General features: G+C 39.4%; 1 protein-coding gene, 1 long non-coding RNA gene, 2 other non-coding genes and 1 pseudogene across 8 annotated transcripts; all 5 read left to right on the top strand.

Moving 5' to 3' along the window:
- The first annotated feature begins 66651 nt into the window (after positions 1 to 66651).
- STAG1 (STAG1 cohesin complex component) lies at positions 66652 to 473268 on the top strand. Of its 5 annotated transcripts, XM_063722218.1 has the most exons (35): positions 66761 to 66993; positions 107078 to 107252; positions 185826 to 185937; positions 193581 to 193683; positions 212256 to 212420; positions 249976 to 250072; positions 275057 to 275133; positions 294999 to 295203; positions 312955 to 313106; positions 315481 to 315554; positions 332170 to 332293; positions 335929 to 336027; positions 337063 to 337142; positions 344589 to 344696; positions 354498 to 354612; positions 363239 to 363356; positions 373030 to 373133; positions 385120 to 385212; positions 385307 to 385396; positions 385554 to 385757; positions 387007 to 387077; positions 390180 to 390267; positions 409289 to 409369; positions 430372 to 430464; positions 440193 to 440367; positions 442394 to 442533; positions 446000 to 446101; positions 450179 to 450327; positions 451628 to 451756; positions 460133 to 460338; positions 465457 to 465631; positions 467933 to 468043; positions 468888 to 469002; positions 471053 to 471133; positions 471226 to 473268. In XM_063722218.1, the coding sequence occupies exons 3-35, from the start codon at positions 185909 to 185911 to the stop codon at positions 471247 to 471249; spliced, it is 3777 nt and encodes a 1258-aa protein (XP_063578288.1). In that variant the 5' UTR covers positions 66761 to 66993; positions 107078 to 107252; positions 185826 to 185908; the 3' UTR covers positions 471250 to 473268. The 5 variants fall into 5 exon arrangements, with proteins under 5 accessions (XP_024100079.1, XP_063578288.1, XP_054408643.1 ...); XM_024244311.3 differs by lacking the exon at positions 107078 to 107252 and having other exon boundaries at positions 66652 to 66993; XM_054552668.2 differs by lacking the exons at positions 66761 to 66993; positions 107078 to 107252; positions 193581 to 193683.
- LOC129058652 (dnaJ homolog subfamily C member 8-like) lies at positions 71103 to 89642 on the top strand (annotated as a pseudogene).
- LOC112132843 (U6 spliceosomal RNA) lies at positions 95731 to 95835 on the top strand. The gene has a single exon (XR_002914562.1). It is a non-coding gene; the product is annotated as a U6 spliceosomal RNA (small nuclear RNA).
- On the top strand, positions 250087 to 267456 carry LOC134761028 (uncharacterized). Its single transcript, XR_010139248.1, has 2 exons — positions 250087 to 252293; positions 266968 to 267456. It is a non-coding gene; the product is annotated as an uncharacterized LOC134761028 (long non-coding RNA).
- LOC112132824 (U6 spliceosomal RNA) lies at positions 377066 to 377167 on the top strand. Its single transcript, XR_002914545.1, has one exon. It is a non-coding gene; the product is annotated as a U6 spliceosomal RNA (small nuclear RNA).
- Positions 473269 to 476984: the final 3716 nt, after the last annotated feature.

Genomic DNA, 476984 nt, shown 5'->3' with positions numbered 1-476984 from the left:
CATATGCCTCAGTCCCAAGTGGAATGAATATAGCTTCTTGGAAACAGACTGGTCATTAAAAGCAGTGGATTTGATGGGTGCAGGGGACAGGCAGGAAGGCTATAACCCTGGAACAGGCAAGAAAGGGTGAGGGCTGAACCAAGGTGCTGGCTGTGGGAAAAAACAGGAGGTGCTTGCTGGTTTTTCCTCTGTCCCTTCAGACCCACTCCCCACTCTGCTCTGTGACTCAGGACTGACCTTCATGGGCTACGTCAACTATAATCTGGCTTTCAATTGGTTTTGGCAAGTGGGAGGCACCTGCAGATCAGAAGGCAGGATGTGATTCAGGGCCTCCCCTGCATCCCCAGCGGGCCACCCTGTTAGCAGTGGCTATGCTCTTCATCTGAAAGCCATTACTCCCGTCCTGTGGCCCTCTCCTGCAGTTTTCTCCAGGTTCTGGTTACCACTAACTACCCTTGCCGCTTCAGGCCTGGGGTGGGTAATGACGCCCAGAGGTTTCCTTTAACCCCATCCACACCTTTTTAATAGTCCCTTCATTAAACTCTCCTCAACTATCCCATCTTTTCCCCACCTTTCCAGGACGCTATAATAGATTTTAGTCCATTGCGGTTGGCAAAATTCATGAGGACAAAAATATATGTAAAAGAAATACGAGGCTTTTAAAAGGTGAGAAGTCTTCCAGAGCCATCTTGACAGTTCCCTGGGCTCCAGGCAGCCAGCATGCTAGGTGGTCTCCCCACTGGGCCCCATAGCCCGAGGGTACCAGTTTAGGTAGACCCAAGAATGGAATTCAGACTGCTCATAAACAGTGTGATCACCAAAGGGCTGGGGATCATTTGAGAGTCCAGCATAACAGGATTTTGGATTCCTCTTGAGGTGGAGAGACAATCTAGATCTTTATACAGCAAGTGCTGGTGCTCTCCCAACTACAGCTGGGCTGCTTTTGAATGAGTCAATATTCTTAGGACACTTAAGAGAGTCTTGGAAACAGTGTCTGATAAATGCGCTTAACAAGAAACTGCTGAGTGAGGCAATTGTCAATTGAGAGCCTCTGGCTGTTTCTGTAGAAAATCCAAGAATGTTCCCAAAGACGGGGAAAAAGGCAACAGGGTAGGAAGTCATTAAATTGCCTCTAGCACACTATGGTGTGCTTGGTCTGAATCCAAAATTTGACCATTTCTCGGGCTTGTAAAAACAACCAAACTGATTTGACTACTTTGATTCCTTCCCCATCCCCTTAAAAAACAAAACAAAAACAAAATAAACAAACAAAAAACCCACCAATGCAGTATCTTAGCAAGACTTACCCAAAGGGACCCCCAGCTGTAGCTATTTGCAAATAAAATTAATGTCCAAGCAAACACACTATTTGTACTGAATACAAATGAGACCAGAACAGAACATTTAACATGTAAATATTTCCAAACTTTCACCCTTCTGAAGAGAAAGGATCATTTGTTGTTCAGACATGCATTAATTGTGCTCATCTCAATAAGGAATAGAGGTGAAGAAGCAAAAGGAGCCTCAGAAGGCTAGGCTGATCTGCAAGGCTCAGTTAGATTTTTTGTTTTGGAGAAAGTGGGATGGGGTGGGGATAAGGAAGGCAACCAGCAAAGTTTGAGTAAGGGAGTAAGAAAAAAAGACCTGGAATGAGCTGACTTTAGGAGAGATGGTTTCTGGGAGTTTTGAGAGAGTGAGACTAGGGATTTAGCACAGCTGACATTCTGAGTGACACCAAGGTGTAGAAAGATATGAAAGAGGATTTTTAGACATTTTGTGATGTTTAATAAATGGAATTATTTTGTGCTATGATACATAGGGCTTTTCCTTACAAGTGTCAAAAACTTAAACTCAGACTGATTTAAGAAAAGGAGTATATTTGGCTTAATAACTGAAAAATCCATAGATAGGTAACTTCAGATATGACTAGATTCACGAATGCAAATATTGACATCAGGACATGATCTCTCCATTCCTCTTTGTTGACATCAAAGAGTTTGTTTTCACATAGTGATTTCTTGCCACCTCCCCACCTTTCCCCAGTGTTCAACTTATATCATCTTTATAGCTAGCCATTCCAAAAGAAGCAGAGCACTTATTTCCCAGTAGTTCCAACAAAATATTGAGCTTATGTCTCATTGGCAAATTCATATACCTTAATCTAGAGACAGGGCCAGGCACAGTAGCTCATGCCTGTAATCCTAGCACTTTGGGAGGCCAAGGCAGGCGGATCACCTGAGGTCAGGAGTTTGAGACCAGCCTGACCAACATGGAGAAACCCCGTCTGTATTAAAAATACAAAATTATGGCTGGGCGCGGTGGCTCACGCCTGTAATCCTAGCACTTTGGGAGGCCCAGGCGGGCAGATCATGAGGTCAAGAGATCGAGATCATCCTGGCTAACATGGTGAAACCCCATCTCTACTAAAAAATCCAAAAAAAAATTAGCCAGGCATGGTGGCGGGCGCCTGTAGTCCCAGCTACTCGGGAGGCTGAGGCAGGAGAATGGCATGAACCCAGAAGATGGAGCTTGCAGTGAGCCAAGATCGCACCACTGCACTCCAGCCTGGATGACAGAGTGAGACTCCATCTCAAAAAAAAAAAAAAAAAAAAAAAAAAAATTAGCCAAGTGTGGTGCCACATACCTGTAATCCCAGCTACTCAGGAGGCAGAGGCATGAGAATCGCTTGAACCCAGGAGGCAGAGGTTGCGGTGAGCCCAGATCATGCCATTGCACTCCAGCCTGGGCAACAAAAGCAAAACTCCATCTCAAAAAAAAAAAAAAAAATCTAGAGACAGAGAATAGGGGAGAGTTCATCCTCCAAAAGAAAATCAAGATTCTTTTTACCAGAACAAACCATATAGTGATGGGCAGGTGAAAAAAGAAAATATTCACTACAGGTACCTCTCAAAACAACTTTGGTTAAGATGTATATTGCTTTCCAGTATTTTTTGTGGACACCAAACTAGTGTTTCTTTTGAAAATGACAGCAAGGCAGCTGAACTGTTTCTTTAACTTAAAAAATAAGGTGAAATGTCAGCCAGCACAGTGGTTCACGCCTGTAATCCCAGCACTTTGGGAGACCAAGGTGGGCAGATCACTTGAGGTCAGGAGTTCGAGACCAGCCTAGCCAATATGGTGAAACCATGTCTGTAGTAAAAATACAAAAGTTAGCTGGGCATGGTGGTGCGCGCCTGTAATCCCAGCTATTCGGGAGGCTGAGGCAGGAGAGTCACTTGAACTCAGGAAGCAGAGGCTGCAGTGAGCTGAGATCACACCATTGCATTCCAACCTGGGAATTGCAGCAAGTCTCTGTCTCAAAAAAAAAAATCAAATAAATAAAAAACAAAAAAAAATAATAAAGTGAAATGTCTTGCTGTTCCTATACAAAGAGATACCAGAAAATATTCTTAGAATGTATTTTAGTCTGAGTTTTCATACACTCATAATTTTTATTTAAGTGGCCCCTTTTCTGATCCCAGCAAAGAACTAGAATCCTCAAAGCCCTGAATAAGTTACCAGAGTTCCTCATTACCATTCTGGAGATACTTATTTCCTCTTATCAGCATCATCGACTTCACTCACAATCAGATACAAAGCTCAATACAGTTGATTCTTGAACAATATCAGTTTGAAGTAGACAGATCCACTTATATGTGGCCCTTTTTTTTCAGTAAATATATTAGAAAAGTTTTTGGAGATTTGTGACCATTTGAAAAAATTTACAAACCATATAGCCTAGAAATATACAAAAAAAATTAAGAAAAAGTTAGGTACATCATGAATGCATAAAATATATGTAGATACTCGTCCATTCTATCATTTACTGTCATAAAATATACACAAATCTATTATAAAACGTTAAAATTTATCAGGCCAGGTGCGGTGGCTCACACCTGTAATCCCAGCACTTTGGGAGGCTGAGGCAGGTGGATCACTCGAGACGAGCCTGGCCAACATGGTGAAACCCTATCTCCACTAAAAATACAAAAATTAGCCAGGCTTGGTGGTGCACATCTGTAATCCCAGCTACTCAGGAGGCTGAGGCAGGAAAATCACTTGAACCCAGGAGGTGGAGGTTGCAGTGAGCCCAGATTGCGCCACTGCACTCCAGCCTGTGTGACAGAGTGAGACTCTGTCTCAAAAAAAAAAAAGTTAAAATTTATCAAAATTGGGCCGGGCGCAGTGGCTCACACCTGTAATCCAGCACTTTGGGAGACCAAGGCGGGCAGATCACAAGGTCAGGAATTCGAGACCAGCCTGGCCAACATGGTGAAACCCCGTCCCTACTAAAAATATAAAAATTAGCCAGGCGTGGTGGCTGTAATCCCAGCTACTCGGGAGGCTGTGGCAGGAGAATCTCTTGAAACTGAAAGGCGGAGGTTGCAGTAAGCCGAGATCGCACCACTGCACGTGAAACAACAAAACTCCATCTCAAAAAAAAAAAAAAAAAAAACTTATCAAAACTTACACAAACACAGACTGTATATGGCACCATTAGCAGTCAAGAGAAATGTAAACAAACATGAAGATGCAGTATTAAATCATAACTGCGGCCAGGCGCGGTGGTTCACACCTGTAATCCCAGCACTTGGGGAGGCCGAGGCGGGCGGATCACCTTTCTTACTAACATTTTCTTTTCTCTAGCTGACTTTATTGTAAGAATACATACCAAATACATATAACATACAAAATGTGTGATGATCAACTGTTTCTGTTATCAGTAAGACTTTGAGTCAACAGTAGGCTATTAATAGTGAAGTTTGGGGGGAGTCAAAAGTTGTATGTGGATTATTGACTGTGTGGAGTTTCAAAATGGATCAAAGACCTGAATATAAGAGCATAAACTATAAAACTCTTAGAAGAAAACATAGGATAGGCTGGGCGCAGTGGCTCACACCTATAATCCCAGCATTTTGGGCGGCCTAAGCGGGTGGATCACCTGAGGTCAGGAGTTCGAGACCAGCTTGACCAACATGGTGAAACCCCGTCTCTACTAAAAATATAAAATTATCTGGGCATGGTGGCATATGCCTGTAATCCCAGCTACTTGGGAGGCTGAGGCAGGAGAATCACTGGAATCTGGGAGACAGAGGTTGCAGTGAGCCAAGATCGCACCATTGCACTCTAGCCTGTGCAACAAGAGTGAAACTCCATCTCAAAAAAAAAAAAAAAAAAAATGAAAACGTAGAAGAAAACCTTCATTACATTGGATTTGGCAATGATTTCTTAGATGTAACACAAAAAAGCACAGGCAATAAGATAAAAAATAGATCAGTTGGACTTTATCAAAATTAAATGTCTTTTGTGCATCAAAAAACACTACCAACAGATTAGAAGGCAACCCATGAAATGGAAGAAAATATTTGCAAATCATATATCTAATAAGATTGATATCCAGCATACATAAATAACTCAACTCCTACAACTCAACAGCAGCAACAACAAAAACCAACCCCTTTTAAAAATAGGCAAAGGGCCAGGCATGATAGCTCATGCCTATAATCCCAGCACTTTGGGAGGCTGAGGTAAGCAGATCGTTTGAGCCCAGGAATTTGAGACCAGCCTAGGCAACATAGTGAGACCTCATCTCTACCCCCACAAAATACAAAAATTAGCTGGATGTCCCTGTAGTTCCCAGCTACTTGGGAGGCTGAGGTGGGAGGATCACTTGAATCCAGGAGTAGGAGGTTGCAGTGAGACAAGATAGAGCCAGTACACTCCAGCCTGGGCAACAGAGTGAGACCCTGTCTCAAAAAAAAAAAAAAAAAAAAAAAAAAAAGCCGGGGGGGAAGGGCAGGCAAAGGATTTGCATAGACATTTCCCTAAAGAAGATATACAAATGGACTGAGTGTGGTGGCTCATGCCTGTAATCCCAGCACTTTGGGAGGCCGAGGTGGGTGGATCACTTGAGGTCAGGAGTTTGAGATCAGCCTGGCCAATGTGGTGAAACACCGTCTCTACTAAAAATACAAAAATTAGCCAGCCGTGGTGGCAGGTGCCTGTAATCCCAGCTACTTGGGAGGAGGCTGAGGCAGGAGAGTCACTTGAACCCAGGAGGCAGAGGTTACAGTGAGCCAAGATCATGCTACTGCACTCCAGCCTGGGTGACAGAGCAAGACTCCGTCTCAAAAAAAAAATTTGGCCAGGCGAGGTGGCTCATGCCTGTAATCCCAGCACTTTGGGAGGCCGAGGCGGGTGGATCACGAGGTCAGAGATCAAGACCAACCTGACTAACCCAGTGAAACCCCATCTCTACTAAAAATACAAAAAATTAGCCGGGCGTGGTGGCACACGCCTGTAGTCCCAGCTACTCAGGAGACTGAGGCAGGAGAATCCCTTGAACCCAGGAGGCAGAAGTTGCAGTGAGCCGAGATCGCACCACTGCACTTCAGCCTAGGTGACAGAGTGAGGCTCTGTCTCAAAAAAAAAAGAAGATTTACAAATGGCCTAGAAGCACATGGAAAGATGAAAAGATGCTCAACATCACTAATTATTAGGGAAATGCAAATTAAAAACCACAATGAGATACCCCTTCATATTCATGAGGAAAAGTATTATCAAAACACCAAAAAATAACAAGTGTTGGCAAGGATATGTGGAAAAATTGACATTGTTGCATTGCTGGTGGGAATTGTAAAATGCTATAGCTGATAGATACACGAGGCAGATAAGGGAGGGTTCCCAGATAATCTCTCACCATCCCAAACATCATATGCTTTTGTGCAGATGCGGGAACCTGCCCAGAGTCTTCCCTGGGCATGTCTGCAATGCCTGTGCACTGAGAGAATGGGGTGGAGCCACCGGGAATTCACACCTTATGCAGAGGGAAGAGCCTGGCCTCTTCAGCTCATGTGTGGTGGCCTGGTATTTAATCTGTGAGGTGAAAGCCTGTTCACAGGACCCCCTCTTTCTTTGCTGAGAGTTTTCTTTTGACCCAATAAATCTGCCCTCCTCACCCTTCAATGCATCTGCATGCCTAATTTTTCCTGGTCATGAGACAATACCCTGGATTTTAGCTGAACTAAGGAGCAAAAATCCTGCATCATAGCCACTGGGGAAACTGGTATAATGATTCCTCAAAAAATTAAAAACATTTGCCATATGATCCAGTACTTTTACTTCTTTTTCTTTTTTACTTTTTTCTTTTTTTTTAAATTTGAGACAGAGTCTCACTCTGTCATCCAGGCTGGAGTGCAGTGGCATGATCTTAGCTCACTACAACCTCCGCCTCCCAGGTTCAAGCGATCTTCCCACTTCAGCCTCCAGAGTAGTTAGGACTACAGGTGTGTGCCACCATGCCAGCTAATTTTTGTAGAGACAGAGTTTCACCATATTGGCCAGCCTGGTATCGAACACCTGACCTCAGATGATCTGCTCACCTCGGCCTCCCAAAGTGCTGGCATTACAGGCATGAGCCACTGTGCCTAGCCTGATCCAGTCATTTTACTTATGATACATAAACAAAAGAAGTGAAATGAGAGACTTGAATAGATATTTGTACACCCATGTTCATAGCAGCATTAATCACAATAGCTAAAATGTGGAAGTAACTCAAGTGTTTGTCAATGGATGAATGAATTTAAAAAGTATGGTATTCACAGACAATGAAATATAATTCAGCCTTGAAAAGGAAGGACTTTCTGACACATGCTATTACATGCATGAACCTTAATAATATTATGCTAAGTGAAATAGGCCAAAAGGACAAATACAAATACTTTATGATTCCACTTATATGGGGTACCTAGAGTAGTCAAATTCATACAGACAGAAAGTAGAATTGTGGTACTGAGGCTGGGGTGGAGAATGGGGACTTAGTGTTTAATGGTACAAAGTTTCCATTGGGAAAGACAGAAGAGTTCTGCACGTGGGTGGTGGTGATGGTTGAACAACAATGTGAATATGTTTAATGCCATAGAACTATTCACTTAAAAATGACTAAAATGGGGGAACACTTATTCTATTTTAAGGAATAAAGTGTTGTCTTGATTCTAGAATCACAAATAAAGCCAATTGAAGTCTTTAAGCTATATTTATTATAACTTTTTTTTTTTTTGAGAAAGAGTCTCACTCTATTGCCCAGGCTGGAGTGCAGTGGTGCAATCTCAGCTCACTGTAGCCTCTACCTTCTGGGTTCAAGTGATTCTTGTGCCTCAGCCTCCCAAGTAGCTGGGGTTACAAGCACCTGCCACTATGCCTGGCTAATTTTTGTATTTTTAGTAGAGACAGGGTTTCATCACGTTGGTCAGGCTGGTCTCGAACTCCTGACCTCAGGTGATCTGCCTGCCTCAACCTCCAAAAATGCTGGGATTACAGGCGTGAGCCACCGTGCACAGCCTATAATTTTGTCGTTGTCTTTTGCCAAATAGTTTGAACCATAACCATAATCTTTTTCCTTTCCTTTTCTTTTTTTTTGAGACAGAGTCACTCTGTAACCCAGACTAGAGTGCAGTGGCTTGATCTCAGCTCACTGCAACCTCCACCTCCAGGTTCAAGAGGTTCTTTGAGTAGCTGGGAGTACAGGCCTGTGCCACCATGCCCAGCTAATTTTTTGTATTTTTAGTGGAGATGGGGTTTCACCATATTGGCCAGGCTTGTCTCGAACTTCTGGCCTCAAGTGATCCACCTGCCTTGGCCTCTCAAAGTCCTGAGATTACAGGCATGAGCCACTGAGCCCACCCTGTAATCTTTTTAAATAAAAAATATTTGAATGAGGCCGGGCGTGGGAGAAATCACTTGAGCCTGGGAGGCAGAGGTTGTGGTGAGCCAAGATCACACCATTGCACTCCAGCCTGGATGACAGAGTGAGACTCTGTCTCAGTCAATCAATCAATCAATCAATTTGAATGAGGTAAGGCAGGGGTGGAGTTGAAAAAGCTTGAAAACAAAGGAAGATAAAAAATTACACTTCAGAAAAATCTCCTCAAATTGACAAGAAGCAGAATAGCTTCAGGAGGGAATGAGTGGATGTTCAGCATATTCTCCTCCTCTGGAGCATTGCTAAGGAGTGGTCCTAGGTGGGGTTGCTTGAGGCGCAACCAAATGACCTTCCAACCTCCACCTATCCCAAAACTGGATCTGTGAAACATTGGATTTGATCTGTAACAATGGCGATGCAGAGAAATTTAAATGGGTTGCAATATACAAACTAAGTGCCTTTCACGGAATTTATAATTCCCAAACTCACAAGTGGTGTTAAGCAGTTGAAAAACATGCAATCTCCGGTCAGGCGTGGTGTCTCATGCCTGTAATCCCAGCACTTTGGGAGGCCGAGGGGGGCAGATGACGAGGTCAGGAGATCGAGACCATCCTGGCTAACATGGTGAAACCCCGTCTCTACTAAAAAAATACAAAAAAATTAGCTGGGCATGGTGGCGGGCGCCTGTAGTCCCATCTACTGAGGAGGCTGAGGCTGGAGAATGGCGTGAACCTGGGAGGCGGAGCTAGCAGTTAGCCGAGATGGCGCCACTGCACTCCAGCCTGGGAGACAGACCAAAACTCCGTCTCAAAAAAAAAATAAAAATAAAAATAAATTAAATAAAATAAAAACATGCAATCTCCTTGTTTGGTGAAAACATACCTACACATTCAACTTCTCCCTTCTTTATTTCAGAGGAATGACTGCAGGATAACCTACATGGCATGGAATGCCAAAGATGTGGCTGTGTCTTATTATTATTTCTACCAGTTGGCAAAAATGCACTCAGAGCCTGGAACCTGGGAGGAGTTCCTGGATAAATTCATGGCTGTAAAGGTGTGTTTTGGTTTCTAGTATGACTATACCAGAAACTGCTGGGAGAAGAGGAAAAGGGTTTTGTATCTTTTACCTATTTTTATGAAGACATGAAAGAGAATTCAAAGTGTGGAATTCAGAAGCTGTTAAATAGAGAAAGACATGCCAGAAGAAACTGTGGGAAAAATCCTCTAGTATAGCTCTTCTGATGTGATAAAGCAGAATCCTAGTAGAAATTATGCCACTATGGAAAATGATCAGATGGACCATTCTGTCTCTCTTCATAAGAAAGGATATTTCTGAAGACTGGAAGAATCAATTCTTTGTCGCTCAGTATGAGAAATTTGAAGATTATGAAAAGAAAATGAAAGAGTCTACATTGCAGTTTCAATCAGAAGTCTAAGAAGGACCTGCTCACTAGGTGCGGAGGCTCATGCCTGTAATCCTAGCACTTTGGGAGGCCAAGGCAGGAGACTCACTTGAGGTCAGGAGTTTGAGGTCGGCCTGGCCAACATGGTGAAACCCCATCTCTACTAAAAATACAAAAATTAGCCAGCCATGGTGGTGGGCGCCTGTAATCTCAGCTACTCAGAAGGCTGAGGTAGGGTAATTTCTTGAACCCAGGAGGCAGAAGTTGCAGTGAGCCGAGATCACGCCATTGCACTCCAGCCTGGGCGACAAGAGCGAAACTGTCTCAAAAAAAAAAAAAAGGACCTACTCTTTCTCCATCTCCTTTAACTATGATCTAAATTAAAAGAAAAGAAATTCCTTTAAACATTTAGTGAAAGAAAATTCTCTGGATGTTTCCTTAATTACTTAGATGAATGGTTTATAAAACAATAATCAAAGAATTTCAAAGTCTACATAGAAAAAACCATTACAGGCCAGGTGCTGTGGCTCACGCCTATAATCCCAGTACTTTGGGAGGCCGAGGCAGGTGGATCACGAGGTCGGGAGTTTGAATCTCCCTCGCCAACATAGTGAAACCCTGTCTCTACTAGAAATACAAAAATTAGCCAGGTGTGGTGGCACGTACCTATAGTCCCAGCTACTTGGGAGGCTGATGCAGAAGAATCACTTGAACCGGCAGGCAGAGGTTGCAGTGAGCCGAGACCATGCCATTGCACTCCAGCCTGGGCAACAGAGCGAGACACCATCTCAAAAGAAAAAAAAAAAAAAACCACAATACTATCTTTATGATTCTAATTGCTTTTCATGGTATTTTTATTAGTCTTACAAATTAAATAATAAAATGAAGTTTACAAATTTTTAAATGGTGAAAATGGTAAATTTTACGTTATGCATATTTTGCCACAATAAAAAAATGTTAACTTGGGCCAGGTGCGGTGGTTCACACCTGTAATCCCAGCACTTTGGGAGGCTGAGGCAGGAGGATCACTTGAGACCAGAAATTCAAGACTGGCCTGGGCAGCATAGCAAGACCTGATCACTACAAAAAATAAAGCAGTTAAAAACAGTCAGGTGTGATGGCACACACCTGTAGTCTTAGCTACTCAGGAGGTTGAGGTGGGAGGATCACTTGAGCACAGGAATTCAAGGATGCAATGAGCCAGGATCATGCCAGTGCATTCCAGACTGGACCACAGACCAAGACCTTGTCTTTAAAAAAAAAAAAAAATTGGGGGCTGAAAAATGCAAATACAAATGTCAAGTGTGTCACCACCCATAGTACACAGTACTCTCAGAGAAAAATATGAGTACAATTAAAACATTTTAAATCACATGAGGAATCATTGATAGGGAAACTCAAGCCAATGCAACAGGGCATATTATCTCTGTCCCTACTTGGTTGACACTGGCACTGTTGATCCCCCTGATGTCTGGCTGTGACTCCTAGATAATTCGCAACCCGGGTAATTTGCCTGCAGGTTTGGCTACAAGGTCACTTTGTTGCCACCATAATAACCTTCTGCCAGACTAGCTAGCACCATCAGCTACTTTCTAAGTACATAACAGCGCATGCAGCAACCTCTGGATCCCTTCCATACCATGCTGAAGCCTGAATAGGATCAGGACTGTCAACTCAGGCCTCACTCTGTCTGTGCCATGTTGCTCTTTCACTCTGCTTTAGCCATCCTGTATTGGTGCAGAGCCACCCTGTGAGACTTTCTCCTGTCTTATTTCCAAACAGGGAGTGGAATCCAAGACCCTCTACTTTCAGCTTTCTTCACAGTCAATTTAATAGCCTTAATGGAATTTCTGCCTAAAGGTTAAAATCATGATACAAGGCTGCTTACTCCACTATCTCCCCTTTTTACCCTTTCTGCACCCAAGTAAAAAGCTGAACTTTGACTCCTCTTTTTCCTAAATTAATTCCATTTTTTTAGGAGTACTAGTCTCCACTCCCATCCCCAGTGGTTGGTAGATACTTGTGGCTGACTATAGAGAAGGTCATATACACAGAAATGGAAAAGAGAAGAACATGTTAATTTTTTTTTTTTTTTTTGAGACAGTCATGTTCTGTCACACAGGCCAGAGTGCAGTGGCATTATCTCGGGTCACTGCAACCTCCATCTCCCAGGTTCAAGTGATTCTCTTGACGCTGCCTCCTGAGTAGCTGGGATTATAGCACCTGCCACCACACCAGGGTAATTTTTTGTATTTTTTATATTTTGTATGTTTCACCATGTTGGCCAGGGTGGTCTTGAACTCCTGGCTTCAAGTGATCCGCCCACCTCGGCCTCCCAAAGGGATTACAGGCATGAGCCTGACCTTGATATATTCTTTTAAATTAAGTAAAACAGGCTATTTCGAGCAATAAGGGAATATAAGTATTCATGTAATTGAACAGTCCAGAGCTCCAGGCCAGGCTTCATTTAGCTCCTAAAATGACGAGATCAAGACCCAGTTTCTCTCTGTTTCTCAATTCTGTGTCTTCATTGTTGGTTTCATTCTTGGCAGGCTTCTCTCCCTGTCATTCCAAGATGACTATCAAAGTTTCTGGACCCACAGGCTCCTTTGTTCACATGAAAGGAAGACGAGCACTTCTCCACTCCCAGTGATGAACCAAAGTCCAGAGCTGAGTCTGGTTAGACTTTCTCTTCCAATCACTGGTTATAAGGGTGGTGTTTACTAGCTTAAGATAACATCATATCCCATATCAATATCCCATTTCTAAAGCAGTAGAGGGGTAGCACCAGATTTCCCGAGGTACTTGGACCCTGGGAATAAATATTAGATACCAGTTCCAAGAAAAGTGGAAATTTGTGTTGAGTGGCCCAAAACACCAAATATTCACCATCTCTGATATCTACCAAATCTGATTTGACTTACTGCTCAACAAGCATTTATTGAATAGAATACTAAAAAAATTAAAATAAAAAAATTTAAAAATTAAAAATTAATGCAAAACAGAAACAACTTAATCTTAGCAACTCTTTCCTGTGGTCAGTACTTCCCCATCAAGATCCTTTCTGACTCCTGTGCTCTAGAAAAAAAAAGTTTAAATAATATCCAGTAGTTGCACTTGATACACTAAAATCCACTACTTAGGAATCCTCTGCTCAGATTTAACTATGAAAATACAAACAAAAGGCAAGGCAGTGGGGAGGGAATCTGCTATGAGGAATCACCAGAGCTAGGCCCAGTGGAAGTATTGGGGAACTAATGGCAAAGAACAATCAGCCTGCCACCAAATTTCCTAAATGCAGAGTAACTTCTCTCTCCATTAATCTGGAAAGAATCTTTCATTTTAAAACTCAAGATGTGACTGCTCATTGTGGGTATTTAATGTTATATGTAATAATAACAAATGTGATAAAATTAGAGTGAAATCTGCTTCAGCTGTAAGGTGGTTTATGAACCACATTAATGATCTTTAAGGAGATGTGGACATGCAGACTGGCAGCCTGCCCACACAGCAGGTGGTGTTAGGCACAGGCTCCTAAGGGGGGATGGAAGGCTTGAGTTCTATTAGTTCTGCTGCTCAGTAGCTGTGTGACCTTGAGCAAACCCATTAACCCCTCTGGACCTACAAGTTCCTCAGCTCTAAAATGGCAGAGTTAAACTTGATGTTTTCTAAGCTTTTTTCATCTCCAACCTTCTAAGATACTCTAATAAATTGATTTTGTTTTTAAAAGTTCATGAATGAGGCCAGGCTCTGTGGCTCACGCCTGTAATCCCAGCACTTTGGGAGGCCAAGGCAGGCGGATCACCTGAGGTTGGGAGTTTGAGACCAGCCTGACCAACATGGAGAAACCCTGTTTCTACTAAAAATACAAAAATTAGCCGGGTGTGGTGGTGTGCTGTAATCCCAGCTGCTCAGGAGACTTAGGCAGGAGAATCACCTGAACCCAGGAGGTGGAGGTTGCAGTGAGCCGAGATCACGCCACTGCACTCCAGCCTGGGCAGCAGAGCAAGACTCTGTCTAAAAAAAAAGAAAATCAAAATAAATAGATAAATAAAAAGAGTGAACATCAGGGGAAATAGGGATATTCTGGCTAAACCAACCTAACAGGATTCTTGCTGAAGATAGGCCAGGGTGATCAGACATCACCTAGGGGATGGTGGAGGATATGGAACCTGGTCAGATCTTGAGGGTGATCACACATCAAGTGTGGGAGGGTCTTGCTAAACCAACTTAGCAGGGTTCTTTGCTAAAACTGAATTTTTCAAAGGAGCGTACAAATGGGCCTAAGAGAAGTGTTAGGAGCTTGGCTAAAGTTTGGCCAGCAAATAATCTTTGTCAATCCTGACCCTCCGCTACAGAATCTCCAGCGAACCTCAGCAGATACACAGCCCCAGGAGGCAATGTAGACTGAACTGCAGGAATCCCCACTCTCTTTGGTCTGGGGGAAAGATTAAATTTTCTAGGTTCACAGAATTCCCTTCTTCAGAGGCACCTCGAGGGACCCAGACCTTTCCCTCACCACCTGTGTTTCCTAGAAGAGGGTCCTAACTAGGGTGGATCATCCAAGGTTTCGTCTCAGGACGAAACCTAAATTAAGATGACAAATAGAAAGCATGAATTAGTCCAGGCACAGTGGCTCATGTCTGTGATCCCACCACTTTGGAAGGCCAAGGAAGTGTTGAATGGGGTAAAAAGTTTGAGACCAGTGTAGGCAACATAGCAAGACTCCATCTCTACAAAAAGTTTTTTTTTGTTTGTTTGTTTTTTAATTAGCCAGGTGTGGTAGTGCACACCTATAATCCCAGGTACTTCAGAGGCTGAGGAGTTTACTTGAGCCCAGTAGTTCAAGACCCCGTCTCAAAAAAAAACAAAGAAAATAAATCACAAAAAATCTTCAGAGAGATGAATATTACATCAATGAAAGAGGAAAATGGTGTGTTTATGAAAAGGAATACCCAGAGAACACGAAGAAAGCCTTGAAAATTTAAAGTTAGATAGTAAAAATTAAAAAAACAAATACACAGTAAATGGGTTGAAAGACAGTCTCCCATAACATAGAACAAAAGGACAAAATGATGGAATAAAGGACAGAAAAGGTAAGAAAATTAGAAGGCCTGTCAGGAAGTCCAACACCCAAATACAGAGTCTAGAAAAAGAGAAGAGAGAAAACAGAGGGAAGGAAATAATCCTCAAAATAATTCAGGACAATATCCTAGAGTCTGCAGATTGAAAGGGCCTATGGAGTGCCAGCATAGCACTCTAAAGTCTGCCCACACCAGGGCATAGCTTCATGAAATTTCAGAACCCTGGGGACAAACAGATCTCCAAGATCTAGAAAGAAAACAAACAAAACCCCAAAAACGTTTAAAATTGGCCACATTAAAAAATCAGGAATCAGAATTCTTCGGTTTCTTACCAAGCCCCTCCCACGTGCCCAGAGCTTCCAGTAAAATTTTCAGTGTTCCCCTCTTAGGTATCAGACAGAGGCCCAAAGAAATTTGTAAATGATGATGAAAAAAGATTGAGCACAGTCTAAAAATCTAAAATTCTCTCACTTCCACGCTACTTCCTAGAAGCCAGTAGGATGGATGAAGCCTTTTATTCTTCACTTAGGCTCCAATTCCTTCACTCTACCTTTCCCTAATCAACACATGATCATCTCCTCCTTGTCTCTCTCTCTCTCTCTTTCTGTCTCTCTGTCTCACATACACATGCTCACTCACTACTCGCTTACACAGGCTTGATTTAAGGACACACGTCCTGCTGCTTTTCTTGAGAGCAAACATTGTTAATTATAGCTCTGTCCAGGAAATAGGCAAAAAAATCCCAAGAGCTCAGCTTTTGACAGTAGGGAGCTGCACTTTTTTCTGGACAAAGAGTCCGACTAAATTTAGTGACAAATTCTAAATTGGTGTGAGACTTTCCCATTTCCTTGAAGCATAATGCTCTATTGATTGCAAGCTGAGTCATATATTGAGCCTGCTTCTCACACTGTCAGCTGGAAGTGTAATTCTTGAATGACTCCCAGCAGACATTTATAGATTTTTCAGTCTGTTGAGTTATAAAAGATAGCCAAAGTCTTTTTTTTTCTGAAGACCTTCAAATAAATCTTGATCTTAACAGCTAGGTCATTGAACATAATTATATACAACACACTGGGAGTAATCTGCATAAAAGCGAGAGTTGAGGTAGTGAAGTTAGAAAAATAATCAAGTCAGTCTGTAAAAAAACAAAGAACAGAAGACTGACAACTGGAGTTCCACCTTCCAGTTTGCTCCTGTTTAAGAGGTAGAAGAAAGAAAAAAGTAACTATTCAAGGTGAAGAGAGGGCAAAGATGGGAATAGGAACCAGGTTAGGGTACCAGGACAGGAATCAAAGAAAGAGAATACTTCAAGAAAGAGTGTATGGCAGAGTAAAATATGTTGGGGAGACCAAGAAGGGATGTGGCAGACCCATATAGTGTCCTGTCCATAACTTCTCAGGTCTTATTGCATAGGGCAGGACTCCTGACTCCTAATGTCTTAGGACCTTTAGTCACTGGATCCTATTCTGCCTCAGCACTGTCAAGCCAGAAGTACAGGGGAATTAATGCTTCCTCATCCTCACCCAAATGCAGCAACCCTCAATCAAGGACTGACTAGAGTTGGTATGTACATACACCAGATTCCTTACTCCTTAGAATAACTCTGAGCCTATGCTGTACACAGACTCTGAGAGTTCCCCAGCAGAATTAAGCTCCAGTTACCCACAGTGGTAACTGGCTTGAAAATACACCATTTATTATCTCCCTTCTCTTTTCTTTCTCATTTCCCTACACCCCTACTGGTGCTTCTTTGCATCATCTCCAAAAGTCTGGGATGAGAAAAAGCCATGATAATATATTCTGAAGATCCTTGAGAGGTCAAGGTCAGTAGAATGGAAAAGGCAGAAACTACATGGCTGGATTCTAAGAGAAGAGTTGGAGATGAGGAATTGGAGACAGAAATGGAAAACAACTCTTTCAAGAAGTTTAGCATGTAGACAAAAGAAAGAAATGGGGGAGTCACTAATGGGGCAATAGGATTGAAAAAAGTTTTAATTTTATTTGCATTTATCTAGGAAAGATACACTCAGCTGGGCGTGGTGACTCACACTTGTAATCCCAGCACTTTGGGAGGCTGAGGTGGGCAAATCATGAGGTCAGGAGTTCGAATTCAGCCTGACCAACATGGTGAATCCCTGTCTCTACTAAAAATACAAAACTTAGCCAGGCATGGTGGCATGCACCTGTAATCCTAGCTACTCAGGAGGCTGAGGCAGGAGAATCAATTGAACCTGGGAGGAGGAGGTTGCAGTGAGCTGAGATCACGCCATTGTACTCCAGCCTGGGCGACAGAGCAAAGCTCCGTCTCACAAAAAAAAAAAAAAAAAAAAAAAAAAGGCCGGGCATGGTGGCTCACGCCTGTAATCCCAACACTTTGGGAGGCCAAGGAGGGTGGATCACCTGAGGTCAGGAGTTCCAGACCAACCTGGCCAACATGGTGAAACCGTGTCTCTACTAAAAATACAAAAATTAGCTGGCCGTGGTGGCGGGCCCCTGTAATCCCAGCTACTTGGGAGGCTGAGGCAGGAGACTCACTCGAACCAGGGAGGTGGAGGTTTCAGTGAGCCAAGATCACGCCACTGGAACTCCTGACCAACCTGGCCAACATGGGGAAACCCTGTCTCTACTAAAAATACAAAAATTAGCTGGCCGTGGTGGCGGGCCCCTGTAATCCCAGCTACTTGGGAGGCTGAGGCAGGAGAATCACTAGAACCAGGGAGGCGGAGGTTTCAGTGAGCCAAGATCACACCACTGCACTCCAGCCTGGGGGACAGAGTGAGACTCCGTCTCAAAAAAGAAAAAAAGAGAGAGAAAAAAAGAAGGAAAGAAAGTTCCACTCATATTTTGAGACATATGACTCTAGGACAATGTACGTGTTCCTGGAAGCTCTCCTCCCTCTCTTCTGTTTTCAACATCTCTTTGGCTGGTCTCTCTACCTTACCCAGACTTGTGTTTGTTTTTCTAAGCATTCTGCACTTAGCACTCTTCTCATCCCTTTCTATACCCTCTCTCTGGGTAATTTAATCCTCTGTCATGGCTTGAATTTATACCTATACACTACTGATTCCTAAATTTGTATCTTTAACTCGGAGCCCTTTCCTGGGCTCCAGACCCATGTATTGAATCACCTACTTTATAAGTATTCCTGTCTATCCAGCAGCTCCCTCCAATTAATCATGCAAAAATTGAACTTGCCATCTTCTCCTCAAATTCATTTTTTCTTTGTGCCTAATGGGTGAATGGGACTTGTATTAATCCATTCTCACACTACTATAAAGGAATACCTAAGGCTGGGTAATTTATAAAGAAAAGAGGTTTAATTGGCTCACGGTTCTGCAGGCTGTACAGGAGACATGATGCTGGCCACCTCCTTGGCTTCTGGGAAGGCCTCAGAAAACTTAACAATCATGGCCGAAGGTGAAGGGGATGCAGGCTTCTCTTACATGGCTGGAGCAGGCGCAAGACGGGAGGGGTGTCACACACTTTTAAACAACTAGATCTCACGACAACTCACTATTGCCATGACAGCACCAAGGGGGATGATGTTAAACCATAAGAAACTGCCCCCATGATCCAATCACCTCCCACCTTCAACATTGGGAATTACGATTCAACATGAGGTTTGGATGGGGACACAGATCCAAACCATATCAGTACTACAATTTATCTAGTTGCCCGTATCAGAAAAATGGAACTCATCCTAAACCATACCCTCTGTCATCACCTTCATCCAATCAGTCATTAAGTTGAGTAAGTCCTTTCCAATTCTTTAACATCTCCCAAGTTAACTCATTCCTTCCATCCCCACTGCTCCTGCCTGAGTTTAGGCTATCATTATCTCTTGCACAGGCCATAAAGGTCTTTTAAGTGGTCACAAAGTTCTCCTAAATGGTCTCACTGCTTTTAGTCTTGACTCTTTCAATACATTTTTCCACCCTTCTGCCAAATAGATTCTCTGCTATTTAAAACATTTCCAGGTCTCTGGGAGAGTTGGTGTGACAGGAGCATTTAGAGGTGTGTGGATAGTCAGAATTGGGGAAATTTTTGTCGTGCACCCAGCTTGAAGACTTACTGGATCAGACTTATGGATCTCTCATATCCTTTTCTGTAGGTCCAAAACAAGAATCTGTCCCTCCTCCACCAAAGATAATGACTCTCTTGGAATCTTTTCCTGGGGTCAATCCCTGTGAGTCAGGATAGAGATAGAAAAGAAATCTCCTAATATTTTTCATCTATGAGGACAGCCACCAAGGAAGGACCCAAGGCTAAGAAATGGAGCTGAATAAGGATCATATACAGACAGAAAAACTCAAGGTGCAGAAGGAATACCCCCAAGACAAGCATTTCAAGGTTAAGGCAAGGCCAACATGACAAGATACAAGAAGGGGATTTCCTTTTCTTAGAAAATTCTTGTTTAGAAAGTTTATTCCAGACCTGAGAGGTAGACATTCCCATTCTTGCTCCCACATAGGACAGCAATAATATCTTCTAAGACAATGGTCCTCCACCTGAGGAATGTGTGTAGCCTTAGAAGCATGTGAAGACTTTCCAAAGGATTCAAGTGCAAGTTGGTTCTAAGAAAACCAAATTTCAAGCCAGGTGCAGCTGCTCACGCTTGTAATCCCAGGACTTTGGGAGGCCGAGGCAGACAGATCATTCGAGGTCAGAAGTTCTAGGCCAACATGGTGAAACCCCATCTCCACTAAAAATACAAAAATCAGCCCGGCATGGTGGTGTATGCCTGTAGTCCCAGCTATTAGGGAGGCTGAGGCAGGAGAATTGCTTGAACCTGGGAGGCGGAGGCAGCAGTGAGCCGAGATCACGCCACTGCACTCCACCCTGGTGACAGAAAAAGACTCCATCTCAAAAAAAAGAAAGAATTGAAGAAAAGAAAATCAAATTTCAGATCCTCAACTTTCTTGATTCTTTTTTTCTAAATGTTTGGTACTGATTTTTATCTCTCAGGTTCTCATTTCCTATCTACCGTTTTTACAGTTATCCTTCCCCCTCTGTACTAAAGAAAGCACACACTTCTCACCCATCCTGAATCTCACTCTAGTGCACCAAGAAAGAGTGAAAGGGTGTGTGGGTGGTGTGTGTCTGTGGTGTGTTTGGTGTGTGTGTGTGTGCGTGTGTGTGCGTGCGTGTGTGTGTGTGTTGGGGGAGGTATGATATTTTGGTCTTAGTGCTGAGAAAGTGAATCATTGGATAACAAGATTATTTATAAGCCTGGTGTTTCCTATTCTTTAATGTCAACAAAATCAGAGGAGGATCTAATCAAGTTGTCAGCTGATAGTTCAACAAAAATAATTTTTTATAATATATCTCTTTTTGGCATATAACTTAGGAGGAGTTTGAAGCTTGAGTGACATTTGGTTATAACAAAAGGTCTTCCATTCTTCTATTCTCATCATCTTATTTATATAAAGATTTATCAGAGTCATATATATGTTATGTGTATATGTATACACACATAAACAAAAAAGAAATGTGAATGATTCTAAATGCTATCTCATTTCAGCAATAAAAAAATTTTACCCATGCATTCATGAAACAATTTTTAAAAATAGCCTTCCATCGGCTGGGCGCAGTGGCTCACGCCTGTAATCCCAGCACTTTGGGAGGCCGAAGTGGGTGGATCACGAGGTCAGGAGATCGAGACCATCCTGGCTAACATGGTGAAACCTCATCTCTACAAAAACTACAAAAAATTAGCCAGGCGTGGTGGCGGGCACCTGTAGTCCCAGCTACTCGGGAGGCTGAGGCAGGAGAATGGCATGAACCTGGGAGGCGGAGCTTGCAGTGAGCCGAGATCGCGCCACTGCACTCCAGCCTGGGCGACAGAGTGAGACTCCATCTCAAAAATAATAAATAAATAAAATAAAATAAAATAAAAATAGCCTTCCATCTCATTAATAAACTTATTTCTAATTAATTCCATTTTAATTTACATACATAATTTTTGTTGCCAAGAAGTATGATGGTGTGATCAATAAAAGACTTTCAAGCACAAAAAAATTCTGTAGGCTGAGTGCAGTGGCTCACGCCTGTAATCTTAGCACTTTGGGAGGCTGAGGCGGGCAGATCACGAGGTCAGGAGTTCAACACCAGCCTGGCCAATGTGGTGAAACCCCATCTCTACTAAAAATACAAAAATTAGCCAGCCATGGTGGTGTGTGCCTATAATCCCAGCCACTTGGGAGGCCGAGGCAGGAGAATCACTTGAACCCGGGAGGCAGAGGTTGCAGTGAGCCAAGATTGTGCCATTGCACTTCAGCCTGGGCAACAGGTGTGAAAGTCTGTCTCAAAAAAAAAAAAAGTCTGTGGAAAAAGTGGAATGGAAATATAAGTTCAAGTAGAAAAAAAGGCCAATGTAAAATTTTCTGCTGAAAAAGAGGTTGTTCATGTTTTGTTTTGTTTTGTTTTTGAGACAGAGTCTTACTCTGTTGCCAGGCTGGAGTGCAGTGGCGCCATCTCGGCTCACTGCAACCTCTGCCTCCCAGGTTCAAGAGATTCTCCTGCCTCAGCCTCCTGAATAGCTGGGACTACAGGTGCGCACCACCACACCCAGCTAATTTTTCTATTTTTATTAGAGACGAGGTTTCTCCATGATGGCCAGGATGGTCTCGATCTCTTGACCTCAAGATCTGCCTGCCTCAGCCTCCCAAAGTGCTAGGATTATAGGCGTGAGCCACTGAGATGGACTGTTCATGTATTTTTTAAATGGATGTTGGTTTGGGGATAGGTGTGATGGCTCACACCTGTAATCCCAGTGCTTTGGGAGGCCCAGGTGGACTGATCACCTGAGGTCAGGAGTTCAAGACCAGCCTGGCCAACATGGTGAAATCACATCTCTACTAAAAACATAAAAATTAGCCAGGCATGGTGGCGTATGCCTGTAATCCCAGCTACTCGGGAGGCTGAGGCAGGAGAATCACTTGAACCCAGGAGGTAGAAGTTGCAGTGAGCCAAGATTTTGCCACTGCACTTCAGCCTGCGTGACAGAACAAGACTCTGTCTCAAAAAAAAAGAAAAGAAAAAAAAGAGTGTTAGCCGGGCATGGTGGCTCATGTCTGTAATCCCAGCATTTTGGGAGGCCGAGGCGGGTGGATCACCTGAGGTCAGGAGTTTGAGACCAGCCTGGCCAACATGGTGAAACCCCATCTCTACTGAAAATACAAAAAAGAGCCGACATGGTGGTGGGTGCCTGTAATCTCAGCTACTCAGGAGGCTGAGGCAGGAGAATCACTTGAACCCAGGATACGGAGGTTGCAGTGACCCGAGATCATACCATTGCACTCCAGCCTGGGCCACAGAGCAAGACTCTGTCTCCAAAAAATAATAATAATGATAATAATGTTGATGGGGAGGATATCAAATATTGAATTGCTTTGTTATTTAGATTCCACTGGATTTATTTAAAAGTTATATAATGACTTATTTTAAAATGTCTATTTTTTTTTTTTTTTTTTTTTTTTGTGATGGAGTCTCACTGTCGCCCAGGCTGGAGTGCGGTGGCGTGATCTCGGCTCACTGCAGGCTCCTCCCCCGGGGATTCACGCCATTCTCTTGCCTCAGCCTCTCGAGTAGCTGGGACTACAGGCGCCCGCCACCTCGCCCGGCTAATTTTTTGTATTTTTAGTAGAGATGGGGTTTCACCGTGTTAGCCAGGATGGTCTCGATCTCCTGACCTCGCGATCCGCCCGCCTCGGCCTCCCAAAGTGCTGGGATTACAGGCATGAGCCACCGCGCCCAGCCAAATGTCTGTATTTTTAAAGTTCCAGAAACTATACAGTTTGCAATGATTAAACTTATGATAAAAATGTTAAATGTCAACTTAAAAATATACAAGGAGATACATAATTTTCAAATTATTTTAGAGAATATGTGAGTCAAAATGTTTGATGACCACTGATTTTAGATTCTATAAGCCAAGCCCTTTTTTTATTGTTTTACTTTTTTTGTTTTCTTTTTTTGAGACAGGGTCTCACTCTGTCACCCATGCTGGAGTGCAGCAGTGTGATTTCAGCTCACTGCAACCTCCACCTCCCAGGTTAAAGTGATTCTTCTGCCTCAGCCTCCCAAGTAGCTGGAACTACAGGAATGCACCACCAGACCTGGCTAATTTTTGTATTTTTTGTAGAGACAGGGTTTCCTACGTTGCTCAGGCTGGTCTCAAACTCCTGAGCTCAAGCGATCTGCCTGCCTTGGCCTCCCAAAGTGCTGGGATTATAAGTATGAGCCACTGCCTGCAGCCCCAAGCCTATTTTCATTTTGTTTTCTTTTGTTTTTAATTTAACCAAGACTCAAAAAGACCATCATCACCAGAAAAGAGCTCTTGGTCCTGGTGACAGCTCCTTAATATTGAACCAGGCTCATAAAGCTCTATCTAGGAAAAACCAGGCTCATAAAGCTCTATCTAGGAATTTCAAATTCCATTAGTTTAATATCTGGCCAGTCACTTCCCTTTCCCCTCACTTTCTACTCTACATCCCTCCTCAACTCTAAACTAGAGCCATGAGGGAGCCTTGCAACTTCCCAAAAGCCCCCTAACATTTCACGCCTCTCGGCCTTTGCTCAAGCTGCTCTTTCTCTGCCTGGCATGAATTTTACCTCTCACTACCCTCAGTTCCTCTTCTCCAGCCAAAAGGGAATTTCTCCCAGAAATTGTCACTCATAACTCTTTTGTTTGTTTGTTTGTTTGTTTGTTTGTTTGTTTTGAGACTGAGTCTCACTCTGTTGCCCAGGCTGGAGTGCAGTGGCACAATCTTGGCTCACTGCAGCCTCTGCCTCCCGGGTTCAAGCAATTCTCCTGCCTCAGCCTCCCGAGTAGCTGGGATTACAGGCGTGCACCACCACACCCGACTGATTTTTTGTATTTTTAGTAGAGACAGGGTCTCACCAGTTTGGCTAGCCTGGTCTCGAACTCCTGACTTCAGATGATCCACCCATTTCAGCCTCCCAAAGTGCTAGGATTACAGGCATAAACCACCTTGCTGGAACATAACTGGTTCTCAATTGAGGGTGACTAACCATCCCAGTTTTTCCAGGACTAAGAGGTTTCATTAGTATGCGGGACTTTCTGTGCTAAAACCTGGATAGTCCCAGGTCAATCAGGATGGTTGGTTACCCTACTATTGTATGTTCAAGCTACTCAAAATTACACCTAGGGGAGTGGAACCAGCTTTAGGGTATTATATCTTCTCCCAACTGACAGGTCTGTGGAAGACAATACTCTTCCATATCCCAAGAGCACTTTCTTAGGTTAATATAGTTCAAATGCTTTAGGCATTTAAGTTACAGTATTCCTGATTACGAGCTCACACTTCAAACAGCAGTTATTTTGTGTTCTTAAAAGAAACACTCTTTTCTAATTAATTGAACTCATTATGTTTGCATATTCAATTCCTGCCAGTGCATGCCTTAGAGCATCACTTAAAAATAATTTGTCTCTGTGCATTTTGGGGCTCCTAGACTCCTAAAAATAACTTTGAGAGAAACAGTATACATTTCCTGTGAGTGTATGTATATGTGTTTGGGGAAGTGAGAGATGGAAGGTTGGTTTTTTTTTTTCTTTTTTTTTTTTTTTGAGACAGAGTCTCACTCTATTGCCAGGCTGGAGTCCAGTGGCGCCATCTCAGCTCACTGCAACCTCCGCCTCCCGGGTTCAAGCAATTCTCCTGCCTCAGCCACCTGAGTAGCTGGGACTACAGGCACGCGCCACCACGCCCAGCTAATTTTTGTATTTTTAGTAGAGATGGGGTTTTACCATGTTGGCCAGGATGGTCTCGATCTCTTGACCTTGTGATCTGCCCGCCTCAGCCTCCCAAAGTGCTGGGATTACAGGCGTGAGCCATCACGCCCAGCTGGAAAGTTGATTCTAATAACCCTTAGGAGTGTTTCCAGAATTTTGCCAGGGCAGAATGTGGTCAGAAGCAGAGAAGCTATGGAGACATGTTACCTGACTGAACTTGAGTATCCAGTCTGTTCAATTGGTACAATTCAATAAAATAGATGTCACTATTTTATTGGATTATTGAAAAGATTAAAAGAGGCAATGTAGCAACTTGGTGAGGAACACAGACTCTGGAGCCAGGCACCCTGGGTTTGAATTTGGTCTCTAGAGCTTAGTAGCTATGTGACCTTGTGCAAGTTACTTAACCTCTATGCCTCAATTCTATGCATCAATTTTCTGATCTCTAAAATGTGAATAACAGTATAAGCTGCTTCATAGGCTTGTTATAAGAATCAAATGAATTAATGTGTGTAAAGAACATAGAAAGGGGCTTAGTACACAGTAAATGATATATCAGTGTTTGTCAAGTAAGTCTATGTGAAGTACCCGGAGCATGAATAGGCACCTGGGAAATGACACTATTGTTGTATTTATATGCATTATTTCTTAGCTGGATTCTTTATATTTTCAGAGAATAAATGGATTCAACAGAAGTTCAGCAAATTACTGAACCATGAGAATAGATTTTCTAACTCTCCACTAAGGGTCCTTTGTTCAAATTGTCTAGGGGCTCACCGAGAAAAGACTTTGAGAGGTCAGATTTTTTTTTTTGTGTTTTGCATTGGTAAAAAAGTTTGAAAATTGTCAACAGAATTATGTAAAATAAATTTTTTTATATTAGCAAAGCTGTCATCTCTGCAGTTTTTATCAAAAGTGTTTTATTTCCATCATTTTTCTGTTTGCCCAGGAAGGGAGGTCAGCATATGCAGCCTGGTTCAGAGTCCAGGTCAGCAGGCAGCCATCCTCAGCAGGGCTTCCCTTGGCACACAGTGCTTTGAAGCCAATTTTGGGTTACCATAGTAACCAAGGGAGCTTCTAGAAAAATTTCCAAATGAAACATTCATTCAGGACACCAACAGGCATGGCCTGGGGGTGGGGAGTTGGGGAGGAGAGGGACAAAAATATACTGTCCCTGACTTCACCAAGTTCACAGTCTGTTGAAGAGAAATGGTGTAAAAAATCATTGACTTAGTTCCTCAATTTAAAGATGCTTTTAAAAAACATTTTAAAGCTTCCAAAGTCAGAGGCATGAATAGATGAGTTCATTTAATGTTATGGATTCCCCTGACACAGATATCTATTATTAAATTAATAGATTAAAAGATGTCTTACAATCTATAGCGTTTTGGAATGGAAAACATTTGGTATACTAGTGTGCCACGTGCTATGACAGAAGCACATACAAAGAACAGAAGGGGCCAAGCAATGAGGGGAGGGGGAAGCAGCATGAGAGTATTTGAGCTCCCTGGGAAGCTTTGTGCAAGCTTCTGCCTTGGTTCTGACTTATTTGGATACAGAAAAAGATACAGGACTCTACCAGCAGGATAAAAATCAAATTGCCTTCTCTCTTTCTCAATTAAGTAAACATGGCACACCAATTTCAGCTTGTGATACACAGATGACAGAGAGGTAGAACAGGGCCTGATGGTGGCCAGGCTTGTGCCACTGATTGACAGTTTGTGAGCACTCAGCCCTAGCCCTTCCAGCTACATACCCAGGCAGCAAGGGGCAGAGCTTGTTGAGGAGGCTCTGTTTGTACCATTAGCTTTGAGCATGGCTACTCTCATGGGTGCCTCTAACTGAACTTATAAGAAGTCCTTTGGGAGGCCGAGGCAGGCAGATCATGAGGTCAGGAGATCGAGACCATCCTGGCTAACACGGTGAAACCCCGTCTCTACTAAAAATACAAAAACATTAGCCGGGCATGGTGGCAGGCCCTTGTAGTTCCAGCTACTTGGGAGGCTGAGGCAGGAGAATGGCGTGAACCCGGGAGGTGGAGTTTGCAGTGAGCCAAGATCGCGCCTGGGCGACAGAGCGAGACTCCATCTCAAAAAAAAAAAAAAAAAGAAGAAGTCCTATGGTTGGGGCCATACATATACCAAGTAGTAGAGCACCACACTCTTCCTTGTGTATTGGAGGGATGCTACTGTCCAAAAACCAAAAACAGCAAATACTTATATAGCCCTTCTTTTTTTTGAGATGGAGTCTCGCTCTGTCACCTAGACTGGAGTGCAGTGGCATGATCTCAGCTCACTGCAGCCTCCACCTCCCAGGTTCAAGCAATTGTCCTGCCTCAGCCTCCCAAGTAGCTGGGATTATAGGCGCACGCAACCATGCCTGGCTAATTTTTTGTATTTTCAGTAGAGACGGGGTTTCACCATGTTAGTCAGGCTGTTCCCAAACTCCTGATCTCGTAATCTGCCAGTCTCAAACGCCTGACCTCGTAATCCGCCCACCTGGGCCTCCCAAAGTGCTGGGATTACAGGCGTGAGCCATCGGCATGGCCCTACATAGCCCTTCTTAACAGTTCCCCTCCCACAACCCTTTGACCCACTTACCCAGAGGCCTTCTGGGACCAACAATGTAACATAAATTGAGACCTGAAGAACAGCTGCTCAAAATTAAAAAATTAAAACCCATGCCTGACAAAGAAAACACTTCTAGAGACAGAATAAGGACTGGGCAAGTTCTGAGTTTGCAACTTCCGATCTATTCCTTTGATCCCTACCCACGGCCAGAGCCCCATCTCTTTTTGGTACTCAGCCTACAAGGAACTGGCATGTAGTCAATTTGCCCCATACTATTCCCTTGCAGGGTAGACAGAGGAGGCTTCATTGATCTGGAATCACTTGGATAGGGTCTTAAAGGATGAGTAGTAGTTTGCTGAGAGGAATTTCACAAGGGGGAAAAGTGGATTCCAGGTACAGAGAAATAGCAAGAGCCAAAGCTGAGAGGCAGAAAACATAAGGGACCTTTTGAGGCTCTATGGGTAATTATATGTGACGGGAGTATTAGCACAAGATGAGGCTGGAGAGGGAGCAGGGCCAGGTGTCAGCAAGACTCTGGGATCAAGTGAGGAAACGTAGCTTTCACTTTGGAGATAGTGAGAACCCCTGAGAGATTTTAAGCTGGAAAGTAAGATGCACTGATTTGTGTTTAGAACCTTCGCCCTGACAGCTGCAAGGAGATGGTCAGAGACACTGGGGGGCTGTGAGCGGGCCAACTTGCTTGAATCAAAGCAGAGGCCCTGGGAATGAAGTGCAGAGGTCCCAGGGATATTTCGTTGGTACAAATGACAGTGTTTAGTGCTAGGGGAGGGGAAGGGGAAAAGATATTGCAGAGTGGGTGATATTAGAACTGACTCAGGAAAATAACCAGAAAATGGCACTACTCTTTAATTCTTCATTCCATTTATATATCATTTTGGTGGAATTGTTTCAACCTATTGTGAGCAAAACCATGTAGAACTGTTTTAAAAGCTCATTCTATTCTATACCAGTTGTATTTGATATGTCTTATAGAGGAAACACAGAGCCCATTTCTTTTTTTTTTTCTTTTTCTTTTTTTCTTTTTGCTTTCTTTTTCTTTTTCTTTCTTTTCTTTCTTTTTCTTTTTTTCTTTTTTTTTTCATCTTGGCCAGGCTGGTCTTGAACTCCTGACCTCATGATCCACCCGCCTTGGCCTCCCAAAGTGCTGAGATTATAGGCATGAGCCACTGCTCCCAGCCACAGAGCCCATTTATGAAGAGACATAGGAGGTGGATTTTATAGGGGGTTTCCTGTGGCAGTGGCAGGTGGGCACACAGTCTCTGCTATCTCCATGGTTTCCAGTTCCCATGCTCTCTTGGTTCCTCATTCTTGGCAAGAACTTCCAGCTGATGCTTCCCCTCTTCAGCCTTTCAGCCTGTAAATGACTGGACCCTTGGAGGCAGGCACCTCTGGACTATCTAGTCAATGTCCCAAAAGGGCGGAAGCACGTCTTGGCAGAGGAATTCCACATCTCCAGATGTAGTACATCTATCAGGAGGCAGATGAGTAACAGGGAAAACTACTCATTGGATCATGGTCACCCTGGGGAGATGTGCTGTGGATGACTTAGTGCTCAAAGGCTTTGTTCAGACCTAGCCACAAGGGGATGGCTTGGGAGGCCTGAAGTTCAGCTTCAAGCAGCCTCAGTAATAGACAGTACCTGGGCCCTGGAGAGGTGAGTAAGGTAAGAAAAACTTTGACCTTTGACTGCAGAGGGAGCACATCCAACTGGCTACAGGGACAAGACAACAATGAAGTAGGCTGGGGGAGATTGTGGCACCCTGCGGAATTTGTGCCTCATCTAGAAGGGATAGATTCTAATCAGTTCCAGCAAAGGTCATGTGGGAACACAAAGCCAAGGAAGGGAGAGCTGACAACTTTTCAAGAGAAGGCAGAAATTCAGATTTTTATGAGTCATCTCCTGATTTTTTGGATGTTGGGAATTAATTCAAAGTTTGTTTTGTTTTGTTTTGTGACAGAATCTCACTCTGTCGCCCGGGCTGGAGTGCAGTGGTGCAATCTCGGCTCACTGCAACCTCCGCCTCCCAGGTTCAAGCGATTCTCCTGCCTCAGCTCCCGAGTAGCTGGGACTATAGGCACATGCCACCACACCCAGCTAATATATATATATATATTTTTTGTAATTTTAGTAGAGACAGGGTTTCACTGTTATAGCCAGGATAGTCTCGATCTCCTGACCTTGTGATGCGCCCGCCTTGGCCTCCCAAAGTGCTGGGATCACAGGCGTGACGAAATTTTAAGATGTTGAGCAAGCCAAACAAAGTTCTGTGGTTGGATTTGGCCTTGCAGCTATAAATTTGCAACCTCTACTCTAAAACTTGAGCATTAATCTCCGAATTTCAATCATCCAGTGCTAGAACAGGAAAAAGGGTGGGGCTACTAAGAAGCTGGAAACAGGCAAAAAGGTTTATAGGATCTGAGGGGTCATTAGTCCAATTTCTAATTGCATAGATAGGCAAACTGAGGCTTGGAGAGAAGAAATGCCCAAGGGCACACAGTTCCAGGCAACAGTAACACTTGCAGTAAGAACAAGGAGACTCAGCTTACGGTGGCTCATGCCTGTAATCCCAGCCCTTTGGGAGGCCGAGGCAGGCAGATCGCCTGAGGTCAGGAGTTTGAGACCAGCCTGGCCAACATGGTGAAACTCCGTCTCTACTAAAAATACAAAAATTAACTGGGCGTGGTGGCAGGTGCCTGTAATCCCAGCTACTCAGGAGGCTGAGGCAGGAGAATCGCTTGAACCCGGGAGGCTGAGGTTGCAGTGAGCAGAGATCACGCCATCGCACTCTAGCCTGGGCAACAAGAGTGAGACTTCATCTCAAAGAAAAAAAAAAGAATAAGGATACTCAGGCCAGGCATGGTGGCTCATGCCTGTAATCCCAACACTTTGGGAGACCGAGGTGGGAGGATCACTTGAGGCCAGGAGTTCAAGACCAGCCTGGGAAATATAGCAAGACTCTGTCTCCTCAAAACATTTAAAATAAAATAAAAGAGGCTCAAGTGGGCCTGACTGGCATTTGGTCTTCTTGCCTCAGTTCCCTCCTTTGTTTATTTGTTTCCATTCTCTAGTTTGTGGCTATGATTGGTACATATGTCACCTACTGAACTTTGGGTTATTCCTATTGACCCCTGGGAGCTGTCCTGGCCTTCATCTGGAGTCTCTGCCCCAACCTCTTAGCCTGGAGCTGGTGCTGTTTCTGAGTCTGCTGGCACTGACCCCCTTGGGCTCCTCGCATGGGCCTGTCTGAGCTCCACATTGTGCTGAGTATGATACATACCTAGTATGGGACAAAAATAATGCTTGATCTCAGTGTGCCATAGTCCTGTGTTCCATCCAGTAAACACACTGCTTCCTAGGATTAATGTCTCCTTGCAGAAAGGAAAAGCAAGTTGGAATGTCATTTTGTGTGCGTGAACTGTAAAATGAGTTTGAGTACATTTCAAATTTGCTCTTTCTTGCCCTTTTTTTGCCATCTAATAGTCATGACCAACTTATCCATTAGGTACAGCTAGCAAAGTATCTAGGGACTGAGATACTTTCAAGGCCTGCAGAAATGTTTTAATTTTAATTTCTTTTAAAATCAGAATAAATAAAAATAAATAAATAATAATAAACATATAAAAAGAATCCAGTGTACTTAAAGCCACTGAACTGTACAGTTAAAAATGGTTAAAATGGGAAATATTATGTATATTTTACCACAATAAAAAAAAAAGAAACCAGCATGGATTATATTCATCTTTATACCAATGCAGTTGTAAAATATAATTTTTACTATTTATTATGGAGGGAAGGACCCACAGATTCAAAACTGCCCAAAGCTCATGAATGTTATAATTTGGCCCTGTTAGTAGTTGGTTAATTATATCAAGGAGAAGTTTTGTATTTATGGACCAAATCATATGGACTGCACTTCTCTCACTTCTTCATGGCCTAACCAGGAAGGTTACACAGCATGACCCAGATTCCTACCACGTGCCACCTGGTGACAGCTACACAGACTGTTCAGGGGAGATGCTGAGTACAGTGGTTCTGAGAGACTTGTTAGTTTTGGTCTCTGCACAGCAGGTCCTGCCTTATTTAGCACAGTGAAGCCAGACACTCTGAGGTAGTCAATTTTACTCCAAAGGGCATTTCTCATGCTTCTCTTTATTAACAAATCTCTCTCTCTTTGGACTACCAAAACAGTCTTCTGGCAGATCTCCCTGACTTGGCTTTTCTCCTACCCAAACCAGAATTATCTTTGCAAACATATACCTCCCTGGAATAAAATTATTCAATGACTTCCAACATTTTAATTATTTCAGAAAGCTTGATAGAAATCCTGCTTTAACTCATGACAGTGCTTTTAAAAGTAACTAAAAAACTGCTTTAGTTTGTGCTGAAATTATACCAGCATGGTTACTACAATTAATAAATTTTGAGGACACAAATTAATTATTTTCCAGACGTGTAGTTTGTGTTGCAGCGAGGTCTTACACTTACAGACCCTTGGGAGAAAGATCATGAATGGATCCTTGGAAGTGAAAAAGTATGGAGATCCCTAGAAATGTCTCAGCAGTCTGCCTGACCATTCTGGGAAGACAGTATCACTCTGGCCAGAGAGAAATTACTGACTAGCTGACTATGGTACAGAAGGTTGGGGAAGATGAAGAAACATCACATTAAAATTCAATGCAAAGTGAAAGCTTGTCTTGAGTGAGGGTGAATGACTCAGCAAGAAATTGTTTACAGGATTTTAGTTTCTGCTCTCTGCAATTCTTAATATTAAATAAAAAGCGGATTTTCATGATCTACTTGGAGTAATTCCATTACTCACCAGATAACAAATAAGCAACAAACACGCTTCCTAGAATATTTTTTAAATCTAAACTGAAAGCAGTGCTTAGAATCACAAATGCTTGGCATATATGGTCATTGACAAAAATTTGGTCTTTGGCAGAGTGAAAGCTTTGGTTTTTAAGTTCAGTTCCGCTTGTTTATCGTTGTAGTGCATAGTTATCATTCCACATTCCTACATTCAATCCCCTTTCTTCTGGTAACAGTCATACACACACACACACACACACACACACACACAGTTTCACATGCACAAATTTTCTTGGGAAAAAATATTTTTTTTCCACATTTGGAATATCCCTCAAGACTCCCATAGGCTTTGGAGGGCACCAAGTCCTGTGCTCTCTGCTACTACTCCTTTGAGTATCAGAGTGATCACATGTTCCATTCAAAACAAAATTGGGCAGGGCGCAGTGGCTCACTCCTGTAATTCCCAGCACTTCGGGAGGCTGAGGCAGGCAGATCACTTGAGGTCAGGCATTCGAGACCAGTCTGGCCAACACAGTGAAACCCCGTCTCTTTTTTTGTATCTAAAAAACTACAAAAAATTAGCTGGGTGTGGTGGCATGCATCTGCAGGCCCAGTTATTCAGGAGGCTGAGGCAGGAGAATTGCTTGAACCTGGGAGGCAGAGGTTGCAGTGAGCCAAGATCGTGCCACTGCACTCTAGCCTGGGCAACAGAGGAAAACTCTGTCACACACACACACACACACACAAAATAAATAAAAAAAATAAAATAAGTTTATCATGACTGTAATCCCAGCACATTGGGAAGCACAGGCAGGCAGATCACTTGAGGTCAGAAGTTCGAGACCAACCTAGCCAACATGGTGAAACCCCGTCTCCACTAAAAATACAAAAATTAGCTTGGCATGGTGGCAGGCACCTTTAATCCCAGCTACTAACTAGGGAGGCTAAGGCAGGAGAATCACTGCCTTAGATGGAGGTTGAGGTTGCAGTGAGCCAAGATCATGCCACTACACTTCAGCCTGGGTAACAGAATGAGACTCCATCTCAAAAAAAAAAAAAAAGAAAAGAAAAAGAAAAAAGAAATTGAGACAGGATGACAGGATGAGGGCCAGCTTCTGTGCTGACCTATCAGCTAGGCCTCCCGGCCACATGCAAGCTGAGAGCAGCCGTTTTGGCTGCGCGTCGTAAATTCAGGCTGGGCTGCACTCACTCAGGGCCCTTTTTGGCACTATATTTCTTCCATTTCAAGGATTCAAACATACACACACTCAGTCCATTCTTTCCTTGATTTATTTTCGTAATACAAGTAAATGAATTATTTTGAATATTGGGGTTATAGTACTAAACAAACCAAAGTCCTCCATGAAACATTCAGTAATTCAGGTTTATGAGGTGTAGATGGGCATATGACCTGGTTTGTCCCTAAACAACACTTAGCCACTCCTTCAATGACTGGTTCAGAAATGTGTCTTGGATGAAGTTCCCTAGAAGCAGAGCCTGAGGCAAGGATTCAGATGTAAGAAAGACAGGGAATGCTCTTAGAGAAACCTGTAAGGGAGCAAGATAGTGAAGAAGGAGCCAAGTAACGACCTGATGTCAGGTAAAATCTAGTCTTGGTCTGGTTTTGTATGTAGAGGGGGAAGCTTGCCTCTGGAACACAAATTGCACTACAGAGTTGTTTCTGCCTTGATGCAAGGAGGTTAGCCTGTTAAGAAACTCCATATCTATCAGTTATTAGTCTATATATTGAGACAGTGTAACTCCCCCAGCATCCCTAGGCTAGGAGGCTTTTGACAACCTAAAACACCTCTCATAAGCCAAGGTCACAGGTTTAAACTGCTGGCCACAGCCTCAAAATAGCTGCAGGGAGTGGGACAAAGGGTAAGGAATGGAAGGGGTGCACCAGCCGATAAAAGGGATCTGAGTGGAGTGCCAAAACATCCACTACTGCATGTATCCTAACCAAGTTAATCTTAGACAATGAGATTTAATTCTGCAACTTCTTCTGGAACCATGAGGGAAAATAATCTTTCCTTTTGCTCACCGTGAAATGCCTGCCTGCAGCTGCTTGAGCCTGTTTTGGGAACAGCCAACTCAGAAGAAAAGAAGAGTAATATAGAGAGGCAGAGTCCCGGTGACAGTGACTCTAATTAGTGTTATTTTCTCTGCATACCAGTTTGTTCTACACCTCAATGTGTCCAATTCCCTTTAGAACCCATCAGTTTGGCTGGGTGCGGTGGCTCACGCCTGTAATCCCAGCACTTTGGGAGGCCGAGGTGGGTGGATCACAAGGTCAGGAGATCGAGACCATCCTGGCTAACACAGTGAAACCCCGTCCCTACTAAAAATACAAAAAATTAGCCGGGTGTGGTGGCGGGTGCCTGTAGTCCCAGCTACTGGGGAGGCTGAGGCAGGAGAATGGCGTGAACCCGGGAGGCGGAGCTTGCAGTGAGTGGAGATCGCACCACTGCACTCCAGCCTGGGCGACACAGCGAGACTCCATCTCAAAAAAAAAAAAAAAAAAAAGAACTCATCAGTTTAACCCAGCTGGGCCTGAACTCAGTAGTCATGGAGTCCAATTCTCTTGCTTTGGAGGAGAGATTAAGTGAGATTAAGGTGACAAAAGATCCGGGATTAGAATCCAAACCTCGTGTTGACTTGTGAGTCAAGCCGAAGGCATGTTCCAGGGCATCAGGGTGCCCTGGCTCTTGGAGGGAACTTAAATTCTTTTGCCAAGGAAACAGTATTTATTTTATAAGGTCAGCCACACTGTAAAAGAAACACAAACAGAAATCTCGCCTGGTGATTGTCCGATGCATCACAGTTAATGGAGCATTTTCACATCTGGGATGTCCTTCAAGACTCCTATCAGCTTTGGAGGCACTAAGTCCTGTGCCCTCTGCTACTTCTCCTTGGGATGCCACAGTGATCACATGTTCCATTCAAAACAGAATTAGGACAGGATGAGGGCCAGCTTCTGTGCTGACTTCCCAGCTCTGCCTCCTGGCCACATGCAAGCTGAGATCAGCACTTTCCAGAGGCTGCAGCTGCACGTGATGAGTGCAGGTTGGGCTGCATTCGCTCAGGGCCCTTGTTGGCACTTGTATTTCTTTCACTTCAAGAAGCCAGCAGGCTAGGGGCCAGAGAAGATCCCATCAAGAAATATGAAACATATGCCTCACTGCTCCTTTGCTGCTGTCAAGAAAACCAAATAATTAACCATCAATGAATTTCTTTTTCTTTCCTTTTTTTTTTTTTTTTTTTTGAAACAGAGTCGTCTTGCTCTGTTACCCAGGCTGGAGTGCAGTGGTGCGATCTCAGCTCACTGCAACCTCTGCCTCCTGAGTTCAACCGATTCTCGTGCCTCAGTCTCCCGAGTAGCTGGGATTACAGGCATGCACCATCATGCCTGGATAATTTTTTTGTATTTTTATTAGAGATGGGGTTTCGCCATGTTGCCCAGGCTAGTCACTCAAATTCCTAAGCTCAAGCAATCCACCTGCCTCAGCCTCCTATAGTGCTGGGATTACAGGTGCGAGCCACCACACCTAGCCATCAGTGAATTTCAAGAAGTGGACAAGCATAGTGCCAGAATCAAAGGTAGAAGGGAAACAATCAATTATTTATTTATTTATTTTTGAAACAGGGTCTTGCTCTGTCTCCCAGGCTGGAGTATAGTGGTGTCATCATAGCTCACGGCAGCCTTGAACTCAGGGGCTCAAGAGATCCTTCCACTTCAGCCTCCAGAGTAGTTGGGACACTACAGGGTTGCACCAACATGCCTGGCTAATTTTCTAATTTTTTGTAGAGACAGGGTCTCACTGTGTTGCCCAGGCTGGTCTTGAACTCCTGGCCTCAATCAATCCTTCCGCCTTGACCACTCAAAGCACTAGGATTACAGGCATGAGCCACTGTGCCTGGCCAGAAACAACCAATTTTTTTTTTAAATTACGAAGTCCAGATTTGAAGAAACTATAAAATTTCAAGCTCTCAGTCAGCTGGCTACTTTTGAGTGACCCTTCTCTCCCTTCTCCATACCCCAAAGTTTGAAACTGTTATTTCTGAGAAATATCCTCCAAATATTGGTGATATTTTTGTGAGACTATTTAGGGATGCATTAGAAATTAGAATAGAACTTTAAATTTTTGAAGTTAGGATTTCCAACTGAATTTTCATTTTTCATAAATACAATGCCAAGGGCTATCTCCTTGCATCTAGACAGCTAGGCTGTCCAGCTCAGGTGAATTTCTTCTTTGTGACTGTCACAGATGTGGCGATATGCCCCTCAAATCCCTTTCAATGAAGGATTATTGCCCCAACTGCTGGGAGTGGTATTGGCAGAGATAGTCTTCAATCATCAACCCCTTCAGGGATTTTTCTCATTTAAAGAGATTAACCTCTCTCAAAGTTACAGTCTTGGCTGGGCACGGTGGCTCACCCCTGTAATCCCAACACTTTGGGAGGCCGAGGCAGGCAGATCACCTGAGATCAGAAGTTTGAGACCAGTCTGGCCAACATGGTGAAACCCTGTCTCTACTAAAAATACAAAATTAGCTGGATGTGGTGGCATGCGCCTGTAATCTCAGCTACTTGAGAGAAGCTGAGACAGGAGAATCGCTTGAACCCGGGAGGTGGAGGCTGCAGTGAGCCGAGATCCCGCCACTGCACTCCAGCCTGGGCAACATGGAGGGAGACTCCGTCTAAAAAAAAAAAAATTCTAGCTAAATAAGTCCCTTGAACCTCTCGTCAAAAGTTAGTTTTGTGTTAAAAAGGAAGTCAATAAGTATCAACAATAACCCACCAGCAAACTACAATTTTCTCTCTATAATTAGGAGAATTGAAAGTTATTTTAAAGAGGAATATTTTTCTCTCTCTGATGCAGTGTAATTCCATGGCTTGTTTTTGTAACACCTGAGATCATTTCACATTCCACACTTGCAAAAACACCGACTGTGCTAGATAATGTACCTTCCCCCAAACAGTGTTTGGGTTGACATGACATCACTTGGTCCAGCCTCCTTTCTTCCTTTGTTCCTGCTTGTAGGTGGAGAGGTGCAAGAGTCTCTCTCACTGCTGGAAGAGGCGCGTAATTAGCTGGCACAAAGTAACCAACCCTAAGTACTGATTGATAAGCAGTGTCATAGGCGATTCATTTTTTTTTTTTTTTTTTTGAGACATGAAGTCTCATGCCCAGACTGGCATACAGTGACACAATCCTGGCTCATTGCAACCTCCGCCTTCCAGGTTCAAGCAGTTCTCCTGCCTCAGCCTCCCCAGTAGCTGGGATTACAGGCACCTGCCACCATGCCTGGCTAATTTTTGTATTTTTTGTAGGGACAGGGTTTCACCATGTTGGTCAGGCTGGTCTTGAACTCCTGACCTCAAGTGATCTGCCTACCTTGGCCTCCCAAAGTGCTGGAATAACAGGCCTGAGCCATCGTGCCCAGTCAGGCAATTCATTTCTTTCTTTTTTTTTTTTTTTTAAGACAGAGTCTTGCATTGTAGCCAGGGCTGGAGTGCAGTGGCGCGATCTCAGCTCACTGTAACCTTTGCCTCCCAGGTTCAAGTGATTCTCCTGCCTTAGCCTCCCGAGTAGCTGGGATTACAGGTGCCCACCACCACGCCCCACTAATTTTTTATATTTTTAGTAGAGATGGGGTTTCACTATGTTTGCCAGGCTGGTCTTGAACACCTGACCTTGTGATCCACTGCCTCGGCCTCCCAAAGTACTGGGATTACAAGCGTGAGCCACCACGCCTGCCTGGACGCGATTCATTTCTTATGGAACAACTATGAATTTTGTTTAAAAAGACAATGTGTGTTACGTTAAAGTAACATTGTGAAGTTGTACTTGCAACAGCTGTTTCACCAATTACATTGGCTGCTGGCCCTTGCAGCCATGTCCTCCATCTCATGATGGGGTCATGTTTTTCACATATCAGTTTTATTCTAATTGCCTGTTGACAGTTGAGTAACAGCAAACATTCTGTCCATCCACTCTGTCTTCCTTACATCTCTCTAATTAATTGCTTCTAGAAATGTGAATGGAAATCTTTTCTAGTTTCTATCTTTAAATTTATTGTGTAAATCCTGCTTAGCAACCTTTTTTCACTGCAAAACTCAAATATTTAATGCAACACATAGTTAAATTATAAAAAGACAGGGTAGTAAGAAGAGAAATCATTATGGCAGATAATTGTGACAAAATTTCCCCGTTTCTACTTCATATTGGTTTGGCATCTGGTGTAGACTGGAAATCCAATGAAGATGGAGCTATCTCCTCTCTAAGCATGCTTAACACCTAGGCCAGAAAAGCAACCATCCGTCTTCTGGGCTGAGGATTATTCTTCCTCCTCTGGCTTTGTCGATGTCATTCTCCACAGTACAGGAGGCTTCCCACAGACAATGAGCCCATCAACATGTATCAGTGAATCTGGCAACTCTCTCACTTGTGCAGTTCCTGTCAAGGGGCAAAGCAGAGGTGCCCACCTACCCTATTCCCACCCCAGCATAGACTTACTATTCCACTGGAGCTGGGTTCTTGACTGCTGAGTTGTCCTGCCATTGCTCATGACCCATAGCTGCAGTCATTTGTGCTGGCCCCAGTGCACCTGTGGACCATTCTTCGTGTGGGCACTGGCTCTGGTGCTTCCTCAAATGAGTTGCCTCCCCCTCTATTAGTTATTTGATTGAGAGATAAAAGAAGAGCTCCATTTGATTAGAGAAAATCATTACTTGTAATTGTAAAACACGTGATCGAATATTATTGAAAGAAGTGGTTGCCATGGTTCTAGCTAGAACATGACTCTATCCACCCCCAACCAAAAAAAGAAAAGGAAAGGAAAGAAAGGTCTGGTCCTCTTCTTGTTCATCTCAGTAAATGGTATGACTCTTCATCAAGTTGCACCAGTCAGAAATTCCAGAGTCATTTATATTCAATCAATTATCTTGTCTCTTGGAGGTGATTATCAATTATCTTGTCTCTTGGATTTTGTCACTGCCAAATCATCACTTAAAGAGACTTCATCTTCTCTGTCTATCTCTAATCCATTGTCCACACAGCAACTAGTGATCTTTGTAAATCTGATCAAATCACTCTCCTGTTTACAACCCTTTAATTGTCTCCTACTGTTCTTAGAGTAAATATCAAAATGAGACTTAGAAACATGGTCAGGCTCATCCCTAACATCTACCAGGCTGAAACGAAAACACAAATAGAGGCTGACATACTAAATTTTTAGATATTTAAAAGTTATAAAACAAGCTGATGAAGAAATTTTAAAAATACGTAATATCCTCCTATTTTAACAAATATATCTTCATGACTCCCTATAAGGCCAGGTTTACATTTAGAATTCTCAGACATGAAGTTTCTGGCTCAGGGAGAGCTGAGCCCCAAGCCCTGGCTCTTATGTTTCTCACCACACCAGGTTCCATTCAGCATCACAGGGACTTCACTTGCACATGTGTGGTCACCCCAGTCTGCATGTTCCACATCCCTGATAAATAGCTGCCCTTTAGACAACTTTTGGGCCCAGGAGTGTGCATATCAGTAACCAGGTCCACACTCAAAAGAACAGACCAGGAAAGAGGGTGACACAGGCCCTGGAAGCAGGCTCAGAGACATTTGGGCTGGGAATTTCAGCGAATCCAGAGTGTGTTCTAGAAAGAAGGGTGATGCAGGTTTCAGATGGGTATATCCTCTTGACTGTGTGAATTCTTCACCCCATGGCAATGACTGTGTGAATTCCTCACCCCATGGCAAGGGAGTGGCTGGAGATGGGCCAGAGTGGACGCAGTGCTTTGTGCATTCTCCCGTGGCTTTCTGCCTTTTCTCCATACTGGCCTTCTTTTAATTCCTTGAATGCTCCAGATACTTACTGATAAGGGCCTTTGTACAAGTGGTTCCCCGCTTCAGGAACCCATCTCCTTCAGATGTCAGCTAAAGCATTTTGTCTTTGAAGTTGCCTTTCTGATAATTCTCACATTAGTCAGGTGCCCTAATTATGTAGTTTCATAGAATCCTGTAGTTTTCATAGCACTTACAATTATTAATATAACAGAATAGTTACTATATACCTAGTATTTATATAATTAGTCATTTATCTATAAGAAGTTATATAATTAACTGTTTAGTGTGTTTATCCTCTGCTGGAATGTAAATCTCTAAGAGGGCAAGGACTATGTCTTGTGAATCTTTGTCTTCTTAACACCTAACATGGTACTTTACATATAATCGGCACTTAAATATATTTGTTAAATGAATGAAAGCATGACTTACGGGCACTCCTCCATTCTCAGGTTCTCCCTGACTTCTATCAGAAGGGAAATTCCTTTTAGGACTCACAATGTATCTTGGTCTCAGTCTCTGGGAGCCACGTACAGATTCTTGGAGACTGATGCTGGTGGGAGTCCTCACAGACTTTGATCTGATGGTCCATTTCCAGTTCTAGATGTCTGATTATGGCATATATGCTTAGGAACCACTCATTTAAAAGGATCACTGATTGCTTTAGCCCTAAGTTAAAAGAATCTTCTCAGACATGAAAATTGGATGCAATTATTATTACTATTACTATTATTGAGACAGGGTCTCACTTTGTCACCCAGACTGTAGTACGGTGGCTCAATCACAGCTCACTGCAGCCTCAACTTCCTGGGCTCAGGTGATCCTCCCACCTCAACCTCCCAGGTAGCTGGGACTACAGGTGCATACCACCATGCCCAGCTAATTTTTTGTGGAGATGGAGTCTTGCCATGGTGCCCAGGCTGATCTCAAACTCCTAGGCTCAAACCATCTGCCCACCTCAGACTCCCAAAGTGCTGAGATTACATGCATGAACCATTGTGCCCAACTTAGATGCAATGATTTATTATTACTATTATTATTATTTGAGACAGAGTCTCACTCTGTCACCCAGGCTGGAGTGCAGTGGCGTGATCTCAGCTCACTGCAACCTCCGCCTCCTGGGTTCAAGCGATTCTCCTGCCTCAGCCTCCTAAGTGGGATTACAGGCGCCCACCACCATGCCCGGCTAATTTTGTGTATGTGTGTGTGTGTGTTTTTAGTAGAGGCAGGTTTCACCATGTTGGTCAGGCTGGTCTCAAACTCCTGACCTCGTGATCCGCCTTGGCCTCCCAAAGTGCTGGAATTATAGGCATGAGCCACCACGCCCGGCTGATGCAATTATTTTTATACCTCTTTCATTATTTAAATATCAATATTAGTGTTTTTATGTCATCTATTTATGGTATGTTGTAATCAATTAAATGCAATTATTTTATAGCCTCAGAGGTAAAATATAAAAATGATATTTGCAATTCTATTCGGTTTCTAGAAATAAATATGTGAAAATATATAACATACTATTGTTTAGCTTTAAAAACATTTTTTATCTGATTATTATTATTATTATTTTTGAAAGGGAGTCTCTCTCTGTGGCCTAAGCTGGAGTGCAATGGTGTGATCTTGGCTCACTGCAACCTCTGCCTCCTGGGTTCAAGTGATTCTCCTGCCTCAGCCTCCCAAGTAGCTGGGATTAGAGGTGCCCGCCACCACGTCCAGCTAATTTTTTATGTTTTTAGTAAAGACGGGGTTTCTCCATGTTGGCCAGGCTGGTCTTGAACTCCTGACCTCGGATGATCCACTCACCTCGGCCTTCCAAAGTGCTGGGATTACAAACATGAGCCATCGCGCCCAGCCTAATATTATTAAGAGACAGGGTCTTGCTCTGTCACCCAGACTGGAGTGCAGTAGCGTGACCACAGCTCACTGCACCCTCTTACTCCTGAAAAACATCCTACAGGTACATGCCACCACACCTGGCTAATTAAAAAAAAAAAAAAATTGCAGAGATAGAGCCTTGTCATGTTGCCTAGGCTGGTCTTGAACTTTTGGGCTCAAGCCATCCTGCTATCTCGGCCTCCCACAGTGCTAGCATTACAGGCATGAAGTCATAGCACCCAGCTTTTTTTTTTTTTTCTGATTATCATAATATACGTTTATGATAGAAAAGTTGGAACATTCACAAAAATATAAAGAAGAGAATAAAAATCATCTATAATTCTAATACCTTCAGAAACCTTCTGTTAACATTTTTTGTATAGTTTCTTCTGGTGTTTTTGTTATCCATATCATATAATTTAATTTTTTTTTTCTTAAACAGAATCTCACTGTGTTGCCCAGGCTGGAGTGCAGTGGTATGATCTCAGCTCACTGCAACTTCCACCTCCTGGGTTCAAGTGATTCTCATGCCTCAGCCTCCTGAGTAGCTGGGATTAGGGGTGTACACCATGCCCAGCTACTTCTTTTTTGTATTTTTAGTAGAGATGGGGTTTCACCATGTTGGCCATGCTGGTCTCGAACTCCTGACCTCAAGTGATCCACCCACCTCAGGCTCCCAAAGTGCTGGGATTACAGGTGTGAGCCACTGTGCTTGGCCCGTATAATTTAATTTTTTAGAAAAAATAAAATCATATACATTTATAGTTTTGTATCCTGCTTTGTTTTTTTGTAGATTGAGGGTATAAATTGGTACAATCTCAGCCAGGCGCTGTGGCTCACGCTTGTAATCACAGCACTTTGGGAGGCCGAGGCGGGTGGATCACAAGGTCAGGAGTTTGAGACCAGCCTGGCCAATATGGTCAAACCTGGTCTCTACTAAAAATACAAAATTAGCTGGGTGTGGTGGCGGATGCCTGTAGTCCCAGCTACTCGGGAGGCTGAGGCAGGAGAATCATTTGAACCCAGGAGGTGGAGGTTGCAGTGAGCCGAGATCCAGCCACTGCACTCCAGCAGGGGCAACAGAGTGAGACTCCGTCTCAAAAATAAATAAGTAAATAGGTACTGTCTCTTTGAAAGGCAATTGAAAATATTGATACAAATTTTAAATTGATACAAATTAAAAAACTCTTTGACCCAGAGATTCCATTTATTCTCCATGTGCACACCCATGTGCATGAAAAGGTGGATGTATAACAATATTTTAGGCCGGGCGCGCTGGCTCATGCCTGTAATCCCAGCACTCCGGGAGGCCGAGGCTGGTGGATCACAAGGTCAGGAAATTGAGACCATCTTGGCTACCACAGTGAAACCTTGTCTCTACTAAAAATACAAAAAAGAAAAAAATTAGCTGGGCATGGTGGCACATGCCTGTAGTTCCAGCTACTCAGGAGGCTGAGGCAGGAGAATTGCTTGAATCCTGGAGGCAGAGGTTGCAGTGAGCCGAGATTGTGCCACTGCACTCCAGCCTGGGCAACAGAGTGAGACTCCATCTCAAACAAACAAACAAACAAACAAAAACAGAAAGAAAAGAAAAGAAATAAAGTTGTAATATGTATTTTTGTATAATTTGAATTCTATTAATTTATTTAATTCCAGGCTGGGCATGGTATCTCACACCTATAATCCTCGCACTTTGGGAGACTGAGGCAGGTGGATCACCTGAGCTCAGGAGTTCGAGACCAGGCTGGCCAACCTGGTGAGACCCCCATCTCTACTAAAAATACAAAAAATTGGTCGGGCTTGGTGGTGTGTGCCTGTAGTCCCAACTACTCAGGAGGCTGAGGCAGGAGAACGGCTTGAACCTAGGAGGTGGAGGTTGCAGTGAGCAGAGATTGCACCACTGTACTTCATCCTCGGCAACAGAGCAAGACTCTATCTTAAAAAAAATTATTTGATTCCATTTTAGTTATTTTCTCAGAATAATTTCCTTAAAGTAGGAGTACTGGGAATTAAGGATCTTCATATATGATAAAATTATTTTCCAGAATATTTATACCAATTTACTATCCCAGTTGTTTAAGAGATTATCTACTCACTATAAGGTTTATTTTCCAAAATGAAAATCTCTTTGCTGCACTTTTTGAATATAAAAATAACTCATGTGGCTGGGCACAGTGGCTCACTTTGGGAAGTCGAGCCGTGCAGGTCACACGTTCAGGAGATCGAGACCATCCTGGTGAACACGGTGAAACCCTGTCTCTACTAAAAATACAAAAAATTAGCCGGGCGTGGTGGCACATACCGGTAGTCCCAGCTACTCAGGAGGCTGAGGCAGAAGAATCGCTTAAACCCAGGAGGTGGAGGTTGCAGTGAGCCAAGATAGCACCACTGCACTCCAGACTAGGCAACAGAGCAAGACTCTGTTAAAAAAAAAAAAAAAAAAAAAAAGCTGAATATGTAAGTTCCAAAAACACAGGAAATTTAGGTCTGGTGAGGTGACTCACACCTTCAATCCCAGCATTTTGGGAGGCTGAGGTGGGTGAATTACTTGAGCCCAGGAGTTTGAGATCAGCCTGGGCAGCATGGCAAAACCCCATCTCTACCAAAAATAGAAGAATTAGCTTGGCATGGTGGTGCACACCTGTGGTCCCAGCTACTTGGGACGCTGCAGTGGGAGGATCGCTTGAGCCTGGGAAGCAGAAGTTTCAGTGAGCTGAGATGGTGCCATTGCACTCTAACCTGGGTGACAGAGTGAGACCATGTCTGAAAAACAAAACAGGAAATTTGTAGAAAGGAAAATAAAAATGCTGGGTGTGGTGGCTCACATCTGTAATCCAAGCACTTTGGGAGGCCGAGGTGGGTAGATCATTTGAGGTCAGGAGTTTGAGGCCAGCCTGGCCAACATGGTGAAACCCTGCCTCTACTAAAAATACAAAAATTAGCCAGGTGTGGTGGCGGGCACCTGTAATCCCAGGTATTTGGGAGGCTGAGGCAGGAGAATCACTTGAACCCAGGAGGTGAAGGTTGCAGTGAGCCGAGATGGCAGCACTGCATTTCAGCCTGAGAGACAGAGCAAGACTCCATCTAAAAAAAAAGAAAGGAAAATAAAAAGCATTATCCACAGATACTCACTGTTGTTTTGTTTTGTTTTTTGAAACAGGGTTTGAATTCATCACCCAGGCTGGAGTGCAGTAACACGATCATGGCTCACTGAAACCTAGACCTTCTGGGCTCAGGTAATCCTCCCAACTCAGCCTTCCAGATAGGTAGATGAGATCACAGGCTACAGGAGCACCCTAGCATGCCCAGCTAATTTTTCGTATTTTTTGTAGAGACGGGGTTTTGCTATGTTGCCCAGGCTGGTCTTGAACTCCTGGGCTCAAGCAATCTATCCACGTTGGCCTCCCAAAGTGCTGGGATTACAGGAGTGAGCCACCTCACCCAGCAGATACTCACTGTTAACACTAAACTATGTATCCAAACTTTTTCCTAGTTTATATTAACCTGATTTTGTTTAATTTAATGTACTTTGGGTTTCTTTCTAAGCCAATAGGTAATATGGAAGTATTGTATCTTTTTAATAGATACATAGCAATCTATTATAAGGATATAAAATGGATATCTCTGGTTGGGTCCTGGGGAAGGCAGATTCTGAGATGAAGTGCTCTTGATATCAACATCTGTGGAGAAGAGGGGAAGGAAGCAGAATTGAACAGACAGAGAAGTTATATTGGATTTTAAACCCAATGGTAGCCTCAGCTGACCTCACAGGAAGTTCTGGAACTGAAATGATCCCTCAGAGTTATCCCAAATTGGGATGGTCAGGCTTTTTTTTTTTTGGAGACAGTCTTGCTCTGTCACACAGGTTGGGGTGCAGTGGTGTGATCTTGGCTCACTGCAACATCTGCCTTCCCAGTTCAAGCAATTCTTGTGCCTCAGCCTCCTGAGTAGCCGGGATTACAGACGTGCGCCACCACACCCAGCTAATTTTTGTGTTTTTAGTAGAGACAGGGTTTTGTCATATTGGCCAGCCTGGTCTCAAACTCCTGGCCTCATGTAATCTGCCTGCCTTGGCCTCCAAAAGTGCTGGGATTACAGGCACGAGCCCCTGCACCCCATCTGTACCCTGTCAGTCAGGCCTTTTTACCCTGGCATTGATCACTGGATGTGAGTCATCTTGGGAAGGGACCTGTCTCTCTGCAGCTGAGGCAATCCCTGAAGGAGCCAATAGCATTCCCAGAAGTTGGGGTAATCCTTCATTGAAGGAGGATCCGAGCAGCATATCACAGTGTCCACCATAGTCTTGTTCTGTTCAGATCTACATCTTCATATATGTTCTAGGAGCAGCAATACCAGCATTAGGATGGGCCTTTCTTTTTCTGTGGGACTTTTAGAAAAGCAAGATTAATGGAGCAAACTATAGCTCTTATTACCACCACTAGTCTCAGGGCTGCGACTGATACTTATTGTCTCCCTTGTCCTCTATCCACTTTAGATTCCTCTTACCTCAGCTATTACCTCAGTGGCTTACCTGGTGGCATAACCCAGACCCTCATCTTTGAAGGGTTTCCCCTAGTTTTTATTCCTTTCTCAAGCTGAGGTTGCTGTATTTGTCTATTTATGGTCAAAATTGGGAAAAATCATACACCAGGAGGTACACAGTTAGATTACCTAAATGCCAAACATTCATGCTTCTGCTATCTAACCTTTCCCTGATGCCAGAATGATGACTCTTCTTTTTGCCTGCTATCCCTGGACACAAAGAACACAAAGGACCCAGGTTGATAGCCATAGCTTGGAACTCAGTGGGAGTCTTGCTATATTCTCTGGTAAAATTGCACTCCTTTTGGGGACCTGTACCTTCAACCTTGTGGAGCTCAGACTTGGGAGACAATTCTTCTGCCTTATTAGCCTCCCAAAGAGCTGGGATTACGATTATAGGTGTGAGTCACTGAGCCTAGCCAGAATGGGTGATTTTATAATGAATGAAAATTTATTTCTTACAGTTCTAGAAGTTGGAAAGTCCAAGATCAAGAGGCTGGCATATGGCAAGGCCTTCTTGCTCCTCATTCCATGGTGAAAGGTGGAAGTGCAAGAGAGAGTAAAAAGGGTCCATATTCTTCCTTTCATAACAAACCCACTACCAAGATAACAGCATTAATTCACTCACTCTGCTCTCATGGCCTAATCACTTCCCATTAGGCTTCACCTCCCAACACTATTGCATTGGGGATTAAGTTTTCAACATATACTTTTTGGGGGACACATTCAAACCATAGCAGAGTGGCGCTAATTTCCGCCATTCCTCCAACAGTGCTGTTTTTTGTTTTGTTTATTTTGTTTTGTTTTTTGAGACAGAGTCTTGCTCTGTCTCCCAGGCTGGAGTGCAGTGGTGCAATCTTGGCTCACTGCAACCTCCGCCTCCTAGGTTCAAGCGATTCTCCCACCTCAGCCTCCCAAGTAGCTGGGAATACAGGCACCTGCCACCAAGCCCGGCTAATTTTTGTATTTTTAGTAGAGACGGGGTTTTGCCATGTTGGCCAGGCTGGTCTCGAACTCCTGGCCTCAAGTGATCCGCCTGGCTCGGCCTCCCAAAGTGCTGGGATTATATGTGTGAGCCATGGCGCCCAGCCTACAGTACTATTTTTGATTTATATCATTATAATTGTTATTTCATAGGCCAAGGACCCAATGAGGGAGTTGTGCCAACTATGAAGTATGTCTACTCTGATTATGTATTTGGGAAATGGGGAAATTACCAACATATAGGTCTGTAGAAGAGTAGATCCACTGTGATCTGGACCTTGTTTCTTAGTGAATTCAGACTACATATAGGTCTGTAGAAGAGTAGATCCACTGTGATCTGGACCTTGTTTCTTAGTGAATTCAGACTACTATAACAAAATACCCAAAACTGGGTAGCTTATAAGTGATGAACATTTAATTCTTACAGTGCTGGAGGCTGGAAAGTTCAAGACAAGTTGCCAGCAGATTCAGTGTCTGGTAAGGGCCTGTTCTTCATAGATAGCACCTTCTCCCTGTGTCCTCACATGGAGGAAGGGGTAAGGCAGCTTCCTCAGGCTTCTTTTTTTTTTTTTTCTGTTTTTTGAGACAGAGTTTTGCTCTTGTTGTCCAGGCTAGAGTGCAATGGCGCAGTCTCGGCTCACTGCAACCTCCAACTCCTGGGTTCAAGTGATTCTCCTGCCTCAGCCTCCTGAGTAGCTGGGATTACAGGCACGTGCCACCATGTCTGGCTAATTTTTGTATTTTTAGTAGAGATGGGGTTTTGCCTTGTTGGCCAGGCTGGTCTGGAACTCCTGACCTCATGTGATCCGCCCACCTCGGCCTCCCAAAGTGCTGGGATTACAGGCTCGAGCCACCATGCCTAGCCCTCAGGCTTCTTTTATAAGAGTACTTATCCCATTCATGACAGTTCTACCCTCAAGATCTATCATTTCCCAAGGGCCCCGCTCTTAATATTATCACACTGGGAATTAGGTTTCAACATATTAATTTTGGGTGAACTTAAACATTCAGACCATGGCATCTTGGGTAGGACTTCATTTATTACCTGACCCCCACATGTACCTACCCTAATAGGGGGGACCACAAATGATTCTTTGGGTCTCTATGTATCAACGTTAATTCAGAATCTGGAACCAATAGTCCTTGAAATGTTTTGGTACTACAATTTTCCCAGTGCATGATTATTTGAGTAAAGCCATAGGTCCAAAAGTTCTGGAACAACCATTGGGGAAGGACAGAGAAAATCATTCCTGTGTACTTTCACCGTGGTGTTACAGGTTATTTTTTCCTGGGGACCTAATCTCTCTTTGAGTTAATGGATTTCATGTCTAAAACATGAGTTCATGTTTGGAAACTTGTCAAGGAATTATATTTCAATTGGGGTTACTGATTGTCTCCTGATCATAAATTTTTAAAAAACAAACTGAATACCCTTATTGGTCGCCCACCTATTTTTTTCCCTAAGGACACCATATAATTATCTCCATGATAATCCTCTGAGGGACACCTCCCCTGACTGTTTCTCTGATCTTATAGTAACTGTCCAATTAGACACTTATTTATTTATTATTTTTTGAGACAGTCTTGCTCTGTCGCGCAGGCTGGAGTGCAGTGGCAGGATCTCAGCTAACTGCAACCTCTGCCTCCCAGGTTCAAGCGAGTCTCCTGCCTCAGCCTCCTGAGTAGCTGGGTCTACAGGCACGTGCAACCACGCCCAGCTAATTTTTTGTATTTTTAGTAGAGACGGGGTTTCACTGTGGTGGCCAAGATAGTCTCGATTTCCTGACTTCATGATCTGCCTGCCTCGGCCTCCCAAAGTGCTGGGATTACAGGCATAAGCCACTGCACCCAACCTATTATTATTTTTGAGATGGAGTCTCACTCTGTCACCCAGGCTGGAGTGCAATGGCACCATCTTGGCTCACTGCAACCTCCGCCTCCTCAGTTCAAGAGATTCTCCTGTCTCAGCCTCCCAAGTAGCTGAGACTACAGGTATGCTCCACCACACCCAGCTGATTTTTGTATTTTTAGTAGGATGGTGTTTCAGCATGTTGGCCAGGCTAGTCTCAAACTCCTGGCCTCAAGTGATCTGGTGACCTTGGCTTCCTAAAGTGTTGGGATTACTGGCATGAGCCACCAAACCCAGCCAATTTTTTTTTTTTTTTTTTTTTTGAGACGGAGTCTTGCTTTGTCACTGAGGCTGAAGTGCAGTGGCATGATCTCGGCTCACTGCAACCTCCACTTCCCGGGTTCAAGGGATTCTCCTGCCTCAGCCTCCCGAGTAGCTGGGATTACAGGTGCCCACCACCACACCCAGCTAATTTTTGTATTTTTTTTTTTTAGTAGAGACAGCGTTTTGCATGTTGGTCAGGCTGGTCTTGAACTCCTGACCTCAGGTGATCTGCCCGTCTCGGCCTCCTAAAGTTCTGGGATTACAGGGATGAGCCACCATGCCTGGCCTACTTATTTATGTATTTTTTTGGAGACAGGATCTCACTCTGTTGCCCAGGATAGAGTGCAGTGTTGCAGGCATGGCTCACTGCATCCTTGACTTCCTGGACTCAAGCAATCCTCCTGCCTCAGCCTCCTGCCTCAGCTGGGACCACAGATGTGTGCCACCATGCCTGGCTAATTTTTTTTTGTAGAGACAAGGTCTCCATGTTTCCCAGGCTGGTCTCAAACTCATGGTCTCAGGTGATCCTCCCACCTCAGCCTCCCAAAGTGCTGAGATTACAGGTATGAGCCACTGTACCCAGACAACACTTGTTGTCTTGATGGAGAGAGGTTTCTGCACCATTTCTGAGCAATGGTGCAGAGAGGGTGGGCCACTTTTAGGAACGTCCTCATTTAATGTGTCAAGCCCCATTCTTTCCCAACTAGGGCCCTGACCTTAACTTGATTTACCTGTGTTGATTGGAAAGTTAATCTTCTTGGAGCTTAGCTACTCTAAGTTTATTCTTTAGCTTATTCTGTACCCCCACTGCTAGAGAGGAGAGCCACTTTTTGAGCTACTAAGCAGACTCTGATTTTCACTTGGTGATTAATCATTCTCAATGAAGCAATTGGTGATTAATCATTTTCAACTTTTCATTATCTTTTTTCTAGTGCATCAATCTGGTTAAACAATAGTCTTAGTCTGTTTTAGTCAGCTTGGGCTATTATAACAAAATACCATACATCAGGAGGTTTAAACAACAGAACTTTATTTATCACAGTTTTGGGGTTAGGAAGTCCAACTTCAAAGTGCCAGCTGACTTGGTTCCTAGGGAGGGCTCTCTTCCTGTCTTGAAGATAGCTGCTTTCTTGCTTTCTCCTTACATGGTCTTTCCTTGGTGCATGTGTGCAGAGATAGAGAAAGAGAGAGAGAGATCTCTCTTTCTTTTCTTAAAAGACCACTAGTCCTATCAGAGTAGAACCCCACCGGTGCATGCATGCAGAAACAGAAAAAGAGAGAGATCTCTCTTCCTCTTCTTAAAAGACCACTAGTACTATCAGAGTAGAACCCCACCCATATGACCTAATTTAACCTTAATTATCTCTTAAAAGACCTATCTCCAAATATAATCACATTGGGGACTAGGGTTTCAACATAGATATTTTGGGGGATATATTTCAGTCCATAGTACCACCCATTTCCATCATCCTTATAGTTGCTATTTCCCCCATATTTCTCAAATGCTTAATACATCATATCTGTAAATATATACTCTTTTACTGGTGTATCAACTCAACTGACCATGCATGAAAGTTTTAACAATTGGACTGTAATCTTGTGATAGGGGTCCTCATTGTCAGGTGGGCAGCTAGTGATCATGCTCCAAAGCCCCATCTTAGTGCCTGCTTTCTCATACCTCACTCCTGCCACCAACTGTCATAGGTTGGGTTCCTGGGAAGCAAACTATGAAACAGAATTTAACAGGCAGTTTATTTATTAAGGAGTGCCCCTGGGATTGGCACTTGTGGAACACAGGGGGAAGGACACAAGATTGGGCAGAGAGAGATTATGCAGATGACATAGGGAGCCTGAGATGTTACAATTGACCTTTAGAGTTGTCCCAAGTTGGGCTAAGATGGTCAAGCTCTTATACCTTCACTTTAAGGTTTTGTTTGTTTGTTCGTTTTGTTTGTGTGTGTGTGTGTGTGGTGGGGTGGGCGGGGGGACAGCATTTGGTTTTGTCGTCGAGGCTGGAGTGCAGTGACGCAATCTTGGCTCACTGCAACCTCCACCTCCTGGGCTCAAACCATCCTCCCACCTCAGCCTTCCATGTACCTGGGACTACAGGCTCATGCCACCATACCTGGCTAATTTTTCTATTTTTTTAGAGATGGAGTTTTGCCATATTTCCCAGGCTGGTCTCAAACTCCTGAGCTCAAGCCATCCACCCACCTTGGCCTCCTGAAGTGCTAGGATTACAGGCGTGAGCCACCATGCCTGGCCTCTTATACCTTCACTTTGATCAGCAATTTTATGTGGGCCACCTGGGAAGGAACCTAACCTTGAGCAAGGTGGCGCTCTGCAAATGTAGCAATTCTGAAGGTACCAAAGACTTAGCCAACAGTGAACTCAGTAGCTAGAAGTCCTTAATTAAAAGGAGAGCTTGAGGGAGTGCACAGTGGCTAACACCTGTAATCCCAGCACTTTGGGAGGCCGAGACAGGCAGATCACTTGAGGACAGGAGTTCAAGACCAGACTGGCCAACATGGTGAAACCCCTGTCTCTACCAAAAAAAAAAAAAAAATTAGCCAGATGTGGTAGCACGTGCCTGTAGTCCCAGCTACTTGGGATGGCAGGTGGATCTTTTGAGTCTGGAAGACTGAGGCTGCAGAGAGCTGAGATCATGCCACTGCACTCCAGCCTGGGTGACAGAGTGAAACCTTGTCTCAAAAATAAAATAAAATAAAAACATCAGGAAAGTTTACATAAAGTTGCTGTTGATTGCTAAATGTAATAGTCTGATCGTGACACTGAATAAATGTCTCAAAAAATATGTATGGATGTCCATTAGAAAGTAAATGAAAAAATTGTAGTATAATCATGCAATGGACTACTATAGCAGTACCGAAAAGGAATGAACAATTAATTCACACCACATGGGTGAATCTCAAAATAATTTTGTTGAATAAAGAAGACAAAAAAGTACATGATGTATTATTCCCTTTATATAAAATTCTAGAAGATGCAATTAATCTGTAGGGACAGAAAGCAGATCAGTGGTTACCTGGGGATAAGATAAATAAAGGAGGTTTGGGGAAGACAGTTTACAAAGGATGATGAGGCAACTTTTGGAGTTGATGGATATATTAATTGTTATTCTTCTTCTTATTTTTTTTTGAGACAGGGTCTCGCTCTGTCACCCAGGCTGGAGTGCAGTGGTACGATCGCAGCTCATTGCAGTCTTGATCCCCCTGGCTCAAGGGATCCTCTCACCTCAGCATCCCAAGTAGCTGGGACTACAAGCATGTGCCACTGCACCCAGCTATTTTTTTGTTTATTTTTTTCTAGAGTCAAGGTCTCACTATATTGCCCAGGCTGGTCTTGAATTCCTGAGCTCATGCAATCTTCCTGCCTTAGCCTCTCAAAGTGCTGGGATTACAGACAGACGTGAGCTACCATACCTGGCCTATATTCATTATGTTGATTGTGGTGATGGTTCCATGGGTATACATATGTGTCATAGTTCATCAAATTATGAACTTTAAATATGTGCATTTTTGTTATATGTCAATCATATCTCAACAAAACTGTATCAAACATCTCTCTCTATATATAGTACTATATACTCAATACATGTCTGCCTAGCTGTCATTGACAAAGTATATTTATATTCACTTTTAGCTTATTGATTGCTTACGTTAATTAAAAAAATAGCAATTCTGATCATGAAAAGTTGTTACTAAATTTTTATTTCTAAAATGTTATATCACTAAGATTAAAGAGAAAGCCTAAAAGCTTCTGGAAATGAATAATAGTGGCGACCTCTGGGAAGAAAGCTAAGATTCTAGTGCGCAAGAAATAGGCAAGTAACTTTTTACTGTTTGAATTGGTAACATGCGTATAATATTTATATTAAAAAGTTCTTTTTTCAGAAATAACTTGATTGGGGAGGGTGGGGCTTGGAGAAGAAGAAATAACTTGACTATGAAATATATGTAATGAAAGATCGCAAGAGTGATCTGAATATGTTTCCATAATATATTTTAACCTAGAGATGACTTATAGTTAACTAAATTAATTAAACATGAAAGGAAAAATTTCTGGTGGTAATGAGGGGATTAAAAACTTAATTATTGGCCAGGTGCAGTGGCTCATGCCTGTAATCCTAGCACTTTGGGAGGCCGAGGCAGGCAAATCACTTGAGGTAAGGGGTCCAAGACCGGACTGGCCAACATGGTGAAACCCCGTCTCTACTAAAAACTACAAAATTGGCCAGGCATGGTGGTGCATGCCTGTAATCCCAGCTACTCAGGAGACTGAGGAATAATTGCTTGAACCTGGGAGGTGGAGGCTGCAGTGAGCTGAGATTGTGCCACTGCACTCCAGCCTGGGTGACAGAGTAAAACTCCATCTTAAAAAAAAAAAAAAATTAATTCATTATCTATTAAGACCACACTTCCATCCAATTTATCAGTATCACTGAAAACTAGAATGTATTATACTACATAATGCCTTGAAATTTTGAGGGAATGTAAATTCAAACTAAGTCACAGTGACCAGCAGAATGAAGATATTTTCAAATATCCAAAAACTGGAAGTTTATCTCCCATTCTTTCATAAGTACCTGGGGATGTTCTCCATCAAATAAGAAGATAAACTAAGAAGACTGTATTAGTCCATTTTCATGCTGCTGATAAAGACATACCTGAGACTGGACAATTTATAAAAGAAAGAGGTTTAATGACTCACAGTTCCACATGGCTGGGGAGGCCTCACAATCATGGCAGAAGGTGAAAGGCATGTCTCACATGGCAGCAGACAAGAGAAGGAGCTTGTGGTGCAGGGAAACTCCCCTTTATAAAACCATCAGATCTCTTTTTTTTTTGAGATGGAGTCTCGCTCTGTCACCCAGGCTGGATGGAGTGCAGTGGCGTGATCTCAGCTCACTGCAAGCTCCGCCTCCTGGGTTCACGACATTCTCCTGCCTCAGCCTCCCGAGTAGGTGGGACTACAGGCACTCACCAGCACATCCAGCTAATTTTTTGTATTTTTAGTAGAGACGGGGTCTCACCGTGTTAACCAGGATGGTCTCAATCTCCTGACCTCGTGATCCGCCCGCCTCGGCCTCCCAAAGTGCTGGGATTACAGGTGTGAGCCACCGCGCTGGGCCAACCATCAGATATCTCTTGAGACTTACTCACTATCACGAAAATAGCACGGGAAAGACCCACCCCCAAGATTCAATTACCTCCCACTGGGTCCCTCCCACAACACGTGGGAATTGTGGGAGCTACAATTCAAGATGAGAATTGAGTGGGGACACAGCCAAACCATATCATTCTGCCCCAGCCTCTCCCAAATCACATGTCCTCACATTTCAAAGCCAATCATGCCTTCCCAACAGTCCCCTAAAGTCTTAGCTCATTTCAGCATTAACTCAAAAGTCTACAGTGCAAAGTCTCATCTGAAACAGGGCAAGTCCCTTCTGCCTATGAGCCAGTAAAACCAAATGCAAGTTAGTTACTTCCTAGATAAAATGGGGGTAAATACAGCCATTCCAAATGGAAGAAATTGGCCAAAACAAAGGGGCTAAGGCCCCATGCAAGTCTGCAATCCAGCAGGGCAGTCAAATCTTAAAGCTCCAAAATGATCTCCTCTGACTCCATGTCTCACATCCAGGTCACGTTGATGCAAGAGGTAGGTTCCCATGGTCTTAGGCAGCTCTGCCCCTGTGGCTTTGCAGGGTACAGCCTCCCTCCTGGCTGATTTCACAGGATGGCATTGAGTATCTGCGGCTTTTCCAGGCACATGGTGCAGTCTGGGGTCTGGAGGATGGTGGCCGTCTTCTCACAGCTCCTCTAGGCAGTGCACCAGTGGGGACTCTGTGTGGGGGTGCCCACCCGACATTTCCCTTCTGCATTGCCCTAGCAGAGGTTCTCACTGACTGCCCTACCCTTGCAGCAAACTTCTACCTGGACATCCAGGCATTTCTATACATCCTCTGAAATCTAGGCAGAGGTTCTTCAATTCTTGACTTCTGTGCACCCACAGGCTCAATGGCATGTGGAAGCTGCCAATGCTTGGGGCTTGAACCCTCTGAAGCCACAGCCTGAGCTGTACCTTGGCCCTTTTTAGTCATGGCTGGAGTGGCTGGGACACAGGGTACCAAGTCCCTAGACTGCACAGAGCAGAGGGACCCTGGGACTGGCCCATGAAATCTCCAGGCCTGTGATGGGAGGGGCTGCTGCAAAGATCTCTAACGTGCCTTTTTTTTTTCTTTTTTGAGATGAACACTCTCCCTGTTGCCCTGGAGTGCAATGGTGCAATCTTGGCTCACTGCAACCTCTGCCTCCTGTGTTCAAGTGATTTTCCTGCCTCAGCTTCCAAAGTAGCTGGAACTACAGGCATGTGCCACCACAAATTTCTGCAGCCTGCTTGAATTTCTCTTTAGAAAATCGGATTTTCTTTTCTACCTCATTGCCAGGCTGCAAATTTTCTAAAGTTTTATGCTTTGTTTCCCTTTGAAAACTGAATGCCTTTAACAGCACCCAAGTCACCTCTTGAACGCTTTGCTGCTTAGAAATTTCTTCTGCCAGATACCCGAAATCAACTCTCTGAAGTCAAAGTTCCACAAATCTCTAGGGCAGGGGCAAAATGCTGCCAGTCTTTTTGCTTAAATGTAACAAGAGTCACCTTTGCTGTAGTTCCCACAAGTTCCTCACCTCCATCTGAGACCACCTCAGCCTGAATTTCATTGTCCATATCATTATCAGCATTTTGGCCAAAGCCATTCAGCAAGTCTCTAGGGAGTTCCAAACTTTCCCACATTTTCCTGTCTTCTTCTGAGCCCTCCAAACTGTTCCAGCCTCTGCCTGTTTCCCAGTTCCAAAGTTGCTTCCACATTTTTGGGTATATTTTCAGCAGTGCCCCACTCTTCTGGTACCAATTTACTGTATTAGTCCATTTTCACACTGCTGATAAAAGACATACCAGAGACTGGGCAATTTACAAAAGAAAGAGGTTTAATGGACTCATAGTTCCACGTGGCAGGAGGCCTCACGATCATGGCAGAAGTGAAAGGCACATCTTACATGGTGGCAGACAAGAAAAGAGAGCTTGTGCAGGGAAACTCCCCTTTACAAAACCATCAGATCTCATGAGACTTATTCACTATCTCGAGAATAGCACAGGAAAGACTCACCCCTCATGATTCAATTACCTCCCACAAGGTCTCTCCCACAACACGAGAATTGAGAGAGCTACAATTCAAGATGAGATTTGAGTGGGGACACAGCCAAACCATATCGAAGACATAGATACTAGAAAAGAGTGGTTCTAACTTTGGAGTGCAGTAAAGGGAAGTCCTCAGTGGTACAGCAGAACTAAAGAACAATTAGATTAAATGGAAGCAGAAGGCCAAATGTTCTTCAGGGGTATGTACCAGGGGGCAAAAGAGAGAGCATCTCTGTAAATGGAAAAACTTGATATGATAAATTAGATAAAATATTCAGGAGGCAAAAAGGTAATTTAAAACTCCAGGAAAAACAAAGCCATACAAGTTTGCTTTTTTTTTTTTTTTTTTTTTTTTGAGACACAGTCTCGCTCTTGTCACCCAGGCTGGAGTGCAACGGTGCGATCTCGGCTCACTGCAACCTCCGCCTCCTGGGTTCAAGTGATTGTCCTGCCTCAGCCTCCTGAGTAGCTGGGATTACAGGCACCTGCCACCACGCTCAGCTAATTTTTGTATTTTTAGTAGAGATGGGGAAGTTTGCTCTCTGTTGTTGTTGTTTTGTTTGGTTTTTGAGATGGCGTCTCTCTGTCACCCAGCCTGAAGTACAGTGGTGCTATCATGGCTTACTGCAGCCTTGAATTCCCAGGCTCAAGAGATCCTCCCACCTCAGCCTCCTGAGTACCTGGGACTACAGGTGTGTGCCACCATGCCCAGCTAATTTTTTGTATTTTATTTTTGGAGAACCAGGATTTCACCATGTTTTCCAGGCTGGTCTTGAACTCCCGGGCTCAAGTGATCTGCTATCTCAGCCTCCCAAAGTGCCAGGATTACAGGCATGAGCCACTCTGCCCAGCCCATTTGTGATCTAAATATGAAGCAAAGATATTTGGGCAATTGTTAATAAGAGAAGATAATCCATTTGATCCTGATGCTTTCTGTATTTTCCTTTGAGTGGTTTTCTAGTGGTTTTCACGGTGGTTCGGTGGTTCTGTAAAAGAGAAGATGTAATCCTAGCACACTCCTTAGTCTGGAAGTTGGCTATTAACTGTGTCAACCTATGGACAAAACACAAAAGACTTCTTGTGTTTAAAGGAGGTGAGAAAAAGGTGTGAAGGAAGAATGGTGGTGTTAATAGTGGAGAGTTGTAATACTACCTAAAGTTGAAATGTTATCTAGTGTTTTATCTTGTATTATTCAGAGTTACAAGATAGAGTTACAAGAAGCATGGTGGCTCATGCCTATAATCCCAGCACTTTGGGAGGCTGAGGCAGGCAGACCATCTGAGGTCAGTTTGAGAGAAGCCTGACCAACATGGTGAAACCCCATGTTCACTAAAAATACAAAAATTAGCTGGGCATGGTGGCGCACACCTATAATCTCAGTTACTCAGGAGGCTGAGGCAGGAGAATTGCTTGAACCTGGGAGGAAGAAGTTGCAGTGAGCCAAGATCATGCCACTGTACTCCAGCCTGGGCAACAGAGGGAGACTGTGTCTCCAAAAAGGAAAAAAAAAAAAAAAGTTACAAAGAAAACCAACAAAAGACGCAAACTTAATGCAACTGTTAAATATTGGACCAGTGGGTATTAACATAATCTTTATCCTTTGTAGCAGGGAGTCGTTAGATTTTATTTAAAGTTGAATGAGCATATTTAGAAATATTGAAGTAATTCCAAACAAACAAAAACACGTAAAAGATGTTGTCCTTGGGCAGTGGCCTTGGAGGTGGAGTTAGGATGAAGCTTGGTTGCTTTTCAACATAAGTTTTTTTGTCCTGTTTGATATGTTACAATTTATTTTGTATCCTTTTATTTGTTGCCATTGTGCATTTCTTTTACTGAAAATAAAATTAGAGGCTGGTTTTTCTGCCTATATGGAAACAATGTTTTAGATAGTTATTCTATCAAGAATGATTCCCAGGCCAGGGTGCAGTGGCTTACGCCTGTAATCCCAACACTTTGGGAGGCCGATGCCAACAGATCACCTGAGGTCAGGAGTTTGAGACCAGCCTGGCCAATATGGTGAAACCCTGTCTCCACTAAACATACAAAAATTAGCTGGGTGCGGTTGTGTGCATCTGTAATCCTAGCTACTTGGGAGGCTGAGACAGGATAATCACTTGAACTCGGGAGGGGGAGGTTGCAGTGAGCCAAGATCACGCCACTGCACTCCAGTTTGGGTAACACAGCAAGACTCCGACTTAAAAGAAAAAAAAAGGATGATTCCTCAAAGTAGTCCAGGCCTCATACAGGTCTTTTGAAATAAGCCATAAAGTGGAATCCCAAGGACATCAAGAAACTTGGACTAAGAAAATGGTTGTTCTACTGGCACTTGAGTCTCTAAATAATAATAACTCTTAGCTGCCACCCACACTAGTTCCAGCCCTCTGCCTGTGAGATTTTTTTTTTTTTGAGATGGAGTCTCGCTCTGTCACCCAGCCTGGAGTGCAGTGGCGTGATCTCGGCTCACTGCAAGCTCCGCCTCCCGGGTTCACGCCATTCTCCTGCCTCAGCCTCCCAAGTATCTGGGACTACAAGCGCCCGCCACCACGCCTAGCTAATTTTTTTGTATTTTTAGTGGAGACGGGGTTTCACCATGTTAGCCAGGATGGTCTCGATCTCCTGACCTTGTGATCCGCACTGCCTTGGCCTCCCAAAGTTCTGGGTAAGGATTACAGGCGTGAGCCACCGCGCCTGGCCAAAATTTCTTTTTAAAAAATATCTGGGCAATTCCGATCCTCTGCTTTTTGAGAATAGAGTTTTGCCTGTAACCAGGTTACTGATTCTGAAAGGGAAGGTATTCTGGATCCCTCTTACCATCTTATTACCAAGAACGGGCAGAATTTATTGATTTAGTTATACATCTGTCTGTCTGCCTATCTGAGATAGGGTCTTGCTGTGTCACCCAGGCTGGAGTGCAGCGGCATGATCATGGCTCACTTAAGTGATCCTCCCACCTCAGTCTCACAAGTAGCTGGGACTACAGGTGTGTGCCATCCTGCCCAGATAATTTTTTATTTTTTATACAGATGGGGACTCCCTATGTTGCCCAGATTGGTCTTTAACTTCTGGCCTCAAGATCTGACTGCCTCCTAAAGTGCTGTGATTACAGGTGTGAGTCACTGGGCCTGGCTGCTTGCTCAGTTTTAGAAAGAATAGTGTTTTCCGGTTGGGCGCAGTGGCTCACGCCTGTAATTCAAGCACTTTGGGAGGCCGAGGCAGGCAGATCACCTGAGGTCAGGAGTTTGAGACCAGCCTGGCCAACATGTTGAAACCCTGTCTCTACTAAAAATACAAAAATTAGCCGGGCGTGGTGGCAGGCACCTGTAATCCCAGCTATTCGGGAGGCTGAGGCAGGAGAATTCCTTGAACCCAGGAGGCGGAGGTTGCAGTTTGCTGAGATCGCGCCATTGCACTCCAGCATGGACGACAGAGTGAGACTCTGTCTCCAAAAAGAAAAAAAATTAAAAAAAAAAAAAAGAAAAAAAAGGAAAAATAATGGTTTCAATCCAGTAGGGAGGACACCATGGCATATTACTGCCACCAATTGGCAGCACACCTTAATTGCAAGAGTAGAAAAGAAGGGAAATTATTTCTGATATTTGCAAAGGTCTACCAACGTAAGAAAGAACAAATGCGTTGTGACCAAGTGAAAAATGCAAAGGAATACTTGATTTGGGGGAGATTAAGATAAGACAGTGGTCATGATCCCTGAAATGCAGGGTTTGTGGAGGTGGTAAAAATGAAGGGTGAGGAAGCTTGATCAGAAGACCTCCCTTTGCTCTAGATATTGAGCAGTTGCACTTGGAACTCTGAAAAAGGGGAAGGAAAGGGAAGAATGACGAATCAAATTTTACTTTTCCTTTTTTTTGAGATGGAGTCTCACTCTGTCAGCCAGGCTGGAGTGCAGTGGCGCAATCTTGGCTCACTGCAACCTCTGCCTCCTGGGTTTAACCGATTCTCTTGCCACCTGCCTCAGCCTTTCAAGTAGCTGGGATTACAGGTGTGTGCCACCACGCCCAGCTAATTTTTGTGTTGTAGTAGAGATGGGGTTTCACCATGTTGGCCAGGCTGGTCTCAAACTCCTGACCTCAAGTGATCTGCCCATCTTGGCCTCCCAAAGTGCTGGGATTACAGGCATGAGCCACCGGGCCCAGCCCAAATTTTACTTTAAAAATCCTTTCTGTGTAAGAAATATCACCATTATCCTCATGCAAAAAAAGTTGATTTAATGTGTCTTACTCTAACTGTAAGGCCAATAGAATAACTGAAAACTTTTGTGTGCTAAAATTATCCAGAGAGAAAAAGACATAAGTCTGGCCCAAATTTTAAAGAAACTGTGCAATCTACAAAATCAGAAACTAATTCTTTGGGTTATAAAGCAAAGTTTTTCATGTTATTGGTTAATAAATGTTAATTATAACTAATGCATTTTCAGAAACACAATTTGGTATATTTGCAAGGAAAACAAGAAAAGCAATCTAAAGCTCCCAGTAAAACAACACTATATAAAAATCTTTTAAACTATTGCAACCCCTGTTCAATGTCTTCCCATTTCATAGGCTATAGAATGCATTTTTTTCTATTTACAACATTAAATATCTACTTTTGGACCAGGTTGGCTAAGAGATTGAGTTGAAATAAAGTTCTGATGGGCATGTGTCTGAAGAATTACGTTCTTTTTCATATTGTAGGGGTGAAGGGAGAACTTTTATATGTAATAACAAAGGGAAGTTTTCCCTCTGCTGAAGGTTTGCTGAAAAATCAACTGACGACAGTCACGTTAGGCTGGGCGCAGTGGCTCACACCTGTAATCTCAGCATCTTGGGAGGCCAAGTAGGGAGAATTGCTTGAGTCCAGGAGTTTGAGACCGGCCTGGACAACACAGTGAGACCTCATCTCTACAAAGATTTTTTTTTTTTTTAATTAGTGTGCATGGTGGTGTGTGCAAGTACTACTTCCCAAGTAGTCCCAGCTACTTGGGAAGCTGAGGCGGATCACTTAGCCCAGGACTTTTAGGCTTCAGTGAGCTGTGATAGTGCCACTGTACTTTAGTCTGGGTGGCAGAGTGAGATCCTGTTTCAAAAACACCAAACTTTTTAAATTAACGTGTGTGTGTGTGAATAATCCAGAGTGATTACCCATTATTTAGTGTGGTAAAGAAACTTATATACCCTTTTTCATAAGGGAAGGGGGAGATGGAAAATGTAGAAATTCTTTTGAGTAACAGCAAGTCATTAGGGAGAACAAATGGACCTTGGAGGTGGAAGGCAGACATTAACGGGAAGGTGAGGTGTAGAGCTGCACAGGAACAAAGATTGTCTTATTATGCAGATAAAGTCCTCCAGGTAATCCCTTGGAGCTGCCCTCAGAAGAACAGATGAAAAGTCTGTCAGGTCATGGTGACTGTCAATCTATTCTCTAGTGGTTGATATTTCCTGGTTATTTGATGAGATTACTAGGGAGAGAGTTTTACAACATTGCATTTCTTCATTTATTTTTTATTTTTTTTTAGACAGAGTCTTGTTCTGTCACCCAGGCTGCAGTGCAGTGGTGCAATCTCAGCTCACTGCAACCTCCGCCTCCCAGGTTCAAGCTGTTCTCCTGCCTCATCCTCCCCGGTAGCTAGGAATACACGCATGCGCCACCATGCTTGACTAATTTTTTTTAGTAGAGACAGGGTTTCACCATGTTGGCCAGGCAGGTCTTAAACTCCTGACCCCAGGTGATCCATCCGCCTCGGCCTCCCAGAATGCTAGGATTACAGGCATGAGCCACCATGCCCTGCCCTGCCAACATTGCATTTCTTTTGGAAAAAAGCTTTCTTGGTCAGATAAGGAAATTCCAAAGAGAGTGTACCCTTGGTGCTTTGGGAAAGAGGATCAGGGAGACAGGGAAAGGTCGGAGACAGACCTTGGTTCTGAGGCCTTTCAATTTTCAAAGCATTCAGCATGCTGAAGTGCTGTATTTTGGGGAATTGTTTTTGTATGCCTCAAAAATATTTTGATCATATGTATGACTTGAAGCTGTTAACAAAAATTGTGGTGTTTGAAAATCCTTGCCAAGAGAATTGGAATCTTGATTAAGAATTTCATTGGCCAGGCACAGTGGCTCACACCTGTAATCCCAGCACTTTGGGAGGCCTCACCCGAGGTCGGGAGTTTGAGACCAGCCTGGGCAATGTGGTGAAACCCCGTCTCTACTAAAAATACAAAATTAGCTGGGCATGGTGGAGTATGCCTGTAATCCCAGCTAGTCGGGAGGCTGAGGCAGGAGAATTGCTTGAACCTGGAGGCTGCGGTGAGCCAAGATCGTGCCATTGCACTGCAGCCTGGGCAACAAGATCAAAACTCTGTCGGTGGCGGGGGCGGGGCGGGGAAGAATTTCTTAAAAGCAGCCTCTGCTTTTATGTGTAATTCTGTAACAAAGTCAACATGTTATGGGACCTTTATTACTTTATCTTACCAGACAGGTAAAGGATGAATAAATCTACCCTTCACTTACATTTATGATTAATCAGACAGGTCAGCTAGTGTGAATAATTTCTAATGAAATGGAGAAAAAAATGAAAAAATATCAAGGCATGCCTTGAATGTCATTAACTATTTTAGATGATATCTTTTAAGCCATAGGAATCACAGAACACTTTTGTGTAGGTATAATAATGTTGCATTTTAAAAAGAGAAGTGAAGCAGGAGTGGGGAGTAGAGGGAAGGTGGGTCAATGGCACCTACCTCTAGACCTACCAAGGCTGAGGTGTGAGAATCACTTGAGCCCAAGTCAGAGGTTGCAGTGAGCTATGACTGCACCACTGCACTCCAGCCTGGGCAACACGGCAAGACCCTGTCTCAAAAACAAACACAAACAAAAGGGAGGTGAATGAAGGGAGAGGTGTTTACAAGGCTATTACAATAGTTTTGGTGTAAGGCAATGGGAGGGGAGAAGGGTTTGAATAAGGATGGCAGCAGTAGAAAAAAAAGCAAGCCATCTGAATGAGGTATGATGGGACTTAGGCTTTTTTGAAAGAAAATAATCAAGTCTGGCCTTACAATTTAGAGCCTAGGCTGCTATGTAATTATTTATAAACAATTTATAAAATTGGTTATAAAAATTACTTATAATCAATTATTAAGTGTGAGGGCAAAATACAATTTTTGATTTCTATAAACTTAGAAAGTTGATTACCCATGCCCTCAGACTTAAAAAAATGCTACAAAGTTCTTACTAAGGTTAAAAACAATAAATGTAATAATGCTGATGGCATTTCTATAATATATATTAAATAGTTTAAATATTAAATAGTTAAATAGTTTAACACTCATAACAACCCTATGAGATTGGTACTGTTGCTATTTCCATTTTGCAGTTGAGGAAACTGAGACAGAAAGAGATTTGTCTAAGGTTACAAAGCTTTCCAGACCAGTCTGGTTTCACAGTTCATGTTCTTAATCACTACACTATGCTGAAATTACAATGTTAGGATAAATTAGGAAACTCAAGTAAGAGACATGAATTATTTTAAGTGTTTGAGCTGCAGCTTTCTGGCAAGTAGCTGAACACGAGGAAACTCAGTTAAGGAAAAATCAAGAACAGACTAATTTTGGGAGACCTAAGAGAAGGCATGTAGTAGAGAACAGATTGAAGAAAGAGGAGGTGCTAGCAAAGAAATCAGAAGACCAGCAAACTAGGTAGGTGTAGATCCGGGTAAGTGTCTTAAAAGAAACGGAAAAAGGGTTTCAAGTAGGGGATGGGGATTGGTGAAAACCGTAACTGTTTCTTTTGAGAATGTGTCAATGAAAAGGAAGGTTGATAGCATAGCAACTGGAGGTAGTAACATCACTGAATTAAAAAAAAAAAAGACAACAGAAACTTCTTTTTTTTTGAGACAGAGTCTCACTCTTGTCGCCCAGGCTGGAGTGCAGTGGTGTGATCTCGGCTCACTGCAACCTTCACCTCCCGGGTTCGAGAGATTCTCCTGCCTCAGCCTCCCGAGTAGCTGGCATTACAGGCGCACACCAGCACGCCTGGTTAATGTTTGTATTTTTAGTAGAGACAGGGTTTCACCATGTTGGCCAGGGTAGTCTCGAACTCCTGACCTCATGTTATCCGCCCGCCTCGGCCTCACAAAGTGCTGGGATTACAGGTGTGAGCCACCGCACCCAGCCAAGACAACAGAAACTTTTGAGAAACAGAAAGGAAGAAGACAGTGGATAAGAACATATTTACATTATAAGGCGCTAGGAAAGTAGTGGTGGAAGGAGAAGGTGGGAAAGGATGGCATAGTTTCAGGCAGAGGGAGTGGCTTTGGAGAGAAGGGTTCTGGGTTAATTTGGTTAGAAGTTTTGGGATCACGAACAGGAGGTGGTCACAGATATTTTATAATGGAGGGAAGGTCAAACCGGAATTGGAGTCCCATAGCTTTGAGCCCAGGAAACTGGATGAATTTATCTATTAGTATGGACTGGGACTGGCATCTTTAACAACATGGAAAGCTTGAAACAGCCTTTGTGGAAAATAGGAGATCAGCCAGAGATGAGAAGAAAGCCCAAGAAAATTATAAGTAGGAGTCCAGTCACGAATTCATATCCAATCTGGTCAGTTATGACTTCCTCCAGCGAAAAGCCACACATCTTGTAAACCCTTGAGAGAGAAAACACAAATAGGGGTAACCTACTGGAGATAGGCCCTTAAGACTATAAAGTAGTTGAGCGATTCCATACTGAAATAGAGTTGGCTATAGCGATAGAGAAGTTAGTCATATATGGGGCTAATGATCCAGGAGAGTAAGGATTCACTTTTGTGGTGAAAAGTTGTAAGCAGGTGAAAGGTAGGGATCCATAGCCACGGACGGGCAGGTGGAGATCAGGGAAGAGGTGACGTTCAACATAAGTAGTTTGTTAATGATTTCACCTTACTCATTATTTCTCTTTTGGCATCTAGAAGGCTAAGATTTTCATGTTTATTTCAGAGCTACTGAAAGTAGTCCTAGGTTGTGGAGGGAGAAATCCAATTTCACAGCTGAGTCTATTTTCTCAGTCTAGTTATATTCTCTTCTCACAAACTAGCCAATGCTGCCGCCTTATGCAAAGCCGGCACCACGGAAAGGATGTGCTTTACAGAGGCAGGATGACGCCAATCGGCCTGGGGCCGGCAGTGTTTCGTCTAGATTAATGGCGAGGGAAGCCCCCAATAGTCCCTTTGAAACCTTTTCACTCCCGCCTGGTGAAAGCGCTTGTCAACCGTAAATCGCGAATACAATGCTAAGCTCTGAGGCCCTTGCTAAATCCAAGTGGGAGCAGGGATCTGCGCGGCCTCACCCTCGGGTTTCCGCAGGGCGTCTCGAGAGCTGCGGATGCGGGCAATAGGAGCCGGGCGTAACAGAGGAAAGCGCCGACCCTGAGATCTAGGGAGGAGCCTCGGTGAAGGAACCCGGGGCGGGTTCCTCCCTAGGTCTCCAAGAAGCTCCAAAAATGGCGGGCGGCAACGCGGCGAGCCAGACGCGCAGGCGCCACCGTGTCCGTCCTTCCGCCAGCCTCGGGCGGCCCAAGAACCGTCCACAGCGCCCTTATCTAGAAGCCTACGCAGCTTGCGATTGGCTGAACTTCACGAGCTCTCCGTGTGGGGGCGGGGCCGCCACGCAGCGGCCACGTTTCCCGCCCCGCTAGTGCGCGTGCGCGCAATCCCCACTGGAAAGCGTTTGCGCGCGCCCCTGCCGCGGCCCCTAGCTCGCGCCTCAGCTCCCTCCCCTTTCCGGGCAGGCCCGTCCCGTCAGCAAGGCAGTGAGCACCGCGGCCAGCAGAGGGCGGTCCGGACCCAAGTCTGCAGCGGCGCCATTGGCGTGTGGAAAATGCCACCAGATGGCGGGTTAGGATTGCAGCTCCGTTGAAGGCGCGGCCCCCGCTCCCGAACCCCCGGCGACCACCCCGTAACAACCCCCCCACATCGGGAATAACACACCGGAGACTTTTGGGGGGAAACTAGGTCGATGGTCGGCGGCGCCCGGATGGGCAGCTGAGGTGAGTGCGGGCGGCGGCGACGGCGGCGGGGGGCGGGAAAGAGGGGGAATGCGGCGGCAGCGGCGCGGGGGCTGGAAGCGCCGATCCAAGATGGAGGCCGGGCGAGAGCGAGAGAGCGCGAGCGGCGAGCGAGCGGGCGGGCCGGGCGCGGGCCCCGTGCGGGGGAGGGAGGCCGCGCGGGCCTGTGCAGGGTGCGGCGGTCGTGGGCCGTCCGAGTGCCCAGAGAGGCGTCTGTGGGCGCGGCGGGCACCCCGGCGTCTTCGTCGCTTGCCATCCCTCCCGCGGGCACCGAAAATTTTGCCCCCGCCCGCCCCGGCACTACGGCGACAGGCGCGGAAGCCTTTGTGGCGCGCTTGGGCCCGCCGCCAAGCCCGCCCTCCGCCCCCCCGCCCGGGCTCTCGGGACTCGCCCGCGCCCAGCGGGGCCGGGCCGAGGCGGGCTGGCGCGAATGCCTTCCGCCGCCCGCCGACCTGCGTTTCTGCGGTGTTTTAGCGGCGGCAGCGTCACATGACAACGAGTTCATCTCAGCGGAGGGGCCTGGGGGGTCGCTCGGCGGGGCGGCTGGCTCAGGCTTCTTGTTGGCGGGGTGGGGCAGGGGGGTGGCGGCTGGGGGAGATGGGGCGTCAATGCTGGGCTTTCCAGCTATCTGCCCTCTCAGCCCCCGACAGGGGCCTCCTTGTGAAACGTGTCCAGGCCTAAGCACTGCCCCGCTAGTTTGCCAGTCCCCTGAGAGACAAGGCCAATAAAAGTTGTTTTCCCTCCTTTCTCGAGGTGGGGGCGGGGTGGGAAACTAGAGTGCTTGGAGTTGGACTTGAGCCTCGTTTGCAGGGTCCGAACTGGGTGCTTCTTGTATGGTATGGGTACTAAGAAATTTTCAGGTTTTAGAATTGTCACGTCACCCCCATCTACCCACATTTGAAATGTTAATGATTCTCTTCACATTGCAGGGAATCGTGCTCGGGACGTATAAGTCATGGGATAGTTTTGGACACTTACAGACCAAAAAAATGCAATTTGTGATAAAAAAAATTATTTGCTGTTAAAGTTGGTGTTAAGATGGATAGAGTTTATTCTCGTGGTTCTGACTAGAAAGACTTTTGCATCTTCGCAAAAATAGTGTTTACACGAGAAAGTATCTGAATTGGCACAAAGTTGTGTGATTTGTAACTTATGTGGAATTTGAATGTGACTCTACATTTTAGTTTTCCTCGTGTTTTAAGAAAATTGCACATTCTGATGGTGAAGCACTTAGGGAAATATACAGAACAGTGAAAATAAAAATAACTTGTTTATTGTATGGTAATATAACGTACCTTGTTCTAATATTCATAATGTATGAAGAATTCAGACTAAAAAATTTTAACCAAGTAGGGAAATATGGAATGGAAAGAAGCAGAAATGTTATTTCTTGCTTTTGATGATTAAGAATACTTATAAGACAAATTGTTACCCAAATAAAGTTGTAGATCTACAGGTGTTTCGCCACGCTTTTTCCTTTACATATTTAAAAAGTACTTCGAGTAAACTAAATTAATTCAAGTGATCTACCAGTGGTCATTTTCACAAACCAACTGCTTTTGAGTGGAAATTTTTCTGTATCCACTTCAGTTTCGATGTTCTGATAAAGCTAAGGAATATTTAAATAGATGCAAAATATGGAAGTTTGTTGTGTTACTAGGATTGCCTCCTTTGAAGAGACTAATAAAATGACTGTAGATTTGATTGGCTCTTTTAAAGCCTTAAAGGCACTATGGTGTAGGGGAGAAGGAGTGGGTCCTGGACCGAAGTTACTTTGAACTTCCCCTGGGTTTGTGGTGTTCAGGATGTTACCTTTGAGCCTTAGTTTCTTTATCTCTAAAAATGGGGAGCCGGGCCCAGTGGTGCACTCCTGTAGTTCCAGCTAGTCTGTAGTGAGGCAGGAGGAACCCTTAAACCCAGGAGCTTGAGGCCTGCCTGGGCAACATACAAGACCCCATCTCTTTAAAAAAATAAAATAAAATGGGGATAGTATCTTATGGTGATTGTGTAACAAGATGTCTGTGAAAAACACACATTTAATTGCTATAACTTAAAATTTACAGAATTTTGTACAGTTTTAGTCTTTTTTTCCTTGATTCTGACTTTGTATATGTTTATAATCTCAGTGCTGTGAGAAGAAATAATGTACTCTGGGAAAGATACATTCTTGTTTCCCCTTTTATTTGTTGTTTTGTTTTGTATCTTTATATCTTTAGGGGGGTATATTAGTTTCTTTGTTTCTTTTTTTTTTTTTTGATGCATAACAAATTTCACACTTAGCAGATTAACAATTATTTCAGCTTCCATAGATCAGAAGTTTGGGGAGGTATAGCTGAGCATCTCATAGGCTAAAATCAGGGTGTCAGCTGTGGTTGCAGTTCATATTTGAGGCTTAGAGTTGTTTTGTTTTGTTTTTTTTTTTTGAGATGGAGTCTCATTCTGTCACCAGGCTGGAGTGCAGTGGCGCGATCTCGGCTCACTGCAACCTCCGCCTCCCGGGTTCAAGCGATTCTCCTGCCTCAGCCTCGCAAGTAGCTGGATCTACAGGTGCGCGCCACCATGCCCAGCTAATTTTTATATTTTTAGTAGAGACGGGATTTCACCATGTTGGCCAGGATGGTCTCCATCTCTTTACCTCGTGATCTGCCCACCTCATCCTCCCAAAATGCTGGGATTACAGGTGTGAGCCACCGTGCCCGGCCAGAGTTGTCTTTCAAGGTCACTACTTGTTGGCACAATTAATTTCCTTGTGATAGTATGACTGAAGTCCCCATCTTCTTGTTAGCTATTGGCCAAGGACTGCTCTCAGATCCTTGCCATGTGGCCACATAGACAGTTCACAACATGGCTGTTAGCTTTTATCCATGCTAGCAGGAGTCAGTCTCCCTATTTCCTGTGTCTGACCTCTGACTCCCCTTTAAGGTCTTTTTGAAAAGCTCACCAGCTAAGCTCTGAGGCCCTTGTGGTAAACTTAACTGATTAAGGGTCTTAATTACATATGCAAACATATATTTTGTCATATAACATAATCACCGTAATGATATCCCGTTATATCTACAGGTCTCTCCCACACTCAAGGGGAGGGGATGATACAAGGGTGTGGGTTAGTGGAGGCTCTTAAGAATTTTGCCTGCCATGGGAAAAGAAGTATCTTCACATTTACCTTTTCAGATTCCGGACATACAAGGAGAGGACATAGGCAGAGCAGTAACCCCACTTGATCAGCTTACTCTTATACTGCCTTTTCCTCACCTTTTTTCCTTTCCCCTGTTTCCTGGTACCTTAGTTTACGTGCCTTCCTCTATGAAATAATTTTATTGCATTGAGAGGAAATTAAAAATAAAAACGAAAATTTAAAAAGTTATAAAGAAGGGAGGCAATGGGAGAAGGGAGTTTATATAATTATTTTTTCTTTCATTTCTGCCAGTAGGAACACTTTTTTTTTTAATTTTTAAAAATTACTATTATTGGCCTGGTACAGTGGCTGACGCCTGTAATCCCAGCACTTTGGGAGGCCGAGGTGGGTGGATCACCTGAGGTCAGGAGTTCGAGACCAGCTTGGCCGACATGGTGAAACCCTGTCTATACTAAAAATACAAAAATTAGCCAGATGTGGTAGTACTTGCCTGTAATCCTAGCTACTCAGGAGGCCGAGGCAGGAGAATTGCTTGAACCTGGGTGGCGGAGCTTGCAGTGAGCTGGGATTACGCCACTGCACTCCTGCCTGGGTGACAGAGTGAGACCCCGTCTCAGGAAAAAAAAAAAAAAAAAAAAATGATTATTTTTTGAGTGTGCCCCGACCAGAGTGCAATGGCATGATCTAGGCTCACTGCAACCTCCACCGCCTGGGTTCAGGCAATTCGCGTGCCTCAGCCTCCCGAGTAGCTGGGACTGTAGGCATGTGCTAGCACACTTAGCTAATTTTTTATATATTTGGTAGAGACAGGGTTTCACCTTGTTGGCCCGGCTGGTCTCCAGCTCTTGACCTGAAACCGTCTGTCCACCTTGGCCTCCCAAAGTGCTGGGATTACAGGTGTGAGCCACCATGCCCGGCCAGTTATTTTTATTTTTTAAAAGTTACATAATTCTTGGCCAGTTGTGGTGGCTCACGCCTGTAATCCCAGCACTTTGGGAGGCCGAGGTGGGTGGATCACGAGGTCAGGAGATAGAGACCATCTTGGCAACACGGTGAAACCCTGTCTCTACTAAAAATTGAAAAAATCAGCCGAGTGTGGTGGCAGGCACCTGTAGTCCTAGCTACTGGGGAGGCTGAGGCAGGAGAATGGTGTGAACCCAGGAGGCGGAGCTTGCAGTGAGCCGAGATTGTGCCACTGCACTCCAGCCTGGGTGACAGAGTGAGACTCCGTCTCAAAAAAAAAAAATTACGTAATTCTTGCCATTCCTTGATGCCTTTTGTTTTACCTGTTTTTGATGTGATATCAAATCTCAGAGAAGTTAAGGAATTTATTTTTTGTTTTTTGAGGCAGTGTCTCTCTCTGTCACTCAGGCTGCTGTGCAGTTGTGCAGTCACAGTTCACTGCAGCCTCAACCTCCCCAGGCTCAGAGTGGGACCTACAGTAGCTGGGACTACAGGCACATGCCACTACGCTTGGCTAATTTTTCTATTTTGTATAGAAATGAGATTTTGCCATGTTGCCTAGGCTGGTCTCAAACTCCTGGCCTCAGGTAATCAGCCCGCCTTGGCCTCCCAAGGTGGTGGGATTACAGGCGTGAGCCAGTGTGCGTGGCCGAAGTTAAGGAATTTAAATGCTTTGGATTACACTCCTGTTAAGTGGCAGATTCACACAATCATTGCGTCAGACAGTTGCTGTGGTGTGATTGGTCTAGCAGCTTTTGAGGAGAGAATTCTTTTTTTTTTTTGGGACAAATCTTGCTCTGTCGCCCAGGCTGGAGTGCAGTGGCGGGATCTTGGCTTACTGCAACCTCCGCCTCCCAGGTTCAAGTGATTCTCCTGCCCCAGCCTCCTGAGTAGCTGGGATTACAGGCATGCACCACCATGCCCAGCTAATTTTTTTTTTTTTTTTTTTGAGACAGAGTTTCAGTCTTGTTGCTCAGGCTGGAGTGCAGTGGTGCAATCTCGGCTCACTGCAACCTCTGCCTCTTGGGTCCAAGTGGTTCTTCTGCCTCAGCCTCCTGAGTAGCTGGGATTACAGGCACGCGCCACCACACCCAACTAATTTTGTATTTTTAGTAGAGACAGTGTTTTTCCATGTTGGTCAGGCTGGTCTCGAACTCCTGACCTCAGGTGATCCGCCTGCCTTGGCCTCCGAAAGTGCTGAGATTACAGGCGTGAGGCACTGTGCCTGGCTGCCTGGCTAATTTTTGTATTTTTAGTGGAGACGGGGTTTCAACACCTGCCTAAGGCCAGGCTGGTCTCGAACTCCTGACCTCAGGCAGTCCGCTTGCCTTGGCCTCCCAAAGTGAGCCACCGCGCCCAGCTGAGGAGAGAATTCTTATGAAGAGAATAGTTATTTGCAAGTCTCAGAGTAGGGGTATTATTGGTGGAACAAAGAAGGCAGCAGAAGTTTAGTCACGGCATATGGTTTAGCAGTCCAAGAAGCAAAATATTTTCGTGAAGAGGCAATTAAGACAGGTTAGCCAAGGATAATCAAGCTTTAAAATTTAAAGCAAGCTTGTCCAACCCGTGGCCCGACACAAATTTATAAACTTTCTTAAAACATTGTTTTTTTTTGCATTTTTTTTTTTAGCTCATCAGTTGTAATTAGTTTATTTTATGGGTGACCCAAGACAATTCTTCCAGTGTGGCCCAGGGAAGCTAAAAGATTGGACACCCTTGCTTTAAAGGATATAACTGGGAATTAAAATTGCTAGGGAGATATATTTTAACACAGAAATGATATAATAGGGGCTTGGTAAATTTTTGTTGACTGAATAAAAATATAAATCTTTAGAATTTAGATGATTCTTGCTAGGGTGGTAGGGAAAAACTAGGAAGCAGAGAGCTAAAATGATGTTCTTGCATAAGCCACAGAATGAGATGATTCTTGAAGGAATTAGAATTGTGTCTGTAGGAAGTTTTCTGTTATTTTGGTGGTTAAGGGGACAGTCAGCTTCCTGCCTTTTAGTGCTGAAAGTGTCTTATAATTCAGTTGGTTTTATAGAATCTTTTCTTTATGTAACATACCCCTTATTGCTTCCCTCAGATTTTTCTTCTCCTCTTCTAAATCAAGCTTGTCCAACCTGTGGCCCATGGGCTGCATGCAGCCCAGAATGGCTTTGAATGTGGCTCAACACAAATTTCATAAACTTTTTAAAAACATTATGAGGTTTGTTTTGTTTTTTACCTTATTAGTTATCACTAGTGTATTTTATATATGGCCTACAACAATTCTTCCAATGTGGCCCAGGGAAACCAAAAGATTGGACATCTGTGTTCTAAATCAAGGGTCCCAAACCGCTGGGCTGTGGACCCATACTGGTCTGTGGCCTGGTAGAAACTGGGCTGCACAACAGGAGGTGAGAGGCAGGTGAGCTAGCTTTATCACCTGTGCTCCATCCACCTCCTGTCAGATCAGTGGAAGCGTTAGATTGTCATATGAGTGCAAATTCTATTGTGAACTGCACATAAAAGGGATGTAGGTTGCGCGCTTTATCTAATGCATGATGATCTGAGGTAGAACAGTTTTATCCTGAAACCTTCTGATTCCCCACCCCATCCATGGAAAAAATTTTTTCCACGTACCTGGTCCCTGATACCAAAAAGGGTGGGGATGGCTACTCCTTTTTGCTAGTCAGTAGTGAAGGATGTCATAAATCTTGCCTTCTCCCCCCCACCGTTTGTTTTTTATTTATTTTTAATTTTGTGAGTCTGTAGTAGGTGCATATATTTATGGGTTATGTGAGAATGTCTTACCTTCTTTATGAAATACATTCCTTCGTGCTGTGGGCCAAAATGATGTACCATTTAGTTGTCCAAGAATTTCAATGGAATTTTGCTGTAAACACAATAGCAATGGCTTTTAACTTGTTTTCTAGCTTCTGCTAAGTTACAAAAACATTTTACGTTGTGACTTAGTACAAACACACACATCCACACACAATGAAAATAAAAGTTTCATGAAATAGTACTTAATCTTTATGCAGTACACTCTGATATTTTCTGATCTTTTCTATTAAGAATGCTGGTTGTGGCTGGGCACAGTGGCCCACGCCTATAATCCTAGCACTTTGGGAGGCCGAGGCGGATGGATCACTTGAGGTCAGGAGTTGGAGACCAGTGTGGCCAACATGGCGAAACCCCGTCTCTACTAAAAATACAAAAATTAGCTGGGTATGGTGGCATGTGCCTGTAGTCCCAGCTGCTCGAGAGGCTAAGGCACGAGAATTGCTTGAACTTTGGAGGCGGAGGTTGCAGTGAGCTGCACTCCAGCCTAGGTGACAGAGTGAGACTCTGTCTCAAAAAAAAAAAAAAAAAAAAAAGATGGTTGCAGTTCACCTAAGAAATGTCATGACTCACAGCAGCTAACACTGGGAAAAGCATTGAATTTTAATCTCATTGGTAAAAAGGAAAGTGCAAAGTAAAGCCATGAGAAGAAACCATTTCACTTCCATCAGATTGACAAACATTAAAAGTCTGATAATATCAAGTATTGGTGAGAATGTAGAGAAATTACATTCTCACTTTTGTCAGCAGTGTAAATTGATACAATCATTTTCTGAAAGATGTTAGTAAGATAGTAAATTCAAGATTCATGTATTTTAACCCCAGCAGTTATACTCCTGACTTTATATTCCTGATGAATGAAATCCTTGTATTTTTATTTTTGAGACGGAGTTTCGCCTTTGTTGCCCAGGCTGGAGTGCAATAGTGCAATCTCGGCTTACCGCATCCTTTGCTTCCCCAGTTCAAGCGATTCTCCGGCCTCAGCCACCCGAGTAGCTGGGATTACAGGGATGCACCACCATGTCCGGCTAATTTTGTATTTTTAGTAGAGACGGGGTTTCTCTGTGTTGGTCAGGCTGGTCTAGAACTCCTGACCTCAGGTGATCTGCCTGCCTCGGCCTCCCAAAGTGCTGGGATTACAGGCGTGAGCCACCGCGGCCGGCCAAAATCCTTGTATTTTTGTACCAGGATGTGTGAACAGAATGTTCATAGTAACCTTTTTTGCAGTAGCCAAAATTCAGAAATAAACTGAATGTCTTCAGTGGTAGAATGGTTAAATTAATGATGGTTTTCAAAAGTTAAAATAATTTTGGTTACTGGGGTAAGCCAACTTGGTCACAGTGTATTATGTATCCCTTTTGTATTTACTATTATTTTGATAGGATTTTTGGCCTATGTCTTCACTAGGCATATTGCTTTGTAGTTTTATTGTAATGTCTTTGTCAGGTTTTGGTATTAGGGTTATGATGGCTTCATAAAAAAGTTTGGGACGTGTTCCCTGTATTTACCGAAATAGTTTGTGTAATAGTGTTATTCTTCCTTGAATTTTAGAATGTACCAGTGATACCATCTGGACTTGGAATTTTCTTTTTGGGATGGTTTTGATAACAAAATCAAATTTAGTTTCTATACTAGATATAGGGCTATTCAAATTTTCTGTTTCATATTGTGTCAATTTTGGTCTGTTTCATCTTGTGTCAGTTTAGGGAAATTTGTTCATTTTACTTAATGGATTGGCAGGAGTTTGTAAGATTTCCTTGCTATCCTTCTAATGTCTGTAGGATCTGTAGTGATATCTCTTCTTTAATTTCTGGTATTGTTATTTATTTATTTTTTTTTTTGAGAGGGAGTTTCATTCTTGTTGCCCAGGCTGGAGTGCAGTGGTGCAATCTTAGCTCACTGTAACCTCCGCCTCCTGGGTTCAACCGATTCTCCTGCCTCAACCTCCCGAGTAGCTGGGATTACAGGTGCCCTCCACTACGCCTGACTAATTTTTTGTATTTTTAGTAGAGACAGGGTTTCACTATGTTGGCCATACTGGTTTTGAACTCCTGGCCTCAAGCTGTTCACCCTTCTCAGCCTCCCAAAGTGCTAGGATTACAGGCGTAAGCCACTGCGTCTGGCCAGTATGTTCTTTTTATCTTGACCAGTCTAGTGATTTATCGGTTATTTTTTCAAATAACCAACTGAGATAATTGTCAGTATTTGTCTTTAGTATCTCATTGGTTTCTGCTTTTTAAGATTTTCTTCTGCTTTGCTTTCTTTCCAGCCTTTTAAAGTGAAATTTTAGGTTATAGATTTTAGGCACTTCTTGTTTTCTAATAAATGCATTTAAAGCTATATATTTTTCTCTAAACACTGCTATGTCACTCAGACTTCGATGTGTTATATGTTTATAATTTACTTTGACATTGTTTTTAATTTGTGATATCTTCTTTTACCCATGGATTACTTAAAAGTGTGTTGTTTAATTTTCTTTTTTCTTTTTTTTTTTTTTTTGAGACGGAGTCTCGCTCTGTCACCCAGACTGGAGTGCAGTGGCGCAATCTCCGCTCACTGAAACCTCCACCTTCCAGGTTCAGGTGATTCTCCTGTCTCAGTCTCCACAGTAGCTGGGATTACGGGTGCACACCACCACACCCAGCTAATTTTTGTATTTTTTTAGTAGAGACGGGATTTTGCCATGTTAGCTAGGCAAGTCTTGAACTCCTGACCTCAAGGATCCGCCTGCCTCGGCCTCCCAAAGTGCTGGAATTACAGGCATGAGCCACCATGCCCAGCCTTGTTGTTTAATTTTCAATATTTGGGATTATTCTAGATATCTTATTACTGATTTCTAACTTAGTTTCATTTTGAGGTCATAGTCTTTATGATTTTAATCCTTTTAAATTTATTGAAACTTATTTTATGGGCCAGCATATGGTCCATCTTGGTTAATGTATCTTTCATATTTGAAAGTGTGTTTTGCAGTTGTTGGGTGTAGTATTCTGTAACTATCAATTAGGTTAAGGTGTTTTAATAGCACTTTTCAAATAATCTATGTCTTTGTTGTTGTTTTTTTTGTTGTTGTTGTTTTGTCTCATTCTATCAGCTGCCAAGAAGAAAGTTAAAATATCCAACTATGACTGGAATTACTGTTTCTCCCTTAATTCTGTCAAGTTTTTCTCACTCATTTTGAAGCTCTGTTGTAAGACGTACAATTTATGATTATTATGTTGTTTTGACAAATTGACCTTTTTATTATGATGAAATGTCTCTCTGTTTCTGGTAATAATCTTTTTCTTGAAGTCTGCTTTATTTGATGTTAATATAGCCACTCCAGCCATCTTGAGCTTACTGTTTCCATAATATATCTTTTTCTACCTATTTACCCAAAACTCTTCATTATATTTAAAGTGCTTTTGATGGTAGTATATAGTCGAGTATTGCTTTTTAAAAAATTCCTGGTCAGGCACAGTGACTCACGCCTATAATCCCAGCACTTTGGGAGGCCGAGGCAGGCGGGTCATCTGAGGTCAGGAGTTCGAGACCAGTGTGACTAACGTGGAGAAACCCCATCTCTACTAAAAATACAAAATTAGCCAGGCATGGTGGCGGGCGCCTGTAATCCCAGCTACTTGGGAGGCTGAGGCAGGAAAATCGCTTGAACCCGGGAGGTGGAGGTTGTGGTGAGCTGAGATCGTGACATCGTACTCCAGCCTGGGCAACAAGAGCAAAACTCCATCTCAAAAAAAAAAAAAAAAAAAAAAATTCCTTGCAACAACACGGAAGTGGAATTTTTCAGTTATAATAAACATTGATTATATGCTAATGTCTGTTAAGAACTATGAAGAGTTTGAAGTTTTACCCTATTTATAGGCTGACAAGTTAACTTGGCATAGTTTAATGGCTTATGGTAGAAGTCATTGAAATGACTTGGTCATAGATGAAGAACGATGCACTGTATCAGTAGACAGTCAGCATTTGCATCAGATTTCTGAGCTCCAGTTTGCATAGGTCACTGGGAAGAGGTCCAAGTGATACCTGCCCAAGTAGTGGAATCCCAAGCTTAGAGAAACTCAGATCTTTTACAATGGGTCATAAATACACTTTTTGCTCTGGGACATGTCTTTCTTCCAGGACTCTTCACTATATAACTATCTGAAAAGATTGGAACAAAGGCTTTCATTGCTTCTCTTCTCAAGACAGGCAGAAAATCAGGAGACTCCATGGAGAATTGTCTTCCAAAACTGTGTAGTGAATTTTCTCAGATTCCCTTTTGTTATTTGCTTCTTAAGTTTTTGTTTCTTACATGGCTACAACCTAGCTTTTCAGCTTTATCTCTTCATTGTACTTCTCTATATGTTATCACCAAATTAGGTGTTACATACTTGTATCCTGTCTTTCCCCACGTCTTTGTTCTGGTGAATATGTGTGTTTGTAAGAAAACACTTGGCTAGGCATAGTGGCTTCCGCCTGTAATCCTAGCCCTTTTGGAGGCTGGGGCGGCGATCACTTGAGTTCAGGAGTTTCAGACAAGCCTGGGCAACATAGTGAAACCCTGTGTCTACAAAAAATACAAAAAATTAGCTAGGTGTGGTAGTGCACACCTGTAGCCCCAGCTACTTGGGGGGCTGAGGCAGAGGATAGTTTGAGCCCAGGAGGTCGAGGTTGCAGTGAGCTGAGATTGCGCCACTACACCCCAGCCTGGGTGACAAAGTGAGACTGTCTCAAAAAAAGAACAAAAGTAAAAAAGAACTTGAGCATTTACTATATGCCAATAAACATTTTACAATAACCCTGTGGGGTAGTTATTGTTATGTTGGTATTGTCCCCCTTTTACTGGTGAGGAACTGAGGCTTGGATTAAATTTCCCAAGTTTGTAATTAGGGAGGGACATATTATGGAGAAGCTTTTGTAGTAGTCTGTTTCTTGACCTTAGTAATAATTACATGGAGTGTTTGCGTTAAAATTCTCTCTTTTTTTTTGAGATGGAATCTCGCTTTGTCGCCCAGGCTGGAGTGCAGTGGTGCGATCTTGGCTCACTGAAACCCCTGCCTCAAGCTATTCTTGTGCCTCAGCCTCCCGAGTAGCTGAGATTACAGGTGCCTGCCACTGTGCTTTAAAATTCTTTAAACTGTTATTTAGAATTTTACATAATGTACTGTATAATTGATATAGTTCACAAAGAAAAGAAAAAGCAAACACAGAGTAAGATGTGGAATCTGTGTGAAATCTTTACAGATAACTTCAGCCAATCTTTATCCTCTGTGTCTATCCCCTGTTGCATTTATTGTTGGCGTCATAACGTTTAGTAAGTGGCAGTGTTCATAAGGCACAGTATCCTGTGTAATATATGTGTGTGTGTGTGTGTGTGTGTGTATGTGTGTATATATGTATATAATTATTATTTTTTTTGAGATGAAGTCTTGCTCTTGTTGCCCAGGATGGAGTGCAGTGGCGCTTTCTCGGCTCACTGCAACCTCTGCCTCCCAGGTTCAAGCGATTCTCCTGCCTCAGCCTCTTGAGTAGCTGGGACTACAGGTGCCTGCCACCACATCTGGCTAATTTTTTTTTGTATTTTTAGTAGAGACGGGGTTTCGCTATGTTGGCCAGGCTGGTCTCGAACTCCTGACCTCAGGCGATCCTCCACCTTGACCTCCCAAAAGTGCTGGGATTACAGGTGTCAGCCACCACGCCTGGCCTTCCTTTTTTTTGTCTTTTTTTTTTTTTTTTGACAGAGTCTGTTGCCCCAGGCTGGAGTGCTGTGACGTAATCACAGCTCACTGCAGCCTCAACCTCTCACCTCAGCCTCCCAACTAGCTGGGAGTACGTGGGACCACAGGTGTGTGTCACCAGGCCCAGCTAATTAAAATACTTCTTTTATAGAGACAGGGTCTCACCATGTTGCCAAGTTTGGTCTTGAACTCCTGGGCTCAAGCAGTCCCCCTGCCTTGGCTTCCCAAAATGCTGGGATTATAGTTGTGAGCCACTGAGCCTCACCCAATGTGTAATGTTTTAAATTAATTGTCCCAAGGCCAAACAGCTAGTAAATGATAGAGCCAGAATTTGAACTTAGGCTGTTTCAGAACCCAGTCTCTAAATCTCTTAAAAGGCCATTTTTCTCTCAGCCTCATTTCTGCATGTTGAAATACTTTGCATTTTGAAGTTTATTTTAGGGAGATTTGATTTTCTTCCCTATTCTATTATGTAATAATTATCTTGGGTAGGACATTACTTTCTGGAGTCCTCGATTTTCTCATTTTTAAGATGGGAATACAGTTTAGAGTCTTTTTTTATTTTTAGAAAAATCTACTTATTTTTAAATGGACAAATAATTATGTTTGTGGTGAATAACATTTTGGTATATGTGTACATTATGGAATGGCTGAATCATGCTAATTAATATATACTTTTCTTCACATATTTATTTGGTGTGGTGAAAACACTTAAAATCTATTCTCTTAGCATTTTCAAGTATCCAGTATACATTGCTATTAACTATAGCCACCATGTTGTGCAATAGATCTCTTGAACTGATTCCTCCTGTCTAATGAAAATTTGTATCCTTTTTTGGGGGGAGAGGAGGAAAGCAGAGTCTTACTCTGTTGCCTAGGCTGGATGGCAGTGGTACGATAGATCACGGCACACTGCAACCTCTGCCTCCTGGGTTCAAGTGATTCTCATGCCTCAGCCTCTTAAGTAGCTGGGACCTCAGGCGCGTGCCACCGTGTCCAGCTAGTTATTATTTTTGATATGTAGTCTTGCTCAGTCGCCCAGGCTGGAAGGCAGTGGTGTGATTTCGGCTCACTGTAGCCTGTGCCTCCGGGGTTCAAGCGTTTCTACTTCGTCAGCCTCCTAAGTAGCTGGGATTACAGATGCGTGCCACCATGCCCTGCTAATTTTTGTATTTTTAGTAGAGATGGGGTTTCACCATGTTGGCCAGGCTGGTCTCGAACTCCCAACCTCAGGTGATCTGCCCGCCTTGGCCTCCCAGAGTGCTAGGATTACAGGACTGATCCACTGGGCCTGGTGAAAATTTGTATCCGTTTGATCAATGTCTTCTTAATCCCCATCCCTGCTGTCATCCCTGTTAACCAACATTCATTCTTCTCTGTGCTTCTATGAATTGAGCGTTTTTTAGTATTTTATTTTATTTTATTAATTAATTTATTTTTTGAGACAGAGTCTCACTCTGTCGCCTAGGCTGGTGTGCAATGGCACAATCTCGGCTCACTGCAACCTCCACCTCTTAGGTTCCAGCGATTCTCCTGCCTCAGCCTCCTGAGTAGCTGGGATTACCGGTGCACACCACCATGCCCGGCTAATTTTTGTATTTTTAGTAGAGATGGGGTTTCACCATGTTAGGCTGGTCTTGAACCCCTGACCTTGAGATCCGCCCGCCTTGGCCTCCCAAAGTGCTGGGATTACAGGCATGAGCCACCACGCCCAGACTTATTCTATTTTTAAAGTGCTCATTTATTGTCTGTTTTCTTCCCTCTGGAATGTTAGCTCTGTGATCAGAGATCTTTTTCCACCTCCTTTATACTGCTACCTAGAATAGATTCTGACACAGTAAGGGCTAACAAATATTTGTTGAATATAGTAAGCGGTATCATTAACTGAAAGCCAGGAAGCAAGAGGTAGTGTGGTGAAAAAGGCAGACTAGGTAGAAGTTGAAAAAGTGAACATAAAATGCAGAGGCAAGGCCTGGCATGATGGCTCATGCCTGTCATCCCAACACTTTGGGAGGTCGAGGCGGGAGGATCACATGAGGTCAGGAGTTTGAGACCAGTCTGGCTAACATGGTGAAACCCCTGTCTCTACTAAAAATGCAAAAATTGGCCCAGCGTGATGGCTCACGCCTGTAATCCCAGCACTTTGGGAGGCTGAGGCAGGTGGATCACGAGGTCAGGAGTTCGAGACCAGCCTGGCCAACATAGTGAAACCCCGTCTCTACTAAGAATACAAAAAATTAGCTGGGCATGGGGGTCACGTGGTGGCTGGGCTGGGGAAATGGCAGCTTCAGGAGAGAGCGGGACTTTGGGTGGCGGAGGCAGCATCGAGGCAGCATTTATGACCTTCTACAGTGAGGTGAAACAAATAGATAAGAGAGACTTGGTTCTAACATCAAAAAATCAGATTGAAAGACTGACCCATCCTGGTTCCTCTTACTTCAGTTTCAACCCATTTGAGGTTCTTCAGATCCTGAAGTTACAGATGAAGAAATAAAAAAGCAGCAGTTATCCATCTTGGTGCATCCTGACAAAAATCAAGATGATGCTGACAGAGCACAAAAGGCTTTTGAGGCTGTGGACAAAGCTTGCAAGTTGCTACTAGATCAGGAGCAAAAGAAGAGGACCCTGGATGTAATTCAGGCAGGAAAAGAATATGTGGAACACACTGTGAAAGAGCGAAAAAAACAAAGAAGGAAGGAAAACCTACAATTGTAGAGGAGGATGATCCTGAGCTGTTCAAACAAGCTGTATATAAACAGACAATGAAACTCTTTGCTGAGCTGGAAGTTAAAAGGAAAGAGAGAGAAGCCAAAGAGATGCATGAAAGGAAAGGACAAAGGGGAGGAGAGATTGAAGCTCAAGAAAAAGCCAAACGGGAAAGAGAGTGGCAGAAAAACTTTGAGGAAAGTCGAGATGATTGTGTGGACAGCTGGCGAAACTTCCAAGCCAATACAAAGGGGAAGAAAGAAGAAAAATCGGACCTTCCTGAGACCACCAAAAGTAAAAATGGAGCAGCGTAAATGACCACCCAGGGTCACAGGCACAGAACCTTCCCCCTGCTATCTCCTTTCCTGCTTCGAAGGACTCGTTTTTTCCCCCCACTTCCACCCCAACATAGAGTAGTATTTGCTTTTTAGTCCATTTTTTCAATACAATTTAATATCGATCAGAGTAATTCTTTTGTACATTGAAATGCGGGGCTTGGTTTAAAAAAAGACCTTCCCCTCTCCCTGCCCCTAGAACAACCAGGATTAGAAGGTGCCACCATTGGTGCTGCCTTCTCTTCCCACAGCCTGTAACTCAGTGTTTTGTACTTCACTGAATTGTGATGGTTAGAAACTTCGTGAATGGTTTGTGGAACTCATACAATTAAACATATTGCTTAAAATGGTGTTGCTATGACTTCGTAGACAAGCCTGGAAGGGGCACCTAAGGAAGCCCCTTCGCTTCAGTTGCTCACTTCTGGGCGTGCTCCCTTCGAAGGCCCAGATGAAATAGGGAACACTTGTGGGCACACAGAGTGGCATCTGATGCCCTGTGGTGTTTGGCAGGTGCCCCCGTCTACTGACCAATCAGCGTGGCATGAGGCCCACGCCACCCAAACCTTTCACTTTCCAAAGAGCTAGCCGTCCTCCACCCAGTACCATGTCCTAGTTTGTCTGCATTTGTTAGTGGTAATATTCTTTATGTATAATAAATTTTTATACCTCCTGCCACCCCCAGAAAAAATTAGCTGGGCATGGTGGTGGGCGCCTATAATTCCAGCTACTCAGGAGGCTGAGGCAGGGGACTCTCTTGAACCCGGGAGTTGGAGATTGCAGGAAGCAGAAATCGCGCCATTGCACTCCAGTCTGGAAGACAAAAGTGAAACTCTTTCTCAAACTAAAAAATAAAAAAACACAAAAATTAGCTGGGTGTGGTGGTGTATGCCTGTAATCCCAGCTACTTTTGGTGGCTGAGGCATGAGAATCACTTGAACCCAGGAGGTGGAGGTTCCAGTGAGCTGAGATCATTCCAGTGCACTCTAGCCTGGGCAACAAAGTGAGACCCTGTGTCAAAAAAGGAAAAAAAAAATGCAGAGGCAAGGCTGGGCACAGTGGCTCATGCCTGTAATCCCACCACTTCGGGAGGCCAAGGCGGGAGGATTGCTTAGGCTCATGAGTTTGAGACCAGACTGGACGTCATAGCAAGACCCTGTCTCTACAGAAAATGCAAAAATTAGCTGGGCATGATGTTGGCCACCTGTAGTCCTAGCTGCTCAGGAGGCTGAGGTGGGAGGATGGCTTGAACCCAGGAGGTCAAGGTTGTAAGGCTGTAGTGAGCCGAGGTCGCACCACTGCACTCCAGCCTGGGCAACAAGAGTGGAAGTCCATCTCAAAAAAAAAATAAAATAAAATAAAAATGAAAGGGAGTGGGGAGGGAGAGATAGGGGAGGGAGAGATAGGGTAGGAAGTAAGATAGAAATAGGGTAGGAAGGAAGGAAGAAGGGAAGTTAGCTGCCCCCACCATGGAAACTGGAATTGGAGAGTGCAATAATAATTGAGGGGAGTTTGGTTCCTAGGTTAGTGTCAAGAGTTCTGACCAGAAACTGTGCAGGCCTGGTGGAGAGGACGAGTTCACCGTGTTTAGATTCCACATGTAAGTGAGATCATGAGGTATTTGCCTGGCTTTATTTCACTTAACATAATGTCCAGGTTTTTCCATGTTGTCACGAATGGCAGGATATCCTTCAGTTAAGATTCAGCAAATATTTCATGAGTACTTATTATATGTGTGGCAGTGGTATACAAAATTGATAAATATGTAGGTTCTTCTCTTAAAAAGCTTCTATTCTGTTGAGAGAGATTAAAAACAAAACAAAAAAAACCCCTAAAGCAACAAAACAAACCAACAGGGTTAATGAAATGTGGGTGGGAGGAGGTGGGAAGCATAAAAAATACAAAAGTAAAAGGAGATGCCCTTCTCCCTGTCAGTGTGCCCCCTCCTGCCCCGCATAACAATAGATCCTTTTTATGTGTCAGGAAATGACAAACATAGGTCAGAAGAGTTTTTCAGGGGAGTCCCTTTGTTTTCTAATCAAGGTAACATGAATAGTTAAATATTACCTGTACTGTTTTTTGGCTCTTTGGCAAGATTTCTCTTCATAATTGTTAAATTGGTTTAAAGGTCCAGGTGGTAGCTTGAGACACTACTGTCTGCCTCCTCAATCTTAGGCAGAAAAAAAATATTTTATACATAGTCAAGCATGAGTTTGACATGGTTCTCTTCTTTGAGGTACCTGCCTCTCTCTTTTTTCATGAAGCTTAGTTGACCATGATATTATATCAGGTTACAATTTTTCCTGTCTTATTTGGGGCATTGAGGTAGTCAGCCCCTATTCTTTAGCAGAGACAGTACAAACTGGCAAGTGTGCAGAAATTCTTTTTTTTTTTTTTTTTGAGATGGAGTCTCTCGCACTGTCGCCCAGGCTGGAGTACAGTGGCACAATCTTGGCTCACTGCAAGCTCTGCCTCCCAGATTCACGCCATTCTCCTGCCTCAGCCTCCTGAGTAGCTGGGACTACAGGTGCCCGCCACCACACCCGGCTAATTTTTTGCATTTTTAGTAGAGACAGGGTTTCACCGTGTTAGCCAGGATGGTCTTGATCTCTTGACCTTGTGATCCGGCCGCCTTGGCCTCCTGAAGCGCTGGGATTACAGGCGTGAGCCACCGTGCCCGGCCTGCAAGTGTGTAGAAATTCTTATAGTGCCAAGGTATAAAAGTTGAAGAACATTTTAGGCTGTGTTCTATTTTATTCTTATAGCCTAAATTAACTTTTGGGAAAACAATGTCTTAGTTTATGCCATGTGCTGCTAGTTACAGTTAAAAATCTCATGTTTACATGAGTTAAAAATCTTCATTCTCACAGATGAAGCACTGTCACATGACAGATGGCTAAGAAAGCTATTGTCCATTGTCTGGGAGAGTTCCTGGTGCCTGAATCACACTGTATCAAATTCTAATTGCATGCTTCTGTCTATGTAAACTTGGGCAACTTCTTTAACCTTTCTAAGTCTCAGTTTTCTCATCTGTAAAATGGGAATAGTAATAAAAGTATTCCACTGTTGTGGGCTGCACAACAGTGCAAATACAAAAGTAAAAGGAGATGCCTTTCTCCCTGTCAGTGTGCGTTAAAAAGTTAGCCTTTGTCCAGGCGCGGTAGCTCATGCCTGTAATCCCAGCACTTTGGGACGCTGAGGTGGGTGGATCATTTGAGCTCAGAAGTTTGAGACCAGCCTGGGCAACATAGCGAAGCCCTGTCTCTACAAAAAAATACAAAAATTAGCTGGGCATGGTGGCTTGCATCTGTAGTCCCAGCTACTCTGGAGGCTGAGGTGGGAGGATTGCTTCAGCCCAGGAGGCAGAGGTTGCAGTGAGCTAAGATGATGCCGCTGCACTCCAGCCTGGGTGACAGTGTAAGACTGTCTTAAAAAAAAAAAAAAAAAAAAAAAAAGTTTGGTTTTAACTACTAGACTATATTGTGTTGTGCATAGATCCAAAGATCATTAATCTTAAAAGACAAATCATAATCTAAGTAAATGGTGAGGTTACTTTCTGTAAGCAAAGAATTTTAGTTAATTGATTCTCATCAGCAGGTAGGGCTAGCAATAGATTAAAACTTTATTAATGAGACCGAGCGCGGTGGCGCAAGCCTGTAATCCCAGCAGTTTGGGAGGCCAAGGTGGGTGGCTCACGAGGTCAGGAGTTTGAGACCAGCGTGGCCAAGATGGTGAAACCCCGTCTCTACTAAAAATACAAAAATTAGCCTGGCGCGGTGGTGGGCACTGTAATCCCAGCTACTCGAGAGGCTGAGGCAGGCGAATCACTTGAAACTGGGAGGGAGGTTGCAGTGAGCTGAGATTGCGCTGCTGCACTCTAGCCTGGGTGACAGAGCAAGACTCTGTCTCAAAAACAAAAGATTTATTAATGAGAATGGTCAGATGATAAGGTACTCCGGTTAATTGAGAGATGAAGGTTATCACCAGCGTGTTCTGCTTATTAGTAAACATATTTCAAAAATTAGGCTCCTTTTCTTTCTTTAGAAAAGTGCTGCATGTAATGCTTCTTTGGTAGTTGATAAATTTTGATGGCTTTATCAGGATTATTTATGAATTTTAGCTTTTTTTATTATTCTGCACACAGAAGGTTAGGCATGAAACCAAGAGCAAAGTTGGAAAGTTACCTCTAGACAAAATAAGATGATGGCGTACTACTTTTTCCTCCCATTGGGATGCAGACAACAAAATTGTGACTAAGAGGTGGTTTTTTTTTTTTTTTTTTAGTTGTGGATAAAAGATTTGATTTTATAGATACAAAGGCAGCATGGTGTAGAAGAACAAAAACTAGTGTAGGGCCAGAGATCTGAGTTTTAATTATAACTCTACCATTAACTAACTGTGTGTCTTTGATTGATTACTTCTCTGGGCCTCAGTTTCTTCATCTCTAAAATTAGTGTCTTTGACCAGATAGCTGGTTTCCAAGATTTCCTGTAATTTTTTTAGTCCCTGTTGAAATAATCATGAAGTTAAGTCTTTATCAGGTAATGCAGTTTTTGATTTGAAAGTCATTAGTTTTGAAGACCTAGGTGTGATATTTTGCCTCCACACCTCCCGTCTGTTTATTGGAATAATTTATGCTTTCCACTAGCTGATAAGTGCACAGGCCAAATAAAATGTTGATATTTAGGTAGCACTTATAGTTTCTGGTGCCAGGTGTGGGCATGTGTTTGCTACATACTTGATGAAAAAGAAATAGGTTAGCAAGTGTTTTCATGTAATTTTGCTCATTGAGTCATTCATCAGGCATTTGTTGAACATTTACAGTGAGCCATATAGTGTGGTTATAAAGACATTGAAGCACAGTTCTTGTTTTCCCGAAGTACACAAGGGGGGCATATGAAGACTCAGAATTTAGGTAGTACCTTCTTCAGAAATCTTTACTTGATAGACTTATTGCTCCTCTCTTTCTCCCATCCAGGGTTGATCTAAATGTTCTCTCTGCCTTTGTATTTTAGTGGCACTCAGTGCCGGGGCTGCCATGAATGGTTGTAGAATTGGTACCCTGCCTAAAGATACTTGGCCAAAGTGGTAGGGGAAGGCTGAAATCCAGATTTTATTCTGCTTGACAAATTCTATTTGCTTTTTCCACCTTTTTCTAGTTTACGTGCCCAGAGGAGAGTGCTTTTTCTAATTCTTACAAAAGAACCTGTGTATTTCAGCAAATATCCACCCTTTGCATTACTGTACCATAAACATTCTGTATTGCTTTTCTTTTTTTTTTTTGTAGTCAAGTTTTGTAGTGGGTAACGAATGCCTTGAGGTGGTTTGTTGAAGTGAGCAAATGCTTCCTGAAGGAGATGAATTCTTATGTGAGCTTTGAAAGAGAAGTGAAAGCCAGACAAGGGTAAATGTTGGAGATGAGAATGACATTCCAGGTGAAGGTACAGTGTATATATGCAAAGGGATAGAGCTGTGATATATAGCCCAGTGGTTCTTAAAGTGTGGTCCTAGCACCAGTGGTGTCAGCATTACTTAGAAACTTGTTAGACATGCAGATTCTTGGCCTTCACCATAGGTCTGCCAACTCAGAAATTCTGGGGATGAGCAAGCTGTGTTTTTACAGGTCTTCAGGTGATTCTGATGTAGGCTGAAGTTTAAGAATCACTGCTATAGCCCACCTCTTCAGGAAGTGTTACTTGATTGTGTTTGGAGCATGGGGTGACTAGGGAAGAGTGATTAAAATACAGAGCTGTAAGCCATGAGCAGAGTGAAGTGCCAAAGGAAAGTGTTAAAGTGTTTGAACTTTGTCCTTAGGCCAGTGGCTGCACCTTAGAATTACCTGAGAGCTTTAAAACTATAGTGGTGTCTGGGATTTGTCTCAGACCAGCTGAACCCAAATCTGAGTTTCTGATGCACAGTGAGAATTGTGAACTATATATAGACAGGACTTGGTTCTGATTATAGTAGTGTACATATTTATTGAAAATGTATCAAACATGGTGTCAAGTAGCTTACATGCGTAATAAACAACACAGCAGTTTTATGTAGGTATTATTCCTATTTCACAGGCAAGGTAGAGAGGTTAAGTACCTTTTCCCAATGTTACATAGCTGGAAAGTGGTTGAGTCCAGGTTTTTGTGACTCTAAAGTCTAATGTCTTCAGCAATTAAAGCAAAAAACCTTGGGTTCGTGACTTTGGATGGCAAAATAATGACATCTTTATTTTTACTAACCTGTAACTGAAATTTAGCAGTTCCTTCAATTTCAAATGTTGGCAACAAATCACAGTTGTGTTAGCAATACTTATTTTGTCACCAACAGAAATCAGAAATATTTTCATATTAAATTACAGATGGTTAATTGGGTGTGGTGGTGTGGGCCTGTAGTCCCAGCTACTCGAGAGGCTGTGGTGGGAGGATTGCCTGAGCCCAGGAACTTGAGGTTGCGGTGACAGAGGGCGACTCTGTCTCTTAACCAGAATTAGCCGGGCGTAGTGGCACGTGTGTGTAGTCCCAGCTACTCAGGAGGCCAAGGCAGGAGAATTGCTTGAACCTGGGAGGCGGAGGTTGCAGTGAGCTGAGATCACGCTACTGCACTCCAGCCTGGGCAACAGAGCGAGACTCTGTCTCAAAAAAAAAAAATATGCCTGGCGTGGTGGCTCATGCCTGTTATCTCAGCACTTTGAGAGGGCGAGGTGGGTGGATCACTTGAGGCCAGGAGTTCAAGACTAGCCTGGCCAACATAGCAGAATCCTGTCTCTACTAAAAATGTTAATACAAAAATTAGCTGGGCTTGGAGGCACATGCCTGTGATCCCAGCTACTCGAGAGGCTGAGGCAGGAGAATCACTTGAAACTGGGAGGCGGAGGTTTCAGTGAGCTGAGATCATGCCATTGTACTCCAGCCTGGGTGACAGCCCAGCTCTGTCTCAAAAAAAAAAAAAAAAAGGAAACTACAGATGTTGTAGATATTTCAAAGTACAATTTCAGTACTTCAAAATTAGGTAATTGTTAGACTAACCTCTAGATCTTATTTACTGTGTTAAAGAATCATATTACAATATTTTAAGTTGCTTTAATATATTGATAATTGTATTTGAATATAATTAATTCTCTTATAAGCATGGTACCATTCACAAAGAGGGAGAGTTTAGTGGATAGCTTGATGTAGGGTAGACAGGAAATTTTAAATTCATAAGTCCCTTTGTCTGGGCTGATCGTGGTGGCTCACTCTTGTAATCCCAACACTTTGGGAGGCTGAGGCTGGCAGATCACTTGACCTCAGGAGTTCGAGACCAGCCTGGGCAACATGGTGAAGCCCTGTCTCAAAAAAACAGAAACAAAAAAACACACACACGCAAATTAAATTAGCTAGGCATGGTGGCATGCATATGTGGTCCCAGCCACTCTGGAAGCTGAGTCAGGAGAATCCCTGGAGCCAGGGAGGCGGAGGCTGCAGTGAGCCAAGATCGTGCCTTTCACTCTCGCCTGGGCAATAGGAGTGAAATCCTGTCTCAAAAAAAAAAAAAAAAAAAAAGAATCTTTACAGAAGAGACAGAATCTCTCTTCCCCTATCCCTCCTTTATTTGTTTTGTTAAATAGAAATGAAACCTAAGTTCTTTGTTGTTACATGTCAAAGTATTAGATTAAAGAACACTTAGGGTTTAGGAGTGCTTTTTACTAAGCACTTCCTAATAAATTAGGGAAGAGGATTGTATGCATTATCTCATCAGGCATTTTAACTATCCTGTAGTTTGATATAGTGCTGTTTAATGTAACTTTCTGCAGTGATGGAAATTTTTTTATTTGTGCTATGCAGTATGGTAGTTATTAACCACAATGATGCAGAAAGAGAAAGTAATATAGTAATAGTTAACAGGAACATAATAACGTTATATAATAATAGTTAACAGTATGTCTTAGATGCCAGCTACTGTTCTTAGCATATTGAATATTTTGACTCATGTAATCCTTACAATAGCCCCATGTGGTGGGTAGGGCTAAGTCTCTACAGATGAAAAAACTGAGGCACAGAGAAGCTAGTTGAATTTCCAAAGGTTATATAGCTAGTAATTAGAATATCTGGGATTCAGACTCTGGCAGTCTGGCTTCCTTTATGCTCCCTTTATACTTCTTTATCATTTTCCCCATACCCACAAATGCATTTACATGCTGCTTTCAGAAACAAGACATTAAAAGGAATTTAAGATAAGTAATTTTGTTCTAATTATTAACTAAAAGTATTGTGGTACTTTATAGTTTATTTCCCCTTTGTTACTTGATTCTAATCATGGACTCAATTTACTATTTAGTGTAAGTAAACTTGTATTCAGTGTGGTGTTTTTTTTGTTTTTGATTTTTTTTTTTTTTTTAAAATGGGCTTTCGCTCTTGTTGCCTAGGCTGGAGTACAATGGCGCAACCTCAGCTCACTGCAACCTCCGCCTCCCAGGTTCAAGCAGCTCCCCTGTCTCAGCCTCCTGAGTAGCTGGGATTACAGCTGCCCACCACCACACCTGGCTAATTTTTTGTATTTTTAGTAGAGATGGGGTTTCACCATGTTGGCCAGGCTGGTCTCAAACTCTTGACCTCAGGTGATCTACCCGCCTCAGCCTCCCAAACGCTAGGATTACAGGCGTGAGCCACCGCGCCTGGCCATGGTGGGTATTTTTAAATAACCACCACCGATATTGTTAATAATCTAGATGTTTTTCCTCCCAAAGGTTAAAGTTAGGTTCTAAAATTTAATAATAATATGATTATTTTCCTTACTGAAACAAATTAAAATGTAATTCTGAGGTCATTTTGTGATGAGTTGGCTTTGGTTAATGGATATTTCGCTTTCCCTAGAGAACATATTTGAATAACTAACCTGTTAAACCTAGCATGTTGTGTTCCTAGAGACCTAAATGGGGGAAAGTATCTCTCAGAGACAGAGTTCCATCCTTAACTATATTCAGGCCAACCTGGTGGTAGATTAAAGGGACGAGAGAACTGTCATTTCTCAAATATCTGTTATAGGCATTATTTTTGGTGCTTTAAATACATAGCCATCATTTATTGAATACAAGCTTTTTATTAAGCCTTTCAAGTGCTTTAGATTCATTACGTGCCATTTTCTTCACATATAACCCTTCAGAAAACATGGCAAAGATGTTTTTACAGATGAGGGCTTTGTTAGGCTCTTTTTCTTCTCTCTCTCCTCCCCTTCACTTCAAGGGCAAATTATCATAAACATAGATGGGGAATGAGATTGGGGTGGTGGTGGGATTATCACCCCTGCCAGCTCGCCTATTACTTAAGGCTGTCCAAGTTATACATTTTTCATTTCATTTATATACTGGAAAGGAAGGCAGACGGTATTCTTATGTGAGAGACAGTATCATGTAAACAAAATAATCATATATTATGATAAATGCTGTCTATGAAGGGAATAAATGAGGTGTTATGATGGATAATAATGAGGTACTTAACATTAAAAAAGGCCAGGAAAGACATCTCTGAGGGTGTGAAATTTAAGCTGAGGATGCGTACAGAACCTAGACAAGAATGGTCCAGATACAGGGAAGAGCAAGGATAAATCTTTTTAGCAGAAATGGCTCTAGGAATTCAGAGAAGGCCATAGTGACTGGAGGGAACATAATGCACGAAGAATACAGTGGCGTTGCATGAGGTTAGAGAGGTAAGCAGAGTCTGGATTATGTAGGGTGTATTTGGGATAGTTAGGACGCGTAGATTTTATGATAAGTGAAATGAGAAGCTGTTAGAGAGTTTTAAGAAGAGGAATGTTTAAAAAACATTCTTCTAGGACGGGTGCAGTGGCTCATACCTGTAATTCCAGCACTTTTGGAGGCCAAGACAGATTGATGGCTTGAGGCCAGGACTTTGAGACCAGCTTGGTCAACATGGCAAAACCCCATCTCTACTAAAAATACGAAAATTAGCTAGGCAAGGTGGCGCACGCCTGTGATCCCAGCTACTTGGGAGACTGAGGCAGGAGAATCACTTGAACCTGGGAGGCAGAGGTTGCAGTGAGCCGAGATTGTGCTGCTGCACTCCAGCCCGGGTGACAGAACAAGACTGTGTCTCAAAACAAAACACGTTCTTCTAGCTTAGTGATTCTCAACTGAGGGCGATTTTTCTTCTTAGGGGACATTTGGCAATGTCTAGATTTTTGATTGTCACAACTGGGAATAATGGTTTATGCTGCTGGCATCAGTGGATAGAAACCTAGGGATTATGGTGTATGCTACTGGCATCAGTGGATAGAGACCTGGGGATGATGGTGTGTGCTACTGGCATTAGTGGATAGAGACCTGGGGATGATAGTGTGTGCTACTGGCATTAGTGGGTGGAGATCAGGGATGCTGCTAAACCTTCTATAATGCATAGAACAGTAAACAACTATTGGCCCAAAATGTCACTAGTGGCAAGGTTGAGAACCCTTGCTTTTGCTATTGTGTGAATATTGGAGTGGTGGGTGGGGTGTGGGGAATGCAAGAGGGAGGGTTAGGTTGTTACAGTGTACAGGTGACAGATACAGTGCCTTGGACGATGGTTGTAATAGAGATAATACTGAGAAGTGTTCTTATTCTGTATGTGTATTGGAGTTAGAGTAGATAAATGAGGAAAGGGATAAGTCAAGGATGATCTCCAGGTTTCTAACTAATAATTGAGTGATTTGTGATACAGTCCTAAAGTAGAGAAGACCGGGAATGAAGTGTTCTGATTTTTAAAATTTTATTTCATTGAATTTGAGTTGCTATTAATAGAAGACACAACACTATTTTAGGGTACAATAGGAAGGAAACAGTAACCTCATGCTGTCTATACTTGGTCACACCAGCCACTCATTGCTTTGAAATCTTATCTATTCTCATGGATATGGCAGTTTCTTCTACCTTTATTTGTATTGCGTGGCATATGATAGGCTGTCCTTTTGCGTGTGTCTCAGTAACAAAACATAATACAGCTTCATCTACTTGTGGTGGTTCTCATATCCCATAAGTCATCACTTTACTGTTGCTTTGCAAGAAAATATAGAATTGGCGTTATTTCTACCAATAATTAATACTTAACTTGCTAATACAGATTTTTTTTGTGCCTTTCTGCATACTTAATAACTTTTCAGTGCCAAATTGTAGAGTAGTATTTTGAAAGCAGTTAAACACAACATGCATGGAACCAGCAATGTAAATAGCTCAACTGATGATCATTGGTCAAACTAGTCAGATTTTAGAAATAGGAAATAATTCTTTTGTCAGAAGACCTTATTTTAAACACACACACCCCCCCGCCCCCCCCCATAATTTTGTTTTCTAGTTCTTGCCTATTGAAGAGTGGTAATATTGATGTATAGAATGACTCATTTGCTTAGGGTAAGATTTTTGGTAAAGGTTCATTAAGAAATTTAGAAGCTTCCTTAGTTGATTTAAAATACAGGAAAAAATATCATTAGATTTACACAGAAATGTTGAGGAACATCTAGATTTGCAATTATAATACTTTAAGTATTAGACTATTTCCATTTGGAACCTTTCTAGTTCACTTTAAAAAGACAATTTGAATTGTCAGGCAGGAGCATTTCATTTTCTAAAATAAGAAGAAATGATACTTTGCTATAGAAGACCTATTCATGATTTTTTACATATGTTTAATGTTTTTTTTTGAACAGACATTCACAGTCTCTCTTCAGCCTTATAGAGCTCTCTGGTATTACTGTTTTGTCTCAATGTATCATCCTCTCCTGCCTTTATTTTCTTCACTAGCTGAGAACCTTATTTACCTCTCAAAATATGTTCATCTGCTTTGCATTTTTGTCTTTTCATTGCATTTGTCTAAAACCCAACCACATCACTTCATCTTTCTGACTTCTGTGTACCTGGCTCTGAGCTACTGAGCACAGCTGGAGAAAATAATAAACTTGCAGACTGGAGCCACTAAGTATTCATGCTCTCCAATCTTAATTGAACCCTCAGCATTACCCAGTAATTCTCCTTTGTTCCTAGTTTTTTCTCATTCCTCATACAGTTACTTAAAAACTTGTAATCTCCTATAGCCCCCTTACTTTACCACTTCCCTTCTCTTTTTCAGTAGATGACCTCATCTGTTCACTGTGAAACTTGAATTTAATTATTATTTTATTTCTGGGAGATGTTGAAAAAGTTTGAAATGAGACCGCATAGAGATCACCTTAACATTTGTGATGCATGTTGCTTGGAGGCATACAGAAAACTAAAGTATAAATTTTAGGACAAAAACGGAAAGATATATCTTTGTGGTAATTTTAGTGAGGCTACTATGAGGTAATTTTAGTACATCACTTTTTTTTCCTTTTTTTTTTTTTTTTTTTTTTTTTGGAGATAGGATCTTGCTCTGTTGCCCAGGCTGGAATGCAGTCATGGCTTACTGCAGCCTCAACCTCCTGGGCTGAGGTGATCCTCCCACCTCAGCCTCCTAAGTAGCTGTTACCACAGGTGTGCACCACCATGCCTGGCTATTTTTTTGTATTTTTAGTAGAGATGGGGTCTCACCATGTTGCCTTGGCTGGTCTCAAACTTTGAAGCTCAAGCGATCTGTCCTCCTTGGCCTCCCAAAGTGCTGGGATTACAGGCGTGAGCCACCACACCTATCCCCATAGTGTAATTTTTTTTTTTTTTTTTAATATGGAGTCTCGCTCTGTCGCCCAGGCTGAAGTGCACAGTCTCGGCTCACTGCAAGCTCTGCCTCCTGGGTTCACGCCATTCTTCTGCCTCAGCCTCCTGAGTAGCTGGGACTATAGGTGCCCGCCACCACTCCTGGCTAATTTTTTGTATTTTTAGTAGAGACGGGGTTTCACCGTGTTAGCCAGGATGGTCTTGATCTCCTGACCTCGTGATCTGCCCGCCTTGGCCTCCCAAAGTGCTGGGATTAAGGCGAGAGCCACTGCGCCCGGCCCCATAGTGTAATTCTTAACACCACTTTTATAATGGAACCAAATTATTTAATTTCACCCCTTCTGATCTGTAAGCAATTTATTTCTTTTGATAAATAATGTAAAAAGAGTGCTCACTTTGGCAGCACATACACTACAATGGGAACCATATAGAGAAGATTAGCATGGCCTCTGTACTAAGAAAAAAAGAATGTAAAAAGAGTATTAGATATTCAACAACATTCTAAGATAAGGGGCTTCATTATTTTCGTTTACATATAAAATTAAAATGATTTACTTAGTTCCAAATTGAACTATTTGATTCTGTTATACTGCCTTCAGTATTATTTGTAAATCTTCTGTTTCCCTTTTTTATCCAAATTCTGAGCGTTTCTCTTTATTGTGTCCTATCTTGATCTCTTGTCTGTAAGCTTATTATCTTTTTTGAAGACTTTCTCTGACTGCTTTATAGGACTGCAGAAAAATAATCATTGATTTTCCTGGCAGCTCAGGCTTTCTTGGTTTTATTTGGTTGACCTTTTAGACACTTCCAATGTCTAAGGAAGGAACTGCTGGATTCAGAGATCAATGACTTGGATTCTAATCCAGATTAGTCAATTTATTAGCATCATGTGCTTCTGTAAATTACTTTTACCTCTCTGCGTCGCTTGTATTGGTAATAAATAGGTATGTCCGTGTCATCTCAGAGCATATTGGCTAGCAAATGAGCTAATGTAACAGTACTCTGTAAACTATGAAATATGAATATAAGTGGTAGTTCTTTTGGGGGGACATTTTGTACATCCACAGATTTCTTTTCTTTTTCTTTTTTTTTTTTTTTTTTTTTTTTTTTGAGATGGAGTCTTGCTCTGTCACCCAGGCTGAAGTACAATGGCACAATCTTGGCTCACTGCAACCTCCGCCTCCTGAGTTCTAGTGATTCTCCTGCCTCAGCCTCCTGAGTAGCTGGGATTACAGGCGCCCACTATCATGCCCAGCTAATTTTTGTATTTTTAGTAGAGACAGGGTTTTGCCATGTTGGCCAGGCTGGACTTGAACTCCTGACCTCAGGTGATCTGCCTGCCTCGGCCTCCCAAAGTGCTGGTATTACAGGTGTGAGCCACCATGCTCAGCCCAAGTTGGTTCATTTTAGTTGTGACTGTTACTGAGCTCAGATAGCTTGATAAATCTGTCTTCACTATAGCAGATCTGGGTCAGGACACATTCTCCTGGGACTGTGTTGGAGACAAACTGCCAAATTTAATTTGTTTGAATACTCCTCACCATTGAGTTAATTTGGTTTCAGCTTGATATAATCATTTACAAGATCTGGGTTCTGCTTCCCATGCCACCTATTTTGGATTTTATGTATTTACTTTGTTCATTCCACACAGATGGTTTATCTTGTTTCATTCTTCTTAATTTAATGCTCAGTGTTCACTTAAGATTTTTTTTTTTTTGAGACGGGGTTTCGCTCTTGTTGCCCAGGCTGGAGTGCAATGGCGCGATCTCAGCTTACCACAACCTCCGCCTCCCGAGTTCAAGCGATTCTCCTACCTCAGCCTTCTGAGTAGCTGGGATTACAAGCGTGCACTACCATGCCCAGCTAATTTTGTATTTTCACTAGAGACGGGGTTTCTCCGTTATGGTCACGCTGGTCTCGAACTCCTGGCCTCAGGTGACCTGCCCGCCTTGGCCTCCCAAAGTGCTGGGATTACAGGCGTGAGCCACCGCTCCCTGCCTCACTTCAGTTTTAAAAGAGCCACTTGTGGATTGGATTTATCCTTAAAAAGTTGAGTGAGATATATATCGCTTCTAGTGCATTCCTGCTTTTGCATCTAGGAAGAGTATGGATTTTGCAGTCCATCCTAGATTGCCCTGTCATGTATTTAGCTGAAACTTTGGAGCAAGTTACTTTTTTGAGATCGATCCATCCATCCATGCATCCATCCATGCATCCATCCATCCATCCATCCATCCACCCACCCACCCACCCACCTACCTACCCACCTACCAGCCCGTCCACCCATCTACCCACTTATCATCCCAGAGGCACTGTAGTGCTGCTGCTCCTTGCTTTTCTGTTTTTCTTTGACAGATACGTTGAGGTATAATTTACATAACGTAAAATTCTCCCATTTTAAGTGTATAATTCAGTGATGTTTAGTTAATTTGGAAAACTATGTAGCCAACACTACCTAATTTCAGAATACTTCTATCACCCCCCAAAGAAGAAAATCTATGCCCATTTGTAGTCATTTCTCATTTTCTAATCTTAGGGTACTACTAATCTATTTTCTGTCTCCATAGATATGCTTTTTTGGGACATTTCATAAAATTGGAATCATTTATATGCTCTTTTATGTTTGGCTTTTATTTAGCAGTGTTTTTGAGGATGATTCATGTTAAGGCATGTTTCAATACTTTCTTGTATTTTGAAGAGTTCTTCATTTTATTAATTTGTTTACTTCATGGACATTTGAGTTTCAAACATTTGGCTGTTGTGAATAATGCTGTGAACATTGATTTACAAGTCTTGGTGTAGACATATGTTTCATTCCTCTTTGGCAGATACCTAGTATTGGAATTGCTGGGTCATGTAGTAAATTTATGTTTAATATTTTAAGAAACCAGTAAATTGTTTTCCAGAATGGTTGTACTGTTTTGCCCCCTCCCCGCCTGCCTTTTTTTTTATTTGAGGTAGAGCCCTGCTCTGTCACCCAGGATGGAGTGCAGTGGCGTGATCTTGGCTCACTGCAACTTCCATCTCCCAGGTTCAAGTGATTCTCTTGCATCAGCCTCCTGAGTAGCTGGGATTACAGGCCCTCCCCACCACACTTGGCTAATTTTTTTGTATTCTTAGTAGAAACGGGGTTTTGCCATGTTGGCCAGGCTGGTCTCAAACTCCTGACCTCATGTGATCCACCCACCTTGGCCTCCCAAAGTGCTGGGATTACAGGCATGAGCCACCATGCCTGGCCACCTCTATTTATCTGAATATTTAAGATAACTATTTGATTAGAATTCAGTATCACATGACATTAGCTGTTACCATAGAAGAAGAATCGTAGATAGCATCACAGGATTCTATTCCAGCTAGTAAAAAATAATAAAATACAAGTATGTCACATGCAAAAATATAATGTTTAATGATTAAAACCTAGATTTCTACCAGGTGAGCATGATTGCTTGAAAATTTCACTTAAAGACACTCCTTAGAACAGTGTAAAAATGTATTATTAATACTTTATTAAAACTTTTAATTATGGAAAATTTCATACAATGCAAATGAAGACAAAACAGTTTAGTGACTCCTCACATACTTTTTACCCAGCTTCAAAATTCACTCATTCCAGTTTTGTTTCATCTATACTCATACCTAGACTCTTCTCCCCAATATCATAAAGATAAATATATTCCCATTATCACATCTAAAGCCTTCCATAATAATTCTTTACTAAGGATTGGTTACTTTTGATGAGTGAGATACAGAAATAAAAATTTCAATTTCTTTTTACCTTTGTTTAAAAATGGAAATATTTTGGAGTGGTTTTTTACAGTAAATACATGAGTCTATGTGTGTATATGTTTTAAAGAAATATATCTCTTTAGGGATTTTAGGTCCTGTGCTTTCCTCCCCTTCTATCAGAAAAAAATTATAACAAAATTTTGAGGGTGTGGAGGCTGAGAGGATGTTTTCATTTGGTCCATTTACATGAGAATAAATAGCTTTAGAACATGGGATGAGGTCCAATTTGAATTCATTTTATTACTGCTTTAGAGGAATTATTTCTGTCATTTTCATTAGAAATCCAATTGCTTTAAAATTAAATTCTAAATTTTACTTTCTATACATGATTCCTTGTTTGGATTATGGATCTCACTGGATAGTCTGAGATCCATCACCTCTTTTCTGTGTTGTTTTCTGAAAGCTACAATTTTTTTCCATATTAATTAATTTATTGAGACAGAGTTTCGCTTTTGTTGCCCAGGCTGGAGTGCAATGGTGTGATCGCCGGTCACTGCAGCCTCCGCCTCCTGGGTTCAAGTGATTCTCCTGCCTCAGCCTCCCACGTAGCTGAGACTACAGGTGCCTGTCACCACACTTGGGTAATTTTTGTATTTTTAGTAGAAATGGGATTCTGCCATGTCGGCCAGGCTGGTCTCAAACTCCTGGTCTCAGGTGATCCACCTGCCTCAGCCTTCCGAAGTGCTGGGATTACAAGCATGAGCCACCACACCCGACCTCCATATTATTTAGAATTGATTTCTCATTAGTAACAAAATGCTTTTAACACCAAAATCAATAACTGTTTATAGTAAATCTGGGCTTTGATTTTGTTCTATGTCTGATCTATATAGGCAGCTCTGCTTTTGTGAGCCTCAGTCCACATATAAAATAGGGATATAATAATATAAGATAATGAGAAGGTTAAGTGTGTAGATTTCTTTTGGTGGTGGGAATAGGTGTTGAGGCAGGGTTAACAATACCTTGTGGTTTTATGCAGTATGCATTTACAAAGAAGAGCAAAGAGAAGTGGGAGAACAGACAAAAATGATTAAGTGTTGCTGTGTACACGTTGCTGTTATAAACCATTTATGTAAATTCCCATTTGATCCCTATGACGATGGTGGTATATGTTGTTATCATTCCAAACCACAATTTGTAACTGTGAAGTAATTTACAGAAGATATGTATTGTTATCCTCACTTTATATATGAGGAAACTAGGGTTGGAAAAATATAGTAATTTGCAGAAAGTCTTACAATTAATTAGTACAGCTTTAATTGGAAAGTTTATGCTTCTTTCTACCACCGTGGTATACTTTCCACTGTGGGCAGTTGTCTTATCAGGGAGGGAATGCAGTTGTTTTTGCTCCCCTTTTTTAAAGCACTGAAATGTTAGAGGTTACTTTGATAATTTGATTGGTTAGCTAATTAGAATATAGAGTTTTTTGTTTGTTTCTTTTTAAAGAGACAGGGTCTCACTTTAGTTGTCCCGGCTGAAGTGCATTGGTGCCATCATGGCTCAATGCACCTTCAACCTCCTGGCCTGAAGAGCTCCTCCTGCCTCAGCTTCCCAAAGTGTTGGCATTACAAGCATGAGCCATCGTGCCTGGCAGGAATGTAGTTCTTTTTTTCTTTTCTTTTTTTTTCCTCTTTGAGATGGAGTTTCGCTCTGTCGCCCAGGCTGGAGTGCAGTGGCGTGATCTCGGCTCACTGCAACCGCCGCCTGTAGGGTTCAAATAATTCTACTGTCTCAGCCTCCCGAGTAGCTGGCACTGCAGGCACCCGCCACCATGCCTGGCTAATTTTTGTATTTTTTTAGTAGAGGTGGGGTTTCACTATATATTAGTCAGGCTGGTTTTGAACTTCTGACCTCAGGTGATCCACCCATCTCAGCCTCCCAAAGTGCTGGGATTACAGGTTTGAGCCACCGTGCCCGCCATGACTTAAGTGAGATGAACCATGAAAAGTGAACCATGAAAACTCAATTTATGTTTTTAATTTTTATTATTATTTTTTGAGATGAAGTCTCCCTCTGTTGCCCACACTGGAGTGCAGTGGCGCCATTGCGGCTCATTGCAACCTCCACCTCCCAGGTTCAAGCGATTCTCCTGCTTCAGCCTGCTGAGTAGCTGGGACTACTGGCATGCACCACTGCACCGGCTAATTTTTTTTATTTTTAGTAGAAACAGCATTTTGCCACGTTGGCCAGGCTGGTCTCGAACTCCTCACCTCAGGTGATCTGCCTGCCTTGGCCTCCCAAAGTGGTGGGATTACAGGCATGAGCCACTGTGCCTGGCCATCATTTCAGTTTATATATATGTTTTATACATACTTTAAAAAAAAAAAAAACTACAGTAGTTATTGATAATGTCTGGTAGATTTTTCCCATTTATTTGCCTTTTGTAAAAACGTTTTTCACAATTCTCTTTTATTATGAAATAAAACACATAAAGTTAATTAGATATAAATATACTGCTTAAAATTTTTTTTTTTGAAACGGAGTCTTGTTCTGTCACCAGGCTGGAGTGCAATGGTGTGATCTCAGCTCACTGCAACCTCTGCCCCCCGGGTTCAAGAAATTCTCCTGCCTCAGCCTCCTAAGTAGTTGGGACTACAGGCATGTACCACCACGCCTGGCTAATTTTTTGTATTTTTAGTAGAGACGTGGTTTCACTGTGTTAGCCAGGATAGTCTCTGTGTCCTGACCTCATGATCCGCCAGCCTTGGCCTCCCAAAGTGCTGGGATAATAGGCGTGAGCCACTGCACTGGGCCTAAATAATTATTATAAACACAAACTAGCCCTGGTTCAGTGGCTCATACCTGTCATCCCAACACTTTGGGAGGCTGTGGCGAAAGGATTACTTGAGCCGTGGAGTTTGAGACTAGCTTGAGTAACATAGTGAGACCCTGTCTCTATTTAAATTAAAAAAAAAAATTAAAAAAACCCCATACGCAAATTTTGTCTGGGTCAAGAAGCAGAATGTCAGCACCACCTAACTCTCTTACTGTGTGCACCTTTGTATTTCATATAGTACCCTCCCTTTCCTCTAAAAGAACAATTATCTTGACTTTTATTTTATTTTTATATATATATAATTTTTTTTTTTTTTTGAGATGGGGCTTGCTCCTTTGTCCAGGCTGGAGTGCAGTGGCATAATCATGACTCACTGCAGCCTTGACCTCCCAGGTTCAAGTGATCTTGCCATCTCAGTCTCCCAGGTAGCTGAGAATATAGGCATGTGCCACCATGCCCAGCTAATTTATTTTATTTATTTATTTATTCTTATTTTTGAGATGGAGTCTCGCTCTGTCACCCAGGCTGGAGTGCAGTGGCACGATCTTGGCTCACTGCAAGCTCCGCCTCCTGGGTTCATGCCATTCTCCTGCCTCAGCCTCCCAAGTAGCTGGGACTACAGGCGCCCGCCACCACTCCCAGCTAATTTTTTGTATTTTTAGTAGAGACGGGATTTCATCGTGTTAGGCAGGATGGTCTTGATCTCCTGACCTCGTGATCTGCCCGCTGCGGCCTCCTAAAGTGCTGGGATTACAGGCGTGAGTCACCACGCCCGGCCTAGTTTTCTTATTTTTCGTAGAGACGAGTTCTCGGTACGTTGCCAGGATTCTCAGACTCCTAGGTTTAAACGATCCTCCTGCGTTGGTGACCCAAAGTGCCGAGATTACAAGTGTGAGCTACTGTGCTTGGCCAGTTCTCTTGTTCTTAAAAAATGTTTTCACACCCTAAGTCTTTATTGCTAAATACTGTGGTTTGACGTTCTGTTTTTGAGCTTCACATAGATGAAATTACACTTTTTTGGGGGATAGGGCCTTGCTTTGTTGCTCAGACTGGAGTGCAGGCTCTGTTTCTCAGGCTGGAGTGCAGTGATGCAATCATGGCTCTGGGCAGCCTGCACCTCCTGGGTTCAAGTGGTCCTTCCTGAGCATGAGCCACCTTGCCCTGCTAATTTTCAATTTTTTGTTGTTTTTTTTGAGACAGAGTCTTGCTCTGTTGCCCAGGCTGTAGTGCAATGGCACGATCTTGGCTCACTGCAACCTCTGCCTCCTGGGTTCAAGTGATTCTCCCTGCCTCAGGCACCCGAGTAGCTGGGATTACAGGTGCCTGCCACCATGCCCAGCTAATTTTTGTATTTTTAATAGAGACAAGGTTTCGTCATGTTGGCTAGGCTGGTCTTAAACTCCTGACCTCAGGTAATCTGCCCACTGTGGCCTCCCAAAGCACTGGGATTAAAGGCTTGAGCCACAGCGCCCAGCCAAGTTATAAATTTTTTGTAGAGATGGGATCTTGCTATGTTGCCCAGGCTGGTCTCTAACTCCTGGCCTCAAGTGATTCTCCTGCCTCAGTCTCCTAAAGTGTTGGAATTACAAATGCTAGTCACCGTGCTTCCCCAGAGTGTATTTTTTTTTTTTTTTTTTGAGATGGAGTTTCGCTCTGTTTCCCAGGCTAGAGTGCAGTGGCATGATCTCGGCTCAGTGCAACCTCCGCCTCCCGGATTCAAGAGATTCTTCTGCCTCAGCCTCCCGAGTAGCTGGGATTACAGGTATGCGCCACCACGCCTGGCTAATTGTTGCATTTTTAGTAGAGTCGGGATTTTACCACATTGATTAGACTGGTCTCAAACTCCTCACCTCAAGTGATTGTCCCACCTTGGCCTCCCAAAGTGCTGGGATTACAGGTGTGAGCCACCGTGCCCAGCCTCGTGTGTGTTTTTTAATGCACATGTGAAGCCATTTCTGTTGGATATATATCTAAGATCGAAATCTCTTGGTCATAAGGTATGTTTTTAGTAGAAAAGGCCAAATTGTTTTCCAGAGTGGTTTTACTAAACTTTTCTTTCAACAGCAGCATGTGAGAATTCCGTTTCGTATTCTCCTGAGTGCACATTATTGCCAATCTTTTAAAATTGTAGCCATTTTTGATGGCTTTAATTTGCACTATCTCTGGCTACTAATGAGTTTGAGCATCTCAGTGCTGACCATTTTGATGTCCTGTTCTGTAAAGTGATTGTTCTCATCACTTATCTATTTTTATTTTTAATTAATGTATATTTTGATTCATAGGAGCTTTTAATATATTCTTAATATAAGGCATTTGTCAGTTTAGGTTACTTATGTCTTCTCCCATTCTGTAGTTTGCCTGTGGTGCCTTTTTATATGGTATCTTTTGGTGCAGAAAAGTTCTCTGTAGGCTGGGTGCAGTGGCTTACACCTGTAATCCCAGCACTTTTGGAGGCCGAGGCTGTTGGATCACGAGGTCAGGAGATCGAGACCATCCTGGCTAAGGTGATGAAATTCTGTCTCTACTAAAATACAAAAAATTAGCTGGGTGTGGTGGCGTGCACCTGTAGTCCCAGTTACTCAGGAGGCTGAGACAGGGGAATTGCTTGAACTGGGTAGGCGGAGGTTGCAGCGAGCCGAGATCATGCCACTGCATTCCAGCCTGGCGACAGAGCAAAAGTCCATCTCAAAAAAAAAAAAAAAAAAAGTTATCTGAATAGGTACATACATCAGGTTTTTTTTCGTTAAACAGTGCTTTTTTGTGTTCTGTTTTAAATTTTTTTTTTCTTCCTTGGAGGTCATGGAGTTATTCACATCATCTATAAACTTTTATTTACTTCTCTCATTTAGATATGTAATATATAATTCACCTGGAATAGATTTTTGTGTATGTGTAGTTTTTAGGTCAAGTTTTATTTTTTTTCAAATGGATATCCAGTTGTTCCAGCACCATTTATGAATAAACAAACAAATAAACTTTTGCCATCACTCTGGAGTGTCGTGTTTTCATAAGTCATGTCCATAGATGCATGCTATGTGTCTGGGCCTTTATCCTGTTATATTAGTCTGTCTAGCCTTGTACCAATATCACTGCCTCATTTATTGAGCTTAATAAAATAAGTCTAAATATCCTGTAGAATAAGTCTCTCTTTTTTTTCTTTTCCTTGAAAGATGGTCTCGCTCTGTTTCCCAGGCTGGAGTGCAGTAGCGTGATAACAGTGTACTGTAGCCTTGACCTCTTGGGCTTATACGATCCTCCCATCTCAGCCTCCCGAGTAGCTGGGACCATAGGTGTGAGCCACCATGCCTGGATAATTTTTAAAATTATTTGTAGAGACGAGAGCTTCCTATGTTACTCAGGCTGCCCAGCTTGTTCTTTTTAAAGATTTGCTAGTCTGTTCTTTTGCATTTCCATGTACATTTTAGAATCACTGCATTAATTTCTCCCCCTAAGTAAACAGAGTAACCAATTTAACCTCCAACCAAACCACAGAATCTTTTGGGCTTTTGTTTGGGATTATACTGTTGCCTTTAGATCAATTTTGGAATGGGCAGAATTGACATCCTTTATGGTTTTCTACTTAGAAGTCTTGCATATCTTTTGTTAGATTTATTCTTAGATACTTGATTTTCTTATGCCATAGTAAGTATATATATATATATATATATATATTTCTTTTTGTAAATGGGATTTCAGAAATTGTCATACTTTAACCAGGAGTTTTATAGCAAAGGTTTTTGTGAAAAATTATATTCTATAATAGGTTTAAGTCATTGTCTAAAGTATCTCCAGTATTTATAAAGCCAGAGGGAGTCCAGGATGGTACACAAATAATGCTTCTGATGGTGTCATTTTCCTTTTTGTTTTCAAGCAAGACTGGGTAAAGTATCGTATATTGAAATGCAAACATAATAACATGACCATTTCACTTCATTTTTTTTTTTTGGTAGGGGGACTTTGGCATTTAGTTTCATTTATGGTTTTAATCTATTCATGAAAGTAGTTGGTTAAATAAAATGGTTTATTTACTATTTCTGAGTTTTAGATTTTCTTCCTTGGCATACTTTATTTTGGGTTAGGTAGTTTCTTCCGCTCCATGGTTGGATTGGGGAGGGGCTATAATTAAACCAACATTGAAGTGAAATACAGTATGCACATTGCAATCTTGTTTCAGTGGAAGTGAAGTAAAAAGACTTGAAATTCTGGTACTGTGGAAAAGAAGCAAAGTACTGGGTAGGCTTAATACCGCATGGTGTTGTGTGTGAGAGAGACAGAAAAATGCTTGTTTCTGAATACTTGAACCAGAGCTTTGGAATTGGAGCACTGTAATAGAGAGGAAGAAAAGGATCAGAATACAGGGAAAATGAAATAGCATGGAGAAGAGAATGATAAAACAAAATTTTAACAGCTTAGTTCCTGGAAAACCATTATAAAATCAGACTGTATTACTGTGTGAAAGTTGATAAGCATTTTTATAAAAACTTAATGTTGGAATTGTGTTTGGGTGAACTTTTCTGGGTCTTAAGGACAGGTTATCCAGAAAGGAAGGAAAAAGAACAAAAACCCCGGCATGTTTCCAGGGGTATATGTAGCCCCCCAAAAATGCTGTTGTATTGTTTTATGAATAAAGTCTGATATTTATCTGGAGTTCCCAATCCCTCTTCCCCACCTTTTAAAATTTTATTTTATTTTATTTTATTTTTTGAGATGGAGTCTCACTCTGTTGCCCAGGCTGGAGTGTAGTGTTGCAATTTTGGCTGACTGAAACCTCTGCCTCCTGGGTTCAAGCGATTCTCATGCCTTAGCCTTCCCAGTAGCTGGGATTACAGGTGTGTGCCACCATGCCCAGCTAATTTTTGTATTTTTAGTGGAGATGAGGTTTCACCATGTTGGCCAGGCTGGTCTCCAACTGTTGACTTCAGGTGATCCACACACTTTGGCCTCCCAAAGTGCTGGGATTACAGGCGTGAGCCACCGTGTCCGGCCCACCACCTTTTTTCTTTAGAGAGAGGGTCTTGTTCTGTTGTCCAGGCTGGAATGAGGTGGCTTGGTTATAACTTACTGTAGCCTTGAACTCCTGGGATCAAGTGATCTTCCTACCTCAGTCTCCCTAGTAGCCGGGACAATGGGTGTATGCCACCATGCCTAGCTAATTTTATTTTGTTTTTTTAGAGATGGGTCTCATGATGTTGCCCAGGCTGGTCTTGAACTCCTGACCTCAAGCAGTCCTCCTGCCTCGACCTCCCAAAATGCTGTGATTACATGAGTGAGCTGGGCCCCTTCATTGATTAGAGAAAAATTCACTGAAACTCAGAAATAACTGGAGTTCTTCTATGTAAATGATATGGTAACCTGCTTTCCTATATAATAAATTTGACTTCATTTAAGTTAGTTATAAATTAGGCAGCCTGGGCAACATAATGAGACCCTGTCTTTTTTTGTTTTTTTGAGACAGAGTCTTGCTCTGTCGCCCAGGCTGGAGTGCAGTGGCATGATCTCGGCTCACTGCAGCCTCTACCTCTCGGGTTCATGTGAATCTCCTGCCTCAGCCTCCTGAGTAGCTGGGACTACAGGCATGCACCAGCACATCCAGCTAATTCTTTTATTTTTAGCAGAGACAGGGTTTCACCATGTTGGTCAGGCTGGTCTTGAACCCCTGACCTCATGTGATCCGCCCATCTCAGCCTCCCAAAGTGGTGGGATTATAGATGTGAACCACCGCGCTCGACTGAGACCCTGTCTTTTTTTTAAAAAAAAAAAAAAAAAAAAAAAGCCAGATGCGGTGGTACATGCCTGTGGTCCAACTACTTGGGAGGCTGAGGTGGGAGGGTTGATTCAGCCTTGAAGGTTGAGGCTGCAGTGAGCCGTGATTGTGCCACTGTACCCCAACTTAAATAATTGTCAGGATTTACTACATGTTAGAAAACTTCCATGACTTCTAACTATAAATAACTTGTTGATAAATGGGATGGGAGGGGTGAAACTAAGCACCTAACAATTTTAAGTAGCTATATAATAGTTATACCAATATAGTAAGCCTTGAAACTGTTTATTTCATATTAGTCTTTGATACTTCATACTGGCTTTCCAGTATTGAGCCTTTTTTATTGAGATGAAATTCACATAACATATATTTAACCATTTTGAAGTATACCATTTAGTGTCATTTAGTGCAATTGTGTTGTTGTGCAATCATCTCTAGTTTCAAAATGTTTTCGTTATCCAAAAGAGCATCTCATATCCGTAAGTAATCACTTCCTATTTCCTTGACACCCTCCCCCCAATCTCCTGGCAATCACTAATATGCTTTCTATCTCTATGGATTTGCTTATTTATTATTATTTCTTATAAATAAAATTATATAATATTTGGCTTCTTTTACTTAGCGTCATGTTTTCAATGTTTATTGAAGTTATAACATATATTAGTACTTAATTTTTATGGCTAAATAACATTCAATTGTATGTATATACCACATTTATTTCTTAGTTCATCTGTTGATGCACCTTTTGGCAATTATGAATAATGCTGCTGTTAGCATTTATGTACAAATTGCTGTGTGGATATATATTTTAATTTTTCTTGGGTGTATACCTAGAAGTGGAATTTCTGGATCATGTGGTAATTCTGTTTATCTTTTTGAGAAATGCCAAATTGTTCTTGACAGTGGCTGGTATCATTTTACATTTCTACTAGCAATGTATGAGAGTTCCTATTGCTTCACATCCTTGCCAACACTTGCTGTTTTCCTTTTTTTAAAAAAATATAGCCGCCTGCTATTGTTTGAATATGATTTGTTTGTACCACCAAAACTCATGTTGAAATTTGATCCCCAGTGTGGTGATATTGGGAGGTGGGACCTATTGGGAGGTATTTGGGTTATGAGGGCAGATCCTTCATGAATTGCTGGTGCTGTTCTCACTGTAGTGAGTGAATTCTTGCTTTCTAGAGACTGTATTAATTCTTGAGGGAATGGATTAATTTCTGCAAGAGTGTGTTGTTGTAAAGCCGGGACATCCCTCACGCTTTCCCCTCTTTGCATGTGTCCACTTCCCCATTGACCTTTTCTGCCATGTTGTAAAGTAGCACAAAAGCTGTCGCCAGAAGCTAGGGCCATGCCCTTGAACCCTTGAACTTCTCAGGCTGCAGAACCATGAACGAAATAAACCTCTTTTCGTTACAAATTACCAGTTAGATATTCTGTTATAAGCAACACAAAATGGACTAATACCCCATTCTAAAGTTTATAAAGTAGTATCTTTTTGTGGTTTTGACTTGCATTCTTTTAATGACCGATGAAGTTGAACATTTTTTCATGTGCTTGTTGGCCATTCGTATATCTTCTTTGGAAAAATGTCTTTTCAAGTCCTTTGCCCATTTGTAAATTGGATTGTCTTTTGTTGTTGAGTTGTAAGAGTTCGTTATGTAGTCTGGATACTGGACCCGTAAGTATTTTCTCTCATTTTGTGAGTTGTCTTTTAACTTTCTTGATAATGTCCTTTGATGCACAAAGCTTTTAAGTTTGACAAGGTCCAGTTTATATAATTTTTCTTTGGTACATGGGCTTTTGGTGTCATGTAAGAAACCATTTCCAAATTCAGTGGAGGAGGTTACTTCTATGTTTTCTCTTAAGAGCTTACAATTTTAGCCTTTATATTTAGGCCACTTATCCATTTTGATTTAATTTTTAGTATGGTGTGAGGTAAGAGTCCAACCTCATTCTTTTGCATGTGGGTATCACATTATCCCAATACCATTTGTTGAAGAGACTGTTTCTTCCCCGTTGAATTGTCGTGTACCCTTGTAAAAAATCAGTTGACCATAGAGTGTATTTTTGAACTCTCATTCTATTCCATTGGTCTATATTTCTGTCCTTATGCCAATACCACACTGTTTTGACTCCCTTGGCTTTGTAGTAAGTTTGAAATTGGAAAGTTTTAGTCTCAAATTTTATTGTGCTTTTTCAATATTATTTTGACTGTTTGGGACCCCTTGCAATTCTGTATGAGTTTGAGGATTGGACTTTCCATTTTTGCAAAAAAGTCCATTGGAATTTTGATAGGGGTTGCACCGAATCTGTACATTGTTTTGGAGAGTATTGCCATTTTAGCAATATTAAATGATCTAATCTGGGAATGTTAGATGTCTTTCCATTTAATTAAGTCTTAATTTATTTTAACAATGTTTTATAGTTCTTTGCAAATCTTTCACCCTGTTGGTTAAATTTATTTTTAGACATTTTAATTTTTGGATGTTATCATAAATTTGTTTTCTTTCCTTTTTGGATTATTATGTGTAGGAACACAACTGATTTTTGTATATTGATCTTATACCCTGCAACTTTGCTCAATTTTTTTTTATCAGTTTGGTGGGGATTTTTTGTTGATTCTTTGGAATGTTTTATATATAGGATCGTGTCGTGTGTGACTAGAGATAGTTACACTTCATCCTTTCCAATATGAATGCCTTTAAATTCTTTTCTCGCCCGGCTAGCAGTGTTGAAAGTGGGCATTCTTGTCTTATTTCTGATGTTAGAGGGACAGCTTTTAGTTATTCGCCATTGAGTATGTTAACCGTAGGCTTTTCATAAATGCATCTTATCACGTTAAGCTCCCTTTTATTGCTGGTTTCCTGAGTTTTTTGTTTGTTTATTTCTGAGACAGGATCTCACTCTGTCTTCCAGACTGGAATGCAGTGGCATGATCATGGCTTATGGTAGCCTTGATCTCCTGTGCCCAAGTGATCCTCCCCCCTCAGCCTCTGGAGTAACTGGGACCGCAAGTATGCACAACCATTCCTGGCTAATTAAAAAAAAGTTTTTTGTAGAGACATGGTCTTGCTATCTTGCCCAGGCTGTTGTTGAACTCCTGGGCTCAAGTGATCCTCCTACCTTGGCCTCGCCGTGTGCTGGGATTACAGGCATGAGCCATTGTGCCTGGCCATTTGTTTTTTAGCATGATAATATATTGTATTAGTTCATTCTCACACTTCTAATAAAGACATACCTGAGACTGGGTAATTTATAAAGGAAAGAAGTTTAATTGACTCAATTCCAAATGGCTGGGGATGCTTCAGAATCATGGCAGAAGACAAAGGAGGAGTAAAGTTACATCTGACATGGCAACAGGCAAAGAGAGCATGTACAGGAGAGCTCTTCTTTATAAAACCGTCAGATCTCGTGAGACTTATATTCATTATCACAAGAACAGCATGGGAAAGACCCACCCCCATGATTCAGTTACCTCCCATCTTTCCTTCCTACAATACATGAGAATTATGGGAGCTACAATACAATACGTGGGAATTATGGGAGCTACAATTCAAGATCTGGGTAGGGACACAGCCAAACAATATCATACGTTGAACTTTGTTAAATATGTGTGTGTGTGTGTGTGTGTGTGTTTGATGATCATGTGATATTTTTCCTTCTGTTAATATCGTGTATTACATTGATTGATTTTCTTATGATAAACCATCCTTCATTCTTGGGCTAAATCTTACTTGTTCATGGTGTATAGCTGGGATTATAGGCGCATGCCACCACACCCAGCTAATTTTTTGTATTTTTTAGTAGAGATGGGGTTTCACTGTGTTGGCCAGGCTGATCTTGAACTCCTGACCTTGTGATCCGCCCGCCTTGGCCTCCCAAAGTGCTAGGATTACATATGTGAGCCACTGCGCCCGGCCAGGTTTTTTAATTTTCTTAATGATCTTCTGTCTAGATGTTTTAGCCATTATTGAAAGTGAAGTTTTATTATTGTTATATTGAAGTTTATTATATATTGAAGTTTATTATTGTTAGGTATTATTGTTGAACTATTTCTACTTTTAGTTCTCTCGGTGTTTGCACACAATTTCAGGGCTCCATTGTTTTGTGTGTAATTGTTATATCTTCTTAATGAATTAACCCTTTTATCACTATGCATTCTTGTCTTTTTTTTTTTTTTTTTTTTTTTTTTGAGACAGCGACTCACTCTTCACCCAGGCTGGAGTGCAGTGGCATGATCTCAGCTCACTGCAACCTCCCGGGCTCAAGCGATTCTCTCACCTCCGCTTTCTGAGTAGTTGGGACTACAGGTGCATGCCACCACGCCTGGCTAATTTTCTGTATTTTTGGTAGAGACGGGGTTTTGCTATGTTTCCCAGGTTGGTCTGGAACCCCTGAGCTCAAGTGATCTGCCTACCTGGGCCTCCCAAAGTGCTGGGATTACAGGCATGAGCTACTACTCCCGGCCATTCTTTGTCTTTTTTTAACAACTTTTGACTTATAATCTGTTTTGTCTACTGTCAGTTTTGCTGCCCTTCCTCTCTTTTGGTTACTGTTTGTGTGATATAAATAATTCCATCCTTTTATTTTTAAGTTATATGTGTCTTTGAGGCTAAAGTGAATCTCTTTTAACTAGCATATAGTTGCATCTTTAAAAAAATCATGGCGGGGCTCGTTGGCTCACGCCTGTAATCCCAGTACTTTGGGAGGCCAAGTCAGGTGGATCACCTGAGGTCAGGAGTTCGAGACTAGCCTGGCCAACATGGTGAAATCCTGTCTCTACTAAAAATACAAAAATTAGCCAGGCGTCGTGGTGCACTCCTGTAATCGCAGCTACTTGGGAGGCTGAGGCAGGAGAATCACTTGAACCTGGGAGGCAGAGGTTGCAGTGAGCCGAGATCGCACCACTGCACTCCAGCTTGGGCGACAGAGTGAGACTCCATCTCAAAAAAAAAAAAAATCATTTATGCCAATCTGTGTTTTTTTGTTTATTAGTTTTTGAGATGGAGTCTTGCTCTGTCACCCAGCCTGGAGTGCAGTGACAGTCTCGGCCCACTGCAACCTCCGCCTCCCGGGTTCAAGCAATTCTCCTGCTTCAGCCTCCTGAGTATCTGGGACTATAGGTGTGTACCAGCATGCCTGGCTAATTATTTTGTTTTTAGTAGATACCGGGTTTCGCCGTGTTGGCCAGGCTGGTCTTGAACTCCTGCCCTCAGGTGATCCACCTGCTTCAGCCTCCCAAAGTGCTGGGATTCCAGGCATAAGCCACTGAGCCAGCCCCAATCTACGTTTTTTAATTGTCGATTTTAAGCTGTTTACATTTAAACTAATTGCTGATAAGGAAGAACTCTTGCCACTTTGCTATTTGTGTGTGGTCACTGAAGTCTATGTTCTTTTATCTTCGTGGTCAGCTAGTGACCTGTCAGATCCTTGAGTGTCTGAATCCAGTAAAGAAAAAAAGTTTTCTGCGTTTTATGTTTATTGAGCAATGCCGCTCAATAAATCACTTTAGCTCAATGGGATTGAAACAGTGGTCAGCCCATGCAGGTCCCTTAGTGATCCACCAGGCAGATAAAAACACACAACCCCAATTTTTGAACAAGGCACTAATTGTCCACCCTGACACCAGCAAGCTGAATCAGAAAGATGGGCTGCTGTCCTCATAAGTGCTTGCCTCCTAGCTGGTGAATGGGGGATGGTAGCTGCTACATGGAATATAGAAATTTACCAGTGTTAACCAATGACTTTCTTCATCCTGCCCACTCATGGACACTATAAGTGTTTGACTAGACTTTTAGAGTTCTGGAATAGTTGATTTCTTGTATTTCTTGCCAGCTTTATAATTGTTTCAGTGGAAGAACTTTTTCTTGGAGCTTCTTACTTGGCCATCTTCCATGATGTCACCTCAGCCTTTACTTTTATTTTTTTTGAGATGGAGTCTTCCTCTGTCGCCAGGCTGGAGTGCAGTAGCGCAATATCAGCTCACTGCAACCTCTGCCTCCCGGGTTCAAATGATTCTCCTGCCTCAGCCTCCTGAGTAGCTGGGATTACAGGCGTGCGCCACCACGCCCAGCTAATTTTTGTGTTTTTAGTAGAGATGGGGTTTCACCATGTTGGCCAGGATGGTCTTGATCTCCTGACCTCATGATCTGCCCGCCTCGGCCTCCCAAAGTGCTGGGATTACAGGTGTGAGCCACCGTGCCTGGCCCAGCCTTTACTTTTATATATTGACGTTGTATCCTGTTTCCTAGCTTAAAATCTGAATGAACCTGGATAATTGAAGTCAGTTTTTAAGTTCAGTTGCAAGCGAGTCAGGGCATGGTGGCTCATTCGTGTAATTCCAGCACTTTGGGAGGCCAAGGTGGGTGGATCACCTCAGGTCAGGAGTTTGAGACTAGCCTGGCCAACATGGTGAAACCCCATCTGTACTAAAAATACAAAAATTAGCTGGGTGTCGTGGCGGGCACCTGTAAACGCACCTGTAAACCCAGCTACTTGGGAGCCTGAGGCAGGAGAATCACTTGAACCCGGGAGACGGAGGTTGCAGTGAGCCGAGATCGCGCCATTGCGCTCCAGCCTGGGTAACAGAGCAAGACTCCATCTCAAAAAAAAAAAAAATTGTAAGTGAATTTATGACTGAACTTGGTAAGTTTATTTGTGATTTTAACTTAGTAATTTGTTAATTTAATATTGACCAATATTTATTGGAAATAATTTTATAAGTAGTGATTTTTACTTAAAAAATAAATGTAAAAGCACTTTGGGAGGCTGAGGCAAGAGGAGTTCAAGACCAGCCTGGGCTGAACATAGTGAGATCATGTCTTTACACACACACATTCTCATTCTCTCTCTCTGTCTCTCCATCTCTCTCTCTGTCTCTCCATCTCTCTCTCTGTCTCTCTCTCTCTGTGTCTGTCTCTCTTTCGGCATGGTGGTGCATGCCTGTAGTCCTAGCTATTTGGGAGGCTGTGGCAGGAGGATCACTTGAGCTTGGGAGTTGGAGACTGCTGTGAGCTTACCTAAAAAAAAAAAGAGTAAAAGAATACCTATTAAGTTTGACTTAGCAGTTAAAGTCTAATTTATCTTGCACAGTAAAACTTTGGGGGCAAAGAGGTAGAAGTAGCTCTTGACAATTTTTTTTTTCTAGTCTGTATCCTGTTGAAGCTCTTGATAATTTTGTGATAACAATTTTCATTTGAAGTTTCAGTGCCTATAAAGAAGCAGTTTGTATAATGATTCTCTCAAAAGCATTAACTGCCTTTTATTGAGTGATTGCTGTATTCCAGGGATACAGAAAGATTTATTAGATGATCTATTTTAATCCTCAGAGAATTCCTGTAAGATAGGTGTTATCTTGATTTTTTCAGTTGAGAAAATTGATGCTCAGAGAGATTCAACATACTTATATCCAGGGGGCATACCGGCTGTTAAGTGGCAGAGGTAGGAAGCGAGTTCAGATCTTTATGTCTTATTTTTTATTTTACTGAGCTGCTTTTGATTATAGGATACAATAACTTCTAGGATTTGTCTGAAAATGTGTAGAGTAAGCACTACTTTATTCTATAGAGACTATTTTCCTGTTAGGATTTTATACACACACACACCCACACACACACGAGGATGGGAATGGTGATGGTATTGTGTCAGTTTGAGGTTAAGTTTTAATCAAGAAGCAAAAAGGTCAAGGATAAAACTCAGTTTTTACAAAAATAGAGTAGTTTAATGTTTTTCCTGATAAGTTGGATATTAAAAAATAAGGACAATATTCAAAGTTTTCTGAAGATGCACTAAATCAAGGTAGGCATTGTCATGTCAACTTAAAATAGTTGAGAGCAGGCTGGGTGCAGTGGCTCACACCTGTAATCCGAGCACTTTGGGAGGCTGAGGCGGGTGGATCACCTGAGGTCAAGAGTTTGAGACCAGCCTGGCCAGCATGGTGAAATCCCGTCTCTACTAAAAATACAAAAATTAGCCAAGTGTGGTGGCATGTGCCCATAGTCCCAGCTACTCGGGAGGCTGAGGCAGGAGAATCACTTGAACCTGGGAGGTCGAGGTTGCATTGAGCCAAGATCACACCACTGCACGCCAGCCTGGGCGACAGAGTGAGACTCTCATCTCAAAAAAAAAAAATAGAGCACACACACATTTATGTTTTTTTAAGTTGTTCTTGAGAGACTGTGTGTTAATTTCTGCTAGTAATCCCATTATAAATGAACAGGATAATTGATTCATATTTTCAGTAACTGGAAGGGACTTTTGAAATAATTTAGTTCTATGGCCAGTTCTATGGTCTATCATGCCTGTAATCCCAGCACTTTGGGAGGCAAAGGTGGGTGGATCACCTGTGGTCAGGAGTTCGAGACCAGCCTGGCCAACATGGTGAAACCCCATCTCTACTAAAAATACAAAAAATTAGCCGGGCGTGGTGGTGGGCACCTGTAATCCCAGCTGCTTGGGAGGCTGAGGCAGGAGAATTGCTTGAATCTGAGAGGCGGAGGTTGCGGTGAGCAGAGATCATACCATTGTACTCCAGCCTGGGCAACAAGAGCAAAATTCTGTCTCGAATAATAAAAAAAAAGAAGTAATTTAGTTGTATATGCTCATTTAACAGATGAGAAAATTGAATGAGTTTAAAAGATTAAATACTTTTAGTTATTCAGCAGACCGAGATTCGAAACCTAGTTTAGTGATCCTTTATCTTCAAGTCTTTCTTAGTTCTTTATTGCTCAAAATTAGGAATGAGGGTAGCATGAGCATCCAAAAATATTTTTTTTCCGAACACCATATTCTAGGCAAAGCATCCTAGATAGAGAAAAAGAAAAAATTTGGGAGGTATATGAAAATTAGGAACTGGAAGGACTGTCATATTATAGGCATGTTGTAGAACAGCACAGAGGAGAAAGGGAAGAATAAATGGTTTCTCTTCAACACAGGGCAATTTTGGATATTTTGAAGTAAACTTACAGGCAAGAGGAAGAACAGAGGGCTGTGAATAATAGGCATAGCATTTAAAGCAGATGTACATGTGATATGGCTACTTGGGAGGGTTCTTTGTATTTCTTCGGATGTATCAAACCTGCTTGCTATACCGCTTCATCTGAAAGTATTTTTCTTTTAGAAAAACCTGGGATGTGGAAGTGATCGTTTTGTATATTTTAATTTAGTGGTTGTCATCAACCTAGTGATTTGGATTATATGTTACATTAGTATCATCTAGAATTTTTTTTTTCTGAAAGGATACACAAAGGATGTGTCCTCATAGCTTAGCTCCCACTTCGAAGTGAGAGCATAACAATATTTGGTTTTCCATTCCTGAGTTACTTAGAACAATGGCCTCTACCTCCATCCAAGTAGCTGTGAAAGACATGTCTCACCCTGGTAATCCAGAATGTGGTGAAACCCCATCTACCATTAAAAAAAAAAAAAAAATCAGTCAGACGTGGTGGCGCTTAGGCCCAGCTACTTGAGAATCTGAGGTGGGAGGATCGTCTGACCTCGGGAGGCAGAGGTTGCAGTGAGCCGTGATTATGCCATTGCATTCTAGCCTGGGTGACAGAGCAAGACCCTGTCTTTAAAAAAAGAAAAGAAAAGAAAATGCAGCTGACTAATTCTAGAGATAGTAATAATATTTGATGGTGTGGATAAACAGACCAGAAATTCTTAAGTATTTGAATAAAGCAGTAGTCTCAGCAAAGACATTTTCTTCCTATAAAATTAAGTAGGCTATTAAGACATTAAAGGAAGTCATTCTTTCTTTTTTATTTCAATAGTTTTGGGAGTACAGGTGATTTTTCGTTAGATGGATAAATTCTTTAGTGGTGATTTCTGAGATTTTAGTGTACCCGTCACCCAAGCAGTGTACACTGTGCCCAATATGTAGGCGTTTAACCCTCACACCCTTCCAAACCTTCCTCCATTGCCCAAATCCCCAAAGTTCATTATATCATTCTTATGCCTTTGTGTCCTCATAGTTTAGCTCCCACTTTGAAGTGAGAGCATAACAGTATTTGGTTTTCCATTCCTTAGTTACTTCACTTAGAACAATGGCCTCTACCTCCATCCAAGTAGCTGTGAAAGACATTATTTCATTCCTTTTTGTGGCTGAGTAGTATTTTATTGTGTATATATACTACATTTTCTTTATTTCATCCACTCATTGGTTGATGGGCACTTAGGTTGGATTCATATCTTTGCAATTGTGAATTGTGCTGCTATATAGATGCATGTGGATGTGTCTTTTTCACATAATGACTTTTCCTTTGCTTAGATACCCAGCAAGATACTCATACAAACGGAATCATTTGATATGTAACCTTTTTAGCCTGGCTTCTTTACCTTTACCCAGCAGTGGGATTGTTGGATCAAATGGTAGTTCTACTTTTAGTTTAAGTAATCTCCATACCGTTTTCCATAGTGGTTGTAGTAGTTTACATTCCCACCAGCAGTGTAAAAATGTTCCCTTTTTACCACATCCATGCTTCTCTATTGTTTGTTGGTTTTTTGACTTTTTAATTATGACTATTCTTGTAGGAGTAAGGTGGTATCCCATTGTGGTTTTAATTTGCATTTCCCTGATGATTAGTGATGTTGAGCATTTTTTCATGCTTGTTAGCTGTATATCTTCTTTCGAGAAATGTCTCTTCATGTCTTTTGCCCACTTTTTGATGGGATTGTTTTTTTCTTGCTGATTTGTTCCTTGTAGATTCAGGATACTAGTCCTTTGTCAGAGACACAGTTTGTGAATATTTTCTCCCATTCTGTAGGTTGCCTGTTTGCTGATTATTTTGCTGTGCAGAGGCTTTTTAATTTAATTAGGTCCCATTTATTTATTTTTATTTTTGTTGCATTTGCTTTTGAGGTCTTAGTCATGAATTCTTTGCCTAAGCCAATGTCTAGAAGAGTTTTTCTGATACTGTAGAATTTTTATGGTTTCAGGTCTTAGATTTTTTTTTTTTTTCCCGAGACGTAATCTTGCTCTGTCTATATAGTTATAATGTGTATTTCATAAGAAAATAGTAAAATATGGCTGTGGACATCTGACTTCTGCTAAATGTACCTGATGTCTATTTATTGAAACATTTGTGGTGCAGTCCCATTTCTATAAATGTATCTTCTAATCCCTATATTAACACAAGATACACTTCCTGGGAATGTAATCAGGCTGAGGATGTTTTAATCTCTTTATATTCTGTTCCTCTTAGTTGGATAATTCCAGATTTCAAAATGCCTGGGTTGTGTCTAATTCCCGGGAGTTGAAGTAAATGGAGTTTTCCAGTGAGAAAAAGTACATTGCATTATAGCAGAAGATGGTAGTCAGTATTTGTGAGAGAATGCTTTATCTTCTACTTTAGGCTATTGACATTAGAAACAATTGGAATTGTTAAAAATATGATGTCTGATGCCCTCCCAAGATTTTCTGAATCAAAATCAACTGTGACTGCACATTAGAATCATCTAGGGAGTTAAAAAAAATGCTGGTGTCTGGATCTCATCCCCAGAGAACCTGATTTAATTATTTAGAGGGTAAAGATAGTGATTCTTAAACTGTTTTAGAATCACCTGGAAGATCCCAAACTGAGTGTGATTCAGTTGGTTGGGTGAGTACTGAGATTTTGCATTTCGAACAACTTGGAGTTGATGCAGATGCTTTTAGTTTCACACTTTGAGAACTGTACCCTGACTGGGATTGGGAACCACCTGCTTAATTTGGAACATATGCAATATTAAGTGAGAAAACTAAGTTCATAAGCAACATAGGAAGTGTAATAGATTTCAAGGTAAAAAGTGTTAAGTGTGGAAAATTTTAATTTATAAAGTGGGAAGGCTTTATTCATTGTAAGTCAGAAATAAACTTTAAAATTTCATTTGCAATGAAAAGTCCCAAGCATCATAAATACTAACTTAGCAAAAAGAATATCGTCAGAGATGTTAAAGACAGCAAACGTTCCTCCACCCTGAGTATAATTTACATACGGTAAAATTCAAAACTTTTTTTTAGTGTTCAGTTTCATGAGTTTTGACAAGTGCATCCACTGTGCAACCATCAACAGAATGTGCAACCATCAACAGAATCATGAACCTCAGGTCCTAGCAACAGTGATCTGTTTTCTTATTCGTGGTTCTGCTTTTCTCAGAATGTCATACAAACGGAATCATTTGATATGTAACCTTTTTAGCCTGGCTTCTTTTATTAAGCATAATGCATTTGAGATTCATACATGTTGTTTATTAATACTTCATTCCTTTTATTAAAAAGAAGTTTAAGATTTACAGCAAAATTGAGCAGTAAGTATAGAGGGTTCACAAAAAACCCCTCTTCACTCCCCCAATATGCACAACCTCCCCCACTGTCAACAGATTGGTACATTTGTTACAGTTGATGAACCTACACTGACTCATTATCACTCAAAGTCCACAGTTTACATTAGGATTTACTCTTGGTGGTGTACATTCTATGGGTTTTGACAAATATAGCATACACCCACCATTATAGAATCATACACTGTTGTCTCACGGCCCTAAAAATCCTCCATGCTATTACGAAAATCATTTATACAAATTGAGGTTAATTGTCATACCTAGCTAAACTGGAGTCAAGGGGCCAAGGAGGAAAAAGCATTCATGGTACAAAGCACATGCTCCAGGGATTGTCTCACAAGCCCAACCACCAAAATGACCTTGTATAAACTTAAACCCAGTTTTACCTAGTAGCTGCTGAAACCACCTGCCTTGACTCTAAGGCAACTTTTACCTTCTGCTGTCACTTACCAGTTATAGCTTGGTGGTTCCAGAAAAACTTTGCTAGTGTCAGCAAGCTTTTTATCAAAGCAATTAATGCAACATTTCTCTTTCCTAATAAAACCCTAATAAAATAAAAAAATCTTTTGTTTGTTCTTTAGACATACCAAAGATTATCCTGCTCTGTGTGTATGTCCTGAATTGCAATTCTGTTTTTATATATTCCCAAATAAAATGTCTTGCTTAGAGATGTGTTTCTGTGCTTTATTTGCTTTTGACGTACCTGGTGTCAGAAGTGGGATCCAAAGTGAGCTCACCTGGAGGGGTTTAGTGGCCTCCCCCCCAGAACTATGTACTCTTTGATCCTCCTGCTTCTGTGTGTTGCTTTTTTTCCCCTACTTGGTAAGTTTCTTTCGGATTGAACTCCCATTTCTTGTGGTTTGAACTTTCCAGTTTTATTTTGGATTTAATTTTTGAGGGATCTTTTCCCTCTTGTTTATGAGGGATTTTCCCCTTCCTGTGTATGGGGACTTTCACCCTCCTGTTAAAGAAGGTTTTGTCTTTTTTTTTTTCTATTGAGTACTTTACTCTTTTTGAACTTGGTTTTTATTTCGACTTTTGTGTGTTTGATGTTAAACCAAGTCACCTAGATTTATTTACAAAATGGGCTTTCAGTGTTCAAAGGCATGCGAAAGTAACTCCCCCATTGAGGACTCCAGCTGGTTATATGCTTAAACATTACGGTCTGTCTTTTTTTTTTTTTTGAGACAGAGTCTCACTCTGTTGCCCAGGCTGGAGTGCAGTGGTGCAATCTCGTTTCACTGCAACCTCCGCCTCCCAGGTTCAAGTGATTCTTCTGCCTCAACCTCCTGAGTAGCTGGGACTACAGGCATGCACCACCACACATAGCTGATTATTTTTGTATTTTTAGTAGAGGGTTTCACTGTGTTGGCCAGGCTGAAACATTATGGTGTGCTATCACATACCTTCTTATCTTGATAAACTGATTATACTAAAGATAATTTGAGATTACAGTGGCCTTCATTGGGTTCTTTTGACCTTCCTAAATTTGTTTTCCTCAGAGATAAATTAGAAGGCCAAGGCCAGAAAACAGTCTAAATTGGACATACACCTTACTTGGTATCTTCAGGCATCCAAATGCATTTAAGAGTTGGAATTTGCCTTGCTCCAAAATACTGTCTCTGAGTGATCTGAGACAGAGAAAAAGGACTTAGAAATTCAAACTTTTTCTATTTCTCAGGTGCCACCTTTTCAAGCTTCCCTTCTATTGTGATATTTCCTCACTTTTCAAAACTTTTCTTCTTCCATGATATTTCTTACCCTACTATTCTTCCTCCCTCTGCTTCCCAGCCTCTACCTACAAAAACTTTTCCCTTTATTATTAGGCCCTTTAACAACTGTGAGGTTCCCCAGATTTCCTGTGTCCCTTGGGCTAAAGCTGAACTCTGTGCTCAAACCAAGGAATTTCTTAGGTTATTGAGGTCCCTTGTCATTTTGCTGACTAATTTAACATTACATTTCAAATTTACGAGACTGTCTTCTCCAATCTTTTTTTTTAAGAGATGGGAGCATCTCACTCTGCAGCCTAGGCAGTGGCATGATCATAGCTCACTGTAGCCCCAACCTCCTGGGCTGAACTGAACTTCCCACCTCAGCTTCCTGAGTAGCTGGAACCACAGAGATGTGCCACCATACCCAGCTAATTTTTTTTTATTTTTGTTGAGACAGGGTCTCACTATGTTGCCCAGGCTAGGTTCAGACTCCTGGCCTCAAGTGATCCTTCTGCCTCCGCCTTCCAGAATGTTGAGATTACAGGCATGAGTTATTGCACCCAGCCACTTTCCAGTCTTTATCAGTGTACTCATGTGCCTGTGGGAGAAGACCAGCCCAACACTTAATGGTCAGTTGCATCCATCCCCTGTGAGACCTGTCTCCACTTCCTCAGATTCTGGCCTACAATATTGGGATAAGTCTCAACTTGCAAAGAATTTACATAAGGTTATCCTCAAAGCTTTTCCTAAAGCCATTGATTGGAATAAAATTCAAGCTCGTACCCTAGAGCCAAATGAACTGGTTAATAACCACTATAACAGACTCCAGGTGGTATTCAGAGAAAATTCTGGCTTTCCTGTGGATGTTGACTCTACTAGAATTGGTCTTAATTTTGTCAGTGGTCTCCCAAGAAGAGCTAACATAGAATTTCTCAGTTAAAAGAGCTAACATAGAATGGGAGACTGTACAAACCCCTGACCTTGTTAATTTGGTAAATTAATTGTCTCACTCTAAAAAAATATCAGCAAAGGCCAGGCATGGTGGCTAATGCCTGTAATCTCAGCACTTTGGGAGCCTGAGGTGGGAGGATCAATTGCTTGAGCCCGGGAATTTGATACCAGCCTGGCAACATAATGAGACCCCGTCTCTTAAAAAAAAAAAAAATTAGCTGAGTATGGTGGTGTGCACTTGTGGTCCTAGCTGCTGAGAGGCTGAGATGGGAGGATCAGTTGAGCCTGGGAGGTCAAGGCTTCAGTGAGTGGTGAACGTACCTCCAGTTAAAACAGATAAATTCACCCACAGAAAACAATTAGGGCTCTATGTGGCACAACTGTAGTTCACAAAAGCAACCTCCTGAAATCTGTCCTTATTGTAAACAGCCATCCCACTGCAAAAAAAGTTGCCATAAACTTAAGCTATCTAAATGGACTTCTTCATTTATCTCTTTGGCTTCTCCTTTAGAATGAAGGGGTTCTGAGGACACATTGGGGTTTTTCCCAGTCCTTTCTTTTAATCACCTCACAGAAAACTTTCTTCAAATTGGCAGTGAAGTTCTGACTGTTCTTGTAGACACGGGAGCAACCATATTGGTCCTCAGCCCCACCAGTCTCAACCAGCCATGGTGTTGGAATAATAAAAATATTCAAATAGTGGGAGTTTCTAATAAACCACTGACAACCTTTCTGTCCCAGCCCATTACTTTTTGCCTTGGACGTTTACAGGATACTTATCCCTTTTTATTGGTGAAATCTGCTCCAGCTCATTTATTGGGACAAGACTTAAAACAAAAAATAAAATCATGATGACATCTCTTTCTCCTTAGAAGGGAGACATAATTTTAGAGTTTGATAAACTGGATAGTTCACTGGGCTCTTCCAGTCATGCCCTGCTTTTCTATTACGGTGTCCTGCACATCGAAGACATCTCTGCTGGCTCCCAAAATTCCCTATTGAAACATACACCTGTCTCTTTATGGGCCACATCATCATCAGATGCTTGTATAATACACCCCCAATTGAAATCCAGATTGATCCAGCCAAGCTTTTGCCTAATACCCCTTGAGCCAATCTGCCTTACAAGTTGGAAAACCTATAATTAAAGAATACAAAGCTCAAGGTTTAATAATTCCTTGTACCAGCCCCTGTAATACTTCTATTCTCCCAATTAAAAAAACGTAATGGTTGAGGGTAGAGATTTGTTTAGAATACCTTACTTTCATATCAACTGATAGTAAATTTTTCACTGTAATTGACTTTTTTTTTTGAGACAAAGTCTTGCTTTGTTCCCCAGGCTGGAGTGCAGTGGCACGATCTTGGCTTGCTGCAACCACCATCTCTTGGGTTCAAGTGATTCTCCTGCCTCAGCCTCTTGAGTAGCTGGGATTACAGGCATTTGCTACCACGCCTGGCTAATTTTTTTATTTTTGGTAGAGGTAGGGTTTCACCATGTTAAGCAGGCTGGTCTCAAACTCCTGACCTCAGGTGATCTGCCCACCTCGGCCTCCCAAAGTGCTGGGATTACAGGAATGAGCCACCGTGCCTGGCCCACTGTAATTGACTTTTTTTTTTTTTTTTTTTTTGAGATGGAGTCTTGCTTAGTCGCCCAGGCTGGAGTGCAATGGTGCGATCTTGGCTCACTGCAGTCTCTTCCTGCTGGTTTTAAGCAATTCTCCCACCTCAGCCTCCTGAGTAGCTGGTATTACAGGCACCTGCCATCATGCCCAGCTAATTTTTCTATTTTTGTAGAGACAGGGTTTTGCCATGTTGGCAGGCTGGTCTCGAACTCCTGACGTCAGGTGATCTGCCCACCTCAGCCTCCCAAAGTACTGGGATTACAGGCATGAGCCACTGCCCCTGGCTGTAATTGACTTCTGTAGTGCCTTCTTCATTATCCTTGTTGTTCAAACCAGTGAGTAACTATTTGCTTCACTGGGGAAGGACAACAGTTCATTTAGACTTATGCCTCAGGACTGTACTGAAAGTCCTTTCTATTTCTCTCAAGTTCTGAAGCCTGATTTAGGAGATGGAAGTTTTCCCCAGGACTTGTTCTTACTATGATATGTAGATGATCTACTTAGTTTGTCTTCCTTGTAGCTGGCTTGTAAGGAAGATGGTGTTGAGTTATTAAAACATATAGCTGTGAAATGTCATAAGATTTCTAAAGAAAAGTTATAACTAGTAAGACACAAGTTAAATATCTGGGCCATCTGATTTCTTGGAACAAGACTACATTTGGACCCTGAATGGATTCAGGACATCCTGTAGTTCCCTAAACCTGAAATGAAATGGCAGCTTTGAGGGTTTCTCAGACTCACCAGCTACTACTGGACACCAAACTTTTCTTTGATTGCTTAACTTCTACATGCCCTACTTAAGGCTCAAGTGAGGCTCTTACCTCAGCCTCCCCAGTAGCTGAGACTGTAGGAATGTGCCACTGTGCCCAGCTAATTTTTTTTTTTTTGTATTTTTTTTCTTTTTTTGAGAGTCTCGCTCTGTCACCCAGGCTGGAGTGCAGTGGTGCAATCTTGGCTCACTGCAAGCTCCACCTCCCTGGTTCATGCCATTCTTCTGCCGCAGCCTCCTGAGTAGCTGGGACTACAGGTGTCTGTTACCACGCCCGGCTAAGTTTTTGTATTTTTAGTAGAGGCGGGGTTTCACCGTGTCAGCCAGGATGGTCTCGATCTCCTGACCTCATGATCCGCCCGCCTTGGCCTCTCAAAGTGCTGGGATTATAGGTGTAAGCCACCGTGCCCAGAGAATTTTTTTGTATTTTTTGTGGAGATGAGGTTTTGCCATGTGTCCCAGGCTGGTCTCGAACTCCTGGGCTCAAGTGTTCCACCCGCCTTGGCTTTCCAAAGTGTTGGGATTGCAGGCTTGAGCCACCATGCCCAGCCCAACTGTCTTTCTTTTTGTGAAAAGAAAGAAAATGCATGTCCTGACTCAGAAAAATTGAGATAACATTGCCCCATTGGATATTGCAGTCAGCAACTAGACCCAGTAACTCAAAGATTATCCCCCATTCGAGAACTATCCCAGCCACTGCCCTACTAGTCAAATCTACCAAAGAAATTATCATGATATCTCCCTTAACCACCTTTGTTTCCCATAGTATCAAAGCTCTTCTAAATTTACATCATACCAACACATCTTTGCCAGTCATCTTACCTCTTAGGAACTTCTTTTGCTAACTCTTCCTCCTCACAGAACTCTTCTTGATGTAAGTCTTACTCCTGTGACTCTTTTACCCCTTCCTTCTGATGAGGTACCCCTCCACCTTAATGATTGTGTGTGTATATGTGATATACACACACAAATAGCAGATATGCCTTTAGGGTTGCTCATGATTGTAAAATGTTATAGAAACAAATAGGATTTGGCCGGGTATGGTGGCTCACGCCTGTAATCCCAGCACTTTGAGAGGCTCAGGTGGGCAGATCATGTGAGGTCAGGAGTTTGAGACCAGCCTGCCCAACATAGTGAAACCTCATCTCTACTAAAAATACAAAAATTAGTTGGGCATGGTGGCATGGGCCTGTAGTCCCAGCTACTCGGGAGGCTGAGGCAGGAGAATCACTTGAGCACAGGACGTGGAGGTTGCAGAGTGCTGAGATTGTGCCACTGCACTCCAGCCTGGGCAACAGAGTGAGACTCTCTCTCAAAACAAACAAACAAAAAAAGCCAAAAACAAATTGGTTTCCTTATTTCCACTGGAGGAGTTGACCCTCGTATGAGACTTACTGGATGTCATTCAGCCGCCAGCTGTGTTGACTATTAAAAGAATTCCTGGACATTCAGGGTTAGACTAACTCTTAGACTTTTTTCTTTCTTTTTTTTTGGGGGGGTTTGCTTTTTTTTTCCTGATACAGAGTCTCACCCTGTTGCTCAGGCTAGAGTGCGGTGGTGCGATTTTGGCTCACTGTAGCCTCTGCCTCCCAGGTTCAACTGATTCTCCTGTCTGCCTCCTGAGTAGCTGGGATTATAGGCATGCGCCACCACGCCTGGCTAATTTTTGTATTTTTAGTAGAGATGGGATTTTACCATCTTGGCCAGGCTGGTCTTGGAACATCTGACCGCAAATGATCCGCCCACCTTGGCCTCCCAAAGTGCTGGAATTACAGGTATGAGCCATTGTGCCTGGCCATGGTTAGACTCTTGAGGCTACAGGAAACCACCTTGCTGATAATGCTGTAAGAAATGCTGCTATTAAAGCTTCAGTCAGTCAGATCTCTGTCTTGGTCCCACTGAAAGAGGTTTCAGAAGATAATTTAAGAGCGATTAGCAAAGGTGTACAAAATTTGGCTCCAGAAGCTGAAAAACAAAATTAGAAAAATCATGGCTACTGGTTTGATGATAAAAGAAAACTATGATTTGGACCTGATAATAAACCTGTTCTCCCAAATTCAATAAAATATCCACTGTTAACTATAGTATATAATTTGACTCCTTTGATAACTGACAAATTGATTTCTTTTATAAAACAGTATTGAGAAGCAACATAAAACAAAACAAAAACCTACCAAGATTGCTTATTTGGCTTATTATGCCATTTATTCTGAGTTTAATCCAGGAAAAGCTATATGTACACATTCTTCCTGGAGATTGTAATTTATGTAATAAGCCATTCTAGGTTTGGCAATTGAATTTTATCCAGTTACCTCCTTCCCATGGGTATGCAATATGTATTGGTTATGATCTGTATGTTTTCTTATCAGGTGGAAATTTTTCTTTATAGACAAGCCATTGCTTCAACCATGGCCAAAATTCTTCTTGAGAAAATTATTCCCATTTGGGGAACTCCCCTTGAAGTTCATAGTGTTTTGTAAAGTTCTATAAAGAACACCATAAAGAATCTGCTTTACTAGCCATGTAATTAAACAGGTACATTTAATTTGGCATATTTTACAGGATTTTCATTGTGCTTATATCATCCCCCATCTTATTCCTGGCAGAACAAAGAAATGCAACTGTAAAAACCCAGTTGGCAAAATTTATGGAAACCTAACAGCTTTTTTGGCCTCAGGTTCCTCCTTTGGTGTTAATAAATTTGAAAGCCGTCCATCCTTTGGGGCTCACAAACTTTCATCTTTAAAAACAATCACAGGCTGTTTTGTACATTTAGGTCACTCTGCGTTTTTAGTCAGAGTTGATAAAAGGAGATATACTCCAGTATCGTAAGGACATTGTCAAAACAACATATAAAAATTATACTCTTGGCCAGGCGTGGTGGCTCCTGCCTGTAATCTCAGCACTTTGGGAGGCTGAGGCAGGTGAATCACTTGATGTCAGGAGTTTGAGACTAGCCTGGCCAACATGGCAAAACCCCATCTCTACTAAAAATATAAAAATTAGCTGGGTGCGGTGACATGCGCCTGTAATTGCAGCTAGATGGGAGGCTGAGGCAGGAGGCTTGCTTGAGGCGGAGGTTTCAGTGAGTCAGTATTGTGCCACTGCACTGCAGCCTTGGCAACAGAGTGAGATTCTGTCTCAAGAAAAAAAAAAAGAATTATACTTTTTGTACTTTGGTAGAACGATCTTTGCTCAGTGCACTCCTGGTAGATGAAGATCTAAAACACCACAGTCTGCAACCTGTTGACTTTGTCTACTAGAGAAGACACTTACATAAGAACTCTTGTCAGCCTCATTGAAAGGGTTCACATTGCTTCGTGTCGCCAGTCCCTATGTCGACACGCTCAAAGGCATTGACTCCTGGATCCACATTTCATTTTAAAAAGGCCCTCACTCCTGACTGAAACAGCACCTCAACAGGTGACTTACAACTAAAGTTAACCTGGAATCAAAACAGACATCTGTAGTATATTGTCATCCGAAGATGCTTGGACCAGGCCAGTATAAATTAGTCTCTTCTGGCGGGGCGCCGTGGCTCACGCCTGTAATCCCAACACTTTGGGAGGCCGAGGCGGGTGGATCACATGAGGTCATGAGTTCGAGATCATCCTGGCTAACATGGTGAAACCCCGTCTGTATTAAAAATACAAAAATTAGCTGGGCATGGTGGTGGACGTTAGTAGTCCCAGCTACTCGGGAGGCTGAGGCAGGAGAATCACTTGAACCCAGGAGGTGGAGGTTGCAGTGAGCCAATATCATGCCATGGCAATCTAGCCTGGGCGACAAAGGGAGACTCTGCCTCAAAAAAAAAAAAAAATTGGTCTCTTCTTAGATACCTTCATTTTTCTAGAAAGACAATGTATAATCTACATTCCCCAGTCTCTTGCCAAAGGGGAAAACACAACTGACTCTGAGATTTATCACCCAAAACCCTCATCTATCCATGATCCAAATGAACCTTTAGTTTACTTATAACAAATTTTTACTAATGTTCCCAGTGCAACTATTCAAATTTTGTATAGGACCTTTTTTTTCCAAGGTCAAATTTTTGGACGCACTTACGCAGATTCCCTGCTTCACCGTAATACGTATAGTCTACACAAAAGACTTTAAAATTAAATTCAGATTATGTAAAGAAAAATATGGTAATATAATTCAGGAAAAAAAATTTAACAGATTACAAAAACATTTATGACCCTGTTCCTCTAATTTTTTATGTCTTCCAACAATATAATAGTTTAATAATAGAACCTTAAATAAGTACTGCTGTCACCTTCCTACAAGTAACTATGAATACACACAGACTTTAGACGGAATTACCTGTTGTGCTCTATCAAGATACAGTTTCATTTGAGGGGGATTCAGTAGTCAACCATATGCCTGGACAACATAATGTCTCAGTCAATTAAAGAAAAAATACCAGTGTGGTTTGAGATATTTCTGGATTTAAATTAGCAAAATCTGAACATTGGTTGTCACCTCTTAACTTACACCATCATATTAAAAGAGATACTTTACCAAGAAACATGCATCCAACTGGATGGTCCCAGTTGTTAGATCCTTTTTCCCTTGGATCAATTAGCCCCTTATAAACAGTGGTCAAAAATTTATGACTAATTGGGTCTGTAGCTGACTCCACAGCTTAAGCCATTGCATCTCAACAGACTTCACTAGATTCTCTTGCTAAAGTGAGTTAGGATTGCTCTGAATTACTTAACTAGCTGAACAAGGAGGCATTTGTGCATTTGCTACCTCTACTTACTACACATGGATAAATTCCTATGGAAAAGTAAAAACACAATTATAGAAGATTAAAAAAAAACAAGTCACCTGGTTCCAACAAGTTCGTCAAATACATCTAGACTTTTTGATCTGTTCAGTTGGTTACTTTCAAAATTGGGTTCATGGATTAGAGCTGTTTTTCAAACTAGATTTATTATGTTACTATTCTTTACATTATGATCTTTAAGCTCTGTTCTCCCAACAAGATGATGTTAGCCTAACGGTTCGAGGTGATTGCTAATGCCTGTGGCTCTAATAATTCAGAATTCAATTCTGAACTCCAGGCAAACCTGCCATGAGGAAGTTTTTCCTTTTGTCCTCTTTGTAACTAACTTGTGGCTTGGATCCCTGACATTGACTGTCATATTTTCTCCCCGATGTGGGACCAGAGACAACAAGGATACATCCATTTCCACACCGAGAGACAAAGCCTAAATTCAGGATAGTTGATGCTTTCAGAGAAAGAGTTTGAGGAAAAGGGAAAAATGTGAAAATTGATTATGTGAATTGGAGTTACTGTGACACCCAACTAATTTGGAGTTGAGGTACCAGGTGGGGGAAAAACACTCAGAGCATAAAGTGCCTGTGCCAGGAATTAGTGCCAGGAATTATCTTCCAAGCCCAGCTGCCAAAACAACCTGCTGTAATCTTAAGGCCAGTTTTGCCTAGTAGCTGCTAAAACCACCTGCCTTACTCTGCAGCTAGTTTTACCTATTGCTGTCACTCACCAATCAGAGCTTATCAACACTTGAGAAATCTCACTAGCACCAATGAGCTTTCTATTAAAACAATATACATAACATTTATCTTTCCTACTTAAACCCCAATCTTTTCTTTATTCTTCAGACATACTAAAGACCACCTCAGTCTTTGTGTTTGTCCCAAGTTGCACTTCTGGTTTTATATATTCCCAGATAAAATATTTTGCTTAGAGATTTGTCTCTATACTTTGATTTTGATACTCGGCATACTAGTCCCCCCAACCCTTTGCAGTCATGGATCTTTTTACTGCCTTTTTCGTTTTGCCTTTTCCAGAATGTCATATAGTTGGAATCATATAATATATAAGCTTTTCAAATTGGCTTCTTTCACTTAGTAATATGCATTTAAAGTTCTTCCATGTCTTTTCAAGACTTCTAGCTCATTTCTTTTAGCACAGTTTATCTGTCTATTCACCTACCGAAGGACATCTTGGTTGCTTCCAAGTTTTGTCAGTCAGTTGTGTGTAAAGTTGCCATAAACGTGTGTGGACATATGTTTCAACTCATTTGAGTAAATTCTAAGAAGTACAGTTGCTGGATCTTATGAAAAGAATATGTTTAGTTTTGTAAGAAACTGCCAGATGTGAGGTGTCTGTTCAAGGTCTTTGGCTCATCATTATTGGGTTCATTTTCTTGGTGAGGGTTTTTGTTTGTTTGTTTGTTTTTGGAGAGGAAGTCTCATTCTGTCGCCCAGGCTGGAATGCAACGGTGTGATCTTGGATTACTGCAACCTCCGCCTCCCGGGTTCAAGCAATTCTCATGCCTCAGCCTCCTGAGTAGCTGAGATTACAGGTGTGTGCCACCACATCTGGCTAATTTTTTGTATTTTTAGTAGAGATGGGGTTTCACCATGTTGGCCAGGCTGGTCTCGAACTCCTGACCTCAGGTGATCCACCTGCCTTGGCTTCCCAAAGTGCTGGGATTACAGGCGTGAGCCACCGGGCCCAGCCAAGAGTTCTTAATTTTAACGAAGTCCAACTTTTTGATTATTTCTTTCATTGATTGTACCTTTAAAAAGCCATCTCCAAACCCAGGGTCATCTAGATTGTCTTCTATGTTATTGTCTTAAGAGTTTTATAGTTTTACCTTTTACATTTGGATCTTTAGTGTTATTTTTTGTGAAGAGTTTAAGGTCTGTGCCTAGACTGATGTTTTTTGCTTGTGGATGTCAAATTGTTCCAGCACTTTTTTTTTTTTTTTTTTTGGAGACAGGGTCTCACTCTGTTGCCCAGTCTGGAGTACAGTGCCGTGATCTTGGCTCACTGCAACCTCCACCTTCCGGGTTCAAGCAGTTCTCCCACCTCAATCTCCCGACCTCAACCTCCCAAGTAGCTGGGACTGCAGGCACATGCCACGACGTCCAGCTAATTTTTGTATTTTTTAGTAGAGACAGGGTTTCACCATGTTGACCAGACTGGTCTCGAACTTTGGACCTCAAGTGATCCACCTGCCTCAGCCTCCCAAAGTGCTGAAATTACAGGCGCGAGCCAATGCACCCTGCCTGTTTGGTTCCAGCACTGTTTTTTGAAAAGCCTATCTTTTCTTCATTGTATTACCTTTGCTTCTTTGTCAAAGATCAGTTGACTGTATTTGTGTGGGTGTATTTCTGGACTCCCTTCTCTTCTGTTGATCTGTTTGTCGTATTCTTTTGCCAACACCACATTGTTTTGATTACTGTAGATTTATAGTAAATCTTGAAGTTGCTAGGGTCAGTTTTCCGACTTTGTTCTGTTGTACTACTTCAGTATCATATTGGCTACTTTAGACCTTTAGCCTCTTCAATAAACCAGAATCGCTTTGTTAGTATTCACAAAACAATTTGCTAGGATTTTGGTTGGGATTATGTTGAATCTATAAATCAAGTTGAGAAGAACTGACATCTTGATAATACTGAATTTTCCTATCCACAAGCATGTAATATTTCTCCTTTTACTTAGTTCTTTAATTTCTTTCATCAGAGTTTTGTACATTTCCTCATATATATCTTGTACATGTTTTGCTAGATTTATACCTTAGCATTTTATGTTTTGGGGTGCTAACATAAATGGTATGGAGTTTTAAATGGCAAATTGTTTGTTCATTCCTGGTGTATAGGAAAGCGATTGGCTTTTGTATATTAACTTTGCTACAATCACTTTTTAGTTCAAAGAGTTTTTTGGTCAGCTCTTGTGTGGATTTTCTGCAAGACAATTCCGTCTCCTGGGAACAGAGACTGTTTGACTTTTTTCTTCCCATCTGTATGCCGTTTATTTCCTTTTCATATCTTACTGCATTAGCTAAGACTTCCGTTACGTTGTTGAAAAGGTGAGGGCATCCTTGCCTTGTTCCTCATCTTAGTAGGAAAGTTTCTAGTTTCTCACCAGTACAACGTTATCTGTAGTTTAAAAAAAATCACGTTGAAGGCTGGGCACCGTGGCATTGTGCCAGTAATCCTAGCACTTTGGGAGGCCGAGGCTGGTGGATCACCTGAGGCCAGGAGTTTGAGACCAGCCTGGCCAACATGGCAAAACCCCAACTCTACTAAAAATACAAAAATTAGCTGGGTGTGTTGGTGGGCACCTGTGGTCCTAGCTACTTGGGAGGCTGAGGCAGGAGAATCACTTGAACCCAGGAGGAAGAGGTGGCAGTGACCCTAGATCATGCCACCGTACTCCAGCCTGGGAGACAGAGCCAGACTCCATCTCAAAAAAAAAAAAAAAAAAAAAAAAGTTGTGTTGAAATACACATAAAATTTACTATCTTAGTTATTTTTAAAATACAATTGGTAATATTTAAATATATTCCCATTGTTGTGCGACCAATCTCTAGAACTCTTGATTTTGCAGAAGTGAGACGTTGTCACCTGTTAAACACTAACTTTCTCTTTGTAGCCCCTGGCAATCCTCCATTCTGTTTTCTGTCTCTCTGAATGTTGATGGCTCTAGGCACCTCATATAAACAGAACCATACAGTATTTGTATATTTGTGTCTGACTTATTTCACTTAACACATTGTCCTCAAGGTTCATCCATACTGTAGCATGTGTCAGAATTTCCTTTTTTAAGGCTGAATAATATTCCATGTTATGTATATACTGCATTTTTATCCATTTATCTGTTAGTAGACACTTGGGTTGCTTCTGCCTTTTGGCTATTGTGAATAATGCTACTGTGAACATGGGTGTATAAATATCTCTTGGAGAGCCTTCTTTTAAATCTTTTGGGTATATATTCAGAAGTGGAATTGCTGGATCATTGGTGCCTTCTTTAATGTCTTTTGGCAACATTTATAGTTTTCAGTGTTTAAGTCTTTTGCATTTTTCGGTAAGTTTATTCCAAAGTATTTTATTTCTTTTCATGGTATTGTTCACTGAATTTATTAGTTATAAAAAGTGTTTTTTTTGTGTGTGAAATATTTAGTTCTCTCTCTCACCTCTCTCTCTCTGTCTCTCTCTCTCTACATATATTTATTTTATTTTAATTTTATGAAACATAGTCCCACTCTGTTGCCCAGGCTGGAATGCAGTGGCACGATCTTGGCTCACTGCAACCTCTGCCTGCCGGGTTCAAGTGAACCTCCTGCTTCAGCCTTCGGAGTAGCTGGGATTACAGACACCCACCATCATGCCTGGCTAATTTTTGTATTTTTAGTAAAGACAGGGTTTCACCATATTTCCCAGGCTGATCTTGAACTTAAGTGATCTACCCACCTCAGCCTCCCAAAGTGCTGGTATTACAGGCATGAGTTTTCTGTATTTATATTTTAGAGAAATCTTTAGATTTCTTATATTTTCACATGTAAGATCATGTCTTCTGCAAATAGAGATAGTTTTATTTCTTTTTTTTTAAAATTTGGATGTTTTTTATTTCATTTTCCTGCCTAGTTGTTCTGGCTAGGACTTCCAGTACCATGTTGAATAGAAAGGGTGACTGTGGCCATCCTTGCCCTCTTTCAGGTCATAGAGGAAAAGATTTTTATCTTTAAGCATTGAGTATGATATTAGCTGTGGGTATTTCATATGCCACCTTTGTTATGTTGAAAAAATTTCCTTTATTACTAATTTGCTGATTGTTTCTATCATGCAAGGCTTTTGAATTTTGTCATTTTTTTTTCTGCATTGAGATGATCATGTGACTCCCCTCCTTTCTGTTAATGTAGTGTATTGATTTTCATACATTGGATCATCCTTTCATTCTGGTAATGAATGTCACTTGGTTATGGTGTATAGTCTTTTTAATATGAGGTTGAGTTCAGTTTGCTAGTGTTTTGTTTAATCTTGAAACATTTGAAAAATGAAGTTATCTTTTTTTAAAAAATGTAATGCCAATTTTTGATGTAAATGGCAGTGGCTGTGTTCATTTTATAGATACTTTATATAGCCTGGTATTTCAGCTCTTATTTATAACCTCATGCCTTGTATACTACCTTGTTTGGATTGTGCCTGAGTTAAGGGAGTATATTTTTCCCCCAAGGCTAACAGGCAGATCGATCATATAAGGAAGGCTTAATTTCACATATCAAAGCTGTTCATTTAAATCGTGCAATTAAGTATTTGTGATTAATACAGTTTTCAATTCTAATATAAAGATTCATATTCTTCAATTAGGGCATAGGTAAATTGCTTTTTGTAGCTTTCTGAAATGTAATTCACAGATTGATTATATTTTCCTCAGTGAATTTTGATACTTTATGTGTACAGTCAGCCCTGCATACCATATACATAACTTCGTACATGGGTTCTATATCTGTGGATTCAGCCAACTGTGGGTAGAAAATATTTTGGGGAAAAAAGAATGGTTCTGTCTGTACTGCGTGTGTATAGACTTTTTCTTATTTCCTAAGCAATACAATTATTAATATAGCATTTATGTTTTATTAGTTATCATAAGAAATTTTAAAATGTTGCAAGAATGATTTTAAAATATATGGACAGATGTTTGTAGGATATATGCAAATACTACATCATTTTATATAAGGCACTTGAGCATCTGTGGATTTTAGTATTCACAAGGGTGGGGTGGGGGTGGGGACCTGGAACCAATCCCCCATGGATATTGAGGAACGACTGTATATATAAATGTATACTTTTATACGTATATAGGTATATGTAATATATATATTTCTTTATATATAGATTTACCACTAGTTAGAATTTTTTTGTGTGTTATTCAATGGTTACTTTAGGTTTCTTTATCTTGTTATATGTAAGTATAAATCTTTCATCCTTATCTTGGACAAAATTTATGTCTTGATGTATCTGCTTAAAATTAAAATTAAAAATATTTTATTTATAATTTTACATGAAATAATAAATGAGGATTTATCACTCATACCATTCTTTTTGACTTGGTTTTCAACTTTCCTTCCCATTATATCCCTTCCCTTATCCCTGCCCTTGCGCCTCCCAAAAATTCTTGTAAATAGTATTACGTATTATTCCATTTTACTGTATTACTAAAAATGTTACTCTTTTTCTCTCTACTCATAGAATCTTTTAGTTATTTGTATTTTTACTTATATAGGCCTTTTTGTGAAGATTTTTTAAAAAGGGATTGTTTTGCACACTTTTCTGTAACTTGCTTTTTCACTAGTAACAGCTTGGGCGAATTCCCCCACCTAAGTTATAGCTCTAGTTTATTATTTTCTTTTTTTATTTGAGACAGGGTCTCGCTCTGATGCCCAGGTTGGAGTACAGTGGCACGATCTTGGCTCACTGCAACCTCTGCCTCGTGGGTTCAAGTGATTCTCATGCCTCAGACTCCTGAGTAGCTTACAGGCGTGCACCTGGCTAATTTTTGTATTTTTAGTAGAGACAGTTTTCGCCATGTTGGCCAGACTGTAGTTTATTATTTTCATGGCAGTATAATGAATGCTTCATGTTGTGTTGTATAAAATTTATTTAGCCATTCCCACATTTATGGGAATATATTTTATTTCTAGTTCTTTGTCATTTTAAATAATGTTGTATCTTTGAATATATGTCCTGACTTCATGATGCTTTTATTTATTTTTGAGACAGAGTCTCGCTCTGTCACTCAGGCTGGAGTGCAGTGGTGCAATTTCTGGTCACTGCAAACTCTGCCTCCCAGGATCTAGCAATTCTCATGCCTCAGCCACCTGAGTAGCTGGAATTACAGGCGTGCACCACCATGCCCAGCTGATTTTTTTTTTTTTTTTTTTTGGAGACATAGTCTTGCTCTTTTGCCCAGGCCAGACTGCAGTGGCACTATCTCGGCTCACTGCAAGCTCCGCCTCCTGGGTTCATGCCATTCTCCTGCCTCAGCCTCCCGAGTAGCTGGGACTACAGGTGCCCGCCACTGCGCCCAGCTAATTTTTTTGTATTTTTAGTAGAGACGGGGTTTCACCGTGTTAGCCAAGATGGTCTCGATCTCCTGACCTCATGATCCGCCTGCCTCGGCCTCCCAAAGTGCTGGGATTACAGGTGTGAGCCACCGCGCCTGGCCCATGCCCGGCTAATTTTTGTATTTTTTTTTTTTTGTAGAGATGTGGTTTCACCATGTTGGACAGGCTGGTCTCGAACTCCTGACCTCAAGCAGCCCACCCACCTCGGCCTCCCAAAGTGCTGGGATTACAGGCATGAGCCACCGTGCCAGGCCCATGCTGCTTTTATTTCCGTGGGATAGATTTCCAGGAGTAAAATTGCTGGGTTAAAGGATTTCTATATTTTTTGTTTCCCTTGTTGCCAAATTGCTTTCCACAAAAATTTGCCACTAGCAATGTTGGAGAATTCTTTCTCCTACATCCTTGCCAGCAGTAGGGCTGTAACTTTTTAAGTTTGCCAGCCCCTATAGGTGTAACATTATGTCTCCTAGTTTCTGTTACTTTGAATTTCTTGGGCAGGCATAAGTTTGAACATCTTTTTTATGTTTGTAGACTTTTTTGTGTGTGTGTGAAGTATTTTTGATATTCTTTGTTGAAATACAATTTGCCCTCCTCTCCCCACTGCCAGGTAGCTAGTACTACAGCAGGCACATACCATCTTGCCTGATTGGTTTTTTTTCTTTTCTTTTTTTTTTTTTTTGGTGAGCGTGGGGGTCTTGCTATGTTGTCCATGCTGGTCTCAAACTCCTGGCCTCAAGTGATTCTCCCACCTTGGCCTTCCAAAGTGCTGGGATTACAGGCATGAGCCACCACACGTGGCACCTAATTTTGAGTTGTTTATCTTTTTCAAATTGCAGAAGCTCAGTGTGTGTTAAAAGCATTAGTTCTTCGTTACCACTGTTGAAATATTTTTACTTTTCCCTAGATACAAAAACTTAATTTATAATATGAATTTTTTATAGTTCTACTTTTGAGCAGTAAATGTTTCTCATACTGTTTTCCTATAAGATTTTTATTTTTTTACAATTCATATTTACCTTGTTTATTTTTGTATGTTGGAAACATAAGGGCATCTACTTTTTTCTGCTTGAAGATTCTCAGCATTTAAAAAAATTAAGCCATCTATTTCCCACTGACTTGGGTGATTGCCCTATTTCATTTAAAATCTTTATATTTATGGATCTTTTCATCATTGGGTACTATTTTGTTTATATATTGATGTGTTTCTATATCAATACTATATTGATTTATTTTCTGTGACAGTCTAATATGCACTGTTATTTGAAGCAGTTTCAAGTTTACTCCTTTTTTTTAGCATTAGCTGTTCTCTAGCATTTGTTCTTATATATAAACTCGATTTTTTTCTTAATAAAATAGAAATTGTTTTGATTCTAATTTGAATTACATAAAATTAATAATATAGGGGGCAATTGATACTTCTATCACTGCTTTTCAAATACATGATAATGTTTATGCCCTTCACTAAGAATGTGTATTTTCTTCATACTAGTGCCAACTTTTATTGAATTTCTTCAGAAGTCATATATAGGTATTGTTGCTGTTGAGAATATATATATATAATATACATATATAAAATATATATTATATATTATATACATATATAAAATATAAAATATATATTATATATTATATACATATATAAAATATATAATATATTATATACATATATAAAATATATAATATATATTATATACATATATAAAATATATAATATATATTATATATTATATACATATTATATATAATATATTATAATATACATATATAAAAAATATATTATATATAATATACGTATATTATATATTATATATAATATACATATATAAAATATATATTATATATAATATACGTATATAATATATAAATATATATTAATATAATATATACGTATATATTATAAATATATAATTATATATAATATATATTATAGAAATATATATAATATGTATTTCTATAATATATAATATATATTTATTACTTTGAAATGATCTGATGTTGAGAATATTTTAATCTCACTTCCTTTTCTAAGATTATTGTCTTAGTCTGTTCAGGCTGCTATAACAAAATACCTTATACTGAGTAATTTATAAACAACAAAAATTTATTTTGATTCTAGAGGCTGGGATGTCTAAGATCAAGGTGCCAGTAAATTCAGTGTCTGGCAAGGGCTCACTCTGCTGCAAAGATTGTGTTTTCACATGTTAGAAAGGGCAAGGCAACTTACATCAACCTTTTTAATAAGGGCACTAATTCCATTCATGTTGGTAGAGTCCTCATGCCTTAATTACTTCACAAAAGGACCCCACCTCTTAATAATTTCACACTATTAGGTTCTAACCTGAATGCTGGCAGGATACCAACATTCAGACCATAGCAATTCTCGTTTCTCCAGTTAATTTTTATATATAGTCATATGTCGTATAATGACATTTCAGTCAACAGTGACCTTGTGTATGACAGTTATTTCATAAGATTGTCATGGAGATAAAAAGTTCCTATGGCCTAGTAATATTTTAGTCCTTGTGATCTGGTAACCTTCCTAATGTCATAGAACTACAAAATAGTCAACGTTTGTGGTGATGCTGGTATAAACCTATTGGGCTGCCAGTCTTATAATAAAAGTATGGGACGTACAATTATGTATAGTACATAATACTTGATAATAAATGACTATGTCACTGGTTTGTATATTTATTGTACTGTACTTCCAATTGTTATTTTAGAGTGTACTCCTATTTATAAAAAAAAGTTAACTGTAAAACAGTCTTTGGCAGTTCTTTAAGGAGATATTCTAGAGAGAAGGTATTGTTATCCTAAGAGATGACAGCTTCATGGGTGTTACTGTCCCTGAAGAATTTCCAGTGGGACAGCATGTGGAGGTGAAAGGCAGTGATGTTGAGGATCCTGACCCTTGTGTAGGTCTAGGCTAATGTGTATGCCTGTGCCTTAGTTTTTAAGGCAAAGTTTAAAAAATAAGAAACTTTAAGTTTTTATAACTTAACTTAAAAAAAGTTTAAAAAATAAAAAAAGTCTAAGAAATAAAAAAAATCACAAGCTTAGTAATAGAAAAAAAATTATAGAACAAGGATGTAAAACAAACAAACAAAAACTTGTAATCCCAGCCCTTTGGGAGGCTTAGGTCGGAAAATCAGTTGAGGCCAGAAGTTTGAGATGAGCCTAGGAGACATAGTGAAACCCTATCTCCACAAATACAAAATTTAAAAATTAGCTGGGTATGGTGGCACATGCCTTTAGTCTTAGCTATTCAGTAGGTTGAGGTTTGAGGATCGCCTGAGCCCAGGAGTTTGAGGCTACAGTGAGCTATGATTGAGTCACTTCTCTTTAGCTAGGTGACAGAACAAGACCCTGTCTCAAAAAGAAAGAAAATATTTTTGTATATCCAGACAATGTGTTTGTTTTAAGCTGAGTGTTATTACCAAAGAGTCAAAAAGTTTAAAAAGTAAAAAGTTCATAAAGTAAAAAAGTTACAGTAAGTTAAGGTTAAAACATTATTGAAAGAAAAGTAAAATTATTTTATAAATTTACTGTAGCCTAAATGTTCAGTGTCTGTAAAGTCTACAGTAATGGACAGTAATGTCTTAGGCCTTCACATTCACTCACTCACCTGGAGCAACTTACACTTCTGCAAGCTTTATTCATGGTAAGTGCCCCATATAGATGTGCCATTTTAAATCTTCTGTACCATATTTTTACTGTACCATTTCTATGTTTAGATACACAAATGCTTACTATCGTGTTGCAGTTGCCTGCAGTATTCAGTCCAGTAACATGATGTACAGGTTTGTAGCTTAGGAGCAATAGGCTATACCATATAGCTTAGGTGGGTAGCAGGCTATACCATCTACATTTGTGTAAGTACATTCTACAATGTTTGCACATTGTAGAGAAAATTTTCTGAGAAAATGCATCATTAGATAATTTCTTCATTGCACATTGTGGAGTGTTTATTCGTCAGTTGATGGAGAAAAGAGAAATACAGTCAAGCAACATATGACTGGACACAAATGTTAATATATGATTTCATGTATATGAAAATGTTTAAAATAAGCAAATCCAAATAGTAGTGATTGTCAGGGAGTAGGGGTGGGGAGGATAATGAGGGATTTAATGGATATAGGATGTCTCTTTGGTATGATGAAAGTATTCTGAAATTAGACAGTGGTAATGGTTATGCAAATTGGTGAATATAGTAAACCTATTATATTGTATAGTTTGAAAGGGTGAATTTTATAGCACGTGAATTGTATATCTCAACTTTAAAAAAATGGTAACAGTGGTTCTATCAGTTAGGGTTGAATTTGGCATTAGATAACAGAAAACCAGACTGCACTTGCTTTATGAAACAGAGCTTTATTTTTCCTTCATAATAAGCAGAGTTGCAGTGTTGCTGGTATTGATTCACTGGCGTGGTGGTATCAGGACAGATGTCTCCATGATTAATTTTTGGCCTATCACTCATGTTTGCATATGGCTGTTGTGGCTCCAAGCATTGGAAGAAAGAGGACAGGGAAGCAACATTGACTGTACCAGGAACTCCAAAGCAGTCTTCACATCTTAATGGTTGGACAATGCCAAATGGTCACTCTTTTCTGGAAGTTGGCTGGGGACAAGGTAGTGGTAAGGGAATTAGATTTTGGCCAGAAAGTTTCTGCCACAGTGAGCTTTATTTTAACTGTTGTCACTTAATATTCACACTTTAGAAGGACATCTACTGTTGGTTACAATTATGAAACCAACTTGAATACTTTCTAGTTGAACATTTCAGTAGTCTCAATTATGTTTAAATAGGTTTCACAATTTACTGTTTTTAGTTTAGTTTCCGCCCCTCTCCCCCCCCAACCAAAGTTCTCTACATGTTCAGGGCTGGCTGTAGAATTTCGTTTTTTAAGGAAACAGGAAGACAGAACTAATTATGCAAGTCTTCATTTAGCTTTTTAAAAAACAGCTTTATTGAGTTAGAATTGACATGCAGTAAACGGTACATATTTAAAGCATACAATTTGTTAAGTTTTGACATAAGTATACATTGTGAAAACATCAGTCACCACAATCAGGATGCTTATTTTAAAAAACTTTATTTAGGATTAGTATACTGATAATGTGTCCATTGTAAGTGTACATTTTCAGTTTTGACAAATGTATAGATTTTTGTGACTACCACCACCACAGTCAAGATGAAAACGTTTCTAGCACTCCAGAAAGTTCCCTTGTGTCCCTTCTCAGTCAGTCATCCCCACCACTGCTCTCAGACAACCACAGTTCTGTTTCTATCACTATATAAGTGACAGAATTTTTCTATAGAATTTCATATAGATGGAATCATACAATATGTACTGTTTTGTCTGGCTTCTTGAGGTAAGCCAAATGTCTTTTAAGAGTCATGTATGTTTTTGCATTTATTAGTAGTTTATTCTTTTTTTGTTGGTGAGTAGCATTCATTGTATGGATATATTCCAGTCTGTTTTATTAATTCACTTTTTGGACATTTGGGTTGTTATCAATTTTGGGCTCTTTTGAATTAATCCCTCCCTCCCTCCCTCCTTTCCTTCCCTCCTTCCCTCCCTCCTTCCCTCCTTCCCTCCTTCCTTCCTTCCTTCCCTCCCTCCCTCCTTCCTTCCTTCCCTCCTTCCTTCCTTCCCTCCCTCCCTCCCGTGTTTTTTTTTTTTTTGAGACAGAGTCACGCCCTGTCACCCAGGCTGGAGTGCAGTGGTGTGATTTCAGCCTACTGCAACCTACTGTGATTTCAAGTGATTCTCCTGCCTCAGCCTCCTGAGTAACTGGGACTACAGGCATGCACCACCACACCTGGCCAATTGTTGTATTTTTAGTAGAGACGGGGTTTTGCCATGTTACCCAGGCTGGCCTTGAATTCATGAGCTCGAGCAATCCACCTGCCTCGGCCTCCCAAAGTGCTGGGATTACAGGTGTGAGCTACTGCGCCTGGCCTGTATTTTTATATTTTCTATAATCAATTATAGTTATTGTATTTGATGTTCAGATTGTTCCACATTTAGCAAGTATGTTATAACCATGTCTTTCATGCATAGAGACAGCAAAGTTGGAGACAAAAGCATTATCATCACGGGCAAGCTTTGAGGTGAAAAATTTTTCTGTTTCTCTTTAGATAATGGTTATGATAACAGGTTGACATAATTGAGGTAGAGGGATTGTGGCATGTACATACATACAACATGTAATAGAGATGTTGGGCCTAGTTTATTACAGTTTTTCAAACCACACATCAAGCAGTCATTTCTCATGACTAAATTTACTTTTTAGACCTTCAACTCCTTTTGGATCTTACCATTCATGTTTTCTAGTTACATTACAACTAGTACTCATTTTTCCCCCAAAATAAAATAAGAAATGAAATACTGTTCATCCTAGGCTCAGTACATACTCAACCGTGTCATATAGTGAAGAGATTTTAAGGTACAAACTATAAGAATTGTCAGCAAACTCATTCAATACATTTTTAAGCTAATATTAGCCATCTGTTGTCTAACCCTTTGCTACATATTCTTCCTCATTTTTGAAAACACAGTTTGCAGATTTAAATGGCCCAAATTCAACTTTGCTGCTTCTACAAATTTAAAACTAAACAGGTTTACCCTATTTCTTTGAAGTAACTATGTTGTTTTGATATTAAAACGAATTCTTATTCTCTTTTTCAATCTACTAGAAAAGAATGATCTCTTCATTGAGATGTCCCATCTCTTATGATAATGTTCCATGTATAATGACATTGGAAAGTTACTTTCACTATAAGAGTAGATAACATCTAGTCTTGCTTTGGGAGTCATGTGTTCTTCATTTTCTTTCTTCTCCTTTAGTGAGCTTGAATATTCCATGTCAGTATGTGCTGCATAATGTTAATTTTTCTTCTGTCCAAATTATTTGTTTAGCCTTTTCACCATGGTCTTTGTCTAACAATACTGTTATATTTTAAAATATGAACTTTACCTGCTGTATAAATTCTCTGTATCTTCTTTTGACCGGCACAAGATATGACTAGCATGTATCTTGGATCTCCCCTCTCTGTGTGTGTGTGTTGCGGGGTGGAGTGGAGTGGTTAAAACACTGGCTAAATGCTTATCATGTTCTAAGTACTCTAGTTGTTGACTTTTACACTGTGATGACAAGCTATTTTAATTTTTGTGTTTTGTGGCAGCTTTTTTTATTGTGGTAAACTTTTAATGGAAATGTGTGAGTGCTAAAGATAAAAAATAGCCAAGCTTTGTGATAGTCTTTTTCTCTCTCTAAACTGCATATATACTCCTAGATGCTTGTTTAGGAATACAATATATCTGGAAATATACAGAAAAAATTGGTCACAGTGAGTTTGTTTGTCTTTGGGGTCAGGGGTTGTAGAAGTTATACTTCTCACTATGTATTTTTATTATTTAACCCTCACTTTTTCAATTTAAGGTTTTGTGTTGAAACACACATCTGTGTGCACATACACATCTATTGAAGATGCTGTTTCCATCTTAACTGATGTGTTTAACAAGAGTGGTAATTTTCATTTTGTAGGCCTCATTTTTGTGAGCTAATCTGAATTCTCATGACATTTCTGTTCTTGTAGTCAGATGCATGTGTATTGGCCAGACTGCCAGCTACAGGTTAAGGGAGTGGAATCCTTGCTTTGGTAAACAGTAACCAAGGAAAAGAAAAATGTTTCTGGATATTTATTTGAGTGAAACTCCAGAAATTTATTGGTGGATTGGTTATGTGACTCAGTTCATACTTCAGCAATGAAACTTTCTACCACCCCCTGTGTCACTGATGATGAAAATAATAGTTTATCTTTTTGGTTCTACACTTACATTAGTGAATGATGGTCTGTTTACTTTTTTTCTTTTTCTTTCTTTCTTTTTTTTTCTTCAAGATAATGGTCTCATTCTGTCACCCAGTTCAGTAATACCATCTTGGCTCACTGCAGCCTCGGCGTCCTGGGCTCAAGTGATCTGCCCACCTCAGCCTTCAAAATAACTCGAACTACAGGTGCACACCACCATGCCCAGCTAATGTTTGTAGAAATGGGGTTTCACCATGTTGCCCAGGCTAGTCTCAAACTTCTGGGCTCAAGTCATCCACCCACTTCCCACAGTGCTGGGATTACAGGTGTGTGCCACTGCACCAGGTCCGTTTGCCAGTGTAATACATTGCTTTTTCATTAAACTCCTTCTTCAAGAGTCCTGTTTTTAGAGGCTTTTGTTTTCAGTTTACTTCTACATTTTTATTAGTACTATCAAAGGCATTATCTAGAGATAATGTTGCATCCCTACACTAGTAGCTTTTAGCCTTTTCTTCCTATTCCTCTGTATTTGTGAAGACGATAGGCTCCATTGAGACCCAAATAGAGTATGAGAATACTGCCTGTCATAGCTATACAAAGCATCTAGAAGAGAAAAAAATGCGAGCTATATGGCACATATGATTTTTTTTGTGTGTGTGCTTTCCTTTTATTTTTGAGATGGTGTCTCACTCTGTTGCCCAGGGTGGAGTACGGTGGCGCAGTCTTGGCTCACTGCAACCTCCACCTCCTGATTCCAAGCGATTCTCCTGCCCTAGCCTCCTGAGTAGTTGGGATTACAGGCTGCGCCACCATGCCCAGCTAATTTTTGTATTTTTAGTAGAGACGAGGTTTCACCATTTTGGCCAGGCTGGTCTTGAAGTCCTGACCTCAAGTGATCTGCCCGCCTCGGCCTCTCAAAGTGCTGGGATTACAGGCGTGAGTCACCACACCCGGCCGGTACTTTCCTGTTAAAGAGAAAATCTCATTAAAATATTAAGAGCCTCTTCACTTTTGAGTAATTTCTGGCATATATAGATGCAAAACAAAAAGAAAACAAAATTCCACCAACATCTGGAAAATACATCCATTATTGAAATCTCAGGTGGTGTCAGCTAACATGTATTTCAACATGTATTAATATAGATGATTTTACTTGAAAATATAAGTTGATTAAAAAGAAAAAACAAGTCTGGGTGTGGTGGCTCAGACCTGTAATGCCAGCACTTTGGGAGGCCGAGGCAAGCGGATCACTTGAGGTCAGGAATTAGAGACCATCCCTGCCAACATAGCGAAGCCCTGGCTCTACTAAAAATACAAAAAATAAGCTGGGAGTGCTGCCTGTAATCCCTACTCTTCAGGAGGCTGAGGCACAGGAATCGCTTGAACCCAAGATGTAGAGGTTGCAGTGAGCTGAGATTGTGCCACTGCACTCCAGCCTGGGCGACAGAGCGAGATTCTGTCCTTCTCCGCTCCACCCACCCCCCAAAAACGGTAAAAAACCAAAATGAAAAATACTAGTTTTTTGGTTCTTTTCTTATAAAATGATTGTACTTTCTTTCTGGCAAATTAAATTAGGGTCTTGTTGGAAATGCATGAGTTCTACAGGAGCTCTACCAGTGTGTAGTTTTAAAATCACTTAATTATGAATCACTGTTTCTCCATGGCATTGTCACTTACTTGTGACCTTGGCTTCATACATCAAATTCTGCATTTATTAAATGGGAATACTGGAAACTTTCTTGGCTATAGGGTTGGGAAAACAAAGGGAGTTACATATACCTATGTGCTTTTTACCACAGGCATTGCTGCTAATATTGGATGATTCTATAAAATCAAAATGATTAGTGAATAACTTGACTGTAGACTCCTGGGCTCAAGCAGTCCTCCTGCCTTGGCCTCCCAAAGTGTTGGGATTACAGGTGTGAGCCACGGTGCCAGGTCCTGGAATTTATACATTGGAGTCATTGAAAATTTCCTGAAAACTGTGTGATATATTTTAGTTATTTGTGTGCTACCAATTAGTAGCACATAATTAGTTGAATGTTCTTTAAGTATTATGGTATATGGAGCAAATTCATATATCAAATGAGTAGTCTTTGAAGTGAATGTTATAACTTGTAAATACGGTTTTTCCTACTAGTTAATAGAAAGCCACATTATTTTCTGCAGCAATATAGCTCTGAAGTTGTGAGAAGTCAGTTTGTTGGATTAGAGCTTTCTTTTTTAAACATAAAATTTTGAAATGGCTTCTTTTTATTTTTATCACCAAAGTCTTGTATTGTCAGTTGTAAAAGGTATAGAAAATATGTCTGAGTATGGTGGCTCATGCCTGTAATCCCAGCACTTTGGGAGGCTGAGGTAGGCAGATCACTTGAGTCTAGGAGTTGGAGACCAGCCTGGGCAACATGGTGAGACCCTATCTCTACAAAAATAAAAATAAAAATTTAGTTAGGCATGGTGGTTGTGTGCCTGTAATCCCAGCTACTTGGGAGGCTGAGTTGGGAGGATTGCTTGAGCCTAGGGGTTCAAGGCTGCAGTGAGCCATGATTGCACCACCACGGTCTAAGCCTGGGTGACAGAGCAAGACATTGTCTCAAAAAAGAAGAAAGAAAATTCAAGTAAGCAAAAACAACAACAAAAAACAACAACAACCATTAATCTTTTAATCTCACCACCCAGTAGGTAACCACTGTTAACATTTCCATGTTGATCTTTTCAGCGTTTTTTGTGTGTTACAAGCAGGCAAGTGGATTCTAAATACAGTGTGTTGCCTTTTTCAATTGGAAGTTCCTTTTTGTGACAGGGTAATATTACAACTGTTACTAGCATTGCAACTTTTTGTTCAAACAGATCTTACAGAGAAATGGAGTAAATACAACAAAACTAGAGCTGTTGCGGTTGAAGGAGGGATCGTAATAGAAAACTTCAGTATTTGTCTTTCTTCACCAGTCTGAACATTCTGCCTTGGAGGTACCACTGAAGAAGTATAGGGCATCATGTAGAAAGCAAGCATAGTTGGAAAATTACTGCCCTCTAATATTTTTAATGGCTGCATCATATTCCATCCTGTGACAGCTGTGATAGTTCTAGAAGTGTTCTGCTGCGATCTCCCTTGAAGGAAGTCTCTATTGAGGAGTGTTAGCTGATAGCTTCCAGCTGCAGAGCCTTTGGGATTGGCTACATCATTGAGCCACATTCTCATCAGGCAGCTCCCTCCCAGTGACTGAGCACAGTAGATACTAGGGTCTGGCCATTTCTGCTCAACATGGGACTTCTCTCGAGCTCTCTGCTGGGCTGGCAGATCAGAACTGTACTGTTCTGTGTCCTTTCCTGATTTCCCCTCCTTCCTCCTCTACTTTCACAGTTGGCAGCCTGCATTGCAGCCTGAAGGCTTTCTCTGCTTACTCCTCTTGCTTTCTTTCTCCTTTCATTCTTCATAGGCATTTCTCACAAAATGTTTCTTAAAGTTTTAACTCCATCTTGGGCCTACTTAATTTTTTTATAGATATATAAATATATATAATATATAAATATGTTATATATAAATATATATAATATATAAATATGTTATATATAATATGTAATATAGAAATATGTTATATATATTATATAGAACATATAAATATGTTATATATATTATATAGAACATATAAATATGTTCTATAGAACATATAAATATGTTATATATATTATATATAAATATTATATGTTATATATATTATATATAAATATTATATATTATATATATATTTTATATATATATTTGAGACAGTCTCACTCTGTTGCCTCGGCTGGAATGCAGTGTGGCATGATGTCGCCTCATTGCAACCTCCATCTTCTGGGTTCAAGCAATTCTCGTGCTTCAGCCTCTCGACATAGCTGGGATTACAGGCGCATGCCACCATGCTTGGCTAATTTTTGTAGTTTTAGAAGAGACAGAGTTTTGTTCTCTACTAAAGAGAACCAATTGGCCAGTTATCTACTATTCTCTACCAGTTGGCCAGGATGGTCTTAACTCCTGGCCTCAAGCAATCCGCCTGCCTCAGCTTCCCAAAGTGCTGGGATTACAGGCATGAGCCACCATGCCCGGCCAGGTCTACTTTGTAGAGAACCTGAACTGACACACATCCAAGTGGTATTTAAAAAATAAGTATTTAAAGACATTATCATTCATTCTTATGGTTTAAAAAACACAGAAATGGGGCCGGGGCAGTAGCTCACACCTGTAATCCCAGCACTTCAGGAGGCCAAGGCGGGCAGATCACTTGAGATCAGGAGTTTGAGACCACCCTGGCCAACATGGTGAAACCCTGTCTCTACTAAAAATATAAAACTTAGCTGGGCGTGGTGGCATGTGCCTGTAACTCCAGCTACTGGGAGGCTGTGGCAGGAGAATCACGGGAGCTCGGGAGGCGGAGGTTGCAGTGAGCCAAGATGGCACCACAAAAACACAGAAATGCACAAAATGAAAAATAAACAATCCACTCCTTCTCCAAACTCTAAGAAAACCATTTTCATATGTTCGTAATCATACCTATGTCATAATCTCACTGATATCATTATTTCATTTTCTTTCTTTCTTTTTTGTTAAGAGATGGGGTTTTGCTATGTTGTCTAGGCTCGACATGAACTCCTAGGCTCAAGTCATCCTCGTGCCTCTGCCACCCAGAATGTTGGGATTATAGGTGTGAGTCACCACATTCAACTTTACATAGTGTCTATTATTATCATGTGTATTCTGAAAGATAAGGGAATTAGTATATCTAACATTCTTTTACCTTTTCTCCTCCATTTTTAAATTTTTGTTTACTGGTGATGTTATTTTTACCTTGTTAAAGCTTATGTTTATACTTAGTTGTATGTATTATTTAGACTGCCTATTGAGTAAAAATTGATTTTAAAAATTGAAAATCAGTAATTTTATTTGCTGTAATTACATAAATATAACTTAGTCCAGAACTGAGTGATTTGGTTGAAACTATATAGGTGGAATATAATTCCACGTGTCTCAGCTTTGCCAGGTTCAATTTTCTTTCTAGATGCTCAGCTGTCTCTGTTCCTTGTTGCTTATATTGTCTTCTTCATTTAAGAGCACAAGCCACACTACTTGGAGTTGAATCCTAGCATCAAACAGTTTGTTTTTTGTTTTTTGTTTTTTTAAGACAGAGTTTCACTCTGTCACCCAGGCTGGAGTGCAATGGCATGATCTTGGCTCACTGCAACCTCTGCCTCCAGGGTTCTAGCGGTTCTCCTACCTCAGTCTCCCGAGTAGCTGGGATTACAGGTGCCCACCACCATGCCCTGCTAATTTTTTTGTATTTTTAGTAGAGATGGGGTTTCGCCATGCTGGCCAGGCTGGTCTTGAACTCCTGACCTCAGGTGATCCACCCACCTCGGCCTCCCAAAGTGCTAGGATTACAGGCGTGAGCCACCACGCCCAGTCGTATCAAACAGTTATTCATCATGTGATCTTTAGCAAGTTACTTATGCTCTCTGTGCTTAACATTTATGATCTGCAAAATTAGTGTTACAGTTCTTATATTAGTTTCTTATTGCTACAGTAACAAATTACCACAAATTTAGAAGCTTAAAACATCCATTTATAATCTCATAGTTTCCATAGGTCTGAAGTTCGGAGGGCTAGGCAAGGTCTCTGCTTAGAGTCCTATAAGACCAAAGTCGAGGTGTTGGCAGCGCTGGCTTCTTACAGGAGGCTCTAGGGGAGAATCATCTTCCTTGATTATTCAGATTGTTGGCAGAATTGATTTCTAAGTGCTTGTAGGACTAAGTCCCATTTCTTTGTTGGCTGTTGGCTTGGGGGAGGAAGTGTCACACTCAGCTTCTATAGACCACTTGCATTTCTTTCTTTTTTTTTTTTTTTTTTTTTGAGACGGAGTCTCACTCTGTCGCCCAGGCTGGAGTGCAGTGGCACAATCTCGGTGCACTGCAAACTCCGCCTTCCAGATTCACGCCATTCTCCTGCCTCAGCCTCCTGAGTAGCTGGGACTACATGTGCCCACCACCTCACCCGGCTAATTTTTTGTATTTTTAGTAGAGACGGGGTTTCACCGTGTTAGCCAGGATGGTCTCGATCTCCTGACCTCATGATCTGTCCGCCTCGGCCTCCCAAAGTGCTGGGATTACAGGTGTGAGCCACTGCGCCTGGCCTTTTTTTTTTTTGAGACGGAATCTTGCTCTGTTGCCCAGGCTGGAGTGCAGTGGCGTGATCTCGGCTCACTGCAAGCTCTGCCTCCTGGGTTCACACCATTCTCCTGCCTCAGCCTCCCCAGTAGCTGGGACTACAGGCGCCTGCCACCACGCCTGGCTAATTTTTTTGTATTTTTAGTAGAGATGGGGTTTCACTGTGTTAGCCAGGAAGATCTCGATCTCCTGACCTCGTGATCTGCCTGTCTCGGCCTCCAAGAGTGCTGGGATTACAGGTGTGAGCCTCCGCGCCTGGCCTTCTTTCACTTCTAAAGGCCTGTTTGATTATATTGTACCTACCTGGATAATCTAAGATAACTGCCTTATTTTAAAGTCTGTAACCCTGACGCTATATAGTACAGTATATAGAAGAGTAACAACAGTAGGGGACAAAAATCATAAAGGGCCTAAATCTTGCCTAGCCACAGTCCTTCCTCTGGCTTCCATGATCCATATCTATCTCACATACAAAATACAACCACCCCATTCCAAGGTCCTCAAAGATCTCGTTGTATAACAGTTCAATATCTCATCTCAAGCTTTTCAGCTCAGAAGTCCTTAATCTCACATCTAGATCATCTAAATAAAAATATGGGTGATGCTCTTTATTGGTAGACCTGTGAAACTAAAGAAACAAGTTTACTTCTTCCAAAATAAGCGTTGGGACAGTAATAGACGTTCTGGTTCAAAAAGGGAGAAGATGTAAAAAAGGAGTCACAAGTCCCAAGCAATTTCAAAAACCAGCTGGAGAAACTCCGCTACATTTCAAGGCCTGAAAATAATCCTTTGTGGTTTGCAGTTTCACCCTCTGGGCTTGCAGCTCTGCCTGCTCTCTTAGATACTTTTGTTAGTTTTTAAAAAAACATCTTTTCTTTTTCCTCAGGTTTGGTGGTTCTTGGTTGCCCATCCATATTCAAGAAAGGAGGATTAAGTTGGTCTGTTTAAGTAACTGGAATGAGATTCTCTGTTGCAGTTTTATTTCATCCACAGGTCTTTCTCTTGGCTGTGGCATGTGGTAGTCTTTAATGCCTTCTCGAAGGCATGCGTTCCTCAAAAAATTGGTTTTGGGAGCAAAAAAAAAAGTTGCTCTTTTTGTGTGTAAAGCACAGATATACATACAATACACAAATATATCTGTGGTTCTAAACTTTCATGGAGGGGGTGATTACGGAATAATAAACATCTAAAAAAGCTCCATTGGTGTTAGTAATAGGAAGAAAGGTTGAGAAACAGTGCTCTAAGGTATATGGTTGACTAGGTGGCAGGCTTCTAGGTACCCACAATTGCTAAAATAATCATGTCTTATTTTGGGAGTGGAATGCTTTAGTGTCTGAAGAGCTGCCCTTGTTTACTTTTAGGTCTCAACATCTACCTTAAGAGCTCTTCACAGACCTGCCCATTTTGTTTAGAGCAGTAGCTTCCAAACTTTTATACACTATGTTCCATTGTTCAAAATACATTTTACATTGCAATTTAGTACACACACGTATATTAACTTGTAAATATATAACTAAAGAAAAATTCCATGAAATAGGACATAGCTTCACTTTGTATTTTCTGTTATATGCATTCTAGATCATTAAAAATTACTAGTAACCCACCAAATTGTTTAAAACCCCATAGTTTGAAGAATACTTTAGACTGGTACCTGGGCTTAATGCTGAAGCTGACAGCCTTGCTGTCAACTCTTTAAGCAAGAAGAGGAGGAGAGGCCTAGTTGGCTAAGTCATTTGGAATGCAAATTTTACAGGATAAAATTGATGATATCCCACCCCTAACCCCTGCTCTTTGCATTTTAAGCTTGGATCCTCTCTTTATCTCCTTTGGGAAGACCTAAACCACTCACTATCTTTGCTGCAGTTTCCTTTGCTTACTTTTTCTTAGTTGGATCTCAGTTGTTTTATATTTTCTAGGTATCACGCACATTTTCTGATCTGAGAGTGGAGTTTTTTTCCTTCCATATGTTTATGATTTGATTTCTGAGTTTAAAAACAGAACAGCTTTCTGTTATTACCTGAAGATCAAGAGTGGAACAAAAAGTACATTTGTATGCTCAGTCCACCGTGTTCAATTGGAAACCCTATAGTTTACTTAACAGTCCTAAGTTAGTGTTATATTTTGGTGTTTTCCAGTTTTTCTAAGAGTTTATTTCTGCTAAATCTACATGAGGAACCATGCTTATTTTTAGGAATGATGAAAACATGATTGCTTGTCTGAAGCCTACCTGTAAAATCTTTCATTCCCCTTATCTCTGGTGCTAACTGATTGGATCATGGTTAAGAGTGAATCTATCACTGATCAAACTGTCAGGTTTCTAAATCTCACTTATTAAATTCTGCCACTTATAATCTATGTGCTCTTGGGCAAATTGCCTCATTTCTTTGTACTGATTTGCTTATGCTAAAGTAGGAATAGTAATATCTACTTCATAGGGTTGTTGTGAGAGTGAAATGTTAAGGGCATATAAAGAAACTTCTTAGGACAGTTCCTGGCATATATTAAGCATTTGATAACTGCTGTTTGTCAACATCATCATCATAACTACACTCATCCATACATATATATCCTTTTTTTTAAAAAAAAAAACAACAAACAGCTTTTTTATTCTCTTACACAGTTTTTGTATAGGCTGTGTAGGTTTGTTTATTTTCAACCCACTTGATTTTAATTTAATTTAATTTAATTTTACTATTTTATTTTATTTATTTGAGATGGAGTCTCACTCTGCTGCCCAGACTGGAAGTGCAGTGATGCGATCTTGGCTCACTGCAACCTCCACCTCCCAGGTTCAAGCGATTCTTCTGCCTCAGCCTCCCAAATAGCTGGGATTACAGGTGCCTGCCACCATGCTCGGCTAATTTTTGATATTTAGTTGAGATGGGATTTCACCATGTTGGCAAAGCTGGTCTTGAACTCCTTACCTCAGGTGATCCACCCACGTTGGCCCCCAAAATTCTGGGATTAACAGGTGTTAGCCACCATGCCCGGCCGATTTTATTTTTAAAAGAATCTAAGGCTGGGTGCGGTGGCTTATGCCTGTAATCCTAGTACTTTGGGAGGCTGAGGCAGGGGACTCGCTTGAGCCCTGGAATCTGAGACCAGACTGGGCAACATGGTAAGACCCCATCTCTACAAAGAATCAAAAATTAGTTGGGCATGGTGGCATGCTCCTAGAGTCCTGGCTACTTGGGAGGCTGAGATGTGGGAAGTTCACTTGAGCCTGGGAAGTTGAGGCTGCAGTGAGTCATGATTGCGCTAGTGCACTCAGCCTGGGCAACAGAGTGAGACCCTGTCTCAAAAGAAAGAGTCTAAGGCCAGGCATGGTGGCTCATGCTTGTAATCCCAGCACTTTGGGAGGCTGAGGCAGGTGGATCACTTGAGGTCAGGAGTTTGAGACCAGCCTGGCCAAAATGGTGAAGCCCTGTCTCTACTAAAAATACAAAAATTTGGTGGGCATGGTGGCACGTACCTGTAATCTCAGCTACTTGGGAGCCTGAGGCAGGAGAATCGTTTGAACCCAGGAGGCAGAGACTGCAGTGAGCTGAGATCATGCCACTGCACTTGAGCCTGGGTGACAGAGCAAGACTCCATCTCAAAAAAAAAAAAAAAAAGAGTCTAATTGTGTTTTGCTTTACTGGAATTGGTAAACTGGAAAATTGGCCTAGCTAAGACTCAATTAGCTGAACTAAGGAGAGAAAAGGTGTGAGGTGATTAGAGAAACGTCAGCTTATTAGGATGAAGGATAGTAGGTTGCAAACCATATTTACTTATATTTGCTTTGTGGATAATAGTTAAGGGTGAGGGATACAGAGTCAGACTGTCTGAGTTAGATCATTGGTTCCACAACTTGCTGGCTGTGTGACTTTGGGCAAGTTACTTAACTTTTCTGTGCCTTGTGTAAAATGGGGATGACAATACCTGCCTCACAGGGATACTGTGAAGATCTCATGAATTAATGCATGTTAGTTGCTTACAAGTGCTTAAGAGATAATAGCTATTAGTAGTATTAATATTGTGCTTGGATTTTGAATTCATTTTGCTTGGATTTGAATTCAGTATTTGATTTTGTTCAGAGTTTGTTGAGTCTCCCTTATGTAAAATGCTTGGGGACCAGAAGTGTTTTGGATTTTGGATTTTTTTTGGTGGTGGGGGAGTTTGGAATATTTGCATATACATAATGAGATACCTTGGGGATGGAACCCAAGTCTAAATGCAACATTTATTTATATTTCTTATACGTATACATATTTTATACACATAGCCTGAAGGCAGTCTTATTTTTCCCTTGTTGACACTGAATAAACTGTTGTGCACCTTTGTTTTGACTGCAACCCACGACCTAAGGTCAGGTGTAGACATTTCCGCTTATGACATCATATAGGCTCTCAAAAAGTTTTGGATTTTGAAGCACTTTGAATTTCGAATTTTTGGGTTAGGAATGTTCAACCTTTATAAAGAATACAGAGTTGAAGTAAAGGGTGAGATTTTCATATTGATAGAAATGTACTATATTTTCTACCATCTAGAGGTGGAATAATATTTAGGACACAGGAATTAGTTGGGAGATTAATAAATACTTTATGAATACAACAATACTTCAAACATTAGGCCTTCTAGAGTTATTCTAAGATATTTGGGGCCATACCTAGACATTGCTATGGTGGTTTGTTGCTAGCCTTTTCACTTAGCCATTAAAACAATTTACCTTTTTCATCCTTGTTATACATTATTTTCTGAATTTCTGCTTTAAGAGTTAACAGTAGTCCCCAGGTTTTATTTTTATTTTTATTTTTGTTTTCTTCTTGAGACAGGGTCTCGCTTGTTGCCCAGGCTGGAGTGCAGTGACACAATCATGGCTTACTCCAGCCTTGACCTCCCAGGCTCAAGCAGTCCTCCCACCTCAGCCTCCTGAGTAGCTGGGACTACAGGCGTGTACCACTATACCTGGCTAATTTTTAATTTTTTTGTAGAGATTGGGTCTCATCATGTGTCCAGACTGGTCTCAAACTGCTGGGCTCAAGTGATTCTCCCACCTTAGCCTCCCAAAATGCTGGGATTACAGGTGTGAGTCACCATGCGTGGCCAGTCCCCAGGTTTAAAAAAAATTCTCCTTTTGAAGTTGTAGGAAGCTTAAACTTAGAATGTATATGAAACAGGATTTTCTATCACATTAATTTAAAGGCTCTCTTTAGAGTGTGTTACCCAATGTATTTTCCTTTCCTGTATTTGAGTGTTATAGTATAATCATTAGTGTTTTCAGTACGTTTTGTCTAATTATCCTATTTGTAGCTTTTTTTTTTTTCTGGTGAAAAACATCTTGAGTAGTACTTTTTGAACATTCTGCTTATTCACTTGAATTAATTGAATATAGTTTTAGAAATTCATTTTTTAAGATTGCTAAATTTTATTATCTTTTTTCTTCGATTGTGGACCATACGTTAAAAGTAACAGCTTTGATGTTATTTTGCAGAGAGAAGTTTTTGAATTTTCTTAGTTGCAGAATTGCACACTGTTGAAATGACTTTACTGGTAAACCCTGGGTAGCTGTACATCTATCTCTCTATGAGAAAGAGTTTTATAGGAAGAGACATCTATTGCCAATGAATTGCCAAAAGAATGATTTTTCCTGAAAATAGTAGAACGTCTTTTCTGTCTACTGTTTGCCTCCACATTTTTCATGTATCTGTGAAGTATGTATACAGACACACATGCACACATGCACATGCCGCATGTATGTTGAAAAACGTTAATTTTTAAAAATTTAAAAAATTTTATAGAGATGGGGTTTTGCTTTGTTGTGCAGGCTGTTCTGAAACTCCTGGCCTTAAGCAGTTCTGCCGAGTTGGCCTTCCAAAGTTCTGGGATTACAGATGTGAACTATCATGCCCAGCCAAAAAAAAATTCAGTATACCACATTTGGGCCAACCTTTTCATTAGTAAGATTTCGTGACAATTTTTCTAGTATATTATAGCATATGTTCATTCATTACCCTTGATGGCCCATTGCTAAATTTTAGTCCTGATTATTCTTCTTTCCTTTACTGTATCAATTTTGCACATTACTAAACATGGTATTCAGCTATTCTGTCATTAATTATAGACTTCATTTAGTAATTTACAAACCATGATAGCATTTTGGATCAAGAATAGCAGACATTCCTTTTATTACGAAGTAGTTGCCCTGTTAAGGTAGTTGAGTTTTCCGTTTCATTTGGATAATGTGCTGTGTTGAGCTTTGGTTGTTAATTGATAAATGTGGTATCTTCTCTGTGAGAGCTTTTAAAATGCATAACACGTATTTCAGAAAGCAGCTGTTGCTATGGTAACTCTCGGGTCACTTGCAGCTCAGCTTACATGATTGGCTGTTAATGGAGTCTAATATGCTTGAGAAGAGAATTGAGCAAATGAAAGAGGGTTTTGAAGGAATCCTGTTAAAGCTCTTGAAGTTAACAGAACAGCACACAAAAATTTAACACTTATATTACTGTTAACCAATTTTGCTGGAAGTAGTTTTATGAATAATGACAGTGAGGACAAATTTTTGGAAAAAATAATTTTCAAAATCCTTTTAAGAATGTTGTAATCTTGTCACTTTTCCTTATTTTACTGTTGTTTAAAGAAACACTTTCACAGCTATCACTCGCATTCTGTGCTCTATTCTCTGAAGTACCTGTCTCAGAGGAGTTAATTACAATGAGGCGTGAGAAGGTTGTTAATTGTGCAGGGTCAAAAAGAGTGGTAAAACCAGGAATAGAGTCAAAATTTTACTCTGGTTACGTGAATTAGATTAGAATTGCCTCTTACTTGATTCTTAAGATAGCCCCATGAATACCTGCCTCTTTCTTAGGGGTATTTGGATGGTGTGAAAAGGGAGGTGGTGGTGTGTACTGTGGATTTTGAGGCCAGTAAAGTAAGTAAAATTAAGCATAATTAACTGCCATAATAAAAATTAATAGAGCCATGGAAAATGGCACAGTAACGTATGTCTTGTTAAATGACAGAATTTTCATCAGTCTCCACCTACTACTACTTTTGACAGTTAAATAATAAATATTAGTAAAACATAATTATTAGAATTTATAATTCAGATGAAATTTACTAATTAATAATTTAACATCACCTCAGAAATGATTTCACTTTGTAAAAACTTCAGTTGGTTAGTTCAGCCATATGTACTCAGAAAATAGTACTAAGGCATGTAGCTTATTTTACATATCTGCTGTTTCTACTTAGGGTCTTAAAAAATTATTGATTATGGTGCCAGTATTGAAATTGATGAACTGATTATGTTACAGCTATGCTGGTGTATAGTTATGTTTGGTTTTTTGGTTTTGAAAGCAAAAATTGGTGATACAAATCAATATCTACCAACACCCTAAATTACCTTTGATTTTTTTTTTTTTTAATTTCCTATTCAAGTAAGACTCAGGAATATTACAGAAAAACTTTTCTTAATAGACCTACCTAGATATGTGGGATGCCCTCATTACTTTTTTTGACAAAACATGTTAAAGTTCAATAAATGTTCCTCTAAACACCAAAATCTGTAAGTTCATTAATCAGTATTACCCCTTGGAAATACTTTTTTTTTTTTTTGGTGGAAGATACAGGACTTGGCTCTGTCACCTAGGCTGGAGTACAGTGGCACGATCATAGCTCAGTGTAACCTGGAACTGCTGGTCTCCAATGATTGTCACACCTCAGCCCCCCCTGAAGTGTTGGGATTACAGGTGTGAGCCACTGCACCCAGCCTCATTTTGTTTTTAAATGATAGTGTGCAGGTGACCATAGGTCCTGGTCTGCCAGTTCTGGTAGTACTGGATTATTCTTAATAGTGTTCCCTTTTTATATTTAATGCCAAGAGATAAAAGAAAAGTACAATAAGTCAACAGGGAAATCCACAACTCATAGCTACTATTGTGTTCTAGTGCATTTCATTCCTTTTCAACCTTTTTTTTTTTTTTTTTTTTTTTTGAGATAGCAACTTGCTATGTTGCCTAGGCTGGAGTGCAGTGGTGCCATCTTGGCTCACTGCAACCTGTGCCTTCCAGGCTCAAGTAGTCCTCCCACTTAAGCCTCAGGAGTAGCTGAAACTACAGGCATATACCATCATGCCTGGCTCATTTTTGTGTTTTTAGTAGAGAGAGGGTTTTGCCATGTTGCCCAGGCTGGTCTGGAGCTCCTGGGTGTAAGCAATCCGCCTGCTTCAGCCTCCCAAAATGTTTGGATTACAGGCGTGAGCCACCCTGCCTGGCCCCTTTTCAGTCTTTTTATGTGCATGTGAGTATATATGAAGTGTGTAGGATGGCTGGGTGTGGTGGCTCATGCCTGTAATCCCAGCACTTTGGGAGGCTGAAGCAGGCGGATTATTTGAGGTCAGGAGTTCGAGACCAACATGGTGAAACCCTGTCTCTACTAAAAATACAAAAATTAGCTAGGCGTGGTGGGATGCACCTGTAATCCCAGCTACTCAGGTGGCTGAGGGACAAGAATCGCTTGAACCCGAGAGGTGAGGTTGTGGTGAGCCAAGATCGTGCCATTGCACTCCAGCCTAGACGACAAGAGTGAAACTTCATCTCAAAAAAAAAAAAAGAAAAAAGAAAAAAGAAATGTGTAGGAGAGGACATTCTTTATATTTGCATCTATACACCGGCCAGTTTTTTTTCCATATAAGTATTGCATATTATAAGCAATTCTTCTCATAGTTCTTAATAGTATGTAAAAATATTCACAGGTAATTGCTCTTCATTTATAGGACATTGTTTCTTTTTTTTTTTGGCTATTATAAAGTAGTTCAGAGTGGATAATACATTTAAGTGTAAATATATTTTCATTTATGTATTTATTTTTGCTTTAGGAAATATTTTTAGAAGAAGAATTGCTGAACTAAAGATTATTGATTTTTAAAGGTCTTGATACATATTAATATTAGATGCTTTCTGGAAGAGCTTTTACATTTTTTTGGATGTGTAAATTACTTTAAATTTACTTGTAGGACCTCAGGTGCAGAGGGCTGAATTAATCCTGATCACAGTTCATGGCATGCAGTAATTGACTCATTCAAAGCCTTGCTTTCATTTTGTTTATTTATTTCCTTTATGTGTATTATTCAGTCATTCTCTTTTTCTCCGTAGGTTTGATACACACACACACACACACACACACACACACACAAATAAATACAGAGAGCACATGTTTATTTGTATGTGTTCTTATATATATTGTTGTTTTGTGTGGTTATATTTGAAGTCAAACATAAAGTGGATTGGTGTTGCTTTGTTCTTGGGACCCCCTGCCACCACCGTTTCTACCCCCACCGCTAATGTTGGGAAAAAAAATGATAAAATACACATAACCTAAAATTTACTATCTTAACCATTTTTAAATGTATAGTTTAGTGGTATTAAATATGTCCATATTGTTTTGCAGCCATCACCGCTGTACGTATCCAGGACTCTTTTTCATCTTGCAAACTGGAAACTCTATACCCGTTAAATAAAAACGCTTCAGTGCCCCCAACCCCAGCTTCAGGCAACTACATTGTACTTTCTGTTCCTATGAATTTAATTACTCTTAAGTATCTTATGTAATTGGAATCATACAGTATTTGGTGTTTTTTGTTTTTTTTTGCGACTCGCTAATTTCACTTAGCATAATGAAAGCAAGCTTCATTCATAACATATGTCAGAATTATCTTTTTTAAGGCTGAATAATACTCCATTGTTTGTGTATACCACATTGTGTTTATCCATTTTTCAGTTTGAGTTTCTTCCTTGATTTGAGTATTGTGAATAATGTTACTGTGAACATGGGTGTATAAATATGTCTTCAAGACCTCGTTTTCAGTTCTTTCGACTACATACCCAGAAGTGAAATTGCTGGATTGTTTGATAATTCTGTTCTTAATTTTCTGAGGAAACACCATATTGTTTTACACTGTGGCTGTACCATTTTACATCCCCACCAACAGTGTATAAGGGTTCCGATTTCTCTCTACTTGTTACTTTCTGGATTTTTTTTTTTTTTTTTTTTTTTTTGAAATGGAGTCTTACTCTGCCACCCAGGCTGGAGTGCAGATGGTGTGATCTTGGCTCACTGTGACCTCTGCCTCCTGGTTTCAAGCGATTCTCCTGTCTCAGCCTCCTGAGTAGCTGGAACTACCGGCGTGCGCCACCATATCCGGCTAATTTTTATATTTTTAGTAGAAATGGGATGTCACCATGTTGGCCAGGCTGGCCTGGAACTCCTGACCTCAGCCGATCCACCTGCCTTGGCCTCCAAAGTGCTGGGATTACATGCATAAGCCACAGCACCCAGCCTACTTTCTGGATTTTTTTTTATTGTAGCCATCCTAATGGATGATCAGTGATATCTTACTGTGGTTTTGATTTGCACTTACCTAATTACTAATGATATTGAGCATCTTTTCACTTGCTTACTGGCCATTCGTGTATTTTCTTTGGAGAATGTCTATTCAAGCTCTTTGCCCATTTGTGAATCAGGTTATTTGTTTTTATGTTGTTGAGTTGTAGAAGTTATTTGTTCTGGATATCAATCTCTTATCACGTGTATACTTGGCAAATGTTTTCTCCTGTTCTGTGGGTTGACTTTTTACCCTGTTGGATTTGTTTCTTGATGCACAAAGTTATAAAATTTGTATGAAGTCCAGTTTGCCTGTTTTTCTTTTGTTGTCTGTGCCGATGGTGTTCTGAGAAATCATTGCCAAACCTAATGCTGTGAAAGTTTTGTCTTATGTTTTTTCTGTAAGAGTTTTATAATTTTAGGTCATACATTTAGGTCTTTGATTCATTTGAGTTAACTTTTGTATTTAGTGTTGAATAAGGGTCCAAATTTGCATGTGGCTACCCAGTTTTTCCATTACTATGTGTTGAAACGACTGTCCTTTCCCCATTAATAGTCTTGGCAACTTTCTTGTAGATATGTTACCATGCATGCAAGGGCTTATTTGTGGGGTCTCTTTTCTATTCCATTGGTCAATATACCTGTATGGCAGTGCCACACAGTTTTAATTACTGTAGTTTTGAGGTAAGTTTTGAAAGTAGGAAGTGTGAGTCTTCCAGCTTTGTTCTTCAAGATTTAGTATCTTGTTCCTCAAATTCAAGATTGTTTTGGCTATTTGGATCCCTTGAGATACCATATAAATTTTAGGATGAGTTTTTCTATTTCTGCAAAAAATACTGTTGTTATTTTGAAAGGGATTGCATTGAATCTGTAGACTGCTTTTGGTAGTATTGATATATTTAAAAAGATTGTCTCCCAATCCATAAACATGGGATGTGTTTTTACTTATTTGTGTCTTTAATTTCTTTCACCCATGTTTTCAGTGTACTACAAGTCTTTTACCTTGTTGGTTAAGTTATTCATTAACATTTCACTCCTTTAGATGCTATTATAAATGGAACGTTTTTGTAATTTTTTTTCAGATTGTTCATTGTTAGTGTGTAGAAACGCAACTGATTTTTTTTGTATGTGTGTTGACTTTGTATCCTGCTACTTGGCTTTACTTGTTTATTCTAAAGCTTTTATGTGTGAAATCTTTAGGGTTTTCTACATACAGGATTATGTTGTCTGAACAGAAACAATTTTACTTCTTTCATTTCAATTTGGATGCTTTTATTTTAATTTCTTTTTCTTGCGTAATTGCTCTGATTAGGACTTTAGTACTATTGTAAATAGAAGTGGTAAAAGCAGGCATTCTTCTTATGTTCCTGATCTTAGAGGAAGAGCTTTCAGTCTTTCAGAATTGAGTTTGATGTTTGCTGTGTGTTTTTCATATATCATCTTTATTATATTGAGAAAATTCCCTTATGTTGCTAGTTTGCTTAGTGTTCTTGTTATGCAGGGGTATTGAATTCTCTCATACCTTTTCTGCATTCATTGAGATGATCATGTGATTTTATTTTCTTCATTCTGTTGATGTGGTATATTACATTGATTGGTTTTTGTATATTGAACTATCCTTGCATTCCAGGAATAAATCCCACTTGGTCATGGTGTATAATCCTTTTATATGCTCTGGATTCAGTTTGACAACTTTTTTTGGGTTGTATTTTTGAGTGTTTTGTCAGCAAAGTTAAGAGCATGTACTCTGGACCCAGTCAGCTTGGGGTTGAATTTGTCATTTAGTAACTGTGCTACTGTGGGCTGACCACTCAATGCCACATTTTTATAATTTGTAAAATGGGATTAAGAGTAATTCCTACCCTTTTGGTGAGGATTAATTAGTAAATATGTGTATAGTGTTTAGAGTAGTGGCTGGCACACAATAAATGTTATATAAATGGGTTAGTGTTAAAAAATTAGAAAAAATTCCGGCTGGAATTTTCATCTGAATTTCATATTTGAAATTGATAAATTTTGGAGAAATCAAGTTAAGTTGCCCCATCCAAGAGAATGTAGTGGCTCTCTATTGCTCAAAACTTTTAACGTATTTTAATACAATCAAATTTCCTTTTTTTCTACATAGTACTCATTATTCTCAATTGCTAGTTCTTTTTTCTTTTCTTTTCTTTTCTTTTTTTTTGAGATGGAGTTTTGCTCTTGTTGCCCAGGCTGGAGTGCAACAGCACAATCTCAGCTCACCACAACTTCTGCCTCCTGGGTTCAAGCTATTCTCCTGCCTCAGCCTCCCGAGTAGCTGGGATTACAGACATACACCACCACCTGGCAAATTTTGTATTTTTAGTAGTAGAGACAGGATTTCTCCATGTTGGTCAGGCTGGTCTCAAACTCCTGACCTCAGGTGATTGCCTGCCTCAGCCTCCCAAAGTGCTGGGATTACAGGCGTGAACCACTGCGCCCGGCTGCTAGTTCTTAACTAAGGGCAGTGTCTCCCACCCTTACTTCCTCCGTGGGACATTTGGCAATGTCTGGAGACATTTTTGGTTGTCACAGTTTAGGAGGATGCTGCTTCATCTAGTAGCATCCACAGGCTAGTCTGCACAACAAATAGTTATCTGGCTAAAAATGTCAATAATGCTGAGGTTGAGAAACCCTGTTATAGATGTATTGTTTTTGTTGCCATTTTGCATGGACTTTATTTTAATTTCTGATTCGTTGTAGCTATCGGAGGGAAATGTTAACAGATTTTTTCTGTTACCTTGTATCTGGCAGTTGTGCTCAACTAAACTTATTAGAACTTGAGTCTAATAATTTGTCTGTAGATTCTGGTTGTTTTTCTTTGTAGATGATCTGGTCTCTTCCCTTCTAATTTTTATGTGTCTGTCACTACCTCTCTTATAACATTGGCCAGAACCTTTACTATTTTATTAAACAGTAGCAGTGATAATAGGCATCTTTGTAGTGTTCTGAACTTTATGGAATGAGTTTCAAGTTTCTTAAGATGAAGTAACACCAAACAATATAGGAGGATGTCAGTCTTAGTTTATCCTGCCTGAGTATTATCACTTAAAATATGTTCTTGAGGCAAAAATGCCTAACTTCATTGTTGATCAAAGAAATGCAATTTAAATCAGCAATGAAGTGATGTTTTATGTTTCTAGTTATATTGAGAATTTTTCTACAAGTGCGTTAGCCCTTTTTCCTTTGTGAGTATATTTGTCTTTTAACAATTTTTCCTCCTCTCAGAATTGTATAAGTTATGACTTGCAGCTGTGATTTGTGGTATACTTTTAACTTGTTTTGATGTGAAAGGTTTTAATTTTTATGAAAACACATTTACTTTTTTCCTTTGTGAAATCTTTTATTGCTTTTATGCACTAGAAGGCCTTAGCTCCTGAAACTTTCTTCTGAGACTGTCCTGTGATCTTTCTACTTTCTGCTGTGATGTTTGCCTGGTTAAACCAAGGGCACACTTATCCTTTTTCCTTCGTTCTGAATCACTCACCTGACTTCAGGTGTTACCTCTTCCCCTGACATGCTAAAATTGTAGGTGATTATAAATATTATTCACTGTGTGTGCCTCCCCACCCCCCGCCTTGGTTTTCACAGAGCTTAGGATGTCATGGAAGTATCTCAGGGGCCGTTGGAGATATAGCACTGAGGTGTAGGCTTGATAATTGGGCAGGGTTCCAAGTTTCCTCCCCTTCTTAAGGTACGTTGAGCTCTTTTCTGTTGGTAGTCTACATGTGATCATCTCTGTATAGGTGGTCTGCATAAGACTATTGGTTTATATCTTCTGCCATGAGAGAGAGAAAGTTGGAAATATATACTGATCTAGCATGAGAAATTAGTTAGTAAATATTAAAGCCAAGTTAGCAAATATTAAAGCCAAGATCAAGATAGTAAATATTTACTAACTTGTAAATAAAAAGTTAGTAAATATTTACTAACTTTTTAATATTTACAAGATTTTTAATATTTTAATATTTACAAGATAGTAAATATTTACAAGTTAGTAAATATTAAAGCCAAGATCAGAGTCTGTTTCTGTTGAATCTAATCTACTTTACATGATTCTTTTTTTTTTTTTTTTTTTTTTTTTTTTAATTTTTGGTGAGATAGGGTCTTGCTCTTTCACTGAGGCTGGAGTGCAGTGACATAATCTTAGCTCACTGCAGCCTTGACTTCCCCGGGCTCAAGCAGTTCTCCCATCTCAGCCTCTGAAGTATCAAGAGCTACAGGCAGGCGCTACTACAGTGGGATAATTTTGTTTATTTTTTGTAGAGACGAGATCTCACTGCGTTTCCCATGCTGGTCTTGAACTCCTGGCCTCAAGAAATCCTCCTGCCGTGGCCTCCCAAAGTGCTAGGATTACAGGTGTGAGCCACAGTGCCCAGCACATGATACTTTAATATTATATCTCTGCATTGGATATTTCTGACAGAACAATCCATTGTCATCTTCTCTTTCTTCTAAAACTGAGCCCATTATCTTTACCGTTTATCCCTGTGGGGAGTGCTTTTCTCCCCAGTGCTGCATCTTCCTTGTTTTTTTTTTTTTTTTTTTTAAATTCTACCACCATTCTCTTGTGTGTATAATTTGAAATAAATCTCTCTTAATGGCACTTTTTTAGGCCACCACATTCAGTTCAACTGCTAAGGGCTACCAGTTTATTTTTTCTTGAGCTCATTGTTGCTTACCTGCTGCTAGATTCATGATTAAGTCCCATAATATCTCCTGACAGTACTATCATAAGAGCTTTATACTTGTTTGCCTTATAACTAGGCTGTAATCCCTCTGTCCTTTCCACCACTGTGCCTCAAATTAACATTTATATAGATAGCTTCATTAGACAAAATGAAATCTTAAGTTCCCTGGACTAACACTGAAGGCCTTTTACAATTTGGGTAGGCCCTGGGAGGTGTGTATATGTAGAGATAGGCATTTGTAACTTTTTAGCAGTGTGTTACTAACTAGTTATTTAGATCTATCCAGATTTTAAAAACCTTTCTTTTTTATTTCATATGTAATACTTGTAGTATGTATGGAGATGCAAAAGCAAAGAATAAAAGTTGCCCTTAATTTCACTGTTTAGAAATAATCATTAGTCAGGTCTTTAAAAATGACTATTTTCTTCATATTTATTCTGTATATTTTGATAAGTTGATACATTTTTATTTCTGTGTTATTATGAATGGAATATTTATTTCTATTATTATTTTTCCTGTCTCTCTCTTTTTTTTTTTTTTTCTTGACAGGGTCTCACTTTGTCACCCAGGCTGGAGTACAGTTGCACAACCATAGCTCACTGCAGCCTCGACTGCCTAGGCTTCAGCCATCCTCTCACCTCAGCCTCCATAGTAGCCAGGGCTACAGGCACATGCCACCTTGCCTAACTAACTTCACAAAAATTTTTTTTGGCTGGGTGCGATGGCTCACGCCTGCAATCCCAGCACTTTGGGAGGCCTAGGTGGGTGGATCATGAGGTCAGTAGATCAAGACCATCCTGGCTAACACGGTGAAACCCCCTCTCTATTAAAAATACAAAAAATTAGCCAGGCTTGGTGGCACATGCCTGTAGTCCCAGCTACTCAGGAGGCTGAAACAGGAGAACTGCTTGAACCTGGGAGGTGGAGATTGCAGTGAACTGAGGTTGTGCCACTGCACTCCAGCCCGGGTGACAGAGCAAGACTCTGTCTCAATTAAACAAATTTTTTTTTTTTTTTTTTTTTTTTTGCTATGGAAACGTCTCACTATGTTATCCAAGCTGCTCTCAAATTCCTGGGCTGAAGTAATCCTCCTGCCACATCCTCCCAAAGTGCTGGGATTACAGGCACGAGCCACCGCACTTGGCCTATTATTTTATATTAGTTTTTTAAATATACAAACAAAAGTTACTCATTTTTTTGTTTTTATTTCATTGGCTGCCCTATTGAAATATTTATTAAGTCAAACTGGACCCTTTCTTTTTTTTGTTTTTGTTTTTTGAGATGGAGTCTCACTCTTTCACCCAGGCTGGAGTACAGTGGCGCCATCTCCACTCACTGCAACCTCCGCCTCCTGGGTTCAAGCAGTTCTCATGCCTCAGCCTCCAGAGTAGCTGGGATTACAGGCACGTGCCACCATGCCCTACTAGTTTTTAGATTTTTAGTAGAGATGGGGTTTTGCCATGTTGGCCAGGCTGGTCTTGAGCTTCTGACCTCAGGTGATCCGCCCACCTCAGCCTCCCAAAGTGCTGGGATTACAGGCACAAGCCATCGCCCCTGGCCTTTCAATTAACAACCCTTTCAATTAACAAACAAAATAGTAATAGAATGTTTCAGGGAGGAAACAGTATAAGCAAAGGCATGGAGGTCTGAACCATAAAGGTATTTGGGATGAACTACAAGTATATAATTTGGTATTACAGTGATGTAAATTACAGTGTCAGAGAGAGGTTGGAGGTGAGACCGGGGAGGACCCAGAACTTAAAATTTTTGCTTGCTATGTTTTAAGAATTGGAATATTATCCTAGAAGTGGTAGAGAGTTATTTGAAAGATTTTAAATAGGGAGCTGGTGTGATTAAATGAGTATTTTAGATAAATCAATCTGGCTCTAGGGTGGAGAATTGAATTGCGGCAAGCAAGAAGACTAGGAGACTATTGAAATATTCAACAGGACAGCAGGGGCCTTTATTTATTAGGACAGTATAAGATTAGAGAGGAAGGGATGAATTTAACATACATTTTACAGGTAAAATTGTCAGGATATGGTAGAAGGGGAAGAAGGGTAGGTAGAAGGGGAAGTCAAGACTGATTTCAGGGTTTTTTATTTTTTAGCTTGGATGACTGCATGATTTCATAACATAAAATGAGGAATTTGGATAAAACACATAATCTTAAAATTTAATTAGGTTCTTATTTTGGAGGACAGAGAGGGCAGAGGATTGTTAGAAAAGAAGCTGAATTTCTGGGATGTCATGACCAAGGTCACGGTGTTACATCTAAGAAAATTTTTACAGGAAGCAGTAGCAAAATTAGGATCTGAAATAAAGATGTTGGAGTCATCAGGTGCTTTGAAAATTAATGTTAACAACCTTTTTACTACCTAACATAACTAAAGAGTATATCACATTTCATTAGTAGAAGCAGTTTACTGGTGCTTGAGGAGCAAGGATTGGGGAGTGTTTGAGGAGGTTGGGAGAAGGGAATACTCCCCAAACCCAGGTGACTCAATGATTTCTGTTCTGGTTAACAACCGTGGTCTAGTTGAAAAGACTAGGATAATGTGGAGATCTATGGGATTATTATCTTTTTGTTAATGGAAATTCAAAGCATATACAAAAGTAGATGGAATTCTATGAACCCCCTAGATACTTACTGTCCAGCTTCAATAGTTATCAACTCATGGCTCTACTATTATTTCATCTGTATACCACTCATTCTATATTTATTTGAAGCAAATCCCTGACAGTCTGTCTTCATCTGTAAATATTGTAGTATATATCTATAAAAGATAATAACTAAGAAGCACTATAAACATCAACAATAATTTCTTAATATCATACAATACTTTCTAGTGATTGTTTTTCCAAAGGGTATTTTCAGTGGAGAATTGGGATTATAATAAGGTTATTTTTTCTTTATTAAATGAGAGGGAATGAAAAATGAGAAGGTAGAAGCAATGAATATAAACTGCCTTTCTTCAAAGGAAAACAGGGTGTGTAGTGCCTAACATGTATACGAAATTACAGGCTATATGTTTTAAGTGATAAGGGATAGTTGGGTGGTTTGTAGACTTAGCAAAAGAGCTAGTAGGGAAATGAAATGTTGACATGGGGACTTGGGGAGCAAGAACAAGAAGAATATATTTTTTTCCTTATTTTTTTTTGAAGGAAAAATATTTTTCTTCTTCTTGGAGACCGAGTTTCACTCTTGTTGCCCAGGCTGGAGTGCAATGGCACAATCTCGGCTCACAGCAACCTCTGCCTCCCGGGTTCAAGCGATTCTCCTGCCTCAGCCTCCCGAGTAGCTGGGATTACAGGCATGTGCTACCATGCCCGGCTAATTTTGTATTTTTAGTAGAGACGGGGTTTCTCCATATTAGTCAGGCTGGTCTCAAACTCCTGACCTCAGGTGACCGCCCGCCTCGGCCTCCCAAAGTGCTGGGATTACAGGCATGAGTCACCATGCCTGGCCAGGAAAGATATTTTTATTTCATTTTTAAATAACCACAATATTTACTAATGGGATGTATGTTGGGCACTGCATGACTTCTCAGACCCTGGAATCATATTGAACACCATTACCTCATTTTCTGTGCCACAATTATTTATGCATGGTATTTATTTTTTTAAAAATAGGTTAAATTTAACTTGATTTAAGGTTTTTAAAAAATTGACACAGTTGTACCTATTTAGGTGTACACAGTGGTGTTGCAGTATACATAATGTATAATGATCAGATCAGAGTAATTAGCACGTCTGTCATCTCAAACATTCATTATTTCTTTGTGTTGGGAACATTCAATGTCTTCTTCCTAGCTATTTGAAACTTTATTATTATTATATATTTTTTTGAGATGGAGTCTCGCTCTGTTGCCCAGGCTGGAGTGCAGTGGCACGATCTCAGCTTACTGCAGCCTCCACCTCCTGGGTCCTGGTTCAAGCGATTCTCCTGACTCAGCCTCCCGAGTGGCTGGGATTACAGGCATGCACCACCATGCCCAGCTACTTTTTGTACTTTTACTGGAGACGGAGTTTCACCATGTTGGCTAGGCTGGTCTTGAACTCCTGACCTTGTGATCTGCCCACCTCGGCCTCTCAAAGTGCTGGGATTACAGGCGTTATGAAACTATATTATTTTTAACTACTGTCATCCTATAGTGCTATGGAACACTAGAGATTATTCCTCCTGCCTGGCTGTAGTTTTATATCCTTTAAAAAATCTATCCCACAAGGATGCCTTATTTTCTGAGATAGTGTTGAAGGATAAAGAGTGATTGAGGGAGAGACAAAAAGTTGAACAGATAATTCATAACTAATGACTTAATTATTTTTGGACGAACTTTGGAGAGTTGAGGTTGGCCCTAGGATGAGTTCTCAATATTAGTAAAACTTTGGAATAGTTGTTGAAGAGAATCAGAAAGGGAGCCACGGACGAATACAAAGATTGCTTAGTGGGTTTAAGATTCCACCTGAACCAGGCGTGGTGGCTCATGCCAGCACTTTGGGAGGTGGAAACAGGAGGATTGCTTGAGCCTAGGAGGAGTGTTTGTGAGAAAGTGGTTTAGGTAATCATTCATGTGTAGATTGACTAAGGAAATGAGATGAAGAGGAGATAGGTAGACAGTGAAAGGAGTAAGCGCTAGACTGTGTGTATGAAACTGAGGGGCAGATGCTATGGTAGTGTAAGCATGAGAAAGCTGTGAATGTTGGAAGATTAGGTCATATTGGTTAAAGTGTTGGGCTGTGGAATGTAGCACATGAAATAGGTCTTTGGAATTGAAAATGTCTAGGAATCTTGAGACTTGGGTTTTCAGTGGACGTTGCCTATGGTTGTGGGACATATGGTAGGGCAGGACAGAAATAAGACCAAGATGCAGATACTTTCAGTGAATGTGAGGAGCAGTGGTAGGTGGTCAGAAAGTGAGTAGATGGCACTGATAAGGAAGATTAAAGGGTGGTATATATGTCGAATGGAGGAGAGAAAATGGTTTGGGAGAGACACTATGGGTGACTAAGAGAATTCAGAGTGTGGGAGACTATTTCTCTGAGTTTTCAGCTATGTTCCAGATAGTTGTGATATTTCTGTAAACAGATGTCCAAGACCTTGGGTTTACCCATAAAGCTTAATATTTTCATGTGCAAATTAAAATGAAGCAGTTACTTGCTATGAACAGCATAGACAGTAAATTTTCTAGGATACTTTTGAAGAAAAGATTTATTACTTCATCCAGTAGCATTTGAAATGTTGAGATCTAGAAGTATGGAAGAAGAGGAAGAGTGATGTGATGGAGGTGAAATGGAGATGGAGAGTGGTATGAGTAGAGGCAGTTGGGGCTGAAGTCAATAAAACTTACCATTTTACCTAGAATAGAGCATGGAGGAAGGAGTAGTTGGGGAAGAAAGGAAGCAGGTTTGGCACCGGGAAACCAACCTGTCACATGTTCAGGCATTTCACCCAATTCTTTCAAACCACAGTTCTCGCATAAAGATACCCCTTATAGCTGTTTTTGGGGTGCAGAGATAGAAGGTGTATCTCTGAGCAGTGAAATCAGGGGAGTATAATTTAGGTTTGCCATTCAATATGCTTAAGTGTTTTGGGACTTAAAAAGCAAAATATCAATTGTCCCAGATAACTACATACAGAATCACTCATACACTATAGAGTTTAGCCAGTAGAGGTGTTGCTGTTTCTCTGGAGAGCCTAATGTTTAGTAAGAGTACATGACAGGCCAGGCATGGTGATTCACACCTGTAATCCCAGCACTTCAGGAGGTTGAGGTAGGAGGATTGCTTGAATTCAGCAGTTCGACACCAGCCTGGGCAATATGGCGAAACCCAAACCCTGTGTCTCTACCAAAAATACAAAAAATTAACTGGGCGTGGTGGCAAGTGCCTATAGTCCCAGTTACTGGGGAAGCTGAGGTAGGAGGATGGCTTGAGCCCGCGAAGGGGAGGTTCTAGTATGCTGAGATCTGCCAGCACACTACAGCCTGGTGACAGAGTGAAACCCTGTCTCAAAAAATAAAAGTAAAAAGAGTACATGACAGAAATAGTGCATGTTTGTAGGAATTGAGATGTAAGAAATGAGTCTAGTAAACTGTTAATTCCACATAACAGCCTGCATTAAATCTGATCATTGTGTTATGCTATACTAACCTACATCAATAATCATATCCCAGAATTTTGTACTTAGTATAACAGTTTTTTCATCCTCACTAATTCCGTGGATTTTTTATATCTCATTGATGAGAGTGAGCTTGTCAGTGGGAAACACTAGAGAAATAAAGAGGAGAAACCTGATCGGAAGCATCCCTGGAGTATATTTAATCAAGATGATTGCCTTGGGCAGCTGGCAGGCATGGTGCTCCAGTGAGCAGTGATAAAAGTGTATGGTTATGATTATTCTGAGACTTTTATACTTCACTTAACTTGTTCTTCCCCTAATTTTACAGTCTGTGGGATTCTGAAGAACCTTCTGTTGGGGGAATACTCTAGTTCTTGAACCATCCTCAAAGTTTTTCGCCACCTAGAAATTAATTTTCTTATAGTGGTGGAGCATAATATTTATTTAATAGTAAATATGCTACTGTATACTAACTACCACAGTTTCATATTATAAAAGTACTTTGTCATGACTTAGCCTACACTAAGTTAATGGTGTGTTTTACTGTGTCCTTCAGGTTTGTGATAAGCAAATGCTCACAACATGATTATGGTCTGTACAAATTTAGCCAAAATTGAAATGGGTGTAATATTAAAAAAATTAAGTGTCGAACTTTGATGTGCAAAAATTGATGATTCTTTGAAAATTATTGTTTACGAATCACATAATTTTAAGGTTGGTAGGTCTAGTAAATTGTGAACTGTCTATACCTTTGCTACACGGTCATATTAAGTAAACAAACATCTTTCCTCAGTTGTCAAGAATATCATTCAGGCTTGGCGCAGTGGCTCATACCTATAATCCCAGCACTTTGGGAGGCTGAGGCAGGCGGATCGCTTGAGTTCAAGAGTTTGAGACCAGCTTGGGCAACATGGCAAAACCCTATCTCTACAAAAAACACAAAAATTAGCCAGGTGTGGTGGTGTGTGCCTGTAGTCCCAGCTACTTGGGAGGCAGAAGTGGGAGGATTGCTTGAGCCTAGGAGGCAGAGGTTGCAGTGAGCTGAGATTGTGCTGTTGCACTCCAGCCTGGACAACAGAGCCAGATTCTTTCTCAAAACAAACAAAAAGAATAGTTGTTCTACTCCAGCCTCCTGTACACTTGCATGTCCCTCACGTCTTAGCTGAAGTGTCACCTCCTTAGAAATGTAAGACCATCCTTTTGAAGTAATTTATCACCTCATAGAACTTCTCATCTGAAACTCTCATGTTTATCTCTTTATTGTCTGATTCTATGAACTAGAAATAGCAACTTCTTAAATACAGGAATTTCATCTAATTTATTTACCATTGTTTGTAGCTAATTAGAATAGTGCCTAGCATAGAGGAGTTGCTTCATAAACATTTCTTAAAATGATGTTGAATAAATAATTTCAAAACAATGCTTTTATAGAATAGAGAGATGTTGTATTTGTGATTTGTGTCCCCCAAATAGATACGTTGAAATCTTAATTCTTATACCTATGAATGCAACCTTATTTGGAAGTAGAATATTTGCAGATGTAATCAAGTTAACACAAGCTCATAGGCATTTAGCGTGGGTCCTAATCCAATATGACTGGTGTCCTTATAAGAAGAGAAGACAGAGACACAGGGAAGAGAATACAGTGTGATGACACAGAGGCGCACAGAGGGAAGATGGCCATGTGAAGATGGAGGCAGAGATTAGATTTAATGCTCCAACAAGCCAAGGAACATCTGGGGTTACCAGAAGCTGGAACAAGTCCAGGGAGGATCCTCCCCTAGAGGCTTCAGGGAGAGCATGGCCCTGCCAACACCTTGATTGTGGACTTCTAGCTTCCAGAACTGTGAGGATAAATTTCTGTTTTTCAAAGCCATCCAACTTTTTGTATTTTGTTATAGCAGCCCTGGGAAACTAATACAAGGGAAGAGCCTTGGAAGTGCAAAGTATAAGAATAAAAGATAAAGGGAGAAATTAGTCCCATACAAAATTATCTGGTTTTATCAGACAGTTTCTTTTTTTGCCCATCAAGGGTTGCTTGAAATTGTGGGCCGGGTGCAGTGGCTCACGGTTGTGATCTCAGCATGTTGGGAGGCCGAGGCGGGTGGATCACTTGGGTGTTTGAGACCAGCCTGACCAACATGGTGAAACCCTGTCTCTACTAAAAATATAAAAATTAGCTGGGAGTGGTGGTGCATGTCTGTAATCCCAGCTACTTGGGAGTCTGAGGCAGGAGAATTGCATGAACCCAGGAGACGGAGGTTGCAGTGAGCCAAGATCGCGCTACTGTACTCCAGTCTGGGTGACAGAGCAAGACTCTGTCTCACAAAAAAAAAAAAAAGAAAGAAATTCTGTCTGTTACACAGTACGTGTTCCATAGAGTTCCATCGAACTCTATGGGATATGCAAATAGTTTTAAGTGCAGTTTATTTGTAAGGAGTAGTTATAATTTTTGATCTTCAAGAGATAGACACCATATTGACTAGGAGTAGGGAGGGGGAACTTAGATAGCACTGATGCCAAGCTTTTGTAAGTGTATTACTAAGAGTAAAGAAATGTTTTGAACCTTGGGGAGAAAGTTGGAAGGTCATTTGATAAAGTACCTCACCTCTTTTTCTTCATGTCCTTAGATCTTTTATTGAGTTGTATTTTAGTGTAGAGTTGGGAGTTAGTTTGGGTTCTATTCCTTCTCTCCTGAAATAACGTCATACTTAATAAAGTTGCAAAAATAGCACAGAGGTTTTCAACCCTGTACCCCTCACCTAGCTTCCCCAACTGCCAATATCTTACATAACCATAGTAGTTGTCAAAACCTGAAGAATCACTGATACGATACTATTAATTAAAATGTAGAACTTATTCAAATGTCATCAGTTGTCCTACTAAAGTCCTTTTTCTGGTGCATGATCCAGTGTATGATCACATGAGTTTAGTTTTTATGCCTCTCCTGTAATCAGGGACAGTTCCTTAGCCTTACTGTTTCATGACCTTGACACTTTTGAAGAATACTGGCCAGTTATTTTGTAGAATATCCCACAGTTTGGATTTATCTGATTATACTTGTGATTAAATTCAGGTTATGCATTTTTGGCAAGAATGCTAAAGAGATATAGTTGTGTCCTTTTTTTATCCTATTAGGAGGCCCCTGTTAATATGTCTCACTATTAGCAGTGTTAACTGTAATCAGTTAGTTGTAGAGGGGTCTGCTGCGTTTCTTCACTATAACATTACCATTTTCCTCTTTATAATTAGTTTCCTCTGGGGAGATACTTTGATATTCTGCGTAAGTTCTTTCAATACGTTTTAAAAAAAAGGATTTCCTGGAGTTACTGTACTTTCGCCCATTAGTATTCATTATTGATTCTCATCTGAAAAAATATTGTGATGTTCCTCAAATGGTGATTTTCCTATTTCTGTCATTTTGTTTATATTTATTTATTCTACTTGAAGAAGAATCTTTCTCTTCTCCCCCAATTTTCATTCAGTTATTTGTATCTGTAAAAACTCTTAGACAACTCTTCTATTCATTATGTTAGGATCCATTACAGTTTCATATTTATATGAAAATCATGAGGTTTTTCCTAATTATAGCAGTGTTCAAGATGTGGAAGATCTTTCAGATTTTCAGTTAAAATGTTATTTAATGGGGCCAGGCGCAGTGGCTCATGCCTGTAATCCCAGCACTTTGGGAGGCCGAGGTGGGCAGATCACCTGAGGTCAGGAGTTTGAGACCAGCCTGGCTAACATGGCAAAACCTCATCTCTACTAAAAATACAAAAATTAGCCAGGCATGTTGGGGCGGGCGCCTGTAATCCCAACTATTCGGGAGGCTGAGGCAGGAGAATTGCTTGAACCCAGGAGGCACAGGTTGCAGCAAGCCAAGATCACGCCACTGTACTCCAACCTGGGTGGCAGAGCAAGACTCTGTCTAAAAAAAAAAAACAACAAAACAGGCCAGGTGTGGTGGCTCACGCCTGTAATCCCAGTACTTTGGGAGGCTGAGGTGGGCGGTTCACCTGAGGTCAGGAGTTGGAGACCAGCCTGACCAACATGGCAAAACCCTGTCTCTACTAAAAATACAAAAATTAGCCGGGCATGGTGGCGAGCCCCCGTAATCCCAGCTACTCAGGAGGCTGAGGCAGGAGAATCGCTTGAACCCGGGAGGTGGAGGTTGCAGTGAGCCGAGATCGTGCCATTGCACTCCAGCCTGGACGACAGAGCGAGACTCCATCTCAAAAAAAAAAAAAAAAAAGTTATCTAATGGTGGAACAGTAGTTTTGAGAAGAACTCACAAATAGCTCTCTTTGGATTTAAAGTAACCACACAAAATTAGATACTTTATTTTTCAATATTTGTTCAGAAATTTTTGTTATAAAATAACTTTTCCTAAATGAATCAACAAAATAATGAACCACTACAACTTTATATCTTTTATTTGATTTGGACCTCATTTTAAAACATTGATTTAGCCATAGAATTTATTAAGAACTCATTTCTTCTGGATTGTGGTCCCAGAGAATTTTTCACTGCATCATCAAACTCAATAGGTACATATTCTTTCTTCAAAAACTTACAGGTTTTTGTGAGTGATTTTTGTAGTAATTATGTGGAAAGGGGGTTGATTAGATAAGGCCTTTAAGCTTGAGTTATAAATTGTGGGAGAAATTTTAGTGTTTATGGGAAGTTTCATTTAGTGGGTTTAATATATACATGTATACTTTTTCACACACATACATAGTTTAAAGGAAATTGAAAATAGATTGGTCTTCAGTGATGCTTTCTTTACCATATTAAAAACACCATGTGTATTTTTGTTAAATGTTGTAATTTTTTCTTACGGCTGTGGTAGTGCCAATGTTTGTTTGTATGAACGCTTGAAACGATTTCTGTATGAAAATCATGGGGCTATACAAACTTACTTATTTTGGTAAGGTTTTGTTGTATTTATAAAAGACGGTTTTCTCATAAGTACTGTTAGTTAATTCTTTTAGGATCTCTTTATTAGTAGATGTTTATTTTCTTAAGCCAGAGGACATTTTTGGAATATTTTTATTGTTCCTTATGTACAGCCACTCAACTAGTGATATGCGTTTCCTAATGAAGCTATTAGTTGTCACACAATTCTTATTTGTATGAGTATGTAGATTGATTTGTAAAATATTTAAAAGCGTGTAATTTTTAACTGGAGAGAGGTTGAGTGATAGTGGTTATTTGAATTTGGGGAAAATTGTAGTTTTAAAAATCATAATAATTTCCTTTCCTTTCCTTTTTTCTTTTTGGTGACGGTCTTGCTCTGTCATCCAGGCTGGAAGGTAGTGGCCCAATCATGGCTCACTGCATCCTTGACCTCCTCGCCTCAAGTGATCCTCCCACCTCAGCTTCTGGAATAGAGTAGCTGGGACTCCAAGGCCTTTTTTTTTTTTTTTCTTTTTTTCTTTTTTCTTTTTTCTTTTTTTGAGATGGGGGTCTTACTTATGTTGCCCAGACTCACTTTTCTTATAATATGCATGGGAACATAAATTCTTGTAATTTTGACAGAAAGGTGTGTGTGTATGTGTGAGCATTCTCTCATATATTTAGTGCAGGGTGATTTAGGATAAGGCAAGTTAATTGTGTTGAGGTTCATTTTTACTTGTTAGCTGTTTTAAAGACTGTGACATTTTTAATGCTGCTTAAATTTAGAGCAATCCAATCAATAACATACATTTATTTATTTATTTAGAGATGGACAGAGTCTCCCTCTGTTGCCCAGGCGGGAGTTCAGTGGCGTGATCCCGGCTCACTGCAGCCTCCGCCTCCCGGGTTCAAGTCATTCTCCCACCTCAGCTTCCCAAGTAGTTAGGATTACAGGCGCATGCCACCATGCCCAGTTAATTTTGTATTTTTAGCAGAGACGGGTTTTCACCATGTTGGCCAGGCTAGTCTTGAACTCCTGACCTCAGGTGATCTGTCCGCCTAGGCCTCCCAAAGTGCTCGGATTTCAGGCGCGAGCTACTGCACCCAGCCATGTTTTTTTTGTTTTTTAAAAGGAAGCTGCTAACTTTGATTAGTTTGCTAACTCTAAGAGCTTTCCTTGTTTTTAATTTTGTGTACTCTCCTTAAAAATAAATATATCCATAAACACACATACACACATATTTTTAATTCAACAACTATTTACTAGGTTTCAAGCATTAAGAATATAGAAGCGAGGCTGGACGTGATGGCTCATGCCTGTAATCCCAGCACTTTGGAAGGCTGAGGCAGGAGGATCACCTGGGGGCAGGAGTTTGAGACCAGCCTGGCAAATGTGGTGAAACCCTTTCTCTACTAAAAATACAAAAAATTAGCCGGGTGTGGTGGTGGGTGATTGTAATCCCAGCTACTTGGGAGGCTGAGGCAGGAGAATCGCTTGAATCTGGGAGGCGGAGATTGCAGTGAGCTGAGATCGCGCCATTGCACTCCAGCTTGGGCAACAAGAGCAAAACTCTGTCTCAAAAAAAAAAAAAACAAAAAGAAAAGAAAAAGAAAAAGAAATGCAGCCTGGGTAACAAAGTGAGACCCTGTTTCTACAAAAAGTTTTTAAAAAATTAGCCAGGCATAGTGGCGTGTACTTAGTCCCAGCTACTTGGGAGGCTGAGGCCAGGATCACTTGGGCCCAGGAGTTGGAGGCTGCGGCCAAAATCACTTGGGCCCAGGAGCTGGAGGCTGCAGGGAGCTATGAATTGCTCCACTGCACTCTAAACTGGGCTACAGAGCAAGACCTCCCATCTTAAAAAAAAAAAAAAAAAATGTGTTCACACATATATAGAAGTGAACAAAAAGGACAAAAAATACCTTCCCTCATGAAACTTACATTCCTTTATGCTTTTGTCTTCCTCCTGTAGCTATGAATTAATATTCATTCTAGAGTTCCAGGTACTCTTCCAGTCACTCACCACAATAACCGTATGCTATATGGGTTCTTTTTTTATTCCAGTTTGATGTATGAGAATACTTAGGCATAGTGAGTTACAAAGCTAGAAGGTAGAATACCTGGTATAAGAACTCAGGTAATTGAGCCCCAGAACAGAAACTCTTAAATTACTCTTACATTTCTTTTGATTTTAAGGTTTATGTTACCAAGATATTTTAAAAATAGTCTTTTACAGTACAACATTCAGAGAGAAAGAGCAGAATAATGATCTAACCTGCTGTTGCCAGTAAACTTTATCGCTATCCCATTGAGCACATCATTCAGTTTTGGCTTAAAATATCCTTCTGTCTGCTTAATAGTTGAGAGTTTCTAGGCTGATATTTTCAAAAGATTTATTACTCCTCTCTTTCTTGAGTCTTAATGTTTCCTACTTATTTATCTTTTCGTGTGAATTGCTGTGCAACTTGGAAAATCCAATTTTATTTTTGGCATTTTTTTTGGTTCACTAAAAGAGCTACAAAATCTGTCTCACAGGCTAAATTTTACTGGGAAAAGAGTTTGGAACTTTATTTTCTTGATTGCTACTTAAACCTTTATACTACAGAGAATTTAAGTGTACAGTAGGCTGTCAAATAACATTTTGTTATAATGTTGATGAGGGAAAGAAAAATAATAGATTGCTTGCTGGGGCCATTGTGTAGAGTTTGCACATTTTCCTCATGTCTGTGTGGATTTCTTTTCTTTTGCTACTCTGGTTTTCTCCCACATACCAGATATGTGCATGTGCATGTGCATGTTAATCGACATGTCTAAATTGTCCTAGTATGAGTAGTTTGGGTATGTATGTGAGTGCCCTGTGTGATGGAATGGTGACCTGTCCAGGGTTTGTTCTTGCCTTGCTCCCTGAGCTGCTGGGATAGGCTCTGGCCACCTGCGATTCTGAGCTGGAATAATTGGGTAAATAATTATCTGACTTGTTAAAATTAATCTTTCTTAAATATATGTAAAGCTTACATTTATTTTAGTGTTTAATATTTTAAATGTTTTGGTGTTTGTTTAGAAGTTTGCTGATTTTTTTTGTGACCAGAAGTATGCTATAGGAACTTAACTATTGTTTGTATCAGTTAGCCTATGCTAAAATTGGTTTTGTTACATGTCATTTTGCTTTAACTCTCAGTTTCCAAGAACCCATGGTTGACGTTAAGACTTAGTGTATATTCATGTTTGTTATATTCGATATAAAGTTTTCCATTAATATACTTAATTTGATATAAACATGAGTAAAATAGTTAAATTCCATTAAAAATAGTAAATGAGTCTATCTCTTCTATGTAGATGGAGTACCACTTACAGAAACTGTTGAAAAGTGGCTTCATAAATAACATCATTGTCATACTTATAATTTTTGATTTGCTTAGCAAATCATGTGGCACCCTACTACCACCACCTGCATTGTATGTCTGTGTGTGTATACATTGCTAAGAGATTCTTTTCTTTTCTTTCTTTTTTTTTTTTGAGACAGAGTTTCTTTCTTGGTGCCCAGGCTGGAGTGCAATGGCGTGGTCTCAGCTCACTGCAATCTCTGCCTTCTAGGTTCAAGTGATTCTCCTGCCTCAGCCTCCCGAGTAGCTGGGATTACAGGCGTGTACCACCACGGCTGGCTAATTTTTGTATTTTTAGTAGAGATGGAGTTTCACCATGTTGGCCAGTCTGGTCTCGAACTCCTGACCTCAGGTGATCCACCCGCCTCAGCTTCCCAAAGTGCTGGGATTACAGGCGTGAGCCATGGTGCCCGGCCTCTGGATTTCTTACATTACAATTTTATTGTTTTTCTTACATAGATTCTACGTATTTTGTTGGATTTACACCTAAGAATTTAATTCATTGATGTGAACGCAAATGATACTATGTTTTTCATTTAAAATTATATTTGTTCATTGTCTACAGCAAAGTGATTGACTTTTATATATTAGCCTTGTATCTTGAAACCTTGCTATAATAGCTTATTAGTTCTAAGAGTTGTTTTATTATTTTGCCTTTGTCAGTTCTTTCAAATTTTCTATATAGACAGTTTTGCCATCTGGAAATAAAAAAAGTTTTATTTCTTCTTTCCCAAGCTATGTACCTTTTGTTTATTTTCTTTCTCTTATTGCATTAGCCAGGATTTCCAGTATGATGTGAAAAAGGAGTGGTTGAGAATAGCATCCTAGCTTTTTTCCTGGTTTAACCGGAAAAGCTTTGAGTTTCTCTCCATTACATGTGATGTTAGCTGTAGCGTTTGGAGATATTCTTTATCGAGTTGAGAATGTTCCCCTGTATTTCTCATTTACTGAGAGTATTTATTATGAATGGGTGTTGGATTTTGTTAAGTGCTTTTCCTTTGTCTTTTGGTATGATCATGTAGTTTTTTAGCTCTTGATATGATGTATTATATTAATTGATTTTTGAACGTTGAACCAGCCTTGTGTGACTGAGATAAATCCTACTTGGTCTTCATGTAGAATTCTTTTTACACATTGTGTGTTTTGATTTGCTAATGTTTCTGTTGAGGATTTTCGTATATATGTTTATTAGAGATATTGATGTGTAATTTTCTTGTAGTGTTTTTGTGTAGTTTGGTATTACGGAAATGCCTCATAGAATGAATTAGAAAGTAGTTCCTTCTTGTCTCTTTTTTGGAAGATCGATGTTAATTCTTTTTAAACCATGTTTGGTATAATTAAGCAGTAAGGCCATCTGGTCCTGGGCTTTTCTTCCTGGGGAGATTTTTGATAACTGATTCAGTGTCTCGTTATAGTTCTTTTCACATTTTTTGTGTTTTTTGAGCCAGTTTTGATGATTTGTGCATTTCTAGGAATTTGTCCATTTAATATGTTACTAAATTTGTGGGCATATGTTGTTTACCGTATTCTTTTGCCCCTTCTCTCTTTTTTTCAAAAGTCATTTTATTTAAAGATATGTCAATTTTGTTTACCTTTTCCAACAACAAACTTGTGGTTTTATTGATTGTGTTGTTTTTCTAATCTCAATATAGTTTATCTGTGCACTAATTTTGATTAATTTCTTCAGTTTGCTGCCTTTGGGCTTAGTTTGCCCTTTATATTTTTTTTCTTCAGTTGTAGAATTAGGTCATTTATTTGAGCTTTTTTTTTTTTCCCCTAAAATCTTGATTTTTACAACTGTATTTTCCTCTGAGCACTGCTTTTGCTGCATCCCATACATTTTGATGTATTGTGTTTTTGTTTCATTTATCTCAAAGTATTCTGATTTCTCTGTTTTTTAAAAAAATATATTTTGAGATTCTGTTGTTAAGGGTGTACAACTTTATGATTTTTTATATCTTTGTAATGAAATGAATTGGGGACCCCCCCCCGTTATGTGGTGCCCTGGTTTTTTGTTTGTTTGTTTGTTTTGGGGGCTGAAACAGGGGCTCTGTCACCCAGGCTGGAGTGTAGTGGCCCAGTCATGGCTCACTGTAGCCTCAACCTCCTGGGCTCAAGTGATTCTCCCACCTCAGCCTCTCGAATAGAGTAGCTGGAACCACAGATGTGTGCCACCACACCTGGTTAGTTTTAAAGTTTTGTTTTTTCCTTTTTAAAAGTTTTTTTTGTATTTATTTATTTATTATTGTTTGAAACAGGGTCTCTCTCTGTCACCGAGACTGGAGTGCAGTGGTACGATCTTGGCTCACTGCAACCTCCGCCTCCTGGGTTCAAGTGATTCTTCTACCTCAGCCTCCTGAGTAGCTGGGACTTCAGGTGCCTGCCACCATGCCTGGCTATTTTTTTTTTTTTTTTTTTTTTTAGTAGAGGCAGGGTTTCACCATGTTGGCCAGTCTGGTCTTAAACTCTTGACCTCAAGTGATTCGCCCGCCTCAGCCTCCCAAAGTGCTGGGATTATAAGCGTGGGCTACTGTGCCTGGCCAGTTTTTAAATTTTTTTGTAGAGATGGAGTCTCTCTATATTCTGCCTGGGCTGGTCTCGAGCTCCTGGCCCCCAGTGATCCTCTTGCCTCGGCCTATAATATCTGTGCCCCTGCCCGCGCCCCCCCCCCCCCTTTTTTTTTTTTTTTTGATATGGAGTCTTTTGCTCTGTTGTCCAGGTTGGAGTGCAGTGGTGCAATCTCGGCTCACTGCAACCTCTGCCTTCGAGTTCAAGTGATTGTCCTGCCCCAGCCTCCCAAGTAGCTGGGATTGCAGGCACCTGCCACCACACCTGGCCAATTTTTGTATTTTTAGTGGAGATGGGGTTTCACCATGATGGCCAGGGTGATCTGGAGCTCCTGACCTCAAGTGATCCACCTGCCTCAGCCTCCAAAGTGCTGGGATTACAGGCGTGAGCCACCATGTCTGGCCTCCCTTTAGCATTTCTTGTAGGGCATGTCTAAGGACAAATTCCTTCTGCTCTTATTTTTCTATGAATGTCTTAATTTGTCCCTTGAGGGATAGTTTTACTGGTTATATAGTTCTTTTTTGATGGTTTTTCTTTCAGCACTTTAGTTATGTCATCCTACTGCCTTTTTTACTTCAATGATCACATTTTTTAATTTTTATTTTGGGGCGGGGGGGTACTTTCTGGCCAAAACTGGAAAGCCTGCTGGACAAATTCAGACATTAACATTAAAAAATGAACATTTTGAATATTAAAATGTTTTCACTCTGGGAATCATCCTTTCACCTCCCCCATGCCCTGTTTGATTTTACTGACTGTTAAAAGCTATAGTCATCTGTTTATTTAGTGATTTCCCCCCCCCAAACTACTTTTGCCAAGACTGTCTTTCTTGTCCTGTGTGGACACTGACATTTTTCATCTTGGTGGTCAAACCAGTAACCTGATAGATTTACCTAAAGAACTGGCACCCCAAAGGGGGAAAAACCCTCTGTGGGTATTTGCAGATAGGTTCTTTACTGAAGTATTTTTGCAATAAATAGCCTGGCCATTTGCACCTTGGCCTTAGTCTTCATCTTCTGCTTGCACAGAGCTCAAAGATAATTAGGGGTGCAAGCCTATGCTTCTCTCAGGCCTCCTCTGACCGTGCTTTTAGCCTTGGGCATGCGTGTAGCAGCTTGAATTCCCCAGAATATGTGGGAGTCTTTCAAAGCCCTTAGTCCCTAACATATCTTCCTCCTTAGACTCTTTATTCTGAGGCTTTACATATTGCTGCTTGTCTTGTATGCTGTCTCTTACCCCAGAGAGCTTATGTGTAGTATATATATTTAAATCCTTTCAACAGATGCCAGCTGGGAATCTCTTCAAAATGCACAGCTATCATTTTTGAGAAGGAGGTTGGTATTTCTCCCACAGGTACCAGCAAGTTGCACCAAGAGTTTGATCTGCTGTCCCCATTGACACTGTTGAGTTGGGGAATGGGCGATGGTAGGCAAGTAAGCAAAAGACGCTATAGTGCCTTCTCACCAAATTTTGCAGCTTCTTTCTTTGTTAAGCACCCCTCTCTTTGTAAGTTTTATTAGATTCAGGAATTCTGTAAAAGTTGATTTCAGTTTTTGTCAACCCAAGTGTTGTTTCACTGGAGAGGCTTATTCTTGAAGTTTTCTACTCATCGATTTCCCATGGTATGACTCCTTTCATTTTTTTGAAAGATTATCACTTGGTATGTAATTCAGGGTTGACTTTTTTTTTTTTCCCCCTCAGTACTTTTAAGATGTTACTCCATTGTCTTTGAACTTACATAGTTTCCATTAGGAAGTCTGATACTGATCTTTGTCTTTCTGTATGTACGTATCCTATTTCTTTAGCTTCCTTTTGAATTTTCCCTTTAACTCTGGTTTTTAGCAGTTTGTGTATTTTGATGTATTCTGCTTGGGAATTCTCTGATCTTACATCTGTTTTGATATCTGACATGATTTTTTGAACATTCTTCCCCATTATCTCTTCAAATATTTGTTCTGCTTTGTGCTTTGTCTTTCTGTCTGGAATTCTAACTATACCTGTGTTATTCCATTTGATACTGTATAATGGCCTATTGTGGACTGTTAGGTCCTACTACCCCTGCTTTTGAAAAATATGAGACTTTATGTTTTTTAGAGCCATTGTAGGTTCACAGCAAATTTGAAGGAAAAGTAAAGAGTGTTTGCTTATATTCTCTGTCCCTACACTTGCACAGCCTACCATACTATCAACATCCTGCACCAGAGGAGAACATTTTTTAACAGCTGATCAACCTATATTGACAAGTCACTATCACCCCACGTTGCTACTTTAAATTAGGGTTGACTCTTGCTGTTGGTGTCTTGCTGTTTTTGGACTCTTGCTGTTTTTACAAATCTGTAATGACACATCCATCATACATGTTTCACTGCCCTAAAAATCTTCTGTGATCTGCCTGTTCATCCCTTCCACCCACTAAATCCTTGGTAACCACCGATTTTTTTACTGGCTCCATAGTTTTGCCTTTTCCAAAATGTCATATGGTTGGAATTGTGCAGTATGTATCCTTTTCAGATTGGCTTCTTTACTTAATATGTATTTAAGGTTCTTTCATGCCTTTTCAAGGCTCTCAAGCTAATTTTAATGCAAAATAATATTTCATTGTGAGGATGTGCGTAGTTTATTTATTCATTTACTTAGTGAGAACATCTTGGTTGCTTCCAAGTTTTGGCAGTTATGAATAAAACTGCTATAAACATCTGTGGACATTGGTTTTCAGCTCATTTGGGTAAATGCCAAGTAGTTTGATCACTGGTAATGGTGTGGATTGATTGTAGTTTGTGAATTCTGTCATCCTCATTTTATTTTAAAATAATTTCTTTTTTTTAATTGACAGGATTGCCTTTGAGGTTATTTTAAAAGTTTTGAGTTGTACAGCACTTGATTATTTTGCTGCATTGTGAAAGGACCTCTCCAGCAATGATTACTTCAGAATTACCAGTGTTACAGTAAGTATTGTAATTTTCTTTTTTTTTTTTATTTTTTAAGGAAAATTTTGGACAACTTATTTCTTTATCAAAATGCTCTCTTTGATGAGACATTTCAAATATGTTCTTTGATATTGGGACAATATGTTTGCAGTGTAAGTAGTAGTAGGGTGTGTAATTACCATATCCATTCATGGCTTTTGCTATTGAACTGTCAACATGTTTTCTGATATTCAACAAAAAAGATGTTAATGTCCTATATCAGGAGTCAGCAAACTGTGGCCCATGGGCCAAATCTGGCATGTTGTCTCTTTTTGCAAAATAAAATTTTGGATTAGAGCCACACTCGTTCCTTTACATGCTGTTTATGACTATTTTGTATTACAAGTTGTGACAGTGATAGTATTGCATGGAAAGCCTAAAATATTTAGTCTGGCCATTTACAAAAAATAGTTTGTTGTCGCCTATCTTATCCCATACTCTTTCTCTACCCGCTCCCTGCTCACTTACAGCTCTTTTATTATGATTCTTTCTTTTTCCTTAGATTAGATTGTTGAGGTGTTCCGGCTACCAGAAGAAATCTAAGGGATATACCAGTTGACATTTTTGATGGCATCCCATTAGATTTGTTGGAGTTAAGGACAGATTTAGAATTGAGATTTACTTTTATTTTTATTTTCTTTTGAGATGGAATTTTCCACTGTTGCCCATGCTGGAATGCAGTGGTGCGATCTCGGCTCACTGCTACCTCTGGCTTCCAGGTTCAAGCGATTCTCCTGCCTTGGCCTCCTGAGTAGCTGGGATTACAGGCACGTGCCACCATGCCCGGCTAATTTTTGTATTTTTAGTACAGACAGGTTTCACTATGTTGGCCAGCCTGGTCTCGAACTCCTGACCTCAGGTGGTCTGCCCACCTCAGCCTCCCAAAGTGCCGGGATTACATGCATGAGTCACTGTGCCTGGCCAGATTTAGAATTGGGACTTATTTTGGGAAATGTGATCACAGGAATGGCAGATATTATTCCTTTCATAGCTTTTATCATGATGCCAGTCGGGAATCTGCATACTTTGATTCTGTATAACAATGATTTAGATATAATAAAAGTGATGAGCACTTTAAGCAGTTATTTATATATTATTACTGCTCAATTCGTTTACATACCTTATTTTCAAGAGAGAACCTCTGATTGATCTCTTGGCCTTCTTTTTTTCCCTTCCAGCATTCTAAGACACAGAGCTATCCAAATTTCTTTAAACCGCTTGAAAAACCATCAATACTGTCCTGTCTTTTCCCCGACATATGGGAGATAAAATTTATTTTCTGCCTACTTATTTCTTTTTTACCTCTGTACCTGAGCATGATATCATATATATAAATATATTAACTTATATAAATATGGTATAAATACCATATTTATATGATATTTAAGTTTGGAGGGCCCCTTATAGTATTTTCTTTCTTTTCTTTGTACTTATGCACTTCTGCCCTTACCTGGCCAAGCCACTAAGTCTTAGCTCAGGTCTTATGCCTCCAGAAAAGTACTTAATGTAACATTTTATAATTGTCTCTTATTTTTTCTGACCCATCTCCTAAACTGCATTGTGTGCCTTAATTTTGTATGTCCTGCTGCTAGGACACTGTTGGGTATTAGGCAGGCCTTTAATAGCTCTTTGATAAAATATGAAACAGAGGTTATATTTAAATTAAAGTTGTATTACATGAGTTTGTATTGACATTATATCTAATATATCATGCATTGTGAGTGAATTTTTTTCAAAAGAATGTAAATCTGTAATATGTCTGTGGGTACTGGACAGTGGTGATCTGGGAGCTGGGTAAATGAGCTCTGGTTTAGATCTGTCAGCCGAAGATGGTACTCTTGGTTAAATTGAGATGTCCAATTTTGGTTTTTAAAATGTAGACACTATAAAGACCACTCTAGTGATTATCCTTATTATTTCTTGGCTTACTTAGATATTATAATTGCTGATGGATTTGTCATTTTAGTGCTGTTTACTATTAAGCATTGTCAAAACATTATCATTTACTACATTTTATATTCCGGGAAGCATACTAGGTTCTGGGTAGATATAACATGTAGAGCAGGCTTAGTTCTTTTTGCAATGAAGCTTGTAAAGTTAGATATAAATCAAATAATTACAAATACATAGTTCTAAACTATCATTGGTGCTGTGAAGGAAAAGTAGGAGGTATTATGAGAATTTTAACACATGCCTTTGTTTAGTCTACTTTTCTAAGGAAGAGACAGTTGAACTGAGGTCTGAAGTGGGGTTTAGGGGAAGAAGAAGGGAGCAGGCTATTAGGCCCAGACTGAGATTATGTCATGCAAGGACCCTGAGATATGTTTGAAGGCCTGAAATAAAGCCTCCCCCCACCCCATTTTTTTCTCCAGCACTGGGGATGGAGAGTGACATGAGATAAACTGTGAGTAGGATGGAACAGTATCATATCAGTACCTGCTAAGTCATGTTCAGAATTACGTTTTTTTCTCTTCTCTATGTGTATTATTCCATTTTCACACTGCTATAACGAACTACCTGGAACTGGGTAATTTATAAAGAAAAGAGGTTTAGTTGACTCATGGCATGGCTGGGGGGAGGCCTCAGGAAACTTACAATCATGGCGGAAGGTGAAGGGGAAGCAAGCACCCTCTTCACAAAACGGCAGGAGAGAGAGAAGGGGAGTGGAAGGAAGTACCACACTTTTAAACCATCAGATCTCGTGAGAACTCACTATCACAACAACAGCATAGAGGAAACTGCTCCCGTGATCCAGTCACCTCCCACCAGGTCCCTCCCTTGACAGGTGGGGATTACAATTCGAGATGAGATTTTGGTGAGGACGCAGAGCCAAACCATATCAGCATGATAGAGATATAATAAGATATATATACTTAGAAAGTTACTTAGTGCAGTATATTATTAGATGGGAAAGGCCAACACTAGAAACAAGGAGACCTATCAGGAGAAGGATGTTGCAGTATCTAGGGAAAAGATGATAACTTAAACTAGTTACCCTGGAGATAGAAAGAGGTAGACAGAATTTAGAGAGTTCTAGGGAGCAAAATCATTTTTTAAATAAGATTTGATCTTACTCTGTTCCATGCTCTTAATTTATGTCTAGTAGTGTTATAAATGTGAACATTAGCCATTTGCAGGAGTTTTGAAGAGCAATTGGTCAAAGTTTGAATTTCTATACCCCTTGACCTGTCATTTTCACTGCATATATCCTAAAGAGAAACTTGATTGTGTAATAAGATTTATTTGTGTGCAAGAACAGTCATTTCAGCCCTGTTTGTAATAGTGCAAAACTAGAGACAGACTAATGCTCATTGATAGGGAAGTAGCTAAATAAGTTCAGTGCATATTATGGAGTGCCATTCAGGAATCTAATGTATTTATATGGAAGATTCTCATGTATGTAACACTTAAAAAATTGAAATATTGATATTTATATTTTGAGAGAGAGAGACAGAGAGATGCAAAAGCCTAAATATTTATGGCAGTGTCAAACTATTAACAGTGGTATTCTGCAGATGGGATTCAGAGTTAGGATGAGATAAAGTGAAACTTTTCCTTGTATTCTTACATATTTTCTATTGCTCGAAATTTTCTTTTTCAAAAGCCTAGAATTTGTTTTCGTATGTCTTAATAATTAAACATACACATACTAACACATAACAGTGCATTAGCTGTTTGTTGGCAGTAGTTCTCACTGTTTAAGCTGACTGCAGCTGGCAGCATTATTAAACAAATTGTACTTTTCTGACTCTTGAAAGGGGCATCAATAAACAATACTGCTGAAGAATAGGTTAGTTTCACTAATGGGTCAGTAATTATATTCTAGAACCAACCTGCTCCTATAGTTGCCTGGAGACTTACAAGCATCAAAAGCACTTGGAGATTTTGTCCACACAAGATAAATACAAAACATAATATTTGCATTGTAGTATCTTAACATGAAAATAGAAAATTCAGGTTTATCTTGAGATCTAACTAGACTCTGCCACTTACTAAGTGTGCGACTGTGGACAAATTTATCAGGTTTTCAGATCTTTCATTTCCTCATTCATAAAATCAGGAAGATAACATGCTTCTTACAAGGTTTTTGTGCATATATATTATAGATAACATATGTAAACTGACACATAGTCTATACTGAACATGGCCTATTTGGATTGTAGTGAGGAAAAAAAGCAGTATGATTCATTGTTCTTTAGTAGAGACAAATAAGATTGACTGGATCCGGGTTGGCAAATACTGCTAGTGGTTCTGATGCCTCTTTTAAATAAAATGTTGAAACATAGCCACACCCATTAATTTGCATATTGCATATGGCTGCATTTATGGTATGTCACCAAGGTTGAGTAGTAGCTATAGAGAACTTAAGACCCATAAGCCTAAAATATATACTGTATGGTTTTTTGTTTTTTTGTTTTTTTTTTTTTTTTGAGATGTAGTCTCACTCTGTTGCTCAGGCTGGAGTGCAGTGGCGTGATCTTGGCTCGGCCAACCTGCGCCTTGTGGGTTCAAGCGATTCTCCTGCCTCAGCCTCCCAGGTAGCTGGGACTACAGGCGCACACCACCATGCCTGGATAATTTTTGTATTTTTAGTAGAGACGGGGTTTCACTATGTTGGCCAGGTAGGTCTCGAACTCCTGACCTCATGATCTGCTGGCCTTGGCCTCCCAAAGTGCTGGGATTACAGGCGTGAGCCACCGCACCTGGCTGTATGGATCCTTATGAAAAAGCTTGCTGACCCTGGACATCATTTACAATATTATTTATAGTTTTGTTGTTGTTGTTTTGTTTGTTTGTTTTTGAGACAGAGTTCTACTCTGTCGCCCAGGCTGGAGTGCAGTGGTGCTCTCTCTGCTCACTGCAACCTCCACCTCCCGGGTTCAAGCGATTCTCGTGCCTCAGCCTCCCAAAGTGTTGGGATTACAGGCGTGAGCCACTGCGCCCAGTCTTATTTATGGTTTTAAATAACAGATTAACTTTAAAGATATATAAGTTGTAGAGTAATATGATAACTTTGAAGATTTACAAGTGGGTAAGTAATATGATGTGAGAATGTTACTGGCAGCGGTGTGTGGAATGGCTTGAATAAGCGGCAGTAGGGAGATGAATTGAGATTATCACGGGGAGTGGTGATTGTGGTAGTAATCCTGGAAAGAGTGAGAAACAGATTATATTGTTCTGAGAAGGATGGCTGAGGTAGGATTATGTTAGCAGGAGGCACAAGAAGACTGATATCATTCTATCAATTCTAGTTTATAGACAGGATAATGGTGACAATAAATTTGTATAATAACTTAAAGCATAGTTATGTATAACAAATCAGTTAATTAATTGTATCTCTGTTAGTAGAAAGTCAGAAGTAAGTCAGGATTGGATTCAATTTTAGATGTGGCATTTGGTGAATTTGAGGTGGCATTCAAGTAAGTATGTCATGCATGCAAGATAAAAATCTTGAGTCAGAGATCTGGAATGTGGTCAGGTGTACTGATAAGGTATTGAAGTCATTTGCATAGAAGTTACACATTAACTGGATGAAATCTACAAGGGAGTGTAATATAAATGGAGTAGAGCAGACCTAACAGTTGAGCTTTAAGGGAGAGGGAATGAGCCTAAAAGAGCATTTGGTGAAGGAGATTGAGAAATAGTAGATTGTGAGTTGGACTTACCATTTGCTATGTACTTTTCCTACTCTTTACAATTTTATGCAGTAATGTAGAATTTAGTGAAGAGATTCTTGTTCATGCTGTCTAAACCTTTTCAATGCTGTGTTGAAGCCAGCTTGTATTGGCCTGTGAGAGTTAAATATTAAATTTTTAGGAATTTTGCAAGCTAGCTAAACACAACATATCTGTTTAAAAAAGTTAACTTATATAAGGTTAAATTAAATGTCATATGAAAAATAAAAATAGTAAATACTCAAAACTCATCACTTCCTAATTATTTCATGTTACTATTTATGCTCTTGAAGTTGTTATTTAAACCTGTTGTGTCTTTGTGGTAGAAATATGTTTTAATGCTGTACTACTGTTTGTCACTTCCCACCTCACTTTGGTTATGCCACTTTGGTCATTTGAAATTGGCTATGGTAGGAATATGTACACCATGAAAATCAGCAAATGATAAAAATCAACGCTTAATTTATTGTTTTGTTGATGATAGACTTAAGAAAGTGATAAAGAAATTGTTAACAACGCAGATTCAACTTAAAGGTGTATTGGATGGTCTATACGCATTACAATACCAATAACAAAAAATTGAGGAAGCATGTTTCCTCAGCCCTTATCTGAGTCAGCAGAGAAGTTGCTCACACCAATGACTAATGAGTCAAGTTTCAACAACTGTCTTTATCATTTTACTCGCATCCTACTCATTAAAGTGAACAAAAATAGAAACCACCTTTCATGTTAAAATAACTATTCATTCATCAGTTGCAGCTGTAGGTTAGATTCCAATAATTGGCTGGGCACGGTGGCTCACGCCTGTAATCCCAGCACTTTGGGAGGCCGAGGCAGGTGGATCATGAGGTCAGGAGATCGAGACCATCCTGGCTAACACGGTGAAACCCCATCTCTACTAAAAATGCAAAAAAAATTAGCCGGGCGTGGTGGCAGGTGCCTGTAGTCCCAGCTACTCGGGAGGCTGAGGCAGGAGAATGGCGTGAACCCGGGAGGCGGAACTTGCAGTGAGCTGAGATTGTGCCACTGCATTCCAGCCTGGGCGACAGAGTGAGACTGTCTCAAAAAAAAAAAAAAAAAAGATTCCAGTATAAGAGTTGGGCAAAAATTATCTTTAAAATTATTTTGTGAGAGTCAGTTACGTGGAATTTACAATAAAGAGTGTTTAGTGTTTTATTATTATTTGTAAATTATATGCTAAGTATCCTTTATGTCTTTTTTGTTGGTTTGTTTTGTTTTCAGACAGAGTATTGCCCTGTTGCCCAGGCTGGAGAGCAGTGGCGTAATCTCGGCTCACTGCAACCTCCGCGGGTTCAAATGATTCCCCTGCCTCAACCTCCTGAGTAGATGGGATTACAGGCACATGCCACCATGCCCGGCTAATTTTTGTATTTTTAGTACTGATGGGGTTTTACTATGTTGGCCAGGCTGGTCCCAAATTCTGATTTCAGGTGATCCGCCTGCCTCACCCTCCCAAAGTGCTGAGATTATAGGCATGAGCCACCGTGCCTGGCCATATGTCTTAATACTTATAACTTAGGTGTTCGTATTTTTTTTTTGAAAAGACAGTGGTTAAACATTAACTGGCACAACACTGCCCTTCATGACTTTATAAAATAAATAAAAATATTCCTAAGCCTTCATATTTTTATACTGAAGAATTAGTCTTTTGCAGTTATATTTTGCATTTATTTTTGTATAGCAGCTATCATTTCCACAGTCATTTCTTCCTCTTCATTTCCCTCTTTATTTGGGGGATTCATTTCACTCACTGTTATGTGAAATTAGGAAGGGAGGATAACATTTTTAGTTTGCTAGAGAGTTTCTCTGAAAGTAGAAGTATAAGCCACTTCTAATCAGCCATATAGCAGGAGGTAAGGAAAGTAGTGAAACAGAAATGCATTATACTTATTAATTTGTTCGCTAAAATAATATAACATTTTCTAGGGATTCAACTAATGAAACTACTGCCCATTCCGATGCTGGCAGCGAGCTTGAAGAAACAGAGGTCAAAGGAAAAAGAAAAAGGGGTCGTCCTGGCCGGCCTCCAGTATGTATTATGCTTGTCTTCTTTGTTCCTTTAATAGTGACCATGTTAATGAGTTTATATGAGTTGTTAATTCTAGTGCTAGTATGGTTAATACTTAAAAAAAAATTCAGTGACACAATAGAGATTGGAAACTTTTTTTTACATAAATTGTCTTGGCAGTGATCAGAAAAAAGAGATGATTGTAGTATGATTTTGTTGCCCTCCTTCTCTTTGTAAATAAATGGTAGTCCATGTGAAGGCATAGAGAAGGTCACTAACAATGAATGAGGTTTAGTTAGTTAAGACTTCCTGCTTTTCAGATGCAACTCTGATTTCTTATGAGCTCCCAAGTACTGTTTTGGAGTTTGGGGCCAGTCTCAGAGTATATTCTCATTGATAACCTGATGGGGAAGTTTAGAAGAGCTCTAGATAATCCTACTTTGAGAGATAGCTTAATGTATTGTAAGAGCATCAGTCATAATTTAAGCATGCATAAACCCTATAGAAGATACTATTATCTGCTTGTCAAGGGGTTAAGGGTTATACTGTTCTGTGTTTGCTTTTATGATGTGATTTGCTATTAGTAATTTTTTTCTATTTTATGAAAATTCTTCTAATGGAAACTCTTAGCCTCCTTTTAATAGGAGACATCATGTAATGAACCCCCCCATATAGCCATTACCCAGATTTAGCAGTTATCAAATCATGACCAATCTTGTTTCATCTCATCACCCCTCCTCCTTTTTTTCCATCCTATGTTATTTTTAAGGTCATTCTAGACATCATTCCATCTGTAAATATTTTAGTGTGTATTGCTAAAAATAAGGGCCTGTTTCTCCTTCCCCCGCCATGGAGTCTCACTCTGTTGCCCAGGCTGGAGTGCAGTGGCACAATCTTGGCTCACTGCAACCTCCACCTCCTAGGTTCAGCGATTCTCCTGTCTCAGCCTCCTGAGTAACTGGGATTATAGGCACTCACCATCATGCCCAGCTAATTTTTTCTTTTTTTTTTTTTTAAAGTAGAGATGGGGTTTCATCATGTTGGCCAGGCTGGTCTCGAACTCCTGACCTCAGGTGATCCACCCGCCTCAGCCTCCCAAAGTGCTGGAATTACAGGCCTGAGGCACTGCGCCCGGCCCTCTTTTTTTTTTTTTTTTTTTTTACACTACCACAATATCATTGTGAAGTCCCAGTATAAAATATTTTATTAATATCACCAAATAGCCAGTTTTATAGTTTGTAATCATCTTATGAACATTTAAAATCTAGTTTGGTGGTTAGAGTCATCATCTTATGAACATTTAAAATCTAGTTTGGTGGTTAGAGTCATCATCTTATGAACATTTAAAATCTAGTTTGGTGGTTAGAGTCATGGACACAGGAATGATCCACCCCCTGCAATTGGTGGTTATGTTGCTTAACCAGTTATTGTCTATATGTCTTTTATAATGAGTTACACAACAAGACTGGTATTTTGATACAGTTAAGTCATTTTTCCCTCTTGTTTGCCAGAATTTTTAATTAATTACTCCTCCAGGCCAACCTTAAAATAAAAAACAAGATGAAAGACTTCTTGTATTTTGCTATACACTTGCTTTTATCCTCTACTGTTATTTAAAGGAAAAAATAATGGGGGAAGACATGCAGTATAGTAACTTTTTGTATTACTTCTTCGTTTGTAGAAGTATTTGGTGGTACAGTATTCCTTACAAACATATTTTGGGAAAAGTGAAAGAGTTTTGCACTTGGAAGCTGTTGACTATTCTAGTTCCCATTACTACCATGTGATTTTTCTGAGACCATAGGCAAGTTTCATTGCTATCCTGGCAATCTCAGGATATAACTGCAAAGTTGGAAATAAGACTAGATTTGCTTAAAGGTGGGAGAATGAATTGCCCACGTTTGCTTACTTGAATTTGTTCTCCCCAACTTGAAATTCTTCACTTACAGGATTCAGATTAAGTACTGTCTCCTTAAAGAAACTTTTTTATTTTTCCTAAAGAGAATTTACCACCCGTTCAGCAGGCTATTGTATTATTCCTTAGAACCTGTTTAAGTTTTATGTGTGTACAGCTGAATCCTTGTAATGTTGTGCCTTTTCTTTTGAGATGGAATCTTACTCTGTCGCCCAGGCTGGAGTGCAGTGGCATGATCTTGGCTCACTGCAACCCCCGCCTCCTGGGTTCAAGTGATTCTCCTGCCTCAGCCTCCTGAGTAGCTGGGACTACAGGTGTGCGCCACAATGCCCAGCTAATTTTTTGTATTTTTTGGTAGAGATGGGGTTTCACCAATGTTGTGCTTTTTTGATGAAAAGAAGTCTGTGTACCCAAATGCTTAACCGTTTTGTGGTAGGAAATATTTGATTTTTACTGAAGTTACTACTACATACTCTAGTAAGTAAATAGTGCATGTTCATGCCATATTTATAGTATTGAAAAAATGTCAACCAGTATAAGAAAGTAGCATTCTAGAAATGTTTTATTTATATTTCAGTCTATACATTCACACAAATTAGTTCACATGGCTGTCTGTACTTCCACCTAACTCAATCAGTCCCGTTTCTTGATTGTGCCAACAATGTAACATAAACAACTTCCTGAATTTCTACTTTGAGCTTTGTTTTGGCTTTTTATGTTATTTAATCCTCACACTAGTGTTATGAAATAGGTCTTAGATGCAGTTTACAGAGTAGAATATGAAGTTAAAAAGTGGTGATTTGCCTAAGGTCACACAGCAAGTAAATGGGAAAGCTAGGATTTGAATTTATATGCTAACTCCCACACTGTTTCTCTTAAGGAAGCAAGAATGCCAAGCTGTTAATTAATCTTGAGAGTTATAATTGTCAGAATGATCAGATTGGAGTCCTGCTTCAGGTACCTGTTATGAAGAAATATTGGACATTTTCTCTCAACTAGCTGCATTTTGAACAATAAGTCAAGTTTTAACTGATAGCATTCTTTGTTTAGCTGTAGTAATACTATTCATCACTTCTTTTTTTAAGTTTAATCCTTTTAAAATTTATTACTTTTAAAGGGCATTTCTTGTATCTTTGGTTTTCATTTAGCCAGTCAAAAACAAATAATATAAGGAGTTTCTATTATAGGCAGTATTGTTTCCTTTTATTTTATTTTATGTTTTGTTTTATGTTATTTTATGTTATTTTATGTTATGTTATTTTATTTTATTTTATTTTTTCTTTTGAGACAGGATCTCACTGTGTCACCCAGGCTGGAGTGCAGTGGCGCAACTGTGGCTTACTGCATCCTCAAACTCCCGGGCTCAAACAGTTCTCCCACCTCCTCAGCCTCCGGAATAGCTGGGACTACAGGTGCACGCCATCACGCATGGCTGATTTATTTTTGTGTGAAGATGGGGTCTCACTATGTTGTCCAGGGTGGTCTTAAACTCCTGGGCTCAACTGATCGTCCCACCTCAGCCTCCCAAAGTGCTGGGATTACAGGCAGGAACCACTACCCCGGCCTTTCCTTTTTTTTTTTTTTTTTTTTTTTTTTTGAGACGGAGTCTCGCTCTGTTGCGTTATCTGGAGTGTAGTAGCACGATCTTGGCTCACTGCAACGTCTGCCTCCTGGGTTCAAGCAATTCTCCCACCTCAGCCTTCCAAGTAGCTGGGATTACAGGCACGCGCCACCACACCTGGCTAATCTTTGTATTTTTAGTAGAGACAGGGTTTCACCATGTTGGCCAGGCTGGCTTGAACTCCCGACCTGAAGTGATCCGCCCGCCTCAGCCTCACAAAGTATTGGGATTACAGGCGTGAGCCACCACGCCAGGCCTAAAGATGTGTTTAACATTGCAAATCGCCACCTCTACCCAATATGACTTAACTGTTTTCCCCTTCTGCTAATGTAACATACATTTTACTTACTTGCTTATTGTCTCTCTCCTACAACTGGAATGTAAGTTGTGTGAAGGCAGGAATTTTTATCTAGTGTGTCTTCTGCTATTTACTGGTGTCTGACCTGCAGTAAGTGTTCAGTAAATGTTTAATGAATGAATGGTGTTTTAATTTTGTTAAATAAGCACTGCCCCACCCCCTGCCCTTTGGTGTTTAAAAAATTTTTCATTTTGAAATAATTTCCAACACAGAAGGATTCTAAGAATTCTTTGAAGAATTGTCAGCTGTCCTTCATGCACATTGTCCTAATGTTAGCATTTTACTACATTTGCTTTATCATATTCCCACTCTTTCCTTCTCTCTGTCTTCTCCTCTCTATATATGTACACACATATACACATGTAAATATGGATTTTTTATGGCATATGCAGAGATAAGTATTTTGGTATCTATTAGTTTTGATCTGTTTTGGAGTAAGTTGCAGACATGATGTTACTTTTTTTTTTTAATTCAGTATTGTTTCGTAGAATATCTCTTCGCAGCACTTTATTTCTAATACTTTAGTGTGTATTTCTTTGCAATCAAGGACATTTTTTCTTACATAACCACAGTACAGTTATGAAAATATGAAAATAATATTGATATAATAATGATATCTATACATCTCATTTAGATTTTGCCAGTTGTCATAATCTAATCCCTTAAAAGAAAAACTATTCTTTTCCTGAATCGGGATCTAGTCCAGGATTTTATGTTGCTTGTAGTTGTCATGTAAATCGGCACCTCTCTAACCTTAACCCCTCTTTAGTCTCTCGTGTTTTATAAAGGATTTTTTTCTCTTAGTGAGAACCAGCACTTCTATATTCTCAACATTATATAACTTTCATATTTGCATAGGCTGAGTAGGAGAGGTAAATAATGTTGTATATAAAGTTTCAGTGCCGCAAAAGAAATAGCACTTGAATATAAAATTTTCTTTTAATTCTCAGCAAGGCAAGGTACTTCTATAGAAGGGTGCGCCCTTACAGATGGAACAATGGTGAGTGCACACTTGGACAAGGGAGGGGAAGGGGTTCTTATCCCTGACGCATGTGGCACCTGCTGCTGTGTCATTCCCTTATTGGCTAGGGTTAGACCACACAGGCTAAACTAATTCCGATTGGCTAATTTAAAGAGAGTGGCGGGGTGAGTGGTTTGGCGGGAAAAATGGTTATGACAGAGCAGATGATCGGAATGAGTCAGGGTGGAGTAGGTAATTGGAATAAGTCAGAGTGGAGCAGGGGATTGAAGTGAGTCAGGGTGGAGCAGGTAATTGAAAAAGGTTGCTTTACGAGGAAGTTAAGTTTAAAAGTAGAAGGCAAAGAAGTGAACATACTTTTCTTTGAAAAGAAATTTAGAACTCATATCTAACAATAAAAAGATACAGTTTTTATTTTTAAATGTCTATTCATACATAGAAGATGGAGAATGCACAACAAAAGATTAATAATGAGTACCAGAAGGGTAAGTCAACAGGTCACTTATAAAAATTGGATCTTTTAAATTATTTGGTAGTTTAATGTAGACTGTTGAGAATTTCATAATATTCAAATTCCAAAGTTTTTTTTTTCTTTTAAATACCAAAATTTTTATTTGCCCACCCTCTTGGTTTAGCATTATAAACCAAATCAATCTTTTTGACCCAGCGTTGTGATAGGAACCACCATGTTACAATGTGGTGGCAGATGTCTGCTAGATTTTATGTTTTTCTGGCTCCTCTCAACCTCTGACTGTCACTTCTTTTGTCGTTTCTTGGTTGTCCTTTAACAGTCTATTATAACTCCTGTAAAATAGAGAGTAAAAGTACCAACCCCATTGTTATGAGGTTTTATGAGGACTAAGCTAGGACTAAGTCAATCTTTCAGGAACATTCAGACTCCAGTGGTTCCTCCTTGATCTTCAGTATAGCTCCTTCTCATCTGTAATGGGCTGAAGAACCATTGAACTGATAAACCAGGCACATGGGTATAAGTCCATAGGCCAGGTGAAGGCCTAGATATAAAATATATGGACTTTGTGACGACCACTACCAACATCCAGCCTAAAGAAGGACTGACATAGCATTTCCAACACCACTGATCTCATGGTTCCCTGTAGATGTCTCCCTTGTACCTACATTATGACCAGAGCTTGAGGAAGGGCCTCTCAATTTCCCCTGCTACACTTGGAATAGTATGAGGGACTCAGCAGAGGCTGGAAACTGAATTACTAGGCCCAGGGAGTTAATGTGGGACACTGACAAACCAATTGCAGAGTTGGTGCCATGTTGACCATTTATGTTAAAAATTCTTAACTATTCTAAACCATGCTGACATGAACTGTTTTGCAAATAAGTTTTGCTGTATAGCCATTGTTTTTTTAAATCCTAAATTTCTGAAAGTGAAGTTTGTTAGTATATGCTGTTTGTTTTGAAAGCTTTTGACATATATTATTGCCTTTCGCACAGCAAAATATATGGGTATAAGCTATGTTACTGCTTATAATGGTTAAGTCTTTTCTAATTTTTAAGTGGTGAAAGTTTAAATCAATACTTTCTATATTGTTCATTATTTGTGAATAAAGGTGGTATGATCACAGCTCACTACAGACTTGATTTCCCAGGCTCAAGTGATTCTCCCACCTCAGCCTTTGGAGTGGGACTACAGGCATGCATCACCACACCGGCTAAGTTTTTGTAGAGGCAAGGTTTTGTCATGTTGCCCAGGCTGGTCTCAAACTCCTCGGCTCAAGCAGTCTGCCCAGTAGGACTCCTAAAGTGCTGGATTACAGGCATGAGGCAATGGGCCCAGCCTATTTATAATTTTCTGTACTACTTTTTCTATTTTTATTTTTCTAAGAAACAAAGATCTCTGTAAAAGAATTTTTTGGAGCTTAAATGTGCACTCTTTTGTAATCACTTTAGGAAGTATATTAGTTGGACTTCTTTTTAAGCTGTCTTTGTTGTTTTCTTAATTTTTCATTTAGAATTTTCTTCTACTGACTAGACTAGTTTTTAGTTCTGACTTCCTTAATTATGTTAAAGACTACCACAGTTCCAAGAACACAGAATTAAAACCTGAGTCATTGTTACATTTCCTCATCTCCAAGTCTCTTGTCCTGTCTCCTTTATCTATTGAAATTTCAGGTCTGATGACTTTTTTTTTTTTTTTTTTTGGAGACGGAATCTTGCTCTGTCGCCCAGGGTGGAGTGCAGTGGCGCCATCTCGGCTCACTGCAAGTTCCGCCTCCCAGGTTCATGCCATTCTCCTGCCTCAGCCTCCCGAGTAGCTGGGATGACAGGTGCCCACCACCGTTCCTGGCTACTTTTTTTGTATTTTTAGTAGAGACGGGGTTTCACTGTGTTAACCAGGATGGTCTTGATCTCCTGACCTTGTGATCCACCCTCCTTGGCCTCCCAAAGTGCTGGGATTACAGGTGCGAGCCACCGCGCCCAGCGTCTGATGACTTTTACTTTATAAGCTCACTGTGTCTTCCACATCTGTCCTTTATTTTACATTTCCCAAGTTTGTATCTTTAGGGCTCACTTTATTGGCAGCTGTACTGTTAGCTTCCTACCTTTGGTCTTTGTCTTTTTCTATTTCATCCTTTTTAATAGTGCTGGGTGGGAATATGTTTTTTCTTTTTTTATTTTCTTTTTTCTTTTTGATTTGGAGTCTTGCTCTGTCGCCCAGGCTGGAGTGCAGTGGCACGATCTTGGCTCACTGCAAGCTCCTCCTCCCAGGTTCACACCATTCCACTGCCTCAGCCTCCCGAGTAGCTGGGACTACAGGTGCCCACCATCACGCCCAGCTAATTTTTTGTATTTTTAGTAGAGATGGGGTTTCACCGTGTTAGCCAGGATGGTCTCAATCTCCTGACCTTGTGATCCGCCCACCTCGGCCTCCCAAAGTGCTGGGATTACAGGCGTGAGCCACCGGCCGGCCAGGAATATGTTTTTTCTTATTCAAAAAGCAGGCAGTGCCCCCACTCCTTTTTTTTTTTTTTTTTTTTTTTTTTTTGGACAAAGTCTTGTTGTAACCCAGGCTGGAGTGCAGTGGCACGATCTCAGCTCACAGGCAATGCCATTTTTGAAAAAGTGTGGGGTATCTTCAACTAACCTAATATCACACCTAATATTTTATTGTATTTCCCTGTTCACAACTTTTTAGTCAGGTATCTGTCTTGTCTCTTGTTTTTTCATGTATGGCTTTTGCTTTCCGACATTCACACCATTGCTCATTGTGTTTTTTCGTTCTGGAACCCTTGTTTTCTAAATTCTACGTATGCTAATCTTACTAATACTAATTCTTACTAATTTTATGAGTTCATTAAGTCCCAACTTGCAGCATAATTTTTTTGTGAAACTTTTCCTGCTTCTCGGTACTAAAAATAATCTTTCTCTTGGAAGGTTTTTAGCACTTATCATAAACCAAAATTCCATGAAAAGTATTTTTATATACTATAGTTTATTATTTTATATTGCAGGTATTTGTGTTTATCTCTTTATCTTTTGTGTATGTATAAAATTTTTGCATTATGCAATCCCCCAAAAAGTTAATATATATTATTTGTGATACGGTGTGGATTTTTTCACATTCACAGCTCATTATGCCAGATAAGGCACAAAGGTTAAAGAATGTTTTTGTATCTTTGTTTCTTAAAACTTCTAGGAAAGTCATTGCACATTCATACTGCAACTTAACCTATTCTAGAGCTTTGGAATAGAGTATTTGGGATAAGTTATTTTCCTACACAGCAGGGCTTATTTGTGTATTTAAAACACTTTACTAGAAATGTAGATACACATTTAAATTGAGTAGTATACAGTCGTCCTAAAGATTGCTGTAAATTCTGAGATTAGATTGCATCATTTTTGTATAGGAACAGTGAAGGTTAATGACTTTCTATGTATATGTAACATATTTTCCATGAAATTCATTACTTACTGTGTTGCTGCAGGCTTTCTTTCAGGTATTTCAGGTTTGCTTTCCTACACATACTCATTAAAATATTTTATAATCACTATGTCCCTTGAATTACTTGTAGTAATGAACTCTAATTTCTGTATTAATAACCCTATGGACCATAGATATTTCACTTGTACTGTTGTTTATGGGATATAAAGCACTAGTGTTCCTTCATCACTACCAATTGACAAGATTGTATTAGGATGTTGAAAATACATCTTAAATAGTGTAAGTTCTTTTTTATTTTATTTGTTTATTTTTTTTAGGCAGAGTCTTTCTCTGTTGCCCACGCTGGAGTGCAGTGGCACAATCTTGGCTCGCTGCAACCTCCACTTCCCGGGTTCAAGCAATTCTCCTGCCTTAGCCTCCTGAGTAGCTAGGACTACAGGCGTGTACCACCATGCCCGGCTAATTTTTTGTATTTTTAGTGTAGATGGGGTTTCACCATGTGGGCCAGGCCGGTCTCAAACTCCTGACCTCAGCTAATCCATCCACATCAGCCTCCCAAAGTGCTGGGATTACAGGCATGAGCCACAACGCCCAGCCAGTATAAGTTCTTTGAAAGCCATGTTTGGGGATAGTGGTTACCATGTTGGACAGTGCACATATAACGAATCAGTCTGGGTCCAGTCTGGTGAGAGAATCGTTGCCAATAATTCAAATGGAGAAAAATTAATGTAAAGAATTAATTGGCCGGGCACAGTGGTGCACACCTGTAATCCTAGCACTTTGGGAAGCCAAGGCGGGGCGGATCACTTGAGTCCAGGAGTTCGAGACCAGCCTGGCCAACATGGTGAAACCCCATCTCTACTAAAAATAAAAAAATTACCTGGGTGTGGTGGCACACACCTGTAATCCCATCTCCTCGGGAGCCTGAGGCACGAGAATCACCTGAACCTGGGAGGCAGAGGTTGCAGTGAGCTGAGATTGCATCATTACATTCTAGTCTGGGTGACAGAGTAAGGCTCTGTCTTAAAAAATAATTATTAACTATTTAAAGACTTCAAATCATTTGTCATTTGGGAACTGCAAATCAAGACAACAATGAGATCCTACTACATACCTATTAGAATGGCTGAAATTTAAAAATCTGACAATATCGATTTCCTGGGAGGTATGTGATGCAACAGAAACTCTGATTTCTTTTTTTTTTTTTTTTGAGACGGAGTCTCACTCTGTTCACTCTGTTGCCCAGGCTGGAGTGCAGTGGCATGATTGTGGCTCACTGCAAGCTCCGCCTCCCGGGTTCACACCATTCTCCTGCCTCAGCCTCCCGAGTAGCTGGGACTACAGCCACCTGCAACCACACCTGGCTAATTTTTTTTGTATTTTTAGTAAGGGACGGAGTTTCACCGTGTTAGCCAGATGGTCTCAATCTCCTGACCTCGTGATCCGCCCGCCTCGGCCTCCCAAAGTGCTGGGATTACAGGTGTGAGCCACCGCGCCTGGCCCAGAAACTCTCATTTCTTGCTGATAGAAATGCAAAATGGTACAGCCAGTTTGAAAGACAGTTTGGCAATTTCATACAAAGCTAAACATAGTCTTACTCAATGTTCCAGCAGTTATACCCCTAGGTATATACATAGCTGATTTTAAAAATTAAGTACACAGAAAAACCTGCTTGTGAATGTTTTTTATTTGTAATTGCCTAATAGTGGTGACCCAGATGCCCATTATTTGGTAAATGGCTAACAAAGTGTGATACATCCATAGAATGGAATGCTATTCAAGAATTTTTTTGAATGGCCTATTTGGCCACTAAAAGACATGGATGAATGTTTTTGTTTTAAGACAGGGGCTTGCTCTGTTCTTCAGGCTGGAGGGAGTGCAGTGGAACATTCATGGCTCACTGCAGCCTCAGGCTCCTAGGCTCAAGCCATCCTCCTGTATAGCTGGAGCTACAGGCACATGCCACCATGTCCAGCTAACTTTTTTGTTCTTGTTTTTTGTTTTTTTATCCTTTATCTTTAGATATTTTTTCTTTTTATTTATTGTTAACTGATAAATTTTTTTATTTTTTGTTTTTTTGTGGAGAAGGAGTCTTGCTTTGTTTCCCAGGCTGGTCTTGAACTCTTGGCCTCAGCAATCGTTCTGCCTCGTCCCCTCAATGTACGGGGATTAGAGGTGTGAGCCACCGTGCCCAGCCAGACATGGATCTTAAATGCATATTATTAAAGTGAAAGATGTTAGTCTGAAAGGCCTACATGTTGTTAGACTCCAGTTACAGGTTGAGCAACCCTAATAGAAAAATCTGAAATCTGAAATGCTCTGAAGTTTGAAACTTTCTGAATCCCAACATATAGCTACATAAAAAATTCCACACATAGGCTGGGTGCAGTGGCCCATGCCTGTAATCCCAGCACTTTGGGAGGCCGAGGCGGGCAGATCACAAGGTCAGGAGATGGAGACCATCCTGGGTAGCACAGTGAAACCCCCGTCTCTACTAAAAATACAAAAAATTAGCTGGGCGTGGTGGCGGGCACCTGTAGTCCCAGCTGTTCGGGAGGCTGAGGCAGGAGAATGGCGTGAACCCAGGAGGCAGAGCTTGCGGTGAGCCGAGATCGTGCCACTGCACTTCAGCCTGGGCGACAGAGCGAGACTCCGTCTAAAAAAAAAAAAAAAAAATTCCACACATAACCTTATGTGACGGGTCACAGTTAAAACCAAGATCAAGGCGAGATGCAGTGGGTTACCCCTGTAATCCCAGCATTTGGGAGGTGAGGCAGGCAGATATCTTGAGCTCAGGAGTTCAAGACCAGCCTGGGCAACATGGCAAAACCCGTCTCTACCAAAAAAAAATAGCTGGGTGTGGTGGCTAGTGCTTATAGTCCCAGCTACTTAGGTGGCTTAGGCTGGAGGATTGCTTAAGCTTGGGAGGGGAGGTTGCAGTGAGCTGTGATCGTGCCACTGTACTCCAGCCTGGGTGACAGAGTAAGACTGTGTCTCAAAAGAAAAAGTAAAAAGGTCAAAACTTTGTTTCATGCACAAAATTATTAAAAATATTATGGCCAGGCACATAATACTACATACCTATTAGAATGGCTGAAATTTAAAAATCTGACAATATCAATTTCCTGGGAGGTATGTGATGGGATTACACCTGTAATCCCAGCACTTTGGGAGGCTGAGGCGGGCAGATCACCTGAGGTCGGGAGTTCGAGACCAGCCTGACCAACATGGAGAAACCTCATCTCTACTAAAAACACAAAATTAGCCGGGCATGGTGGTGCATGCTTGTAATCCCAGCTACTTGGGAGTCTGAGGCAGGAGAATCGCTCGAACCCAGGAGGCGGAGGTTGCAGTGAGCCTAGATTGTGCCGTTGCAATCCAGCTTGGGCGACGAGTGAAACTCTGTCTCAAAGAAAAAAAAAATTATGTAAAATTCCTTTCAGGCTATGTGTGTAAGGTATATATGAAACATAAACGAGTTTCATGTTTAGACTTGAGTTCCATCCCCAAGATGTCTCATTATGTATGTGCAAATATTCTAAAATTTGAAAAAACTGGAAGTCTGACACACTTCTTGTTCTAAGCATTTCAGATAAGGGGTACTCAACCCATATATTAATATGTGGAAAAAAGAAAACTATGATGATGATTAAAAAAGTAAAAACTAGTGGTTTCCTGAGAAGGGGAAGAGAAAGGGTTGAATGGGCAATACACAGGATTTTTAAAGTAAACTATTCTCCATGATAACCGTTAATTGTGCATACACAACACCAAGCATTTGTCAAAACCCTTAGAACTTCACAGAACAAAGAGTAAATGTGTTTTTTTCTTTCATAATTGAGATTTTGTTGGTTGTGTTGGGGATTAGTACACAGACATTTCAGTTTGTGCGCAATTCTTAACATACATACTGAAAATCTAAAAAAAAAGTTTGTAATTCTTTTTTAAAGTTATTCCAGTGACTTTCCAGCTTAAAATTTGGAGGCAAATTTTCCTTGAGGCTATCAAGTACCAGTGTCTTCACATGTTGATAAGCTGTTAAATACACTTCTCCAATTCAGTTAAAAGCATATACATAGCATACTCAAATTTTCAGTCTTTCACAGCACATTAACAAAGTTATTGGGAAAACAGGAATACCACAACCAAAGATGTTAAGAGTGCACACAATTCTGACAGGGAGAGCCATGATCAAGGAGTTTTTTTTTTTAGAAAATCCTGCTAACGGCCGGGTGCAGTGGCTCACGCCTGTAATCCCAGCACTTTGGGAGGCTGAGGTGGGTGGATCACAAGGTCAGGAATTCGAGACCAGCCTGGCCAATATGGTGAAATCCCATCTCTACTAAGAATACAAAGATTAGCTGGGAGTGGTGGCAGGCACCTGTAGTCCCAGCTACTCGGGAGGCTGAGGCAGGAGAATCACTTGAACCTGGGAGGTGGAGGTTGCAGTGAGCTGAGATCGCACCACTGTACTCCAGCCTGGGCGACAGATGAGACTCCGTCTCAAAAAAAGAAAAAAAAAAAGAAAGAAAATTCTGCTATAAAAAAACATGGAATAGAAATAATTTAAAATATCCAAGACATTAAAATGCAAATTTTTTTTTTTAAATTCAGGACTATAACTCCATGTTGCCATTTTATATACTTTGTCTTTTAGGATATGAAAAGTAACCCCCATCTAAGGAATGTTAAGCTGACACCCAAGACAGTCAAAGCCTCCGACAACAATTCAGTATCTCACACTGTTTTCTGGTTGTACCAAAAGATAACCAGTGAATGATTTCACCTCTTAAAAACAAAAAGCATTTACACTTTAAAAATGGGATGTGGGTGGGATTCCCTTCTTCTTAAAAATGTTTCTAGATGTACTAAAAAACTTGCATTTATACAATAGTTGATAAAAATATTCCTCTGGATTCTACTAGAATAGAAGGACCACTGATAATAGTATATGATATTAATCAGACTTGGCTTCTTTTTCTCCGGCTTCACCAGAAGCTGTATTCTTCTTGGTTTTGCTTTGTCCATTTTCTGCAGGTAAATCTATAGTTTTTTGGTTAGCCTCATCAGCCTCTTTTCTCTTTGCTCCCCTTTTCCCTTTTCTTTATACCTTTTACATGTATATATATGTGTGTGTGTGTATATATATATGTATCTAAATATATATTTATATACAAATATATATACTCTCTCTCTCTATATATATATGCTAATTTTTGTAATTTTTTGTCTAGACAGGATTTCGCCATGTTGCCCAGGCTGGTCTTGAACTCCTGGGCTCAAGCGATCTGCCTGCCTTGACCTCTTAGAGTGCTGGCATTACAGGTGTGAGCCACTGTACCTGGCCCTGTTTGTACTTTCCTGCTGCCTTTTTTGACTTCATTTCCACTTTTCAGGAACAGGTTTAGCTGACAACCATGCCTGTCTCCTCTTTGACTCTTTCTTCACTTCGACTTCCACCTCTGCTTAGCTGACTTTCCTCTTGGGCATCATTGCAGTGGGGAGAGTGCATACTGGGTGCTAGTGGGCCATGGTGCACAGAGAGCCTTAGTGAGCTGGGCTGCTGGGCTGCCTGTTCACTGCCGCTCCTCCAACTGCGTGAGCTACTGATACCCGCTCAAAGAGTGACTTTGTTATGTGTAACATATGGGAGGTGTATTTTATGTTTTGTCCACATAAGAACCTAGAAGCAAAGGTACTCTAGTAGCAACAAGCAAAACATAGTGTCCAGTTCTTTTTTTTTTTTTTTAAGATAGGGTCTCGCTGTCATTCAGGAGTACAGTGCTACAATCACGGCTTACTGCAGACTCGACTTCCCTGGCTCATTCGATTCTCCTACTTCAGCCTGCTGAGCAGCTGGGACTACAGGCACACACTACTACCCTAGCTAACTTTGTAGAGATGGGCTTTTGCCACGTTGCTCAGGCTGGTCTGGAACTCCTGGGATCAAGCCATCCTCCCTACCTTGTCTACCCCTGTGCTGGTATTACCAGTGTGCAGTTCTTTTTTTTTTTTTTTTTTTTTTTTTTTTTTGAGATGGAGTCTTGCTCTGTTGCCCAGGCTGGAGTACAATGGTTCAATTTCAGCTCACTGCAACCTCTCTCTGCCTCCTAGGTTCAAGCGATTCTCCCGACTCAGCCTCCCGAGTAGCTGGGATTACAGGCATGCGCCACCACGCCTGGATAATTTTTGTATTTTTAGTAGAGACGGGGTTTTGCCATGTTGGCCAGGCTGGTCTAGAACTCCTTACCTCAGGTGATCTGCCTGCCTTGGCCTCCCAAAGTGCTGGGATTACAGGCGTGAGCCATTGTGCCCGGCCAACCAGTGTGCAGTGCTTATTCTCTGATATCATTTTCTAGTAAAAGGAACCCAGTCTCTTTCTTGTATTGGTTGATTCTAGAACTGGGGCAAGGAATATACAAGGTGAACCTGGAGCATCTTGTGCCAATAAGTAGCTAAGTGCTAAAAAAGAAATGAAAAACCACACAGAATGATGTGATTATGTCATAAGGACTTGGGAGCCAACTAAAAGAGCTCCCATTGGCCAAAGCTGAAACAATTTGCACAACAAAGTAAAGTAGTATTGAATTATGTCAGACACGGTGGCTCATGCCTGTAATCCTAGCACTTTGGGAGACCGAGGCACGTGGATCTCTTGAGATCAGGAGTTCAAGACCAGCCTGGCCAACATGGTTGAAACCCCATCTCTACTAAAAATACAAAAATTAGTTGGGTGTGGTGGCACATGCCTGTAATCCCAGCTACTCAGGAGGCTGAGGCAGAAGAATTGCTTGAACCCAGGAGGCAGAGGTTGCAGTGAGCAAAGATCGCACCACCACACTCCAGCCTGGGCAACAAAGAGAGAACCTGTCTCCAAAAACAAAGCAAAACAAATAGTATTGAATTAGAACCCCAAGTATAAAATAAATGATGAGTGTATACTGATATAAATGATTGAATAAATAAATAGTTGAGAATAGACAAGTCTTCCATGTGAGAGAATTATAATTTGTGTAAATACCTTCTCAAGGAGGTGGAGTGGAGCTTCTACCCCTTAAATGTGGGCTATACATAGTGACTTTCTTCTGAAGGGTACACTATGGAAAGAGTAAGAAAAGTACAGAGGTGAAACCTGACAAAACACTACATCAGCCAAGTGATTTAGGTCAATATCAACATTGGTCAATTATGTTGCTAGTATGTACTCTTGATATGAGGTGATAAAAATGGCATGTTACTGGCTGGGCGTGGTGACTCAAGCCTGTAATCCCAGCACTTTGGGAGGCTGAGGTGGGTGGATCACGAGGTCAGGAGATCGAGACCATCCTGCCTAACACAGTGAAACCACATCTCTACTAAAAATACAAAAAAAAATTAGCCAGGGTGGTGGCACACACCTGTAGTTTCAGCTACTCGGGAGGCTGAGGCAGGAGAATCGCTTGAACCCAGGAGACAGAGGTTGTAGTGAGCCGAGATTGCGCCATTGCACATTAGCCTTGGCAACAAGTTAACTTCATCTCAAAAAAAAAAAAAAAAAGGCATGTTACTTCTCCTTTCTTCTCAAATCCCATCCCTTGTCTAGTTATGACAAAAACATCAGACAAATTCCAGTGAGGAACCTATTAGAAGATGCCTGATCAATATTTCTCAGAACTCCTATGGTCATCAAAAACCAGGAGAATCTGAGAAACTGTCACAGCCAAAAGGAGCTTAGAAAGACCTGCTGACTGAATGTAATATTGTATCCTGGATGGACTCCTAGACCAGAAGGTCATTAGGCAAGAAGTAAGAAAAATCAGGCCGCTCGTGGTGGCTGATGCCTGTCGTTGTGGCACTTTGGGAGGCGAGGTGGGTGGATCACTTGAGGTCAGGAGTTCAAGACCAGCATGGCCAACATGGTGAAACCTTGTCTCTACTAAAAGTACAAAAATGAGCTGGGCGTGATGACAGGCGCCTATGATCATAGCTACTCTAGAGGCTGAGGCAGGAGAATCACTTGAACTTGGGAGGCGGAGGTTGCAGTGAGTCGAGATTGTGTCACTGCACTCCAGCCTGGGCAACAGAGTGAGACTCCCTCTCAAAAAAAAAAGAAAAAATTCAAAGTATGGGCTTTTGTTAGTGTATCAGTATTGGTTTATTGTAACAAATGTACCATACTAATGTAAGATGTTAATTATAGGAGTAACTATATGTAAAGTATTTAGGAATTTTCTGTACTATCTTCATAACTTTTTTTTTTTTTTGTAAATCTGAAAGTTCTAAAAAAAGTTTATTTAAAAATTAAGCAATGAACTCTGTGTATTAATCCACACACAGAAATGGTTAGAGGGCCATTAACTACTAACAGAAGTGAAAAGAGGACTATACTGTCAGAAACACAGTAAAAGCAAATGCAGGGAGCAGGTACTATAATAAGGAAAAGAAGCCCCTCCAAGCTATGCCTTGTAGTGCTCCTCTAGTACCTTCCTTTTACAAAGCCTAATACTGCAACAGATGGCAAAAGATAAATGTTTACAGGGTCCAGCTTCAGTGTCAAAAAGCAGGGCAAATTTATTTCAATTTATTGTCTCTCATTGGAGACACTTATCTCATTGGAGATGAGAGACCATAAATTGATAAGTGAAGCAGGCATATAATGGGAATGAATTAAATTACTCAATAGAGAGCATAAGGACTGAGAAGAAAATATACTTAGGGGAGACCTCTAGGTAATACTAACAGGTAAGAAATACAGGGTGGGAAAGATAACTGAAAGGAAAGGAAAAAAGTCTTGTCTGTTAAGAGAGTTTCAAGAAATGTCTATTGCATTTAGCAACGTTGGTGTCACTGGTGAGTTTGGTGAAGTAGCAACTGTAGAATGAGTTTGTATGTGAATGAATGAATGAATGAAATGAACAGGAATAGATACAGTGACTGCAACAATTTTTTCAAATGATCCTTGGCCCTAAAGGTGAGATAGAGATAAGATTATAGCAAGTATTAACTTTTTAAAATAAAGTTGGGGGGAAGGGATGGTATGTTAATTAAAGAATGTAAACTCCATCAGGGCAAGAATGTTTGTCTGTTTTGTTTATTGCTGTATTGCCAGTACCTGAAATAGTTCTAGATATGTTCAGCATATTTGTTGCATGACTAAGAAATACTTGAGCATTTCAGTAGAGGTAGAAGTTGAATATATGGCATTTCCCAGAAATGTTTTCTGTACAAGATTACTGAGGAAGTAGGAGAATATCAATGAATGTATGCAGAAGGAAATGTCAAGAAGGGGCAAGGTTAAAATATTCAACATTGGCATTATTATTGTACAAAACACTAAAGCAATTTTTAAAACATCATCTAGGTGTGGTGGCTCATGCAGTTAATTCCAGCAGTTTTTAAGGCCGAGGTGGGAGAATCATTTGAGGTCAGGAGTACGAGACCAGCCTGGCCAACATGGTGAAACTCCGTCTCTATTGAAAATACAAAAATTAACTGGGCATGGTGGTGGGGTCTGTAATCTCAGCTACTCGGGAGGCTGAGGCAGGAGAATCGCTTGAACCTAGGAGGAGGATGCTGCAGTGAGCTAAGAGAGTGCCACTGCACTCCATCCTGGGCGACAGAGCAACTCTGTCTCAAAAAACAAACAAAAGAAAGTTACCTTCATACCTTTTATACATAAACTTATGTTTTGCTCTTTGCACTTTTTTGAATTACTGAGAGAAGTTTCTTTTAGTTAGGGATTATATTTCTTCTATAGTAGTGATCATTTTTTATAAAGCAAAGTAAACCTAAATCGAATGGAATCTTTTTTTATCTTTTTTTCAGTCTACAAATAAGAAACCTCGAAAATCTCCAGGTGAGAAGAGCAGAATTGAAGCTGGAATTAGAGGAGCAGGCCGTGGAAGAGCTAATGGGCACCCTCAACAGAATGGGGAAGGGGAGCCCGTCACATTATTTGAGGTGGTGAAACTGGGGAAAAGTGCAATGCAGGTAAATTTTAAGTTTTTATTTCATGTATAAAGCAATACAGTTAATAACTTGGGTGGAATCAGTTAGTGTATATATTGGCACTTTATATGCTGCTGTTGATTATGTAAGCAACCTTTCAGTTTATCCTGAAAGGTTATTTTGCTTTGTTTTGCAAAGAGTGTCAGGAATGGCTGTTTAATAGTAAGATGTACTTTTGTTTAAATTGTTGTAAGTAAAAAGGTCTACTAGAAGCTGCCCAAGAGAATTTTTATTGTCTTGATTTTTTTTATTTGAATCTAATTTAGTGTAAGTAACACATGTGTCTTTCAGAGTATTTGAAAGAAGAAAGGATATAAAAAAAAATTCTTAAGTAGTGAATTAGGAATAACCAGAACTACATCATTTGTAACTTTCTTTCTTTTTTTTTTTTTTCTTGAGACGGAGTCTGGCTCTGTCGCCCAGGCTGGAGTGCAGTGGCGCGATCTCGGCTCACTTCAAGCTCCGCCTCCCAGGTTCACGCCATTCCCCTGCCTCAGCCTCCTGAGTAGCTGGGACTACAGGTGCCTGCCACCACGCCTGGCTAATTTTTTATATGTTTTTTAGTAGAGATGGGGTTTCACCGTGTTACCCAGGATGATCTCGATCTGCTGACTTCGTGATCCACCTGCCTCGGCCTCCCAAAGTGCTGGGATTACAGGCATGAGCCACCGTGCCCGGCCATAACTTTCTTACTCTTTTATCTCTTCTCATTTAGTCCATAAATACTAAGTATTCTGCAGGAGCACCATTCTCACTAATGCATTGTAAGGATAAGCCATAATTATTTTTCTTTAGTGTGTATATTTTTATCACTATCATTAAATGTGTTTATTATTTATGTTTGTCTCTACATTTTTAAAAATTTTAAAATGCTAGAGGTGTAATTATTTGGCTAAAGGATATTTTTAAATTGTGAAATATATAAATACTATATTTCTGTCCCGTAAATTGTACTATTTCACCTTTCACGAGAAGTGTACAGGAGAATTGCTTGAACCCAGGAGGTGGAGGTTGCAGTGAGCCGAGATTGTGCCACTGCACTCCAGCCTGGGGTACAGAGCCAGACTCCATCTCAAAAAAAAAATTAGGTAATTGTGAAACGGAATTATTATTAGAACTAAAACAGACAACTTTTCATTAGTATACTTTCTATTATATTTTTTACCTATATTTCTTTTTGAAGCCCTTAAAGGTGTTTAGTGTTTCTTTCTTTTTATGTATGTTACCAGATTGATGCGTTGTGTTCAAGAGTCTTGGAATTTGTGTGGGCAGGGAAGGAGGTGGAATAGTGGGATGATGCTAAATGGTGAAACATATATTGAATTTCCAGTTACCCAAAGCAATGGATGACAATATTTAAATTATATAAGTTTAATATAAAAATAGATTTGTGACCTTTTGCCATTAAGCTTGATAATTTATTCATTATACTTTTGTTTCTGAGACAGTCTTGCTCTGTTGCCCAGGTTGGAGTGCAGTGGCACCATCTTGGCTCAGTGCAACCTCCACCTTCTGGGTTCAAGGGATTCTTGTGCCTCAGCCTCCTGAACAGCTGGGATTACAGGTGTGTGCCAGCACGCCCAGCTAATTTTTATATTTTTAGTAGAGATGGAGTTTCACCATGTTGGCCAGGCTGGTCTGAAACTCCTGACCTCAAGTGATGCACCTACCTCTGCCTTCCAGAGTGCTGGGATTACAGGCATGAGTCACCATGCCTGGCCTCATTATACTTTAATAGAAGAATTGTTAACAAGCTACGGAAGCATTAATTTTAACGACCTTTTCTTTTGCTTCCCACCTTTAGGTAGAAATACAAGCAGAAAAATGACAGAAATGTATTTTTATGTAAAATTTTGATAATTGCATTTCAGATATTTTTCTTCTCTCTCTCTTTTTTTTTTTTTTTGTTTGAGATGGAGTGTCTCTCTGTCGCCAGGCTGGAGTGCAGTGGCATGATCCCGGCTCACTGCAACCTCCGCCTCCCAGGTTCAAGCGATTCTCCTGCCTCAACTTCCCAAGTAGCTGGGACTACAGGCGCACACCACCATGCCCAGCTAATTTTTGTATTTTTAGTAGAGACGGGGCTTTACCACGTTGGCCAGGATGGTCTCAATCTCCTGACCTCGTGATCCGCCCACCTCGACCTCCCAAAGTGCTGGGATTATAGACCTGAGCCACTGCGCCCGGCCTTGCTTCTTTTTTTTTAAATGTGAGCCTTTATTTTATCAGATATTTATGTAAAAATAATTTTCATGCATGGTATTAAAGCTTAATACCAGTCCTTATTTTTAATATTAACAAACTCTTATCATCATCTATATTTGAAATAAAACATTGACCAGTAGAAGTGTTTTCAGTTTTAATTCATGGTATTCTACTCTTCATCCATATTACTCTTTTCTAATTATGCTCTTATGCTGTGTCTCTTCTGCTGAAACTTTTTTTTTTTTTTTTTGGAGAATGAGTCTCTGTCAGCCAGGCTGAAGTACAGTGGACAATCTCAGCTCACTGCAACTTCTGCCCCACAGGTTCAAGCGATTCTCCTGCCTCAGCCTCCCGAGTAGCTGGGGTTACAGGTGCCTGACACCACGTCTGGCTGATTTTTTGTTTGTTTGTTTGTTTGTTTTGTATTTTTAGTAGAGATAGGCTTTCACCGTGTTGGCCAGGCTGCTCTCAAACTCCTGACCTCAAGTGATCTGCCCGCCTCACCCTCCCAAAGTGCTGGGATTACAGGCATGAGCCACCGCACCCAGCTGTCTTCGGCTGAAACTTTTTGTTTCTCATTTTCTGAAAGATAATGATCAATAGTCAGGACTCTGGTACCTTCCATAATTTGGTTTTAACCCACCTTTCAACGTCTTACTGTTTCTCTCTTGAAATCTGCTTCATGTTATTTTTACTTTACTGTAATTTTAATTATTAATTTTTTTTACTGGCTATATTTAAAATAATTTATAAACTTTTGTAATTTTTTTATGTGGCAGTCTGTTGGGCACATTTTTTTCTGTGAATTTACCTTCTGATTTTTATTATTTTGGCAGTACTTCCTAAAATAGTTGGGTCATGGTTTATTTAATTAGATTTTATTTGAACTGTTTCCAGTTTTATTGTATTAAAAATAGTACTTCTTTAGGCTGGGTGTAGTGGCTCACGCCTGTAATCTCAGCACTTTGGGAGGCTGAGGTGGGTGGATCACTTGAGGTCGGGAGTTTGAGACCAGTCTGGCCAACATGGTGAAACCCTGTCTCTACTAAAAATACAAAAATTAGCTGGATGTGGTGGTGTGCTCCTGTAGTCCCAGCTACTCAGGAGGCTGAAGCAGGAGAACTGCTTGAACCCAGGAGGCGGAGGTCACAGTGAGCCAAGATTGTGCCACTGCACTCCAGCCTTGGCGACAGAGCGAGACTTCATCTCAAAAAAAAAACAAGAAAAAATAAAGAGCACAGCTGTGCGTGGTTGCTCACGCCTGTAATCCCAGCATTTTGGGAGGCCCAGGTGGGCAGATCAGAAGGTCAGGAGTTTGAGACCAGCCTGGCTGATATGGTGAAACCCCCTCTCTATTAAAAATACAAAAAAATTAGCTGAGCATGCTTGCGCAAGTCTGTAATCCCAGCTACTCAGGCGGCTGAGGCAGGAGAATTGCTTGAACCCGGGAGGTGGAGGTTGCAGTGAGCCAAGATTGTGCCACTACATGCCAGCCTGAGTGACAGAGCGAGACTCCGTCTCAAAAATAAAAAATAAAGAGCAAGATAATACAAGCAGACATCAGTGATTTAGAAACAAAGTAGGTATTTCTGTGGTTTGTATGGAAGAAAACTACAAAGTGATGAACAGGATTGGGTTTAGGGCAGAGAAGCATATACTTATAGGCAGGAGTTTGGTTGTTGAGTGTTAAAGTGCTTCATGAAGAATAGGAGAATCGAATCGGGCTTATTACATGAAGCCAAGGCCTAATGCGAGTCTCCCCATTTGTAAAGCAGGCTGAAGGAAAGTGCCAATAACTACTGCATAGGCTTATGTTTAGGGTAATCGTGTATCTCAAGTTACCCTTGAGACGCCCAGTTTGTGCTTATTGTCCATGTATTTATTAATAGAGGCTCCTTTAATATTCAGAAGGGTAGTAGTTTGCATGGCAATTTTTATTAAAACATCACTTACAGGAAATCAAAAGCTGAGGAAAGGGAGAAGATGGATATAATTCTTATAACTGACACCTGAATTGAAATGTCTGTTCATTTGGTTGGTGGCTGGGTCTGTGAAAATTCCCAATGTTGTCTTAGGGAAGAGTCTGAAAATTCCCACTTTTGTCTTTTATATGATCTGGTTCTGCCATGGAGGTAATGATAGAAACATAAGAGGGGAGGGATAAATAATAAAATAATAAATAGGTATATTGAAGATGCTAGAGGGATGAAAGAAGAAATTCTGTCTTATGCAAAATAAGGAACAGATGAAACAAGATATGAAACAGGAGCAGTCTTGAAAATTGAAAGTAAATTCTTAAAGTAAAACAGTACATTATGTTACTGAGGAAAAATACTGCTTTAGGTGCCATGAGAGCGAGAATTCAAGTATTGGCATTTATTAGACTCAGTTAGAATGTAGTCCAGAGAAATAAGGAGGTAAGAAAACATGAAAGAGCCATTTAAAGACTTTGGTATGGATTGAAGGGTTCCAGAATATACCAAGGGAAGAGATCAGAGGGAAGAAAAGAGATGAAGGATTTTTTTTTTTTTTTTTTTTTGAGACAGAGTCTCACTCTGTCGCCCAGGCTGGAGTGCAGTGGTGCAATCTCGGCTCACTGCAAGCTCCGTCTCCCGGGTTCACACCATTCTCCTGCTTCAGCGTCCCAAGTAGCTGGGACTAAAGGCACATGTCACCATGCTCAGCTAATTTTTTTCTTTTTAGTAGATACAGGGTTTTGCCATGTTATCCTAGGCTGGTCTTGAACTCTTGGACTCAAGTGATCCTCCTACCTCAGCCTTCTAAAGTGCTGGCATTACAAAATTGAGCCAGCACACCCAGCCCAATCTCTTTCCTTTTAATGGCTGCATGTATACCACATTTTCTAGTCTATTATTGTTGGGCATTTGGGTTGATTTTATGTCTTTCCTATTATGTATAGTGCTGCATTGGACATACACATGCATGTATGTTTATAATAGAATGATTTACATTCCTTTGGGTATATACCTGTTAATGGAATTGCTGGGTCAAGTGGTATTTCTACCTTTAGTTCTTTGAGGAATCATGGTCTTAGATACAATTTTTGAAGAGATAATTTTGGAGAAATTTCCAGAAAAATTTCCTTTGATCCAAAGTTTGTTCTCAGGAGTGAGCAAGATAAGTCAAAATAATTACATAGCTGTAAATAGTGTAGTGTAACTGAAGTATTAAGGAAATTTTGGAAGATTTCATCAAGGAATGTCTGATCCTTTTCTTTATAATGCAATTAATGTTGAAATACACAGTAAAATAAATTCTCCTGGTAAATTGCATTATAAAATTTACCAGGAGAGTAAAAAGGTGCTTTTTAAAAGTTTGTATTGGCCAGGCATGGTGGCTCATGCCTGTAATCCCAGCACTTTGGGAGGCCGAGGTGGGCAGATCACAAGGTCAGGAGATCGAAACCATCCTGGGTAACACAGTGAAACCCCGTCTCTACTAAAAATACAAAAAATTAGCTGGGCGTGGTGGTGGGCGCCTATAGTCCCAGCTACTCGGGAGGCTGAGGCAGGAGAATGGCGTGAACCCGGGAGGCGGAGCTTGCAGTGAGCCGAGATTGCGCCACTGCGCTCCAGCCTGGGCAACAGAGTGAGACTCCGTCTCAAAAAAAAAAAAAAAGTTTGTATTAAAGAGGAGATATACAGAGTTGTAATGTGAGTATTAGTGAAAGAAATGTTAGTGAAAATGTTGGAGCCAGCTAAAGCATTACTTGGATAGATGTGTTATCTTAAGGGCATTAATGCTATAAGCAAAAGCAAAAGAAACTAGAAAAAAGAAAAACAGCAAACCTAACATTACTGTGAAGAAAGCAATAATAAAAGTAGAAATGGAAGTTAAATAGAAAGGTTAAAGAAGGTCAACTAAACCCACATATTTGAGTCTAAGAAAACTTTAGGACCAGAAGGTTTTATCTTAGGAATACCAAGATGGTTTAGTATTAGAAAATCTTTTAGTATAATGTCCAGATAATCTCATTACAGGAGGAAAAAGCCTATACTTACCTGAATTGATGTAGGATGTTTAGAAAAATTATGTGCTAATATATAGCTAATAGTTTTTATAAACAGAAACTTTTGATAATTAGGAACAAGAGGGAACTTCCTTAGCTTGTAAAGATTATCTCCCCCAAACCTACAGCTCAGATTATGTCATTTTAAAATAACAGTGAAGTTTCGGTGTATTCCCAGGATATAAGCATTATCACTGCTGTTCAGTACTGGAACACCTAGCCAATGCATTAAAAAAAAAAGAGCTATAGCAATTGAAGATGAAGATGTAAAAGTATCCCTATTGGAAGAGGATATAATTGTGTTGAAATTTCAAGAGAAACCGTAGACTGTTAGAACTAATGAGAGCATTCAGCAATGCTCCTGGATAGAAAGTTTAAAAAATCAGTAGCCTTCTGTATGGCATTAATAACCAGTTAGAACAAGTAATCAGAAATGAGCATATTCAAGATAGAAGAAAAATCAATGAAGTACAAAATAAAAATCTAATAAAAAATTTGGGTGGAACAGAACAAAATACTATTTTAAAAACCCATCATATTGAGTAATTAAAAAGACCTGACCATACCAATAGTCAGTAAGGTTGTACAACAGCAACTAGTGGGAGTACAGATCAGTGTACAGGTTCTCCTTTGGAGACTATTTTGGTAATATCAAGAAGAGTTGAATGACTTACTGTCCTGTTTTAATTCAGTCAGTAAATATTTAATGAGTGTTTACACTGTGGAAACACTTTTTTCCTTCTTTGTTTTCTTTACAAAGAATATAACATTAAAGAAAACCAATTCAATTCTTAGATATAACCTCTGGATACAATTTTTTTACATGTTTATAAAAGGCATATATAGGAATGAATATTTTTTTCATTGCTTTGTTTATACTAACAAAAAAATAAAAATCCCAAATTTCTGTAATAAACAGGATAATTGATAAACTGTGGTATATGTAAACTCTGAAAAAAAAATCTTTTTTAAGACACAGTCTCGCTCCGTCGTGCAGATTGGGATGCCAGTGACATGGTCCCAGCTCACTGTAACCTCTGCCTCCCAGGTTCAAGTGATTCCTGTGCCTCAGCCTCCTAAGTAGCTGTGATTACAGGCGTGCGCCAGTACTCTTGGCTAAATTTTTTGTATTTTTAGTAGAGACGAGGTTTCCCTATGTTGGCCAAGCTGGTCTTGAACTCTTGGCCTCAAGCAGTCTGCCTGCCTTGGCCTCCCAAGGTACTGGGACTACAGATGTGAGCCCCCATGCCTGGCCTGAAATTATTTACTGCATTTAAAATGAGTAAACTAGAATTCTAGGTACCAGTACGAATAAATTTTAAAAATGGATTTTAAAGGTCCAATGCAAATTGCAGAATGATGCATAACACATGATGCTACAGTACTTATAAAGTGTGAACATATACTTAAGGTTATTTAACATCATGTTTTTTATATTGATTACTTTCTGAAAAGTTAGGAGAAAAAGAATAGGATCACAAAGGTTTATAGGATATATAGGTATACCTCAGAGATACTGTGGATTTGGTTCCAGTGAGTCATACAAACTTTTTGGCTTCCTAGTACATATAAAAGTTATATTTACCCTATAGTGTATTGTGTGTGCAATATCATTATGTCTGAAAAAAACCAATGTACGTACCTTAATTAAAAATACTATTAAAAATGCTAATGAACATCTGAACCTTCAGTGAGTCATAATCTTTTTGCTAGTGGAAAGTCTTGCCTTGATGTTGATAGCTGTCGACTGATCAAGTGGCTGTGGTAGTTTCCTAAAACAAGACAACAATGAAGTTTCTGCATCAGTTGACTCTTCCTTTCATGAAAGATTTCTCTGTAGCATGCAATGTTGTTTGATAGCATTTTACCACAGTAGAACTATTTTCAAAATTGGAGGAAGTCCTCTCAAAGCCTGTCACTGCTTTATCATATAAATGCATGTAATATTCAGAATCCTTTGTTGCCATTTCAGCAGTGTTCACGGCATCTTCACCAGGAGTAGGAGTTTGGTAGGCAGTAGCAGAAGACGTTTCTTAATTTAGAAACAGGAAATGCAAAGATAAAATCTATTATCCGACCATAGAGGACAGTAGATTCCCTTGTAAAAATGGAGCTGAGAGAAACTACATTCTGACCATTGAATACTTTTTGTAAAATTGATGGTATTTTAGAAAGAAAATGACTTGTTTGTATTTTCATTTTTAGAAATGCCTTTCCGGAAGCAATTTAGATGATGATTTGGTGGGCAAGTAAGGCTGGAATCAGACCAATCAAAGGCTTTTTAAACACTGATCCATTAGGGAACTAAAGAAAGTTCAAATTTATTTATTTATTTATTTATTTATTTATTTATTTATTTATTTATTGAGATGGAGTCTTGCTCTGTCGCCCAGGCTGGAGTGCAGTGGTGCGGTCTCGGCTCACTACAAGCTCCGCCTCCCGGGTTCATGCCATTCTTCTGCCTCAGCCTCCCGAGCAGCTGGGACTACAGGCGCCCGCCACCATGCCCGGCTAAATATTTTTTGTATTTTCAGTAGAGACGGGGTTTTACCGTGTTAGCCAGGATGGTCTTGATCTCCTGACCTTGTGATCCACCTGCCTGGGCCTCCCAAATTAGAAAGTTCAAATTTATAGAAGGTCAGTGAGAATGGAGAGGAAGTGACAGATTGTGCAGATATTAAGGCTCTGGAATGATTATGAAAAATGAGAAAGAGGAAGTAATCTAAGGTGGTCCCTAGTTGTTTGACTTGGTAGTGTTCACTGAAAGAAAGTTTGTGTGAATACAGGTATTGGAAGATGGCTATGAGAGTAGTTTGGACATCCTGACTTTTAGATCTGTGACATTAAATACATGTTGAATTTTGGAACTTTCAAGCTGTATAGTCTAAGTGATATTCTTTGCTTTAGTAGTTATGAGTAAGAGCTTGTTAATTTCTGTAATCCATTGGCATTTTCATTTTGTACACCTAGATATCAACTATAAAAGTTGGACTATAGGGCTGGACATGATGGCTCAGTCCTGTAAGCCCAGTACTTTGGGAGGCTGAAGCAGGCAGATCTCTTGAGCCAGGAGTTCGAGACCAGCCTGGGCAACATGGCAAAACCCAGTCTCAACCAAAATACAAAAATTAGCCAGGTGTGGTGGCATTTGTCTGTAGTCCCAGCTACTCAGGAGGCTGAGTTGGGAGAATCACCTGAGCCCGGGAAGTCAAGGCTGCAGTGAGCTGTGATGGTGCCATTGCACTCCAGCCTGGGCAACGGGAGTGAGGTTCTGTCTCAAAAAAAAAAGTTGGACTGTCATTTATGCATTCAACAAAAATTCCAAGCTAATTGGGTTAGGCGCAGGGCTACAATATTAGTTAAACTCACCTGACCCTTACCTTCATGGACTTTCCAGTCTTGGAAGAAGGAATAGTTTATACCAATCAAATGATCTATTAATATACAATTAAAAACTGTTGATTAACACTAAGCAAACTTTCTTTGGTCTTAGTGTAGTGATAACAACAGCCTATGTGAATAAGGAACTGTTGTTAGCCTATAAATTAAGTATACTTAGTGAGACAATTTGGTCTTCTGTTTGCTTTTGACAACTGACTTTGAAGGTGAAACTAATTTTGTCCATTTAAATATGATTGGGCAAGAGATGGGTGTCTTAGAGATTGTGATTAGACATTCTCTATCCCTTAGGGTTAGTAAGCTTTGTTCTAGTATCAAAGAAAAGTATGGACTTTTATAGTGACATTGGTTTCTTCCAACCTCCGAATTATAGATGAGTTACATGCCAAATCGCTTTGTATCATCAAATGGAGAGGAATTCTCAAGCTGGGCTTGAGATTTACTCTATGACTATACCAAGGAAAGAGGAAAGCAGCTGTGGGTTTATTTAAATTCCACTTGTTAACTTGTAAGTGTTAGAACTGACAGTTACATAGTAACTGTAATAGGGCTTGTATGCATTTCTCAGCTATTAATAGAATGGATAAAAGTGTTCTAATAATTTTCTAATATTCATTGACGGAGAAGCTTGAAAGTTCCAAGAAGTATTAAAATGGCCAAAGAATGTATAAGGATTGTAATTATAAACAAATGATACTGAGACATTAGATGAGAGGACACATATACTATTGATTAAAATGAAACTTCATGACAAAGATGGGGAGAACACATTGAAAGACAGAAATACTGTAATGAAGTTAAGGAGTAAAATTTTGTGGAACTAAGCAAATGTAAGTACTTGAATAGAATTAATACTTGAGTGTATAATACAAGAAATGTGTTAATAGCTGTGACTGCTACAGTGCAAAATATTGGGTACAGAATTTAAAATCATAATATTCTAAACATTTAGAGTCTTTGCCTGAAGATAAAATTGGAAAACTGAAAATAGCAGTTGTTTAAACAAGATAAATGTTTATTTTTCTCATATGTAAAAGATCATAGATACGTGTTTTTTTTCCATGGGGACTGGTGGATTGTGAAATAATTGAAATTCTCAATATTTTAATAATCATTAAAGTATATTTTATTGTAATTTTAGCAGTATACCTTTTGATGTTTTTCAAAACTGGATTTTCCATTTAAAAAAGGAAGAAGCTGCTAAGGCAGCACAATGGGAGGCAGCCAACTCTAGGTCTTTATTCTAAGCACCCTCTGGATATCCTCCTGTGCTGTTTTCATTCCTCTTGCCTGACCCTGGTGGGCACTCTGGGCCTAATGCTTCTTACTAGTGGTGAAGGCCAGACATATCTCACCTAATATGTACCATGAACAAGTTAATGTGCTACGTGTTGTGGTGAGGTAAGGGGCAGGGTGGGTCCCAGGCTGGTCCCACGCACTGGGGTTTTGAGAGGAACTGTTCCAGTTTATATCCCTTATTTCTGAAAAAACATGCGCGAGTGACCAGAGCATGGTGAACTTTAGTGAGCATACCTTTTTGGATGTTGATTGCCTTCCTAACCCCAGCTATGGCAGAAAGGATATTTAAAGGCCCACTAGTGCAGCCAGATATCATTGTGTTGGTGGGTGAACCTGGTGAGCACCCACAATTTGGAAAAGGAAGACCTGAGCCAATGATAACAACACTCTTGTCACAAATTATTATTGCCAGGTTGTCTGTGCCTTTGAACTCAGACAAAGTTGTGCACTACAAGTAGTGCATCATCTATACCAAGTTGTAGCAGAAAACCTTTCAGAAGACTGTTTGCAGTGGACATTGCTGGACATTGCCCTGCCTATTTTGAGAGGAGGACTAAGGATAAATTACTCTTAGGCCTGTGGCAGCCCCAGAATGCAGTTGTGTAAAGAGTCCTTCTGCTGGTAATCTCTATGTGGATAAGAAATTGCCACCTACTTATACCCACCATGAAGTATTTGGCTACTAAGCTTAGCGTTGTCATTTTAGTGGTCCTGGTGGCCATTGTTGCTGGCATTGTAGTTCTGGTGATCACCATCAGGAGAAAGTTGGGGAAACGTAAGAAGATAGAGATCAAGGGTTGAGGGAGTTGAATATATGGGCAAGTGTATTAGTTTGTTCTCACATGGCTATCAGGAAATACCTGAGACTGGGTAATTTATAAAGAAAAGAGATTTCATTGACTCGCAGTTCTGCATGGCTGGGGAGGCCTCAGGAAACTTAGAATCATGGTGGAAGGCACCTCTTTATAGGGCAGCAGGAGAGAAAATGAGTGCTAGCAGGAGAAATGCCAGATGCTTATAAAACCATCAGATCTCATGAGGACTCACTCACTGTCATGAGAACATTATAGGGGATACCACCCCCATGATTCAGTTACCTCCCACCGGGTCCATCCCATGACACATGGGGATTATGGGAATTACAATTCAAAAATGAGATTTGGGTAGAGACATAGCCAAACTATATCAGCAAGTATGGGTCTGTAGTAGGGAAGACATAAAGGGAGGGTTCAGGATCGGTTCAGAGTGAAACTTAATTCTCGGTCCAAGGCAGATACTTCCTCCATCATCATCCCCAACTTCCCTTCCTCCCTTTCCTTCTATTCTTCAATTTGATGGTTTTGACCCAGGACTACCTCTCCTTCTGGCTTCATGTCCCAACCTTTCTTGAAGTGCTGTTTCTGATATTCTTTCTTCCTCTTGGTCCAGGGCCAAGAAATCTGACTCTTGAATTCAGCAAAGGTAGATGTAAGAGGTCTCCATTGAATGATGTCTTTGATAGTATGTAAAGGAAAAGGTTAAGATGATACCCTAGGGTCATTTCAAAGTGATGGAATACCTTTTAAAGGTTTAATGAGTTTACATGAGGAACAGTGCTTTTCTTTTTTGCATTTAGTTCTTTTAGTTATCTCTCTCTGGTTCCAAATGGAAAGATTTGGCATCTTCATCCTGAATTCTACTTCATAGTTATCATCTTGTTGAAAAGAAAATTTTGGTTTTATTTGAACTTGCACAGTAGCCATATTTCTTGTCTGTTATACCACCAATACATATGCTTTGCTTCTCACTTAACAGATAATTTTTTTTTTTCAAATAGAGATGTTGACCTTTCAAATAGGTCAGTGTTGTCCGGGCTGACCTCGAACTTCTGGGCCCAAGTGATCCTCCCCGGCCTGAGCCTCTCCAGTAGCTGGGACTACAGGTGCATATTGCCATGATGCCCAGCCCAGGGAATATTATTTTTTTGCTTAAACAATTTCCTTCCTTCCTTCCTTCCCTCCCTCCCTCCCTCCCTCCCTTCTTCCCTCCTTCCTTTCCTCCTTCCCTCCTTCCTTCCCTCCTTCCCTCCTTCCCTCCTTTCTTCCTTCCCTCCTTCCCTCCTTCCTTCCTTCTTTCCTTCCCGCCTTCCCGCCTCCCTTCCTCACTTCCTCCCTCCCTTCTTTTTTTTTTTTTTTTTTGAAAAAAGACTCTGTCCACAAACTGCCAGTGTTTATTCTGCAGGTCACTCATTAAAGCTATTAGTAATATTTTATTATGTAAAAATGTTTGTACATATTTTGTCTTTGATAATTTTGCGGTGACTTTCTTAATATAACAAATCTAATGAAATATAATAAAATATGGGGAAAGCATAAAGTGAAAGATGGAGTTTGAATTTCAGTCAGATTATGCAAGAAAAAAACCAAAACAAAACACCCAACCAAAACCAATACAGCTTTTTCAGGGGGTCCTGGTGAGAGGTTGTGCATCATCAGATAAAATAAATGGAACTTCACAGATAACTAATTGGATAAATGAAATATTTACATCCATCAGTGAACTATCAAATCAGGGTACATGTTTTAGAACTGATTAATTAATTTGATCCTCAGAAATTTTCAGATTTTATAACCCATAGTGTCTCCACAATTGTATTTTTATAAAGCTATCATCATTGAATCCCTTTAGAGATTCAGCTGAATTACCTTTATACTCCTTCATTTTTATACTCTACAGTTATAGCTCATCATCTTGTGCATGTCTTAGACCAATATTTGGAACTGGTCCAGGATATTTTACAATAAGTCCTGGTCATATGAGTAACTTTTAGGTTATTCGAGCATAAAAGTAGGGAAGTGCTAAATACAAACTGCATTTCTCCCAGTCTTTTAGTTTAGTTTAGTTTAGTTTTTTTCTTTTTTTTTGAGACGGAGTCTTGTTCTGTTGCCCAGGCTGGAGTGCAGTGGCGCGATCTCGGCTCACTGCAACCTCTGCCTCCTGGGTTCATGCGATTCTCCTGCCTCAGCCTCCTGAGTAGCTGGGATTACAGGCGCACACCACTACGCCTGGCTAATTTTTTTCGTGTGTAATTTTTTTTAGTAGAGACGGGGTTTCACTATGTTGGCCAGACTGGTCTCGAACTCCTGACCTCGTGATCCGCCCGCCTCGGCCTCCCAAAGTGCTGAGATTACAGGCGTGAGCCACCGTGCCCAGCCAGTCTTTTAGTTTTTAGTCATGAAGTGTTTGAATTGTCTTCTGTTTCTCAGAGATACATATATTTTTGTTTTATTTATTTAGAGACAGAGTCTCACTCTTGTCACCCAGGCTGGAGTGCAATAGCACAATCTTGGCTCACTGCAACTTCCATCTCCTGGGTTCAAGTGATTCTCCTGCCTCAGCTTTCCTAGTAGATGGGATTATAGGTGTGTGCCACCAGGCCTGGCTATTTTTTGTATTTTTATTTATTTTTTATTTTTATTTTTTGAGATGGAATCTCACTCTGTCACCCAGGCCGGAGTGCAGTGGCTCGATCTCGGTTCACTGCAACTTCCGCCTCCCGGATTCAGGCGATCCTCCTGCCTCAGCCTCCCAAGTAGCTGGGATTACTGACGTGTGCCACCATGCCCAGCTAATTTTTGTATTTTTAGTAGAGACAGCGTTTCACCATGTTGGCTAGGTTGGTCTTGAACTCCTGACCTCAAGTGATGCACCCACCTTGGCCTCCCAAAGTGCTGGGATTACAGGCATGAGCCACCGCATTTGGCTTTTTTTTTTTTTTTTTTTTTGGCTCCCTCTGTTGCTCAGGCTGGAGTGCAGTGGCACGATCTTGGCTCACTGCAACCTCTGCCTCCTGGGTTTAAGTGATTCTGCTGCCTGGCCTATTTTTTGTTTTTTGTTTGTTTGGTTTTTTGAGACTCCAGTCACCCAGGCTGGAGTGGAGTGGCACAATCTCGGCTCACTGCAGCCTCTGCCTCCGGGTTCAATCAATTCTCCTGCGTCAGCCTTCCAAGTAGCTGGGATTATAGATACGTGCCACCACACCTTGCTAATTTTTTTTTTTTTTTTTGTAGTAGAGACAGGGTTTCACCATGTTGGTCAGGCTGGTCTTGAACTCCTGACCTCAGGTCATCTGTCCGCCTTGGACTCCCAGACTGCTAGGATTACAGGCGTGTGCCACCACACCCGGCCTTGATTGGCTTTTTAAAAATAAAATAGGCCAGGTGCAGTGGCTCATGCCTGTAATCCCAACACTTTGGGAGGCCGAGACAGGCGGATCACCTGAGGTTAAGAGTTCCAGACCAGTCTGACCATTGTGGTGAAACCCCATGTCTATTAAAAATACAAAGCTGGGCGTGGTGGCTCATACCTGTAATCCCAACACTTTGGGAGACCAAGGCGGGTAGATCACAGGGTCAGGAGTTTGAGATTAGCATGGCCAACATAGTGAAACCCCTTCTCTACTAAAAATACAAAAGTTAGCCGGTTGTGGTGACACGTGCCTGTAGTCCGAGCTACTTGGGAGGCTGAAGCAGGAGAATTGCTTGAACCTGGAAGCGGAGGTTGCAGTGAGCTGAGATTGTGCCATTGCACTCCAGCCTGGGTGACAGAGCGAGACTCCCATCTCAAAAAACCAACCAAACAAAAAAACAGAAAATAGGCTGGGCAGCAGAATCACTTGAACCCGGGAGGCGGAGGTTGTGGTGAATTGAGATCGCGCCACTGCACTCCAGCCTGGGCAACAGAGGGAGACAAAAAAAAAAAAATAAAGCCAAATGCAGTGGCTCACGCCTGTAATCCCAGCATTTTGGGAGGCCAAGGCAGGTGGATCACTTGAGGTCAGGAGTTCAAGACCACCCTAGCCAACATGGTGAAACCCTGTTTCTACTAAAAATACAAAAATTAGCCAGCATGGTGGCATGCATTGGTAATCCCAGCTACTTGGAAGGCTGAGGCAGGAGGATCGTCTGAATCCGGGAGGCGGAAGTTGCAGTGAGCCGAGATTGAGCCAACCATTGCACTAAAGCCTGAGCATCAAGAGCGAAACTCCATCTCAAAAAAAACAAAAACAAAAGCCCAAAAACAAACAAACAAAAACAAAAAACCAGTCAAATATAGCAGTGGCGGGTTGTATACCAACTTTAATGACACTAATGTTAATAAGTTCTGATGACCCACTACCATCAGACCAGCCATGTGTATATTTGTATATATCTACTGATTGATTACCCTCCCCAGTAGATAATGAGCAAGTGAAGAGCGAATTCATGTTTTGCTATTTGTTGAACAATGTGTTAAGAATGTTCTTATGAGGAAAAGATGTTAACATAAAAAGTATTTGACAAATTTCTAAATTTTCCTTGGACTTGATTAATCTTTACTCTTACTTTGACCTAATATTGTGTTAAGTGTAGGCTATTTTTTTGTTTTGTTTTTTTGAGATAAACTTTTGCTCTTGTTGCCCAGGCTGGAGTGTAATGGCGCCATCTTGGCTCACTGCAACCTCCGCCCCCCGGGTTCAAGCTATTCTGCTGCCTCAGCCTCGCGAGGAGCAGGGGTTACAGGGACCCGCCTGGCTAATTTTTGGCTGGCTAATTTTTGTGTTTTTGGTAGAGATAGGGTTTCACCACATTGGCCAGGCTGGTCTCTAACTCCTGACCTCAGGTGATCTACCCACCTTGGCCTCCCAAAGTGCTGGGATTACAGACGTGAGCTACCGTGCCTGGCCTGGCTAATTTTTCTTTTTAAGCAGTTTAGTTCTGTTTTCCTTTTATTTTCGTAGGATGAAAAGTAATACATAGAATATACAGAATGTTTTGGGTCAAAAGCTATAAATTGCTTTTTTTTTTTGAGATGGAGTTTCATTCTTGTTACCCAGGCTAGAGTGCAGATGGTGTGATCTCGGCTCCCTGCAACCTCCACCTTCCAGGTTCAAGCGATTCTCCTGCCTCAGCCTCCCGAGTAGCTGGGATTACAGATGCTTACCACCATGCCCGGCTAATTTTTGTATTTCTAGTTGAGATGGGGTTTCACTATGATGGCCAGGCTAGTCTCATACTCCTGACCTCAGGTAATCCACCTGCCTCGGCCTGCCAAAGTGTTGGAATTACAGGTGTGAGCCATCAGGTCCGGCCTCAAATTGCTTTTTTCATTTCATAGCTGTTTGAAAATCCTCAGATGATAGATTAATATTTGCTTAAGAGTGAAGTTTTTTTTTTTTTTTAACATAATTAGAAAGTCTCTGAAATTAACTTTGGGTATTTTAACCTGTCTTAAATGAGTCTAGCAGCTTCATGTATAGTTCACATGCTGTTAAAAAAATATACTTTAAATCAGCTTATCATGATAGACAATTTCTCATTTATGTAACCATCCAATACCAGAGTTAGTGGTAGCTATCTTTTCTTCATAGGATGATTCAGGAATCTAAGCCCCTCCATTTTCTGGCTCTTCTTACCCCTAGAGCCTTCATGTTGTTTGCATTCACTTGGTTGGAAGGGGAGAGAGAAAGAGAAGCAGTGTCTACTTCTTAGAAGCCTTTGGCCCCTCTATTTACATTCCATTGATGGGAACTTACCACATACTCAGGTGAGCTAAGTAATGTATTTCATAGCTGGATGCTTGCTTCCCCATGTTAGTGCATACAGATTAGTCACACTACAATTATTTTTAGGTAATTAGAAGGCGTGCAGTAAATATTTTGCTTTTGTTTAATTTCTCCAAAACACAATAGATTATAAAAGCTGCTGATTAGTGGCAAGATAAGAGCATTCACTGCCTTCAGGTTACTTAGAGCTAGATCCTTGAAGGAAGTTAGAAACTTTAAATAGGAATTTTCTTAGCCTCTGTTCAGTTACACCCAAAGGTACCTACTGTTACTCGTGAGCTTAGCTTTTAGCAAATATATTGATGTTATTATTTTTCTGTACTTGCTGATTTCAAACATGTGGTTTTAAATTAACATGGGTGTTTTAGATAATATTAAGTCCCTTCATGATTTCCCCTAAATCATTTTCCAAAGGCTTCATCCCTATATATATATAGAATTTTATATAGATTATCTAGGGCAGATGAAGTAAGTAAAGAGATGACTGTAGTGTTTGTGATTATGATAGTTGTATGTGTGTGTATATGTATACACACACATAAAGGATTATACATTTACTGGTTTTATTTAATGTTTAGGAAAAATGGACTTTATGTATTTACATACTTCATTTATATTATTGTTTATAGATGTTTAAATATATGAAATATGGTGGGCTTTCTATTAGTTTAATTTTCAAAGAGGGAACCTAACTTACTTTAATGCTTCTAGCCAAATTATCCTGCATGTACCCTCAGTAAGAGTTGAAATACAGAAAACATTGCATGAATAAAGCTATATCCAGGTATAAATGAGATTTCTTAAAAATTCTTTCTCAGTAAATTTGGTTTGAATATGCTTGTGCAGTTTCTCATTGTACACTAACTTGAATCATATATGAAGCAGAGTCCTTGCAAAAAGCGAATTCACAATTTGTTTCCAGACTACTAAAGAAAACTGAATGTATGTTGATAGAATTTCTCACTATTTGCTAGGTTTTAGTCTTAGCTTTTGAGATAGGAAGACAAAAGAGATTTGTTTCCTTCCAGTGAGGACCTTTGATCTCAGTACAGGATTTCTTAATCTGGAGTCAGTGCTAGGATTCTTGGAGGATATGAACACAGATGGAAAGAGTGGTAAAAAGGAAAAAATTGGAATTCATTAATTTTATTTATTTTATTATTATTATTATTATTATTATTATTATTATTATTATTATTGAGTCTCATCTGTCACCCAGGCTGGAGTGCAGTGGTGCCATCTCAGCTCATTGCATTCAAGTAATTCTCCTGTCTCTACTCCTTAGTGGCTGGGATTACAGGCCATCATGCCCAGATAATTTTTGTGTGTTTTGTTTGTTTGTTTTGAGATGCAGTCTTGCTCTGTTGCCCAGGCTGTAGTGCAGTGGCGTGATCTCGGCTCACTGCAACCTCTGCCTCCCGGGTTCCAACGATTCTGCTGCCTCAGCCTCCCCAGTAGCTGGAATTACAGATGAACACCACCATACCTGGCTAATTTTTGTAATTTTAGCAGAGACAGGGTTTTACCATGTTGGCCAGGCTGGTCTCGAACTCCTGACCTCAGGTGATCTGCCCATCTTGGCCTCCCAAATTGCTGGGATTATAGGTGTGAGCCAGTGCTCCCAGCCTGGAATTGATTTAAAAGACGTAAGTGAGAAAACTAATCTAGGACAGGTAAAATAATTGTTGAAGGCATTGAAGATGAAATTTATAGCTGTTCCAGTTCATATAATTATTTGATGTTTTTCCTAAGGCTCTGTAACCCAGATATTGGTAATCTAAATTTACTGTTCAGCAAAAAGAACAAGAATGTGAGTTATGATTCATTCCAGGAATGGCTTTCAGTAGTTGTAGTTCATTGAGTGTCCTGAGTTACTTGAAACAAGACAGAGTATAATCTGGCATGTATAGTCTTAGAAAATGTTTATAGATGTCATGCTGTTTGCAGCATTAATGGGCTGGGATATGAATGTCTCCTAACTGGATGCAGAGAGGACCTGAAAAAACATACTTAAGAAAGTTAAAAGCCCCATATCCCATATTAAAACTTCATCCTTCACCTGTCACTCAGAGGCTTGCCTTGGTATGTTCCTTGCTAGCTTCTCCTCAGACCTACAGAAGTAGAAATTGTGGATTGAAAGATATTGAATGTATCTTCAATAAGAATATCAAAATGCCTCAGCATTATGGCTCAAATTAGGATAGAGAACACTGTGAACCAAGAAACAAAGCTTCAGTGACTGGGCATGGAAGGAGGGGTGGCTTATGAGGCTGATCTATCAGGTGGAGGAGTGGTGGTAGGAATCCTGGCAAGGGTCCTAAAGGCTGATCAGTCTTTTGAATGCTGATAGAAACAGGATGGCTTGCATGTGACAGTTAGTAGCTAGGAGACAGCAGTTATCATAAAGTACCTAAAAAGTAAGTACTGTTATATTCCAAGGTTACTGGGAGAACAGCCCAGTTTCAGATAAGGGCCAAGGAGGTTTTGTGAACTGGTCGAATGGATAGAGGAATTTTACTGTGTGAACTACTAGTTTATTGTTTTCAGTCCAGATATTTTTAGTGGAAATAATCTTGAAGGAAGACCAGTGGAAGAATAAGGAGAAAGAAACCAAGAGCGGTATGGTATTTTAGAGTACCAGGATAGGAGAGCATTGTGCTTTTAACGATTGTTGGTGATAAGATTACATGGTCATTTAAAAAGTTTTATTGGCTTAGGTGTTTAGAATAAATTGTCTTTAAAATTGAACAGTTGTATAGGCTCTCCAGCTGGTGTTTTGTTTTGTTTGTTTTGTTTTGTTTTGTTTGGCTTTGAGTGACATGTAGCTGATCCCCAGTTATTCTATAGTGGGGAAAATACTGTGAGGAGACAAAGATAGAAAGTTGTCATTATTTAACTGGGATGGTCTTGGGCAAGTCACTAAACATCTTCCCTCCCCTAGTTTCCTTGTAATTGATTTTCTGTCTAATTAGGTTTTTTGTTTGTTTATTTGTTTTTTGTTTTTTTTAAATCTCCTTGAGAGACAGTGTCTCACTCTATTGCTCAGGCTGGAGTGCCATGGCACGATCTTGGCTCACTGCAACCTTTGCCTCCTGGGTTTAAGCAGTTGTTGTGCCTGAGCCTCCCAAGTAGCTGGGATTACAGGTGTGCACCACCACACCCGGCTAATTTTTGTATTTTTAGTAGAGACAGGGTTTCACCACGTTGGCCAGGCTGGTCTTGAACTCCTGACCTTAGGTGATCCACCCACCTTGGCCTCCCAGAGTGCTAGGATTACAGGCATGAGCTACCGCACCGGCCTTTATTAGGCTTCATGTGAGAATCAAGTGAGGCTGATTTATGTCAGTATATTGTTCTACAAATTATTTTAATTATACTTGGCCTCATGATAACATTAAAAAAATTCATGATAAATTCAGCCCAGTTTCAGTGGACTTAATGTGGTTCTGATTTTGTAGGGTTTTTTTTTTGTATTTATAGATATTATATTGAGTTCTAGAATATATCATGTTAAAATTTAACTTAAAACTAGAAAAAAGTTAGAATGAGAAGGATTCTGAGTGGTCCTGTTTTGAGTCAGGCAATACCTTCTTAAGCATATACAATATCCCTTACCCTGAATTAATTTTTTTATTTAATCTTCTTTTTAATTGTGTATTAAATGAATTGCATGAGAGCCTACGGCTTTTAATAAGATGCTAAGGTTAATCAAAATAATTCATTTCAATATTGACTTATTTGATACCATTATGTTTTGTAATAAAGAAATAATGCAGCTATAGAGAAGAAGCATAGCAGTTCAGAATGGCTCTAAAAATTCTGACACTAGTCTATGCACAAAGAGAAAAATAAAGACAGGTAATGAATTTCTCTTCTTAACCTTTTTTTGTTTCTTTTCTTTACTATTGTGGCAACCCTTTGCTCATCTCTCAAGTTATTTGCGGAGATTTGCTGGTTCATGAAATAACATCTTGGAATTGCTAATTTATTTTTTATTTTATTTATTTATTTTTTTGAGATGGAGTCTGACTGTTGCCTAGGCTGGAGTACAATGGCTTGATCTCTGCTCACTGCAACCTCTGTCTCCTGGGTTCAAGCAGTTCTCCTGCCCCAGCCTCCCAAGTAGCTGGGACTACAGGCACGCACCACCACGCCTGGCTAATTTTTGTAGTTTTAGTAGAGATGGTGTTTTGCCACATTGGCCAGGCTGGTCTCGAACTCCCGACCTCAGGTGATCCACCCACCTCAGCCTCTCAAAGTGCTGGGATTACAGACGTGAGCCACCGTGCCCGGCCTGGAATTGCTAATTTATATGATCCAAACTTAAAGCCTGGCATTATACCATTAGCAACTAGCAAAGGATTTTTTCCTTCCTTTTTCCATTATGAGCTCTTGCTAATGGATCTCTGAGAAACAGGTGATTAATGTTAACTGCTACTTCAAAAGCATCTGTTACATGTGAAACAAACTCCCTCAGCTCTCCTTAAAACTGTGGTGAGCCTCTTCTGGTCGTGTTTAATACCTGAACTTCTCTCATTGCAGGTATTGGCTATGTACCTTTGATACATTTGTGTTTCTTTGTTAACCCCCCACCCCCACCTCTTCAACCCCCACACAAAAAACAAAGCAGGATTAAATGTTTTCCTATATCAGGAACTATGGTAAGCACTTTTTGTATCCACTTAACACCTTTCACTGTAAAATGTATATAGTCAGCACTTAGTGATTTACTAAGATGATTTAACAAATTATTTCCTTTTAGATGTATAATTTTTAAAATAATGTTTATTACTTTTTTGTTTGGCTCATATATACTCTTGTTAGAAATTTAGAAGAAAACTTTAAAAGGAAGAGAAGAAAGTATCACACATAGTCATAATTTTTAAGATTTTGGTTCTTGGTGTTTTGTTTGGTGTTTGGTCTAGGTTTATGTTAAAGTTATATTTGTTTTATAAAAGTGGAATGATTAATTTTTTCCACTGTTGGTATTCCTTGAATATATGTGAATTTTTAATATATGGTATTCCATAATTTCCATTTTTTCATTTCCATTTTGATTGTGTTATAATTTTTCATTATCCTAAGTAGAAGTAAACATTTAGAAAGTCTTGATGCCCACATAATTTTTTGTGTGATTCATTTAACTAGGGCTGCTGGGTCCAAAAATATTAATATTTTTAAGGTTTTGTATAAATGTTACCAAATAGCTCTCTCTTCCTACCAGCATTTTAAATACTTATTTTGCAAACCTCTGGCAACACTGAGGGTCATCATTTAAATACATTATTTGTCATTTGAAAGATTAAAATGGTCTGTTTGCGTTTCTTTGATAAAAAGACAGGTGGTATTTTTTCTGAAATACTTATTTGTGTTTCCTTTAAAAATCTTTTTAAAATAACTTATGTATGTAATGCAACAGCAAAATATTAGGGATTGTTTTTGAACTTGCTGAATGATTGAGTAGAACCTACATGTAAGTGGCAAGAAAATTCTGAAAATGAAGAGTAATGAAGGACTTGCTCTACCGATTTGTAGATTGTATCATAAAACTTCAGAAAATAGTAATGTAAATTAGCGTGGCTCAACAGCTGGCAGATGGATCACTTGAACAGAAATAGACCTAAGTGTATCAATAACGTAACTAAGTTAAAAATTATGTTCTTGTCTGGGCTTGGTGGCACATACCTATAATCCCAGCACTTTGGGAGGCTGAGGTAGGAGGATTGCTTGAGCCCAGGAGTTCACTAGCTTGGACAACATAATGAGACCTCATCTCTACAAAAAAATTTTTGTTCTCCTGACACTTTCTTTCTCTTATAATTGTGACTGACAGTTGATTAACAACTTGAAAAAAAAAGAAAAGCACAAGATTTTTACCTCACACCATATACCAAAGTAGAGTCTAGATGTAGTAAATAATAAAATAATAATTCAATGAGAAAAAAATTTGGTGAAAAACTTAGATTTAAGAATTATACAAGAATAAACACAAACTCAGAGCAAATGATTTGTTTGCCTACTTTGTATATTCAGCCTTTTACCATATAATAGCCACCTTTTTACTGTTTAGTGCTTCTAATCTTAAATACTAACTTGATGTTAATATTGTCACCACAGTTTTTCTGTTTTTTTATTTACCTAGTATTTATTGATTTGTATCTTTATTTTCTTCTTTTTTATTTTTATCTAAGTAATACACGTACATGACTTAAACAAATCAAATGAGCTGGGCGCGGTGGCTCATACCTGTAATCCCAGCACTTTGGGAGGCCAAGGCAGGCATATCACAAGGTGAAGAGATCAAGACCATCCTAGCCAACATGATGAAACCTCATCTGTACTAAAAATACAAAAAATTAGCTGTGCGTGGTGGTGCACACCTGTAGTCCCAGCTACTCGGGAGGCTGAGACAGGAGGATTGCTTGAACCTTGGAGGTGGAGGTTGCAGTGAGCCGAGATGGCGCCACTGGACTCAAGCCGGGCAACAGAGTGAGACTGCGTCTCAAAAAAAAAAAAAAAAAATTCAGATGTTATTGTGACCAAAATAGCAATCCCCTGTCTGTCCTCTCCACCTGCAACCTGGTCCTCTAAGGAATGTTTTCATTTCTTTTAGCTTTTTTCTCCTCTGGCATTTACATAATTATTTACTGATATTTTATACATATACACTGACAGCATTGTACTAATTGTTTACGATGAACGGGGAGTACATCTAAAGCCTTACTAAACATGCAAAGTAGAATGTACGAGTTGCCCCTCCAACCCTCTCAAATTCAGAGGCCGGTGGACACCTCAATAAAGTATCAGGGCAGTCAGTGGTCTGGAACATGTTACCAGAATGTGATGTTTTGTGGAATAAAATGACACATTGGAGAATCCCATGTAGAAAGTAACTGTGGGCAGCTTCTTGGCCCTGAGGTTTGTCTCTAGCCATTAGCCAGCAGGACGTCAAGGGCTTCAGTTATACAACCAGAAGGAAATCAACCTAAGTGAGCTTAGAAATTGCTTCTTCCCAGTTGAGCATCCAGATTAGAATGCAACACGGTAAGTGCCTTGATTGCAGCCTAATGAGACCCTAAATAGAGGATTCAACTGAGCTGCGTTCAGATTCCTGAATCCACAGAAATTGTGAGATAATAGATAACCAATACAACTACCTTATGGCAGAGACAGAAGAATTAGCATAGTGCTAAAGCATTCATACTTAGTTGAGTACGAAGGTATACTTCTGTCCATTTCAGGTAACAACTTGCTTTGAGTGGTTCTTGTTAATTGGAGAAAAAGGAATTAGTGAGGTCAGTAGCTGCATATCAAGTTCCAGGGCCTGCCACTACAGTTAATGTAACCACCTAGTTAAGTTTATTATAGTCCATAGTCATTCTTCAAGATCCCTCTAATTCAGCATAGGCCAAACTAGTGAATTAAATGAAGATGTAATAGATTTTACCACCCCTGCTTCTTTCAAGTCTTTGATTAAACTCTGTAGTTTCCCAGGGATGTAGTGTTTACTTCTAGTTTATTATCTTGGTAGGGAGAGGAAGTTCCACGAACTTCCCTTTAGCCATATTTAACCTTAATGACCTTTATCGTGTAGGTTAGAAAGCTGATATGGGAATTCTGCCAGTTGCCAAGTATGTCTTTTCCAATTACACATTCTGGAAGTGGGGAAATAACCACAGGGTGGGTCAGTGGTGGTCCCACTCTTAGACAGACATGAGTTACAACTCCATCATCTATTACCTGACCACTGTAAGCCCTTGATTTAACTGGTGGACTGCAATGGCATTTTGAATCCCCAGGAATTAATGTCAATTCAGAGACAGTGTCTATTAATACATGAAAGGTCTGGATATTTCCTTTCAACAATGCACAGTATCTCTAATTAATGGCTGCAGGTCCCTTTGGGAAAGGATTAAAAGATTTATTGTACGTACTTGGAATAGTTGTACAGGGATCTGGTTTCCCCTTCAGTCAAGGGGCACTGGGTCTGTGAACTGACACAGGTCTGGAGACTGGTGAGAGGCCATAACTCTCCACAAGTTAGATTTCTGCCTACCGGGCCTAAAGTTTTTTCTTCTCCATAAATGAAACAGTATTCTTGTGGGCTGCCCACCTATTTTGTTCCTAGGGATACTGGTAATGTTATCTACTGCCCAAGATCTCTGCAGGCCAACACGTTGTGAATACCAGTGTGTCCCTACTGCCCTTTATAGACAATTTGCTCACTTGGTCTTTGATGGTTAAGTGTGGCCACTTGGGCTGTGTTACCTTGGGATCCCATCATCTCCATAGAAACCTCTTAATGACCACATTCCCCATAGTCATATCTGGCTTACAAAAAAGAGTAAGCTTACAGAACTTTAAAAGCACGTAGATATAGTTACTCCCTTCACTATTGTAGTTTTCATTGCCTCTGGGCCCTCTTGTGGAGCATAGTTGAGGAATGGGGCTGCATGTGTATAGTTCTCACATTGTAAGTCTAGTCCAGCATTCCTAACTCTCTAATCTGTCAATGCCAGGGAGGCTCTGGTATCTCAGCTGTTAAATCCAGCTTTCAGTGCACCAACCAGATAAACTGGTGTAGTCACTTTCAGCGACAGGAACTAATATATGAAGTCTGGAATCTCTAGTAAGTGCTCCTGATACCAGTGGATTTGGCCTGTTACGGTTTTATACCACCTCCTTTGGTAAAATACATTTAGAATCTACTATCATACATGTTCCTCAGATTTCTGTTGAGTATATAAGCTATTTTCTTCTGGGTTATAGTGTGTATTTGTCTTCTTGGAGCATGCTGAGATTTGACCCTAGTCATGGATCTAGTGGCATCAGGGGCTGGTTTTGGTAAGTCTTCAGGAGAATGAGCATCCCCCTTCAAGGCATCTGTCCATGTTAAGTTATCAGAGGGCTTTCAAGCTTAAGAAGGCTAGTATTCTCAAACCTTGGAAAGCAAGCTACTTCCACTGGTATGGGAGGCTCAGAATTACTTGGAGTATGGGGGAGAACTATTCAAAATTGTTAGTTTGATCTGGGACCAACCAGATTTCTCTGTTCCAAGTTTTTGGATCCCATTCTTTGCCAGTTAAGATCCTTACTTCCAGATGAGAAACTTGGTGAGACTGAATTAAACTGTTACTGCCTCTGATACAATTAGATTTTTTTGGCTTGGTTTTCAACAAAATCAGCCTCTCACCTATAAGAAATGAGACATTCTAGGATTCTTCATGGAAGTTCTCTGGTTCTCAAATTACGATTTAAGCTGAACATTAATTGACTTGAGCTTTTTGTTTTATCTCTGTAAATACTCAGGTGTACTTAAAAGGATCTTTCTTAACCCTACTGCCTTTACAGCCATAATTATTGCCATAATTCCTAAATTCAGCAGTCATGTAAGCTTTCAAGGCGTGTGCTTGAATTGGTACTTTATCACAATCAGCCACCAGCAATAGCTTGATTAATTTTCCCAAGTTACTATATGCCATCCATTACTAGCATCCCATTTCCTTGGCAAGGAGCTAAGCTCTATCTTTAATCCAAGGATATGACTCAAATCCCCAGGTCTCTTCTTTTCTGATTTATCCCCTGCAACCAGTTTTTTATCAATCTGGATTTAATCAAGAGCCAGATTGTTGATAAAATTTATTATAAGTATATACTAAGCTATGATAGAGGAATAACTATAAAAATGTAAAGGTAACTCTAGAGGATATCCTGGGGATTAAGGAGATTTCTCAAGGAACGATAGAGTTGGAAAGGGAGAGGTCCCCTTTTCCCGGTTGGAGTTCAGACCTTATCTGATAAGTTGGGTTGCTGCCCATTAGAATGTAGAGAAGTTCACTGCAAGTTCTTGCCTTGGTCAGAGCTGGTTAGCAGTTGCTGGGTAGCAGGAAACAACACTCTGAGGAGTAGTTGTGTTGAATATGGTAGACAGTTTTATAGGGAGAGACAGGGCACTGCTCCCAATATGAGACCTGGAGCATGCCAGTGTCCATGTTGGAAGGGCTGCATCAAGAGAGTAATTACCAGTCCCAGGCTTGGGCACAAGGTCAACAAAAGGCTGCATACTCTTGGTGTGAGGCTGACCACTGCTGGATTTTCTCAAATACACTCACCAATGATGAACCATGCAGCAAGAGCAAAAAAAGCAAAACTCAACATACCAGAACTAGGAAGAGGAGACCCCTTCCTCCTGCAGTATCCTTTCAGAGCTCTGTACTGATAAAACTTAACATCCTTCTTAATATAAAGGAGAAATACTTATACAGTCTGGTCCATTCTTCCAGAACAGATACTGAAGGTTAAATTTGGGGCCAAGAGGCAATACACTGATAATTGATACAGAGGTTTTCCCCTTGTGTCTAGTTTTTTAGCTAATTGCTTAAGAGGTAAGACATTGAAAGCGGATTGGATGCTTGGTGTGTAGGGATAGAGTTGGTCCATTATGTCTGACTTGTTTTATTATTAGTTCTAGTATTTACAAAGATTTTCACTTTTTTCTTTGAATTCATGAATTTTACCTAGCTGGGCTTAGATGTGTGTCATTTTTCCGTTAATTCTGGCTACCACTAGATTTAAATCTTTTATTGATTAGGTGGATTTTCCTCTTAAAAATAATCCGTTTACTTGCCTTTCTTTTCTTTGTTCTTTTTCCTTTTCTTCTTTTGAAATGGGATCTCTCTCTGTTGCCCAGTCCTGGGTGCAATGGCACAATCTCAGCTCAACACAACCTCCTCATCCTGGGCTCATCCCGCGCTTAAATGATCCTCCCATGTCAGCCTCCCAAGTAGCTGGGACTACAGGCTTGCACCGCCATGCCTGACTAATTTTTGTATTTTCTGTTCGAGGCCAGCCTAGGCAACATGGAGAAACCTCATCTCTATAAAAAACACACAAAAAAATCCCATAGCCAGGCATGGGTGGTGTGCGCTTGTGGTCCCAGCTACTCGAGAAGCTGAGGTCGGGGGATTGCTTGAGCCTAGGAGATGGAGGCTGCAGTGAGCTCTGATCGCACCACTGCATTCCAGCTTGGGTGACAGTGAGACCCTGTCTCAAAAAAAAAAAGGGAAGTTTTGCTAAAATTCCTCTGATGAGAACTTCTGCAAGATAAATATAGTAACTATAAAGATAGCTTACAAACTGGAAGGAAATATTGTTAATATAAAAACTTGACATGAAGAGAATTGATATTTAAGATATTCCTTTTTGTGCTATGTTTATTTAGAAATCACTGTTACAGTACTAAACTTTTAACCTGGTTGGGTACCAGGTTAAAGTGAAAAGTATGTACACTTGTTGAAAATAATTTTCAATTTCAAAAGCAGAATAATACAAAACAAAAAAATACAAAACATTGATATCAAGTGAAGTATGAAAAATATACTTGTCATGGGGCATTATCACTAAAAAGTGATATTGAAGTGATACTGAAAGCTGTAATTCTGTTCCTAACTAAGATAAAATGAAAATATGGCTTATCACATGAAGGGCTATACCATTTAGCCAAACTTAACAAATTTCTATGAGTTTAGGTAGTAATATAATTATATAAAAGGCCAATGATTAGATCTCATTGGGCTGAAACTGCAGTTAGTTAATACGGAACTAAGAATAAAAGAAATAGCATCGTGTCTATAGCGTCAGTTTGTCTCCACTGCCCCTGAAGAGTTACATTTAAAAAATGTAAAACAAAAAAACAAGCTTTGGAGAGTTCTGAAAATCAGTAATGTTTTAGCTTATACCTGAAGATAAAGTAACAGTCTAACCTCATGGAGTAATAAAAAAAATTTCTATCTAACTACATAGTATTTATATATGCATTCACAGAAAATGTGTGTGATATTGCTAAAAGCTATGTTGAAAAGGAGTACCTAAATATTTATTATACAGTGATTCTCAGTTTGGAAGTGGGAAGGTCTTTCATTCAAAATTCCTGATTAAATTATTGAATTTACAAAGTAATGTAATTTATATTATCCTTCTCATCTGCTTGTCTTTCTCCAAAGCAAATGAATCTACACTTAAGCAGCAGTATAGAATACTAATTCTCTGTGCCCTTGTCTGCTTAACCAAGGTCCTACTAAATGGCTTACTGAGAAAAGTGTACTTACCTAATAGAATTTGAAGAATGTGGACTCTGTACTATGTAGATATCTAGATTGAATTGATTTATCTTTTAGGTTTACCTTACAGGGAGCTTAGGCAGATATAAAACTCATCTTTAACCACTATATTGACTGCTCTTTTCCATATATTTATATTTCCTCTTTGTAGCCTTGATGGTTTTTTATTCTTCTCAATTTAAAAAATGTTATTTTTTAACCAGCTCATATTCCTTCTGGAACGAGACAGAATATTAATTTTTATACTGCCTTCTAGTACAATATGATAAAATCATAATTATAGCAAATGTCATCATTTTTGTCATATGAATGTAATCTGTGATTCAGATGCTGCTTGTTATAGCTTTCTCATTGAGGATCTATGGCTCAGGTCTCGAGGTTTTCTTTGTAGCCAAGTCTTAAACTGGAATGAATTGAGGACATTCAAGCCTATTAGTGTCACAAGTTGAATTTTTCCATACCTTTTCCCATGCTTATGTGTGTGTGAGAGAGAAAAAGAGAGATTTATTTATTTAAAAAATAGAATCATACTCATTTTTTTGTGCATTTGATGTCAGAAACAACTGTTTCTATCATTAGTGCTAACATAGATTCAGCTCATTTGTATTACTAGTTACATTTCATTCTACTGTATGGATATACTGTCATTTAGTGAAACGTTCCTTTATAGACATTTAAATTGTTTCATGGGGTTTTTAAAATAGTAAATAGTAGTATAATACCTATATCCATGCAAATAAGTATTTTCTCTAAGTGGGAGGAAGGCTGCATATAAATATTAGTAGCCAGAGGGGCAGTTTTTGGCAGAGGTGACTTGCTATCTACCAAAAGTTATTTTTCCTTTTTCATGTTGAAGAACATTCAAGGAGGCTGCTGGCAAACAGAAACTCCATTTCTCTACTTCCATTGCATTCATATATGGCTAGCTAACAAGTTCTTGCCTGTGAAGTATTAATATTAGCTGAAATGATATGCACTACTTCCAAACTTACAAAAATTTCCCATGAAATGCTGTCTTACTACTGATATTCATGGTTGACCTTGGAAGCTGCTTGTTAAGGATACAAGATCCTATGTCACCTTAGGTCCCAGAATGATTGTGTGTCTGTAATCTGTGATTCAGATGTTCTAAAGCTGTAGCCTTCTCTTTGGGTCTGTGGCTGTGTTATCAGAAATAGCCTTTCTGTTAATTTTCTGTTGGAATTACATTGCATGCTTTTCCTTATCCTCCAGATAAAGACAATCCACATTGGAATATTCTGTTTATTAAGGTAGAAGCCACTTTGGTAGGCCAAGTTGGGAGGATTTCTTGAGCCCAGATGTTCGAGACCAGCCTAGGCAAAATGGTGAAATCCCGTCTGTACCAAAAATACAAAAATTAACCAGGCACAGTGGCATATGCCTCTGTTCCCGCTACTTGAGAGGCTGAGGTGGAAGGATAGCTTGAGCCTGGGAGATTTAGGCTACAGTGAGCCGTGGTCGTGCCACTGGACCCTAGCCTGGGTGACAGAGTGAGACCCTGTCTCAGAGAAAAAAGAAAACCCCACTACCAAAAAGGTAGCTTCTTAGGTCATTGATTTAAAGCCTTCTTTATATAAACTGTAACTTAGCAATAAATTATAAATATTTAAAGCTCTAAATTTTCTTGTAAACACTGCTCTAGGTGGATTCTACAGTTTTTGAGATGTTTTTATTCAGTTTTAAAAATTTTCTCATTACCAAACATTTGGGGACATTTTAGATATATTTTTGTTACTGATTTTTAAATCAGATTTAAACTGATTTTTAAATCTGTTATTGCAAGAGAGCTTGCTCTGTATCATTTCAGTGTTTAAAAACTGACAGAGGTTTGATTTATGATTTATTTTGGTGAATATTCTTATTTGTACTTGAAAAGGATGTGTGTTCTGTAATTGTTGGTGTTAAGTTTTATGCATTAGTTAGATCACATTATTAGTCATTTTATCCCTATCTTCTATACACTCGTTAATTTTTTTGTTTGCTTCTTCTGTCAGTTACCAAAAGATGTGTGTTAAAAATTTCAGCCATGGCTATGAATTTGCCTCTTCTTTTAGTTCAATTTTTGCTTTATGTATTTTGAGACTCTTGTTATTTGGTGTTAAAATTTAATGTTGTTATAGCTTCCTAATGAATTTACTGTTTTATTATTATAAAATATTTCTCTTTATGTTTGGTAGCGTTCCTTGTCTTGATTTCTGCTTTGACATGAATATAACCACAACATGTTTCTTACGGTTAATGTTTGCATGATGTGCGTATATGTGTGTGTATGTATATGTACATACACACATACACATCATGCAAACACCAAACCGTAAGAAACCTGTTATTGTTATAGTTACATCAAAGTAGAAATCAAGACAAGGATGTGCGTGTGTGTGTGTATACACACACACATACATATATATCCTTTATTATGGCCTATCTGTGCTCTTATATTAAAAGTGTGTCTCTTGTAAATATTATGTGGTTGGGGTTTTTTTTTTTTTTTTTTTGGGACAGAGTTTTGCTCATGTCACCCAGGCTGGAGTGCAGTGGCGCGATCTCGGCTCACTGCAACCTCCACCTCCCGGGTTCAACCAATTCTCCTGCCTCAGCCTCCCAAGTAGCTGGGACTATAGGCGCGTGCCACCACACCCAGCTAATTTTTGGTATTTTTAGTAGAATGGGATTTCACCGTGTTAGCCAGGATGGTCTCGATCTCCTGCCCTGTTGATCCGCCTGCCTCGGCTCCCAGAGTGCTGAGATTACGGGCGTGAGCTACTGCGCCCAGCGTCTCGCTCTGGCACCCAGGCTGGAGTGCAGTGGCGCGATCTCGGCTCACTGCAAGCTCCGCCTCCCAGGTTGTCGCCATTCTCCTGCCTCAGCCTCCTGAGTAGCTGGGACTACAGGTACCCACCACCACGCCCGGCTAATTTTTTGTATTTTAATAGAGATGGGGTTTCACCATGTTAGCCAGGATGGTCTCCATCTCCTGACCTCGTAATCTGCCCGCTTCGGCCTCCCAAAGTGCTGGGATTACAGGCATGAGCCACCATGCCCAGCCAGTTGGATCTTTTTATCCAGCCTGGACAATCTGTCTTTCATGAGGTTGGTTTTGTTTTTATTTTTTGTTTTAGTTTTTCAGTCTGAAAATATTTTATTTGCCTTTATTTGAAATTTTTTTTTTTTGTCCAGTTAAAAAATTCAGGATGGACTTTTTCATCTTTCTTCAGGACATTAAATATGTTACTGTATTATCCATGGGCTTGCATTGTTTTTGATGGGAAGTGTGTCATTATTCTGTCCTTTGCTTCCCTATATGTACCCTTTGGTTGCTTGAATTTTCTCTTTGAAAATTTTCAGCAGTTTGATTATATGCCATATGTGATTTCTAAAACAAATTCGTAACTTAGTCATGGTCCCCTGTATTTATGACAGGCTGCATTATCCACCCATGCCCATACTTGGCAAAGCTTCTAACTGTTGCCATTCTCTGCCAGCTCAAGAAAGGCTCATACATGACTCCCTGAAGTTTAATTCTTTTTTTTTTTTTAATCCTTTTCATTTTTAAAGATAAGGTCTTGCTCTGTCACCCAGGCTGGAATGCAGTTGAAGATCACAGTTCATTGCAACCTTAAACTCCTGGACTCAAGTGACCCTCCCACCTCAGACTACTGAGTAGCTGGGATTATAGGCATGTGCCACTTTGCCCAACTAATTATTTTAAAATGTTTTGTAGAGTGAGGGTATCACTGTGTTGCCTAGGCTGCTCTCGAACTCCTGGCCTCAAGTGGTCCTTCCGCATTGGCCTCCAAAGCTCTGAGATTACAAGTGTGAGCCACTGCACCTGGCCTGGAGTTTAGTTCTTTAAATTCATTTATCTTCATATCTTTCTGAAAGCTTATAAGAGGTACAACTTTGTTTACTTCTGGATGAATAACCAATATATCAGGGTCAGTATCATTTATTATATAAATAATTTTCGCCTCTAAAATTGAAATGTCTCCTTTGTCATAGTGGAAGTTATATATATCTGGATCTATTTCTTCTGCATTTATTTTTTCCCTTAATGCAAAGAGCTATTATTTATTTTTATTTCTGTACTTTGTTCTCTTATATTACTTGCTTTTTTTTTTTTTTTTTTTTTTTTTGGAGACAGTCTTGCTCTGTCACCCAGGCTGCAGTGCAGTGGCACGCTCACAGCAGCTTCATCCTCAACCTCCAACTCCTGGGCTTAAGTGATCTCTCACCTCAGCCTCCCAAGTAGCTGGGACCACAGGTGTGCACCACCACACCTGACTAATTTGTGGCTTTTTGGTAGAGGCGGGTTTTGCTACATTGCCCAGGCTGGTCTCAAACTCCAGAGCTCAGGTGATCTGCCTGCCTTGGCTTATCAAAGTGCTGGGTTTACAGGAATGGGCCACAATGCCTGGCCTTGTTTACTATTTTACTATTTCTGATTGTTTATCAGTTCCTTCGTAGTATGTTTTAATGTTTATTTTATTTATCCATTTTATTTTTATTTATTTAATTGAAACAGAGTCTCGCTCTGTTTCCTAGGCTGGAGTGCAGTGGCACCATCTTGGCTCACTGCAACCTCTGCCTCCCAGGTTCAAGTGATTCTTGTGCCTCAGCCTCCTAAGTAACTGAGATTACAGGCATGCGCCACCACGCCTGGCTCTTTTTTGTTTTTTCTTTTTTCTCTTTCTTTTTTTTTTTTTTTTTTTTTTTTGGTATTTTTAGCATAGATAGGGTTTCACCATGTTGGGCAGGCTGGTCTGGAATTTCTGACCTCAAGTGAGCCACCCATCTTGGCCTCCCAAAGTGTTGGGATTACAAGTGTGAGCCACCGCACCCAGACTTATTTATTCATTTTAGAGACAGGGTTTCACTCTGTTGCCCAGGCTAGAGAGAGTGTGTTAGCATGGTAATAGTTCACTGTAGCCTCAAACTCCTGGGCTCAAGTGATCCTCCTGCCTCAGCCTCCCAAGTGGCTGGGACTGTGGTCACGTGCCACCAGTCCTCACTAATATTTTTTTGTTTTGTTTTTTGTAGAGATGAGGGTCTCTGTATGTTGCCCAGGCTGGTCTTGAACTCCTGGCCTCAAGTCATCCTCCTGCCTTGGCCTCCCAGGAGTTGTTGGAATTACAGGTGCAAGTCAGTGTGCCTGGCCCCAAGTTTTTGTTTGTTTTTTGACAGGGTCTCGCCCCGTTGCTCAGACTGGTGTGCAGTGGTGCGATCTTTGCTCACTGCAGCCTTGACCTTACAGGCTCAAGTGATCCTCTGATCTCAGCCTCCCAAGTAGCTGGGACTACAGGCATGCACCACCACTCTAGCTAATTTTTGTAATTTTTGTAGAGACAGGGTTTCGTCATGCTGTTCAGGCTTGTCTCAAACTCCTGTGCTCAAGTCATCTGCCCACCTTGGTCTCCCAAAGTGCTGAGATTTCAGGTGTGCGCCACCACGCTCAGACCAAAGTGTGAATATTTCTGATGCAGGTTCCTGTGCACCAGTCTTAGAATGTTTTGAGCTCTTCATATGTAACTGGTGGGAGTATAAATTGGTACAATTACTTTGGGAATTAAAATTCTACTCAGACTGCCTTTATATTACTGGACCCCTGTAAAAGTGAGAAAGTGACTTCTTCAGTTTTATGCCACACTTTGTTACCTAGGTTGCAAAGCATTTCTGCTTCAGTCGTGAGTCTAAAAGTTGCTCTTGATCTGCTCTATTCACTTCTAGTTTTCACCATCATCCTGAGCTTGCAGGGCCTGACACATTATTCAGCAGAGGTGAACCTTGCCCAGATACCATGGTATTCTTTTCTTCTTGACCCTCTCTTAACCACCATAATCTTCTTTCTAGTTTTCTCTTTACTTTAAAAACAAACACCCCCAGACACTAATGTGATGAGACAGTGAAACAGTATTATGTATAGAAAGTCTTCTCTTTCGCTTGGAGGAAGGGAAGGTGGTTCTCCCCAATGGAAGGTCATTGAAGAAGGGATATGCTCAATCAGAATGGGCTAAATTAAAATAACTGACAATACCTAGTCTTGGGTGAGGATGTAGAGCACCTGAAAATCTCACATCTTGCTGGATGTCATACATTGCTGGTGGAAGTGTGATTTATTACAACTTGTTTTGAGAAATTGTTTGGCATTATCTACTAAGCCTTGATGTGTGTGTGTAATGTGTGTTAACAAATCTGCTCTTGGGTCTGTAATACAGAAAAGAATGTTTACATTCATCAAAATGTGTGTACATAACAGTTTTATTTGTGATAGCCCTAAACTGCAAAGAGTACTCATATTCCTCAACAGTAAAATGGGTGATAGATTGTGGTGTATTCATACAATGAAATAATATTCAGCAATGCAAAAAAGACATTACTAATACACATAACAATGCTGCTGAATCTTACCAATACAACTTTGCTTGAAAGAAATAAAAAACAAAAGATGATACCATTTATATGAGTTTCAATATCATGTCAAACTAATTCATGGTAATATACATCAGTATAATAATTACCCTTTGTGCTGGGGATGGTTACTGATTGGAAAGCAACATAAGGGAGCCTGTTTTAGTTCTGGAAATGTTTTATATCTTCAGCTTGGTTGTGGTTACACAGGTGTATGTATTTATAAAAATTAAGGTATAACAGGATTAATACATTTTACTGTATGTAAATATACCTTAGTACACAAAATTTTATTTTTTTAAAATTTACGTTTTTATACATTTCCTCTGATCCCTACCTCTGCCCAAGAAAATCTCAAACAAACCTGCCCACTGGAATGCAAACTGGAATTACATTAAATTTGCCTTGTAAGTTGGCAAGACTCTCAGACTTTATTGATATAGCACTAAATCTTTTTTTAAAATTCAGAATATGATACTTGTTGAAGTCTTTTTTTTATATCCTGTAAGTTTTAATAATTTTCCTCATTAAAAATTAGATTTATTCTTAGGTATTTTTCGTTGTGAACAAGCTACTAATCCATTTATATTTTCTAGTTATTGCACTATTAAGTTATTTTGTATATTTATCTTGTCAGCTACCTTGTCAAATTTTCCTGTTACTAATCTCTTGAATCACTTTAATAGAGACTCCTGGGTTTTCTTATCACCTGTAGGAAAGGAGAATTGTCTTTACTAAATTTTTACTAATTTTTGCATTAACTAAAGACTTCAACCCTGGGTTGAATGGTTAGAGGGGCATCCTTGCCTTGTTCTTTAATTAGTTGAAATATCTGAAGTATTTCAACAACAAATATATTTTAGTCTTTTTATCCTTTAAGTAGATTTAGTGAACCCTAATTTTCCTAGAAAGTTTTTTTTTTTTTTGGATTGGCTACAGAATTTTATCAGATACACTTTTGAGATCTGATTTGATATATAATTGTTTTTCTTTTTCACTTTGTTGATAAATTCAGTTATTTGATTTCTTAATATTAAGCCATTCTTGTATTCTTGAAAAAATGCCTCTTATTATTTGCATTCTTTTTATGCACTACTGGTGGATTATGCTTTCTGATAACTCAGAAAGTTTGTATCTATGTAAAAGTGAAGTTAATTTAATTTTTATCATTTTCATGATATGGTTTGAATATTATCTATACTTGCTTAATAATTGTTGGACTTAATGGGATTGGTAAGGTCTGGTTTGTTTTGGATTCTATTGTAAACAAATCTTTGAAACGTAGTAAGTCACTTTTTATTGGCCTTTAAAAATGAGGGAGTCTCTACTTTTATTAGGCTACAGAGAAATAATTTCAGGTAAGTAATTTTCTCGTTCAGATAGAAACACACACAAACACACAAACTTTTTTTAAAATTTATTTGCTATAATATCAAATTTTTTTGAAGTTTTCATTTTTATATTTTTTTTCCACAGTCCGTGGTGGATGACTGGATTGAATCATATAAACAAGACAGGGACATCGCACTTCTGGATTTAATCAACTTTTTTATCCAGTGTTCAGGATGTCGAGGTACAGAATGTTGAAATAAATGATGTACATTGAGCCTGTCAGTCCAGCAGTGTGACTTTTACTTCACCTGCCACTAGTCATATATAATTTACCCTAAAATAAAAGATTATCTGCTAATCTTTTTCTGATAGAGAATATTATTGGTAAGTTATTTAAGGATATTCCATTTTTGTTCTTGTTCAGTTTTGCTCCTATAAAGTAACTCATTTATATAGTTTTTGAAATTTTGGGAGGAAATCTGAAATTCGTTCAGTAGTTTCATGAATTGATTTTTTAGATCATAGGCTTTTATAATTTTTACTCATATTATTTGTACGTGTGCTCCATATTAGGAAGTGTCCTAGTTGCTAGCATTCATTCTTTTATATCCCTGCCAGTATTTCGTACTCATTTTATAGTTAAGTTTAAATAATTTTCTTAAAGTAACACAAGTAGCAGAATCAGGTGTCTTAAGTTTACAATTGTAAGACAGTTTGTTAAAGTGTAATTTTATTTTTATCATTTTAGGAGATAACTGCTAGATCTTTTTCTCCTCTAGATAAATCTTAACAGGTTAATTTGTATTACATGGGGTAAATGAGTTGTTAAATCACCATTCTCTGCTTGTGAATATGGAAGAATAGTAATCTTTTATTGAGATAACTGACCAAATTGATTTCTTGAAGGCTTGTTTATTTATGTACAAGTTATCACTTACCATATTGACATGAGTAGTTTACCAAATATTTACAGAGCACCAACCTTGTATGAGATACTCCACCAGGGTATACAGAAGTTATCAAGGCAGTCTCTGCCCTTAAAAAGTGTCAAAGTATGTGTAATTTTTAAAGCCATCTTCATTGTGAGGAACAAAGAGGGAAATACATTAATAGTTCAGCAAAGGGCTCGGTGCCATGATAAGTATAATAAAACTGGTTACTATTTAATGACTGTTTAGTATGTGGCAAGCTGTGTGCTTTACATACATTAGCTCATTTAATCTTTGTTAACAGTCCCATCAGGCAGATCTGATCTTTATCTTGTAGATTGCAAACTGAGGTGAAAGGGTTTAGGTAAATTTATTCCAGATCATACAGTTAGCAAGTGTGAAACTCAAGATTGAGAGTAAGCTGTGTCACCTGGAGTGTGTGTCCCCAGGCACAAGACACTGTGGGAATAACAAGAAAGCAAGGGATGCTGATGCAGCCCAGGCTGTGTGTCTCTGTGTATATGTGTGAATGTGGGGAGGTTGTAAAAAAGTATATCCTACGAAAAGCAAACTCTGATGTGAGATTAAAGATGAGTAAAAGAAGTTAGAAGGATGAGAAAGGCAAAAGGTAACATATTATGCAAAAAGACCTTAAGACAAGAAAGCATGGTTCAGTTCAGGACGTAGAGGATTCTGTGGCTGAATCGTAGAGCATGGGGATGGGTGAGGATTGGCAAGAGATTAGACTATTTGAAAGTAAGAGAGTTTGCTCATTTTACAGCCTTAAAGTAGGTGAGGCAAGCACTGATGATGTGCTTTATATAAATTTTCTCATATAGTCCTATTAATCAACAGACCTGTTGGATTGGGTTTTAATTTGAAAGCAATTAGTAGTGTTTAAAATTTTTCCTTTTGAAATTTTCATGGTTCAAAATAAAAAAGTTTAAAAGTTGTATAATAAGTCTTTGCCTTTCTGCCTTCCTATCCATCTACACATAGTTAACTGCTCTTAACTAGTTTGTTGAACTTAACTGTCTGTCCATCTATCTAATTTTCATACCTATAAGGTAGGAATGTATATTCTTTCCTTCTCCACCTCACCTGTCTTACACAAAAGATAAAGTGTATAGAGACCTTTCTCCTTCATTTTTAAAAACACAGGCTCATTGCATTCCTTTGTGTATATGTACAATAATTTATTTAACTAGACTTCTATTAAAAGACCAGTGTGTTATTTGTAGTCTTTTGCTGTTACAGAGAGTACTGTAATGAGTAATTTTATGTATACCTTATTTGGTCTTTATAAACAATGTCTGTAGGTAAATGTATTTGTTATTATATTAGATACTGCCAAATCGTCAGCTATAGGAATTGTACTCTTCTATACTCTCATCAGTGATATATTAAAATGTCTTTTTTTTCTTAGCCTTTTCAACAAAGTGCATTAAGTTTTTGGATTAGTCTTCAGAATGATTTGAAGATAATATTTCAGTCTGATTTTTAAAAGTGCTTTGAAGTTCACGTAATATACAAGTAAGCATTTTAAAGTGTACCAATTCAGTAGCATTTAGGGCATTCATAAATGTGCAGCTGCCTTACTTTGGGTTGCTGTAACAATACCATAGACTGGGTGGCTTACAAATAATAGAAATTTATTTCTCACAAGTCTGGAGGCTGGAAGTCTGAGATCAGGGTCTCAATATTGTCTGGTTCTGGTGAGGGCCCTCTTCCACATTGCAGAATACTAACTTCTAGTTGTACCCTCACATGGCAAAAAGAGGGTTGAGAGCGTTTTCTGGGGTCCCCTTTATAACGGCACTAATCTCATTCATGAGGGTCCCACTCATCACCTAATTGCATCCCAAAGGTCCCACCTTCTAATACCATCACTTTGGGGGTTAGGATTTTAATACAGGAATTTTGGGAAAACACAAACATTCAATCCGTTGTAGCAGTTACCACCTCTCTCTTTTCTCAAAACTTTAAAAATCTCCCCAGAAAAATACCCTATACCTGTTAGGTAATCACTATTCTTTTCTCCCCATCCCTGGCAATCATGAATCTACTTTCTGTCCCTGAGGATTTTCCAGTCCTGGTCATTTTGTATAAAAGGAACCACACAATATGTCACCTTCTGTGTGTGACTTCTTTCACTTACCATATGTTTTTGAGGTTCATTTAAGTTGTAGCATGCATCAGTAGTTCATTTCGTTTAGGGTTGAATAATAGTCCATCGTATGTATATATCACTATTTGTTTATCCATTCACCTGTTGAAGGACATTTGAGTTGTTTCCACCTTTTGACTATTATGAATATGGCAACTTTGAACATTCGTGAACAAATACTTGTTTGAGTGCCATTTTTTGAGTCTTTGAGGTGTACATTCTTAGGAGTAGAATTGCTAGGTCATATAATAATTCTGTTTAAACTTTTTGAGGAACCACCAAACTGTTTTCCACAGTGGCTGCACCGTCTTATATTCCCACCAGAAATGTATGAGGATTCCTATTTTTCTACATCCTCAACAACACTTGTTATTTTATAGTTTTAAAAATTATAGCCATCCTACTGGGTATAAAGTGTCTAACTGTGGTTTTAATTTGTGTGCACTTAATGCCTAATGATCTTGAACCTCTTTTCATGTGCTTGTTGGACATGTCTGTATTTTGTTTGAAGAAATATACATTCAAGTCCCTTGCTCATTTTAAAATTAGATTATGTGTCTTTTTGTTGATGAGTTGTATATATTGTGCATACCAAACCCTTATCAAGTATTTAACTTCAGCTATTTTTGCCCACTCTCTAGGTTGTCTTTTTAACTTTCTTAATGATGTTTTTTGGTGCACAATAGGTTTACATTTTATTAAGTCTGATTTCTCTTCCTTTCCTTTCCTTTCCTTTCCTTTCCATTCCATTCCATTCCTTTCCTTCCCTTTCCCTTTCCTTTCTCTTTCCTTTCTCTTCCCTTTCTCTTCCCTTTCTCTTCCCTTCCCTCCCTCCCTCCCTCCCTTCCTTCCTCATACATGTGTCAGATTTAAGGATCCATTGCCAAATTCAAGGTCATGAAGATTTACCTCTATGTTTCCTTCTAATGGCTATTGCTCACAAATCTGGAAGCTAGATTTTATATTTTATATGTAGGCTGTTAATCCATGGTTAATTTTTGTGCATGGGATGGTTTTAATTTGTATTTCTCTAATGAATGATGGTTGAGAACCATTACTGTTTTTTCTTTGAATTCTTTGTTCCTATCCTTTGCCCATTTTTCTTTTGACTACCTTTATAGTTCCTGAAAAGACATTTGACAAAATGGGTCTTAAAACATTTTTGTTAAAGGGGCATAGAAGCATATTTTCTTAATATGATTTATAAAGAAAGCACACTGTCTTTTACATCAGTAGAATATAATAAAAATCCTGACATAGACCTAAGTACCTATGAGACATTAGTAAACATATCTTAGAACATACGAAAAGAAAACATTTTTTACTTATTACAAAAGGGATTTACTAATTAAAACTATACTTAGTTACCATTTCTTTTTACCTATCAGATTGGCACAAGTTTAAAATCATAACAACATTCTGTTGTTCAGGCTGTGGCAGGGGAAAGCAGACACTGTTACATTGTGGGTTAGAATACAAATTGATAAACTCTTTCGTAAAGGTATCCAGGAATATCTACCAAATCTATATATCTGTTGACTTAACCATCCTACTTCTGGGATTTTACCTTGAATATATACCTTCAGCAGTAAGAAAATAGGTACACAAAATTAATGCAACATTATTTGTTATTGGAAAATATTGAAAACAATCCAAATGTTCATATATAAGACAGTGATTGAATGAACTGTAGTATAGCCACATGTTGGAGTTTTGTGCTACTGTAAAAAAGAATGAGGAAGACGTCTGTGAATGGATGTAGGGATTTTCCCTGTATTTTTTTTTTTTTTTTTTTTTTTTTTTTTTGAGAGTCTTATTCTGTCATCCAGGCTGGAGTGCGGTGGTGCCATCTCGGCTCACTGCAACATCTGCCGCCCGGGTTCAAGCAGTTCTCCTGCCTCAGCCTCCCAAGTAGCTGGGATTACAGACACGCACCACCACGCCCAGCTAAATTTTTTTTGTATTTTTAGTAGAGATGGGGTTTCACCGTGTTGGTCAGGCTGGTCTTGAACTCCTGACCTCATGATCCACCCGCCTTGGCCTCCTAAAGTGCTGGGATTACAGGCATGAGCCACCGTGCCTGGCTTTCCTCTGGATATATTTTTAGGGCAAAATACAAAGTGCAGAATAATATCTACAGTATGCAACTTTGTTTTTTGTTTTTTTTGTTTTTTTTTTTTTGTAAGAAAGAAGGGAATATAATGGTTCATGTCACCAAAAAGAAATACAGGAAAGAAAAACCTGACAATCATGAGATTGGTTACGTAAAGAGCGAGAGAGAGAGAGAGAGAATTTGTGCGTGTGTGTGTGTGTGTGTGTGTGTGTGTGTGTGTCGGGAAGTTTAGAGGGAATTGAGGTGAGGGAATGATACTGAATTTGAATATAGTTTTATAGTTTTTGAATAGTCCTGACTTTTGGAGCTATCTTAATATTTCAAATCCTCAAGAAAATAAAATCAACAAAGATGGAGGGGGAATATCCTAAAATGAATACAAACAGAACAAATAACCTTTACACCATAATAACAACCACACTGAAAGGTGTAAAATTACTAACTGGTGTAACTTTGGAACTCAGTAAGTGGGCTATGAAACTAGTGGGGTCGGGGAGAAGTTTGATAAGGAGCACAATATTTACCCAGTCTCAAAATGTCTCTTTTCAAGATACCTACTATTTACAGGGTAAAATAGAAACTGCAATGTAGAAACTTGATAGGTACCACCTTAACAAATGATAAAAGCAAACATTGCAAGTTACGGAGCTAATTGCTATTATGTACTTTCTGATATGCCCTTAGAAGAACTCAACATCACTTCTGTAATATTCTTGCCAGAAGTGCATAGTCTGAATCTACTCATGAAGAAACATAAGACAAGCTTGAATTGAGTTATATTCTTCAAAATAACTATCCTGTACTCTGCAAAAAAGTCAGTGTCATGAAATAGTCAGAAATGCCGGGCGTGGTGACTCACACCTGTAATCCCAGCACTTTGGGAGGCTGAGGCGGGCAGATCACCTGAGGTCAGGAGTTTGAGACCAGGCTGGCCAGCGTGGTGAAACCCCGTCTCTACTAAGAATACAAAAATTAGCTGGGCATGGTGATAGGCACCTGCAATTCCAGCTACTTGGGAGGCTGAGGCAGGAGAATCACTTGAACCCAGGAGACAGAGGTTGTAGTGAGCCAAGATCACACCATTGCACTCCTGCCTGGGCAACAGGAGCAAAACTCTGTCTCAAAAAAAAAAAAAAGAAAAGAAATGACTCAAACTGTTCTAGCTTAGAGTAAAGAAACGTGACAGGTGGCTGCAGTGCATGATCTTAGAATTTTTTTTGGGCGGATTACCTGAGGTCAGGAGTTCAAGACCAGCCTGGTCAATGTGGTGAAACCCCATCTCTACTAAAAATACAAAAATTAGCCGGGCATGGTGGTGGGTGCCGGTAATCCCAGCTGCTTGGGAGGCTGAGGCAGGAGAATCGCTTGAGCCCAGGAGGCAGAGGTTGCAGTGAGCTGAGATTACACCATTGCACTCCAGCCTGGGCAACAGGAGCGAAACTCCGTCTGAAAAAAAAAAAAAAAAAAGAAATGACTCAGAAACTGTTTAAAGTAGACTGAAGAAACGTGACAGGTGGCTGCAGTGCATGATCTTAGGATTTCTTTTGGCATAAAGGACGTTATTGAGACACATGTGAAATCTTAATTAGTTCTGTGGATTAGAACATATATATAGTATCAATCGTTAATCTTATGCTTTGGAACATTGTACTATACTGTGGTTGTATAATAGGTTTATTTCGGGGAAATACACACTGAAATATTAAAGAGTAAAGGAATATCATGTCTGTAGCTAAACACTTAATCAGAACAAATGCATCTATATATGAAGAGTGAAAGAAGGATAAAATGGATGTAAAATGTTTACATCTGAAGAATTTGGGTGGAAGGTATTCAGAAGTTCTTTGTACTTTGCTGTCTTTTCTGTAAATCTAAAATTATGTCAAAGTACAAAAATGAAAAAAAAAAAGTTTTAACCCCAAAGCCAGCGTCATGCTCAAGGGAAACCAGTAGTCATTGTTGCTGTCAAAGAAGACAAGGATACCCAGCCTCACAACTCTTATTTAACATTATATTGGATATACAAGGCAACACATTTGGACAATAAAAAGAAGTAATTATGATCACTGTTTTTAAAATGATGTTATTCAAAATAATATTGCATGTTTAGAAAACTCAGGAGAATGAGTTTGCAAAACTATTATAAGCAATAAAATAATTCCATCATATATTGAGATACAGAATTTATAGAGAAAAATTACTATCCTGCAGCCAGTTAGAAGATTTAAAGACCCCCTTTTCAAGACAAAAGTGAGGGGAAAAATTCTTTCAGATTTACATTTCACTGTGATGGTGTAAACCAGGATAAATTTCCAGTGCATCAAGAGTTTAAGGGCAAAAACAAACAACAAATACAAAGAAAAATAATAAAAGCACTCAATGAAAACTAAGAATTCCTTTATAACCACGGAGTGGGGAAGACCTTTTTATTAACTGACTCACAATTAACTGACTCAAAATCTATAAGTTAGCAAAGATTCATAAATGACATAAGAAAACAAAAAATTTGTAAGATGGAGACACATTATAGGGAAAGTCAAACGACAAGGGACAAGTGGGGGAAATTTTTTTGTATTACAAAGGCTGCTATCTCTAATATATGTTGAGATAAGATTTGCGTTTTATAAGGACTCCTTGTCTTGCACATTAATATCCAAAATCTAGATTGGCGTTTTACTGTGTGAGCCCATTTTCCCCTAAAGCTGCATAAGAACCAAGGACCAAAAGAGTGTTTTAAAAATTGACCTAAAGTGGGAAGAGAGTAAGGAAAGGGAGGAAAAAAAAAAGTCACAATTCTCCCCCTGTCCCCACCCAAGTTCCCGACTAGAAGTGGTATCACCAACAGTGACAAAACAAAGTGGAACATCTTTTCATGAGTGAATAGTATGAACAGCTCCTCCTTCATTGGCTCCAGTATCCCTATTATCACTATTTTCTCATCTTGGCTCTTAAGCCAAGCCCTAAGGTGCAGTATTGGTTTTCTAATTTAGCTATCTCAAGTTGCATTAGCACCCATAGTTGTTTTTCTAACTCTGCTGAAACGTCTGTAGTCTCTTCATTTGAACCAGCTGGAGTGAATCCTGTTTACCATTGGAAACCTCAGAATAGGCTAACTCAATATGTAGTAGTAATAGATATATTCATTATCAATGAAGTGGGAAAAATGCAAAGGTAAAGTTGATTTAAACACTGTTGACTTAGAGTTGCATTCTAAAACTATATAAATTCATAAGTGTTTATTGGAATAAGTTATGAGAGAACTAAGAACACAGAATTATAGCATGTATTCAGGGAAGTATGCATAGCAAAATGAAGATATGTTCTCCATATATTCAAAGTATACCTTGTTGATACACGTACATATTTACTTTGGTATGTACTTAAACATAACTAATTTCAGAAATATATGGTTTTTGATAAGTAGTTTTCATTGACAGATGTGCTTATTTTTAATAATGGTTGTTGATCAAACTTGAAAGTTGGTGGTTAAAAGCAACCTTCTTTCTCAGTTGAATATAACAAGGAATGTTGCTATTTTGCTCTGCTTGTGCCTAACAGAGAAGTTCCAGATACCTCAGGGCTTTCTAGGAGTGCAGAATTGCCAGAGAATTAATCACCTAGGAGCACTTAATCTAAGAGTTCCTGAACTTAACCCAGTTCGCTGGCTAATTAGCGTCTCAGTGATTTTTTCATGGCACCTATAAGCCAAAAGAAATACCTAACAGTTCCTTTCAGGAAGTTGTTATGTCCAAACTATTTAGGTCCTCACAACTTAGTAGCCATTTAGAAAATGACATACATAATTGAAAAAAATTGTATTCATTTCTCAAATAACTGCAGTTACTTACTAATGTGTGTACAGATGTGTTGGGCATTGTATAGCTTCTCACATTTTGAAATTATCTTCATTTCCTGTTTTATATTGGTTTTTTGATAGCCCTTGTTGAAACTCAGCCTCTCAAAGATAGGGCATTATCAACAGGAATAAAGGACCAGATGTTGAGATTGCAAGTTGCCTCATGCTAATAGTTCCTGTGGTACTTGACAAATATCAAATATTGTATTGTTTTCCTTTGAATATTTAAAATATCCACATTGCCCATATCATTTTGTGTGAGTCCCTTGGGACATCTCAGTGCACAGTTTGGGCACCATGGCTTTAACAAGTGACTGACCGGGAGTTAGTGTATAAATACCTCAATTCCTTTGCCTGTCAGTGGGATCATTTTGAAGTGCATGGCCTACTCTGACTGCAGTTTCTCAAGGAGCTTAGTTAGGCTCCAGTTACCTACAATTGTAATTGGCTAGATAACATACTCTTTATTGTCTGCTTTTTTTTATTGTTATTTTTCTTTTTATTGTTTCACATCTACTGCATTACTGGTATTTTGTGGGTTGTCCTTCTAAATAAATTACTTGCACTGGCATCCTTGTTTTAGTATCTGCATCTGGGGGATAGAAACTAACAAGTGCTTATATGGCTTTATTATATATTAATCAGTATTCTCTTTAGCAATCTATTTTAATGAATTCTTATCTCCTCACCTGTACAATGTGTATGTATATATATAAATAGATAGGTAGTTCAGTGTTATCTTTCTTAAATCCTTTTAAATTGTGACATCTTATATATACAGAAGACAGAATATAAAGTGCCTTTGGCCTCTACCTGTTAGATGCCAGTAGCACATTTCTTTCTCCCTCTCCTCCAGTTGTAACAAGTAAAAATGTCTGCAAAAGTTTCCAGTGTTCAATTTTGGGAAGCAAAATTACCCCATTTTGAGAACTACTGTAAAGTATACCTTATATGAATATACCAGTTTATTTATACTTCCCATTCTTGAAGGCAATTTTTGAGTAATGTAGACAGTGTTACTAAAAGCTATCTTTCGCATATATTAATTTGATATTCATGCACAAGATGCTCTAGTTTGTGTACTGAGGGGTGGAATTCCTGGGTTATAAGATATGCAACTTTTCTGGATGATGCCAAATTTCTCTGAAGTAATTGTTAACTTTTCATGCTTTAGTCAAGTGATGTCACAGAATTCTGATGGCTTCACATATTTTGCTCATAGATAGTATTGCCAGTATTTTTAGTTTTATGTTGTTGAGTAGGATTACAAATATCACATTGTGGTTTTAATTTATATTTCTTTGATTACTATTGAGGTGGACTACTTTGTCACATAACAGTTAACCATGAGAATTTTCTCTTGCATGAACTGCTTAAAGTCTTCTACAAATTACTGTATTGGGAGGTTAACTTTTGTCCTTTATTGTTTTGTAAGATTTTTATTTTATTTTATTTGAGACACGAGTTTTACTCTGTTTCCCAGGCTGGAATGCAGCGGCGCAATCTCGGCTCACTGCAACTTCCACCCCCAGGTTGAAGCGATTCTCCTGTTTCAGCCTCTCGAGTAGCTGGGATTACAGGCATGTGCCACCACGCCTGGCTAATTTTTGTATTTTTAGTAGAGATGGGGTTTCTCCATGTTGGTCAGGCCAGTCTCAAACTCCTGACCTCAGGTGACCTGCCCACCTTGGGCTCTGAAAGTGCTGGGATTACAGGCGTGAGCCACCGCACCTGACCAGGATTTTTTAAAAAGTGTTAATACTAATCTCCTTTGTTATATATATTGCAGCTTTCTTCTTCCATCTTGTAGCCTGCTTTTTCTCTTTTATTTAGATACATTATCCTTTGAAGGAAGGGATTTTTGTCTGTCTTTGTTCTCTTTGCATCTCTAGCACCTATAATTATTTATTGAAAGAATGAATGAACATGAGTTTTAAATTTTTAAATGTAACCAAATTTGTTTGTCTTTTCTTTTATGGCCTTTTTGTGTCGTGTTTAAGAAATTATTGACCAGGCCCTGTGGCTTATGCCTGCAGTAATAGCACTTTGGGAGGCCGAGGCAGGCGGATCACTTGAGGTCAGGTGTTCAAGACTGGCCTGGCCAACATGGTGAAACACTGTTTCTACTAAAAATAAAAAAATTGGGCATGGTGGTGGGCACCTGTAATGCCAGCTACTCAGGAGGCTGAGGCAGGAGAATCGCTTGAACCTGGGAGGCTGAGGTTACGGTGAGCCGAGCTCACACCACTGCACTCCAGCCTGGGCAACAGAGTGTGACTCCATCTCAAAAAAATAAATAAGTAAAAATAAAAATTAAAAAATTATTTACACCGTGGTCATGAAGATACTCTCCTGTTTTCTTATAAAAGCTTTCTAGTGTATGTGAAGTTTAGTTAGTTATGTATAGGTTAGTCCTTCAAATTTAGGTTTTTACGTCATCTAGATTTCAGTTTTTTAAGTATGAAAAGTCCTTCAGTTTTTCTCGATTGTACAATGACCCCATTAGCATATATGAAGTATCCCTTTACAGGAGAGTCTTTTTCTGGGTTCTCTATTCTGCTAATTGGTCTCTTAGATGGAAAGCTAACTTTCTTTTCTTTTCTTTTTTTAAAATGGTGTCTCACCCTGTAACCCAGGCTGGAGTGCAGTGGTGTGATCTTGGCTCACTGCAGCCTCAACCTCCCTGGTCTTAGGTGATCCTCCCACGTTAGCTTCCCAAGTGTCTGGGACGACAGGCACACACCACCACTACATCTGGCTAATTGTTTGGTATTTTTGCAGAGTCAGGGTTTCAACATGCTGCCCAGGCTGGTCTTGAACCCCTGGATTCAAGAGTTCTGCCCGCCTCAGCCTCCCAAAGTGCTGGGATTACAGGCGTCAGCCATCGCTCCTGGCCAAAAAATTTCTTGACTAGAAACTTACTGGCTTTTGTATTTTTGTATATATTTTAGAAACTAGTTTGTGGGCCAAGCACAGTGGCTCGTGCCTGTAATCCCAGCACTTTTGTAGGTTGAAGTAGGTGAATCTCTTGAGCCCAGGGGTTGGTGTCCAGCCTGGGCAACATGGTAAAACCCTGTCTCTGCAAAAAATGCAGAAATTAGTGGGGCGTGGTGGTGTGTGCCTGTAGTCTCAGTTACTTGGGAGGCTGAGGTGAGAGGATCGCTTCAGCCCAGGAGGTGAAGGTTGCAGTGAACTATGATCACACCATTGTACTCCTGCCTGAGTGACAGAGTGAGACCCTGTCTCAAAAAAACAAACAAACAAAAAACAAATGTCAAGTGCTATCAGCAAACTTGTTGGAGTTTTAAATGGAATTATATTGAATCTGTATGTATATTGGCATTTCTCAATCTTGACACTATTGAGTTTTTGGACTGGAAAGTCTTTGTCGTGGGAAGCATTCTTGCATTGTAGGATATTTAGCAGCATCCCTGGCCTCTACTCACTGAATGTCAGTAGAACCCCATTCCTGCTTGAACAACTACTGCTGTATATCAGTGGGGATGAATTTACATTTGATAAAATAGAATCTTTCAGTTTGTGATCATTGTGTTTATTTCTGCATATATTCATCCCCTCTGTCAAGTATTTTAGAGGATTTTTTGAAGGGGATGTATGTGTGAAAAGGTCTTATACATCTGTTATTAAATTTATTTCTGGACTTTCAGCATTTAAAAATTTCATTATAAGTAACAGTTTTTTAAAAATAGAGTTTATTTTTTTAGAGCAGTTTTAGGTTTACAGAAAAGCATGTCTACCACTGATATTTTAATGTAAAATTTAATATGCATTCCTAGAACGAATTCGACTTGGTCATGATATATTTTTTAAATTATTGCTAGGTTTGGTTTGCTAGTATCTTGCTTAGGGTTTTTATATCTGTATTTATCAGTGAGATTGCCTGTCCTTTTCCCGTTTCATTCTTTCCATTTCAGGTTTTGTTATGAAAACTTTGCTAATTTCACAAAATGAATTGCAAACAATACCTTCTTTTTCTGTTTTTTTTTTTTGAATTATTTCTTTCCAGAATGTTTGGTAGAATTCAAGGCATCTAGACCCTGAAGTGTTTTGTTGGATGATTTCAAGCTACTGATTCTTTTTTTTAACCATTAAATTGTATACTTGATTGATTGATTGATTGAGACAGAGTCTAGCTCTTGTCGCCCAGGCTGGAGTACAGTCCCGCAAACGCAGCTCACTGCAACCCCCACCTCCTGGGTTCAAGCGGATTCTACTACCTCAGCCTCCTATGTAGCTAGAATTACAGGTGTGAGCCACCATGCCTGGCTGTTTTTGTATTTTTAGTAGAGATGAGGTTTCACCATATTGGCCAGGCTGGTCTCAAACTCCTGACCTCCAGTGATCTGCTTGCCTTAGCTTCCCAAAGTGCTGGGATTACAGGCTTGAGCCACTGCGCCCAGTCATGATTCACTTTTTAAAAACTCATTTAGCACTATTGAGGTATTTTATTATTATCATTATTATTATTTAGAGACTCGCTATGTTTCCCAGGCTGGTTTTGAACTCCGGACTTCAAGAGATTCTCCTGCCTCAGCCTCCCAGGTAGCTAGGACTACAGGCATGCAAGACCATGCCCAGCTTCTGGTGTTTTTATTATTTTGATAAACCAGATTTTTCTAGGAAATTCTCCATTTTATCTAAATTTTAAAATTTATGTTATAAAGTTGTTTATAATATTCCATATATATTATTTATATATTTATACTATTATATATTCATATATGTATTTATATATGTATATATGTATATATTTTTATATATTCATATATATTTATATATATAAATATATTTATATATTTTTTATATTTATATTTATATATATACATAGTGTGTGTGTGGTGTGTGTGCCTGAGTGCGTGTGCGCATATATGTATATATATAGTTGGGTATTACAGATGTCCCTTTTCATTAGTTTAATTTTAAATGTTTTCTAATTCCTAATTATAGCTTTTTCTTGACACATGGATTATTTAGAAGCATATTTCTTCTTCTTTTTTTTTTAATGGTTTTTGTTTTGTTTTATTTTTTGGGTTATTTTTTGAGATGGGGTCTCACCCAGGCTGGAGTGGAGTCATGTGATCACAGCATACTGCAGCCTGAACTCCTGAGCAGAAATGATCCTCCCACCTCAGCTTCCCAAGTAGCTGGGACCACAAGTGTGTGCCACCACACCAGCTATTTTTCTTTTTTCTTTTTTAGAGATGGGGTCGCTATGTTGCCCTGGCTACTTTTGAACTCCTGGACTCAAGCAGTCCTCCCATCTCAACCTCACAATATGCTGGGATTCAGGCATGAGCCACTGTGCCTGTTCAGAAGCATATTTTTAAATTTTCAAGCATGAGAGTTTTCTGGTTAACTTTTTGTATTGTTTTCTTCTTTAGCTTCCTTGAATTTGAGGCAAAAGGAAATGGTCTGTAATTTGCAGTCCCATTTTGTGTAGACTTGTCTCAAGGTTGTATGGTCAGTTTTTGCTAATGTTTCATGTGCCCTTAAAACTCAGGCGTATTATGCATTTTTTAGGTGTAGTATGTCCATTGTTAGCTCAGTAATTTTGTTAAAATATTTTATGTCCTTCTAATTATTGTGCTTGTTCTGATGATTACTGAGGGGGGTGTATGTTAAAATCCCACATCATGGTTATAGATTTATGTATTTTTCCTTGATTTCTTCTTAACTGCCTTTCCCCTTCCTTACCCTCCCTCCTGTGTCTATCTGTCTCTCCCTCTACTCCCTGATATGTTATTAGATGTATACAGACATCCAGCTTTTACATAACTCAATATTTTATATTTAGTGTTCCTCTTTATCTCTGGCAATACTTTTTTTTTCTCTAAAAGTCTTTTTCATTTGAATATGAATGAAACCTACCACTTTTCATGTTTTTCTGGTGTTCTATATTTTTTCCTTTTATTGTTCCTGTATCTTTTAGATGCCTCTTGTTACAACTTATAGCTGGATCGTATTTTTTTAATTCAGTCTGTCTTTTAATTGCACCATTTAGTCCCTTTTGCATTTAATACAATCACTATAATTAGTTTTGTATTGAACCAGTGGTTGTTCTTTGCCCCTCCTGTTCTATGTTTTCTTTTTCTCTTCTTTCTGGTCTTTAAATTACTTGAATACCAAAGAATTTGTCTTTCTTTTCTCTACTTCTTTGAACTTTTTGTTTTGAGACGGAGTCTCGCTCTCTTGCCAGGCTGGAGTGCAGTGGCGCGATCTTGGCTCACTGCAATCTCTGCCTCCTGGGTTCAAGCGATTCCCCTGCCTCAGCCTCCTGAGTAACTGGGACTACAGGCGCACACCACCACACCCAGCTAATTTTTTGTGTTTTAGTAGAGACAAGGTTTCACCATGTTGGCCAGGATGGTCTTGATCTCTTGACCTTGTGATCCACCTGCCTTGGCCTCCCAAAGTGCTGGGATTACAGGCATGAGCCACCACGCCCGGCCCAAAATTTAATTTTTGCTCTTTATTTCTGGTTTTCTGAGTTTCATTATTTTTTGCTGTAGGCATAGAATATATTTTGACAGGGGCAGGGGGTATTGTTTTTCATTTGTTCTAAAATTTCTTAATTGTTATCTCTAAATTTTCTTTCCATTTTATTTCTCTTCTCCTTCAGGAACTTTGTGTAAATTTGTTATACTCTCTTCTGTATATCTTTCCATATTTTTGAATTTCTGTGCAGCTTTCTGAATAATATCTCCCCCATTTTAGAGTTCTTTTACTCTTTTAATCTATGCCAATCCCTTAAGCCTTATTTCAGTTAGTGTATTGTTCATTTCTGTAAATTATAACTACTTGGTCCATGGAATTGTTCCCCTGTGGATATTCAAACTTGTATTTTTATTTTTTAACATGGTAAGTTTATTTCTTTTCTAATCTCTATCTGATAATTCTAGTATTTTAAGTCTTTGTGAGCCTGTTTCTGTGGTCTTGTTTTTGCTTGTTTTTTGCATGATGCCTTTCTTCTTGGTGTATTTTGTTGCTTTTTGTTCCAAGTTCCTTATTTCCTCTCAAATTTATTTGAATCCTAGTATTAAGTTACATTTCTCTAAGAGAGCATTTAGCATTTGCCTTACAGGTGTCCGGGGGTGCTACCAATCTAGGACCATTTGTAATTGAATAGAGAGTTTGAGATTTTCTTTCAATTATTTGTTAGAACACCAGTTTTTGATTATAACTTCTTAGATACATTTATCTCCCTCTTTGCAGTACCAGAAAAACTTAATTTTCCCCACAGTATGAGGTGATAAATTGACCCCTGGTTTAGCCTTAACCTGAAGATGTGATCCTTTGAGGCCCCACTTTATAGAGTTATTTCTTCTAGACCCTCTACCTCAGATGGCCCAGTTGAAGCAAACAGGCTTAGCAAGGGTCATCGTAGAAAAAGTGATTTCAGCATTGCTTCTATATATTGAATTTCTGCTTTTATTTATTGTCCTCCTAATATCTTCCTGCTTCATATGGCTTCAGATGATTTCAAAATGCTGTTTATATTTTATTTAGCATTTCAGGGAAAGTATTTGTATAAATAATATTGTTTACAATATCATTATCATAAACTGAACTTGTATATATAAATGTAAAGTGATTTCTCCCTCAGATGATATGTATATGTGTGTGTAAATGTAACTTGTAATGCTGAAATTTTTCAAAAACATTTTTTGTGGAAATGAATAATTTTGAAACGTTGATGCTTTTGGCATAATTTGCATATTTACTTTGTATATTGTTGTAATGTAATTTCTGCTTTCATAGGTTTTGATTTTCTTGGGCCTACTTGAGGGTTTCATTTGCTTCTTATTGTCATGGTTTTGAAAAGGCTTTCAAATGTAGGCTGACGTGCAGGTACTGTTTTAGGTAGAGTGTACAAAAAAACCACAAGTAATCCTGATGGGTTTACAGTTAAAGAAAAGCTGTTGGGTATGCAGAGAACAGGATAAAAATTATAAAATAAGAGATTGGAATATGAAGTATTTTGCCTTAATATTTTTCAATTTCAGCCTCTCTCTCTCTCAGTGTCTCTCTCTCATGTCTTTCTCTCAAATAGGCCAGGCACAGTGTGGCTCACGTCTATAATCCCAACACTTTGGGAGGCCAAGGCAGGAGGATCAGTTGAGCCCAGAAGTTTAAGACCAGCCTGGACAACATAGTAAGACCCTGTCTCTACAAAAACAGAAAAATTAGCCAGGTGTGCGCCTGTAGTCCCAGCTGCTTGGGAGGCTGGGTGGGAGGAGGCCAAGAGGTTGAGGCTGCAGTGAGTCATGATTTTGCCACTGCACTTCAGCCTGGGCAACAGAGCAAGATCCTGTCTCAAAAAAAAAAAAAAAAAAAAAACTGAGAATAGACACATGAATTATTCAGAAATTCAAAAGAGGCAGAGCAGGCTGGCTCATGCCTGTAATTCGAGCACTGTGGGAGCCCGAGGTGGGGGCATCGCTTCAGTTGAGGAGTTCTAGAGTAGCCTGGGCAACACAGAGAAACCCTATCTCTCTCCCCTCTTCCCCCTGCCGGAAAAAAAAAAAAAAAAAAAAAATAAGCCAGATGTGGTGATGCCTGCCTATAGTCCTAGCTTGCAGAGGTGGGAGGTGGGAGAGGTTGAGGTGGGAGGATTGCTTGATTCTGGGAGGTCAAGGCTGCAGTGAGCCAGGATTGTGCCACTGCACTCCAGCCTGGGCAACAGAGCACGCTCTCTCGCTCTCCCTCTCTCTCTCTCTCTCTCTCTCTCTCTCTCTCACTCTCTCTCTCTCTCTCTCTCACTCTCTCTCTCTCTCTCTGTCTCTCAGAAAAAAAAAAAGGAGTTAAAAAAATTTATGTAGATACCTAAATCATCTTAAAGGAAATGAAACATAACTTCTTACCCATTAAGTGTGGGATGTGCATAGTGACTTCTAAGGAGTACAGTGTGGAAAGAGGTGGAGAAGTGTAATTTACAAAGGAGAAAACTGGCTAACACTATTGCATCTAGATGTTCATGATTAATAATCAGTAGTGTTTAGTCATACTGATAGTGACTTGATTTTATATGATGAAGATGGCAATTTCTCTCTTTACCTTCCTTCCAAAAATCCATAAACCCTGTCTAACCGTGAGAAAAGCATCAGACAGATTGAAAGACATTATATAAAATACCTGACCACTGCTTCTTAAAACCTTTGTGGTCATCAAAAACAAGTAAAGTGTGAAAATTAGAAATGGAAGTAGAGACTTTACAGATGATGTCCCAGAAATAATAAACATCATAAGAGACTACAAGGAACGACTCTACACCAATAAGTTGGATAATCTAGAATAAATGACTAAATTTCTGGAAACATACAACCTATCAAGACTGAGTTATGGAGAAAAAGAAAAGCTGGGCCAGGCGCGGTGGCTCACACCTGTAATCCCAGCAATTTTTGAGGCTGAGGCAGGTGGATCACGAGGTGAGGAGATCAAGACCATCCTGGCTAACACGGTGAAACCCCATCTCTACTAAAAATACAAAAAATTAGCCAGGCATGGTGGTGGGCACCTGTAATCCCAGCTACTCGGGAGGCTGAGGCAGGAGAATGGCGTGAATCTGGGAGGTGGAGCTTGCGGTGAGCCAAGATCGCGCCACTGTACTCCAGCCTGGGCGACAGAGTGAGACTCTGTCTCAAAAAAAAAAAAAGCTGGACAGACCTATAACCAGTGGGCGGATTGGGAGAACAAAGAAAAGTCCCAGGATCATTTGGCTTCACTGGTGACTTTTGCCAAACGTTTAAAGAATTAATGCCAATTCTCAGTCTTTTCCAAATAATTGATGAGGATGGAACGCTTGTAAACCCATTTTATGTGGGCAGCATTACTCTTATACCAAAGCCGGGCAAAGACATCACAAAAAAAGATACCACGAAAAGAAAAAGGCCAGTATAGATCCCTCTTGAGTATATATGCAAAAAATCCTAAACAAAAGACTAGCAACCAAATTTAACAGCATATTAAATCACCAAATGAAAGTCAATTAATATGGTATGCCACATTAACAGAATGAAGGATAAAAATCACTTTGTCATCTCAGTAGATGCCAGACAAAGAGTTTTATAAAATCCAGCACGCTTTTCACGTTAAAAGAAAAAACTCAGCAAACTAGGAATAGAGGAAAGTAGAACACAATAATGGCCATATATACAAAGCTTATTGCTAACATATTCTATGGTGAAAATCTAAAAGCTTTTTCTGTAAGATCAGGAACAAGGTGAGGATGCCCACTCTCACCACTTCTATTCTGTTTATTACCAGAAATTCTGCCCAGAGCTGTTAGGCAAGCAAAAAAAAAAACGGAAGAAGTGAAATTGTTTCTGTTAACAGATGACATAATCTTATATATAGAAAACCAGGCTGGGCATGGTGGCTCATGCCTGTAATCTCAGCACTTTGGGAGGCTGAGGCAGGCAGATCACCTGAGGTCAGGAGTTCAAGACCAGCCTGGCCAACATGGTGAAACCCCGTCTCTACTAAAAATCAGCCAGAATGGTGGCGGGTGCCTGTAATCCCAGCTACTCAGGAGGCTGAGGCAGGAGAATCGTTTGAACCTGGGAGACGGAGGTTGCAGTGAGCCGAGATTGTACCATTGCACTCCAGCTTGGGTGACAAGTGTGAAACTCTGTCTCAAGGGGGAAAAAAAAAGGAAAACTGTAATTATTCCACAAAAATGTTACAATTCATGAATCAATTCAGCAACGTAACAGGATGCAACATCAACATATAAATTTAGTTGCATTTCTATACATTAACAATGAACTTACTGAAAGAAAATTAGGAAAACATTCCAATTTACAATAGCATAAGAAAGAATAAAATACTTGGGAATAAACTTGAGGTGTTATTAGTCCATTCCCACTGCTGTAAAGAAATATCTGAGACCGAGTAATTTATAAAGTAAAGAGGTTTAATGTTTACGATTTTGCAGGCTGTAGAGGAAGCATGGCTAGGAAGGCCTCAGGAAACATACAATCTTGGCAGAATCAGAAGGGAAAGCAGGCACGTCTTCACATGGCCAGAGCAGGAGGAAGAGAGGGAGGAGAGGTACTATATACACTTTGAAACAACCAGATCTCATGATGGTTCACCTACTATCATGAAAACAACACCAAAAGGGAAATCCATCTGATGTGTATGGGATCTCTATACTATCTTTGTAACTTTTCTGTTAGTCTAAAACTATCCTAAAATAGAAAGCATATTTTTTTTAAAATGCTATAGGAATTCAGTTAAGAAAAATTCCTTGCGACTGAAATACTAAACCCAACCAGTTCTTTTCCTCACATACATAAAAGTTTTGTAAAATGAAAAATAGGTATTGTAGGCAAAAGATGAGTTGAGAAAGTCTTAGTGGCACCTGAAAAAAGTTGTGAGAGACGTCAAAGTATACTCGAGATTATCTGGGACCCCTAGTGACATAGCTTTGCAGCACAGGTTGAAGAAACAGGACTTGATCATTTATGCAGTCTGGTAAGAAACTGTCAAAGAATCTTAAATAGTTTCAAATATTTAAATCTTAAATTATGTAACTGGAGCCAATTATGCAATGTCATCTATAAACAAGGTACTTGATAAAACTTTTTGCTCTATAATTTATGGATTTGTATACAATGTGGGCAGCTTCCCTGTGCTTTTCCCCCTGAATTTAGAAATGAAAGCTGGCTCTCCCTATATCAGATTATTTCACTCATGGCCTCATTAATTAGAAAGGAGAAGAGTTCAGCCTTTTCTACTCTCCGTTTTCTACTCCTTGCTTTCCCATACCATGCGATGAAAGGTAACAATCTTCTCTAGAATTACTTTTTATTGTTATCATTTTATTTCTCCCTTTAGTTCCCTGTGACTAATATTTTTTGGTTGACATTTTGTCTCTAATGCGTAATTTTTGCCTGAGTTCTCAATTTTCTTTAATAATATCCTGAAAATTTTGGGACTTTCTCTACAAAAATACATAGACATGAATTTTCATATGTTTTAAAATGGTTCATAGGTACTTTGGAATCCATGTGCCACAGGTCAAGAAACCCTGCCTATCTTGAATCTTATTAATAGTCGTAATAGAACTGAGGTGGCAGACAGACATTATTTTTCTTACAGTCATTTATTCTAAGTCTTACGTGAACAACATTAGCACTGATATGAACTTATTTTAATAGTTCTTGAAGATACGGTGAAAATACTTTGGACATCTTTGAACAGTTCTATAGCTCTAGCTAGGATAGTGCTTGCTTTTGGCCCTGGGCTATACTAGCATGGCTCAAACAAGCTCTACAATTTGATATTCTAGTATTTGGTAAAGTTTCTCTGTTCTTGGTGTAGATGGACTGCATCCTGTGCAGTCTTGAAAGATTAGTTAACCGGTACTTACATGTTATGTGCCAATGTGTGATTTTTAAAAACATTTACTTTAATATTTTACTTATCTTTTGTATTTAGAAAGGAAAAAATACATTAGTTTTTTTTCCTCCCCCACAAGGACTGTTATAAAGTGAAGGCTGCCATCTAGAGACAGACTCATCATTGGAGATGTAATCACAGCAATTTCTGTTTTCAAGGCATTTAAAAAAATTTATAAGTATCAAAAATGTATCTTTATTCATAATAATTTGTGAGGGTTTTTTTTTTCATTTTTGCACATACTATTTAGACAGATCGCATGCATCCCAAGATATTTACGATTAAGCTTGAAAGGTATCAAAGTGTCTCTTTACCTCTCCCCCAGACCCCCTCCTCAAATCTTGAAAAAGACTCTTAAATGTAGTCACTGCATAACAGTTCTACATTTCTGGTGTACTGATATTTGTTTAGTGAATCCTTCTGAGTTTTAGTAGACTCAACATTTCTTCTCCTTTCCTGACTCAGATTTTTTCTAGCAATACATCCATATTTATATCTAGTCTTGATTTACAGTTTGCTCTTTATCAGGCTAGGTTATGTAAAAATGAAACAACAAATGGCCAGGCACGGTGGCTGACGCCTGTAATCCCAGCAGTTTGGGAGGCCGAGGTGGGTGGATCATGAGGTCAGGAGTTCGAGACCAGCCTGGTCAACATGGTGAAACCCTGTCTCTACTAAAAATACAAAATTTATTGTGTTTTTAGTAGAGAATAATTACATGTGGTGACGCGCGCCTGTAATCCCAGCTACTCAGGAGACTGAAGCAGGAGAATCACTTGAACCCAGGAGTCGGAGGTTGCAGTCAGCTGAGATCGCGCCATTGCACTCCATCTTGGACAGCAGAGCGAGACACAATCTCAAAAAAAAAGAAATAAAAAGTTAGATGACAATAAAAATGATCCTGTCATATGCTTGGATTATCTCTAGTACATAACTAGATTACATTTTATTTATTAAGGCACTATAATCCACTCTGTAAAAGAAAAGCTTTAAAATGATTTATACATGGAGCAATTACTTAGAAAGCATCTACTATTTGGAAGGCTCTTTTGCTAAGTGTGTTAGACAGTATTAGTGTATTTCAACCATGCTTAGACTTCAGTAATTTGAGGTAAGCAAGAATGGTGTGTCATAAAAGCTATAAACTTTTTTTTTTTTTTTTTTGAGTCTTGCTCTGTCATCCAGGCTGGAGTACAGTGGTGCAATCTCAACTTACTGCAACCTCAGCCTCCCAGGTTCCAGAGATTCTTGTGCCTCAGCCTCCTGAGTAGCTGGGATTACAGGCATGTGCCACCCACACCCGACTGTTTTTTTTGTGTTTTTAGTAGAGATGATGTCTTGCCGTGTTGCCCAGGCTGGTCTCAAACGCTTGATCTTAAGCAGTCTGCCCACCTCAACCTCCCAAAGTGCTGGGATTATAGGTGTAAGCCACCACGCATGGCCAAAAGCTATTATTAATATAAACTTAAAAGAGCGTTGTGTTATATTTGGATAAATTGTTTCACTGCTGAGTAAAGTTCTGTCTACTTTCAATCTTCTACGTACTTGTGTACTTAGTTGGAGGGATGTATAGAAGGCTTGGAATTTATGCCCTGGCTGACATCATAGAATAGAGGAGGAGGAGAATTGAAAATGACTGAGGAGGGACAGGGTTGAAACATTTCTCTAAACTGTGTGGTTCATATATATGAGGATAAGAAAGTTTGCTGGGTCCTTCTTGACTTTTCTGATAATTTACTTCTTCATTGTCTTAACTTACCCCTGTGATAGGTACTAGGTATTTTGAACGGGGTGTTTAGTGCTGTTGGACCTGATATGTCTACTCTGGAGGTGGATGCTATAGGTCTAGGTGATGGGAAAACCACTGGAATTACTTTCCCTGGTTTTGGGATAAAAGAGGTAGCTCGTCTCTTCAAACAGTATTTGAATCTGTGCATACATAGGAATCTGACTTCCTGTAGAACTCAACTTAGGAACTGGAGCTTTTAGCTTGCTTCCAAAATGGGCATGATAATGTATCAAAAAAAAAAATGAATGCCCAAAGTAGGAGAGTCTAATACTGAGTATCTTTTATGTTACAGGTGCAATGCCAAATACTTTACATTTGTTATCTCATTTAATTCTCTTATCATCCTTATTCATTTGTTTGAATGCTTCCCATGTGCTAAGTAATGTTCCAGGCAGTAGCAGTTAGAACATTGAAGAAAAGCTCTCTGCTCTGCAGTGATATTATCACCACTTAAAAGATTAGAAATCCTAGTTTCATAGAGACTAAGTGACTTTTCTTGTGTCCCATATCCGGTAACTGATGGAGCTGAGAAACCCTACTATGTCTTATTCTAAAGACATTGAGCCACTCTAGGATGACTTATTTCCTGAGGCTTCTGATGTATGTTTTAATCACTGCAACTACAATTACAGTCTGTTTTTATTGTTGTCTATATAGATATTTATACAAGAGTGTGTTTTCCAGCCTTATATTCCATCTTTTGTGCCCTGTGATAGCAGATAACAAAAACACAGTATTTCTGGCAAACTTGTGTTAAGGATTCTTATTCTTGCCTTCTACTGAGTGCATATTGATAAGGACTATACAAATGCCTGATAGTGTTTAAGAGCAGTGTCTTTCAGTTTAGTTTTTTATATTTTATTTTTTATTTGAAATGTATTTATTCATAATTTTGTTTGGGTAATATATTCAAGTAGTTCAAATTTTTAAAGTGCAAAAAGTATGAATATAGTCTCCCTTATTTTTCTAAACCTCAACTGCCCATTTATCTTTCCTGGAGGCAACCAGTTTTACTAGAGTATCTTTCTAGAAATATTTTAATGTATGTTCAATCAAATATATTTCAATATCCATTCTTTTTTGTGTTTGAATATATCCTATAGATCTTTCCATATCAGTCATAGATAGCTTATTTTTTGATAGCTCCATCTATAGTTTTGATAGATTCCATTGACTGAGAGTCAATAAAGAGTAGTGGTTAGTCATAGCAGCCAGTCTGCCTGCATGTAAACCATGGATCTGATACCGGGAAACTTTTTTTGCAAGTTGCTAAACCTCTAGATGCCTCTTGTCTCAGAAATAATAGTACATTCTTCATAAGGTTGTTGTAAAGATTAAATGTATAAGCATCAAGTGCCTCGGAGATAGTAAGCACCCAAACGTTAGCTGCCACCACCATCGTCATTAATATCACCTTTTTATTTATTTCATCTGATCTTTATGAGCATATAGGCTTTCTTTCCTTTTTTTTTTTTTTTTATTACAAACAGTGCTTCAGGGTTAACCTTTTACATTCATTACTTTGCACATGTGTTAGTGGATGTTTTGCTACAGGTACAATCTGTGGATCAAAGAGTATGTAAATTTGTAGTTTTGGCACACATTACCAAACTGCATACCATAGAGATTGTACCAAATTATATACTTTTATCAGCAATTTAACATAATTTAAACTATCTAGAACTTTATGGTAGATTTCTGATGTTGTGTCTAATTATGGAATTATTTATAGTTAAAAATGGCAATTTCAAAATTCTTCCTTTTCCTTCTTAGGAGTACTGTCGTGTCAGAAGGGCCTGATCAAACAACATTTTATGTTTTAATATAAAATATATGTTGGAAGGTTATTCTTTTGGGATTCTCACAGATAACTTGTTAATGCTTGAGAGAGTGGAAATTGATCTGAAAGATTAATTGAAAGATTAATGTAAAATCTGTTGTTCCACAGGTACTGTGAGAATAGAGATGTTTCGAAATATGCAGAATGCAGAAATCATCAGAAAAATGACTGAAGAATTTGATGAGGTATACCATTCCAATATTCATACAAATTGCTTACTTATACTTTCACATGATGAATATGTTTATTATCTCAGGTTTTGTTTTGATTTGATGTTTAGTGTAACTGAAAATCTATTTTTTAATTATGTATGATAATCTATGGTACTAATTCCAAAGTTAATGATCTTTGGAGATTTGATTATGTTGTGTGGAGTATTGAATAATTACTGGCAGGATAAGAAAATTAGTGATATGAGGTAAAAGTAGATTCTTGATATTTATTTTGAAGACCATCTCAAATTCCCAAATTTATAAATGCATCTCCAACAGTTTTCTGTTTGTGGAATGCTAGTTGCATTAAATGCTTTAAAGGGAAAACGGTTTGGAGGTCAGTGAATTCTAAGCAGGACCACATATTATACCTGTCCCAGAGATTATAAAATCACATTATGTTATTTAAGATTCCAAGACATCCTAATTAAGAAAAGCCCTGCTTACACTTCATTTAACCCAGAATTTCCCAAAATTATTTTACATGGAAATTCTCCCAAAACCCTGGTGTGTGTGTGTGTGTGTGTGTGTGTGTCTGTGTGTCTGTGTGTGTCTGTGTGTGTCTGTGAATGTTAAGCTTCTATTTGGGACACTCTACTTGAAAGTATTCTTATTTTTATTTAGAATACATGTTTTCTTTGCTTGGCTTCACAAATTAATCACTTTTCTCATTTTCACAGAAATACTCTCTTGAGCAGTTTTACACTGATTGTAAATGCTGAAACATTTCCACAGTTTTATTTCTGTATTGTATTTATGGTGAAATGAATTTATATTATGTATTAGGCTACCATTAATTCCAGTTTTAACAATCTGCCTTTTGATTTAAATAACATTTCTATTTTTGGTATGTGTTTCTTTTTCTTGACTTTCAGCACTAAAATATTGGTTGTTTTCTAGGTCTGCTCTTTGACAGGGAGTGGGCACGGGGTTTTATTATTATTAATTTTAACTTGGAAAAAGTAATACAAACACATATGTTAAGACAAACAGTGTGTGACCCGGGTATTGGGATTTTTGAAAGTTCATCAGGTGATTCTAATATATACCAAAGCTTGGGAACTACTGGTTTAAAGAAAATTAAAAGAAAGCCAAGAATTAACTTAGTAAAACTCTTCACGTATGAAAATAGAATGAGATAAAAACAGAAATAAAAACACTGTGAAAATAACAAGAAAGCATTACTTTTGTTTTAGGATTATTAAATAACTAGAAGTTGAGAAATTCAGGAAAATAAATATATAGGTGTTCTTTTTTTTTTTTTTTTTTTTTTTTTTGAGACACAGTTTCACTCTGTCTCCCAGGCTGGAGCGCAGTGGCATTGTCTCAGCTTACTTTAACCTCTACCTCCCCGGCTCAAGCAGTTCTCATGCCTCAGCCTCCCAAGTAGCTGGGATTACAGGGGTGTGCCACCACGCCCAGCTAATTTTTGTATTATTAGTAGAGACAGGGTTTCTCCATGTTGTCCAGGCTGATCTGGAACTCCTGACCTCAGGTGATCCAACCACCTCAACCTCCCAAAGTGCTAGAATTATAGACATGAGCCACCATGCCCGGCCAAATATATACTTAAAAGAAAATACTGCTGTAAATATTGTTAACTATTATGGTATGTTTAAGGAATAGTAAACTATTAAGAAAAGTAAGAATGAGTTACGTTGCAAGGGAAATTACTGAAAAGGCATTTCATATACCTAAATATATTTTCTCGCAATATTTGAGATGATCAGCTTAATCAAAGAAGACTTTTTTAAAATCACCATTCAAGTTTTTTTTTGTTTGATAGTAAAGTAACACAGTTTGATTGTGATATGAAGGTATTTAAAGTGAAAATACTTACTAGATATTTGAGGCTATCCATTTTATCTTCTGTCACTTGAGGAAGATATTATTCCTTATGTTACTGTGTATATACCTGAGAAACTTGGTTTAAATGCATGTATATTGTGAAATATAACTTGTTTTAAGAAGTTTATTACGTTTTTTTCTTCAAAAGACTATATATGTCATTTGGTTTTCTGGGAGTTGAGGAGGTTAGCTTTATTAAATTGTATTTTTTAATATTCTAAAAGATCTGATGACAAGAACCATTGAATCCCAAGAGTCTAGAACAGTGTCTAATTCTCAAGGAATAATCATTTAAATTTTATTAAAATTAATATATTGTATTACAGCAAAGTAAGGTAAAGGTGAGATGAGTTAGTTTGAAGCTGTTAAGATTTTTAGTAAAGTGCTCTAAAAGTAAGTTGTTGCCTGAGAAGTACACTTTGGTTCCTATTCTTTGTTACAAACAGATTATTACAACGTTGGTTAATAATCTTATTAAAATACCTGTAAATCTGCACATAGCCAGCAGTGCTTTGTGATTGTAATGTCAACCTAATTTAAAAATAAATTATTTCCCAGAGCAATCTGTGGGCTGTTCAGTCAATACATACACTTCGCTCTTGATAGAGCTAGCTGTAGAAAGCTAAAGCAAATTGATATTTCTTCCCCACATTTTTGGAATTGCACCTTCATATGTAAAGTCTTTGGTATGTTTCCAAGGTCGGATTGCATAGTTTTCATGTTTTAAGTATGACTTTTATGTAGGGAAATTTTTATAACAAAACACATTTAATGTATTCATTTAGTGCCTTTAATTCTTGCTTGTTCTTTTGCATTACATTGATAAATTGTGTGATTTTTGCGTATTGTGCTCTTCTCCCATGATAACTTACCTTGCAGATTTTTTCTCTTTTCCTATCTAATCGTATGTACTTCTCTGAATTTATCCATTTCAGCATTTATTTAATCAAAGGATTAACATCATTAATAAGTATAAAAATGGTTAAATAGTATACAAACTGAGAAAAGGAAATATTACACATATGATAGGGGAAAGCTCAAATTATCTCCAGTCCCAAGTTAAAGTCTCTAAATTGAATTGTTTCAATTGTATATCCCATCACTAAAACTTTTTTTTTTTTTTTTTTTTTTTTGAGACGGAGTCTGGCTCTGTCGCCCAGGCTGGAGTGCAATGATGCAATCTCGGCTCACTGCAAGCTTGGCCTCCTGGGTTCACGCCATTCTCCTGCCTCAGCCTCCCGAGTAGCTGGGACTACAGGCTCCTGCCACTACGCCAGGCTAATTTTTTGTATTTTTAGTAGAGATGGGGTTTCACCGTGTCAGCCAGGATGGTCTTGATCTCCTGACCTCGTGATCCGCCCGCCTCGGCCTCCCAAAGTGCTGGGATTACAGGCGTGAGCCACCACTCCCCGCCACTAAAACATTTTTTAAACTATAATCCTAATAGTGAAAACCTGTGATAAGCCTCCTCTCTCTTCACCATGCTCCTTTTCAGAGGGCCAGAGTTTTTAACGTACGAGAGGAGTGCTTAAGAAGTAACTGTGGTGGCCAGGCATGGTGGCTCACGCCTGTAATCCTAGCACTTTGGGAGGCCAAGGTGGGTGGGTCACCTGAGGTCAGGAGTTCAAGAACAGCTAGGCCAACATGCTGAAACCCTGTCTCTACTAAAAATACAAAAATTTGCCAGGAGTGATGGCACATGCCTGTAATTTCAATTACTGGAGTGGCTGATGCAGGAGAATCGCTTGAATCTGGGAAGTGGAGGTTGCAGTGAGCTGAGATCCCACTACTGCATTCCAGCCTGGGCAACAGAGTGAGATTCTCTCTCTCAAAAAGAGTAACTATGTGGTGATTATTTGAGACCTTCTTAGTTCTGAACTACATCTATTTTCTAAATGTCTTATAAATAGTAAATACATGAAAAGATTTCTTCCTTCCACCTTGGGTAATCAGAAGACTGAGTGTATACCCTTGTGTGTTTATTAAAGTATACTTTGCAGCATATGCATATTTATTAATAGAATTAAATGTATATAGTATTGCGCTATCATTTGTGTAAAAGTAATTTTAATGGACAGATAAAGAAGACAAACTATTTCATACTATTCTGATCAAAATACTGTGATCACACAGCGGTTTTCAAATATCACAGGCTAATAACTGAAGACTCAGTATTTATTTAGACATGGTTCTAATGTTAGTAATGGGTCTATATCTTTATTTTTAATAGTCTTCTTAATAATTTAAAGTTTTCAAGGTCATTTTCTTATATCATTAGATTTTCATGGCTTTACTTTTATAGTGGACTAAGATGAATGTGTGCAAGGAGTGACAGTGCCACCACATTTCTTATTTTCTTATGATCACATGCGCAGGTTTTTGTTGTTTCAGTTTTCTTGAAAAATCTGTGCTTGGTGCCTTTCCATTTTGCCAGGAGTTAAAAATAGATACTATTGGCCAGGCGCAGTGGCTCATACCTATAATCCTAGCACTTTGAGAGTCTGAAGTGGGTGGATCATTTGAGGTCAGGAGTTTGAGACCAGCCTGGCCAACATGGTGAAACCCCATCTCTACTAAAAATAAAAACATTAGCGTGGTGGTTCGTGCCTGTAATCCCAGCTAATGGGGAGGCTGAGGCAGGAGAATCACTTGAACCCAGGAGGCAGAGGTTGCAGTGAGCCGAGATCATGCCACCACACTCCAGCCTGGGCAATGGAGTGAGACTTCACCTCAAAAAAAAAAAAAAAAAAAAGACACTATTAGGCTTAAAGTCATTGAATTGGTCATATGTAACTTAAAATAACTTAAGAAACTAGTGAGGAATGCCATTTCTACTGTCACCTCCTTTGAGTATTGAACTTTTTTTGCTACTCTGTTAAATTTGTTTTGTGACACAAAGCAGTCTGAAATATGGACCAAGTGAGGGCATACCAGGCTTATTCTGTATATTAAATATTAGCAACAATTAATTTCTTTCTTTTTGTAGATAAAAATAAATAGAAATAGAAGTTCTAATATTTTCTTACAATACACCACTCCATTTGTGTTGCATACTTCACTGTGGAAACTGCTCCAAGATGAGAAAGGTAAACAGAAAATGTTAAAGAAAATAGAATTAGAAATGACAAGTGCCAAAAGACAAATGAATAATTAAAACATTGGGATGACTCCAGAAATTGTAATGAATCTGTAATATGCAAAAATGTAACAAAGGAAATATATAATGACTGAACCCTGTAGTTCGATCTATTGGGGACAAGAGCAAACGTTGAATACTAATAATAATAGCTAATAATTATGCTTAATGGATGCAAGCACTGTTAAGTGCTTTGCATATACTTAATCCTCACAATATTTTTGTGAGGTAGGTAGTTTATAATATTGTTATCCCTATATGACAGATGAGAAAATTGGGGCACAAAAGGGTTGAGAAACTTGCCTGAGGTCACACAACTGCTAAATGGCAAGCCAGGAGTTGAACCCAAACAATCTAGCTCCTGCAGCCGTACTTTCTTTTTTTTTGGAGAGTGAGTCTTGCTCTGTCACCCAGGCTGGAGTGCAGTGGTGTGATCTTGGCTCACGGCAACTTCTGCCTCCCGAGTTGAAGCGATTCTCGTGCCTTAGCCTCCTGAGTAGCTGGGACTACAGGTGCACACCACCACGCCTGGCTAATTTTTGTATTTTTAGTAGAGACAAGATTTCACCATATTGGACAGGCTGGTCTCGAACTCCTGGCCTCAGGTGAGCCACTGTGCCTGGCCCTAAGTCCATACTCTTAACTAGTATCCTATTCTGTGTTTTATATAATCAGAAGTTTATGATACTGAAATGTCTGGGAAAAGATTACTCAGTAACAGTTACGCTCTTTCAGTTTGGACAACCCTGGTCATATAATTCGTTTCTGGCTATTTTTATTATCAATTTCTTACTGCTGATCCAGTAAGTTATAGAATTATACTAGTATTTTTTTAATGGGCCCGTTATATTCTCTTAATCTAGAATAATCTTTTTAGATTGAGTCAGACCTCTCCATTACATTATCTGAGACATCCACTCATTATGAGAGATGCTTAAATGAGATACTCATGAAGCCAAAGTATATTCCAACAATAACATTTATGTCAGTGGTTATTAGATGAAATACCATCTGGATTAGTCATGATAAACTACTTATTGAGGATATACTTACATGCTGGTAATTTGAAAATTTTTATCTTTCCGTTTTAAAACTTGTACAAAATTGGATTTTACAGCGATTCAAATAAATCACATTTATATTTGTTAATTATTATTAAGACGTATTAGATTTTTCAGCTAAAGCCAGATAGTAGGAATTCGGTTTTTTGTTTATTAGAGGTATCACTTTTTGCTTTTATGGATACATAGTAGTTTACGTTTTTATGGGGTACATGTGAATATTTTTACATGCATAGAATGCGTAATGATCAAGTCAGAGTATTTGGGGTATCTCTTACCTTGAGTATTTATCATTTCTATGTGTTGGTACCATTTCAAGTCCTCTCCTTGCTTTTGTTTCGTTTGTTTGCTCGTTTGTTTGTTTTGAGACAGAGTTTCACTCTGTTGCCTAGGCTGGAGTGCAGTGGCACGATCTCAGCTCACTGCAACCTCCACCTCCCAAGTTCAAGTGATTCTCTTGCTTCAGCCACCCAAGTAGCTGGGATTACAGGCTTGTGCCACCGTGCCTAGCTAATTTTTGTGTTTTTAGTAGAGACAAAGCTTCGCCATGTTGGCCAGGCTGGTCTTGAACTCCTGTCCTCAAGTGATCCACCTGCCTTGGCCTTCCTGTGTGCTGGGATCATAGGCATGAGCAACCGCACTCAGCTCTCTCCTAGCTATTTTGAAATATATAATATATTGATGTTAACTGTAGTCACCCAAGCCTGCTATCGAACATTAGAACTTATTTCTTCTATCTGACTGTAAGTTTATAGCTATTTACCCAACCTGTTTCCTCCTCACACGCTTTTCTCCCTCTGGCATCTATCATTCTATTCCCTATCACCATGAGATCAGGTTTTTTAGCTCACAGATAAGAGTGAGAAAATATGGTATTTGTTTTTCTGTTCCTGAGTTATTTCACTTAATATAAGGATCTCCAGTTCTGTTCATGCTGTTGCAAATGATTTTATTTTTTTATAACCAAATAGTATCCTGTTATATGTATATGCTGCATTTTCTTTATCCATTCATCTATTGATGGACACTTAGATTGATTCCATATCTTTGCAACTGTGAATAGTGCTGTGATAAACATGCAAGTGTGGGTATCCCTTTGATATACTGATTTCTTTTCCTTTGGATAAATACGTAGTAGTGGGATTGCTGGATCATATGATAGTTCTATTTTTAGTTTTTTGAAAAATCTCCGCACTGTTTTCCATGGTGGTTGTACTAATTTACATTCCCACCAACAGTGTATAGAAGTTCTCTTTTCTCCAGATCCTCACCAGTATCTGTTGTTTTTCTTCTCTTTAATAATAGCCATTCCAACTGGGGTGAATGATATCTCATTGCCCATTTAATTTGTATTTTCTGGATGATTATGGATGTTGAGCACTTTTTCATATACCTGTTGGCCATTTAAGTTTCCTTTTGAGAATTGACTATTCATGTGCTTTGCTCACTTTTTAATGGGATTATGTTTTTTTTTTTAAATTGTTGAGTTGTTTATTTTTGGTATTAGTCTTTGGTTGGATGAATAGTTGGCAAATATTTTCTCTCATTCAAGAGGTTGTCTCTTCACTCTTGTTTTCATTGCTGTGCTTTTTTATTTTTAGTTTAATGTATCTTGTTTGCCTTTTTTGTTTGTTTGTTTTTGTTGTCTGTGCTTTTGATGTCTTGGTGATAAATTATTTGCCTAGACCAGTGTCCTGAATTGTTTTTCCTGTGTTTTCTTCTACTAGTTTTATAGGTTCAGGTCTTACATTTAAGTCTTTAATTTATCTTGAGTTGATTTTTATATAACGTAAGAGATAGGGGTTCAGATTCATTCTTCTGCATATGGATATCCAGTTTTTCCAGTATCATTTATTGAAGGAAGGTGTCCATTCCGCAGTGTATATTCTTGACACCTTTGTCAAAGATCAGTTGGCTGTAAATATGTGGATTTATTTCTGGGTTATCTATTCTGTTCAATTGGTATGTGTGGTTATTTTTATACCAATACTTTGCTCTTTTGGCGAATATAGCGTTGTAATATAATTTGAAGTCAGCCTGTAATGCCTTCAGCTTTCTTTTTGTTTTGTTTTGTTCATTTGTTTGTTTGTTTTGCTTAACTTTGCTTTGGCTATTCCAGCTCTCTTTTGGTTCCATACACACTTTAGGATTGCTTTTTCTGTTTCTTTGAGAACTGGCATTGATATTTTGATAGGGATTACATCGAATCTGTATATTGCTTTTGACAGTATGGTCATTGGTATGGTTTGGATGTTTGTCCCCTTTAAATCTCATGTTGAAATGTAATCCCCAGTGTCGGAAGTGGGGCCTGGTGGGAGGTGTTTGGGTCATGGGGACAGATCCCTCATGAGTGGCTTGGTATCCTCCTTGCAGTAACAAGCGAATTCTCGCTTTGAATTCACAAGATATCTGGTTGTTTTTTAAAGTATGGCACCGCTGCCGCCTTGCTCCTTCTCTCACCATGTGATTCACTGGCTCACCTTCACCTTCTGCTGTGATTATAAGCATCCTTGAGGACCTCACCATAAGACGAGCAGACTCCAGTACTATGCTTCATATACAGCTTCCAGAACCTGAGCCAGTAAACCTCTTTTCTTTATAAATTACCCAGTCTTGGGTATTTCTTTATAGTAATGCAAAAAATAAAAATAAAAATAAAAAAGGCGACACAGTCATTTTACCAACCTTTTTTTTTAAAAAAAATTCAGTGGTTACCAACATTTTATCAATATTCTTGTGATTCATGAGCATGAGATGTCTTTCCATTCATTTGTGTCCTCTTCAGTTTCTTTCATCAGTCTTTTGTAGTTTTCCTTATAGAGATCCTTCACTTTAGTTAGCTTTATTTCTAGATCTTTTATTTTTTGTAGCTGTTATAAATGGGATTGCCATCTTGATTTTTTTACAGCTGTTTTGTTAATGGTATATAGAAACCAATTTTTATATGTTGAAAAAATGTAAAGCACTTTACTGAATTTGCTATCAGCTCTAAGAATTTTTTGGTAGAGGCTTTGAGTTTTTCTAAATAAAAGATCATGTCATCTGCCGAGAGGGACAGTTTGACTTCCTCTTTTCCAATTTGGATGCATTTTGGTTTTTTCTCTTACCTGATTGGTCTGTCTAGGACTTCCAGTACCATGTTGAATAAGACTTGTAAAAGTGGGCATGTTTGTTTTGTTTCAGTTCTTGAAGGAAAAGGTTTGAACTTTTCCCCATTCAGTATGATGTTACCTGTGAGTTTGTCATATATGAACTTTGTTATTTTGAGGTATATTCCTTTTTTGCCTAGTTTATTGAGAATTTTTATCATGAAGCATTGTTGGATTTTACCAAATGCTTTTTCTGCATCTATTGAGATGATCATAGGGGTTTTTGTCCTGCAGTCTGTTGATGTTATGTATCAGATTTGTTGATTTGCATATGTTAAACCATCCTTGAATGCCTTATGTAAATTTTGCTTGATTATGGTGTATTAGTGAGTTTGTAGTGAGATTAAATCAGTAATAAAAAGTCTCCTACCCAAGAAAAGCCCAGGTCCAGAAGGATTCACAGCTGAATTCTACCAAAGATAGAAGAAATAATACCAGTCCTCCTCAAACTATTCCAAAAAACTTAAAGGGAGGGAATTCTCATTAACTCATTCTAGAAGGCCAGCATTACCCTGTTAGCAAAATCAGATAAGGCCACAGCAAAAACAACAACAACATAAAGGAACCTACAGGCCAACATCCCTGATGAAGTTAGATACAAAAATTCTAGCAAACCAAAGTCAACAGACATCAAAAAGGTAATATACCATGATCAAGCAATTTGTTAGTGTATAGTTGTTCATAATAGTCTCTGTTGATCTTTTGTATTTCTGTGTTATCAGTTGTAATGTCTCATTTTTCATTTCTAATTTTTTTTATTTGGGTCTTTGTTAATCTAGCTAGTGGTTTATCAGTTTTATCTTTTCATTTTATTGATCCGCTGTATTTTTTTTTTAGTTTTAACTTAATTTATTTTTGGTCTGATCTGTATTATTTCTTTTCTGCTGTTAATTTTGTATTTGGTTTGTTCTTCCTATTCTAGTTCCTAAGGTGCATCATTAAATTGTTACTTTGAAACCTTACTACTCTTTTTGTTTTTTTTTTTTAAAGACAGAGTTTCGCTCTTGTTGCCCAGGCTAGAGTGCAACGCGTGATCTTGGCTCACTGCAGCCTCTGCCTCCTGGGTTCAGGTGATTCTCCTGCCTCAGCCAACCGAGTATCTGGGATTACAGGCGCCCACGACCACAGCCAGCTAATTTTTGTATTTTTAGTAGAGACGGAGTTTACCATGTTGGCTAGGCTGATCTCGAACTCCTGACCTCGGGTGATCCACCCACTTCAGCCTCCCAAAGTGCTGAGATTACAGGTGTGAGCTGCTGTGCCTGGCCTGAAACCTTACTACTCTTTTGATGCTGGTGTTTATTGCTATAAACTTTCATCCTAGTGCAGTTTTTGCTATATCCCACAGGTTTTGGTATGTTGTGTTTCCACTTTCATTTATTTCAAAGCATGTTTTGATTTACACCTTAATTTCTTCATTGACCCAGTGGTTATTCAGGAGTGTGTTTTTTAATTTTTATGTATTTGTAAGGTTTTCAAAGTTTCTCTTCATATTGATTCCTGATTTTATTCCACTATGGTCTGAGAAGATATTTCATATGATTTTGATTTTTAAAAATTTGACGAGACTTGTTTTGTGGCTTAACATATGGTCTATCCATGTGCTAATGAGAATAATGTATATTCTGTCTATGGCCATACCACCCTAAACGCACCTGATCTTGGCTGGTCTCGGAGAATAATGTGTATTCTGCAGTTGTTGGATAAAATGTCCTATAAATGTCAAGTCTGTTTGGTTTAAGGTCTAGTTTAAATCCAGTGTTACTTTAATGAGTTTCTGTCTAGATGACCGAATGCTGAGAGTGAGGTATTGAAGTCTCTGTTATAGTCTGGGAGTCTATTTAGATTTAGTAATGTTGCCTTATAAATCTGGATGCTCCACTGTTGGGTGCATATATACTAAAGATTATTAAATATTTTGTTGGATTAATCTCTTTATCATTATATAATGACCTTTGTCTTTATGACTGTTTTTGATGTAAAGTTTGTTTCACTCATCGTAAGTATAGCTGTTCTTGCTCACTTTTCATTTCTATTTGTGTGGAATATCTTTGTCCATCCCTTTAGTTTCAGTCTGTATGTGTCGTTACAGGTAAAGTGCATTACTTGTAGACAGCATGTAGTTGGATCCTGTCTTTTATCTACTCATCTGGTCATTGTCTTTTTAGTGGAATATTTAATCCGTTTACATTCAAAGTTAATATTACTATGTGACCCTTTGTTCCTGTCATAGTGTTAATTGTTTTCTGGTTGTTTTGTAATATTGTTTCTTTCTTTTTCGCCTATTGTTTGTCTTTGTTGTTTGGTGATTTTCTGTAGCAGTGTCATTTGATTATTTTATCTTCCTCATATGTGTGTTTGCTTTATCAGTGAGATTTATACTTTTGTGTGTTTTCTTGATGGTAAACATTGTTCATGCACATCCAATTTTAGGATTCCCTTGAGCATTTTTTTGTGTGTAGAACAGATCTGGTGGTGATGGATTTCCTTAGCTTTTGCTTGTTTGGGAAAAATGTTATTTCTCCATTTATTAAAGATAGTTTTGCTGAATATAGTGCTGTTGACTAGCAGGGTTTTTTGTTGTTGGTGGTGTTTTCTGTTAGCAGTGTGAATAAGTCCTCCCATTCTCTCTTGTCCTATAAGGTTTCTGCTGAGAAATTTACTGATAGTCTGATGAAGGTTTCTTTATACATGACTAGACACTTTTGCTGTTTTCAGAATTCTCTCTGTCTTTGACGTTAAAACAGTTTGACTATAATGTGCCATGAAGAAGACCTTTTTGGATCTTAGCCTCTTGTATCTAAATGTCTATATCTCTTGCTAGACTTGCGAAGGTTTCATCTATTCTTTTATTAAGTAGGTTTTAAAATCCTTTCATTCTGTCTTGGCCTTCTGGGACCCCGATTTGAATATTTGGGTGCTCTGTGGTATTTCATATATCACAAAGGCATAGTTCATTTTTCTTTATTTTTGTCTGGCTGAATTATTTCAGAAGACCTGTGTTCAGGCTCTGATACTCTTTTTTCTGCTTGATCCAGTCTTTTGTTGAAGCTTGCAAATGTATTTTTTATTTTATTCAATGAATTACTCAGTTCCGAAATTTGTGGGGGTTTTTTGGTTTGTTTTCTGGTTTTTTTTTTTTTTTTTTTTTTTTTGCTTTTTCAGTCAGGGTCTTGCTCTGTCGCCCAAACTGGAGTGCAGTGGCATGATCTCGGCTCACTGCAACCTCTTCCTCCTGAGCTCAAGTGATTCTCCCACTTCAGCCTCCCAAGTAGCTGGGAATACAGGCACATAACACCATGCCTGACTAATATTTTGTATTTTTGGTAGAGACGGGGTTTTGCCACGTCCTGAGCTCAAGGAATCCACTCACCTCAGCCTCCCAAAGTGGTGGGATGATACGTGTGAGCGCCTGTGCCTGACTTGGCTCCTTTTAATGATATCTGTTTCTTTGGTAAATTTTTGGTTTATATCCTGAATTGTTTTGCTGACTCCTCTGTATTGTTTTTCAGAATTCTGTTGTATCTCACTGAACTTCTTTAGAATAAATAATTTGGATTCCTTTTCCAGGACTTAGTGATTTTTTTGGGGTGGGGGTAGGGGAATCTGTTGCTGGGGAATTATTGTATTCCTTTGGAGATGTCAAGTTTCCTTGCTTTTTCATGTTTCCTGTGTCCTTAATTGATATCTGCATACCTCTTATAGCGCCTGGCTCAGAGGGTCCCATGCCCACGGAGCCTCACTCATTGCTAGCACAGCAGTCTGAGATGCAACTGCAAGGCTGCAGTAAGGCTGGGGGAGGGTCGCCTGCCACTGCTGAGGCTTGAGTAGGTAAACAAAGCAGCCAGGAAGTTCGAACTGGGTAGAGCCCACCACAGCTCAAGGAGGCCTGCCTGCCTCTGTAGAATCCACCTCTGGGGCAGGGCATAGCTGAACAAAACACAGCAGAAACTTCTGCAGACTTAAATGTCCCTGTCTGACAGCTTTGAAAGAGAGTAGTGGTTCTCCCAGCACGGAGTTTGAGATCTGAGAACAGACAGACTACCTCCTCAGGTGGGTCCCTGACCCCCAAGTAGCCTAACTGGGAGGCACCCCCAAGTAGGGGCAGACTGAGACCTCATACGGCCGGAAAACTCTCTGAGATGAAGCTTCCCGAGGAACAGTGAGGCGGCAACATTTGCTGTTCAGCAATATTCACTGTTCTGCAGCGTCCGCTGCTGATACCCAGGAAAACAGGGTCTGGAGTGGACCTCCAGCAAACTCCAACAGAACTGCAGCTGAGAGTCCTGACTGTTAGAAGGAAAACTAACAAACAGAAAGGACATCCACACCAAAACCCCATCTGTACGTCACCATCATCAAAGACCAAAGGTAGATAAAACCACAAAGATGGGGAAAAACCAGAGGAGAAAAGCTGAAAATTCTAAAAATCTAAAAATCCTCTTCCCCTCCAAAGGAACATAGCTCCTCGTCAGCAACGGAGCAAAGCTGGACGGAGAATGACTTTGACGAGTTGAGAGAAGGAGGCTTCAGACGATCAAACTTTTCTGAGCTAAAGGAGGAAGTTGGAACCCATCGCAAAGAAACTGAAAACCTTGAAAAAAGATTGGACGAATGGCTAACTAGAAGAACCAGTGGAGAGAAGTCCTTATATGACCTGATGGAGCTGAAAACCATGGCACGAGAACTACGTGACAAATGCACAAGCTTCAGTAGCAGATTCGATCAACTGGAAGAAAGAGTATCAGTGATTGAAGAGCAAATGAATGAAATTAAGCAAGAAAGGAAGTTCAGAGAAAAAAGAGTAAAAAGAAACAAGCAAAGCCTCCAAGAAATATGGGACTGTGTGAAAAGACCAAATCTACATCTGATTGGTGTTCCTGAAAGTGACGGGGAGAATGGAACCAAGTTGGAAAACACTCTGCAGGATATTATCCAGGAGAACTTCCCCAACCTAGCAAGGTAGGCCAACATTCAAATTCAGGAAATACGGAGAACACCACAAAGATACTCCTTGAGAAGAGCAACTCCAAGACACATAATTGTCAGATTCACCAAAGTTGAAATGAAGGAAAAAGTGTTAAGGGCAGCCAGAGAGAAAGGTCGGGTTACCCACAAAGGGAAGCCCATCAGACTAACAGCGGATCTCTCGACAGAAACTATATAAGCCAGAAGAGAATGGGAGCCAACATTCAACATTCTTAAAAGAATTTTCAACCCAGAATTTCATATCCAGCCAAACTAAGCTTCATGAGTGAAGGAGAAATAAAATCCTTTAGAGACAAACAAATGCTAAGAGATTTTGTCACCACCAGGCCTGCCCTACAAGAGCTCCTGAAGGAAGCACTAAACATGGAAAGGAACAACCGGTACCAGCCACTGCAAAAACATGCCAAATTGTAAAGACCATGGATGCTAGGAAGAAACTGCATCAACTAACGAGCAAAATAACCAGCTAACATAATGACAGGATCAAATTCACACATAACAATATTAACCTTAAATGTAAATGGGCTAAATGCTCCAATTAAAAGACACAGACTGGCAAATTGGATAAAGAGTCAAGACCCATCAGTGTGCTGTATTCAGGAGACCCATCTCACATGCAGAGACACACATAGGCTCAAAATAAAGGGATGGAGGAAGATCTACCAAGCAAATGGAAAACAAAAAAAGGCAGGGGTTGCAATTCTAGTCTCTGATAAAACAGTCTTTAAACCAACAAAGATCAAAAGAGACAAAGAAGGCCATTACATAATGGCAAAGGGATCAAGTCAACAAGAAGAGCTAACTATTCTAAATATATATGCACCCAATACAGGAGCACCCAGATTCATAAAGCAAGTCCTTACAGACCTACAAGAGACTTAGACTCCCACACAATAATAATGGGAGGCTTTAACACCCCACTGTCAACATTAGACAGATCAACGAGACAAAGTTAAAAAGGATATCCAGGAATTGAACTCAGCTCTGCACCCAGTGGAATTAATAGACATCTACAGAACTCTCCACCCCAAATCAGCAGAATATACATTCTTCTCAGCACCACATCACACTTATTCCAAAATTGACCACATAGTTGGAAGTAAAGCACTCCTCAGCAAATGTGAAAGAACAGAAATTATAACAAACTGTCTCTCAGACCACAGTGCAATCAAGCTAGAACTCAGGATTAAGAAACTCACTCAAAACTGCTCAACTACATGGAAACTAAACAACGTGCTCCTGAATGACTACTGGGTGCATAATGAAATGAAGGCAGAAATAAAGATGTTGTTTGAAACTAGTGAGAACAAAGACACAACATACCAGAATCTCTGGGACACATTTAAAGCAGTGTGTAGAGGGAAATTTATAGCACTAAATGCCCACAAGAGAAAGCAGGAAACATCTAAAATGGACACCCTAACATCACAATTGAAAGAACCAGAGAAGCAAGAGCAAACACATTCAAAAGCTAGCAGAAAGCAAGAAATAACTAAGATCAGAGCAGAACTGAAGGAGATAGAGACACAAAAAACCCTTCAAAAAATCAATGAATCCAGGAGCTGGTTTTTTGAAAAGATCAACACAATCGATAGACTGCTAGCAAGACTAATAAAGAAGAAAAGAGAGAAGACTCAAATAGACGCAATAAAAAATGATAAAGAGGATATCACCACCGATCCCACAGAAATACAAACTACCATCAGAGAAAACTATAAACACCTCTACACAAATAAACTAGAACATCTAGAAGAAATGTATAAATTCCTGGACACATACACCCTCCCAAGACTAAACCAGGAAGAAGTTGAATCCCTGAATAGACCAATAACAGGCTCTGAAATTGAGACAATAATTAATAGCCTACTAACCAAAAAAAGTCCAGGACCAGATGGATTCACAGCCGAATTCTACCAGAGGTAGAAGGAGGAGCTGGTACCATTCCTTCTGAAACTATTCCAATCAATAGAAAAAGAGGGAATCCTCCCTAACTCATTTTATGAGGCCAGCATCATCCTGATACCAAAGACGGGCAGAGACATAACAAAAAAAGAGAACTTTAGACCAATATCCCTGATGAACATTGATGCGAAAATCCTCAATAAAATACTGGCAAACTGAATCTGGCAGCACATCAAAAAGCTCATCCACCATGATCAAGTGGGCTTCATCCCTGGGATGCAAGGCTGGTTCAACATACACAAATCAATAAACGTAATCCAGCATATGAACAGAACCAAAGACAAAAACCACATGATTATCTCAATAGATGCAGAAAAGGCCTTTGACAAAATTCAACAGCCCTTCATGCTAAAAACTCTCAAGAAATTAGGTATTGATGGGACGTATCTCAAAATAATAAGAGCTATTTATGACAAACCCACAGCCAATATACTGAATGGGCAAAAACTGGAAGCATTCCCTTTGAAAACTGGCACAAGACAGGGATGCCCTCTCTCCCCACTCCTATTCAACATGGTGTTGAAAGTTCTGGCCACGGCAATCAGGCAGGAGAAGGAAATAAAGGGCGTTCAATTAGGAAAAGAGGAAGTCAAATTGTCCCTGTTTGCAGATGACAGGATTGTATATTTAGAAAACCCCATCGTCTCAGCCCAAAATCTCCTTAAGCTGAGAAGCAACTTCAGCAAAGTCTCAGGATACAAAATCAATGTGCAAAAATCACAAGCATTGTTATACACCGGTAACAGACAAACAGCCAAATCATGAGTGAACTCCCATTCACAACTGCTTCAAAGAGAATAACATACCTAGGAATCCAACTTACAAGGGATGTGAAGGACCTCTTCAAGGAGAACTACAAACCACTGCTCAACAAAATAAAAGAGGACACAAACAAATGGAAGAACATTCCATGCTCATGGTTAGGAAGAATCAATATGGTGAAAATGGCCATACTGCCCAAGGTAATTTATAGATTGAATGCCATCCCCATCAAGCTACCAATGACTTTCTTCAGATAATTGGAAAAAACTACTTTAAAATTCATATGGAACCAAAAAAGAGCCCGCATTGCCAAGACAATCCTAAGCCAAAAGAACAAAGCTGGAGGCATCATGCTACCTGACCTCAAACTATACTACAAGGCTACAGTAACCAAAACAGCATGGCACTGGTACCAAAACAGAGATATAGACCAATGGAATAGAGCAGAGCCCTCAGAAATAATATCACACATCTACAACTATCTGAACTTTGACAAACATGACAAAAACAAGAAATGGGGAAAGGATTCCCTATTTAATAAATGGTGCTGGGAAAACTGGCTAGCCACATGTAGAAAGCTGAAACTGGATCCCTTCCTTACACCTTATACAAAAATTAATTCAAGATGGATTAAAGACTTACATGTTAGACCTAAAACCATAAAAACCCTAGAAGAAAACCTAGGCAATACCATTCAGGACATAGGCATGGGCAAGGACTTCATGTCTAAAACACCAAAAGCAATGGCAACAAAAGCCAAAACTGACAAATGGGATCTAATTAACATAAAGAGCTTCTGCACAGCAAAAGAAACTACCATCAGAGTGAACAGGCAACCTACAGAATGGGAGAAAATTTTTGCAATCTACTCATCTGACAAAAGGCTAATATCCAGAATCTACAAAGAACTCAAACAAATTTACAAGAAAGAAAACAAACAACCCCATCAAAAAGTGGGCTAAGGATATGAACAGACACTTCTCAAAAGAAGACATTTATGCAGCCAACAGACACGTGAAAAAATAATCATTGTCTCTGGGCATCAGAGAAATGCAAATCCAAACCACAATGAGATACCATCTCACACCAGTTAGAATGGCGATCATTAAAAAGTCAGGAAACAACAGGTACTGAAGAGGATGGGGAGAAATAGGAACACTTTTACAGTGTTGTTGGGACTGTAAACTTGTTCAACCATTGTGGAAGACAGTGTGGCAATTCCTCAAGGATCTAGAACTAGAAATACCATTTGACCCAGCCATCCCATTACTGGGTATCTATCCAAAGGATTATAAATCATGCTGCTATAAAGACACATGCACGTGTATGTTTATTGCGGCACTATTCACAATAGCAAAGACTTAGAAGCAACCCAAATGTCCATCAATGATAGACTGGATTAAGAAAATGTGGCACATATACACCATGGAATAGTATGCAGCCATAAAAAAGGATGAGTTCATGTCCTTTGTAGGGACATGGATGAAGCTGGAAACCATCATTCTGAGCAAACTATCGCAAGGACAAAAAGCAAACACCACATGTTCTCACTCATAGGTGGGAACTGAGCAATGAGAACACTTGGACACAGGAAGGGAACGTCACACACTGAGACCTGCCGTGGGGTGGGGGGAGGGGGTAGGAATAGTATTAGGAGATATACCTCATGTAAATGACAAGTTAATGGGTGCAGCACACCAACATGGCACATGTATACATATGTAACAAACCTGCACGTTATGTACATGTACCCTAGAACTTAAAGTATAATGAAAAATAATTATAATTTTTTAAAAAAAGAACAAAAAACAAAAAAACTAGAGGAACTCTACTATAGTGGGGTTTTGTGATATAGAAGCAGCAGGTAGGCTGCCGAGATACCTTTAGGAAGCATCTTTGCTTTCTAGTCTATGTAACTTCTCCAATCTATACTCACACTCCCAGTCATGTAGTGCTCCCTACAACTCGTCTAACACCAACATTAACTAACTTTTGGGATTTTGACTCTGAGTCCGGTCTCTTCTAGTGTCTGCTTTTTGTTACCTGTTCTTGGGATCTGGTTTTCCGTATATCACACTAGTTCTCTTTCCTATGACTCCAGCAGAGCTCAAGGCCTCATTTATAAACAAATTTGCCTAGCAGGACTTTGTTCTAGAAAAGACAAAAAGCTACACATTGAGAATATTCAGGCAGCCTTGTTCACAGAATTTCTCATTCTCTGCCTTGTTAATTTCCATTTCTGTACTTAAGTGCCTTACACTAGAGAGGGAAACCTCTAGCCAATTGGGTTGTACTCTGCGTTTTGTGTTTTAAAACAAGATGACACAACCTGGTGATATCAAGAACTCAGATTGTTTTCTTAGAAAACTTAATCAGTCCAGTGTATGAAGTGGTATTAAAATGAAGTTCGTAGTAAAATTTGAGGAAATTTGGTTGGAATTTAGGATATATAAGATTATTTTTACACTTCCCAATGAAATGCTTATACTTTTGAAATTCTCACTTCTTAAAAATTCAATTTAAAATTTTGAAGGATGTGGTATGACACAGGTATCATGATAGCTTTCATCAAAATTCAACTGGTAATCATCCTTTCTAGTCTAAACTTTAAAAAGAATTTTTTACTGTTTTAAATTACCTCAACTATGATCCAAATACCACAAAGTGAAACCATTATTTTCAACAAAAGGCTTAGAACAATAAAGTAGATGCTGGTTCTAAAATAGTAATTTTGAGTACTTTAAGAATTTCTTAGTTGTGGTAGATCAAAACCAAAGAGAAATAAAGTAGTCAAATGTACTATGAAAGTCACCTATTTCTTTCTATAACTACTTTGCAAAAAAGGGTTCCTAAGTAGGTAGGAAGAAAAAAAATGCTTTGATCAAACTCTATAATGTGACATATTTAATATGTTCTTTTTCTCTTTTTTAGGACAGTGGTGATTATCCTCTTACCATGCCTGGACCTCAGTGGAAAAAATTTCGTTCAAACTTTTGTGAATTTATTGGAGTCCTGATTCGACAGTGTCAGTATAGTATAATTTATGATGAGTATATGATGGACACAGTAATCTCCCTTTTGACGGGTTTGTCAGACTCCCAGGTCAGAGCTTTTAGGCATACAAGTACCCTGGCTGGTAAGTAATCAACATTTTATTTCCTTTTCATTTAGTTTTGTTGAATATGTTTTATTCTGATTACAAACTTAATGAGAAGATTTAATTAAAAATTTAATTAGGATAAAACATTCATTTGAATAGTTTTTGTTAAAATTTATGCCTGTTTTGTTAACTGGCATTTGATAGCCTTAAGAATGAAAATTGAAATTTTCTGGCCAGTGTCATCAAATGTCTGTCTGAATGTTTAGTTACTAATGTACATCCTTATTTATAACTGAAGAAATTTTAAGAGACCACTAGGCCAAATTCTTTGGAAAACCCAAGTAATAATAGTTGAAATTCCAAATTTATTCTATTTTTTAATCGCATAATTATATTGTTTTATTGCTCATTGTTATTATAGATAAGTGGGTAAATACTTGTTTATATACTTGAAACAATTCTATCCATTAGGGTAACAAACATTCTTCCTGTTCCTAGTGCTATAATAACTTAAACATACTCAAATATTAACATCTTTAAAGTCAGTTCTTAAGGTAGGCTGTAGATAATTTGAAGAAGTAACAGATTAGTTTTCACTTTTGCTTTCTTTTAGACTTATCATGACAACTTGTCAGCCAACTATATTCATTTTTTTTCTTGACTTTCAGTAACGAGGTAATTTTCTTATTTTAGCAATTGTTCTATTTTTCCGTCACTGCTTTAACTATGCCTACCTAAAATGACTATTTTTTTCATTCATAATGGAGTGTGTGTATACTTGTTGGGTGTTCATAAGTGTATGTTTAAATAATCCCAAATTACATCTTTTTTAGTAGCAGTAACTTTGCCTATATTCATCTTACTTATTATCATGACAAACCAGATTTAGACTCATTTTTATTTTGCATTTAAATTTTAATTTCTCATTTATCTAATTTATTTAAAGCAGCGTTCCTCAGACTTTAGCACACACCAGAATCGCCTACAGAGCTTGTTCAAACAGATGGCTGGGCAAGAAGTTCCTAGGCAATGTTGATACTGGTGATTTGGGAACTACACATTGCAAATGTCTGCTTTAAAATTTTGTTATTTTTTGGCTTAACCTGTTGCCCAGAGCCAATAAGATAATAACTGGAGTTGTGTATATGTTTTTACATTCTTTTTTTCCCAATTCTCATTTTTCCCTTACTCAGTTAATTCATATTAATTCATATTAGCGTCTGTTATTCTGTTAGTTACAGTCCTAACCAAGTGAACATGAAGCACAGTTTGTTTTTTCTGAGAGTATTCTTTTCTCATTATTAGGAAGAGAGGGAGATATTTTACCCAATTTTATCTTTTTTCAAAAGATTAAAAATATAATTTGTTGAAAAATACCTATGTAGAACATACATCACATACAGTTCATACTGTGTTTTGAGAGTATCTTCTTCCTCATTATTAGGAAGAAAAAGATTTTTTACCCCGTTTATCTTTTTTAAAAAGTTACTGTAAAAATACTGTTTATTATTCCAACAGTTATATAATGTTATACCTTTTTTTTCTAATTCCCCAACCTTTAGTAGTATCCTCTGCATTTGGTCGTTGCTTTTTTTCTTTTCTTTATATTTTCTATTCCTTTTCATCTTACTTCTTTCTGTGTACAGTAATGCCCATTTACCTGGTTGTGACATGCATAGGAAATTCAGCAATTTGGAAAAAAAAAAAAACTTGAAAATAAAGTAGAAATTGCTTGTAAATAACCAATTTTGCTGTCATAAGAATTAACGAATTTACTTTTATACAGAAGTTATTATCTGGGTTTCCCAAGGCCAAGAGAGAAAGAGAAGCAATAAGTTAATTGAGGGCCGATAGTATTGTGAAATGACCATTTAAAACAAGAAGACACAAAAATTAGTTTACAGTTCTCAATATAGAGCACAATCTTTGGCTTCTCTGTAGGGGCAAGCTACCTTTCTTTAATCTAGAAACTTGTGTGCATTCTGTTTAAAAGATTAATTGTATGCCATTTACTCTAAGAACATAAGAGGAGTGCTATTTTATAGAAATATGCAGAATATTTTGACTCTTAAAACATTGTTTTAATTTTGTGAACAATGCACTTTAACTCATTTGCATTTGTCCTTCACTGCCATGTAAATGCAGTATTACTGTATTTTACTACCTTTTTGATGGTCCATTTCAGCTCTCCTTTTCATTTGCTCATTTTTAGTAACTTTCATTGTACTGTTTTCTCTATACTTATCCCTTTGGTTATCTCCATCTGCTAATCTTATATATGTTTAAATATATTTTCATTATGGCTTTCTTCCTATTCCTTTTGAATTGAGTGTCTCCTGCCTCCCCCATTGCCTTTCTGTGTCTCTTTTCCACTATCTACCTGCGTTCATCATAACCTTTAAAACTACTTGATGAATGTGATTTTGTTTTCACCTATGTTCTTTTTATATTAATATCATCATGTAGCCTATTTAAATTCGAAATTATTTTTCAAAATCAGATATCAACAAAACAAAGTAAACAACATATGTTTATACAGAATTTTCAAAGGATAAAACTTTTCAGTTCTCTCAATTTACTTTAGCGTATTACTGTAATTCCCATGTGTCTACACTAATTAATGGTTATATCTTCCAAGGCTCACTTGTATAAAATGTGAGACATAGCAGTCACCTACCCTTCAACAAAGCACAGAGGGCTTGCTGAGAACTTAATTCCAGGCTGGACAACAATTATCCATCTTTTCAAGGACATTTTGTTCTCATCTTTGCCCTCTTCTTATTTTTAATGGTATATGTACGAAGAATAGATTAAAAGATAATCATTTTTATTCACTTTGCAGGACAAGTCTTGGGGACTAGATAAAATGGGCAGGAACATTTAATCCTCTGCTTCAAAGACTATGTGCATGGACAGTTACAAGGCAGTTATGGCCAGATATGATTATCGGCTTTGGAATAAAATGCTCCTTGACATTGCTTAAATCTTAGCTGAGAAGAGAGACAATCAGGTTAGTTATTTTGTAGGGTACAGATGTGATGAGTTCCAGAGCTTCATAAGTCATCAGAGTGGTCTTATCAGTAGTATTTTTAATCTGTTTTCCGAATACCCCATTTTCTTGTTATGAATTCAATATGTATCCCTGTTGTCAGTGTTTATGCATTGCATTTAATTGTATACTTATACTACATTTTTATTAAAGTTTTTTTATCATTATGTAGTTCTTTATGTCTGTTTATTCCACACTCATAAGTATATTCTTATTTTTCCATTGGAGGTAAACTCTCTTTTTAGAATACATTTTACCATTAAATTGAAAGAGACTGTTAACAATCAAATTTTATATTATATTTTCTTTAATCCCTTCTTTGGAATTTTCAAACATACTGTCCTAGTTATTTGACCCATTTTAATAAGCTTTACATTATAGTTTTCATTAACTATTGATCTTCAGAACTAAGTGCCCTTATTTTTATTTAAAATAGCTATCTCAGTGGGACACAGTAGTACAGTTTGTGGATTTAATTTATGTAAGAAACATTGTGTCATAATTATTTTGGTGGATTTACAATCTGAGACTGGGAACTTTTTTTTTTCAAATTTGATGACATTTTTATTTTTTGAGGGAATATTTTCCTTTTAAGTTCAAAAATAAGATTTTCTTTGTTTTAGCACTTTTCTTGTTTGGTATTATGAAGATAAAATTTTACTCTCAAAGAATTGTTTTTCAGGATTATGTTTATTTTTAGGCATTTGCTTTTAAAATGTATACCAGTACTTTACAACTTGTTGACTTGAAATTTTTGTTAGAGGGCAACATTCAGGATGAGTAGTATTGGTTAACGTTTTAATATTTTGTTATTTTCTCACCTACATAATTTTCTGTGATGTTACAAATATATTAATGCTGGCTACCTCTGACTTCTAAACTTCTAATTTGAACAAAAGAGAGTTAAAATACAAAATTTGTATTAATAATGACATGATGATTGTTTCTATTCTCTTTTTTCCCTCCTAAAATGAATTTGGGAAAAAACTAGAAAATGTGGTCAAGATCATCACAAGGCCAATCTTCATCAGTGCTTATCAATAAGTCACTCTCAGGCTCCTGAGGGATAAACATTTCTTTATACCTTATGGTTGGTTTTATATTCACATATGGTTCATTATTGATTAACTTTTCTCATAGAATCAGCATCTCCGGACTTTTCCTCTGAGGAAGGAAATGACATATGAAATTGCTTTAATTTATAATCAGAGGCTGAAAATAATTTTGCCTCAGAAAATTGAAGTCTTTTTATTTGGCCTTCAGTTGCTAAAACCATGTAATACTGTGGTTGATAGAATGGGTTCTGGAGTGACTGTCTGAATTCATATTCGTCTCTGCCTTTTACTAGTTGGATAACCTTGGACAGGTCCTTAACCATAGCTGGTCTTACTCTATTTGCAAAGTGGGAAAGAAAAGAGATTAGGAGTGCTTGGGACAATGCTTGGCATTTAGTAAGCTGCTGCTATTATTCTATTATTCTTTAATGAGAAAAAGGGATAATAGTATTTGCCAATATTTCCCTTCATTTATGGTTTTACTCAGAATTTATTGGTTTGCTTATTCTATTTTAATAAAAAGTAATAAGACATGACAGATGGGGAAATCAGAAATAAACAAGTAGATAAACTTTCAAGAACCGCTGTTAAGAAAACGAACAGCATGCATTTTCTTTTCTTTTGCTTTTTTTAATGTATGTTTATTTTCTGATTCTCACTCTGTTGCCCAGGCTGCACTGCAGTGGCATGGTTTTGTTTCCTTGCAACCCCCGCTTCCCAGGCTCAAGCGATCCTTCCACCTCAGCATCCCGAGTAGCTGGGACCACAGGTGCATGCCACCACATCCGGCTAATTTTTTTGTAGTTTTTGTAGAGTTGGGATTTCGCCATGTTGCCCACGGATGGCCTTGAACTCCTGAACTCAAGCAGTCTGCATACCATGACCTCTGAAAGTGCTGGGATTACAACCACACCCAGCCTGCATTTTCATTTTACTTATCTTTTGGCTCTCAGGACCCATATTCTGTTTATTAAATTCAGTAATTATTTTATAATTTTTAAATACACAGATTGTTTCTGGTTTCTTTGGTTAAGATGTGAAAATTTTAGAGCAATCTGGTATTATCAAAGAATAGGCCGTGTAGTATAAATAATTGCTCTTCCTTTTTGTATTTACATTTTATTTTTTTATATTCATTTTTCAAAATTCTTCTAGAGTTTGACCTTTTCATTGCTTTGTACTTTTACTTTGTCTTACTTTACTTTTTCACTGTTGTGTTTTTCATCCCTCCTCCAGATATAAAATCTTTATTCAATTTTCTAGGGTTTGTATATAATAGACTTCTGATGTTCTCGTGGGATTAATGCCCAATAGTTGGTGAAATCTGCAAATACCACTATATCATGTAGTTTTACCCATAAAATAAAGTATAACTTTAAAATGTAATTACTTTTTTGAATCTGTATATTTAGGCCTAGAATAACTTTTGAAATTTTCTAACTATTTTTTCTTAGTATTATTGTCTTTTACGTTCTATCATCGGTTCTGAAAATTAGCTTTCTTTTGGCAGCCAGTTTTTGTAAAGAAACAAGGATTTTAAAAATTACTTTATAAGCATTACATATCTTGAATTTATTAACTTGGTGACTTTGAACAAATTATGTAACTCCTTTGCCTTTCTTCATCTTTATAGCATAGATACTAATAATCCTTTCTCATAGTAGTATTGGGAAGCTTAAATGAAATAATTTTTCTTTTGTTTCCTGAGTCATATAGATGAAATAATTTATGTTAAATATGTAACATACATAAGTCACTCAGTAATTGTCTAATGTTGTTTGCTGTTGTTGTTTTTGAGATGGAGTCTCGCTGTCTTACCCAGGCTGGAGTGCAGTGGCACAATCTCGGCTCGCTGCAACCTCCCCCTCCTGAGTTCAAGTGATTCTCTTGCCTCAGCCTCCCGAGTAGCTGGGACTGCAGGCGTGCACTACCACACCCAGCTAATTTTTGTATTTTTAGGAGAGACAGGGTTTCATCATGTTAGCCAGGCTAGTCTCGAACTCCTGACCTTGGGCAATCCGCCCACCTCGGCCTCCCAAAGCACTGAGATTACAGGCCTGAGCAACCATGCCCAGCCCAATGTTGTGATTTTTTTTTTTTTAATTACACTTTAAGTTCTAGGGTACATGTGCACAATGTGCAGGTTTGTTACATAGGTATACATGTGCCATGTTGGTTTGCTGCATCTATTAGCTCGTCATTTACATTAGATATTTCTCCTAATGCTATCCCTCCCCCTGCCCCCACCCCACGACAGGCCCTGGTGTGTGATGTTCCCCACCCTGTGTCCAAGTGTTCTCATTGTTGAATTCCCACCTGTGAGTGAGAACATGCGGTGTTTGGTTTTCTGTCCTTGTGATAGTTTGCTGAGAATGATGGTTTCCAGCTGCATCCATGCCCCTGCAAAGGATATGAACTCATCCTTTTTTATGGCTGCATAGTATTCCATGGTGTATATGTGCCACATTTTCTTAATCCAGCCTATTATTGATGGACATTTGGGTTGGTTCCAAGTCTTTACTATTGTGAATATTGTTGCAGTAAATATACGTATGCATGTGTCTTTATAGTAGCATGATTTATAATCCTTTGGGTATATACCCAGTAATGGGATCGCTGGGTCAAATGGTATTTCTAGTTCTAGATCATTGGGGAATTGCCACACTGTCTTCCACAATGGTTGAACTAGTTTACACTCCCACTTACAGTGTAAAAGCATTCCTATGTCTCTACATCCTCTCTAGCATCTATTGTTTCCTGACTTTTTAATGGTTGCCATTCTAACTGGTGTGAGATGGTATCTTATTGTGGTTTTGATTTGCATTTGTCCGATGACCAGTGATGATGAGCATTTTTTCATGTGTCTGTTGGCTGCATAAATGTCTTCTTTTGAGAAGTGTCTGTTCATATCCTTGTGATTTTAATATAGAGAACAGCTAAGCTTATTTGGTTTGGTTGTAAAGAGGGCACAGAACTTGAAAAATTTTTTAACGTACTTTTCGTTTTCATATTGTACACTAGAATATTTTCAGTGTATATAAAATTACATATACTACTTACAGAGAATTCAGAAAAAGAGAAAAGTACAAAAATAAAAATTCTCTATAATGGTGCCATCTTATGACTATGCCATAACTTGTTATTTTAAGTTTCTTTGTCATGTGTACTTGCGAAGCTTTTTGGTTTTATTTTTAAACAAGTGTTCTGATCAATTTTTTGACTTTTTTTGCTTTTAATTTTTTAAAATTATGCCTCATTTTCTAAAATTTAGATGCTATTTAATTGTGTTTCTGCTGTTTGAATTTTTTGTCTGTCTTTTTTAGATCCCCTATTATCTTTTGTTTTCTTTCTTTCTTAATTTGTTCTCTCCTTTTTGTGTAGCATATTTTTTGATAGTTTCTTGAGAAAAAAGGCAATTTGGGAAATATGTATTTGAGACTTTACGTGCCTGAAAAACATGTTGTAGCTTCTTGCTTCATAGTTTGACCCAATATAAATTTCATAATTGAAATTTTTTTTTTTTTTAGGAATTTGTTTCTAGTTTCCAAAGTTGCTGTTGAGAAGTCCAGTGCTAATTTTAGACTTCTGGTTGTGATCCTGTTTCTTGTCTTTGGAAGCTTTGCAAATTTTTTTGTTTGTTTGTTACTGAAATTTCATGATGATACCCTGAAATTTTGTGATGATACACTGTTATGTATGTTTATTTTCCATTTCTTTGTCCTTTCTGTCCACTGTGTTACCTCATGTTTATTAATTTTGAGTATCCTTTTACATTTCTAAGAGTTCTTTTTTATTTTCCAAGTCTTCCTTTTTTTTTTGAGACGGGTTCTCGCTCTGTCACCCAGACTGGAGTACAGTGGCACGATCTTGGCTCACTGTGACCTATGCCTCCTGGGTTCAAGGGATACTCCCACCTCAGCCTCCTGAGTAGCTGGGATTACAGGCATGTGCCACCATGCCTGGTTAATTTTTGTATTTTTAGTAGAGATGTGGTTTCACCATGTTGGCCAGGTTGGTCTCGAACTCCTGACCTCAGGTTATCTGCCTGCTCGGCCTCCCAAAGGGCTGGGATTACAGGCGTGAGCCACTACACCCGGCCCAAGTCTCCCTTTTTTTAAAATATGCTGTGTTTTAAAATAGCTTATTTTTATTTTCGAGACAGGGTCTTGCTCTGTCACCCAGGCTGGAGTGCAATGGCATGATTACAACTCACTGCAGCCTCAACCTCCTGGGCTAAATTGATCCTCCTGCCTTAGCCTCCTGAAGCTGGGACTACAGGCATGTGCCATCACACCTGGCTAATTTTCCTTTTCTTTCCTTTTCCTTTTCCTTTCCTTTTTTTTTTAATTTTGTAGAGAAGAGGTCTTAATGTGTTTCCTAGTCTGGTCTCAAATTCCTGGGCTCAAGCCTTCCTCCCACCTTGGCCTCCCAAAGTGCTAGGATTATAGGTGTGCCCACCACCGCACGCCCAGTGCTTGTTTTTCTTAGAGATATGGTTGTCATGCTTTTTCTACCCTTTCTGTGATTTTAAATGCTCTCTGCTCATCCTCCTGCTGTCCATATTCATATATTCTTATATTGTGGTTAGGGGTTACATGTATTTTCTGAGTTTATTGAAGATGAAAATTGATTTTTTAACTTTTATTTGACGTTCAGAGGTACATGTGCAGGTTTGTTATATAGGAAAGCTCATGTCACAGGGACTTGTACAGATTATTTTGTCACTCAGGTATTAAGCCTAGTACCCATTAGTTAGTTTCCTGACTCTCTCCCTCCTCTAGACTTCCATCCTCCATTAGACCCCACTGTCTGTTGTTTCTGTCTGTGTGTTCATGTGTTCTCATCGTTTAGCTCCCACTTATAAGTGATAACATGAGGTATTTGGTTTTCTCTTCCTGCATTAGTTTGCTAAGGATAATGGCCTCCAGCTCCATCCATGTCCCTGCAAAAGACACGATCTTGTTCTTTTTTATGGCTGCAAAACCTTCCATGGTGTATATGTACCACATTTTCTTTAACCAGTCTACCATTGCTGGGCATTAAGGTTGATTCCATGTCTTTACCATTATGAATAGTGCTGCAGTGAACATGTGCATCCATGTGTCTTTATGATAGAATGATTTATATTCCTTTGGGTGTTGTATTAGTCTGTTTTCATATTGCTATAAAGAATTCCCCTAGACTGGGTAATTCATAAAGGCAAGAGATTTAATTGACACACAGTTCTGCATTGCTAGGGAAGCCTCAGGAAACTTACAATCATGGCAGAAGGCAAAGGAGAAGCAGGCACATTCTTCACAGGGCAGCTGGATGGGAGTGAGTGCAAGCAGGGGAAATGCCAGAGGCGTATAAAACCGTCAGATCTCAGGCCAGGTGCAGTGGCTCATGCCTGTAATCCCAGCACTTTGGGAGGCCGAGACAGGTGGATTACTTGAGGTCAGGAGGTCGAGACTAGCCTGGCCAACATGGTGAAACCTATCTCTACTAAAAATACAAAATTAGCCGGGCATGGTGGTGCGTGCCTGTAATCCCAGCTACAAGGCTGAGGCAGAAGAATCACTTGAACCTGGGAGGTGGAGGTTGCAGTGAGTCAAGATTGCACCACTGCACTCCAGACTGGGCAACAGAGCAAGACTCCGTCTCAAAAAGAAAAAATAAAAATAACCTAGCTGGACATGATGGCGTGCACCTGTAATCCCAGCTACTCTGGAGGCTGAGGCAGGAGAATCACTTGAACCCAGAGGGCGGAGGTTGCAGTGAGCTGAGATCGCACCACTGCATTCACAGCCTTGGTGACACAGTGAGACTCCACCTCAAAAAAAAAACAAAAAAAAAACAACACATCCCATCAGATCTCGTGAGAACTCACTACCGGCTGGGTGCAGTGGCTCACTCCTGTAATACTAACACTTTTAGAGGCCGAAGAGGGCAGATCATTCGAGACCAGCCTGGCCAACATGGTGAAAGCCTCGTCTCTACTAAAAATACAAAAATTAGCTAGGCTGGTTGCGGGCGCCTGCAATTTCAGCTACTAGGGAGGCTGAGGCATGAGAATCACTTGAACCAGGGAGGCGGGGGTTGCAGTGAGCCGAGATCGCACCACTGCACTCCCGTCTGGGCGACAGAATGAGACTCCATCTCAAAAAATAAAAAAAAAATTCGAAGAACTCACTATTATGAGAACAGCATGTGGGAAACTGCCCCCATGATCCCAGTTACCTCCACCTGGTCCCGCTTTGGCATGTGGAGATTATGGGGATTACAATTCGAGATAAGATTTGGGTGGAGACACAGAGCCAAACCATATCAGGTATATATACCCAGTAATGGGATTGATGGGTCGAATGGTAGTTCTGTTTTTAGGTCTTTGTGGAACTGCCTCACTGCTTTCCAGAAAAATTGTTTTTTAAGAGATAAATGGATGTGTTAAACCTTTGTCATTTGGAAACTGGTAGTTTGTCATAAGATCCTTTTTAAAAAAAAAAAAAAGCATTGTAAAAATAAAGTACTATAATCACCTCTCTTAAAAAATCTAGTTTGTTCCACTATATCAGACATATTTCCAAGGTGTATAACAATAGTTTTCAAAGGTATAATAGGTATCACTAAATATAAATGCAGTTTTTTACTTTTCAGTTTTATGTTTAGCAGGACAGAAATGCAAATTGTTGATTATTGATTAAAAGGGTCAATGTTCTCCGACTTCGTTTTAGGCATCCCATTTCCTGATGAACTCTCCTTTTGTTCCAGTATTTTCTTCTGTGTTTCCACTCTACTGTTTTTTTAATTGTGATTTTAAATACTTTGACACTATATTTTTAATGTTCTTCACACTCTTCATGTCCTCACTGCCTTTATTTTTCCCACTTAGATTTTATCATTCTTTATTATAGTCACATCCTCCTTCATACCGTCAACTTCCTTGCTTCTGTCTTCCTCTTTCATATTCCGTAGGAAAACCCCATACAACCATCTGTCCCATACCTGCAGCAGAGCTGAAAGTGGCTGGAGAAAAATACATACCATAAGGGCTGGGCTTTACTTTTTTTTTTTTTTCCAAGTGGTCCTTTAATGCTGCCTAGCAGTCCCCTTAGTGTATTGTACTCCAGGGTTATTTCCACATCCTAACAAAATTGTTTTATACATTCTCCTCAAAGCTACATTTCCTATCCAGTCTTCACATTTAGCTGATTATCTTGCCTGTTTAATCAGGATAGTCGAAAGAGAATCCTTCAGGGATTAAGCCTACCTACTTATCTAGCTGCAGTTATACTCATATCCTCTATCCGTTTTCTTAACTCCAGTGGCCTCTAAGGCCAATCCTTGTACTTGTGCAGTGAATCTGATCCCTTTTCACCTTCTCAAGAACTTTGTCTCTCAAGTTGTTCTCACTCTCATTACTTCAAAATTTCTTTCTTTTATTAGATAACTCTTACTATTTTGGTAACAGCTCCCATCTTTTAGGAACCCTTTGTGTCAGTCTGGGTTCCCCCAGAGAAACAGAACTAAGAGATATTCTTACATCTCTCTCTGTCTCTCTCTCTCTTTCTCTCTCTCTCTCACACACACACACACACACGTACACATGTTTCACTGATGTGGCTCAGCACAATTGTGGGAACTTGCAAATCGGAAATTTGTAGGGTAGTCCAGCAAGCTGGAAATCAGACAAGAGTCGTGCGGTCTTGAGTCTGAGATCTGTGGAGCAGGCTAGAAGCTCAGGATTTTATTTACTTATTTATTTATTTTAGAGACAGGGTCTCTGTCACCCAGGCTGAAGTGCAGTGGCACAGTCGTAGATTACTGCAACCTTGAACTCCTGGGTTTATGTAATCCTCCCACCTCGGCCTCCCCAGTAGCTGAGACTACAGGTGCACGTCTCAATGCCTAGGTAATTTTTAAATTTTTTGTAGAGATGGAGTCTTGCTATGTTACCCAGGCTGGTCTTGAACTCCTGACCTCCAGTCATCCTTTCACCTCTGCCTCCCAAAGCACTGGGATTACAGATGTGAGCCATCATGCTCAGCCTAGGACTTTATGTTGCAGCCTTGAGGCAAACATTTCCTCTCTAGAAAACCTATTTTTTCTCTTAAGCTTTCAACTAATTGCATGAGACCCACTCACATTATTGAGGGTAATCTCCTTTATTTAAAGGAGATTATAGGTGTTAACCATAGAAAATATCTACAAAATTCCTTCAAGGTGATACCTGCATTAGTGTTTGATTAAGTAATTGACCGTGATAGTCTAGCCATGCCTGGACACATAAGACTAACCGTTACACTGTACCTTGTTCCCTCACGTCCCTCTAGCCCCAGTTTCATTTTTCTCCTTTTCTTTATAGCAAATCTCAGAATTATTTATATTCACTCTCTCCACTCAGTCCTCTCCTATTAGGTTTCTGTCTCTACCACTTCACTACCTCTCCTGTTGAGGTCAGCAGTTACCTTCTTACTGCCCAAATCAGTGAGCAGCTCCAGTTGTCATCTTTTTTTCTTTGGAAAGACACAGCTACCTTTTTTTCTTCTTGGAACACTGTCTTCACTTGTTCTCTGGAATACCACATTGTCCTGGTGATTTTAGAAAGCTAAACAGCAAATATTGAGTTATCTTGACACTCAGTCTTCAGACAATTTTTTTAATGTATTCACTCCTTATTGAATAAAGTGAAAACCAATTTCATAGATATTATTTTTATTAAAAAATAGTGATGAGTAGGAAAATAACATAGTCACATGATTTAAAATTCAAAGTAGACCAGGCACTACGGTTCATCCCTGTAATCCCAACACTTTGGGAGGCTGACGTGGGAGAATCACTTGAGGCCAGGAGTTCAAGACTAACCTGGGCAATATAGTGGGACCCCCATCTCTACAATTTTTTTTTTTTTTTAATTAGCTTGGCACTGTGGTAGCTGTAGTCCCAGCTACTCAGGAGGCTGAGATGAGAGGATCACGAGCCTGGTGGGGGTTGAGGCTGCAGGGAGCTGTGATTGCACCACTGTGCTCTGTTCTGAGTGACAGAGCAAGACCTTGTCTCAAAAGAAAAAAAAAAAAGTAAAAAATTTTTATATGGTGAAATGTCACTCTTTCACCCATCTCCGACCTTCAAATTAACTTCCTTGAAGACAACCAAAGTTGCCAGTTTCTTAACGTTTTTCTAAACATGTTATATGCAAATAATAGCAAATACACATTCAGTGAGAGGCAGTATGGTGTGTTTAAGAGCTGGGACTATGGAGCAAGGCTGCCTGTACTCAAATTCTGTGTCCACCAATTGCTATGTAACCATCAAGTCTTTTAGCTGATCTGTGCCTCAGTTTTCTCTTAATGTAAAAAGGGACTAATAATAGTACTTCCTTCGTAGATTTGTGAGTTGTAAATGAATAAGTATGTTTATACAGCTTGGAAGAGTGACTGGCACGTAAAAATAAATAATACATTCTTTTGCACAAATGATAGCATATACACATTGTAAGGCTATCTTGTCTGTATTTTTCCATTAACAAATATCTTGGTGATCTTTTGTTTACAACACACAAATAATACCACCTTTTTCTAATTTCCATCTAGTTTTATGGTTCTGAATACCAGTGTCTTTGATAATGACTTCCAAATGTGTGTCTACTAGGCATTTCCACTTACATAACTAATAAAAATATTTCTAATTATCTTTGCCCTTTCTATTTATCTCATTTCCTTCATTGTAATCTAACAAATTCTTTCAGCAGTATTTTTCTTTTTCTTTCTTTTTTTTTTTTTTTTTTTTTGAGGTGGAGTCTTGCTGTGTCTCACAGGCTGGAGTGCAGTGGTGCAGTCTCAGCTTACTGCAGTCTCTACCTCCTGGGTTCAAGCGATTCTCCTGCCTCAGCCTCCCGAGTACCTGGGATTACTGGCGTGCGTCACCACATCCGGGAAATTTTTTTTTTTTTTTTTTTTTTTTTTTCGTATTTTTAGTAGAGACGGGGTTTCACCATGTTGGCCAGGCTGGTCTTGAACTCCTGATCTCCAGTGATCCACCTGCCTCAGCCTCCCAAAGTGCTGGGATTACAGGCGTGAGCCCCCTCGCCTGGCCTGGTATTTTCAAAATACACTTCATATCTAACAATTTCTCTCTACCTATTGGTGCCACTTTAATCTAAGCCAGCATCATTTCACTGAGTTGCCAAAGGCAAAAACCTAAGACTCTTTATTGCAAACTTTGAGCAAAATATTTTCAGCTCTGCCTCACTGCTCCTATTTAGTCTCCCTTCTTCCAGTTTTACTCTCCTATACTCTGGTCACACATCAGTTTAAAATCTAATTCAGACTATTTCACATCACTCCACATTCTCTAGGAGATCTTACCCACTTAGATTTAATTCATGAGCCTTAAGGAGAGGATAGGTTAACTAGATCCTAGTAACTCTCTGTAATCTGGCCTCTTCCTTCCTTTTAAGTATCCTCTTCTGCCTCTGGCTACCTCTGTGCTCCAACCAGACTAAATACTATACTCTGTAGTGAGTACCCTCCTCCCAACAGTTTGTCTTATAACTGTCCCTGGAAAGCTGGTTTGCTGTGGAATCACGTGACCATTCCTTCACTTCATGCTCAAATGTCAAGATCTCAGAGAGGCCTTCCCGAATGACCATCTAAAATAGTACCCCCTTCACGCTCTAATATTTTTACTGTACTTTTTCTTTATAGCACTAATCAGTAACTGACGTGATTTTTTCATTTGCATATTATCTATTCATTTATTGTCTTCTTTTCCTCACTAGAATGTAAAAATCACAAAAGCAAGTTCTTTGTTTTGTTCACTTGTGTATCTCTAATAACTAGAACAATGCTCAGTATATGCTGGATTGTTAGATGAATGGACAGGACTTTAAATAAAGTGCTTCTTTAGCTATGATGAATGACTAGTTTTTAATTACGAATCTGTCACAACCTAGTACTTTTGTAAAATGCGGTGGAAATAGTGTATATGTATTTATTAATGTCGTGTTATTAAAATCAACAGGCATTAAATTGTCAGAATGCTATAAAAATTTCTAAATGTTTTCAATTTTTTGCTTATAATGACCTTCTAATAAACTTGTTGTGGTCAGCACCTATTTGCAGACCACACTGTCAGTACCGCTGTACTAGAACATATTTACCATTTTATAGTCAGCAGTTAAAATGTGAAAGCTAAATGAAGGACGTATTTTTCTCCTTGCTAGACAAGAAGAAGCCACTTAAGAGCTGATGTCACATTACGATGGCTGAATTCTTGCAGGATTATTAACTTACAAAAAGGTTTTGTTAGTAATACCAGGAAAATTTAATCAGTACCAATTCTATGCAGAGATAAGTCTTTTTCAGTGGACTCAATTAAAACATCATAATCCTCATTTTATGTCTGTCATTTAATTTGAGGTTTGTTTTTAATAGCTGTTTATGTGTTATTCAGTGAAGTCTCAGTTTTACAGGTTTAAAAATATTTTATCTCAGTAAACACTGCTGTATTATACCTAATATGTTTCCGAAGATATATTGATCATTTTTTACATGTGTTGTCTGTTTTAGTATGTTGATTACTTTACTGTTTATGTATCTGGGATGGAAGGAGAGTCATTAAAGAATGACATTTGGAGTTTGGGAACTGGGTTCACAAGAAGATATATAGCTGAAAGTAAAAGCTATGAAGTTTTTAAAAAGCCGTGCCTCAGTTTCCACTGCTGAATTGCAACCAGGGTTGGTGTTAATTTTAATGCTTTTCAGCTCCTGGATATTCAAGTCATTTTGCGTTAGGTATCTAGAGGTAGATACTGAATTAAGCTCCTTTGGGTGTCACTTCATATGCTCATAACAAACACTGATAAACTAGTATTATCAACTTGAGTAGTTGGAATGCTCCAGATTCCTCGTCTTTGAGCTGTTGTCTTTCCTTATACAGTTTAATTTTACAAATTATTTTAAACTTTCATAATGTAGTCCAATATACTACTACTGGCAACACACAAAACTCAAAATCACTGTCTTATATTTTGAAACACAAGAATATTTCTCAGTTTACTGTTTGAGACTCTATCACAGGGAAAGAAACATTTTCATTTAATGCATTTCTTATGCAAAAATCCTGAAAAATCCATTTCTGGTCACTAATTTAAATAAATTTGTTTTTCAGGATTTTTGCATTATAATTTTTACATGTAATGGTCACTAACTTAAACACATTTGTTTTTCAGGATGTTTACATTTGTTTTTCAGGTTTCTTACCTTATATTTTGGTTTAAGGACAGCAGCAATTATTTAATAACATAGACCTGATCAAAATGTAGATAGAGTTTCCAAATAACAAATTGAGTATACATGTAGATAGAAATACAGATACAGCATACATACATACTGTATGTATTTAGAAAACACATATGTTTACATATGTAGTTAAGAAAAAATAGGCCGGGTGCGGTGGCTCATGCCTGTAATCTCAGCACTTTAGGAGGCCAAGGTGGGCGGATCACCTGAGGTCGGGAGTTCAAGACCAGCCTGGCCAACATGGTGAAACCCTGTCTCTACTAAAAAATACAGTGATTAGCTGGGCGTGGTGGTGCATGTCTGTAATCCCAGCTACTCGGGAGGCTGAGGCAGGAGAATCACTTGAACCTGGGAGGTGGAGGTTGCAGTAAGCCAAGATTGCACCATTGCACTCCAGCCTGGGCAACAAGAGTGAAACTCCATCTCAAAAAAAAAGAAAAAATAATGAAATTTTATAAACAGCACATGCTTGTTTTTAATTATATGGATATGTTTGCAGATAAATGAATCAGTTCTTCTAAAGCACTGAACAGTTCAGTTTTTTTAATAACCGAATGTTCATACTTGCACATGAATAACCTAAAAGGAACAAAAAGGGGAAATTATTTACCAGCACAAAGTCTCTTGTTCCTTTACCTATATGTCCTATATTTTCACTATCTCAGTGATGAAAACAAATATGAATAGACAGAAGTTTGAGGTTTGTGTCATACCTGTTTGTCAGAGGATGTGAAACAAATTTGAAAGTATTTAATAAGATTTACAAATACAAGTGAACGTTTAAAAGTACATTATCACTGTGGCTGGGGAGGAAAGGTCAATTGGAAATTCACAAAGTACATTTTTAATGGACTTTAATGAGTTTGGTAGGATCAGTATGTTTTTCCGGGTTTGGAGGTTGTGCAACTCTCTGAGGTGAGGAACAAAGGGAGAGGACCATCTGTGGGGGTAAAGATCACAAATTGATTGTAAACATCTAAAACATCTAAGGTACCTTTGACACATTTAAGTAAAGGTACTAAGGATGCATTTATATATACTCATATTTGATGATCAGAAGAGAGGTTTAGGCTTGATTAGTGTGCCCTTATGTGTGTATTTTTAGGAGTGGGAGAAAGGAGTTGTTGAAGATGATAGAACTGAAATCCTTTCTTCTGTTAGTTAGGATGAGGCTGTGTTTAAATGGAAAGTGTTAACAAGCCAAGCTGAGGTAGAGAAAATTATGTTGTAGATGAGTTTATTTCTGTAAATTAGTTATCTTTTATTTCAACTTAAATTATGCCTGGGTTGTAAAACAGAAATTCACTAGTTTCATTTCTTCATCCATTGGCTTTATAAATTTGTAATCTTATATGGATAAAGTTTTGATTCATAGGTATTATAATATTTCTTCATTTCATAGCCATGAAGCTCATGACTGCTCTGGTGAATGTTGCCTTAAACCTCAGTATTCATCAGGATAATACCCAGAGACAATATGAAGCCGAGAGAAATAAAATGATTGGGAAGAGAGCCAATGAAAGGTTGGAGTTACTACTTCAGAAACGCAAAGAGGTAAGTTTCATGCCAACTGATGATTTTATGTTCTGTAAATGTGTGGAATATATATGACATTAGTACTTTTTAAGTTCTCTGGAAAAAGGTTTATGCGTATATTTAGTTAGATTATTTGATGTCAGGGTTTCCAAATGAAACTGGAGTGTTCATTGGTGATCATGTAAGTGCCGTCTGATGGCAGAAAGGAATCATAGAACATCTCTGTTTTTGAAAGAAGTTGGTCTGGGAGTTAGGCAACTCAAAAAGGTTATAAGGCTATAGGCTCAAAAAGTATGATAAATACTAAAGTCAGCACTGGGAGCCAGCAAACTACATTTCCAGGAAAAAGCTAAAGGCTACATACTAGCCGATATATAAGGTACTCCTATGAATAAGATTGGTCCCAGTTTTACAATGACTCCTGTGAATAAGATTGGTCTCAGTTTTACAATGACATTTTCATATACGTGTTAAAAATGATTTTATACTGTTTTTTTTTTTGCGGGGGGGGGATGGAGTTTCGCTTTTGTTGCCCAGGCTCAAGTGCAATGGTGCGATCTCGACTCACCGCAACCTCCACCTCCCCAAAAGCAATTCTCGTGCCTTAGCCTCCCAAGTAGCTGGGAGTACAGGCATGTGCCACCACACCTGGCTAATTGTATTTTTAGTAGAGATGGGGTTTCTCCATGTTGGTCAGGCTGGTCTCGAACTTCCAACCTCAGGTGATCTGCCCACCTCGGCCTCCCAAAGTGCTGGGATTACAGGCGTGAGCCACCGTGCCTGGCCTGTACTGGGTTTTTAATAGGAAACATTTTTATTTATCCAATACTACATAAAATCTTAGATCTGCACTATTAGTCTGTCTTATAACTTGAAAAAAGAATATCACATTACTGCAAAGGAATTACATATGAATAATAACTTAATGGGTTTATAATAGGCAAGAAAAAGCAACGATGTTTTGATTAAATTATTAGCCATGCTGTATTAGTTTGATAGGGCTGCTGTGACAAAGTACCACAAACTGAATGACTTAAACAAAATAACATTATTATCTCACAGGTTTGCAGGCTAGAATTCCAAGATCAAGGTGTTGGCAGGGCCATCCTCCCTCGGAAGGATGTGTTCCAGGCTTCTCTCCTAGTGTCTGGTAGTTGCTTGGCTGGTGGCAGCATAATTCCAATCTTTGCATGACATTCTTCCTGTGCGTATGTTTGTCTCCAAATTTATTCCCTTCTTAAGGATATCAGTCGTATTGGATTAGGGTCCTCCCCTACTCCAGTATGGCCGCATCTTAATGAATTAAATCTGCCACAGTCCTCTTTCCTAATTTCACATTCTGAGGTATTGGGGTTAGAACTTCAATGTACAAATTTTTAAGGAACATAGTTTAACCCTTCACACATACCATACTTGAAATATTATAGAAGTAAATACTAGAGCTGGGCTTTTGTAAGTACTGCTGACTCAGAAATGTATGCCTCTTATAAATTAATTAGTTTTTATATGATAAATGCAATAAAAGTAATTTTTAACACTTGGAGGAAGTTGCAGAAATTTGAATGGTTTGCAATAAAAGTATTCCCAAACTTATTTTAATAAAGCCTGAAACAAAACATACAGCAAAAGAATAAATCTGAGGGAATTTTATTATCACATTCATGTATGTAGTAAAAGCAAATATTTCACTGAATATTACTATACAGTAAATTACAGAATAAATTAGAATAATAAATACCACCTTGAATGTAATTCAGTGCTGTTGTTGTTTTTGAGTAATAATAATCACAAACTTTAACTCTGATCAGTTTTGTTGCCTGAAATTCGTATCTTTGCCATAGATATTATTTATTTTGTTACTGTACTTCACCATAAGTAGCCAGGATCCTTTTTATCTTCTGTTATACCTCTTATTTTGGGAATGTGGTCTGCTGTCTGTTACAGGCTAGTGAGATGCAGAGTAATGTTTGGATACATTAGATGGAGTAGGAAGTTACTTTTAGAACAGTAAATATGTTAATTAGGGATGTTCCTTTAACCAAGAAAGGCAAAACCAAACCCAGGGACCTGATTTGGACAGAAGAGTTCTGTTCCTAAGGCAGATGATATTTCGGAGATAGGAATCTGACAACACTTAGCTATACCACCACTCCTTGTTTGTCATTGTAAAGTTTGTGTCTAGAGAGAGACAGTGAAAAATTCTAAAACCAATATGATATAAATGTAAAGGAGTAATGGAAATATACTGGTATTTTCACACATCTGTGCTACAAGTGAGAAAATGATTGAAAACTACCCAGAATGAGAATAACCAGGAATTAAAAACAATTGGAGCTGTCCCTTCCAAATAAAATGATCAGTATTTCAATTAATATATATTTTTTCATTTCAGCTGCAAGAAAATCAGGATGAAATCGAAAATATGATGAACTCTATTTTTAAGGGTATATTTGTTCATAGATACCGGTAAGAGATTTTAAAAATAATTTTGAAGGCTTTTCACTTAAACAATTATTGATTTTTTTTGTGGCCCAGGCTAACTGTAAAACTCACTAATTATGATTTGTGTTTTGTTTTCTGGAAAACAACTTTGGCTGTCAATGTCACACTACAACTATAGAAGAAATTGTATGACTACTGCCACTACCACTGTTATACTCTTCCAGATTCAGAACATATGCTGTTGGAAGTAGCTTATGTACTTGGATTTATACCGATGGAATATTAATTAATAGGATCATAAACTAATGTAGCTTTAATAAGATATTCTTGTTTTCACATTTAAAAAATTAAATGCCCTACTTCTTGCTCTGTGGTACTCATTTTGTTCCATGGGCAAATTAATAATTAAAAAAAAAAAAAACCTGTGTGAAGCTGGGCGAAAAGAGGACAGAGAAGGACACCCCCGCAGTTAATGCAACAACTATATCTTCATTCTTGTTTCCTTTCAGATAAACACATTGAAATAAAAGCTGTTAGCAAAATATTTTTGTTATCCTCCATTGCAAATGATTTTAGTTTGTCTTTCTGTGAAGCCCAGGAACCTTAAAAACACTAACTACATTGTAAAAGAGCATATTTTACATTGAATGAATGAATCATATACATATACTTGTTACCTTCTGTTGATTAGATGTGATGTGTGTAAGTAGATAGACAAAGATAATAAATAGAAGCACTGTTTTTGGACCCATTTGAGAGTGTATTTGGCTAATTAATATAGAGCAGTGGGATGTGGTTGCTCATCCCTAACACTTTGGGAGGCTAAGGTGGGAGGATCACTTGAGGCCAGGCATTAAAGACTGTGTCTCTACAGAAAATTTAAAAATCAGCCCGGTGTGGTAGTGTGCGCTTGTAGTCCCAGCTACTCGGGAGGCTGAGGTGGGAGGATTGCCTGAACCAGAGGGTCAAGGCTGCAGTGAGCCTTGATTGCGCCACTGCACTCCAGTCTGGGTGACAGAACGAGACCCTGTCTAAAACAAAACAAAGAAATACACACATACACAGCTGACCTTTGAACAACGGGTTTGAACTGCAAGAATTGCCTGTAAACCATTTGTTTCTAAACACGGATTGAAAATACAGTATTTGTGGGATATGAAACCTGTTTATGTGGAGGTCTAACTTGTTGAATATGGGGATTACTCAGAGACAGCTGTGGTACTTGAGTATGCATGGATTTTGCTATATGTGAGCAGTCTGAGAAGCAATCCCCCATGTATACCAAGTGGCAAGTTGTGTGTGTGTGTGTGTGTATCTGTTTGATAATTTATTTCAATGGAACTTAAACATTTTAACCAAAAGAATAAAATGTTCTTTTGAAATAGGTCCAGGGCTTTTATGTTGAGTGTGGATTGTCTGATTGGAGTTTTATGTTTGCTTTCTTGCATATACTGCATGTATAACATGTTATTGATATATTTGTTTTAAAAAGAACAAGGATTTCCATATACCTGCCATGCAGTCTTTGTTTTTTTTTTTTTTTTTTTACTGCAACTTTATGGAGGTATAATTCACATAAATAAACTGCACATTTAAGTGCATAATTTGATGAGTTTTGACATATATACACCTATAAAACCGCCACCACAAGTGAGATAATGAATCTCTCCATCATCAAGAAATTCAAGTGCCAAGTTTTCTCATGGCACTTTGTAACTCCTTTCTACCTCCCTTCCTGTTGTTCTACCTTTCCATCATCCTCAAGCAAGCATTGATGTGCTGATTATTTACATTTTCTAGAATTTTATAGAAATGGAATTATACAGCATATCTGGGGGGTTTTTTTTGCAGGCGGATCTGGCTTCTTTGAACAACATCAGAGTTTTTTTTATCATTGAATGCGTTGCTAGCTGTGTGTGTGTGTGTGTGTGTGTGTGTGTGTGTGTGTGTATATATATATATTTTTTTTTTAAGATGGAGTTTTGCTCTTGTTGTCCAGGCTGGAGTGCACTGGCACAATGTTGGCTCACTGCAACCTCCGCCTCCCGGGTTCAAGTGATTGTCCTGCCTCAGCCTTCCAAGTAGCTGAGATTACAGGCATGCTCCGCCACGCCCAGCTAATTTTGTATTTTTAGTAGAGACGGAGTTTCTCCCTGTTGGTCAAGCTGGTCTCGAACTCCTGACCTCAGGTGATCTGCCTGCCTTGGCCTCCCAAAGTGCTGGGATTATAGTCATGAGCCACCATGCCTGGCCTAGCTGTAGTATTTTCATAGATGCCCCTTATCAGATTGAGGAATTTTTTTTTTTTTTTTTTTTTTTTGAGATGGAGTCACGCTCTGTTGCCCAGGCTAGAGTGCAGTGGCGCGATCTCGGCTCACTGCAAGCTCCACCTCCTGGGTTCACACCGTTCTCCTGCCTCAGCCTCCCAAGTAGCTGAGAGTACAGGCGCCTGCCACCACGCCCAGCTAATTTTTTTTTTTTTTTTTTTTTTTTTTTTTTACTAGCCATCCTGGCTAACACGGTGAAACCCCAGGATGGTCTCGATCTCCTGACCTGGTGATCTGCCTGCCTCGGCCTCCCGAAGTGCTGGGATTACAGGCATGAGCCATCGCGCCTGGCTGGAAGTTTCTTTTTATTCCTAGTTTTCTGAGAGTTTTTATTAGGAATATATCTTGGATTTTGTCAAATCTTTTTCTTCATCTATTGAGATCAGTGTATTTTATTTTTTAAAGACTTAATGTAGTGAATTTGTTTATGTTCAGATGTTAACATGAACGCATAGAGTAAAGCCCACATTATCATGATATGTTGTTACCTACATATGGTTGGATGTGATTTGCTGAGTTTTTCTAAGAATTTCTGCATCTATGTTCAAGAGGGATAAATAGCTCTAATTTTATTTTAATGAATATCACTGTCTACCTTTGTTAGCAGGGTAATGCTGGCCTTGTAGATTGAGTTACAGTGTATTCTCTCTTCTTTAATTTTCTCGGTGAGTTTAATAGAATTGGTATTATTTCTTCTTCAGATAAGAGTTCTACCATTGGAGCCTAGAATTTTCTTTGCAGGAAGGTTTTTAAGTATGAATTTTCTCCAGCAGATATAGGGCTGTTGAGGTTATCTGTTGTTCCTGAGTAACCTTTGGTAGTTTATGTCTTATAAGAAATTAGTACATTCGCCTTGGTGGTTGAGTTCTATTAAAAAAAATCAGCATAAAGTTGGTCATAATATTGGTAATTTAACATCTCTCTCTCTCTCTCTCTCTCCCACTCCTTTTCCTCCTGCTTCCTTCCCGCCTTTCTCTTTTCATTGTTCAGTGTATGTGGAGCTATTTTATCTTATTTTATATTGAATTTTTCTGTTATTTTTGTTTTCTATTTCATTGATTTCTGTCCTTTATTTCCTTTCGTCTGCTTACTTTGGGTTTCACTTCTTCAGCTGTTCTTAGTTTCTCAACGTAGAATTTGAGGTCATTGATTTGACACTTTTTTTCTAATAAGGGAATTTACTCCTATAAATTTTTTAAAGCACTGCTTTAGCTATGTGTCCTAAATTTGGATATATTGCATTTTTATTTAGTTCAAAATACTGTCTAGTTTCCTTTTTGATTTTTTTGTTTCACCCATGGATTATTTTGAAGCATGGCATTTAGTGTGCAGATATTTGAGGATTTTCTAGATGTCTTTCTGCTATTAATTTCTAATTTAATTTCAATGTAGTCAAAGAACATAGTTTGTATGATTTGAATGCTTCTAAATTTATTGAGATTTGTGTGAGACCCACAGTAAACTCTATCTTGGTGAATGTTTCATTTCCTCAAGAAAATAAGGTATATTCTGCTTTTGTTGGCTAGTGTCTTATACCAGTTAGGTCAAATTGGTTAATAGTGTTGTTCAAGTCTTCTCTCTCCTTACTGATTTTCTGTCTGTTTATTCTAACAATGATTAAGAAGGGTTTTATAGGAGTACTTTCTGTGTTTTTTTTGGGGTTTTTTGTTTGTTTGTTTTTTGAGACGGAGTCTCCCTCTTGTTGCCCAGGCTGGAGTGCAGTGGTACAATCTCAGCTCACCGCAACCTCTGCCTCACAGATCCAAGTGGTTCTCCTGCCTCAGCCTCCCAAGTAGCTGGGATTACAGGCGTGCACCACCATGCCCAGCTAATTTTTTTTTCTTTTTTCTTGAGGCGGAGTCTCGCTCTGTCACCCAGGCTGGAGTGCAGTGGTGCGCGGTCCCTGCTTGCTGCAAGCTCCGCCTCCCGGGTTCATGCCATTTCTGCCTCAGCCTCCCGAGTAGCTGGGACTACAGGCACCTGCCACCATGCCTGGCTAATTTTTTTGTATTTTTAGTAGAGACGGGGTTTCACCGTGTTGTCCAGGATGATCTCCATCTCTTGACCTCCCGAGCCACCCGCCTCAGCCTCCCAATGTGCTGGAATTATAGGTGTGAGCCACCGCGCCTGGCCCTAATTTTGTATTTTTAATAGAGGCGGAGTTTCACCATGTTGGTAAGGCTGGTCTCGAACTCCTGACCTCAAGTGATCCACCCACCTCGGCCTCCCAAAGTGCTGGGATTACAGACATGAGCCACCGTGCCATCCATGCCACCACACCCGGCTGATATTCTTGATATAAGTTCGTGAACAGATGTATAGCTTTTTTTCATTTTCTTAATGGTGAGCTTTACAGAGCAAATGTTTTCAATTTGTGTGGCCCAGTTTATGAGTTTGTCTTCTGTGGTCATGCTTTTGGTATCTGTGAACATTGCCTAACCCCTAAGATTTCTTCTGTGTTTTGTTTTAGAAGTTTAATCATTTTGTCTCTTCTGTTAAGGCGTATGAACCTTTAAAATTGAATTTTTAATTCAATTTTGGTACATGATGTGATATAAGGGCAGAAGTCTACTTTTTGCATACAAATTTTCAGTTTTCCCAGCACCATTTAATGACAAACTACCCTTCCCCAATTGAATTACTGTGCCATCTCTCTTGAAGATGAATTGACCATAAACGCAAGGTTCCGTTTTTGGATTTTCTGTCTATCCTTACACTGATACCACCCGCATTGAGTATGCCTTAGATGAGCTTTTAAAATTAGGTAGTGTAAGTTGTCTTATTTTATTCTTCTTTTTCAAAAATTTTTTGACTGGTATAGATTCTTTGCATTTCTGTATAAATCTTAGGGTCAGCTTGTCAATTTTTGAACAAAAGCTTCTGAAATTATCTTAGGGATTGTAATGACTTTGTAAACCAATTTGGAGAGAATTAACCTCTTAACAATATTGAATTTATTCCTTAAGGGGGAAACAATTAGACTTTGAAATTAGGCACGATGTTATTAACTGTAAGTTTTGTGTAGATACCCTTTAGTAGGATGAGGAATTTACTTCTAGCCTGATTTGTTGGGTGTTTTTGTCATGATGGATTGATGTATTTCTTTATTTTTTCTGTTTTGAATGAGGTGGCCATGCAGGTTTTTTCTTTTATTATATTAATATAGTGTATTGTGTTCATTGATTTTCAGATATTATACCAACCTTGCATTCTGGGAGAAATTCCACATGGTCATGGTATACAATCCTTTTTATATGCTACTGTATTCAGTTTGCTAGTATTTTGTTAAGGATTTGTGCATTTACTTTCATAAGGAGTAACAGTGTCAATACTAGCCTTACAGAATACACTGGGAACCGTTCTTCCGGCTCTGTTTTCTGAAAGAATTTATGAAGGATTGGTAATATTTCTATGTTTGGTAGAATTCAGCAGAGAAGCCCTTTAATCCTAGGCTCTTCTTTGTATAAAGATTTTTAATTACTGATTCAATTTACTTTATATATCCTGATTTTTTTTTAATTTTGTTTTTTATTAATTTATTTTCTTGAGACAGGGTCTCTCTCTGTCACCCTGGCTGGAGTGCAGTGGCACAATCACAACTCCGTAGAACCTCAATGTCCTGGGCTCAAGCAGTCCTCCTGCCTCAGCTCCCAAGTAGCTAGGACTGCAGGCAAGCTCCACCACACCTGGCCAATTTTTTATTTTTTCTAGAAACTAGGGCTTCTCCCTATTTTGCCCAGAATGGTTAGAACTCTTGACCTCAAGCAGTCCTTCTGCCTCAGCCTCCCAAAGTACTAGGATTATAGGTGTGAGCCACTGCACCCTGCACACCGCCAGATTTTTGTTGTTTTTGAGTCAGATTTGGTAATTTGTATTTCTCAGGCAATATGTCTATTTCATGCAAATTGTAAATTTAATGGCATAATGTTATTCATAATATTTTGTAGTCGTTTTAATTTTTGGGGGGTTGTCAGCCCCCTTATTTATTCTTGTGGGATTTGCGTCTTCTCTTTTGTCTTTCTCAGTCTCACTGTAAGTTTCAGTTTTGTTGATCTTTTCAAATAATAATGGACTTGTAATTTTGTTGGCTTTCTCTGTTTTTTATTTCCTTGATTTATGTTTCCATATTATTTGTTTTTTTTTTTGTTGTTTTTTGTTTGTTTTTTTGGAGACAGGATCTCGCTCTGTTGTCCAAGCTGGAGTGCAATGTCATGATCATTGCTCACTGCAGCCTTGACCTCACGGGCTCAAGCAGTACTCCCACCTCAGCCCCCTGAGTGGTTGGGACTACAAGCACACATCACTATGCCTGGCTAATTTTTGTTATTTTTGTAGAGTCAGGGTTTGGCCATGTTGTCCAGGCTTGTGTTGAACTCCTGGGCTCAAGTGATGCACCTGCTTCAGCCTCCCAAAGTGATGGGATTACAGGTGTGAGCCATCCTTTGCTGATCTTTTTGTTTTGGTTTGGTTTGGTTTTTTTGAGACAGGGTTTTACTCTGTCATCCAGGTGGGAGTGCAGTTGCACAATCACAGCTCACACTTCAGCCTCAACATCCTGGGCTCAGGTGATCTTCCCACCTCAGCCTCCTGAGTAGCTGGGACTACAGGCACACACTACCATACCTGGTTAATTTTTTGTATTTTTAGTAGAGATGAGGTTTCACCATGTTGCCCAGGCTGGTCTCAAATTCCTGGGCTCAAGCCATCTACCAGCCTCAGCCTCCCAAAGTGCTGTGATTAGGCGTGAACTATCATGCCTGGCCTAATTGTTTCTTAAGTTGAAAACTAAAATTATTCATTTTATATCCTTCCTCCTTTCTCAGCTCCCCTTATAAGCTCTAAATTTTCCACAAAGCACTGCTCTAGCCTAGCTTCATTTTCTTGTCCTTCCTTTGTGCTATTATTGTCATATATATTTTGTCTACATTAGTTACTAACCCACCTGTACAGCATTATTTGCAGAGTGTTCAGTCATCTCTTAACAAAATTAAGAGGAGAAAATACACTGTCTTCTAATTTACTGTCTTGTTAACATTTTTGACATTCTTCATTTTTTCCTGTGGAATTTAGTTATTGTATCGTGTTATTTCCTTTCAGTTTGAAGGATTTCATTTTGTGTCCCTTGTAAGGTAAATTTTACCCTGCTTAAACTGTTAAATGGCATGTATATATCTGGGGGCAGTCTTAGGGCTCACCTTGTGTTATCCCCTCTCAGAGATTACCATTCTGCTCTGACCGATAATCCAACATCTAAAAATCATTTTGTGCAATTTGGTTTTTGTTTTCATTTACTTTTTTCAAGTGAGAGCATAAATTCTGTCCATCTTGGCTCCGTCATGCAGTCTTGAATTCAGAATCCTTATTTTTATGATTTTCTGTCAGTCTGTAACACCAGTATTTATTTTAATGACTCACCTTTGTTGAGTCTTGATAAAGCTTTTAACCTATTATCCTTGTAGAAACAACAGTTATTTAATTTCTTACTGTTACAATGTTGATTTGCATTTTATTTAATCAGACCTTGCATAAACTAGTATTGGATCTGTCACAGCCTGACTGAACTATTCAAAACTAGAATACAAGTGTAGTTGAGAATGTGACCTACTTGGCAAAAGTGATCAGCATGCCATGGATACTAATCATTAATATCCATAAGTATCACTCAGTCTACATTATTGATTAATAGGAGATATTACTGCACATACTGGAAGTAGTAGGTACTATGCAGAGATATCACTTTAAGTTACCACTTGTGTCCCACTTACCACCATCCACTTCAAACAAATTTGATTTTTTTGTTTTTTTGTTTTGTTTTGTTTTTGAGACAGTCTTGCTCTGTCTCCCAGGCTGGAGTGCAGCAGCGTGATCTTGGGCTGATTGCAGCCCCCGCCTCCTGGGTTCAGGTGATTCTCCTGCCTCAGCCTCCTGAGTAGCTGGGATTACAGGTGTGCGCCACCATCCTCAGCTAATTTTGTATTTTTAATAGAGACAGGGTTTCACCATGTTGGCCTGGCTGGTCTTGAACTCCTGACCTCAGGTGATCTTCCCGCCTCGGGCTCCCAACGCGCTGGGATTACAGGTGTGAACCACTGCACCCAGCCAACAAATTGGATTTTAATCTGTATGCTGCTAGATCTAAGTAATCATTTACAGTAAGTAAGGAGACCAGAAGAATGTGTTTTCTAAGTGAATCCTTGTGGTATTGCTTAAGTCTAGAATTTGGGAAACTGTACCTCAGACCAAATGATCAGTTTCTTCCACAAATAAATGGCAGATAATAAGAACCAGGGGATGTAAAAACACAAAATGCTGAATGTGAAAAACACTCACAAATTCATATTTAATGAACAGGATAATACTTTAGAATGTTGAGGAGACAATTAGTGAATTGGAATGTAATACTGAGGAATTTACCCAGATCACAGTAATAAAGGGATAAAAAGATATGGACGGACCTTTCTGATATGGGAAGGGTAGTGTCAAGACACTTCATCGGTCCTTTAAAAAGAAGTTTCAGGAAAAGAGAGAAGCCCTTGGTCATGGTAATGTGTACCTGTAGTCCCAACTACATAGGAGGATGAAATGGTAAGACTGCTTGAGCCCAGGAGTTCCAGGGTGCAGTGAACTATAATCAAGCCACTGCACTCCAGCCTGAACGACAGAGCAAGACCCCATGTCTAAAAAAATAGATAAATAGAAAGAAATGTATTAGAGAGAAGCAGTACTAGTGAGTATAATTTTATAAAATTAGTTAAACAGAAACTTCAGATTAAAAAAACTTAATGAGTGCTGAGTAGGTTAGGAAGTATATTCTACATCTAGACATACCATAGTGAAAATGAAAAACATCAAAGATGAAGACAAAATTATAAAAGCAACCAGAAAGATTGTTATTTCAGTAATGGTAAAAGAATAACAAAGTCATTAGGCCATAAGGACAAACTTACTCAGAGGACAGATTTAAGTACTTTTGAGAAGATGAAAAACAGATGTCTTTAAGACTAGTTGAGTCTTTTCATCATTTTATATTACAATGAAACCTTTCAGAATCATGTTTTCAGAGCTATTCTTATACAATACCATAATAGGATTTATTCTGAACAAACTGTTATTCCATTATTTTAATCTTCTTCCTAATATTTCATCTTTGATCTAATGTGGGGGTCAGGTTGCTAGTTAAAATGTAAGTATTAATTAGAGGATATTTTTCTTTGAAAGCTAATGTATCTTTGACATCTAATTTTTAATCTTATTAAATCCTGAAATTCTGTTAATAGTAAACTATTAAGGCATAATACAGGGTAACAGATAGCCATACACCTTCTCTGTATGAGACTCTTAGTGATGCAATGCCTTTCTGTGTATTTTGCCACTGTTTTTACTTATTAATAATTAGCAACAAAAATGAGATGAAAAATAGTTTTATAAACTTGCCACATTTTCAGTACATCTAAAATAACTCTAGCAGTCGGGTACGGTAGCTCACACCTGTAATCCCAGCACTTTGGGAGGATCACTTGAGGTCAGGAGTTCGAGACCAGCCTAGCCAACATGGCGAAACCCTGTCTCTACTAATAATACAAAAAAAAAGGGTGTGATGGTCCGTGCCTGTAATCCCAGCTACTCAGGAGGCCGAGGCAGGAGAATCGCTTGAACCCGGGAGGTGGAGGTTGCAGTGAGCCAAGATTGTGCCACTGCACTCCAGCCTGGGCGATGGAGTAAGATTCTGTCTCAAAAAAATTAAATTAAATTAAATTAAAACTAAAATTACTTACTCTAGTAAGCCTGAAATAATAAATGAAATATTTGTATTTAATTTGTAAACAAGACAGTTTCAGCTCTTCAGGTTTACTCTTACACATTACTTTCAAAAGCCTTCCTTGACCACCTTCTCTCCTCTCCATTTGACGTGCTTCTGTGTTCTCTGTAACACTCTTTACTAACTTTCAGCACTCACTAAGGTAGTATTTATTTTAATCATCTTATTGTAAGTTAGGGTCTCTATTCTCAAGTTCTTAGTCTAATAAAGGATACAGTATGACTTTTCTGTAATTCTTTCAGCTATTTCTTTCTCCCTATGCTATTTCATACCAAAAAATTCTCTATAATTATTCTATTTTGGAAAATGTGATTTTTTTTTTCCTCCCAGTCTAATCTTAGTGATAAAATTGGTTGAGACCTGAATTCACTGGTTGCTGCAATTTAAAGAGTGTGCCTTTTTTGGCCATTCATAATTATTTCTCCCTCTGGAGCCCTCATGAGATTCCTTGTACATGAGCAATAATTATGAGTGTCAAAACGTCCATATTAGCTAAGCATGGTTTTTGAAATTTGTATTATAGTCATTTTAATTTAGTCTGCATCCTTGCTGGAAAAGCATCCGTAAGGCTAGTACAAGAAACATTTAATTAAAATTCACTGGAGTTCAACTTCATTTTGTTATAAGCAGAAAATAATTAAACTTCCATCTGCTGAGAAAGTAATCCAATGAAAGCTTAGGTCCAGATACCATATTAAAGGGTTATGTTCTCCCCAAAAGGATACATTGTAATGATCAATAATTAGATAAGTTTTTCATAGACGCAAACATGATCATTCTTTTATGCTGTAAAATAGAGTTACCACAAAGGATTAATAGAATTGCACCTGAATTATTCTTTTCTAGTTCTTTTTCTTTCTTTGAGTTTCCAAGTAAAGCCTTCATGTTTAGTTTTTAATTTCAAGGCCTGAATGCTAGGATGTTGTAAAAATTAGTCTGTCTTATGATTGTCTTTATTCCTTTCCTCTTGTCTTACTATTTTTTGCACCCCCTGCATTACTCTTTGCTTTGGATGCTCCCAGATGCCTTAGCTAGACATCTTTCTTAAATGTGGTGAGGCTATTGGAAATAGAGATTAGTTGTTTAAAAATAAATTTAATATGAAAACATAAAAATTGGAGGACTCTTATGTATGAGGAAGTATGTTTATATCAAAAGATATGTTGTAATCAAATCAGGGATATTTAGACTTACACTGCACTTTTATTTTATACTGCATCTCCTTGAATATACTATTCGTTCCTGGAGAGCAAGAAAGCAAATATCTAATAATAATAGGAATCACAGAAGAACTGAGACTTCACTAGAGCTTGAAAGAATAATCAGTGTAGGTAATCAGAGTAGAATTCAGGGTATTATAGGCATAGGTATAACCACAAACGTGTAGGTGCTGATGCACTTGAGCTATTTGGACTAAAGAACTAATTGTATAAGATGATTGGTTATTATTATATTTGTAAGGGTCTTTTATAATAAGGAAACTAATAATTTTAATTATCTTTTGCCATGTAACAAATTACTCCCAAACTTGGTGGTGTCAAACATTTATCTCAGGCTGGGGGCAGTGGCTCACGCCTGTAATCCCAGCCCTTTGGGAGGCCAAGGCGGGTGCATCACCTGAGGTCAGGAGTTCAAGACCAGCCTGGCTAACATGGCGAAACCCTGTCTCTACTAAAAATACAAAAATTAGCCAGATGCAGTGGCACATGCCTATAGTCCCAGCTACTCGGGAGGCTGAGGCAGGAGAATCACTTGAACCCAGGAGGTGGAGGTTGCAGTGAGCCGAGATCATGCCACTGCACTCCAGCCTGAGCGACAGAATGAGACTCCGTCTCAAAAAACAAACAAACAAAAAAACATTTGTCTCATAATTTCTATGGGTCAGGAATTTGGGAGTAGCCCAGCTAGCTGGTTCTAGCTTAGATCTCTCATAAGATTACAATCAAAGCATCCTCCAGGTCATCTGAGGACTTGGCTGGGGTTGTAGGTTCTGCTTCCACAATGGCTTACTTACATGGCTGATGGCAGAAAGCTCTAGTTACTCATCACATGGAGCTTTCCATAGAGCACCTTGAATGTCATCAAGACATAGCTGGTGGCTTCCCTCAGAGAGAGTGATCACAGAGAGGAAAACAGTCACTTAGCCTCAGGAGTCAGAATTCCTCATTTCTACTACATTATATTCATCAGAGATACTTTACGTAGTATACCCACACTCAAGAAAAGGGGAATGAAAGGAGCAAAGAATTTGTGGACATCCTTCAAAACTACCACATAAGTTGTAATTTTACTGTCTAGTCTGTGATTATTCACATGTATATGTTATGTATTATGATCTGTCAGGGTGGTATCAGCAGTCAAAGTGGATTGGAGCACTAGAACGCAAAGAGGAGACAAGTTATCCAGGGAGTTTTTATAGCTACAGAATAGGCTCTCTGGCCACACATGGTCAAATTGCAAGTCTAGAAAAGGATATTTACATTTTTAAAGTTAAGATGGGAAGGATTGAACTGGCATCTGAAGTAGACAAGGACTGGGATTCCTAGAAAACATGTGGTATGAAAATATTGGCAATGTGAAACCAATCCAAATGCCCATCAATGATAGAGTAGATAAAGTAAATGTGGTACATATACTCCGTGGAATACCATGCAGCCATAAAAAGGAGTGAGATGATGTCCTTTCCAAGGACATGGATGAAGCTGGAAGCCATTATCCTCAGCAAACTAACACAGGAACAGAAAACCAAACACTGTATGTTTTCACTCATAAGTGGAAGCTGAACATTGAGAACACATGGACACACAGAGGGGAACAGCACACACTAGTGCCTGTTGGGAGTCGGGGGTGAGGGGAGGGAACTTAGAGGACGGGTCAATAGGTGCAGCAAACCACCATGGCAAATGTATACCTGTGTAACAAACCTGCACGTTCTGCGCTTGTATCTGCCTTTTTTTTTTTTTTTGGAAGAAAAAAAAACGGGCATTGCATACAGAGAACGTGTGTTCTGAGAACATAAGCTGTTCAGTAGTCTAGTCGGTGAAATAACAAAGACATTAGAAATTAGGCATACATGTAGAGATGGGTGTAAAAAAATGTTTTGAACAGGATTTCCCTGCTGAAGATGTAAAGTAAGACTGGATGTTCTCTAGCCTGTTGCAAACAGCCGTTCATAATCTCAGTACTAGTGGTAATTCTAAGAATTAACCTAACTCTAAGAGTTAGATGTAAGAGTTAGATGGAAGAATGATTTCACTGTGTATATGTGCAGTTACCATACTCAGTAGTCACTAAGTTTTAATCAGCATGCTGTACCTATTGACTTTGTCCTCAGCCTGCTTCCATGAAATTGTGTAATAAAACTTCATGGTTTTTATAGAATTGACTTTTACAAGGGTAGTATAGCAGAGGAAAAATGTAATGGATCCTCGGCACAGATGCTACTTGGTAGGACTGAAAGAGCTAAAATGATATGATTTGGATGTTTTATAGATATATTTTGTAGTTGTGTTTTGGTTTTTGAGGGGAGTTTTATTTTTGCTACTGTTAGCTTGTTTTTATTTGGACATCCCAGTAGAAAACAAAGTATACAAAGCTGTAGCTCAGAGATGGAAATTTTTAAATAGTGGGATAATACCAAATGTCAGGCAAGGATGTGAAACACTGATTTAGACATTTTTAAATATGTAATAAAGTTGAAGATGTGCATTGCTTCTAACCCAATAATTTCACTTGTAGGTATCAAAACAGTGTCTCACAGATGTTGTTGACTATGTCCTACATTAGGTACACAGTAGCTTCAAGAAAGAATACTTACTTGCCTACTACATGTGGAGCATTTTGGTATTTTCCGTCATATATACTTTTATGTATTTGTTGCGACTCACTGAATCAATTTTATAATGTGCTAATGGGTCCCGATGCAGTATTTTAAAAACACTGCTCTAGGGAAACTCCCACATATCTGCACAGGGAGAAACATACAAGAATATTCATGGACTCATTGTTAGTAAAAGCAAAACCTTGGAAACAACTTAAATTTCCATTTATGAGAGAATATGTAGTTTATAATTGTTTATAGAAAGGAACAGTGGACACTGGCTAAAATTAAAACATCAGAGCTTTATAAACCCAGTATGCATAAATTGCAAAATATGATTTGTGAAAAAAGCAAGTTGGGGAAGGAGGTCTACAGGATAATATTTATGTAAAACAATACATATGACGTTAAACAGAGATGGAATTGATATTCACTGAATCAAGGACAGTCATTTACTCTTGGGAAGGGAGATGTATCAGACGTATATAGGAATTTTTAACTGTATTATATTTCTTAGCTGAGCAGTGGATATATGCAGTTATTCATTATATTGTCCCCTATACCTTGTTTTATGTCTGAAAAAAGAAATATTCTTGTCCCACGCATGTTCAGTATTATGTAGGTCTAGGAACACCTCACAGTTTATAGTAGAGCTACTTTTCTTTTTTTTTTTTTTTTTTTTTTTTAAGACAGAATCTCACTGTGTCGCCCAGGTTGGAGTGCAGTGGCGTGATATGCAACCTCCGCCTCCCGGGTTCAAACAGTTCTCCTGCCTCAGCCTCCCGAGTAGCTGGGACTACAGGCGCCCGCCACCACGCCCAGCTAATTTTTTGTATTTTTAGTAGAAATGGTGTTTCACCATGTTAGCCAGGATGTTCTCCATCTCCTGACCTCGTGATCTGCCCACCTCAGCCTCCCAAATTGCTGGGATTACAGGTGTGAGCCACTGCGCCTGGCCAGTAGAGCTACTTTTTATACTGTATTTGTTATAAATGTCTAGATTGATGAAACAAATGAAAGATTATAATAGCCAACATTTAATGGAAGGATTAATGGATGCCAGGTACAATTCTAAGTCTTTTATTTGTATTAAGTGATTTTATTCTCATATTCTCATAGTAACTGTGAGCTAGGTGGTATTATTACCACTATTTTAGAGATGAGGAAACCTAAGAAAAAGGGAATTACCTAAGGTTACACAGCTAGTAAATAGCAGAAACAGGAGTTGAACTCAGGATGTCTTCCTCGAGAGCCTGTACTTTTAGCCACTATGTTATACAACCTCTCCATGAGAAAAAGATACTATCAAAAAATGTAGGAAAACTAAAGGTTGTAATTGGCAGTATGGCTTGGGAAGAGAATGTTTTCCCTATTTTTATCCTTAAGCAATGACAGGAGCCTAGAGAGAACTGAGACTTATTAGAGCAAGGAATTTTGTCACCAAAGAGAAACTAAGAAAAGTGCCTTGATTATCATTAAAATTTTAGCTAAAATGATAGATTATTGCCTTTTGTAAATTGGATAATTAAAAATTACTTAAAATTTTAACATTTGTGAATGATAAATCAGAAACCTTGAAGATTGATCTACAAAAGAAAATTAGGATTTATGATATTATACTTAATATTTTTTTCTTAAAGCTAAGGCTGATAACCTTGTGATGAAAGATTATAAAAGTGTTAACATTGTATTTGTTTACAATTCACAGATTGTATAGTAGGAAAGTCATCCCAGGAGGGTTATATTGGATGCTTACTTATGGTGAGGTGAAAAGCCATCTAGGCAATGAGCCAGAATTCTGACTTTTGGGGTTGTTCTGCCATGACTTCACAGTATTGTCACCAAAATGGTTACCATTGTCACTAGAGGTGGATTCTTCCCTGTGTCTCAGCCTAAAAAATAAATTATTACAGATGAAAGACCTGTGCCTTGAATAAAGTGGGCTTTTTCTTTTAATTCATTACATGTGTGCTAGCTTATAAAGATTCCCAGTTCTGGCCGGTCACAGTGGCTCACGCGTGTAATCCCAGCACTTTGGGAGGCCGAGGTGGGTGGATCACTTGAGGTCAGGAGTTCAAGACCACCCTGGCAAATATGATGAAACCCCATCTCTACTAAAAATACAAAAATTACCCAGGTGTGGTGGCTTGCACTTGTAGTCTCAGCTACTTGGGAGGCTGAGGCAGGAGAATCACTTGAACCTGGAGGCAGAGGTTGCAGTGAGCCGAAATCATGCCACTGCACTCCAGCATGAGCGACAGAGCAAGACTCCATTTAATAATAATTAAAAAAAAAAAGATTAACAGTTCTTTTGAGAAACATTATTCTGTACTTGGATGTTGTGACTCTGATTTTCTTAGAAAGTTTAACATGTTTCTTGGCTCTGTAATAGTTGTGAGGCTCTCAGAAAGCTCCAAATGTCATTGTCTAGCCCAGTGAAAATAGAGTAATTGTGTCAAAATAGTTTAATAGAAGCTTTTTTTTTTCCAGTTTGGTATTAGTAGTGTTTATTTTGTAGAAAACATGAAAAACAGAAGATACTTAAGTTGGAGGCCATTCAGAATGCAAATATATACAAACAGCATTAGAAATATTTATTGCTTATGGAAAACGAGTATGAATGCATTCTAGCTTTGTATATTAATTCGAGATTGTCTTTTTTTCTCTCTCTAGTGATGCTATTGCTGAGATTAGAGCCATTTGTATTGAAGAAATTGGAGTATGGATGAAAATGTATAGTGATGCCTTCCTAAATGACAGTTACCTAAAATATGTTGGCTGGACTCTTCATGACAGGGTAAGTTACTCTGTTCTAAGCTTTGATGGAAGTTATGCTTGTCTCAGTACTAAAATGCTAGGAATCAAAATGACAGTAGTTGATTTTTCAGGAGTTGTAATCATGTGGAAATTTTAAGATGATGCAGCTGAATAACTATTTACTTGATGATTGTGATGAAACTGCAAGCATTTGCCCACGGGTGAAGACCCTATCTTGTTTAGTTACAATATTGTCTTGAACCAAGTTTGACAACCTGGTATATATAAAGTTTTCAGAGAAAGAAAATCGTTATATTCTTTTTCTAATTGAGAATCAAAGGAGATTTCTTTTTTCTTAATATATAAAAACTAAGCTTTTTTTTTTTTTTTAATTTTCTAGGACCATATCGTAGTAGAGTGCTTTATCAGACTTGAATAGATGTTTTGGATTTTAGAATATTTGATCTAAAAATCTAATTCTGCCTTCTGACTTTAAAAGGAATCCCTCATACAAGTAATCCTGAATAATCCTTAGAATAACCATGGGTAGGAGTGATAAGTTATTGGAATTTGGCCAGGTGTGGCATTTAGGTACTGTAATAGAAATAATATTAGAGTATATTACAGCCCCAAAGTGGAGCAGTTATCATAAAAGCAACTGGAATTTTCATTCCCATTATAAGTTATTTTACAGTTTTCTGAAGTATTTTTCATGAATACTACCTTATTTAATTGTTAAGAAGTTCCTGTGGTGACTTTACAGAGAACAGCTGTCCTCAGCCTTTTGCTCATCCATTGTTGATCCTTTCATTATATATGTTACATAATACTTTTGTTTGCTTTCCACCTATCTTGCCTCCTGGAATAACATATTCATTGAGCGAGTTCCATAGATCCCTATGGGCTGCCCTTCAGTTACTGCCTATTACAATTATTGTGTTCCCACCCCCCTTGACTATGATGATCAGGAGAAGCTGTGTTATTTCTGCTATTCTGGGATCTTCACATCTCCATTGCTGCTGGGAGCCAAATTCTCCATTTGGTCTCTGCTGAGATTTGTCCTTAGTCTGATGAGCAGAAGGAAGGTCTGTGTATTATATCAAAACAAGGGCTACTAGCATTGTCCTATAGGCACCTGCCTTATTTGAGGCTTCCATGTAGTCTTTCAGTAAAGAATGGAGTAAGGAGGAAACATACTATCCTCTAACAAGTGGGCATGAGCCATATTTTCAGGCCTACAAATTCAGAGGAAATGGAGAGTTCAAGATTCTCACTGCATCTACCCAGATATCCTTTAAACTTCACTTTTTTCATATCATAACTCTTATTTTGACATAAGAGACTTGCCTGGGATTCAGAGTTCTTAAATTCTGTCACACTTACAATTTAGTGCTAGGCCTAGTCTTTAGTGTCATCAGTTCTCTATCTAAAGGAGATAAATGTTTCCAAAGAGGCAACACTTGGCTTTGAACTGGTGATGAAACACCCTGGCCCTGTCATTTTCTCTTTAGCCTTTCAGTGACACTTAGCAATAGCCACTCAATTTCACAGTTTTTACAGTTACTATTTGCTCTGCTCCCTCCAGTGTAGAAATGTTGTACAAGTTATTGCACATCCACTTTCAACTAAAAGTGAAAATCCTAACAAACTGCTATCCTACATCAGGAACTATCAAGACTTCATCTACTACCATTGAGTCTTACCTCATAGCAATCCAGCCTTCAGTAATCCAATCCCAGAATCCCATTATTGAAGTCCGATTTCCAGGACCACTCTTGGTTCCAGCTATCATAGATCACATTCCCTGGATGCCAAGCCTGAGTCGGGGATTTTTGTGCTGGTGATGTTGCGAGGTTTGTACTCTCAAGAGTAACCTGTTGGCTGGGCATGATGGCTCACACCTGTAATCTCAGCATTTTGGGAGGCAGAGACAGGCGGATCACCTGAGGTCAGGAGTTCGAGACCAGCCTGGCCAGCATGGCAAAACCCTGTCTCTACTAAAAATAGAAAACTTTGCCAGGCATGGTGGTGGGCACCTGTAATTTCAGCTACTCGGGAGGCTGAGACAAGAGAATCACTTGAACCCGGGAGGCGGAGGTTGCAGTGAGCTGAGATTGCACCACTGTACTCCAGCCTGGGTGACAGAGCAAGACTCTGCCTCAAAAAAAAAAAAAAAGTAACCTATAAAAAAGTGAGGAAAGTATGACAAAGCAGGAAACAGACTAATGAAAATGTGGTTTCAGGAGAAGTCTAATCTCAACCTGATCTCACAGGGAGATTTGGAGAGTAAATTGTACCTTAGAGGGTATCCTGTACAGAAGCAAGGAGGCTGGGCTGTTTCACCCCTATGTCTTTCTTTACTGGCTATGGGCCTCAACCTGGGCGAGAGAAGGGAAGTGGTTGGGAGAGGAAAGATGGAGCATAACCTCCTAGGGGTCTATGTGCTAGGTGGTTCTAGTAAACTGTGGTCCATTCCCCAGAGAAAGATAGAGATATTGAACCATTAGCAGTTAACACTGGCGGACGCTGAAGAATTAGCCCAGTAAAGGGGACCTGGGCAGGGCATCAGCAGCACCTGCCACAGGCATTTCAGCTTTCTCTTGTGTGCTAGGGACTTACCAACAAATATTACGTCATCTCATAGCACATCTCATGGTATGCTAGTGTAGGCTTGAATCAGCTTACAAAAGAGTGATTATACATCTCTCTTCATAAATGAGTTCATTGATGTCTCATCGATAACTTAATATTGGCTGTGAAGGCACTATTTACATTAAATAAATCTGCAATTAGAACAAATCAGAACCCTATTCCTCAGAGCTCTTTGTTAAAACTTTTACCAGCATATCCCTGCACTTAATCCCTACGATAATTTTGTAAACAAGAAACCTGAGTATCAGGGTGATTAATAATATACTTAACATCTTGCATGTAGCTAATAAATTATATAGAATTGGAACTAAAATTTGGTTGTATCTGATTCCAGAACTTGGACTCCTACTGTTACAGCACATAGCTTCTTTTAGAGGATAGAAACTAATCCCCTTTAAATCTTTTGAGAGACTTGTCTAGATTTCTAGGTGATCCTGAATGCATTTTGATCATCAACATCTTGTACTCCAAGTTGATGACTTTATTAAAGACATTCTACTAATAAACAGCACTCGTAGGACTCTTCATGTATCATTTTGCCTCTGTTTTAAACATTGTGCTATTTCTGTTTTCCTAACTGCTGTCCCTGGAATATAAATTGAATCCAGTAGATATTTGTTGCATGAATAAATGATGACCCTTTAGTATAAAAATCAGGTTTTTCCACAGAACTATTCAATAATTACATAAAGGGCAAATAAACATACTTTTCCCTAATTATAGGTTTAAAATTCTCTCTATGTGCCTCTGGATGATGTGGGTTATACCACATGTTGAGTCAGAGTTGATAAATATTTGAAATAGACATGGCTTACTGTCAAGTAACTAAGGTGTTTTCAGTGAATTATTATTATTATTTTTTTTACATGTAAGGGCAACACACTATACAATTGTTCAGTCTCATCCTATGTTGAATTACAATATGCAGTGAGTCAAATGTTTAAGCTAAATTTTAGTCTTCATATAGACTTGAAAATTGTAGTATGGAATTGACTCCTTCTGTTGTGCTTTGTATTTCTGAAGCAAGGGGAAGTCAGGCTGAAGTGTTTGAAAGCTCTGCAGAGTCTATATACCAATAGAGAATTATTCCCCAAATTGGAACTATTCACTAACCGATTCAAGGTAAGCATCAAGAATGATAAGCTTATTTAATTTTTCTCTTTACAAATGCTAGTTTAGCAAATTACATTATCATACAAGTGTTTAGTTCATATTCTTTATTACAGTAGTCCCCAACCTTTTTGGCACCAGGGACCAGTTTCATGGAAGACAGTTTTTCTGTGGACCAAGGTGGGGGTTGAGGGAATGGTTTCAGGATGATTCAAGTGCATTACATTTATTGGCACTTTATTTCTGTTGTTATTACATTGTAATATGTAATGAAACAATTATACAACTCACCATAATGTAGAATCATTGCAGCCCTGAACTTGTTTTCCTGCAACTAGATGTTTCCATCTAGGGGTGATGGGAGACAATAACAGATCATCAGGCATTAGATTCTCATAAGGAGCACACAATATAGATCCCTTGCATGCGCAGTTCACAGTAGGGTTCGTGTTCCTGTTGTTCCTATTGAGAATCTAATGCCACTGCTGATTTGACAAGACTTGGAGCTCAGGCGGTAGTGGGAGTGATGGAGAACAGCTGTAAATACAGATGAAACTTCACTGGCTCACTTGCTCCCACACCACTAACCCCTTGCTGTGTGGCCCAGTTCCTAACAGGCTACAGACCAGGGTTGGGGACCCCTGCTTTTACTACATGTTCTTTAAATAAACCCATATGAAATAGATAAGTGAATCTCTGCTTTACAAAAGATATTACCAATGAGTTCTTATTTATTACTTTGGAAGAAGGCTCACCTGCTTAAAATTTTCTTTACAGCTTTTTATAAAGATAGTAATTTTGTATGTTAAGGCTTACCTGACAGAAGGTTTAGGGAACAGCAATTGTTGAGAAAGATTTTAAATTACAAACATTTATACTAACATCCCCTTTATGCGAGTAGGACTACAATACTGCAGTTTCAAGAGTAAAGCTTTTTATTTAACCTATCATTAGTATTGCATATATATCCCAGAATACATTATATTAGATCTGTCCCAGCTTATTTTCTGTTCATAGTTGGTTTGTTTTACAACTTTTTTTTTTCAGGATCGCATTGTATCAATGACACTTGATAAAGAATATGATGTTGCTGTGGAAGCTATTCGATTGGTTACTCTGATACTTCAGTAAGTAATATCCGTTACTATTTTAATTTTATTGAAATTTTAATACCTTTTTTCCCCCAGGATTTTTAATGCCCTATCTATATATAGTCCTTAAGTATATGTTTATCATTTTAGGTTCAACTTTTACATTTTAAGGTTAGATTTAAAAAGTGTTTTCTGTTTTTTTCTATTTTTGTTTTTTATTTTCACTATTGTTTACTTCTTCCACATAAAAATTATTTTATGCAGCCTAGAGAAAATATCAATGATGTAACTTACCTTTCTATTTAAAACAAAGCAGGCCCAGTATGTTGGCTCCTGCCTATAATCCCAGCATTTTGGGAGGCCAAGGCGGAAGGATCACTTGAGCCCAGGGGTTCAAGACCAGCCTGGGCAACATAGGGGAGACCCTGTCTCTACAAATGATTAAAAAAATTAACTGGCATGGTGGCACATGCCTGTTGTCCTACCTGCTTAGGAGGCTAAGGTGGGAGGGTCGCTTGAGCCCAGAAGGTCAAAGCTGCAGTAAGTCGTAATGGAGCCATTGCGTTCCAGCGTAGGTGATATAGCAGGACCCTGTGTCAAAAATAAATAAATAAATAACTCAGAGAGAAAGAAGACTGCAAAAGGAAGAACCCTCAAAGGGACAGTTTCCAAAATAGGCTTCTTTTTAATGATACAGAAGTAGAAGAAAAAAATAAAGCAATTAAATTGTCTCACTAATGATAGAGATTTCAAAATAATAATGTTATAGCTGTATTTCTACAGGTTTAACTAAAAACTAGAAAGAATCTATGTAAGAGAATATATCCTAGCAAAGTCATACATAACAAATCCTCCTCTCCCTACTTTGTGATGGTACATCTATCACGAACTAAATATCTATGCAGGGATCTACTGTTGTTTGAAATCCTTTTACATTTTGGCTCTAACACCATGCTCTTTATTACTATGGCTTTATATGTTCTAAATATAGGGTCGTTTTCTCCTTTTTCTTTTTTTTCAAAATCTAGTTACCTTCTTGTGTCTGATTTTTGTTTGATATGAATTTCAAAAATATACTTGTCAAGTGCCTCAAAAACTTTGCTTGGGATTTTGAATATTAGAACTTCATTGACTTCTATGATGAATTTAGGAGAGTTTAAAGTGCTTTGCTATGTGTTATCACTTATGCAAGAAAATGCTGGAATTCTCGTCTTTTTTAAAGAGAAGTATTCTTGCTATGTTTCTCATGCTGGAGTGTGTTAACAGATGTGATCATGGCACGTTAAAACTGCTAACTCCTGAACTGAGGTGATCCTCTCTTTTTTTTTTTTTTTTTTAAATTTAAGTTCTGGGGTACATGTGCACAACGTGCAGGTTTGTTACATATGTATACATGTGCCATGTTAGTGTGCTGCACCCACTAACTCATCATTTGCATTAGGTATGTCTCCTAATGCTATCCCTCCCCCCTCGCCCCACCCCACAACAGTCCCCGGTGTGTGATGGTCCCCTTCCTGTGTCCAAGTGTTTTCATTGTTCAATTTCCACCTATGAGTGAGAACATGCGGTGTTTGGTTTTTTGTCCTTGTGATAGTTTGCTGAGAATGATGGTTTCCAGCTTCATCCATGTCCCTACAAAGGACGTGAACTCATTCTTTTTTATGGCTGCATACTATTCCATGGTGTATATGTGCCACATTTTCTTAATCCAGTCTATCATTGGTGGACATTTGGGTTGGTTCTAAGTCTTTGCTATTGTGAATAGTGCCACAATAAACATACGTATGCATGTGTCTTTATAGCAGCATGATTTATAATCCTTTGTGTATATACCCAGTAATGGGATGGCTGGGTCAAATGGAATTTCTAGTTCTAGATCCCTGAGGAATTGCCACACTGTCTTCCACAATGGTTGAACTAGTTTACAGTCCCACCAACAGTGTAAAAGTGTTCCTATTTCTCCCCATCCCCTCCAGCATCTGTTGTTTCCTAACTTTTTAATGCTCGCCATTCTAACTGGTGTGAGATGGTATCTCATTGTGGTTTTGATTTGCATTTCTCTGTGATGCAAATCACCAGTGATGATGAGCATTATTTCACGTGTCTGTTGGCTGCATAAATGTCTTCTTTTGAGAAGTATCTGTTCATATTCTTCGCCCACTTTTTGATGGGGTTGTTTGTTTTTCTCTTGTAAATTTGTTTGAGTTCTTTGTAGATTCTGGATATTAGCCTTTTGTCAGATGAGTAGATTGCAAAAATTTTCTCCCATTCTGTAGGTTGCCTGTTCACTCTGATGGTAGTTTCTTTCGCTGTGCAGAAGCTCTTGAGTTTAATTAGATCCCATTTGTCATTTTTGGCTTTTGTTGTCATTGCTTTTGGTGTTTCAGACATGAAGTCCTTGCCCAAGCCTATGTCCTGAATGGTATTGCCTAGGTTTTCTTCTAGGGTTTTTATGGTTTTAGGTCTAACATTTAAGTCTTTAATCCATCTTGAATTAATTTTTGTATAAGGTGTAAGGAAGGGATCCAGTTTCAGCTTTCTACATGTGGCTAGCCAGTTTTCCCAGCACCATTTATTAAATAGGGAATCCTTTCCCCATTTCTTGTTTTTGTCAGGTTTGTCAAAGATCAGATAGCTGTAGTTGTGTGATATTATTTCTGAGGGCTCTGCTCTGTTCCATTGGTCTATATCTCTGTTTTGGTACCAGTGCCATGCTGTTTTGGTTACTGTAGCCTTGTAGTATAGTTTGAGGTCTGGTAGCATGATGCCTCCAGCTTTGTTCTTTTGGCTTAGGATTGACTTGGCAATGCAGGCTCTTTTTTGGTTCCATATGAACTTTAATGTAGTTTTTTCCAATTCTGTGAAGAAAGTCATTGGTAGCTTGATGGGGATGGCATTCAATCTATAAATTACCTTGGGCAGTATGGCCATTTTCACTATATTGATTCTTCCTATCCATGAGCATGGAATGTTCTTCCATTTGTTTGTGTCTTCTTTTATTTCATTGAGCAGTGGTTTGTAGTTCTCCTTGAAAAGGTCCTTCACATCCCTTGTAAGTTGGATTCCTAGGTATTTTATTCTCTTTGAAACAATTGTGAATGGGAGTTCACTCATGATTTGGCTCTCTGTTTGTCTGTTATTGGTGTATAAGAATGCTTGTGATTTTTGCACATTGATTTTGTATCCTGAGACTTTGCTGAAGTTGCTTATCAGCTTAAGGAGATTTTGGGCTGAGACGATGGGGTTTTCTAGATATACAATCATGTCATCTGCAAACAGGGACAATTTGACTTCCTCTTTTCCTAATTGAACGCCCTTTATTTCCTTCTCCTGCCTGATTGCCGTGGCCAGAACTTTCAACACCATGTTGAATAGGAGTGGGGAGAGAGGGCATCCCTGTCTTGTGCCAGTTTTCCAAGGGAATGCTTCCAGGTTTTGCCTATTCAGTATGATATTGGCTGTGGGTTTGTCATAAGTAGCTCTTACTATTTTGGCATACGTCCCATCAATACCTAATTTATTGAGAGTTTTTAGCATGAAGGGTTGTTATTTTGTCAAAGGCCTTTAATGCATCTATTGAGATAATCATGTGGTTTTTGTCTTTGGTTCTGTTTATATGCTGGATTATGTTTATTGATTTGTGTATGTTGAACCAGCCTTGCATCCCAGAGATGAAGCCCACTTGATCATGGTGGATAAGCTTTTTGATGTGCTGCCAGATTTGGTTTGCCAGTATTTTATTGAGGATTTTCGCATCGATGTTCATCAGGGATATTGGTCTAAAATTCTCTTTTTTTGTTATGTCTCTGCCAGGGACATAACAGGGAGAGTTAGGGAGGATTCCCTCTTTTTCTGTTGATTGGAATAGTTTCAGAAGGAATGGTACCAGCTCCTCCTCCTACCTCCGTAGAATTCGGCTGTGAATCCATCTGGTCCTGGACTTTTTTTGGTTGGTAGGCTATTAATTATTGTCTCAATTTCAGAGCCTGTTATTAGTCTATTCAGGGATTCAACTTCTTCCTGGTTTAGTCTTGGGAGGGTGTATGTGTCGAGGAATTTATCCGTTTCTTCTAGATGTTCTAGTTTATTTGTGTAGAGGTGTTTATAGTATTCTCTGATGGTAGTTTGTATTTCTGTGGGATTGGTGGTGATATTCCCTTTATCATTTTTTATTACGTCTATTTGAGTCTTCTCTCTTTTCTTCTTTATTAGTCTTGCTAGCAGTCTATCAATTTTGTTGATCTTTTCAAAAAACCAGCTCCTGGATTCATTGATTTTTTTGAAGGGTTTTTTGTGTCTCTGTCTCCTTCAGTTCTGCTCTGATCTTAGTTATTTCTTGCCTTCTGCTAGCTTTTGAATGTGTTTGCTCTTGCTTCTCTAGTTCTTTTAATTGTGATGTTAGGGTGTCAATTTTAGATGTTTCCTGCTTTCTCTTGTGGGCATTTAGTGCTATAAATTTCCATCTGCACACTGCTTTGAATGTGTCCCAGAGATTCTGCTATGTTGTGTCTTTGTTCTCACTGGTTTCAAAGAACATCTTTATTTCTGCCTTCGTTTCATTATGTACTCAGTAGTCATTCAGGAGCAGGTTGTTTGGTTTCCATGTAGTTGAGCGGTTTTGAGTGAGTTTCTTAATCCTGAGTTCTAGTTTGCTTGCGCTATGGTCTGAGAGACAGTTTGTTATAATTTCTGTTCTTTTACATTTGCTGAGGAGTGCTTTACTTCCAACTATGTGGTCAATTTTGGAACAGGTGTGGTGTGGTGCTGTAAAGAATGTATATTCTGTTGATTTGGGGTGGAGAGTTCTGTAGATGTCTATTAGGTCCACTTGGTGCAGAGCTGAGTTCAATTCCTGGATATCTTTTTTAACTTTCTGTCTTGTTGATCTGTCTAATGTTGACAGTGGGGTGTTAAAGCCTCCCATTATTATTGTGTGGGAGTCTAAGTCTCTTTATAGGTCTGTAAGGACTTGCTTTATGAATCTGGTTGCTCCTGTATTGGGTGCATGTGTATTTAGGATAGTTAGCTCTTCTTGTTGACTTGATCCCTTTGCCATTATGTAATGGCCTTCTTTGTCTCTTTCGATCTTTGTTGGTTTAAAGTCTGTTTTATCAAGAGACTAGGATTGCAACCCCTGCCTTTTTTTGTTTTCCATTTGCTTGGTAGATCTTCCTCCATCCCTTTATTTTGAGCCTATGTGTGTCTCTGCACGTGAGATGGGTCTCCTGAATACAGCACACTGATGGATCTTGACTCTTTATCCAATTTGCCAGTCTGTGTCTTTTAATTGGAGCATTTAGCCCATTTATATTTAAGGTTAATATTGTTAATGTGTGAATTTGATCCTGTAATTACATTATGATGTTAGCTGGTTATTTTGCTCGTTAGTTGATGCAGTTTCTTCCTAGCATCCATGGTCTTTACAATTTGGCATGTTTTTGCTGTGGCTGGTACCGGTTGTTTCTTTCCATGTTTCGTGCTTCCTTTAGGAGCTCTTGTAGGGCAGGCTTGGTGGTGACAAAATTTCTCAGCATTTGTTTGTCTCTAAAGGATTTTGTTTCTCCTTCACTCATGAAGCTTAGTTTGGCTGGATATGAAATTCTGGGTTGAAAATTCTTTTCTTTAAGAATGTTGCATGATGGCCCCACTCTCTTCTGGCTTGTACAGTTTCTGCCAAGAAATCCACTGTTAGTCTGGTGGGCTTCCCTTTGTGGGTAACCCGACCTTTCTCCCTGGCTGCCCTTAACATTTTTTCCTTCATTTTAACTTTGGTGAATCTGACAATTATGTGTCTTGGAGTTGCTCTTCTCAAGGAGTATCTTTGTGGCGTTCTCTGTATTTCCTGAATTTGAATGTTGGCCTGCCTTGCTAGGTTGGGGAAGTTCTCCAGGATAATATCCTGCAGAGTGTTTTCCAACTTGGTTCCATTCTTCCTTTCACTTTTAGGTACACCAATCAGACGTAGATTTGGTCTTTTTACGTAGTCTCATATTTCTTGGAGGCTTTGTTCATTTCTTTTTACTGTTTTTTCTCTAAACTTCTCTTCTCAGTTCATTTCATTCATTTGATCTTCAATCACTGATACCCTTTCTTCCAGTTGATCGAATCGGCTACTGAAGCTTGTGCATTCATCATGTAGTTCTCGTGCCATGGTTTTCAGCTCCATCAGGTCATTTAAGGACTTCTCTACACTGGTTATTCTAGTTAGCCATTCATCTAATCTTTTTTCAAGGGTTTTAGCTTCTTTGTGATGGGCTCAGACTTCCTCCTTTAGCTCAGAGAAGTTTGATCATCTGAGCCTTCTTCTCTCAACTTGTCAAAGTCATTCTCCGTCCAGCTTTGTTCTCTTGCTGGCGAGGAGCTCTGTTTCTTTGCAGGGGGAGTGGTGCTCTGATTTTTAGAATTTTCAGCTTTTCTGCTCTGTTTTTTCCCCATCTTTGTGGATTTATCTACCTTTGGTCTTTGATGATGGTGACGTACAGATGGGGTTTTGGTGTGGATGTCCTTTCTGTTTTTTAGTTTTCCCTCTATTTTCTTAGCCTTACAAGCAGCTGGGATGGCAGGCATGTACCACCATGCTCAGCTGGATTTCTTTTTTAACATACCAATAGGTCTTATAGGGTTTAATTTTTTTCATAGAGGTTATGCATTAGTTAGTAGGTTAATTCTGAAATGCCTTATGCTATTTTTGTTAGAATAGTATCTAGTATTTTCTGCTTGGTTATTGCTGAGGAAGAGAACCTTTAATTTTTGTGTTGGTCTAATATGGGGACCCTATTTTAACTCTTATTCTGAGTTCTAGAATGTATTCTAATACTTTGTTGATTTTGTTGGTTTTAGTATGTATATTATTATATAACCTGCAAATAATTTCAGTTTTGTCTCTTCTTTTTTTTTTTTTTTGAGACAGATTATTGCTCTGTCCCACAGACTAGAAGGCCAGGCACAGTGGCTCACGCCTATAATCCCAGCATTTTGGGAGGATGTAGCAGATGGATTACCTGAGATCAGGAGTTAGAGAACAGTCTGCCTGACATGACGAAACCCAGTTTCTACTAAAAATACAAAAAATTAGCTGAGCGTGGTGTTGGGCACCTATAATCTCAGCTACTCAGGAGGCTGAGGCAGGAGAATCACTTGAACCCGGGAGGCAGAGGTTGCAGTGAGCCAAGATCATGGTGTTGCAATCCAGCCTAGGTGACAGAGCAAGACTCTGTCTCAAAAAAAAAAAAAAAAAAAAAAAAAAAAGCTGTAGAATTGTGGGCATTTTATTTTCTTCTTGTTGAATCTGTATTTTCTGAATTTTATATTATTGTCTTTTATACTTATAAAAGGGGAAACATTACTTTCAAAGTAAGATAAAAGATGAGACAACAATTATTAAGCCTAGAACTTTATAATGAACTTTAGCAAGTTTAAATAAAAGTAGAACAGAAAATAAACATTTCCTTTAGATCAGATGTTGCTTTCTGTATTTTTCAGTGGAAGTGAAGAAGCCCTTTCCAATGAAGACTGTGAAAATGTTTACCACTTGGTGTACTCGGCACATCGCCCTGTTGCTGTGGCAGCTGGAGAGTTCCTTCACAAAAAGTGAGCTAATTATCTTTGAAAACAGGTTCTACTTTTCTATGTTGTTTTCTTGTTGTTTTAGAGTTTGTAGAAGAGAGTAATCGTGACTGAACACAGTGCTAAAAATGTCCATCTCATACTCTGGGGGCTATAACAGCCTCACAGCCTATGTATACATTGTGAATCACAGCCTTGAGGATGCTGTACCTTGTGACATACTCCTTTTTTCTGAAATCTGAGAGGATGATTCTCAGCTGGATGTGAGTGGAGATTGGAGGAATGCATGAAATTTATAAAAGCTAACGTAATTGATAATTCATCACACTAGTTTTTTCTTTAAAATTCTGAGGTCTGATCTTACTTTCTCAACATTTGTAATCTAAATGTGAAGCAGTATCACCTTTAAAATGCCTTCCAAGTTTCAATTTTTTTTCATTCTCTCCATTATGATGATTTTTTTTTATTTTTTTATTTTTTTGAGACGGAGTTTCGCTCTTGTTGCCCAGACTAGAGTACAATGGCACAATCTCAACTCACCACAACTTCTGCCTCCCAGATTCAAGCGATTGTCCTGCCTCAGCCTCCCAAGTGCTGGGATTACAGGCATGCGCCACCCTGCCCAGCTAATTTTGTATTTTTATTAGAGACAGGGTTTCTCCATGTTGGTCAGGCTGGTGTCGAACTCCCGACCTCAGGCTGCCCACCTCAGCCTCCCAAAGTGCTGGGATTACAGGCGTGAGCCACCACACCCAGCCATGATCAGGATTATTTTAATCAGTAATTCATAGTAATTCTGAAAGTTTTATATATATATAGTTGCAGTTTAATTTTTTTTAAACCTTATTTTTTTGTAAAGCATAAAGTTAATGAGAGTGTATGCATGTAAACACTTAGGACGTACATTTTTTAGTGTGATTTACTGTATATGTTCTATAATTGATTACTAGATTCATTCTTTAAATCATTTTTAAAATATGTTACATATAAGTATATATGTTATATATAATGTTATATAATATATATAATGTTATGTAATTATATATAATGTTATATATATAATATATATATAATGTTATATATGAGTATATATGTTTTTAGAGAGAAATGGGGTCTTGCTATCTTGCTCAGGCTGGTCTTGAACTCCTGGCCTCAAGTGATCCTTCCACCTCAGCCTCCCATAGTGTTGTGATTACAGGCATGAGCCACTGCACCCAGATGATTAATTCATATTTAAAATATAAACATATTCTTGGTTATATGTGTGTATCTTTTGCTTTGTTTTGTGTTTTGGGTTTTTATTTATGGATTTAAATTACTAGCTTTGAATAATATTCACAAGTGATTTTAAAAGTTTATTATATATTCTAACTTCTTCTTATGCTGAAGTACAAATATAAATCATGCACTAGGCAACTGCTGTGCATCAGTGACTAACTTTGATAATGAGCAGGCCTGGTCCTCTATCCAGTATCTGCATTCAGTGCTACAATAACAAATTGTTCTCTACTCACTTGTACCTCTCAAAGTGAGAAAAGTTATTTATTTCTATGTAAGAAATCTCTGTTAAGAAAGAAACCAGCTACTTACTGGGCATGCTGGCAAGGAAAATGAAGAGGAAGAAAGTCAAGGTTTTCAGGCATGACTTAAAATAATATTGAGTTTCCTAGTGACTCTGACACCTCTGGCTAGTAGAATAACGCTGATTTTATATTTATCTTTGGATGTTGTCTGTCACCGATATCAAGAATGTACTGTAGTCTTTCTTTTTTCAGGATTATTGTATTCTAATTAGTCTCTGTTCTCTACTTGTCAAAGAATTTTGTGTTTTTAGAAATAATTTGTTGCTTCTGTAGTTTCAGAGAGAAAATAAACTTATGAGATTGGTTCTCTGTATAACAGAAGCCATAAACTGGTAACTCTTGAGTTAGAAAAAGTCTTAGAATATATTTATTTTATATCTGTATTATATTTTTCTATGTTTGAAATATTGGCTAAATTTTTTATACTTTTAAAAATTGATAAATATGCATACTTATAGGGTACATGTGATATTTTGATGCATGCATCTAATGTTTAATGGTGAAATTAGGTAAGTAGAATATCCATCACCTCAAACATGTATTATTTCTTTGTGTTGGGAACTTTCCAAATCTTCTATTAATAACTATTTTGAAATATTCCATAAATTATTGTTAACTGTAGTCACCCTACTGTGCTATCAAACACTAAAACTTATTTCTTCTAACTGTATTCTTGAACCCATTAACCAGCCTTTCTTTATTCCACCCTCTGGTAGCGATCATTCTACTGTCCCTGCAGGAGATCAATCTTTTTTTAGCTCCCACATAAAAGTGAGAACGTGAGATATTTGTCCTTTTGTGCTTGGCTTAATTCACTTAACATAATGTCATGTAGTTCCATCTGTGTCACTGCAAATGACAGAATTTCCTTTTTATGGCTAAATAGTATTCCATTGTGTATATATACCACATTTGTTTATCCATGCAAACGTTGATGGACACTTAGGTTGATTCCATGTCTCACTACTATGAATAGTGCTGTAATAAACATGGCAGTGCAGATATCTCTTTGATATGCTGATTTTTTTTCTTGTAGATATATACTTAGCAGTGGAGTTGCTTGATCATATGGTAGATATTTTTAGTTTTTTGAGGAACCTCCATACTGTTTTCCACTGTTGCTGTACTAATTTACATTCCCACCAACAGTGTACTAGCATTCACCTTTCTCTGCATCCTGGCCAGCATGTTATTTTTTTGCTTTATGATAATAGCTATTGAAAATGAGGTAAGATGATATCTCATTGTGATTTCTTATTTGCATTTTCTTTATAATAAATGATGAGAGCACTTTTTGTATACCAGTTGGCCACTGGTACGTCTTCCTTTGAGAAATGTCTATTCAGATCATTTGCCCATTTGTAAATTGGATTATTTTCGTTTTTGCTAAGGGATCGTTTGAGTACCTTATATATTCTGGTTACTAATCCCTTGTCAGATGAATAGTTGTCCAGTATTTTCACCCATTCTGCAGGTTGTCTCTTTATTGATCCCTTTGCTGTGTAGAAACTTTTTTGCTTGATATAATCTCATTTGTCTGTTTTTCCTTTTGTTGCCCGTGCTATTGAGGTCTTGCCCCAAAACTCTTTCAGTCTGTGTGCGTCTTCATAGATGAAGTGAGTTTCTTATGGCAGAATATAGTTGGGTCGTGTTTTTTTTAATCGTTTCAGCCACTTTATATGTCTTTCAATTTGATAATTTAATCCATTTACCTTCAGGATTATTATTGATGGGCATGTGTTTACTATTGCCATTTTGTTGCTTGTTTTCTGGTTGTTTTGTAGATCCCATTGATTTTTTTCTGTCTCTCACTGTCTTCCTTTTAGTTATCTAGTAATATATTTTGATTCTGTGCTGTTTATTTCTGGTGTATCTATTATAGACATTGCTTTGTGATTACACTGAGGCTTGCAAAAAATATCTTGTAGTTAAAACAGGTTATTTTACGTAGGGCGCGGTGGCTTACACCTGTAATCACAGCACTTTGGGAGGCCAAGGCAGGCAGATCTCTTGAGGTCAGGAGTTCAAGACCAGCCTGGCCAACATGATGAAAGCCTGTCTCTGCTAAAAATATAAAAATCAGCCAGGCGTGATGGCAGGTTCCTGTAATTCCAGCTACTTGGGAGGTTGAGGCAGGAGAATTGCTTGAACCTAGGAGACAGAAGTTGCAGTGAGCTGAGATTGTGCCACTGCACTCCAGCCTAGGTGACAGAGCAAGATTCAATCTCAAAACTAAACAAACAAACAAAAAGAAAAAAAAAACAAAAAAATACAGTTTATTTTAAACTTAAAATGACTTAACTTTGATTGTAAAGTATCATAAATAAACTTTACACTTTAACACTGCTCCCCTCCCATGTTTTGGCTTTTCTGTGTTTCAATTTACATTTTTAAAATTTTGCTTATCTCAGCAACTGTTGCAGTTGTTTGTTTTGGGGTTTTTTTTGTTTGTTTGTTTTTTGTTTTTGTAGAGACAGGGTTTTGTCATGTTGCCCAGGCTGGTCTCAAACTCCTAAGCTCAAGCTATCCTCCCATCTCGGCCTCCCAAAGTTTGGAGATTACAGGCATGAGTCACCATGCCTGGCCCCAGTTGCTATTTTTAATAGTTTTTTCTTGTAGTCTTCATGCTTAAGATATAAGTCGTTTACTTGCTGCATTTTAGAGTACTCTGAATTTTTTTCAGTTTTCTTACTTTACCAGTGAGTTTTATACCTTGAAGTTTTCTTGTCACACATTAATGTTGGTGTAGTCAGACCCAACAGCAGGCCATAGGGGCTACGAAGTCCAGCAGAGTCAAAGCGATGAGAAAAGACAAGTTAAGAATGAGTGCATAAAGTGGGTCCAGGGGGCCAACGCTGGTATGGAGGCTGCGAAGGCCCCGAGCTCTGGGAGCCCACACTATTTATTGGTGATCAAACAAAGAAGCAGGTGGTGAGGACGTTTGGATGTGGGGGTAAACAGGTGAGGACGTGAGGACATAGGGGTAGAAAGGTAGTGGTGCATCAAGTGTTATCTGTGACAGTTTAGCATTTTCTGTGATGCATATAAAATATGCTCTGCTGCTCGAGATAATGGAGAACATGTTTACGAGCCTGGGAGAGCAACCAACAAGTCTGCGCACATTCCAGAGGCCACGAGGGGTTTTATGCTCTGAGCCCTGGATTCCATCCAAGCCACGAGGGGTTTTATGCCCTGGGCTTATATTTGTGGTGCGGCAGGGCAGCCTTCCACCCTTTGGCACAGACTTTGGTTTTCCAAAGGCCATGAGGGGTTTTAGACCCTGGACCCCAGACATTTTCCAAGACTCTTTTATATTATGACAGACAAGCCAATCCTGCCTGAGCTTTTCTGCCAACATGTTAGCATTCATTTCTTTCAAATTGAAGAACTCCTTTTGGCATTTTTTATAAGGCAGATCTGGTGTTGATGAATTCCCTCAGCTTCTATTTGTCTGGGAAAGTCTTTATCTGTCTTTCATGTTTGGAGGATATTGTTAGGTACAGTATTCTTGGATAGTAGTTTTCTTTCTTCAAAACTTTGAATATAGCATCCCAGTCCTTCCTGGCCTTCAAGGTTTCTGCTGATAAATCTACTGAAAGCCATATAGGAGCTCCATTGAATGTGATATGATTCTTTTCTTTTGATGCTTTGAATATTTGTTCCTTGTCTTTGATTTTTGCTAATTTTGATTATGATATGCCTTGGGAAATTCCTCTTTGGGTTGAATTTGTTTGATGACATCTGAGCTTTCTGTTCCTGGATGCTGTTGTCTTTCTCCAGATTTGGGGAATTTTCAGCCTTACTCTTTTAATATGCTTTCTAGGCCCTTTTTCTCTCTCATCTCCTTTGGGAATGCTAATTTTGCAGAAGTTAGTTTGCTTGAACGTGTCCCATAATTCTCACAGGCTTTTAAAATTCTTTTTTGCTTTTTGCTCTTCTGACTAGGTAATTTCATATGTTCTGCCTTCAGGCTTACTAATTCTTTCCTCTGTTTGGTCGAGTTTGCTGTTGAAGCTTTCTAGTGAGTTTTTCACTTCAGTTATATTCTTTATTTCTAGGATGTATATTTGATTTTTAAAAATTGTTTCTATTCATCATATTTCTCATTTTGTTTTTCAAATTTGATTTAGTTTTCTATTTGGATTTTTTGTGTGTATGTAATTCCTTAAAATTCTTTTTAAGAGGATTACCCTGAATTGCCTGTCAGACATTTCATAGATCTTCAGTTTTTCTGGATCTGTTGCTGGAGCTCTGCTGGTTTTGTTTGGTAGTGTAATATTTCCCTGACTTAAGTTGATGCTTGTGTATTTGAAGAGATAGCTACCACTTCCACTTTTTTGCAAGTTTTCTTTGGTAGTATTAGACCTTTATACTTCTTAGTTTCAGAACTTGAACCCTGGCCTCTTGTTTTTTTCTTGGTCTGGCAAGAACTTATGGTGGAATTTAAACAGTATTCCAGAACCAAGTCACTGCACTTCTGTTCTTTCTCAGTCTGGTGAAGACTCTTAGTACTGGAGCTTAAACACTTCCCTGGAACTATATTGCTGGCCTTACATTATTTCCCAACCTGGGAAATACTTAAGTGGGTACTGTAACTTAATCCCGACCTTTTAGTTGTTTCCAGGCCAAGGAAAGACTTCATACAGTCACCTGGGCTTTGTGGAAAATACATGTAGGGATTTGATCCTTCCCTTGGATTGTGCCCCTTGCAGTGCTTTTGCACTGGCCACTCCCTTCAACATGGCATTCCCACTGGCCAATGTGCCGAGTGGCCGCCAAGATCTGCGCACCAGTTGCTGTGATCAGCACCCTATTCTTTCTCCCCAGTTCACCCCAGGTGTTTCTGGCCTCCAGGCACTCCCAGTGGTTCCGTGGGATGGAACTGGAGTGGGCTTCTTGTGAAGATGCCCAGACCAGCAAGGAGAGCAATTTTCCACTTCTAATTCCCTCTTATCAGCAATCGTGGGTCTAGGGAAATTCTCTTTGAGTTTTGCCAGCTTGTAGGGAGGGGGCAGTTGGCACAGTGTGAAATGACTGTTTCTCTTACTAATCATAGTTTCTTGATTCTGTGGGCCCAGAGGATTTCTCCACTTCTCTTCAGAGTTCTAGCATATTCAGGGTGGTATCCTTGTATTTGAATAGTTTCTGGTTGTATTTTTGTAGGGGGAATGGTGCTCGGCAATCTTCTGTTCCACCATCTTGCTGATATCACAACACCAAAAAAAAGTTTTTATTAGAATATCTGCCACAGAAATCCAGAAGGATAAGCCTCCATTAGTTTTTGTTTCTTGTGAAAATCAAGCCAATTCTTATGCAAATGAAAGCTTCACTCCATAAATGTATTTTAGGCCCCTGTCTTGGAGAAACTTACAGTTTGATGACTTGATTAATGATCTCTTTTATCATTCTTCCATCATTTAATATGGTGACTTAGAAAATCTTAAATAAGCTATGGAGTATCCCCAGGAGTTCCATGATCAGCTTTCAAAGATACATAAATGTACACATCCACACACGTATAGTGTCTTGTAGTCTAGTCATAAGCTATTCACAATATTAACCAATCATCCAAAAAGTGGTAAGATCTGTCTGAAATGAATGTTTTAATACATCATCAAAAATTCCACATTTTAATACTCAAAATTTAAGCAAATTCCTCAATACATTATTTATATGCAGTAAATGGAATTATTTAAATTGGTACAAACTGGGCATGGTGGCTCATGCCCATAATCCCAGCACTTTGGGAGGCTGAGGCAGGTGGACGACTTGAGGTCAGGAGTTCGAGATCACCCTGACCAACATGGTGAAACCCCATCTCTACTAAAAATACAAAAAATTGGCCTGGCATGGTGGCACACACCTGTAATCTTAGCTCTCCAGAGGCCAAGACAGGAGAATCTCTTGAGCCCAGGAGGCGGAGGTTGCAGTGAGCAGAGATCATGCCATTGCTGTCCAGCCAGGCCGACAGAGTGAGACTTCATCTCAAAAAAACATAAAATAAGCCAATCACGGTGGCTCAGGCCTGTAATCCCAGCACTTTGGGAGGCCGAGGTGGGCGGATTACTTGAGGTCAGGAGTTCGAGACCAGCCTGGCCAACATGGTGAAACCCCGTCTCTACTAGAAAATATAAAAATTAGCTGGGCATGGTGGCAGGCACCTGTAATCCCAGCAGCTTGGGAGGCTGAGTCACGAGAATCGCTTGAATCTAGGAGGCAGAAATTGTGCCACTGCACTCCAGCCTGGGTGACAGAGCGAGACTCTGTCTCAAAAAATAAATAAATAGATTGGTATATTTCAGTTATCAGGGATATTCATATTTTCCTTTTACCACCCCCCTGAAAGTCACCTATTAAACAGAACCTTCTCTTAAATGATAGCTATATAGATTATAGATATAGCTTCAAGATAAGTTCTCTAGTCCCCTAATATGCCTTCCTCCTCACCTGCCCCCCAAAAAAACTTAGCTTCTCTGTGGTCGTTTTCTGCTAGAGATTGGTTTATTTTAATATCACATGAAATTATTCTCATTTTATTCAGTTATTTTACCTCTCATTTGAGAGGCCTACTCTGACTTTTATGTATAAACTAGTACATGCTATATACATATACCGGTTTTTTTTTAACTTCCCTTTATAACCAGTAACAGTATATACTTATCTACCGTTTATTCACTAAAGTGAGAGCTCCATGAGAACAGGGATTTTGTCGTTGTTTGTTCCTAAGATCCCTTTTACCTAGAGCAATGCCTAGAAATAAGGTACCTTTAGCAATTTTTTTTTTTTTTTTGAGACGTAGTCTCGCTCTGTCACCCAGGCTGGAGTACAGTGGCACGATCTCGGCTCACTGTAAGCTCTGCCTCTTGAGTTCATGCCATTCTTCTGCCTCAGCCTCCCAAGTAGGTGGGACTACAGGCGCCCGCCACCACGCCCGGCTAATTTTTTGTATTTTTAGTAGAGACGGGGTTTCACTGTGTGAGCCAGGATGGTCTCAGTCTCCTGACTTCATAATCTGCTTGTCTCAGCCTCCCAAAGTGCTGGGATTACAGGCGTGAGCCACCGTGCCCAGCCAACTTAGCAGTTTTTAAGTTTTGTTAGAATAAATCTAAACAAATTAAAAATTTCAAATCTTTTTTTGCCATATTTCAGATGTTTTGTTACTACATGATATTTTTATTAATTTACCAATAATGTCATTTTACTAAAAACTGTTGGGTTCGTAGATAATGTTTCTAGATAATAAGGTGTGAATTTTTTTAATTATTGATGAAACATTTGGTTATATGTTATAATTACATGACTGTGAAATCAGTGTTTAGGAAAATAGAACTTAGGGCCAAGGCAGGCGTATCACCTGAGGTCAGGAGTTCGAGACCAGCCTGGCCAACATGGTGAAACTTCCTCTCTACTAAAAATACAAAAATTAGCCCAGCATAGTGGCAGGCACCTGTAATTTCAGCTACTTGGAAGACTGAGGCAGGAGAATTGCTTGAACCCGGGAGGCGGAGGTTGCAGTGAGCCGAGATCATGCCACTGCACTCCAGCCTGGGTGACAGAGCGAGACTCTGTCTCAAAAAAGAAAATAGAACTCAGTTTAAAATTACATATTCTAGTATCAATCATACAGGATAATAGCAGTCCTTATCATTTTCACACATATTTGGACATTGATTGTTCATCGTAAAAGTTTCCCTTTACATTTTATATCTAGTTTAACCTGTAGGACATTGTTCAGATGCCACCATTTTCCGACCTATAATGACATCAGTTACATATTTCTATTGAAATAGATGAATAATCTGATCTCTGATTTTTTTTTTTTTTTTTTTTTTTTTTTTTCTGGAGTCTCTGTTGCCCAGGCTGGAGTGCAGTTGTGCAATCTCGACTCTCTGCAAGCTCCACCTCCCGGGTTCATGCCATTTTCCTGCCTCAGCCTCCTGAGTAGCTGGGACTACAGGCGCCCGCCACCATGCCCGGCTAATTTTTTGTATTTTTAGTAGAGACGGGATTTCACCGTGTTAGCCAGGATGGTCTCAATCTCCTGACCTCATGATCCACCTGCCTCGGCCTCCCAAAGTGCTGGGATTACAGGCATGAGCCTCTGCACCTGGCCTGATCTCTGATACTCTTTTTCCTCGCTCCACCTTTTTGTTGTTGTTAAACACTGAAATGATTTGTGTGGTGAGGGAAGACTAAAGTTCATATTCATGTAACTTTGCAATGCCGTGTTATTTATTTCCAGGCTATTTAGCAGACATGACCCACAAGCAGAAGAAGCATTAGCAAAGAGGAGGGGAAGAAACAGCCCGAATGGAAACCTCATTAGGATGCTGGTTCTTTTCTTTCTTGAAAGTGAGGTAAAAATGTTTTAAGATAATTCCTTATTTCTTTTATTATATTACATTTTAAATAAAATTGTCAATTCATTTTAATTTTTTTCAATCAAATAAAAACAAGTCTGTTTCTTATAAAGTTACCTTCATGAATTGCATGATATAGAATCGGTCCTTTACCTTTTGTGGAAAGGTGTTCTGAATATATGTGTAGGTGTAGATCAACACTGAATACAGACTGGCAATTGTTAAACTTTTACAGTATTGCAATACTGCATATCTTTTTTTTTTTTTTTTTTCCTTTTGAGACAGGGTCTCACTCTGTCACCCAGGCTGGAGTACATTTGTGCGATCTCGGCTCACTGCAGCCTCTGCCTCCCAGATTCAAGGGATTGTCCTGCCTCAGCCTCCCAAGTAGCTGGGACTGCAGGTGCCCACTACCACGCCCAGCTAATTTTTGTATCTTTAGTAGAGACAGGGTTTCACCATGTTGGCCAGGCTAGTCTCGAACTCTTGACTTAGGTCATCTGCCCACCTTGGCCTCCCAAAGTACTGGGATTATGGTCATGAGCCACCATGCCCAGCCTGCATACCTTTTTTTTATTGTTGCCTTTTGTTTTTATGCCTGTAGCTTTTACATTACATTAAACAGTTTTTGAAAATTGTTAGACTGTTAATAACATTAGTTTTATCTTGTTTGAAAATTATTTAGTAAGGAGAAAGAAAAATATGAATTCATGTTTTCATTGATAGTTGTACAAGCCTCATAGCAATATTTCCGTGTGCTATATTCAGTTATTGCTTAAACAATTTTGTAATTAACACTTATATGTCAGGATCTGTTTTCGCAAGTAAACTTTGGTTTTTCCACCAAAATGGTGTGGGTTTTTTTTTTTATATCTATATTGTAATCTGTATTTCCTACTACTGCCGTGTCATTGGGGAAACAGTAAATTAAACCTGAAGAACTCCTGAATAACTTAACTTCTTCGTTTAGAAATGCTTGAAAATAGAGTTGCAGGCCAGGTGCAGTGGCTCACACTTGTAATCTCAGCACTTTGGGAGGCCGAGGTGGGCAGATGACTTCAGGCCAGGAGTTTTAAGACCAGCCTGGCTAATATAGCAAAAGTCTGTCTCTACTAAAAATAGAAAAAAATTAGCTGAGCGTGGTGGCACACACCTAATCACAGCTAATAAAGAGTCTGAGGCACAAGAATCGCTTGAACCCAGGAGGCAGAGGTTGCATGCAGTGAGCTGAGATTGTACCACTACACTCCACTTCGCAACAGAGCCAGATTCTGTCTCAAAAAAAAATTAAAATAAATAAGCAAACAAAATAGAGTTGCAAAAGAAGTAAAGAACATCTAGAAACCTAGGACTCTCAATTTTATTTGTTAAAAAGTGTTTTTGATTTGTGCTAGAATGTCAGTGAAGAAGAGAAACGATTCTATGAATGCTCAAGTTTGAGAGTAAGAGGGGAACTTCGTAGGAATAAGGAAGAGAGACACAAACAGGTAGCCTATATGAAAATTAAAATTGGAGAAGAACTCAGTCAGTGGAGTGAAGGGTGTTAGGGCAAAACAGCAGAAAGTGGTGAAGGAGTTGCTGCCATTTTTTAAGAGAGTTACCAATGACTAGAGAAATAAAGTCAGAAACAAAACTAGCTACAGAGTTGAATTTGAGTGAAGAATGTGTTTAATAGTGTTTTAAATATTAAATTTAAAATTACCTGAGGATCTTGTTAAAATGCCAGTTCTTATTCAGTAGCTCTAGAATGGGGCCTGAGATTCTGCATTTCTAACAGTCTCCAAAATAGTGCTTATGCTCGTGGTCCAAGGATCACACTTTGCATACTAATGATTTGAAGCATTATTTTCTTAACAAGCAAGGGTGGATGTATTACAGAATAAAATGCAAAATGTGAATTTTTTTAGTAAAACACTAACTACTCCGTAAATATCACATGTCTAGTAAACCATTTCAACTTACACTCTTACCTCCCTTAGGTTTTTTAGACGAATGGAATAAAAAGTAGCCAGGCACAGTGGCTACTTGGGAGGCTAAGGTGGGAGGATCCCTTGAGCCCAGGAGTTGCGCAGGCTGCAGTAAGCTATGATCGCACCATTCGCACTCCAGCCTGTGGAAGACCCTGTCTCTTAAAAAAAAAAAAAAAAAAGCAACAATAGTTTTGGAAATTGATAAGTATGAGATAACTACTGAAAAGTTTAGGGAATATGATGATCTTCGCTAACTGACTTTGATTATTAATTAAAGGAAAATGTTTTTTATCTATGAAAGCTCAAGGGCGTTTCAATTTATTAAAAGGCATGAGTACTTAGTTTCAGGTGTTTTGTCTTTTATTTAAAGAAGTAATTTGTAATGTTTATTACTGCACAATTTTCAGATGGTCTTACTGTATTCCTGTGTTTGCTACCATTTTCTAAAGTCTTACAACAGAATTAGAATGTATTTGCCAGCTGTATTACATTCCTTTTTTTTCCTTTTTTTTTTTTTCTGATACAGAGTTTTGCTCTGTCACTCAGGCTGGAGTGCAGTGGCGTGATCTCAGCTCACTGCAACTTCTGTCTCCCAGATTCAAGCAATTGTCATACCTTATCCTCCAAGTAGCTGGGACTACAAGTGTGTACCACCATGCTTGGCTAATTTTTGTATTTTTAGTAGAGATAGGGTTTCACCATGTTGGTCTGGCTGGTCTCGAACTCCTAACCTCAAGTGGTCCATCTACCTCGGCCTTCCAAAGTGCTGGGATTACAGGCATGAGCCACCATGCCTGGCCCTGTATTGCATTTTTGACAGCTACAAAAGCAACTGCAAATAGTATTGAAAGGTTTCTGGTTGATTCTAATGATTCATGATGTTTATATTGACTTTTATGGTCTCCTGTGTTTCACAAGAAATATTCTTTGTGAAAATCTCTCCTCTTTTTATACTAGTGTACACCTAGGGTGAATGCTTAATGAAACCATATTCTCATAGTATGATGGTATTCCAATTGTGCTGTACTCTGAATTTCTCTTTGTTTTACTGTCACACACTTTAATTGGTAAAATTTTGTAATAGACTTGTGAAATACTGAATTTAAAGAGACTTTAGAAATAATAAAGTAGAAAGAGTCTTTTTTTTGGGATGGAGTCTTGCTGGAGTGCAGTGGTGCAATCTCAGCTCACTGCAGCCTCTGCCTCCTGGGTTTAAGCGATTCTCCTGTCTCAGCCTCCCAAGTAGCTGGGATTAGAGGCATGCGCCACCATGCCTGGCTAATCTTTGTATTTTTAGTAGAGATGGGGTTTCACCATGTTGGCCAGGCTGGTCTTGAACTCCTGACCTCAAGTGATCCACCCTCCTCAGCCTCCCAAAGTGCTGAAATTACAGGCGTGAAGCACTGTCCCCAGCCAAGGGAGTCTTTTATAGATTAGTTACAGACTGATATGGTTTGGCCCTGTCCCCACCCACATCTCATCTTGAATTGTAATAATCCCCATGTGTCAAGGGTGGGACCAGGTGGAGATAATTGTATCATAAGGGCAGTTTTTCTTACATGGTTCTTATGGTAATAAGTCTCACGAGATCTGATGTTTTTATCAATGGAATTTCCCCTGCACAAGCTCTCTTGCCTGCCACCATGTAAGATGTCCCTTTGTGCTTCCTTCATGTTCTACCATGATTGTGAGCCGTCCCTGGTCATGTGGATCTGTTCTGTAAGTCCATTAAATCTCTTTCCCTTATAAATTTCCCAGTCTCGGATATGTCTTTATTAGCAGCATGAGAACAGACCAGTACACAGACATTTACCTGGGATTAACTGAACTGATTATTTTTTTCTTTATTTTACTGAAATGAGAAGTAGTAATATTTTAGTAGAATTATAAAATGTTGAATTGGAATCAGTCTGCAGTGCATGTAAAATGTGATTAAGAGATCTGCCTAAACAAGTCAGTAACTTTCTTTTCTTTTGGTACCAAAAGGTGATTTTTTAAGATGTTTCAACCTGTGACAGTCATTGATTTCAGGTGACAAAATACCTTGTATTTTAGATGCATGCCAGATAGTTGGATAAGTCGTACTCGAATGTGGTAAGTCTGGATTTCCCTAGAGGTAGTATGACTCCAGAATTTATTATAAAAAGTATGATGCAGCCATGCGCGGTGGCTCATGCCTGTAATCCCAGCACTTTAGGAGGCCGAGGTGGGCAGATCACGAGGTCAGGAGATCAAGACCATCCTGGCTAACACTGTGAAACCCCGACTCTACTAAAAATGCAAAAAATTAGCCGGGCCTGGTGGCAGGCACCTGTAGTCCCAGCTACTCTGGAGGCTGAGGCAGGAGAATGACAGGAAAATGACATGAACCCGGGAGGCAGAGCTTGCAGTGAGCCGAGATCACGCCACTGCCCTCCAGCCTGGGCGACAGTGTAAGACTCTGTCTCAAAAAAAAAAAAAAAGTTTGATGTTTTTCAAAGGGATAAGGATGCTATTAGTAGTTATTTCAAAACAACAAGAGCAACTCAGAACATTTCTGGATAATCTGGCAGCATGGTCACTCTTCTTCTTTTTTTAATTTTTTTATTTTTTGGAGACCAAATCTCGCTCTGTTGCCAGACTGGAGTGCAGTAGCGCAATCTTGGCTCACTGCAACCTCCGCCTCTTGGGTAAGTGATTCTCCTGCCTCAGCCTCCTGAGTAGGTGGGACTGCAGGCACGTGCCAGCATGCCCAGCAATTTTTGTATTTTTAGTAGAGACGGTTTCACCATGTTGGCCAGATGGTCTTGATCTCTTGACCTCATGATCTGCCCACCTTGGCCCCCCAAAGTGCTGGGATTACAGACGTGAGCCACCACACCCGGCCAGTCACCCTTCTTATGAATGAGGAGGATAATTGTGACAGTCGTTTAAGACAGGAAAATTGACAGCTTCTTATCGATATTTTTAAGAAATTTCCCAAAAATGCCAGGCACAATGGCTCACGCCTGTAATCCCAACACTTTGGGAGGCCGAGGCGGGTGGATTACCTGAGGTCAGGAGTTCGAGACCAGCCTGGCCAACATAGTAAAATCCAGTCTCTACTAAAAATACAAAAATTAGCAAGGTGGCGTGGTGGGATGCACCTGTAGTCCCAGCTACTCGGGAGGCTGAGGCAGGAGAATTGCTTGAACGCGGGAGGCAAGAGGTGGCAGTGAGCTGAGATCGTGCCACTGCATCCTGGGCGACAGAGCAAGACTCTGTCTCGAAAAGAAAAAAGTATGAAAGAGAAATTAAGATACAGTATAGATTAAGGAATTTTATTATATTGTGTAGTAGGAGCTGTGTAAGAGAACAGAAACAATGAAGGGAGGCCAGGCACAGTGACTCATGCCTGTAATCCCAACACTTTGGGAGGATGAGGCGGGTGGATCACTTGAGGTCAGGAGTTCAGGACCAGCCTGGCCAACATGGTGAAAGCCTGTCTCTACTAAAAATATAAAAATTAGTCAGGCATGGTGGCAGGTGCCTGTCATCTCAGCTACTCGGGAGGCTGAGGCAGGAGAATCGCTTGAACCTGAGAGGCGGAGGTTGCAGTGAGCCGAGATCATGCCATAGCATTCCAGGCTGGGCGACAGAGTGAGACTCTGTCTAAAAATAAAATAATTTAAAAAAAAACAATGAAGGGAAAGAACTAAATCAAAGGACATGCAGTCATATTACTGCCTAATAGACTCTATATGCAGACTTGAACATGTTTTCTAGGGAAGTGAAAAATCAATACAATAAAAGGAAAAGAGGAGTATAAGAAACATTGGTGAGCAAATAAAAAAAAACAAACCTTAGAGCTAAACCTAAAAAGTATGACACTGATGTTTAAGGCAAGTATCTATTAATTAGTTTTTAAATGTAGGAGTATAATGTTCAAATTAAATGCAGAGAAGTGAAAAATAGGCTAAGGATTTTGGTAATGGAAAAATACTAGAAAATAAAACCCTGAATGAAGGACAGATAAAGTAATCAAGAAAACATCACAAATAGAGCACAGAAAATAAAATACCAGCAATATTTTCAGCATGAGTAATCCCAGTAAATGTAAATCAATTAACATGTTTTATTAAAATGCAGATTATCATTTGGGATTGAAGTAAATGAAAAATAGCTATATGCTATTTACAAGCACATCTTAAAATAACTTATAGGAAGTTTATAAATAATAGGCTGGATAAAGGCTGGAAATAACTAATAAATGATTACACAAAGATAGCAGAGGGGGCAATATCAATACAAGATAAACCAGAATTAAAGACCAAAAGCATTAAGAGGGATAGAAAGGGGATATTTTGTATTTGTTGAAGGTATAATCTGCCAGTTATATGCAATTGTAAGTCTTCGTATATCTGTTCTACAGAAATACACATAAGCATAAAAGCATATTCAGCCGATTTTTTATTGTAAAATATATAAAACAAAATTTACCTTGTTAAGTATACAGTTCATTGGCATTAAGTACATTTATATTGCTAGGCAATCATCACTGCCATTTATCTCCAGAACTTTTTCAAATCTTCCCAAACTGAAACTCTTTATTTTAGCTTAAAAGAAAGCTCTTTAATTTATATATGTATAAATAATAACTCTTTAATTTAGCATGGCTTAATAGCAACAGTTTTGAAAACAATTTATTTTTCTTTTTTCTGCTGCCATTGTTCATCTTTGACTCTTGAGTTGTGCACCTCTTGTTCCTGTCACTGTTGGAGTAATGTTATGGATGGTCTAAGGATAGTTTCTCAGAATATGCGAATTAGGAAAGTTTGAAGATATCTCCCTCAAACCTTTGCCTATATTATTTACAAGCAAAGATGCTAATCAGTATTATTTACTCTGGCTTTGATGGAATTCACCGGGACATGTTGTGTGCATTTGAAATGCAGTCGAAATGATGTACTGAAGTAGTGTCAGAAGAGGCTGAGCATTACATAAGTGATTAAAATTCACACTGAAACCAGCCTAGTAACATGGTAACCCCATCTCTACAAAAAAAAAAAAAAAAAAGCCAAGCAGGGTAGCACACTCCTATAGTCCCAGCTACTCCAGGGGCTAAGTTCAGAGGATCACTTGAGCCCAGGAAGTCAAGGCTGCAGTGAGCTGTGATTGTGCCAGTGCACTCCAGCCTGTGCAACACTGTGAGACCCTGTCTCCAAAGGAGAAAAAAAAAATCACACTGAAGTTAAGAGTGATTATAGAGTTAGGAATGAGGAAGAAATCCAACTCAAGCGCTGAATGTGCTAAGATAACAGTAGATAACCAATAGTAGATCTAGAAGGGTGACTTTCATACTTTTGGGCCACTACTTATGATGAGAAAAACATTTTCTCTGACAAGTACAAGCACATATAACAGATTACAGTTAATGAAATAGTATTTACCCTTTTTATGTGCTATGCACTCTTTCTACTGTGCATCATTTTTTGAATCTTTGTTCTCAATGCATTGAATTGGTTTAATAACCCAAGAATGGATTGCAGTCTGTAGTTTGACTAACACTGATTACCAGGACTGTTTAACTGAATGTAATGAGCCTCAAAAGTGGAAGATCTTTTATATTAGGGTGGAGAAGTTACTTGTAAGTAGCAGAAACCAGAACAATGCCAACACCTTCTGTACTTGCCTTCCCTGAAAAGCTTCATTAGAGTAATATTCTCAGGGCCCAGCATGGTAGCACACACCTGTAATCCTAGCACTTTGGCAGGCCGAGGCAGGCAGGTCTCTTGAGGTCAGGAGTTGAAGGCCAGCCTGGCCAACGTGGTGAAACCCCATCTCTACTAAAAATACGAAAGTTAGCCAGGCATGGTGGCGAGGGCCTGTAATCCCAGCTACTCGGGAGGCTGAGGCAGGAGAATCACTTGAACGCAGGAGGTGGAGGTTGCAGTGAGCTGAGGTCGCACCACTGCCCTCCAGCTTGGGCGATAGAGCAAGACTCCATCTCAAAAAAAACAAAAAAAGGATAATATTCTCCAAGGCTTAATGACTGGCAAGTGGTAGAGTTTGGTGTGAAGTGTTTGATGAAGACCTTAACTATGTTTGTTTACTGTGGGAACATGAGCTTCAAAGAAAATTGTCAAGAGAATAATGACCAACAGAAAATGGGGGTGGAGTAAGGAATGAAATGAGTGCAGTGGAAATGAGAGTAGAATAGTGGAGAGATGGAGTAACTTATATTTTTTACTTTGACTAAGATGACAGAGATGTGAAGTAAGTACAGCTGGTCCAAGAGTTTCTAATGGAATTCTGAGGGAAAATGATTAATTTCCTTTAAAAAATAAAAATAAAGATAGTTGAAGAGACCGCAAGGAGTAGTGAAAAGTGACCTAGATCCAGCATATAACTTCAGAAAATTTTCTAACTAGCTATGGTCTGTTTCCTCATCTATAAATGATGTCATTGGACTAGGAGATCCTTACTTTTACTACTGTAAATGGTAAAAAGTTGATTCTACATACTGCATCCACACTATTGACAGTGGAATGTGAATATGTATATTGTTCTCTAAGTGGTTTTTAGAATCATGGAGACCAAGCCATTTTAATTATGAAGAAAATGATTTCTTAAATTAGTATTAGTAGTTTCTTTATTAAATATTCTTTTAGTCACACTTAATTTTTTCTTTTTAGTTACATGAACATGCAGCCTACTTGGTGGACAGTTTATGGGAGAGCTCTCAAGAACTGTTGAAAGACTGGGAATGTATGACAGAGTTGCTATTAGAAGAACCTGTTCAAGGAGAGGAAGGTATAGTATTTTGACAAGTTAATTTACATGATTTTGTATTTCCATTGATAGCAATACAGTTGTATATAGATCGCTTCTTAAAAATGAGCATATATAAGCATGCTGTGTCTTTTTGCCAAGAGAACAATTTGTTTTCTATAACAAGTAAGGATGTCTCAATCGTTTCTAACATCTTTCCATATAAACACTACCACCATGCCACATAAGTTTTTAAAAATCCATGTGTGTCATGTAATAGTCAAAAAAGTTTTTCTTTACTTTTTCCTTTTTAAATTTAAGTGACAGGGTCTTGCTCTGTCACCCAGGCTGGAGTGCAGCGGCCCAGTCATAGCTCACTGCAGCCTTGAACTACTGGGCTCAAGGGATCCTCCCACCTCAGACTGTGGGCGCATGCCACCACACTCAGCTAATTTTTAAATTTTTTGTGGAGACGGGGATCTTACTATGGTCCCCAGATTGCCTCAAGTAATCTTCCTGCCTCAGCCTTCCAAAGTGCTAGGATTACAGGCATGAGCCACTGCACCTGGCCAAAAGGTTTTCTTGATGCTGATTTGAGATACAAAATACTGATGTAACTTAATGTTTTTTTTTTTTTTTAAGTACATCCAGAATTTTTTTTTTTTGCTTGATTTATATGTGAACTTTTAAAAAACCTTTTATGCATAATGATTAATTAGACCACAGCCATCCCCTCTTTTGTTGTATTTTCTTTAAGATGAAAATCTGGAAATCAGAGATAAAGTCATTTACCTAGCTATTCAAGAAATAGGGGGACATAAGAGCCACATGATAATTTTTGAAGTATGCATCTTTTTATATGCTACTTAATAATATGCACAGCAAATTGAACATGTATACCTAATAAAGAGGTTGTGTTCTAAAAGCTTATATGCATATTCGTTCGTTAGAACTAGAAATGCTTTTTCCTGTGTGTGGTTACGTTTTCAAACTAGCCCACAATAGTACTTTAAAGAACTGGTAACTCATTTAATTCATACAATAGCTTTAGAAGGTGAGTGATGCCTTCATGTAAGTGAGGCCCACAGTAGATTGAACATGGTCTTCAGAATCAAAAGAAAATTTTTGTGTGTGTGTGTGATTGAGTCTTGTTCTGTCGCCCACACTGGAGTGCAGTGGCGCATTCTCAGCTCACTGCAACCTCTGCCTCCCGGATTCATGTGATCCTTCTGCCTCAGGCTCCTGAGTAGCTGGGACTGCAGGCACATGCCATCACGCCCGACTAATTTTTGTACTTTTATTAGAGACGGGATTTCACCATGTTGACCAGGCTGGTCTTGAACTCCTGACCCCAGGTGATCCTCCCACCTCGGCCTACCATAGTGCTTGAATTACAGGCGTGAGCCACCGCATCTGGCCAGAATCTAAAGAAATATTAATTCAGATTTTTAACTCTCTCTCTTTTTGCTTATGTCCTCAGATTTTCTAATCCTTAGTTTGCTTTTTTCTGTAACAGAGATTATTTCCTTGTGTACCTTATATAGCTGTGAAGATTAAGCAAGATAATGTTCTATTGAGTCCCTTTTCTGCTTCCTGTACCCTCCTGTGTGGTTCATCCTTTTGGAATGTTACAAGAGCATAATGAGCCATCCCCCGCAGTAGACTGCCCATACAGATTACCTGGAGGGTGAGCATCCCCCAGTGTTCCTTCCAAGCAGTGATACTAATTTGTATTATCTATTCTGGCTTTGACATAATTCAGTGAGACAAACAAATTTGTGTTAAACCCAGATACACACTGATAAACTGGCCCCAAAATGCCTCTTCTAAACTAAAAACATTTTTCTTATTTATTATGTGTGACACAAATTCTTCCCAAACTTTTCTCAGACCTTTCAAGGAAGAGCTTATTATGCTATATTTGCCTCTAGCTGTAATTATTATTTATTTTATTTGCACATGGTCTTTCACTCCATGATATCCTTAGTAAGAAAGTGGCCCTAGACCAGGTGTGGTGGCTCATGCCTGTAATCCCAGCACTTTGGGAGGCTGAGGTAGGTGGATCACCTGAGGTCTGGAGTTCGAGACCAGCCTGGCCAACATGGCGAAACCCCGTCTCTACTAAAAATACAAAAATTAGCCAGGTTTGGTGGCGGGCACTTGTAATCCCATCTGCTTGGGAAGCTGAGGCAGGAGGATCACTTAAACCCTGGAGGCAGAGATTGCAGTGAGCTGAGATCTCACCGCTTCACTCCACCCTGGGCAACAGAGCGAGACTTCATCTCAAAAGAAAGAAAGATGGTCCTGTTGTTAAGTTGACAGGGCCCTCTGCTCACTAGGTGAAACTGTCCACTGTATTTTGAATTCCCTTCACTTTTGTGATCACAGGAATATGAACATATGCTCTGTTGCCCAGTTTGGAGTGCAGTGATGTGATTCTCGGCTCACTGCAACCTCTGCCTTCCCAGCTTAAGCAATCCTCCGACCTCAGCCTCCCAAGTAGTTGGGACTACAGGCGTGTACCACCATGCCTAATTTTTTTTTTTGTATTTTCAGTAAAGATGGGGTTTCACCATGTTGCCTAAGCTGGTCTCAAACTCCTGGGCTCAAGCAGTCCTCCCACCGTGCTGAGATTACAGGCGTGAGCCACCACTCCCCGGCTTACACATTCTGTTTCTAACTAACCTTAATATTTTCCCTGATAAAAATCAATTTCCCTCTAATGTCTACTGCCTTATCAACACTTGAGTAAAGGGCCTCAGGTTAGTATTCAATGGTAGGTTCCATTCATTTTCCTTACCTTGTTTGTAGCTAGAGTAAGGTAGAGCTTCTCCTTCCTATTCCAACTCATTTTCTGTATATCACCCCATGTTCCATAAGGTTATTTCCAAGGAGAAGGGAGGCAAAGAATATAAATTAAGGGCCGGGCGCGGTGGCTCAGGCCTGTAATCCCAGCACTTTGGGAGGCCAAGATGGGCGGATCATGAGGTCAGGAGATTGAGACCATCCTGGCTAACACGGTGAAACCCCATTTCTACTAAAAATACAAAAAATTAGCCAGGCCTGGTGGCGGACGCCTGTAGTCCCAGCTACTCTGGAGGCTGAGGCAGGAGAATGGTGTGAACCCGGGAGGCGGAGCTTGCAGTAAGCCAAGATTGCGCCACTGCCCTTCAGCCTGGGCGACAGTGTAAGACTCCATCTCAAAAATAAAAAATATGTATATATATAAATCAAGAAGAGACAAGATGGTCTGCTTTGATATTGTTAACTTTCTCTCATGTTAATAAGATGTGTAAGTCAGTAAATAATAATTACTAAAACTTTCAGTCATGAAGGTGGTCTAGGTGCATTTTACTTGTTAAAATATATACTATTAGGTGTTTCATTGTGGTTTAAATTCTGTTTACATTGGATTTTTTGAACTTCCGGTCAAAAGGTTGGTTTGGCTTGGCTTGGGTTTGGTTGGTTGGTTGGTTTTAGCTAGAAAAGTAACTTACCACATGGGAACATTTTTGAAAGTCAACCACAGTTTTACTGATTGAATCTAGGTAGGCAGAGTCTGAGCAATTAGGCATAATAGTTGCAGAACTGTATCTACATAATGACTTAATTTTTTAAATACATTTTATCTCTATGCATGTTGTACCACGTGCAAACCACATATAAGCTCTGGCATGGAGTGGCATCTAAATTAATTTTCTGTGCTAGTATTTTGCTGTATTTTATGATAACAAAATGCTACCAGTAACTTTTTTTAAAAGTAATTTTTTAGATAGGTGGAATGTGGTAGAATTCCAGTGGAGAAGGCTGTGGTTAGCAGTTGGAGATGTAGGACTAAATTTTGGGAAAGTAGACACACTGTGACAGAGTACCAACATCAGTTTAAATCACAGTGGCCTTAAGACTGTCTTACAGTGTTTTTATGGGGGGGGTGTGTGTGTGTGTGTGTGTGTGTGTGTGTGTGTGTGTGTGTGTGTGTGTGTGTCGGGGGGTGTTTTACAGCAAAATCAAGTTGCTGAATAAATTTTTAGTATAATGTGAGGATCTGGTTCTTGTCAACAGCTCTGCCACCAGGTAACAAGACCATAACCAAATCATGTAACTTCTGGATATCAGCTTCTTAAACTGTAAAATGAGAAACTTTATTTTTTTTATGTTTTTTTCTTTGTGTATGTATGTGTGTCTGGGTCTTGCTCTATTGTCCAGGCTGTAGTGCAGTGGCAGATCTCGGCTCACTGCAACCTCTGCCTCCCAGGTTCAAGCGATTCTTGTGTGTCAGCCTCTATAGTAGCTGGGATTACAGGCACTCACCACCACACCTGGCTAATTTTTGTATTTTTAGTAGAGATGGGTTTCCCCATGTTGGCCAGGCTGGTCTCGAACTACTGACCTCAAGTAATCCACCTGCCTTGGCCTCCCAAAGTGCTGGGATTACAGGCATGAGCCACCACACCTGGCTGAGAAACTTTAACTAGATAATCTTCTTTTGTCATTTCTAGTGCTAACATTCTGTAATCCAGTTGATGAATGAAGTAGCTATAAATAATAAGATTCTTAAAAGCAGGAATTATTAATTCATTAATTTAAAAATATTTATTGACTATATGAGTCAAATATTATGCTAAGTGCTGAGCGTATAGTGTTATACTAGATGAGCTCACTGCCAATATGGAGCTTACATTCTCCTGAAGAAGGCAGACCAAAATTGAGTAAATATTCAAAATAATTTCAAGAGTTAATAAGTAGCTTTGGTGGATAATTATAGGGGATCTATCTTTAGATTGAATCCTGATGGAAGACCTTCCTGAGCAGGCCACCTGTGAGCCAAGAAACTAAACGATAAGGCAGCCAGGCGTTGTGGCTCATGCCTTTAATCCTAGCACTTTGGGGAGCCAAGGCGGGCAGATCACTTGTGGTTAGGAGTTCAAGATCAGCCTGGCCAGCATGGTAAAACCGCGTTTCTACTAAAAATCCAAAAAATTAGCCGAGTGTGGTGGCACGCGCCTTGTCATCCCAGCTACTCGGGAGACTGAGGCAGGAGAATCACAGGAACCCGGCAGGCAAGATCATGCCACTGCACTCCAGTCTGGGCAACAGAGCGAGACTCCATCTCAAAAAAAAAAAAAAAAAAAAAAGAAAAGAAACTAAACGATAAGGGACCAGATATGGAAATTGTCATAAAAGAGCTATTTAGATAGAGGAAATAACAATTTCAAAGTATCTGAAACATGAATGATGTTATGTTCTAGGAGATGCAATAGCTGGAACATAATGAGCCAATGATACAAGATGTAATAGAAGCAGAAGTCAGATGATATAGAGCATTTTAGTTTATAAGTGAATGTATCTCATCCTAAATGTAATAAGGTGCTTTTGAAGATTTTAAACAGGGGAGTAATGTGATCCAATGCATATTTTAAGAAAAATCCCTTTCATAAACATTGTTTGGAAAAATACATAATCATTGCAGTGGTCTCTATGAGGAATGATGGTAAAAATATAAAAGAGGGAGATGGCTTATAAAGAGGGAAAGAGCCCATGGCTGAGTTAAAGATTGTGGATAGGGGATGAAAGCAGGAAGAGCAAGAAAGAATGAGAGTTCTACCTAACTCTAAAAAGGATAAGAGATCATTATAACCTTTGCAAGCCCAGTAAAGAGGATGTTCAAGAGAGCCATAGTTAATAATATATATTGCAGAGGAGAAAAAAGACTACACAAATCATTTTGTGATGATTTAGGTCATTGGTGATTTTAAAGCATGATTCAATGATACTGTATATATTCAGTGATACTAAAAGGGAGAAGCCAGAGTTCAAGGTGATAAGACTAAAATCAATAGTGAGGAAATGGAGATGCTGTGTAGAAAGTTGTATAGTTATATGTTGTATTAGGAAGTTGAAATGATAGTTTGTACCATGAACAGCTACCCATTTGTTTCAATCAGTGTGGCTGTTTGGCTCTTGCCTGTGGCTTGTTTGCTTTCAATTTTATTATGTGGTTTTGCTGTCATATCCCAAAAGGAATTTCAATTAAATTTCAGCTGCTTTTGAGTTTACCTTATCTCCCCTTTCAGGGAAAGTTTCTAAGTGGATGGCTTCAAATGATAAAGTAACAAAATTGATGGAATTGAACATTGTGCAAGGTTGAGTTATGCTTCAACACTACTGTGGATTTTACTCCCACTATAATAGGAGAATGTTTCTGTTGTTGAAATAAGTTGTTCTGTCCTTCCTCACTTTCCATAAGACTGTGTTTTCTTCCTAAATAACAGACAATGCATTTAGTTCATGGGCAGCCTTGTACTTCCTTTAGCTCCAGCCAAATGTGAAAAATTATGAATTTCGGAAATCATAAAAATAGAACTTCAGTTATTGAGCAAAAAGCTTTTTTTGTATTACTAGGCATTGGATCATTCGGATACAGATGGACAAGCTGATGTTTCATTTGTTTTTCCTAAGATAAGCTAAAGTTCATGTGTTTTTTTAAAAGACAATTGTTAAAACACTGAATTAAGATGTACATACATATTTTTACAGGATAGTTTTGGTACAGAATAAAGAACAAGATGTATCTTTTTTGCCTTTTCTTTGATTTTGCTCCAAGTTAGTTTAAAATAATCAATGTAAACTTTTAAACCTTTATAAATCAATTGAATTCTTAAATTTATACCCAGTTCTGTGTCTATAATACCTACATCTACTGGGCTTCAATATAAAGAAGTATACAGAGGGAAGGAGAAAGAAAGAACTAAAGTATTCGAATTATCAAAATCTGAGTTTAAGGCTGGGCACAGGGGCTCACGCCTGTAATCTAGCACTTTGGGAGGCCGATGTGGGTGGATCACCTGAGGTCAGGAGTTCGAGACCAGCCAGGCCAACATGGTGAAACCCTGTCTCTACTAAAAATACAAAAATTAGCTGGGCATGGTGGTACACGCCTATAATCCCAGGTACTCAGGAGGCTGAGGCAGGAGAATCACTTGAACCTAGGAGGCAGAGGTTGCAGTGAGCCGAGATCATGCCACTGCACTCCAGCCTGGGTGACAGAGTGAGACTCCACCTCCAAAAAAACCAAAAATGTCTGAGTTTAAAAATATATAAGAATGAGGCCAGGCGTGGTGGCTCATGCTTGGAATCTCAGCACTTTGAGAGGCTGAGGCCGGTGGATCACTTGAGGTCAGGAGTTTGAGACCAGCCTGGCCATCATGGTGAAACCCCAACTCTCCTAAAAATACAAAAATTAGCTGGGTGTGGTGGCACACCTGTAATCCCAGCTACTTAGGAGGCTGAAGCAGGAGAAGCCTTTGAACCTGGGAGGCGGAGGTTGCAGTGAGCTGAGATCACGCCATTGCCTTCTGGCCTGGGCGATGGAGCAAGACTATCTCAAAAAAAAAACAGGCCCGGTGCAGTGGCTCACACCTGTAATCCCCGTGCTTTGGTAGGTCAAGACGGGTGGATCACGAGGTCAGGGTTTCAAGACCAGCATGGCCAAGATGGTGAAACCCCGTCTCTACTAAAACTACAAAAATCAGCCAGGAGCGGTGGCAGCCACCTGTAATCCCAGCTACTTGGGAGGCTGAGGCAGGAGAATCACTGGAACCTGGGCGGCAGAGGTTGCAGTGAGCCAAGATCGCCTCACTGCATTCCAGCCTGTGCAACAGAGTGAAATGCCATCTCAAAAAAAAAAAAAAAAAAAAAGAATTCAGGAAAGCATAGAATCTATGTGAAGGAAACCATAGTTTTAATTAAATGACTTAAGATCTCAAAAGTGAAAAGCTATATTGTATTTCTAGCTGAAAATGTCTTTTTTTTTTTTTATGGTACTAGTCGTAATTCCAGTGGGTTTGAGAGAGTTCTGGGAGGTATGGTGAATACGAACTAAGCAAAATGATTTTAAAGTTTATGTAGAATTTTAAGCTTATGCTGAAAAGACAGTATAGCATAGTGCTTAAGAGAACTGACTCTGGGGTCAAACTACCTGAGTTCATATATTTGAATGCTCTACTACTAGCTTAAGTGCATTTTTCTGTGGCTCATTCTCCCTGTCTGTGAAGTGAGGATATTAGTTCCTATCTCTTAGAAATGTTTTGTGGATAAAACAAGTTATTACATATAAGCCACTTAGATAGTGCTTTAGATATAGAAAATTCTTAATAAATGAATTGCTGTTAGCATTATAGAAATTAAACAAAATTTTAGAAAAAGGGCTAGATAAGGGAAACTTGCTTATATATTCAAGTTGGTTGAATTAAGTTACATATTAAGTTATAACAAATTATGCCATAAGTCTAGTATAATCAAAGCAGTAAAGCATTGTCATAGAAATATACAAATAGATTAGTGAAACTAAAGAATCCAAAAATACCTGAACCATGTTTAAAAATGACATTTAAATTAAAAAGGGAAATCTGGTTTAACAGTGGTGGAGACAACTGGCTATTTGGTGGGAATAAACAGGCCCACTTACTATCATCAGAAATAAATGCCAAATAGGTTAAAAATACAAAAGTGAGCAAGCAAGAGAGACAGAAAAAGTGAAAGGAAGGAAGAGCATAAGAGCAAGCAAGCACACGAGACAGCAAAAGTTGAAATAAATTAGAAGAAAATGAAGAACATATTAGTGTAATCTCCAGGACAGAGAGATCCTTGAAGGCAATACAAGAAACCTGGAAGCCATAAAACAAAAGGAGACAGACGTGACTTTTAAAAAATTAACAATTTCTGTCTGAAAAAAGATACCATGAAGAGTCTGATAACAAATGACAAACTGGAAGAAAATACTTGCATCATTCAAAAGATAAAAAGTACTACCCCTACCATACAAGAGTTCTCAGATCGATAAGAAAGGTGAATAGTAGCACAAAAACAGGTGAAGAATAAACATAGACAAATCTTAGGGAAAAATAGAAAATATATTCCACTTAACTAATTAGTAGATAGGAAGGAGCAAAATAATAACCAAATACCCCTTTTCAGCCATTGGACTGGCAAAAATTAAAATGGTTTATAACATCTAGTGCTCACAGGGATATAAGGAACCAAACATTCATAACATTGCAGTTGGGGGTATAAATTATAATAATCTTATGATTTCTCAATATCAAGATCTTGCCATTTGAATCCATTATTTCTTCTTTGGAGAATTTATTGTACAGAAATGTATCAGTTACATAAATATATATCTATTAATGATGTTTATTGAAGCATTGTTCACTGTCAAAAATCAGGAAATTATTTGAATGACCATAAGTAGAAGGCTGACTAAATTATGGTACATACATTAGATAGTAATTTATTAAGATAATTATTATGCGTGTGTATTGACTTGAAAAATATTAAGTCTGTTAAGTTTTTAAAAACATATGGCATAGTCTTTTTCATTAAAAAAGAAAAATTCTATTAGGAGTTTTGAAATTATGTAGAAGGAAACACTGTGAAATTTTAGAATTGCCTAACTCAGAAAGGTAGCATTAGAAGAGACCAGAGTTTATCCTCTTATTCTTTACTTTGTATCTCTTTCCTATTTGACTTATGACAGCAAGCACATGATTACTTTAAAAAAAAAAAAAAAGAAATAGCAAAGTACAGAGCTTAACTTTAGTCTTTAAAATAAGCAGTAATAGAATGTTTTCAGTTTTTTTATAATGTGTTCATTTTTAATACGTGATTATTGTAAAACTGTCTACTCATGCTCATGTATTTTGTTTTACCCTAGCAATGTCTGATCGTCAAGAGAGTGCTCTTATAGAGCTAATGGTTTGTACAATTCGTCAAGCTGCTGAGGCACATCCTCCAGTGGGAAGGGGTACCGGCAAGAGAGTAAGTTACATTAGTGAGGAATCTCCTAAAAGGTTTTTAATGGCAATTAACTGTCTTAAATATTTGGAAATTTTAGTGATATTTGTATCCCTAAAAACATGGTATTTTTATAAATGATGGACTATGGGGCTTCATCTTTATATCCTATATGCTATACTCAGGTTCCAAAAATAGATTCTTTCCTTCATGTTCCCATAGCACCTGTACCTGCTTCTGTTATTGTACTTATATATTTTTTATATGTGTATATTTTAAGGATTTTTATGTCTATTAAAAATACATAAAGGCTCTGGAAGCAAAATGCCTAGTTTGCAGGTTCTATTTAGCAGTTATAAAATCTTTAGATAGATGAATGATTTTTGTATGTCTTAGTTTGCTTATCTGTAATATGGGACTAATAATACAGGTATTTATATTAAAGATGAGTTGAGATAATCATAGATGGAGAGACTCCTGGCTCTGTTGGTTTGAAGAGGCAGACAGATCTTTCTGCAAAAAGCAAGTATAAAACTGGAATGTATTGTCAAAAACATTACATCAGGGCTCTGGAAATTCACCAAAGATTTAAAAAAAAAAAAAAAAACACACATTGGGAAATATTTTTTCTTGAAAAATTGATAGAGCTTCAGGTAAAAGCAGAAGTCTGTGGCCTTCTTGCCAATACACATGTACCCACATGCTTGGTCTATAAGATCTGTAGTTTGTTACCAGAGTGGCACTGGGTGCAAAAACCAGAAGTTTTGTTGTCAGAGAGAATGGATTAAACATGGACAAGTAATAAAAGCCCACAGCTTTTGTTAATTACAAGTAGAGAACTTGGTAGACACCAACAGGAAAAACCTACAGCTTTGATAATCTGGGGTTGTGATAAGAGTACTAAGTAACTGTAAAATCTTAGAAATGAGAAAGCTATGAAAAGATTAGCTATGCTCTCCATACATCCCTGGCAGACTAGGAAACCTTAGCGACATTGATGGAAAGTAAAAGTCAAGCAAAATCTAAGAACTGGTTGAACTTTGAACATGCTCCCTAACCAACAACAGATCGTTTCTCAGAGGGGTGGAAGCCTGATTGAAGCCACAAATATTACAGTATTTGAACACAACCTCTGCCCAAATGATTGGTTGATTCCTAATTTATTCAAACACAATGAGGACTCGTAGGAAGACAGGCTAAAAAACAAAAGTAAGAATAAAAATTCTGAGCAGAGAGAGCAGAAGTAACACACTATGGGGGAAACAGATTATTCAGTTTACATTAAAGATTCCCTTTAAAAAATTGGAAACTTTTATAATTACAAAAAATTAAAATCTGTAGTTAAAAATTGAAATCTGCCAGGCGCAGTGGCTCATGCCTGTAATCCCAGCACTTACGAGGCCGAGGTGGGGGATTACTTGAAGTCAGGAGTTCGAGACCAGCCTGGCCAACATAGTGAAACCCCGTCTATACTAAAAATACAAAAATGAGCTGGGCAGGATGGCATGCGCCTGTAGTTCCAGCTACTCGGGAGGCTGAAGCAGGAGAATCACTTGAACCCAGAGGCAGAGGTTGCAGGGAGCCGAGATCATGCCACTGCCCTCCAGCCTGGGTGACAGAGCAAGACTCTGTCCCCCCAAAAAAAAACAAAAATTAAAATCCTTAGTTACTGTGTTATCCAAAAATGTCTACTTTCAAGAAAAACTACAACCATGCAAAGAAACAGTAAAATGTGACCATACTCAGGAAAAAAAGCAGACAATAGAAATGGCTTCTCAGTAGGCCTATATGTTGGATTTAGCAGGCAAAGACTTCGGAGGCATTTTAGTAAGTATAGTCAAAGAATTACAGGAAAATATGAAAACAAAAAGTAGAGAATCTCAATAATGAAAACCCAAATGGAATTTCTGGTGAGAAGTACAATGCAGAAATTTAAAATTAACTGAATAAGTTAATTAGCAGATTTAAGATGATGAAAGAAACAATGGAAAAACATGAAGATTAATAGAAATTATCCATTCTGAAGAACAGAGAAGAAAAAAGATTGAAGAAATACTATCAGAGCCTCAGAAATGTGTGGAATACCATCATGTGCACTGAAATATTTATAATAGGAATCCCAGAAGGAAAGGAGAGAGGGATAGAGGCAGAAAAAATATTTGAAGAAATAATCACTGAAAACCTCCCAAATTTGATGAGAGACAATTTACAGATTCAAGAAGCTTAACAAAATCCAAATAAAATAAACACAAAAGTTCCACATATACACACAACATAGTCACATTGTTAAAAGACAAAGACAAAAAATCTTGAAAGCAACAAGAGATAAACAACTAATGTAGAGGGCAGTAGCAATAGTATTAAACAGTTAGCTTATCAGAAACAGTGAAGCCCAGAAGACAGTGGAATGACATTTTCAGTGAAAGTCAACAAAATGGCCAACCAAGAATTATAAATTTAATAAGATTATCTTTCAAAGATGAAGGTGTAAAAAACCATTACCAGAGAAACAAAAAGGAAAAATTTGGAGAATGTGTTGCTAGATCTCCCATACCAGAAATGCTAAAAGAAGTCCTTCAGCCGGGCACAGTGGCTCACGCCTGTAATCCCAGCACTTTGGGAGGCCAAGGCTGGTGGATCACAAGGTCAGGAGTTCGACTCCAGCCTGGCCAACGTGGTGAAACCCTATCTCTACTAAAAATACAAAAATTAGCCAGGCATGGTGGTACATGCTTGTAGTCCCAGCTACTTGGAAGGCTGAGGGAGGAGAATCTCTTGAACCCGGGAGGCTGAGGTTGTGGTGAGCCAAGATCGTGCCACTGCACTCCAGCCTGGGCAATAGAGTGAGACTGTGACTCAAAAAAAAAAGAAAAGTCCTTCAACCCATAAGGAATATCATAAAGTGATAAATCCACAAGAAGCAATGAAAAAAGAAAAAAGAAGGAATGGGCTGGGTGCAGTGGCTCACACCTGCAGTCCTGTCACTTTGGGAGGCCAAGGCAGGTGGATTACCTAAGGTCAGGAGTTCAAGACCAGCCTGGCCAACGTGGCGAAACCCCATCTCTACTAAAATTACAAAAACTAGCTGGGCATGGTGGCACATGTCTGTAATCCCAGCTACTCGAGAGGCTGAGGCAGGAGAATTGCTTGAACCCAGAAGGCAGAAGTTCCAGTGAGCCGAGATCACACCACTGCACTCTAGCCTGGGTGACAGAGTAAGACTCCGTCTCCAAAAAAAAAAAAAGGAAGAGTGTAAATCTGAAATGGTAAGTATGTGAGTGGATATAAAAGGTAAAAGGCTGTGTGTATATATGTGTGTGTGTATGTGTCTATGTCTGTTTCCTTCTCTTAATTTCCTTGAAAGAACATGAAATTATTTAAATCAAGCTTGTCCAACCTGTGGCCTGCAGGCTGCATGTGGCCCAGGACGGCTTTGAATGCAGCCCAACACAAATTTGTAAACTTAAAACACTATGAGATATTTTCGCTTTTTTTTTTTTTTTTTTTTTTTTAAGCTCTTCAGCTATCGTTAGTGGTAGTATATTTTATGTGTGGCTCCAGACAATTGTTCTTCCATTGTGGCCCAGGGAAGCCAAAAAATTGGATACCCCTGATTTAAATCGATAATTATAGCACTATAGTGTTGAGATTATAACATAAATATATGTGACAAGAGTAACATAAAAGGGAAAAAGATGTGAAACTATATTGGAGCAAAATTGCTATGTTTTATTATAATTAATTCAATATCAACCTGAAGTCAGTTATAAGTAAAAAATGTATATTATAATCCCTACAGTAATCATTCATATTTAAAAATAAAAAACAGAGGAATTATAGTGGTCCTCAATTGTTAGAGACATATGCTGAAATATTTAAGGGTGAAATTATATACCGTTTACCCTTGAACAATGCAGGGGTTAGTGGCACTGACCTGCACAGTCAAAAATCCATCTGTGCTCACTTCGGCAGCAGATATACTGAATTTGGATCAATGCAGAGAAGATGAGCATGGCCCCTGTGCAAGGATGACATGCAAATTTATGAAACATTTTTATGAATCTTAAAATTTAAAAAATTCACATGTAACTTTTGATTCCCCCAGAACTTAACTGCTATAGCCTACCAATAGCCTAAATGATCAGAAGCCTTAAAGCTGTTAACACAAACAGTGGATTAACACATTTCGTATGTAATATGTATTATACACCATATTCTTGCAATAAAGTAAGCTAGAAGAGAAAAAAGTTTTTAAGAAAATCAGAAGGAAGAGAAAATATATTTACTATTTATTAACTGGTTCAATATAAAAGTCTTCATCCTTGACATGTTGACATTGAGTACACTGAGGAGGAGGAAGAGGGTTTTTGTCTTGCTGTCTCCAGCGGCAAAGGCAGAAGAGATGGAGGAGATGGAAGGAGAGGCAGGTGCACTCACTGTAACTTTACATAAATACATTGTAATTTCTGTCTTTTTGCTTTTTCATTCTGTGTGATACCAATCCTCCTTCCACTATTTGCTTTAATTTCAGCGCCCACGTAATACAAGGGTCTGTGTCACCAAAGAAGCAAAAGCAGTCTAAATAATTGGAACTCTTCTGCCAAATTATCTAATGTTGATTTAGGCACCCCTTCTTCAGCATTTTCTTCCTCATCATCTGGTACCAGTTCAGAAGCATTCATCTCCATCAAGTCATCATCTATTAGTTCCTCTGGTGTAGTCTTTTTTGTTTTTGGGACAGAGTTTCGCTCTTGTCATCCAGGCTGGAGTGCAGTGGCGTGATCTGGGCTTACTGCAACCTCCGCCTCCCAGGTTCAAGCGATTCTCCTGCCTCAGACTCCCAAGTACCAGGGATTACATGCGCCCGCCACCAGGGCCAGCTAGTTTTTGTATTTTTAGTAGACACAGGGTTTCGCCATGTTGGCCAGGCTGGTCTCAAACTCCTGACTTCAGGTCATCCACCCGTTTCGGCCTCCCAAAGTGCTGGAATTACAGGTGTGAGCCACCTCTCCCAGCCTTTTTTTTTGAGACAGAGTCTCACTCTGTTCCAGGCTGGAGTGCAGTGATGCTATCTGGGCTTACTGCAACTTCTGCCTCATGGGTTCAAGTAATTCTCCTGTCTCAGCCTCCCGAGTGGCTGGGTTTTACAGGCCTGTACCACCACGCCCAGCTAGTTTTCTGTATTTTTAGTAGATACAGGGTTTCACCATGTTGGCTAGGCTGGTCTCGATCTCCTGACCTCAGGTGATTCTCCCACCTTGGCATCCCACAGTGCGGGGATTACAGACATGAGCCATCATTCCCGGCTGGTGTCTATTTGCTCTCTAATTTCTCTAAGATCTATATGTTGAAGTATTTCATTCCCCACATTTTATACTATAACCACAATCTCTTTGATGATTTTCTTGATTGGTTCTGTCATAAGTTCTGTGAAATCATACATAACATCTGGACACAGTTTTCTCCAACAGGTATTTATTTTGGGGGGCTTGATGGCTTTAGAACAACAATGGCATTTTCAGTGGTGTAATTCTTCCAGACTTTCATCATATTCTATCAGGGTTCTCTTCAATAGTATTGACAGCTCTTTCCATTGAGTACTATGTTTAATGACCTTTAAGGGTTCTATGGACCCCTGATCTGTAGGCTGATTTATAGATACTGTGTTTAGGAGCAAGTAGACCATTTTGATGACTGTGGTGTTGAACTTACTGGGTTCTGGTTGGTCAGGGGCATTGTCCGTTATCAGAAGAACTTTAAAAGGCAATCCCTTACTGGCAAGGTACTTCCTGGCTTCAGGGACTTTAAAGTGTCAGTGGAAACCAATCCAGAAAAGGGGTTCTTGTTGTCCAGGCCTTCTTGTTACACATTACTGGCAAAAAAGACTGGCAGCTGATGTTTATCTTTTCCCTTCAAGGCTTTTGAGAGTTAGCAGCTTTACAGATAAGGGCAGTCCTGATCATAAACCGAGCTTCATTTGCGCAAATGAGTAGATTAGTGTATTTCTTCTTGCTTTAAAGTGGTCCTCACTTCTCTTCCTTACTAATAAGTGTCCTTTGTGGCGTTTTTTTTTTTTTCCAGAATAGGGCACTTTGATCTGCATTAAAAACCTGTGCAGGCAGATATCCTTTTCTTTAGTGATTTTCTTAATGGTGTCTTGGAGAGTGGTCAGCTGCCTCTTGGTCAGCAGAAACAGTTTTTCCTGTTCTCTTGACATTTTTAAAGTGAAACCTCTTTCTAAAGTTATCAAACTATCCTTTGCTGGCTTTAAATTCTCAGCTTTGTAACCTTCACATTCCTTTGGCTTTAAGTTGTTATTATATGACTTCACTTTTTTTAAATCATATGAGTATAGGTGTGCCTTTTTTATAGCAATTCTGCACCCATATATAAGCTGTACTTCTAATGTGAAATAAAAAGGTATTTTACAAAAGATAGTGGTTTTTGCACCTGCTAGTATAGCAGTAATGACTTTAAGAATTTTTTTTTTTTTAACAATGGTCCTTATACCGGATTCATTTATCTTGAAATGGTGGGCAACTGTAGCTGCAGACATATCAAGCAATTTAATTTTTTTCTTTAAATTTTTTCTTGTAATAACTTTTCTCTGCTTCTTGGGAACACTTCCAGCATCACTAGTAGCACATATGGGTCCCATGATGTTATTCAAGGCTTATGGTATTGCACTAAACATGATAAGTGAGAACCGCAAGATCACTTTTGACTATGATACACAATTCACTGGAGAGACCAACTGTTCATGCAAAGATGATTAGTGTCATGGGGCTTTTTTAGTGAATACTTGGCAATACTTGAGCTCACTGCAATAGCAACAGTAGATGTGTACAATATTATTGTAGTAGAATGTGTGCTATAGTTAATTCTGTACAGTTATGATTAATACTATATCTTTTTTTTCTTTTTTTCTTTTTTTTTGAGTTGGAGTCTCGCCCTGTTGCCCAGGCAGGAGTGCAGTGGTGTGATCTCAGCTCACTTCAACGTCTGCCTCCCGGGTTCAAGCGATTCTCCTGCCTCAGCTTCCTGAGCAGCTGGGATTACATGCGCGTGCCACCACATCCCACTAATTTTTTTTTTTTTTTTTTTTTTAAGAGACGAGTCTCGCTCTGTCTCCCAGTCTGGAGTGTGGTGGCGCGATCTCGGCTCACTGCAAGCTCCGCCTCCTGGGTTCATGCCATTCTCCTGCCTCAGCCTCCCAAGTAGCTGGGACTACGGGCGCCACACCCGGCTAATTTTTGTATTTTTAGTAGAGGCAGCGTTTCACCGTGTTAGCCAAGATGGTCTCGATGTCCTGACCTCATGATCCACCCACCTCGGCCTTCCAAAGTGCTGGGATTACAGGCGTGAGCCACCGTGCTCAGCCTGTATTTTTTAGTAGAGATGGGGTTTCATTATGTTGGTCAAACTGCTCTTGAACTCCTGATGTCCAGTGATCTGTCTGTCTCAGCCTCCCAAAGTGCTGGGATTACAGGCGTGAGCCACCATTCCTAGCCATAATACTATATCTTTATTCACATTGCTGTCATGTGCGAATGGTGCTATGTACAATCTGTAAGTGTGTGTGTGAGTTTTGATAAATTTTAAGTTCTTACAGTAGATTCATATATATTTTATAGTAGTGAATGTTAAATATCTACATATATTTTATACATCATGATGAATCTAAATTTGCTTTCGTTTTCCAATATTTCTAGGCTACATGGCTTGTCTGCAAGTTTTTTTGTTTGTTTTTTGGTTTGTTTTTTTTTTGAGACGGAGTCTCTCTGTTGCCCAGGCTGGAGTGCAGTGGCGCGATCTCGGCTCACTGCAGGCTCCGCCCCCTGGGGTTCACGCCATTCTCCTGCCTCAGCCTCCAGAGTAGCTGGGACTACAGGCGTCCACCACCTTGCCTGGCTAATTTTTTTTTATATTTTTAGTAGAGACAGGGTTTCACCGTGTTAGCCAGGATGGTCTTGATCTCCTGACCTCGTGATCTGCCCGCCTCGGCCTCCCAAAGTGCTGGGATTACAGGCGTGAGCCACCGCGCCCGGCCGCAAGTTTTTTTTTAATTGTTGCAAATCTCCAAAAAATTTTCCAATATGTTTATTGAAAAAAATCTGCATATAAATGAACCATGTAGTTCCAAACTATGTTGTTCGAGGGACAAATGTACAAGGATTTCCCCTAAAATGCCATAGAAAAAAAAACTGGGAGAATTAATGAAACAAGAATGACAGTGCTAATGGTTATTGTTCTGCTTTTGAGTGTTTCTGAAATTTTCCTTAAGTCTTTAAAGTATATGCTACCCCAACTTTGACTAGTGATAAGCCCCTTCATACTAATTTCTTGTCCTTTTCACATATCTTATTTTTTAATTACTTTCTGGCTTTCTTGGGAAACAAGATGCCCCAGGTTCACTTTCTACCTTTTCTACCTTTACTCCTTCACTTTCTACCTTTACATTCCTAGATACATGTAGTTCCCTTAATTGCTTTGTGCAGAGCTAAACACAGTAGTTGGTAGATCATTCAAAAGTGATTATTTTATATGCTTAAAAGATTGAACAACAAGACCGGGCGTGGTGGATCACTTGAGGTCAGGAGTTTGAGACCAGCCTTGTCAACAGTTATTCTGTTGCAGTGTAACAAATTACACCAAAGTTAAAGATGTGTGAAATAATAAGCCTTTATTATCTCATACAGTTTCTGTAAGTCAGAAATTTGGGAAGAGCTTAACTGTTCTTTTGGCTTAGGGTTTTCCATAGGGTTGCAGTCAAGATGTTAGCCTGGGCTTTAGCATCTGAAGACTTGACTTGGAATTGCAGAATCCACTTCCACAATGGCTTACAAGTTAGTGCTGACCACTGGTAGATCTTAGTGCTTCACTATGTGGGTTGCTCTATAGGACTGTTTTGAATGTTTTCATGACATGGCTGCTGACTTTTCCTAGAGTGAATCATCCAAAAGAATAAGGCAGACACTGCCACATCTTTTGTAACATAACCTCAAAAATCACAGTATCATTTTCAAAATATCTATTGGTTACACAAGTCAGCTTTATACATTGTGGGAAGAGGCTGTTGTATAAGGGCATGAATACAAGGAAGGTACGGATCATTGAGATTTACTTGAATTTTAGATTCCACACTACCCTAGCACAAAAATCAGCCATTTCTCCAACGAGCCATGGTTCCTTTTAATACAGAGTAGTATTTAAAGATTAAAATACTAGCACTTAGTTAAGAGGATGTACTTACTGTTAATTGCTTATGATTTCTGCTAGGTGCTTTTAGTAGACAGAGCTAATAAATGTGTGTATATATATATGTATGTGTGTGTATATATATACACACACACATACATACATACATACATACACACACGTACACGTATTTAAATCATACATTCATATTGGTATTTGACCTAAATTTAGCCTAATAGAATTTTTACCTCTTTGAGTTTATGAATTTTTTTCCCAAACTTATTTTTTTGAAATAGGTAAAACATTTACATAGTTAAAAAGTCAAAACCATGTGAAAAGATATAGTCAGAGAAATCTTATTTATATACCTTTCTCTACACCTCATTCTTATTAGTAACCATTTTTGTTTCTGGTTTATTCTTCAGGTGTTTCATTTTGCACAAATAGGTAAAGGCATGTACACATACAGATATATATATTCATATTTCCTATTCCACCCACTCACCCCCCAATCTTTTACCAAAGATACTATACTTTATATACTATTCTATACCTTTCTTTTTTTAGCAGTGTATCCTGGAAATCAGTCCATATCTTTATTTGGAGGTCTTCATTTTCTTCTGGCTGTATAGTGTCTATTAGATGGATGCACTACTGAAAGTTCACCTACGCACAGTCTTTTGGACTGTTGCTAGTCTTTTGCTACTAGAAATAATAATTATCTGGGCACGGTGGCTCACGCCTGTAATCCCAACACTTTGGGAGGCCAGGGCGGGCAGATAACGAGGTCGGGAGATCGAGACCATCCTGGCCAACGTGATGAAACCCCGTCTCTACTAAAAATACAAAAATTAGCTGGGTGTGGTGGTGCGTGCCTGTAATCCCAGCTACTCAGAAGGCTGAGGCAGGAGAATCTCTTGAACCAGGGAGTCAGAGGTTGCAGTGAGCCGAGATTGCACCATTGTACTCCAGCCTGGAGACAGAGCAAGACTCCATCAAAAAAGAAATAATGAATAATCTTATGCGTATCTCATTACTTGTACCAGGTGTGTTGGTGAGATAGAATTGGTATTGCTAGGTCAAAGGAAAAATATGTATACAATTTTGTTAGATATTGGCAAATTCCTTCTTCATAGGTATCATGCCATTTTTGTTATCCCCTCAGAGGTATTTTGAGGACTAGATGAGTTCATGTATGTAGAGTGCCTAACAAAATGACCACTCAGGCTGTGCGCAGTGGCTCACGCCTGTAATCCCAGCACTTTGGGAGGCCGAGGTGGGCGGATCACTTGCGGTCAGGAGTTGGACCAGCCTGGCCAATATGGTGAAAACCCGTCTCTACCAAAAATACAAAACTTAGTCCGACTTAGTGGTACGCACCTGCAGTCCCAGCTACTTGGGAGGCTGAGGCAGGAGAATCGCTCAAACCCAGGAAGCAAAGTGGAGGTTGCAGTGAGCCGATATCACGCCATTGCACTCCAGCCTGTGTGTCACAATGAGACTTCGTCTCAAAAAAAAAAAAAAAAAAAAAGATTGTTCCATCAAAAATAGCCATTTCCCTAAAATCGGTATCCTTAGATGTTTCATACATTGTCAAATGAATTTTAAGACTTTTCAATGTCTTGAATACATTCCTAGACGTACATGTAGTTCCCTTAATTGCTTTGTGCAGAGCTAAACACAGTAGTTGGTAGATCATTCAAAAGTGATTATTTTATATGCTTAAAATATTGAACAGCAAGACCGGGCGTGGTGGATCACTTGAGGTCAGGAGTTTGAGACCAGCCTCGTCAACATGGTGAAACCCCATCTCTACAAAAATACAAAAATTAGCCAGGCATGGTAGGACATACCCATAGTCCCAGCTACTCAGGAGGCTGATGCAGGAGAATCACTAGAACCCAGTAGGCAGAGGTTGCAGGGAGCCGAGGTCGTGCCACTGCACTCCAGCCTGGGCGACAGAGCAAGACTCTGTCTCAAAAATAAAAATTAAAAAAAAAAAAAAAGACTGAACAATTAAATAGGCAGTGCTATTTGTTCTTGCACATATTCTTAAACATTGAGGTTCACATTTATAAAGTGGCAATTTATATTGGAATGTTTCTGTTCTGTAAAACCATTCGACATTATGATGGCAAATCTCTTCAAGATAATAAAATGCAGAATACTTAGGGGAAATGATTATGTTAAACTGAGCTTACATTTTAATATTTTTATTTTTGGAATCACCTGTGGTTTCACAAGTTGGATACAGGCTAAAGTGATGAACATTATCAGCTTAAATTTGTTCCATGAGCACAAACTATACTCTTTTTTGTTGATAGCTGTTTAACAGATTTATGAGTTTAGTTACAAGGAGACTCAAATGTAAATGAATCCAGAGATATTATTAGTGTATGCTTTAAAAATAAGTGAGAATGTATTAGCTTCTGTTGGTATTTAAAAGGCATTACTTTAAAAAGTGTGTGTATATTTAACATAGGAAGATCACTGTTAACACACTGAGATTAAAACCCTAGAAAAATTGGGTATTGATTGGTTTCAGTATTTTAATAATGGTAACTATGGTTTTATTAATATGTGTATATTTTTATTTGACATAAATAGTAATTCGCCCAAACTTTAGCTGTTTGATAAGGTAGTAGTGCGTGTTATGTAAAAATTTGCATAAACTTTCTTGTATTTATTTCAGTCATTAAGCTTCTCTTAAAATTTGTGGTTACATTATTTGCCAGTGCTTCATCAATATATGTAACAGTTTGGATTTATAATTTAGCACAACACTCTTCTTCTTTTCCGATTTTGTTTCTAGGTGCTAACTGCCAAAGAAAGGAAAACTCAAATTGATGATAGAAACAAATTGACTGAACATTTTATTATTACACTTCCTATGTTACTGTCAAAGGTACAGTTTCATTTACAGTTTTGTTATGTCACTGAGTTTGCTTTCATTGTACTATTAAAGTAGTTACTGTCTTTTTCTTTGCTTCTCCTTCTAGTATTCTGCAGATGCAGAGAAGGTAGCAAACTTGCTACAAATCCCACAGTATTTTGATTTAGAAATCTACAGCACAGGTAGAATGGAAAAGGTAATGATATTATGAAATTGAAATTCAGCTGTTATAGTTTTATTAACTGAATTATTTTCATGTACTCTTATAGACTTATTTGTTATTTGACAGATGCTAATTTTTTATTTTTTATTGTTAACCTAAATATTACAGTTTTCTTTTTTTATCTCCTCAGCATCTGGATGCTTTATTAAAACAGATTAAGTTTGTTGTGGAGAAACATGTAGAATCAGATGTTCTAGAAGCCTGCAGTAAAACCTATAGCATCTTATGCAGTGAAGAATATACCATCCAGAACAGAGTTGACATAGCTCGAAGCCAGCTGATTGATGAGTTTGTAGATCGATTCAATCATTCTGTGGAAGACCTATTGCAAGAGGTCTGTTCTAAAGTTAATGTGTACATATAATAATATTGACTAAGAATTACTTAAGATAGCTGAGTGTGTAAATCATTTTCATTTTAAAATGAAATTGAGTAGAATTGTCTGCCCCTTCCAAAACTTAGCAACCTTATTGCAATTGTGTATTCTATAAAGATCAGCCTTGGTTATGCCTTATTTTTATTCTAAAAATGTCATAAAAACTAGAATTTCTTTTCTCTTTCAAGAATTTTTTTTTTTTTTTTGAAACAGAGTCTTGCTTTGTCACCCAGGCTAGAGTGCAGTGGCACTATCTCAGTTCGTTGCTCACCGCAACCTCCGCCTCCCAGGTTCAAGTGATTCTCCTGCCTCAGCCTCTTGAGTAGCTGGGATTACAGGCACCTGTCACCACGCTTGGCTAAATTTTTTATTTTTAGTAGAAACGGGTTTTCACCATCTTGGCCAGGCTGGTGTTGAACTCCTGATCTCAAGTGATCCGCCCACCTCAGCCTCCCAAAGTGCTGGGATTACAGGCATGAGCCACCGCACCTGGCAAAAAAATCTCTTTAAAGTCTAATTTTTCCTAACTCATTTTCTATTTCTGGGACCTAATTTACATTTTAATATTGCTGAATTATTGTGATATGCTAATGAATAGAGCATACAAATTAAGTCTGCTTTTAAGGATGCCTGCTTATCAATGGTATGCCCAAGATATCAGCAAGCATCTCCAATTGCTTATTTTCTAATTATTTCTGTGACTTCTTCCTCTGTCCCTCTCTTTCATCAATCTATATAAGGCAGTCTGGAATTTCCATAGTTCTCTATGCTCTGATCACCATGTAACTGATTTATAAAAGACTCTTTCCTACTATTGAAACTTACCAGTTTTTTTCAACCGTTATTTATGATTTTCCTTGTGATTTTCAAGCTACAAAAGTGACTGACAATCAATAAAATATTGGAAATCATTGAAAATCTTTCAAGTACATTTTTCACTTGGAAATTTTAAAGGGTTTTATCTATAGTATTAATCAGAAAACTTTTCAAAGTCGTGTTTATCACAACATTATTTAAAATGCAGAAATTATTTCTAGGTCGTTAGAGTTATAGGTGTTTTTGCCTTTTTGCTTATTTGTATTATGGATCTATAATGAATATATACTATTAATATAATTTAGAAGAATTTTTATTTAGGCAATAAGTAGTAATATACTATAATGTGAGTAAAGTTGTGGTAATGATGTGATGTTTCCTTTTTTTATAGGGAGAAGAAGCTGATGATGATGACATTTACAATGTTCTTTCTACATTAAAGCGGTTAACTTCTTTTCACAAGTACGTTATTTTATTTAAAGTAAAGGCAACAAGGTGGCTCATGCCTGTAACCCCAACACTTTGAGAGGCCGAGGTGGGCAGATTGCTTGAGGCCAGAAATTGGAGACCAGCCTGGCGAAACCCCGTCTGTACAAAAAACACAAAAATTGGGCATGAGAGTGTCCACCTGTGGTCCCAGCTACTCAGGAGGCTGAGGCAGGAGAAGCAGGAGAATCGCTTGAACCCAGGAGGTGGGAGTTGTAGTGAGCCGAGATCGTGCCTCTGCACTGTAGCCTGGGCAACAGGCTGTCTCAAAAAATAAATAAATAAAGTAAATGTAGTAACCCAGGTGTGCAGGCACACAGCTATGGTCCCAGCTACTTGGGAGGTTGAGGAAGGAAGATCACTTGAGCCCAGGAGTTCAAGGCTGCACTTGATCATGACACTGGCCCATGATCGTACCTGTGAATAACCACTGCACTTCAGCATGGGCAGTATAGTGAGATCTGATCTCAGTAACAACAAAAAGATAAAATAGATTTAGTGAATGACATGTAACAGCCAACATACACTGACTGATTGTTGTGTTTGACATTAATAACAATGGGAATTTTAGGCCTGGTGTGATGACTCACACCTTATAATCCCAGCACTTTGGGAAGCCAAGGGAGGTGGATTGCTTGAGCCCCACGAGTTTGAGACCAGCCTGGGCAATAGGCAGACCCTATCTCAAAACAAAATAGATGTTTTTTTAAAAATGGGAATTTTAGAGAATATTGAGATATGTTTTTCCTTTATTCAGATTTCTCTAGATGAATATGTTTTGCTATCACTGAATTACTTTTTTTTTTGGACAGAGTCTCACTCTGTTGCCCAGACTGGAATGTAGTGGCGCGATCTCGGCTCACTGCAACCTCCGCCTTCCAGACTTAAGTGATTCTTATGCCTTAGCCTCTCGAGTAGCTGGGACCACAGGTGTACACCACCATGCTCAGCTAATTTTTATATTTTTAGTAGAGATGATTTCACCGTGTTGGCCAGGCTGGTCTTGAACTCCTGACCTCAAGCGATCCACCGGCACTCGGCCTCCCAAAGTGCTGGGATTACAGACATGAGTCACTGTGCCTGGCCTATCATTTAGTTACTTAAGGTATAAAATTTATTTACTGTAATGATTTAGCTATCATTTAGTGTAATGAATATATACTGTAAAAGTTTCAGCCCATGAGTATTTAACAAATTAGACTGGCTTATTTCATCACTAGAGTGCTACAGGTATAATTTTCAAATGATAGCTTTTAGAAATCTTGCTCTTAATAAATAAGAAATAAGATTTGGGACCAGGCGTGGTGGCTCATGCCTGTAATCTCAGCACTTTGGGAGGTTGAGATGGGTGGATCACTTGAGCCCAGGGGTTCAAGACCAGCCTGGCCAAGATGGCAAAACCCCATCTCTGCTAAAAAAAAAAAAAAAAAAAAAAATACAAAAATTAACCGGGCATGGTGGCACACGCCTGTATCCCCAGCTACTCTTGGGGCTATGGCATGAGAATCGCTTGAACCCAGGAGGCAGAGATTGTAGTGAGCCAAGATTACACCACTGCACCTCAGGGCAACAGAGCAAGACTCTCGCTTTAAAAAAAAAAAAAAAAAAGCTGGGTGCGGTGGCTGAAATTTGTGTTGTCAAATTGTAATTTTCACTTCCATTGTAATGAGATACTCTGGTCTTCTCCATAAAGAAAGGACAAAAAGAACTCTGTTGTCCAAAGAGAGTTTGAGTATAGCTTTTACACTAATCAGTACTTCAGAATTCAAAATCAGTTTCCAAAATCTAAGCCTTTATATACAAGTAAATTTTTTTTAGAATTCCCTAGAAAAGCAAACTTTTATTTAAAAAAAAAAACTGTCATTTAAAAACAGAAGTTACTAGTGTCAGAATGACTATTTTTAGTAGTAGAGCTCATGAGAATATAAAAATTTACCATTATCACATTCATAAGTCCTCAGCCCAAGTAAATAGCTATAGTGCAGTTTTTGAGCTTTCCCATTTTTCCTTTCCCCTAGTTTTATCTTTATCTCCATTTTGAGAATACACATCTCTCTTTTAAAAATACACATGTGGTTATATTTTTAAATTGTAAATGGAGTTCTTTAAAATGTACTTTTAAATAGGCCTGATGCGGTGGCTCACACCTATAATTCCAGCACTTTAGGACACCATGGCGGGTGGATCTCTTGAGCCCAGGAGTTCAAGACCAGCCTGGCCAACATGGTGAAGCCCCATGTCTACAAAAATACAAAAATCAGCCGGGTGTCATGGCGCACGCCTGTAGTCCCAGCTACTCAGGAGGCTGAGGCATGAGAATCTCTTGAACCCAGGAGGTGGAGGTTGCAGTGAGCAAAGATCTTGCCACTTTACTCCAGCCTGGGCAACAGAGTGAGACCCTGTCTTTAAAAAAAAAAAAAAAAAAAAAAAAAGGTACTATTATATATACAATAAAGGGATTTTATCCATATATGGAATAGAATATGAGCTTAGCTTGACCACGTGGTAGAAATTTTCAGTTAAATATGTAAGGTTTTATTTTTGTTGATTTCTTTAATAAATTCATAGAATCATCTCTTTCTTTCCTTTTCCTTTCTACCTTTCTTTCAAATTTGAGCATTTAATGAGCATTCCCTATGTGGATCTTTTTCAGTTCTGCAAGGAAATGAAAAAAATCTTTTTTTTTATTTTGAGACAGAGTCTTGCTCAGTTACCCAGGCTGGAGTGCAGTGGCGCAATCTTGGCTCACTGCAACCTCCATGTCCTGGGTTCAAGTGATTCTCCTGCCTCAGCCTCCCGAGTAGCTGGGACTACAGTCATGAGCCACCATGCCCAACTAATTTTTTTGTGTGTATTTTTAGTAGAGACAGGGTTTCACCATGTTGGCCAGGCTGGTCTCGAACTCCTGACCTCAAGTGATTTGCCAGCTGCGGCCTCGCAAAGTGCTGGGATTACAGGCGTGAGCCAGTGTGCCCAGCTGAAATGAAATTATTTTATTCTTCCACTCACCTGAACTGAGCCCAAATTTAAATTTCCTTCCATTCTAGAATAAAACAAATGCATTTTTGTTTATTTCAGTGCACATGATCTCACAAAATGGGATCTCTTTGGTAATTGCTACAGATTATTGAAGACTGGAATTGAACATGGAGCCATGCCGGAACAGGTAGGAGTTTATTGGTATTCCTTCTGTATGACTCTAGAAAGTTGTTTTTCTGAAGTCATATGATTATCAGAAGCCTTTTATAGAAAGTAATTGACAATTCATTAGGGTAGCTGCCTCTTTTGAGAGAATCATTGCTGTAATAATTAAATGTTACTGATAGGTGTATTATATTGGCTTATGTGTTAAGAGTAGAAAAAAACTTTTGCTATAACATATCGTAAAAATTTTAATGTTAAGGTAGACTTTGCTCTATTAGGAAAAATACCATTAATATCTATGGCAGCAATTTTAAAACTTTCGATAATGAAAATTGATGATGGGTATATTCCAGCCATGTTCTAGGTATTAATCATATTAAGCATGGCTTAGTTTTTATATTAGAACCATAGTTAAATTAACATGGCAGCCTTTAATAGACTTTAGAACTTTGTACACTCATATATACAAGTTAGAGTAGAAGGGGCAGGAATTCAACAAACTTTACCTAATCTGAAAGAGACTTCAGTAGAATAATTACGCTACTTGATTCAGTATGAGAAAGGAAGGAGTTATTTTGTACACTGCAGACATTCATGTACACCAAAATATCAACTTCTTCATTAAGTGTAGGTAATATTTAGGGGTTATCTCATTCATTTCCATTTGGTAATATAGAATGCTTAGATGATACTTTATTACTCGAAAGCAGTAAGAATTTCAACAGATAAAATAATAATCTTACATTAAAAGTTAATCATGGGCTGGGCGCAGTGGTTCACGCCTATAATTCCAGCCTTTTGGGAGGCCAAGGCAGGGTGGATCACCTGAGGTCAGAAGTTCGAGACCAGCCTGGCCAACATGGTGAAACCCCATCTCTACGAAAAATAAAAAAATTAGCCAGATGCAGTGGCATGCGCCTGTAGTCCCCAGCTACTTGGGAGGCCGAGGCTGGAGAATCGCTTGAACCTGGGAGGCGGAGGTTTCAGTGAGCCAAGATGGTGCCAACTGTACTTCAGCCTTGGTGACAGAGTGAGACTCTGTCTCAAAAAAAAAAAAAAGTTAATTATGAAAACAGTACTTTATTATTGCTGTGATTAATTCATTTAAATTGCCTAACGTTAGTCATTTTCTTGGTCCCTACAAATGTCCCTGATTATGTTAGGTGTTTTTATTTTAGTTTGTGAAAAGACACTAAATATTTTACCCTCTCTTTTTTAAAATGTATTGCTGACACCAACTTCCCATCCTCTCTTCATCTCAGACCAGCAACCTAAATAAAATTCACTCATATTTTCAAGCCATGCTTCTAAGTTGAAAGTGAATGAGAGAGTTAAGATATTCTTTTTATCCTTTTCTCCATTTTCTCCAGGGAGAGAATAAGAGTACATCTCTGTTTCATCTACTGTGTCAAAATTTTTAGACTTACTATACCATCATTATTGTCCTAGTACTGACTTGTGACAGCTTCACAGTGTTGTCGTCTTTGTTATTTTGGTTTTCTGTTGCTTGTGTTCATTGTATATGTCTTATTTCCTCCATTTTTATTGTTGGATAAAAGAACATACTTATGTGACATTAAAAGTTTTGTGGCTTTAGGGGCTGGGCGCGGTGGCTCACACCTGTAATCCCAGCACTTTGGGAGGCCAAGGTGGGCGGATCACAAGGCCAGGAGTTTGAGACCAACCTGGCCAATATGGCAAAACCCTATCTCTACTAAAAATACAAAAATTAGCCAGGTGCGGTGGCGGGCACCTGTAGTCCCAGCTACCCAGGAGGCTGAGGCAGAAGAATCACTGGAACCCAGTAGGCAGAGGTTGCAGTGAGCCGAGATTGCACCACTGCACTCCAGCCTGGGCGATGAGCGAGACTCCATCTCAAAAAAAAAAAAAAAAAAAAAAGGTTTTACGGCTTTAACTTTGTTAATTTCTTGAACACGTATTTTTAACCATGTGTATGAAGTTTGAATGCATGACTCAAATATGACTAGATTGTACTCTTGTTCATTTTAGCAGCTCTGAGAAATATCTCTTAAGATACTGTTGAAAATACAGAAATTCTATATTTAACCACTTCTTTTTTGTTTGTTTGTTTGAGACCGAGTCTTGCTCTATCACCCAGGCTGGAGTGCAGTGGCGTGGTCTCAGCTCACTGTGACCTCCGCTTCCTGGGTTCAAGCGATTCTTCCACCTCAGCCGCCTGAGTAGCTGCGTCACCACGCTGGGCTAATTCTTGGGTTTTAGTGGAGACGAGGTTTCCCCATGTTGGCCAGGCTGGTCTTGAACTCCTGACCTCAAGTGACCTGCTTGCCTTGGTTTCCCAAAGTGTTGGGATTTCAGGCGTGAGCCCGCACCCGGCCCTCAACCACTTCTTAATACAACCATGCAAGCTCAACTTTTTAAGGTTCCAACTGTGTACTTACAATAAGAATTCAGAGAAAATACCTTTTAGAGCAGGGATACTGAAGAGCTACCAAAATGTGTATTACTGTTGACCCTCAGTTGTGCTTAATGTTTTGAAGATACCTTAAAACTGTCTAGCTGTTTGGGGAGACTACATTAGCTATGTTTGACTTTTTTTGTTTGTCTTGTTTTTTGTTTTTTGTTTTTTTATAATAACCAATTCAACTAGAAGTTCCTAGTTCCTTCCTTCACTGAATTGTTACACAAGCATACCTCATTTTATTGTGCTTTGCTTTATTGCGTGGTTTTTTTCAAATTGAAGGTTTGTGGCAACCCTGCATCAAGCAAGGCTATCAGTGCCATTTTCCCAACAGCATATGCTGACTTAGTGTTTCTGTGTCACATTTTGGTAAATCTTGGTTATTTCAGACTTTTTCATTAGTATTAAATCTGCTATGGTGATTGGTGATCAGTAATCTTTGATGTTTCTATTGTAATTGTTTTGGGGCACCATGAACTGTACCCACATAAGATGGTGGACTTAATCCATCAATGTTATGTGTGTTTTGACTGCTCCATTGACAGGCCCTTCCCTGATCCCTTTCCCTCGCAGGCCTCCCTATTCCCTGAGACAAAACAATATTGAAATTAGGCCACCTAATAACTCTACAATGTTCCTTAACGTTCAAGTGGAAGAGTCACACTTCTCCCATTTTTCATGACTGCTAACACAACAGAAGTAGTTTTTACTTTCAAGCCTTAATTATTTAAGAAAAAACATTGCGTAAGCTTTATGGCTGCCATAGAAAGTGACTTCGTTGATGCGTCTGGGCAAGAAAATTGAGAAACTTCTGGGAAGGATTCACCATTCTAGATGCCATTAAGAAATTAGTGATTCATGGGAGGAGGTCCAACTATCAGCATTAACAGGAGTTTGGAAGAAGTTGATATCAGTGTTCGTGGATGACTTTGAGGGGTTAAGACAAGTGGAGGAAGTCACTCAGATGTAGTGGAGATAGCAAGAGAACTAGAATTAGAAGTGGAGCCTGAAAATGTGCCTGAGTTGCTGCAATCTCCTGCTCAAACTTGAAGAGATGAGGAGTTGCTTCTTATGGATGAGCAATGAAAGAGATGGTATTTACTCCTAGTGAAGATGCTGTGAACATTGTTAAAATGACAATGAAGGGTTTAGGATATTACATAAACTTAGTTGATAAAGCAGTGACAAGGGTGGGAGAGGGTTGTCTCCAGTTTTGAAAGAAGGTCTGTGGAGAAAATGTTGTCAAACAGCATCACATGCTACAGAGAAATCTTTTATGAAAGGAAGAATCAATTGACGCAGCAAACTTCACTGTCATCTTGAGAAATTGCCATAGTCACCCCAGTCTTCAACAACGACCCTGTTAAGTCAGCAGCCATCAACATTTCAAGCAAGACTCTCCACCACTGAAAAAATTATGACTCACTGAAGAGTCAGGTGATCATTAGCATTTTCTATCAATAAAGTATTATATTTTTTAGTTCAGCTATGTACATTGTTTTTTCAGACATAATGCTATTGCACACTTTTATATGCACTGCGAAACCAAAGGTTTTGTGACTTGCGTTATTACAATATTTGCTTTTTTGTGATGGTCTGGGAGTAAACTTGCGCTATATCCAGGGTACACCTGTGTATTTGTCTATTTTTTCCCCTCCTAGTGATTTATCTTTTATCATATCAGTACTGTTTTAACTATAGTAGTTTTAGAATATGTGGAAGACCGGCCAGGCATGGTGGCGCACACCTGTAATCCAAGCATTTTGGGAGACTGAGGCAGGCAGATCACATAAGGCCAGAAGTTCGAGACCAGCCTGGCCAATATGGCAAAATGTTGCCTCTACTAAAAATACAAAATTAGCCAGGCATGGTGGCACATGTCTGTAATTTCAACTACTTGGGAGGCTGAGACAGGAGAATCGCTAGAACCTGGGAGGCAGAGGTTGCGGTGAGCCGAGATCACGCCATTGCACTCCAGCCTGGGCAACAAGAGCAAAACTCCATCTCAAGAAATAATAATAATAATAATATGTGGCAGACCAAAAAGAAATTACCTATTCTAATAATTTTTTTAAATAAATTTTTTAAAAAATCAAATTATAGAAATGTTACAGAAAATTCACCTAATCCATTTTCAATATTTCCCACATTTCTGCACTTAGACAGTATCTATATGTATATATAATATATATCATATACAATATATAGTATACGATATATAATATACATAGTATACATTATATACGATATATAGTATACATTATATAAATTATATATAATATACAATGTGCGTGTTACATGTGTTAATATGCGTATATAAAATATATATTAGGCCAGGCAAGGTGGCTCACACTTGTAATCCCAGCACTTTGGTAGACCGAGGTGGGTAGATCACTTGAGGTCAGGAGTTCGAGACCAGCCTGGCCTACATGGCAAAACCCTGTCTCTACTAAAAATACAAAAAATTAGCTAGGTGTGTTGGCACGTCCCTGTAATCCCAGCTACTTAGGGGGCTGAGGCACTCGAATCACTTGAACCCAGGAACAGGAGGTTGCAGTGAGCTGAGATTGCGCCACTGCACTCCAGCCTGGGTGATAGAACAAGATTCGGTCTCAAAAAAAAAAAATTGTCACAACCACCCCAACCTTCAACAATTTTTTTTCAGCCTAGGACCAATGCAGAATAATGCATTGCATTTAGTTGTTACATTTGTTTTTGTCTCCTTTAACCTGGAATTGTTTCTGAGCCTTTTTGTATCATGACATTTTGAAGAGTATAGACTAGTTATTTTACAGAATGTTCTTACTTGAGTTTTGCCTGATCTGCATGTTTAAATTTTAGTTTCACATTCTTGGCAGGACTACTACATAAATGATATTTTGTCCGCAATGCATCACATCAGGAGGCACGTGATGTCAGTTTGTTCATTATTCATATTATTAACTCTGATCACTGACTTAAGTGAGGTCTGCCAAGTTTCTCCTGTGTAGTTAGCAGTGTCCTTTTTAATTACTGAAGTGAACTGTAGAAGTATTCTTTAAAACTATGTAATAATCCTGTTTCTTATCAGACTCTGACATAATAGCTTTAGTACCCATTTATGATCTTTGCCTGACTCAGTTATTACTGTGAGGGTCACAGAGTAGTGACTAAAATGATGATTTTCTAACTCTGTCGTTTATTTTGTATTTCTTAGTTGGCACTCTACTGTAAGGAAGAACTTTCCTTTCTCCATTTATTCATTCATTCACTCACTTTTTACAATTCTGAATTCCTTTAAAAAAAATTGGTATCACTGTAGACTCATGGATACCTATTTTACTTCTGTTTTATTTGACAAGTTGTAAATCAGTACTCTTTTTTTATTTTGGTTTTCAAATTGTAGCAGATTTGGCCAGTTGGAGTTCCTTTCAATCCAGTTCCTATGTACGTTAGATTTTGTTTGTTTGTTTGTTTGTTTTTTAGATGAAGTCTTGCTCTGTCGCCCAGGCCAATATGGCAAAATGCTGTCTCTACTAAAAATACAAAATTAGCCGGGCGTGGTGGTCCATGCATGTAATCCCAACTACTCAGGAAGCTTTTGTGATCTTGGCTCACTGCAACCTCCGCCTCCCGGGTTCAAGCAATTCTCTGCCTCAGCCTCCCAAGTAGCTGGGATTACAGGCACCTAGCACCACCCCCAGCTAATCTTTGTATTGGTAGATATGGGATTTCACCATCTTGGACAGACTGGTCTTGAACTCCTGGCCTTGTGATCCACCCGCCTTGGCCTCCCAAAGTGCTGGGATTACAGGTGTGAGCCACCACGCCTGACCTTTATTATTATCTTTTTTAAGCGTCTCCATCCTTTCTGACACACGACTATGTTTCAGGGTCTGCTTATGCCCTTTTCTGTGCTAATGAATTATTTTTAATCTGTGAAAAGTACTAAAAGTGATTGCAGTTGTGTAACAATAATCATTAGCTTTTGAAAAGCACACATTTCAGAATTTATTGTAATATCTCTTATACCCACTTTTGTAGAATAAAGTCAAGGTATATTTAAATTCTATTCTGTTTTGTGACTTTGTTCCTATTTTCTGCTGGTATAGTTTTAAATTTAAATATCATCCCAGATAACCTCTAAGAAAAATAATTTTTTATTTTATTTTTTATTTTTTTCATGAAACCATTTGAAAGATGAAATATTTTCTGGAAAAATAAAATATTAATTTTCTGCTTTATAGTTTGTACAACCCTCAGTAGATTCTAAAATTGGAAAACCAATCGATCATTTACAGGTGTTTTTGTAAATAATATTTGCCATAGAACAAAATTATGCAACTACACCCATAAAAATGAAGTATAATCATGTATCACTAACTTTGGGCCTCTCAAGTCATCAGGATAGAAAACTTTTATTTTGCTCTTATATACGAGGTACTATTTTAAGCTCCCCGCTTGCCTGCCCAAGCTGGAGTGCAGTGATGCAATCTCAGCTCACTGCAACCTCCACCTCCTGGTTTCAAACAATTCTCATGTTTCAGCCTCCCAGGTAGCTGGGATGACAGGCATATGCCACCGTGCCCAGCTAAATTTTGTATTTTCAAAAGATTCTCATGCCTCAGCCTCCCAAATAGCTGGGATGACAGGCATGTGCCACCGTCCCCAGCTAATTTTTATATTTTTAGTAGAGATGAATTTCACTGTGTTGACCAGGCTGGTCTCAAGCTCCTGACCTCAAGTGATCCACCCACCTTGGCCTCCCAAAGTGCTGGGATAACAGGGGGGAGCCACCAGGCTGGTGGATTTTAAGTCTTTTACATTTAAGTCTTTTTAAGTCTTTACATTTGTTTCATTTTAAGTCTTTACATATGTTTCATTATTTTCATTTTGTTGATGATGAAACCAAAGATACTAAATAACTAGCCTTAGGTCACATAGCAATGGCACACCCACTCAAATCCAAGTTTTTTAGTTTTTTTCATTGTCTCTTCCCATTTTCTGCTACTAATGTGTTGTTTATGGTAGCTTGCACTACTCTTCCACTTTACCCTTGCCTTCTGATGTTGGCCTTATGGCAAACTTTTTATTTTCAAACAGAGTCTTGCTCTGTTGCCCAGGCTGGCGTGTAGTGGTGTGATCTCAGCTCACTGCAGGCAACCTCCACTTCCCGGGTTCAAGCAATTCTCCTGCCTCAGCCTCCCAAGTAGCTGGGATTACAGGAGCCCGCCACCACACCAAGATAATTTTTGTATTTTTAGTAGAGACAAGGTTTCACCATGTTGGCCAGGCTGGTCTTGAATTCCTGACCTCAGGTGATCTGCCTGCCTTGGCCTCCCAGAGTTCTGGGATTCCAGGCATGAGCCACCATGCCTGGCCAGCAAACTTACTTTTTGTATTTATCTTTTTTTTTTAGACAAGGACTTTCCCTGTTGCACAGATTGGAGGACAGTGGCACAATCACAGTTCACTGCATCCTCTACCTCCCAGGCCCTCAGCCTCCCAAGGAGCTGGGACCACAGGCTTGCACCACCACACCGCAGCTAATTTTTTAAAAGAAATATTTCATAGAGATGGGGTCTTGCTATGTTGCCCAGGCTGGTCTGGAATCCTGGGCTCAAATGGGATCCTCCCACCACTGCCAACCAAAATACTGGCATTACAGACATGAGCCACAACACCCAGCTGAATTTATCTTTTTTCAGATATCTTTTTAGGTTGTTTTAATGGCAATTATGGGGACAGATTAGATGCTAGTATTTAATACATCATCATGAACTAGACATGAACACATTCTTCAGACTGAATGTAATGTAGGGGGTGAGTTTCAGTGTAGTCACATTTTGACTGGGCACAGTGACTCACAGCTGTAATCCTAGCATTTTGGGAGGCAAAGGCAGGTGGATGACTTCAGGCCAGGAGTTTGAGACCAGCCTGGGCAACATGGCAAAACCCCATCTATACTAAAAATACAAAAATTAGCTGAGCATAGTGGCGTGCTCCTGTCATCCCAGCTACTCGGGAGGCTAAGATGGGAGGATCACTTGTACCTGGGAGGCAGAGGTTGCAGTGAGCTGAGATCATGCCACTGCACTCCAGCCTGGGTGAGACTGTCTCGAAGAAGAAGAAAAAAAAAATAGTAGTCACATTTAAACCAATAGTGGTTATTGGTTTTTGGATAGATTGTGACTTATTATTTATTTACTTTTATTTTAATTTGTTTTTTGGAGACAGAGTCTTGCTCTGTCACCCAGGCTGGAGAATGGTGGTGCGATCTTGGCTCACTGCAACCGCCGCCTCCCAGGTTCAACCAGTTCTCCTGCCTCTGCCTCCCGAGTAGCTGGGACTATAGTGCCCGCCACCACGGCAAGCCAGTTTTTATATTTTTAATAGAAACGGTTTCACCATGTTGGCCAGGCTGGTCTCAAACTCCTGACCTCCGTGATCCACCCGCCTCAGCCTCCCAAAGTGCTGGGATTACAGGTGTGAGGTGCCGCACCTGGCTTGTGACTTACTATTTATGTTATTTATATTGATAGAGTCATGCTATTCTTAGAAGACTACACACTTATTTCCATGACTGAGCTTAGAAATTATTTTAGTTACATACTACTGATTATTCCTTGATCATCCTATATCAAAACCTTTTAGTATTCTTCTATCCATTTTTTATCTGTCTAGACTTATAAGTCAAAAAGACATGAATCTAGGTTAATGCCTCCCTTTTCTTCATCAGCACACACACTGTACATCCTACTTGCTGTCTACCTTGTCATTATTTACCAAAAATGCATTTGAGTGCCAAGTCCTGAGGATATAATGGTGTGCTACAAGCAATCCTTAATCTCATGAGGCTCTTGATTGTTTTTTATAAATTCTACCCTCTGAATATCTTCTTGCCATACTCTTTTAGCCCTACTACCATATCTTTAGTTTAATCCCTTATAGGTTGGTGCAAAAGTAATTGTGGTTTTTGCCATTACTTTTAATGGCAAAAAAAAAACCCGCAGTAACTTTTGTACCAACCTAATACTTTCTTTTGTGGATCACATCAGAACCTTTCTGTTTTAGTAACTTCAGTTTCACCCTCTCTCCATTCTAGGTTCTGTTACAGTAGCTCTCAACTATGTGTATCCATGAGAAACTCTGATAATGTTTTTTTAAAAAAAAACCTGACTACTCTCAAATACTGTTCTATGTGTAGATTACTTGCCAATCTCTTATCAAAATTGAAAGTGGACATACCTTTCTCTGAGGATTTGTGGTTCCAGGAATTTAGATTATAAATATATACTTGGATATGTGTACAGAGGCATAGATGCAAATATGTTCATTGTAGCATTTATGAATATTTAAAATTTAAAACATTCTACATGTTCATCTACAGAGAACCAGTTAAATACAGCAGGATAAAGGATAATGAGAAGATTTATATATACATACATTTAGTTGAAATATATTTTTGGATGTTTCATAAGAAACTATGAACAGTGGCTTTCTCAGTGGAAAACTAGAGGAAGAAAGTTAATTTGAATTGTACACCAGTTATACTGTTGGATATTTTACCATGCACATCTAATGCTTTTTTTTTTTTGGAGACAGAGTCTTGCTCTGTCGCCCAGGCTGGAGTGCAGTGGCGCGATCTCGGCTCACTGCAACCTCCACCTCCTGGGTTCAAGTAATTCCACTGCCTCAGCCTCCTGTCTAATGCTTTTTAAATTAAAATACAGTCCGGTTACAGTGACTCATGCTTGTAATCCCAACACTTTGGGAGGCTGAGATGGGCAGATCACCTGAGGTCAGGAGTTAGAGACCAGCTTGTCCAACATGATGAAACTCTGTCTCTACTAAAAATACAAAAATTAGCTCGGCATGGTGGCATACACCTGTAATCCCAGCTACTTGAGAGGCTGAGGCATGAGAATGACTTGAACCTGGGAGGCAGAGGTTGCAGTGAGCCAAGATCGCACCATTGCACTCCAGTCTGGGTCACAGAGTGAGACTCTGTCTCAAGAAAATAAACAATTATTTAGCAATGAACAATTGAAAAATGAAATATTATGAAATGTATTATTTACAGTAATGCCAAAAACATGAAATACTTGGGTATAAATCTAACAAAGTATGTGCAAGATCTGTATGCTGAAAAGTATAAAACATTAATGAAAGAGGCTGGGCGCAGTGGCTTACGCCTGTAATCCCAGCACTTTGGGAGGCTGAGGCAGGTGATCACCTGAGGTCAGGAGTTCGAGACCAGCCTGGTCAATATGGCAAAATGCTGTCTTTACTAAAAATACAAAATTAGCCAGGCATGGTGGCACATGCCTGTAATCCCAGCTACTCAGGAGGCTGAGGCAGGAGAATCACTTGAACCTGGGAGACCGAGGTTGCAGTGAGCTGAGATTGTGCAACTGCACTCCAGCCTGGGCAACAAGAGCAAAACTCCGTCTCAAAAAAAAAAGAGATTGCAAAAAGAGAATATAATCTCTACACCACACTGTTAATGTGTGATTTTTCTTTTTACACTTCCTTGTTTCCAATATTTTGAATTTATATGTAAGCTTGACAATAAAATTTCAGAGTCTTGAATTGCCAAGGATTAACATGCATTAGCCTGCTTCGTAATCCATTCTTTGGGAAATCTTTTAATTCTTTAATCACGGAAGTTAACCTTTTACTGCTTGAATTTTCTACTTGAGTTTTTCACGCTTCTAATGATATTTTTTATTTTTATAACTTATGATATAGCATCCTGCTAATAATACGGTACATTGATTGGATAATCAATCCCCCATTTCCTAGAATTTATGAATCTTTTCTCTTTACTTAATTGTTTGCTACTTTATATCACTGAGGATTTGCATCAGTGTTTGTGTATTTCTTAATATTTCCTTAAAAATGTTACAGTGAATTTTACTCTGCCATATTATTTTGAGTTATTATACAGCAAAATTGACTAATTTTTTTATTTATGTACAGTTTTATGAATTTTAATGTGTTTAGATTTTTGTAGTCATCACCATAATCAAGATACAGAACAGTTTCACCATCCCAGAAGACTTCTTCATGCTATCCTTTTATAGTCATACGCTCACCCCAACTGAAGCTCCTGGACATCAGTGATTTGTTTTTCATTATTATAGTTTCATCTTTCTAAGATTTCCAAATAAATGAAATCATACAGCATGTAACTGTTGAGAGCATGTCTTTCACTGAGCATAATGTCTTCCCGAAAGTAATGTTTTTGAGATTAATTCAAGTTGTGTGAGTCAAAGTTGGTTCCTTTTTACTGCTGAGTAATATTCCACTTTGTGGATACTTCAGTTTGCTTTATCCATCCGGCTACTGAAGGACATTGAGTTGTGTCCAGCATTTGGCTATCACAATTAAGTCTGTCATGAACATTTGTATACAAATTTTTGTCTGAATTCATAAGTACTCATTTCTATTAAGTAAATGCCCCAGAGTAAAATTGCTAGGTTTTATGGTAATTATATATTTAACTTTATTAGAAACTGTCAAACCATTTTCCAGAGTGGCTCTACCATTCTGCATTCCTGCTAACAATGTATGAGCTTCAGTTATTGTGTGTCATCACTGGTACTTGATAATTTTTACTTCAGCCATCTTTCTAAGTATATAGTGGTATCTCATCATGCTTATAACATATTTTTCCTTTTTTTTTTTTTTTTTTTGGAGATAGAGTCTCATTCTGTTGCCCAGGCTGGAGCGCGGTGGCACAATCTGGGATTACAGACACCTGCCACCACACCCAGCTAATTTTTTGTATTTTTAATAGAAACGGGGTTCACCACATTGCCCAGGCTGGTCTTGAACTTGTGGGCTCAAGCTATCCACCCACCTGGGCCTCCCAAAGTGCTGGGATTACAGGCATGAACCACCACACCTGGCCTAACATATTTTTCCTAATACTAAAGATGTTGAGGCTGGACGCGGTGTCCCACGTCTGTAATCCCAGCACTTTGAGAGGTCGAGACAGGCGGATTGTTTGAGCCCAGGAGTTTGAGACCAGCCTGGCCAACATGGTGAAACCCTGTCTCTACTAAAAGTATAAAAATTAGCTGGGCATGGTAGCACACATCTGTAATCCTAGCTACTCAGAAAGCTGAGGCACACGAATTCATTGAACCTGGGAGGCAGAGATTGCAGTGAGCCGAGATCATGCCACTGTATTCCAGCCTGGGCAACAGAGTGAGACTTTGTCTGAAAAAAAAAGAAAAAAGATGTTTTTTTATGTGTTTATTTATTTGCCAGCCTTATATCCTCTTTGGGAAAGCCATATTGATTATTTATTTGCATCTAAATGTTCATTTTTTGAAGAGGATGTTAATTGTTGCTCATATTAACCCAGTCTAAAAATGATAGACCAATATTGGCTATCAGACACAATTAAGTTTAGTTCACTCTTTTATCATGCACATGTCCACTAAAAAGTTTGAGCCTCCTTCTATTTAAGGTCTCTTGCCAACAGAAAAATAGAAGAGCCCAGATTTTCCACTGTCATTACGTGGATTTTTAGGATTTTAAACATGTCCTATAGGTGTGGATAATATGCATGTATATATATACACACACACACACACACACACACGCATAATTATTTTCCTTACTATTATTCTCTAGTCTTAATTCAGACTTTATTTTCCATGTAAACTCAGTTTTCTAAACTTAAACATTCCAGAAGCTTTATATTAATTAGAAAATTAATCTTCAAGATGTGCGATATCTGTCATTAGCCACAAGCTGAATGATTCTCACTGATTCAGCCAGCTAGTCAGAGATAAAAAGGTATAGTTCTTTTAAAGAACTATTAAGGAAAGGGACTAATAACAATTTTATTTTGATTAAAGTAGTGCTGGCTGCTATAATCAATTAATTTCAAAATCTGAGTGGCTTAACACATAGAAATTTATTTCTCACACCCATAACCAAAAAGTATCATTAGGGGAAGTAGGGTGTTATTGCTCTCCCCAGTCATTCAGGGACCAAAGCTTTCCTGGGGTGTTGGTGTCTTGGCAGACAGGAGAAGATAGAAAGATAGAAAAGGCACTCCTACTTGTTAATTTGCCTAGAAATGTACAATACACATTAGCGTTTCCTCCTAGGAACACCATTGCCTCATGGAAACAGGAGGACAGAGAAGGTGGGTTGGAAGAAATTATTAGTCATCAGACTAATAATGACTTGCTGTCATTTGATGATCCTCTCCAGGCTCAGAGCAATGTTAATCAAAGGCGGAAGGACTATGGTACTCAAGGTTGCAACAGTGGCTTTTGCCTTTTTCAATTTTTTATTCCTTGTTTCTTGTTTCATTTGTCCTCCAGAAAGATGAAGTTACTGAATAATGATTTCTGGACAAGTTAGGATAACATTGCTGGTGTGGAGGACAAAATATCAAAATGGCTAAGAGTGAAGCTTGATAGGAGAAGTTCTAAATGGTGTCTGATAAGCTATATTGTTATAGAATTATGTCTGTGAGAAAGCAGAATGTTTCCCAGTCAATAAGAGCAAGCTTTTTATTTTAAGGTAATGCAGTGGAGTCCCTTTAAAAGTAAACTTAAAAGGAATACCAATGTGTGAAACAGATTAGAATGGAAATTCTATATTTGAAACAGGTAATGGGATGACCAAGTGTCTCTGTTTCCTCATAACCCGACAAGAAACTTCTTTAAAAGTATGAAACAGCCTGAAATATTTATAGTGTAGGATAGTAGAAAAGTAGAAGGAAAGGAAGTGATATTTATAATAAGTAGGACAATGACATAACCAAAATAAAGCAATTCTTCTTCAACGTTACTCTTTGCCAGCTTAATTTCCCATTGATTACTATTAATTTATATATCACTCTTCGAGTAATTTAACAGATAAGGTTGTTTCAAATTCAAGGGAATTTTTTAAATCTTATCTTTTCCATTCAGACCTCATTATTATTGTACTTAATATTATAATTTAGAATTTACCTTAAGGTATCTCAGGACCATTGAACATCTTCTAGTGTATTAGTGTGATTTTTTTTAGCACTAATGTTTATAACTTGACAGTGTTCCAGTAGTCTATTTTCTGCATTCTGACGTGAGTCAATCATTTAATTATGTTTAATAAAATCCTGACATCATCTCATTAATGTTGCACCAAAGGCAGCGCACCACTTATTTCTCTAATTCTTTTTTTCTTTTTTTTTTTTTTTTTTTTTTTTTTTAAGACAGTCTCACTCTGTCACCCAGGCTGGAGTGCATTAGTGTGATCTTGACTCATAAAACCTCTGCCTCCCAGGTTCAAGCCATTCTCCTGCCTCAGCCTCCTTAGTAACCAGGAATACAGGCACGTGCCACCATGCTTAGCTAATTTTTGTATTTTTAGTAGAGACCGGGTTTTGCCATGTTGGCCAGGCTGGTCAGAACTCCTGACCTCAGGTGATCCACTCACCTCAGCCTCCCAAAGTACTGGGATTACAGGCGTGAGCCACTGCACCCAGGACCAGGTCGTTCCTCATACTTCCAATTCTTAAGAGTTATTGTCAGTCTCAAGTAGGCACATTGGAAGTATCTTTTGCTTGAGTGATCTGAAACCTGAAAATTTATTATTATTTTTTTCTTTTTTAGACAGTCTCACTCTGTCACCCAGGCTGGAGTACAGTGGCATGATCTCGACTCACTGCAACCGTCGCCTCCTGGGTTAAAGTGATTCTCACGTCTCAGCCTCCAAGTAACTGAGACAGGTGTGTGCCACCACGCCCGGTAATTTTTTGTATTTTTAGTAGAGACAGAGTTTCACCATCTTGGCCAGGCTGGTCTCAAACTCCTGACCTCAGGTGATCTACCAGCCTCGGCCTCCCAAAATGCTGAGATTACAGATGTGAACCACTGTGCCTGGCCTGAAACCTGAAAATGTTTTAAAGTAAAATCAGCTAGGCTGGGCACGGTGGCTCACACCTGTAATCCCAACACTGTGGGAGGCTGAGGTGGGCAGATCATGAGCTCAGGAGTTCGAGACCAGCCTGGCCGGCATAGTGAAACCCCATCGCTACTGAAAATACAAAAATGAGCCGGGTGTGGTGGCACGCACCTGTAGTCCCAGCTACTCAGGTGGCTGAGGCGGGAGAATCACTTGAACCTGGGAGGAGGAGGTTGCAGTGAGCCAAAACCACACCATTGCACTCCAGCCTGGGTGACAGAGTGAGACTCCATCCCAAAAAAAAAAAAAAATTAAAAAAATAAAATCAGCTCTAACTCTCAACTAGTTCCTGCAGCATTCTACTTATTGATTTCCCTTTTAACTTATTATCTACGTATGTTTACCTTTATGGTTTGTAGTTTATCAAGTGGGGAAGATAATAGTGACACAAGATAAATTTACTGATTAAATAATGGAATATTGGGTGGGCACGGTGGCTCACACCTGTAATCCCAGCACTTTGGGAGGTCAAGGTGGGTGGATCACCTGAAGTCAGGAGTTAGGGACCAGCCTGAACAGCATGGTGAACCCTGTCTCTACTAAAAATACAAAAATTAGCCAGGCGTGGTGGCACGTGCCTCTAATCCCAGCTGCTCAGGAGGCTGAGGCAGGAGAACCGCTTAACCCACCACTGCACTCTAGCCTGGGCGACAGAGCAAGACTTGATCTCAAAACATAAAAATAAAATAAAATAAAATAAAATAAAGGAATATCAGTATTAGGTATGCTTTATTGCAAAAAGATACATCGTTTATTCAAAAAATGTAGTAAACATTTTGTGTACAAAAATGCAGTAAAAGACCTACCCAAGGCCCAGGAGACAGTGCAATACTCCATCTCAAAAACTGAAAAGGTGCTCATCCTCATTGTATTTAGAGAAATGTAAATTAAAACCACTACCCATATGTAATAGAATTTCCAAACTTAAGCAATCTGATACCAAGTGTTGGTAGAAATGTGAAGACACAGCAACTGTCAATGACTAGTAGATACAAACACTTTGAATAACAGTTTCAGAATATCTAATAACATTGTACATACACATACTGTATGATCCAGAAGTCCTATTCTTAGAGCATCAGGAATAGAATTTTGTCTCTATTTTCCAGAGAGACAAATATCAGAATTTAGGAAGGTAAAATTGATTAAAGATTACAACGTAAAAGAGAACTCCAATTTGGATAGGTTTTTTACCACATTTTTGTTTGAATACTTGATGTATCTTACTGCAATAAAGCATACCTAATAATACTGATATTCTCAAAATGTGGCCTGGGAACTCATGGGGGGTTTCCAGGAGAGGTCCATGAAGTCAAAACTATTTTTACAATAAGATCAAGATGTTATTTCCTTTTTACACTCTCATTCTCTTGCAAGTGTACAGGTGGAGTATTTGTGTCATAGCAAGGAATATTCATGTTATCTACAGAGGTTATTAAACTATACCTTCTTTTCCCAAACTACTTTGTGAGACTGGATTTTTTTCATATACTTCAGTGAAAACAATATATTGTAACAATGCAAAGCAGATAGGAAAATTCAGTTGTTTTCTATTAAGACAGACATTAAAGAGATTTGCAAAAATGTAAAACAGTGCTACTCTTAATAAATATTCTTTCCTTTAGAACATTTTTTTTGAGGCCAGGCACAGTGGCTCACACCTGTAATTCCAACCCTTTGGGAGGCTGAGGCGGGCGGATCACGAGGTCAACAGTTCGAGACCAGTGTGGCCAACATGGTGAAGCCCTGTCTCTACTAAAAATACAAAAATTAGCCAGGCGTGGTGGCAGGCGCCTGTAATCCCAGCTACTCGGGAAGCTGAGCCAGGAGAATTGCTTGAACCCGGGAGGCGAGGCGGAGGTTGCAGTGAGCCGAGACGGTGCCATTGCACTCCAGCCTGGGCAACAAAGCGAGACTTCGTCTCAAAAAAAAAAAAAAAAAAAAAAGTTTATTTTGGGGCCGGGCGTGGTGGCTCACACCTGTGGTCCTAGCACTTTGGGAGGCAGAGGTCGGCAGATTGCCTGATCTCAGAAGTTCGAGACCAGCCTGGGCAACATGGCAAAACCCCATCTCTACTAAAATACGAAAAAATTAGTCAGGCGTGCGCCTGTAGTCCCAGCTACTCAGGAGGCTGAGGTAGGAGAATTGTTTGAACCCGGTAGGTGGAGTTTGCAGTGAGCCGAGATCACGCCACTGCACTCCAGCCTGGGTGACAGAGCAAGACTCTGTCTCAAAAAAAAAGAAAATTTATTGATAATTGGTTACCGTGGCTCAGACCTGTAATCCTAGCAGTATGGGACACCAAGGCAGGTGGATTGCTTGAGTCCAGGAGTTTGAGACCAGCCTGCACATCATGGCGAAACCCTGCCTCTACTCAAAATACAAAAATTAACCAGATGTGGTTGGTGCATACCTGTAGTCCCAGCTATTTGGGAGGCTGAGGTGGGAGGACCACCTGAGCCAGGGAGGCTGAGGCCACAGTGAGCCGTGATCACGCCACTGCACTCCAGCCTGAGTGACAAAGTGAGAGACCCTGTCTCAAAAAAAAAAGTTTGTTTCTTTTCAGAAAGTTTTATTATTTGTTATGTAATAAATTTTTAAGTGAATTAATAAGTATTTTATAAACATTTCTTAGTTTTAGTTTCTAATATGATAGTATTGAGAGATGTAACCCACATAAGGAAAAACTCTTCGGGACTCTTGGTGACTTTTAAGAGTATAAAGAGATCCTGAGAACTAAAAACTCTGAAAACCTCTGCCCTAGAAAAATTGCATGCAGAGTGCACCAAGAGACATATATAAGCATGTTCATCACAATATGATCCATAATGGCCTAAAACTCAAAGCAGTGTAAAAGTTTATCAATGATAGATGAATAGGGAGTATTCTAAATATTACACAGAACTAAAAACTAATGAACTCTAGGTACATGCAACATCAATAAATCTGAAACATAAATGAAAAAAGTCAGACTCAAAGTAATACATATTGTATGATTACATTTATGTATTGTTCAATGATATGCGTAAAAAATTAGGAATGCAGACTTAGGTAATTAAAATATACCAATTTCCAAGTAATCCATAATAACTGTTGCCCTTGGGAGAAGAAAGATAATTATATTGGGAGGAGATGCTGGCAATGTTTTATTTCTTGATGTGGGTGGTGGTTACACAGGTATTTTTGTTTTATATTCATTAAGTTTCATACTCATAAATGTATTTTTGATATGACTATTTTCACATTAAAATACTTTAAAACAAGTAGAAATTTTCTTATAAAATGTGGTTAAATATTTTAGATTCAGTTATTTCAACCATAAAATTTGGATAAAAATAATTTCATCAGTCTCCTTTTAAAAATTTGACTAAGTAAAATATTCATAACACTACATTTTTGTTTAAACATAGTGCTATTTCAATCTGTATTTATTCCCATATGTTGTGTCTTTATTCTCCAGATTGATATATTGGTTTGTCCTTTTTAACCAAGTATTTTATATATTCTCATTAATTATACAAAAATTTAGACTTGAAGCTATACTATAAAATAACAACTGTGATAAATATTATCTTAGCATGGTGCAAACAGATGATCTCATTTTTTTGAATTTTTCATTAAAAAAATTTTTTTTCATTTGATACAGATAGTCGTGCAAGCACTGCAGTGTTCCCATTATTCGATTCTTTGGCAGTTGGTGAAAATTACTGATGGTTCTCCTTCCAAAGTAAGTAAGAGTTTCTGTAGGCAGAAGGGTTATTACTGAAATAATAACCTTGCTTAACTATTTAATAATTTACTAATATCAGTCATTGTATAATATAAATTATTGTAATATTTAATAAAATATATGATTATTACCAGTTCTTGGTTTATCTTATGAGTAAGTATACATTTACCTCTTTGGGAAGAGCCAAAATCTTCAAGCAAAAGACACATAGTTATGTGTGTGTATATATATGTACACACACACACAGATTAAAACTTCTTGTGTAAAATCACTGTTAGTAGACACAAGAGCTCTGATAGGTAACATGCTATTAACAAGAATAACATTGAGGCCATGCACGGTGGCTTATGCCTATAATCCCAGCACTTTGGGAGGCCGAGGCAGGCAGATCACTTGAGGTCAGGAGTTCAAGACCATCCTGGCCAATATGGTGAAACTCCGTCTCTACTAAGAATACAAAAATTAACCGGGCATGGTGGTGCACACCTGTAGTCCCAGCTACTCGGGAGGCTGAAGCAGGAGAATCACTTGAACCTGGGAGGTAGAGGTTGCAGTGAGCTCAGATCACGCCACTGCTCTCCAGCCTGAGCGACAGAGTGAGACTCTGTCTGGAAAAAAAAAAAAAAATACAAAAATTAGCCGAGTGTGGTGTTGGGCACCTGTAATCCCAGCTACTGAGGAGGCTGAGGCAGCAGAATTTCTTGAACCCAGGAGGCAGAGGTTGCAGTGAGCCAAGATCGCACCATTGTACTCCAGCCTGGGCAACAAGAGCAAAACTCCATCTCAAAAAAAAAAAAAAAGAATAACATCATTGAAAGATAGTAGTATATACCTAGAGACACAAAGTGAACAACCCTCTTGAAGTTAAAAACAACTTAAAATGTTGGGTAAATTTTTTTTTTGAGTTTTAATGTATCCATGACCATGCAAAACAGAAAGAAAAATGTGGGCTAGGGATTAAATGAAAGTAAGATCAAGAAAGCAAAAGAGCACTGAAGCCTGCTTTACCTTGAGGATGTTTCCAATGTACAGTCCAAGGTCCATCCAGGATAGAATGTCTCATAGGTGGGCACATCTCCCAGATAATTTTGGGATCCTAACGACCTGCTCTTTCCACAGGGGTGAACTAGAAATAAACCCACTCCAGTTTCCTTCAGGGGCTGGGGGATTATAAGGAAAAGAGTCTGTCTTAAAATTTGTCATTGATTAAAATGGGGAAAAATAAATCTCCCATGAAAGTTTATGACTTAGCTTTTGCATAGGTTTTCACCTGAATTCATACTATTTTGATGGTAAAAAAAGAAAGAAAAAAAGTTGAGATTTTGATTAAGTGTTCTATCATGGTGGTATCCCCAACCACCTAACAGAATCAAATCTAAATATCTTCTGAAGGAACTTGCCTTAAAGAATTTTCCACAAGTAAAACCTTAAGCAAAATGAGCTCACAACAAAAATATCACTCATGAAAACAACCATGAAGAGAATCAGACAAAAAATACTTCACATTGGAATTATCTGACACAAATATAAAATAAATGTTTCAGTTGTTCATGTAATGAGAGGCCTGAACATGACTAAGAAGTAAACATTTGATAAAGAACCAAATAAAGATATTAGTATGTTTGTGTTTCTCCTCTTAACAAAACAAGCTGTTTAACCAGTAAAGATGATTAAAGCATTTGCATATAGAACCAACAGCTTGTTATGGAGTGTTATTTTTTCAGAGTAAGAATTTTTTTTTCCTTTCTGAGTAATTGAGGATCTCTGCATTTAGAAAGTAGTAGGATTTTTAAATTCTTTTTAATTAGAAGAATGGTAATATATTGGTTAGCCTCTTGGTTTTTCTCTTTTATTAGTAATTTCAGTCTTGAAAAACAAAAATAACAGTTAACCTTTTATTAATAATGAAAGCCACTTTAAAACTGTGGTACAGCCTGGTGCGGTGGCTCACGCCTGTAATCCCAGCACTTTGGGAGGCCAAGGCGGGCAGATCACAAGGTCAAGAGTTTGAGATCAGCCTGGCCAATATGGTGAAACCCTGTCTCTACTAAAAATACAAAAATTAGCTGGGTGTGGTGGCGGGCGCCTGTAGTCCCAGCTGCTTGGGAGGCTGAGGCAGAAGAATCACTTGAACCCGGGAGGCAGAGGTTGCAGTGAGCCGAGATCATGCCACTGCACTCCAGCCTGGGCGATAGAGCGAGACTGTCTCAAAAAAAATAAAATAAAAGAAGGCCAGGCGCGGTGGCTCACGCCTGTAATCCTAACACTTTGGGAGGCCGAGGTGGGTGGATCACAAGGTCAGGAGATCGAGACCATCCTGGCTAACACGGTGAAACCCTGTCAATACTAAAAATACAAAAAAATTAGCCGGGTGTGGTGGCAGGCGCCTGTAGTTGCAGCTACTTGGGAGGCTGAGGCAGGAGAATGGCTGGAGCCCAGGAGGTGGAGCTTGAAGTGAGCAGAGAGATCGCACGGCTGCACTCCTGCCTGGGCTATAGAGCGAGACTCTGTCTCAAAAAAAAAAAAAAAAACAAAAAAAAAACTGTGTTACACTGGGCCTGGCAGCTCACGCCTGTAATCCTAGCACTTTGGGAGATCAAGGTGGGCGGATCACCTGAGGTCAGGAATTCCAGAACAGCCTGGCTAACGTGGTGAAACCCTGTCTCTACTAAAAATACAAAGTTAGCTGGGCATCATGGCGCACATCTGTAATTCCAGCTACTTGGAGGCTGAAGCACGAGAATCGCTTGAACCTGGGAGGTAGAGATTGCAGTGAGCCAAGATCTTGCCACTGCTTTCCAGTCTGGGTGACAGAGCGAGCCTCTTGTCTTTTTTTGAAATGTTCTTTAATATGGTAAAGTCAAAGGATATTGAATTTATATATTAAAATTTGATAGGAAGGGTTTAATAATTTTACACAGTTGCTTTTATTCTCACCCTTCTGATTGAGTTTTAGATATTTTTTCCCACAGACATCATTTTTGTTGAGTACTTGCATTTTGGCTAAATATTGATTATTGCATATAGTAAATTTCGAATATGTTATTCCATAAAAATTCAGCATAATTGATAGTTAATTCCTCCTTGTAAATCTATTAATAATTTAAATTGTGTCTTTTTTTTTTAATTGAGATGGAGTCTCACTGTGTCACCTAGGCTGGAGTGCAGTGGTGCAATCTTGACTCACTGCAACCTCCACCTCCCGGGTTCAAGCGATTCTCCTGCCTCAGCCTCCGAAGTAGCTGGGATTACAGGCGCATGCCACCATGCCCGGGTTTTTTGTATTTTTAGTAGAGACTGGGTCTCACCATGTTGGCCAGGCTGGTCTCGGACTCCTGACCTCAAGTGATCCGCCCACCTCAGCCTCCCAAAGTATTGGGATTACAGGTGTGTGCCACTGTGCCCAGCCTAAATTTTGTCTTTTTACAACTATATTCCATAACTGGAATAAGAATCTCTATTCTTCAATCGACTTCTTCGAATATTTTCTATTTTTTAATCTTTTTACAGCAGAATTATTTTGAAATTCCTTGCCTTTTTTGTCTGACACATTCTCCTAATAAAAGATAGTTTTATTTTTGTATTAGTCATATTACATATTTCATTGGCAATGCAGATTTTGTTACCAGAACTGATTTTGTTTTGTTTTGTTTTTGAGACAGGGTCTCACCCTGGTTGCCCACTGTCATGGCTCACTGTGGCCTCAACCTCCTGGGCTCAGGTGATCCTCCCACCTCAGCCCCTGAAGTAGCTGGGACTACAAGTGTGTGCCACCATGCCTGGCTACATTTTTTTTTTTTTTTTTTTTTTTTTTTTTTTTGAGACAGAGTCTCGCTAGAGTGCAGTGGCATGATCTTGGTTCACTGCAGTCTCTGCCTCCCAGGTTCAAGCGATTCTCCTGCCTCAGCATCCCAAGTAGCTGGGATTACTGGTGCCTACCACCATGCCTGGCTAATTTTTGTATGTTTAGTAGAGACGGGGTTTCACCATGTTGGCCAGGCTGGTCTCGAACTCCCGACCTCAGGTGATCTGCCTGTCTTCGCCTCCCAAATTGCTGGGATTACAGGTGTGAGCCACCACACCCGGCCACTCCTGGCTACTTTTTTATATTTTTTGTAGAGATGGGGTTTCACCATATTACCCAGGCTAGTCTCAAACTCCTAGACTCAAGCAGTCCACCCGCCTCAGCCTCCCAAAGTGCTGGGATTACAGGTGTGACCCACTGAATTTCTTTATGCCAGAAGGAATGCTGCAGCATCTTTTATGTGTTTTATTCAGTTGATTACAATTTATAGTTTTATGTGCATTTATAGCATATGTGGAATTTTTCTTACTTAGGTATTTGTCTCTCAAGTTATTTCTTCTCATTTTGAAGTTGTTGGTAGTTTCTTTAAAAGTCCAAGGTATATTTAGTAGTCATCGTACATCAGTTCTGTCTGTAATTTTAAAATGGTTCTCTAAGTGATAATCTTCAAAAGCATGAATTTTTAAGACACATGCAAACTTTAAAAATTCATGTTTCAGCTGGGTGCAGTGGCTCATGCCTGTAATTCCAGCACTTTGGGAAGCCAAGGCAGGCGGATCACGAGGTCAAGAGATAGAGATTATCCTAACCAACATGGTGAAACCCCATCTCTACTAAAAATACAAAAATTTGCTGGGCGTGGTGGCATGGGCCTGTCCCTGTAGTCCCAGCTACTCAGGAGGCTGAGGCAGGAGAATCGATTGAACCCAGGAGGCAGAGGTTGCAGTGAGCCAAGATTGCACCACTGCACTCCAGCCTGGCAACAGAGCGAGACTCCGTCTCAAAAAAAAAGAAAAATCCATGTTTCAGGCTGGACACAGTGGTTCATGCCTGTAATCCTAGCACTTTTTGGGAGGCCAGGGTGGGCAGATCACTTGAGGTCAGGAGTTGGAGACCAGCCTGACCAACATAGTGAAACCCTGTCTCTACTAACAATACAAAAATTAGCCAAGTGTAGTGACACATGCCTGTAGTCCTAGCTACTCGGGAGGCTGAGGCAGGAGAATCGCCTGAACCCACAGGAGGCAGAGATTGCAGTGACCTAAGATTACACCAGTGCACTCCAGCCTAGGCAACAGAGTGAGACTCTGTCTCAAAAAAACAAACAAAAAAAAAGATGAAGCGTAGGAGGGGACTTTGTTGTTGTCATTACCTTATTGTTTTACATTTTGTTTGTTCGTTTGTTCATTTGTTTGTTTTGAGATAGAATCTTGCTGTGTTGCCCAGGCTGGAGCTCAGTGGCATGATCTCAGCTCACTGCAAGCTCTGTCTCCCAGGTGCAAATGATTCTCCTGCCTCAGCCTCTCCTGAGTAGCTGGGATTACAGTCACCCACCACCATGTCTGGCTAATTTTTGTATTTTTACAAAAGTTGGCTCAGTTTGTAATGCCAGGACTAACAGTATATGGAGGACTTCTGTGATAATGCACTTAAAACTCTATCCATTTTTTCCCCTTAATTTTTTTCCTGAAGTTTAAATGTAGTATGGTAGATATTGGGATTTTTATATATGTTAAATGTATTTAATATCTGTAATGTTGGTCATTTAGAAGCAAGCTGAAAGTTTGTTACGTAAAGTAATTTTGTTTTATTTTGTTGAGAAAATGTTAAAATGAGATGGGTCATTTAGATAGTGAGGGAACAAGCCAGCCAACCATTATTTGTTTTTCTTTCTGTAATCATTTATACAGTTATAGAAACATTTAAATCTCTCAAGAGGGCACATATTTTTATTAATAAAATATGCTTGTTTTTTGTTATAAAATACAAGGTAGAGTTGTTCTCATAAATTTGAGCTCTCCTACTTGAGCATATGCTCATTATAAAAGAAAAAATACAAAAATAGTAATATAAACAAAATAAAACTGACTCTTAACCACTTGTAGATAACCACTGTTAATATTTTGGTGATGTATTTTCTTTTTTTTTTTTGAAACGGAGTCTGGCTCTGTCACCCAGGGTGGAGTGCAGTTGCACAATCTCAGCTCACTGCAACCTCCATCTCCCAGGTTCAAGCGATTGTCCTGCCTCAGCCTCCCCAGTAGCTGGGACTACAGGCGCATGCCACCACACTTGGCTGATTTTTTGTATTTTTAGCAGAGACGGAGTTTCACCGTGTTAGCCAGGATGGTCTCGATCTCCTAACCTTGTGATCCACCTGCCTCAGCCTCCCGAAGTGCTGGGATTACAGGCATGAGCCACTGCGCCCAGCCTGGTGTATTTTCTTTAGTACTTTTTCTTTAATATATTTGTAATTTTATTGAGATTACAATGTACTTTCAATTTTTATCTTCTCTTCAATTAACACATTTTCTTCAGTTATTAAGAAAAGTTTATAGATAATATTTTTAATATATGCATAATCTATTGTGTAGCTATACCGTAATTTATTTTACCTCTCTCCGCTCTTAGATATTTGGGTTTAAATATTTTTACTAATAAAATTAATGCTGCGATGATGGGCATTCTGGTGCAAAAAGCTTGTTCTGTGTTTTTCATTGTTTCATCTTGTATTATATTCTTAGAAATGGAATTGCTAGGTCAATGATTGTGTATACTTTTAAGGTTCTTGATGCATACTGCCAAATTGCTTTTTAAAGAGTACTTTTCTAAAAATTTTTTTTCTTTTCTATTGTCATAAACACTCATTCAGGAGATTATGAATGGTAGTTATAATTGAAGTTTAAATTCAAGTTATAATTTAACTCAACAGTAAACACTATTAAATGAAGTTTATGAGAAGACTATATCAAGAAAAAGCTTCGATCGTTATTTGAAATGGAAGTGCACTGGGTTTCACCAATAGGTTTTCCTCTGTTCCCCTAATTCCCAGAGTTGGAAACTCTGGGGCAATCTTACAGGTCATGCTAAGTATACTTTGCTCCAGTGCCCCCTAGTGCTGGTCCTGTGGAAGTAACCTTCATTTTTTCTTTGTAGCAGAAAACATCCTTCTTCCTTCAGCTCCTTCTGGACATATACAAAGACATTTAAAGAGCCAGGCAAATAAGAGTTAGGGCTAAAATGGGCCGGGCATGGTGGCTTACGCCTGTAATCCCAGCACTTTGGGAGGCCGAGGCGGGCAGATCACGAGGTCAAGAGATCAAGACCATCCTGGCCAACATGGTGAAACCCTGTCTCTACTAAAAATACAAAAGTTAGCTGGGCATGGTGGCGCGCGCCTGTAGTTCCAGCTACTTGGGAGGCTGAGGCAGGAGAATCGCTTGAACCCAGGAGGTGGAGGTTGCAGTGAGCCGAGATTATGCCACTGCACTCCAGCTTGGCAACAGAGTGAGACTCTGTCTCAAAAAAAAAAAAAAAAAAAAAGAGGGCTAAAGTAATGCCCTATATTACGTTCTTTGGCCTGCGGATCTAGAATTTATCCTTTTTTTTTTCTCTCCTGGGAGGAGCTGTCCTGCTTTCTATAGTCTTATATTTGTGCTACTCTCTCTGCCTTACCCTGCCTGTTTCTATTCTAGACTGCAATAGGGAGGGCCTGGGCCAAACATCCCTACCTCTGGACCCTCACCCTGTTTCAAATCCTTTATGTCAAAGAAAGTCAATATACCCTAGGTAGCTACAAGTCCAATTATTATTGAGGTATTTAGCTGTAAAATTTGTCCTTCCATCACTGTCTTGACTAAAGGTTCTCCTCTGAAAATTCCAACTTGTTGACCTGCAAACAGACTGGAGAAAAGAGCAGTAAGGGTGAAGGTGGGACTGATAGTGGCCAAGCCCCATGAGTAGACATGTTTAACCTTGCTATCCTTCCCACAAACATGCATTCCTACAAATGTGTTAGAAGTAGGCTCAGATGTGTAAAAATCTACAGGCTGCTTTCTGTAGCTCTTTCTTTCCTCTTCCCTCCCCATTCCTTCAGAATAGCAGTGAGCAAGAGATAGCTCATTAGAGTCCTGGCCCGGAATTCCTGTAATAACAAAATACAGATAGCAACTCCCTATCTGCGGAGTTAGCTGCTTTGAGAGGAAGGGAGTGGGGCCAAGCGTGAGAAATAATAGTGATCCTTGCAGGAACAAATTTTTAGTCGCATGTAACCATTTTATTTCACTTCTTTTCTTAGAGAATCTTTTCCCCCACCTTTTATTTATTGGAAATTCTGTTCCATTAGTTAGTTCTAAGCCTTTCCTTTTGGTCGTTCCATGACTCCAGAGTTGTTCTTTAATACATGTGTTCCTGTTAATATTATGTCCAATCACAAGTGCCTGATTGGCTGGTCTAGAAAAGTTAGAGGAGAAAGATACAGGTCTTGTTTAATATCCGTTTCATGTTCAGCTCCCAGAATATTCATTTAAAAGAATCTGGAATGTAAAAGTAGGTGTCTATTCATACCAAATTCAGAACTTCTCCAAAATTATATTCAACCCAATATTTTAAAATTCTCTGAAAACCAGAAATAAATATCTTCAATTTAGAAAATAACTTACAAGTCATGGTTTCAGCATTCCATTAAGAGTACCATGTTGTGTTTGCAGCCCTATTCCTGAGCCCCTAGATATAGAAGCTTGCTTGCTGGTAGGGAATCCTCTCTTTAAAAATAGCATAAGGGGCCAGGCGCGGTGACTCACCTGTAATCCCAGCAATTTGGGTGGCCAAGGTGGGCAGATCACAAGGTCAGGAGTTCAAGACCAGCCTGGCCCATGTGGTGAAACCCCATCTCTACCAAAAATAGAAAAAATTAGCTGGGCGTGGTGGCGGGCACCTTTAGTCCCAGCTACTCGGGAGGCTGAGGCAGAAGAATCGCTGGAACCCGGGAGGCGGAGGTTGCAATGAGCCAAGATCATGCCACTGCACTCCGGCCTGGGCAACAGAGATGCCATCTCAAAAAAAAAAAAGAAAAAAAAATAGCATAAGGCCAGGTGCGGTGGCTCACACCTATAATCCCAGCACTTTGGGAGGCCAAGACGGGCGGATCACCTGAGGTCAGGAGTTTGAGACCAGCCTGGCCAACATGGTAAAACCCCATCTCTACTAAAAATACAAAAATAACCAGGTGTGGTGGCACACGCCTGTAATCCCAGCTACTTGGAAGGCCGAGGCAGGAGAATTGCTGGAACCCAGGAGGTGGAGGCTGCAGTGAACTGAGATGGCACCATTGCCCTCCAGCCTGGGTGACAAAGCAAGAATCCATCTCAAAAAAGAATAATGATAAAAATAAATAAATCCAGCCTGACCAATATGGTGAAACCCCATCTTTACTAAAAATACAGAAAAATTAGCCAAGTGTGGTGGTGTGCGCCTGTAGTCCCAGCTACTCAGGAGGCTGAGACAGGAGAATTGCTTGAACTGGGAGGTGGGGATCCCGCCACTGCACTTTACCCTGGGTGACAGAGTGAGACTCAGTCTCAAAAAAAATTTTTAAATAAATAAATAAATAAATAAAGCATAAGCCTCACTTCTCAGCCTCACTAGCCTCACTAGCCTGTCCCCAGTGAATGCTGTTTTTACTTATTAAGAGACAGTAGCCTCGTTTACAAATATCCAAACTTCTTAAGACATTTAATACTTCATGATCTAAGTAACAAGGCAGGACCAAGATGATTAATTCTAAATAACAAGTATTACAAGTAAAATATGTTTTCACTAAGCTTATCAGAAGCCTAAAACAATATTAAGAATATTTAGACACTTTGGGAGGCCGAGGCAGGAGGATTGGTTGAGGCCAGGAGTTCAAGACCAACTTGGCCAATATAGTGAGATCCCATCTCTATTTTTTAAAGTTATTATATGTAAAAAAAGAATATTTAGACAAAACATAACACTTTCTAGTACAGAGATTTGAGATTTCCTCCACCAAAATTAATGATAAAAGAAGTTTCCTTTCCTGTCAGGTTATTTATTTGAGTAAAAAAGAAATGGGTATCTTATCCTGCTTAATATCCCCTAAGTGGTACAGTAATGCATTTTCCTTACTACAGTAGATTTTTCATTAAAAATTGTTTTTCCTAATAAGTAACAGTTACTAGTTGTTTGTTAAATGACTTCTTGTTGCTTACACAATTTATCTATATAAGTAGCTCCCTGCCAGGTGCGGTGGCTGATGCCTGTAATTTCAGCACTTTGGGAGGCCGAGGTGGGCGGATCTGGAGGCCAGGAGTTCAAGATGAGCCTGACCAACATGGTGAAACCCTGTCTCCACTAAAAATATAAAAATTAGCTGGGCGTGGTGGTACGTGCCTGTAATCCCAGCTACTCAGGAGGCTGAGGCAGGAGAATTGCTTGAACCCAGGAGGCAGAGGTTGCAGTGAGCCAAGATCGCACCACTGCACTCCAGCCTGGGCAACAGAGCGAGACTCCATCTCAAAAAAAAAAAAAAAGCAGCTCCCAGTTCTTCTGTTTCCAGCATTTTTTGTGTGTGTTGGAACATGGTCTTTGGAGTTAAAATTGAGTTTGAATTTTTACTCCACTTCTTACCACCTGTGGCAAGATAAGCAAGGTACTTCACCTTCAGCTTCACTTTCCTGATACATAAAATGAGAATGATACTCACTGCTGGATAGATTTGTTGAGAAGATGAAAGAAGTGTTTGAATTAACAGTAAATGTTATTTTGTTGGCATTAAATCACAGTCCTAATCTTTGTTTTTGTAGTCTTCTCCCCTGCCCAAACCAAAAAACTATTGAACTATTTGCCTGAGGCTATGGGCGTACATAAACATACTTGATGGGTAGTGTAGGTTTGGGATACAGCCTGATAGATTTAGTCCTCCATCTGAATTTTTGGGATAATTTGGGAATTCAAGTCTCTCACTTTGGTCCTAACAGTCACTGCTTTTCCCCTGTTCCTCTGACTCCTTCTTTAGCTTCCTTCATCTTTGTATACTATAGGAAAGAAATCAGAAGATGTTTTGGAACTACAGTAGGCAGCTTAAGGGTTCCTGGATCATAAGTGGATTAGCCTTTGAGGCAATGGCAGGAGTCAGCAGGTGGGGATTCAGATCGCCAAGAGCAGCAACAACACTGAAAACTAGGTATTATATTTGGGGTTTAAATATCCAATAGTCGTTTTATTGTATATTCACAAAAGTTGCACACTCTCCCCCTATCCCTCTGAAGAAAGTTGCCAGTAGCAATTACTCTTACAAGAAAACAATCTCAGAAATACAGCATAGTGTTTACCTTTCTACAAGGGTGGGGCCTTTTGTGTCTTGTTCTTTTTGTCACTTGTTCCAAGTGAATGAATTTAGTTCTGTTTTATATATAGTATGGATAATGACTTAATTCAGGTGAAAAGTAATTTAATGAGCCTTGTTATATATTAGTCACTGTGGTAGGTACAAAGAAACATAATACAGTTTGTCTACAAAGATCTTTATAGCTCAGAACAGGCTCAGCAGACTTCAGACCATGGGCCAAATCTGACCTGATGTGTTTTTGTAAATGATGTTTTATTGGAACAAAACCATGCTTATTCATTTATGTACTATCTAGGACTACTTTCATGCTACACTGACAGTTAAGTAGTTGGATCCAGACCGTATGGACTGCAAAGCCTAAAATATTTACTATCTGATCCTTAACACAAAAAGTTTGCCAACCAGTGGCCTAATAAGTTAACTTCTTGGCCTTGTTTACCAAACTTTGTCAGTTAGAAAAACGTATTTGCCTATTCTGGGTAAGCAGAAGTTTAGTTTTGTGCTTTCTTTTCTTCATGAAAATTGATCACTAAATTTTTAGCAGGCTTTATTTTTGTATTCGGAGAATTTTTATCTGGTCTAGGTCCTTGTTTTGCTACTTTACTGTTTATTTCTGCCCATTCCAAAAATCTATATTTGTCAGATAATGTTGAGCTAAAGTTTTATGTGTTTACTAATTAGTTTTTCCATGGCTTCATTTTCTGTGATTATGTTAACAGTATTTCATAGTTATGGATGAAAACACAACTAAATTTGGTTCTCCACTAGCCACGTAAAATTTTGGAACAAAGCCTGGGCAACATGGTGGTACCTGGTCTCTACAAAAAAATACAAAAAAAAAAAAAAAAATTAGCTAGGTGTAGTGGTGTGTGCCTGTAGTGCTGGCTACTATTGTGGAAGAAAATTAAAAGGAATCACACATTTAAAATCTATATACTTCTGTTTTTGTGTGTATAGGAATTAAACTCCCTTACCTTTCCTCACTGACTGTAATCATATAGTTTGCTGTTATGGGTCAGTCTACGTTTAAAGATCTTTTTTCTTCCTCAGATGTCAAATTTGAGCCTTTGTGCCTTTAGGAAAGCTTCTTTCTAATATAGCTTATATGATAAATTCACCATCTTAATTGTGCCTTCCATATTTGGGGTTCTTCATTGTTGATATCTTGCTGACAAGACTGTATTTTATTTTATTTTTATTTATTTATTTTTGCGACAAAGTCTCACTCTGTTGCCCAGGCTGGAGTGCAATGGCGCGATCTCAGCTCACCAAAACCTCCGCCTCCTGGGTTCAAGCAATTCTCCTGCCTCAGCCTCCTGAGTAGCTGGGATTACAGGCATGCACCACCACCATGCCCAGCTATTTTTTTTGTATTTTTAGTAGAGACGGTGTTTCACCATATTGGCCAGGCTGGTCTCGCACTCCTGACCTTGTGATCCGCCTGCCTCGGCCTCCCAAAGTGCTGGGATTACAGGCGTGAGCCACTGCGCCCGGCCAAGACTGTATTTTAAAAACGTCAACTTAATTTGTTGAAAGACGTTTCTCTTCTTGGCCAAGCATGGTGGCTAATGCCCGTAAGCCCAGCACTTTGAGAGGCTGAGGTGGGAGGATTGTTTGAGCCCAGGAGTTCAAAGTCAGCCTGAGCAACATATCAAGACCTTGTCTCTACAAAAAATATAAAATTAGCCCAGGTGTGGTAGCACACATCTATATTCCCAGCCGCTTGGGAGGCTGAGACAAGAGGATCACTTGAGCCCAGGAGGTCAAGACCGCATTGAGCTATGATTGTGCCACTGCACTCCAGCCTGAGAGACATAGTGAGACCCTGTCTCTTTAAGAGGTTTCTCCTCTTATCTTGGTTAGTAGATCACTGATAAACTGAAACTATTTTAGCCCTTTTATATATGGGTATATGTAGGTTTCAGTCTTCTAATTCTCGGTTTCACTAGATCTACCAGGAAGCTAAAACCTTAGCCAATCTAATAAAGCTACTTGCAAAATGCATACAAAATATAACCAAGATATCATGATTTACATCTCAGTGTGATCTTACTCCTCGAGGCATCTGAATTCCTTTCCGCAGCTACTCTAGGAAAAAGTTGGTTTTCTGTAGAGACAGGGTCTCACTCTGTTGCTCAGGCCAGAGTGCAGTGGCACGGTCATAGCTCACAGCAGCCTCAATCTCCCAGGCTCAAGAGTTCCTCCCGCCTCAGTCTCCTGAGTAGCTGGGACTATAGTAGGTGCATGTCACCACACCTAGCTGATATATTGTAGAGACAGGTCTTGTTTTGTTGCCCAGGCTGTTCTTGAACTCCTGGCCTCAAGCGTTCTTCCTGCCTCCCCCTCCCAAAGTACTGGGATTATAGGTGTGAATTGCCCCACCCAGCCAGAAAAAGTGCTTTTGATGCCATGCTGCTTTCTAAAAATAAGATATAATATTGGTTTCATTTAGGAAAAAGAAATTTGAAAGGAAGCATCAATATAAGGACATTTTATATGAACTAAGAGAAGTGAGATAAAATAGCATAGATGACTCTTCTGTATTCACCCATTAGCTTCAGTTCCCACTCCTATAATCCAGGTAATCTGACTAGAAAGGGGATTTGTGGAAGTAAAATTCCATTGTATTTTAGTTTCTTAAAGTGACAGTTTGTATAATCAGCATATCTTGTTCTTGTATTATTCTTTTTCAGTGTCTAGTGAGTTAACTGGCTTTTTTATATATAAATATATTTGAGTAATTCAACTTTCAAATTTCTTACTTACTTTTTTTTTTTTTTCCTTGAAATGGAGTCTCACTCTGTTGCCCAGGCTGGAGTGCAGTGGCGTAATCTCAGCTTACTGCAACCTCCGCCTCCCAGGCTCAAGTGATCCTTCTGTCTCAGCCTCCAGAGTATGGGACTAAAGGCGTATGCCACCACGTCTGGCTAATTTTTTGTATTTTTGGTAGAGATGGGGTTTCACCTGTTTGGCCAGGCTGGTATCAAACTCTTGACCTCAAGTGATCCACCCACCTTGGCCTCCCAAAGTGCTAAGATTACAGGTGTGAGCCACCACGGCTGGCCTCAAATTTCTTTTTTTTTTTTTTTCTTTTTCTTTTGGAGACGGAGTCTTGCTCTGTTGCCCAGGCTGGAGTGCAATGGTGCAATCTTTGCTCACTGCAACCTGCGCCTCCAAGGTTCAAGCAGTTCTCCTGTCTCAGCCTCCGGAGTAGCTAGGACTACAGACATGTGCCACCACACCCGGCAGTTTTTGTATTTTTATTAGAGACGGGGTTTTGCCATGTTGGCCAGGCTGGTCTCGAACTCCTGACCTCGGGTGATCCACTCACCTCAGCCTCCCAAAGTGCTGAGATAACAGGCGTGAGCCACCACACCCAGCCAAATTTCTTACTTTCATAATGCTGCCTGTCTCTGCAAGTTGCCACATATTAATTTTATCATATTAAAGAGTCATTATAGCATACTGGTTAAGACCACAGTCTGGAGGCAGACTGCTTTTGTTATTTCACTCTGCTACTTAATGGTTGTGTGTCTTTGGGCCTGTTGCTTAACATCTCTGTGCCTGTTTCTTTTTTTTTTCTTTTTTTTTTTGAGACGGAGTCTTGCACTGTTGCCCAGGCTGGAGTGCAGTGGCGCGATCTTGGCTCACTGCAAGCTCTGCCTCCTGGGTTCATGCCATTCTCCTGCCTCAGCCTCCTGAGTAGCTAGGACTACAGGCGCATGCCACCATGCCCAGCTAATTTTTTGTACTTTTAGTAGGGACGGGGTTTCACCGTGTTAGCCAGGATGGTCTCCATCTCCTGACCTCGTGATCCGCCCACCTCGGCCTCCCAAAGTGCTGGGATTACAGGTGTGAGCCACCGCACCTGGCCGTGCCTGTTTCTTTATACGTAAAGTGGGAGTGATAATACCAATACCTATCACAGTTGTAAGGATCAGTTGTTAATCTGTGAAAAATTTAGATTAGTGCCTGGCAAGTAGTAAGTGTGGATAAATGTTAACTTTTATTATTATTGCATTCTGGCCCAGATAAAATGAAGTAAGTTAAGCATATTTACTTTTTTTCATAATGAATTACAGCTATTATAGCAGATGAGAAGTGACAGTATCCATAATATGAGGAATGTAACTTTTTTCAAATTAAAAAGCAGTGATTTATATTTTAAAAGAATTCATAGTAAATGTGCTAATTTTCACCTATTTAGAACAAGCTCTTATAATTTGCCCTATTCCAAATCTTTTTATATTTCTTTTTCTTTTTCTCTTGAATATTATCTGTTGTTCTTTAAGGGGCATTAAGACTAAAGCTAACTCTATGAGACTTCTTCGTTTTCTTACTATTGGAGTCTTAAATTGGCAAATCCTGAACTAATTTTAAAATCTTGATATAACACCCTGAAAATTTATAGATACTTACTATCACATGACCCAGTAATGGCAGCCTTCCTCAACTTGAGCAAAATCACAGTCTTGGAAATCATAATTCCCACTACTTAAATGAAATGAAATATAGTAACAGGCCAACATCATGAAGTGGATGAATAAAAGCACTGAGTTCTGAAATTTTCAGGAACCTAAATTCTCTTCCCAACTGTTCAAAGGATTTACTCTAAGAGATTAGCTAACTTTGTTAAGTATACAATATCTGTGCTCATTTACCCAAATCTGTCAGTATGTATAATTCTCTCAGTGGAATACAGTTACAATTAAATTAACTTTCTTGAGCACTCAAATAATATTTAGTTTGCATCCAAATCTAGGCCAAACTTTATTGCTAAAGAAGGTCTTTAGTCCATCCCCATTGGAAACAAGAGGAAAAAATAACAATAAAGAAAGCCTGGCCAGGCGTGGTGGCTCATGCCTCTAATCCCAGCACTTTGGGAGGCCGAGACGGGTGGATCACCTAAGGTCAGGAGTTCGAGACCAGCCTGGTCAACATGGCGAAACCCTGTCTCTACTAAAAATACAATAAAAAAAACAGTAGCTGGGCGTGGCAGTGGGCACCTGTAATCCCAGCTTTTCGGGAGGCTGAGGCAGGAGAATCGCCTGAACCCAGGAGGCAGAGGTTGCAGTGAGCCGAGATAGCGCCATTGCACTCCAGCCTGGGCAATAAAAGCAAAACTCTGTCTCAAAAAAAAAAAAAAAGAAAGCCTTTAATTTCTTCTGTTTCCTTGGTTGTTTCACATTTCCATTGTCTCTTAAAATACTACTGTTAATTAGTTCATCAGTAGATTGCTTACTTATTTGTGGTATTAAATGTACTACTCTTCAGATGTTTTGGGAAGTAATCATTTTACATAAGACACATTTGCTTTGTGCTCAACCTTTAAAGGAATCTTTTGCCTCCAACTCCTAAGATGGCTGATTCCCTAGACTTTCTTACATACTAATCAAGAAATCTGAGGGAGTAAAGGAACATTAGTAACTCCTAGCATCATTTCTTAAAAACCCAATAATTATTTATTGTTTGATGAAATGAGGACATTATAAGTTGCCCCTAGGATTGTGGTAAACATCCATATTAAGTATACCAACATTTCGTTCAGTAACTATTTATTAAATATCTACTATATGCAAAGCACTAATTTAGGTACTAACAGTGGAACAGTGTTCCTTTGAATACTGGAAGGTTTACAAGTTGACAGCTATCTGTTCTCATTTGAGTTTCCTAGAGTTAATTTAGCAGAATCAGAGTAACATAGAGCCTCAGAATACCTAGTCAACTCTCTTGTTTATAGATTTTAAAAATCTTTAATCCCGAGATGTAAAATAATTTTTCTGAGATCATATAGCTAGTTAATAGCATTGCTTGCTTTTTGTTCTTTTAGTTACTTTTCATTCAGCAAACATTCTCAAATCTTTTCTATTAAAAAGGTCAAGAGTGACCAAAAAAAATCCATCAACCTTAAAAGACTTCTATCAGCCCCATCCTATTTTTCACTGACTCTTTATAATCATACTTTTTTGAAAGAGTTAACTTCTTCCTTATCTTCCTTTCATCTCACTGCAGTCTGACTCAGCACTCATAACTCCATTGAAAGTGTTCTCCCCAAGGTTACCCACAGTTTCATAATTGCTATATCCCTGGGGCACTTTTAATCCTTATCTCTTATCTCTCTGTGGCGTTTGTCATTGTTAATTATTCATTTTTTTAATGTTTTCTTACCTCCGGGATATCATATTCTCCTGGTTTTATTTCTACTTCTCAAATAATTTCTTAGATTTCTTCATAAGCTCTTCTTCATCATTCATCTTTCAAATATTGGTATTTTCCAGGATACTTGCTGTCACCTTTCTCTGTGTATTCTCCTTGAGCAGTCTCATCCACTTCTGACACATCTGTTGCTATCTAAATGCTGAAGACTTCCAAATCCTTATTCTTACTCAAATTCTTTCTCTTGGGCTTTGAACTCACATACGCAGCTGCCTACTAGACATCTTCAAGATATCTATTAGGGATCTCAAAATCATCATCTCTAAAATTTAACTATTACTAACTGCATTTGTTCCTATGTTTCTTTCTTTTTTTTTTTTTTTTTGAGACAGGGTCTTACTCTGTCTCCCAGGCTGGAGTGCAGTGGCACAATCAATCTCAGCTCACTGCAACCTCTGCCTCCTGGGTTCAAGCGATTCTCTTGCCTCAGCTTCCTGAGTAGTTGGGATTACAGGCGCCCACCACCACACCCGGCTCATTTTTGTATTTTTAGTAGAGACTGGGTTTCACCATGTTGCCCAGGCTGGTCTTGAACTCCTGACCTCAGGTGATCTGCCAACCTCAGCCTCCCAAAATGCTCGGATTACAGGCGTGAGCCATCATGCCTGGCCTGTTCCTGTGTTTTTTATCTTGATGACTTAATACCACAATTCCTCTAGTAGGCAGCTCCCTAGAAATTAAGGAGTAATCATCAACAGCCTCTACCCGATTGCTCCCTAAATTCTATCAGTTCTACTGCTTTATCTTTCATCTATCCATATCTTTAGAGCCAATATATTATTTTCAGGCCCTCATTCTAAATTACCCCTGGCTGGGCACGGTGGCTCACGCCTGTAATCCTAGCACTTTGTGAGGCCGAGACTGGCGGATCACGAGGTCAGGAGATCAAGACCATCTTGGCCAACATGGTGAAACCCCATATCTACTAAAAATACAAAAATTAGCCAGGTATGGCAGCACACACCTGTAGTCCCAGCTACTCAGGAGGCTGAGGCAGCAGAATTGCTTGAACCCGGGAGACAGAGGCTGCAGTGGGCTGAGATCGCACCACTGCACTCCAGCCTGGGTGACAGAGTGAGACTACATCTCAAAAAAAAAAAAAAAAAAAACAAATCCTATGGCCTTTGTTAATATGCAATAAAATACACAGTAATGATTAAGAACATGGACTTTAGAGTCAGACAGCCCCACGTTTGGATCCTTGCTCTGTCACTTAGCATCTATGGGTGCTGTGAATATCAGTTTTCTTGTCTGTAAAACAGGAATATTACCATTTACTTTGTAGGGTGATGGTGAAATGTAAATTTATAGTCCTGGGAACACAGTATGTGGTACATATCAGCTCTCAACGAAAGATGTGACTACTCTAACTGGCCTATTCCACATCATTCTCCATTGTGTTTAGAATATGATTCATTTACACAAAATTTTAGCACTCTCATGCTAAAAATCCTTCTTAAGTAGTTCCTTATTGCCAGCAGGACAATATTCAAATGATTTAATGTGATATTTTAAATGGTCTATGTAAATGCAAATGGTTTTATTCTTCTTTAGCTTTTTTTCTTGCTGCTGTCTTCCCTATTTATACTCCAGCTACAATAAATTAACAGTTCCTCAAAAGCACCTCTGCACTTTTTTTTTTTTTTTTTTTTTTTTTTTGAGATAGAGTCTTGCTCTATTGCCCGGGCTGGGGTGCAGTGGCGCAATCTCGGCTTACTGCAACCTCTGCCTCCCAGATTCAAGCCATTCTCCTGCCTCAGCCTTCCAAGTAGCTGGGATTACAGGCGTGCACTACCACACGTGGCTAATTTTTCTATTTTTAGTAGAGACAGGGTTTCATCATGTTGGCCAGACTGGTCTCGAACTCCTGACCTCAGGTGATCTGGCTGTCTCAGCCTCCCAAAGTGCTGGGATTACAGGCGTGAGCCACCGCACCCAGCCACCTCTGCTTTTTTGAATATCTGCCTTACCTGGAATACCTTTTTCTGTAGCTAGATTATTTTTCTCCTTCAGGACTCAGCTTACATGTTATCTTCTTTGGGAACTCTTCCATGACTACTTTTGACTCTGAGTTAACATTTTCCAACATGGGGCCCGTGTTTTCTCCTACCATAGCACTCCTTACACTATATTGCAGTTGCCTGTTCCCTTATCTGTTTCCCTCAGTGTATTTTGAATGTTTAAAATTAAAGAAGTTTCAGGAATGTTGAAGTTTAGTTATTAGATATTTATCTGCAGAAACATGAAAAGTTCTCAAGAGGGTGTCCTTTTTACTTCTCTCCACAAGATGAACTCGCTCCTTCTTCCACATACTATACTCATGTTAGCAAAAGAAAATATGTGTGTAATTTTTGAAGTGTCATTATTTGGGATGTAAAGATCCCCAAAAAGACTGAGTGCTGTCATCTGTATAAAATAGAGTGGCTTAAAGAGTTTTAGCTGAGTACTTTTTAAGTGTTTCTACATTAGCCTTTGCTCAGGTAATTAGTCTTCATTACTGTTTTAAATGTTGGCATCTGCATGTGTCCTACTCATTAGTCAGTGAGAAGAATATGAGCTCTTATATCAGATAGTCCTAGTTTCAACCCCTCGCTAATAATTACTGTTTCTTAGGATCAATGTAAATGTTAAACTATATAATAGTAAGCCCTTAAACCAGTGCCTGGTGGGTTGTAAGCACTCGATAAATTTAAAATATTTTAAGCCAGGGTCTTGCTCTGTCACCCAGGCTGGAATGCAGTGGCACAATTATGTCTCACTTCAGCCTCGACCCCATGGGCTCAAGTGATCTTCCTGCCTCAGCCTCCCCAGTAACTCGGACTACAGGCATGCTCCACCATGTGCAGCTAATTTTCTGGGTTGCCCACGCTGGTCTCAAACTCTTGGATTCAAGCAATCCTCTCACCTGTACCTCCCAAAGCACTGGGATTGCAGGCATGAGCCACTGCACTTGACTTGAAATTTCCTTTTGGACTTTTCAAATGTTCCTTATGGAATCTTATCCGGCCATCTAATTAAATCTATTTACCCATCCAACCTTAGATTAAAGCCCATCCTCCTATGAAGATTTCTCCAACTTTGCTAGTTAGAGTTAATACAATAACTGAACACTTCATCTCCGTAATTGGTCTGTCTGCTAGAATGTTAACTATTTGAGGGCATGGCACTGTCTTAAATTTCTTTCTTCCCCTGACATTGTGCAGAGTGCTGAGATATAAGAGAAATTCAGTACACATTTGTTGCCTAATTGAGTTTTTTCAGTGTGCTGCTCTGCTGCCTCACTTTACTAGCAGTAATGTGTGTCACAGGAATGACTAGCAATTTTAATCAACCTAAGTAAACCATATTTATAAAGGAAATCTGTTGAAAACAATCATACTGAGTATTCCATAGCTAACTATAACTGTTTTAGAGTGTCAGTGTCACTGCCCCTTCTATTAGGACAGATAACTAAGAAATGACTACATTAAATGGTTCCCAACATTAAATTTGGTTATATGAATTTCCTTGAGAATAAACCAGTTTTGCTATTTTCCACTTACTGTTTCTTCTAGATCAGTTTTTTATGATCCTGTAATTCACGCTTGCAAATTTGAATGTGTCTTACAGGAGGATTTGTTGGTATTGAGGAAAACGGTGAAATCCTTTTTGGCTGTTTGCCAGCAGTGCCTGTCTAATGTTAATACTCCAGTGAAAGAACAGGTAAGAAATTATCAGTAAGAGCTCTCAATAAAATCAACTCAAATACATTAATGAACATTAAGAAGATACAGTTTTTTTATGGCAGTTTTTGTACACATGTTCATTCCTAACATTTACTGGACCTGAAACAAGACTGTAGATGTGTGAATTTATGTTATAAAGCAAGCTAACAAACTTATTATATAATATACATTCTTTCCTTTTACTTTCACAAGTATACTGTCATCAGCTGGAAGGGCAGGTTGAAATGTAGACACTTTTTTTTTTTTTTTTGAGACAGAGTCTCGCTCTGTTGCCCAGGCTGGAGTGCAGTGGCGCAATCTCGGCTCACTGCAACCTCTACCTCCCAGGTTCACGCCATTCTCCTGCCTCAGCCTCCCGAGTAGCTGGTACTACAGGCACCCGCCACTGCGCCCAGCTAATTTTTTGTATTTTTAGTACAGACGGGGTTTCACCATGGTCTCGATCTCCTGACCTCATGATCAGCCCGCTTTGGCCTCCCAAAGTGCTGAGATTACAGGCGTGAGCCACCGTGCCCGTCTGAAATGTAGACTTTTTGACTCCTAAGAATTGACACCAGAATGGCTGGGCACAGTGGCTCACGCCTGTAATCCCAGCACTTTGGGAGGCCGAGGCGGGCAGATCACAAGGTCAAGAGATCAAGACTATCAAACCCCGTCTCTACTAAAAATACAAAAAAAAAATTAGCAGGGCATGGTGGCAGGCGCCTGTAACCCCAGCTACTTGGGAGGCTGAGGCAGGAGAATCGCATGAACCCGGGAGATGGAGGTTGCAGTGAGCCGAGATCGCGCCATTGCACTCCAGCCTGGGCAGAAAGAGCGAAACTGTCTCAAAAAAGATTAAAAAAAAGAATTCTACACCAGAATATTGAGGGTCTTGGGGAGCTGACATATGACATACCCTTTTATCATCTTACCTTCAGCTCCTTCCCATACCAGTTAAGAGTTTCTCACACATGCATGCCAACATTTTAGCCCCACATCTTGAAACTCTGTCAATACCACCCTCCCAAACAGCTGCCCATTCACCACCCAGGGGCCTAGTAGTATGTACATTGGGTATGCAGTATGCCTAGAGAAGAGGCCTTTGCAGGCTCAGACAACAGGATCAAGACTGTAGGGCAAGGAGTCTCTGAGTCCCTATACTTGGACAGTGGTGTAGAAGTGGGGTTTGGTAAGCAGGTGGGTATATCCTGTTGGTCTGATAGATTCCTCATCTCTTGTAGAGGGGCACAGCCCAAAGAGGGTCAGGGTGGGCCAGGGAAGTACTGTTTCCATGATATGATTTTGTAAACTATTTTTTAAATTAGACTGTTGTATTGGGGAGTACATCTGTGTAAAACAGAATGTGTATTTTCCATACTATTTCTTATTTTGATATTGGGCTAGAGTCAGTTAATGTGGTGAAAGAGTACAGTATTACTTATCCTTTGCTGTCTCTTACAAATAGTGACAAGTATCTTTATTGAGTTATCAGCATTTAACTTAAAATGGAAACAGAGATGGTCTTCCCTAAACCTTATTCTTTAAATCTTCAGAACACTACTTATGGAGAATACCCAGCTCTGCCATTTATTTTATTTTATTTTATTTTGTTTTGTTATTTATTTATTTAGGTTATTTATTTATTTATTTATTTATTTTGAGACGGAGTCTCCCACTGTTGCCCGGGCTGGTGTGCAGTGGCTTGATAGCGGCTCGCTGCAACCTCCACCTCCTGAGTTCAAGCAATTCTGCTTTCTCAGCCTCCCAAGTAGCTGGGATTACAGGTGCCCGTGACCACGCCTGGCTAATTTTTTTGTATTTTTAGGAGATATGGGTTTCACTGTGTTGGGCAGGCTGGTCTCAAACTCCTGACCTCATGATCTGCCTGCCTCAGCCTCCCAAAGTACTGGGATTACAGGTGTGAGCCACTGCACCTGGCCCAGCTCTGCCATTTAAACCCCAAATCCAGTGTTTCTGCATCAGACCTGCTTGGTGATGTCCAAAACTATGGCCTGCTGGTTAAAAAGTATTCCCCCTGGATTCTCTGTATGCTGCCTTTTTTTCAAATGGCTCTTTCTAAATACCTGAGTATATTTCATGGTTGTGCTGTCAGGGCATAAACTGCCAAGACTCTTGCTGCAGTTGGACAACCAGATATACAGTTATCCCAAACCAAATGCCAAAATTATCTTTTCCCATAGAAGTCAGCTTTGGATGGGGCAGTGTTAGTGGATTGTTTGGAAGTTTCAGAGCCCTCAATTACCCCACAACAAAATCTTTCTATTGTAATAAACTGATCAGACCCATTTATTTCACTCAATCCATTAAATAGGGCAAATTTGGCAGCATACCTATAATGTGTACAAATGTATTCAATGTCTCTTTATATAATTAAATTTGTTTGGAGGCTTTATTAGATACTGGTTTTTATATGAATGGTTTTCTAATACAGTCATGCACCACTTAACAACAGGGATACATTGTGAGAAAGGTGTTGTTAGGCAATTTCATCATTGTATGACCATCATAAGAGTATATTTACACAAACAAATGGTATTGCCTACCACATGCCTATGCTCTATGGTATATTCTATTCCTCTTAAGCTACGATCCTGTACTGTATAATACTATACTGAGTAGTATAGATAATTATAATAAAACTGGTATTTATATATCTAAACATATCTAAAATACAGTATAAAAGATTTAAAAATGGTATACTTACCATAAGAATGGAAGTAGCTCTGAGTGAGTAAGTAAGTGAGTGAGTGAGTGAGTGGTGAGTGAATAGGAAGGCCCAAGACATTACTATACACTACTGTAGACTCTATATGTACCATACACTTAGACTATACTAAATTAATTAAAATATTTTTCTTTCTTCAATAATAAATTAACCGTATCATACTATAATTCTTTTTCTTTGTAAACTTTTTAATTTTTTTAACTTTTAAACTCTTTTGTAATAATACCTAACACACAAACACATTAAACAGCTGTACAAAATTTTTTTTTTTTTTTTTTTGTTGAGATGGAGTTTTGCTCTTGTTGCCCAGGCTGGAGTGCAGTGGCACAATCTCAGGTCACCCCAACCTCCACCTCCCATGTTCAAGCGATTCTCCTGCCTCAGCCTCCCTAGTAGCTGGGATTACAGGCGTGCACCACCACACCTGGCTAATTTTGTATTTTTAGTAGAGATGGGATTTCTCCATGTTGGTCAGGCTGGTCTCAAACTCCCAACCTCAGGTGATCCTCCCACCTTGGCCTCCCAAAATGCTAGGATTACAACTGTGAGCCACCGTGCCTGGCCAAAATATTTTTTTTCTTATATCTTTATTCTAGAAGCTTTTTTCTATTTATTTTTTAAGACAGAGTCTCGCTTTGTCACCCAGGCTGGAGGGCAGTGGTGTGATCTTGGCTCACCGCAACCTCTGTCTCCTGGGTTCAAATGATTCTCATGCCTCAGCCTCCCAACATAATTGGGATTACAGGCGTGTGGCTACCGTGCCTGGCTAATTTTTGTATTTTTTAGTAGAGATGGGGTTTCACCATGTTGCCAAGCTAGTCTCAAACTCCTGGCCTCAAGAAATCCACCTACCTCAGTCTCCCAAATTACTGGTATTAACAGGCATGAACCATTGCATCCAGCCTATTTAATTAAAAAAAAAAACATTTTTGTTAAAAAATAAGAAACAGGCCAGGCGTGGTGGCCCATGCCTGTAATCCCAGCACTTTGGGAGGCTGAGGTAGGTGGATCACTTGAAGTCAGGAGTTGGAGACCAGCCTGACCAATATGTTGAAACCCCATCTCTACTAAAAATACAAAAAAATTAGCTGGGCTTTGTGGCATGCACCTGTAGTCCTAGCAACTTGAAAGGCTAAGACAGGAGAATGGCCTGAACCCGGGAGGCAGAGGTTGCAGTGAGCCAAGATCGCGTCACTGCACTCCAGCCTGTTAGAAATGGGTAAGTTCTTCAAAGATTATAAAAAGTCACAATTTCTTACCATAAGATTGCTATCCACTATTAGTGTGTGTGTGTGTGTAAGTGTGTGTGTATCCCAAATCAGCTGTCCTACCTTCCTCCAGCATTGACAGAACTAGACAAGCCCCAGCCCATAGTGCATGCCATTCCTTATTTGGAGATGCTTCCTTAACTATCCCTGGGCAACTTCCTTTTCTTTCTTTGTTCTATCCCCCTTACCTAATAAAGTTTTAAACTAATAACCGGTTGGGTAAAGTAAAATGTGAGGTCCTATTTCAACCAATGGAAACTGGACACAGCAGTAGGGTAGACGTGTCAGTCTCCTTTGTTTGGTGTGCTTTCGTGGCTGGACAGCTATTGAGTAGCACCCTTTCTGCAGAAAGTAAAGCTTGCCTTTACTTGCATTGTTCATTTGTTTCATCATTTGTTCCCATGTTAATTCTGTTTTTCGTGACACCAAAAACTTCATACCCAACAAGCCTGGGTAACAGAGCAGGACTCTGTCTTAAGAGCTCCTGAAGGAAGCACTAAACATGGAAAGGAACAACCGGTACCAGCTACTGCAAAAACATGCCAAAATGTAAAGACCATCAAGGCTAGGAAGAAACTGCATCAACTAATGAGCAAAATAACCAGCTAACATCATAATGACAGGATCAGATTCACACATAACAATATTAACCTTAAATGTAAATGGGCTAAATGCTCCAATTAAAAGACACAGACTGGCAAATTGGATAAAGAGTCAAGACCCATCAGTGTGCTGTATCCAGGAAACCCATCTCATGTGCAGAGACACACATAGGCTCAAAATAAAGGGATGGAGGAAGATCTACCAAGCAAATGGAAAACAAAAAAAGGCAGGGGTTGCAATCCTAGTCTCGGATAAAACAGACTTTAAACCAACAAAGATGAAAAGACACAAGGCCATTACATAATGGCAAAAGGATCAAGTCAACAAGAAGAGCTAACTATCCTAAATATATATGCACCCAATACAGGAGCACCCAGATTCATGAAGCAACTCCTTAGTGACATACAAAGAGACTTTAGACTCCCACACAATAATAATGGGAGACTTTAACACCCCACTGTCAACATTAGACAGATCAACGAGACAAAGTTAAAAAGGATATCTAGGAATTGAACTCAGCTCTGCACCAAGTGGACCTAATAGACATCTACAGAACTCTCCACCCCAAATCAACAGAATATACATTCTTTTCAGCACCACACCACACCTATTCCAAAATTGACCACATAGTTGGAAGTAAAGCACTCCTCAGCAAATGTAAAAGAACAGAAATTGTAACAAACTCTCTCTCAGACCACAGTGCAATCAAACTAGAACTTAGGATTAAGAAACTCACTCAAAACCGCTCAACTACATGGAAACTGAACAACCTGCTCCTGAATGACTACTGGGTACGTAATGAAATGAAGGCAGAAATAAAGATGTTCTTTGAAACCAACGAGAACAAAGACACAACATGCCAGAATCTCTGGGACACTTTCAAGGCAGTGTGTAGAGGGAAATTTATAGCACTAAATGCCCACAAGAGAAAGCAGGAAAGATCTAAAATTGACACCCTAACATCACAATTAAAAGAACTAGAGAAGCAAGAGCAAGCACATTCAAAAGCTAGCAGAAGGCAAGAAATAACTAAGATCAGAGCAGAACTGAAGGAAATAGAGACACAAAAAACCCTTCAAAAAATCAATGAATCCAGGAGCTGGTTTTTTGAAAAGATCAACAAAATTGATAGACTGCTAGCAAGACTAATAAGAAAAGAGAGCAGAATCAAATAAATGCAATAAAAAATGACAAAGGGGATATCACCACCGATCCTACAGAAATACAAACTACCATTAGAGAAAACTATAAATACCTCTACACAAATAAACTAGAAAATCTAGAAGAAATGGATAAATTCCTCGACACATACACCCTCCCAAGACTAAACCAAGAAGAAATTGAATCTCTGAATAGACCAATAACAGGCTCTGAAATTGAGGCAATAATTAATAGCTTACCAACCAAAAAGAGTCCAGGACCAGATGGATTCACAGCCGAATTCTACCAGAGGTACAAGGAGGAGTTGGTACCATTCCTTCTAAAACTATTCCAATCAATAGAAAAAGAGGGAATCCTCCCTAACTCATTTTATGAGGCCAGCATCATCCTGATACCAAAGCCTGGCAGAGACACAACAAAAAAAGAGAATTTTAGACCAATATCCTTGATGAACACTGATGCAAAAATCCTCAATAAAATACTGGCAAACTGAATCCAGCAGCACATCAAAAAGCTTATCCACCATGAACAAGTGGGCTTCATTCCTGGGATGCAAGGCTGGTTCAACATACGAAAATCAGTAAACGCAATCCAGCATATAAACAGAACCAAAGACAAAAACCACATGATTATCTCAATAGATGCATTAAAGGCCTTTGACAAAATAACAACCCTTCATGCTAAAAACTCTCAATAAATTAGGTATTGATGGGACGTATGTCAAAATAATAAGAGCTATCTATGACAAACCCACAGCCAATATCATACCGAATCGGCAAAAACTGGAAGCATTCCCTTTGAAAACTGGCACAGGACAGGGATGCCCTCTCTCACCACTCCTATTCAACATAGTGTTGGCAGTTCTGGCCAGGGCAATCAGGCAGGAGAAGGAAATAAAGGGCATTCAATTAGGAAAAAAGGAAGTCAAATTGTCCCTGTTTGCAGATGACAGGATTGTATATTTAGAAAACCCTGTAGTCTCAGCCGAAAATCTCCTTAAGCTGTTAAGCAACTTCAGCAAAGTCTCAGGATACAAAATCAGTGTGCAAAAATCACAAGCATTCTTATACATCAATAACAGACAGAGAGCCAAATCATGAGTGAACTCCCATTCACAATTGCTTCAAAGAGAATAAAATACCTAGGAATCCAACTTACAAGGGATGTGAAGGACCTTTTCAAGGAGAACTACAAACCACTGCTCAATGAAATAAAAGAGGATACAAACAAATGGAAGAAAATTCCATGCTCATGGGTAGGAAGAATCAATATCGTGAAAATGGCCATACTGCCCAAGGTAATTTATAGATTCAGTGCCATCCCCATCAAGCTACTTTCTTCACAGAATTGGAAAAAACTACTTTAAAGTTCATATGGAACCAAAAAAGAGCCCGCATCGCCAAGTCAATCCTAAGCCAAAAGAACAAAGCTGGAGGCATCACTCTACCTGACTTCAAACTATACTACAAGGCTACAGTAACCAAAACAGCATGGTACTGGTACCAAAACAGAGATATAGACCAATGGAACAGAACAGAGCCCTCAGAAATAACTCCGCATATCTACAACTATCTGATCTTTGAGAAACCTGACAAAAACAAGCAATGGGGAAAGGATTCCCTATTTAATAAATGGTGCTGGGAAAACTGGCTAGCCACATGTAGAAAGCTGAAACTGGATCCCTTCCTTACACCTTATACAAAAATTAATTCAAGATGGATTAAAGACTTAAATGTTAGACCTAAAACCATAAAAACCCTAGAAGAAAACTTAGGCAATACCATTCAGGACATAGGCTTGGGCAAGGACTTCATGTCTGAAACACCAAAAGCAATGACAACAAAAGCCAAAAATGACAAATGGGATCTAATTAAACTCAAGAGCTTCTGCACAGCGAAAGAAACTACCATCAGAGTGAACAGGCAACCTACTCATCTGACAAAGGGCTAATATCCAGAATCTACAATGAACTCAAACAGATTTACAAGAAAAAACAAACAACCCCATCAAAAAGTGGACGAAGGATATGAACAGACGCTTCTCAAAAGAAGACATTTATGCAGCCAAAAAACACATGAAAAAATACTCATCATCACTGGCCATCAGAGAAATGCAAATCAAAACCACAATGAGATACCATCTCACAACAGTTAGAATGGCAATCATTAAAAAGTCAGGAAACAACAGGTGCTGGAGAGGATGTGGAGAAATAGGAACACTTTTACACTGTTGGTGGGACTGTAAACTAGTTCAACCATTGTGGAAGTCAGTGTGGCGATTCCTCAGGAATATAGAACTAGAAATACCATTTGATTCAGCCATCCCATTACTGGGTATACACCCAAAGGATTACTGGGTATATACCCAGTATATAAGGTATATAAGGTATATACTGGGTATATACCCAAAGGATTATAAACACATGCACACGTATGTTTATAGTGGCACTATTCACAATAGCAAAGACTTGGAACCAACCCAAATGTCCAACGATGATAGACTGGATTAAGAAAATGTGGCACATATACACCATGGAATAGTATGCAGCCATAAAAAATGATGAGTTCCTGTCCTTTGTAGGGACATGGATGAAGCTGGAAACCATCATTCTCAGCAAACTATCACAAGGACAAAAAACCAAACACCACATGTTCTCACTCATAGGTGGGAACTGAACAATGAGAACACTTGGACACAGGAAGGGGAACATGACACACTGGGGACTGTTGTGGGGTGGGGGGAGTGGGGAGGGATAGCATTAGGAGATATACCTAATGCTAAATGACGAGTTAATGGGTGCAGCACACCAACATGGCACATGTATACATATGTAACAAACCTGCACATTGTGTGCATGTACCCTAAAACTTAAAGTATAATAATAAGAAAAAAAAAAAAAAAAGAAGAAACACATACATTAGCCTCGGCCTACAAAGTGTCAGAATTATCAGTATCAGTGTCTTCCACCTCCCACATGTCTCATTGGAACATCTTCAGTGGCAGTATTTTGCATGGAGCTGTCCTATCCTATGATAACAATGCATTCTTCTGGAGTACCTCCTGAAGGACCTGCCTGAGGATGTTTCACAGTTAATTTTTTTCATAAGTAGGAGTACACTCTAAAATTATGATTAAAATATAGAATAGAAATAGTATAGTATAGTATAGTATAGTAAATACATATGCCAGTAACATATTCATTATCCTCAAGCATTAGGTTCTATACACAAGTTGGATATGCTATACTGTTAAGACAACTGGCAGCATAATACACCAGCATCACCACAAACAACATCACAACAAACTCATGAGTAATGTGTTGCACCACAGGGTTATGTTACTACATCACTAGGTGATAGGAATTTTTCAGCTTCATTACAAGCTTATGGGATCCACCATCATGTATATGCAGTCCATTATTGACGGAAACATCACTGTGCAGTAGTACACTGACATTTTTTAACATTAGAATTTTTAGAAGTATTCATTATACTATGTTGAATTAGAGTTTCAAATTTATTCTAATTTGATTAAGCAGTATACAATTGATTTCTAATCTTTGTTACAATCTGTTATATCAATTTTGTATTTCCAGAGTTGGGTTAAACTCATTTTGTTCTTTTGACCTGTAATCAACACCTTGCTTAAACTCATTTTTTAAAAGTTCAAGTCAAACTATCTTAATGAGCTGTTTTTGAGTTGATACAGCAAAGTAAAAGAAATAGGTTATATTTGAGAAAAGTCTTAAATATGACAACTGTTTAATGAGAAAAAATAATTTTATTAAATTTGGAAATTATAACTAAATATTTGGAATTTAAATACTTAAAATTTATATTATGGTACTGCTATTAAACTATGTTTTAATTTCATACATTTTCATTAATGTTGACTTGTAGTTATATTTGTGTAATATTTTGCTGATGAATTGCCTTTGTATTCCAGGCTTTCATGTTACTCTGTGATCTTCTGATGATTTTCAGCCACCAATTAATGACAGGTGGCAGAGAGGGCCTTCAGCCTTTGGTGTTTAATCCAGATACTGGACTCCAGTCTGAACTCCTCAGTTTTGTGATGGATCACGTTTTTATTGACCAAGACGAGGAGAACCAGAGCATGGGTACTTGCAGCTATCATCTTGTCAATATTGATTTTTTTTTTACCAGCCCCAAAAGATAGGAGAAAAGAAACAAATTCAGTTCTAAAAATTATCGAGATTTCTTTCTTTTAAAAAAGTTGGCTGGGTGCAGTGGCTGACACCAGTAATCCTAGCACTTTGGGAGACTGAGGCAGGAGGATTGCTCAAACCCAGAAGTTCGAGAGCAGCCTAGGCAATATGGCAAGAGCTTGTCTCTACAAAACAGAAAAAACAAAAATTAAAAAAAAGTTAATAGTAATACATTCATATAGTTCAGAAACCAACAAGAATAAAAATGTACATAGTGAAGTCTCCCTCCTTTAACACTGTACCTCAGATCTTTTCCTGTCGTTATATAGAGAGCTCTGTCTTTCTCTAACAGCTACACAGCATTTCTTTATGTAGATATAGCATAATTCATATTATCCATCTCACATAGATTGACATATGGCTAGTTTCCAATCTTCAACTTTTACAAACTATGGTGTAATGAATAGTAGTGTACATTTGTTATTTCCCACATGTACAAATGTGTATGTAGGATAGATGTTGTTTCTAATTGGCTATGTCCGGGTTCATAATTTTGCTAAAAGAAAGTATCCAGGTTCCTTTCTATTCCTAAGTGGTCATTATGTATTACTTAAATGAACAAAAACCTAACTGTTTGATATTAAATGCTGAAAAACTGTTATCAAACCTCACTAGTGAAAATTGTGCTGTGCCTGCAGAATGATAACTTAGCAATATTAGACTGAATTGTTAATGATTAGTTGTACATAAGTTCACTTAGAATAGGTTATTTGTGAAATAGATTATTTAAGCTCTCTAAAATAATGTAAGAAGTATATTTGATCCACGAGTCTATTTGATGCTGTTCGGCTGTTCTTTCAGAACATTTTGGAAAATAATAGTCTGAAACAGTATGTTTATTTAGAGTCTATATTCATCTCAGGAGACAAATTTACCTGCTACTTGTCTTAAGCAAAAAAATGTCTGCTTCTCAAACTACTGATGCTTCACAATAAGACTAATTAGTAGAAAGCAAAGAGAGACTGACAACAAGTTCTTTTTATGAATCTATACATATAAGAGAGAGAAGAAAGAAGGTTGATTCCAAATAAGGGCAGGCCAGGACACAAGAGGGTCAGTACAGAGCCTGAAACAAATGTTATCATCTGGAGTCTTGTTGGCATGTTTTTTCTAGGATTAGAAATAGAAACCCCAGTGGGGTCTGGAACTTACAAATTTGAAGAAGAAACACACTTGTTTTGAAAGTATTTGATAGGGCTTTAAAAATTTTTTATATGTGCATAACATGGTTTGCAAAATATTTTGTTTCTCAGTTGATAATGTAACCATGTTTAGGATGAGCACTGAAAATTTAACTCATCCATATTTCCATTTCTTCCCTAAATATTTTTCTAAAAGAAAACTTTTTCCCTGTGTCTTAAAATTTTTCGGAAGTGTTCTCTCTGTGAGAATGTATTAACACATAAGGAATATTGAAATAAGAAAAGACAGCATTTTAAAGTTAATCAGATAATTTCACAGTATTGTTATGACACAAGTATCAGAAAAACAATCTTTATACATCTGTCCCTCAGTATTGTGGGGGATTGATTCCAGGACTCCCACTCATACCACAATCCATGGATGCCCAAATCTCTTAAATAAAATGGTAGAGTATAGTCAGCCCTCCCTATCCGTGGGTTCTGCATCCACAGATAGGGAGGGTAGACTATATATGGTTTGCTTATCTTATTCAGTCTTTACTATGATAATCTCCTAAGAAGATAGAAACCTTAGTACCTGTTAAATGTTTGATAAATGAGTAACTAAATACAGCACCCTAAAATAATTAATGTAACAGTTTTTGTCACATCTAAAACTGAATTGTACTATTTGTGAAGTTATAATATTAAGCTAATTTTCAATTATACAGATTATTTGCATTGTTTTACATGGATAAAGTACCAGAATTCATAACCAATTTGTAATCTGTGTTTAGAGGGTGATGAAGAAGATGAAGCTAATAAAATTGAGGCCTTACATAAAAGAAGGAATCTACTTGCTGCTTTCAGCAAACTTATCATTTATGACATTGTTGACATGCATGCAGCTGCAGACATCTTCAAACACTACATGAAGGTATAGTTAAATATTTTTATTTTTCTCCATCCTCTAACTGGCAGAGAAATTAGCAATTGAAAGGATGATGACAGAAGCTAAAATTGACAGCTTTTCACCTATGTAATATGGATGATTTTATGATAAAGTTTCTCTTTTATATAAGCTTTTTATCGTTCTGTACTATTATATCAGTTCCATTGAGTAGGAGTTCGAGCATTTATATGAAAGAACATACTTTCTAGCTACTTTCATAAGCTCCATTTTGTTCCTGACTCTGAAAAAGCAGTGCTCAGAGCTCTTCTTGATGTGGCCTGACAGGCACAGATGGGAGGGAATACTTCTCAGTTTTCCTGTATTTGCCTTGTTTTTGTGTCAGAGAGAATGTTCTCTTTTATTTAGAATATTGTATGTGCCATTTGATCTACTTGTGTCTTCATGTTTGGGTGTAGTCCAATTCCAGTTATGATATAGTAGCTGATTTATCATATTTTGCTGAACAACTGCAATGTGATGAGTAATGTGCTGGTAGCCAGAGGTTTAAGTAAGACACGATTTCTGCACTAAGGAGCTTACAGATTAAGAGTTAACTAACATCTAAACATAATATAATGTAGCATACTGATAATGAATGACTGCCATTGTTCATGCCATTTGTATTTGAGACACTGTTCTAAGACTTTCACATTATCATTGATCTTTCTAATCACCCTGTGATGTAAGAAATAGTATCATCATTTACATATAAGGAAACTAAGGCTCGAGAGGTAAACCTTTCAAGGTCACACACAACTATTGAAGTAACAGAAACTGGGATTTTATTTTAGGTTTGTCTGACTTCAAAGCTTAGCTCTTTTCACTAGACCACAAAGCTTCAGCATGATTATTGTAGTGATAGATGCATAAATTACTAACCTAACACCAAATATAGAGAGAGACTTAAGTGAGAGGAGCAAGAGAAGACTTCCTAAGGCTAATGTGTAAACAGAGTTGCATGGATGAATAGGAGCTTACTAGATAAGCATGGGAAGGAAGACAAGCCCTTGCCAAGACAGCAGCATAAATATGCCTACCTGTTTCAGCTCATTTTTCTGTAATTAGTCCAAAAAGAAATCATGAAAGAACTTGTCAAACTAATTATTGATATCCAAATAGACTGTGATATTTGCATGTTGAACCTTTCTAAAAGAAAATGTCATGATCTGTTAGCAAACTTCTGCTTGCTTCCAGTGACCATTTACTTTCCAAATATTCGCAGGCATTACATTTAATAATGTATTCTGTAATCAGGCTCAGCATCAAGCTCACTGATGGTATTGTTCAGAAAAGTTATTCCTCATCCTGATTTTCCATCAGTCACCTGGAACTTTATTCCAAATTACATGTTCCTGGGTCCCACTCAACCTAAATGAAAAATATCTAGAGTGGATCCCAGGCATTTGTGGAGGAGGGGTTAATTTTCCATATAACCTTCTTTCCCTTTGGAAAATCAGAACTATGATTATCTTTCTCCGTCCTCTAGCACCTTTCCTATTCTTCACCATTTCTTAAAGAACACAAAGTTTCCATAATCTCCACAAATTTTCTTAAGACACGATTCATCTGGCCTAGGAAACTAATTCAATTCAGAACAACTTGATGCTTTCATTATCTCTTCACTAAATCTGGATGTCAGTTCCATTTTATAAGTGTTTATCCTACCCTTTTTATATAGTTTTCTCTTTAGCAGGAAATAAAGAGGCATAAAATATGTTGAGTTCTGGTTTTTCCTGGTAATCCTTTAACAATACTTCATTGGTTCCAAGAAGTGAGTCTTATTCAGAACTTTTATCATCCTTAGCATTTCAGGGACACTTCTATTCACTATAGGCTCTAACCTTTTTGTGAGTATTATAATAGCTGTTCGCTCTTCTGATATATGGCTATGTGGCTTTTCCTCCAATTTTTGTACATAATTAGTTCAGTCTGAACTTAAAAGAAATCTGCCTGCTCCAGTACTTTAGTGTTTTGATATTTATCTTTTTTTCTTCATTGAGATAATTCTTCTTTGCACTAAAAGGATGATCCTTTTGAGCTGTTCGCCTTTTAGCATTTCACATCATGGAAACATACCTATCTTTTTGAGATTTTGAAAATCTAATTGCCAAACTATTATTAATCACTTCTTCACATAGGCTGTAGACTTCAGCTTGGAAACAATTTCCAGATTTAATGGTTTTAAATGAAACCTTTTGATTATTTACTCACAGAAAAAATTATTTAAATCTTGTGTCAAAAAACTGAATTTTAACTTTTCCCAGTCACTGTTGAAGATGTCTGTGTTTTACTTTTTTATATTTTGATAGTAAAATATAGAAATGTTGATTGGGGGTTACAAGGATGAGAGTGCACAAAGTATTAAATGAAGAGTTAAGTCTGTTACCCTAATCCCCCCTTCCCCCTATTTAGGCCCACCCCCCAGAAGTAAGCAGTTTTAACTGTTTTGGTTTTAGTTCTTCAGGAGGCTTCTACCAAAATTCTGTTTCTTGATCTGTCACCTTTTAGATGTTGTCTGTTCAATCATGTTATAAAGAATGGGGCCGGGCGCAGTGGCTCACGCCTGTAATCCCAGCACTTTTGGAGGCTGAGGCTGGTGGATCACTTGAGGTCAGGAGTTCAAGACCAGCCTGGCCAACATGGTGAAACCCTGTCTCTACTGAAAATATAAAAATTACCCGATCATGGTGGCACACACCTGTTGTCCCATCTACTTGGGAGGCTGAGGTGGGAGAATTGCTTGAACCCAGGAGGCAGAGGTTGCAGTGAACCGAGATCATGCCATTGCACTCCAGCCTGAGCAACAGAGTGAGACTTCGTTTCAAAAACAAATAAAAGCAAAAATAAAAAACAAGAATGGAGAAGGCCAGGTACAGTGGCTCACGCCTGTAATCCCAGCATTTTGGGAGGCTGAGGTGGGTAGCTCACTTGAGATCAGGAGTTCAAGACCAGCCTGGGCAACATGGCAAAAACCCCATCTCTACAAAATATTTTTTTTTAAAATTAGCCAGGTGTGGTGGCACATGCCTGTAGTCCCAGCTATTTAGGAGGCTGAGGTGGGAGGATCACCAGAGCCCAGAGTTGAAGGCTGCAGTGAGCTACAATCACACCACTGCACTCCAGCTTGAGTGAGACCCTCTATCAAACAAGAAAAAACAAGAATGGGGAATTTTTCTCACCACCTCTCTTCCTGGAATTCCCAGCTTTTTTGGTTTTACTAGTATTAGTTCATAATCTTAAACATCAAATGTGCATTCCTGTAACTTCAGTTATTTAACTCCTGTTATGTTTAAGATGAAGAAATTAAACACTTTTTTATTTACCTTTCCTTTCTTTTACCAACCTGTTGGTTTTTTTTTTTTTCATTTTCAAAGGAGGTGACACCAACCTATTCTTTAACTCATGAAATGTCAGTAATTTTAAAGCCATGTTTTCTTTCTTTCCCTCACAGTATTACAATGACTATGGTGATATTATTAAGGAAACACTGAGTAAAACCAGGCAGATTGATAAAATTCAGTGTGCCAAGACTCTCATTCTCAGTTTGCAACAGGTAAGAAATTTGGAGAGAGGGAGACAAAGAATGGAAATAACATTATTGCACTTCTCTGTGCTTAATATTTGCTAGGTATCTCATCTCATTTAAACTAGGTCATTTTATATTGTTTTGTCAGTGCATTACTGTGGATATTTTCTGGTACAAAGACATAGGTTAGGTGTCTTTTCTTTTGGAAGAAAATCCTAGAGTTCATATTTCAAATAAATGCAATCCTAAGGTGATTTATTCTTGGACTAGATGAAATGTCAAATTGGAAATTTAAAAAGTAGTAATTTAAGAAGAAAAATATAAAAAGTATTTCATGAGGAAGGGCACCAGGAGATAAGAAAATGTTTTTCATATTGCATAAATAAGATTTCTAATAAATGCTTAGTAATTTAAAATGATTTCAGGGGACCTAGTGGATATATATATGTGATATGTGCATATATAAAAATACGTAATATATATATGTTTGTATTTAGTTTATGATAAAAGTCTCATATCAGTGGCAAAAGGATTGAGACTATTCAATAAATGGTGATGGGTCAGCTGACTGTATTTGAAAAAATAGCTGTTTATAGTCCTACCTAATGTGTACCCAAAATAACTACTAGATGGTTTATATATAAAAGGCCAAAAATAAGGGTTTATAAGAAAATAAGAGGATATTTTTTAAATCCTCTTTCTAAAGAAGTCACAGAGTTAATAATTGATGATCTGTATAAATTTTTTTCATTTTCTTTTTTTTTTTTTTTTTTTTTTCTTTTTTGCAGAGATGATGTTTCACCATGTTGGCCAAGCTGGTCTCAAACTCCTCAGCCTCAAGTGATCCACCTACCTTGGCCTCCCAAAGTGCTGGGATTGTAGACATAAGCCACCTTGCCCCAGCCAATCTGTATAAATTTAAATAGGTTAAATAGATGTATACATCATTCAGCACTTTGAGCAAAGTTAAAAAAAATGACAGATGGGGGAAATATTTTCAGTCCTACATAACAGATCCTACAGATCAGTAGGAAAGATAAATAAATCCCACAGAAAAGTGAGCGAGGGATAGGAAAAAGGCACTTTTCCAAGGAAGAATCTTACAAACCAGTAAACATGAAAAGAGGCATTAGGCTGGGCGCAGTGGCTCACACCTGTAATCCCAGCACTTTGGGAGGCCGAGGCGGGTAGATCACCTGAGGTCAGGAGTTCGAGACCAGCCTGGCCAACATGGTGAAACCCCATCTCTACTAAAAATACAAAAAATTAGCCAAGCATGGTGGCAGGTGCCTGTAATCTCAGCTACTCAGGAGGCTGAGGCAAGACAATCATTTGGACCCGGGAGGCGGGGGTTGCAGGTATCCAAGATCATGCCATTGCACTCCAGCCTGGGCAACAAGAGCAAAACTGTGTCTCAAAAAAAAGAAAGAAAAGAGGCATTAATTAATTATATATAACATAAATAATAAGTAATGAAAGCCAAGCACAGTGGCTCACACATGTAATTCCAGCACTTTGGGAGGCCAAGGCAGGCAGATTGCTTGAGCCCATGAATTCAAGACCAGCCTGGGCAACATGGCAAGACCCCGTCTCCAAAAACAAAAACAAAAATAGCCAGATGTGTTGGCACGCACCCTGTAGTCCCAGCTACTCGGGAGGGTAAAGTGAGAGGATGGCATGAGCCTGGGAGGTCAAAGCTGCAGTGAGTTATGATTGCACCACTGCGTTCTAGCCTAGGTGACAGAGTGAGACCCTGTTTCTAATAATAATTATTATTATTATTAATGAAATACAAATTAAAATGGATACTTATTGCTCAACAGATTGGCATGACTGAAAATGATTGACAAAGATATAGAGGAAAAGGCCCCTTTTGAAAACTGCCTTGTTAGAAGACAGTTTTGTAGTATATTCCAAAAATTGAAGATATATATTCCCTTTAAACCAGTAATTTTGCTTCTAGGTATCTACATGGATATGCACAGGTGTGTACCAATAAATATATGTAAAAGATGTTTTATTGCAGCAGTCTCTGTAATAGTAACAAACTGGAAATAGTCTAAATGTCTATCAACAGGGGAATGGTTAAATAAACTGAGCTAGATAAAGGATTTTTAAGACAAAATATTGAGTGAAAAATATCAAGTTTCAGGACAAATGCAGTATGCTACCATTTATGTAAAAATAAAAACTTTAGCTGTAAATGTAATATATCTATACTGATTTAGAAAACTTTCAGACTTTAAACACTGGTTACCTTTGGAGAGAATAATGGTATTTGGTAGGAGAGAGAAAGAAGAACTTTTACTTTGATACTCTTTGAATTTTTCACAACAAAATGTATTCTTTGTATTCACTTTAAATGTACACTTTAAGTTTTAAAGTTTAAGGCTATTGTATATACCAATATGTGAAAACATTTTAAAGTTTAAGAATTTATAAACAGCCTGTAATCCCAGCACTTTGGGAGGCCAAGGCGGGCAGATCACAATATCAGGAGATCGAGACCATCCTGGCTAACACGGTGAAACCCCCTCTCTACTAAAAATACAAAAAATTAGCTGGGTGTGGTGGCGGGCACCTGTAGTCCCAGCTACTCGGGAGGCTGAGGCGGAGAATGGCATGAACCCAGGAGGTGGAACTTGCAGTGAGCCGAGATCATGCCATTGCACTCCAGCCTGGGTGACAGAGTGAGACTCCTCAGAAAAAAAAAAAGAATTTATAAACAATTATCTATGAATAAATTTGAAATCCCTGGAAGAACTGTTCCTTCAGTAATGACACAGCAAGTAGTTCAGGCCAATCTATTGCTGAAGAAAACTAAAAAAGTGCGGAACATATTAGCACCCAGGAGCTATTTCAGTGAATGGTGTGATTAGAATAAATTGAGAGATTGGGAGGTGAGAGACTGAAGAAAAGAAATGTCAACAATACTTTTCAGGACCTTCGCTATAAAGGGAATCAGAGAAATGGGTTAGTAGCTGGCAGAGGAAATGGGGTCGAGAAGTTAAGAGTATTTTTAAGATGTATACATCTAGTACAGAAGGAATAGTTTAGGAGGCAGGAGAGAGCAGTAAACACAAGAGCAAAATTATTGAGCAGGCGAAACCTTACATACTCCCTTCTTATCTAATACATAGGAGGGAATGGCTTTAGGTGAAAGTCTGGACAGTTCACCCCTCATAACAGGAGGAAAGGTAGATGTCTACAGATACAATTAAGTTTTTAGATTTGGTAGTGGAATGATAATTGCTTGTATATTACCTCCAGGGTTCTGTTTTTGTTGTTATTTTCACAGGAAATAGCTAACAGATATGCAATTTATAAAACTCTACCCAGCTTAAGAACTTTTTGGTGTATTTTGTTACTAGGTGGGGAAAATCATAGCCCCATGTATGTAAATGGTCTTCTTTTATATAATGTTCTTGTTTGAAATATAATAAGTGAAAAAACAAACCTCTTAACCCTATATTTCATATATTGTCATTCCTGTAAAAACAATAACAAAAAGAATAGATGTTTATAAATATACAGTGTACTTCTATAAATGTATTTCCTTTTCCCATCTCAAAATATGTTCTTTTGGCCACGTGTGGTGGCTCACGCCTGTAATCCCAGCACTTTGGGAGGCCAGGGCAGGTGGATCACTTGAGGACAGGAGTTTGAGACCAGCTTGGCCAAGATCTCTACTAAAAGTTAGATGGGCATGGTGGTACACGCCTATTATCCCAGCTACTTAGCAGGCTGATGTGTGAGAATTGCTTGAACCTGGGAGGTGGAGGTTGCAGTGAGCTGAGATCGCACCACTGCACTCCAGGCCTGGGTGACAGAGCGAGACTCTCTCAATTAAAAAAAAATGTATTTTTTTATTATTATTGGAAACAAATTTCTGTCTGCATTTAATCACACCACTAGCATGAAAATTAACTCAAACTATTAATAATAGACAATTTATAGAAAGGGAACAGAGTAGCTAAAATTCAGTGCAAGAAGAGAAACATATTTCACCTTATACCTTTTACATATTTTTTAATTAACTATTCTGAAAATAAATGTTTAAAAGTCTGAGCCATAGGTTTCTTCTTCTTTTTTTCTTTCTACCAGTTATTTAATGAACTTGTTCAAGAGCAAGGTCCCAACCTAGATAGGACATCTGCCCATGTCAGTGGCATTAAAGAACTGGCACGTCGCTTTGCCCTTACATTTGGATTGGACCAGATTAAGACACGAGAAGCAGTTGCCACACTTCACAAGTGAGTGAGATAAACACTTTGTTATGCAGAATCTGATTTACTTGAATTTTAATGAAATAACTCTTATTTGACCCATTTTTAAAGTGACGATAGAATTTTAAGTTATAAGAACTTTAGAGATTAGTTTAGAGATTCTAAACTGGGAGGATGTTTTTAATTTGAAAAAACTTAAACCACCCATTTGTTCATCTTACAAAGTATGGAAAGCAAAATTTAATAACATATTATTGTCTGGTCTGTCAGTAAGAAAACAGTGGGTTTGAGAGACTATACAGGCTGGGTGTGGTGGTTCACGCCTGTAATCCCAGTGCTTTGGGAGCCCAAAGCAGGAGGATCATTTGGGGCCAGGAGTTCGAGACTAGCCTGGGCAATACAGTAAGACCCTGTCTCCTGCAAAAAGTAAAAATGAGCCAGGCATAGTGGCATGTGCCTGCAGTCCTAGCTACTTGGGAAGCTGAGCCAGGAGGATCACTTAAGACTGGGAGTTTGAGGTTATAGTGAGCTATGATTGTACCACTGCTCTCCAGCCTGGAAAACAGAGTGAGACCCTGTCTCTGAAAAAATAATTATTATAGAATTTTTTGTCAAGACTATACAAAACTGATTTGGGGTTCATTATTGTGAAAACAGAAGTAACAGAAAACCTTTAGTAAACTCACACAGCTTGGTACCATTACCAGCTCCAAGAAGCAAATATTCTGGCAATCTATTAATAATTCTCTTTCCAGGGTATCTTGTTACCTCTAAAAACTACACATAGCGGGCCAGGCGCAGGTAGCTCACGCCTGTAATCCCAGCACTTTGGGAGGCCAAAGGAGGCCAATTACTTGAGCCCAGGAGTTTGAGACCAGCCTGGGCAACATGGCAAAACCCCATGTCTACAAAAAATGCAAACATTACCCAGGTGTGGTGGCACACACGTGTAGTCCCAGCTACTCGGGAGGCTGAGGTAGGAGAATCACCTAAGCCCAGGAGGTCAAGGTAGTGAGCCATGATAGCACCACTGCACTCCAACCTGGGCGACACAGTGAGACCTTGTCTCAAAAAAAATATATATATATATGAATTTAGCTTTGTTGCTCTGTAGCTATTTTTTGTATATTTTCCCCAACTTACAGTTTCATACTATAAATATACACAAATAGGTCCTATATATTCACATTAGTTTATTATTTGAATTTATCAGATTTTACTACCTTTTGTGATGATTTTACTACCTTCACAAGTATTTGTGTAATGTTAGCTAATTGAGAGAACTACACTATCTGGAAAAATAAGTTGATATTTTCTTTTACTTCAGGGATGGCATAGAGTTTGCATTTAAATACCAAAATCAGAAAGGACAAGAGTATCCACCTCCTAATCTGGCTTTTCTTGAAGTACTAAGTGAATTTTCTTCTAAACTTCTTCGACAGGACAAAAAGACAGTGTAAGTTGCACATTACAAGAGAAGTGGTTTTTATAATAATATTGTTGTAAATGTTTATTTTTTGAAAAATTTTTAATCATTTGGATATCTTTACTCTTGATAATTTAGGCTCTGATAGTTTGTTTTAAGGAATTATAGTTTTCCTTCAAGCATTTATGTAGTAGTTATTTCACTGCTTATCTTTCAGTACCCTAGAATCTGCAACATGAAATTAAGCAGGTGGAAATGATTTCTTATTATGCAGTTCAAAGATGTATGAACATTGGTTTAGCCATTGAGTAACTCTTCCTTCTTTCCTTTTATATTAATTTCGTTTTAGTTTTATATTCTATTTGACTTGTTTCAAAAGATTGATTTTTTTCATATTTGCTTTTTTTGATTATTGATAACAGTTTAAAGAAATATATATGTAATTTCAAAAGAAAATCTTGATTGGGTAAGTTTTATTTAAAACCAAACCAGAAAACTTCTAGGCTGGGCATGGTGGCTCACATCTGTAATCCCAGCACTTTGGGAGGCCGAGACAGGCGGATCACAAGGTCAGAAGATCGAGACCATCCTGGCTAACAACGGTGAAACCCCATCTCTACTAAAAATACAAAAAAATTAGCCGGGCGTGGTGCTGGGCGCCTGTAGTCCCGGCTACTCAGGAGGGTGAGGCAGGAGAATGGCGTGAACCTGGGAGGCGGAGCTTGCAGTGAGCCAAGATCGCACCACTGCACTTCAGCCTGGGCGACAGAGTGAGACTCTGTCTCAAAAAAAATAAAATAAAAAATTTTAAAAAAATACAAAAAAATTAGCTAGGCATGATGGTGCGTGCCTGTAGTCCCAGCTGCTCAGGAGGCTGATGCACAAGAATCGCTTGAACCCAAGTGGCAGAGGTTGCAGTGAGCTGCGATCATGCCACTCCACTCCAGCCTGGGTGACAGAGCGAGACTCCGTCTCAATAAAAAAATAAAATAAAATAAAAACTTTTTTAGAGGATAATACTATAATGAATCCTAAATTTTATAAACTGATAAGACAGAGAGTCCTTTATAATATTCTAGCTGGGTGCAGTGATTCACACCTGTAAGGAGGCTGAAGCAGGAGGATTGCTTGAGTCCAGGAGTTCAAGACCAGTCCTGGCAACGTAGCAAGACCCCCATCTCTATAAAGAAATTTTAAAGTTAGCCAGGTGTGGTGGTGTGTACCTGTAGTCCCAGCTACTTGGGAGGCTGAAGTCGGAGAATCACTTGAGCCTAGGAGTTTGAGGCTGCACTTAGCTATGATTATGCCACTGCATTCCAGCCTGGGCGACAGCCTGGGGAGCCTGTGTTAATCAGTCGATTTTTTAAATATAACAGGATTCTAAATAAATAGCATTTTGGAGAGACAGTTAATACTTATATGAATATAAGTGATAGTTCTAAGTAAAGATGTTGATGTCATGTTCATCAGAAAATATTTATTAAGCCCCTACTATGGTCAGCTACTGTTGTAAAGCTTATGCTCTAATGCCAGGGGGCACAGCATAAACGGGCAGATGGCCAGGCTCAGTGGTTCCGACCTGGAATCCCAGCTATTCCGGAGGCTGAGGTGGGAGGATTGTTTGAGGACAAGAGTCTGAGAGCAGCCTGGGCAAGATAGTGAGACTGTCTCTTAAAAAAAAAAAAAAAAAAACAGGCAGACAAACAAGAGTTTCAGGCACTGAAATGGGGTAATATGATAGAGACAGGTGTTGAATATTAGTGGGAGTGGTTTGAAAACTTTTTCAATACAGACATTTACAGCTATACATTTTCCTCTGAACATTACCTTAGCTGCAACTTGTAAGTTTTGGTGTGCTGCATTTCTGTTTTCATTCATCTCAAAGTATTTTCTCATTTCACTTATTTCTTCTTTAACCTATTGGTTATTCAGGAGTATTTTGTTTAATTTTTATATATTTCTGAATTTCCAGATTTTCCTTCTGTTACTGATTTCTTCATTTCATTGTGATCAGAGATCATGCATTGTATTATTTTAATCCTTTTAAATTTATTGAGGCTTGTTTTATGGACCAACATATGGTCTTAGAGACTGTTCCATGTATCACGTGAGAAAATGTGTTACCATTCTGTTTTTGGTTGGAGTTTTTGTTCTGTAGATGTGTGTTCTGTCTAGTTAGCTTATAGTTTTGTTTATAGTGCTTTTCAGGTCTTAAGTGTTCTTGTTAATCTTTTGCTTAGTTGTCCTATTCATTATTGAAAGTGGGATATTGAAGTCTCCAAATATTACTGTTGAATTGTATATTTGTCCCTTCAGTTCTGTCAGTTTTTGCTTCATATATTTTGGGGCTCTCTTGTTAGGTGTATATACTTTTTTTTTTTTTTTTTTTTAAGATGGAGTCTCACTCTGATGCCCAGGCTGGAGTGCAGTGGCACAATATTGGCTCACTGCAATCTCCGCTTCCCGGGTTCCAGCGATTCTCCTGCCTCAGCCTCTGGGGCAGCTGGGACTATAGGCGCGTGCCATCACACCTGGCTAATTTTGTATTTTTATTAGAGATGGGGTTTCACCATGTTGGCCAGGCTGGTCGTGAACTCTTGATCTCAAGTAATCTGCCCACCTCGGTCTCCCAAAGTGCTGGGATTACAGGTGTGAGCCACCACGCCTGGCCTGTACACACATTTTTAATTGTTACATCTTCCTGACCAGTTGAGTCTTATTCTAAAGTGTCATTCTCTATCTCTAAGACATTTTTGTGTCATACTACTATAACCACTCCAGCTTTATTTTGACTACTGTTTTGCATGGTACACCTTTTCTTCCATCCTTTCACTTTCTGCCTTTGTATCTTTGAATCTAAAGTGTGTTTCATGTAGATAACAAATTGGATTATGTGTTTTTAAATTCAACCTGACATTCTCTATTATTATACTTTTTGTTTTTTATATATGTCTCCTGGGGTTTTTGTTTTTGTTTTTGTTTTTTGGGTTTTTTTTGTTGTTGTTGTTCTTTCTCCTTTACTGCCTTCTTTTATATTAAATGTATGTTTTCTAGTGTAGCATACTAATTCCTTTAATTAATCTTTAACTGTATTTTTTTAGTTATTTTCCTAGTGGCCTTACCAGGCCTTACAGTATACATCTTATCAAAATTTACTGGCCGAGTGCAGTGGCTCACACCTGTAATCCCAGCACTTTGGGAGGCTGAGGTGGGCAGATCACTTGAGGTCAAGAGTTCAAGACCAGCCTGGCCAACATGGTGAAACCCCGTCTCTACTAACAATGCAAAAATTAGCCGGGCATGGTGGCACATGCCTGTAATCCAAGCTACTTGGGAGGCGAAGGTGGGAGAATTGCTTGAACTCCAGGGGCAGAGGTTGCAGTAAGCCAATATCGTGCCACTACACTCCACCCTGGACGATAGAGTGCGATTCCGCCTCAACAAAACAAAATTTACCTAAGGTCTATCCTGATTTATTCTAAGGAAATACAGAAACTTTAATTCTATATAAATCCATTTCCTTTCTCCTTTTTTGGCTATTCTTGTTATACCTAGTCCATCTATATATAATTAGAAACCCAATAATTGTTATAATTATACTTGAGATAATCTTTTATAGAAACTGAGAAAAGAAAGGAAAGCAAGTATGTATTTATAGAGTTTGTTATATTAATCTTCCTATTTACCATTTTTCTGGTTCTCTTCATTTCTTCCTGTGCATTTGAATTGCCATCTGGTATCATGCCTATATTCAAATACAGCTTCTCTTTCACTCACTTTTTTGTGTTTATTGTCAAATATATTACATTTCTATGTTATTGACCCAACAATACAGTAACATACATATTGTTTTATATATTTGCTTTTTTAATCAGTTAAGAGAGAAGGGATAAGTAAATATATAATTATACTTTTGTAACTACCTACAAATTACCTTTACTGGCACTCTTTGTTTTTTCATGTAAATTAAAATTACCCTGTGGTGACATTTGCTTTCAGCTTGACTAACTTCCTTTAGTAGGCAGGTCTAATAGCAACAAATTCTCTCAGGGGTGGCTCATGCCTGTAAACCCAGCATTTTGAGAGGCCGAAGCAGGAAGATTGCTTGAGCCCAGGAGTTTGAGGTTACAGTGAGCAATGTAAGATTCTCGTTTGATAGTTTTTTACTTTCAGCACTTTGACCATGTCATCCCACTACCTTCTGGCCTCCATTGTGAGCCAGGTGATAAGAATTAATCATTAATCTTATTGGATTTTCTTTGTATGTAGCGAATTTTCTCTTACTACTTTCATGATTTTCTTTTTATCCTTGGCTTTCAGCATTTTTCCTATGATGAATCCATGTGTGGATCTCTTTGCATTTATCCTGTTTGGAGTTCATTGAACTTTGTGGATGTGTAAATTGTGTTTTTCATCAAATTGGGCAAGTTTTTAGCCATTATTTCTCCTGAATTTTTCTGCTTTTTCGTCTGCTATCTTGGTTACTCCCATTACATGTATGTCAGTATATTTAATGGTATCCCATACTTCTCTCAGGCTCTGTTTGTTTTTCTTTATTCTTTTTTCTCTCTCTTCTTCAGATGGCATAACCTCTTGATATATCGTCAAATGTGGTGTTTCTTGCTTTTGTCAGCTCAGATCTACTGTCAAGCCACTATAGTAAATTTTTAATTTTGATTATACTTTCAACTGCAGAATTTCCATTTGGTTCTTTTTTAAAATTGATATTCTTTATTTCATGAGAGATATTGTCATCATACCCACTTTTAATTAGATATGATTTTCTTTAGTTCTTTGAACATACAGGTGCTCCTGGATTTAAAATAGGGTTACATCTAATAAACCCATCATAAGTTTAAAATATTGTAAGTCAAAAATGCATTTAATACACCTAATCTACCAAACATCACAGAATAATATAGCCTACCTTTAACACACAGAATACATACATTAGCCTATAGTTTGATAATATCATATAACACAAAGCCTATTTTATAATGAAATGTCAAATACACTATGAAATTTGTTGAATACTATACTGAAAGTACAAAACAGAATGATTGCATAGGTACTCACCATTAAAGTACACAGCTAAAAGCACTATCATAAAGTAAAAAAAATCATAAGTCAAAGCATTGTAAGTTGGGGACTTTGTATTTATAATCATTGCTTTGAAATCTTTGTGGGCCAAGGTGCTGTTGCTTGCTCTTTTATCAATGTATCCATCACATTTTCCTGTTTCTTTGTACGTCTCATAATTTTTTCTTAAAAACTGGACATTTGGCCAGTCGCTGTGGCGCACACCTATAATCCCAGCACTTTGGGAGGCCGAGGTGGACCGATCACTTGAGCTCACGAGTTCAAGACCAGCCTGGGCAACATGGCAAAACCCTGTCTCTACACAAATACAAAAATTAGCTGCGCATGGTGATGCATGCCTGTAGTCCCAGCTACTCGGGAGGCTGAGGTGGGAAGATGGCTTGAGCCTGAGAGGCAGAGGTTGCAGTGAGCCAAGATTGTGCCACTGCACTCCAACCTGGGTGACAGAGTGAGACCTTATCTCAAAAAAATAAATAAATAAATAAAAAGAACAAATATTGCAAAAATGATATCTTTTGAAATAATAATATAGCTACTCTTTACTAATTATCTGCCCCCTAGAGGTTGATATTATTTTCTCGTTGGTCATTTATTTGTTTAGTTACTTGGATGAACAAACTCCAAAATCTATTTTCTCTGCCTTATGCAGCCTATGATGTCTTTGCTCAGATCTTTTTTCCTTTGTTTTTATCATTTGTCTTGGCTGCTGAGGAGGTCACCCCTGGGTTAGCATAAGCCACTTACTGATCAAAGGTTGCACTTAAACCCCTTAGCCAGTTAGGTTTACCCTTTACTGTTGGATATGTGTATGGCTTGCAGGCTGCTTTCATAATTCAGGGTACTTACTTTTTTGACCCACATTTTAGGCCAGGGACTAGCAGCTTGGAAGATACCTCTTTGATTATTCCTGAGAAAGGCAGCCTTGGGTGTGCATAGTCTTCAGATGACCAGGGAAGCATTATTATTTTATTTGTAAGCCTGGCTTCCTAGGAGTTGCTCGTAGGTGTAAGAATAGCTGTTTGTTCAGCCAGTGTTTGGTGAGAGGTTGTATTTAAACCACTTTTGCCAGTGAAGCTTCCTCCCTGTGTTGATAGATCTGTATGTGGCTTGGGGAATGCTTTCAAGTCTGCCTCATTCCCTTCCCTTTTTTGCCCATGAGTGAATGCAGCTTAGGATATGTGCATAGCTTTCCCAACTCCCAGGACTTTTTTATTTTATTTTTTAAACCTGTTCCAAATATGCTTAATGGATAAACAGATAAACTCACAAAATTTGAAACCTATAAACAAAAGAAACTTTAAGCATAGCAATTACTTAAGCAGATCAATAACAGTAAAATGTTATCCTTCTTTCATATAAGAAGAAACATATGAAATGCCAAGTTAGCTCAGCAGCCTATTAATAACCACCAAAGATTGGTGATAAAGCATTCTTCCAGAGCTGTGATGAAAAAAAAAAACAAAACATAAGCACAGTGGAGGATTTGGTAGGCTATGTTCAAATGAATCAAAGGGAGCTACTGAAATGAAGAATCACTTGTTTTTTACTTAAAAACAAAGGGAAACAAATCCTTCCTTTTAAAAAATAATATATATTTAAGGTGTATATATGATGTCTTGATATACATATATGTTGTAAAATGATTACAACAGTCAGTTAACAAATCCAACTCCCAGGATTGACTATGACTCCAGGAAGGTTCTTCTTGGCTGTCTCTTTCTCTGGTTTTCTCTGTTGAACTTCCGGCTGTTTTGCGCTGTCATTTGTTGCTGCTAGTGTCAGAGAACTACCAGCACCCTCTCGTTTTCACTCCATCAAGATCTCTGTTGTCAACACCCTTAGGAAAAGAATTTTCTACATTTCATTCCAAATAAACAAACAAAGTCATCACCACCACCTTCCTCCTCACTCCTCTCTCCAGCTGCAGTTTCTTCTTCATAGTCAGCCTCAGCCACCAGGGAGAACTTTTAACTTTTATGCCACTGAAATGGGGAGGAGGGCAGAATTGGATGGGATGGAACAGCATCCCTCTTCTCCCAGAATAACACCTCTGGCTCTTTGAGCAGGGGAGAGAGTAGGTAACCCCTGGTTCTCAGCTTGCCCCAGGTTTGGAATCTCTCGACAGGGAGTTTGAGGTGGGGCATTCAGGGTCCCAGTGTTCTCAGCCTGCTGTGCCCAGGGTAGTGTTTTACCCCAGGAGTGGAGGCTAGGTGGGATAAAAGGAGCTTCATTTTTCCTGGTTGCTGTTCAGAATAGAACTTACACAACACAGGGCTGGGAGGTGATGAGAAATGCAAATGGTATGCTTCTTTCTTTCAGGGTAGCCTGGGAACTAGAGAGAGAGGGAACCCCCATCTTCTTGGCCACCTGCCTGGACTAGATAGAGTTTCTAAAATATAGAGCTGTAGTGGCAGGGAGAAGGAAACAAGGGAAGGGAACAGGTTGTGGATCAAATGCTACAAAACTTTTGCTGTTCTTGCCAAAATGTATTAGATTTTGTTTTGTTTTGTTTTTTTTTTTTTAGACAGAGTCTCCAGACCGTCACCCAGGCTGGAGTGCAGTGGCACAGTCTTGGCTTACTGCAACCTCCGCCTCCTGGGTTCAAGCGATTCTCCTGCCTCAGCCTCCTGAGTAGCTGGGATTACAGGTGCATGTCACCACGCCTGGCTAATTTTTTTTGTAGGGATAGGGTTTTGCCATGTTGGCCAGGTTGGTCTCAAACTGCTGTCCTCAAGTGATCTGCCCACCTCGGCCTCCCAAAGTGCTGGGATTTACAGGCGTGAGCCACCGTGCCTGGCCAGATTTTCTTGAATAAATTTTTCTCCATTTGCTGTATGCCCTTAAGAGAATTGGCAAATACTTTAAATTACGGTATTTTATAATTTTTACTAGTTAAAATGTTGTTTTGCTGGAAAGAGGGCATGCCAGCCTCCTTACTCCACCATCTTAGAAATCCTGCTTTGGCTTGAACACTTTGTAAGAAAACTCAATAATCTTTTTGAACTAAACTTCTGATTTTTTTTAACATTGGTGTTTAAAAGCAAAGGAAGAAATATAGGAAAGACCATACGTACATACACACCCTTAGGTAATACACTCTCTTGCTTTAAAATATCCCAAGAATATGTGAAACAAAACCTTAACTCCTCAGTCCCTCTCTTTCCAAAGGTGACCACTGTTAATAGTTTAACGTGTGTCCTTAGGTATTCTTCAGAACCTGCAGAAAGAGAGCCTCTGATTAAGAAAAAGTAAGTGATGTACGAACTGCTTCCATGAAAATCACTGCTGTTTCTATTGTGTTTCTAGTCATTCATACCTAGAGAAATTCCTTACCGAGCAGATGATGGAAAGGAGGGAAGATGTGTGGCTTCCACTCATCTCCTATAGAAATTCATTAGTCACTGGAGGTGAAGATGATAGAATGTCTGTGAACAGTGGAAGTAGCAGCAGCAAAACCTCATCAGTAAGGAATAAGAAAGGACGACCTCCACTTCATAAAAAACGAGTAGAAGGTAAGTCTGCCTTTACACTATAAGAAACAATTTGCCTGGTTTTAAAGAGATAAAGTAGCAAATAATCTTTTGAAGCAAGATAATAGTATCAGGCACATGATTTCCTTGTATATTTGATTCACAATGAGATGTTAAGGCAAAAAGGTTGAAACAGATGAAGTAAGACAGAAAAGCATCAAGGAAAAAGAAGTTGAGGAAGCATGGAGCCTAAAGGAAGACAGACCAAAAGAGGAAAAAATTAGCTAGGTCTATAAAATCAATCCCCATACTATATGCCTCTAATACATTAAAATATAAAGTAAGATAGTCACAATGCTATTCTATTAAAATTCTTCCTAATATAGGTGAGATACAGGTAATTTGAGGGTAGATTTCTGCAGCAAATTGAATATACCAGAATAGTTGTTTTCCAGTTCTACCACTTGGTTGGAACAGTAAGACAGTGATGGCCTCCAGGTGTGGTGGCTCACACCTATAATCCCAGTTACTCAGGAGACCAAGGAAAGAGGATCAGGAAATTAAGGCCAGAAATTTGAGACCAGCCTGGGAAACATAGCAAGACTCCCATCTCTAAGAAAAAAATTTTTTTTAATTGGTAGCATGCACCTGTAGTCCCAGCTACTTGGGAAGCCGAGGTGGGAGAATCACTTGAGCCCAGAAGTTTGAGGTTGCAGTGAGCTATGATCATGCCACTGCACTCCAGCCTGGGCAACAGAGCAAGACTCCCATCATTTAATTTTTTTAAAAGGCAGTAATGGCTAAATCTGGTTTTATAACCCTGTTGGACTATGGGGAATGGGAAGTTAAATTGTCATGAAAATCTGATCAACAGTAGGTATTCCTATATGTAAAAAAAAAAAAAAAAACCTAAAAATTGCCCTATTAAAACAAAGCATTCCTGTTAAAATTACTAAGAGAAGCCTCAAAGTAAAAATGCTTATTTTCTCAAATAATCTTCATCCTTCTCCATGCTTCTAATAAATTTTCTCCAAACCAAGAGGAGGTCTGTGATCTGAGTCTTCTCTCTTGTTCTTTTTATAACTTCTTATCTTTCAGCATCTTACCTGTGCTGCCTAAAAAAATGACTCACTAATAAAGGTTTTGCTAAAATCTGTGGCAAAATTAATTAGAATTTAAATCTAATGATTCTTTTCATTATTGGGGAGACAGTATTGACTATTGATGAGGAGTACAAATTCTAACATCAGAGTTCCAGAATTCAGACCTGGCCTTCTCATTATGAGCTATGCAACCTTTGAGCATATTACTTAACCTCTTTAAGTTTAAATCATTCATCAAATAAAGGATGAGCAGAGTATTTATCCTGTCAGTTCCAATGAATATTAGATACTACAAATAAACCACTTAGTATACACACAGTACTGAGCACAGTGCTTGGCACATAGGTAGCATTCAATAAATTATCTGAACGTTATCATTGTATAGTAATGCCTCATATCTATCTAGCATCAGTCAGTAAATTAGGCAGCATCTGTATTTCTTTTCTTTTTTTAACCTTGCAGCTCCAGCTCAAAGCATCTATATTTCAAAAGGAATAAAAGAATTAATACAAATGTTACTGTTCAAGTTTAACAAAATCTCCACAAAGTTTAAGATTTCCTTTCAAATTACAGCTTTGGGACTTAAAGTCTTTTTTAAAAGTCCAGAGAAAGAAAATACGAAATCTTGTCTTTGTACTGTAGGATCCTGGACTTTTCTCTAAAGAATGACTACAGGCATTTCCTTTTTTTTTTGAGACAGGATCTCCCTCTGTCACCCAGGCTGGAGTGCAGTGGTATGATCTTGGTTCACTGCAACCTCCACCTCCCAGGTTCAAGCAATTCTCCTGCCTCAGCCTCCCAAGTAGCTGGGATTACAGGTGCCCACCGCCACGCCCAGCTAATTTTTGTATTTTTAGTAGAGATAGGGGTTCGCCATGTTGGCCAGGCTGGTCTCGAACTCCTGACCTCAAGTGATCCCACCCACCTTGGCTTCTCAAAGTGCTGGGATTATAGACATGAGCCACTGCACCTGGCCTTTTCTTTTTTTTCAATGAGACAGGGTCTCACTCTGTCGCCCAGGCTGGAGTCTTGTCCAGCCTCAACCTCCCTGGCCCAAGCAATCCTCCCACCTCAGCCCCGAAGTAGCTGGGACTACAGGCATGTGCCACCACACCCAGCTAATTTTTGTATTTTTCGTAAAGACAGGGTTTCACCTTGTTGCCTAGGCTGGTCTTGAACTCCTGGACTCAAGCGATCCACATGCCTCAGTGTCCCAAAGTGCTAGGATTACAGGCATGAGCCATTGCGCCTAGCCATTCTTCAATGTAATATTATTAGCCAACATTCATCAAATTTTTGCTAGGTACTAGGAATATGTTTTAACATGCGTTATATCATTTAATCATTTATTTGACATATTTGTAAAGCACTTAAGTCAGTCTCTGGCACATAGTGCATGACGTATAAGTGTATAAATGTCTTATAAGTCAACATTATTATCTAAATTTTTCACAAAAGAAACTAAAGCTTAGAGATTTTAACTATCCATAATGATCATTAATGGTACAGTCAATATTATTTTCAAGATTAAGAGAAGCTTATGTGGAACCAGATAACCTAATTGATTTAAATTACAAAAAGAAAACTGTCAATTTGAGATTTACAAAATGACTAAGATGGGTTGCATGCACAGAACCCTTAGGCTGCGGGGTTTCATCCTTCAGAGATGAAAATGAGAAAGTATTAAAAGAGATATTTTCATTGAGGAATCTTTAAAGGATTAGAAGTATCTATTTCTATTTAAGATGAATGAGTTCTCCCTGGAGTTATCCATTCATTCAGTAAGTTTCTACCAAGCGCCTTCCTAAGAACTGTGCTAAGTACTACAGATTAGGTATTAATATGCTGTGAGTGCAGATAGAGAGAGAACAGAAACAGGCTGTTTGATTTCACCATGGTCAGTGCTCTGATGTGCCAAACACAGGAGGTTCTGGGAACATATAGAAAGTGACCAAACTTTTAATGAATACAGGAAGATTTTCTGGAAAAGATGACATGTAGTAGACAGCTGACAGATGAGTTTACCAGGTTCAGAACCTAAGTGATAATAATCTTTTTATCATAAAATTTTAAGTGTGGTAGAGAATAAAAGTTTTGAATTAAATGTTGAATGAAATGTGTTATGAATAGATGATGATGAAATGTGTCTTTGTTAACTAAGAAGAGATTGAGTAGTGAGCTTCAGATCAGAGGAATTACTTTAACCAGACAATGGGTAGGTATTTCCAGGCACAGAAAAGCCCATCTAGAATGTACAGGTCTAACAAAATATCAGAAACCTGAGAAATAGGGGGAGAAACAGGATGCTCGATGGCAAGGGAGGAACCTAACACACACATCTCTGAGACTTGAGAGGAAAAGCAATGGGGTTCATACTATGTATTGGGATTAAAATTCTTCAGAAGGAAAACCAAAGCAGTAATACTTTTTGAGAAGCCTTATCATATTAGAATAATTTAGAATTTTTATAGGTAGAAACTTGGCCGGGCATAGTAGCTCATGCCTTTAATTCCTGCACTTTGGGAGATAGGTGGATCGCTTGAGCTCAGGAGTTTGAGATCAGCCTAGGCAACATAGCAAAACCCCATCTCAAAAAAAAAAAAAAAAAAAAAAAGGTAATATTTTATCAGGACAGTTTGTAAATAATGCTTTAATCTGCTCAAATCTTTATAAACCATCTTAGCCGGTGGCTTACACCTGTAATCCCAGCATTCTGGGAGGCTGAGGTGGGCTGCTCACTTGAGGTCAGGAGTTCCAGTTCAGCCTGGCCAACATGGTGAAACCCATCTCTACTAAAAATACAAAAATTAGCTGGGCGTCGTGAAGGATGCCTGTAATCCCAGCTACTTGGGAGGCTGAGGCGGGAGAATCATTTGAACTTAGGAGGTGGAGGTTGAAGTGAGCTAAGATCGTGCCACTTGTACTACAGCCTGCAACAGAGTGAGGCTCTGTCTCAAAAAATATATATATATTTATAAACCATTTTCATAAGTTCTGAAGGAAAGTTCATAGCCCCTGGAAAACTTAAGTTTTACAGAGACAATTTATACACATGACAAATTATATAACCTGCTAATGCAGGATAGTGTATAATTAAGTCCTAAGTGAGTATGAATGACTATATTTCCTCTAGAAATTAAAAGAGAAGCCTGGGCGTGGTAGCTCATGCCTATAATCTCAGCACTTAGGGAGGCCGAGGTGGGCGGATCACCTGAGGTCAGGAGTTCGAGACCAGACTGGCCAACATAATGATACCCCGTCTCTCCTAAAAATATAAAAATGAGCTGGGCATGGTGGCAGGCACCTGTAATCCCAGCTACTCAAGACGCTGAGTCAGGAGAATTGCTTGAACCTGGCAGGCGGAGGTTGCAGTGAGCCGAGATCACACCACTGCACTCCAGCCTGGGTGACAGAGTGAGACTCCGTCTTGAAAAAAAAAATTTTAAAAAAAGAATGGTAAGTGGGGGGTTGGGTAGGGGTAATCAGGGAAGGCTTCCCTGAAGTACAGAGGCATGAAAATGGTGAACCGTTCAACCCATCTCCACATGTATAACCTGGCAAGAAGTTATTGACCAGGGTCTAGTGGTGCAAGGGGATTTGCTTATTTCTCCACAAAAGCCAGTCAGACTTTAATTGCTACTGCCTGGGACCCCTATGAGGCCCAGGAAATTGGCCCTTCATTGCTTGAACAAAGAAAAGAGGAGAGGTCTCTGGCTGGCTGCCATCTTCCCCTTCTAGGATGAATGAATCTTTAGAGATGGAGGGACTTAAAGAGATGATGATGTGATGATAGCTAACATCCAGTAGTTACATACATTACCTCATTTAGTCCCTACAACTTTGTGAGGTTAAGTAATGATGTCCCCATTGTATGTATGAGAAAACTCAACTTTGGGAGTTTAATGACTTATACAAAGTCGTATAAGTAAGTGGTGGAACTGAGATTTGAAGTAGGCAGTCTGACTGCAGAGCCACACTCTTCACAAGTCTATGCTATGACTGCCACCAGAGTTCACTCCACCCATGACATTGTGTGACCTTAACTGGAATTTTACAGATGAGAGTCTGGATAACACATGGCTAAACAGGACTGACACCATGATTCAGACTCCTGGCCCCCTGGCAGCACCACAACTCACATCCACTGTACTGCGGGAGAACAGCCGTCCCATGGGAGACCAGATTCAAGAACCTGAGTCTGAACATGGTTCTGAACCAGACTTTTTACACAAGTAAGTAGCAAAAATTTGTCTTCTTCGCAAAAAGCCTTTAAAGAAAGTAAAACTATTTAAGAAAAATTTTATTTGTTCATCAGAACATATTGCTGGTCAGTGCATGATAAAAGAAGCCACAAACAGAGGGTAAACACTTTATGTGAGAAGAGCTATAAAAAGTCTGCAAACATTGTTGAAGATACCAGTTCCTGGAAGTTCACAGACCTTTAAATGTACAGTGTCTCACCAGGTGCTAATTTCAGTTGGCATGTGCATTTTCATTGGGCAGGTCTGTTTCTTCTCAGGGACTTGCCAAGAAATGCAGGTTACTTCCTAGGCAAGAAAACCTGTAAGAGCCTATGTTAAGTTGTCAGTAGTCTGAACACCAAATAAATAGACTATATTAGCTTTATCATCCACTTAATTAATATTTTGTCATGTTACATTTATATTTTAAACTCAAACTTCTCATGGATTAAGAATTTTTAAGATCTTACTTGATAAATTCTGAGAATAGTTGCCCTCAAAAAGAGAATCAAGGTCTTACCTTTTCTCCATGTTAGTAATTAAAATGTTTTCTAGTACACAGACCTCTGAAAATTGTAGAGAAGGCAGAGGGTGATGTGTTTTGCTTATAAAAATCTCATTGTTGTTTTCCATCCAACTTTGAAATTCTTTGAGCTCCTCACTTGTGTTTCTGTGTATAGTTGGGTAATGCTGTGAATTACTCTGATGGATAAGAGGGAGAACTCTCATTTGAACTCAACAAATTTAGTTAGGTTGAAAATAGAGACTGTTAGAAGTATCAAATCCTGGGTTTTCATAAGGCCCCTTTGCTCTAAGGGATCAGCCTTCAAACCCAAGAGGATACTCACTGTCATCCGTGGTATAACTGGGCATTCTTGTGCTGCCAAGTATCCTAGAAGGTGGTTTCCCTTATAGCAAGCATCCCAAGATGGGTGACCTAACCAATATCCCCACCCCTCTTCCTACAGGGTGGGTTTCTCCTTGTTTTAGCAGCCTGCCTTGCCTCTCTGACCTTACCATTTGTCAGTCCCTGTGGCCATGGTCTGCCTTCTTTTCCCTGCTCCAGGTTTATAGGTGTAATCAAGGTAGTGGCCCCACATGATACAAAGACAGCTACTTAGAGACAACTTCATGTGACAGTTTGTATTGGCAAAAAAACACTAAAATTTACATCCTATAAAATTCCCGGCTGGGCATGGTGGCACACGCCTGTGATCCCAACTATTCAGGAGGCTAAGAAATGGGAATTGCTTAAACTTGGGAGGCAGAGGTTACAGTGAGCCAAAATCGCGCCACTGCACTCCAGCCTGGGTGACACAGACTCTGTCTCAACACCACCACCAAAAAAGAAAATTAGCCAGGCGTGGTGGTGCATGCCTGTGATCCCAGCTACTCGGAAGGCTGAGGTGAGAGCAATGCTGGAGCCTGGGAGGCAGAGGTTGTAGTGAGCTGAGATCATGCCACTGGACTCCAGCCTGGGTGACAAGGGTGAGAACCTGTCTTAAAAAAAAAAATTCCTGGCTGGGCGTGGTGGCTCACGCCTGTAATCCCAGCACTTTGGGAGGCTGAGGCGAGTGGATCACAAGGTCAGGAGATCGAGACCATCCTAACTAACACGGTGAAACCCCATCTCTACTAAAAATACAAAAAATTAGCTGGGTGTGGTGGCACGCACCTGTAGTCCCAGGTACGCGGGAGGCTGAGACAGAAGAATCCCTTGAACCAGGGAGGCGGAGGTTGCAGTGAGCCAAGATTGCGCCACTGCACTCCAGCCTGGATGACAGAGCAAGACTCCGTCTCAAAAAAAAAAAAAAAAAAAAATTCCTTAGAGGCATGTTTACACACACTTCCATGTGCCAATAAGTTTAGAGTACAAGTGCAGATTTGACTCCATAAAGACTGAGGAAAAGATGCTATATTCTTCCTTGTTGAATTCTAGAGAACTTTCAGCTGCCAAGCCAACATAATTTCTGTTAGTTGGGGGTCTGCTGTCCAGCTAGGTACACCTGTGAATGCGGCACCAGCCCAAGACAGAGGTCTGAGAACCCTTGTTTGGCAGAGATTTGGTTGATAGTTTAAGCATCTAACAATTAGCCTCAGCCAGCTTCTCTTGGAGACTTACAGATATCTTTGGGCAACTTACTGCCTTTTTTATAAAAAGGCACCAGAATAAATCCAGCTAATTCCTCCAACATGGGATTAAGTAAACCTACTTTGGCTTTCTTAGCATGGGGCTCATTAGCTAAATTCATCATCTGCTGCTACAAAATTAATAATAGTACCCTCTCTTAGTCCTCAGATGCAGATCTCTTGGTTAGGCCAGCCGAAGTTAGAAGACTTAAATCGGAAGGACAGAACAGGAATGAACTACATGAAAGTGAGAACTGGAGTGAGGCATGCTGTGTAAGTGTTACATTGAGTGTCACAAGAACATAACTATGTGATGCCCATCATTTTGTGAAATGACTTGGGTTTCTTTGATATTTGGTCTTAGGAGTTAAAATTATAATTCGTGATATGCTATGCAGCATAGGAAAGGAGTGCGTGAGTTCTTAACACTTTCAGCATTTAAATCCTAGCTCTGCCACTTGGCAGCTGCATGGCCTTGGACAAGCTCTAAAACATCTGTGCTGGCTAGGCGTGGTGGCTCTGCCTGTAATCCCAGCACTTTGGGAGGCCAAGGTGGGCAGATCACCTGAGGTCAGGAGTTCAAGACCAGCCTGGCCAACATCGTGAAACCCCGTCTCTACTAAAAATACAAAAAATTAGCCGGGCATATGGTGGTGGGCGCCTGTAATCCCAGCTACTCGGGAGGCTGAGGCAGGAGAATCGCTTAAATCCAGGAGGCGGAGGTTGTAGTGAGTCAAGATCATGCCACTGCACTCCAGCCTGGGCAACAGAGCAAGACTCCTTCTCAAAAAAAAAAAAAAAAAAAAATCTGTGCTTCAGGTTCCTCATTTGTAAAATTGGGATAATATTACCAATAAGATTTTTAGGGTAATTGACACATAAATAAATGTTAACAACCGTTATTATTGAATTGTACTTCCTTTTGATGTGTGAGATGAAATCTTGAATGAACCAAAGGAATGATTCTTGTCTTGGAGTTCAGTATAATTTGTGTAGTCTGTAGGTCATGATTAGAAGGTATACTTCAGTTGGTTAGAATAACTTTAATCTGAGAAACAGCCAGGACTCCAAATGGTAGAGTCTGATGAGCTTTCTGACAATACCTTTTTCTTACCAGTCGGGGTCTAATGGAGGAAGATGCTGAGCCCATCTTTGAAGATGTGATGATGTCATCCCGAAGCCAGTTAGAAGATATGAATGAAGAATTTGAGGACACCATGGTTATTGATCTGGTAGAGAAATTCACTATATTTTTATTTTGTTAAAATATGTGGGGGCATTGGTGTAAGATGATCCTCTTAGGCTGGGCATGGTGGCTCACGCCTGTAATCCCAGCACTTTGGGAGGCTGAGGTGGGTGGATCACCTGAGGTCGGGAGTTCGAGACCAGCCTGACCAATATGGAGAAACCCCGTCAATACTAAATATACAAAATTAGCCAGGCATGGTGGCACATGCCCGTAATCCCAGCTACTTGGGAGGCTGAGGTTGCAGTGAGCCGAGATCGCACTATTGCACTCTAGCCTGGGCAACAAGAGCGAAACTCCATCTCAAAAAAACAAAAACAAAAATCCTCTTATTCTCAGAATTCTGGGAGGAAGGGTGAGGTGAGGAGGAGTTAACATTGACCAACAACAGTGGGCATTTGGATGAGCTTGGGTGTTTTTCAAGCCTGCTTTCAAAGCAGTCATATTTTAAATTCTGATAATAACAGAAACTGGTTCTTTCTTTTTACCTTCTTTGAAGAGAGCTCATACCAGATCTTTCAGCATCACTGTGTATCTGGCCTCTTGTGCTTTAAATTTGAGCCTGACAAAAATCCATGGTGCTTCAGCATACAAAATGTCAAATATGGGACTTCTTTGTTCAGTATGAGAAGACATGTTTGAGATATGGACTAACCATAGGTGATACTAATAACTTATTTTTTCAGGAATAGTAATGCATGGTGGTTATGTTTTTTTCAAAAGTTCTCATCAGTTATAGACAACACATTGTAGTAGTTATAGGCAAAATTACATAGGGAAGGAAAAACAGTGAGACTCAGTGGAACAAGACCGGCCAAATGTTTGACAATTTTTGAAACTGGGTGATGGGTACATAGAAATTCATCATGCTGCTTTTTCTGTGTATTTTCTAAGGCTGCCATAATAAATACCACAGACTGAGTGGGTAAACAAATTTTTATTTATTTATTTAGAGATGGAGTCTCGCTCTGTTGCCAGGCTGTAGTGCAGTGCTGCGATCTCGGCTCACTGCAACCTCTGCCTCCCAGGTTCAAGCGATTCTCCTGCCTCAGCCTCCCAAATAGCTGGGACTATAGACACATGCCACCATACCCAGTTAATTTTTATATTTTTAGTAGAGACGGGGTTTCACCATGTTGGCCAGGATGATCTCAATCTCTTGACCTCGTGATCCACCCGCCTTGGCCTTCCAAAGTGCTGGGATTACAGGCGTGAGCCACCACGCCTGGCCCAGAAATTTTTTTATCACATTTCTGGAAGCTGGAAGTCCTGAGATGAAGGTGATTTCTTTTGAGGCTTCTCTCCTTGGCTTGTAGATGGCTGCCTTCTTCCTTTGTCTTTAGATGGTCTTTCCTATATGTGTCTCTCCTCTTCTTATGAGGCCCCCAACTATATTCAATTAGGGCCCACCCATATGACCTCTTTTTACCTTAATTACCTCTTTAAAGGCCCTATCGCCAAATACTGGCATGTTCTGAGGTACTGGATTAGGACTTCAGCATGCACATTTTGAAGGGACATAATTCAGCCCGTAACATTTTGCTTTGTATGTTGTGAATTTTCCATAATGAAAAGTTTTTGTAAGTTTTGTAAATATAAATGAGATCATATTACTCCAATCTATAACCTCCCTGCCCCCACCTTCCAATAACTTTCCATCTACCTGCTTTGTGGTATTCACAGAGGTTTATCACCTAGTAGTTAATCAATCAATTTTGTAATTTTTCTGTGACTTTAAAGGGAAGATATGGCCTAGGCATGTAGGCCCAAAGTTATATATGTATTAACATGTTCAGTTTAGTCATGATAGTTTGAAAGTTTTGTGCGTTGTTTTTGCCAACATAATTAAAAGCCAAAAGTACTGTTTGTTTTTAAAAAATCTATTTCATATAAAAGCCAGATTCTCTTCTTCCTTTCAAAATTGACTCTTAGTAGTTCTATATATTTATGATACTGTCAGAAATATTAGCTGATTATCACAATTCATTGTCTTAATGATCTCAGAAAAAAATTAAGAAACCGATTTCTCTTTCCAGCCTCCATCAAGAAATCGGCGAGAGCGAGCTGAGCTAAGGCCAGACTTCTTTGACTCTGCAGCTATCATAGAAGATGATTCAGTAAATGTCAAATTATTACTGCTTTTTATTTATGGTTCCTGGGTCCTGTTTATGCATGAAATTAATAATTATGTTTCTCATCATTTTTCTAGGGATTTGGAATGCCTATGTTCTGAAGTCTGAAGAAAATTTACAAATCTGGAACTCTATTATTTAGAGCTAGAGGCCTATATACTGTGATAGCTTGTATGGGGAAAAACACTTTTGACGTGATCTGATTTGTTTTTTAATCAAATGATTAAGGTCAATCCCTTTTTGCAATGACGGAAGAGGAGCATGTAAATTACCCAAGGGAATGTTGGTGAATGTCAACTCAGAAAGACTGACCTGAAAATCATTTGTGTCCTGCTATTGGACTTATCCCAATACAGATGTGTGTGTTTTTCTGGAGGGAGGAAGAAATTTTAAATTTTTAAAACAGCTGTCAAGATAAACACTGTTATACACCTGTTTTATGAAAACTCAACATTGAGTAAAAAAAAAAAAATATTTTTAACTTTATTTTCCTGTTGTACAATTTAAAAACCGTTTTAACATTTTGCCTTTTTATGTTTTAAAAGCTAACCATTTTTATTAAACCTATGAGTAAGCAGCTCATCCTAATTGCCGAAGAGTGTTTTGGAGTTCACTGGATTTGGTTGACCTTTGTGGAACACAAATAATGAAGGAGCAGAACATTGACAAGCTAAGATGAATTTCTGACATAGTGCATCTCTGCCAAAAACCACACACCCTCTGTGGATATGGATATGAATTCCCAGATTTTATATACTCTTGAATAAAAAGGTTTATTTTTATTTATAAGTGGGCATAAAATAAGAAATGTCCATGCAGCCATTTTTCCAACAGATGCTGTACACCGTTCATTTTATATAGACTAGGGAGATTCAAATACAGTGCATTTTCTATTGGTATTTGTTCTGTGCATTTTTAGCAACTTCTACCAGCAAATAAAGTATTCTCAGTAAAACGAAAATGATTCTCAAGTTATCAGTTTGCTGTTTTTACCACTTATTTCATGCCCTGCCAAATTCAAGTTACACAGACTTCCATTTTCTTAAGATAATCATGAAGAAATCCTTTATCATTCAGAAGTAATTTTAAGTGTAACATAACTGTGTCTACTTCCCATGCACTTAATACCCTTATGCGCTAATTTTGTGAATTAAGTTTACTGATTATAGAAGTATGTGCTGCATAGAAGTCTGTGCTTAGAGGGTGAAGTTCCTAAGCTTACCTTGAATTACAGCTACATTTCAGTGTTAAATGTGCATATTAAGAATAATTCTTTTGGGGAAAGAAATTATGAATCTTCAGGACAGTCTACAATGGTTTAGAGTTACATTCTGCCTAGACTTTTATGACTTGCTGCTATTGTTTTAAAAACCCCACTTAGTTTCTTCCTTTCTGATTTCTAAAGTAAAGTAAGCCTCAGAATTTCCAAACCAATCCATCCACAGCTGTTTCTGGGCTGGTTTTTAAAGTAGCTGCAACAGAATCATGAGGCTTTCCCTTTTTATCAAATACAAAAAACATTTTTAAAAATTCTGCACACCCAGTGATCATCTTTTGTGCAGGAAAGCAAGATGGATGATTTTATTCATCCTTTTAGTAAAGACACAAAACAGATTTTTCTCAACATTTGTACAGTTGTGAAAAAAACCTGGTCACCAAAAATATTTTCTCTGCTAATTCAGCAATTCTTGGGCTCCAGTTAGTTAGGGGAGCTGGGGCCTCACTTTCTCCCAGAATTGTGGGCTTCACTGGAAGTGAAGGTGCAGGAATAACTGGACTGTCCACCCCAGCCCTGCCTACCTGTGGTTTTGGCCCGGGAGCAAGCCATGAGGTGCCCTGCCACATGCACAAATTGATCCTTTGCGTGACAGTCTTGTATGGAAAACAGATGCTGACAGAATTGTAGACTACCATGCCACACAAAAAGGCTAAATATCTACTCCAATGGATTTCCAGTTCAGTTTGAAGTCAATCAAATTTTTGTATTTTCGGTGTCTCCTTGATTGGTTTTGCTAGTAATTAATTCTGTAAATTGTACATTTGCAATATGAGGTTTTTTTTCCTTTTGTACAATTTGAAACTGATGCTTCACCTTTCCTTTAATAAACTATTCAAAATCAGGTTTGTGGTAGTCATCCTATTGTTCCTACCAGGTATGGCTTTAAAGAGATGATTTTCTGTCCTGTGGCTCTTGAGAGAGTTTGCAATTTCTGATAATCTGTTAAATGACAGCAAGTTAACCATATTAGTGAGTTGGTGGTTTTGTTGTTTTGGCTTTTTAATTTTTTTTAAGAAAGCAGAATTTAGGAATAGCTCACTTTCTTTCATTCCTTAGATTTCTCTGGAGTGTGTGCAGGCCAAGTCATCTGTGGTTTAAGAAGGAGTCTCTTGCAAACTGAGTTTTGCATGAGGCATTCAGGGAACATCCACTGGCCTGTAGCGTGGGTCCTCACGGCTTGAGACTCTGGGCTTATATGCATAATCGCACCCTGGCAGTGCCCTTTTGAAGACCACATAGATTCAGTGCAGCTGCAGAAATGAAGTTTTCAGCCAGGCATGGTGGCTCACGCCTGTAATCCCAGCACTTTGGAAGGCAAAGGTGAGTGGATCACTTGAGCTCAAGAGTTCGAGACCAGCCTGGGTAGCGTGGTGAAACTCCTCTACAAAAAATACAAAAATTAGCTGGGTGTGGTGGCGCACACCAGCTACTTGTGAGGCTAAGGTAGGAGGATGGCTTGAGCCCATAAGGCAGAGGTTGCTGCAGTGAGCCAAGATTGCACCACTACTGCACTCCAATCTAGGTAACAGAGCCAGACTCTGTCTCAAAAAAAAAGTTTTTCTTGGCATTAGACCACCTCACTCTTTAAGAAGTCGTACCCTACACACTTCATGGGTCTGGCAGTATGGGATGAGATATGCCTATGCAGAAAAGGCAAGGGTGTGGGAGACAAATCGGCAAGCAAGCTTTCCAGGCAGCCAAGGAAGGAAGGTCATTTAAGGATGGTCTATAACAGCTCATCTTGATGGTTACAAGAGTATGAGACTAGATGAGCACTTTCAGGCTTGGGTCAGGCTTGCAAATCTCCCATTTGTGGCTTGACTGTAACTCCCTGTTTGCCCCTGTTCCCAGGTAAGAGTCCATCAAGCAGGGACTAGTATTTTCATGGGAAACAGGTTTGCTGCCACTCAGGCTTGGCTTTTTTTTTGGGAGGGGGCGGTGAAGACAGGGTCTCGGTCTGTCACCCAGGCTGGAGTACAATGGTGTGATCTCAGCTCACAGCAACCTCCGCTTCTGGGTTTCAAGAGATTGTCCTGCCTCAGGCTCTCAAGTAGCTAGAATTACAGGCACCCGCCACCACACCCAGCTAAGTTTTGTATTTTCAGTAGAGACAGGCTTTCACCATGTTGGCCAGGCTGGTCATGAATGCCTGAGCTCAAGCAATCCGCCTGCCTTGGCCTCCCAAAGTGCTGGGATTACAGGCGTGAGCCACCGCACCCAGCCTTAGGCTTTTCATACTAGACCAAGCTCAGGTAAGATTCTATCCCTGCCCTTCTGAGTGTCTTGTTCTGTGGAGATCTCCATCAGGCACCACTTTTTGAAGAGCATCTTTCTGCTCCCAAGGACACATAAAGGGGGTATTTTCACCACCCAGGACAGTAGGGACATGGTCAAAACTTAACTATTGAGGCTGCCACATTGGCTGGAATATGCCAGCTGGATTCCACAGAGGCCCCAGACTGAGGCACTGCCTATCAATCAAGTGGCTGCAACTCCTGCTTGGAATTGTAGAAATCCCATGCTGACATCAGAGGTGCACAGAGTATGAGGACCAATAGTTCTAAACGGGTAAAGCCATAGCTCTCCAGAAATCCTTTGGAACCAGAAAGACAAAACAGTCAAATCTGTTGAATAGGTGAAGAGGGCTGATTCATCAACTCCACATGTGGGTGAGTATCCTTCACAGACTTCTTTGGCTGAGCAGACCACATCTTAAGCACTGGCACCAGGACAAAGTATCAGTGCAACCAGAGGCAGAAAGTTGGGCTGGGGAGACCAAGACAGGGTCAAAAAAAGAAGCTAGAAGAACTTTGCAACAAAAGCACTAACAAGCATTAGAAGGGTGTGTTGTGGATGTGCTCCCCATTACTCTAGCAACTCAAAAAGATGACTGGCCATCTGTTGGCACTGCTTTGCAAGAGATTCATGCAGGAGATAGGAAAGCTGTCTAAATGTAGTAGCTTTCTGGGTTGAGACACAACCCCAGGGGAACAGACCACCAACCTCCCTCACCCCTACTTTTAGACCAACCCTTAGAAGTCCATCTCACCTTCCTCATCAGCTGAGTGGCAGTACTTTGAAATGATTAGAACACAGGCTTGGCTGGGGTCAAACCTATCCGAGTTCAAATCCCAGCTTCACCACTTGTTAGCTGTGTAGCTCAAGAGGAACTGGCTTAACACAGGGCAGGGGCAGGATCAGCAAGACCCTAGCAGTGCTTCCTACACCACAGCTCACCATATTATCTGTTCTCAGTTTAAAGACAGACACTTGTCAGCTATCAGCTCAGTGGACCCAAGTATTTCCCATTTACAAAATTCAGTGTATTTTCTTTTTCCCTTTAAGGTGAGGGCACCAGCTGGGAAAGGCATTCCCACACAACAGCCAAGAGAACACTCAACTGTCGTACTCTCAAGGTATTCCGTGGTCCATGGAGGCTGGTCCACTTGACAAAGCTTCCAAGGTCTTGCGGCTTTGAGTTTCTTTGACCAGCTGGGTTTCTGTATGGGAGTTTCCCCACCATCCAAGGCTTCCGTAAAGCTGCTAGCCCAGCTGCTCTCCTGAGCTGGTTCCTCTACCATCTTACAGCCCCTCTACCATCTCGGTATCCAGATTGCACAACCTGGTGAAACACTTCTTGGACTCTTACCTCCAAAAAGAAAAAAAAGAGCTTGTATGTACTCTTGTATGGACCATAGCAGAGATCACGAAAACAAGAACTGTGGGCTCAGAAAACTCACTAGGCAAGCAAGGGAGGGACAGACTGTCCAGGACCACCTACGTGGGCTAAGGACTCTGGAGAACAGGGAGCTCTGGAAGTGGCGCTGGAGCAGAGGAATGCAACAAAATCTGGATCTGGAGTTAGTATGGTAGCTGAGAACAGGATTTCCAGCTCAGTGGGAGGCCACAGAAAACAGTGAAGAGACTGCTGCAAAAGTCCTCAGAGCCCAACTAGGATTGGTGACTGAAGGAGAGTGGAAAGATGCTTTTAAGGAAAAAAAAAAAAAAAAAAAAAGAATGACCCTTAAGGGCTACTGGGAATGGGGGGTAGGGGAAAATATTTTTGAAATGGGAAAAGTGGAGAATAAACAGTCACACATTAAGTTGACCTTGAAATAATGATTCATTGTCCAAGCAGTGCTTACAGATCTCTGGAGCCAAGGGAAAGCCATCAGTAGTGGGAGGGCCCTGGGTTTTCACCAGAGAGGATGCCTGGGGTTGGGGGGGCATCTTGGATCAGCACTCCATGGTTGGTCCTTCTGCTGCTCAAACTTAATTTCCAGTTCTGGTAAAACTATTAATGTTTTAACTTAGTAAAATCAAGTCAACAGTGTAGGAGGAAAGGCTTTAAAGTGGTTTACAAACAAAAAGGACTAATTCATATTGATAACCACTCAGTTACTAATTCAGGTAACTTAACCATGTATCTTCAGTTTAAAGACAAAATGAACTACAAAGAAGTCTTGAACTTTAGAAGGTTTATTGTTGATAGAGCTATAGTGATTCTGAAACTTGTATTTATGGTAGCACTGAGCAAATGAGTGAAATATATTGAGA

The sequence above is a fragment of the Pongo abelii genome, chromosome 2, assembly GCF_028885655.2.
Source record: "Pongo abelii isolate AG06213 chromosome 2, NHGRI_mPonAbe1-v2.0_pri, whole genome shotgun sequence".
Taxonomy (NCBI): Eukaryota; Metazoa; Chordata; class Mammalia; order Primates; family Hominidae; genus Pongo; species Pongo abelii.
The sequence above is the reverse complement of the archived record's forward strand: the minus strand, read 5'-3'. Positions and strand labels throughout refer to the sequence as shown.

Coding starts and splice junctions, on each gene's coding strand:
- STAG1 (XM_024244311.3), top strand. CDS start 185,909: ATGATTACTTCAGAATTACCAGTGTTACA. Junction 465,632..467,932: donor GAACCAGACTTTTTACACAA/GTAAGTAGCAAA, acceptor ACCCTCTCTTAG/TCCTCAGATGCAGATCTCTT. Junction 471,134..471,225: donor CTATCATAGAAGATGATTCA/GTAAATGTCAAA, acceptor TCATTTTTCTAG/GGATTTGGAATGCCTATGTT.